This window comes from Anas acuta, chromosome Z (genome assembly GCF_963932015.1).
Source record: "Anas acuta chromosome Z, bAnaAcu1.1, whole genome shotgun sequence".
Taxonomy (NCBI): Eukaryota; Metazoa; Chordata; class Aves; order Anseriformes; family Anatidae; genus Anas; species Anas acuta.
This window is the reverse complement of record NC_089017.1, coordinates 67,556,629-68,044,215: the sequence shown is the minus strand read 5'-3', so window position 1 is coordinate 68,044,215 and position 487,587 is coordinate 67,556,629. Positions and strand designations below refer to the sequence as shown.

The 487,587-nt window shown below is 42.8% G+C and overlaps 10 protein-coding genes and 8 long non-coding RNA genes across 39 annotated transcripts in view; 8 read left to right on the top strand and 10 right to left on the bottom strand.

Annotated features, from left to right (window-relative positions):
* The first annotated feature begins 1,633 nt into the window (after positions 1–1,633).
* INIP (INTS3 and NABP interacting protein) lies at positions 1,634–12,684 on the top strand. Its single transcript, XM_068667066.1, has 5 exons — positions 1,634–1,719; positions 2,394–2,467; positions 7,972–8,074; positions 10,610–10,700; positions 11,971–12,684. The coding sequence occupies exons 2-5, from the start codon at positions 2,443–2,445 to the stop codon at positions 12,064–12,066; spliced, it is 315 nt and encodes a 104-aa protein (XP_068523167.1). The 5' UTR covers positions 1,634–1,719; positions 2,394–2,442; the 3' UTR covers positions 12,067–12,684.
* A 14,443-nt stretch (positions 12,685–27,127) lies between these two features.
* KIAA1958 (KIAA1958 ortholog) lies at positions 27,128–85,047 on the bottom strand. 11 transcript variants are annotated; one of them, XM_068666182.1, is made up of 4 exons: positions 84,926–85,047; positions 56,566–57,834; positions 39,819–39,908; positions 27,128–36,497 (listed from the first exon to the last, which is right to left on the bottom strand). In XM_068666182.1, the coding sequence occupies exons 2-4, from the start codon at positions 57,719–57,721 to the stop codon at positions 35,452–35,454; spliced, it is 2,292 nt and encodes a 763-aa protein (XP_068522283.1). In that variant the 5' UTR covers positions 57,722–57,834; positions 84,926–85,047; the 3' UTR covers positions 27,128–35,451. The 11 variants fall into 11 exon arrangements, with proteins under 11 accessions (XP_068522283.1, XP_068522288.1, XP_068522293.1 ...); XM_068666187.1 differs by having other exon boundaries at positions 84,909–84,977; XM_068666192.1 differs by lacking the exon at positions 84,926–85,047 and adding an exon at positions 82,067–82,367.
* On the top strand, positions 47,922–49,672 carry LOC137847746 (uncharacterized). Its single transcript, XR_011091058.1, has 2 exons — positions 47,922–48,012; positions 49,389–49,672. It is a non-coding gene; the product is annotated as an uncharacterized lncRNA (long non-coding RNA).
* Positions 85,048–98,573: 13,526 nt separating the features above from the next.
* LOC137847745 (uncharacterized) lies at positions 98,574–100,922 on the bottom strand. Its single transcript, XR_011091057.1, has 3 exons — positions 100,791–100,922; positions 99,294–99,560; positions 98,574–98,820 (listed from the first exon to the last, which is right to left on the bottom strand). It is a non-coding gene; the product is annotated as an uncharacterized lncRNA (long non-coding RNA).
* Positions 100,923–101,907: 985 nt separating this feature from the next.
* On the top strand, positions 101,908–114,447 carry HSDL2 (hydroxysteroid dehydrogenase like 2). The gene is made up of 11 exons (XM_068666935.1): positions 101,908–102,066; positions 104,500–104,663; positions 105,073–105,171; positions 105,299–105,413; positions 106,495–106,598; positions 107,598–107,696; positions 111,230–111,424; positions 111,865–111,936; positions 113,286–113,441; positions 113,537–113,665; positions 114,146–114,447. The coding sequence occupies exons 1-11, from the start codon at positions 102,050–102,052 to the stop codon at positions 114,256–114,258; spliced, it is 1,263 nt and encodes a 420-aa protein (XP_068523036.1). The 5' UTR covers positions 101,908–102,049; the 3' UTR covers positions 114,259–114,447.
* An 882-nt stretch (positions 114,448–115,329) lies between these two features.
* On the top strand, positions 115,330–139,660 carry LOC137848123 (uncharacterized). Of its 3 annotated transcripts, XR_011091182.1 has the most exons (8): positions 115,330–115,649; positions 117,636–117,751; positions 121,292–121,416; positions 122,775–122,859; positions 124,827–124,907; positions 127,246–128,323; positions 133,085–133,357; positions 138,167–139,660. It is a non-coding gene; the product is annotated as an uncharacterized lncRNA (long non-coding RNA). The 3 variants fall into 3 exon arrangements; XR_011091183.1 differs by lacking the exon at positions 121,292–121,416; XR_011091184.1 differs by lacking the exons at positions 121,292–121,416; positions 122,775–122,859 and having other exon boundaries at positions 115,331–115,649.
* Positions 117,762–126,931, bottom strand: LOC137848124 (uncharacterized). Its single transcript, XR_011091185.1, has 3 exons — positions 126,831–126,931; positions 125,180–125,389; positions 117,762–124,871 (listed from the first exon to the last, which is right to left on the bottom strand). It is a non-coding gene; the product is annotated as an uncharacterized lncRNA (long non-coding RNA).
* Positions 139,661–143,000: 3,340 nt separating the features above from the next.
* Positions 143,001–209,556, top strand: PTBP3 (polypyrimidine tract binding protein 3). Of its 9 annotated transcripts, XM_068666307.1 has the most exons (16): positions 143,277–143,397; positions 149,815–149,949; positions 150,143–150,264; positions 176,095–176,170; positions 181,556–181,725; positions 182,623–182,769; positions 186,130–186,273; positions 188,670–188,780; positions 192,875–193,049; positions 196,278–196,355; positions 197,035–197,174; positions 200,140–200,173; positions 200,801–200,893; positions 201,473–201,689; positions 202,766–202,843; positions 203,514–209,556. In XM_068666307.1, exons 3-16 carry the CDS (start codon positions 150,205–150,207, stop codon positions 203,644–203,646), a joined length of 1,656 nt encoding a protein of 551 aa, XP_068522408.1. In that variant the 5' UTR covers positions 143,277–143,397; positions 149,815–149,949; positions 150,143–150,204; the 3' UTR covers positions 203,647–209,556. The 9 variants fall into 9 exon arrangements, with proteins under 9 accessions (XP_068522409.1, XP_068522413.1, XP_068522408.1 ...); XM_068666305.1 differs by lacking the exon at positions 149,815–149,949; XM_068666306.1 differs by lacking the exon at positions 149,815–149,949 and having other exon boundaries at positions 143,281–143,401.
* A 10,862-nt stretch (positions 209,557–220,418) lies between these two features.
* Positions 220,419–266,300, top strand: SUSD1 (sushi domain containing 1). 2 transcript variants are annotated; one of them, XM_068666804.1, is made up of 16 exons: positions 220,419–220,619; positions 222,336–222,467; positions 223,674–223,829; positions 224,879–225,031; positions 225,582–225,758; positions 227,940–228,119; positions 230,412–230,591; positions 239,159–239,253; positions 241,337–241,526; positions 242,501–242,595; positions 243,403–243,589; positions 252,795–252,888; positions 253,968–254,223; positions 259,534–259,573; positions 262,413–262,506; positions 265,185–266,300. In XM_068666804.1, the coding sequence occupies exons 1-16, from the start codon at positions 220,523–220,525 to the stop codon at positions 265,321–265,323; spliced, it is 2,265 nt and encodes a 754-aa protein (XP_068522905.1). In that variant the 5' UTR covers positions 220,419–220,522; the 3' UTR covers positions 265,324–266,300. The 2 variants fall into 2 exon arrangements, with proteins under 2 accessions (XP_068522905.1, XP_068522906.1); XM_068666805.1 differs by having other exon boundaries at positions 220,420–220,619; positions 222,339–222,467.
* Positions 266,301–285,869: 19,569 nt separating this feature from the next.
* LOC137848580 (E3 ubiquitin-protein ligase Topors-like) lies at positions 285,870–286,883 on the bottom strand. The gene has a single exon (XM_068667803.1). The coding sequence runs from the start codon at positions 286,881–286,883 to the stop codon at positions 285,870–285,872; it is 1,014 nt and encodes a 337-aa protein (XP_068523904.1).
* Positions 286,884–306,980: 20,097 nt separating this feature from the next.
* On the bottom strand, positions 306,981–317,259 carry LOC137848199 (uncharacterized). Its single transcript, XR_011091217.1, has 3 exons — positions 316,960–317,259; positions 310,302–310,369; positions 306,981–310,176 (listed from the first exon to the last, which is right to left on the bottom strand). It is a non-coding gene; the product is annotated as an uncharacterized lncRNA (long non-coding RNA).
* Positions 317,260–332,557: 15,298 nt separating this feature from the next.
* LOC137848486 (uncharacterized) lies at positions 332,558–335,098 on the bottom strand. The gene is made up of 2 exons (XR_011091386.1): positions 334,606–335,098; positions 332,558–334,501 (listed from the first exon to the last, which is right to left on the bottom strand). It is a non-coding gene; the product is annotated as an uncharacterized lncRNA (long non-coding RNA).
* An 8,705-nt stretch (positions 335,099–343,803) lies between these two features.
* Positions 343,804–368,530, bottom strand: UGCG (UDP-glucose ceramide glucosyltransferase). The gene is made up of 9 exons (XM_068666695.1): positions 368,298–368,530; positions 355,421–355,562; positions 352,211–352,313; positions 351,177–351,278; positions 350,697–350,809; positions 348,732–348,910; positions 348,249–348,335; positions 347,598–347,787; positions 343,804–346,220 (listed from the first exon to the last, which is right to left on the bottom strand). The coding sequence occupies exons 1-9, from the start codon at positions 368,393–368,395 to the stop codon at positions 346,050–346,052; spliced, it is 1,185 nt and encodes a 394-aa protein (XP_068522796.1). The 5' UTR covers positions 368,396–368,530; the 3' UTR covers positions 343,804–346,049.
* Positions 368,531–388,334: 19,804 nt separating this feature from the next.
* Positions 388,335–406,487, bottom strand: LOC137848480 (uncharacterized). The gene is made up of 4 exons (XR_011091378.1): positions 405,232–406,487; positions 393,436–393,491; positions 390,539–390,667; positions 388,335–388,384 (listed from the first exon to the last, which is right to left on the bottom strand). It is a non-coding gene; the product is annotated as an uncharacterized lncRNA (long non-coding RNA).
* A 14,371-nt stretch (positions 406,488–420,858) lies between these two features.
* On the top strand, positions 420,859–426,239 carry LOC137848393 (uncharacterized). Its single transcript, XR_011091325.1, has 2 exons — positions 420,859–425,224; positions 425,721–426,239. It is a non-coding gene; the product is annotated as an uncharacterized lncRNA (long non-coding RNA).
* A 3,975-nt stretch (positions 426,240–430,214) lies between these two features.
* Positions 430,215–477,360, top strand: SHOC1 (shortage in chiasmata 1). The gene is made up of 26 exons (XM_068667225.1): positions 430,215–430,714; positions 431,232–431,313; positions 434,840–434,969; positions 435,568–435,649; positions 438,014–438,204; positions 440,282–440,444; positions 441,686–441,788; positions 442,449–442,605; positions 446,212–446,341; positions 447,005–447,099; positions 448,100–448,342; positions 449,462–449,881; positions 452,386–452,505; positions 455,223–455,399; positions 456,766–456,873; positions 458,557–458,744; positions 461,257–461,329; positions 462,786–462,855; positions 463,359–463,543; positions 464,076–464,181; positions 468,128–468,221; positions 469,289–469,420; positions 470,731–470,880; positions 471,936–472,107; positions 472,303–472,860; positions 475,860–477,360. Exons 2-26 carry the CDS (start codon positions 431,269–431,271, stop codon positions 475,958–475,960), a joined length of 3,993 nt encoding a protein of 1,330 aa, XP_068523326.1. The 5' UTR covers positions 430,215–430,714; positions 431,232–431,268; the 3' UTR covers positions 475,961–477,360.
* A 2,020-nt stretch (positions 477,361–479,380) lies between these two features.
* GNG10 (G protein subunit gamma 10) lies at positions 479,381–483,843 on the bottom strand. The gene is made up of 3 exons (XM_068666787.1): positions 483,679–483,843; positions 481,918–482,049; positions 479,381–480,284 (listed from the first exon to the last, which is right to left on the bottom strand). The coding sequence occupies exons 1-2, from the start codon at positions 483,757–483,759 to the stop codon at positions 481,924–481,926; spliced, it is 207 nt and encodes a 68-aa protein (XP_068522888.1). The 5' UTR covers positions 483,760–483,843; the 3' UTR covers positions 479,381–480,284; positions 481,918–481,923.
* A 1,580-nt stretch (positions 483,844–485,423) lies between these two features.
* DNAJC25 (DnaJ heat shock protein family (Hsp40) member C25) overlaps positions 485,424–487,587 on the bottom strand; it is a 7,304-nt gene continuing 5,140 nt past the window's right edge. The window contains exon 4 of the mRNA XM_068666786.1: positions 485,424–486,393. Within this exon, the coding sequence (XP_068522887.1) occupies positions 486,271–486,393 (123 nt within the window). The 3' untranslated portion in view covers positions 485,424–486,270. The remainder of the gene's footprint in view (positions 486,394–487,587) is intronic.

Genomic DNA, 487,587 nt, shown 5'->3' with positions numbered 1-487,587 from the left:
CACACATGACAACTCGTCAGATGCGATGAGAAATTATTAAAACAAAACAAACAGGAAAAAAAAAATCAGAAACGGTGAAGTTCAGTCAGCTGTTTAGGCAGAGACTTGAAAATAATGCCTGCATGTGCAAATGGCAGCAATGTTTGCCTTCAACAGCATTAACACAACTTTAATAGTCCTAAAGCAAACAGAAAAGTCCCTGTGATTGTCAGCTATTTGCTGGTTGCTCAGGTGCTGGTTGGGGTTTCATTAAGACACAAACACACAGAGACTGGCTTTACCAGGCAAACAGTCCGGGTAGCCGAATTCTAAATGTGGAAATTACAAGTCTCTAGACATCTCTCTAACTTGTCCAGGTTTAACATTTTCACTCTTAGCAAGGCTTTGAAAAGTATGAATCCGTGTACAGCCAGGCAGTATACTTGGTCATAAGGACATTCCCTCTCTCAGAATTTGCATACACAATACATGAAAAATGTACTATTTTAGGTCAAATGAATGTTGCAGATACCAACAGGATTTTTATACATTCTGTACACTCCCCTGAAATGTTATTTCCACATCATCTGCTGCAGCTGGCCGCAGCAGAAGATTTTTTTTTCTAAAAAAAAATGTAATTTCTCTTTGACAATTAAGTATATATCTGGTTGTCCAGATAATGGAACAGCGTGGCATTTGGCAGGCACCCTCCCTACATTCCTACCAATATGAGTAATTCCACCCTAACTAAAACAACTCTGATTTTAATAAGCCCTCGTTCCACTTTTAGCCTGGAAACTGTCTTTTAAGTCAGTCAGACTTGCTGGGAGAGGCAGCAGATGCATTTTAAAGGCTTGTGGTGTGTGAGACGCGATACCAGGTCTGAGATCCCCCGCGGTGGGTCAGGATGCCCAATACAAACCCCCCAACTCACACCCTCGATACCCAAAATCTCAGTTTTAAAGAGACCACATGAAATAACACCAGAAACAATGACAGCTGACTTTATATATATATTTTTATGTCCAATATGCTTAAAAAAAAAAAATCGCACAACTTTATTTCGCACAATCAAGACTCCAAATCTCGGTATTACAGAGACCCCTTGAAATAACACCAGAAAACAACGACAAATTAATTTATGTATTTTTATTTCCAATACGGTTAAAAAACAAACAATAAGTTTATTTCACAGCATTAAGACCCAAAATCTTAGTATTAAGGACACCCCTTGAAATAACACCCGAAACGACGACAAATGACTTTGTGTATTTTTATTTCAAATATGGTTAAGAAAAACAAAGAAACAAAAAATAAAATAAACAAACTTTATTTTGCAGCATCAAGACCCAAAATCTCGCTATGAAGGAGACCACTTGAAATAACACCAGGAACAACAACAGATGACTTTATATACTTTTATTTCCCATAGGACTTAAAAAAAAACAAAAAACTTTATTTTATGAAAATTTACTGCCTTTAAAACAATAATCCTGTATTTAACACCACAACAGGCTGTGTGACTGCCTTATTGACAACCCAGAGGCCTGCGTTGAGGCCCCGCGGCCGGGCCAGGCCCGAGGTAGGCCCGGTCCCCGCCCCGTTGCCTTGGTTACCAGGCAGGGGGGCGGGCCCTCCCGCCGCACTTGAAGCTGATTGGCCAGCTCGACCTGTCCATCATGACGCTTTCCCGCACCGCCCGCCAAGGGAGCGTGACGTCATGAGCGGGCAGCGCGCACCGTGAGTTACCGGAGGGGGGGGGATGGGGATGGAGGCGGCCGGGAGGGGACCGGGAGGGGACCGGGAGGGGGCGGGGGGGGACGGAACGGCGCCGGGGCCCTCCCGCGGGTGGCACCGAACCGAACCGGGCCGGGCCGGGCGAGCCCATTCCCGCGGCGGGGGGGGGGGGGGGGAGATGTGGGCGGGAGAAACCATTTCGCGCAGTGCAGGGGGGGAGGCGAGCGGGAGAGACCATTCCCCACGGGGGGGGGGGGGAAATAGGGCTGAGAGGGCGAGTCCATTCCTGCCAAAGGGGGGGAGGGCGGGGGGCTGTCCCCCTCCCTCCCTCCCTCCTCCCTCAGGGGTGCCCCCCCCACCCAGGGGTGGCCTTCATAAAGGGGTGGTTATTCATAAAACGTGGATAAAAGGATCCAAAATGGAATAAATAAATAAATAATAAATAAATAAATAAGCAAATAGGCCACAGCTCATGTCGTTTCTGCTTAAAAATAATAATAAAATAAAATAAAAACTGGGGGCAGTTCAGCAGCGTCTCGGTGTCAGGGCTCTGCCTGCCCGCAGCTGAGGCGCGCCTGAGAGAGCAAAAATCCGTGTCTGAATAAAAAGAAATGCGCACTTATACAGGGGTAAACCCCGCGTTCTGCCTCTTCTTGTGTTTTATTTTCTGATTTCAGAGATCCGTGGGGTTAAGCGGCCGGACAGAGGTCGGGCTGGGAGCTGAGGATGGCAGCGAACCCCTCGGGACCCGGTAGGTTTTGCCTCAGGTGTGGGGGAAGGCAAGGGAGACAGCGAGGCTACCCAAAACCATGAGTTGTGTGGGTAGAAAGAGCAAAAAAAAATAAAAAAAAATATAATAAAAGTGAAGGAAGAAGGGCAGGGATGGAGAGCAGCGAGGTGAGAGCAAGCGCCCCGAGAGGAGGCGTGCGTGAAGGGGTTGTGAGGAGACCATGAGGGCGCCGGGAGAGCTGAGCCTCTGGTCATCCCTTCACACCCATCCCTCGACCACTTCCTGAGGGCTGCTTGCAATTAAAACACCAAGCACCGACCGTCCTGTGGCGAGGAGCAGCCGCGAGTCCCGGCTGTGGCAGCAGCAAGGCCCCGGGAAGGGGTGGACAGCAAGGTAGCCTAAGAGGAGAAGCCCAACAAAATCATCACGGTGATTCCCACAAAGCGATTCTGCACATGGTGAGGCATCTGCAAAAGCACTGGCGGCATGGGAATGGTCAATACATCTCGCCCAAATGCTTAGTTAGGGGGGGGAGGCATGCCTCGGGCCATAAATCGAAAGAGGGACTTAAATCGCCCTCTAGAGGTGCGTGTGGGAAGGTTTAGCCGAGCACAGAAGGAAAGTGTTGGTCTGAAAGACGTATTTTTACTTGCTGCTTGACCAGCAGAAGGTCGCTTTTGTACAGTTTACTGGCTTCTGTAAAAGTGCAGAGAGAATAGTATCGCAGACGGCAGATAGTCGTCTCTTTGCACATTTGAACTCTGAAAATCTTTCTGTAAACAATAATAAATCTTGCTTTAGTTTGTAAAAACCAAGAGAGCATCATTGCACAGGGTAGAATGTTGTCATGCAGACTTAAAAGCTGCTTGTTCTTAAATGTGTGAATGTATAGGGAAAGAGGAGAGGATTTTAGTGTCAGAGTGCCTTGGGTTCGCTCCCCCCCCAAACTCCACAGGCTTGTAAGTTGATATGCCAAAGTATAAAAGATTCCAGTGGTCTGTCCTTTAGAGAGTCACCAAAGGAATAATATCAAAATCATTTTCACAACGCAGGCAAGAAAAACTTCTGATTTAGACCATCTAAATGAGCCTATAAAGAAAAATAGAAAGGCACAGGTAAATAGGTTCACCAGTTCAAGGCCTCTGTGGCTTTCTCCTGGCCAGATGCAGTCTAATAGTGAAAATGAAGGAGGCAAACACTTTGTTTTCATCTTGCTGCATGGTCCGTATATTGCTGCAGTTCAAGCAACTCACTCCCTCATTTCCTGACGAGGAGCTGCAGCTGTTTTGTACAGCAAAACCAGATAGGATTTAATGAAAGCCGTACTTCAGGGTTTTAGTGCCGCGTGAAACTGATTACACTGATTGCATGAAACTGATTACAGCATGTAGAAGAAAGGGAAAGGCTTTCAACGTTAGTGCATATTGTCCACAACTGGAGTTTGTAGGCCGTAGTGGTGGACTTTGGTAGAAAAGAAACTATCAGCTTCTGATTTTACAGAAATTACTTTCAAGTATGTGGTAATACGATGCTTCCACAGTGTACCCTCACAGTACTTATGCAACATGCATTAATTAGTTTGCTATTGTAGTGCTTTTGTTTGTGCACAGCAAAGCCAAAGCTCACCCACCTTGCATGCTACCAAATCAAAGGCTTTGCTGCATGTGTGAGCTCCCCAAGAGGAAGCCCTCAGAGTAGGGAAATGTCACTGTGCTCCAGAAGGATTTCATTTAGGTCCCAACAGATGGAAGAAGTGCTTCAGACAGGGCTAAACTCCGGGGAAGAAGGGTTCTGGTATAATGGAAGAAATAAGCCCTTGAAATAAGTGTTGGAAGCTTCAAGCTGTAGCAGTTCTGCAGGGTCTCCTTCTGTCCCGATGGTTGTTTACTCTTTTGGCCTAGAGGTGTGCAAGCGTGGTCAGGTAACACAGCCTGAGCAGGCAGGTTTGGCATTCTGTTCCTTCAGTCCCTGTTAAACAGGAAAATCATGGTGTTTTGCTTTGGGTTATATCATCTACCAACTGTTCTGCTCTGTGTCTGAGCCTGATCTGTAGCACAGTGCCCAAAGGCCATTGCCTTCCCTGGAGAAATTTGCAGCCAAAAAGTGATCAGTGTCTTACGTTCACTGATGCATGCAGGTGTTGTTTGGGGGACAGACAAACTATTGATATACACTCTAATAACTCGAGTTAACTGGCAGAATTATCAATATGTCTTTTGTTTCACAGAGCATATAAAACAATGTGTGATGTCAGAAGCGCAGATGTCAAAAATAACACGTTGAAATGTCTCTGCTACCTTAGAGGTGCAGATCCAAGTCCTCAGCTTGACATCCAACACTGCTACTAACTTGTTGAGATGCCTTGAACTTGGTGGTTATCTTGTGTTTGGACTCTTGGGCCTGCAAAACTTTAAAGGATATTAGTGCACTGCTCAAACTGGAAACAGTAGTGCAACTGTTCCCAGTTAGGGGAAGACTAAACTTAAAAGGTTTAATAAGGGTTGCTGTGTTTGAAAATCTCTGCTACTTTTCATAGGTGCAAGTCTGGTCTTTACTGAGGTTGGCTTTTTTTTTTTTTTTTAAATTGACACGGCCACATCGTTAGTACTACAAAGCAGAACCGGGGAATAAAATTTACATACGGAAGGCTTCCTTCTTTACAGTTGAGGTAGGAAACTTACATAGCTTTTCAGGTCGGCCTTTATTGAAGCTTTAGGAGTCTGGGCAGGAAAGAATCTAAAGGAAAATCTCTGATATGTTGTCAGATTTGATGAATGATTTTGTAAGGATGCCATTTTTTCATCACTAAAATGGATTTCTCATGCCATGCCCTCTCAACTGTTAACTTTTTAATGAGCAGATTTTGTTTTGCTTTATGAATAAGTCCTACCACCTGTAGGACCCTTGCATTATTAGCTGGGGAACTCTAACATGTACGTGTTGACTGTATCCCCTCCATTTCCTCAAGTAGGCTTTTTTCTACTCATCATTAACAAATTCTCTTAAATGACTTCTTCAGTACAGTAGGTTGCTGATGGGTGCTGCCTGAGTGTCAGAGCAACAAAAAACAAAAACAAACAAACAAACAAAAACACCTCAGTAGAGGAGGAGAGGGTAGAAAAATTATTTGGACTTCTGAATCCCTCTAGAGTTTCTGGCCTGCGGTACTATGGCAAGACTTGCACTAAAATGGAAGATCGTGATTATCTTGCTTGGTTTCTGATCACAGTCTAAAAAATAGCATTTAAAATTCTATTAAAATTTTATTCTTACATATGTCTTAAAGCTTTCTGAATCACGCCATCTGCTTCGTGATAAAAATGTAAGCATATTTAGTCTCTATTTTTAGCTGATAGTAATGTATATTAAAAAGTGATCTTTTTTTCTGCCTCAATCACCATATCGTTTGACTTTCAAGCTTAGATTTATGCATTTCAGGAAAAACAAGCACTGGCAGAAAGCTACTGAGTAATATGTCAAGTTTTAATCATCCTGCCTGATGCGTAGCATGAGCATGCAGACATAAGGACTTTAGCTCAGGCCCGCTTTGCTGTATTCCAGTTGTCCTGTTGTCTCCAGAATTGCTGAAAAGGAACAGGCTGGGCTAGCTGCAACTTAGAGGTGCTGAATCGCAGCTTGTTGGCAAGATCTCGTAGCTGTTGCATCTCCTGGAGCGTGCATCCAGCTGTGTTTCAGTGTCTTGAACTTCTCACAGGTGCAGGGTGCTCAGAAAAAGATGGTGTAGGTTACCTAAAACACAGAGAAACATGGAAGACCTGAACCAATGCGGCTGCAAAACAGAGAGTTTAAGTGGGAATAATGCAACATGTGAAGGAGAGATGGACAAATGTGAAAATAGGGGCTAGTTACATTTAATTTAAAATCTGTTAACAAATGTGAAGGTGATCGTGGGCAATCTTGCATAAAAACACGGTAAAAAGTAATGGAGTGGCTCAGCTCCTTTCGAGAAAGCAAGGACCAAGAGACACTGAGTGCATATGTTAGGCGTAGTGAAAGGAAAAGGTGAGGGTTTAATAGCAAGGCAATAAAGATGCAAATTATTATTTAGAGTAGAAGGTTTCTACTTGATAATTGTCTCCTTCACTGAGGCGTGCTGATAAAAGAAATATTGGATTATGCAATAGAGCAGCAACAAAAGATCTCTCAAAAGGAATGAACTTCAAGTGCAGGTGCTGCAAATACACTGTAAGTCACTGTACATTAGTAGGCTGATACTTCCCTTAAGAGTTACTCATCCGGCCTTGCTAACAGCATGTGGGCTACCATTTTTTTTACTCATTTTAATGCAGCACAGTACAAGGGTGGGTCCTGAGGGCATGGCCCACAAATTTCCAGTGGAAATTACTTTGGCTCTTTATACAGAGCAAATAAAGAGAGAATTTGACCCTTACACCTACTTTTTATGATATCGTAGTGGCTCAGTATTTTAGAGACTGGCAGCAAATTAGGTAAAGAAGCGTCTACGTTCTTGATATCAGGGGTGATATCGGTGACATGGGGGCCTGCTAAAGTTCTCTCTGTAGCTGTGGCCCGCAGTCACGCTGCTGTACGTGGTGTGCTGGGCTGTGGCAGGCACCTCATGTCTGGTTTATTTGGTAGCCACAGCACAGTTGACGCTGGGATACAGCGAGCTCCTGTACCATGCAAAAGTCTGATGTAAGTACGGTTGCTGGGCCACATTTTTGTTTACAGACAAGTTTGAAAATAGATAAATAGCAGCCATTTTAGGCATTTTCTGAATTCCCTCCATCAGTCTACTTCCTGCCTCCTTCTCTACAATACAAGGTCCCTTTCTGATTTCAGAGAGTGACATGCAGGCAAACAAAGGCCACTTTCTCGTGTTGTTTACAGACAATATAATTTTTCTTCTCTGTTACAGCGTTGCGGGCATTCTCCAAACTCAGGCTGAGGATAGTTTGTATACATAAGGACATGAGTGTATTAAAACCTTTCTCCCTGGATTGAATAACAGGCTGTCTATGTGCAAGCACATCTGCGCCCTTATTCGTGGTCTCATTCTTAGCTGTTACTTTGTAAAACCTGTACTATAGTTTAAGTTTACTAGGATAAAAAATGAGTCCCTGTGACTAATTAAACTGGTATCATTCAGTTGTACTTTCAGTGACTGCATTCAAATCTAGGAGCTGGTAAGTCTGCCTTTTCTTTGAAAGGGAAGTTATTTGATCACCTACCATGGCCACAGCTCCAGAGGTGGCTTGGGAAGGGGTAGTAGGATCTAACCCGAGGTAGAAACCTGTATTTTAAAATGTATTAATATGTATGATATCTTAAGGAAGGTATTTCATGTTGTAAAATGAGGAGAGGTAAATTAAACCTATTTATTAATAGCCTTTAATAATAGCCTTTCAGATGAGAGCAAAGCTTTGAAGATTAGTGTATTCATCATAACGTCATATTGTGCTGGACTTTTAATTCCACAAGGTTAGAGTTGGACCATAAAAATGAAGTAAATCTTTCTAATGTTTTTCTGTCATTCTCACCAGGTTTCCAGAATAAAAATAGGGTTGCAATCCTGGCAGAACTAGACAAGGAGAAGAGAAAGTTACTTATGCAAAACCAGTCTTCCACAAATCACCCTGGAGCCAGGTATTTTATATTTCTTTTAGAGTTGTTCAGACATCACTGGTTAAATCAGAGGGGAAAAAAGGAATAGCAAGCGAGCTGTAAACCTGTATAAACACTTAACAGGAGTGTTTGTTCATCATGCTCAATAACTAGTCAGAGAGACCTTGCATGCTAAGAACACATTAATATTTAAAAATTTTTGCAGACCTTGAATTTTGGTTTACTTAATATCTATTTGAGAGAAGGAGAAACAGGTACACTTATTCAACTGTATTGAAGTCTACCTTAAAGAAGAATCAGGGAGTAGGTGCATAGAGAGCATTTAATTATTAAGCTAAAGTGTTCTAAGGAATGCAGATAGCAGACCAGTAGTTTCAGGGTACTGTGTTTTTAGAGGGGAACGCTTACAGTAAGGAGTGAGTTATCCTTGAAACTCCCTGCATGCAGGACAGAGCCAGCTTATATTACTGCACATCTTCTTGTAAAAGACACTGAATTGTAACTATAATTGGGCACCATGAGGTGTAATGATCTTAATTTGAGTTTAGAAGCTGTCACTGGAATATCTCCCTTTTAAGGAAAAAAAAAAAAAGGGGGGGGGGATTTTTGTCATTTTCAGTATCTAGAGAATCAAACACCAGCCTACCTGGAGAAATGGGGGTTGTTGTGCTTTAGGGCTGGCATGAAGCATGTGCAATGCCATGTTATAGACACAGGGCATCTGCACAGTAGTTAGACACTGGGAGTACAGCCTGGGTGCTGCCTGCTGCTTTTCTGAAGGAGATTTTAGATCATCTTTAACTCCTTCATACTGTCAAAAAGCGTGCAAACTATGTGAAGCTGCCTCAGTTAGATCTGTTATGTAGCTCCACATGCAGGTAATACTCAGGCACAGCTACTGGTTAGAGAGGAAGTAGAAATAGTCATAGCAATATGTACAGCCGCTGGCTCCTGGCAACAGCATTGCCACACTTCATCACAACTCCAGCAGAGTTTCAATGAGTGCTTGTTTGGTTTCTTTTTTCTCTAATTAAATAAAGCACATGCTAGTGAGTGGAGTTAGAAACTAGAATTTCAAAGGGGGACAAACTAGCAGTCGGACTCTGCTTTGCCACGTTGGGCTGATGCATAGATTTGAGCAACTGAGAATTCTATGGCAGGGATCTCGTGCTGTGGGCTTTAAGCTACAGAGTCACCAAAAATAAGACGTAGGAATTTCTGCAAATGTGGCAGAAAAACACTTGATGTGCATAAAACACAGTAGTGGCACAACCTCTGTAAGGGTGAATGAGTTACTGGTCTCTAGCCTTAGTACATGGGAATCCTCTATCTAAAACCAGAAAACATTTCTTGAAAAGTGTCAGTGTGTGATGAGGTCTTAAGATTATCTACAAAAATCATATTGAAAAGTTAGAGGATAAATAATTAAATGCAGCATAAATACCTTCAAAATGACTGAAAATCTTACATTTTATATAAACTTAGTACCTTTCTCCAGCAGACGCTTATCTTAGTTTGTCACAAAGTATGTTTAGAGGATTACTACTTTGCTTTCATTATGCATTTAAGTCTAACTTTAGCTAAAGGTCTTTTCATAAGCGTGGCTGATTTTGAAAAACTGATTTAGTAAATCAGCTATGGACTTTGGAGCTGCTAGGAAAAATCAGCTGATGAGTTTCCTTGGATCCCTTGACCTTCCTGCTTTTGTCTCTACGAGTGAGCAGAGCTGAACTTCTAGCACCAGTCTCCAGAAGCAATTTGAGAGGTAGTTGTCACCTGCCTTGCAGTGCAGCTCTGATGGCAGTCCACACTGATTTCCATCTGGAGGATGACTGGCCATGTTAATTACATAGAGTGGGGGGGGGGGGGAAGTCTCCTTTTAATTTCTTCTCTTTGTTTAGCAAGGTGAACAAATCTTAAGATAAAAAAGAAAAGGAAACATACTTTGAAACTTTAGTTTGAAACTTAACGTGCACTGCACTGGGATACATCAGCAGAATCAATTGCAGGTATCATAAGCTGTCATCAGGGGATCATTATTTCAGTTATGTCAATAGGAAGCTTTTTTTACCACAAGCAGTAATCTGCTGCCCACTTGCTGAAGAATTGGTTTTATGCTGAAGACTGCAGAGCTCTTGTTAGTGCTTCTGTTTATCACAGTTATTAGAACAGTCACTGAGTGACTGAGTAATGGCAAAAACACAAAGCTGTGGTTTTAAAAATTACTGACATTGTTGAAGGTTGTACCCCACTGCTTCCCCTGACTGCAGTGGGACTCCACCCATGGGCGAAATCCACAACAGAATTGAGAACTGTAAGCCTTCCAGGTTTAGCTTGGCATCGGTTGTTTTTGCTAAGTCAAATGCTACGGCTGTCATCACTCCATTTTCCCTTTCTCCCTTATGTTAACAAATAAGTTTCCCAAACAATCGTTAAAGATGTCTGGCCATAACCCAAGTAAATCATGAGCTGCAGAAGTCATGAAACCTATGGCTCGAATGGTAAGGACAATTTTATCTGAGGGTGTGTCTCATACCATCTTGTTCTTTTTTGCAGCATTGCACTTGCAAGATCACCACTAAACAAGGATTTCCGTGATCATGCTGAGCAGCAGCACATCGCAGCACAGCAGAAGGCTGCACTGCAGGTAAGCTGATACAGTCGGCTTCAGCTCAGCTTGGCTCTGATTTAGATGCTCGTCCTTTCAGAGAGCAGTCCTGCTTTCTCTCACCTAGAGAGAATGAGAAAAACACTTTCAGAGGTTAGGTTTCATACATTTGTCACAATCTTCTGTTATGATACAGGTTTAAATCTATCAGCTGTTTCTCCCTTGATATGGTTTGGGAATGTAACCTGTAGTATAACCATAGATGTTCTGTACATCTCTGTCAGGAGTCAGTTTCATCAGACTTACAAATGTCTCGTGAACTGTAGGGAGAACTAGTCATACCAGTCATGCTTCTCACTGTCTTTTTTGGCTCCAAGTCTAGCTGTCTGCTCTATACCCCTCAACAGGTAACTGAAAACAGCCTAAGATCTCCTTTCAGCTTTCTCTTCTGACTACATAAGCTCAGTTCCCTCATCTTCCCCTTGGATGTTGAGAGCTCCAGCCCTCAGCCAGCTCTTTGGCTCTCTGCTGTACTCCCTCCAGCTTGTGTCTCACGCTGGAAACCCAAAAATGAGCACAGTATCCCAAACACAGCCTTGTGAGTGCTGATCTGAGGGAATTAATAGCTTCCCTTGGCCTGCTGGCTTTGCTGTTGCCAGTGCAGACTGCTGCGCTCGTATCCTTTGGTATGGGCACACTGTTGACTCAAGTTCAATTAGATATTCAGCAGGGCTCCTCCCCCCTAGTGGAAGGAAAGAATGTGCAGGCCATCTATCTTACGGAGTCCAGTATTTGAGCTGGAAAGAGCCATATCAGATTTCACAAAGGTTATTTAGAGACATAAGCAGCAGGTTGCCTCCTCAGGTGTGCAAACATACATCACGTGAGCAGACAGCTGGTGTTGCAGGATGTGTGCTCACACAGCATTTGTAGGTGCAGCCTCAGCTTGTGTGACACCACTGATGCACACCTCTGGCACAGAGTCACACCTGGCATCCGTACCGAGACCTGTAAGTTGGTTATGGGTGGGACTGGAAGTGTGGGGTCTCGAAGGAGAATGTTCAGCAATTCACTTACCAACGTTTGGGGGATTTCTCAAAAAGGGCACAGCAGGGAATGTCCAAGTTAATCCCCCTGATGGGCCCTGTTCAGACGTGTCTGATTTAAAATACTGTTTTTGAATTTGGGTATCAGGGCTGAAGAGCAGACTGGAAGAAAATCGTAGTTAATGCTGCAGAATCTATAAAGTCTTGAATTGTATTAGTGCTGCAGGGAGTTATGCTTTAACAAATATTTTCCTCTTTTCCAGCATGCACATGCACATTCTTCAGGATACTTCATAACTCAAGATTCTGCATTTGGAAATCTTATTCTTCCTGTCCTACCTCGACTCGAGGCAGAATGAGCGATGCTGTTTCTCAGAACTGCCAAGTCTGATTTTGTCCATAGCAGGAACTGTCAGACCTTTTAATTCGTTTACTTCAGTATCTCAAATACTCCTTCATCCCGGATTCTTGTGGTTGCCTTGTGGGAGTATGAGTTCAAATAATGAAAAAGCAGTGTTGTTGAACAGAGGTTTTTACCCCCTATTTCTGTTCCTTTGTCAAGTCAAAGTCAGCCATAAGACTTCCTGGGAGTGTCAAGTGCATGGCACTTGCACATCTCTTCCCTGTTTCTGTGCTTCCTTTGAATAAATGTCCAAACCAGGGTCACCAAAAGATGGATACTTTATCAGCATTTGTGTTCTTTATTATTGTGTATATTTGACTTCATGAATTATAGAAAGTCAAAGCAGACGTGAATTTATCAAATGCATCAGTTGGTCACTCTTTTTTTGCCATATGCAGGGACATTATCAAGTGTATCATTTGCTGTTGTAGCATTCCCTGGTCTACTCAAGTCCTTAGATATAGTGTGCCTGCCTCTTTATTTTGTGAAATACAAAAGTGAATTAAAGTCACCAAGAAGGGGAAAAAGCAATTGCTTCAAACAGTCAAAATAAAAGCCTCTAAATTTGTCTGGACATTTCAGATTAATCACACTGTGTGCCAGGACAATTAAGTTTAAAAAAAGGACATAATTTTCATCATGTCCTTTTCAATACATGGTGCGTTTCATTTCTGTTTCTTTTCTTCCTTGCTGTTTTTTATCTGTAGTAATCAATTCTAGCTCCATGGTATAAGAAAATCTTTTATCTTAATTTTGTAATTGTGGTTATGCTATGTGGTTATAAAATAACTTACAGGGAAAAATAGTCCTTACATAGACATTCTTACACACCTACAATTTCATTACTAAAATTATACTTGTACCTTGATAGCTTTTCCTGTGGAGGGAAGATTTAAAGAGAAATTAAGTGAAAACCAGAAATCAGAAAGCATCTGTTAAATTGATGCCCATCTGAAGCAGCTCAGTCCTCTGCAGAGCCTTAGCTGTCCCATCTAGTTTCTGGAGCTGTAGAAATAATATCAGGAGTGTGGACAGCACATAAAGAGTGCAGGGAGCAGTTTGCAGATATCCTTAGTGACATCCAGGGTTTCTTGCGTTCTTGTTCCCATCTGCAGGGATTGCCTGAACACAGTGAGAATTTGTGAAGTACAGGCAATATTAACAGCTCCATTCCTTATGTGCAAGAAGACAGAGCAAGGGGCCAAGAGGTTGGTGCAGTTGTGAGGAAAACGCCACCACTTTCATGTACCTCAGCTGAGTATGGAGCTTTGCAGAAGCTGTGTCATACTTCAACCTGTTTAAGAAGGAGAATCTTGTGGAGGAGGCCTGAGAAAGCTAAAAGATGTGCAAATTTAGTATCAGTTATTCATATTGTGCTTTTTGAGGGGTCTGTTATGGTGAGTCATGGGAATGATGATGGGTTTGTGGGCAGTGGAGGAAAGAGTACTGTCATTTCTGTTTTCAGTGGTTGGTTCTCTGTAGCTTTTTCTTTTTAATTACCAAGAGTAATTTCACCACAAAACTGTTCTGACTACTCAAATTATTCTGTAGTGTGAGCTGATTATCTGAGATGCTTTGAAGAAAAAGAACTGGAAATCTGTGTACGCAGAAGAGGATGTATGAATCAGTCCAAGTTTGGAAACATACAGAGGTAAAAAAAAAAAAAAAAGATACAGCAGAAGTTTTGATTTTATTTTTTAGTTGAATTTAAACAGCAGGCTGCACATTGCACATTTAAGGAGGAACAGCCTTCTCTAGAAACAGACACTCTGTGCTATCACATTGAAAGACAGGCTCTCTCAGTGTTGCTGCACAGACTGCATGTGATCCAGGCAGTGATATAGCAAACACCCTTCTCCTTTGTAAAGCTCTAGTTGCTCCACGGACGTAGTTTAAACTTGCCAGCTGTGGTGTTTTCATCTTACGTGCTGAAAGATCTGCTTTCAGAAATCTGGGGCTTAGGCTCATAGGTATGTGAAAGAGGGGAAAAAATGACACAGCTTTTGTAATATTTTTAAGTTATGCCTAAAATTATTCTGTGTAATCATGAGGGACTTAGTGATATATCTAGGTATAATTAGCTGTCAGAGTTACAAATGTTGTATGTGGAAGCTTCTGTCTTAGAAACCACACTCTAGTAATTAGTGTCAGATGCATCAATTTGTCTTGCCACACTCACTTTTTCTTTTCCGCTATTAATCAGTATTAAAATCATTAATCTATCCCTGTACAGTAATCTCAGCTAAAGCTTTTCTCATGTTGAAATTGCATGTTCAGGTGCAAATCATTAGTAGTCAGAATATACAAAGCCTGCGATACCTTTCTTCTAGCAGTGTCCATTAAGTCCGTCGCATAAAACCAGAAGGTTTGTAATCCAGCGCTGACCCATGTGCCGAGGAGTACTTTAACATGTGTAATCACTCAAGAATCATTTTATTTCATTTACTACAATAGTAATTCACCTTTCCAATCAGCACAGATTGTTGGTGTAGTCTGTCTAGAGCCCTTGTGTGCCCCAGATGCTGGGGTAAGAGCAGGTCACAGTACTGGGGACATCTTATGCTGAAAAACAACGTGGATAAGACAGCCTAAAAGATAGTAAGATTGCACTTGCTGAGTGATGGCACAGAGCTGTAATGTGTCAAGAATAGAAAGAGGTAAAGAACTCAAAGATGAACTGAAGCACAGAAAGAAGTGAACCACAGCTTTTTTCTTCATATCTCTCTGCTCTTCCTTGATGAGAAGCCCCATCCAAGCTGGATTCGTTGGAGGTCTGTAGTCTGTTATCAGACCGCCTGAGCCGGAGCTCATTTCATAGGATCAGGATCTCCCAGCCCTACCCCGAGGCCCCGTGGACAGGAACAGCACTCCCCGCTGCTGGCAGCACCCACAGGCTCTGCCCTCAGCTCTGTTTTGGGGAAGAGCAAGGCTGCCTGGGGAATCCTCATGGATTTTGTGTTTATTTAATGAAAGACCAGCGTAGCCCTGCTAGTGGTGCCATTGGGGCGGCCACTTGCAGGATGCCTGCAGGACATCCGTAGGCTGAAATCCACCACACAGAGCTTTCTGCAATGAACCATGAAGTTATTTTCAAGATTACTTGGCTAAGTGGCTTTCACACACTGCTAGGTTAAAAGTTTGCACCAGTGAGTTTCTGCGGTTGTTGGAACCACAGGGCTTACCCCAGAACCTCTACAGCTTAAACAACACATCCTCCTCCTTTCCATGCTCCTGATAGAAGGAAACAAGTGATGTGCTTCCCTGGGGACATGATTTTTAGCTCTTCCCTTGAATACAGGTTGTTCAGAGAGGAAGAAAGCACATTCAAGTCAGCAAGCGCTGAAAACATGATCACAGTAGGTAGATTTATGGACATCCTTACATCTTCAGAGGCTTTTTGTGTAATTGAGCATTGGCAGCTGTGGATCACCACAGCCTGTCAACGGGACACCAGCAGTGGTGTGCTTTCAAACTCTGCCCTAGCAGGTGACTTGCTGGTCAGAGGAAAGCAAAACCTCTGTGCTGTGACCTGTGCACAGAGCTTCCTGGCCATGCAGTCTGTTCGCGTATGCTAAGGGCAGCAGGTGACGTGCAGCCATCGATGAGTGGGAGATCTCAGCTCCCATCAATGATTGCTTATCTCCCTGGCAGTAATAGTCTCCAGGTCCTGGTCAGGAAGCTACTTCCCTCAACACTGATAGTAAACGAGATGGGAAATGTGTATTTTCTTGTCCCTGTGGCTGCTACTTTTCAGCCTGTCTGAGCTTCCCAGGGAAGCATTGTGCACTTGATAAATATTCTCGTTCTGTGCTGGTTCTTTTCAGACCATCTGAGAAGGCAGAAATAAACCCCAGAGGGCACGGTTCGCAACTGAGGAGCGAAGTCTGTGCCCTGATCTGCGCGGGGCTGGAGGAAGAGGCCAACCTCCATGCCACGAGGGGTGCTTGGTATGCATTGTGCATTCCCGTAGATATATCATTATAGATCTCTTTCTCACTTCTGATACCCAAAACAATGAAAGCCAATGCATAGCCTCCTCCTCCTCCCCCCCTTCTCATCTTTTATCTGTTTTTTTCTTTCCTACAAACTATTTCCTGCAGTGTTGATTTCAAGTGGCAGAGGGAAGTATACCTATGGGATTTCCTAACACATGCAGTGTAGTGTAAATTACACACCCTTCTATCTGACAGCCAAACTGATTTCAGAAATATCCCCATAAATAATATTTACAGTGAATTGCCAAATGCACCTTGCAGTCCCCATTAATATGACAGCTTTTTGAAACTGAGATAATTTTCATGAGGAAAAAAGCAAACACTGTGAATCACTGCTGTGGTTCTTACCAGTCTGACATGTAATGCATTATTTACAAGCAAATGTTAGCTTTCCTGTGTCTCATGATGTTGTGTTTTTTTTTTTCACATAACAGCTGGGAATTGTGTCTTTAATTCTTTCGTGTTCAGCATCTGAATTTGGGAGTGAAAAGAATTTAAGACAGATAAGGGAGTAATCATCCCGTGGTGACTTTGAGACACCAGCTGCAGGTAAAGCTACTGAGAGATTTTGCACTCATTAGGAGTCAGATGGTGATCAACAATTATGCTCGTGGTGCTCTGCTTTATTCTAACCTGGCGGGGGAAAGGTGGGAACTCCTCATCCTGCAGCAGGGCACTCCTTGCAGAACGTTTGTCTTTTCCAAGTGCAGCTCACCTCTTTGCCCGTTCTCTCCCCATGTTTGTGGAGAGCATCGTCACACAGCAGCTGTTGTGCTCCTCACTTAACAAAAGCATAAACTGAGCCACAGAAAGGGGAAGCACTTTGCTGGAGTCAACTACTTACGTATTTGCAAGGCCCAGGTGAGAAGCCAAGCCTGTTCTCTGGGCCTGGCAGACCTGGAAATGTGCCTCAGAAAGAAAGAAACTTCCAGCCTTCCCCATGTATCCTCATCTTTTATCCTAAAAACACATGCATATGCTTACAGCTGCACTTGCTGCAGATGCTGAGTGGCACACAGATCGCAGGAGGCTGCTCAGACTCTGCTGATTCGGGGTTGGGGATGATGTCCCTGGTGCCAAAGCTCTCCGTGTGGAGCACAGGCTTGTTGCACACTGCTGTTGGAGCTGGATGGAGCGCATTCAGATCTCCTGTAGGTGTTGGAGGTACAAAATAATCTCTTTATAATCGGATTTTTATTGACGTCTAAGGTAGGCAAGGTACACTTTGGGAGTGTCTTAATTAACACCAGAAGCATAAGCCATATCGAGTGCCCCTGGTGTGGGAAAAGTGAGTCTTCGCCAGAAATGTGTTCGTAATTATGACGATTTGTCATAAAATATTTGTGCTTGTCCTGTCATTCGGCTCTCCTCACAGTCACTAGCTGTAGGTCACTAGGTCTGTAGCTGTCTGTGTGCCACACCAATGCCCTGGTCTCCTGGTGCCTCTGAGAAGGGCTGCTGGAGATATTTATGTAGAGACCTGCAGCGCTCTGTCTCCCTTTCAATCCCAAATATTGGCCTGCAGTGATCTACAGCACTGCTTAGTTCTTTTTTTTTTTTTTTTTTTTTTTGTCTTTTCCTTGAATAATGGAGATGTCCATAAGAAATGTGGGTTACAAGTTACAAGCACCAGGTTCTTCCCATTAATGAGGACTCAGCCTGTGTCCCCTGTGCATGTGTAATTCTGCGTGGCCAGGCTCGGGACTGCTGCACCTGGCTCTCTGTTATTTTTTAGGAAAGCTTAGTCACCTACCGAATGGTATGAAACGGATAAGGCCTGACATCAATCTTGTGAGTAAATGAAAGCTTTACTTACTTGAATTGAAAGTACATCCTATACTGGCTTGAGAAAACATATTCTTGCAGAAAAGCTGAAGCACCACTTAGTTTCAGCTCAAACACAATGGATTGAATGTGCCATGCCAGAGTCCTTATCATCCATCTTGACCACAAAGAGGGTTAAAATGAAAGCTTCAGGCCTGTCTGCTGCTGAGTTGATGCCTGTCCCCTCTCACCATGCCCTTTGCCACTGTGCCTGGCTTTTCCCACGGAGTTAGCACGTACGGGTACCCAGCACGACACAGGCACAGGGCATAGGGCACAGGGCTGCTACGGCTTCCCAGCACCAGGTGCTGGTGGTGGGAAATCACATTCACAGCCTGTGGAGGCTGCGGGTCGCAGCTTCTCCCCTGCTAAAGCTGAGGCTGTTCTGTGTTTCAACGTTCAGCATATGACTTTCTTAAAATAACGCAGTGCAAAAGCATTTTAAAAAACGGGAACGAAGCTATATTTTAAAACAGAGGTCCTACAAATCACACTAATATTAAAAAAAAATAAATGTATTCAAGCAATTTTGAGGGATGGAGGAAGCTATCTTTCAAACAAGAGCAACCAAGTGTCATCATTTTCTTTTCTTGCAATCAGGTAACCATTGGACTGATGCTGTGATTTCAAGGCAACGCAAAGTACTAGAAAATCAATGACTCTGTAGTGGGCTCAGTAGGTCTTTCTGCTAATTAAACACTTCACAGCCCTAAAACCCAGCCGTATCTTCTCACTAGAATAGAAGCAGATTGCACATCGTTACATCACGTGTCCCTATCCCCAGCTCTGTTTCAGGTCTTCTGGGTTTTCTTTTTTTGTGACTTGCTACAGCTCCAATGGAAATAAAAAGCAGTTTTCCTCTCAAGAGAAAACAGACCAAGCCTTACCTGCAGAAGTTTAAGGCAATTATTTTTACAATGGACCTGTTAATTTTTGAGAATTGCACCTCTTAGATGCCAGACCTCAGGCACCTGAGAGTCCCTTCAGATTAAAAAGAAAAAATGCCAGGCATTTGATTTCTGACATAGGCCCCCTTTAAGATGTCTCAAAACCTGGACAGCCCTGAAATAATAATTTTAAATGCCCACCATTTGTAAAGGACTGACCGAAAATGCTGCTCTTCAAGGTGCCGTAGTCTATTTTGTCCATTTGTTTGTTATTTAGTGAATCTGGTAAGAGTTCATAGCTGTGCCTCCGGGTTCACTGTAAATGACAGAGTATTGAAAAACACCTGTATTCACTATACACCAAACAACCAGAGAAACCACCGACAAATGGTTCACAAGAAAATAACTTCTGTACAGCAGCCCCAGAAGAAAATGCAGGCACTTCAGCTTCAAGAGTCCTCGTCTTTGAAAATTGTCTCTCTCTACTCCCAGCTACGCTTGCTGAGGAGGAAAATCCACAGCGCACACATGTTGCTGCCTCTGGTGATGGAAAAGCTCTCAAGCTGTTGCTGCTCCTCGTGCTGCACATTCCCCACACCACCAACCTCAACGTGCTTGTGGACTTGTTCTGTGTGAAGAAACCTGCAGTAGCTTCCAAGCTGCCTGAAAGTTTTGTTTCTGGGGAGCCTGAGAGTTTTGGGATGAGGCTGCGTGTTTATCTAAGCAGAGAAGGCTAAATGCAACCCATGGCCTGAGGATGCCCAGGCAGAACAGATCCATTCCCCTGCCTGGCACCTCTTGCACGCCAACTGTAGACGTCCAAATTCAGAAGAAAGCAGCTGAACTCCTCACTGTTTTTGAGCTGAATGAAGGTTTCGGTCACGCTGAGGTATGGGTGTGCAGACGCGTGATCCGTGGCTTGGGAATAACACTCTGAAGCTCTGCAGCAATACAGTACCTATGGAAACTTTTCAGACAGAGAAGAATGAGGAGGAGGAGAAGAAAGAAAAGGAAGGTGAGAAGGAGAAAAAGAAGCACCAGCAGCTCCTTCTTTTGGCCATGAGATGTCAGCATTGCCGTCAGGCTGCCAGGCAGGCTGCTTCAGCCTGCCGATGCCTTAGATCAACCTAGCAGAGAAACTTAGCTATAAAAACGTGAGCAGGGCTTTTTGTACTCTTGCCCTTAGCCACAGCTCTCATTTTGGTGTGTAAACTAGCTGTGCTGGCAGTTCTTTTTTGGAGAAAAGCCCTCACATGCTGTGAGCTGTATCAGCTAGCTCTGGGAGCAGCGATCACGCAAACAGCACGTCCTGAGGGGAAAAACAGAAAAATTTGTCACATGCCAGCATGAGGCCAAAGCTGTGTAAAAGTGTCATGTACGTGGAAACATTTTGAATCACTCTGGGTTTCCCAGACACAGTGTGAATTAGAAAATAATGCAGTTTTATAAGAGAAACTTGGAAGATCCCCAAGACCACAAGGCCATACAGAAGGCTCAGGCCCCATCTCCTCGGTGCTGCTTCTCCAAAGTTTATGACAGCTTAATTTAGACAGGGGAGCTGGGTCCTCCTGAACAAGCACTGTTTGGCTAAGTTTTCTGGCCACAGTGATGTCCATGTGGTCCCCGGGCCATGCACCAGGATCTCCAGAGGTTGAGGGCACAGAGGGTGGCCGTGGGGACAGGGCTGGGCCCTGAAAGCTGCAGGAGGGGCACCAACAGGGGTCACAGGGGGTGTGTAGGAGCCAGGCACACGTACAGCCTGGACAGGCGACCCTCACCGAGTAGGATTTTCCACATTTTGCTCCCTGTTAGGCACCACAGATGAGACCCTAGGCTTCAGTGGACCACGGGCAGCAGCATCCTGATGGATGTTATGGGTGAAGCGATGAAATTCGGTATGCCTGTCTCCAAAGGAGAGCCTCTGCCTCGCAGACGGGAACTGGGAGCAAAGGATTGATGAACAACCTTCTTATAGACGTTCAGACACTTCATATCCTTTATGAAAGAGTAATACAATTTTATGACACCACTATAATTTTATTATACCCACTGTAGTTCAAGCCTACTTTTTACAGGGCTGAAGCTCACGGATTTGGCAGCCCAGTGCCTGTGAGCTGTGAACAGCCACCCCGAGCATCCCCACATTTGCCTTCTTTTGCCCAGGAGAAAACATTTTATTCCCTCCACTCTCAGACTGCACCTAGGAGTTGTGGAAAAGGCTTGGATCCTGCTTCAAACGATCACCATCACAGGGGCTTTATTTAAGGATGCAGGCGTTCTGCATCGCTGGTTCCAGTGCCTGTGCACCTCACCACAAAGCTCTCTGCCTCTCAGCAGCCAGGTGATGCTCTAAAGGTTTTAAATGACTTTTGAACACCTTGAGGAGTGCCTGAGGTGCTGCCAAAAGCACTGTCCACATCTGCACCCCTGCTGAGCGTGGACAGGAGTTGTCACTGAGACTTGTCAGGCAGAATTTGGAAAAGCATCAGGTGGTCAGGAGTACACATCCTGTTTTCAGGACGGGCTTGAAAACGCTGGTGCTGAAAAAATAATAAATCAGATACTCTGCCTTATAATTGCATCAACACTTCGAGGTCTGGCTGGGGTCCTGTGAGGCTGAATTTTTATGGTGTAACTCAGGCTGCCTGACTCACTACTACAGCACGAGTAACCAACAAAGACAGAGGATATCTAGCACGAAAATCTCAGTCCTGTTCCCTTGCCCCAGTGCCCGTTTTGCCCCCACCCTCCTGGAGGTCACCTGAGGGTTTATTTTCCAAAGGATGCTTTTGAGGGGGTGTGGGCTGATTATGTGAATGGGCAGAACTTTAGTGCCCCAGTGGAGATGGTTTCTTTGAGCAAGTCTTTGTGCTTGGCTCACCTGGTGCCACACTCCTCACAGAGCCCAGCAAAACCACCAGAAGCGGCCGTCTGCGCAGGCACGAGCCCTTCTCGCCAAACTTCTGTCACCGGGATGAAATACTGTATAGGAAAAGCAGTTATATCTGTCACTGCTTGCCAAAACACGCACACAGTCTTCTGCTGTCCAGCCAGCCATTATCTGATGGCTTGTAGTTGCCCCACGCCAGACCTTCTATGTAAATGTAAATACACGCAGCGCATGTCTAGGCACCCAGTGCTCTGCTCCGTGCCAAGGCCAGGACTTGCAGCGTGTGTGGGGCTGGGCAGGGAAGAAGCAGAGGGTTGCTATACGAGGTTGCAAGGCATCATCAGATCGGGTGAGGTCTCAAATCTGATTTCTGCTTAAAGATTTTTGTCCCCTCCTAGAGCTCCTCACACAGCCCGTGGTGTTGCTGCACACCAGCAGGCACTGCCTGAGAGGCAGGGCATCATTCATCCACATGTTCACCCACACCGTTCGTCTCCAGGGACGGCCACCAAACACTGTTTCCCTCTGGCATATATTACAAAATAAACCACTGGCTAGTTTCAGACCAGCAAGTTTTCAAACCCTGCAAAACTGTGCACGAGGTCTGCTTGTCATTGTGAGCTTCATGGGGTGGGCACCCTCAGGTGTGGAAGGAGGAGGAGAGGACATCCCAAGGGCTCTGGAAGCACAGTGTTTTTTAGAGCAGCCATCTGGACTACATCAGCGTACAGAGGGAAAACCGAGAGCAGCTGAGTTACCAGAACTTTAACAATTTGCATAGCTGAGCCTGCCTTAACCACATTAATCATTAACCACCACCTGCACACTCACTTGTAGACCAAAAGAAAGCACGTTGCCTTCAACCTCCATGAAGACAGCTGAATGCAAGCTACAGGGGTGGCTTAACACAAGATGCTTCACTTTGCAACAGGCAGAGAAAGCAGCTGGTAGCCCCTGGCTATCACCTGCCCATACCTCACTTTTTGGGGGTCCTAACACCCACACAAACACGTTGCTGTGCCCTGGATGGCGGTCGCCTGAGTGATTTGGCTTTTTGCTTCTTCTCGTTTCTTTGGCAGAACCCGACCTTCCCAAACGCAGCCGTCATCCCATGGGCAGCAGCTCAGTGAGTGGAATTTCCATGGAGCTGTCAAGGCATTTCTTTCCACTTGGGTTGCCTTTCTTTCAGAGGACTGAGAGGGCTTTATTTGCTTTAGTTTTCCGGTCCTTTAATCTTAAAACCTGCTTTTGAACAGATTAAAATCAGGCCTGAGAAGCACCTGTCTTAAAAGATGTGTATCCTTGGAGGCACATTTAATTTTATTCTAGATCAGCATCGAAACAAGCCTGTGTGGGGAGCAGACCTTGCTATTGAAATTCTGAGTGCAAAATAGGTCGTTTCAAGCCAAACTGTGCCGTGGAATTGATGTGACCAGACCAAGCGCAGGAAAATACCTTTATTCCAAAAATGCTCTTGGTACATATGCTTTCAGTCGTACTGCAGGGAGATTAAATAAGCACATGGTTAAAGTCAAGCTTGTTTTTAAGTACATTCCTGAGCAGGGAAGGACTTAAGCAATTGTTTAAACGTTTCCCTGAAACACGACCCCAGAAGTTAAACAGGGCACGACAGCAGCTATTGCTTGGTGGGCCTATTTGCACTCTGCTAATCGAAATGCTTCGCAGGTCCAGGGGAACTTCCCAACTACCCTGATATTTGTACTTGAAAAGCTGTGATTTTTTTTTTTTTTTTTTATACAAACGTGCCTTGAAATTTCAAGTAAATTGCTTTCATTTGATTAAAGGAAATGGTCATCTTTGCAGAAGACAGTTTATTAAATACATGAGAATTGGTCAATACACCTAATTACAGACAAAATACTGTGAATAAAGCATGCACTTATCACAGACATCAATGACTATCTCGATTAGACTATCTTGATTATCTCTGAAATGGTCTTAAATTCTGTAAAGATTAAGGCTGTACCAACACAAATATTAAAAAAAAAAAAAAAAAAAGTCACATTACATTAGTAGCAAACACTGTAGGGACAGTGAAATCAACTTCTAATGCGGCAGAACCAGACTTATTAAAGATTATCACAAGGGAATAAAAATGGAGCTGAAGTGTGATAAAGATCAGGAAATCTCTGGAATTTGCAGATCAGTAAAACTGAATGTCATACTTCAATTAATACACAAGCGAGCTCGTTCTTTTCTAACTCAGACACCAGTTTAAAAAAAAAAAAAAAAAAAAAAAAAAAAAGACCTCTTGGTTTTACTTCCTTCTTATCAATTGTACTTTTATACCCAAACACTAAAGGGACATTTTTCAAGGAGACAAAGGAGACATCTAGCTGAAGGGTGGTGAAACAGGCAGCAGTGGAACATACCTTTACTCCATCCCAGTCAAAGAGGGGTGGTGTGATTTGCAGCAGGAAATCAAAAAAAAAACAAACAAAACAAAACTCCATCAACCCAAATGCAAAAATAGAGTTCTCGACTGGCACAAATCTCAGACAACTTTGTTGACGATATTGGTGGATCCTTCCAAGGATTTTATCCAGTTTGAAGTTTGCTTCTTAACAGCCTTTTGCAGAAAGAGCAATGTGGTATCAGCATGGGTTAAGATTTCTCCAGCTACCAAGTTAAAGGATTGCCAGGCCTGGAAACACAGATGGGTATGAAGGGCTCAATTAGGCTACGAAATCCTCATTTACATCGGTGAAGCCTTTTTCTTTATTTTTCTCAGGTCCCTGTGCAACTCCAGAAAGAATGAATTCTGAGGACAATGGGGTTGAGCAGGTAGCTCTGAAAACAGACTGGTTGACAACACTCCTGACATTTTCAGAAGAAAAAAAAAATCCCTTGTCCCCTGAGATATTCTCGATTTGCAAAGCTTAATGCATTGAAATGCATCAAAATATGACTTCTCCCTAATAAACCATTGCATACATAAAGTCCCAAATGTGGGGGAGAGAGATTTGTGTTAAAAGGTGCCATATGCACAGAAAACTGCATTTTAGTGGTAGAAATGTATCGCTGCTCATGCTCAAATCTGTTTCTTAATTAGCTGTTTACAGCTGGGGCTTGCAAAGTAAACTTAGTAAGTCCCCAGATTCTGCTGGGGTTTGGATGGGGTTTGGATTAATTCTCTCTTGGCTTCTTTCGGCAGCACAGATTTGAAGGCTATAGCTTTTGTTTGTTTGTTTGCTTAAAAAATAAATAATAATAATAATACAAAAAGGCACAAAGCTTGTCCTGCACTTTGGACAAAATGCAATTGCAAATTACAAGAGCATACGACTGACGACATGTACACAGAAGGCATCGCAGTGACTGGAAGGTGGTATCTGCTCCACCACAGTGTTAGCATCAGCCAGTTTGCTTCCTGAAACCAGTGAGCTGCAGTGAAAAATGAACAAATGCCAGCGAAATTGCTGACACACCACAGGCAGCCGGCTAAAACCTAATTTCAGGACTGCACCTGTAGAACAACAACTGCATTTCCAGCCTGCAAAGAGCTAAATAAATGGTATTGATCGCTCTCCTGATTCAAATCCAGGCTGAAGGAAATGTAAATATATCTAGCCTCACAGCCAAAGAGACGGAGCTGGGAATAAACAACTGCTGTGCTTCAGGAACTGGATACACTCCTGGGCAAGTTGGGCCAATGTCTGGAAGAAGCTGGGAAAACCAATTGGTAGGCCAATTTGTGCAGTTGGTGGGGCTGCGGGGACTAAGGCCTAGCTATAAGCAGAAGCAGTCCAGGAGATGGGCCCCTCCATCTCCATCGTGCTTATTTAATATTAGGGACATGCAGGCAGGAGTGGTGTGGGGTCAAACCTCCTCCCGGACAAAGGTGGAGGTGTGTGTCCTTGTGTACGTGGCTACCACAGAAGGAAAAAACAGAGAAACAACTTGCGGCTGGTCTCAGCTGGCAGAAAGTGCCCGAGGAAGCCACCAGTTCATACAGGGTAATGAAGTGGCTCCTTATGCCTGAAGAGAGCCTTAAGTGACGGGAACTGAGTTGAACATCCTAACCACTTTTGGAAGGCTGAGGTCTTTAGAAAGGTTTATAATAGTTTGGTTGGAAGGGGCCTTCCAAGCTCACCGAGCCCAGCTCCCTGACCACTCTGGGACTACCAAACACTGAAGCACATTACTGAGGCCATCAACCAAATGTTTCTTGAATACGGGCAGGCTTGGGGCACTGACCACCTCTCCAGGGAGCCTGTCCCAGTGCCTGACCACCATCACAGTGAAGAAATCTTCTCTGATGCCCAGCCTGAGCCTCCCCTAGCCCAGCACTGTGCCCTCCCTTGGTTCCTGGGATGGGTGACCAGAGAGCAGAGGCCAGCACCTTCCTCTGCCCTTCCCCTCCTCAGGAGCTGCAGGGAGCTGCCTTTTGGCCTCCTCTTCTCCAGACCGAACAACCCAGGTGTCCTCAGCCTCTCCCACAGGACAAGCCTTCCAGCCTTTGGACCAGTAATGTTTAATTTGATTCACTGTTTTTTTCCCAGTCCCATCATTTTTTGGGAAACCTGGTATTCTTGTTTGAAAAGCCTTCTCAAGCTCTTTAACAGACTGTCATCCCTCAGCATGCAAAGATGCAAAACTGATGGCTAGTCTTTTCTTTTTTTTTTTTTTTCCATGTAAAATAGTGTTTTAAGGACCGGCCTAGGTGCGGCTGACCACGTCTGGTGGCAGATGAGCCACGCGCCAGGCAGATGAACATCTCGCGTTTCCCTCTGGCTTGTTTCTGTTGTATGACTTACAATATGGTATCACTTCAGCCTGTCAAAAGCTCATCAAAACCAAAACGAACTGTGTGTGTGTGTGTGTGTGTGTGTGTGTGTGTGTGTTCGCTACACTGCCAGATCCCAAGGAGAAGGTGGAAGAGGGGCTGAAAATGCGATGTCAGGATTTCGATAAACACAGCTTGCCTGCAAGCCGCGAAAGCAACAGGGAAGAATTAGACCAAAAAAATCTGGGGCTTGAATTTCATCCAAGGCTCATTTGGCAGCAACGTATGGCTTCAGCAGAGGCAGAAAAGGGGCTGGGATCCACCACTTGACCAGGCTGACACTTGTTTACACGAGCGGGCTCACAACTGTCACGGGAGCTAACAGTTTCTCATGGCAATCAGCGGGCTGCTCTCATTAACAGGCATTTTTAGCATGCTCCGCGACAGCTCGCACCGGCTTGGCTAATGGCTGGATCTGTTACCAGCAGGAACATTTGGGGACGGCGCATTCCCTCTTACCCCTCGCCTTCACAGTTGGCAGGCTGCTCCGGGAGGTGCAACTGAGGGAGATCATTTCTTTTTAGCTCCATCAAGTTGCTTTATTTATTTATTTATTTATTTATTCTTTTCAAATTAAAATTAATGAGAAGACACTAAAGAAAGAGTGTTCAAGATTTTTTTTACTTTTTTTTTTTTTTTTTTTTTAATGCGTCAAGCTGATAAGTGATCATCTGTTCAGAACAAGACACTAGAAGTTTGGCACCTCCTGTCTACCACAAACATACTGATTTCCTTCTACAGAAGGCACAAAATACTGGCTTAAAACAGGGAACGAACAGCAGAACGTGGAGTTTTACCGTGACACACACACACACAAAAAAATCTGTCAACTGGCACAGCTCCTCAGCACAGTTTTCAGTTAACTACAACGGGGGTGATTATAGCAGCAATGGTTAAGCATTTCTACAAGTACCACATAAATGCACAGATGTCAGAACGCCTAGAAAACATGCAAAACCTCAACGGCAACATCACAGAATCACACGATGCATAGAAATATTATTATTATTATTATTTGGCAAAACAGTGAATCTTTTAACAAATACTTTTTTTTTTAATTATTATTATTATTTTATAAAACAAAACTAAAGAATTAACAAAAAACTACCTTTTTACAAACTTTTCTTAAAAAAAAAGCTGAGTTGTCCTTATAGTTCAGGCAGTTACAAAAGTCAGTACGTGGAAGTTAGCCGCAGGGACAGGTTCAGCTCTGAGAATGGACAGGTTGGCCACCAAGGAGAAATCCCAGACCATGCTACGTGGTGGTTACAGGTTGTGTTGGTCAGGTTTGAGCAAAACACGTTTTTGAATGGCTGTTTTGGGAGAAACAGTACTAATCTTGTCAATTCTCAAAATGGGAGAAAACACATTCACATTAAAAGATTAGAAAGATTAAACGTTGCATGCAGGGAAAGATAAAAGCCTTACTTTTTTTTTTTTTTTTCCCCCTAGCACCGCTCACCATGATAGCAAGGGTTGTCATAGCAAAAATATTGTTCAAAGGCAGAATTAAAGTCAGCAGATAATTAAAACAAATGGAAATGCTTTTCTAATTCCAGTGTAAAACAAAGTAGGATATTAAAGGACAGCTTAAAGATGAGGATTATGCTTGCTTTCCTCAGAAAAAAAAAAAAAAAAAAAAGAGAGAGAAACTTTTATTGCATTTTCCAGGCTTTCCCACTGCCTTTCCCACTTAGATATCCTGCCATTTTCTGTCTCGAGTAACGTGGTCTGCTCTGGCAGGTCTCAGGATGACCCCGAGACACGCAGATCTATGGGTCCTGTCCAGCCGCAGCACCACCAGGTCGCAGGTGCTGCTGTCAGGTTCCCACCTCTTCTCCCTGTGCCAGCTTTTCAGGCTTTTTCTTTTTTAACACATTTCATGCCACGATTTGCCTGCATATCTTGGAGTGCCATGAATACTTCTGCACCTGTGTTTCCCACCCACCCCACTCCATCCCAGCCCTGTGCAGAGGAGCCCAGTCTTGATGCAGGACCTGAACCATAAGCAAGGGCATTAAACGCTTGATATTAAAGAAGGGAAGGGGGAATTTTGGCAGGAGCAGACCCAGGACTACAGGCTACCCATGACTGAGGCCATCTGGGAGCATGCTATAACGATGCAGAGGACAATTCAGCAGCATTACAGCCTTCAGACAGCAGATCAGATTTTAGCAGCGAGGAATGCTAGAAAGTCTTCTCTGCTCACAAAAAGAACAGCTTAAATGGCAGAGAGAGTGTCTGTAAAATTACCATTGATGTTTTATTTTTCCAACACAATGCTTTTGTCCAAAACATTTTGTATTTTCTTGATTCTTTTCCCCTTGTGTGGCTGTTTGGTTATTTGCTTGACATTTATGGACTGTATAAAACAGTGCTAGCCAAAATGCCCAAAGGCTGGAATTCCCCAAGCAGTGTGAAAGAGCTAAACACCTCTCCCCGTTCCCACTGAAACTCTACCCCAATGAATTTTGATGCTAGCACCTACCTCACCAGTCTCTTAAAAAATCCCAAACGCTGTGAATCTTCCATTAATTACAAGAGATCAAATGAGAATCGGAAAAGGTGCTGATTTTTTCAGACGCTAGTGACTGCCGTGTATTGAATACCAAGCACCAGAGTAGAAGATTAGGTAGAAGTGTCCTAATCCCTTTGAAACAGTGAGTCCATTTCCAACGCACAGACAGCTCATTTAATAGCGTTTTCATAACAAAACAAACAGAATTTCGTCCGTATTACCAACCAACATTTACCAATTCAGTGAGAAAACAGAGAAAATAAATTCCTCCCTTGAGACACAGACTCTAGAGACTATGTTAAAACCCATCAGTTCACGTAACAAGCAAATTTTGGGCCAAACACATTTTTTTTCCCCATCAGATTAGGAGTTAAAGCTTTAGACATTCCCACTGCTTTGAACATGTTCCAGTGAATGGCTCTTGTCAAACTTTCCAACAAGCTCGCAGACGCCCCTAAGCCCTGGTGCTTTGTGACTCTGCCTCTGTAAATGCCTCTCTGCTGGTTTTGGGAAGAGACGAGCTGCTGGAGCTCTGCAGGGCCTCGCCAGAGGCCATCCAGCGAGGAGGATGAGGCTGGCAGCTCTGGGACACGCAGCTTTTCCTCCGAAGGACATCACCACCAGCTGCAAAAGCCGTGGAGCAGAGGGGAGAACCAGCCTCCGCGTCCCCATCGGCCACCCAGCTTTCCAAACCCTTCGAGGAGGTTTGGCACAGCCTTGTGTGTCAGTCACACACCGTCCATCACGCACCACGGGGCTGGGGCCATCGTGTAGCTGTGCTCAGAGCCTTCCCTTGCACAGATCACCAACGTGGTCTGGGTGGCCGCGTCCAGCTGGCCCAGGGCTCCTGGTTTTCGGAGAGTGGCGCAGTGTGCGGAGCCAGCAGGTGTGCTGGGAGGCAGCAGACGAGGTGGCACTGCTCCTGGCCAGCGAGGCAGGCCGGGCACGTGGGGACCATCACCAGGAAGCGCAGTCCGAGCTCTTCTGCGGTGAAGGTAGACATTCCTCGTGGTGGCCTGCCTCCTCCCCACGCTCTTCCTCGGCAGGGCATACGGATTCAGCACATACACAAAAGAATGGAAATAAAAGGAAAACAAAAACAAAAACAAAAACAAAAAAAAAAACATCCCCTCTCTTAAGAACAAGGACAGCAACTCACGTTAGGCAAAACAACCACCTCGGCACACGAACGTCTAACAAAGAATCCTGGTTAAAAAGTGCAGATCCACTGCCAGCTGCACGTGACACCGCGCAGCTGAATCCCCCTCTAGCCTCGCACGGAGGCGTGAATTGGCTCATTTCAGGCAAATCAAACCACAGCTCTGTGTCCCGTCCGCACTCCTCCTCCCCATACATTCACACGGCCTTTGAGAGCTCCAGGGAGGTCCCACTTCCCCTTCACCTGCACCACCTAAAATGAATTGATTTTCGAGCGGTCACCTCGCTCCTATTCAAGGATCTCAGCGGAGGCCAAGCAGCGCACCACCGTGGGGCTGGCCCTCGACACACCGCTGAATGTCACCTCATTCTGCGATCTGAAAGCACTCCCACAGAAAGCAGAGGAGAAGAGTGTCCAGAGAGGAGAGACGCCGGGCTGCGGAGTGCTGGTGTGCGGTATCCCACCTACCACGCGTACCCGAAGCAAGGCAGCCTGCCCTGAGCGCGTTATCCCCAAAGCACAAGGTCACTTGGTAGCAGGGAGGGAACTGCGGGCCAGGAGCTGCCCTGCACTGAGCAGTCCCCTTCCCCTAGTGTCACAAACGCTGGGAGAGGGGAACAGTGGAGGGACAGAGGGACGGAGAAAGGGACGTCGGGGATGGGGGAGACCAGTCAGTCAGTCGCAGTTGCGTGCAGCGCATGGTCAGGAGGAATAATCAGCCCACGCACCACGCCTGCCAGTCACGTCAGTCAATGCACTTACAGGAGGGAAAAAGGGTAAAATACGAGCTGGGCAGGAAGGAAGCCTAGTGCAACAGGAATTTCGGTTTCCTTTAAGGCTGCCCCCGTCCTCGGGGCAGCCCAGGCTCCGAGTGACACGATACCTACTCCTCTTGCTCTGCACCTTCGCACCGCAGTGGTGGGAGATGCAGCCACAAATGTGCGAGAACAGCACACGCAGCAGTACAACCTGCTGCTTGAATCTCTTTTTCTACTCACCTTTCTAAGAGAAATAAGAGGGCAACTACACTATAGACTGAATACCAGTGACCAGCAGCTTCTAAAAGTAAAAACACAAAATAGCTTGAAAGTGTTGATATTCTTCACAAAGGAGAATGTGCATCAGGGACACTATTTCCATCGTTAGATTGTCCTATTTTTCAATAGCATGGGTGCTATCACAGAATTATTGCACTATGTAAATGAACAAGGTATGTGCTGTTGCTTTAGATGTGCCTTGTAATTTAGTCTACAAGGCAATCTGCAACAGTATTTCATTCCCCTACACTTAAAAAAAAAGCATTTTGTTGCATAAATTTGTATTTGAAAATTAAACAGGCCGTTTGCAAAGCCCAGACATCACGGGTTTCAGTCCCAACTACCGGCATGGATAGAATTACATTGTGCAAACCCACAGTACCATAAACACATGCACGAGCTGTTAATAAAACCAAGCTGAAGCCTGCCGTCAGCTCTTCCCAGCTAAACGTGCAACCACGCGAGTGGACCCACGCACAAGCGCTGTGCCCAGCCGCATCCAGATGAAGGCAGCAGTGCCCGTGTGTCGCCCCCACAATCCCTGACCCCCGGCTCAGTGCCACGAGCAGGCCACTTGGGAAGGACAGCAGTAAAACCAGCACAGACCCATGCACGCAGCCTGCAGGCCTTCACATCGTCACTCTGCCTCTTTCCTAGGGGACGCAGAGAGTACAAGACTAAGCTGCGCTCTTGGTAGCACTGATCGCATCCCTCAAGAGCTGGCAGATGGCTCTGAAGGCAACCAACACGTCTGCAGACCATACAGACGGCTCTCCATCTGTGTTATCCCTTTGTTGGGTTTCTAAAGCTGCAGTACCCACAGTCTAATGAATGATACTGACAGAGAAAGTCTTCCCATCTCTCCTGCTGGCTCTGAACATTAATTTTTGAGCAGACCCAACTTGGTAATCTGTCAGAAAACTATGTGCGTTCCCCTTCTCTGTGCTATATTTCCTGCTGGACTAGCTAGCTGAAATGACTCACTGAAGAGATCTAACGCCAGATCAAGGACAAGTGAATGGCAGAAAAAAGAAAAAAAAAAAAAAAAAAAAAGGAAGGGCAAGAGGAAGGAGAAAGCAGAGCCCCATTTTGGAGACGGCTACCCCATATTGTGAAAACCACAGCCCGTACTGTGGGGCCCAAATTCAGCTTTTATATAGGAGCAGGATTTAGCCAGGAGCACCACCAGCCACATGCAGCACATCTCAGCGACCGACCCTGCCAGCCAGGGAAGAGCAGGGCAGTGTGTAGCAAGCTGCTCTTTTGATTTCATAGTGAGAGGAACCAGGAGCCACGGTAGGGCACCACAGTCCTTTGCTTATGCAGAGGGGAAGGCCTGTAAGAGTGCAGCACCACCCCCTGACCATGCTGCTATGGCTTTTCACCAGGAAGAGCCACAGCACTGTGGTAAGCGTGTAGCTACCGTACTGGTGGAGCAGGTTTTGACACCCTCGGAGCATGGGGAGACAATTACAAGCAAATGAACTGTCATCTGTCAGCAGCAGCACAGCAGCCGGGACACCTACACTCCTGCCAACCAGAGACAAAGCCATGGCAGTGGTCCAAATCAGAAGTCGCCCTCCCCGTGGGGCTTAATACAGACAGCAATTCATTAGGCCGTCGTCACTCAGCTCCTTGCAACACGCGAAGACCGGGTAGCGTGTTGTGCTAAATGCCCTTCAAATCTAATGTATCTATTCCGGGAGTATGATGCTACTTGGGTATCATATTCTGGCCCTATGTCTTTAACTGCTTCAACAAGAAGTCTGTTTGGGGCCGCCCGGTCAGAATTCGGCAGGCGATCTGCCACCAGCATCAGCTGGAGGCCGGAGTTAGTTCAGATACCATGAAGCCGAAAACACATGCCCCTGTGACGCCAAGGCTCCTGCCACAAGCACACGTACCCCACACCTTGTCACCCAACCAGACACAAAAGCTGCCGACACGCCCTGCAAGGCCGAGGTTACCAGAGACATTGCCTCAGCACGGCGAGGCACTAACATGAGCCACCCTAATACTGTATAAAACAACTCCAACAATATGTGGAGCTGAGAACCCAAAATCTGGTTGTAAAGTCTGGTTTCATGCTTTGTGGGGCTTGAGGAGCGACACAGGACAGCCACGCCATGGGGTGGCTTCTTTCCCCTTCAAGCTCAAGCGCTGAGATGAGCACCGATGTGAGGGAGCTGAGAGCAAAACCTATCCGAGCAGCTGGGCCCCTCAGCTGGCACCGCCAGCGAGTGCCTTGGCATGGCACCCAGCACCAACCAAGACCAGCTGCCCAAGTCCTTGTCCTCAAGGGCAACAAGATCCCACGGACAGTGCAAAAACACCCCTGCAAAAGGCCAGGCCGATGACACCCTGGTCACCAAGCTCAGCTATGTGTGGAGCACACTGGGGCCTGAGTCCGGCTGTATAACCTGCACCGAGCTGGTTGGGAGGCCAGATGCTTTTTAGAGAGGAAATCTCTGTTCTTAGACCTTCCGTGGACCACCTGCTACCCACCCCTGCCCAAAATGGACCTTCAGTAAGGCTTATGTGAGGTGCGGGCAGCCTGCCGCCTCCTTCACACACAGGAATGTTTCATCCTGGCAGCACCAAACACAAGTGCTCCATGGCACCAGGTGGGTTATTTTCACTTCTTTCTACTGCTTGTGTTTCACCCTTTCTTTGGAATAAGTTATGAATAAAGTCACTGCACTGCTGCAGATTTAGAGAATGTAAAGGGTATGAAGGAATGTAAAGGAATGAAAGCGAACAAGCGTAAGGGAACGGAAAAGCAAAACCAAAACAAGTCCTCAGTAACAGCTTGACCCACCCAACATCCATGGGAAGTCAGGTGAGGCTGAGTCCTTCACGGATTTCAGGGGACACCAGGACACCTCGGCGGACTTGTCTACAGACTCATCACATCTCTAGAATATCCCGGTGGCACATTTCCATCTGAAATATTGAGTAAGCTCGGGTGAATTACTTGAGAGGTACTCTACGTCAATTTAAAGGTCAAGAACTATAATGGTTCACCGAAATATTTGTTAGTGTTTTTCCTGTACTCAGAAGACAGTTATGTTGTGAAGTCAAATGTTGGGACAATAGCATTTGTCATTTCAAGGCTTTAAGGACCAAATTCTACCTTCAGAGTCAAGCACACATTTTCCATTGTCTGCAGTGGAAATAGATTATGTGTAGGTGACTTCAAATTGTTTTCCAGTGCTTAAAACTATTCAGCTTTTCATTCTCTGAAGTAAATATCAAACTATCCTTACACTTCCTATGTTATTTTTTGTGGATTTTAAGTGATGGCTTAAGACATATTTAATGCATTTTCTCTGTATAGTTTGAAATAAGATTATGGATTTTTCTGAACTGTTGCATTCCCCAGAATACTGAAAGAGTGGCTCCAAGTCAGTAGATTTTACATTAAGTATACACAGTGACAAAATACTAATGACCAGTGCTTAAAGAGTTAAAATTATTTGTACGACTGCTTTTGCCATTGTACTTCTGCTTATTGTTGAAAATAATACCTTTTAGTCTAAAGACCAGTGACATTTTGATCACAAAAAAATCATCAACAAAAATAAAAGCTAAAAATAGCTTTTAGCTGACTTCAGGATTTTTCTTTTCCATCAGGCATAAAGCCTCAGGAAACAAAATAATAATAAAAAAAAAGGTAAAAACTGTTGTTAATGCATTCACAAACTTGCACTGTTGTATCTCTTATTTCCTTGTCTTGCTGATCAAGAACAAGCCAGCAGGTAAGGAGCAGCAGCCAGTGATAAGTTTGTCTCCTCTACTCTAGGAGGCCATGTTAAAACAAGAAGTCAAAAAAATGCTTTAAAATAGAATTGCTACGTAAGCCTCCCTGGGGATTTACAGTCACCGATGTGTGCATGTTAAAAATGGTATTTCCAGTCTATCTTGTGTTGCCTGAGAACCACTTTTGTCCTTTTTAAATCTGCAATTATATTATAACCCATAAGTAACTTTCATTTTTGTATTAACACTATAAATACTATGTCAGTAATACTAAACTATTTCTATTGACTTATTTGTAAAAAGAAAAATATATTATATATTTATATATTTTTATAAAGTGAATTAACACTGGAGAGAGGGCTATGGGGGAGTAGTGTACAATCACAGTTGATGCGTATTATTGGGCACAAATTCAACGCTTGAAACAAAATGGAAAAGAAAAATCTGTCCAGGTTATATCCCTCTTCAAGCTGTGTCAGAGGAAGAGTCATAGGATGCTGACACGATGAAGTTGCCAGTATTGGAGTGGCTTGCCATGGACTGGGCAGCCTGCTGGCTCAAGTTATTGCAGATCAGCACGAGCTGGTTGCTCTGCGCTTCCGACAACGTGCTACAGCTCTGGTAGACGCTGAAGTTGGTCTTCCTGCCGGGGATGTTGCCCTTCTCGCACATCGTCTTTACCATCTTGGCCAGCTTGTTTTTCCCCAGGGCTTGGCAGTTGTACCAGTGAAGAGCAGCCAAGTTGACGACGGGTTTGATGGAGAGGTAAAACGGCGCGTCCTCGTAGCGCATGGCTGGCGGCCGCCTCTGGGCGTACTCCTTGTAGTCTTGCACCGGGCAGGTCTGCGGCGAGTGCTGGGTGGCGTACACCCGTGAGTCCGTCCCACCTCTCTTGCTCTTGGCGCTGACGTCTCCGTTGTCCGGTCCCATCCACTCCAGGTACTCCAGCCCTGTCTCTGTCACCCGCAGCCGGATGTCTCCCCACTTGAGGGTGGAGCCATGGAAACCTGTGCAGTGCCCGAAGGCCTTGGTGTTGTTCAGCCAGACAAGGTTCAGGAGCCCTTCGGGATTGTATCGGCTCAACAAGCCTCGTTTGCGCAGGATAAGTTCATCAGCAAAGGTGAGCTTCATGGATTTGTGTGGCTTGTTTCCTTTCCCTTTACACCTCAGCTCTATCTGCTTTTGCTTTAGAGCCTCCTGGGACCTTTTGAACTCCTTATCCCTAGTAATGCTGTACCCATATCTGTGCTCTTTGAGGTACCGCTCCAGCCCACACTGGTAGTTGGCCAGGCTGTTCGGCTCGTATTCAGACCCATCCTTCTGCCTGGCGTCCACAAAGAAGGACGCAAGGTAGGCATCAAGCTCCTTGCAGGGGATGACGTAGATCTCTCGGGTCTCAGAAGGATATTTGGAGATGAGGAACTCTCGGAAATTGCGGAGAGCCGTCTGTGTGCTGCGAATGGTCTTCTCGTTCTGCTCCCTGCTGAGCTCTGCTGCTCTTTCATCCTGGTCTGGAGGAGGGAGAAGGAGAAAGACAAAACAGAGCAGAAGAAGCAGTGAGTTTTCACAACAAGCTCTTCCCAAAAATAAATCTCCTTCAAAAGTAGAAAGAATAAAAATAAAAATAAAAATAAAAATAAAAATAAAAATAAAAATAAAAATAAAAATAAAAATAAAAATAAAAATAAAAAAAAAAAAAAAATAAATAAAAAGAAGAAGAAGAAGAAGAAGAAGAAGAAGAAGAAGAAGAAGAAGAAGAAGAAGAAAAATTAAAAAAAAATAAAATAAAAATAAAAATAAAAATAAAAATAAAAATAAAAATAATTGCATAAAGCGCACTGGAAAACATCATTACATGCCTGCCATATGACTGAAAAGCCAGCATCAGTTTCACAAATGATGTTACCAGAGTATGGCACAAAACCAAAATGAGCTCCTCATGACACTGGGGCACAGTTTTGTGCATGGAAATTTGTGGAAAACAGTGGGATTAGAGGCAGTCTACGTTTTAGAGCAAATGCAAGGTAAAAGGCTTTTCTGTGGATTCCAATGCTGTGTGCAGGGCCTGCTCCAAGTAATGAGCCCATCTGTGAACTGCCTCATCTGTGAAACCAGAGGTTGTACTGATTCCGATTTTTTTTTCTACAAAAAAATAATTAAAGCGTCGTATTTATTACACGACAATTATTTTTAATCAGACATTTTTAAAGAGCTAAACAAATATAGACAAATGTACAGTACAAGGCAATGCAGCACATCCTAGGAAGGGAGTTAGCGGGTAAAAGTACCACAGAGCAATGTGTAATTTACAAATGTACGCGAATAAAAAATAGATTATACTGCACATTAGAAGATATGGCATAAAACTGTCAGTACTTAACATGATTATATAGTCTCTCTACATAATCAAGCTGTACCTTGACAGTGGAAGTGCAATTGTGACCGTTCCTTTTCATTTTGCAGAAAAAATCAAATTCAGGAAACAACCTTATATTGCTCCATAAAGCTATACTCAAAGGTCCTTACAATCAGTCGCATATCAAAGCACAGCATTCAGATGCCTCTGCGAAGATGGTTTTTAATGACAAATGATTTTCAGTCTGATCATAAGCATAAAAGGAAAAGCTTTTTACTGTGAAGTGATGTGTGTATTTATGGAGTGTTTTCTTGGCATATGGAAACTATCCGTACAAGGATGCAATTTTTAAGCAGATAGGAGGAAGTGTCATTACAGACAGCACAAACTGTCATGGTTTTAGAAAGTGACGAGCAGCAAACACAAAGAAGGAAAATTCCAGCGATTTGACAATTCTCTGTACTTGTAAAGCAAACATTCCTTTCCTCTCTCCCACTTCATAAGCAGAAGAGGGAAGAAAGCTAGTTCTGTTCTGCTCTATCTCACTGCAAATAAAACATACATTTTGGTTTCCCTTCTCCACCTGACTTATAGCGAGAGGAAATCCCGCTGTCTGTGCTTCAGTGGCACCACAGCAGCACTCACCAGGTGCTTCCCACCCCACACGCACACCAGTAAGATGCATGAGACATGAGGTGTCACATAGGCTGTTGGAGGTTCAGAAACAAAGCATTTACTCTGATACCTTGCTCGCTGCACTTATCACCACTTATTACAGCACCGTGTAAGGAATCGGTTCTTTGACTGACAGCCCACATTTTAAGCAGTGTTTCAATATAAACAGCACATATAATGGCTTGGTTTTATACATGCCATCAATCAGCACTTCTTACAGGATGTCCTGTCACAACACAGCAGAGACACACAGTCAGTCGTTTATGTTTTGGCATCTTTCCTTAATCTGCAAAGGAAATTGCCAGATCTGCAACCAACACTTACAAAATCCACGCTGCATCGAGATCTCCTGAAGGTGCATGAGCACAAACAGTGCCCCTGAAACACCGCATTCCTGCAGTGCTCTGGTGTGCTGCTCCACGAGGCAGGAGGGAAATGCTGAGGATGATGGGTGAGGTTATTTGCCAGCAGAATCGGGAGAGTTAGGTCAATTTTGACTGGGAATCCAGCCTGCAGTTGAAGTGAATTGTTATGTTTCTGCAGGACCGCTCAAATATCATGCATATCTCATGGCATGGGACTAATGCAGTGAGCCAGTGAGACCCAGTGGGCAGAGTCTGAGACAGCCAAAGTTACCAGACATCAACTGAGCCACTGCCGAGATCTGCATGTGCTCTTCATCCACAGCAAAAGCAGACAATGCAGCTGAGCCTTACTTAAATAAGAAAATGTTAGCAGCCTACCAGAGTTTAGGAAGGAGGCCTAATTCTTCATATCATTAAAATCTTACCTCCTCATTTAATCAACAAGATGTCATAACACTGAAAGAAAACATATAATCCATCTCCAATTACCACGGGAACACAAATTTTATCCAAACACCCTTTTAATATCAACAAACTCCATGTTTCCTGCTAATTTCATTATTTTACTCCCTATTATTGCGGTGATTGGCACTCAGCAGATAACCAACCACCACACAGCCACTTACTCTCTGTCCACACCCAGCGGGACAGGAAAGAGAATAGGAAGAGCAAAAGCAAGAAAATCTGTGAGAGGAGACAAAGCTGAGTAAATGTGGGAAAGAGGGGAAATAAAATAATAAACAAATAAATAAATAAAAATAAAAAAAGGGAAAGCCTTGATGCTGTGAAGAGAGTTAAGGCCGTCCCAGCCAGACCCAGCATGACTGGGCCATTGGATCAGTAACGAAACTACAGCACACGATCAGGCCTATCTTCCATCCTTTCCACACAACCCTTGCCAGGACAAGGAGATTGCAAAAGTTACTCCCCGGGTGCCGCCTGCAAACAGCTCTTGCAAGATGCTTACAATAAGCATTCTACACATCTCTTCACATCACCACTCTACACATCTCTTCTGTGCCTACAGGAAATAAGGTGAAACAGAACCGAAGCCATTGTCACAGTCTGGATGTTTGGCACTGACTGCTTCTCCTCTAGCCACAGAGCCTTGCTATCTTGTCAGAGAAGGAGATTAGGTTTGTGTAATGTCATTTTGTCCCTTACAAATCCATCCAGGTTGATGGATAAAGAAAGAATAAATTGAAAGTAATTTGATCATTAAGAACTCAAGACTAAAAAGCATCTCAGCTGTCATCACGAGTTTTTGAAAATACGTATGTTATGGTAGGGATCGAAGGGCATGGCAAGGACACGCTGGGAGAGCTGATGAGGTGCACAACTTCATCTCTTGGTTTGAGGATGAAAAGTGAATGGTCTTGTCCTGACACAGGAGTGTTTCCAGTCTTAACAGTTCCCAAATGCTTCCTTGGTCTCACCTTGCTGCATCTGTCGGAGTAGAGATGAAAAGCTCTTCTGGCCAGGGCTTACCCTTTGGGGTATTTTTTCAGTGGTCCTTCTGGAAACTACTGAAAACACAGGTGGAGATCTACATTAGTCTCTTGACCACTGCAAACTTAAACCTGTTTCCTCTTGGGCATCTACTGCTCATGTTAGTATGAACTCCTCAGCGTGCATGGGTTCAAAAACTGGGTGAAAGCACAAAAAATAATTACAGAGTGCTCCTTAATACAAGACAATATCCCTAAACCAGACACACCCTGATCTGCAAATTGCTCGGGACAGGAGGCTGGGGAGGTGTCACATATGCTTGCACTTTTCTTGTAGTCTTACTTTGGTGTCTGTTGTTAGAGTCTAGGGCAGACAGATGCCCTCACATTACGGTGTAACCTGTCTTGGTCAGTAAAACAGTCTGAACCAACCAACCAAAAATTATTGGTGTCATTGATTTACCAAACCAAGCTATCCATAGTACCCCTTCCTTGGAATAATGCAACCTTTGGAGCTAGGAGAAGAAACTTAAAAAACAAGTTGACTTGGAGATGCATCTCCCACGGTCCTGTCCCCCAGCTGCACCAGTACACCAAGGGTCTGATCCAAGCACCTGTAATTTGTATCTGATCCTGTATCAGAGCTTCATTTCCAAGAAAACTGGAACATGCAATAAAAAGGCCGTAAATCCCACTCTGTTGTGGGACTGGGGTAAACTCCCATCTAAGAGTTAGACAAACTAAAGTAGTGTAAGTGTCCCAGATACCTAAAGTGACTTGGCAGAGATCACACAGACGACCGAGTGGGAGCTGAGTGTCCCTGGCTAGCCCACAGCCGTGAGACAATCCTTCCCACAGAGCAACAGCTGTGGTCTGATCTTTTCATAATCTGATCTGAATGCAGCCAAGACTTAACATTATCAGCAGAGTTATCAGACTCAGGGCTGTTTTTATTTCATCTCGCACACACCGACACACTCTGACTCACCAGTGCTCACTGCAGAGGACATAACCTCCTCCGTAACTATGCATGGTGAGGGAGGAGCACTTGCTTTGGTCCTTCATGCCAGACCACTGCAGACTGCTGATGTTCAGAGGGGGGCTGTAACATTAGTGGGAGTCATGAGCCTGAGCACACAGCCTCAGATTCTGCCTAAGGAATCCAGCAATGTTGGCTTTTCAGGTGGCAATCACACTACCAGCCAGCGTCTCCTCTGCCTTATTTGTGCTCTGACTAGAAAAATCTTTCTGGCGAAGACCCACTTCCACCAAAATGCTTTTACTAAAGTGAGAAAGCCCTGCATGTACGGGATGCCATGTATCTCCATGCTGGAGCTGAGTGCGCTCTCCCTGCGCACCCGCACTTTGCAGGTCAGCTCCTGCCCCTACCCTGCAGGTGCTGGAAAACAGTGGTACTGTATCCACGGGCCAGGGCCCTAGGCAGCCCCCTAAAACGAGTAATGTGAGCCACAGCCTACCTCTCTTTCCTTCTGTCTTTCAAGAGGGTATTGTCAGGCCGATGAAGATCTCTGAGCACTCCTGGGACCACTCTGAGACTGAGAGAGAGGGAGAGCTAAGCACTTGGGGAATTACATTTCTGGCATTTTTAGTGTCTCGTACAGACCACCTCTGTCGGGGCAACTCCTACACGCATGCTGTAGTCAAAGGCTTAGGTCACAAATACATGCGCTTTAATGTAATTATTTCATATCCAACCATAACTGTTTCTTTAGAAAGTCCTGAGGCCAAATAAAGAGCATTTCCTTTGCTACAATATATCATATTTACTTAAGCTTAGGCTTGGTGAGTCAGAGTCAAAAGAGGGGAGAAAACCCTGTGACTGCCTGGAGATTTTCATCAGGCTTGACATCTAACAGCTTCTGAGCTCTGCAGGATCAAAGGATTAACTTGTTAGCTGCAGATTACTGAAGCAGGAGAAAGTACTCCTGCACTTTTTCTTGAATTTCTGCCCTACCCATCTGATCTCGCTACTAAATTCTGTTTAACAATTAAAGTTCTCTATTTCCACTACATTAAGCCAAACCCCATGCAGTTTAACATTTTCAGCAAATGCTTTCATTAGCATGTAAAATCTCTAGTATGGTAGAAAATTCTTAATTAAAATCCACTTATAAAAGATGTTAGGTTTTCTGGCCAAAACAAATTATGCTTCTATTCAGTTAACCTCCTCCAGCAAAATTATCAGTGAAATATTTTATGATTCTAAAATTAAGAACCCTCAAAGAAAAAAAGAACACAGATTCAAAGCAAATGAGCATGGGAATATTTATAAATTGGTATCTCCATGAAGTAAGAGTCACTGAAATAAACTTTACCCATCTGTACATTTTTCTTTGCAAGGTGCAGAATGGTCTCTTAAATTGGTGCTCACTCAGATCCTAGTGCTGGTATTCAGTTTGCACACTTTTTCACTACTTTCTCACCACAAGAGCCTGAAAAGGTGCAAGGTGCAAAGTCAATGATAAATTTTCCATCAATATTAATGAAACTACTACATCATCCTCAAATGCCAGAAAATTTGGAGCCATGACAAGGGATTAAGAATTTATGTCCTCATATGACTGATTGGATCAATCTTTTACACAGAGGATACTAGCAGTGACTAATGAGCTCTGCAAATCAGCAGTGCTGCAGGGACTTTTCATTTGCACAAGGTAGCCCCCTTCCCTACTGTGATGTGACATCTTCTGAGATATTTCAACACTATGGGTCTAAAAATGCATTTTCTCATCTAAAATGTTTTAATTTATCCTACACATGATCTTCACTTCTTCTAGTTGGTTTCAGTTTTGTCAGGACTAGTGGAAAAGAGAAAGTGTTGCATTCTTGTTTTACTCTACATTTCACTTCAGCCACTGAACACTTAGAGTGGTATTTATGGAGCACGGGACTGTACAGTTTCCCACCTTCTCATGAAGCTGTCTTGCAATGCAGTGGTGTGAACAGCTGCAATACAAAATGGGATGTGTTTCCTCTGCATCCCAACAGTGGGGCTAGGCATGCTTACCCAGATACATTTGTGTTTTTTTTTGACCTGTATGCAGCAGGAACAAATACACAAACTCCAGCTCTGCCAGTTTAGCCAAATACTGTGCAGCATTTTCACAGCAGGGAACTACAGCTGCTCCCAGAGGCACAGCCAGGAGAACAGCAGAAGATCTTTTGGAAGAGCACTGGAGAAGTTGCATACCCCGTACGCTGGGGATGTCCAGGTGAAAGGTACTCAGGGCTCAGAGGGACTGGGATCTGCCATTTTAGCTACCCTGTTTCAAATCAGTCACCTAGATTATAGCAAAGCCTGGAAACAGCTCCAGGTTCATCTGTCTGGTCTCATTCCTCTCTTATTTCCATGTTACCTGTTACCCTTCCAGGCACTTTTTAAATACAAACTCTGGACCCCACTGTAATTGACTGAGCTCCAGGAATCCAACTCTCGTAGATATGGAGTGTATTAAAAAATAAGCTTAGAGAGAGCTTGCAGCCCAGAAAGCCAGGTGTGTCTTGGGCTTGGTTGGCATGTCCAGGGAGGGTATTGTGCCCCTCTGCTCCACCTGTGTGAGGCCCCACGTGGAGCACTGCGTGCAGCTCTAGGGCCCCCAGCACAAAAGGGATGTGGGGCTGTTAGAGTGGGTCCAGAGGAGGGCCACGAGGATGATCAGAGGGCTGGAGCTCCTCTCTTTCAAAGAAAGGTGGTGAGAGCTGGCATTGTTTCACCTGGAGAAGGGAAAGCTCTGGTGAGACCTAACTGAGGCCTTCCAGTACCTAAAGGGGGCCTGTAGGAAAGATGCGGAGAAAATTTGCACCAAGGCCTGTACTGATAAGACGGGGTAGTGGCTTCAAATTAAAATGGTAGGTTTAGATTAGATGTTAGGAGGAAATTCTTCACTCAGAGGGTGGTGAGGCCCTGGCCCAGGCTGCCCAGAGAAGCTGTGGATGCCCCATCCCTGGAGGTGCTCAAGGCCAGGCTGGATGGGGCCTTGGGCAGCCTGGGCTGGTGGGAAGTGTCCCTGCCCATGGCAGGGGGTTGTGTGGGTGGTCTCTGAGGTCCCTTCCAATCCAGATTAATCCATTATTCTGTGAGTTTTCTACACAGCAAGCCTAAAACCATTAGAAAACTTTAAAAAATTTGCAAAGCCCTCCCCCTTTCAGAATGACTGGTTAAACTTTCTTCAGCTATATTCACTTCTGACACATAATTGCCCCTCTTTCAGAGCTCAGGCTAAAGCATTCTGGCGGACTGGTGAAACTGGAGTGCTGCTGGCATTGGTCACTGGTAAAATATGATACACACTGTGAAGTAAATGCCAGTTTTAGGTTGACAATGTACCTTTGCATTCAGATGCATAATAATTTCCTAGCAAAACAGCTAATTCCACTGAAAAGACTTGAAGTAATGATTTGAATTTAGGGCTAAGGACAAAAGCCACCTTTTTGCCTAAGGTTTTCTTCAGGTTAAATGCTTAACTCTGGAAAATATCAGTTGTTTTACCCAGGACTTTTCAGCAACACAGTGAAATGTTGACCTTTCAAAACACGTTATTTACTGCATGATCTGGGGCAGAAGGAAATTAGGGAGTACATCAGCAACTGTCAGACTTAACCAGCGAACTCGAAGCTAGATGAGGCACTGCAGAAGTGAAGCATTTGTTTTCCAAATGGACTTGGTCTGCTGGCCACCAGTCCAGAAAGCATACACAGTTCAACAAAGCATATAGGAAGTGCTTCCTGCATTAAGGTCCCTTATTTACATTTATGCCTACACAGAAACATAGAGACCAGCTAGACTAACTCATTATTTGTTTAGATAACAGAAGAGGAGCATGACTGAACAGTCCTATGTGTAAGATGACTGGATTCAAGTGTTGTTATGACAAAAAAAAAAAGATCAAAATGAAGAAAGAAAACATAAATATCAGAGCACTCCCCTCATTGGATGAAGTTTATCATTTAAAAATTAATGAAGCTTTAGGGGTAAAACACAAATTCTTGTGCCAAAAAGCTGATTTCTTATAAGAAAAACAGGGCTCTACATTTTCCGTAAGGTTTCCACCTCTGCTTGCTCATACAGAGAATGCTGGAGTTACATGCATACACAGACCTTGCAAACACCAAACCACTAATCTAACTAATGGGCTGGCTTGCACGAAACCACAAGTAACATCTTATATGTGTTTTGGAAAATCTGGCCAAGTGGGATTGTGTGCCACAGCAACCTCTAAGTTGAGGTGTTTCTATTTGTTACAGATACTGTACAACAGCATTATACAGCCTATTATATTAGGAGATCTCTGGAGCCAGTAGTTTTTGGCTAACACTTCTGTCCACATCTGAAGTAACATGATGAAGGAACCCTAGTGCTGTGCCTGCCTGTACAACCAACAGGACAACGTGTTGACACCCAGCAGGGTCACAGCTCCTGAGGATGCTTACTCTCAGCCCCTGTATTCCTATGGGCCAAGCCTCCCAAATAACATAAAGTCTTACTCCCTAGGTCCTGTCTGCAGTCGCAAGCCCCCTGGAAGAAGAACGGAAAACAGGACACAAACACGTATCACTTTACAGATCAGTCTTCTCTTTTCACAGCACCCTACCTTGCCACAGGCTCAGCAAGTGCTCAGCTACAGCCTACCAACAGTTTTAATGCCATTGCGTTTAAGAGCTCACTTTAATAAGAACTGAGAAAGCACTGCAAGAGGTCTCAAAGGGATGTGCCAGGGCTATGAAGTTTGCCTGCTTTTGATTCACTCCAGACAGCAGCTGAGATGCAGAGTTGGGAAATATGGGTGGGAAATGAAGATGAGGGGGAGAGAAGGGAGAATCGGAACAAAGAGATATGAAAAAAAGAACAACAGTGAAGAGAGAGATGAAAAACAGATGAGGATCCTCTGAAATCTAACTGTATATCACTGGTTTGGAATGAGGCAGTCTAACTGGGGCAACGAGCAGTGGAACAAAGAAAGGGAGTATGCAATAAATATTTTATTACATTAATCATAATAGACTGCACTTTAGTCTTGGCCAAAATGTATTCTTAAATCAAGTTTAGAATGTGACGGCAGTTTCAGACTTAAGAGCATGAGGCCCACATGACTGTAATTAACGTAATAAATCTTGCTGTGGAGCTCTCTACACAGGCTGACAGTGCTTCGTTGATATATTGCTTATTAGAGACTGCAGACATTTCCCCCTCTATTTTATTAAACTGCCATTGGTAGTGAATCAAAAGGTACCCCTTCCTGCTCTGGCTGAACCGTCTGCTGCAGATGTAGCAGGGAACACGTGCAGGGAGCCAGCACCACTGCCTTTTGGTAACAGGGAAAGCAGCATCCTAAATAATTGCATTTCGGTATCTCATTTCCCAACACCCTCTTACGTTTAGTGAAGTACTCAAATTGCCTGCTACAGAGCTCGCAGTTTATTTCTGAGATCCTGGCTGGTGATGTTACACAATGACACAATTTGCTTTTACCTTTCTGCACTGTATATTCTCCAGGATGAGTGAAGCAAGCTGTGAAGGGCACGAACCCTATGAAGAGCTCACAATTTACAACCTCGCATAGCTGGTTTCAGAGCACACTTTTAACACACATATTTTCTTTGTCTTCACTGGGTCAGAGAGCAGAACTTAAGGACCAGCTCTCCACGCAGTTCTCCAGAAAGGATGAAGTGCAACACTTGGAGCGAAGCAGTTCCTAAGGCGCGCTCTTTACCCTGCCTTGCTGTCTTGATGCTCCTTGTACTAGGAAGGGGTGGAAGTTCAAAGACGCCACAATCCCACGAGCTTGGAGGAGACAGAGCAGCTGTGCCGAAGGCAGAGACATGAGCACATCCCTGCAGAGGGCAAGGCCATGCACCCCAGGCACCAGACGCTGCCAGGCAGCTGGGCGAGGAGCACATGCTTTGCTCCAGAGGTGCCAGGCTGAGCTGGAGGGACAAAGAGAGGGATGTGCACATGCAGGGAGCCAGCCTCCTCCAGTCTGCTGCTGGTGGCACGGCTTGTTTGTGTCTGCTCTTGGGTATGTGTTTAAACTTACTCTGTCAGAGTTTAATTGAGTAGATCTGTAGTCACGTTTCGCAGCTCTGTTTGAATACAGTCTGTTTAAATAAATTGAGGGCTTTCAATTTTTTTTTTTTTCTGGCTATGCGCACACACACAGCATACATACATACGCACCTCTGTGCTGCTCAGAATATTGTTATTATCTCTCTTCCGTAATTACATTGTCAAAATTTTCCTGCCAGGATTGAATTGTTATTTCCATAAAAATAATTTGTTCTTCTGTGCAGCACACGAACAATCAGTTTCCCTGCTACTGAATGAATTCATACCAAAAATGACACAAACTAATTCATGCAAGAGGTGATACGGAGTATAACTTAATGAATGTAATTATGGATGTATGGTATACACACATATATATGGCTGCTTTATTATGCACTAGCACAATAAACAGTGTGACGTATTTAACAGCTATGCAGGTGAATGGTAAAGGGACAAGGTGTTTGTCAACAAGTTTTCCCGAGGACTATCTGAAATCAGGGGAGACAAAACACAGGCAAAAAGACACCTCTTTCTACAGCAAGAAGAAACAAACAGAAATCTAAAAGCAAAAAGCAAAGCATGTACCAGCATACAGGCAAGAATGCGGGGCTACAAATCCTAGAAAAATTTTCATGCCTGCTAATTTGTTTTCTTGAGGGTATAGGCAGTAACAGACAGTAAGCCCCAAACAGCCAGAGTCATTGACAGAATAAATTCCCCATAACTTGGGACATCCATGTGACTGATGTACAGTGCTCATCACACTCAGAAGAAGACTGCTCCAAGTCATGGTCAGGGTGGAAGTACTCACGTACAGAAGTACCCGTGGTTCTGTTTGTTGCTCGTTCAGACAGATATCCTTCAGCAGCCACCAGACTAAAGAAGAGATTAGGAAAATATCCAGCTAGGGCAAAGGTGATAGCAAACAGAAAAATGAAGCAAGCCACTCAGAGACCAGAGATGGAAGTCCTGATCTTTCACGGGCAGTATCTTTGGGTACTGTTATGTCCTGCTCAAAATAGCTCAGCAAAGAAGCACATTCAGATTTTGCCCTGGAGTGATGTGACCTGGGTCAGATTATCTCTGAATCGATTTTTTTCCTTCCCTGCACAACAGAAGGTCAGTTTTTGTTCTTCTTATTTCCAAGGACAAATTAGCAAGTAAATTATTAAGTATCATTAATCCATGGTTGTATGCTTTCAAGCGATGTTTTCATCATGAAGATCTCGTTAACGAAAAGCAACAGCAGACCACAGTGTCACTGCCTGCCTAAATATACCCTTAGTTTAACCAACAGGGGCACGTGCGGTCCTTCTGTGCATGTGTGCATGTGCCCTCGCTGTTCCTGAAGTCAATGGGAGCGACAGGTATATGTTAGGAATGAGACAGAGACAATGAATTTCTTGAGTCTCAGCCTGAAACTTACATTTGTTTGAGCAGGCGGGAGCCTCAGCCTTTGCTCTTTAACATTTGCTCTTCTGCACTTTGCTCCCTGGAAGCAGGCTGGCTCCCCTCTGGGGGATGCATCAGCTGAGTGTTGAGATCAGCTCCCAACAGTGACTATGTCCGTGTTTCACAAGGCAAAGTCAGCACCACATCTTTAAGAAAGATTTTCCATACGTTTTTCCCCGAAAGTGAATACAACCCCATCACTGCAAGGTGCATTACTGCAAGGAGCAGGTGCATTTCCACAGGCTTATCGCGTAGCTTGCAGGGGAAAACTGCATTTACTTACTTACTGAATGCCCACATAAAATCTTTTAAGGGGTAGCAGAGTACTTCTGCACAGAAGTGAGCTTGGTAGACAAAAGGCATTACACCGGGATACAGGAAAACATCTTCAGACAAAAAAAACACCTGGGATACACTCAAATAAACTCAACATATTACTGAAAAATGGTCCTACCTGCAGCTTGCATAAAAATACCAAGCCCAATTAATCAAGCTTTTAAACGAAGATAGATGGCACAAAAATATTTAAATTCTTTTAAAGTTCACTTTTAAATGAACTTGTGATCTATTGCAGAGATTTACAGAAATACAGGGTTATAAAATGGCAAGTCTACATTCACTAACCTCTAACAAATGTAAAAACAATAATGGGTACAGAGATGTCAGTTACCATAGGAAAGCCAGAATATATGCCAGAAAAAAAATTGAAGTAATTTAGGGAAGCTGCTAGTGTGATTTTCCACACCAAATTTGAGCAACCTGTGTGCAGCTGCCAACAAACAAATGAAAACAACAATAAAACACCTTTTTCTTTCTTTAAGGAAAGAGCTTCTAGCAGAAGGTTTTGGGGGTGTTCATAAAAAAAAAAATAAATCTTAGAAGGTTTCATGATAAAATATTTAACTGCATACTTGCTGCTTGGTTTTCTGGTTACTTTTAATCTTTCAAACTGTCCAGTTCTTATTTACCTGGTAGCCTGCTTGGTCCTTCGGAGACTTGAATGCAGAGCTTGCATGCCTGACCTGCACATGTGTTTCCCACAGGCAACAAGGAGCTGTAGAGGTTTCGATGGCACAGATGGCAAAGACAAGCTCAGAACCAATTTCTCCACAACACACAAGCTCCCACAAAGGGCAGGATCTGGTGGGAGCAAGGTTCAGGGATCTGCTGCCTCTAACACAAGGTTGGTGTGATGACCAGCACCGGCTTCAGATGCTGGGAAGCATCTCCTGGCTCCGGACAAGAGCTGACTCAATTGGGAAATGAAAATACAGCTCTGCCTGCCTGTTCCATAGCAGCCACAGGCCCCGTTCAAATAAAGAAACAAGACTCAACCAAGAGAAAAATAAAACGAGACATCCATGTGTGCTGGCTTCACAGAACATCTTATGCAGAAATGGCATGCTCCCATCACGGAGACAGGTGAAAACATTTTTTTTCCCAAGGTTTTCTGCCACTATTGAAGGTTTGAACCTAGAATACATAGGTGAAACAGTTCTTCTGCAGACAAATTTACTACGTACTGGCCTTATCCACAGTGCAAAGACACTCTCAGAAAGTATCCTGACCTAAAGGCCATGTCCTGTGTTCCCTTTCTGTCCCAGCACCCCATCTGAAGCGCAAAAGGGGAGCGCGTGTCTGAGGCCCTTCCGGGGTCAGTGCTGCTGTGCTCTGTCACCCCTGCAGATCCCAATCTGATCTCATTCTGCCTCTCTTTTCCTGCTCAGAGACTCACAAATCATACGATGAGAACAGGTCTAAAACTAGAGCAATTGCAAAGACCACACAAGCAATATAGATCTCTGATCAAAAATGTCATGTTAAACTATCTTCTATTTCCCCAAAATAAAGAGATACCCAGTAGAGACTTGTCCAGTTTCCTTTGTTGTTTCCATACGTTTACAGGACTGCTGGAACCACCACCAGACTTATTTTCTTCCTTTACATATCAGTATCACAGGACAGAAGAAGAAGTGATGAGCACAGCATCTAGTTCATGTTGGTCTTGCAAAACTGGCTGTTTTCTCCTTCTCTCTCCTGCCTCATTTTTTTTTTTTTTCTGACTCTGATGCTGGAGCAATGGGGGAAAGGGAACATTTCTAAATCTGCAATGAGCCGTGCTGCTCTAGAACACAGCCACACAGCCAATTATTGAAGTTGCCAGTTTCTCTTCTGATGCAATACTTAATACTGCTTGTACTTTGGTATTTTAAACTGAAAACATACATTTAAATGAAGTTTCCCTAATTCCCTGTGATGCAATTCTTCTGCTCAGAGCCCCAGAAAATATTCCTGACAGCCAGCTTAACTCTACATGTTTTACAGACTTAATCCTTAAATCCTGCTGGGACATGGGTGCAATGGACCTTTTTGGGGGCATTCCACTCCCTTCTAGGCTACAGGCATAGAATCACCACAGACTGGATGGAAAATACCACTCCTCACCTGTTACAGTGAACTGCCAGGCCTAAACTTCTTTTCCTTTACTTTTACTACCCAACCCCTATCCTCAGACTTCTCCCAGACCAACCTATGCTCAGCATGAGCATGCACGAACACCCTCTGGCAAGATGCACAGGTATATCCTCAGCACTGCTGCCAGGAGATGGCTCTGCCTGCTGCAGGGCGTCCCATGCAGGGGAGGTCCTGGGGGAACACAGGAAACAAGCCCTGCAGTCAAGAAAAGCAGCAGCCTCATCATTTGGGTGCACAGTCGCTTTGTTTAACAAATATTTAACATTCAGGGCAGCAAGAAGATCTCCCTCTGCATGAGAAGTCTGCTGTTGGTCATCACGGGTGCAAGATGCTGTCAAGAGCCTTCTGCGTCTGCATGAAATTTCCAATAAAGAAAACACGTGGAGTTTGAAATGGTGATAAATAAATTTCTGAAAACATCTAGAGATGTTATAGTACTTGCTAAGTCTTCCTTTCAGAGTTCTCCTGCAAGAGTTAATAACACGATAACTCCTTTTTGTAGGAGTAGACTCATAAAACATACTCCCACATTACCATTATTAGTACAAAGATTAAAATTTTTCAGATTTGATTGGCATGCTGTAGACCTCAATGATGAATGCAAGTACACGACTACATTTCAGAGGCTGAATTTGTCCTTTTTATGATATTATCCTGCTTTTAAACAGAACTCCCTTACAATATCGTAAAGACAAGTAACATCAGCCTTATAAGCAGAAATTCCAGACTAAAGTCCCCAAATCAATGGTTTATCAGCTAGCAGCATTTGAATACAGATAACTAAGAGTGGGAGAGGCCTGGCAAATCCATGCTGCAAGATCAGAGAGCAGAGGCAGTGCAGGAGGTGGTTAATCAACTCACTGCCTTCCTTTTTCTGATTAGTAAAAGCCTAATTATCTGATTTTATTCTTCTGAATAAGCAAGGTACTTGCAACTTTAAAAAATAAAAGTACTTTTTGGGGGTAATTATCTGTCTCAGAACTTACTATTTTTACTTGAGCTAGCGGAGCAAGAAAAGAAATCAATTATGGGGCATAAAGAGTCACTAGTGGGCTCTGAACTCTTCACTCCGACACAAAGAGAAGGAGACTGTCTCACCCCTAAAACAGTTTAATCGTTCATTTGACCACATTCAGCAGTGTGAGTCCCTGAAGGCAGGCTCCAGCGGTCCCCTTAGCCAAAAGTCATCAATCTTTGTATGTAGATTATATATACAGAGACCTATCAGCAATTATTTGAGTGTTCTTGGAAGAGCTTAAATAAAGTTTTGTAACTTTCCTTGACTGGTTATTTGCCTTGTGTTACATTCCTTCCTGGCACCGTTCCATAGGACTTGGAAGAATTACAGCAGGGATTAATTTGGCCTTTCTGGATATATGGCTGATGCTTCATATACCTCCAAAAAAAGGCATTGTTTTTTATTGTTTGAGCTTCTTTGGAATGTGCTAGCTGATATACTTTTCTGCTTGCAGTGTTAACAGCGATTTTGGAGTTTAAGCCTAACCTGGGCACTGTTAGCAATCCGTGAAGTCGGGGGACTTCTTTCTCCCCTAAATCTCTTAACATTTTGATGTTCATCTAAGAGGTCCAAATCAACGAGTCCTATGATCACACAAGGATCTCAGCTCCCATTTAATTGAAACCCACACAACTGCAGAGAGAGAAAGGTCTCAGTTCTTTTGGTTGGAGAGAAATGCTTTAAAACATTCAACTTGAAAGCTGCAAACAAACATCAGACCACCCCCGGAGGCACCGTATCTTTTAATGATCATGCTCAGGTCAGGGAAAGGAGAAAAAAGTTGGCAAGAGTGAGTGACACGCTGCTCTGGGATCCTGAAAACCAGACACAGAAAGGGAAGGACCAGGAAGGAAAGCAGAGCAGAGACCTCAGCAAGGCCCAGGCCATGGCACCATCCATCATGGCACGCGTTCACGACCACGGGTTCGGTTTGGTGCCCATGGGACAGTGTGAAGCACACTGAGAATCCACTGGTGTTTGTGGACACCTTGTTTCCTCCCCAAACTCTGCAAAAGCTTGTACATGTAAAGCACCACTTTGCAGCCCAGCCAGGCCATCAATGCATACGCACACTGGCGTTGTGCTGGTACCCACAGAACATGATTTGCCACGCTTCTGACAGAAACAACAAAATTTGTCACTTCATTTATACGGTGTTTTGGTTTTCCATCCCTACTGACAACTCCTTGGCTGCTGCACACTTTGCACAGATGGATTTCACACCTTTTTAGTGTCTCCTCGCAGAACCCTTTGCTCCTCCTGTGTTTATAGTGTTAGATTAGTGTTGGACCAGAGATACGGTGCTGCACTGTCTTGTCAACCCAACTCATGTCTCCACCCTCACTCTTCAGATGGAAGGTGAGGATTCTTCACAAACACCTCAGCTATTCTGCTTACAAAGAGACTCCTGCCTCCCTGGGGATCAATATTTGCCTTCCTACACCGTAAGCTCTATCTTCCTCCAAGCCATAGGCTTCTTCCATATCCTCCTGCAGTTACAACATTTTTTCCACTTGTTTCAGACATCTAAATGATGATTTTTCTAGGTTGTATGTACTGCAACCTAAAGCATCCTGTTTCTTACTCACCTATCTTCATTGACGTGACCCACCCTGCCCTTGCTGGTTCTTGGACAGAAAAAACAGAGCAAGTTCAGCAAAAGGGAAAGACAAAAGAGGCTATTTGGGAAGTAGAAACTGCAGAGATTCCCAGCTCTCCACCATTACAGAAATCTCTCTCTTCTCAGAGGTAGGTCTCTTAAGTAGTACCTACACATATTCTTGAAGCCTTTGCTAACAAAGCAGTCAAACCCAACCAGAAAATTTACAGATGAATGTCGATGTATTATGGCTGGAGTTTAACAAAAATAATGCAGTATATTCTGCAATGCTTGGATGAAGACTTGAATCCAACAGAAATCAGAATCTAACCTCACTGAATCCCGGGATGCCACTTCACTTATAATGCATTAAAATGCCTCTGCTAAATCCCTGCAACATTTGGGTGCCACAGGGTAATTAAAGAGAGTTAAGGACAAAAAAAAAAAAAAAAAAAAAAAGAAAATGTTTAAAAGAGAAACCAGTCCAAAACTACCGTGTAGATTACATTGGCCAGAGCTAACATATATCGATATTTCTGATCTATTAGAGAATCTTGCTCAAACTTTCCTGACCTAAGAGAGTCCCATGTATGCTAACTATCAGTTGTGTCACCCACAAAAATACAAAGATGTGTGACTTAACCTAAAATTCAAAGTCATATTTCCTGCTGGTTTGATCACACTCTTTAATCACAACTAACCACCTGAGGTCTTGGTCCCGCAAAGACCTCATAAACACATGAGCAATTATAATGGGACCAGGAGCAAGGCTTTGTATCTTATTCTAAAATTAAGCAATGCTTGGTAGAGGAAAAGGAAGAATTTAAATTCCTTGCTCCCTTTTAACTGTATCTTCATTCGTTTGTCAAAACATCAACTGAGTCTATAAACTAACAATAGCTCTAGGCTCCTTGGTATAATTACTTCCTGACATCTTTTATGTAAGAATTATACTCATCATTGCCTGTCTGTTTAGGAAAGAAACGTTTTTATGTAGTACATATAAACATTCTCTTGTAGTTCAATATTGCTCAAATTTTATATATCATGCACCACTTCCAGTACATCCCTCTTTGTAAAGTAAAGAGACAACCTAACAAAATCACTCTACATAAACAATAAGCGTGCTATAGTCTTTAATCAGACCCCCAGATTCCAGCTGAAAGAATATGCTGTGCAGAACCACGTATCTGCAATAAATTCACTTGCTCACTTCTCTGCAGCTCGAAGATTTATTAATGCCAGCACTTCATTGCCAAAGGAGGAGGATCTATAGCAATCAAGACTTCCCTGATGTGAGTATCACATTATAGTCGTGTATCAATCACTTTACCCTTGATGAAATGCAGCTACCTTTGAGTACAGCAACAGCATATTACAACACTGTACCAGGCTGACACTGCATAACACTTCCTGAGAACACAAGAAATTTAAGTATTGAGGACATAGATGACTGGAATGGAATTCAGGCAGGGTGCTGATGTAACGTTGCTGTCTATGCAAGCAGCACTGGGAAGCTAGGAGGGATTTACACAGTGGGTGTAAATCTAGATGCAGTATCACTTTGTCCTCACAGTGAGACGCTAGGTGTAGAACAACCCTAATCTGGAAACTGCGTACATGTGAAAATGTGGCATTGTGTCCATTCTTGTAAGGTTTAGCCCTCAGGGGCAACAACTGCTGGCCTCACCTGGCTTCTGAGGATGGAGAAGAGCACTCAGAAATAAACAGGCTGCAGGTCTTCCCCGATCAAATCCTGACAAGAGCAGTTTGAAGGGTTTTGTTGATTTTAATGACTCTGTTGAAAGCAAATCACTCTCCAAGATAGCACACACACACACGGCAAAAATCTGCCTAGGTTTGTATTCACGTGTCCCAGCCTGCAAGCTGGAGGCTGAGCAAGCTGGAGGGGCTGGCTGGTAGAAAGCAACTCTACTACACACATCAGTTATGTACTACAAACTGAAGAAAACAGAGTAAGTAGGTTTACCATGCAATCTGGATTCACATCAGGTAACCCACATCTCTCATATTTAGCCAAGCAGACTCAGCTATGTGTCAGCTGGAGCTTTTCATTGGGATTTCCACATGGGGTGTTATATGACAGGACTGCTGCAAAGCAACTTCTCAAAGATGCAGAAATGGGAGTCCCAAAGAGAAATTTGCTTTGCTGTAACCAAGACAACCACCATCTCTTTTAATTTGTAGAGCTTTGTGGGGTTTTACCTTGTAAAACTGTGTATTTAAATACGCTGGATGTTTTATCTGGTAACAAGATTTGCAGGTTCTTGTTAATTAATAGATTTAATAGTGTTCAACTGTTTTTCAGGGTGGCTGGGTTTGTCCAGGCTGTTAAAGTAATTGTTTTTAGGGTTTAAAGTAGCTACCACAGGGAATGCATATAGGTAACTCCCTCCAGCCTTGTCCTCACCCCGGGAAGGCACCATTCACCACCTGGAAGAGCAAAGGCAGCACCGCCTACACTTGGGTCCAGAGAGAGCTGGAGGCTTCCTCCCCACACCAATGCCTGTGGCCAGCACTGAGCTGTCCTGCAGACAGACTGGCATGTGGCAATCATTCAGCAGAAGCATGCTGAATCAGGATGCTCTTTATCTGCTAATGTCTGTGCCATTTCTCAACGCTTTGGCAGCACTGGGAGATGGAAAAAAGGAAGGAGGCTGAGAACTTCCATTGAGAATGGGGAAAAAAAAAGAAAAATTACTGGATTACAGCTTGTGTTATCAATTTCATGGTTAACACTGTGGTTGTCCTTCAGGTCTCTGTGTGCTGCTCTGATTTGCAGGTCAGGAAAATGTGATAAAGGTTTATAACAGGGAAGATCTCCCTCCAGATACTCTTCTAGGCTGCACACCTCTCTCAGGCAGAGCTCCCAGCACACAGCTACACCCCGCAGACCTAAAAACCTGTCCTAAAAGATGCATTTCCTCATGGCACCTGCAATTTCCTCACAGGGGGTGGTCCTCCAGATCCTCTCCCAGGCTGGCAGCTCCCTATCTGCCTTCTTATGAACCCGCAGCTCAGCGGGGCTCCTCCTTATGTGTCCCCTGACATTTAGCCAGGGTGCCCATCCCCCCAAAATACGTCTCCCACCCCCCCAGCCTCCTACCTGGCATCGACGGCGCTGCTGCCTCAGGGGTGGCAGCGGGGGCGGCGGGGGGCTGCTGCTGGCTGGAGCTGACCTCGGGCTCTGTGCTCACTGAGGGCGATGCTGCTGCTTCGCCCCCTGGGGCTGACTGCAGGGCGGGCGGTGGGGTCTCCTCGGTGGCCGGGGTCTCCTCCTGTCCGGGCAGCTGCAGGGCTGATAGCGGGATGCTGATGGCCTTCCCCATGGCAGTGGCGTTGGAGCTGGTGGCTGGCACCTGCAGGGTGGCCGAGGGGACGCCACCAGCCGTACCCCGGGCTGGGGAGGCCAGGGCACCCCGGGGTGGCCTCTGAGCAGGGAGCCGGGGTGGCCCAGGTGGGGAGGAGCAGAGATGTGGTGGGTCGGGGTCTGGGCCAGCAGCAGGCAGGGGTAGGGTCCTGGTGGCAACCATGCCAGAGGGTCCAGCCTGCGCTGGTGGCTTGGGCTTGGACATCTGGGTGAGGGCCAGTGCTGGCCCGTCGGCGCCAGCCGTCAGCTCGGCATTGGCCACGATGTAGTAGTCCTCAGGCAGCTCCTGCTTGATCTTCTTGAGGAGCACCTCGCCGCCCCCCTCGTCAGCAGGCTGGGCATGGGCGGCGGCGGGGAGGACGGCGGGCGGCCGCTTCCGAGGGCCACTGGGGGCACGGTGGGGATGAGGCTCGAAGTCGCTGTCCTCATCAGTCACTGAGGACTCGCAGACCATGTCAAAGAGCGTGGCCTCATCCTCGTACTCCTCCACCGCCTCACCCAGCTCCGAGGGCTCGCTGCAGTAGGAGAAGTCGCAGGAGTCGCGGGTGCGGGTGCAGTCCAGCTTGGCTTTCCCCGGCCGGCCCGGGTAGCGCTCCAAGGGGCTGGCCTGAGCCTCTGAGGGCACCCCCAGCATGCTGGGGCTGTCCGAGTTGAAGCTGCGGCTGTCCTGGAAGCAGACACGCTCCTGTGAGCCCGCCCGGCACGTGGCGGCCAGGGGCCAGTGGTAGGCATGGCCGGCGCTGCAGCCCCACATGGCCGTCAGGTTGCCGTGGGCCCCCTCGGACAGCAGGTGCTTGAGGTTGGGGATGAGGCTGCAGATGGTCCCGTGGCTGTGGGCCCAGCTCACCAGCTTGGACAGGTTTTCGGAGGAGGTGTGAAGGCAGTCCTCCATGGTGCGGGACGGGCAGTGCCCGGCGGGCCGGGAAGTCAGCTGGGGACGGGGCTCAGATCACAGGGTGGCGGCGCCCACGCTCGCGTGCTGCCACGCTCATGCTTGCTGCTCGCCTGCGAAGAGAGAGCAAAACCCTGCTTTTCAGCACTCCCAGAGCACGGCCCCTGCTCAGCCTGCTTTACTCTCACCTCACGCGCTCCAAAACACGCTTCTCAGAAGCCCCTTTTGCTCATCCTGCCTGGAAAACCTGCGCTTAAACCCACGCTGCAATACACGGCTGAAATAAGAAGTGGCTTCTTAAGCTCAGCCAAGTTCAGCATTAGGGGCAGTATGATTTGAAGCTTAAATCTCCGACAAAATGCAGACCAAAAAAAAAAAAAAATGGTGATTATCTCCTCATACTTAGGCCATGAAAATTAAATAAAATCTTAGGCATACAATTTATCTAGAACATCAAAGCAGCAATCTAAGCACCAACTCAGCCATTCCCTCTGCCTCTGATGAAAATTTATGACATTTTACATCATTTATGCATGTTTCTCTAATGTATCAAATACCCCCTTTTCAACCGAATTTCGGAGACATTAAAATGGAGACCTGAAATTTTAGTTTTCAATGTAAGGAAAAGGCAAGGAAGTTCACCTTTCACTGTCCAATCTCATCCATAAAAGACCACAAGCCCTCAACTTCCCAGAACTTCAGCACTAGGACTGTCTAGCAAACCTTGCAGTTTTTTGTCTGATACCTACTTTTATCACCATAAACATACATTCAGATGTGACACAGGTAAGTGATGCTGCTTTCACTTAAGTGAATAGGGGGAAGAAAGAAGAAAAAATTAAAGCACATTTAAACATTAACCATTCTTTCAGAAAAAAAAAAGAAAAAAAAAAAAAAAGAAAGAACAGGAATAGTAACATAACTTAGCAAAAAGTGCTGAAATTGTTTATAGACCATTGTTAGGGCTGTAGCATTCTTTTCCTGAATAGTTGTTCTGGTTTAACCTGGTGGGCAGCTAAGCACCACGCAGCCGTTCACTCACCGTCCCTCACCCCAGAGGGACGGGAGAGGGAATTGCAAAAAGGAGAAAGTACAAGAACTCATGGGTTGACACAAGGACTGTTTAACAACGAAGGGAAAATAACACAAAGAAGAACAAATATCAAAACACCAAGAATACCCAAAGCAAGTGATGCACAACGCAGTGGCTCACCACCCACTGGCCAACACCAACTCCCCCAGTTTTACTGTTCAGCAGGACATGACCAATGTCAACTGCAGAGCTCCAGCTGAGTTCAACAGGTCCACACAGACAGGGGCCATAGTTATGGAAGAAAGTCAGTACATCACAAATAACTCCCAACATATAGTCCCCACCCCTCGCCTAACTATCACTAATACCAAATTAGATGGTCTCTCTTTTCTTGCACTATTGTTTTACTTTTAAAAATGGAGATTATTTGAGTTGCTGGAAACGATCAAAAATATATGTGCTCTAACAACTCAAAATTTTGATATTTGCTTAGATAAGTTTGGGCTGAAAACATTTTGAGGTTTCTTTAAATAACAGAGATTAAATGTACGCTTGTATTCCTATCTAAGGATATCCGTATTTCCCATCGTGCCAGAGGTTGTTTTTTGAACAAAGTATCAGTTCTCGATACAAGTTAATTTGGTAAATTAAAAGATTCAATCTAATTTCTCTTAGTTCTTTTGTTTGTGGTAGCTGAAACCAGGGTGCACTAGGATAGAAGAACTGCTACAATAACTCAACTTCCAGCTTCTTCTATCACACACACGAAACACCAGCGATGGTACAGATCTCAGTGCTACCTGCAACACAGCTTGCATGACCAGTGCCTCTGCAGCAAGGTCCCCGTCTTGCAAACCTTAGTAGGCACAGGAAAATGCTATCGTTTTCAGACACAGAGCTTTTAAACATTTTAAAGTTTTCTCTGGGTATTTGTTTAAACTTTTTAAAGATACATTGTCAATCCTGGCAGGGGTCAAAATCCTCAGGGTACCTGAGCCTGCACAGGACCACCCAAAAATCAGACCATAGATCAGACATGAGATCAGGTCAGCTCTCAGAGCCTAGATTGTATGTGCAGGGCTGAAAACCCATGGACATCAGTTTTTCAGAAGCAATGTGTCTTCGGTTCACAACCTGCAGCAGCAGCCGGCAGTGCTGCTTTGGCAGGGGCCGGCTCACCCTGTGGAAAGCACAGCAGACAGCTAGCACATCCATCATTACCCACCTGATTTCCTGAAGAGGGAGCTTGTCTGCTCACCCAGACAGTGTGCTGCTCGCTGGCAGTCTGCTCTTGCTCACTAAATCACATTTTAAAGATTATATAAGTCCTTCATTCAGACTGGCAAGATTCAGTAAGATGACTCACGCTTAATAACCTGCCCGTGTGTGTACTCCGAAATCATACAGTAGCTGGCAAAAACACACTACAGCTTCAGTGTGAACAACACTATTTTAACTGCATTACAGATGGCAAAGCCTTAATCTTCCACAGCACTTTTCTGCAGCTCAGAGCCTAGCAATATCTAACACAGACTGAAGCATCCCTAGGTGCTGGAAATTCACTACAGCTATCTGAGCCCTAAATTAAGAATCAGATTTTATTGCTTGTTTAGCGTTTACGACCTCATTTACAACATACCACTGTAGTGAGTAATGTGTACAGAATACATGCTATGCCAGAAAGCACTGCTGTTGCAAAACCATTCTTTGAGATGTGTTAATGCATTAACTGGAACATCATTTGATTTGGGAAGGAAAATACCCAGAACTAGGGTTTTGTCACACGAGGTTTACTTGGTGACCAAAGGGTAATGGAAAATAGCAACCTCTCCACTCCCTCTTTCATCTACTAGGATGGGACTGGGCTTAGCACGTTTCGTACAAGCAAAATTCTTCCTTTATTTTACACATAGCAGTAGGAGCAGGCCCTACATTATGACCCTGAGAAGAAGCAATGATGCCAGTAGCAACAGCATTTGGTAGCTGTGGCCACAATAAACCAGGATAAACGCATGCAGAGAAGGAATTAACACCATTGGGGTACAAAGACCTGGCTACCTCGGCTTCTTCTCCTCCTTTTCCTCCTTGTGTATGAGGGTTTTCAGTGGAGTTGTGGTTAGGACCTCATGGCAGGTCCTTCAGGACAAATGGGGAAATCCTTGATGTGGCTCTCCTGGAGGAGAGGCAGCAGAGATGAGGATGCAAGGAAGGAGCTGAAAGGAAGAAACATATCAAGCAGCAGAGCTTAGTGGAGGAAAGTGGGTGTCTTCCAGCAGCATCCACATGCTGGAACATGCATTTGGTGGCCCTAAGGCTCAGGGTGGGTGGTAGGTACCTTTGGTGATAAGGAAGGCAAGAAATGTTGCCTGTCCTCTCACACGCTCACAGGCAGCCAGCCATGGACATCCTCCCCTGGGTATCATTAGACAAGCTGACAGAGACTAACCTGGAAAAACCCATGCAACATGCAAATGCACGTTTGACATTCCATTACCACTGCTGATTATTAGCATTTCAGGAACTTCCACGCTGCTTTTTGTTCAAGAGAACAGCACAGCCATGGCTATGTTAACCATGACCACATTAACTGACCCTTGGGATATTATCCCAAAGCTGAGATAGCCTATTCAACACTTCCTAGAAGCCCAAGACTCTCACATTCAATTACAGTGCAAAAACACTGCCATTCATAAGAAGTAACTTGCTAATCTTTTAGCTGTATAAAAACCCTAAAACATTAAAAGAGGTGTAGAAAAACTGTATTTAATCATCTCAAGCAACATAAATTTCAAACCAACTTTACAATAGTTTAAACCTGATTTTTAAGTGATTTTACAGAGGTCACAAACCCTTATGTGTTGGCCTACGCTTTCTCATACTAGAAAACAACAACACAAAATTAAAAAAAAAAAATCAGGATGTTAATTCAGGATGTTTTAAATCCTCTTTGTTTCAGCCTCTCTCTCCTGGCCAGACTTTGGACTGCTACTCCACCACCCTCTGAGGAAGAAGCACTGTTTACTTTGAAGGATCTTTCCTTTCATACTTACAAGTAAGGAAACCTATCCACTAGCTAAAGCTTGAGAGCACTGTGAATTAAGGGCTTGACCACCACAGCATGAGTATCTGATTCAAGAGATGGACAATATTAAGGCTTCTTTTACTGAGTTTTATTGTATTTCTTATGCCAAATGCATAATATTGCTAAAGGACTGAAGCCAACAACTGCAGAAATCTATGCCTCCATTCGTCGGAGAATGTGGAGCAAATTTCTTCAGTAAGAAACTTCCATACCAATTCACATATTACTGAACTTACTTTCTGCTTGAAAGACAAACTGTGAACTAAGACGAAGGAGAGAGAGAGAAAGAAAGCGTATATAAAACAATGATAGTTTGCAGTGTGTGAATCATCTAGGTGTCCTGCTCTACCGCTGGTGAAAGGGGCAGACCTCCGTCCTTGATATGAACTGCACATGTTTCCCTTTAGTTAGGAAAACATGTTTTTAATTGACTGTCTCTCAAGGAAAGAGTAGAGTATAAATTACAGTGGAAAGGTTCACAGATTCTGACAAGTTCTGCAAGCCTCCAAGACAGTTTGGCAATGTTATAAACCATTAGACCAGGGAGGAATTCCTCCAGCACCGTTCATTTGTCACTGTTTCCTTATCACTTCTGCACACATTCCGGCTGATGGTTTCAAGCAGAAAAACAACCTCTCACCTTAACAGAAACAAATCACTGGCCACTTCCAAATTATGTGAGCTTGTACATTTTTCATGTTTTTACATGTAGCTCCGTAAGAGCTGATCAAGAAACAAACAGAAATGCACTGCACTAATAAACCAAACCCTTCATGCTAATTTTCCACTGCAAAGTTCAAGAGCTACCCAAATTTCATGTTGATTTATTTATGTGTAGCAAATGCCTTCACTTTTGAATGTCTCAGAGCCTGTGCTTATGTCTTGGTCTTTCTGAAGTCAGTACGGGTTCTGCTGTTGGAGAAGCAGGACAGGCTTTCACCCATAATGAACCACAGTTACAATTCGTGTCGCCAACATGAACAGTTTCCTGAGAACGGGATGCAAAGGGAGGTAGGAAGAAAAAAATAGCGCGTCTTTCTGGGCAAGCAGCACTTTCCCCATTCATAAAAATCTCACTGCTGTCTGTCACACTTGCTCTAGGAGGCTGCAGCTCCTCCCCAGCTGATGGTTAGTCTTCAGGGAAGAAGCTCTCCTTGCCAAGTGTGGCATGCCTTCAACCGCAGCTGTCATCACGGCAAGCAGGCAGAAAGCAGCAAAACCTGCTTGCTGGTGAAATTCCCTCAGCTGGCTGAGAAAGAAAAGGATTTGGCTGGAAGAGGGCTGGGGGATTTGATTGCCTTTTCAAACTGAAAACTACCACAGGGTTTATGAGCCTCCCACTACCTGCCTCATACACGAAATGAAATTCACCAGCTGAGTAAATGGAGGAACAGCATGGGGGTTTGATCCTTAATCCACCAGCACTGCTCCTTCTATGGTATTTTTTCCTAAGCACCCACTGAACAGGAGCTATGTGAGCCTTGCTCCTGTGCAGCAGAGCTAGAGGGTTTTGGAGGGACCAAAGGTAGGAGGACAAGGTGCAAACGGAGCAGAACAGGTGCTGCAGTGAATCTTTGCAACCTGGTCAAGAGGTCTGAGCACTTTAAAAAAAAAAAAAAACTTTGGATTTTCTTGTCTATCCCCCAAAGGACATTGTCTGTCACACTTTTCCCAGAAGCTCTGCATCATTAAGGTGATCCTGTAAAAAAAACTAACCCTCCACATCACTTACTGACGAGCAGCACGTTCAGGAAAGACTTCAGGGTTTTGTAAGCACTGAGATCTCGATCTATTAACATGAAGTAGCTGTGAGATTGGGCAGTGTACTCACACAGTTCAGAGAAATTGTGCTTGTTTAAGTTGGTATTTAGTAAGTGCATCCCTAAAACTTCCTCTCAAATCCTCACTGAAATATATCTCCTGAACCCTTCTCACTGTGGTCTGAGAGAAGAGACATGCTCTGTGCCCTAGCTTAAAATCTGTGTTTTTCAGGATGACAAAAGTAAGCATATTTTAGCACTAGCAGTCGTGCAGATGTACAGACTGATAGATGAACTGTCCTGCGACTGTGAGGTGTCCCCATGGCAGTGGCACATTCTGAGGGGAACTGAAGGGACCTAGCATGGAAATAATTTCCTCCTGTCCTTATACTACAGGAGCTGCACTCAGATTCAGCATTTCGCCTCATCAGAGCACAATGCTGGGCAGCATTTTTAGCTGTTTAGATCACTGGTGAAATCTAGCCTGCCTGTCTCATCTCTGTGCACTCATTATCTCTGCCTCAACACTCCGGTTGCACCTACGTGTCAGAATTCCACGTATAAGCACACCCGTGCAAACTGGTGGGTTTTTGTTTGGCTGGGTTGACTTTTATGGTCTTTTTTTCTTGCTCTTTTTTTTTTTTTCCTGTATACATATGTAACACTGAATGAACGCAACTGTGTGCTCAGTGCACATATGTGCATTTATTTTTGCCCATACCTCTTTAAATTCCAAGCCTGGAAAGGGAAAAGGAGAAGAAGTGAACTTTCAAATCTTCACCATGTCACCAGCCAATTTTCAGAAGTCTGTTCCTATGTAAGAATACTCAATGCACTTTTTTAAATGGCAGAATGCTGTTACATAGATCAATAGAAGGAAAATATAATTGGTTGTTTGAAGTGCCCTTGAGCTGACCCACACGCCAAGTTGTGCATTACTGAACTGCCAAAGCATGAGACTCCTCCTCCAGCTAAGATGAATCTGGCCCTGCCTCACCTCTCTTTGAGCTACTATCAAATTTACTTTTACATTTCAGAATGCTGACTGCTGCAGTGGCCAAACATGACCAAATGTATACACATAACATATAAACATATATATGTATATATACATATATGGAAGTAGAACTTTCAGAATAAAAATACACCAGCTGGACCAGCTCAAATCCTGCTTTAGAAAACATAAGCACCCTGCTACAAGGAACACTAATTTTCTCCCCATTCCTCCAATGGCTGAAAGCCCCGCAAGAATGAGAGCATGGAAAGAGCAAACATTTTCAGTCACACTCAGCCTTCTCCACTAACAACAGTGGAAATGATGTAGCAAGAATGAAGATCTGAGCAAAATCTATCCTGGATATAAGCCCATGGAAAGCAGTGCAATTGCCACTCATACAAATTTGGCTTTCAGAGAATCACAGAATCACATTACCATTAAGGTTGGAAAAGCCCTCCAAGATCATCTGGTCCAACTACCCCCTACCACCAATGTCACCCACTAAACCATGTCCCCAAGCACCATGTCCAACCTTGCTTTCAACACCCCCAGGGATGGTGACGCCACCACCTCCCTGGGCAACCCGTCCCAGTGCCTGACTGCTCTTTCTGAGCAGAAATGTCTCCTCATTGCCAACCTGAACCTCCCCTGGCACAACTTGAGGCCATTCCCTCTGGTCCTATCACTAGCTACCTGTGAGGAAAGGCCGACCCCCAGCTCCCCACACCTTCCTTTCAGATAGCTGAAGAGCAATGAGGTCTCCCCTGAGCCTCCTCTTCTCCAGACCAAACACCCCCAGCTCCCTCAGCCGCTCCTCACAGGCCTTGTGTCCCAGGCCCTTCACCAGCTCCGTAGCCCTGCTCCAGACACGCTCCAGGGCCTCGATGTCCTTCTGGTAGTGAGGGGCCCAAAGCTGAGCACAGCACTCCAGGTGCGGCCTCACCAGAGCAGAGCACAGGGGGACGATCCCCTCCCTGCTCCTGACACAACCAGGATGCCGCTGGCCTTCTTGGCCACCTGGGCACACTGCTGGCTGCTGTTCAGGTGAGCATCAACCAGCACCCCCAGAGCCTTTCCTCTGCACAGCTTTCCAGCCACTCTGCCCCAAGCCTGTGTCGCTGCATGGGGTTGGTGTGGCCAAAGCGCAGGACCCGGCACTTGGCTGTGTTGAACCTCATCCCACTGGCCTCTGCCCATCGACCCATCCTGTCCAGGTCCTTCTGCAGGGCCTTCCTGCCCTCTGGCACATTGACACTTCCACCCAGCTTAGTGTCACCTGCAGACTTACTGAAGGTGCACTCAATTCCCTCATCCAAGTCATCAATAAAGATATTAAAGAGGATGGCCCCAACACCGACCCCTGGGGAACACCACACCATTGCAGTGGTTCTGACACTGATCCTTTCTGAACCTTAAGATCCAAGTTGTCCTTTTTACAATGTGTCTTACATCATCAAAGTCAAACTGAAGGTCTCCAGCTCTAACATTTCTATCACTGCACCGTTGCTCATTCCTTGAATACAGGTAAGACTGCAATCAGAATATGCACCACCAAATGTGTTCAGGAGAGCTTGATTTAATACCCCTTGAGGTCAAGACTCCATTGACTTTAGCAGTCGCTGAACCAGACCCAAATGCCTGTTTTATGAATTTGGACTTACCCGAGGTGTAATGTCACTGCAGTCAATTTCCCTGGATGAGAGAACTTTAATCTTCATTCTTTGGGGAACCAGAACAAATTTAAATATACCTCTATGCTCGTATCGTTCTTGTATCATTACTTTTGACAGATGGCATTTTTTGGCTCCACTGGGGGCTCCTCCAACCGTGGGGGGGCTGCAGCGTGGAGATCTGCTCCATGTGGGACCCATGGGCTGCAGTGGGACAGCCTTCTCCACCAGGGGCCTCTCCACAGGCTGCAGGGGAACTGCTGCTGCCTGCCTGCAGCACCTCCTGCCCTCCTGCTGCACTCACCTGGGGGCTGCACGGCTGCTTGTCACTCCTCACTCTCCCAGCTGCTATTGACCAGCAGTTTTTGTTTCCTTTCTTCAATCTGCTCTCATAGAGGTACAACCAACATCACTTATTGGCTCAGCTCTGGCCAGCAGCAGGACTCTTATCTGACATGGGGCAGCTTCTGGGTTCTTCTTGAAGAAGCCAACCCTATGGCCCCCCACCACCAAAACCTTGCCACATAAACCCACAACACCATGTTCTGGCTCCAACAATATTTGCTGAGGAATCCAGCACGAATGGGTAACCCCGCTTACAGTAGGCCTTGCTCATGGGGCAAAACAAACAGTTTTTCTCTAAAGCTCTTTCCAGAGCTTTGCAAGTGATGTGCAAACATATAGGCTGTACACAAATGATTGTAGAGGTGTGTTACAGATCTGCAAAGCAGCCTGGTTGGAGATGACTGGTTTCTGGTTCAGGCTTCTGTCTTCCCTGGGAATTTTCAGCCAGCATCAAAGCCATCCCTCACAGAGATGCAGCAAGAGAGTCAAGTCTCCAGGAAACATGAGCAAGGTCTCATGCTCTACTTCTTATGATTCAGCATCTCTTGCAAGCACCAGAAATCCTTACCTTCATGTTTAGTGGCTGACAGCTAAGCATCCTACCAGAGTCATCCCTTGGAGCAAGCCACAGTGGGATGACAACGGGAAGAGGGTTTTCACAGCACCTCCACAAGCTTTGTCAACAGGACTCTGCTGACCACAACATCAGGGTGCACGTGATGGTGACACCAATGTACAGTGTTAGGTGATGCATCTGATGGGCCACGCTCAGAGGCAGGGGTGTGTTAGGATTAGTAAACAGCCAAAAGGGGTTTTGCTGTGGCCTCAAAGCACTCTTAGCCACCTCTTATATTTTAATAGCTCTGCATTCAGCAAGGGATATTTTTAATGAAAGAGCACATTTCCTTGTAAATCATTTCTGAAAAGTGTATTGACAATAAGATTTTAAAGTGCTGTGTGTTTGGAAAAAAAAAAACAACTAGCTTTTACTTAGCTGTTGGGGGCTTATGTATTATGGCGTGGTTCCTTTTTCGTGTTTATTCAAATTTGCTCCAAAATTGCCTCTTTCTTCACACCATTTCTCAGGATGGTCTGAATATAAAACCGCATTATATGAAAGATCCCAGCATTTCCTCAGCTTGTGGTTCGCAACTATTCTCTAATGGAGACTATGAACCACACACTTGGAAAATCTTTAAAATATATAATTTCCTGCATTTACAATGAAGAGTGTGTACCCTCTCTAATTTTAGCATTACAATAAGGAGAGGCAAGCATACACAGCCTGAAGGCAAGATGCTTTCCCTGGTCTTTCATTTTCCTGGAACTAGTATTAACAGAAAGTCTGCATGTAATTTACTAAAAAAGAAAACAAGATTATCGCTGACTTACACACAAATTATAGAAGACAAACTCTCCCATCCTCTTAGTAGAAAACCAGTGCTTTCAGTTCCAGCCCAGACAACTTAACTATACCATGTTATCCCTCACAAGCAAACACAATTGGCCTCGGTCCACGAGAGCCTTCACTGTTTCAGGTTTGGTATTTTTGTGTGTAGGATTTCTGTCTCTTCAGGATTTTTCCAAACTAAGGAAAATTGGAATAGTGCAACCATAGCAATATTAAAAACATACAATATTTGGCCAAATAGTGTCAGTGGAACCACACTGTTAACTGTCTACACAGAACAGAGACGTTGTTTTCTGCAGAAAATTAGAACTATCATGGAAACTCAACATTTCTGTGCGAGGGTGAAATTGCACTTTCTATACTAGAATATATGGGTTTAGGCTTTCTAATTTATTTTTTTTTTTAAGCACAAAGATGGTTTAGGACTTAAAATAATTTTCCAAGGACTTAGTCCTCAGCAAAAATAACATTCTGAAACTGTCTTTATAGTGCTCTTTTTGCAGGATCAATAATGATCCTTATCATTAAACTATTAACATCAGGCTGAGGTCCTGCCCTACAGTTTCCTTTTAAAATCCTCAAAAAAAAAAACACTTGGAGAAAAGAGCTGCAAGAAAGAACAGACTTGAAAAAAAAATGCAAGGAACAAAGATGGCAGATTAATCTATGAACTGGCTTGTATCCAACTGTGCATAACAGATCACATGCATTTGAGTCCCTAATAAAGTTCCTAGACAAGACTTTGATGAGATGTAGAAGAGACGGGAACATGAAAGCTGCCCTAGAGATGAGCCAGTAAAAGCAAGGATTTGCATTCAAATGTAAGCCAGTCAGAATAATGGGTAACACCCTGTCATCGCCAGCCAGTGGATAAAAAACCTATAAACGCTCCTTCCAACTATTTGCTAATTTTTCTATTAACCCTGAGAACATTTCTAGCTGCGAGCCTCTAACATATTATAATGAACCAGATTGGATTATCCTAATATTTAAATCGAGGTTTAAAAACAGATGACATTCTAAAAGTACTGAGGTATGTTCCCTGAGAGTGCCCAAAAGAGATCAAAGCCTCACGATGCTGTGCCAGCATACAGGTGTGAGCGGGTCACAATCCCAGAGGGCAAGCAGCCAGACCCAATGCTGCTCCTGAGGGAGACAGCAGGCTGTGGGACATGGTGTAATGCAGAGGTCTCAGGGACAGAGCCCACCTTGGCCATTCTGTACTGGGTTTTGAAAGCCAGGAGGTCTGAGTTCAGTGGGACCAAAAAAAAAAAAAAAAAAAAAAAAACGAAAAACTTAAAGATTTGTCTGTGGAAAAGGTCCCTTTGACCTTGGTTGGTTCAACAAAGCCAGGTCCCAGTTCTTAATGGCATTATGTAGTCAAAGGGATGAAGAGGCACTCGGTGGGGTTTTCAGAGTCTCTACAGGCATGTAAACAGCCATAAAAATCTGCCCAGGAGTGTTTAATAACCTGTCAAAGCCTCAGACACCAAGTTCCAACACTTTGGCCAAATAAGCTTAATTCATGTTCACATGCAAGCACAGTTCTTACTAACTGCACCACCAGTGCAAGATTTGGAATGTACAAGATGGAAATTTAGGGATGGTTCACAATTAAGAAGCAGGGAGAATGCCTGAAACATTCATGTTTTGCATACAATACACACTGGTGGTTGGCACACCGAGGAAAACTTCTGAAAAAGAGCTCTAGCAAGGAAGAATCTCAAGAGACTCAAGAGCCCTCACTTACTTCCTCCGGGAGATTCAAGAACACAGAGGTAGCCTTTGGACAACCAAAGTTCACAGCAGCATGCTACTTACACTGCTGAACATCTGGAAGAGCAAACAAAACCAAGGCTATATCCCCTGTGACCACTGGAATGGAAGTAGTGTGTACAAGAAAAAACAAGAATATACACTTACGGCACTGCACCTCTTTTGCACCTCTTTATTAAGGTCTGCTCTCGCTGAGATTCATTTGAACTGGATCTAGCACACACAAAAGAGGAGATTCCTTCCAAAATCACCTGTTCCTGTTCATATTGTTTCACTTCATGATTAAAGCAAGAAATGGACATAGGCAAAATGCATGCTAGAACAAACAGCTGAATAAAAGTGATTGCAAACAAGACAGTAATTTACTTTTAAGGTACATACCTCAAAAGCACACCAATAACCCCTTTAAAGAAATGCATCCAGATAAACTTCCTATTCTCTCCAAAGATAACAGAAGAAAAATTTCAAAACATAAATCTTTCCATCTGTGGTATCCCAGACTTTCTCTTCTCTTGCCAATTAAAAGACAGACAATAACCCAAAATATTTTCAAAAACACAGCAGGTTTCAAAGATACCAGAAGATATTTTACTATATCAACTTGATAGTATTTCCAACTACTTCTCAGACTGCGTTTGTTACAGGCTTCGAATGGAATTAATGGAAAATATACAGCCATTGCATCACTCAAAAAAAGAAAAAAAAAAGAAAAAAAAAAAAGAAAAAAAAAAGAAACCTTTATAAACTTTATCCCATAAAAGATAAAGATCCAAAATGTCATACCCTATACTCATTCCAGGGACGTTGGTGTAATTTCTTTTACTCTCTAAAGATATGAACAACCTATTAGCAATTAATTACAAACACTAAAAGATATGCCAAGAAGAACTGAAGATTTCAGTCTAGGTAAGACAGGGCTTTCTAACACAAATAATTAATAATCTAATTTTTGTTAAATGTTTTCAGTAAGGACACACATACATTAGATATCCAATCACCCAACAGTGTCACAGTGTGTGTTTGCATTTGTAGCCAGCCAGGTCTCTCAAAAACCAGAAATGACTGTTGGTGCAGATTCAGCAGCTTTCTGGGCACGTATTGTTTGGAGGAAGAAGTCAGAACCTAAAAGGGCAATTTTGGAATTACCCTGAGCAACGGCATAGACTCTTATTTATAAATTAGAAACCAAACCAAAAAAAAAAAAAAAAAAACGTGAAAAAGAACATGCTGCCATGAATACAAAGACTATACATATTGAGCTTCATGAACCAACTTTCTCAAATTTCTGCCAATGTTTTTACAAAAGCACTCATTTGGCAATGAGCTTGGACCGCTTCATCTTCTTTCAGAAACAGCTGTTCCAGTCAGAGCTGCTGCTGTTACGGTGAATCCAAAGGAAAACCTGCACTGTGTGGTTCTGCATTTATGCCTTGCACCATCCTTAAGGTGTCTACACACACAGCTTGTCTTTTTCCAACTGCAGACCTTTAGTGAGAGAGAGGTGGTGGGGTGCAGAGTGAAATTTCTGCCACCAAGCTCAGCGGTGGGGGAACCTCTCTCTGGATAGCACTTACTGTGACTCTGCCAAGGCACGATGTCCGCTCACCCTGCTGTGAATTGCAGCATCCATACTCAGTGCTGCAGCAACCCCAGAAAGAAGCCAGCAGGACAATTACCCCCCTGCCCTGTGCCAGAAGTAAGCCTGGTGCTCTTTTGCACTGGCAGCAGTTTGCCTTTGCTCTGAGCACATCTCACAAGCCACTGTCCCACATGCAAGGCAGGAGAAAACAAGATCCACCAGATCTGCTCAGTTCCCTAACCCTGCTGATCCTGCCAGCTCGGTCTAAGGTTTCAATAGCGTTTGTCTACTGCATTTACGCTCAAGGATCAGAGAGAGCTGGCACCTCCAGCAGGAGTCCCGTTACACGTACAAAGCCAGCAACAACGCTGCAAACCAGCCCTGGACAAAGAAGCTCCCCGCACAGGGATTTTGCTGGCGTGCAAAAAAGTGGAAACATAAACAGCAAAATGCTGCTCCTGATGGGGCATGAATGCTATCGCTTCTGTAACCGTGCCTGCTCCTAGTCAGATTACAACTGCCAAGGTCAGTGAAAACAACTGCACCAAAACAATGTGCCCAAAGGCCTTCCAAAATGCAGGGGACATCTGAGAAGCACATGCATCTCGTGTTATGTTTAGAAAGGGCAAGCTCCACGTCAGTGGCCAGCACCCCTGCGAATGCTCCTCCACGCTTCTCCCTGGGGCCAGGGGACATCACCCAGCAAGGGGCAACGCCAGCTTGCGACACATTCCCCCCTGCTACCTGTAGGAAACAACGTGGACAACACAACAACGTCACCAAAAGAGACATTTGAAAGACCACATGCCCCCCTGGGAGGAAATCAGCACATTTTGACCAGGTTCCCAGCCTTTGGCTTGCCACTTCATAGAGCTCAGCAGCAAAAACCGAACGGCTCTGCTCCCTCTTTGGGCACCCTGTACATCACTGCCCTGAGGGCAGCCCAAAACCTGTGGTGTGGTCTTCAGTTTGTCCTCAGACGTGCAGAGATGCCTTGTTATAATCGTGCAGAGGTGACTTGTTACAATCAGCTGTCATTCCCAAACACACCAATGTTGTATTATTGTCCAGTCTAACGCTACAGCCACTAAAGGAAGCAAAGCACTCGGGGCTGTCAGGGGAAATTTAACCCACCTGCTGTCTGCCAGCTAGGAACAAACGGACCCAGTAACACTTCTGAAACAGATAGGAAGAAAAACAAAGCCTCGCAGCGCGTTTCACGAGGCTTGTGTTTAGAATAGCTGTGCAACACGAGCAGAAAGCTGCCGGCGACAGGAAGGCAAGAAAAGGCACACTCTTGGCTGCACCTCCTTGGGGGGGGAGCATTTCCCAGGGCTCCCGGCTGTGGCATCGCTCTCTGCGGGCATTTCTCGGCTCCACAGCTTAATGACAACCAGCTCAGCTCTGCTACCTAGGGACTGCTTTTAACGCCAGCCATACACGGTGTCTGTTACACCAGCAATTACATTAGGAAAAGAATGACTTCATATATAGATGTCAGCACAAAGCTCCAAAAAGCAAAACCCAGAAATATCTTAAGTAAATGTCCATGAAGAACGCAAGCGGTAACACAATCAGCGGGCTGAACTCTTCAGAGAAATGGAGCAGTAACTTAACCTTTAGACCAATTTAATAACTGCTATTAGGAAATCCAATCCTTACCCAACTAACTCACATACTCACTGCCAGCTCCAGCAATGCCCACGGGTGCCTGCAACTTTCCCAGTGCTTCCTCAGCCCCAGCCACGCCAGCAGTCCTGCCCTCAGGCACAAAGGCACGGAGAAGCCAGCGAGATGTACAGAGGGACTGGTGGAAGCAGAGATGCAGGATTCACACCTGGCTCAACTCCACTGCCTCCATCAAGCCCCTGCAGCCCTCTGGCATGAGCAGCTGCCGTGCACGCTGAACATGGGGAGGACGTACATCGCTGGTGCCACAGTCTTGAAAATTGGGGGGAATTTTGCTCCGGGTGTTGGAGCAGGAGCCGTGCTGCAGGAGCGGGGAGCTCCTGTGGCGAGCAGTGCATGCAGAGTCCTGTAAAATTACATTCAGGAGGCTTGTAAAACTTCTCAAACCAGCCTTACCGCAGAAAATCAAGGATTGCCCTTTATGGCAGTTTTGAGACAACCTCGTGTGAAGAAGGGGAAGCTGGCAACCGGACAGGCCATGGGTTTCGTTTACAGCAGCAAAAGTTCCCGAAAAACTGCTCCCCCCAGCAGGCTGCAACTTCCCACTCTCAGCCCACTCAGCCCCAGCATGCACCGCAGGGACCTTTACGAGCTCAAAACATTTGAGCACAGCCAGCATTTTCCCAGAACAAACACCACGCCTCGCCCCAGGTGACACGTGGCCCCTCTCCGCCTGCCCCCCTCACTCTGTGCCCCGCTGGCCGAACCATCAAAGGCATCCCGTGAGGAAAAGGGAAAAAAACCTTTCCGCTGCTGTCAGCAAAACGCAGACACACAGGCAGCCAGGTAGCCTGTGGAGCACCTGAGGTCCATGTGTGCCCGGCAGAGCCAGCTGCCTTTCCTGAGGAGCATCAGACAGCGCCGCACACCTCTCCCACTGCCACCACTTTTTATTTTTGACTTTTCCCCTTTTGGCTGTGTAGTCCCAATCTCCCCAGGTTTCCATTTCTCCAAGCAATCAGTAAGGTGCCATTCCCCAAAAGACACTGTTTAGTATTATTGCCTTCCCCCTTCCTAAGGGGAAGGGCGTTTGTGTCTCGCTTCTGCCACGATCCCAGCCCTCGCAGGCAAGAAAGCAAACTGCAAGTGCAGCTTACTGCTCAATCACCAGGACAGCTCAAGGTGTTGTGCAGGTGCGGAGTGGTATTTAATCATCGATGTCCCCCCTCTTCTCTCCATCCATGCTGGGAGGCCTGCTCAGAAGCAGCCATCTTCACCTGACTTTGGAGGCGATGCAAGCCCTGGCTGCTCTCAGTGGCACCGTTGGGAGGGCACAGGCAGTCCATCCTCTGACTTCTGTCCCCCTGAGCTTGTTGGGCTGCCAGACCTGCACATCTCGCAGGCAAACACAAGCAGAAGGGTTGCACAGCTGTAGGCCAACACGGAGACATCCCACCTCCATCCTCTGGAGCTTCGCAGGTACGGTAAAATACCAGGACCACTGCCAACTGCTCACACAAATCTTGGTTTTTAATGGCAGAACTACAGTGCCTACAAAGAAAGCAAATCACCCAGAAAAGCACTAACAAAGTCCCTGTTTACAAAATGAAAGCTGTTCCAAGGCAACTCCTGTACAGAAAGTCCAGACAGCACCATCCTACCCTTTCCACAGGCAGACACAGTATCTGATACCAAGCAGATGGTGGTAGTATCAGGTGTCTGCTGTACACTTATATCTGATACAATAAATAATACACAACTAATGCAAAATATCAGTTTCATTCTGCTCCTAGTTACTTGAGACGGCGCTGCATGCATTACCTTATCTCCAGCTAAACGCAACACATCTGCCCAAACCCATCACTGAAGACTGAATTAAATTTCCTTGGCAGTAATATTATTATATATGCAGCATGTTTATCTAGTGCTGTCTCTTCTATTTTATATCTTAAGTGTCTTGAAAATGTAAAAGCAATTCAATTTGCCGCCTACTCAAATACTTTCTACCAGACAATCTAATGGGTCAAACCACGTGAAAAATGGTAATGCTGCTTTCTTCCGTCAGCCCCATGAAACCATCAAAAATAAACAGCACCCAAAAAACAAAGAACCCCTGTTTCTCCAACACCATGTCATATCAGCAGAAATTTTACTTGGACATCCTTCTGAGTTTCTCACAGTGTAATTATTAACAGAGCGAATTATTTTTGAAAAATCATCTTGCATGGACAGAGAATAATTACGAGTTAAGTAGCACAGCACTTAAACAAATGTAACCAGATAGGATTATGCTTGCATAACAGTCATGAGGGAAAACTGCTAGCCCCTGAAGGCTGTGAGAGTCCTTCAAAGCAGTCAATAAACAGAGAGAAAAGGTGACTCATGCAGATGAAAATGACCCGTACGACTTAATTTACTTGACCTTCAATACAGGTTCAACGAGATACCTCATATCATAGAGAGCAGGTATTAATTCCCACAAAAGCAGCATGCAATGGGGTCAGCAGACCCACTCTGTTAAAAAAGAGCTTGCCAAGCAGAGGGCTTTGCGTTAGCCTTGGGGCCTGGGTCCAACTCTTCCCATTGCTCGTCAGCTGGGAGGAGGCTTTCACACCACAGAGCACTACAAACCTCTGCTTAACCTGGTCCCAGAAGCACATACACTAGGATATCAGCCTGGACAAAAAGCCCACACAAGACTGTAGGGAACTCTCACTGCACCTCAAAACTCTGGAAGACTGACAATCCACGCAACAAACCACCTGAGCCGTGCACAGGTACTCCCCTACCTCCTTACCCAGGGGCACAGCGAAGTCTCTGCTGGTGACCTGGGGAGGAAAGGGAATTTGCACTGATCATCCCCATGTCTACCGATGGGCTAGCATCTACCAATAAACAAAAAAACAAAAAAACAAACAAACAAAAAAAAAAAAAAAAAAAAAAAACAAGGAAGAAAATAATAATAAAAAAAAGACTGGCAAATCCCTTGGGACATGTCAATGAAGGTCAATGGCCATTAGCAGCAGGAAAAGGGCATCTGATGAAAGGGGTATATAAAAAGAGAAATACAGTGCAGCATTACAGATCTAGCTCCAGCTGTGCCAGCAGGAACAAGAAAACCTGGCTTGCAGCACTGCAAAGAGTTGGCAAGTGGTGAAATTTGCAGGTAGAAGCAGCCAAGGAATGGCACCAATCAGCTGATGTGTAGATGTCTTAACTCAGACTTCATGGTTTTAATTGCGCCACTACAATAGTGTTGCATCAACACTAATGAAGTAAAACAGAGCAATTTGCTTGGGTCTTATCTCCATAATTAGCATATTCCTAGTGCCCAGTGTGAAGCTCACAGCCATAGGCAGGGCACCAACACCAGAATGTGGATGTCCACACAGGGACCTGATGCAGTGAAGGAAAGCATCGCCTCTCATTGAAGGAGTGAGAGCAACTTCTCCTCCAGAAGCGAATTGCATTGCTGAGCCCAAAGGGCAACTCCCAAGACTCTCAAATGTATGTAAACACATGAGATTCATCCCTCTTTGTTTCATAAAGCCTACTGAAGTGATTCCAGGTTTTTATTCCCCCCATCTTAATCTTCACAATGTTATCCCACCTAAATACCTCTGCACCGGCTAAATGGTCTGTAAACTAAGCTAATCAAACACAGCAGAGCAGTTTAATCAGCATCTCAGAGGTCAGTAGAGGCAAAGACAGTTTTAGAGGTGCCTGACTGGAAAGAGGTCACCTACCATTAAAGGGTTAGTGATCCAACAGGAAAGTATTGAATGTTTAAAACAACAAAAAAAATGCAATGGGTAATAGTGCATATCTTCACTATATGGCACTGAGCTGTTATTTCTCCTTGACTCCCGGCTAGACCAAAGCAAATTTTAGCCATCTTTATGAGACTATACAAAGGCATACAGCAAACAGCGCATTAAAGCAGATGCAGCATATTGAAAAGGGCTCAATTAAAGTGCAGAGTGTTTCCTGCAAATAAAGGGCCGGGTGAGTAACCACCCTCCATATAAATCCCCTGATGCTGTATCCCAGTAAAACTCCACTGTCCTGTGGAGCTGTTCCCAAACAGGACATATTGCTGATGTGTGGCATGATCTATTTTTTTTTCAACCCAAAAGAAATTGTAAATCCAAATTTACAATTTTTTAAATTTATCTCTCTGCCAGAGAGCTTTTTTGTACATGTGAATGCATTATTAAGAAGGGCTGCTGTACATTTTCATACTGAGATCAGCGTCAGTATTTTTGAATAGATTATCTAACCAGACAAAAAAAAAATAAAAAAGCTAGCTGAAGGGAAAACATATTCACAGACAATTTGGGAAAAGTACAGGAAAAAATGCAGTTACTAAATCATTGCTTAAAATTTGCAAGCATTCACTGACTAATGCTTGTGTTTCAGGAAGGATCACTCGCCCGTGTTTTGCTGGATTGCACTGTAAAATCCAATATGCTATAGGGCCAATCCTTCACAGTATTTATGACAAGCAAGCAAACATGACCAGGGTAAGACAAGGGGAAAAATTTACATACTGTGGACATATATATGTGTGTGTGTATGTGGGTGTGTGTGCTTTATAAAAATATATATAATTTCCTGTGTTTCTTCACTTGTCCCTGTAAAAAACACCTTCTCTCCCTAGAATCAAGACAGATTTATAAAAATCTAAGAATCTGACCCAGTTCTCCCCAGACAAAATGTCTTCATCAGTGGCCAGTATTTCAATGAGACCCCACTGCCCATTCAGCAAACACTCAGCACCATGCCTGATTTGCAGGCTGATGCCATGCACCAGGTCAGACACGGGGGGTGGGGTCCTGCATTGCTCGTTTAATTCATAACACTCACTTCAGTGAAAATATGCCATTTACAATGCTCTTAGCTGCACCCTGCTATGAAGTGAAGCTGTGTGCAGAGAACTGAAAGGGATTTTGGACACAAGTTCTGAGCATGATTTGATTTAGGAGGCACAAGTTTGAAACTTGCACTGAAAATCTACACTTAAATGTAACTTAAAATCTAGAAGATTTTGAAATTATCAAGCTGACGGGGGATATTTAATGTTCATGTTTTAAAGACAACATTTCTTTTTCATTGATTTGGCTCCACAAGAGTTATCTGTATTTTTGGAAATCAGAGATGGAAATGTTAAACCTGAATGGTTGGTGTATGAATCAGCGTCAGTTTTCAAGGGCGTGAGTCAGGATTCAACAGAGCTGGAGGATTAACTGGAAATGATAACTGTTAATTTTCACATCTTTTATGGTTAGGAGGAAGCATGGGGCAAGTGCAAAAAAGGTACAGAGAAAATAGATTTATAGCACACAATATCTGCTTTTGGGGGACACCTCACAGCTGACCAAAAGGTCAGAGCTACAAGAGCCCCAAAATTCAGTGAGGCTGCCACACCAGAGTGGGCTGGGGGAGCTCAGCAAGCTGCAAATCACCACAAATCACTGTCTACAGCTGGTGAGAGAACCTGGAGGTTCGAAACCGTATTAACAAGGTAATCTGACAGAGATTTGGGCAAGAACAAAGTGTTCATTGAAATGGGATACTCATAAAGTTACACTTTGCTAGGATTCTTGCATCTGGCACAGTCTGTACCAAGCACTTTGCAGAACAGTTTCAATAGGAGTTTACTGTTTGCACAATAAATGCGTGCCTCTTGGGTTTAAAACATTTAACGCTGAGTCTGTAAGAGCTAAGTTTGGTTTTATAATTACAGATAAGAAGGTTAAATATGTTCTAACCAAAAAAAAAAAAAAAAGATAAAGAAAGTAGACAAGATTTTTCCTCCTAACAGGGCTAAAAAAAAAAAGACAGTATGAAATTTACATTTCAGACAGGAAATATTCACTTTCCTAGTTAAATGTGAAAAAAAAAAAAAAAAAAGAGAGAGAGAGAGACTCCATAAAAAGCTTTCGGTTACTGTAGGATCTGAGCAGATATTTAACCTCAGAGTGTACAGCGGCATGACCTAGTGTGACTGTGAACTGCTGCAGGGGGACAACTTGCATGATGGAGAACAGAAAATGCTCAACTAGAAGTCTTCTGAGCAAAAGAGGCTCAACAGCGAGGATCAAAATACCACCGACTGAACAGAAGGAAAGCTGTCAGCTTCTACATTTCAAGAATAGTTCATTAATCTTGTTCCATCCTGCAATATTTTGCCAATTCTAAGCTATGACATTTGGAGTGTTACCAGCTAAAATATGCTGGCTCCTTCTGGCGTGTTGCAACCAATTTTGAAAACTATCACAGGGTGATAAGGGTTTTCCACACAGCTTCAGGAGAACACTTCACGGGGAACACAAATACATCCTCTTCTCTCCGTATGCAGCCTGCAGAGACACCACGAGCACAGAATGACGGCACGCAGCCGCGGGATGAGGGAGAGGAAAGCAGCAGCAGAGCCGAGGAGACACTGCAACGCCACGTGCCTGCCAGACCTGCACGGCTCTCCCAAGGGAGGATGTCGTGCTGGAAACTCCCTGTGCACAGCAGCAAGGCCAGAGCCCAGCTGAGGTGTGGGAACACAGAGCCTGTGTGTTATTATGGGTGTTCAAAGCTCCAGAGGTAACTTCAGTACGGAAAGAGGGCCCATAGGAAAGATACTGAGGGGCTTTGCACCAAGGCCTGTACTGATAGGACAAGGGGTAGTGGCTTTAAACTGGAAGAGGGGATATGTAGATAAGGTATCAGGAAGAAATTCTTCACACAGAGGGTGGTGAGGCCCTGGCACAGGCTGCCCAGAGGAGCTGTGGGTGCCCCATCCCTGGAGGTGTTCAAGGCCAGGCTGGATGGGGCTTTGGGCAACCATTTAACCTCTTTTCGAGGCCTTCCCTCAGCAGAGTCATCATCTTCCCTCACAGGCTATCCTAGAGCTTCACCAGGCAATTTCTTGTCAAAATTTTGACGCTGAGCCCCAGTCATCCTTCCTACTGACAGCTACTGTCTCCGGTCCCATCCACCCTGTCCATGGAGCAAAGCTGCTCCCTTCCTCCTTGCACAGCACTTGGGTTTCATTTCCCTGATTTTTTTTTTTTTTCCCCATAGCATTACCACCCAACCTGTGATTTCAGCACTCGTCTCACCCTACCGCAGAGCAGAAGCCTGCGTTTCAAACCTCATCCCTATCATTTTCAGCCCAGATGCCCAACCTGCTGAGGTAGTTTTGGAATGTGACTCTCTGTTCCCACATCTTCTGGCGTCATGTTACCTGCAAGGACAACACGGGCGCTCGTGGCTCCTTCCACCACGGCACTCTGGAAGGCACTGAGCAGGACTAGGAGCAGGTCAGAGCCCAGCTGAACCACCACTCACCCACCCAGTAAGTCAGGCACCTTCCCTGCAGGGCCCATCTCTCCTCTGTTACCTCGCCTGACTACGGAGTAGGGTGGAATAGAATAGAATATGTATAATGACAATATATATGTTAATGTTTATAATGCTATATGTACTCTGATACAGACAATGATGACATGATACGACATAATAAATACATAAAATACACTATTGCATGTGAAATATATATCTAAACATAAATGTTATATATTTATAGATATATTTATATCCTTGTATATTATGCACATATATGCATATATATATGTGTGTGTGTATATATATGTGTGTATATATATATGTTATATTATGTGTATATATATATATACATATATATATATACATACATAACCTAACCACAGTTATTATTTTGGGTAACTACTGGGCAAACCATTAAGTGATTGCCCAAAACATCTTATAAACCCCCCAGCCCTCGATCCTATGGAAATTTCCACCCACAAATTGGCTGCAGCGTCCTCGATTACGGACAAGCACACCTCAATACTGGTGAAATGTTGTTGCCTCTCATACTGAAGACGACAGACATCAACGAGGAGCATAAATCCATCATGGTGCCTGGGTTTAGGCACTAACAATCTTTAAGACAAGATGGGCTAATATGCAGTCAGGTACCAGGCTGCTTCTGCCTAGGCAAAGAAGGAATTGCGATGCAAGCTGCTAGATCATCAATGACTTTTCTTTCACTGGCTTTAAGCCACCTAAGGATAGCCACCCATGGAATTAATAAATTCAATTGCCACTGGCTTTACCCGTATTTTGAAAAAAAACAACACAACACTACAGAAGATAATGATGCCATGGATACCTTTCCTGCCTATTTCTTTTGTTATGATACTGCTGTTGATTTGTGGAGAGATGAAACAATAAAGCCTCCAAACTATAGTGCTGATCATTCTAGAAAAGAAAGCTACTTCTCATCCAGTCCAGTTGCCAAAGCTGAGCAACACGTGGGTTTGGATGTCTGCCCACTGCTACACATCTATATTCCTGTTTTTAGGCTTGTTTTGTTGTTGTTGTTGTTGTTTTTCTGCTTGATTGTCCACACTGACCACAAACACCCACTTTACTGACCACCACTGAGGAGAATAATCAGGCGGATCATGCAAAAGAAAAAGGAAGATAAATTAAAGAAATAAACAAAACTGGAAAGAAAAGAGGAGAGGCATCTCTTGCCCTCCCCACCTTATCTCTTCCAGTTATATTTGGTATCATTTATAAACTGCTTATGTAAAACACTTTAGGTATAGCTCCTGCTTTTAGAAAACTATGACTTTGAACTCAGGCAGTGGGAATAAAAACTTGCAGAAAGTCACAGGGATCACCCCCCGAATACCATGAATCTAATCCTGTGATTTCGTACTTACAGGAAAACTTTTGTTCCTGTGGCTTTTCCCAGGACTAAAACCCTAGGATGCCTGGGTCCAGCAGGGTTCATGTGATGTTTCTGAGCTTACACCAGTCCAGTGAACGGATGGCTGCAGATGCTGCCTTTTTAAACAACTAATGGGGAAAGGGAACAGAGGAGACTCTCCAGCAACACGATGGCTGTGGTAAAACCAGAAAATGAGGAAAACACCTGTAATTGAGAATAAGAACAGCCCCCGGATGGTGGGAAATAACTTACTTGTTTGCACACACAACCACCAGACACAGAAAAAGCACGCAAAGCCCAAAACACACCCGAGGCCGTGGACGGGTCCCTCTCAGCAACCACTTCTCAGCAGAAGGCTCCTCACCGAAGGGCACCTGCTTGCAGCACACCAGCAGGCTCAGCGGCTGTGTGCTCCCACCACGCCAGGGGCATCTCCGTCTTCCCTTCAGCCTCCATTTGCACGGCTCGGGCTCGGACAGGCATCTGAACAAGTCCCTGCCTTTACTTCAGGGCCTGGGATCGCCGCACAAGAAAAATGCAGGCAATCAGCAGGCAGCCGAGGGTCTCATTAGGGAATCCGCGCGGTGTACTCGTTACCTAGGAAACGAGGGAGCGGGCTGGCACACTGCAATTTCTGTCGTGCGAGAGAATTCGCCAACCCTGCCGGTAAATAAAGTTCATAAATCAACAAATCAGAGCCAAGGTCAAGTGACTGGAGATGAAGCAGGTCCTGCTCCGCGGGTCTTCCTCATTATCCGCGGGAGTGCAATGGGAGTCTTTCAAGTTCCTTTCAGCTATTAGGCAGATCTCTCACGGAAACACTTGACTCACACGAACGCTCCTTTTAACGCGTTTTTTCACAGAAAAGGGAGCCGGCAAAAAATCGTCACCGCTGCGAAGCCGTGAACCTTCATCTCGCCCTGCTTTGCTCCGCAGGAAGGAGCCCTCTGAAGGCAGAGACCTACGTGCAGCTCCTCGCACTCGAACTACCTGAAGCACAGCGATCCTCAAGAGGACTGACCGCCGCTCACACGAACAGCAGCCAACCCTCACACCCCTCCGCGGGCTGCACGAGGCAGGGATACCCCTCCTCAAGCACGGGATACCCCTCCTCAAGCAGGGAAACGGGTGCTGGGACGGATTTTCCTGGCCCCACACCCAGCCTCTTGCACCTCTGTCCTTCTCTGCAGCCGACGGGAGGCAGAGGGGCGCGAGGCCAGGAGGATGAAAGCGCCAGGGGTCCTCCAGCAAGGGTGCTCCTGGCTGCCACCACTGAAAACTGGAGCTGCTGGGGAAACTTGGTGCCTGGAAACCTGTTTGTTAGCATCACCCAAACCACATTGTGCTGTGCTGTTGAAACTTTTGACGTGTTTGGTTATAGGAAACCTCCGGCTGTGGTAGCAGGACCACAAGGCGCAGATGCATCAGCAGAAGACATGATGAGCAGAGGACAACGAGATCAGCAATACCACTATATATTCGCTTAAGAAATAAAAAACAACAGCACACCAGCCTGGGAAGTGTTTGGCTAAGAAGTATTTGAGCTGTGTTTTTCAACAATTTTTTGGAATACCTCCTGTAAACCGAGGCATCTCGGCGGAAGACAAAGAAGAGCTACATCACACCATTTGTACGAGCTCCTGGTAACACCAGAAGGAGTAACTGCTGCACGCCACACGTGTGAGCCACCAAACGCTTTCTATTAATATTTCATTCGCAAAGCATCTTTTCACTAGTTCCTACCTCTCTATTACTCGTCTGGGTGCCAAGCAGGCAGGCTACCAGGCTGGTTTGTTAGTTCACCTTCAGCGGATCGCAGAGAGCTGCCAGGCTTCAGCACAAGGCTGAAAAATGGCTTTCTGCTGGGAGCCACAGGCAGAGAGGAAAGAGGGTGAGCGGGCACCACGTACCCAGGCTCCCTGTGGGACAGCAGGCAAGCACCTGAACCATGCGATTCCCAGTCTCCAAAGTGGGCAGAAAGAGGTTCAAAATGCAAAAATCAGCCCGAGACGACCCTCAGATCTGAGCACAGGGCAGCACGGTGTGGCTGTTGGTGATGCTGGCCAGCTGGTAAGCTGCCTGCACTGATGATGCACGTGGCTGTGGGCAGGCACACAGCCCCAGCGTGGTGCTGGCAGGGGTTATTAGGTTAATTGCAGCACCACACGAATACAGCCCGGCCGGTCTGGGCGCTGAACGACACGGAGGGGAAGGAAAGCAACCGGGGAGGTGGTGGTGGGGAACAGGAACTGGTCACTCCTGACCTGAAACGACCTGTTTGGGGATGCTCTGCTTGAAGAGGAAAAAAAAAGTTAAGGGAAATCAACCTGGCCCCTGACCTGAAAAGCTGCCATCAGGGCAGCGGCAAAGGGATGCGATAATTTGATTCATGCACATCCTGACGGCTGCTGGAGGCATGGTCCCATTTCTTTTCAGATCAACAGAAAAATAAATAAAAAAAAAAACAACAACACAAAACACTGCTGTCCCCGGCAGTCCGAGGGAAGCTTCAGCATCGTCCATCGCAATTTCGGTACTGCAGCCCCTCTCGCACCGATTGCCTTTTCGAGGAGGGTCGCGGGGGCATGGCAGGGGCGGCAGGCAGGGGCAAACTTCACAGACTGGCAGGAATATCCGAGCGCTGGAAGTCGGGCGTGCACAGGGAGAGGAGATTGGGGCTTCGCTTCCACCCGGCGCATTGTTTTGTTTCCGTGAGGGATCGTCTTCATCCCCTCGCAAGGCAACCAGCCTCCCTGCGCACCCCGGCTGATTTTGGGGGACTTTGGCTGGCCCCCAGCTCCCACAGCCCCACCGCGGTCGGAAAGCAAAGCCGGGCTGCGTGGCCCCCCCAAAAAAACACCCGCGGAGAGCTCCACGCACCCTCAACCACCCTCCCCCTCCCCAAAACCCAAGTTTGCGAGGGGACAAGCCCCGAGCGCACCCAAGGGTGGGCGAGGGACACCCACGCGTGGGGCAGGACCCTCACCACCCCCTTTTTTTTTTTACCCCCTGCTGCCTCCACACCCCCTCCCTCCCCGTGCCCCCCCCTACCCAACCCTTGCTGCCGGAGGGGCTGCGTGCCTATTTTTTTTTTTTAATTTTTATATTTTTATTTATTATTATTATTTTTTTAAAATTTTGGACACGCACACGGGTGGGTCGCCTACCTGCAGGTGCCCGTCCTCAGGATCGGTGCAGCACCGAGGAGGGGGGGTGGTTTGAGGGGGGGGGGTGGGCAGCGGGGTGCTGCGCCTTCCTCCTCCTCCTCCTCCTCCTCCTCCTCCTCCTCCTCCTCCTCCTCCTCCTCCTCCTCTTCCTCGCGTGTCCGTGCCCCTGTGCAAGGCTGCCGGAGGAGGCAGGGACGGGCTGCGGCGGCTGTCAGCTACCGGAAACCGGAGCCGGGTCGCACACACCGCAGGAAGTGTGCAAGAGCACACCCGCACACGGCGCGGGCACGGGGAGGGGGCGGCTCGGACACCGGGCCGGGAGGGGAGGAGGAGGAGGAGGAGGAGGAGGAGGAGGAGGAAGGAGGGAGGAGGGGATGGGGAGGGGAAGGCAGCGGAGGGGTCGTCCCGGCAGCAGGGTGAGGGGGTAATTAGGGGCTGCGCCTTAATTGCACGGGGGTGGGTCGGCTGCCCACGGGGTGGGCAGGCGAGGAGCCTCGCACCTCCACGGGGGTCGCCGTGGGGATGTCTCCCCACGGGGAGCCACAGGGAGCCGTGTCCAGGCACCCTCTGCTGCATTATTTCGTGTGGATGCAGCGGTGAGCAGCTCGCACTCAGCGTTTGTGCACAAGACCGCAGGTGCGACCACGCGTGTGTGTGCTAAATCCCACACTGGGAGCATCCACACGCAGCCCATGTTTCCCTACACGCCTCCCACGTTCACGTCCTGAGCACACCCGACAGCAATTCGCCCATTATTTATTTGCCCATCGCAGAGACTGCAACTTTTAATGCATCGGTCTGTCCGCAGCCAAAACGGCGGCACCGCGCGTGAGGGTTTTTGTGCAATTGATCACGGGAGGGCTCGCCACGTGCTTGTGGCGTTATCCCTGGGTGTTGGTTTCTCCCACAATAAGCCAGACGCGTGCCAAAGCAAACTCCACTCCTCTCCTCCGCTGGGCTTTTTCCCTTCCTCCTTGCATCACGGCGGGAGGAGACGACGGGCCTGACCGCTGCCAGGAGAGCACCAGCCCTCCGCGCCGCCTGCTCCGTGCCCCAGAGGTTTTCCTTTCCTCACCTCCCTCCTGCCAACATTAGCAAACTTGAACGGGCTAACGCAGGCTCGCGGTGGTGGCAGCAGCGCTTGTGCAAGAGGATGGTGGAGGCAATCTGGAAGCTTGTCGATGCCAAAGCCTGCGCTCTTTCCAGGTTTGCCTGTGATGCAGCAGGGGAATTTGGTAGCAGGGGAAAGCTGCCATTCCTCCTGCCCTCGTTGTCTTCAGGAAGATGTCACTGCCACGTTGCTGCGAGGCAGGATAAATGTCAAACGCATTCTTCCGCTCGGGGTTCTCCATCTTCAGGATTTTAACACTGAACCCTCACTGGAAGAAATTATTACCGGAGAGGGCAAAGAGAGGGCCTCAAAACCTGCCCTCCTCCCACCTCCTACCTACCTCCCTTCTACTCCTTCTCCACTTCTTCATCGTCAGGAGCAGCCCCAGGTCAGCACCGTGTCTGCACTCGTTAATTAAAAAGAGGGTTTGAAAACCCTGCTCAGCCCTCTGACGCCGTTGCTTGGCTAATGTGCTCTATTATCACCACAGCGCTGTACACAGGGCTGTAATTGCACCAGAGGTTTCTGGTTCATATCATACGCACCGCCGAAGAGCTCGCCTAGCCTAATAATGTCACCGGCACTTCAGCACGGAATTACAATTTTAGATGAACTCGTTTTAGCTCCCTGCCTGCGCTGGCAGCTGCCCTGGAAGGGCAGTGAGCGGTGCATGCTGATGTCCCTGCGGGAGCCAGCCCTGCCGAGGGGCTGTGGCAGTGGTATTCGGGGTGAAATCCATGCACCCAAAACACACCGAGGACGAGCCCTGGCTGCCAGCACGACCACCAGCCCCACAGAGCCCCTTCTCTTAATAGGCAGTCCACATGCTTGAATGGGACAGCAGGGTCCTGCTGCTCATTCGGTGGGCTGAGGAGGAACATCACCTCCTTTTTTTTTGTCAGGCTGACACGGAGGAATTTGCTCATGCCAGGTCCCATTGCCAGGAAAACAACAGCTTGAGGTGCCCAGTGCAAGGCTGCATGCCGTCCCGCCGACACCAACAAGACAAGCAGGCCGGGAACAAGGGGCAAAGGCAAAAGCCTCCCTGATCCCACAGGAACCGAGCCTCCCAGAGGGGAGGACAGGCTGAACCAGCAGGCTGCCAAACGGGGTGCACCAGCTGCCAGACAGGAGGCAACCCTCCTGTTTTGGGAACAGCTGAAGGAAGGCCCTGGAAGGGCCGCCCAGCCCTGAGGACAGGATTCGCGGGCAGCAGAGCAGTTCCTCCCGAGCAGCAGGGAGACGTATGGTTTGACTTGTAGGCAGCCTGTGTGCTGCGTGGAGGTGGGGTATTGCAGCACGCACGGCGGTGCCGAGGATTGCTGCAGGAGGAGGCAGGCTCCCTGGTGGGCTGTGGAGAGGGCTTCAACCCCCTGCACCGTCTGTAGGAGCATAGCAGGCCTATGCTGCCGTGGGCAGGCTCAGAAGAAAAGCAGCCAGGGCGGCTGTGAGCACTGGGAGCACGTCTGCGGACACCATCTGCCCTGCACATTGGTGAGCACAGCACGGGACAGGACAGGGAACGCTGTTCCTGGGAGGGTCCTCGGAAAACAGCTAATGAAGAGAACGGGATGTGGCAGTGAGGGAGATGCTTGTCTGTTCATGGGGTTTAATTTCATTCTTTGTTTGTTTGTTTGTTTTTTCTAAAGAAAACATTGGAAATTCGAGTTGGATTCATTTACGCAGGCACGGCAGAGCAGCCTCGCAGCATGATCCATTTGCTTACCAGCCTTCCCTACAGAGGAAGAGCAGCCAGACCACTTTTCCCTCACACGCACACATGTTCCCTTGATGTAAGGAAAGTTTTTCAAACCAGACTCTGTGAAGTATCCTATCCATGCTTCCTGGAACATCTGTAATTAAAGACGAACACAATATTTTATAACAAAGAATTGCCAGCTGGTTTGCCCTTCACTTACCTGCCAGTCCCAAAGTTACGTGTGGGGACACTGCTTGTTGCCACACGACTCCTGTCGCTTCCAGAGATGCCTTCAGGAAGGCGTGTTCCTTACTGGGACAGTGGTGGAGGACACAAGCCCACCAGAAGCTACTTGCATCAGGGAAGGTGGAGAAGATTGCTCCTCTGCTGTAGCCATCTGCTGGTGGAGCTCAAAGGGGTGACCAGGCAGTGAGTGTCCTGAGCGTGTTTCCTAAGCAAAAGGCAGCATAGGGCAACCTGAGGAACAGGAACTCAACCATCGCAATGCGGTGCAAAGGTTTTGTCTCTTTCCAGCAATCACTAATTAATGGAAGACTCCTGTCCTCCCTAGTCTCTGCTGTTGGTGAATCACAGCCCAGCCTGTAGCACGCATGTTGGCACTCGGATTTCGATTTGGACATCCTGGAGGATGTGAGGGGATGAGTAATGGAACTAAAAAGCACCAGGCTCACAGGGATCTCTGCATTGCAATGACAGTGTCAACTTTAAAAACAAAACAAGAGTCCCATCTTCACGTCAGAGTTAAGATCCTAGTGAGTGAGCATGTGTATTGACTAAATGGCAAATAGATGACAGCTTATGAAAGCCTACAAAGACATGGCAAAGACAAAGACAGGGAAAATACCCAGCCTTTGGGCCAGCGCTGAGTTTTCTTCGTGCCCCACCTGGGTCTGCCAATGATCTGACAGCAGTACCTCTTGGCTTTCTGCGGGCTCAGACCTCAGAGCACCATTTTCAGGGGCTGTCCTTTCCTCACGTGCACACAGTCTCCGGGGCCAGCCCCTGGTTGTAAGAAACACAGCAGACAAATCCCGTCATCACTGACATCAGCGAGGCTACTTCACGTTGACACCCAAGTATATTAGAGCAGAAACAGCCTCCTGCTGGCACTTCCCTTGCTGGAGTTGCTACCAACTTGCAGCTAACAGTTAGCAACAACAGAGGAAAAGACATATGAAGATCAGCCCCCAAGGCACTTTGGAAAATACCAGCTTTTGAGAATTTTTTCAGGCGTCTGGACCCTTCACCAGTAGTGCTCAAAATACCCTTGAGAATACAGTCTTTGAGTTTTTAGGGTTGTCATCACACAACTCTTCGTGCGAAACTCCTGTGGATGTTAATTCAGTTCACTTTCCAGGCTCCTCTTGTCTCTGACATGGCTTCAGAGAGCCCAAAAGGTCTCGTTTTCAGCTTTCCTTACACTTTTCCTACACAAAGGAGGCAGTTTCAGTCACTTTTTCTCATGGAAGGACAAGTGAGATTGACCATGCACCCTGTATAAACCAGAATATAAACTGATGCTATACAGAAAAGCTTCTGATTTCTTCAATATTTGTTTGGAAGACAAAGCTCTTAGAAAAACATTTTAAAAATGTAAAGAATTAGGCTCTTTCAGTACTGAAGATCACTTCTGCTTTAGATGAATAACACAAATGTCCTACAGGCACAAAAAGACTAATCTGGAAAATGAGAAACAGGAGTCAGAAAAGGCCGTGACGAACTGCATGCGAGGAGTATTGCAGAGCTTCCCTACAGTAATCAAAAGGCCTTACTTACCCTATAGGAAAGGGTTAAAAGGACAGGGTGTAGTTCACCATTTCCTTCTTGACATGATAGCAGCTCCCTATTTGTTTTAGGAAGGCCCTTAATGATGGTAGAGGCACCTGGGGTTTTGGTGGAACAGGAAGTATCTGTGGCAACAGCAGGCGAGCGTCAGCTGTTGCATGACAGAAATACACAGGTAAAGCAGGGCAATTTAAACAAAAGCATGAATAATGAGTATGGTTAAAATGTATAATAACAGCTCAACAAGAAACCCACTTGAAAGGAAGCAGGGGATTTGGCAGTATAAGTATATGCTAATTATATGATGGAGATTTGGCTGACATTAGTAAGAACGTACAGCGTGTAATTTTTGTGTATAGGATAAGGACAATAGGTTGTTTTCTGTGTTAAAGAAACCATGACACTTTGGTATCCAGCCCGTGCCCTCAAGTTATTCCCCATTGTGCTTCACAACGGAGGGAATGGCTTTGAAACATTAACTGGATCATGCCTTCAGCCCTCCTTGCATTGCTAAGGGTGAGCTCCAGGCCTGGAGCAGGTCTAGGTTTCTCTGAGCGATGTGTGAAGGCTACAGCAACCCACGGTCTTTCCACCTCTCTTCTCCCGTCCTTCTGTCCCTCTTCTCCTGCTGACACTGACCTGCGAGGGCAAACATACTTTTTTACAGGATGCTCAGGCTTAAAAGTGCAATGCAACCAGAAAAAGGTGAGGGCAGGGGAAGAGGTTTGTGATGACAGAGCTGGACTGGCGAGGGGGCTGATTTTTAGTTCTGCCACAGAAATCCTGGGACCATTCACCCACCTGTCACAGGCTGACAACAGCGTCACACGTCACATCCCTTCAGGCTGCCAGATCCTTGAGGAAGGGACTGTCTTTTACACAATGCAAACATCTCCCAGCAAACCAGAACCCTCATTCTGCACGGGGACTCTCCTCTTCTTCAAGGAAAATAAAGCAACATCAAACCAAGGTGGTAAACATAAACATGGGGCATTAACATTTATTCCTTGGGCTCAGAAAATAACCAAGTGAGCCAGCTGGGTTTGCTTCCTCCCAGATTCGGGTGAGGCAACTGTATTATTCTTTTATTTCCTCCATTTTTGGCCCTTAGAAGTTTGAGAGATGTGGTTTCAGTGAATAGACATGACCTCAGGCATTCTGCTTTTACAGTAATGTCTGAATCAAAAAATTCCCCTGTATCAAGTTTGTTTGCTTTACAGAAATTGTAAGCTCTTAGCTTATGAAGAAGTAGCTGACAACATCCTTCTGGACAAAAAAAATAATAAATAAAATATTTTTATAGAGTAGAATTTGTGTTTGTAGGAAAAAAATCCAAAAGTTTGTGCTATTTAGTCTCCCAATATCATATCTTGCAGATACTAGCACAGCATTAGGACAAAGACTACGACTGGAAATAATGATATGGTAGTTATCCTCCACCCTGCTAAAACTTTAACCACTGATGAAAAAGGTATGTCCTGCAAGTTAATGCTCATGCCATGTGGTTCCTATCAATGGGAGAAAGTTACGACAGGGAAAAAAGCTTGAAGTTACAGTTCACGTTTAAGAAATTTAAGAGAATGTGCTTTTACTTTCTTGCATAGGGACTGGATTGCCTGTGCTTCGCCCTGCCGTGGAGAAACCATGTGTGTAATTTTCTGCCTCCTTCTTTGTGAAGTTCTAATGCATTGGACTCTAAGTCCAGTCTTGCAGTCACAATGTATTTATATAAATCCTATCTAAGTCTGTGGTGAACGACAAATACCAGACACAACTGCTGCACAAGTATGTGCACAAGTGCCTGCACCTTGGCAACGCTAACAGCCTCGTATGCATTTCTGTATCCTGCTGTTCACGTGCAGCTCTGCAAACGTCCATCTGAGCCGCTGTCTCATGCCTGTGCTGTTGCTCTTGTGTCATGCTCCTGACCTTCCACCTGCAAATCTCTGTACTGTTTTTGTAACAGGTTCTCGTGAGAAGCGACTGGGAACAGTTTGAGAATCCTCCCTATCTTCCTGCCGTGTTTCGTAACTTTAGTTTACATGCAGGGAAAAACAGGAGTTAGCAAATAACAAGATAGATAGAGGTCCTCTAAACATCCCGTAAGCATTGCCCAGCCATGGGCATGCACAAAGCATAGAGTGACCAGTTGGCACGCACCCCCTGTGACTGCAAAGATGGTTTCAGGCTGAGAACTCAGACCAATTGAGCAAGGAGCAGTCCCTTAAAAAAGACACTGATGTGAAAGGAAATCCAAAATCCAGCTTTTTTCAGGGGAAAAAGTTTATCATATTGGCTTATAACATGGGAGAAGCCTGTGCTAATTCCCTGAGACAGACCGATGTTGTTTCTTTTCTATCTAGTTCACGTTTGCACCACTGAATGACTTGTGTAACAGGAATGTTACCTGTAAAAAAGACAACCCTTATCTACTGATTGCTGTAAGAAAATCCTCATTCCTTTGAGCTTTCATAGCTTTTAGTCTGTTAATCTCATCAATCATTGACTTTAAATATAGGAAACATGTAATAAATGCACATAAAGCCCTCTCATTATGACAGAGAATCCAAACACAAGTAAGCCTAAGCAATCAGTAGGGACCCCAGCCTTAAAAGAGGTGGGGAATTGAGCCATTCAGGCCATCACTGCTGTAAACAATGTAATACGGCTCTAACAGTATCCATCCATGTAGATGAAGCATCTTTGAACTGAAAAACATTCTAGATAAAATTTACAAGAGTGCAACTTAGGAGCTGCATTTTTATTTTTATTGTTTTTTTGTTTGTTTGTTTGTTTGTTTTTTATTATTTTTTTTTTAATACCCAAGTTTCTTCTTTAGTGATTCTGATAAGGAAAGCAACATTGAAGTTTGCTCCAAAAGACAAGTGGGTGAAAATTTGCTTTAAAAAGCAATTTTGGAAAGTGCAACCAAGCACTAGTTTGTAAGTAGGCTTTGATCCTACAGTAAAAGTAATCCTAAACTCTGATTGAAGCCAATTAAGACATCAGCTTCCCAAGAGGTTTTCACTGTTGTTTCATAGCAAGGCTCTCTGCCATCAACACCCGTATAACATAACTTACAGGCTGGTGACTAAAAATACACTGATAAATGAAATTTTATTTTGAGACTCATTAAGTCAAAATTATTGTGCAACATAAGATGGAAAATCTTGCTTAACAACAACAACTAAAAAGAAAAAAAAAAGAGAGAGGGAGAGAGGGAAGCAAATCATCCAAGACTCTATTTAAATGTAACAGCAATGTACCATATATTTCATCTAGATTTTGGAAATGTTTAAGTGTACTTTACATATGTGCATGACATTGCATATCTCAGAGGAAAATAGTTATTCTTTTGAAATAGACGTAAAAGGTTCAGAACACACAAATTCTACACACAGAAAAGATACAGAAAGATTCTGCAGGTAACCGTACCCCAGACTGCAGCATGGAGAGTCTTCCCAGAAATAAATTTTGCATTTTATTTTTAGGGGAAAAAAAAAAAAAAAAAAAAAAAAAAAAGTTACTTTTTCTTATCCCTCTCCCTCAAAATAATGAAAATATTCCTCAAAAGAAGATTACAAGGAAAGTATAAAAATGCAAAAATCAAGAGAAAAAGCACGTTACTTGCAAATACTTTCTCAAGTGTTTTCTAACCATTGATTAAAAAAATAGTGATTTATGTACTTCTGCTTTAGTTACTTAATCTAGCTAGTTATTTCTTAACTTAGTTATATAAATCAACATCTTATTCTAGCATGAAATGCTATGCAGAACTAAATTAAGCAACAATCCATTATAAAGATTGGGAACACATGTCCCATGAGGAGCGGCTGAGGGAGCCGGGGGTGTTTGGCCTGGAGAAGAGGAGGCTCAGGGGAGACCTCATTGCTGTCTGCCTGCCTGAAAGGAAGGTGTGGGGAGCTGGGGGTTGGCCTCAGGTAACCAGTGATAGGACCAGAGGGAGTGGCCTCAAGTTGTGCTGGAGGGGTTAGGTTGGAAATTTGGAGACATTTCTGCTCAGAAAGAGCAGTCAGGCACTAGGACGGGTTGCCCAGTGAGGTGGTGGAGTCACCGTCCCTGGGGGTGTTCAAGGAAAGGTTGGATGTGGTGCCTGGGGACATGGTTTAGTGGGTGACATTGGTGGTAGGGGGATGGTTGGACCAGATGATCCTGAAGGTCTTTTCTAACCTTACTGATTCTACAATTCAATGGTTTTTAATTTTGCCAAAAACTTATGAATTCAAGCTAATGTTCTTCTATACCAAGTCTCTTCCTGATAATAAAGTATTACTTTCTCACTGGTTATTTTGGTGGGTCACATGAGTATGACAAGCCTGCTGCTCCGGCACTGAGAAATACATGCTCACTCATGGTCCACAGCAAGGACTTCCTCTCAGAGGGCATTTCATACTTGTGAGGGAAGAGAGGTGAGAGGCTGCATGGCACAGGTAAAGATTTTAGTGTTCTGCTGATTTCCTCCTCGAACCTACCAAGAGGAGAAAAAATGTATTGATGTTTGTTAGTGTCTCTTTCCCTGTGGTGAGACTGCAGCAAACCTGGCAAGAATAGCATTTTGTCCTGCATGTGCAGAAATGATAAACTCCCAGCAAACTCTGTGTTCATGTGGGATTTGCTGCCCCAGCTGGATGCACATGTCTGTGGGGCCTGATGGGATTCATCCCAGCATAATGCAAGAGCCAGCTAATGTTATTACAAAACCACTTTTAATTATTTTCAGTGGTTTTGGGAATCTGGGGAGGTCTCAACTGGAAGCTGCCAAATGTCCCAGTTTTCAAGAAAGGCAAGAAGGAAGACCCTGGTAATTGTAGGCCTGCCACTCTCACTTCAGAGCCTGGTAAATTGTGGAGAAGGTTATTTTGGGAGCCGCTGAAAAACATTTGAAAGACAACACAGTCATTAATCAGAGCCAACATGGGTTCACAATGGGAATGCATTCACAATGTTTAATGCATTTTACTTCATTTTACAGCAAGGTTACTCGCCTAGTTGACCAAGGGAAGTCAGTTGATGTAATCTTTTTGGATTTCAGCAAAGCTTTTGATACTGTCTCTTACAGTGTCCTTCTGGACAAAATGCCCAGCACACAGCTAGAGAAATACGTAACACAAGAGGTGAACAATTGGCTATATGAAGTTTATATATAAAGTATGTAAAGTTTCATCTTTATAAATATGGAGTTTCATATCTATATATGAAACAACGTGAAGTTTAACAAGAGCAGATGCCAGATTCTGCAGCTGGGATGGGACAACCCTGGAGCAAGACAGGGACACAAGAGGCTGGAGAGCAGCCCCACAGAAAGGGATCTGGGAGGTTTGGTCAATGGAAAATCAAAAATGAGTAAACAGTGTGCCCTGGCAGCCAGGAGGGCCAGTCACACCCTGGGGTGCCTTAGGTACAGCACTGCCAGCCGGTGGAGGGACGTGACTGTCCTGCTCTGCTCTGTGAACTGTGGCCTCACCTCAAGCACTGCGTGTGGTTTCAGGTGCCACAAAATATGAAGGACATAAAACTGTTAGAGAATATCCAAAGGAGGGCAACGAAGGTAGTGAAAGGTCTAGAGAGCAAGACAACTGGAGCTGCTGAGGTCCCTTGGTGTGTTCAGCCCAGAGCAGAGCAGGCTGCGGGGAGGCCTCATGGCGGCCTCATGAGGGGAGTGAAGGGGCAGGCGCTGAGCTCTGCTCTCTGGGGACAGTGACAGGACCCGAGGGGACGGCATGGAGCTGGGACAGGGGAGGGTCAGGCTGGGGGTTAGGGAAAGGTTCAAGAAAAAGGCATCGGGAGCAGGGACGGGGCTGAGGCTCATCAGGCACAGCACCGCTAGCTGGGTGAGGGAGGCGGCCGTCCTGCTCTGCTCTGTGCTAGCGTGGCTTCACCTGGGGCACCGTGTGCAGTTTTGGGTGCCACAATATAAGGATACAAAACTACTGAGAGCACCCAAAAACGGTGACAGAGCGTTTGGGCAACGCTCTCAGGCACACGGTTTGATTTTTGTGGGGGGGCCTGTGTGGAGCCAGGAGGATCCTGGAGGGTCCCTTCCAGCTGGGGACATTCCCGCAGCCGGGTTGTGTGGCTCGTCTCGTGTGCTGTGTGCTCCCTCTGCTGGCACGCAGGAAGGTCGTGAACTGAGCAACAGATTAAAAACTAGCACATTTTCTATCCTCATTTAGAAATTCTCGGTGGAATGCAAATACCGGCAATAATTTCAGCACCCGTTGCAGGTCTTGTCCTTACACTGCCCAACAGATTGGCATGCTTTTCAGCACTGTCTGTTTACAGCAGAAACTCCAGGAATGACATAACATGGAAGTTCATTAAGCAAGGATCAAGTATGCCTACTACTCAGCACCACCAGCCCCTGTTACAAGGACTATTCCTAAAGGGAAGGCAGTGGGCTACCTCCCCACATGCTCACGGTGCTGGCCTCGGGATGCACACTTACCTGGGTCTAGTAGCACAGCATAAACACATTTCATTGAAAAGCAGAGATCCAAGATTTCTGTTTTTCCTTTTTCCCTGCTTGCTTGTCCCATTAGGCTGGAACTCTTAACAGCTTATAGCAATCAGCGTGCTGGATGTGGTAGTCCCTGCCCTTCTCTCTCCAGCATGAGCAATTACACAGCCACAGCAGTGGCCAGACACAGCCCTGTTTGCCAACAGTGTCACCCACACCAGCACTGTGAACTCTCACTCTTTTGTCACACAGTAAACACCACAGATCTACTAGGGAGAGAAGAAACACAGTCAGAGACAGCTCTGCACTGCTGTGGATCCATCTCCAGCAAAAGCACTTTCCTTCTAAAGAAGACACCTTTCTCTAGGATTACACAGACAGCAGAGTGCATCATCAAATGACATTCACAGCTCCAACCATCTTGTGCAGGAGCAGTGTTGCCGAATGCACGAGAAAAACACACACATGCCTTACTGCAGGCACCGGCAGGGAACCAAACGGCCACATTCAGCCTTTGGGTTGCAGGATATAGTTAATGAGTAGGGTGCTGCAACTCACCCTTCCCTCCTCCCCACACCTCTCACCCAGCAATCCTGAAAAACAAAATGCTTTGGCAGAGCAGTTGCACAGAAAACTGCTAAGGCGTGGGTGTTGATGATGAAATGGGTATAAAAGTAAACAGCCTTGCTCTTGTTACTCAAGTTCTTTGATATGCTTCAGTTCCTATAGTGTTGCAGAGCTGTGTTTAGAAACATAGTTTGATTTCAAGAACATTTTTTAATATCTGCAGGTTTCAAAATACCTCATATTTTCAATGATTTTCAATAGCTTGAGATCACTGGTCTTTTTTAATCGCATCTGATAGAGAGGGCCAGTTCCTACAAGTTTTGTGAACATCATTGACCTGTATAGGAGAAAAAATGCTATTTGTATCCCAGTCAGAGGGAAAGTTAGTTTTGAGTTCCACCCTAGCTGTACAATGGAAATATGTTACGTGTCCCCTAATCCTGGGATCATATTTCACATCTCACCGCTTGTCAGCTAATTCAAAGACACGATAATATCATAAGAAATCATGTTGTATTAGGTGGTGTATATCTCACAGTAACTGAGCACAGTTTGCTGTCAGTGGAAAAAGTGAAAACCAAAAAAAACAACAACTCCACACATTAAAACATAAACCATTTGGGATATCATTTCTCTTGTAATCATTATAGCAAGAAACAAGTGTTGTGTGTTGGGCATTACAATCAGACTGAGTTATCTTTTCACAAACAATTTTACATTTTACCCACACATCCACTGCACCAAGGAAAAAGAGGGTCTGGCATTTTAAAATAGTAGTCCAAAAAGCATGAAAGGCCAATATCCTGCTAGCAACACTTTCCCCTCACAGTATGAAGACAAACTGTAGCAGCATCTTTTACAGTCTCATTTCTAGTGCCACGTCACATTTAGCCCCTAATTTTCCTAAAATGAATGCCATGATTACCTTTAGTTTACCTCAACCTAAATTTACCTTTACCTAAAAAGAAGAATCAGAAACAGTTTTTTAGAAATTCCTCTTTGGTATATGCTTGGTATTTTTATCCACATTGTAGAAACGCTAAATCACACTTTAAATATTGTCCTTTTCTAATACCTCAGCCTAATAAAACATTTCCGTATATATACAAATATTTATTAGATATATAAAATAACATTGAAGTACTTCTCTGAAAAGGAGGAGGCTGATTAATTGAAGAAGAATTTGCCTTCCCAGGCCTTCTTGGAATTAAAAATGATTTTTTTTTTTGAGGATTTAATCATAATGACTAACATGCAATGTAAAGCTTCTTTTTTCATGATCAGTCTATTACTTTCTGACCATTTTGAAGTTTTGCTAAAGGAGGTTCAGAACAATTTCGAATAGTGAGAAATGTGGAAATTACAGTTATAAAACAGTGCCACAACTTCTTCACAAAATCTTCATTAGCTACTTAAAAAAAAAAAAAAGCAGTAGAAACTTACAGTTTATAGCTTCCAGTGCTAGGCCAGCTCTGTCTCCTATGCCATGCACAGCCTTTGCTGAGTTCATGCCAGCCCTCACACAAACCAGCCACCCTGCCCCCGCCTGCTCAAGCAGACACCGAGGAGCTGGGGAGCTGCTGTAGGGCCAGACCCCGGCCCAGATGCCCAAAGAGGAGTGAGTTACCCCTGCCTTCACCCCAGGTTGTCACGCCTCGTTAGAGAGGAACACGTCTTCAATGGTGAAGCAAGCACAACGGTCAATGTGAATTTTCTGTCTTATTACATGAATTCAGCAAGGATGGACACTTCACCATGCAGGCAATCTCAGACAAGTGTGGGCTTGAAAAACTTGAAAACTATTGGACCATGAAGCACATTAGGAAATAAATCCTAAGTATTGCAAGCTTCTCAATGTGCTTGGAAGACCTAAATGGCTGGCTGGCTGTGCAGGGCTGGCAGCTTAAACCTCCTGGAGCTACCTGCAGGGGCTGTGGGAGGCATGGCCCTGTCTGTGGCGGAGGATGGGGTGTGCAGCTGTGTGCACGTGTGTGTGCAGCTGTGTGTAACCTAACTCAGGGGTACCAGACCTTATTATATTTCATTAAAAAGGACAAGTATTTAAAAACAGCATTGTCATTATACATGAAAGGCCAAAGTTCCATGAGGAAGGCTTTCCCCTCAAAGTTTAGAGTTAAACTGCGTCAGCATCTTCTCCAGCTTTATTGCTAGTGCCATGTTACCTTTGATCTTTAACTTTCCTGACATGAAGACCATGGTTGGCTTTAGTTTACCTAAAAAGAAGATACAGAATCAGCAGGAAAAGAATTGGAGACAGAACATGCAGATGAAACCTTGGTACCCTAAAGTAGTATTTGGTGGTTACTCTGCTACCCAACTATGCAAAAGCAGCACACTTTTAGGAAAAACAAGTGAGGGATGTGCGGAAAAGAAGTCTAATGGATTGACTGGATGCTTTTGGAAACTATGGATGCTTTCTGGAGCTACATGCCCTGTGAAATCTCTGGTAGCTACTTAACAAAACAGGTTCAGCTTTTGTGCCTTTTGTTCAGAGAGGTTAGAGTCCAGAAAAGCCCAAGGAATTCTATCCTACTTGCACTGAGCCCCCAGAAGCTAAATGCTCACCCAGACCCAGGACTACAAAGAGAAGAGCCAGCCGACTGAGCCACCAGCAGAATAAAATGATCCGAATAAAACCTGGGCACGACACACCGCTGCCCCCCTGGTGCATGCATTTGTGACTCACCTGTGAACATTTTCACAAAGTCGCCACTCAACATGCTCATAACGACGTCGGCTGTCACAGGAGGCTTTCCAAAGCCAGCGCTGCCGTCGTTGGTTTTCAGGTTGATGTGCCAAGTGTACAAGTACAATTCTTTACTGATGGCTCCCTGAATAACTCTGAATGTTTCTGCAACAGGACCTGAAGCAGATGCTGTATGAGCCTTAGCTCCACCTGGGCCTTCGTGCTTGGATCCACTTGATTTCTTCTCCTTGAATGCCTGGGAAGCGCCTACACGAAATTAATTCTTCTGCAATGTCTTCAAAGCTTTTCACAACTCCATTCACAACTTTAATCAGCATTTTACTACACTACAGGAAACATCCACGTGTAGCAATAAAGGACAGCATTTGCAACTTACAAGTCTCATCAAGTTGAACAGCCTCAAAAATGTTATAGAAAGTTGTTTAGGTCTTATGCATCATAAAGTAATTAGGATTGTTTTGTGAATTGCTACCAAACAACCTGGACTGCAAGGTTCAGGGAGTTAACAGCATCAATCTCTCCCAGAAAAGAGCTAGAGCATATGCACAAATAATATTTTCAAGGGAAAAAGACTCTGCTCAAACTTAGCACCCTTCTGCCCTTTTGTCATCCCTCTCTTGACACTTCTGTCAAAACCTATTCAGCATTCTTACTTTCCCTCCACTGCTTGATAAAATATAATTCTGAAAAATCAATGTTGATGCTTTCCTAAAAAAAATAAAAATTCTCCATTTTATCTAAGAGCTGGGAAATCAGGCAAGTTTCACCTAAGGCACAAGAGGTTGTTTGATTGTATAAATCCAGCAAGATAGATCGTATGACACTCTCGCAAAATCTGGTGTTTACTATTTAATTTCTTATTTATTTATTTATTATTTTATTTATTTTTCCAGCAATCTTTTACATCTGGTCTTCAGGACAAAAAAATGATTATTCAAAATAAGGTATTGATTTTACACCATGAAATTTTCACAGTCTTGCAGAAGGTAATGTGCTTTCCCTGACATGAAGACAGACACTGCTTTCACTTCCATAAATCATACACCCTAAATCAGAAAAGTGTTTTTTTATTATTATTATTATTTTTTGTTTGTTTGTTTGTTTGTTTGTTTTCATTTGCCAAATAGCTTGAATGGAATCCAAGTTCTGGGCAGAAAAGAAGAAAACTTGAAATACAGAGGAAATTTATTATCATTAGAAATTATCAGCTCCAACAAGCTATTAAACAATAACATATGTATTGTCCTGTTTGAGGAATTCCAAGCAATTGAATTTATTGCCAATTAGTATAAATGTTTAATTATTGATTTTAGCTTTGATTAAGGAAAACAAACAAGCACTTAGAAAAAAATACCTCAGCTCACCTTTGCACGCCCCTCCTCCACTCTCCCCCATCTCCAATACCATCACTGTATATACAAGCATCCCCTTTGGTGATGAGACAAGTGGTGCAGGAGTCAGTGCATTGCTACTTACTTGTTCCCAAGTGTGCTTCTGCATGAGCTGCAGTCCCATTACAGTCGTATCTCCTCCTCTGCCTCCTCTCTGTCACTGCCTGTTTGAGCACTCTGCTCCATCCCAGCTTACCAGGCTAATTTGCTCCTCCCTAGAAAAGAAATTCCAGTACAACACGTGTTGGGTGCCTTTATACCCATTATTTCCTTAAGGAAATCTGTGTATGGGTTGCTGTCATGAAAACTGAGTTTGAGCCAAATGTGGAAAGTGCTCCTAGTGGCAATGTACACGGAAAATTTCTCATCCTTTGCTGTTATGTGTCCAATTCCATTTATTTTTTTAACATACCAGTCAAATAACAGAGTGTTTAAGAGGAATATTCTAGACATGATGATTCTTCTGCTAAAAATTCTCATACTAAGTTGAAGTAATATCACTGTTCATTTGGGTGCACGTTTGTCAGCAGTGAAAAATGGAGGAAGTGATTTGAATGCCTCATTTTTCATCTGAAAAGTCTGAAGTTTGTGCCTATTTCTACATTGACCTTGGGACTTGTTAGAATATAAAATAGAAATAAATGGACTTAGGTGGCAGTGTAGTGCTGAAACCAACTCAAATAAACGGGGCAGGGCTAGGGACACTGACAGGGCAGAAGCAAGTTGATCGCAGCTGCGGCTGGGAGGGAATACAAGAGCTGATAACTGATCTGAAAGATCTCCTCATGAAATTAAGTGTTTGTGTGAAGCTACCTCCTTCCAAATGGTCACGTTTTCATAGAAACATTAGGGTTGGAAAAGCCCTACAAGATCATCTGGTCCAACCACCCCCCTACCACCAATGTCACCCACTAAGCCATGTCCCCAAGCACCACGTCCAGCCTTCCCTTGAACACCCCCAGGGACGGTGACTCCACCACCTCACTGGGCACCCCCTCCTAGTGCCTGACTGCTCTTTCTGAGAAGAAATGTCTCAAAATTTCTCCAAATTTCTCCCAGCTCTTCCTCAGGAGACCACAGGCTGCGTGCCACGACACGGGGTAACAGCAGAGCGGGGGCGTCACCCACGACCGCTCCCCAAACCCCCAAAAAGCCTTCCTCGTCTCCTTCCCCTTCTTTTTCCCAGCTCGGGGCCGGGGGTGGCAGCGGGGTGAGGGGCTGTGGGGACACCTTGAGGGGCTGCCACCCCCACGCCCCCCCCTTCACACCGCCCCGCCACCGCCTCCCAGCCGCGGCGGCTGCGCCGTGAAGGGGCGGCCCCGGGCGGCCCGTCCCCGCTCCGCCATGCTGCCCAACACGGGGTAAGGCGTTTGGCCTCCCTCCTTCCTTCTCCATGGGGCTGGGGACGGGGCAGAGAAGCGAGGGGGACCCGTGGGGAGGACGGGTATTGGGGCCGGGGGGTGTCCCGGCGGTGGGTGTGCCGTCAGGGGACGTGCGCCAGGGGGGCAGCTGCTGGGGGCTCGGGTGCTTGCTGCGCGGCGCCTCCGCGGGGTGTGTGAAAGTTGTTCCTGAAAATGAGTTTTTCCTGTTAAGTTTTTGCATATTTTGGTAAGCAGTGTTTCTGTGGGCTTCTGAAAGAAATGGGAGCTCCGTGTGAAGGACTGGAGGACCCCTAGGGCGTGAATGCAGTCGGTGGTGGCTGTAAGCCTGGGGAGGAGGGATTGTGTAGGCTGTGCAGAAAAGTGGCAAGGAAAAGGAAAAAAAAAAAAGACTCAAGCCAGTGAAAATATAACTGGAATGAATATAATGTTTCCTGATATTTTAAACAGTCATGATCTGGGCCAAGGAGTTGAATCTGTGTGGATTCCTCCAGTTGCAGAGTAACGCAGGGTGGAAGGGGCTTGGAGAGGTCTCCAGCTCAGAGTTCTGCCCAAAACCAGCTGTCAGGTCCGTCTGGATTGCTCTGGGTCACATCCACTTGGGTCTGAAGAACCTATCTCCCAGGCTGCAGATAGCTCAGGCCGCCTTGGCCCCAGCTCTGTGACCTGACCTTCCCCAAGGTCCAAGTATGAGCCTCCATCTGCTGGTTATGGTGCTCCTGCATCCCGGGGTGCTGCTGGCGTACGCTCAGCTTGCTCACTGCCAAGTGTCCCCATCCCTTTCCAGCTGTGTGCTTCCCTCCCCACTGTGTCACGACAGGGATCCTTTCTTCCCAGTTGGAAGGCAGCCTAGCCCTCAAGCACATCAGCCAGTTGTCCTCCCTGCCAAGTGTACTTTGTCATCTCCTCCAGGCCGGTGATAAAGGTGTTGGACACAACTGGTGCTGGAGGAGACCTGACTTAATACTGGCCTCCAAGACAGAGTATGACTTGCTAACCACCACCTCTGGGCTTGACCAGCTGGTCCATGTTGGTCCATGGTTTTCCCAAGAGCCAGGACAAGTCTGATGAGCCAGTGGTTCAGGGAATCGTGCTTTTGGGCGTTTTTGGAAGACAAGAAACGTGTGCTTTCCTTTAGCAGGTGGGGAGCACCACTGATCTCTGGCGTTTCATATGTGATGAATTACAGAGATGATCTTTCCTCATTGTGCCTGTGACTCAACTCTAGGCAGCATTTTTATGCGACTCAATGTATTTTGAGATTTTTCTTCCCGTGCCTCTCTAGAACCCAATTCTGCAGAAGGCAGCTGCTTGAATTGGCGTCTGCAGGGCTTCACCGACTTGTGGGACCCTGCTGGTGACTAAGATTGTTGTTGCAGGGGAAGATTTCCTCCCCCTTCCTGCCTCATTTCAGTTTTCAGTCTTCTGAGAGGAAATACCCTCCTCGAGGTTGCTTTAGAGAGGGATGTTCTCAGACCGGAGAGAGAAAACTGAGACCTGGAGGAACAGTAATTAAATCAAGTGTAGCCCAGACTGAAAATAAAACCACATCACATTCATGATGTGAGTGAGTGGTGACGCTGCTGTAGCACATGGTTTGTATTCATTCATTAACCGGGGTTGAAAATTTAGACCTCTTGTTATTTTTCACTCGGTTATGAAAAGCAGCACAAGTTTTCTGCAGAGCACCACAGTCCACATTCCTTCGTTTGGAAAACCTGTGGTCTAAGAGGCTTTATTGCCAAGTATGTCCCAAGTTAGAGTTGAATTTTTAGCTCTTAAGAATCAGCGACATTATGTGTGTAAGAAAAATGTCTATTTTTCTGACACTATTACATTAAACATAGTTACTGGGAAACTGTTGAGTTTAGTGTAAAAACTTCAAGAGAAAAAATTGCTTTCTGAAAATCAGATTTCTGGCACTCGTCTTTGGCACCCTGCACTGGTATTGTGATTCTAGTCCTGAGCTTTACAGCAATTCTTTGCGTGTAGAGGGCTCTGAGAAGTGAATTGCAGAGAGCTGCGGAGGAGTGTCATGTCATTAGAAACTGGCATTTCGATTTACAGCTGGCTCCTTTTTTGGTTTTGGAGAACTTAAGCAGCTCTATTGTAAGCAGTGCTGGATCATGGTACAAAAAGGTCACTGGATGACCCGTGTAACCTTCCTGCTTTGCTGTGTTTATTAGCTTGGAACATCACCTTGTCTTCAGGGCTGGTGCAGGACTGTACTTTGCTGTAGCTTTATCCATCTCATCCATACTTTGGGTATGTTTTCATAGTAAAATGTGGAAGGCAATCGGCTGGCTGGGAGATCGTGCGGGTTGTTTTTGTCCTTGAAGAGTGCTAAAAGTCAGAGATTTACAGGTTTTGCTTTGTTCCCCCTCTTCTTTACCCTCCTTACCTGTTTATCTTTAGGAAACTAGCAGGATGCACTCTCTTCATCACGGGTGCAAGCCGAGGCATTGGCAAAGCCATTGCCTTGAAAGCTGCCAAGGATGGTGCAAACATTGTCGTGGCTGCCAAGACAGCTGAGCCCCATCCTAAACTTCCAGGGACTATCTACACTGCTGCAGCAGAGAGTAAGTTGTAACAAATGAGGGTGGGCTTCAGGTGCTGGGCTGTGTGCGTGTCCTAGCTTAATTTCTGTAAGCAAGTGGGAAGCCGCTCAGACTCCCTCAGCTTTAAAACAATACGCTTACCTGGTTCTCTTGCCTCCTAGGAGTTCTGTGAGTTATCAGACTATAATAATGATGAAGACGTATGTGTGCAGAAGTGAAAATGCTGCCTTAATTGAGGCATCTAGTTGTACCATACACAATCTCAGCGTTAGGCTTGGGTTCTGGCTTCCCTGTTCTTTATACGACGTGTGAAAAGGTCACAATGTGAGAGTCTCATTTTCGACGGGTTCACTGGATGAGAGATTCTCAGCAGACTATTTGTTCAACCTGAGAGACAATATTTAAATGCTTTATTTTCTAATTAATGCAGTTGAAGCGGCTGGAGGAAAGGCTTTGCCATGCATCGTTAACGTGAGGGAAGAGCAGCAAATTATTAATGCTGTGGAGAAAGCTGTGAAGACTTTCGGAGGTATGCTGGGATGTGGGGGAAAGGTCAATGGGCAGATTGTTCAAACAGCAAAAGAAAAGAACAGCCTGCTTTACTCCTGCTCTTTGTCTCTGAACTGCTAAAGTGAAACGGCTTATTTTAAAACCAGGGATTGATATTTTGGTGAACAATGCAAGCGCCATCTCTCTGACTGGCACTTTGGAAACAGAGACAAAGAAGGTCAACCTCATGATGGATGTCAACGTACGAGGGACCTACCTCACGTAAGTGCTGAGAAAGGAGAGAGAAGTAATTTTAACAAATTTAACAAATTTTAACACATTAACAAAAAAAGGTTTCCTCAGTTTACCTGAGGTGCTTTCTGCAGATGAATCTGGTTATCAGGCATAATGTTCCTGTAAGTTCTGTTGCTAAAGATCAGCGAAGGAGTTGTCATTAGAGTAGTTTAAAAACACACACGATCGGCCTGCTGAATTAGAGAGAGGCATGCACAGCATGTCAACAGCAGGTAGAGAGAGCAATGGAAAGGAAGTAGTAAATCTGGCTGCGGGGTGGTGGGCCTGTACTTCCACCCTGCGTTGTCTGCTTCTGAAAGCTGAACCGTAAGCAGCTCCGTGCTTGTAAAGCAAAATTGTTCTTGCAGCATGGCGTTGCACAAAATGCTCTGTGGATGTCCCTCGTTAGCTCTCTGAATGGGCTGCACTGTACTGCTGGTGGCAAGCCCTGTTTACACCTTCAGCCCCCCAGCAGCAACAGTCAGTTTCTGGATGGTAACATCCAGCTATTCCAAATTAATGAAGAATTCTTTAAAATGTCTTTTGTTTGGTGCCTGAATGAAGTAGGTGACTCTTCTGGTCACCAGAAAATAGGTTTTGAGTTTAGTTTGGAATTACTCCAGTAGCTTTTCACGATGCAGTATTACTTCTTGGATGTGGTTCTGAGGAAGAAATAGATGTGTAATCAGAAGAGAATACATGGACCAAATGATGCTCTGCACTGGTGATTTGGCTTGTTCCCTTATTGCGGTTTGTTGACACTATCAAAACTATTACAAGCAGAGTGTGGCTTCTGAGCATCTGGAAAATCTGCTTTAGGTGGTGCTGCTGCACTGCTTGGATGGTGTAGCCAAGTCACCAGGCATGAATGCTACTGCTGAGGTAAGTGAGCTAGGACAGACTTTTTCTGTTGTTCTATTTCTCAGTTAAATGTTTGATACAAGGGCAAGGTTTCAGCTTAGTGTTGGATCTTCACGAAAGTCAAAATAGTGTTCTGCCATTTTTTATTGTAAGGAAGAGTGTTCTGTAAAATAAGAGGGGACTGACTTGTCTGGTTTCTATCTTCCAGGTCCAAGACATGCCTTCCATACTTGCGGAAGAGTAAGAACCCCCATATCCTCAACCTCAGCCCACCTATGAATATGAATCCCATGTGGTTCAAAAATCATTGTGGTGAGTGGCATTCAGGGGCTTTGTTGTTGTTTTTGAGAACCACATAAATAACTGGTGAAATGTGCAGGAATGCCAGCCCAGAACACCAGATCTCATGTTCTTAGCATTCGGTACAGACTGCCTGTAATGGTTCCCCAGAGTCTGTTGCACCTCACATGAAAAAAAACTGTTTTGTGGGAAAACACAGTGCAAGTTTCATGGCCTGATATGTCCTTCTATTTTTAAGGATGCTCTACAGTTAAGAGACTGTGCTTTTCTATAGGAATTCTTAAGACAGCACAGTGTTTTCTGTTCCACAAAGAATTAGAAAAGCAAAATCTGTTTTCTTACAGTTTCAGCTTCATGTTTGACTTAATAGAAATAAAACTCAAGGCTGTATTTTTAATTGGAAATTATTTTGAGGTGTGAAAGAGACCTCATTCTGTGTTTAGGCTAGAACATATGTTGTTCATTTTAAGCTAGTTGAATAGCTTTCAATTTTAGACACTTGTCCTGTAAAACTCCCCCAGCAAGTCCAAGTTCTTTCCCCCTAAAAGTTTCCCTTCTCAAAATAGAAAAGAAGGATTTAGAATGTCCTTTTTTCTTCCTCTTCATTTTTCTTTTCTTTTTTTCCCTTCACTAAAATACCAGTTTGATCATAAGCAGCTACTGTGTTGCAGAAAAAATGGAGCTGCTGTCAGTGTGTGTATAAAAATACAATATCAACACCATAAAGTTGAGCTTCAGTCATTGTTTTTATTTGCCAAAAGATGCTTAGCTCCTCTTTTAGCTCATCTACTTGCAGTGAAGAGATGGCAGGCTACAGTTTGTATCTGCCGAGGCACGGGGGAGGAAGGGAGAGATTTTTGCTCTGGGAAGAAACTGCTTTGTCTCCAAAAAGTTAATTTTCTATACAAAGAAGTAACTTTAACTTTGAAGGGCAGAAAATTCAAGTTCTGTTGATAGACCTTGTATTTTTATCCTGCTAAATACAGGCTGTTCATGTACTTCTTGTTGTAGCTTACACCATTTCTAAATATGGAATGTCCATGTGCGTCTTGGGGATGGCGGAAGAATTTAGAGGAGAAGTTGCTGTCAATGCTTTATGGCCTAAAACAGGTGATTTTTTTATGATGATAAAATAATTTTTATATTTTGTCTTACACAGCTTGGTTTATTTAGCTTTAAATATACTTTGAGCTTCTTCTGGAAATTATTCAGGACACCAGGCAATTCTTTTGCATATTCTTTGTTCAGCCTGCACGGATGTTGGTTTTCATTCCTAGTTCTCACTAGACCATTGCCACTTTGATCCCAACTTGTTTTCAGCCTAATTGCAACCCATTCAGCCCTTCCACTTGGCCTGACTGCGCTCCTTTTTGTATGCCCAGAATTCTGGTTTGGACAGGGGCGCAGAAGTACTAACATGCTTTCATTTGCAGTACTGTTTAGAGTTCCCTGCTGGTTAGATTGCCAGGAGGTAGGTGAAACTGGCAAGAGACATACCTTTGTAGAGGTAATTTAAAAAAAAAATCCTCCTTCTAGAAGTTTTGGCACAGTGGGCCAGCAAATAGTTGTTCACTCAACCATCTTTTTGCAAGTCACAGGATGTAGAGCTGTAAAGTAGAACAGTTTGGTGTTCCTAAACTGTTACCTCCAGTTTGTTGTCTGCGGAGCAGTGAGGATCGGGGCTGTGCTTCAAAATTTAGTCCTTGCTGGACAAAGAGGCATGTCCCTTCATCCCAAACACGTCTATCTGCAGAAGTAATACGGATGTCATTAAAATCAGAGAGCCCTTAAAATCTTGCCTTTTGATGGCGTGGCCCTAGTCACTACATGAGGATACGTTACAACAGCAAAGCTTATTCCCTTAACGCAGAATTAAGCAGTGAGAGAGGCAGAGGGGCAGGAAGAAAGGAAAGAGGAAGAAATAAAAATAATGAAGCAAGAGCCTCTTCTGGGGCTAGTGCTTCAGTTGTAAGCAACATTTGTATCCGGGCGCGTTTCAGCACTTTCCTGTTAGGAGTTGCAGGCCCATTACAGTTTTGAGTGTAGAAACTCTGGTTTGCTCCCCCTAAAGTGAGGAGTATGAGTAAAACTTGATAATTTCAGTCAAAGTCAACTGAGTTTCTGTGCTGAAATGCTCTGAGTGGTACTCAGCTGAACGCTTTGGTTGGTATATCTGTCAGATCAGGTCGTTTTTCACTGGTCTGGATACTTGCATCCTAAATTCTCCCAGTACATTGGTGTCTTGTAAACTCTGCTTGTGCTGAGTTTTACTCAAAAATACTTTATTAAGGGATTACTTTCTGAATGATAGTTACATCAATACCAGGCCTGCGTGAATATCATGCTAGATTCTCTCATGTGAAAAATATTTAAATTTTAATGTCAAAAGCTGCGCAGTGTGTCCTGACACTTTTCTGTTCAATCATGTATTTTAATTCTTCTAATGAATGTGCTCAGTTATTCAGGGTTAGACAAGCAAAGAGAACATGTTAGTTGCTTGTAATCAGTGATCAGTTTATCTATAGATGCTAAATCCTCATGGCATTGAATTACTTACAATCCACCAGGCAGAATAAGAAGATGTAGTCAATCTGAAGATCTTAATTCTTTTTTTTTTTTTTTTTAACTAGTATTTGTGATAGTTTTGGTCTTCTTTTTGTAACATTTTGGGTAAAAATAAAAATTCTTGTTTTCAAGCAGTTCTTAGTTGATATATGTCTGCCCCAGGAACGTTGTGTTTTCTGTTTTTTTTTTGCCCATGAGGTTTGGGAGTGTTGGGTGCAATGCAAGGAGTTTTAAGTTCTGGAGTTTGGTTATGGTGTCTTTGTACTCTCTGGCAAAACTCATACCTGCTGGGTTATCCGTATGGAATTCTGGGGGTGTTCCCATCCCACCAGAAAGAATAGCTTTGTATTTGGCACCAGTGTAATCTGTCTTAGTTGTGACATAAGAAAGAGAAGTGCTGGTGGTGTTGAATTTTGGTGAGCAGGTCTCTAAGGCATGCTGTGTATTTTGAAGAGGATGAGCTTTTCATCTTTCGTATGCTGAAGGCAAATGCACACATAACTTCGTGGTCTGGATTGCCTTCTTGACAGTGAAGTGAAGGATCGCCTTTGAGCAATCCTTGTTTTATTTGTTATTTCTGAAGGAGTTAGAAATATGCACTCACTTCCACATGCTTGCTTCTGGAGTAGTCCGGGGAAACCTCACAGAAGTTTCAATGGAGATTTCCCAGGATCTATCTTTGTCATCTGGAATAGGGCCATGCAACTTTTTTTTTTTTTCTTTTGATAAGTGGACATGATATTTTAGCTAATATTTTGTGTTTTTTGGTCACTGACTGATTAAGCATAGAAAATTATTTATGAGAGTTAAGGATGATGAAGGAATTCATCCAAAGTACTTCATCCAAACAGAGAGATTTGGCACGAATTATTTTCTCCAGCAGCACTCTGTGTGAAATATGCAGCCAGAGTATGCGGCAGTAGATGTTCAAAACCTTCTGGATCAATCTCTGCTCATAGGCTTATGTTTAGAAGGATAACATTTGGCACTAATAAGAAGGTGGGAGGCACATGGGCCAGGAACAGTGAAGAGGTTAATGAATCCTCAGAGCAGTGGGGTATACTCATGTCAAAAGGACCTAATAAACTTCATCCGTATATTTGATGGAAATAACCTCTGAGTTATTGGTAGTTACTAAAATAGAAAATTTAAAAAATTAAGAGAAATCTTGCAGGATAGGTCACATTTCAGAGGACTGAAGAAAGGCCTGAAGATTATTTACTGTCCTTAGAAAAGAGAAAAAGACCTAGGTGTATGTACAGTGTAACTATTTGCCACTTATCTATAGGTGACTATTTATAGCATTTCACTTGATTTGGAATAAAAAACGAAGCTGAGGATGATCAAATGTGAATGAAATCTGGAGGCTAGTGCTCACCACAGAGGAGTACAATAAGCCTCATAGGTGAGTGGGCAGAACTCACTTGATCTTTCTCATGTCTGTGTGTGTACAGTGTCTACTCTGTCATTTTAAGTGATGTTTCAATCATTTCTGCATCAAAGCTGCTGTTGCTTTGTGTGGAATGGAAATGTCTGAAGGTGAGCAAAAATAATTTAAAGCCAGGTTTATCCTTCTGCCTCCAGGATCTGTCATCCCCAAGTGTGGGAGATGATTTGAAATCTGTCCTGGGACTTAGAAAAGAGCAGGGCGGAGAGTTGAGCCTTGAAGAGAAGCTGCAAAGGAGACATGAGGCAGAACTGTATAAGGGAAGACTAATAATGTGGCAAATGCCAAAAGCTGCAACTGAGCAGCCTCTTTGTGGAAGAGGATGAAATCAAAATGAGGTACATACCTCAGCTTGGAAGAGCAAAACTCCGTGTGTGGGGCATTGATAGAAGGCTTGAGAGACATGATGAATGTCATGAGGAGTCTTTCTCATTCTTTTTCTTTTTATTCCTTTAATAGCTTTCTATTTTTACTGCTACTTGTAGAAAATTATTTGTCCATTGGTTGTATTTCCTAGTTTCGTCTTTGTAAGATTTCCTTTCATGTGAAAGGAAGATGCACTTGCCAGAGAGATGGGAATTTCATGTTGTCATTGTTGAAGTGTTATTTTCTTACCCTCCAAACTTTCCAGCTATACACACAGCTGCTATGGATATGTTGGGAGGATCTGGAATAGAGAAACAGTGCAGAAAAACAGACATCCTTGCAGATGCTGCGTATTGCATTTTAACAAAACCGAAAAGTTTCACCGGAAACTTCATTATTGATGAAGTTCTGCTGAGAGAAGAAGGAGTTAAGGATTTTGATGTCTATGCAATTGCACCAGGTAAGAGAGATCTTTAAAATGAGAGGTAGGTTGAGGAAGGGCCTCTTACCTGAGTCTGTAAAAAGTCACGTGGCTCAACTTCCGTAACTTGCCTTCCCGGAAAGCACATACTTGTTCACAGAAGCTCTAATCATAGATGTCTATTAAAGAAATTCGTTGACAAAAGTAAAATGCACCTGCCCTATAGGTGCATATATAACTATTTACCAAATAGTGAGATCATGTATCATCTTCAGATGTTTCTCATTGCATCTGTAAGAGGCCTCTAGGTCTGATTTTAAATGAACCAGAACCTAAACATGTTATTTCATGGTATGTCTTTCCTTCAAATTGCAGTTTATTTTACATATAAACTATGGTGTAGTTTCATACAAAGTGGATTCCTTTTTGTGCTGTTCACCTTCACTTAGACTTACTGTTATTTTTTAACTCCCCTCTAGGTCACCCCCTGATGCCTGACTTCTTCTTGGATGCTGAAATTGACATGACAGCCACGAAACCAGAAAGCCATGGTAGGGAAAGCTCCTCATGTACAAGTTGATAAATCCAAGTGATAACAAATGCCTCCTGTATTTCAGGTTACTTTCTTTTCTCCCAAGCATTTGGGCTACAAGCTGTTTGGCAAAACCCCTTTTGTACTCAGGGTGTATGATTTATGGACTGTCACATCTCTGTAACTTATGGTTTATAACTATTGCTTTGTTTTGAGGAATCCTCTCTTAACCATCTGAATTGTGTAGTATGAAAGTCACAGGTAAATATTGCTGAAAAAATTCAATAGCAAACAGTACATTTTGCAGGAGTGTTGTATCTGTCTTGCTAAATTTGTAGGAAAGGAGTTGATGTGGAGACTCCATTGCTTCTTAGATGAAATTCCCACAGTCAGGTGTGATGTGAATGTCCATGAGGTGAAACGGAGAAATCTTTTTCATAACAGCATCAGTTTTGCTTTTTCGGAATTGTAGTGTGTCAGGTTGGTGAGCAAGTAAGAATACTGAGTAGTTATCATTGTTGTGCCAAAACAGATAGAGAGAAGGAAAGAAGGATGCTAAGTTTGAGCAGAGTCCCTTTCCCATTAAAAAAAACAATTTGTGCATATGCTCCAGGACTTTTCTGCCAGAGATAGAAGCTGTTAACCCCCTGCACCATGGAACCCAGGTTATTTAGTAGCAATTCAACAAATAGTCCTAATTATTTTCTGATACTTAGGATACCTAACAAACTTTCTACAACATATTTTAGGATATTCAACATGATAAGCCTTGTAAATTGCAACTGCTTTTCTGAATTTTTAAATGTGCATATTCACTGCAGTATGGTAAAATGCTGGTTGAGTTAGTACATTGACCAATAGCTGAGAAGCTTTTGCAGAATAATTACTGAAAATATTTCTATTCTTAGAAATATACATAACGTGTAAGCGTTTCAGCATGAAGGCTGTGTTACTGAAGACACTGATTATTTTTTTTTCGGTTGTTTGAGCTGTCAGGAATATATTGAGTGCATAAAAAACTGTGCTGGTTAAACATTAAGAATGAACTGTGAACAGTCAGAATGAAACTGTTATTGTGGTTTCATTTTTACTTTTCTTTTGACATAGTAAGAAGTTAGGTATTTACTACAGAACTTCCTTTAGTGCTGTATACCAGTTTCAGTAGCCAGGTGCTGAAAACTTTGTTTATCAGTATTGAAGATGTTGTTATTTCAGTGGTATTTTCCCGACTGAGAAGCGTGAGTCTTAAAAAACTGCCTGTGGTCAACAGTGTTGCATATAAGCTTTTCCAAGTCCTCTCCATATCTTAAGACATGCTGTTTTACAGTTTTGTGCATCTTTCAGCAAAAAATAATCTATTTCTTTTAGGAGCTTCCCAGACATTCAAGGAGGAGAAGAAATCAAGTGAATCCAGTACAGCACCTGCTTCAGGTCCTGTTGCAGAAACATTCAGAGTTATTCAGGGAGCCATCAGTAAAGAATTTGTGAGATCTACGCAGGGCGTCTTCCAGTTCGAATTGTCTGGTAAGAAGGACCAGCTCCTGTAAACCTTCCCCACGCTCCCACCCCTGGCCAAAGGCAGCCTGCTGACTGCCGCTGGTTCTCCCCGTTGTGCCCAGGTGAGGAAGGAGGCACTTGGTACATCGACCTGAAAACCAATGACGGCAGCGCTGGCTTTGGAAAGCCTCCTGTGACGGCCGACGTCGTTATGAGCATGTCGAGTGGTGACTTTGTGAAAATGTTCACAGGTGAGTCACAAAGGCATGCACCAGGGGGGTGGCGGTGTCTCGTGCCCAGAAGGTTTTATTCGGATCATTTTATTCTGCTGGTGGCTCAGTCGGCTGGCTCTTCTCTTTGTAGTCCTGGAACTGAGTGAGCATTTAGCTTCTGGGGGCTGGGATGCAAGTAGGATAGAATTCCTTGGGCTTTTCTGAACTCTAGCCTCTATGAGCAGAAAGAGCACAGAAGCTGATCCTGCTTTGTTAAGTAGCTATCAGAGATTTCACAGGGTGTGTAGCTCCAGAAAGCATCCATAGTTTCCAAAAGCATCCAGTCAATCCATTAGACTTCTTTTCTGCACACCCCTCACTTGTTTTTCCTAAAAGTGTGCTGCTTTTGCAAGAGTTGGGTAGTGAAGTAACCACCAAATACTACTTCAGGGTACCAAGGTTTTGTCTGCACGTTCTGTCTCCAATTCTTTTCCTGCTGATTCTGTATCTTCTTTTTAGGTAAACTAAAGCCAACCATGGCCTTCATGTCAGGAAAGTTAAAGATCAAAGGTAACATGGCACTAGCAATAAAGCTGGAGAAGATGCTGACGCAGTTTAACTCTAAACTTTGAGGGGAAAGCCTTCCTCATGGAACTTTGGCCTTTCATGTATAATGACAATGCTATTTTTAAATACTTGTCCTTTTTAATGAAATATAATACGTAAGAATAAAATGTGAGACTGTTAGAGAAGAATAACTGAGTCTGATTAAGACTAGAATGTGTTTGTCTTGATTAAACGAATTCCTTCTTGAGAATACACACGCTAGGTTGCACGTGTTGTCTTTTCCTCTACCCCTTTGGAACTGTGCAGCACGTTGGAAGTGGGCTTCTTCTACGTGGCTCCTTGCATGCATGTCCCATAAAAAGGGTGGGGGGAGCGAGTGTCACCCTGTGATACAAATGCCATGCTGAGATTCCTGTGCTGGCACACAGGTGAGAGCAATATGGTCGGTTCTGCAGGGTGCCAAGTACCTGTGCTGTGTGGCCATCTCATTAATTTTTTTTTTTTGCTTTCCTTGGTGTGTTCCCTGCACCAGGCCTGGTACCCCTGAGTTAGGTTACACACAGCTTCACACACATATGCACACAGCTGCACACCCCATGCTCTGCCACAGACAGGGCCGTGCCTCCCACAGCCCCTGCAGGTAGCTCCAGGAGGTTTAAGCTGCCAGCCCTGCACAGCCAGCCAGCCATTTAGGTCTCCCAAGCACATTGAGAAGCTTGCAATACTTAGGATTTATTTCCTAATGCGCTTCATGGTCCAATCGTTTTCAAGTTTTTCAAGTCCACACTCGTCTGAGATTGCCTGCATGGTGAAGTGTCCATCCTTGCTGAATTCATGTAATAAGACAGAAAATTCACATTGACCGTTGTGCTTGCTTCACCATTGAAGACGTGTTCCTCTCTAACGAGGCGTGACAACCTGGGGTGGAGGCAGGGGTGAACTCACCCCCGTTGGGCAGCAGCAGCTCCTCAGCCCCTCTGTGGCTGCCCGAGCAGGAGGGAGCAGCGTGGCTGGGCTAGGTGAGTGTTTGCGGCCACACAGCCTGCCAGGAGCAGGAGTGCTGGCATGAACAGGGACAAAGGCTGTGCTTGGGCTGTGCACTGGAAGCCAAAGTTCTCTGGAGGAGAATGAGCTGGCTGAGTGGATTGTGCAATAGTGTAGATATCATGCTGGTTGCTGCAACGCAGTAAGGAAGTGTGTATGCTTTGCCTCTATGCAAAGCAGAAACCTCTACAGCAAGTAACACCGGAGAGCTGCCTAGGGTGTTTGATCTGGAGACACTTTGGATTAAAATTAGATTTAGAGTCTTAGATTATTAGATTTAGGCTTAGATTAGATGTACAGTCTTCTGAATGGAGAAGGCAAGAAAAATAATCTTTGGGAAGCAGCAAATGCAACGCTTAGATGCATGATCTAAAGAGACAATGGTACCAAATCCCCTCACTAGGAGCAAGAGGTAAGTTTTTCACACTCATACTGGGGATTGTTGGATACACTGATGTTCTCTCAGCTGGATGGACAGCAGATAGAGGTAGCCTTAGGTGTATGGCCAAGGGATGGTTGGGAAGGAGTAGCTGTGTGAGGAAAGCAGCGGTGGTTGGGGCCAGGGGACACGAGCCGACCTGGCACTGGTAAAAGGAACTAAAAGAATATGAGAAAAGGGTTTTGCAGCTAACCTTCCTTAGTAGCAGCTCAGTACTGTCAGCTGGGAAAGAATTAATACAGTGAACTTCCAACTCTCTTCCTTGAAGACCAATAAATATTTCAGAAGGGGTGTTTGGGTGTTAAACTACACCTTCCCTGCACAGCCCCAAATACAGATTTTCAAGGCAAAAAAACCCCTTTGTACCTTATATTTCTTTGATCCAATCCTGCTCAGATCTAGATAACGGGATTTTTGAGTGGGGACCAAACATGAATGTGGCAGCAGGGACAGGAGCAGAGCAGCACTGGCACTGCAGATGGCTACTGGGAGCATCATTCCTCTTCCTTCAGCTGGGGCAGTGTATGAAAAATACAAAACATGGTGAAAATAGCATGATAACAGTCTCCTACACCAAGCTCCAAAACCAAAAGAGACAGCAAAAAGTGGCTATCGCAAACCAAACATGCCTGCAATACAACAAGGGGCTTGTTTTACGTGATGGTCTCATGTTGGCCTCCCATGGTCAGCCGAACACCGTGACTAGATGCAAGTTCGCCATCTAGCGTGGAGTGGAGTGGTTTCCATTCTCTGTCCGTGTGAGAGGTTTCACTTCAAACTGAAGCATTTCCAGTCCAGCTGAAATCGCTGGAGCCTTTGCTCTGTCTCACCTTCTGCCTCCCCAGGTCAGGGACGGTCTGTGGCAGGATCATCTTTCCTCTGCTCCTCCAACCCTATCTGTCCCCTCTGCAACTTCCCCCCAGCTCCTCTCTGATTTCACAGCAAAGGCAAGCTGAGCAGTCACTATCAAGATCCTGTACCATATCAAGATCCTGTACCACTACATCCACACATAACTCTTCCCGCGGGGTCTCGTCCTCCCTCTCTGGGACCCCTGATGGACGCTCTTGTCACCCCCTGCCCTTGACACGCTGCCCACCTGGCGATGCAGATGGGAGACATCCACCAGCTCCTACTTTTGTCTTGTCCTCGTTCCCTTTTGGCTTTCACACAAAGGCCCAGTGCAACACCCTGAGTGCAGATTCAGGTTTCACAGAGATCTCGGGCAGGGAGGGCAGTTTTGGCGGTGGTTCTTGAGTCCAGCATAGGAATTAAACCACTGGGCTTTCCTGACTTGAGCAGAAGTCCAGTTAAGCCGCAAAGAGACCCACTCGAGCTTGGTTCAGATGCACAGAGATGCTTTCTGTGGCGCCTGCAGTCCTGCCATGAAGAGGCAGCCCCTCACAAAATGGCCGCTCATTGCAGCCCGGAGCCAAGCTAGCCCCGTGCTGCCATAGCTGCGTACGTGGGAACGTGGAAAGGCCTTCTCCCTGAAAAACAGCCTTTTTACCTTTGCAGGGTCGGTGTTTTGTCAGCAAGCTGTTTGGTTCATGTGTGGCATTGCGGCAGCACCGCTCTGTCGCTGTTCTGCCTTGGCTTGGTCTGCTGTCGTGGTTAACACCCTGCTCTGCTACCTGCTACCCCAATTCCCAGCCTTCACCACCTACTGGCTTTAATTCAAGGAGAGGTGGGAGCTGGGCTCCAAGGGTCATCAAGCCAGCGTGGAGATCTTTAAGATCTTAAGACCTTAAGATGTTTAAGATCAAAACACAGCTCTGAAAAACATGGTGTTTCCTCCGACAGCTGTAACCATCTTGATTCTGCCCTTTAGGCCTCCATAACCCTGGCCCCGTTCAGCACATTTGAGCAGTGGGTTTCTTTAGCTCCTGCACAATTCCTCTGCCTCAGTTCTACTAACTCCTAATGCAAAAAGTTGCTTTGCTGTCTCACCCTTTTCAGGAAAGCGTCTTTGAGGGAACGGGGTTCCCAGCTGTATTTCAGACATTTGCTCTCACAGAAATGTTCCTCTCATCCTGTCATTGAACCAACTGTTTCTGGAGTACACTTCTTCTCAGGTAAGGAAGAAGGACTTCAATTAATTTATTTTCCATGTAAAAGAGAATATTTTCTCATAGTGTAAACTTAATATATGCTTGTTTAAGGAGACATACCTCTGCTTTGTTTGAGAGAAACTGTACCAACCATCGTGAGTGTATATTACAGCTTCCAGCAAATGCTGCAAAAGTGGGAGTGTATTGATTGACTTCAGTGATAAAACAGCCACCCTGGCGGGGATACACATGCTTTTTGGGGAGTCCCACCAGCCTTCTCAAAAGTGTTACTAGCAGAGCTGTTTCAGTGTTGGGCAGTGGAGGGAGCCTGTGACACCTCTTGTTAGCTTAGCCTAGGGGTTTTTAACTCAGAGAATCATAGAAGATTTTATTTACTTACTTATTTTACTTACTTATTTACTTGGATTTTTTTTTTTTTTTTTTTTTTTTTTTTTTAGAAAAAAATTACCTTTAGAAAATTTACCTTTAGAAAGGTAACACATTTCGTCTATCAGTGTCGTGAACAGTCCAGCAGGTATCTTTGGAACATCTGTGGATTAGCTGTTTCTATTACCGGCAGTATTTGCTACCATCGTATAACAAACGCAGTCTTATTAATAGCAGATAAATGGCAATTTCATCTCATAACAACTAAAATGTTAAAGACTTACGTATTGTAAAGCTTCGTTGTGTCTGCTGCCAAAATTGGGAAAACGAGGTGGTTTTATGAATAAATCATAATAAGTTCTCTCCTAAGACACTTCATTTATTACCAAAGAGTTTATCAGGATTCATTTTAGGATTTTTTTAATTTAATTAATTAATTTATTTATTCACACAGTGAAACAAGTACAAGCAGGAGCCTGGTTACCACATGAAGGATTTACACCTTTTCTGACTTTTACCTTGATAAATAGAATAAAATGAAGGTCCTATTTAATCACAATTGCTTTTATTTAAAAATGAATGTTTGAAATCTTGCTCTGCTGATGACTCAGATAACTGATTTCCATTCCCTTGCTCATACCCCTGTATTTTTTTCACACCTTGCACTGGCATTAGTCAGCTGTCTGTGCTCCAGGATTTTCCTCTCTCTCTCTTTTGCCTATGCACCATACTCCAACATTTCCTGGAAAAGCCCAGGGTATTTAAATATCCTTAAGTGATCCAAGTGTTTTTCCAGAATTGAGGATGAAGAATGAATGACTAAGCTTAAGTACACATGAAGCTCCCATGTATGAATAGCCTCTGTTACACTTGCCAATTAGATTTAATCCAATGTACATGTATATTAATAATCAATTCCCCTACATCTTGTAGTTTAGCTGTTCTTATGGAAATATTAATTGTGAGTATTGTGTTAGGAACACTTTCTGCAATTAGATTTGCTGCAAAAGGTAATGACTATCACAATTTCCTTCACAGCAAAGGAAAAAACACTGTATTACATGTTTTTATAATGTCTAATGCAACAAAGTACTCTTACAAGATAATAAGTAACATAGACCAGATCTGTGTGAAGACTGCTGTTATACATTATCTCCACAAACAATTTGGGTCAAATTGGTTTACTGAAGTTGAACTTTATCAGGTGTCTCAAACAAGATCAGGTTTTGGCTTTTCAAAATAAATGGGAACCTTTGAATATTCGCAGAATCGTTAAGGTTGGGGAAAACCTGCAAGATCATCTGGTCCAACCACCCCCCTACCACCAATGTCACCCACTAAACCATGTCCCTAAGCACTACATGGCAGTGCTACTCAGGGCACTGCGAGGACCTTCCCATCATGGCAAGTGTGTTTAAGGGCTCAGCAAGACCCATGGAGTTTTGAAGACCCTCCAGCAGAACATGATTTGGGATGCTATGATCTACACTAAGCTAAAGAAACAAAAGGTTGGGGAAGTTAGGTATACGATCAATGCTCTCATGTGCCACAGTTGCACTCTTCATGGTTTTGTTAGCTAAGCTGCCCCCTTATCCATGTTTAAGATGAGCAGGCAAATTACAAACAGAAGACAAAACCCTGGCAGCAGAAGCAGTTCCTTCCCCCTCCCACATTCTCATTGCTGTAGTGCAGGGTGCCTGTGCTCATCTGTGATGCTATAAAACTGTGTGGTCCTGCTATGAACCAGGATGGGAAACTGGAAAGCAAAATGGTCCCTGTTCTCTTCAAAGTCAGGCAAGATCAATTCTGCAACTTTGTTCAAAATACAAACCAATTAACCAGCTGCCACCACCAAAAAGCAGTAGAGGAACACAGTTTAATTTTGTTCTGTAACACTAGGATACAAACAGTGGAAGATACAACCTATGTAGAGTCGGTCACACATCAATCCTTGTGCAGAACAGAGAGCATACTATTAATTCACGTTGCTTTAGCACAAAGATAACTTCATTAAGTTTTTCCTAGAGCCTCCGGTTCTTATTTACCCGCCAGCAGCAGAGACATCCTAACTTTTTCCTAGTCGTATACTACTTGACTCTGACGGACAAATGAGATGATTTGTGTAAAACATTTCACTTTGTAGAATCTGCTGTGCCCTAGAAGTGTGTTCTTACCCACTGCTGCCCTGAGTGCCTCTCTCTGAGTCACAGTTCAGCTGGGTATGTTTGTCCTCCAGACCTCTGAACTACGGCACTCCCCATGACGCCTCACTCACTGCTCAGCCAGCTCAGATATTCTGTTACACTGGGAGGGCTAGTATCAAGGTTGGCTTTTTTTTTTTTTTTTTCCCCTCAGAAACAGTTGGCTTAACTGGAAGTGTCCCCTGATTACTGCTGTGCACACAAAAATGTGGAATTGCAAATATCCCAAGTTAGGATAAGTACAGCTAAAAAATACAGGATTCTGTTGGAATTCATTATCTAGCTAGGGACCACATTTTCCACTGCAAAACCACTGGTCAGTTTGAAATGTTACTGGCTGTCAAAAAAAAAAAAAAATTTTCCCATATTTTCATATTTTTAGCGTGTTTTTTTACACATTCCATACTCTAGAAATTGTCTTTCAAAAGAAATTGATTATAGAAACAAATGAAGTTTTAGAGTAATGTATGAAAGCTTCAGAAACTGATAGGAAAATGAAGGAAGAGCTTTAAGGTAGAACCTGTAGGTAACTTCGTTACAGCTTTTGCTGAAATTCCAGTCCTTTCTCTCTTTAATGGTGTGAGCAAAGAGTAAATGATATGTGAAGTTTGTTTTTGTATCATACTCACAAGTAAAATGCGTGTGCTTTGACCTGACATCAAATATTTTCCTTTACCAGACAGTCCCTGTGTTTTGGTAATATAGCTTTGCAAAGAATTTTCTCTGTTCTCCAGGGAATTTTGAAATCCGTGTGTCTTTCAAGGCTTTCTGCTCTGATTTTCCTGTTTAATGCATAAATGTGATGTTTGCAAGAAAACCTCTTGTATTCACATTCCTGTTTGTAATTGAGTCGTGCTGCGCAATCAAGGTAGTTAGACAAATTTATAAAACCTTTGAGTCTCAGCAACAGCCTGAAGAAATGAAGCACGTGTGCCCAGAGATTCGTAATGTTTAAATATTTTTTTCTCTGTCAAAGGTCCTCCCCATGATTTAGGGGATGTCACGCTGGGGCTGCAGGGCGCCTCTTTTCTGGGTGATTCAGTCGGAAAAATGAGAAGGGCACCAACGCAGAGCTTGTCCAGGCTGGGGTGCTTCTGAGTGGTAAGGACGAGGTTGTCACTGAACTATTTCGGGGAGCAAGACGATAGAGGACAAACCCCACTGAAATCTGTGCAGCTGTTTCCACTGATTTCTCTTAACAGTCGGAAGAAATAACATATTAGGTTTATATACATGTAATCTAAACGTAGCAGAAGCAATAACTTCATGTTCCAAAATGTTCTCTTAGAGCACTGTTTCAGACCAGTTTTTTTCTCTGAATGAATGATCACTCTAATGAAGAAAACAACAACAACAACAACAAAAAACACAGCACAGCACAAAAGGGAATGCAGAGCATAACTTCCTTAGGAGCTAACCAAGGGATGCCAGTCTGTGATGCACAGACATTTAACCAAAGAGCTTATTTACATGCCTGTATCATCTAGGGAAAGGAAATGTTCCCTTAACAGTGAGTGTAATGAGAACAAAGCAGTGACGAAGAATTAATGTGTAAGGGAAATCCTCAATTTCTGAAGGAAACCAGGAAGTGGATCTTGCAAATAACTCACCAGGCATGAAAATCTAAACTAGACATAACAGGGAGAGAAAGCTGCTCTGGAGAAATAGCATCTTGTGAAAACAGTTGTTAAAATTAACCAAAGCAATTAAAGATGTTTGAAACAGCTTGAAAATCAGATAAGTACAACCAGTTTAAAAGCTGCTGGAGGCTGTTACTTTGCCATTTTTTTCTAAGCCTGAGCACATTGCTTGAATTAAGAAGATATAAATGAGGTTTTTATGTGGGAGAACACTACAAGGTCCTCTTGAGCAATCTCACAGACAGAGCATATTTCCAGTCCCTTGATGTCTTTACCTGACCTTGGAGATAAGAGAAGAATCTCAAAAGGAGGTAGCAGCAGAGAACTGCTTTTCAGTTATGAGAAAATTTTAATCCTTCATGACCTGAAGCCCTCCAAATCAGGTCAGGAGGCTTAAGCTAAAATATTACAACAATTCCAAGGGGGGGACATCAAAGTCTCTTCCTTATTTCTGACTAATCAGTAGATAAAGGAGAGCCTTCCATTATTTCAAAATTAGAGGGGGAGTTTATTGTTACTAACTTGAGGCCAGGAGTATTGAGTATTCAATTCAAGAGTTACTGAGTATGACTTTGACGGCTGAGGCAGTGATGAATATGTAAGAAGTGTTTTCTTTGCGGTTACGTCTTGTTATATCCAATTCATCATGCATCAGAGACAGGTTTGAAGCCAAGTGACAGTTTTAAGTAAACATAATGGTAAATGCTTTGTTCTTGCCTCTTGATTTAATAGACTAAAAACAATAAGCCCTATAGGGAGAGAATCATGCAAGACTATTTCACATAAAAAGATTTAAATATATTGCTTCTGTTCTGACAGAAAAGACATTTCTTCTGTTGTGAATGAAGAATGGCCAAGTCTTACAAATCGCTGAAGGGTTACATCCACGGTGTAGTCTAATCATGTAAGCATCTTTGTCTCCGATGTTTTTAAACATCTCAAAGACACTAGAAGGATTCAGAAATGTAAGGGTTCAGCTTTTGAATAGTATGAACAAAGCAACACTTTTTAAAGATGACAAAACTGTTCGGTTCTCATGAATTGTACTGGGATAAATCAGACTTGACACTTACAAACTTGACAACTACACCTCCTGTGGCTTTTCAAAATTCGTGTGCATGATATTTTTCTATGTGCCTTACAAAAAGCTTCAACAGCTGCCATTTCCTATGCAACTTTGTCAGGTTATTTCATAGGAGTGTAGCAGTTCCATCACACAAACCTGCTGCAGAACAGCAAGATTTTCTTTTCAGTGTTTAGCAAGAGGTTTCTGTGAAATAAGAACTGCATTAACAAAATTTGTGTTTGACCACAATTGACTTTGTTCTGGTTGCTGTAACCTCTATCACCCGTGAGGCTGTTTGTTCATGAAAACAGGCTGAGTACAAGCTGTCCCAGTCTTGTCCCCTGGAGCCGCTGGTACAGGTACAGAATATACAGCCTGATCTCAGGTTCATGATGCAGATCTTTTCTGCCATTCACATTTGCTGTAAAAAAAAAGTGAATCTTATGAGCGTAGTTCTGCAGCAAATTGCCCTGATATTTGGACACAGAGTTCCAATTTCCCACTTCAGCTGGTCTGTTCCCTGGCTTTCATACAAAAGCATAACTATCAGCTGAGTCAGAGACAAAATCCGAGTGAGAGAAGGCTCCTCTCTCTCTTCAAAACATTCCACTATATCCTTAAAATTAGGGTCTATTTTCAAAAGCTCCTTTGCTAGCTTTTTTGAATGAGCTGTCAGTGTAACACCACCAAGGTTGCTGCGTCCTTAGCCTTCAGGCAGGTATGCGGGGAGGAGGGTGCCATGCTTTCCTCCCTCATTCCTTGGCAAAAGGATTGAGAGTATCTGACCTCTGTGTGAAAATCTAGCGAAGCCAGTTATAATGGCCTCTTACTACGTGCCGTGATCAGCAGCACATCAATACATGGAGCGTCATTAAAAGTCCTGTGTGTCGTTTTCTCTTTAATAACTCCAGAGCTGCTCATTTCTTAGGCATTGACAGCAATAAATATTCAATGTTGTACGTTCCACTGGTGGCAGAGAAGATAGGTATCAGAGCACAGAATTAATTAGCCATTTTATGGGGCTGATGTGGCCAGAGTGTGAGTAAGAACAACAACTGGAGCATGTATGATGCAGCACAAAGATTTCAAAAGGAAGACATTATGATTCATTTACCTCAAATAAGACAAAGTTAAGTTAACAGCAGGAATGGAAGAGAAACCTTATACGATGTCCAGTGTTTCCTTTGCTAGCAGATGATTTATTTCTGCAGTGATGCTGTGGCAAGTTACAAGCTGTTAAGCAGGGTAACTGAAAGCAAAATCCCTTCTGTGCTGATTTCTAGCAAAAGCAGATATACCTAATTGCTGCCTTAAAGTTGTAGCTGATCTCCTTAAGCAAACTAAATCAGATTTTACAGTTAGCAGATGGCTTTGTGCATGGGCTAGAAAAGAAGGAGCAATGCAAATAACCCCTAAAAAGTCACATGCAGTAAACACTGGTATTTACTAACTTTTTAAAACTATCTAACATTCAATAATGATACTATTTATGGCATTTTTGACCGTATTCAATATTTGTCATCCTGATGTCACATCTCTGTCTTTGAAAGTTATCTGAAAATGAGGTTCTGGTTTCACTCACTGCAGCCCTGCAATGAAAGCAGCGGTTACATTACACGCAGAGTTGGAAATTACTCTGATACTTCAGCTAAGAGCTGAGCACAGAAACTTGTCACTCAGCCAGCCCCAGCATGTCCTTCTGCCAGCAAGCATCAGTCCCAGTGGAGAAGATGAAAACGTAGTGTCTTTGCTATTCTTGACATAATGTATGACTTCTTCTTAATTTTGGACATCTCCTTCCATAGGGTGTGTATAAAGCTGGGTGGATACGTTCATCTACTTGCACTTAGCTGACGTGTAAGGAGGAGAAAAGGTCATTAAGGAAGGTAATTGGTTTTTGATACTGGAAGGGGTTAATGAGTGCTGAGTGGTTTGCAGTAAGGGAAAGCCTTGGAGAGAGTGTGGCAGAGGCAGTGGCTTTGCAGGCTGCCATTCTTTCGGCGATGACCATCGTGAGGTACGTTCCCAAAAGAGAAAGATTTATTTATTTATTTGTTTGTTTGTTTATTTATTGGGGCAATTAACAAATAAAGAAAATGTGCCGTGCCATTGCCTGCCAGGACAGCACCCTTCCTGTGAGGGGGGGGGGAATACTTACAGTACCAGGAGAGACTCGTTACCCCAGGGACCACGTGTTGAACCAAAGCGTGGCTCTTTCTCTCCTTCTCCAGGCCCACAGATAATCTCACGGCCGTGTCTGGCAGAGGGAGGGCATCCCTTCAGGGCCCCCACGAGAGGCCCCTGGGCAGGCAGCGGGTTTTCCAGTGTCTGCCTCTCAGGGTCACCATCTGTGGCTGACTGGTTGCCTCTGTGAGAAAAATATCAAAGAATTTTCTTCAGACAGGCTCTTCTGTGAAGCTGTTTTACTTGCGATTGCAATGCTGGGTGTCCTGTCAATCAGCAGCACATTTTAGAAAACAAATCCTAACCTTTTATTCCCTATTCCCCGACTCCTGATCACCTCCCCTGTTTCCTCATTGGCTGGGTACTGCAGGTTCACAAGCTCCTCGACGCTCCTCTATACCATATATGTACAATTTTTCTTTTTTTCAACCCTTTAATTTCTCCTTTCTTATGTTTTGAGAACTTGTGATCTTTGTTTCACTCTTCTCTCACTGCTCATCCTGTTTTTCTGAAGCTTCTGCCGTATTTTGGAACAGTGTGGCACTTCTCCTTGGTATGACTACACAACTGCCTTGGAATACAGGAAAATAATTCCCTACTGCAAAAACACAGCTTTAATTGTGTGCCTCACACCTCCTCTAGCGGATTTGTTACTGCAGGTGTTCACAAAAGACAACAGTGGGGTTGAGAGGTCTCTATTTCATCTGATTAGAAGCCTCAGGCCTCCTGAACTGCCTTACAGGGCACGACAGAGCACAGGATAGGATCTGGTCTCAGGGGTGTACAGAGGCCTTCTTTACACTGAAATACCAGCAATGGTGAAGGGAGTTTATAAAGGCAAACCACACACATTTTGCTGAGGGGAGAAGTAGCCTTCACATCAGGAGGGATGCTTCCCAGAGGTGCGCTCAGCTATCTGCATTTAAAAAGAGGTGATTCATTTCAAACATATTCTTTGTGATCCCTTATCTCTGGCAGGAAGTAACGTTAATGAAGTTTCTTGTGTATTCAAATGACGTGTAAAATCTGCTTCCTAAGCCTGGGTGGCCTGGAGGTGGGTTACCTCCCCACCTGTTTTGCTAAGGGATCAGGGACTCTGGTTTTGCTGCTTGCAAAACCCACTTACTTTTACCTTCCATATGCACAGCTCCATCCTGCAGCCCTGTAGCTGTCATGACTTCCTCCCAACACAGACACAAACCAGTGCTTGCAATCCTGCAGCTGAATCATAGGTCTCTTCTTTGGCAGCTGTCCACAACTCATTTCATTTTATGAATGTTAATAGACTTTCAGACCTGACACCACTGAAAGTGTAAATTAAAGCCAGTCTTTTATCTTGGCAGATGACCTGCAGGCTGACCTGCTGTATCACTTGTTTCTCCCTGTTTCCTAAAGGACTAACTCAGCTCTTCAGGAATGACTTCTATATAATATTCTATATTTGACTATGAAAAATATCATACACAGATCATCTCAGTGTACAACATCTCTGTGAAACACTAAACATGGTCCCACGCATCAAAACAATGCACAGCGATAAATATCATGCCGTTCAGCAGCTCTGCTGCCTGGCTTCTCCTGCCTGTGAGACAATTGCTTGAGCTAATACCTGTGAAAATACATACGTAAAGATTACACAGCAGTGGCTGAGCAAGTTGCTGTAGGCATCTAGTGGGCTGGGAGCTTCCCAGGTAGCTCTTAAACCCTGGAGCAGCAGAGGGAAGGCCAATCCCTTACAGCTTACAGCTATATACTGGGTCATTCTCTGGAAACAAATATTCGCAACAGCTGAGAGCAGCACTCAGTCACCCATGAGTGAGAACAATTGTTGCTAGAGGCTTAACTTCCACCACCCAGTCCTTGTCGTTTTGGCCTTTGTTGTGTCTCCCTGTGCTGGTGAAGATTGACCCTGACAGTACTAGGCTGACTGTACAAATATCAAAATGCAGGTTATTTTTGCAGTTTCCCTCAGGATGCAGTTGCAAGGTTTTTTTCTGTGTGTCTCGGTTCAACTGACTCTTTCTTTTTTTTTTTTTCAAGCCTTATCATTTCAGTGTACAACAGCATGAATCAGGTAGCCATTTTGTGTTTTGGTGTTGCTTATACTGCTTCTGAAGGCAGATTGCAGGGAAAGCTACCTGGCAGATGGCCTGTGTTCCTCTTTGCTACCTACCAAGCTGTTCAGCCGTGTTCTCATCCAGTTCTGGGAGGTGGTGAGAATCCCTCACTGGAAGTGAAAATCACTTTTGTTACCCAAAGTCCATCACAAGCTTCAACAGCACATCAGACTCAGTCAGGAAAAAGAAAACTTTTGCTTGGTGCTGTGCAACCTATACATATATATATATATATATATATATATATATATATATATATATATATATATATATATAAAGGGAAAAAAAAGGGAAGATTAACCTATATATATAATCCTCCCTTTCATTTAAAATAAACAAACAAATAAATAAATAATGCTTTAGTCTTCCAAATCAAAATAGGGAAAATTAAAATAAGGACAAAAATAAAGGTTTCGGAATCAGTAAACCAGTCAATCTTTAACATAATTCTCTCTCTCTCTCTCTTTTTTTTTTTTAATTGGTAGTACCCTTTTGTTACACCCCTATAGATTCTGAATATCAGATCTTTTTTATTTTGATGTATCGATAAATATTTTCTTTCTACTCACTCTCTAAAAATTTGGGGCACTACTCCATTCTGAAGAGGCACCCTAAGTAATCCTATTATTGTGTAAATCAGTCAATGACTCCATTAGTAACTGCATTCAAAAAAGTACAGGCAGTATAGGATTTATCCTGACATTTGTCACCGAAATAACTTGCCTAATTTCATTCTGAGCATGCAAAGCTGAAGCAAATAAACCTAATCATCTTAGCACGGGAAGGGATCTGGCAGAGAAGTAGAAGCAGCGGCTGTACCAGTTCCATTTTTTCCTGGAAGCGAGTGGGAACAAGCCATCGCAGAAGGGAAGGACACCACCACCACCAGGCACACGCAGGGGCACACAGGCATCCAAGAGCCACACAGCACTCCTGCAGAAGCCAAATAACAGCTTGACAGAAGTGGGGGCTTCCAAACGAAGCAGACAAACTTCAAAGTGGTATGTAAAACACTGCCTGGTCAGCCGAAGGGTTCCTGCTGCTGCTCATCCACGTAGCTGTCACCTCCTCCAGCCAGTTCCAGAGAAATCCCAGACTGGGAACACCTCCACTGGGAAAGGCTGACATCTTCAGCCTTCTGGGCCATGCAGGAACCTGTTCTCAAAAGGCACATTTTATTTATAAGGAATTGCTTGACGGGTCAGCTTGCAGAACAGTAATTTTATAGATCAAAGGGAAGAGCGGGGAAACATGCCAGCAATCAGAATGGCTGACTTATGAATTATGTGGTATTCTAATAAAAAGGTCAAATGGAAATTGTGGGAATATGTCCTAAGCTGACTGCAATGCTTATCTGAAATTCAAAAATATAATACAACCAAAAAATATTCCAAAACGAGAGTATAAGCCAAGCAAGTTGAAAGAAGATCTGTTTAGAAATTCAAGAAAAGAGAAATTCAAGAGAAAGTGAGAAACCTTTTTTTGTTAGAATAAACATAAGGGCAACCCCAGCACAATAATAATAACAACAAATACTAGCAAGATTGTGTCAAATATAAAACAAAATGATTTATTTTGGGGAAAAGGAAGCCAGTGAATAAGTCACAATGAAACATAGCAAAATAAGACAGTTGTGATGCTAAGGTTTGAGCTACTAATCTAAAACAAGGAGAGAAAAAAAAAAATACAGGAGAATCTGGTAAGTGATTTTTCTTACCTAGCAGATGCTAGAGGATTATCAACTATTACCCCTCATTAAGCTGAAGGGAGCCTGCATCCAGGGGCTGTGATTGCAGCAGAAAGCTGCCTCAGGCTGTGCCGTGACACCCATCAGACGCCCGCCCGGCGGCACCGAGCCCTGCCCGTGGGGACACAGTGGCCACCGCCAGCACCTGGCAGCCTTTTCCCTTCCAGGTGATGGATACGGAGTATCCACAGACTCTGCTGTGATGCCCTGCAAGTAGACAAGTTTTCTTCAGAAGCAGCCAGCGTGTTTTTGTCCGGCTCGTGTTTTATAACAGGGAGCAGCCCTCAGTATGTCTTCATTGCTAGTCTCCTGCTGCTGGCGCCAAGAAGTTTTGCGGAAGACAAAGCAGCTGAGACAGGGCCAGCAACCCAGCAGCTGCCACTGGAGTCCCCACCACTCAAAATCCATAGGGTCTGCAGACGGACAGATGGACAGACCCACTGCCAGCCTCCCCCCCGTGGTGCTGTGGCTAGAGAGGGAGCTGCCACGGAGCAAGGACAACAGGGATGAGCCTGTGCACCATCCTCTGCTCTATTGTTTTTACAACAGCAGCTAAAAGGTATCTGGCACCTTGAGGTGTGCTGTAACTTGCACAGTAGCAAGTCTCAAAATAGTTTGGTAAATAAATGGGGAACAGTAATTATAACAAGAGACTAAAATACGGATGGCTAGAAAAATGTGTGACTAAGCCAAGTGTCAAGTGTAATTTCTTCGTTCTGTTTGATGTCTTAATGATGCACCTTTTAGAAGATTTTGTTTTCAGGAGAGCCAGCAAGCCCATATCAAACCAAAGCAAAAAGTGGCAACAAAGCCATTATCTTATTCTTCAAAGTGAAGCTTTTTTAATAAGGCTGTAATAAATTAGCAGTAAGTACAACTACCATGGGAGCTAAGCTGACAAAAAAAAAACAAAAAACAAAAAACTTCACTAAATAACATATTGACTAAGGTGCAACCTCCCCCTTTTACATTCATATGCACAGTCATATAAAGAACTGAAGGGCCAAGGTAAACAAGGTGATTAATTAAAAAGACTCCTTCTGCTACATTCTTCCTCCATTTGATATGCTGAGGCCAGCTCCAGACAAGGTCAGAACACCTATGCCAAGCAGAAGATTTGCTGTTTCTATTTCCCACTGTCTTTAAAGGTGCAACACTCTTTCTGCTGCCTAAAATTCTTCTGTACAATTTTGGATTTCGCAGGCATTTAATTACTGTAAATTATTTTAAAGCTACCTGAAGCATGAGGTTACAGGTGGCTGTTTTTGCAGACCAGGTTATACACAAATTATAACCTGTGCTGCCTCGTTGCTCTGGCTCTCCATGTCCCTTTTTTTCAGAAACCCCCCACGAGCTGCTGCTGTCCTGCATGTGGATGTTGACAATAGGATGTGCAAGGGCTGAGGCAGAAGCAGCATTCAGAGAGGGTGAAAACCTGCACTGAAGGGGGACCAGATTTCAGCATTTGTTGTGATGTCAGTAGAAGGGACACGATATAACCAGGTGTTTTTTTTTTTTGTTAATGATATGCCATAAAAGCCATTTCAAAGCAGGTACAAATGGGTAGCTCTGTTTCAGTGAGACTGTGCAAAGCTGGCATGCAAGGTGGCCTGTGAGGGGGAGAGAACATGGCCAGGTTTCATTTCCAGCTCTGCCCTGTGACCTTGGGCAATTCTTTCTGTGCCTGCTCCTCTAGCCTGTTTTACCTCACTACATTGTGAACTCCTCAGGTCAGGCCCCTTCCCCCTCTGGTTTTAGGAGAGCTCTCTGTGAAAAATGGCCCATATTCCTAGCAAAGGGTACGATGCTAAAGGAATAATGCTCATCTGTATCATCGGAAAAAAAAAAAAAAAAGGAAACTTATAGAAAAGGAAAAATCAAGGCACTGCACGTTACAAAAACAAGTTTTCCAAAGCTTTAAAGGAAGGTTTGCAGCTTCAAGGGCATGTACATGTCCAAGGAAACATGCTTAATAATTAATAACAGTCAGCAGGGTGGCCACAGCTCTCTTGTGCCTGCTGCTCCATACAACTAATTACAGAATTAAGTCACAGCAGGGTATGCATTAGGCAGTTATTGGTGCCCACATCCAGTGCACTGCTGGGGAGCTTGCTGGAGGTTGAATACCTCTCCAACCACCTGAGAAATACTTCAGGAGCCTCAAGGCGCGCATCCCCCTGTGTGTCACTGTCACCAGGATAAGGCTCTTCCATGTCACAGCTTATTTTCTGTAATTTTTTGCTGGCAGTTATGACGTCTGGAAGAAAGGGAGGATCACACTGCATACCTGCCCATGGCGTACAGGTCTGCAGGGTTTGTATAGTGGAATCCCTTTAGCTTGGGTGGGTGAACTGCATCACAGGCACACAATGAATATTTTGTATTTTAACACCTTGAGGTTCAGTTAAGGTCCTTCCCTTAATTTCAGTGATAGCTTGAGCTACTTTTGCCTCCAAATGTTTAAAACTCATGCCTTGGGGCCCAGTTTAGGCTTTAAACCTGCAGAGAGAACTGCCACCCAATTTTCTCTCTATGTCTTTGTCTAAGAGATACAGACATTTAATTTTATACTGGAAAGAAGACACAGATGGCTGAGGGGAAAAGTGGAAAAGCAGAAGTTCCCTCCCCTACATCCTTCAACCACTGTGACTTTTATACGGATACGAATATCTGACCATGCCTCAATGTCATGCTGGAAGATCAATGCAGAGCAGCATTGCCAAGATAAACAGCACATCTGTTTGTCCTAGTGCTTTTCATACAGATAACTGAGCTCCAACAGTAACATTCAGAGCATTCCTACAACCTCTGTAAAAAAAATAAAAAATAAAAAAGATGTACTAGCATTGGAAACATCTTGAACAATTTCTCTGTACACGCCTCTGGCAAAGGTAGACACACCTGTCTGGGGTGCTCTGCTGCAAGACACTGCTAAAACTGGTTCGGTTTCCTTCTGGGAAGTTGGCAGGAGTTAGACAAAAGGAAGAATTAGCAATCTGCACTGAGGCATTCTTGCTCCTGTTAAAGGTTATGTTAGCAGGAATTAACGAGGGTGCTCACGACACCTCGGTTCTGTCTTTGCTCAGCAGCCTGCTGCAGAGAGGCAAGGCACAGACTATCCCGGCGCTCCCATCTGCCTGAAATGAGCTACTTCCATACCTACAGAAACAGAGGCTGGCTACATGTTCGGTCCTGTTCGAAGTCTTGGCATTTAATATTCTTCAAAACTGTATTCCTGTTAGAAAAGTTTTTAATAGTTCTGTCTTACGACCTCTGGTGGGATTTTTTTTCAACAAGGATTTTCTCTTATGTTGTTCCCTTGAAAACTAGTACTGCTGTGAGGATTTTACGTGATTTGAAGTGATCTAGTTTATTTATTTATTTATTTATTTTTCAGTACGGTTTGATTTACACAAAAACTATTTTCCTGTGTAGCAAGTGGAATGGTGAAACTGAAGATAGGTTTCCATGCAATTTGTGAAGGCACTTCTTCAGGATGTGCTTGGGGGGGCTGCACAGTCAGTAAAATAGACGAAGTGCTTTAAAAGATAATTTGTGGTAGCATCCAAAACTTAAATCCTTCCCATCTGTGTTTTCAATACACACTTTGCATTTTCCTTTAACAGCATTAAGCATGTCTAATAAATTATGGAGACACTGTCCTTTGTGACAGCAATGAACCAAAGACATGAGTAACCAGCTTAAATGGTTTTTCTCTGTCTCCCTTAGTTTAAAACTCTGCTACCTTTGCTTTAGCCTTTAAAAAAAATAAAAAATAAAAAAGATCTATCAGAATACAGCATCTATCAGAATACAGCAAGCCACTGCTTTATGCTACACACTTTCTTCCTTCTGACAGCAAAGGGCTCTTGGTGTTTCGCCACACATTTTAACTGAGATGAGGCACAGATCATACTCATTGCCTGAACACTTCGTGGTATCTGTCAAATGATAACTGAACTTAAAAACAGTGGAGCATACATACTCACCAGATTTTCCTTCTCTGCACTTTCAGGAAGAAAGAACACCAAGCAATGCTACAAGATGTGAAGAGACTGATTGCTGCAGCTCCTTGACTAAGATTCTCACTCTTCAAACTTCTTTGGAAGGAGCAGAAGCACAAGTCTAAAGGGAAGAGCCTGATCATTCCTCTAGCCTGGCTTACGAGCTGTTTACCTCTGATACACTAAAGGTTGGGTCCCACTGAGCCTGCTGCTGGGTAAACAGAGCGTGTATCACTAGCCCTGCCCTGAATTATGAGCATCCTAATGAGAAGGCAAGCAAGAGGGTAAGTACCTGTGAGAGCAGAGCGACAAGGCAGCCATTTAACAGCAGGTTAAATGGTAACTGATTTACAGGTTATGACTGACAAATGATGACCGGCTTTCGATTGCCTTCTCAGAGGCACCTTATAATCCATGGGGAAGTGGTTAGCAACCTACAACAGCACTTGAGCACCCACAGGTCTATGGGGCCGGATAAGATCCACCCAAGGGTACTGAAGGAGCTAGTGGAAGTGTTCACCAAGCCACTTCCCATCGTTTATCAGCAGTCCTGGCTACCAGGGGAGGTCCCAGCTGACTGGAAGTTTGCAAATGTGATGCCCATCTGCAGGAAGGGCTGGGAGAAGGACCCAGGGAACTACAGGCCTCTCGGTCTAACCTCAGTGCCAGGGAAGATTATGGAGCAGATCATCTTGAGTGCCATCACTGGAGGGAAGGGATGCCATCAGAGGGACCTGAACAGGCTTGAGAGGTGGACCAGTGTGAACCTCATGGAGTTCAACAGACCAAGCGCAAGGCGCTGCACCTGGGTCAGAGCAATGCCAAGCACAGACACAGGGGGGGTGGAGAAATGGATTGAGAGCAGCCCTGAGGGGAAGGGGTTGGGGTGTTGGTGGATGTGAAGCTCAACACGAGCCATCGATGTGTGCTGGCAGCCCAGAAAGCCAGCCATACCCTGGGCTATACCAAAAGCAGTGTGGCCAGCAGGGCGAGGGAGTTGGGGTTGTTCAGCCTGGAGAAGAGAAGGCTCTGAGGAGACCGCACAGCGGCCTTCCCATAGCTAAGGGGCCTACGGGAAAGGTGGGGAGGGACGCTGTGTCAGGGAGGGGAGTGATAGAACAAGGGAGAATGGCTTTAAACTGAAAGATGTAAGGAAGAAATCCTTCAAACAGAGGGTGCTGAGGCCCTGGCACAGGCTGCCCAGAGGAGCTGTGGGTGCCCCATCCCTGGAGGTGCTCAAGGCCAGGCTGGATGGGGCCGGGGGCAGCCTGGGCTGGGAGGAAGTGTTCAGCTTTGGGCCCCTCACCACAAGATGGACATCGAGGTGGGGGAACACGTTTAGAACCAGGGAAGGTTTGGACTGGATGTCTTGAAGACTTTCTTCATGGGAAGGGTGGTTATGTGTTGGAATGGGCTGCCCAGGGAGGTGGTGGAGTTCCCCTCACTGCAAGTATTTAAGACACCCGTGGGCATGGCACTAAGAGACACGATTTAGTGGTAGACGTGTAGTGTTAGGGGATGGTTGGACTTGATGGTCTTGAAGGTCTTTTCCAACCTAAATGATTCCATGGTTCTCACTTCCCTCACTGAGCACTTCACTGTCTATGAAAAGAGTCACCCACAGAGGCACAGTCAGAGGGCTGACTTACCATTTCTCACAACTAAAGGGGAGAAAACTGAGTGTCTGAGGAAGAACAAGGGGAAGGAAAAGGCATTCTCCTAACAGCCAGGCCAAATCTGTGTTGGACGGTTCCTGTCCCCCATGATCACCTTGCCCCCTGTCAGATTGTCACCGTCTCTAGTAGGGTATAACTGTGTAAGATTGTATTTCAACAGAATTGGCAAAAGCAATTTTCTTAAATAAGAAGGGGGAGACATCTTTTGTATTATTTTCTAGTTACACCTAGACAGCAAACAAACAAACAAACAAAAAACCACTGAATTTCTCATGCTTATTTCGTGGTTTTCTTGTTCATCTAACAGTAACTAAAATAAATTAGAAGAGAACGATTAATCAAAATACTGCGTTTTCATGTAGCCAAGTAAATCTGGGAGGAATATGGATGATTTGCTCAACAGAGGGGAAAGAAGTTAGGGTAAAGTCATTCAGGAGAGCCCATGTACAATTTGGTGTGTAGTTTGTTTGTAGCTTGCTAAGACTAGAATCTTAAGTGTATTTAGGCCTGTAAAAGTGCAATTGGAAAGTTATGTCTCCATGAGTATCCTCTCAGAAATTCTGTACACCCACGGGGAACTGTTTGTAGACACACTTCATCAGCGTACACAAGTAAATGTCAGTGTGAACTCTGAACTCTTTGGTTCCAAATAATTCCAAATAGCTGCAGAATAAAGTGAAGTGTAGGCAGGTAATACATAGATGTTGCATGTAAAAAGCAACATTGTACAGTTACAGACGTTGCAGATGTCCAGAAATCTAACACAGAGCAGATGTTCACATGGCTAAGATTTCTCACCCAGTGATGCACATATTGGTACATTTGGTTACTTACAAAGTTGAAGTGAAATAATGTTTCTGCATCTGTTGTGAAAGAAATTCCATCCATGCAGGTGGAATTGTGGTTTGTAAAATATAACGTGGGAGTGAATTCTAAAATCACTCTGGAGCATCCTTAAAGACAATCAGCTAACAAATAACAAATGTAAAACAAATGAGTCATAAATGTGATGTTGCTCAAGACTGATCAAAGGCTTCAAGGGAACAGCACGGACATAAAAGAATCCTGTGGCAAGAAAATCAAAATGGGAGGTTACCTACCAGAAATACATAATTAGGATATTTGGGAGGTGAAAAAGTAGAACATGTAAACTTGCAAGACCTCTGAAATAAAGATGTGTGACAATTTATTAGAGTTGTACTAATGAGGATTTTGTACTAATGAGAATTTTGGTCCTACTTTAAGCCCATCAGTAACACTGAAAGAGTGTCAAGCAAAAATTGTACAGAGGAAAAAAGCTGTCATATGGTAATGGTATGCCAGTACAATAATTATCCTCTAATAGGGCACCGTGCGAGTTCCATTTCCCTGGCACTTCCAAACACATTACAAATAAATAAATAAATGCATACATAAATAAATAAATAAACAGGCGTTTACCGCTAGAGGGTACTGTTATGTCAAGCTGTAGTGGAAAGGCACCTGGAGGTAGTAACAGCTCTATTGTACACGTGTTATGTCAAGCCGTAACAAAAAGGCACCTGGAGGAGCTAACAAATCTATTATGCTCGTGCGGTGCTCTTGCTGCATAAAAGTACAAAAGCTTCTTTCTGGAAAAGATGTGATCGTTTCTCCATTGTTAGGCACAGCAGTGGCCTCAGTTCAAGAAAACTTGACACAAGAGAAAACTTTGATGTCATGACTTCGAGAAAAACAGCACTCCAAAGGGAGAGGGCAGCTCTCTGCACTGAGAGTGACAAATCTTCATACAATTTGTTTGTAACTTCACTGAACTGAATAGATCCTGTACCAGAAATCCAGGTCACAGAATGTCAAGATGTGAGTACAATAAATTATTCCCTGTATTGAAAAGTGGATGGCTAAAATTGTTAAGACAGGAGAAAAAAAAAAAAAAAAAAAAAAAAAAAAAAAAAAAAAAAAAAAAAGTTTATCTTCAGTCAACAACCAAATCAACTAAGAAACCCTAGGCCAAATGCTCCTCAACATGCAGAGTTTCATTAGTGCTACCCGAACTATGAGAGTGTCAAGATATTCTTGTTAGCTGCATAATATCACAAGTGCTGTTCAAATACAAAGCAAACCATGACATCAAACCTCCTCTGTCTGGGGGAAACGCTTTGGATAATACTCACTGAGCATTTCCAGGCACATTTTATGAGTCTGGTTGAGAGCAGGCCGCAGTTTTACATGCATGCACAGAGCAGCCACCTGATGAGCCATGACTCACCACACACACACCCAGGATTCTCACCTGCTGAGTCCTGGGAGGAGGGCAGTGAAAATGACTAAGAAGTAGGTCTTTCCATACTCACTGGGTGGATTCTAGCCAATTTTCTTTTCCTGTTGCAGGACGAGGAGAGTCTCAGAAGAGACAGGTGTGACATGCAGTGTTTTATTGGCCAGGAAAGCCAGTTGTGTACAGAGGTGAAGCCGCAGGTCCTGCTCTTAGTCTAAGCCTGTCTTTCCTCTTCTGACCTGTATGACTCAAATGGCTCCCACTGAGCTTAAAACTGGATTTGGGGACGTCCTAAGGGCTCCCCCTGAACTATCCCCTGCTCTCTATTTACTTTAAGAGCAGAACTGGTCTCACTGGGAGGTGGAATTTCATAGGTCCAGCCAGTTGTATATTAACACCAAGAAATGCTGATTTTGGAGTGTAGTCTCACATTTCCAAGCTTGCTAGATCTTGCACCAGAGACCAAAGTAAACTTTGTTAATAACAAGCACAAATAAATTTTCTTTTTTTTTCTTTTTTCTGCCATTGCTACATATCATGCACCAATCCCTAGCACTTTTGGCATCCAGACCCACCAAAGTCTTTTTTCTGTCTTTGCTCAATCCTTTGCATTCTGCGACATGGATCTCTCTAAAGCACCCATAAATTTCAGCAGCCCAAGGCTTGATTACTGCAATGCACTTCACTTATCTAACAGGTTAGCTACGTTGTTTCCATCAGCGATGATTTACTTGCTGTAGTCTGTTAGCAATTCCACTAAATTGTTCTATTTGTCCGCAAATGCTCCCCAGGTTTACTGCAGTCCCAGAACGAATCTGATTGGAAAGCAGGATACGAACCAAAGCACTGAATGGCAGTCAAGCCCTACCCACAAGATCATTTTCACCATGGGAGGGTATTTTAGTCTTTGTAGTGAGGCAGTTTTAATTAAATTCCTTAGCAGGAACCTAATGTGTGCCTGTTGCAATAGCACATGTATTCTATTTATTCTTCACACTTACCAGTCAAACAGAAATTTGAGAACTTTCTTAAGAAAACACAAAAATAAAATCCTTGCTTTTAAACTGTGGCCACACACAATCGTTTTAGCTTGACTTAGACTTCGATAAAAACTGTTTTTAGTAGCCTGGCAAAACCATTTTCCCCTTTTCTCCTGTCAGTAAAATCCTGCGAAGATTCTGCACCAGTTTCTTCTGTACTGCATCAGCCCTCTTCATGAAGGACTTGGAAACTGGAGCGGCAAACCACGCTATCTAATTGATACCTTGAGAGGCTCCCTCAAAGGACTTAGCTCACTTGGATGGTGTGTGGATCAGCTTCTCTCCAGAAGCCAGCAGAAGACCAAAGGTGCAGCCTGCAATGCTAGTGCAAGTCACAGTGAATTGCCAGGTTTAATTAGGACCATTACTTCTTGAGCCACAGTTGCTAGAGAAGTCCTTGTACCGCCGGAGAAGTGCAAAGATGACTGTCCTAATCAAGTACTTGTGGAGTAAGAAATGATTTTTTTTTTCTTCCCCAGCACACTAAACAAAGAAGAACCCAAGTTGTATTGTATTCGTATAAACACAGCACATCTGAGCATGTACACATAGCATTTTACAAGGAACTGAAAAGGTTTAATAGGAGAATTACATGAAAGTCAACAATGTAACGAATTATTTCAAGTAAATAGAAGCTAAGTCAGATGGAGAAGGGGATATTTTCCCGTTACATAAAACATAGTTTAGAAGATCTTTTAGCTGCCAGCTAGAAATTAATGTCAAAAAAAAAAAAAAAAAAAAAAAAAAAGCTTAAAATGATATGGTAATGAGTTTGTTCCTGTGAATTAGGATTGATATAGCAATCGCTTGACATATCTGGATGACAAAAATAAGAAGTAAATGTAGCAAAAATGTGTAAACTAATGACTTACTGTAATGACAGTACAATTTAGAAGATAATTACGAGAGCTGACAACTGGCAGTAACTACATGTATTGCTTAAAATGACTTAACAGTAAATGTTAGGGAAAAGTCATAATTTTTTACTAGTTAAGATGGCAAGAAAAGAGCAAAGGTGACGCTAAATTGCTCACTGAAAGGATTAAGCACATTCTGAAGCATTCATTCCTCTGTATTTCATAATAAGCACAATTTCTGACTTACGGACGTGTGAATTAAAACACAGAAATGTAAGCAATTATGCCAGATGAGACCCAGTGAAGACAGGGCAATTTGGAACCAATATTTCTCTGTCTTGTTTTGGTACTAAATCAGTTTACACGGAATATTGTGTTCTTGGATATTGCATAAGAGAACAATGACTTGAAGACTACACAGTGATTTTCTGGCAAATGTTAAAAACTGATCTAATCAAAAAAACCCAAAACATTGTAAGCGTTGGGTATTTGATTCATAAAAGAAAACTTTTTAAACAGGTGAGCTTAAATCAAAAAGGGATTCCTGCAATGAGCTTGAAAATGTGAAATTAGAAAGCAGAAAAACAGACCAGTTTGGGGTGGTGGTGTTGTAAGTATTATTTCTATTCCTATTGTCCATATTAAGGTATGAATAAGGAAAATAAGGTAGCTACTATTATTACTGTTTTTTTTAAACTCGATATAAATAACCTCAAATACAGTCATTTTCCATTAAAAAAAAAAAAAAAAAAAAAAAGTGCTGCCGAAAACTGGTAAATGTAGGCTGTTTAGAACAGATTACATTGACTGATTTTGTCTGTCTAATCATATTTGCATGTTGAGCAGGGTAATTATTGCACACCCAGACCCTAATCCTATAATTGCATCTGTGCATACAGCCTTCTGTTGTTGCTAGAAGTTCTATTTAATTAAATTACACCATATAACACTTTAAAGTAAACAAGACCATTGTCTGGTTTATATGTCCTTATAAAGGAGTCAGCTGAAACACAATGCATCCATTCAACACAATCACTCCCACCTTACTTGTACATGGTACAACTCCACCAACTTCCCTGAAGTTACAAGAAACACGAATTTGACAGGTACCAAAAAGAGTGCAGTTGACGGGGACTGGAACAGAAGAAAAAGGAATGGATGCAACTAGCCAGGGAAGCAAGTAGAAAAGAAAGGAATGAGTAAAATCAGTGGACCGATATAAAGACAACATAAAGCAGTCCAGAGAAAGTAGGAATATAACTTCCAAAGCCCAATTTTGCTTCCTAGAAGTGCTTTCTCTCACATTACCTTAACTTCTCTTTCTCCCCTTTGCTCCTTCCCTGTGTTGTTTAAACTTTTTTCTTTTGTTCCTCACATGTGTTGCAATCCCACATGTTAAAACCAGATCACAGGCCTTATCACAAAGGATTTATTTTCTTTTCCTGTCATAACAATCTATCCAAATTTCTATTGGCCTTGTGAATTGCACTTGGAAATTAATTACGAAGCATTCTTCAATGGCAGCACAGTCTAGATAATTATTGGCAAAACACGCTAATTTCTGTTTTTATAGTATACAGACAAATTACAGGAGAACCCTCATAATATTTTTAAATTACACTGTATATTCAACTTGTAATAAGAAACATGTGTGCCAGGGGATTAAACTGTGAGGCATTTTTCACAGCTTGACTTAAAGGGTTTTAGAAGGATTAAAAAACCCGATAATTTCATACTCATATATACAATTATTGATCTACAATACATATTTAAAATGTAAGTATAGTCCGATATTTTGATATTAGTATGTTCTAATATACCGTACACACTAGTAGATTCCTATATGTATACCTTTAATAAATATATATTAGAATATATATTAGCAACTATATCTGTTTTCCTCATGCTCTTTTGTCGTACCATCTGATTCAAACACCATTGATCCTGAGTCTGTGGTTAGGAATAAAATTAATTTCTTGAAATGCATACTCACCAAAGTATTTCTAATCTTACCTTATCAGTCATTATGCTGGGTGGGGTCTTTCATTTATTTATTTATTTATTAATCATTGTGATTTGTCTTGTATTTAATGGGGGACTGGAAAAGCAAACTTTTAAATATTCCTGTATTATTAACAAAATCTACTGTTTTCAATGAATTACTCTTAAAAAATGACCAGTTAAATAAAAAATATGGTCAGATCCTAATTTCTTCTACAAATGACAATAACCTCAAATCCTTATTTTCACTGAGCTGTAGAAAACTACTGTAATTCCACTTCCCCATATTTAGATCCATAAAAAAAATAAAATTTTAAGATTATGAGGTATTTGCAGTCTGACATAATGAATATTAAGCTTTCTGAAGCAGCAATACTATTGAAAGTTTAAGTCAGGGAAGAATGAAACAGCGAAAACCACGGTGGTTTTGGTTTGTGCCAATGCCTTGTCATTTCAGTGCGTTTTGCACCTTACACAGTTTTGCTTTCATTATAAGGCCATTAACCAAAGCCTAGTCTAAGGTGAAAAGCATATGAAACCACAAATTTCTCACAATTTCCACTTGATGTTGCAACTTTTCCCGGGTTAGTGAACTCAGGTGAGTTTAAAGGACTTAAAAGGCTGTGTCTTCAAACCACAAAAACCTGGGAGCTTCATGTGAGAATTCAAATTTCCCTCTCCCTACAAGAGGCTTTTCCTGCCTCCTGCCCTAAACTAGAAAAGCAGCATAAACACCCACTTTTTGACTTGCATTAGGGGACCAACCAGGTCTACAAGTTAAGTAGTTAAAAATAGGTGTTTTTTGAAGGTCGGGTTAATTCCCCTCATACAGCATATCAGCTGGCCACACGAGCAGGTGTGCTAGAAAAGATAGATTGGTATACCATTATGTTTGATGGATGAAAAAGCAGAAAAGCACTGATGAAAAGCAGCGTCCTGCCACTTCATAAATATCAAACTGAATAAAATCACCCTGTTTTTAGACAGACCGGACTCTCGACCTACATCCTTCAATCAAACCTGGTGTGGATTCCACCCCAAAGCACTCGGCTTTCCTAGGTGCTCCCCGCTGCAGGCAGCAGCGGGGTCAAATGGTTGGTGACCTTGCTGCCATCCGGCTTCTTCCCCAGTCATACCACTCGCTCTGCCTGCAGCAGGGCTCAAAGGACACCCTGTCCCCATCCACGCAGGCGCCCTCCGGCAGGTGACGGGCCACAGGTATCATTTGTCAGGAAGTGTTTGCAGTATATGGCAGTCACCTGACAGGAGACAGGGCTGGGGACTGCAATCACCTGGAGCCTCTGTAACAGGCTGAGTCGTGCACCGGGTGACTCTGGGAGATGCAAATATTTAACAGGTCCCATTGTTTCCCGTAAGGGATGCTGTCATGCACGGTGATTGTGTCAGGCACCAAACAAATACGAAAGCAACTTTCTTCCCATTTTGCATGAAAGAATCCACACCGCAGGGACACCAGCCTGCACGAGGCTCCCCTCTCCTCCTACCACCTCGCCTTCCCTGCCTTCTAGCTTTTACTTTCAGCTGCTTCTGTGCGTGGGGCCATAGTGTGTTGTGTGATGGAGACGCCCTTTGGACGCCTTAGCCCCTCAGCGCCAGGTGGTGACCATGGGGCCTGGTGTAGCCCTCACAGGTGCCCCCTCAGCACCACAGGCACCCCCTCAGCACCACGCCTGTGGCTTCCCCACACCATGAGCAGCATTTTGGGGGCACGGCGAGCGCCGACACGCACCACACAGAGGTGGCTTCCCCCCTCCCCTCAGCGCCCTCACGCCAAGGGTGAGGAGCTGGACGTGGCGCGGGGGGACACAGCTCAGTGGGTGATGGTGGCACCGGGGGGGCGTTGGACTGGGCTGATCTTGGTGTTTTTATTCACAATTTTATTGATAAAACCGATTTTTAACGCGCAGCCACCCTCGGCGCAGAGGTGCTTTCTGCCCTCTCCACGGAGCCCTCACGACGGGGCGGCAGCGGGGCTCGCACCGCGCATGCGCGCCCAGGCCGGCGAGGCGCACGCGCCTGGCGCCGGCAGCGAGCTCCCCTCAGTGAGGGGGTGGAGGGGGAGGAGGGAGGAGGTGCCGCTCCGCCCGCCGCCCCGCCTCCCCCCCCGCTCCCGCTCCTAGCCCCATTCCCGGTCCCCAGCCCCCGTCCCCGCCCGGTCCCCATCCCCCCAGCCCCCCTTCCCCGCTCCCCAGCCGGGACATGGGCGGCTGAGCCCCGAGGGGCGGTGTCCCTGAGGGGAGGTGGGGGGGGGGGTGCGGCTCCCTGCCGGCCTCGCCCCCTTCCCGGCCCGGCCCCGCCGCCGGCGGGGGCAGCGGGGAGGAGAGGCGGGGGCCGGCTCTCGGCGGGGCCGGGCCGGGCCGGGCCGAGGGGATATTGGCTCCGGCTACCCGGGCAGGTAGCGGAGGAAGGAGGAAGCGGACTGACGGACGGGCGGACAGACAGACAGACAGACAGACAGCAGGCGGCCGGCGTGTGGGTAACTTTCTAACCCCCCCCCCCTCCCCTCAGTGCGGCTTTATCCCTCCCCCCCACAGCGCGCCTCTCCTCCCTCTTAATTTAATTAATTCATTTATTTCACTCCTGCTGTGTGTGTGGCTGTTTAATTTAATTTCATTTAATTTTTTTTTGCCTCTTCCTGCCCCCCCCCCCCTCTCCCCTCCCCTCCTTCCTGGGGGACCTGCCCCACTCCCGGGCCACCCGGGCGGCTCCGCAGCCTCCTCAGGGTGTCACCGCTGCCCTCTGGCTTCTGCCTCCCTCCCTCCCTTCCCTCCCTCTACCTGCGGGGATCTTACAGCCGAAGGGCTGCCCTGGCCCTGCTGACACATTTCCCCGTCCCAGGCAGCCAGCCGTGCTCCGCCAGCCGAAAGCTGAAGCCCTCCTCCTCCCCTTTCCCTTCTTCTCCCCCCCCCCCCTCCCCACCCCCTTTTATTTATTTTCTGTCACAATTTCTCCTAAATGCACGAAAACCGCCGCTACAGGCGGTAAAACCTCATGCAAGGTGTGCGATTAATTACCTCGAAGTTCGCGCTGTGCCTCAGTGACTTGCAGGAGCCACACTGCTCCTCGACACCTCTGGAGCACGGATCGGGCTCCTCAGCGCTCACAACTCTCACTGCAGTTTCAGAACTATTTTTTTGTTTGTTTCCCCTTTTCTTCCCTTTCTGGTGACTCAAAGCAGTGTCTCCGAAACTTCCCCGACGTCGCTCAGGGCCGCTGGAGCGCAATCCTTCGAAAAGGGAGGCAGGTTGATGAGGGCGCTTGTGGTGTGGAGGCTGGGTAGTCAGAAAGAAAATGGTGCTGGGATCTACATGTGCCTTCTCAGGGAGATTCATTCAAAAATATGAGTAACTTTGATGTGATCAGTGTCTGTTTTTCTTTTCACTTTTGCTGTGAAACTAGTTTTTTTGGGAAATCTCCGAAAGGAAGTTAAGGGCGCTGACACTAGAGCAACAATGTCCTCCTTTCCAACGTACGAAATATATTCATGAGTTACTTTTATTTTGTCTCATTTAATCCATTTTAGAATATAACACTTTTGGTTTCCCCTAGGCTGTGAAATCGCCAGCTAATCTTAAAGTCTGGTCCCTATAGTCTCCATAGTATCTTTCAATTAGTATGACGGATTTCTTTTCCGCGCTTTTTTTTTTTAATTTAATTATTTTTATGTGGCAATTGGTATTTCTGCTGAGAGAGGATGGATACAGGCTTACACAGTGTGTGTGGTGCTCTGGAATACTGACACTAGAGATGACTTATGGCTGGTGACATGTGGTTGTGTTTTGAGTAGAAATAGTTCATGGAAACAAACACAGCTCCTGAGTTGCACAGAGGTAACGTTGCAAAGCAGCACTAAGGTGCAACAGTAAACCTGCTTGCCAGTGAATAAGGCAAAGACAAGGCACCCGATAAAGCGTGAATCAATGGGGTGTTTTTTAAGAAATTTTCTTCAGTGGATCTCTCTGGATGTTTCAGGCATGATGCAGGTTTTTGGTGATAACTGCAAGTTCAAGTTTGCTCTGATTTCTGGGATACTGCCCCTGGTGCTTCAGAAAGGGCTGTGTTTTTGGGGTGGTTTGGGGGACGTAAGGGGGGTTGTTAGGAGATGCTAAGTACTTTCTGAGAATTGGACTTGATTGCAGGATGTCCAGACTGTTGGACAGATAAAGATACATGCTGCTGAGAGGCATGGTGAAGTTAAATTGCCTTACGTATCATGAATAATTGAAAGTAAAAACAGGTTAAAAGTTGTCATAATTCAGCTTGTATTTTTGTTGTTAAACGCTTTTCAAAATCAGAAGAGCAATAAAGTAAAATTACACTTCATTGGAGCCTTTGTGGAAATAATATACACGGGTTAATTTGTTTCTGTGGGACACAGAGCCTGCCTTGGATCCAAAGCCTGCTGTGTTTAGTGAGAGTGAGAATACATTAAGTTAATAAAAGAGGAAACGTTTTAGGTTTGGGTCAGGAGGCTTCTGTAGAAGGCTTGTAAAAATTTCACTGTTTTGTGGCAAAGCACTCAGCTCTAATATTACTGGTTTGGGGGGAAAATGGGATTCAAGTTGAACTTATTAATTTGAAGTAAATCATGAGTGGTACGAACTGTGATTTTATGTTGGCTACTGAAGATGGGCCTTGTGTGTATGCATATATGCTGGAAGAGAGAATAGCGACTTTCTTGCGGGTTGGTAAGGGGGAAAAAAATGAGAAACAACAGTAAACACAGCAGCTGAACGTCCATTTGCAACCTAAATTCAGCCCCTCCACAGACGTGAGGAAATCTTCAGGTTTAGGAAGGATTCTGGGTTCTGCAGGGTGACATTCAGCCTCACGGAGGCACATGCCTGTCATTAGACCTAGGTTTCTGTCTAACAAGGCTTTGGGGTTTTTTATTGCATGTATGTGATAGCATATATTTCTCCTATGTTTCCCTGCATATAATCGCTTTGTTGATGCCTGTTTCTAACCCACTTTGAGTTACATGCCTAGGAAAAATACCTGGCGTGTCCCTGGTACGAATGAAAGCATCCCTCCTCCTGAGGTTGATGTTCCCTCAACAAACCGGCTTGCTAATAATGTCTGATATAATTGGAAATGTGAATCATCTGACATCAGAAACAAGAAAACAGCAAAACACAAATCACTCCCCTGATTTTCTTACCAGTTGTCAAGTGGTGATTTGTGCGATTTGGTCTATGGTCAAGAAGGCTCATCTGCTTGGGCCCCCCGTGGGGGGAGGCCGGCAGCGAGGCGTGCAGGGTCCTGCCGAGGAGCATTTATTGAGTTTCCTGCTGCACAGATGCTCTGCTAGCTGAATCACCTCTCGAGGTATTAAGCGATAAGTGCGAGTGTGTTTGGATTGACTTGCTTTCAAAGGATATCCTGATTAAATGCAGCGCGGTGTCAAAACGTGAGGGTGGGAGCTCTCCTGCGATGAAAGGACGCCTACAGCTGTTTTAGGGCGCAGCCTGTGACTCTGCTCTGTCGCAGTGTGGCACTTTTGCTTTCAGTTTTCCTGGTTTTGGCTGTCGTGTATCGTTTGTATTTTTAATTTTGTTACGTGTTGCGTAAGCTCTGTGTGTTTGAGGGACTTTTTTTTTTATAGCTGCAGATGGAAATAGGGCTTGTCTTTCCAGGTGTGCGGACGCTCCTTTTACACGTTTTTCACCCCGTGCTGTGAAGTGGGTAGGTGAAGAGCAAGGAGTGCTTCGACTGCTCTGCAGGCAGCACCCTTCCCTGCTCTTGCTGCTGCTCTGCTGAAGTTGTTCAGGCTCAGCACGCTCACCAGGAGCACAGCCCTATCCCCAGCACTGCGTTTCTGCCCTCCCTCACCCTGACGGTGCTGCGGGGGGACCGTGGCAGCCCACGGGGTGGGGAATGGCACGACGGCTCCTCTGGCTGCAGCCTTAAATCAGCACAAACCGGCCAGGAAACCGCACCCTAAATTTCCGGTGAAAGCTGATGAAATGAGCGCTCGTGTGATTCAATAATCTAGCCATTATCTCTGCAATTAACTTTCTTAATCATACCGTGCTACAAATAATTCAGCTCGATGCCATTATTCATTAAACGACGCGGTGTATTACGGTGGCATGTCAAGCTCAGGAGAAGACGTTCCCTTTCTGAGCAGCACATACCAGCAGTGGGGGGGGTTGAACTAATGCTTTCTTGCTTGCACTCTGCTCACACGATCGTGCAAGCATTTGGCCGGTGATCCCACGTGGATCACACTGTGTAAACAAAACATGACCAGCTCTTGGGAGCTGCGTTGCCTCCCTCGTGGAAAGGAGGATGATCGGTCAGGCAGAAATCAAATCTGGACTCGTCTTCCGGACTGGGACCAGAGAGGAGGCAGGGGTCACCCTTTTCTTGTCGTCAGATGGCATGGTGCCTGCGTGTGTGGTCGTGCTGCAGAAGGAGGTGCAATAACTTCCCCCTGCAATGAAGACAGGCCCCTGCAGACCTGTTCGGGGTACCTTGCAGAGGTCTGGTCAAGACTCTTGCTCCAGCTTGGAGCCTTGCTTTCTAGGTAACTCCCAGGCTTGTTAAAAATGTCTGTGGCCTTTTCCGTGGAGGATTCAAAGCACATTTATACACTTATCAAGAGAGACATTTTTCCTCCTTTTGAGCACGTGGACTAAGCTTCATCTCATCATGAGGCAACAGGCTCCCGTATGCCTTCGAGCCTTTTAACCAGAACGTTTTATACGCTGCAAGCATCTAGAATATTGTTTGCCAGTCAGCATGAAATGCGTGTTGCCACAGAGATCCAAAGACCACTGCAAATTAAACGAACCTCGTATCTGAGTACTCTCCTGGCTTGTAATATTGCCAGGTGACTTAGTTTAATTTGCAAATTACACATAATCCTTCTGGGTTTTGTTAGGTCTTATTTTCCTGCCTAGCTTTGCTTGCCTAGATGAGGATTTTCTTTCCAGTTCCATTTCTCCGGGACTTTTGGTTGTTCGTTTCCTCATTTTACTATCCACCACAGTGCATTTGTTTTCTGATTCTTTTCGTCATGTGCTTCCAGTTTCTCTTTCTGGCTTCATGTCTGCAGACAAGTTACTTGTTCAGATCTTGTGTTACCAGAGGAATTACTCCAGCTTCACACCTCTTCTTTCCCCTCTCGTTTCAGTCGTGCTTTTTCCTAAAGCACTGCCAATTTGGAATCTGTGATTTTGTTGTTGTTGTCGTTGCTTGTTTTGTTTTGTTTTTAAGTTGCTCATTGCGCAGTATAATGCACTGGATGTGGTGGAAAGTCTTGTGTGAAACTTCCTGCACAGAAACCTCTCGATCTCAAAAGTTCACGACCCGTTACCTTTCCATTTGGCCTCTGGGTGCTAGCAGTCTTGTTTCTGTGTAGTGAAACTTGGTAGATGTGCACAAAAAGTGTTTGCTTCTGAAACTGGTCAGTTTCAGAAAATTCAGAAGAGTACAAAGCGCAGACATCCTTCATTTCTTGAGGCTTTTTTCCTTCCGTTTTAAAATGTTCTTCCTCCTTGCTATTTTTCCTCTGGGCAACCAGGCAGCTATAGGGAAGGGATATCAAAGTGTAAGTAAAGGTGTACATGGCAAAAATACATCGGCTCTACAGTCCTGTAGGTCAGCTTTAACACCACTTCAGCTCGTGCCCTGAAGGAAAGATCAGTGAGTGTAGGCATCACTTCCTGATAGACAAAATAAGCTATATGCAGTTCTTGATTATTTTTTTTTATGTTCCTTTTTTTTTTTTTTTTTTTCCAGTTGAAAACCAGCAGCTCTCTGTTGCTTCAGAAACTGAGTTGTCTTAACTATCGTTAGTCTGGAAGTGTTAAATAGATCCGTTAATGAAGTCTGTTCATATATAACTTGCTTTTCTTTTGTGTGTGTGTGCATAGCCCTGCTTTATCCAGTAACACGTCTTCCAATTTATTGAAATAGAGCCTTTGTTTATACAATAGTTCTTCCACCCTGCCCCCCAAAAACCTAATGAAGTGAAATTAAGTACCTTATCAATGCAAAGGTAGCTTGACAGTAACTCCTCATTGCTAATTCTTACCTGCAGGATCCCATAAAATATTTTCTGCAAGGTAATTGGATGGCTAATGGCATTTGTTTTGGCTTTCACCATCATGTGAGACGTCTCAAGTGTTTGTGTGCATTTATGTGTGCACGTCTACATATAAAAATAAACTCATGGGCCAGTAGGGTGAAAGACTGGACAGTAAGAGTGTAAATATGGTGAGTGCTGTAGAATCTCCAAGGAACAAGACCGTGATTCCTTAGGAATTACTGATTTTTGTGAACTTTACTTCACGTGGGTCTTATCTGTGTTTTTTTTTGTTTGTTTTGTTTTGGTATGAAACAGGTATTTTCAGTGCACACCTGTGGCAAACGTAGCTTGGTGTGCTTGAACAATGCTGTCTTGGAGGAACTCTAGTTGCTGTTTTGCTACCTTAAAAAATAAGGAGAGGGACTCATAACATGTTGGAAGAAAAAAAAGAAGTCCAAGAGTTCTCAAAATATGCAATCCAAAGCTGTCTGGAATAACGAGTGTTAATAACTTGGTGTTTAACCATAGCATTCTGATTTAAGTCTGTAGACCACCTAAAGATGGTAATTAATTTAATTACCAGTATTTTATAAAGTACCTGGAATGTTAACAGGATCCGTGGATTTAAATATTTATAAAATTCAGGAATAGATTTTCTTCTCAGGATGAGGTTTCTACTGTAGTTGTTGTGTGTTTGTCAGCAAAAGAGCAGGGTTAAAATGTCAAACACAAAAACAACCGAACCCAAAAGTTGCTTAACAGTAACATAACTGCAATGTTATAGCTGAATCACTTCACATTATACTTTGATCGGGGAAAATGCTTTTGCTAACACCCTTGTGTGTTCTGTTCAGAGTCTGAAGAAACGAGGACTGTTGCAGAACGTGGCATTGTGAGCTAAAGCCGAAAGGAAAGCCATGTTGTCTGTGAAAGGTGATGTGTAAGGGAGGGGATGAGAGGAGAAGAGCTTGCCCCTACGTACTGAAAAGGTGCCAGCATTCATTGAAACAAAAGATACAGGCATATGGCTGGGAAGAATGTACACAAAAATAAGGGTATATTAACTCTGTGCTCTCTTCTCAGTCTCTAGATAGTCTGAAATGATGATTTATATTTAATTAGCATGTTAATACTAAAGCTTTATTCTAAGAGTGGCTGTCCTATTACTAATTGTCCCAACAGGTGAAGCAGAGTTGGGCTGAGGAGTACAGGCCAGTGCATGAGAAAGTGTCACGCAGTGAGAAATGATGAGGAAGTGGGGAGGAAACAAGGCACAGACCAGACAGAAAGGACAAGAACTGCAGGTATCATAGGTGTGACTGTTTTTCTTGCATACAACACTACTCGCCTAGAAAATCTTGAGCAATAACTGAAAAATCATCTTGTGGATAGCAATCTTTTACTCCGTTGTTAATCCTGATGCAAATCTTCCATCTATTAGGACAAGAACTTACAAAATACTTAATGTATGTGATGTACATCATGCAGATTTTATTACTTTCCAACAACTTGATTTAAAGTGTGCAACTCTTAAAGATTTTAGGTCCTAGAATTATGTGATTGTTTGAGAATATGAATTTTTCATTAAAAAATAATTTAAAATCATTCAGATTTCATGAAAAAAATGTGTTTTCTTGTGGAGAGAAGCTTAAAATGTGAATCCAATTAAACATTGAAAAGACAAACAATACAAAATATGTATCTTTAGAGTGCAGCAGTTGAGAGTAGGATTTTTTTTTTTCTTGGATGCTTTTTAAGGCACTAAGGTATGTAGTCACAAAAAGTAATTTCATGCTTGTAAATTGAATGATCATTTCAAGGACAGATCTTTTTGGTAGCTTCACATGAAATGATAGTGGATGTTAGCTGCATTGGAAGGGAATTATTTTTTTCCCCAAATATGTCTTTCCTCGGCTAAGTTATGTATGTTATTTAGTTTTGTAGAACCGGAGTAGGAACAAAAGTGGATGTCTTGCATCCTACAATGTAAAACTGCTGATAAATGCTGCATCCTGGAATCCCCTTCTTGCATTCTTTTTTTCTGTTTTCAGGAGGAACTACGTTTAAAAATGAATTGTAAAAAGAGTGTGCTTTATATAGAAATTTGTAGAAGCCTTTTCTGGTTGTTTTTTGTGATCCTGCCAGTAGTGTTTTCCTTTTTCTCCATACCGCGTGTTGTTAGACTAATACCTTTGCAAAAAAAAAAAAAAAAAATCCACAGCTCATGCTTTATGACCATGTTTTTCTTTCTCCACTTTAGCCTATTTGCTATTATCTTTGCAATAGTTTGCTCTCTTAACATCTTCCATTTTCTGTCTTCAGTGTTTTCATACAGGTTTGTAACAGATCTTATAGCAGTTGATTTAAAGATTGGAATCATATTCTATCTTATATATTTTTAGATTCTATTCTGTACACCTGTTCCTTCTTTTATTGCCGAATCACGGAATGGTTTGGGTTGGAAAGGACCTTAAAGATCATCTAGTTCCAACCCCCTGCCATGGGAACAGAGCACATCCTATTTTTGCTCATGTGATACTCGAAGTCATAAGCCTCATGTTTTGTTTTGTTTGGTGTATTTCCTTCTGAATTTTAACCTTTAATAATAATATAAACTGGATTGTCAAGTAATGACACTTCTATACTTCGGAATTTCATGTAAAGGTTTTTTTTCTAACCAGGCTGAAAACAGCTTACTAGTGACTTAAGTAGGTTACTGGAGTTTTATCTCATGTAAACATCTTACGACTTGTACATAATAAAGTACAGCAAAACTATACATGATGTGACATTACACAGATATATTTGTGACTGAAAATTCTGAAGTTTAAGGCAAGTGACTTTATTACTGTACAGGATTTCATTCTACGCCGTGTTTGTGTATGGATGTGCCCACAATTGCTTATGTAGAATTAGGATGAAAATTTTAGTACAGATTGTGTTGTGTTGTGTTTGTTTTTTGAGAAAGAAATATGTTTGAAAGGAGCATAATGAAGTAATTTTCTCTTGAAATAGAAAGCCTGTGTTACCTTGTCAGGAAAAGCTTTATTTTCATCTTCACATATTTAAATGTTAAGCTAAGTAGGAGGCATAGATGTTTATCCTTATTGCTAGTAAAGTTTGTATTTAAACCATCAGAAAACAACATTACTGAAAATTACAAGCTGGTGATAGTGCCACAAAGAAGAGATGATGTGGTGGGTTTTTTTGTGTTTTTTTTTTTTGTTTTTTTTTGACACACAGCAGGTGCTCTGCTTCTGTGTTGTGATGCCTGTTTGGTCCCTGCGGCATCCAAAGCTGTGTACAGATTCTTGTTCTTCAGGATGAGTTTAAAGCCATCATACCATGTGAATATACTCCATACTTTAAAAATAAAAACGTGTCTTCTAGATTCTTTTAAAAACTTATCTCACTAATTTCACTGCTCTTTATAATTACATGTTCAAGGTTGCCCTTGCTGATAGTTTATTTTACTGCTTTGCTCTCCTTGATCCATTGCAAGTGTCTCAAGCAGTCTGAACATTATGCTTAAGAGGAAAGAACCTAGAGGAAAATATTATTTCCCTAGGTTCTTGCACTGCAGTATACCGTAAGTGAAAGGTTTGTGACCTTATAGCATCCTGACTTGTGGAGTCTGGTCATGAAGTCTGTTTGGAACTTAATTTAATTATCCTATTGCCCGTTGTAACAAATCTGTATCTTACTTTAAAATCTGAAGCAGTCAGTCTTTAGTGGGGGAGCAGTCTGTACATCCAGATGCAGATTTAATGTTACTGAAGACTCTTTTCTCTTTATTTCTGAAGGAAACATGGTCATAAAAGTCTGTGGAGCGTCACATTACTGTTCTGTTCAGGTGAACAGTAGTAAACTGTTACACTGATACCTACATCTGACTCACGCCAAGTTCTTCTGGGAACTCCTGTAATAATGTAGGTTGTAAGGCATTTCTACACCATGTCCTCATTCAGGTGTGGACTTCACAGAATTTCTAGGTTGGAAGAGACCTCAAGATCATCGAGTCCAACCTCTGACCTAACACTAACAGTCCCAAAAGCCAGACTTCTTTCTGGCTGACACAGCGGAAGGCTGTGCTGTCATTCAGTGAGACCTGGACAGGCTGGAGAGATGGGCAGGAAGAAACCAAATGAGATTTAATAAGAGCAAGTGTAGAGACCTGCACCTGGGAAGGAACAACTGCATGTATCAGTACAGGCTGGGGGACGACCTGCTGGAGAGGAGCTCTGAGGAGAAGGACCTGGGGGTCCTGGTGGATGACAGGTTGACCATGAGCCAGCAGTGTGCCCTGGTGGCCAAGAGGGCCAATGGGATCCTGGCGTGCATTAAAAGGAGCATGGCCAGCAGGTCAAGGGAGGTGATCCTCCCCCTCTACTCTGCCCTGCTCAGGCCTCACCTGGAGTACTGTGTCCAGTTCTGGGCTCCCCAGTACAAAAAAGACAGGAAAGAAAAGACTGGACTCTTTTATTTTCTCCTAGGAAGAGTCCAGTGGAGGGCCGCACAGCTGATACAGGGCCTGGAGCATCTTCGTTATGAGGAAAGGCTGAGAGATCTAGGTCTGTTCAGCCTGGAGAAGAGAAGACTGAGAGGGGATCTCCTCAGTGTATATAAATAGCTGAGGTGTGGGAGACAGAGGGATTTGGCCAACCTCTTCTCAGTGGTTTGTGGGGACAGGACAAGAGGCAATGGCCACAAGATGGAGCCCAGGCAGTTCCTCACCAACATGCGAAAGAACTTCTTCATGGTGAGGCTGATGGAGCACTGGGACAGGCTGCCCAGGGAGGCTGTGGAGTCTCCTTCTCTGGAGATATTCAAGGCCTGTCTGGACACCTACCTGGGCAGCCTGCTCTAAGGAACCTGCTTTGGTAGAAGGGTTGGACCCGATGATCTCTCCAGGCCCCTTCCAACCTCTTCAATTCTGTGATTCTGTGATGTTTAAATGGTGTAATTTATAACTTTTCTCTTTTTCCGCTCTTGCATTTGTGCAAGCTTGGTGGGCCTTACATTTTAGTATGCTTATTTCACAGACTCTAGAATCATTGGTATTAGTGATGCTTGTTTAGCAGTTCTCCTAGTGTACAACCCAGATACCTTATTGTTTTGATGGAGTAGCAGGTGTGTTCTTGTCTTTATGTGGGAAGGCAGCTCAAGAAATTTGAGATGTTCACTGAAATGAATGTTGTTCAGTTGTTTTAAGTGTGAGTAGGCAATACTAGTGTACTGGGAAAGGGAAAAGCTTGAATTTGGAAGATGTAAGTTGTTCTGAGCTTCAGATTAATCATTTTCAAATGGACATACTCCATTATAATTGCTCATAAATTACTCTTAAAATGGAAATCAAGTGCACAACATTTATTTTATCATATAAATTAAATCTGTCAGGGAGCAGAGAGGAAACTTGTATAAAAAACTGATCTGCAGATCACTTCATTACCTTCATTACGTTAATAGTTTTGGGACTCCTTCAATTTGATCGGGTGTTGAGTTGTTTGGACCCTTTTCTGCTTCTGATGTGTTTTCTTACATCCCCAATATCAGCTAATAATGACTTTTAAAAGAGTCATGAATCACTTCCTGAGACTGTGCAATGCTGCTCTCTGTAGAGTTCAGAAAATAGTAAGTAGTATTTCTTTTCTTGCCTTCAGGTCAGTAACACTGGTAGAGCACTACTGAATTCTGCCCACTCTGCTAGGAGCAAATTGATATGTTGGTATGTTGAAAGTTGATATGCTCCTAGTTTACTTTGCATTTCACAGTATTTAAACAATCCTTTTACAGCAGTTCAGAAATCAGCAGGAAACAGCCAAGCATGTCATACTATTGAAGGCCACAAAAAGTAAAACGAAAATTAAGCTTGACTGCCTTCTCGCACTAGGTGTGAGAGTACTGGGAAGGGGAGGCAGTGGTAATAACATATTAATCCAGTTGTGGTGCTGGTAGGTTTTGTCATATCTGTGCCACAAGTCGTGGAATAAAAGGCAAATTATTATTTCTCTTACAGAAGTGAAAACAAATGAAATGGTTCTGTAGAATAACCTACTGTTTTCCTGCTCCCGCACTTACACAACTTTGCAGACCTTAACAGGTAGTGAATTCTGTGTTTGCATCATAATATAAAGCACAGGTATATACTGTGTTGTATTTCCAGCTTTAGCACACCCTGAAAACTTAGGTTTCTGTTTAATCTGTCAGGCAACCTTGTCCAGGAGCACTGGGGATTATAAAATTCTTGTGTTAGTAGTCTAATGTAGAGCTCTCTTAATTTGAGCTCAAAATAACATGGTAAATCTATTTTGCTTGATATTTTGACTTGGGAAGCTATACAGTTCTCTGAAAACCTCTAACTCTTTTCATGTGCATTTATGTTTGAGCTCAGGACAGAGTCCCCTGGGTTGTCGTGTGGGATATCCTTGCTGTGGAGAGGACAGTGTGAGTTTTCTTTCCTGGGGATGCATCCTGGGCCTACAGTCTGACAAATTCTCATTTTTGTACATAAGTAATCAATTATTTTTTTAAATTGTTATATTGGGCACTTTGACAGAGCATTCGTGCCTTTAGAATGCTAGAAAGAATTCAGTTTATAAGAGTTCTGCTTGAGGGCAGTAATTATTGATAGTTTATAATCATTGAAAATTGGTAGTGCTTGTAAAAAAAAAAAAAAGTTTTCTTTCCCATTCAAAAACTCCGTTGTATGTTGAAATTCTGCAAAAAGCCTTCACAATTCATCCTCAAGTAGTCTCATGTCACTGGAGTGCTTGTGAGCTTGCAGTGAAGGAGTACTGCAAGAATTTTTAAGTGAGAATTACAAAATGCATTAAGTTTGAAGTGTAACCACCTCAAGTGTAGTTCAAAGGAAGCAGGACTGTCCTGTGGTGGCCTGCTATTGTAGTGATGTGCATAGGGGTTAAAGGTGATTAGAAACTACTCTTTTTTAAAGTAGTTGTGATTTTCCTTATGCAGATTTCTTGCAGTTCCAGTGCCTGTGCTGCATAGTTTCTCCTGCTCACGTGTCTGCGAGCCGCAGTTACCGTATGACTGGGCCTGCGGAGCTGACATCACTTGAGTAATTAGGGTGATGTTGGATGCCCTCGGTTTGAACTTCCTTATGTTGCCTCACAGTTGTTAGGGATAGGACTTTTGTTAGATAAAGCACCATCTAGTGCGGAGGGGCGGGGGAGCTTCATCGTTAAAAACAGCCAAGCTAAACTTGCATAAACTTGCATTGGAATATTTGCCCAGTGACCCACTGCGACAGTCAGTGAGTAACAGCTTGCAGATGTCTACCAGCCACAAAAGGTTAAAAATAGATTAAAATCTGGAGGATGCTCTCCCCCTGTAAATGTGACCCACCCCATACTGAAGGGAAGGGGTACAGAGAGGTGCAGGGAGGACCTCTGTGGACACCTGACATCAGACCTCCACAGCTGGAACCAGCAACACTCAGCATCCTGCTCCTGACACCCGCTGCTCCTTTCAGCGGGGATGATGAGCTACAGAGAAATGCTGTTCTGTAACTTTGCAACGTTCCTCGCATTAATCAGCACTCTTTCACAGAGGGAATAAAAAGTTATATTCCTCCACGTGAACCGTATTATTGCCTACTAATTAATGCTGGTGTTTGGTCTGTCCTGACATAACCCGTGCCATTAATAAAGAGGAAAAAAAAAAGCTGGTGTCAGAAGTGGGATTTCTGTGAGACGAGGATTGTACAGCAGTAGTGCTGTAGGAACACTGACGGTGCTGAGGCTGCCCACAGCTGCCAGGTTAGTTCTCCCAGTGTCGTCTGGTGGAGCCAGGGATGTGTGTGGTGCTCAGAGGCAGGGGTATGGCAGGGAGTGCACCGAGTACACCCACCTGAGCTGTGCTACTCGTGTGTAACAACACCAGCAGCTATTCAGCGTGATGGTGCCAGTACCAGCTGTATCTTCACACTGCCTTCTCTGTGGGGTGGGTGGCATTTCAATAGTGCACATAAAATAGCAGTAACATTTTTGAAACACATTAAAATTATAAAAATTATTTTTTTTTCCCTTCCTTGGTGTGTTTTTTTTATTGAGCAACTGTGAGGATACAACTAATCTTCCTGAGACTGTTTGGGCTGTTCTTGGGACTGTCTACTGTGATTCCTGGGGGGGGGATGATTAGGAGCCTGGGGGTTGTTGTTACTTAAGTAGCAGTTTGAAGAAATGGGAGTCAAGGTTGTCTGAACAGTATATCTTAACTACTCCTCTCTTAACATTCACGTGAGGAGGTTGTTCCATGCTGCAGGTGCTGCCAGACTGGGAGAAAGGCTGAAAAGTCACAAAAAAAATGGTGATAGCAGAAACTGAAACTGTGTTACTCTAAAAGAGTGATCCCACTGCCCTGGGGAGCCTGTCCCAGTGCCCGACCCCCTCTGGGTGCAGACCCTTTCCCTAACCCCCAGCCTGACCCTCCCCTGTCCCAGCTCCATGCCGTCCCCTCGGGTCCTGTCACTGTCCCCAGAGAGCAGAGCTCAGCGCCTGCCCCTCCGCTCCCCTCCTGAGGCAGCTGCAGGCCGCCATCAGGCCTCCCCTTGGCCTCCTCCAGGCTGAACACATCAAGGGGCCTCAGCCGCTCCTCATAAATCTCTTCCAGACCTTTCACCATCTTTGTAGCCCTCCTTAGGAAGCTCTCTGATAGTTTTTTGTCCTTCCCGGATTGCAGGAATGTGAGGCTGCACCAGAGCAGAGCAGGACAGTGTTTTTCCTCACCCAGCTGGCAGTGCTGTTCCTGAGGCACCTCAGGGTCTGGTCCGCCCTGTTAGCCCCTAGGGCACACTGTGGAGTCAGGCCAAACTTGCCATCAACCACAGAACTTCCATATCCCTTTCCACAGATATGTTATAGGTCACAGACTCATATCATAGAAGTATTGAATGCCTCAGGTTAGAAGGGTTAAATATCACCCAGCTCCAACACCCCTGCTGTGGGCATGGGTGCCACCCACTTGATCAGGCTGCAAGCCTGGCCTTGAGCACTTCCAGGGATGGGGCATCCACAGCTTCTCTGGACAGCCTTTCTAGGACTTCACCACCATCGTGAGTGAAGGATTTCCTTCTAACATCTAATCTAAATCTCCCCTCTTTTGGTTTAAAACAATTCCTCCTTGTGCTGTTGTTATATGCCTAAGCAAAGAGTTGCTCTCTGTCATTTCTATAAGCCCCCTTTAAGTATTGAAAAGCCGCAGTGCAGTCACCCTGCAACCTCCTCTGGGGAGCAGAACATCCCCAGCTCTCTGTTTTTCTTCGTAGGAGACATGTTACCTCCATCAGTGCCAACTGCAACACTGATGAGATTATCAAAACAGCAGGAATTCAATCTGTCCCTTAAATGATCTTATCCCTTGACTTTATACTTCTGCACTATTTATTTGAAGCCGTTTGCCCTTAGCAGCCTTACCTGGCTGGTGTGAAAACCCGACAGGGGCAGGAGATAAACCATAGACTGTAACGGTCTGAATGAGGTAACAACATCCCCCAGTGCTGCTGAATTCGTGTGCTACAACTACGACATGAGCTTAAAGCAATAAATAAATAAATGCTGCCTGGTGTGCAGCCATTGATACAACTAATGTGTTTTTATTAATTTCTATGGCCACTGAGTGTAAACTGCAGGTCCTTATCCCTGGATGGGGCACAATACCTCTGTAGCTACCTGCCACGAGGATGGAGGCATAGTTCCAGTGTCTGAAATGTGCTGTATGCACCAGCGGGGTCGAGTCAGTGCAGTGGGTTTTCAAAGGACATATGGGGAGGGAGACAGGAATAGTCCTTGGATTCTGGAGCCAAAGCTACTGTGGACATGAGGAAAACTGTATCCGAACAGGAAAAGAAGCATGAGTGCCCTTTGCACTGGTTAAATTGTTGACAGGTTGGAGTCCCACCCAGCAGGCGATAGAAGCGTATGAGGGTGAAGTATAATCAAATGAGGATGTGGAAGTCAAAGCCACAAGACAAGCTGGTGGTATGATATTACTGAAGAAATGGCACAGGTGAAGCATCTGTATTGATGCTTGGGTGGTTGCTGATGCCCTCTGGAGCCGTTTCACTTGAGACTGCTCACCGTGTAGCCCCGAGTATGTATAGAATATGCAGCTGAAGTGTGTCCTCAAGAGAGACACTCTGTTGGGAGTCCAAACGCTCATGCCTTGTTCTACCTCCTCGTTTACCCCATCGTCATACCATTGTTGGGAGTACTTACAATATGAGTTATTGTTGCTCTAGTCCTGTATGTAAAATTCTGGAGACTGTTGCAGGTGATGTCATTTATGATACAAGTAAGTAAACCTCACACTGCATATTGTCAGAATAGTAAGAGTTACTAAGGTGTCAAGCAGGGGTGAAAGTGAAACATAGAATCATAGAATCATAGAATATCCTGAGTTGGAAGGGACCCTTAAGGATCATCAAGTCCAACTCTTGACACCGCACAGGTCTACCCAAAAGTTCAGACCATGTGACTAAGTGCACAGTCCAATCTCTTCTTAAATTCAGTCAGGCTCGGTGCAGTGACCACTTCCCTGGGGAGCCTGTTCCAGTGTGCAACCACTCTCTCTGTGAAGAACCCCCTCCTGATGTCAAGCCTAAACTTCCCCTGCCTCAGCTTAACCCCGTTCCCGCGGGTCCTGTCGCTGGTGTTAATGGAGAAAAGGTCTCCTGCCTCTCGACACCCCCTTACGAGGAATGCCTTGGTCTACTGAGCTGGTGCCACCCAAGTAACTACGGTGATCTTGGAGGCCTGTAAGTATGACCTTTGTTGTGTTGCTGTGTAGTTGTTAGGGAAGTCCATAAGTTTGGATAAAACAGGCAGGTATTAAAGAAAAAAAAAAGTAACATAAATGTTTAGAATTGGTAGAAATAGCAAAACCAAAATGATAACAACAATATTTGGCAAGCAACTACACTGCACAGACAGCAGCTCAGAGTTGTCCACCAACTGATAAAGAACAATAAGAACAATCTGTAAGATGCCATTTGCCTCTTAAATGTCTCACCTACCTCAGCCTGGAAGGGAGAGGCAGACGTGTGCCCTGAGGGATACCTGGCATTGGAGGACCTCCAGGGAGACCAGGGGTCAAGCTCATGTGTCTGTAGCTTGCACACTCGTCTCTGCACCTTATGACTTCTGACATCCACTGCTCCTTTCAGCAAGGAAGGGCTAAGTGAGGAATAAAGCATTTTTCTGTGACCTTGTAACGTTCTTTGCATTAATAATCGTTCTTTCACAGAGGGGTAAAAAGACAAATTATTGACACGAGTCCAGTTATTGTATACTAAATAATGTGTTTAGTCTGTCCTGGTCTAAATCATGGCGTCACAGAACTTTGAAGTGCATGTTTTATGAAGCTACAATTGTTACCAGTTTGCTCGCAGCTCTTGTTATCATCTGCATTTTTTAAGGTTTCATTCTTGATAAACATTTTGAAGACTGTGTTAGTGTTCTGAGGAGGGATAAGTATGTTTTTCCCATATATCACTGCTGTGAAAAACAACCTGGCATTTGTTAAAATGATCATGTACAATTATTGCTGGCTTGAAATTGCATTTTATGAAAATAATGAGAAATATACAAGCATTACTGCAAACAGACAAAACATTGTCTTTAAACATGTGTGTATCTTTGTGTCCTATAGTCCCGAAATCCCATTCACAAGGTCAAAAACAATTAGTAATGCTTCAGGAATGTCTGTCCTAAAAATGCAAAGGTTTGTTACCTGGAGCTTTGTTAGAAGATTTTTGCAGCCTTTATCTGTAGGCTGACTACCGTAGGTTTTGGGAAAGAAGTCTTGAAGTCAGTGAATACTGCTGTTGGCAGGAGTTATTTGATTACTAGTACTAGTTTCTCCTTAAGAGGAAGTTTGATTGACATTCTAAATGGGTTAATTTAAAATGTCTAACTTAAATGATGATTAGAGTTTTTATGCCAAGATTCCCTGTCCACAGCTGAAGTGCTTTAAATAGGATTGCTATTTTACTTCCTCTTTTACATAGATGTTGATTTCTGTTGCATGGTGTAAGTTGTAGCTGTGAAGGATACATTCTACGCACTTTTACTGTGTTTAAGATGTTTCTCTCTCAAACATTTAGTCTTGCTTTTGGATACCTGTCATGGCTTTTCCTGGTACAGTCAGCATGTGTATTTGTCTGTTTGTGTGGTTCTGGGAGCGTGTTTTGAGGAAATACAGTTGTATGCTTGTTCCTTCCCAAAGTCTTTCCCAGACACACCTCTCAGTGAGTGTCAGAGGCGAGGTTCTGGGCTGTGTGAACTTTTGGACTGACCTGATACGTTCATTCTCACACTCTTCGTTTACACAGGAATAGGAATGCTGTTAAAGTGGACAAATGCTTTAATTTTTAAATAGCTGTTAGTTAAATAACAACTTTCTAATCTGTTGAATATTTGTGCACCAAACTGAATTTGCATTAGCAGATCTTCTTCCAAGAGTATTTTTTTCTTAACTCATTCACTCAATCTCTGCTCTTGATAGAGACTGTCTAATTCTGGGATTACTTGCTAGCTTTGGCTAACGTGACATACACATGCATAGAAGTATATAAAACATGGAAAGAGTATCAGCACATCTGAAGTTGAGGCTGGCACAAATAAGTTACTCTACAGTTGGAAAATGTGGGGAGTGTTAATGTGAAAGACTGAGCTGGCAAGTAAACGTGTGCACGTAAGCAAAGTTGTGGATTCAGAACCCAGTGTAGATACACCACTTCGAGAGTCAGGCTTGATATCACACAGATCACACAGAATCGTCTAGGTTGGAAGAGACCTTCAAGATCACCCAGTCCAACCTCTGACCTAACACTAACAGTCCTCCACTAAACCATATCCCTAAGCTCTACATCTAAACGTCTTTTAAAGACCTCCAGGGATGGTGACTCCACCACTTCCCTAGGCAGCCCGTTCCAATGTCTTAACAACCCTCTCGGTAAAGTTCTTCCTAACATCCAACCTAAAACTCCCCTGGCGCAACTTAAGCCCATTCCCCCTCATCCTGTCACCAGGAACGTGGGAGAACAGACCAACCCCCACCTCGCTACAGCCTCCTTTGAGGTATCTGTAAAGAGCACTCAGGTCGCCCCTGAGCCTCTTCTTCTCCAGGCTGAACAAGCCCAGCTCCCTCAGCTGCTCCTCGTAGGACTTGTTCTCCAGGCCCCTCACCAGCTTCATCGCCCTTCTCTGGACTCGCTCGAGCACCTCCATGTCCTTCTTGTAGCGAGGGGCCCAAAAGTAGTGAGGGACTCAACCTTGTCATTCCCAGCCTCAAGTTCTGCAACATGAAAACTCTCTCTGATATAGAGAGCCACACCACCACCCCTCCTGTGCTGCCTGTTACTTCTGAACAGCCTGGGAAGCTTTCTGGCAATGTCCCTGACCCTGGCCCCAGGGAGGCAGCAGACTTCCCTACGGGCAGGGCCAGGCCGACAAATAGGGCCCTCTCTTCCTCTGAGAAGGGAGGTGCCCACAACAGTCACCCTTCTTTCTGTCCTGGTGGAGGCAGTCCTGAGGCGTGGAGTCGACTTCCTCACCCTAGGCAGCCTCCTGGGCAGACTTTCTACCTCATCCTCACCCACGGGTCTCTCAAGCTCCAGGGCCTCAAATCTGTTTCGTAAGGGCACCTGGGAAGGTGGGGCTGGTGCGGGGGGCATCGCCTGCGATGTGGAGCAGGGACCTGTCTCCATTCCTCCTCAACTCCCAGGTCCCCTCCTTCTGCCTGATGATAAGTGTGAAGCCTGTATCTGTGGCAGTGATAGTTTCCTCCTGTAAAAGTCATAGCGGAAAAGGACACGGAAGCTTTTATAATGTTGAGGTAAGGCAGGCTGTGAGAGGCTGAAACCTGGTATTAGCTTTTCTGGTTACATCTCTGTAACATCACAATGTCTTGTAAATAGTTGTATGGCGCTAGTATTCCTGTGAATAAAAAAACAGTTTTAGCAGGAGAAAAGCAGGAGAATCATTGTGTGATTCTAACAGGAGTCTCTCATTAAGGAATGATTAGAAGTAGGCAAGTAAATGATGCAAGTATTGCAGTTCTTAAACTTTCCTTTTGGAAGAAAAATATAAGAATAATATTGATTGCAAATATCTCTTGCTAAGTGAAAAATAGATGTCAGTTTCTGATCTTCAGTATATAACTACTCTCTGTCTCAAATATGGACTATATTACCTACTTTTTTACCTCTTCTGTTATTAAATCATAAGCAATATAAACAAAACTGCCTTCTCTTTGCATGGCTGTTTACTCTGGCCTTTGCAGCACATCAGTAATCTCAATATGCTTTCAACAAGACCTTTTAACACTTTTACTGATGCCAACAGAGTGAAGTCTTGTTCAAACCTCTTCTCTGTTTCCCTGACCTCCCAGATGCAGCTCATCTGAACATAGAGTAAAGTGATTGTTGCTTATAGGAGGAGGAAACTAGCTTGTTTTAATTAAAATAAATAAATAAATAAAAATGTGCTTTCCAGGTATGCAGGTTGAATTGATTCCCTTTTAGCAAGACAGGATAGAAGAGAGGGAAAGCAAAGATTCAATGATCTGCTTATTTACCTTTGTGGCAATAAGCCGTTAATTCAGCTAGGATGTGCCATGAAACCACGCCATCAGGTTTGCAGACACAGCTCTGTGATTCTACAGAGATGATCGAGTGTTGTTTTTTGTTCCAGTTGAGCCTGTCCATTTGGCTCACGGTGGGAAAGTGGGATGGAGTGTGTGGGAAGAAGAGCCTAAGCTGATATTCTGTTGAAGATGTTACATCAGAAAATTCAGCTGCAGTGTCAGTATGGATAAATTTCTGTTATTTGAGTTAATTGTTAGGTTTCTGTTCAATTACCGATCTCAGCTACATCTTAATTTGGTCAGGTCAGATGTCTTACAAGTTTTTTGAGCATATAGGATAATATTATTATTAGATATAAATTTTCTTGGTATATACACATAGTATTTACAACATGTTTTAAAGACCAGATTCTTCTGTTAAATGAGCAGAATCTACTAGTATGCCTTCTCCCACTCTCTGTCCTAAAACCTGAAAGCAGCAATTCACTTTTTTAAGAAAGTATTTTAACCAGTAGCCAAATTGTACTCCTTCATGCTGGAGACAACATAGGCAAGCTGTTTTTAGAAAAGAGAAAAAGCACACAGTATTATGGTTATGTTTTGAAAATTGAATTTTTGTGCTTAGTTGAAATAATGATTGAGTTGCTGTCAATTTAAGAAGCACTTTTCATTACTGGGCCCTTGCATATTGCTAGACAATGGCGTGCAAGGAGTCAAGGAAATAAGGCTTGCAAGGAGTCAAGCAGACAAAATGACTCTTCCATTCTTCCTGAGCTTGTTACTTAATGAAAGCTTATGGTTCTTATACCTAGCATGTATTTAGTAGCCTTTTTATTTTAGGGAGAAGGGAAAAACTGAATTCTTAGAATATGTTCTACAATGACAAGTAGAGAAGGAATGCTTAGGTCATAGTTAGGGCAGGAGGACGAGTTTACCTTTCAGAGTTTACTTTTTTTTCACTTTTTCTGTTATTGTATTTGTTGAGTACCAGTAATGATAGAAAAAATGTTCAGTTAAATGTAACACGAACAATTTAAAAAGCAAGTACCTCCGTTTCTCTGGTTTCTGCAACTATAGTCAGGGATAAACATGGCTATTGAATGGCTGTGGTGAAACTGACTGTATCCAAAAAGCTAAAGATGTTTAAAGTATGACTTCAGGGTTTTAATTGGCAAAGTTAATTTTTCTTTTTTTTTTTTTCACCCCCTGTATATAAAATCAAAATACTTGTTGTTTTGGTTTTGGGGTTTCTTAATTGTTTTATAGTCCAAGTCTGGCAATGTTTTATACCTCAAAGAGTGTTGCATCCCAAAGACAAGGAGTTGGTTTGGTAATGGAGTAGTACCTTATGCCCATATTGCAGTCCACAACTTCTACAGAGTAGGTGTGTTTTATCATTTAGGACAGTTAAACTGTGGCGAGGCAAATTTCCTAAAATGGAAAGATCTTCACCTGCTTTGCCAGGTAGCTATGGAAGCAGAAATTGGTGTTGAGTACGCTTGCCAAGACAGATGACCTGAGGTCATCCAAAAACAGTTGGATCCTTCATTTTCATCCTTGTACTTTAAGACGTGTCCCTGGTTTCAAATGATTTCAAGATAGCAGGTTGTCACTACAGCTTGTGGTTTCTCTGACTTTGTGCATTTGTGAGAGTGTTGGTTAAACTGCAAGATACACAGTTGTTGAGTCTTGTGTTAATAAGATATGACCATGGACATACACCAGAATTGGATGATTCACTCAAAATCATTTTCCTCTCCCAGTGCTTAGTTTCCTCTTTTCCTGAGTTAAATCTGGATGAACTGTTTCTCTGCTTTGTCCAGAGACTGAATAATACATACTATTTATAATTCCTTCGTGTAAAATACAATTAGTGCTTTCCATGCAAAGCTTACAGGCTTGGTTTTTTTTTTTTTTTTTTTTTTTTTACTTCTGGAGCTCTAGCCATTGACCGAGATGCACTGGGATTTTTTAGTTAGGATTTTTCGACAAGTTTTTTTTTTTTTTTTTTTTTTCTAATCATAGTGCTGTTATTAGTAATTTTGCTGTCAGGTATGAGTACAGTTTAGAACCCAGGCACAGTACTGCCACTTTCTCTGCATATTGGTTTGGTTTTGCGTGAAGATATCAAAAGACATTGCAGAATACACGTCTTTACATATTAAACTTGATTTCAACTCAATAGTAGCATTATTTGTATACATGTAAGAATAAATTAAAAAAAATAAAATTTTGAGAATTAACTTCTGGAAACCTGGCAAGCAGATTCTAAGATGTGGTGTTGGCAGCCTCACCCAAATATTGTAAGTAGGCAGGCACACTGAAATAGAATGGCAAATGGAAGAAAAATCTTAAATTTTTAGCACTAAGAAGCCATAACTGTATTTGCAATGATTTGGGAAACAAAGACGTGTTTCATGTTGATGGCTGGAATTTTGTTACAATTTGAAATTATTTTTCTGTCTCATAGAGCACAAACCACAAGTTAGAGATAATAGAAGTAGACGGCAGCTGAAGCTTTGTTGCAGGTTGCTTACTTCATCTGATGTGCAGTGCATCCCACTGTCACTAACACCCATGTTGTTTTCAAAGGGAGCTCTTCGGTTGTTGTGGCTGCCCCATCCAGCTCAAGGCCAGGCTGGATGGGGCTTTGGGCAACCTGGTCTGGTGGGAGGTGTCCCTGCCCATGGCAGGGGGGTAGAATGAGATGGGCTTTGAGGTCCCTCCCAGCCCAAACCATTCTGTGACTGTGATGATAATAATTGCATTCAGGACTGACACAGTAACTGATGTTACAGCCTCAAAGTTTATTAGTGTTTTGTTTGTTTTTTTTTTTCCAGCCAAAACTAGAAAAGGGAATACTTATACTCACTACATATATACTTGATTTTTAAAAGCTGTTTACAATTCTCTTAGTTTTGATACTTATGCAGTATTAGAAAGCTTACTAAGGGAGTTTTCTGTTTCCTAAGAATTCCAAGATTTCATGCTTTGTCATTGTGATACTTTGACAGGGATTTCTTTTCCAGAAAAGCCCATGGAAAATCGAGCAGCACTGCAAATGTGACAAGTTCATCCAGACCTTAGTTTTAAAAAATAAAATTTTGAATACATGAGTAAAATTTTGATTGCTGCCTGTTGCAAGTTTCCAGATTATTTTTGTTTGTAAGTTACAGTAGCACACTGAGTGTAAATGCTTTTAAAGATTAAAGACGTTCCATGGTGTAAAATCCAAAATCAGTTTTGTGCCTGTGTCAGGATGTGTGTTTCTTAAACATTTAGCTGACATGTTGCAGTACTGGCAGTCTGAGCAGCACTTCTTCGAGGTTGATTTGACAGCAGCATCCCCAAGGTGCTTTACAGTGCATGAATAATTTGACAGTGCCGTGTAGTCTAATCTGTTAATCACACGAGCTCCGGTTTCCTGGTTAGAGGAGGAAAATTAAAGGCACGTGGAAGAGTGGAGGCCCTACTATTTCAGCCCACCGCCCGCTACCTGTTGTCAGCCAGGGATGTCTCTTACAGCCAGGGCTGTTGCCAGGACTTCTGGCTGGGGTCTTCGTGCTTAGAGGGTAACAGCATGCTTCGTGAAACCTTGGTAAGGGTCCTTGATCTGTTTGTCTCTTGGAAGCTCTGTTGTCAGCTTTCAAGGCTGAAAGTAGTCATTGCTACCTGAAATAACCCGTGTCTTTTCTAGACACAGAGGATGCAGTAGGCTCTTGTTTGATCGTGTTTTTTTTTTCCCTCAGTGAGTGTCTCATTTCTGTAAAGGAGCAGACACATGCAGAGCACCACCACCCGCCGACTCCCCCCGCTGTGGGTCCGGACAGCGCTGTGCAGCCTCCTGCACCCAGCAGGGTAGGAGATGGCCCACCTGGTGCTTCCTCTCCCAGCAGCTCTCCCTGACCTGCTGCCTGCTGCACTGATCATAAAACTGAGACTTAGAGCACTCCACTGTGGTACACTTTGGCTTTGTCTTGTTGAAAACAGCTGATCTGTTTGGATCTGTGGGGTAATTCTTGTATCTTTCTATGTCACGCAGTAAAGTCACGTACATATAATTTTAAGGTGAGTTGGTAATGCGGCAGAGAAGGTAAATAGTCGAGGCACATAACAGGCAGTAAGTGTTTTACATGCTTTTTGCTACCTGCCCCCCTCTGTCCCCTCCCGTCCTCCCCAGCAGGGAGGATGAATCCTGTAGCTGGTGTAAAGTTTGTCTCCTTCTCCATATTCCTGCTTCTGATGTGAACAACAAACATGTATATTCTGGAGAAAAACTTTGCAATCTGTATCTGGAATGTGATCATTACCATTGTAATAAGCATTTATATGGTTTTTAAAAATGTATTGACTTTGGATTTCTTCTTTTAAAACTGATGCATCAATCTTAAAAGGAATGGTCTATGGACTAAATTGAGAAATACCTCTTCAAAAGAGCAGTACAAAGGTTTGTGCATATGTGTACAGTCAGTTTTATTACTAATCACTTTGTTTTCTATCTGTTTTGTAGAAAAATAGTGAAAGGGTTCCACGATACTACTATCCCATTACCCAGATTTGTAGAAGTTAAGATGGGGTGACGAGACAGTTTTCAAAACTGTTTTCTCTGCAGTTCTTGAAAGTGCTGAATTTGAAATTGCAGTTAAATACTTAGTGCAGTATATTTAGGTCTGTACTGTATTTTCGATTTCAGTGCAGCATCTGCCATTAGGAACAGTTTATTAAAGCTATTTTTGTGTAATGGCAACTTCATATTTTAGTAATTGTTCCAATCATGATTAGAAAAGATACTGGAGATTGTGTAACACCATACATTGTCTCAGCTTTAATAACTGTTTATTACTCGATTTGTTGTTCTGAGAAGAAGCCTTTGTCTTTTTGTTAATGAAATCAACAAGCCTAATACTTGAGTCATTTTTTTTCCTTTTTCCTTTTTTTTTTTTCTTTTTTAAATTACCATTCCATGACTTTAAAAAAGTACAATGTATCTTGTTACTGGTGTAGCAGGGAGCTTCAATAATTGATAGCAGAGACAGCAGAGCTGGCTGTATTGCTAGCAGAGCATTCAAGCCTACAGAAGAGCATCTATCTGTGCTAAAACAACATTCTTCAGGGGTGACTGATGATCAGCCTGTTGAGCCAATGTGTTTGCGAGGGATCTTTTGCATTGGACGAAGGAAGGTTTGCATTTTTATGATCATTGCCTGTAATTTTCTTTTGTCTCATCACATTGAGGTGCTTTGTCTGTATAAGGTTCGCTTGTTTTTTTTACTTCTGTATTTTTTTTTTAATTTATTTTTAATGCAGATGATCTTACCTTGTAATTTGTTAGTTCAACTCTACTTTCTTTGAAACTTTTTTTTTGGTGTGTGTTTTGTTTTTGTTTTTCATCAGAGGCATTGTACTTTGTACTTCACATTAAATTTTCAGTTCAGAAGTAGAATTTCCAATTTCCACCTCTGCTGTTGCAAACATAGTCTGTGGAAGAAAGAATAAAGAAATATGGCAGGTGTTTAGAAAGCTTATTGTAGAAGTGGAAAATAATGGCAATTTTCATGTTTCTTCACGACCCCTAGCTCTTTTTTTGTCAATCAGATTGTGTAAAAGTTAGTAAGACACGCCTTAGAACTTCATTTTAAGTTAACAACAGTTTGTCACTAGCATAACTTGAAAATGCCATGTGTCAAAATGTACCCTTTTTGGAACAGAAATTCTTCTGTTTCCAAGTAGAATCTTGGAGAAAAAGTATCAAAACTGCAATTTATATGCACGTAAAAAGGTGCTTTTTGAAAGAGTTATTATTTTATTGGGCCACCTTTTTTTTTGTTGTTCTACCTATTTCATAGTAGAAAGCTATGATCATATTCTTCTACTTTTTGACTTAGAAATAGAAGGACTCTAGCGGTTTTCTAGGAAAAACAGTTTTCTTTCAGATGAAATAGAAGTTGGTCTGAAATTATGCCATTTGTAATAAACTGAACTGTGCTGGAAAATTTGTGATTGTGAGAAAGTTACGGGAAAAACATTGCAGTTGAGAGTTGCGGGAAAAATGTGCTTTTGTTCATATAATACAGTCTTTTCCAATATTAAGATGTTGTTCTGAGGGTTCATTGACTTCAGATGTAATGCTGAATAAACATGTGATACAGTTTTGAAAAACGTGCATCTTCTAAAGAGGCATTTCAGAGTCGCATTCTTACTGTCCTGTTTCCAACAATATCTGACTTGAAGACTTCAGAAGCCTAAATTTGTTGACTTTAAGATGCTTGCTATACCTGTTTGCTGTAAGTGCAGCCTTATTTTTACTTGAATTTCAGAATCATTGACACGCACATGTCACCATCAGAAACTTCAAAATCACAGAACAGTTAGTAATTCCAAGAAAGGCACCTACTGCAGTAATTTGAAGCTTTATAATACACCTTACTTAGTCAGGGAAATTGGCCATTAGAGAAGAATAATTTGTTTCATTATTGTGTCATTGAGTGCTGCATCTTGTAGATGCCCCTTAGTGGGCTAGTTAGTCTCCACTACACATTTTACTTGCTTTTAAAGAAAAGTCTGAAATTAAATTATGCTTTCCAAACAACAGGTTTCTGATTCTGACTTAGTAATGAAAGAATAAATTGCAACTACCTTGCCTATCATGAGCCATTAATTCTAAACAAATGCAAAAATGTTCTAGTGAAGTAGAAGTGGAAAGCCGTCTCGTGATTTAAGAAAAAACAGTTCCATATACTGTGAGGTTGTTTGCGTATTTGGGAGGATGGGATGAGATGATAGACAGAAGATGCTGTTTTAACCCTGGACTGGTTGCAATTCTTGTTTTGAGAAATTCCACTTACCCGCTTTTCCTGCAGGTCTGAAAGACGGAAAATTCACTGCACAATTTGATGTTCAAATAGGTGCTACTTTATGTGAGTAGCTTTGTGATGAAAGAAGTGCTTGTCAGTGAAAAGTTAGGCACTTGTGCTTAGTTGCCTTGCCTGCCTCTTTTTGTCCTGTGGGGCCTTGTAGCAAACCAGTGCAAGCAGCACCCTGAGGTTAAGCGGCCAACACAACTGACCTCAGATAGTTGTGGTGTGAAAGCTGAAACAGTAGTGATGGCCTAAGGGCTGGGTAAGCTGACATCCCTTCTGAAAGAAGTGCTTGCTTGTGATGAAACTTAATCAAAGAATCACAGAATTGTAGGGGTTGGAAGGGACCTCAAAAGATCATTAGGTCCAAGCCCCCTGCCAAAGCAGGTTCCTTAGAGCAGGCTGCCCATGTAGGCGTCCAGACAGGCCTTGAATATCTCCAGAGAAGGAGACTCCACAACCTCCCTGGGCAGCCTGTCCTAGTGCTCCGTCACCCTCACTGTGAAGAAGTTCTTTCGCATGTTGGTGAGGAACTGCCTGGGCTCCATCTTGTGGCCATTGCCCCTTGTCCTGTCTCCACAAACCACTGAAAAGAGGTTGGCCAAAGCCCTCTGTCTCCCACCCATCAGGTATATATACACATTGAGGAGATCCCCTCTCAGTCTTCTCTTCTCCTGGCTGAACAGCCCCAGGTCTCTCAGCCTTTCCTCGCAGGGAAGATGCTCCAGGCCCCGTATCATCTGTGTGGCCCTCTGCTGGACTCTTTCCAGGAGATCCCTGTCTTTCTTGTACTGGGGAGCCCAGAACTGGACACAGTACTGCAGGTGAGGCCTGAGCAGGACAGAGTAGAGGGGGAGGATCACCTCCCTTGACCTGCTGGCCATGCTCCTTTTAATGCATGCCAGGATCCCATTATCTCTCTTGGCCACCAGGGCATGCTGCTGGCTCATGGTCAACCTGTTGTCCACCAGGACCCCCAGGTCCTTCTCCTCAGAGCTCCTCTCCAGCAGGTCATCCCCCAGCCTGTACTGATAGAAGGCGACGAGGTTGGTCGAGCACGAATTCCCCTTCGGTGAATCCATGCTGAGTACTCCTCATAACCTTCTTCTCTTCCAATTGCTTAGAGATGGCATCCAGAACAAGCTGTTCCAACACCTTTCCAGGGACAGAGGTGGGACTGACTGGCCTGTAGTTTTCTGTGTCCTCCTTCCTGCCCTTCTTGAAGACCAAAGTGACATTGGCTATCCTCCAGTCTTCAGGCACCTCTCCTGTCCTCCAGGACCTTTCAAAGATGATAGAGAGTGGTTCGGCAATCACATCTGCCAGCTCCCTTAGCACACGTGGATGCATCCCATCGGAACCCATGGATCTGTGTGCGTTGAGCCCACTCAGATGCTCCTGAACCAGTTCCTCATCAACCAGGGGGAAGCCCTCCACTTCCCAGACTCTTTCTCTTCCCTCCAGGGTCGAGGAGTCCTGGGGGGGAGTCCTTGAAGCAAAGACTGAAGCAAAGAAAGCATTCAGTATCTTCCCCTTTTCAGAGTCTCCCGTGACCAGGACACTCCCCTCATTCAGCAAGGGACCCACATAATCCCAAGTCTTCCTTTTACTGTTTACATACTTAAAAAAAAAAAAACAACACATCTTATTATCCATTATCTCTTTTGCAAGCCTCATCTCTAGGTGGGCTTTAGCCTTCTTTGAGAAAGAAGGAGAGGGACTGACTGAGTTTGGGAACTTGAATTCTGTTATCTCTTTGTGGATCTGTATTTATAAATAGGTAGGAAGATGCTGGTGAAGAAAATGTGATCTCCTTTCTTTGCTTATCCAGAGTGTTACCAACACACGTGTTTCCTGCTTACACAAGAAATACATCGATTTATCTCGGTATTCTTCTAGATCATTTTCGCATTGGGTTTGGTTTTGTTTTCAGTCAGTGACTGAGAAAACTGATCGGTTGTATTGCCGAATAAATGACAATGTACAGAACATCATCTTTATAGTGTTCCTGTACTTCGGAAATAGCTTGGCCATCTACTTGTAAAAAGACTGTTCCTAGCAGTTCCCTTATAGCGTGCTCTTCCAGGCAGCGTGTTGTAATAAAGAAATATGCGGTAACTGTGTATGGATTGTTAAATAATTTAGTATTAGTAGCAAAATTTATGTAGTGCAATAGCGTTTCAGTGGAGTATTCAAATAATAACAATATTATAATCAAAATATTGTGGATCTAAGAAATTGAGTTTTTTGTTAAAGACTCAACATGACTGTGGCAGGCCGATTATTCCATAACATCTTAATTTAACATCTGACTGTTTATTTTGTTTCTAAAAACTTAAATACAGTTTAAAGTACACTTCTTTTCAAAACCTTCTTGTGGTAAATTGAAAATATGAAGATAGTTATACATTTGTAATGATGATGGTTCCCTGTATTGTACGGGACTCAATACGTCGCTGGTTTTTATTAGACCAAGTAAAACAGCTGACTGTGCTGCGAGCTGGTGGGTGAAAAGCTTTCTTTGTGCGTGGCTCGTCTACTCCGAAGTTAAGGGCTGTCAGTGCACAGGTGAAATTCAGGCAGCCGTTTTAGGAGATGCTGGTTGAATGATGCATGGGTTTTGGGCACAGGCATGGTGCCAGTTGGTTGTAATTTATGTGGTGTCATCTTCCACTGTTCGTGCTCATCCCAGGGCAGCTCATTCTGCACAGCAGTGAGCAATAGCCTCAGCTGAGCAGCTCTGCCCAGTGCAGACTGCTGCAGACACCTGAATTGGTGTGTGTGCGTGTGCATATGTTTGTCTTTTCAAGCTGGAATTGCTTCCTTGATCTGGTTTACAGCACAGTTCTGTAATTCAGAAGTAACAACTGCTGGAGGAAACTGTAGTGATGGGGTAGCCTAGACAGAGTAATACTTCATAAGAATGTTACATTAATTTTCTTTTGGAATATGCTTGAACTTCTGAGAAGGCTGGGTTATCTTTCAGACAAAAATTGATTGTTTGATTTACAGACTTTCTGTATTATCTGTGATAGTAAGTTCTGGTCTTTTTTATTTTAAGATCTATCTAGTCACCGTGGTGTTTTGCTGTAATCCTGACAGTTAATATCTTCTGTGTCAGCCTCTGAGAATTTTGCTCAGAAATCTGTGCCAAATGTATCAGTTGCAATTTTACCTACCAAGCCCATAAAGTATCTAATGACATCAGTTACTGGTGCTTCCTTTTTCTCAAAAGCAATAAATTTTTAGTTGAAAGCAAACCTTTATTAGTTGCACCCTACACATTTCATGAAGTGTGTGAACCTAATAGTGCTGATTCGCAGACTTTTCTCATTTGTAACCTTATCTTTAAACAATTTACTCTGATTTGTAAAAATCTTGACATTACACACTTTTCCTAACTTCTGCATTAATTAACTTTTAAAACAGTAGATTCTGGTTTCCGCACTAAAATGCTGATATGAATACTAAGTTCAGGATGTTTTATTTTATTCTGAAAAAGCCTGCTGTTGGGTATTTTAGGATATCAGTACGTTTGAAATTAAATAAGAAATTTTGAAAATGCACACTAAATCCTTGAGATTAACTTAGTGTGTTAAAGTCTGTTAAAATAATCATAGATGTATTTGGTGCCAGGTTTATAATGAAACCACAGAATAGCTACAAGTTACTCAGTAAAGGCACCTGCTACTGGAGCTTGATGTGCTAAAATAACAGCCTTTGGTACAGCCTTCTTGAAAAATGCAGAAATGTATTTTGTTGAATAAATGCTAAGTTAAAAGTAAATTAAAAGTCCTTACAACTGAAATTACAGCAGCATTTTACAGGCAAAATACGCTCCGTAGATGTTCAATATATAGGTGTTGGTATACTCAATGTACTTTTAATAATCAAAAACTAATGCTCATTTTAACTGTTAATTAAATTCCAGTATCCATCCATATAGAACGATACATATCAGAAATGTAGTAAACATTTCATCCACAAACTTTTACAAGGCATTATAATTTAAATTTAAAGCATGACCATCCAAATAAATTTAACCTGGGCTATACGATATGCAGTGTGCTGTATTATTGCAAATAGATGTAATTGGTAGCAACTGAAAACAATTAGAATAAAATTCTTTTTTTTTTTCTTTTTATATAGAGATTATTTCTCAGAGTATGTTCAATGTTGCATTTATGCTGTTAAGGTGTGGTTTCTTGACTAACAGTAAGTCTGTTCTGCTGTTAGTGAGGGGTGAACACAGTCATGTTTTTCTCCTTCTCACACTAACACTTGCGATACCTTTTGAGCAGCTAAATTTTTTACTATCCTAACCTGGTCACGGCCTTCTGTTGCAAATGATCTTCCCCACAGTGGGGAAGCAGCATGAGCACATGGGTAATTGCAAGGAGGAAAAGGACCAGACGGCTGCTGTAAGCACAGACAGCCTATAAACCCATCCTCAGCGAGCTGTACTTCTGCAGCCAATACCAACCAGTTTGGGGGCTTGCTGCTGCCAAAAGGATGCTTTTGTAGTTCTGTCCCTTCTCCACATAGCTCTGCTCCTTCCTTTGTGTTAGATCCTGCCATTCTTCAACACTTCTTTCAGCTGATAAACTTATGAAGCCGATTCAGCAGAGAGTTTTGGCAGGTGAAGGGATTGGACCATCTCATAGAGAATCTCTCAGGCACCAGAGCTGGTGCAACATGAGCAGCAGGAAATACTGGGACACGGGCAATGGGAGCCTCTCCTTCCACCAAATGAATGGTGATGAGCTGTCCAGATCTGCTTACTCCATCTTCTAGAACCCACTCCCTTTAGTCGCAACTTTTTCATGTAAATACTGTCACAGAAAAATGTGGTACATGTTACAGGAACCTTAACTGCCTTAAGAAAGACCTTGTTGGCATTTTGAAGCACGGTCATATGAAGAAACTGATGCTTGACTGGCATACTAGAGCAATCCTGCAGGGTAAAAGCAGCGCCTAATTGCTAGTTAAGTCTGGCGTGTTGGATTTGGCATTTTTGGATGAGGAGCCTGTAGTGCTTAAACCCTTCTCTGTTGTTGGTTAGAGCCACAAATTGTCAGTATTCCTAAAGCACATACTTTGATTTTTTAAGTACGAATGATCCACAGTCAAGTTCTTTGGATGACAACTGGGTTTAAAAAAAGTGCTACAGGTGTATTCGAAAACGTCTCAGGTTAGTTTTCTGAGGTCAGAACAAATGCTAACCGATGTACTTATGTGTTTATTCACACTTGGAAGCCACTTTGAATGCAGACCAGGAGCCTGCTGCCAGCTCATTTCTTTTCATAAACACTTGTTATTGTTAATCTTTTAAAACATAAACTGTGGTAGGGTAAGTAATAAGAGAAATAATAAGTATAACACAGCTGAACTTGCTAACTAACATCTTGAGACAGAATGAATAGTTGTGTGGTTGGTACTTTTTCATAGAATATCCCAAATCACAGAATCGTAGAATACCCCAAGCTGGAATGGACCCATAAGGATCACCAAATCCAACTCCTTTTGTGAAAAATAAATTCACAGCAATAGTGGGCGGTGTGTATTAGAAAGGGAATGTTATTGGGAAGAATAAATTACAGGAATTGTTAATTTTTTTTATCAAGTTCTTCATAGTAACAGCTTTTACTGTTAATTTTGTCTCTTATCTTTTAGTGTGGACCTGACGAGTTTCTTTCCTCTGGAGTCAGTAGAAGGACTTCTACCATGAGTAATTCTACCGCAGATACAGGTATATGTAAGAAAAAGATATTTAGCATAGTTCTTCTTCAACAGCATACGTGCGTTCTCTGTGATTTTTTTTTAATTCAATTCTTTATTGTCACCATTAGCAGCTGCACCAGGTCCTAAACTGTATGAAATCTGACTCCAATCTACTGCCAATAGTAGAGGCACTGGAGTTTACCCAGTGTTGTTTAACAATATTGAGGAACTCTAAAACTGACTTGTTAAAATGGGTCAAGAAACACCAGTTTTCTATAATCATGTTCAAGCAAGTAGCCTCCTGTAGAGATTCTCAAGCACCTGCACAATTTTCCTGTAGTTGTGCATTTGAAATAAATTTGTTTTGCAGTATTCAAGGCTGTCTGGATTATGGAGTCAGAAGATGAATGTCATACACTAATCTCACTTTGGTGGAACATAGGGCACGTTGTGTGGATTTGTGATAAACAGTTAAGCTGATTCCCTTGAGTGTTCTTGTTCATGCTTTCTACCCTACTTCCAGGATTTCTTGAGCAGCAGCACAGACAGTCCTATGATTTATTTTGCAGTTGTTTTTCTGCCGGTTCATGTCCCCGTGCAATCTCTCCATGGGTTGAGATGAATGCATTTTTTTTGCAAGGGAAGCAGTATTTTTTTTTTTTTGATCAGGTGGTTCCTCAGTCTGATTCACCACATATCTGCACAAATTGTTCTTTAGCACAGTGTTTTTTGGGAAGAGATAGTGGGAAATTAAGCAAACATGTACAGGATACACAAACTAGTTACATTTAAGTGATGTGATGGCTCAGTGTGAAACCACAGCCATGGCTTCTTCAATCATGTTAAAGTGGTGTTGCCAACCAAAGATGTTTATGCTTCATGTGTTGAGGAAGATGCAGTAAGTATATTTGGTTACCTGGAAGTTTAGGTCAGGCAAAAAGCTGACAGTGAGAGAAAGCTGGGACTGCTTCCTTTAGAAATATTTTCAGTTTACGTGGGCTTGACGTATTCATGTCCCATGGCTGTGTAAGTTAAGTAAATTAATTTGCTTGTGACATCTGTCATCCATCAGTGGTCATGGTCATCTGAAGAGGTCCTGTATGGCTGGAGACTTGCTAATGCGATGCCCGTCTATACGAAGGATCGGAAGGAGGACCCAGGGAACTACAGGCCTGTCAGCCTGACCTTGGTGCCAGGAAAGGTGATGGAACAGGTCATCCTGAATGCAGTCACGCAGTGTATGTGGGTCCTCTGGGGGAATCAGGCCCGGTCAGCATGAGTTCATGAAAGGCAAGTCCTGCCTGACCAACCTCCTCTCCTTCTGTGACCAGGTGACCCACCTGGTGGATGAGGGAGATGCTGTTGATGCAGACATGCATCAGACTTCAAGTAACATCATCCTAGTAACATCAGACTTCTGAGCAAAGACCGAGATTTCAGCAAGGCCTTTGATATGGCCTCCCACAGTATTCTCCTGGAGAAGCTGGCAGCCCATGGCTTGCACAGGGACACTGTGCTGGGTTAAAAACAGGCTAGAAAGCCAGGCCCAGAGAGCGGTGGTGAACAGAGTGAAATGCAGCTGGTGACTGATCATGAGTGGTGTTCCCCAGGGGTTGGTGTTGGGGCCATCCTCTTTAATATCTTTGTTGCTGATGTGGATGAGGGAATTGAGTGCACCCTCAGTAAGTCTGCAGATGATGCTAAGCTGGGGGGAAGGGTCAATGTGCCAGAGGGCAGGAAGGCCCTGCAGAGGGACCTGGACAGGATGGGTCGATGGGCAGAGGCCAGTGTGATGGGGTTCAACACAGCCAAGTGCCGGGTCCTGCACTTCAGCCACAAAAACCCCATGCAGTGCTGCAGGCTTGGGGCAGAGTGGCTGGAAAGCTGTGCAGAGGAAAGGCTCTGGGGGTGCTGGTTGATGCTCACCTGAACAGCAGCCAGCAGTGTGGCCAGATGGCCAAGAAGGCCAGCGGCATCCTGGTTGTGTCAGGAGCAGTGCAGCCAGCAGGAGCGGGGAGGGGATCGTCCCCCTGTGTTCTGCTCTGGTGAGGCCGCACCTCGAGTGCTGTGCTCAGCTTTGGGCCCCTCACTACCAGAAGGACATCGAGGCCCTGGAGCATGTCCAGAGCAGGGCTACGAAGCTGGTGAGGGGCCTGGGACACAAGTCCTGTGAGGAGCGGCTGAGGGAGCTGGGGGTGTTTGGTCTGGAGAAGAGGAGGCTCAGGGGAGACCTCATTGCTGTTCAACTGCCTGAAAGGAAGGTGTGGGGAGCTGGGGGTCGGCCTCTCCTCACAGCTAGTGATAGGACCAGAGGGAATGGCCTCAGGTTGCACCAGGGGAGGTTCAGGTTGGCAATGAGGAGACATTTCTGCTCAGAAAGAGCAGTCAGGCGTTGGGACGGGTTGCCCAGGGAGGAGTTGGAGTCACCATCCCTGGGGGTGTTCAAGGGAAGGCTGGACGTGGTGCCTGGGGACATGGGTTAGTGGGTGACATTGGTGGTAGGGGGTAGTTGGACCAGATGATCTTGGAGGGCTTTTCCAACCTTAATGATTTCATGATAGACAATTGTCTGTCAGTGTTGGTTTCTAGTATTTGGTTTTATAAGGGTTCATAGGACAGAAAAGATGAACCCTTGATAAGCATTTAAGTCCTAGTTGCTGTGTTTCCAATGGGAATTAAGAGTAAGGAAGAGTCTGAGTACTCCTCAGAACATTTTTCTCTTCTGTTTCTTAGTTGCACACGTTGGATTGTTCCTAATTCTGTTAATTGATTTAGTATGACTTCCATAGGCTTCTGCCTGTCTCGAAACAGCATAAGCTTATAATTCAGTAATTTAATAGCTGAAATGTATTTCAGGCTTGTGTAGATGGTATTTTTGTGACAAGCTGCCAACGGACAAGGAATATGAATTAGTACTGAGTTCATGTGACTTTTATTAATTACCATTGTAACCACTGATACTTCATACTGACTTCCAGGGTGTCTAAATGATACTGGACATTAAAATAAGCTGGGTGTATTTGGCTTCTAATAAATCAAAAAAAAATGTAGTTATCACTGATGCTTCTCTACTTAATTTTAAGATAAAAATAATCAGAATTAAAAATAATTGAGATGAATTAAAATAAAAAATAATTGAGATGGAGCTGTTTACCTAATACCACTGCTTCACCTGCACTAGTTTTTCTGTGTAGTGGGTCACATATCTAGAATATGTTTTGCATTTCTCAATCTGAGTCTCTTCACTTGGAAAGTATTTTTGTACAGTCGTGAGTCATGATTTTGATGAACTCCTGTTTGTAAATCTGGGCCCTGAGTTTCATTTTGTTCTAAGGCTTCTCTAATGTATACGTGTTTTCCGAGTGTGAAATTCTGAAGAGGTAATGGCCTTGGGCATGCTTTAAAGAATTATTGAATCCGTTTTGAAGGTTAGATGCCAAAAAAAACCCACAATATGATTATTGTTCTGCATCAAGATTCATATGAGACAATAGCTGCAGAAAGAAGTATGATTTAAAAACGCTGGGGTCTTTATAGTTGGGATGGAATGAGTGCTAGCTTTTTTTTTTGATTTAGTGACTTACTTGAAGCTCCACCATACTTAATATAATTACTACATTACCAAAAGGAGGCATTTTAATAGCACATGAGATTTTTAGGTCAGGTGTTGGTCGCTATGCAGAAGCCAGAGTCAATATATGCTTGCTAATGGGTAGATAGTGAAGATGCATGCTGTATGTGCACGGGTTGAAACCGTTCTGTTAAGCACCATCCTTGTTGGCTGAATGCCTGATCTGCAAACTCCTGTAACACTCGGTGAAGGTGCTGAGAGAAAATGCTGTGCTTGCCACTTAGTTCCATTTTGTCACCTGTGATGAGTCAAGAGAGCCCTTGTGGCATTAGTCCTGCAAAAGACTCTCACCTTAAACTAAAGGCAAAATTCCTTTTAGGTTTCATTTGCTGTTTTATTTAGTCAAGCAGTCCTTGGCTCAGTAAAATCAGGGACTTAGTTGTGTCCCTTACAAATTTTAAAACTAGGTTTAACAAGATGGGACAGGTTTTTAGGCTTTAATAATAATAATAATATATACTGTCCTGGCTTGGTGTTGGTAAGTATTAAGTACCTTTCTCTTTGTCTTAAAATATCATCCCCTGCAAGTTTGCCACTTGTTCACATTTTCCAGAATACACACAGAGCACACAATGGCATTTCTTGATGGAAAAAGCAATGCATAACAAGCTCTTTTGTTATACAGGGAGGGTATTAATTACCTTGACTTATGTACAGAGTGAGACTTGTGTGAAACACTTCTCAGCTTTAGATTGTCTTCAAAATTTAAAGGAAAATATGGACCTACTTGCCAACTTCATGCAGATATTTGTTCCTAATCTTTAGGGATTCTCTGGAATACCAAATGAAACACATGAGATGTTAAGGTTCTCTCTCTTGCTGGAATGAAGCTGTTTGTAGCATATAAATTAAAAAAAAATAAACAAAACAAAACTGTGTCTTAACAAAAGTTAAGTACACCTTAAGTGTTGTACTGTTAGACTTAAATATGATTTCCATTGGAGTTGTTGTCTTCTCTCTCATTTTAGGAAATTTTTTTCATCAAGTCTCCTGTATCTTGCTCTAGGAAAATCTATTACTAGGGTGTGTAAATTGGCTAATGAATTTAATTTTTATTACTTTAACAGTTATTACTCCATTGTGATAGTTCCTAGAATAATGTGCCTGTTTCAGAGGTGGTGTTCTGTTTAAAAGTGCTCTCAAGGGCTCTTGAGTCAGTTCCTTGAAATGTAACCATTGGTCACTTACCTGTTACAGGACCCAAATAAGCATATGTTGGGGGAAAAAAAAAAAAAGAGAGAGAGAAAAAAAAAAAGAGAGAGAAAAAAAAAAGAAAGCTGTTTGCCAAAGTGGAAGACTTTAGAATCTATATGGATTTCGTGCTTCTCTGAGTCTAGTTAAGAAATTAATAATGCAGGAAGATAAGTTGGGAATTAAAACCCAAATGTGTTACAGTAGTTAGAGCAGTCCCAGTCACTACTGACTTGCACCTGTTCTGTGTAAGTAACTCTTTATAAATACATTACATGTATATTTGGTGAAAAGTTATCAGCCTCTCTGGCTGTAAGACTTCAAAACAAATAAGCAACCCCCTGCACCCCCCAAAAAAAACAAAAACAAAACCTACCATCCTTACAGTGGAGATTTGGAACAGCTGAAGGGGGCCTTTTTAAACTGTCCATTAGTTATATATGACCTGTTCTTTCCTACTATTCAGAGAGCTACAGATAACAGTCAATGTCAATACTGAGACAGCAATTTCTCTCTTTTAGGTTTTGGCATTTATACTGCATAATAAGTGTGTCTTGTTTCCTTGTCCATCCCTTTCCCTAAATACTTTAGCTAATGGGAATGATGAGAAGAAATTAAAAGAAGGCAGATCTCCAATCTCTCCTTCTCGTGTCCTTCATCTTCGTCAAATTCCAAGTGATGCCACTGAAGCAGAAGTCATTTCATTAGGTCTCCCTTTTGGCAAAGTGACCAATCTCTTGATGCTAAAAGGAAAAAGTCAGGTATGTTTTCAATGTTTTAATTATACAAGCAAGGCTGATGATGTCATTCATGTTATATAACCCTTTTTATATTGCATTTGATTGAAATGGTTGCAGTGATGTCTAAATATTTCATTGAGGGCTCAAGATTTTCGTATTTTCAAATGTGGAAGGATATATTGGTATTAAATGCTTTTAATATATCTTTGATTAAAAAATTAAATAGTTACCTGTTGATAATAATAGTAAACATTTAAACACCTTACATAAGAATATGTAGATGATCAAGAACTATGCTGCCACTATTTAGCTCTCTTGAAATAACCTGCTTGATTAAATAATTAACACGCATATTAATTATTTTATGTGAAATAAATTGCTTAGTTTTTTTATAAGTTCTTTTAGATGAGAAGGGGTAGTTCATATGGTGAATGAACACTAGAATCCTAAAAATAAAAGGCATTCATTCATAAATCGTCTAGAGCACTGGACTGGGTTAATGTTATGATTAAACTGATAGATGTTTAGTGTTCTGTTCCTACTGCTTCGTTCAGTAGCTGTATCTGCAACCTAAGCAATAGTGGTTTGATTCAGGAATCTTATAAATTCATTAGCAGTGAATTTTTATTAGCATAGCTTCCTACGTCATACTTACTACACCACTTTTTTAATGAGTGCTGAGAGAGCACATGTCCTTGCAAGACCATTCTCATAGATAAAAATCTATTAAGAAAATCAAATCAAATATCCCCCACAAACTTGCATACATGAACACATTTTAATGCTGAGCAAATCAGCACTACAATTTCATGTAATCTTTTTTCCACTCAGAGTGGAATTGTGAATAAGTGATGGTTTGATGTTTTGTTCTTTCCTGTAAACAAAACAATGTTGAAAACTGTTACATATTTATTGCAGGCTTTTTTGGAAATGGCTTCTGAAGAAGCTGCTGCTAATATGGTGAACTTCTATACTTCTGTTACACCTCTCCTCCGCAGTCAGCCTGTTTATATTCAGTATTCCAATTACAGAGAACTTAAGACTGACAATCTACCTAATCAGGCTGTGAGTATATTATTTCCATTTAACGGGGTAAAATTGTAAATGACTTACATTTGTAAATAAACAGACTACTTTCTACCAGCACTACACCAATAGTCAAATTCTAATAGATTTTTTTTTCTGTCAGTTGTAACCTAGACAGGAAGTTACTGCAGACAGGGAATTCTCAATGTTACTGTGGAGCAGATCAGGTTCAGAACGTTCATCCCAGTGACCAGGAAATCCAGTGAAGGTGGCAAGGAAGCCCGCATGGATGAATAAGCAGCTTCTGACTGAACTCATACAGAAACACAGAATTGAAGAGGTTGGAAGGGACCTGGAGAGATCATCGGGTCCAACCCTTCTGCCAAACCAGGTTCCTTAGAGCAGGCTGCCCATGTAGGCGTCCAGACGGGCCTTGAATATCTCCAGAGAAGGAGACTCCACAACCTCCCCGAGCAGCCTGTCCCAGTGCTCCGTCACCCTCACCGTGAAGAAGTTCTTTCGCATGTTGGTGCGGAACTTCCTGGGCTCCATCTTGTGGCCATTGCCCCTTGTCCTGTCCCCACAAACCACTGAGAAGAGGTTGGCCAAAGCCCTCTGCCCCCCACACCTCAGGTATTTATATACACTGAGGAGATCCCCTCTCAGTCTTCTTTTCTCCAGGCTGAACAGCCCCAGGTCTCTCAGCCTTTCCTCACAGGGAAGCTGCTCCAGGCCCCGTATCATCTGTGTGGCCCTCTGCTGGACTGTTTCCAGTCGATCCCTGTCTTTCTTGTACCGGAGAGCCCAGAACTGGACACAGAGCTCCAGGTGAGGCCTGAGCAGGACAGAGTAGAGGGGGAGGATCACCTCCCTTGACCTGCTGGCCATGCTCCTTTTAATGCACGCCAGGATCCCATTGGCCCTCTTGGCCACGAGGGCACACTGCTGGCTCATGGTCAACCTGTCATCCACCAGGACCCCCAGGTCCTTCTCCTCAGAGCTCCTCTCCAGCAGGTCGTCCCCCAGCCTGTACTAATACATGCAGTTGTTCCTTCCCAGGTGCAGGACTCTACACTTGCTCTTATTAAACCTCATTTGGTTTCTTCCTGCCCATCTCTCCAGCCTGTCCAGGTCTCGCTGAATGGCAGCACAGCCTTCTGGCCTGTCAGCTTTTAGCCTTACTTATTCCACCAAGTTCCATCTTGAACTCCACCATCTCATGGTTGCTGCATTCCAAGCTGCCCGCAACCTTCACATCCCTAACAATCCCATCCCTGTTGGTAAGAACGAGGTCCAGGAGCACCCCCTGCCTCGTTGGCTCCTCCATCACCTGCATCAGAAAATTACCTTCAATGTATTGTAGGAACTGTTTGGACTGTGCATGCCTGGCCGAGTTGCTTACCCAGCAGATGTCTGGGTAATTGAAGTTCCCCATGAGAACCAGTGCCCGTGATCGTGAGGCTACTACCAGCTGCTTGTAGAAGCCCTCATCAACCTCCTCCTCCTGATCTGGTGACCTGTAGTACACCCCCACAGCAGTGTCCCCTTTACCAGCCCACCCCTTACTTCTCACCCACAAGCTCTCCACTTGTCCTTCACCCTCCCCCAGCTGGAGCTGGGTACACTCTAATTGCTCCCTCACATAAAGGGCAACCGCAGCCCCTCGCTTCCCCAGCCTGTCTTTCCTAAAGAGGACGTAGCCCTCCATGACAGCGTTCTAGTCATGCAAGCTGTCCCACCACGTCTCTGTGATCACAATGAGATCATGGCCCCGCGACCAAACACAGGTCTTGAGCTTGTCCTGTTTATTTCCCTTGCTCCATGCATTGGTATCATGGCACTTTAGGGAAGCAGCAGGCACAGTTAGCCCTGGAGGGATGCAAGAAGAAGATTCCGGATGGGGTATCGGGATCATTGCCTTCTCTGAGGAGCCCTCAGACAATCCTATGGGACAGCTTAGAGGTTTTTCCCTACTGTCTTCAACAGTGAGAGCAGTGACACCTTCCCCCAGCCCTTCTCTGTCACTTTTAGCTCCCCTCCCTTCCCCCATCACACCTAGTTTAAAGTCCTGGTAATTAGCCCAGAGGGCTTGGTCCCCTACATATATGTACATAGATAAACGTATATCTTATATAAATTGTAGAATGTTATGGGTATGTAAGGATCTTGATTTTTCTGTACAAGTGCTGCAAACAGTGATTGCAACAAGCATCACTGTTCATTTCTAATTTGTGCATGCAAGGCACTGGAATCATGCAAAATTTTCAGTCTGGTAAACGTTATTTGTCTCTTTCCTCATCTGAGATCGCTGGATTGTTTTTTTATCTGCAAAAACAAATAAGGTGATGTTAAGTGTGTGGTGTATGTAACAGCCTCAGGAAAACTACACTCATATTTGCAAGTAGAACAAGGAGTTCAAAAGACCCCGTGTTTCTCAGCATTTTCAGCTCAGTATATGATAGTCTTTGCTTTCTCCTTCTATTAAAATTACAACAGTCCACTTTTAAAATATATGTGTGCATTTCACTTATGATTCTTTCATTTGAATTTGATTTAAATTGTAGAGACTTCAATCATGTAGCTGACGACTACATTGCTGACATCCTTGTGTCTAGGCTCAGCCCTGAGGGACACTTTGTTTTTGCAGGGTTACATGTTTATGGAACCAGATAACATCCATACCCTGTGTCATGTTTAGTCCATCTTCCAAGGGAAGAGTGTTACTGAGATACGGCTTCAAGTCACAACATTGTGTTTGGAAAGGAATGTCTCTCCACAGGGCTCTTAGAATTAATCTTGAAGTCCTTTTTGAGGAAAGCATATCAAAAATGCTTATTCGGACTACTCAAGTTCCACAGAGGCAGTTTGAGGAGTGAGTTGAAAGGTGTGGGTTTGTTTTTTGCAGCCAAGAGCTCAGCTAAGAAAACAGAGCAAGGTATGCACTTTTAAGCTTATGCTTGTCAAAACTCAGTTCCTGAGGAGAGTGAAATCCTAATAAAGCAGGTGAAGTAGTCTGTGGTACTCTGTTTGGTAGTCCATTGCCATGTCACTGTTGCACTGATTTGCTGGAGTATACCTCCAGAATGACAAAAGTTTATGGAATCAAAGCAAAATGTTGCTTATATGGCATTACAAAGTAGAAAGAGTATAACTGAAAAAGAAAGTTAAAATTCTGTGAGTATCATCTGACTTCTTTTAGTGGAGGGGGAAGGTGAGGAGGGCTGATTTACATAACAACATAGCGTTTTTGTAGATAATCATATAAAAGGAACAAGTTTTTTTAAAGTTGCATTTTAAAATGCATTTTACATACTTTTCTCTGTAAACTAACTTAATTTAGATATGAATAGCTTGTGTATATGTAAGTTAATTGTGATGTCTGCTGTGTCATGATTTCAGAGAGCCCAAGCTGCATTGCAAGCTGTGAATGCTGCACCAGATGCTCTTGCTGCTGGAGGTGGAGTCGTTCCAGGTCAAGGTTCTGTTCTTCGAATCATTGTTGAAAATGTTTTCTACCCTGTCACTTTGGAAGTGCTGTATCAGGTAATGAGAACTGGTAAAACTAATAATAAAATCTGTTTCTATGTTGCTGGTGTAATACAGTTATTTTTTTATTTATTTTTTTTAATACCTAGGGATCCTCAGTTGTGTATTGTTCATTCTGAATGACGATTGCCACTTCAAACATGATTTGTTTTAGTGTAGAGATCTAGGCTTGAACTGGTTTTGCACAAAAAAATCAAAGTAAACAGGATTTTTGTAGTCAGCTATTCGTGTGTGTTTGTTTGTTTGTTTGTTTTTTGTTTTTTAACGTTTCTTTCACTCCCTTGGTTAAGATCACAGAATAAGATTTCTCTGGAAGCAGCGATAAATTCAAAAACCTTCTTTGAATTTATGCCCGCATTATGAGCTGGTGAAATCTTGGCTGTTATGAAGTTGTGGAACAAATGCTTTAGCACTCCTTGTACTAGGTAACTTTTGTAGGTTGCATTATATATGAGCGTTTTATATTCATTTTTATATTTTAATACAAGTGATATAATATACAAGTATAGTTGTTTGGACAAATGTTTTAAATTATCATCAACCCTTAGAATGTTACTTGTTTAACTACTGAAAGCTTGGAATAGTGGTAGCTTTCAGAGCAACAGCAATTCCTGTACCTAACCTTGTGCATTTTTTTTATCTTTTGTTGCTTTTGACTAAGGAAACAGTGGAAGGAGAAATTCATATTATTTTACTTGAATATGGTTAATGTTCACTTCAGTGCTGAAGAATTATATTTTTCAATGTTTGAGATGGCCAATAACCCTCACTTAACTACTTCTACAATAGCTCTAGAAAATTAAGCAATACTTCAAAAAAGAACTTAATTGGCGTTATTAACAAGGGACATTGTCCTCTAATTAGAGCAGCATTTTGTGTGTGATAGATAACTACAACGTAACATTATTCTGTAAGTGTGTTAATGGAAATTAAAATGTTCACTGGTAAGTATAGCCTCATGTAGAATCAGGCAGGCTGTCAACCAAAGCTTCAATTATATTTTGTATGTCTTAACTGATTGCAAAGACCCTTTTACCTTTCCCTCTCCTCTCCTCCCCTTCCCTTTTTTTCTTTTTGTTTTCTCCCCACAATTCACCTTAAAATATTTATTATAAGAAACAGAATGCTCATTCTTATCTTTGTAGAAGCAAAGCTGGTGTATGCCAGAGGGTTTAAGTTTAAAAACAAATAGTTATAAGTGGAATTTCATTAACTTAAAAATGTCTGCTTGCTTCTGTTGAAATACACATGGAAACATAAGTTCAGAAACTGTACTTAGGCTGTACTTAAGGGGAAGTGCTTTGTGAGCAGGAACTCAACAGCTAATTTTAAATTGCTGTGAAAAAAGTTTCTGTTCTGTCTTCCACCACAAAACGATGACTGCAGCATGAAATCCTGAGAGACTGAAAAAGTGGGCGCAAAGGTTAAGGACAATGTATCTTGTTTCCATGATTCTGGGCCTAATAGGCTAGCAAGAGATGCTTGTCCTTATCTCTGGCCTTTCTTTCCATTCCAGGATTAATACTTGTCCGGGGGGTTCTGCATTCCTGACTGCTGTGGTGCTTTGCGTTTCTTCTAGTAGTTTGTTCTAAAATTGCCAGTGCTTTCCAAACTCTCCTTTCCTGTTTCATTGTTACTCTGGACATTGTTTTTTTGCACTTGCATGATACACCCTAGCTACCCTTTTGTCCTCATTCTTTGTGGGCTCACTTTTTTGTAGACATTGTCATTGTGTCATGTAGTGAGTGTGTCATGTGCTACATGTCCTCATTCTGAGTGTACATTTATTTAGTTTCAACCTTTTTAAATTTTTCTGCAATGCCTTTATTTGCAGTAAATCAAATGCCATTCAATTGTAAATTAGGAGTAAGTGCCAAACAAGGTCTTTATCTTGTTTTTTTTTCCTTCTTTGTCTTCTAGCTTGGTCAGCGGGCCTGTGTGATTTATTTCAGACACATAAAACTACTTAAGATGTATGTTTGGTCACCAAATTTGCAAAATTTGCTTGAAATACAGAATGTAAGCGTGTCTTAAAAGGCTTTTGCAGTTCCCATCTAACTGACTTGTTAAAATCCATTTTTCAAAATTGCTTTGATTATTCACAGTTTCTTTGTACACATTGGATAAAGACCCCTCTGCTCTTAGTTAAAGTTATTGCCTGTTCTTTAGGGGAATTTTATTCTTCTCCCCCATCTTTTGTATCTTTTTATTAGTAGTAGTATTTATTTATTTATTTTATTTTTTACCTGAAACAGAATTCTGATATCACTCTATTTCTATTTAGGTCTCGCAAAAGAAATCTCTTAGAAAATTACTAAAAGTATTAAAATACTAGTTTTTATGGTGCATAAATTATTCTTTTTTTCTTAAAGTCCATATTCCTTGCTTCTCAGATTTTCTCTAAATTTGGACCTGTCTTGAAGATTATCACCTTCACAAAGAACAATCAATTTCAAACCTTGCTCCAGTTTGCTGACCCAACCAACGCATACTATGCCAAAATGGTAAGTACTCTGCTGTTTTGTTTTCTTGTGCTCTCCCTCCCCAAGATAAACTGGTCATTATATATAACATTAGTGATAGCTTGCTCTTTAACTTTCTTACTTCTTGTCATTTTAACACTCTTGCACAAGAATAACATTGGCAACCCGCATTATTTTAAGAGGATAGCACTCTACCATCAATTGCAAACAGGAATGTGTAGATCATATCAAAATCTTGCTGATTCTACCAAGTCAAAGATTGGGGCTGTCGGTTGTGAAGAGTGATGGTAACTATAGTTGTCACAAAAAGCCTTTTCCTTGTCGAACTAAATGGACTATTTTCAGTGAGAATTAATCCTAACTGTAGTGTGATTAAATCTCCAGAGATCGGATGAATGCCATGTTTTACTTGTTTGAATTCCAGTGAGAAATTTACAGTAATCATTTTTTTCCCTTCAGATTTCATAATTTTAGACCAGCTGTACCCTGATTTTTAAAATGCGTGTTCTCAGTAAATAAGAAAATCTGACCTATTTGAGGCATATCTTTCTGTGGTGGGTTAACCTTGACTGGCTGCCAGGTGCCCCCCAAACTCCTCTCTGAGTCCCCCTCCTCAGCAGGGCTAGGGGAGAAAATAAGATGAAAAACCTTGTGGATTGAGATAAGGACAGGGAGATAGCTCACCAATTACCAGCATGGTCAAAACAGACTCAACTTGGGGAAGATTTATTGCCAATTAATAAGAGTAGGACAGTGAGAACTAGAAACACCTTCCACACCCCTCATCTTGCCAGGCTCAGCTTCACTCCTGGCTCTTGTGCTGCCTCCTCCTCCCACAGGCGGTGCAGCGGTGTGAGGAATGGGGACTGTGGTCACTCCACAGCACTTTGTGGCTACTGCTCCTTCCTTCTCACACTCTTGCCCTACTCCAGCTTGGGGTCCGTTCATGGGATGCAGTCCCTCATGAACCGATCCAGTGTAGGCCCTTCCCACGGTCTGCAGCTCCGGCCCAGGGCCTGCTCCTGCGGGGGCTCTCCATGGGCCGCAGCCTCCTCCAGGCCACATCCACCTGCTCCACCGGGGGCTCCTCCACCCATGGGGGGGCTGCAGCGTGGAGATCTGCTCCATGTGGGACCCATGGGCTGCAGGGGGACAGCCTGCTCCACCAGGGGCCTCTCCACAGGCCACAGAGGATCTCCTGCGTACCTGGAGCACCTCCTGCCCTCCTGCTGCACTCACCTTGGGGGCTGCCAGGCTGGCTCTCACCCCTCTCTCCCAGCTGCTGCACAGTTTTTTTACTCATTCTGAAAGATATTATCATACAGGTGCCACCAGCTTCAGTGAAGGATTTAGTTTAGGATTCTGTCTGACAGGGTGAGCCTCCATCTCCTCACTGAGGCCACCCTGTTAGTTCCCCTGCTAACAAAACCCTGCCATGAAAACACAACACAGAGTTTTGTCAAAAAAACAACAAAACAACAACAACAACATTGTATAACTAATTTCCTTGTCATGCCTAAATATTTTAATTTCAAGGGAAATGTGTTAGTTTCCTGAGTCTGGAGTAATTTGATAATTAAATATGGGTAGTCAAGACCTCCAGGATTTTCACAGAAGGGACAGTAGCGTAACAAATTGTTATTTACAGTACTTGAACTGTAAAGTAAATAATAAGAACAGAAAAAAAAAATAATTCCACGTTTAATTGAAACTGAGACACTTCGCATTTTTCCATAACATATGTAGTCACCTCAATACTAGTAAGTAAATGCAGTCATTTAAAACTTCCCATAAAAGGTAAGCAAAAGAACAGATTTTGTTAAGAATTAAGTGGTATTCAGAATTTTCCCCCCAAAAAATTACCAAAAGGATAGAGTAAGTGGAACGTTTATACTTGTTTTATTATTGAAGATTGTCTTTATTTTCAGCTTCAAAATGGAAAGAACAGAATATTCTTTTGTTACTATTGGTACTTGTACTTTAGTCCACATATGAACTTTCATTAATGCATCTACCAGGTAAATTCACTTATCTTTGGAGATTAAGTAAATGTTGGAAATTAGTAATTGTAGTTGGGACTATAGCCTGTTTGTTAACAATAACATCTTTACTTAAAGAGTGATATTATTAATAATAAATGATACCCTATTAGAGATATGAGGGAAATTTGTATGATTACTCAGATAATGTAAACTGAACTGAAGTCATAATCCTGTATGTTATGGCAAACCAGTGTGTTTTGAGTATTATTTTTAATTTCACCCACCATGATCAGAAATGGTGCAGCCAGCAGGACGAGGGAAGTGATACTCAGCTCTGTACTCCCTTCTGGTGAGGACACACCTTGAGTACTGTGTTGAGTTTTGGGCACCTTACTATAAGAAGGACACTTAGGTTCCAGAACGTGCCCAGAGAAGGGTGAGGAATCTGGTGAAGGGTTCTTAGAGAACGAATCTTATGAGGACTGTTCGAGGAAACTGGGGTTTTGTAGCCTAGAGAAAAGGAGGCTCAGGGGAGACCTTATTGCTCTCTAGAACTAGATTAAAGGAGGTTGTAGAAAAGTGAGGGTCAATCTCTTCTCCCAAGCAATAAGAGATAGGACAAGAGGGAATCGCCTCAGGTTGCACCAGGAAAGGTTTAGGTTGAATATGGGAAAAATTTCTTCACTGAAGGGGTTGCGAACCATTGAAACAGGTTGCCCCAGGAAGTGATTGTGTCACCATCTCTGGAGGTATTCAGAAGATGTGTACATGTGGTGCCTAGGGACTTGGTTTAGTGGTGGACTTGGCAGTGCTAGGTTAACAGCTGGACTTGATGATGTCTTTGATCCTAAATGATGTTATCATTCTGTCATTCTGTAATTCGTTTATGATTGGTCTGGGCAAAAAAAATGCTACTACTTTGATCTCTTTCAGAATAACTAGTGTTAAAAGAAAGATTTTCATTATGTAAGAGGGACCATAAAAACATTCATATTAGTATTACTACTAGTACCTGATAGCATGTGTTAAGAAGGAAACAAGTAAGATTAAAAGTAGAAAATCATAGAATAGCTGGCTCAGGTTGGAAGGGACCTTAAAGATCGTCTAACTCCCCTGCCATAGGCAGGGATGCCACCCACTAAATCAGGTTGCTCAACACCCCATCCAGCCTGGTCTTAAACACCTCCAGGGATGGGGCATCCACAACTTTTCTTGGAAACCTGTTCCAGTGCCTCACTACCCTCTGAGTGAACAATTTCCTTCTAATGTCTAGGCTAAATCTATCCTCTTTTAGTCCTCCCTTATCCTATCATTATCTACCCAAATAAAAAGTTGCTCTCCATCTTTTTTATAAGCCCCTTTAAGTACTGAGAGGTCACAGTGAGGTCTCGCTGGAGCCTCCTCTTCCCCAGGCTGAACACCCCCAGCTCTCTCAGCCTTTCTTCACAGGAGAGGAGCTCTAGCCCTCTGATCATCCTCATGGACCTGCCCCAACAGCCCCACACCCTTCTGGTGCTGGGGGCCCCAGAGGAGGACGCAGCACTCCAGGTGGGGCCTCCCCAGGGCAGAGCAGAGGGGCACAATCCCCTCCCTCCTTCCCCTGCTGCCCACCCCTCTGTTGGTGCAGCCCAGGACGCAGTCGGCCTTCTGGCTGCAGGCACCCACTGCTGGCTCGTGTCGAGCCTTTTGTCCAGCAGAGCCCCCAAGCTCTTCCCTGCAGGGCTGCTCTCCAGGAGCTCTTCTCCCAGTCTGTGCTCATGGCTGGCATTGCCCCGGCCCAGGTGCAGCACCTGGCACTGGGACTTGTTGAACCTCATTCTCCTCACATGGGCCCACTTCTCCACCCTGTTCAGGTCACCAGTCTTCACCAGAAATAAAGTCATTTTTAAATCTGTGTTTCATATACTGGGACAAGGTAATGTAATACTAATTAGTGGACTACACTAAGCTCTACACAGGATGTCCAGGGAAGGATAGGGTCAGTGTAATTGTCCAGCTCATGTTTGAGAGCAGCACATTAGAAAGAGAAAGTGATTTTCTGTTTGGATACAATTGTGGGGTGAAAATAAAGTAGATCTAGGAAGGAGGCTGCAAATATGCATTTTGTCTCTAAAAACGTAACTATTTCTACAGGCTATGGATGGCCAAAATATCTACAATGCGTGCTGCACTCTGCGTATAGAATTCTCCAAGTTAACAAGCCTTAAGGTAAAGTACAACAATGATAAAAGCAGAGATTTCACTCGCCTTGACCTTCCCTCTGGCGATGGCCCTCCAGTCATGGACTCCGCCATACCTGCTTCCTTTGGTAAGAAACCTTCACTTTTAATGATGAACATACAGGATGATCATTATGCTTTTTATGTTGCACTACCCTTCAGGATTTAGTCTTGCTGCTTGCTTTAAAGAACAAAATCTTAGACGACTTACATTAATAAATGTAGTGTTTGTGTCTTTTGTAGTTGCTTTCTAAGAGATAAAATTTCAGAAATTTTCTTCAATTTTAGAAGTCACTTCTGTGGCGTAGAGAAAGAGGTGTCTGCTTGTAGTGACACTGGAGAGACCTTCTTGACATAAGTAGTGCATACGTGCTCATCTAATCAACTTTGGTAATAAATGCAAATCATCAAACAGATTAATCTGATTAGCTGAAGAAGTGCTCACAAGGTAATTTAGAAATCTTAGCTATTTTTTTAATGACAACTTTTAACAATAATACACAGCTACAAACTATCTCAGCTGTTGAACAGGTATCTAATGTTGGTTAGAACAATAGAAAGGGCAGCAGAATAATTCTTTTCTCCTTTCTCTTTATGATAGCTAGGGCAGATACTGGTTTTGGTTCGTTTTTTTGAATAGCTGGTTATGGTAGCTCTGATTAGAGTAATAAAGTGAGTTGTGCTCATTACTTTCCTGATTGTTTTTGCTTGTCTCCTTAAAGGCAGGCTTTGGGTCTTTGTGAAATCCATGTCTATTTTTATATTTTTTTTGAGATTTTGCCATAGAGCATCATGGAAACATGCTACATGGCTGTTACAAATCTGCTGTGTTTTAATGAATTATATTTACATAATCTGAAATGTAAATGAAAAGGTGAAGTAGAATTAGAAGAGATTAAGGACAAACTTGCTTGTAGGGCAGAGATAACATAGTAAACATGGTCTGGGGGGAATAACAGATGAACACTTGTGAATTTCCTTTCCCCTCACTCTTCCAAACCTGTCTTTGCTAGTAACCTCATTTTTGCAGAATCACAGAATAGCAGAGATTGGAGGGGATCCTCTGGAGCTCATCTGATCCAACATCCTGCTAAAACAGGGACACCTAAAATAGGTTGGCCATGTCCAGGTGGCTTTTAAAGATCTCTGAGGAGAAAGGCTCTACAAACTCTGGGCAACTTTTGCTAGTGTTTGGTCACTCTCATTCCCAGAGATGCTCCCATTCCTTCATCGCCTTTGTGGCTCTTTGTGACTCTCCAGTGTGTCCATGTCTCCCTTGTGCTGGGGAGCCAGCACTGGACACATTGTTCCAAATGTGGTTTCACCAGTGCTGAGGACAGGGAACAATCAATCACCGCCCTCCACCTGCTGGCAATACTTGACCCAATGCAAGCCAGGATACCATTGGGCTGCTTTGTGTCAAGGGCACTCTGCTGGCCCATTTTCAGTCTGAACCTTTATAGGAATGGCAAAAACGGCAGAGGTGTACTGATGTAAGGAAGATTATGACATCTGCCTCAAAGATGTTTTTATAGTGTAGTCATAGTGAAGAAGCTGCATAGATGTTTTTCTTTTCAAAAATAGCTGTAGATTGGATGGAGTGTGCTTCTAATGCCTGTCGGCTGTTACAAGGTGGATATGCTGCCATAGGCTTGTTCAAATAATACTTAGCTGTGTGACATTAGGAAAAAATATAGGGAGTCATGTCAGTACTTATGCTTCCTATGTTATTACTTCTGCAGGCAGTTTTGATGAACTAGAAGATAAAGTAGGTATCTCTATCAGAATAGTGCATCCAATTCCTCCTGCAGACTTGAAGTTGTTTTAATAGCAAAAATGAATTGGTCTTGATTTTTTTTTTTTTTTGAGATATTGCACTATAATGTATAACTATAAACAAGTGGATTTTATGAATGCTTTGGATTTAAAACTTTCCCTCACCCACGGAGCATGGGCAGAGGTGTATGAATGAGTATGCTTTGAAATGTGCTAGCTGTAAAGAAAGTGATTTTACAAATAAAAAATGCAACAAAGAATTCCAGATCTTTCTGCATTAGTTCTATTGACTATTTTTACATGCCTGATTTTGGTATCAGTGTGCAACATGCAGGTCTCATTTGGCAGAATGAAAGCTCTTTATCTGTTTCTTCATTAATGTTTCCATTATCATTCCTGGATTTTGAATAAGTGATTAATATCTATATGGCCAGAACTTGTCGGTATAATGCACCAGTGTGTGTATTACAAGAACACAATGACTTGCTTTGGTGTGATAAATGTATTCCATTGTTTGTATTAAAGGCACTTTGTCACTACAGATAAGAGGAGGTGTAACATGATGCGATATTCATGAGTACGTGATCTGTGGTGTCTGTTTCATTTGTTGGTTTTGTAATTCATAACTGATACTTCTTATGGTGTTGTATTATTCCTGTCAATAACCATCTGTTAGTGAATGTAGCTATTTTAGTCAGTGGTGGAGGTTTGAGTAGTAAAACAAACACTTCGCCAAGTTTGCAGGTTGTATTTGCTGATTATATATGCACTGTTTAAAAAAACAGGCTAGTGTGCTAACATATGAAAGAATTCACACTCAAGCTTGTATCTAACACAAGCTTACTTGCTGCCCAAGGTAGCACTTAACTCCATATAACATAAAAGCCACTGAGCTATCTTTGATGCTAAGACTCTCCATGCCCTGTTATTCTAAATTCATTTAATATTTGTGATTACAACTGGTGTTACTTATGAATTAATACAAGCTTTAAAAGTACATCTGCTTAAAAAGAAAAATATGTATCCTTTATTCATCTCAATAGCTAATAAACTTCAGAAACTTGGACTTCTTTTAGTTGTCAGCATTATTTAACCCTAGTTTTTTTTTAGAAATATCTGGGAAATAGATGTATCTCATCTCTGCAAACACCTTTGAGTGTTCTTCCAGAAAAATTCTAGAATACATTTCCATTTTATGAATAAAAAACGTGCATTAGCTAACACTGCACCACAGGTACTTCAACTTTAATGAATGTGAATCTATGCTGTGCTTTCGTAATTAAACTTGTCTAAATTACATCTTGCCCTGACTTCTTTTTAGAGAGGGACACTGAAAGACACTGAATATTTGCCTTCAAAAGTAACTGAAAATTGTCTTTGTAAAACATAGAAACTGGCATTTCATTAGAGTTTTTTAACCCAAACCTTTTATAAAAGATGTAATCACAAAGCACATTCAGAATAGCAGTGCTGGCAGCTGAGTCCCATTCCTGAGAGGAATGTTCAAGTCTGTTATAATTAGATGTGTCTGTTATCTCTAGGCTCCCATGGCATTGTGTTGCCACCATATGCAGGGCCTGCTGGATTTGTCCAAGCTGTGGCCTTTCCTCATGGTGCTGGTAAGTTCTATTAAATATATATAGATATATAAATGTGTGCATATGTGTGCGTGTGTGTGTGTGTGTATATATATATATATATATATTTATATATATATATATATATATATAAAAACAAAAAGCAGTACTGCTATCTGAGTACACCTGGTTTCAGAGCAATTTAAGTCTAGCAATCAGAACCCAATGTTCACCTGAGTCATTCTGATTACCTTTGTATATCATAGTATTCAGTAAAATTTCTTGCCATAATAAAACACATATGTTGATATAGTTTTTAATTCCATAAGTAAAGAAATTTAATGCCATGATAAAGATAACCTGCAAAAGAAGAAATTCTAAGCATCTGTTTTTCTAAGAATTACAAAACTTATGTTATGTTCAAAGGTAAAGTAGGAAGTCTTTCCTTTTTGGGCTTCACAGCTAGATGAGAAATAAATAGTTTTCTAGATTGAGTGATCTTTTCCTTTCTCGCACAGGATAAACTTTGGTGCTAACTTCTTTTCTGGGCTGCTCAATATTTTTTCATCTCTAGAGGGCAGGTGCATCCTGCTTTACTGGTCAGATACTAGGAATAACTAAATAACTTTAAAGCATTTTTTTAAATCAAATATTGATGGTTTTGCTTAACCTGCTTTTGTCTTCTAAAATGTCTCAAGCATTGCTATTAATACCTTTGCAGGTCTTGCAGTTCCAGCTGTCGCTGGAGCACTTGGTTCTCTTGCAGTCCCCACATCTGCAGCACCTGGGCGGATAACTATTCCAGGTGTTACTGGTGTTCCAGGAAATTCTGTTTTACTGGTCAGCAACCTCAACCCTGAGGTAAGTATGATCAATAGAAGTGATGCAAGTATCCATGTACACCAACTGGCAGAATCCTTTTTGGAAATGAACATAAGCAGAAGGCATACGTTAGGAATGCTGTTGTGTTGATGGTATCAAAAACAGGGCAGCTCTATTATTGTTTGAGATAATTTGCAGTATTGATGGGGCTTAAAAACCCTGGTCAGCAGTGAAAAGATTCTCAGCACAATTTACTTCTGGAAACATAGTCTAGCAGTGTAATGTAAGCTTACTAATTAGCAAAGGGTCTATGGTCAGGTGTGAGAAATGTTTGATGAGGTAGACAATGTATACATGTATTATGACTACACTCACTGGTATCTCAGTTAAGAGTTCTTTGAGTACCACTTTATCATTAGAGGACCCAAAGAATTTTTCATTTGATACAAAACATGAGGAGTCGGAGAAACAGGAGGGACAGGAAAGGAAGATAAAAGCATGACAAAACAAATGCATTTCAAAACATTGATAGGCTCTTCCTAGTTTTTCAGCCCAGAGCAGAGCAGGCCGAGGGGAGGCCTGATGGCGGCCTGCAACTCCCTCATGAGGGGAGCGGAAGGGCAGGCGCTGAGCTCTGCTCTCTGGGGACAGCGACAGGACCCGAGGGGATGGCATGGAGCTGGGACAGGGGAGGGTCAGGCTGGGGGTTAGGGAAAGGGTCTGCACCCAGAGGGGGCTGGGCACTGGGACAGGCTGCCCAGGGCAGTGGTCACAGCACCAGGCCTGCTGGAGCTCAAGACGTGTTTGAACAGTGCTCTCAGACAGATGGTTTGATTTTGGGGTCATCCTGTGTGGAGCCAGGAGTTGGACTTGGTGATCCTTGTGGGTCACTTCCAACTCAGGATGTTCTATGATTCTAGTTTTTTAAGTTAATTTAATTCTCTGATTCTATTTTTTTAAAAGTTAATAAATAAACGTGTTCACTTTCCATAGTACCACTTATTTTTTTTTTCTTTTTTTTTTTGGTATGCTGGCTGTAAAATTGCCAGGGACAACTTGGATAGTTATTTGTATAGTGGATTGTTTCATAAGCTTGCCCCTGTTATTCAAACCTTACACACTGATATACTTAATTAAAAGCAATATACATCTCTTAAATAAATAAATAAGCTTTACAAAGGCCATGTCTTAATACACATTTCTGCTTGACTGCTGGTAAGCAGTTCTTCAACAGCAATGTAAAATTATTTGTTTCACTCACTCATTAAATTCACTTAACCATAAAACTGATAAAACTGAGTTATAGTCAAACCATTATTACTAAGGTTTAAAAATTTGTTGACCAATTCCTTTAATATTTAAGTAATTGCTGTGTTTCCTACTTTTTTGTCCTAATAGTTGAATTCTACACTAAGCATAAAAAGAAACAGCTGTAGATTTATTAGGACTGTAAGACAAACCAATTACACTTTGCTTTGTTAGTGTATCTTATCACTTAATTTCTGATGATTGCTGTGGACAGGCTTCCTACAGCAAATTATTCAAGATGATTTTCTGAATCTAAAAGGAATGTGCTTTTTAAAAATAAGGATATGTAAAGGACAGACCAAAGCTGGTTTTAGGACATTGCCACTTTACCTAATACTAATCATATCTAAGAAGTCATGTAGAACATCACGCTGCAATGCATGATACAACATAAATTCATTAAATATTGCTAAACTTAAATTTAAGTTAAGTTAAGTGAGGTAAAAATAAGAACATACAACAACATTAAATGTTGGAAATATAAGTCATTGTAAACACATTTCTAGGAAAGTGTGTTACACTTGTTCGTTGATAGTGATTGAAGCCTATTTCTTCTTTTTCTATGTATTGAAAATCTGGTTCATCTAATTTCAATTTTCATTTCTACTCTACTGCAGGGTTTCACTGTGTGTTTGAACTATCCTTCATGATTTTTAAATTAGCTATTTTGCTCATCTTCCCCAAAAAAGCATATTTTAGTAGAAATATTGCAGTCTCATTTCATTAAGAAATGCCTTTAAATAAATTCTGCATTGAATTAAAGTATTCGAGGCAAAAGAGTAAACTTGAAAAACATTTAAATTTTACATTGATAGTAATTGTTCCTTTATAGGGTGATATTTAGGCTGCAGTGTGTTCTGTTTTTAAATAATTCAGGTATGTTTTGATAAACATTTCAGACCTTGTGAGTTGCAAAGGAATAGGCCTAGAATGCAAATAGTGCCTTCTGATAAGTAGGTATTTTTAGTACTTATTTCTAGCAAAATCTTCATCTCAGTTGAATAAAATCTGGTTTCATTAAGGTATATATTAACTTCTTTGGTAGTTGGGGAACTTGGTACACTATGGTTTAATTAAAAACCTCTGAAGAAAAATTACTTCTTTTAGAGTCAGGCTTCGTTCTCACAACTTCTAATCAAACAAAATTTAAACAGCATTTTCCATATGTTTCATATATAAGCAATTAAATAGTACACGTGTCACATATTGTGGTCATGTGCAGAGATGAGGACAAAACTGAAGACAATGCAAATACATTTAGAAGCAACCAGTTTTAGTTTTGTTGTTGGTATCTCCTGTTTAGAAAAGACAAATGAGTTCTTGAATGCTCTTTTCTATTTCTAGTGTAGCAAATGGCTTTGATTTTTCAGTGAATGAACTGCTTGGAAAGAATAAGTTCAAGTAATTAAGTCACTTAATATATTAATAACTTCTTCGGCATGACTCAGTCTTGAGTGATGAAAATGCATGAGCTGAAGTGTTAGCTTGTTTAAATATTTCATATATGCATAGCAGATATATATTAACAAGAATGCTATACGCTGTAGTTACTGAAGGGAATGGCTTTTGGAGAAACAGTTTTATGTATTAGTGTGCAGTATCTCTCCCATTCTTTTTGTTTACCACGCACTTACGGAGTAGATTTCTTTATTTGCATGGCTTTAAAAATAATATACTCATTTTATCATTTGAACAGGCCATCACACCACATGGACTTTTCATCCTATTTGGTAAGATATGTCAAATATACCTTGAGAAACTACAGGACTAGAATTCTTTTTATTTAACTGACAAGCAATGGTAAATTAAAGTTCCATTTTGTCCAGAAAATGCACAATAGAATGGGCTGGTTTTAAAATAACAATAATTTTGAGGCAGTAGTTTCAGTAGTACACAGGTACCAAAAAGGCAGAATGGTTATGGTTTCAGAACAACTTCAGTGTGTGCTCTGATTTGTTTACTGCAAAGAAAGGTAAAGCAAAGTAAGATGAAAAAAAAAGGTTGTATCAGGGGAAACACACTACAGAATTGTCAGATACGTTACTTGCAGGGAAGAATGTTCTCATGGTAATATTTTAATATGCCTCTATTGTGAGGACTTTAACACTGTTACACTGTTTAAGAGTTGAACACAGACATGCAGTTTTATGACAGATATACTGTTTTTTTCCCCTATTTCTGAGCCTCAGAAAATAATACACAAGCTTGAAAGCTCTCTTTCATACTAATATTCTAACCAAACTGTTTAATGAGGTGACTGTTCTTTGTTTACACTAAGGTTAATCAAAAGAGAGAGACTTGATCTTGAGGTTTTTGTAGTAATTTTCTGGACAACTTTTCTTTCTGGGTTTCCACAGGTGTGTATGGTGATGTGCATCGTGTGAAGATCATGTTTAAGAAAAAAGAAAATGCTTTGGTTCAGATGGCAGATGCAAACCAGGCTCAACTAGGTACTCATTTTTAAGGCAGTTATGCTTCTAGCTACCATGAATGTGATAAAGATTAGGAATTTGCCATCTGTCAGTGGCTAATGTAACAAATTTAATCCATCATGGTGATGCTTACAAACTTCATCTTTCATATATTGATCTGCTTACTTTCATGTATGCAAATTATTTTCCTATAATGATTAAAAAAACAAAAACAAAAACTGCAAATCTCAGTTTAGTAAATGTTAGAATTAAAACATCATAGAATTTTCCTCTAGTTTACCTTGTAAATAGCTCATACAGTTTTCATGTAGATCATCTTATATGTACCTGTTGAAAAATAATCAAGTGCTCTTTATTGAAAAGCTGTTTTATGTTTCTGTTGCATTTAGACTGGAGAGTATATACATCCTTATACTTGTTTTAAATGTAATGTTGTGAAGGGAAACATAACCCACCTCATAAAAATGGAATTTGCTATTTAAAATGAGAATGTGTAATCTGACACTAAATAGGAGACAACAGCAGTATGCAAAGAATCATTTTTTCTCCCACTCCAATCATCTGTTTTCCTGTTCAAATGGTGTTTTCACTGATTAGCTATCAGCAACTTGAATGGACAGAGGCTTTATGGGAAAGTCCTCCATGCTACTTTTTCAAAGCATCAGTTTGTTCAACTGCCTCGTGAAGGACAAGAGGACCACGGTTTGACAAAGGACTATAGCAACAGCCCTTTACATCGCTTTAAGAAGCCTGGCTCTAAGAACTTCCAAAATATCTTTCCTCCATCTGCCACCCTGCATCTCTCCAACATCCCGTGAGTACCTACATGTACGATTTTCTTGGAAAGATGATGTTTTTTAGGTTATGTTCTAAAAGCTACAAAGTCTGACATAAGCTGTAAATTTCCTTGTCCTTCTACAGTTTCCTGAGAATCGGGTCATTTTGCTCTGTAACTAAAAACAAGCAAATCCTTTAACTGTCATTTTTTATTGCTAGTGAAGAGGATAATGGATTGAAAGTTATTACTCTTCTTGATAAGTTTTAATAGAGTTTACATTTTCTTGAGAAAATATATTTATTTTTTCATATCCTAAGTTCTGTGTTACAAATTTTTATGGAAAATTAAAGACATGCTTTTTGAGAGTTACATTGCATCAAATTCATCAGTAGCATCATTATGTAATGTAGATACAGTTTTTAATGTTTCTAATGCTTTAAATAATGGTTTGTAGAGAATTTAGAATAATCATGTAAGGGGAAGTTGTGTTTAAAAAGCAGTTACTAAAAAGTGTGTTCTTTAAAACTGAAAACAACCTTTTTCCATGCTAGAAATTTGTCGACAATGTGTGAACTGACAACCAAACATAAGTTTGCACAGGCCTCTTTTGTTCTGCAGCTGTTCTAGGGGAAAAAAAGAAGAAGAAACTGGAATTTTGTTCAAACAAGAAAAAAATATATTTAGAACACTTCTTAAGTGTCTTTTTGAGTAAAATAGAAAACTTTCAAAATTGAAAATACATGAAGCATACTAATAATAATTACAAGACCTCATATATATCTGGAGTTACCCGTTAATTTTTGTGCAATCTGATTTTAACAGAGACAGGACTGAAGGTCCTGTCTCTGTTAAAATGAGAATGAAAATGAGAATGAAAATGAAAAATGAAAAGCAGTAGATTGTATCTGAATTATTTTTGTAGCATACTACAGTGCTAAATCTTAGTGTCAAAGCCAGGATTTGGGGGCTGAAACGTTGACTGGGCTTACGTTGGTGGAGATGGTATTTGATGCTCAAATTTAGTTTAGAAGCCAGAACTGGGAATTTGATAATATTACTGATCTCTGTGCTCTTTTGCAAGTTGAAGTGGTTTGGTTTTGTTTTTTAAACAGGCCTTCTGTTTCTGTTGATGATCTCAAGAACCTTTTTGCAGGTACTGGATCTACTGTGAAAGCCTTCAAATTCTTCCAGTAAGTTCTCATGTAAAAACATTGTGCAATCTTTCATCCTGGAAGATGGATAATGGCTTTTTTGGGAAACTCCATTTCTGTATGACACTATCTATAGGTAACAGCTACACAGCTGTGACATGTTTATGACAATTCTAATCTTAAAATTTCAAATGGGATACTATATTATCATAATTAAATGAAAGATATTTGGACTTTTGACAAATTCCACATGTGTTTGAAGTAAGATAAGTTTAAGGAATGTGAATGGAATAGTACCTTCTTCAAAAAGAAATACAAGACATATATGTAAAATGTTAAGTGAAAGATGACAATGAATCTGTTCTAGCATTTATAAATGTTGCTTGGCAACATTATTTTAGCACGATCCCATACATATAGACAATACAAATGTTTCCTAGAGGTCTTTGAACCATATCTTGACTCATCTTTTTGAAATGCGTAGTTATGGAAGAATGGCATGGCTGTAGACCATTAATCCACAAAATTTATGTAGTCTTGGTATCTCCCTTTTTTATCAGATGCATAACTAAATCTGAGTCACTGCACAACTGTTCAGTGTGGAAGTGATTTATATGGCATGGCTGAAAAAATACATGCACTATTTTTTTGTATTGGCTACTGTGATGAAAATTTGATTAGGATTAATAATGTTTTTTGTTGTACTTAGGAAAGATTGCAAAATGGCTCTTATCCAGCTGGGCTCTGTGGAAGAAGCAGTTCACGCTCTCATTGCGCTTCACAATCATGACCTTGGAGACAACCATCACCTCCGAGTTTCCTTCTCAAAATCTACAATCTGACTTTTCTGTGAACATTCCTTTTAAGACAGCATTGCAGTTTTGGTTAAAATCTTCAAATAGAGACTGAAGCAGCTGTGACCAACTCTGCCTCTTAAAAGAAAAAGCTTATTCATACACACAGCGAAGAATTAGGGGATGATCTTTTCGATTGTAGCTGCCAGTATGTGATCAACATTTAATATTCATTCATAAAAAGATCTTCTACGAAATGTCTTTTAGAAATAATATTTATCATCAAATTTCCTACTTAGAATTTTCTTTTGAGGATATCTTTTTAGTTTTTATTCCAAATCAGCCTTACAAAACATTTTGGAGTGCTTTTACAATACACCAAACAACAAAAAAAAATCTAACAAAATGATGAGTCTACTCTACATATATTAAACACTAATTTGAATGTGAAATAGTGCTTGGATTTCTTGAAGAAAAGCAAGCATTGACTGTGAGTGCCCTCTGAATAGTATTTATGTTACTGAGGTGTGTGTTCATACTTTGGCAAATCTTTACAACTAACTTTTTTTAGAAAACAAAGTCTATGCTGTTCGTATGGGTTAAATTATTAGAGAAAAGGCAGTGCCTTCTCGCTGTGGAATAAAAAATATTTGAGTTTCTTCAAGATGTGATATCAGAGATTTAGCTTGACTTCATCATGTAATGGAAGCTTGATGTGTTATTTTTACTACAAAGTCGTGTTGTGTAATAGTATTTTGGAGAATATAAGAGGGGAAAATAGTCCTGATTTCAAAGAGTTTTTTACATTTCTTTAAAGAAAAACATGTTTACAATCTTATAGAAAATATTCAGGTCTATGACGGTTTAATGAATTTTTAAGAAGTTATTTTTGGTAAGGTCATATTTGGGGATGAAAAATTAAACCTCAGCAGTTTTTTGTACCACTATGGTTACTGTGTATTTACTTAGTTTCTTATTATGTGCCTTACTATGTGCTTAAGATAAAATAGCTTTGAGTTTTACTGAAGTAGCTTGAAAAATGTATTGTGGGCTTTTCAAATTCTCTTGTTTCTGTTTTTGTAAATATTTTCCTTGCTACTTCGTTTGTATTATTTTATTTTATTTTTTTCAGTAAGTAACACTCTGAATTCTAGTTACTGGTGCTTTGATGTAGAGATAGGGCAGAGGTGGGAAAGAGGTTTAACTCATTGTACAATCCTGTAGGCCTCTTTGAACTTTGCTGGTTGCAGTTGTCTGATACCCATATTTGACTGGAAAAAAAAACAACAACAAAATCCCACACAGAAAAATGCACCAAAGCAAATAAACAAACAAAATCTCTACAGAAAAGTAGAAGAGCAAATTCACTCCAGTTTGTGGACTTTATCAAACTTTTTGAGAGACAGTGGCTGTATCAGATTATTCTCTTCCAGGTTCCTGCGTTTTCATCCCAATATTGACCTTAAAGGGCATTCTTTCCTTTATAGATATCAAAAAGTTCAATCCTGATTGTCCACTTCTATTTGGAGAATGAGCTGAGATGCAGTTAGTTTGTGTTGAAAGTACAAATGAACTTTACTGATTTCTGACTGTATTTTAAGAAAAAATACATTTTTAGTTCTTTTTCTCTTTAGAATTTATAAAAAAAAATGTCAGTTTTTGAAGAGGTGATATCATAGCATTGCTTACTTAAAACTACCGTAGTTCGTTTCTGCAGTAAAGTTTTGCAGCTTATTCATTTTTCTCATGATTTCTTTTTATGAGTTGGAGGATTTTCCCTATTTTCTAGATTAGAGCGTGTATTTCTAGAGAGATCTGAGCATTTTGGAGTAAACTTCTTCAAACAGTTTCCCTGAATTACATTTGTAAAATCAGTGAGATGCTGCCTTGCCCTTTAGCAATGTCTGTAACTTCATTAGAAATGCAGCAGCCAACCGTAGTGAAGAAGGTGCCAGATCTCTATACCACAACAAAAACGTGCTATTTGGCAGTTGGTAAAGTGCTGACTATGTAGGTAGCCATAGTAGGTGCTGTACACAAGTAAATAATTATTCAGAATGTAATATTTGATGGAAAGTTACTGTGGTTTAGGTATAGCTATGTTGTCTTCGAGATTTGAGGTAGTCTTTCCGTTTTACCCTCTTTTATTCAGTTTGGTGAATTTTCAAACTTTTTTTTTTTTCCATGAAAATTAATTCTGTGGTGCCAGAGCAGCCTAGAAAGTATCATCTTTACATTTTCAGCGAAGGACAGTTGTAGGTAGCCTTGTTCATTTGCAGATAGAACCATTTTCAACAAGACAGCTAATTCGTAACTCACGTCTGCGTTCAGCCTTCTTAGCAGTCACATTGATAACAGCTCCAGACAGCTGCTGAACTGAGAACGCTTCTTGTTACTGCACATCAAGTGGTTTGATAGTATTAAGACATTATTCATAAAATACGATTTGTCACTTTTTTTGAAGAGCTACAGCCACAGAGGAGAGAAGTCATATTAGACCTGAATGTAACTCTAAAGCAGGGAAAAGGAACCATAAATTTGAGAGTTAATATTGACATATATAATATCAGAAGCAGTATATGTATATTGTCTGTATAAAATGTTATATGTATATACAAACAGACAAATTATGTGCCTTTTTAATTTGTTGACTATAATAACAGAAGGTGAGAATGCTTAAATAGATGTAAGGGGATAAATGAAAGGGCCTTAAATAAATGTAAAGGGCCTACAACATTCTCTCAGAGAGAGGAATATATTTTTGTTTTTGTCTTAATGTTAGGTATAGCTAATGTCAGCTCTGGACTGCTTGCAGTTTGAAATGTAGAGGCCTACAGTTTAAGTTGCCAGATATTTACAGATCTTTAATTTAAGAGAAATCTGGGTAGTAGATATTTATGATCCTATGGTTTATTTTGTTTGTTTGTTTTTGCTGTTGTGATACATTTATCCTCTGTCTTTTTATAACTTTCTTTTGTTGTTGCTCTGTTTCTTTAGTTGAGTTGTTCTCATGAACTTGCATCTAGGTTGGTGTGCATCGTAGAGATTGTGCCTCTGACGGAGACCTGCTTGTACGAAAAGTGCAGGCGGGCTTCAAAAATAGCAGTACATCTTCATGCTTGCTTAACAGATGGTACTAGTTAAGGCTAGCTTATGTCATTCAGTATTCTGCCTTGAATAATTACAGGCAAAAACCAGTACTATAATGCACCGTTAGCGGAGGATCAGGATGGCAGGAGTAATTCTCATGCTTTGTGCTTGACTCATCAGTGCCTGGCTGCAAAAGCGCAGTTGCATCTCAGTTCATGGTTCTCAAAAGCATATACGAGCTTGGTATCGGTGAAAAGAGCAGGACTTGGGAAAGAATGGTTTTATCCTACAGATCCTTACACAGGATGTAGGTTCTTACAGATGCACGTTGGAAAAGAACCTCTGAAGGCTTTAGTCCTACCTCTCACTAAGATTAGGGCCAACTTTGAGACGATGTTCAGAGAATTGTCCAGAGTTTTCAGTATTTCTGAGAATGGATATTTCACAAATACTGAGCCACAGCTGCAATGTTTGACTGCCCTCATTGTGATTTTTTTCCCTTGTGTAATCAGGCTTTATGTATATTGCATCCTACATGCGTTGCCTTCTGTGCTATTACTGTGCAATTCTCAAAGATGTTCCTGGCTCCATCTTCTCTATACTCTGGCATTAAGTTGTTAAGGAGAAGTTAATACTTTCTTTAACGTAAATTCTTAGTTCCCGTTTAAGTCATTCATGGAGTACCCTGTAATGTGTATAATGTAACTCATAAGTTGTACTCTAGAACACTAATGTTTAAATCCTGACCGTGGCTGCCAGCAATGGCTGATGATGGAGTTCTCTGCCTTTATGTATACCAAGTCAAAAATCAGCTCTGGGTTACCTCCAACTCTATTTTTTTTTTTTTTTTGGTGGAGGCACGCTTGGTTCAAAGTGTAGTAAGGCCTTTTTTAGCAACCGGGGATGTCCCTTAGTGCCTTTTCAATTGCAATTTGTTGCTTAATGGTAGAACTTTTACATCCAAGTTCTTTAAAATGTCTTCGAAAACTGGAACAAATTGCTTCAGGGGATGGCGAACCTGGGTTTGTATGCTGAGAAAACTACTTACCTACTTACCCTTGTTGAAAAAAAAATTGCCAGCGTGTCTTGCTCTCTGCAGATTCATTCATTTTGTTTAGCAAAGCGATGAGGTTTTTATTCTGTTTTGGTTGTGGACCTACTCTTATTGTATATGAGTAGCACGTACTGCTGTTTTTCAAGTGAGAGGGTAACTGCTTATAAGAAGCTTTTTTTTTTTGTCTTTTTTTTTTTTTTTTTTGCTTCAACCTTTTGTCTTGGCATGGTGCTGTCCAAAGCAGACCTACCAAACTGAGTGTATTTCCAGTTGCGCTGAAAGAGGTAGGGTTCAGATTATACTTTTTTTTTTCATTACCTTCATCTTCTGTCTTCTGAAGATCTCTTCGCTATATACAAGGCTGTTTGCCTGTTCTTTTTAAAGCAAAACCTAACAGTTAAGAATTGTGCATTATTTCATGAAAGAACAGAAAAATCCTGAGATTCTTAATTTCAGGGCTTTATTGTGTAGGGTGGGCAGGGACCAAAGTTTATGTGCCTTCTGTAGTCCTATATGTAGGGTTTTTTTTCTATCTATTGCTGGTTTAAGTATAATAAATACCTTTTTTTTTCCCCCTTGAAATGGTATATTGTTAAGAATGAATGTTGTCCACTGACTATACAAGCAGTCAATTGCAACTTTCAATACAGATGTAATTATATCTTTGCCTTTACCACTGCAGTATTCTGTTTTATTTTATTTTGTACTGCAGTATGCCAGAATCCAAGCATAATCCAGGTATTTCTGATTTAGAATTGTCACAACAGCTTGTGCCTGGAGCAGTCCCCAACAAATAAAATGCTTACGTAGTTGAAGGTCCTTGATAGATGATGAAAGCCTTTACCTTAGATTAACGTCACCACTGTAAACAGTTTTCCCCTTCTTGGAAACTGTGCATTATTTATGATGAGCGAGAACCTAACCACCTATGTACTTAGCCCATTTTAAGCACTTTCCAATCTTTCTTGAGTGTACTGTCGACTTTCTGCAAAATTTCACCCTAGAACTGCAGCAGCAAATTAAGTTGGAGCGGCTAACCAAGCAGATTCTTGCATCAGTGCATCACGTTCTCTGATCAAAGACTGACTGTACCAGTTTTAGTGAGATGTGCTGTGAAAACGTGTTTCCTCTCTGATGGGAAAGACCCAGTGCAAAGTGGACTTTAGTTGAGACTGCTGCTGGTAGGTGAAACTCGTGGTAGAAAATGAGGTCACAAAGGGAACCAAATGGTGTAGGGTAAGGAGTTAACGGGCTACTTTTAGTACTGTATTCAAGACACACAAAAGCATGACTAGGAATTACTGACATTCCTTCATTTTACATTATCTGTTCATAAAAGTCCCTTCTTGGTTTATAGATGTGTTCGTCTAACACAAGAAAATGCTGTAAATATGTGTAACCTTTTTTTAAACCTGGCAAAAACTGTTTTGGGGGACAAATGAAAGTATAAAATGCTTTTATATATATATAAAAAAAAAAATCAATTGTCTTGTATATTTTAATAAACAACAGTACCAGCTTTCATTTGTAAAGCAGCTTCTGGCATTGGAGAAAAAGGATTCCATGTTTGTTGAGATGATTTATATTACAGGAGCAAAGATGATGTAATATTAAAAAAAACAAACAAACAACACAACAACAACAAAAACTATTTTCTAATTGTGTAGTGCATGGTTAGATTGAAATTGTTTACACTGCAATATATGGTTTCCTTTAGATTTGTGTATTTGCTGATTACTTGGTATCTACACCTAACTCTTTTCCTAACTCTAGTTGTTGTAGCATGCCTTTTAATAAATGTCATTACATCTGTACTCACTTGAGTTTTCCTGTGTTTTTGTCTGTTGCTTTGGGTTTATTTTTGTCTTATATTTGTGCAGCTAATAATATCTTACTTCCTTTTATTTTTTTTTCTTTAGCAACTACAGCCATCTAAGAAGAAGCATTTTATATCAAATGTATCTTAAGAGGACAAAAGCACATCTCCAACAACAGTTGAAGTTCAGTAACACCTGAACAGGGTAGAAGTCTCCATTTTCAGTAGGATGGAAAACAACCACTCTGATCCACTTCAGCAGTTGAAGACTGCTTCATTCTCTGAGACAGGGATGAGAGACCTGAAGCCTTGGGGATTCATCAATCAGATTTCTTTTCTTTTTCTCATTAGCCTTTCTGTTCTCTTCTATAGCCATCAGATTCAAGCTTGTAGCACCTGCACAAAAATTTCCAAAACTTAGATGCTGGCTGAAAGAGCCAGCTTTTAGCTTCCTGTTTCTCAACTTTCTGGTTGACTACTTCTCTTTAATGCTCTTCTGTTTGTCCTTCTGTGTGTTACACAACACTAATTTAGACCCTGTTGTTCATGTATCCAAAATCGAGGAATAATGGTGAACGGGCAGGAGGCTAAACAATGCAAGTATTGGGGGTGATGAGGGAAGTGCAGTGCCCCCTTGCTGAGCCAAAATTCTCAGCCAGTCTGGGAAGGATTTCATTGTCAGCTACTGAGTCCAAGCCTAGCAGACCTTGAAGTCTCACATGTGTACTTAGTGACCGCCTGCGTCTCTTGGTCAGGACTAGAGCACTGCGCAAATCTCGCGTTGACTAAGCTGTCGGTGATCTCTGAATATAAGCACTTTTGAGGGGAGAAAATTCAAATTCATTATAGAAGGGATGTCAGCTTTGAGCAACACACTTGTTCTCTGAAGGCTAGAAGTGTACTCCTCTAGTGTAATGCTTCATTTTGGTGCTAGGTTTTGATACCCCAAAGTCTGACTTTGCTTCTTTGACCATGTCTTTTTGAATAAATGCAGTAGAGAGTGGGATTCTTACCTGTCTTCTGTTCTTTCACAACCAAAAACAAATCCCAACTCAAATTCCTGTCTACTGTCATTAGACCCTCTGAATATAATCCCAAGTAATTGTTTTTCCTTAAATAGTTAGAGGTAAGCATCTACCTTGGAAAATGGAAAGTTACTTTTAAACAGTATGGTTATAAACTTTTTGGTACCAGAATTTATTCTTTTACTAAAAAGCTGAAACAGAAGTGGCAGTAACTCGTGAATATGCAAACAGGTAAGATCTCATACTATTGGGACCTTTCCCAAATGTCTGCTCTACAGCCCCAGACATTTACAGAATTGGGAACAAGATGATGTATGTTTAAAAAAAAACAAACACACAGTAAAAATAATAGAGCACCACACCCACCTACCTTGTATTTTGTTAAGTTCAGATATATTTGACCAGTTCCAGAGCAATGCCTTTGCTGTCAACCATGGATTCTGCTTGGGTGATACAAAAAAAAAAAAAAAAAAAAAAAAGGCAAAATTGTCCACTCACAAAAAGGACAGACTTCTTTAAGGTAGTGACTTCAAAACTTACATGATTGAGACCCTTTGTCTTGTCTTTGACAAGTGTATGTTAAAAAAGTTTGCGCACTTAGACCAAATTTCCTTTCTAATGGTCAAGAGATAATCTAAACTTTTTCTGAAAAGTTTGATCTGCCTGAAGAGTGACATTTGATCTATTACAGCTTTTTCAAGAACTCAGAGGTTTTGGACCTAAAAACAGAAGAAAGCTGGAGATGCAATTTCCCTTAAACCCAAGTCTGCGTTGGCTATACATCGACAGATAAGACTCAAACAATGATACCAGTAGAAGAGGTACAATTCTCTCTAGCTGAGGCTCTGGTCATCTTGACAAGTGCATAAATGGTCTCATTGTTCATGGTTTTTCTTTATGTGTTTCAACACATTTATCGCTTTTCTCAGAGACTTCAGTAGGTACTAACAGGTACTAAACTAGTTAAATATTTTGATAGGTGATGGATCCCAATTTCAACCATTTCAACCATTGAAGTTGAAGTTCAGTTTTTAAGTTTGTTGATAAATGAGTGTCTTCAGTTTCAAGAGTAACCAGTTAATGCTCTTCGAGAAGCTTACCTTTAAGCTTCTCCCAGAATAAAAGACTTTGATGTTAATTCAACCATGGGAATATCAAGCTTAATACACAACACCATACTTCTTGATGCTAAGAGTTTTAATGGCATAAATATCTTTTTTTTCTCTTCTTGCACTGGATTGACACTTTTACAGTCTGTCTGCCAAAAGATGGTCTGGGTCGATTTCACCTTCAAGGCGTCCTATAAATGCTTAAATACACAGAACAATTCATGAAGAACTTCCGTTATGGAGCCCTGTATTTAGCATTTGGTGCAGGACCATGGCTGCTGCTGGTGCAAGTTGTTTTTCTTTGAGGAAGCTGCTTGACTACCACCTATCTTTATCATTAGCTGTTATACAAGCTGCTTGTTGCTCAGTGGGACTTAGATTCTCCCAATTTTATTTTATAGGAAGGGTAGACATCAGATGGGAAGGGTATGTTTATGAATCTTTATTGTGATGCACCAGATTTTAGTCAAGGTCCCTGAAAAAGATTTTTACAGTAATTATGGCCACTTGTCATATGGAAAATAAAAAGATAAGCACAAAACTATTTCTGAAAGGTCTGGTACAACCATCAGACGTTAGCAACAACATCCTGTCTTGCCTGGGATATCTTTCTCACTTACTGTCTCATGTAATCTAACAGGAAAAATGCTGATAACTTTGCAGATCAATTGCATAGAAACAATGGGCTTGACGAAGATGCTGAATGTATGTTGAGAAATTCTGCTGAGTAATCTTGATTTTTTTTTTCCCCTCCCAAGTCCAGGATCCAATCTAAAAAAACACACTGCTAACCTTAAATATACATACCTAATCACTTACGCTCCCAATAACGGGTGATAACATCCGCCTTACTTTAAAACACTCCCTCGTTTTGACTAGGGAGACTGAAAGGAAGATCTAAATACTATGTCACATAACACACTGTTATATTAAGGCAGTTATAAACAGGGATGTTTGATTTATGTGGCTCTATAATGTTACAGATGAAATACTTGTACTTCAAATGGGTCTGAACTAAAAAAAAATTATGTAACTAACTGTAATTAGACAATTAGGTAGTTTAATAAAAAACAAAACAAAACACTCGGTATAGTGCAGGACTAAATAGGGAATCATTATTTAGTTACTACTGACGTCCATTATTTGAATCTCAAGTTCTTCTGGTGCACAGAAAGTTCTCCATGAAGGCAAAAAGAGTATCAAGTGACAGCAGCTCATTAACAGAGCTGCACAGTAGCCATATCTTACCCCCATCAAGGTCTCTTTTATAGAGAGAGGGTGTTTTTGTTTGTCGGTTTCTGTTTATTTTTCTAGTTAAGGCTTATATTTATGGACTTTTTTGCCTACAAATTTAAAGGCTATGACAGTGCATTGTAAGACAGACCCCGATTTCTTGCTTATGTGTTTTAAGGGTTTAACAAGTCTCATTTGTCTAATTTTCCCTCTGTAATACCAGTATAGGAGTTTTGAGATGAATTTTATACATGGTAAAAAAAAAAAAATATATATATATTTGCCTCTTCTGTAACTCTAAAGTGCAATGTAATAACAAGGACAGAAAAGTAATCTAAGAACACAGTAGTTGTTGATGTATCCTATTTTTATGTCTGCCTTTTCCAGTTAATTTGGGGGAAACATTCTAGAATGTAAGCTGGCCATGCATTCCTCAGGAAGAAAAGCTACCAAAAGTTTAAAGCATGCCAAAGATTTTGATTCCGGTTATTAAATATTTACTAAGGGTCAAAGTGTTCACTTTATGCATAATTATATTTACAGTCATCAGTATAGAAGGATCACCAAGTGAAAGCTGAATTTCTGGGGTATATATATATATATATATATATATTTAAATATATAATATTTATATAACAATAGAATCATAATGATGATTCAACCTAAAATGGATGTAGTTTGGAATAAAAAAATATGCTCAGAAGTCTGTATTCCTAAGGTTTTGAAGAGCTGCTGTCTGAGATGAGCTGTGCTGGACAAATATATAATTCAGAGACCTTTAGAAAAGCAGAGTTGTTATGCACTATAATTCCATCACATAGTAACCTGCAATGAAACACTTCCACTGTCATTAGGGGACACTTTACTTGTACAAAGAGCTACAAAAAGAACCACAAAGGCTGGTAGGATGCTTCTAATTTCATGATTTTCAAGATATAGCTGTTTGTCTTCGGCCACAAGATAGGTTAATAATGCCTGTGTGTGTTTCTGTGCTTCCAATACACAGAAGTCTCTGAGTGTCTTCCTGACAGCAATGTTTTTTTTTTGTTTGTTTGTTTATTTTTCCTTCAAACATTTTACCATTCATTGATCAAAATTAAGCAATAGCTTACACACATATTTTTTTTTTCTTCTTCTATTCAACTCCTTGCAGTACTTCTGCATTGAACTTCTTATCACATGCAGGACTCCACACAGTAAGTTATTTAAAAAAACAAAATCAAAAACACTTTTGTTTAGCAATTTTTTCAGAAAACTGTCATCTGTGATGATTCCCTGATTTTTTTCTCCTGCAGAAAGAACTAAGTAGGAATTTGCCGTGTTAGAATTCTGTGGGGGAAAAAAAGAAGGCTTGATAAAGATATGGATGGATACCTCAGGGGTTCATTGTGGGACCAGTACTTTTTATTATCTTTATCAGTGACACAGACAGTGGGATCAAGCACACCCTCAGCAAGGTTGCAGGTGACACCAAGCTGAGTGGTGCAGTCACACAGCAGAAGGAAGGGATGCCATCCAGAGGGACCTGGACAGGCTGGAGAAGTGGGCCCACGTGAACTTAATGAGGTTCAACAAGTCATCAACAGATGGTCTTGGAGGTCTCTTCCAACCTTAACGATTCCGTGATTCTGAAGGGGGCTTATAAAAAAATAAAGATGGGTAATGACTCTTTGCTAATCGGATAATAACAGAACAAGGAGGAATGGTTTTAAACTAAATGAGGGAAGATTTAGATTAGAGGTTAGAAGGACATTCTTCACTCAGGGGGTGGTGAGGCCCTTGCACAGGCTGCCCAGAGAGGCTGTGGATGCCCCATCCCTGGAGGTGCTCAAGGCCAGGCTGGATGAGGCCATGGCCAGCTTGATCTAGTGGGTGGCATCCCCACCTGTGGCAGGGGGGTGGAACTGGGGGATCTTTATGGTCTCTTCCAACCCAAGACTTTCTATGATTCTATGATTTTTCATAAAGGTATGAGGTTCAAATACATTTTATGGTTTTCCTAGCTATTATGCTGTCTACTGTGACACTTACTAGCCTAATTTTTGAGATTGTGCCATGAATAATTAAAGAATGGTTTCATTTTGATACTATCTTCATATTTTAATCCTAGGCAATGCTTTAAAAAAAATCTCTGAAAGCCAACAAATACTTGTATTAAACACTTATGTTTTGGTAATTTTATCACAAATTTATCAGCAGTGATGTACAGTAATCTCCATAATCTCAGGTCTGTAAAAAATAAATGACCAGTGTCGTTGTGTTTGTCTTCTCTTCAAAACTTTTAGGGCCATTTAGACTGATAACACCTATCTCCAAAATACTTTCTTCTGCTTCCATACAGACGTTTCCATCCTCTTTAAGCATATCTCTGTTCACTAGCTTTTATTTAGGTAATACTGATTAATACATACTTTTCCTGGTGGGAAGAAGCAGGTAGTAGGCAAAATCTCAATAAAGATCAATGATTTTCTCATTTAGCTATCGTATTTTTGTGGTCCAATAACAAATGTTCACTACTAGATAGAATTCAACCTTTAATATTGTGATAAATGGTATCTTATTGGCAATTTCTGGATAGCTGCATTGCTGATAGACTTGAAGAGTCTTGTGGGAATATCATAAAGTATTTGAAACAAGGATCTCAGTTTTGCAATTAATATCAAAAAAAGACTAGGTGACCTTTTCTTTCCCTAGAAACGTCAATTTTATATCTTTAGTACAATTTATGACAACACATGAATGTCCTCACCCCGGGTCTCTTTCTCTTCTGACTGCCAGTAAATGTAGAAATAATAGAGTTATACCTAATTGAATTCTGAAAGACCAAAGAGCAGAGCTCATGTTGTTGTTTTAACCAAACAAAAGCGCTCTCTCTTTGTATGCCAAAAAAGAATCCATAATATTATGAATCTGAGGCTCCAAGTCATCCTGTTGACTTTGTGTTGCCAGAGTCTAAAAATACAGTAACTTTGAGGTGCTTTCTAATTGAGATAACAAAGGTTTCTTTACAATGGATAAGGAGTATCTGAAAGCTGAATTGCTTATGAAACAACTCTGAGAGCAAAGGCCAAGGTATTTACTATGAAAGCTTTGGTTATCAGATTCTTCTCTCTTTCCTCCATTGTACAAAGTGTTGATGCAAATAAACTACCTGGTGACAAAATATAGTTGGTCTGTAGGGAAAGAAGCAGCTGTAGGAAAGGAATCATTAGATACTTGAAGAGAACTGTTTGGTTTATAGGATTTCATCAATATTAGTTTTCCTTTCTCATAATCAAAAATCCCATATGCATGTCTTTTCATGGATAACATAGTTTGGTAATTTGTCATATACCCCATCTAATGATTGTAGCACTTACACACTGATCTTGCCTTTAAATGCAGCAAAGCTAATGGTAAGAGAGAAGGATAGTACTTATAATGAAAGGGTCTTGGTTTTCTTCCTGTACCCATCAAAGAAATTACCATGAATTGCTGCCATAACTAGAAGTTGTTACTAGGTTTTGCACAGCTGCATAACAAAGCAAAACTCTTGTGGGTGAGCTTAGGAAACGTGGCAAAAGGAGCACTAAGATCATTGCTCAGTTCTTTCTCTTCCAATATTACCTGGTATTCCAGGATCACAAAGGAAAAGATGTCTGTACATCTATCTGGAACTCTAGAAATCACAACCATGTTTTTTAATTTTGAAATGACACACGAAGGGAGTGCCGTTTTGCATGGTACTCTGTTCTTTACTTTTACTTTTTGGCTCTCCATCTCTCCTCCTAACTATTACCTTCAGTCAGCATAGCTGTCAAAATGACATGACTCGCATACAACCACGTGGAACAATCAGCAGCAGTGTCATGTCAGCAGCCTTCTTGCATGATTTTCCTAGACCCAGCAACACTAGTGTGCTTCCACATAAACTGAATGAGCCGAAGTCTTTCTATCTATCCTTATAGGTTAAAAATTGGGGCAGATTGTAGTAACATCAAAGCTTCTGTCAGAATAGCTTACATTCTACTACCCCAGACCTACTTTTAGGATATTAACCCTGGGGACACCCCTGTAGGAATATTTTCCCAGTTTCACAGCGGAGGCGGGAGGGAGAAGCCAAGACAGGCAGAAAGGGGTTATCTTATCTGAGGTCACAGTGAGCTTGTGGCAAAGCTCAGTTTGGGCTCCAACTTCTATGCTAAAACCCACAGATAGCAGCCCTTTTGCTCTGTAAAACTGCTTTTCTGATTAGCAGCAACGGTCAGCAGGCTTTATCACTAACATGCTCTTGCTATGAGATGTATATGGCATGCTCTGATGTCTATTTCATCCAAGGCCTATCCTCCAGGGAAGTGTTGCAGAAGTATTCAATAATTAAGGTTTAATAAGGTTTGATCGAATTCAGGTATCTTGCCCTTGAATTCTTTCACAAAGATCCCATTTCTGTGTGTTTTTTTTTTTTGTTTTGTTTTTTTTTTTTTTTTGGTCTTGGCTTTGTTCATCAGGAGTTGAGACAATGGCAAAGATAATGGCGTTAAATGGCACCTGAAAGTGCACACAGATACACTGCAAACAACTTGAGTGGTAATACTTGCTTTGTAGCAAAATGCATTACAGGACAATGCTTTTCCTCCGTGCAATATTTACTAAAGCATTTCCATTATAAGCTGAAGGGGGACGGCCAATTTTTCAGTTATTTCCATTTCAACAACTGCAGTTGCCTATTCTGGAAATAAAGTGGATAACCAGAAAACAGTTATTAATCTGACTTATTTTTAAATAGGCTGGGAAGGCAGAACAAAACTCCTGTCAAGTTACCATTGCTCTCTTCATTGCCAGCTGGAAAGAAGTGCTCGATAGCAAGCTGTTAGAGAATGCAACTGCTTTATGAAAAGCTAAGTAATCTGTTAGCAAGGATGAATTATATTTATTTAGTCTGGCTGAAGATGTTTGCCGTGTTTTTTGAAATCCGATTGATGAAAGAGACGTTACTATCGAATATTTTGTCTTTATATGTCAGAATAAGTAGTGTAATCTACACTAAACATCCTTACAAAACGAATGTGATTTAAATGACATAGTGACATTCACTGTCTGAAAAGAAGACAGAACAAATACAGACAACTGAGAAGGTGTTTAATCCTGCTTGCCTTTTTTGATTTTTGATTATCTCCATTTAGACAGCTGCAAGGAAAAAGCCGCACAGGAAACTTCCATGTGTCTCTGGATGAATTCAATTACATTGACCATCACAACTGTTTTCTTATCACAAAGAAGAGAAATGGAAGCAAATACTGGTACAGTTGCCTTCCGGGTAGTAAGATGTAATGCTGTTAGGGTCAAGAGAAATATTAACATTACAAACTAGATCTTTTAACTTTGACAGGGAAAAGATTAAAAATCTTACGCTCTCTGGAGCAGAAATTATGTATCTTCTCCTGTACTTTCATGAGACAGATTTTTGTACTAAATATGCTAAATTTGCCCAAGCTGTATGGATCAGCATGTTGTGACACTGATCTACCTTACTCTCCCGAATCTTTGTCTTTGTAAATAAAGTAACTCAGCACCTTGGCGGGTGACCACAGACCAAATGCGATCTGCGATTTTTTTCAGTATCTGATTCACATCTGGATCCAGATTAAAAAGACTGTTGGGAGTCTGTTGTGGACAGGACAGAGACTTACCATTTTAACTAGAAGCTAAATTGAAACTTGGATTCCCATTTTCAGATTACAAACAGAGCAAAGTACTGGAATAGATTGCATGTGAATGCTGTGAATCCAACATCACCGTCATGGTAAAGATCAGGATAGACAAGTATGTCAAGAATCATTTCATATAGTCAAGCTTGTGTTAGAGCAGAAAAATGGATTAGATGACCTAACATCCTTTTGACCCTTATTTCTTATGATTGTGCTTTGAATGTAAATATATAAACAACATAGATGTAATTAAAGTAGCCTTGATTATTTTGGTCTGAAGTGTCTTAAACTAATCAGCAAACAAGTTTTTTCTTCCAGTCTAGGTCTTGTATTTTCTTCAACCAATACATTTCCTTGTAACTTTCTTCAGAGAATGTTTATATGTTATATATTTAATTTATTCTCTTTGTTAATATAATAATACTTCCCTCTTTACTGCATAAAGTGTTTATAATTCTTAGAGGTTGCTGCTACTACTCTTTATGAAAGGAACAGTAGAAACAGAAGTGCCAGAGGTTTTGTATCTTGGTCAGCTACTAAGGAAGAGGAAAATATGTCATTTGCAAAACATTTCCAATACATTGAGCGGAACATCTCCTCTCCGAATCACTTCTTATAGTGATAAACTACTTACCACCACTGCAAATGTGTGCCTTCAGCTCTAGTAGCTTACGATAGAAATGTGTGGTACCAGCATCTATAGCATGTTGTTCTAAAAGCAGGATCACTTGTGAGGCCTTTGGCCAATGCCAGGAAATCAAGTCACTTTGTGTCCTGGTTGAGATAACTAAGGGTAGCAGAAACTGGTTAAAAATGTATGCATACTTAAGCTGACAGAACAGTAATTGGGGATATAGGAAGAGATCACCTTATATAAATAAAAACAAAATAATAAAACTGGTAGTTTCATGAAACTGGATTTTATTTCCATTGAAATCAGATGCATGGTTTGGTCTCTGTTGTTGTAACACAGCAGATGTAGCAGTGAAAGATGAGTTTATGTTACTTAAACTCAGTCTTCATGGTGGGCCATCAAGATGCCTTAGTGTGGCATCAATGCAAAGCCAACACAGCACATGAGGAAACTCCTTCTGGAAGCTCATTAGAGTGTATAAATGTTGCCTAAACCTGTCTCTGTAAGGCTTCCCCCCTTCTTCTCCTTGGCACTGGTGAAGTGCTAAGTGGTGATGAGCTTTAGGAGAATTATTGGTCATACACCAGAAACCGCTTCAGGCAGCATGGCTGGTGTTGATTACAAACATCATCTGCGGACAGTGCTGTATGCCGAGGAAGGCCTACAAGGGGAAAAGCTCTCCTCAATTCCAAGTACAGGTATGTCCTTCACATTAAATTTATGGAACCCAATGAGCCCAAGAGCTGTCGCAGCCACCGCTCCCCACAGGCCGCCATCACCCAGGGCGCGGTGCTGCCATTTTGTGCCCCCCTGTGTGGGGCAAGGGGGCTCCATGGCAGGCGGGGGCATGGTGGGGCTGGCACCCGGGACGAGGTGTGAGCTTCCCGAGGCGTTGCACCCCTTTCCCTTTAGCCATAAACACCCCTTCCCTGCGCTTCCCCGAAGGCTGGCCACCACCACGCAGCCCTTATCAGCGCTGCCACCCGCCCGCCTGGGGCAGAGGCGGCGTCCTGGGGAAGGAAGGGGTTGTGCCAGCGAAGAGAAAAAATAAATATATATATATATATAATAAAAAGAAAAAAAAAAAAAAGTTTTGTGGGCAAGGGCTCTTCAGGGGGAGGGAGGAAAGGGGCCTGCCCGAGGGGAAGGCCGGGGGCGGCGATAAGGGTCGGTCGCCCCGGGGGCAGGCGCTAGGGGCAGCGCGGCGGCGGCCGGCGGGGGGGATGTGGAGGCGGCGGGGCCGCGCCGCACTGAGGGGCTCGGAGGCGGCGGGGACATGAGCCTGGGGGGCGGCCGAGCCCCGGGGCTTCTGCTGGTGGTCCTGGCGCTGGTCCTGGTGCTGGTCCTGGCTCCCTGTGCGGGGCGGCGGCGGGGTAAGTGCGGCCCGGCTCCCTGTGCCGCCGTCCCGCAGCCGAAGCCGCCGGGAGGGGCGAGGAGGGGACGGGAGGGGAGGGTTTGGGGACCCGCAGTGGTGTCCCCGGTGTGGTGGCACCCTCCGAGGGGCCGTGGCGTCGAGCAGGTGCCGTGATGTGGGTTTGGGGCTCGGGTACTGCGGGGACGGTGCCTTCAGGAGGGCTCCCGGGGTTTGTGGTGCCCCACAGAGAGACCCTGGGGGCTGCGGAGGGGAGTGGGGCTGAGGCTTCGTCTCTTAGAGGTAAGGAGGTGGGAAAAGCCCCCCAAAAGAAACAAAACTTTTTTTTTTTTTTTTTATCTCCCGGAGCAGCAATCTGAGGAAGACACTCCCATTTCTTATCAGAAGATTGAAGCGCCACGAGGGAGTTCTTGCCGTGGCTGTTTTTGAGGGTGGTTTTCCTAATCGATGTTGGCTGCCCTGAGGTGCTGACAGGTTTTTGTTTTCTGTTCTCGCCAGGAGCACAAACAGAAAAGTGCCTGCAGGAGCTGGGAAACAAAAACACTGCGCACGTGGACAGGGCAGCTGCCCTTCTGATAAATATGGGGCAGAAAAAAAGCTAGCTAAGAGTCTTCAGCTGCCTTCTTCTTCCAGTCATGTTTATGTATTAGGAAACTATGTAGAAACGCACGGTTTCTTGTCAGAGGCGTAACATATGCTGGGAGATTTGTGTTTTGTAACAACCACACCATCCATCTCAGTCCTGGCTGTCTTAGAAAAGTAAAAGGTCCCTATTGCTGCGACCAGCGTGCTGAGACGGTATCAACCTCTGCACCGTGTGTTACTTTTAAGAAATGTAAAACAGGTATAAACATATATAGACTTTTTGTTTGCGCTCAAACCAGCCGTTCTGAGGTTTGTTGCTTGGAAAGTGAGTGCACATCTGAAGATAATGGGAACAACTTAGCGAAAACAAAACAAACAAAAACAACAAAAAGCAGAAATTCACATAATGCACAAAAAGTGTGAATAGAAATTGGGGAGTACGTTCTTATATTATGCTAGTTTCATGAATGTTTACAGCCTTATCAAAGTATGTAACTTAGGTATTGTGTGATAAGCTGCTAAATTACTAGTAAGATAAATTAATTTCTAAGATGATTTTAATAAAGTCAGTGCTGTGCTAGCAGCATTCTCAACGTCATTTTTATGAATAGCTTATGTACCATATACATATGGATGATGTAAGATACCAGTAGATCAACAGGTAGCCAAAACATCCATGTGTAAGTAAAAGAAAAAAAAAAAAGATGGAACAAACGAGGAAAAAGAAAACAAAACCAAAAAAGGGGAATGAAAATAAATGTGGAGAAAGATTAACAATATGAATAGAGCTATTCATTATATGTCACATAAGCTCTGCTAATGACTGTCATGAAAAGCTGGTTGGTTTGTTGTGAAATAATAGATGGAGAAAACTGTCCAGTATAGATATTTTGTTTATATATATGTATATATATATGTTTATTTCTTTGTTTGTTTTTAGTGAGGCTGAATAATATGGCTTTGGTTTTCCTGCCTGTTAGAAATGAGGTAGAAGGAGATAGGATTTTGTTCTATGTCTTCTGATCAGGATTTTACCTCCACTTCAAATTCTGTATAACTTACTCACAGCAGACCAACTTTATGTTTTGTTTTTTTTTTTGTTTGTTTTAACTGTTTATTTTTGTTCTTAAAGCAGTTGTGAACCGATCAGTTCCAGATGTTTGTGCGACTTGCCACATTCATGCTACATGTCATCAAATTGAAGGAAAAAGTGTCTGCATCTGTAACTATGGATTTGTGGGGAATGGAAGAACCCATTGTCAAGGTAGGCTATGTGTTAGTAAAACGGTAGGAAATTGTATATTCTTAAAATGTCCTTTCTTGGGTAGTATCACTGAATTCTTCAAAACACAATAAGAAATTTATGATTTCATGACAGAAATTCCAAAACATGGAATATGTGTGGATTAGTGGTTTTTTTTTGTGCTTTTTTTTTTTTTAATGGCTAGCCGTGAGCAGTATTTCACTTGTACTGAATGTAAGTATTGTTTTGTACTCAGCTTTTGAGTTATTATTCAGTTTCTAGTCTATAATGAAGAATTGTAAATTCATTTTGTCTCAGAAAATGTGGGCTTTTATCAAACATCTGCTTTCAAAATGCAGTGTATTGGAATGAATTATTTAATAATTTTTTATCCTAGCTCCAAAACAAAAAAAAAGTTGGTTCCACTTCAATATTCTTTTCAATCATTGTTTCAATCATTGTGAACTGAGAACTAGACAATAAAGCTGACAATTAAAATTAGCATTCTTCACTGATTTTTTCCCAGTTATTTCAGGTTACAGGACAAATAAAAATTAGCTTTATAAGCTGAAGGTCTGTTTGTAATAACAGTGTGCCTATATACACAGATTTCTTAATTGTAAATACCTTACATGAAGAGTGTTGTTTAGCACTTTTCTATGGCTGTAATTGATATCCTCCTTTTAGTACTATCTCATACATGCCAAATCAGTATGTGAATCAGAGGCTGACATCAAATAATGTGTCTGAGTGAATGTAATAGCTTACCACTGCTTAGAGGGGAAGTTCCTCACCCTCTGATACTTTCCACTCTGTCTTTTCCCCTTCTCCACAAGCACTGACACCCACTGGGCCCAGTTATCTCAATAAGCTGCTTATTTTGCCATGTTAATTCTCTGCCCATTTTGTGAGTGGAGGAAGATCAGCACAAGTTCCACAAGTGCTGCAGACAGCGCATGCTGGAAGGAAGCAGAGAGAAGAGCAGTTGTTCTGATTTCAACAGCCCTTAGGTCAACTTGAGCTGTGTCCTGATACTTCATTCACAGTTTCATTCAGGGACAACAACCTCTATTTGTCTGAATACTTAATTTTTCAAGCGGTGTTCACCTCACAATTAACCCTGAAAGAAAAACAGCAAGGGGAAGTCTGACTGCATAAGGATGAGTGAGATGAGGTGGGTATTCTAATTCTGAATATCTCTCTGATGTGTTTTAAATCTGCTTGTAGATAAAGACGAATGCCAGATAGGAGCCAACAAGATCTGTGGAAATCACACACTGTGTCATAACACGCATGGAAGTTTTTACTGTGTTTGCCTTGATGGATACCGGGCCTCTAACAACAACAAGACATTTATTCCCAACGATGGCACAAACTGTACAGGTAGACACACAAGGAATCCTGATAACCAGGAATCCAGAAATTCATTTCCTACTGCACAAGTCTTTCTTTCTTGTCATTTTAGAACTTACTTCCTGACATTGTGTCACAGTACTTTTGGCTGTGTGATGCAAACACTTACTTGACATCTAACAGCTATGAATTGGTTCAGTTGTTCATTCTTTATTCTGTTACTCTAAATTACTGCTTCAAAGTCACACTCAATCAATAATATCTCCAGAAAAATAATCTAGGATTAAGAAAATAAGATGATACTTATCATAGAATCATAGAATATCCCAAGTTGGAAGGGACCCTTAAGGATCATCAAGTCCAACTCTTGACACCACACAGGTCTACCCAAAAGTTTAGACCATGTGACTAAGTGCACAGTCCAATCTCTTCTTAAATTCAGACAGGCTCGGTGCAGTGACCACTTCCCTGGGGAGCCTGTTCCAGTGTGCAACCACCCTCTCTGTGAAGAACCCCCTCCTGATGTCAAGCCTAAATTTCCCCTGCCTCAGCTTAACCCCATTCCCGCGGGTCCTGTCACTGGTGTTAATGGAGAAAAGGTCTCCTGCCTCTCGACACCCCCTTACGAAGAAGTTGTAGACTGCGATGAGGTCTCCCCTCAGCCTCCTCTTCTCCAGGCTTATCTTTCCCTCTGGAATGTCCTCATCTTGTTTAATGCAAGATATTAGTCCACTCCTTGTTAAGTTCACGGGCTGTTGTGATTAAGATATTTGCAGCAATTGAATTTTTCTGGAAAGAAAAATGTATTTGAAATAAATGTATTTGAAACTATTTTTCAGGTGAAAAAAAAAAACAAAAAAAAACAATTTAAAAGACAGCTAGCTACAAAATTCTGAGAGTCTCCTCCTTCCAGATGCTTGAGCACCAGGCATGATAAGCTCCTTTGTTTCCTGGAAGAGCAAACAGGAGTTATGTAGAACTCTTCAGGGAATGCTGTAGTTGTTTTGAAGTTGGGTGCTATGGTAATTAATTTTAAAAAATCTGGCATGACATGCATATATTTTTCTCTGAACTTTTAGATATAGATGAATGTGAGGAGTCTGGGCTGTGTGGTCACAACGCAATATGTGTAAATACTGAAGGAAGCTACAAGTGTTATTGCAATGATGGTTATAAATTAGAAAGTGGAGCACATTCCTTTCATCCAGATGGGAACAAAGATTCCTGCCAAGGTGAGAGTCTTTGGATGCTGTGTGTGCAAGCAGATAACACTGAATCTGTCTTGATCTGGTAGTACCTGCCGTGACTGTGCTTTCGAGCAGCAAGACAGAAGCCCTCTCCACGGACCTGACCTGTCATGTGATTATTTTTTTCTTCTTGGGTTCAACTTTCTCCAGTAAAACCGAGATGTTAGAGTCACCATGGGATGTGATTGCTGCAGACTCTCAGCAGTCATTCAGAGGTGCAGCATCAGAGAAATTTAATAGTGCCATAAATGTGACATAGTTTCTGAGCAAGGAGGCAATGTGGCATAATCCACTTGCCTGTGTAATCACACTGCTTGAAGAAAAAGGAAGAGAGGATAAATAGCTTGAGAGAAAGGTCAAGTGAGTAAAACAAGCCTAGGGGAGAGGAATAATAAAATAATAATTTACCCATCTGTTACATACTTCGCCACCTGCATGAATAAACTGCACTGTTTATCTTGCTGTATCTTGCTCTTACAGTGGCTGTCTGTTGTGATTTTTGTGCTGTGAAGGGTCTTAACCCAATCTTTTGCAGAAATTAGATGTGGCTCCCCTCCTGAAATGGAGCACGGCTACATTGTAGGAAACTACAGCTTGGTACCAGGCAGTACGGTTCATTATGAATGTGAAGAAGGGTTTTACAGCGATGAGGGAAAGCTCTCATACTGCACTGCAAATGAAGCTTGGGAACCTGCCACTTTGCGCTGTAAAGGTGAGAGGCGCTTTTGTCATTTTAAATCTTTCCTAAGTTCTCTACTAAAGGGGTATATGGATGGCAAAGTGTGTTTGTGAAAGGCAGTAGAGATAGTTTTAAAAAAAAAGGGGGGGGGAAGGTTATTGAACCTATTTTCATATTCAGTAGATTCTGATTTTGAGTGTACTTCAAAGTCAATATACCATTTGCAGCATCAACAATGAACTACTATTTCTGTCGGGATTCTTTACAAAGGTCTTTTACAAGAGCAGGTTTGTTTTCTAGTAATTGTACAGTAAAATCATGCCACCTCTTTTTGTTACTGTAAAGACAATATCAATACTGGCCCTTGCATTTTTGCAGGGTGTTCTTGTGTCTGTGAGCTGAGGCCTAGCAAACATCTAGACTGCTCTAGCAATTTGTGGGAAAGGCCACAGAGTTGGAAGGTGTCAGTGACCTTTCAGGCAAAGACACGATTTCTCTTTCCTTTCGGGGAGAGGAAGATTGTCATCCTGAATCAATTAGAGAAGAGAGTGGTCTACAGGTCTTTCCTGCTTGCTTTATTTTTACAGAGTGGACAGAATGTAGTATTTATGCAACTGTGCATGAATAAGGAAAAGGAGGGTGTCTGGAAAAAGTGAAATATTAAACAGCACTAGAAAATTCATGAGAGAGAAAAGGTTAAAGAATTTAATATTAAATTATTAGTAGCCCTTACTGCTAAGTAACAAAATACATTGACATGGAAAATAAATTAATTGAAATGATGTTTTCCCCCAAATAAGGACAATGAATTAAAAAAACAAAAAGGAAGTGCCCAAAGTCTTGAAAGGTCCCTGAATATAGCTTTTGTGAATTATTGATAATGTTTTTTTTTTTTTTTATATATAAATATTTTTCATTGATATTCTGATCACGTTATTTTTTGAATTCCTGCAGTCAAACAGTAGGTCAGGCTGGAGTTTCTGAGCACACTTCCAGTTGTTAAATGAAATAAAACACCTCAAAACCCAGGAAACAACCCATGAGTCTGAAATGACAAACTATTTCCCCTTTGTATTGCAAGCTCTTTTCCTGCATTTCAAGTAGAACTTCTCTTTTTGTAAAACTAGCACGCCTGATTTTTTTTTCTTTTCTTTATATCAGCACCTTAAGCTCTGACAGTTTCTCTGATGCGTCTTTATCACAGCTAACTGAAGATTTCTCCTGGCCAGGTGTAATGTTGTCTTGTTCAGCAAAATCAAGAAGTTTGTCTTCTGTCCTCCTTCCTATGCTAATTTAGGAGTTTATTTTAGGTGATGATAAAATTGATCATTGATGCTAGGCCAAACTTGGTAAGGTGTCTGATCTCACAATAAGACACTGAAAGTGGCACATACCCCTTTTTTGATTTAAATATATGTAAAATGCGTCTTCTAAGAGCACAGCTTCCCTCAAATATTAATAACAAAAATTTGAGGTGAAAGGTCAGTTATCTGGGAAGTTGTGTTATATGTGGAGAGGCGCAGTTGAACTGTTGAATAATGGTGTTTTGTCACACTAACATGAAAGCCTTTTAGACAGTTGCTTACTTAAGAAAAATGGACATAGTAGCAAATGTGCTGCTTTTGACTTCTTGTTTTGTGCATTTGTAAATGCCAACTTACTGTGTTTGTGAGAGCAGCTGTTAATTGCAGTGTGTTTTGAACATCATGTAGACTCTTGCTTTAAGAAGAAGCTTCTGTCTCACGTGTTGCAACCTTTTTATGGCTTTGCATTTCTCTGGTCTCTGTGCACTTTTAAAAATTTCAGTTCCTAAAGAGTTAGTTCTTGCTTGTCTGCCTCCCTCTGACTCACTACAAATGGTGTAGAATCAGAAGACCACCCTTAATCTGGTTGGCAACAGCAGGAGATTCATAAGGATAGTAAAAACCCAGGGCATTCTCTTCATATTAGCAGCCAGGTTGAGGGAAGAGTCAGAGACTTGCATGCCATGCTGAGGGGAAGGACAAACAGAACTCACTCAGTATGGAAGCAGCTCTGGAGTAGATGCAGTTCTGTCAGCTGCAGTGGGAGTGTTGCAGAGGACTTGAGGGAGAATTGGATGACTGCAGGAGAAGTGAATTAATGGATAACAGCAAAATAATCTGATAAATGTGACTGCAGCCATTGTTACTATTGGACAGAACAGTTCGTTTTCCTCTTATGTCTTCTCCATAGGTGTGGATTGTGGGGATCCACCTTCTATCCTAAATGCACGCCCAGCATCTTCAAGCAAGACCACGTATGGAAGTAAAGTCACTTACAATTGTGTTCATGGTTATTTTATTGCAAGTGGCAATCAGACTGCAGTCTGCAATGCCAATGGATGGTGGGATGGTGCTGATTTGGTATGCAAAGGTAAATCAAATCTGCCTGTGTATTAATTAGGATAGATGCTCTTTCAGCCATCACTATAAATAGCAGTCACACAGTCATCAGTTAAAGACACCTTATGTGGGAATATGGTTTATATGGTCTTCTGGAATATGAAGTACAAGCACAAAACAACAGCCATATTTTGAACAGTTTTTAATCTGTGTTGTTAATGAAGTTGCAATAATTCTTAAATATTAACATTCTCAGGACAAAAGCTACATTTTCAGTATTTTTCGCATGTTAGACATTGGGATTTCCATGAGATGAAAATTCAGCCAAAACTGCTGCTATTTTCCTAGCTTAGTATCTATTCTGTGGTCAAAGGCACTCCTCAGAAATGGCATCATTATTAGCAGCTAGCCTCTCCTTAAAATTCCAGTACATCTTCCAGTTGCTGACTAAGATTGCTGAACCATGCTGTTGTTACTTGACATAACTCATAAATTCCTTCTGTTTTTGAAATTTGGAAGAATGTAGCCTAACAAGTTCCTTGTTAAGAAAGAAAAGTAACAGAAAGTAACATCAAAAAAATAAAAAAAGTGCTTTACCCAGCAAAATTTCTAGTGTATGGTTACTATTGAGCTAATATTAATGACTATGTGACCTGGGGTTAAGTACAGTCTTTAGTCAGTGTTCACACTGACACAACTTCAGCATTCCATTTGCAGGACAATTAATGTCTCATCAGCTCAGTCCTGTGAGGCCAAGTCTTCTGTTCGTTGCAATCAAATACAGTCTTTTTTTTTTTTTTTTTTGTTTGTTTGTTTGTTTTTAAATGGTGTTTCAACCACTCTCTACTGTTAAAATCTTCTTAATATTCTGGCTTAGGGTTACCACTTCAAATAAAAGGTTGTCTGTGTTACACATACTTGTACTTCTGCATTTCTGCTTTTCAGTCTGATTACTGGATAGCTATAGGCAGAGAGCTGCAGTTAAGGAGCAGTCATTTTTGTATCTCATCACATACTGTTCTTCTATATGTTAAGCATTCTACACATGTAAATTAGTTATTCAAAAGCCTTTTTCTGATGTTTAGTAAACTGATACATATGTTTAGTAAAACTAAACATGATACATATGATACATGATACATGATACATATGTTTAGTAAACTGATACACATAGTTTGGAACAGGCTGCCCAGGGAGGTGGTGGAGTCACCATCCCTGGAAGTCTTCAAAAGACATTTAGATGTAGAGCTTAGGGATATGGTTTAGTGGGGACTGTTAGTGTTAGGTTAGAGGTTGGACTCGATGATCTTGAGGTCTCTTCCAACCTAGAAATTCTGTGATTCTGTGAAATTCTGTGATTCTGTGACATATTCATACACACTGGCATATGGAAAGGTACGTAGTCATTATGGTAGATGTATTCCACACTGCAATACATTTGATTAACTTTTACTCTACATTTTTCATTTTTTACTTTATTTTCCTTTTTTTGAAGTAGAATTTCAGAATCACTTAAGGTCAGTGATTGAAGAGGTTTAAAAGCCTTGTTTTCTGTGTTTAAGCTTTAGTGAAGATAACATTTTAATTCTTACATAGTTTACTTTTCATAAATGAAGCAATGCAGAACTAGGATTTTAGGTTCCTTATTATTTAGAAAGGGAATTTTAACCCCAAATAATATTTTTCTATTGATTTGATATATATATTTTTTTTTATTCTTATAGTTCCCTGAAACAGTCAAGTAAATGAAGTAATTTTGAAGCAGGTTACCATATCTTTCTAGTTACCTCTCCAGAGGTCTCAACAAGCCAGATTTTCCCCCAGAAGAACTATTTCTGCTTGTCTGTAGCAGCCTCTTTTTTTTTTTTTTTTTTTTTCTCTCTCAAAGCTCGAGTTAAATCCACTGGCAAGGGGATGTAAGCCTCTTGATGCTGTTCTTCCATGTCTCTCCTTGGACCATGTACCATTTTTCAGGTCTATTGTTACTAATGATTGGAAAAATTAAGAAACAAATAATGTGGTGGAGTGTTGTGGGAAGGTGGCTCCATTTCTAAAAATTTGCTTAGAGATCCTTGTTCTCCATTTCAAAAAGAGGATGATGCTTTATTTTACTGTTAATCTTGAAGGATAAATGGTCCACCTTTTTATAAATTTTCAAGTCATGAAATGCCAGGTTTTGAAACACTGACCTGACTGCTAGAAGTCATTAGGAAGTGAAAAAATGTGGTGTTTTCTGGGACTATCCACATCTCCTTAAATTCTTTGACAGGCCATCCTTGTTTCCATTTTCGGGTTTTGTTATAAAGTTTTTTTTCTGTTCCAGAAATAGACTGTGGCAGACCTTTGCTGATTCCACACACGGAAATGATCTGGGATAACTCTACCAGTCTGTGGAGCAGAGTGTACTATCAGTGTAAAGAAGGATATTATTTCGATGGAGACAGGAATTTTTCAAAATGCACAATGGACCAAGAGTGGGAGAATATTACTTACGTATGCAAAGGTAAGTATTACGGTAGGTAATTTTTGTAGGAATGTGCTATTTAAATAGGTTTTAATTCCTGTTCTGAAGGTAGGGTAGATGAAAGGCAAGAAATGCCTTTTTAATCTGCAGTGTAGAGAACATGATAGTGCTTTCAGACAGAAAAGGCAAGGAAGAGAATGGTAACCATACAGCGATTTCTAGGGGATGTCATGGTTAGAGCTTGCTGTATCTGCCTTGCTTTTTATTTCAAACAGAAAAGGACTAATGCAAATGGAGTTTGATTCCTGCACTGAGAACACCATCCTCTGAAGGACAGGGGAACATCGTCGGTCGAGGAGGTGGCATTTAACAATATTCTCTTCTGGGCCTGATAACACTAGTTGTGCTCAACCTAATAGTAGGGGCAGTGAACTTGAAAACTCCTTTCTTTCCTTCTCTCCTGATACACAGAGTAAAATTTGTTTGGAGCTTGTCTGGGGACCTTTCCAGCCTAGATCTCTGGCTTCTAAGAAGTTCAGTCCAGGAGGATTGTCCTACAAAAGAACAAATCCTGAGAAGGGAGATCTGTAAGGGAGGTTCTGTCATGCTGTGGGCTTGAAAACAGGTTGTAATGACATTTTAATAATAGCTAGGAATTAGCAGATGTTTTGGGCTGTGGCCGCTGTGCTCCTCAGTATTGTTTTGTGTGAAAGAGCTATCCTGATGACCATCCATCTCTCGATTTTAAGTAGCATTGCTGTCTTCTGCAGGTGATAATGCTCCCATGGTTTTGTAGCAGCCATATGTTTTCCAGAGGGGCTGGAAGTGTCCCTTTGACCGCTTTGTCTGCTGCCACCTCACAGACCAAACCTGTACACAGAGCGTGGCCTCTCTTGCCTCACTTGATGCCTTGGGTACTCACTGCAAATGTAAACCATGCAACATCACTTAAAATGAGCACACAGACAAACAGGTCTCTCACTTCTTATCGTGCCCTAATAAAAATGGAATTGCTGATGTTAGAAGTCACGATTCATATTTTATTTGCGTTGCTCTTCTTCCTGAACGCACTGAGCACTGCAAAGCTTTGAAGGGCCTGAACCTGCAGACTGCACGTGCAGGTTTACTCTGGATTTCGGCAGGGGGGTTGTGAGAGGCCAAAGGGTGGACTCCAGCTCTAGCTGTTGGATCAGACAGCAAAAAACGGTCATAGCTATGGACAAGTAGAATGGAAATGCTTTAAAATAAAATAACTTAACTAATCCAGACATATTTGAAAAAAATCATAAATAAGAAATTAGTACAAAAATTAATACAAAAGTCTCCAACTTCTTAAACTACTATCTTTTTAACACATTAGCAGTAACAAGTGTCTTCCAAATGAGATAAAATTGCTGTTTTCCTCTGTAGAGTAGGAATGCATGGTTTCACTTATTCTTGTAGCAGAAAATTCCTTGGTAAATCTGGGAATTTTTTTATAGAGTGAAAATAATATGCTCTTGTGAAAATAATGATTCTGTTTGTGTAACAGAAGGGCTTTGGCTATAATGCATGAGAGCATGCAGCAGTGGAGTAAAAGATAGTCTAAAACAAGCAGCTTCATTTTCACCTCATGACTTTCAGAGAAGAAATTGTCAAACCTGAGCTTTCTTGGTAGTATTATTTCTATGACTTGCAGAGGTTGCTCTGGGTATGTGCAGAAAATGTTACACAAGGTAACATTCGATTTACAGTTGCATTTTTTGTAAAAGGGAAATGTATAAAATGAAACCTTCCCACTCTGTTCTTCCTTGTTAGGTAGATTGATCTTAGCTGTGGGAAGGCTTGAAAAAAAAAGGTCATTCGTGCCTTGGTCATGCAACTGGGATGCTTACTCCTAAATATTCACTTGCAAATGCAGTGTATGTTGTTAACAAGTCTGTAAGGGTATCTGTTTGAGAAAGCAGGGAGAGGAAACAGGGTTATTTGACATGCAAGTGTAAAAGGAGTTGTTTCTGTCTTTTAGTGAGCTTTGATGCAAATGTTTGACCACATATGTTGCGTTAGTTGCTCCTCATTATTCTGATCCCAGAAAACTCCTTCTCTCTGTCTGTTTTCTGTGGAGGTTGTTAATATTCAGTGCTATGTTTAGCAACTGTTGGTGTGGGTAGTGACGAGATAGTGCCTAAGAAAGGAAAACAGTTTACCCAATTTCATTATTTTTATCCAAAGAAAAGAAGACACAGGTGTGCCTTAAAGAATAGCTTCTCAGTATTTAAATATGTTTCCAGTAACCCTATTCACTATATTTTTAGAAATGTATTGACTAAAACTTCTTGGATATGTTAAGTGAAATACCGTCCTTGCACTAGAAGCAACTGCTGTACATGGGTGGGAAAAATACATGGGTATGTAAAAAGAGTGGATTGGCCTGTGTGGGAAGGTGATGCACATTACTGCTGAAGTATTCAAACCTCCCACAGTACGAGAGAGCTTCTGGTAGTCATAAGGGAAATGTGGCCTCTGTGTCACTGTGATGCTAAGTCTGACAGCACAGGTTTCTCACTGATCAGCTATAAGCTGCCTTCCAAAGCAGTGATAAGCAGTAAGGGCTGACAGCAGTTTGTAGGATTCTGATGCACAGAGGATGAGATGATTCAGTCCCAAGATGTGATCCAGGAACTCAAATAGGAGCCTCCCCTGTTCTCTAGGCAAGTACACGCTGCATCTGATCCTGACCTTGGAACTTCTTCAGTCTCTTAACTGTATGTGCATGCTCTTTTTCACAGTGCTTTTTACTCAATGCAATACTGACCGTCTCTCTTTCACTGAAGGTTAATTTTCTGTTTCATTTCTCTGTATTGTGGCTCTCCATCTACAAACAGAGTTTAGCTGCATGTCTTCACCTCTGGTAATCGTGTTGAGATAATAACGTGGAACTTGAATATTACGATAATAATGAATATCTTAAAAGCATCAAGGGAATAAGTGTTGTTTTTGAGCCAAGTCCTATTAAATGTGTGTTGTATACCAAGGGTGAAAATCCTAAGGGATGGTGGATACTTGCTACATACATACAGATTTCTTATAAATGCTTCTTCTGACTTCTGAAGGCTTAGAAGGAGGAGCAGTTTGATGAATCAGTTCAGAGAAGAGACAAGAGATTGTCCATACTGTGCACTTTAAAATGTTGCAAAAGAGGAAATGAATGCTTTTATACTGTGAAAAATATTGAAAGAAATCAAAAGCAAAATCTGAATCTGGAATAAACGGGGCAGGACCATCTTTTCAGGTGTAACTTAACTGCAGACCCAAAACAAAGATAATTTCCATGCAACTGAGAGGGTCTACTTACTCTCTTTTTTAATCAGAGATGTTTTTCATTTGCTTACAGTTTCCCTCTTTCTCCTGTGTTTTGTCCTTAATCTCAATGGCTATTTTCCCCTCTAGCTAGATGTCAGGTTTTACGTTTTCAGTTGTACAATGTAGGGATGATACAGAAAAATAGCTGGGATGTTTCTGTGGTGGCAGTAATTTCCATGCATCAGTGAATGGGTTAATGATCGCTGTCCTACTAATTTCTGTTTCCAGCCATGTGTAAATAATTCATGTCAACAGTTGCAAGCTTAATAGAAAAGGTGTCACTCACGTCTGTGGGCATTGATTCAAAACCCAGGAGGAATAAGGACCCCATCAAACAATTGGGATAACCGTAGTCATCAGTGAAAAGGACCTGATTGGCCTGAGTTGTTGTAAAGGGCTAATTTGATATGTTAAATCCAGATATGTGGTAATCTGATAATTTTTTTAATTGCCTGGAAAAAGCACATGTGGAATCCATGTTTTTTAGTAGGTGCTGCTTCTTACAACAAAGCGATGGAACCCCAATGATGTTAAAAAAATAATAAAAATTAAAAAAAAAAAGTAGCTTTTTGCTCAGTAGGGCTATTTAGTCTTTTTGTTTGTTTGAAATCAAATTAACCAAATTAACTATTTCTCAGTTTGTGATGGTAAATAGCAGTCCTCAGAACCTCTTTCACCTAGGGAGTAAATTGTGTGCATTTCTAGTTCCAGTCCAGGTAATCCCATCTAATCTGTCACTGTTGACTGATACAGTTTTCCTTTACACATGCTTACAGTTGTATCTCTTTACATTTTTGTCAATCTGGTTCAATTACTGTACTCCTAATTGTCTCCTGGTAACATTTTTAGGTGAAGGAAGTAGTAAATCATCTGTCTGCTTCTTCCCAAATGATTGTCCCTGCCTGCAGCTTTGATGTTTTGTTTCTTTTTTTTTTTTTTTTTTTTTTTGTGAGTTTCCTCTGTGTAAACATAGGAGCAGAAGGTGGAAATGTGCTGAAGTTTTCAATGTTAAATAAACTGGAAGCAAGTGTGTTATCAAAAATGACAGAATATCTTAAAAAAAACTATGCTGTCCTAAAATGTACAAACACTGAAGATACCTCTTTGTAAAATAAATTGTAAAAATGCCTGCAAAAGGTACCGTGCAAGATTTAATTTGCCTGTTTGCCATGGAACAGGTGCCTTGAAACAGTCTGGGTGGAAGTTCCCTTTGAAATACACTTGCAGACATTTCATTTCTGTGTCTGAACATATGTGTACTGCATGTTAGTAGCAGATGGCATTTGCAGCATTATTCACAGCTTTTACAGGATTGAAAACACAAAACATACAAAAAAAGACAACATTTTTTTTTCTTTCCTCTAAATTGTGTGTATGTGCAAGGACGGGTGGGAAAAGCTCTGCACATGAATTCGCCTGTGTGGATGTTCTTTTAGCTACTTGCAAAAGATGAGATGACAGATGAGAGCTGGTTCTTTGTGCTTTCTGTTAAATAGCATTTTTCCATGCAAGTTCAGGAATACTTCACTGGTAAAACATATCTCAAGCTCAGGTCAAGGGCAGTCAAGTGCTCTTCCAGCTGAGGACTAATGAATGAATGGTGTATGTGAAAGAATCACAGAATTGCAGGGGTTGGAAGGGACCTGGAGAGATCATGGGGTCCAACCCTCCTGCCAAAGCAGGTTCCTCAGAGCAGGCTGCCCAGGTAGGCGTCCAGACGGGCCTTGAATATCTCCAGAGAAGGAGACCCCACAGCCTCCCTAGGCAGCCTGTCCCAGTGCTCCGTCAGCCTCACCATGAAGAAGTTCTTTCGCATGTTGGTGTGGGACTTCCTGGGCTCCATCTTGTGGCCATTGCCCCTTGTCCTGTCCCCACAAACCACTGAGAAGAGGTTGGCCAAATCCCTCTGTCCCCCACACCTTAGGTAGTTATACACATTGAGGAGATCCCCTCTCAGTCTTCTTTTCTCCAGGCTGAACAGACCCAGGTCTCTCAGCCTTTCCTCGCAGGGAAGATGCTCCAGGCCCCGTATCATCTTTGTGGCCCTCCGCTGGACTCTTTCCAGAAAGAAGTTGTGCTTCTAGTGACTGGACATACAGTCATCCGAGTGTTGATTTTTATTCTGATTCAGCATATAATAGTCCTGAGTACTGGCACCTGAACTTGCAAAGGCTGAAGATGGAGGTTGTACCATGCAGCACAGGGCAAGGGCAGGACGGCACCACAGTGCAGGTGATTATGCACTGGCTGTAATTGATCTGAGCATTTTTCCGTGCACTCAAGCACAGAAAGAGGCCCTTCCTCCTAGCAGGGCTTTTAGGAATGGAGCAAAGAAGACATTAATCTTTTTTTCTTCTTAGAGTTAGTTTCTCTTGTCTTCTAGCATGATTCCTCCCCCTCTAGTGCTCACTGCGCTGACGATTCACTTCGTTGCTTGCTTTCTGTTTTCCCACTTGTGTTCTGCTTACCAGCACCTGCCTTTCCTGGAAGCTGACAGCCAGGTGTTATTTGCGTCTCAGCTCTCTCCCAAATTTGTCTTTCAGTGTCTCATCCAGGGTCTTTTCCCACACTGCTGCTCTGATCCCCATCCGTTTGCACGCTGCTTTTAGGACCCTTTCCCTTGGGATGGGATGAGGGTTGTGAAGGTAACCTGAAGGTCAGTTGAGCAACAGTGGCATCCAGCGGCCTTCTTGGTTAATCGCAAGTTGAAATTTCTTAGTGCTGAATGAAGCACGGCAAAACTGAGGCTCTTCGTTCTCCCATCTCACTTTTGAGTCTGAGTGAAAGACATGGATTAAAATGGGATGTGCTGAGGACAAGGATGCCATTGCCTGCTAAGATATCTCACAGAGTTTACGCATATATAGTGCTTCCCTCTCTAGGTGAGAGAATATTTTTTTATAATTACCTTGGTGCTGTTACTAAATACTGTGTTTATTTTAAAGTTTAATCAAGCCATTGTTGTCTATCTGACAATCCAACCTAAGAGTGTGTGATCAGAGTAAAGGAGGAGGATCGGTCTCTTCAGAAGGCCCAGGGCTTCTTTGTGCTGGGCTTTCTGTGCATGTTACAGCGTTCCTTGTTCTCTCACTCCTACCCTCTCAGAGCATGAACTTTTTGGGAAAAGTCTGCCGTCTGTGCTGGGGATGTGTGGTAAATGTATGGTGGCTTTCTCCTTGGGAAAGTGCAGAAAGCAAGGCAGAACAGAGAGATGTCATTACAGAACAAACGCTAATGACTCTGTTATCTCCCTTCCAAGAAGGCCATTATATAAGGTTTGTTTATGCCTGAATACCTAGCAAAGTCACTTTTCTGTTCTTCAGCTCTTTAATTTTTTATTTTTACAGAATATTTTATAAACTTGTGAATTAAATGCTTGATTTTCTTGCTGAGTGATCTCAGAGATTAAATATTTTTTTAAGTTGTTTTGCATTTTAATTCAAATTTAATGTATATGTAAATATTTTCCATCGGGCTGCTCTCTAACTGTTGCCATCCAGTCCTTTAATGAAAGTGTGTCTGATTTAAAGAATACAATAACTGAACATATTCTTTTGTTCTGTGTTGATACAACAGTCTTAATACTGTGGAGCTTCTAGTCATCGCTGTGAAACAAATGATAGGAGTAAGCATTTAAATGCAATGAATCACACAGCCAACTGCAAGGGAAATTGTTTGAGATGGCATGCAGATCCTTTTTTTGTTGTTGTTCTGCAGAAGAGGGACGTTTATGAAAACACAATTATGAAGTGGTAATGAAGTGTACTTATGGAGGACGGGGGCCCAGAGCTGTGTCTGCCTTTACTCCAGAGCATTACATCAACTTCTGTGTGAATGTCTCCAAAGTATCAGCCCAGGCTGTTACATAAATTCCCTTCATATTTTCAGTGGCTAGTAAGGGCTTTTTAGTTTAGAATCTGTATGAGCTAGGATTTGTATGACCTTGGCCATGCGGTGAATGTGATCAGAAAATACAGCAGCAGGACAAAGAAATGGTGTATCTGAAGGACAGCAAAGGCAAGGAGAGGAGCAAATACCTTTGCTGTCAATCTAAATTGTGACCAGGAGCTCCGCTCTTAGCTATGAGAGGATATTTGATTATCTTGTCATGTGAAGGCAACTGCTCCGTGTCTGATGACAGCAGTGAGAGAGCTGCCTAAAAAAAGAATGGATGAGTAGATCTTTCTGGCCGTGTTCTTTCTCTGAGACACAAACCAAATCTCAAGTAGTTTGTAAATTAACACAGGTGTGTCGAGGATTCTGTTGCTGGTTATTACAACTGTAGTCACTGCATGCTTAGTTCTGTGGGTTTCATTCCTTTAATCTAATGTCTGGTGTGAAAAGTTTTCATGTAGCTATGTCATTTAATTTTATTTATTATAAGACAAGAAAAAATGTAGACAGCTTTTTAAAACAGAAGCCCAAACAATGAACTAAAATGTTCATTCAGCTAAAACAAACAAACAAACAAACAAACAAAAACCTCTTTTCTAGTCTAGTGCAGGTTTCCTAAAATGCTTTAATGCAGGTTATTGTATTCAGAGGAGTGATTTGCTTTGTTTTGTTTTCAGTTGGCTTATTGGTAGTCTCTTTTTCTTATGGACAGATCTTTCAAAAACAGTTTGCGTTTTTGTCTGCAGTTTAACATGACTTCTAATCCATGAAATTCAACAGTCTACAAAGTCTTGTTCATGTGTGAGTGGCTTGTTCTTAAAAAGGCAGACTGTTGCATCTCACGGGGTCAAGATGCTGGCACTGAAATTCAAGGAGAGCACAGAACAAGTGGCAGCAGTATTGGAACTGGGGCATTGCTTCTTTACCCGTACTTTGATATGCAGAAACGTATCAGAGGTCTGCTGGAGTGAATGAGCTTGTTCCTTTGCTTTCAGGATACTGAAATTCAGTTTTAACATCCTCTTCAAGATCTATAAAGCTGCTAGGATTAAAATTGTTCTACATTAAAATGCAAACCAAGCAAAGTCTTTTGGTTTTGTTTTTCTTGTTACTTCATGTAATGTTGGCTCTGTTTAAGCAGCTTGCAGCCATTAGCTCAGAATATGCGTCTTTGCTTAGCTTTTTATTTTAATTTTAGGAGCTGCAATAGTTAAGGGAAGACTTGCTACAGAACTCCCACCTACTTGGTTTTATTTATCCTTTGTGAAAGGAACAGGGAAAAGGAGTAAATAAACTGTTACTCCAAATATAGTAAAATTTGTGTGAGAAATAATCACTGTGTTTATTCTGTGTTTGTGTTTTGGTCACAGAGGAGGAATTATTCAGTAATTTGTCCATATTCAATGAAACCTGCGTGAAATGGCAAAGAAAAACTGGAAGACGAGGAGTGCAGGAAACTTACACAGTAAGTGGGGCAGCATTTGAGACTGGGAGTAGTTTTGTCCTGGTTAGTTTTGGTGTGAGTCATTAGTGGAAGTCATTTCTGTGGGTTTGGTTTGTATTGTAAGCGTTTGGCTCACTCTTCCAGTGCACCTCCCTGAACCCTAACGGTGACTGGGTTAGGAAAGAAACATCTACTTGTCTGAATGTTACTTGAAAGACTCAAAAGCTGTTGGGAACTGATTCCAACTACTAAAGTATCTAAATATCTCCTTGAAACTACAAGAAGCGTTTCAGCACAAGTTTGTGTTTTAGTGAAATTCCGTCATAGAGTTGGAGGTCACATTGACATAGAAAACATTGCACAACGTGGTCTCTGTCCCTATCCGTGAGTCAAACATTTCAAGTAAACAGCCTATCACTTACAGATACTGGACGTAACTTGTTTTAGAGATGCAGGGTTCATATATAGACTGTGCCTTGCTCAACAGATTCAACCATCCTTATATTTTAACATTTTTAGAACTGTTTTTCTTAGAAGTGGAAAGCAACCTTTATGATTACTATTTTTGTTGTCTGTAAAAGTAAGAATAAAAGTTAAGATACACATTCTTAGAAACAAATAGTTCGGTTATTGTAACCCAAAACAATGCAAGAAGAGTTCCCATGTTTTGGGAATAACAACAGCCCAGAGGCAGATTGTTTTTCTGAGCATGTCCAAATATCATAGATTCATAGACTAGTTTGGGTTGGAAGGGACCTTAAAGCCCATCTAATTCTAACCCCCTGCCACGGGCAGGGACCCCTCCCCCCAGCCTAGGCTGCCCAAAGCCCCATCCAGCTTGGCCTTGAGCACCTCCAGGGATGGGGCATCCACAGCTTCTCTGGTCAGCCTGTGCCAGTGCCTCACCACCCTCTGAGTGAATAATTTCCTGCTTACATCTAATCTAAATCTACCAGTTTTCGGTTTAAAGCCACGACTCCTTGTCCTATCACTACACTGCCTGACAAAGAGCCCTTCCCTGTCTTTCTTGTAGGCCCCCTTTAGGCACTGGAAGGTCTCCTGGGAGCCTTTTCCTCCCCAGGCTGAACATCCCCAGCTCCCTCAGCCCGTCTTCACAGGAGAGGTGCTCCAGCCCCTTGATCATTCATCCTCATGGCGCTCCTCTGGACTCATTCTAATAGGTCCAGGTCCTTCTTGTGCTGAGGCCAAATATGAAAAAAATAAAAAGGGGATTACTTAGGATCTCCAGGGCTGAAAGATTAATACGGAAACTGTGTTCTGAAGTTGGGTGATGATTTTGGAAAACAATCTCTCTTCCTCCTGCTGTGTGATAAACCAATGTGGCTGTAGTTTGAGGGCTTTTACTGAGCAACAGTGAGATGGAAAAGACAAGCTCCAGATTATCTTAACGGTTCAAAACCAATGCTTTTCATTGTACTCAGTGGTAAATGGCAAACTGTGGATCTCTGTTGTAATATGATCCATGTACCTGCGTCTGCCTGAAATCAGTCAAAACTGTGGATGATACATGCACAGATGCACACCGTGAAGTTCAGAACACAGTCTGGACTGGACTGCCCCCAGCTCATCTAGATAAGCTTTGTCTGTCCCTTCACCTCGTACAAATACCAGGTTTCTAAATTCACAGTACTGAGAAGATCAGAGCAGAGCCTGGCTGTTATTGTTGCTTGGCACTCAGTCTTAATGCTGCTCTGTAAAGAAAAAAACAGAAGAAAGAACAGGAAGTGGTGAGCAAATGTAGTGTTCAGCTGTATTGCTGTACACAAGAATATTCCCTTACAGCTTGCTTTGCATGTTGGAGATGTCTTTAGGGTCCATGTTTTAGATCCGTTCTATTTGTTGTAGAAGTAAACAAAACATACTCATTGCTTTAACATCCAGAAGAAATTAACGATCTAATTTACAAAGTAATCTTGTTGCACCAGAACAGTGGGTCACAATCCTATTTTTTCAGTTGAGCTGATATTCTAAAACAGGTGTTACCCGGATTCTCAAGGCTTTATTGAACTAGTGTTCTGAATTTTGGGGAGCTACAAACAATTGCAATATTACTTTTTTTTTTATTTTTTAAATCCTTTAATAGTTTCATATACTTGGCCAAAGATGGGATGAGGAGACATTCCCAGAGGATGTGATATTTAACATCACTACGAGTGAAGATAACCCAAAGGTGTGTTTAGATCTCAACTCTGGCAGTAACTACGTGGTGAATATCACTACCATCTCTTCCACAAACACCAGTGTCTCAGTTACAGTAACAGTTCAAACAAAGGGTAGGTTTTGTTTTGTGTTCGCTGTGCTTGTAGAGCTTGCTGTGGTGCAGAGTTGTTTGGAGCCGTGCAGACCAGATTACAGGCTGTTTCCTAGAGCGTGTCTTTCTTTATGCGCAGTACACAAATGTAGCTGCCACCACCATCCTCTTTTTTCTCAAGAGAGATGCTTTTCCTTCTCTTCACCGTAGTCATTTAATCTATGATCAAACAAAGCTGTGGCCGTAAGTGCCCTTGGCAGACTGCTTCAGGATTTGTCTTTTGACTAAAGCAGGATGCGGTGCCACTGCTGGCTACGTGCCAGAACTTCAGCCCGTGGCACAGTGCTCACTGTTTTCCATTCCTTGCCTCCATAACCAGTTCTGTGGGAGAGGTCGCTGTTCCTGAGCTGTGTGATACTGATCTAAGTGACGCGAGCATTATAGATAATGCTCCTATGTTTAGCACTGATGAGCAGTGCTCTGGCAGGTTTTCAGTAACTGTAGAGAAGGCATGTTCTAACTATAATATTTTGGTCATGGAAATTCAGGGCTTGCCTTCTGACACACTAATTCTAATGAGACAGACCTTGAGAAATAATCGTCTTTGGAATCCACAAAATTTATTATTTTTTTTTTTCCTCAAGAGCTTTTTCCTAAAGGGCATCAGCTGTGACCAATGATTCTGTTATAACTTAATTTTCATCAGAGGGTCTGAACCACTGGATGTTTGTCATTACACCCTCCCTCAATCTGAAACAAATAAGTCCTGTCTCAATTTTCCAAACAGCATGCTTGTTCTTTTCCCAAAAGCCATTTTCTTGGGAAAAAAATATTTGCTTTATTTACTGTATTCATTTTAAAAGATATGAGGTTCTGCCTCCTCCTCAGGATAGAATTAAAATAAAAATCTTCCTTTATTCTCATCTACTCACATTTGATTTGTTGTAGAGGGTGAAGTCTTTGTAATAATTGTTCCCTTTTTTATTATTTCTACAGTAAAGGAAGCTTTCAATAATGTGTTAATTTTTAATGACACCTGCTTGAGATGGTGGAGAAATATAAGGGGAGCTGAAACAGAAGACAGATACTCTGTAAGTGATAATCCATATTTTTGAATGAAAAATTCTTTTACCTTTCTAGAAAGCAACTTTGTATAAATGGTGTATGTGAATAATCTGTAATTTCTGAGGCACTTACTGCCATCAGTCTTCCTCACTCTAATACTCTCATAAAAAGCCAGGGAATAAGCTTCATAGCAGCCTTCAAAAAATAAATATTCTACCATGTTCTTTTGTAGTCTCCTACTTACTCTTTCCCCTATTGTATTGTTACCTGTCTACCTTCCCTATCGGTACTTTTTGCCTCCCCTATCTGTACCTTCTGCTTCGTCACATTCAGGCCCCAGACAAGTCTGTTCCAGTTCCACAGAGTCAGCGCACTCTGCCTTGTGATATGCCTCCAACCTTCCCTTAGCCCAGCAGGTCCTTTCTGTGTGAACTACCTCTGCCTGGACTCTGACCACCTGCTGTTATCTCACATCTCCATGGGCTCAGAGTGCTCAGAGGTTATCTAAAGGCATGGGATCCACTTAAAGGAAAATAATCATGGCTGAAACACATAGAGCAGTTTAGTTTTAATTAATAGAAGAATGATCAGGAAAGGCCTTAAGTTAATAACTTTGTGAGTGTTTTGGATGCCAACAACAAAACAAACACACCAAAAATCCAACTGAAACTAAAAAGTAATGGGTCTGTAAGTTTTCTGTCAGTGCCAGTAGTTTTGGCAGTCTGTATGCAATGATGTGTTTTTCTGCTGTTTCCTCTGATTTAGAGATATGAATGAATGCAAGTGATCTATTAACCCATTACAATTTCCATGCCGTGATTGTTTGGTTTCAGTTCCATGTACAAGGCCAGCGTTGGTATCAGAAGGAATTCTTGCATGAAATGACCTTCAACCTTACCACACACAAGCAGGCTCCAGAAGTTTGTTTTGATTTGCAGCCAGGCACCAATTACTCTGTTAATATTTCCATGGTAGCTTTGAATTTTTCACTGATGGTTTCCATGACAACGCGAATCACAGGTAGGTCCTGCCGTTTATGTTTTGTGCTTACTAAAGGACCCATGTTAAGTATCAAAAGGGCTGTTTGTGTGCTTGCAATTCTTCATCATTATTCGCTTTCATGGATTTAACACGTTGACAATCCAGTGGTTGACAGAGGAGTGAAATATGGTGCAGTGTTTCTGAAGCATTGTTTTTACACAGCAGGGAGAAGACAGGTTGGTGGGCTAGACACAAAGTTAGTATCTAGGGGAGCGGGGTTCAGTTCCCTGCCCTGTTAGATGCTAAGTGAGTTACTCTTTCAGTGCCAGTTGTTTCCACCATGGAGATAAAAGCAGAATAGATATCACTGAAGTCTACAAGGGTCCAAAGTACAAAGAGTCCTGCAGACAGATCTCTTCATCTATAATTAGTAGAGTACAAAACATAAAAGGCATTTGATCAAGAAGCACACTGGAGGGAGATAGTCAGCTTCAGTATTTTGCAAGATATGTGTATGGTACTAAAATGTTGTGATTAAAAAAAATTATCCTCAACTCCTTGTTCAGAACAGTTTTGCACCATCCCTATACTGTCAGACTTCCTGCAGTAGGTTATGATTATTACACTATGAAATGCAGTGCTGGGTGCTGGTGCCTATCCTTCCTGCTTGGTTGGAACAGATAGGTAAGAAGCCTTAAAGCCCTGTGGGTGTATGTATCTCTTTCAACCTGTAGGTGGAACCAGTTCTCTTCCGACTGCAGATGAAGAACTAGCAATACAGTTTTTGAAATTCATAGTATTACGATATTTTCAAAAGTAAATCTAAAGTTTTTAATCTTGATTGACAGGCAGAACATCATGTTTCCTAAGGGTGCTGTGTAGGGTATATACAATGACGTGGATTTTCTTTTCAATGAAGTTGCAGTAATGATTTGGTAATTGGTTTTTGTAAGTTGCCTAGTGTGACTCAGAGCTAGCATCCCTGAGTACATGTAGCTTTGTAAAAACTAATAAGCTGTCTCAAGAGTTTGGCTGACTGAGGTAATTATGAATACACACTCAGAGTAAAGGCGTTCCTCTTTTCTCTGTCATCCTGTCACATTTCCTAAACTCTATGTGATTGCATCAGGTCACTTACTGGAAAGAGCTCTAGAGAACACTTTGCAGGAGGTGCTGCATGGAGCAGTGTTTGTGGCTTGGCAGCTGGCACGTTTTCCCTCTTCCACCGAGTTAGTGCTTAACAAACACACTTGTGTACCCCCAGAAAAGATTTTCGCATAAAAGTTAGGTCATTTCCATTTCAAAGGGAGATCCTGCCACAAGCTATGTTATATCTGATGGTTACTTCTTCCAGTGAGCAATAAAAGGTGGGCATTGCTCTGCCATCTCTTCCTGAAGTGTGCCACACACACACTTTATATTGTGCTTTTTCTTTTTTTTTAATGAAAGCCATAAAGTCGAAATGGGTCTTCTTGTGGTTGAAATTGAGTGAAAATTACAAAGCCAACAGTGATCAGGCTGTTCACAAAACACACACAAAAAAGTTCACGAAACAATGAGAATCTAACTAAGTTTTTTAGGTTGTTTTTTTTTTTTTTTTCTTTTTTTCTTTTTTTTCTTTTTTTCTATTTCATCTGGTTTAAGATGAAAAGAAAACAGTTAAAATAACTCTTTCGGCAATATCCCTTTGACTTCCGTGCCTTCTGTATGGGAGGGGAATTGCATTATCTTTACAAGCAACTTAATTTGTATAATAACTACTTACAATTTTAGAGTAGGTGTATAATTTGCTTCTTCATTTGTCCAGTTATTTTGTAATTATGTCCGTTGTTGGACCAGATGGTTGTGTTTCTGTAGTGGGTGGAATGATCTCAGTTTTTCTGCCAGCTTAGGGTTGAAAAGTGTCATCTGTCTCTCGTGGTTTTCTGGCTAAACAGTACTGTGTAAATGCGAGATATGCCTTAAGCACAGAAGCACAAAAGAAGCTGAGACTTGCACAGATGTTTTACTGTTAATATGTTGGAAGTGGCCTGGTTTATTGTCTGAAGTTTCATGTAGCATCTGTTAACAAATGCACATTCAGTTGTTCTGTTTCCCCAGCTGGGGCAAATCCATGGTCTGGTAGGTGTTGCATCTCATTGACTTCCACGTCTCATATTTTGAGAGTTTGGGGAGTCATACCTGCAGAGTTTCTAGTACTGTGAAGAAAAATGTCACAGCTGGATGAAGATTTAATTTTCTGACAATGTGTATAAACTCTCGAGAGTGTTGCAAAATACAGTAAGTATGTAAATGCTAGCAAGAAGTGATATTTTTTTCCAAAGAGGACTTGAAAATGCATGAGAAACCTACTTGATATATCTGAAGCCAGGATGTATTATATTCATAGTATTTCTTAAGAGGAAGAAAAAAACCCAAAGTTTGGGACTCAGAAGCCTGCTTCTCATCCTGGCAAGTAGCATCCTTTAAAAATAGTTCTGTGCTGAGCACATAGTTGTTTTTGCCGATCATCTTGTGGATGGTAAATATAGTCTACCAAATGCTTCGTGGATCATTGAAATTCTGCTCCTTTCATACTTCCAGTGACAGACATCTCACACAGTCTTTTATTTATTCTTAGCTTATTTTAGACAAGCTCTCAACACCTGTCTACTCAAGATAAGAAATTAAGTCAATTATAAAAAGTAGTTAGGCAGCAATTACATTGTAGATGTGAAAAGATGGTAACAAGATTGTCTTTTAAACTAGAAGGGAGTTTATTTTTTTCTGTTTCCAAGGAAAAGGAGTATGTCTTCCGGGTGTACCTCGTCTTTCATAATTTCTGTCAGGGTTACTAAAATTACAAGCAGTTATGTTGCTCTTCTTTTTGGTAGATTATTTGTAGGCATGTTGAAACAAGCCATTCTTCTTAGTTTCATTATCTGTTTTCACATACGAATGAAGGAAAACTGAGTTTTATAACAGCTTTCAAGTGGTTAAAAAGAGGATATTAGACAAAGAGTTAATGCAAGTGCTTTCACTTCTAATATTCTCAATAAGAGCAACTTCTTCAGTTGAGATATCTTGTAATAATACTGGTACTTGCTTTGGGCTAGAGTCTTACAATGGGCATGTGACAAAACTTTGGGATATTTGGTAATGCCTGCTTATTTATGGTGTCTGACTAATATTCTTTGATTTAGACATGGTCACTGTGACCCAAGACATGGTATTTGTAAGACAAAGTTTTCTGGACACTAGAAATAACTGTTTTGTGTCTGAATTACTAGATAGGGAAGTCTTGCATTTCGTTCTTGTGAAATTATTCATAATATATTTGGTGACAATGTCTCATTACCCTTCCTACTCTTCATTTTCAGCTCAAAATCAAAAGTATGTTTTGAGTTTGTAGTATAGTAACTGTTCACACTTGCTGCCACGTCTTATTAGTACACGCACCTTCTGCTGATTTTGGGTAGGTTTGCCATATAGCCTATGTATGCATCTCAGACAGCAGAAGCAGTTCCTTTGTCTCTCAAATACTATTCCCTTTGTTTTAGTCCAGGGTATATCTGCTGGCCACATGCTCTTGTAGGTGTATCCTCTCTCTCTTCCTGTGAGCGTCTAAGTTGGAACTCACAAGCAGGGACTCTAGAGAGTGATTTGAATTAGAGGAATGAGGTTCATAATGTACTGAGTGCAGTCTTCTAGAATCCTGCACTTCGGCCTTCATATGTGGAGAAGGTACCAATTGGACTTGACAATCTTGGCAGTCTTTTCCAGCTGAAATGATTCCATTAGAGATCAGGTAGAGGAGGCTGGTTTGTGAGCGTGCCCATGGGCGTACAGGCATGTACATAAAGGATATGTTGTTGTTCTGCTCTGTTGTGTGATGGGAAGAGATTTATGCCTTCTTTCTGAGTTCTTTAAGGTCTGGAAATGGAGAGGGAAAATCAAATCTGTTTTCCAGTAAGGAAGTAAAAGACTGTTGGAGAAGTAGTGCTTGGACAGCTCTTACTCTGACAGCAAATTACATGCCTCCAGAGAGTCCATTACAGTGAGCTGCTTCACAGCACTAGTATTGCAAAGGAGCTTCTGGCTTTTGTAGCAGGGAAAAGGCAGTGAATAAAGCCTGAGCATGAAAATTGTTCTTTTGTAAGGAGGAAATTAGCTACTGGTTCTGTAAACATTTCTATACAAATTCCATGGTGCGTGCTTTGTATTTATGCAAAGACTATTCAAATGCATAAGGTCATATGAAACCTACGTATATCACAGAACAGCTCGGGCTGGAAGGGACCTTAAAGATCACCCAGGTCCAACCCTCTGCCATAGGCAGGGACACCACCCACTAGATCAGGCTGCAAAGGGCATCATCCAACCCAGTCTTGAGCACCTCCAGGGATGGGGCATCCACAGCTTCTCTGGGCAGCCCATGCCAGGGCCTCACCACCCTCTGAGTGGTGAGAAGAATTTCCTCCTCGCATCTAATCTAGATCTCCCCTCTTACAGTTTAAGACCATTCCCTCTTCTCCTGTCATTAACTTATATTTTCTAAAATGAATGAAACTGAAAAGGGTTAAAAATCAAGAATAAGCTACATTGAGCAGGCAGGTAGATTTAAGGCCTATCCAACCATCATTTCATACCAGAAAAGTCCCCCCACACACAACCTGCTGGTATTTCTCTTTCTACTATACAATATTTAAAGAAGATTTAAGTCATCGTTTTCTGTGGATGTAGTCTTGATTTATTTCCCTCCCTTCTTGCCTTCCATCTATTAATGTTTTTTCTCCAAACTAGAAATCTCTTTCTTAAAGCAATTATACTGGAATATATACAATAAACTTAGTTACTCTTCAGACAGCAGTATAAATAGTAAAAAAAAAAAAATATATATATATATATATATATGTATATATATAAATCCCTTTTCTATTGAATCGATACTTCTGTCTTATTGCTGTGTACATTTTACAGCAGTGTTTTTGACTTCCTTGTTTTAAAATTCAGTAACAATGTTTTTGGACATACAGCCTAACCATTAAAAAAATAAAACCACAAAACCCTTCTTTTGCAATAAATAAGATCACACAAATGGCATAATTTCAGCAGTGGTTGTTTTCAGTTATAACTTGGCCTTAAGAGGGATCTTTGGTTTGACTTCCCTGAACTTGGGAAGAGTTACCATCTGGTTTTGGACTTTGTGATTTAGTTCCATGATTATTTTTAAAGCTGTATCACTAGCCCAAAATTATGAAGGAAAGCAGTAAACAGGACTATGCTGACCCCAAACAAAGCTTTTTTAATAAGAAACAAATTATCCAGCTTCATATGTTTTACACATAGACCTACTTAGCATGGTTTACGGATGGATGTGTGCATTCATTTTTGACATGTCTGTAGAGGTTAGATCAGTGCTACAGCTTTTTTTTTTTTTTTTTTTTTTTTTTTGCTGGCATTGCATATCCAAAGGTGCAAAGGTCAGATGGCAGGAAAAGCATTAAATATTCCTGTTACCACTACTGGAGAATGCCACAGAACTGCCCACGTTCTTCATTTTGCAGCAGTTTACAATTTCCAAGACTAGAGAAAAAATAAATCGTATAAACATAGCATCATTCAGGTTGGGAACAACCTCCAAGATCATCCAGCCCAACCTCTAACATAGCACTGAAGTCCACCATTAAACCCTGATGCTAAGTTCCACATCTCCATGTTTCTCAAAGTCCTCCAGGGATGGTGACTCCACCACTACCCTGGGCAGCCCGTTCCAATGCCTTGCAACCCTCTCAGTAAGGAAATTTGTCCTCATATCCAACTTAAACCACCCCTGGCACAACTGGAGGCCATTTCCCCTCATCTTATCACTTGGTGCTTGGGAGAAGAGCCTGATCCCCACCTCACTACAACCTCCTTTAAGGCGTAAGGGAGTTAAGTACAATGAGGTCTCCCCTGAGCCTCCTTTTCTCCAGGCCAAACAACCCCAGCTCCCTCAGCTGCTCCTCAGAAGACTTGTTCTCTAGAACATCTTTACAGGTAAATGTACACGCTCCATTGTGAAACACTTTCATGATGACTAATAGCAAAGTGCCCACAGCATGCTAGCTTTTTCTGAAGAGCATGATTACGGTGTAACAGGTTTTTTTTTTCCAGCATTGAGGCCTGTGCTGTTTTCCTGTGCTTTTGCAAGGGCACTTGAGAAACCAAGCACACTTGTTTCCTGCAGCCTGGCTTCATGTTCAAAGGGAGACTCAGTGCATTGATTCTTAATGTAGAAAATCAGTGTGGCGATGAAATGTCCAAGCACTCAAAGCCCAGCACTGCTGTCATAAGTGCTAAGAGCGGGACTGCCTCTGGACTTATTTCTTGCCATGTTTTACGGCATCTTCCTGATGCTGCTACAGGTATTAGTCTGTTTTTTTGGGTGAATAGTAAAAAGAAAACAAACAAAACAAAAACACAACCAACCAACTACCACCACCAAAAAGCACCAAAAAAACCTTTACAAATGTTAGGTGTCAACAGCACCTGAACATGGTGGAGAATCTTGCCTTCTTCTCGCAATCCACCTGGTACAAGTATTTATCTGTTGATGGTCTTCCCCTTTTCCCTCCACCATTTCTATATGGTATAAAATCAGTAGTTCTTCCATGTGGATTTTTAGCTCTGGACGGTATGATGTCTTTAGAGCAGATATTTTTGGCAAATGCTAAATTTCTTTTTAAACATTCCTAGTGACCAAATACTGTGTACAAAGTAATTCCTTCAGAGTTTCCTTTCTGTTTACTGAAGCAAAAATGAAACATGTTCCTTTCATATATCATTATTATTTTGTATTTAGTTTGTATTGTTGCAAGCTGTTTGCTCTTCTTGCTAAAGCAGACAGTTGTCTTAATTGAGCTTGATGTTTGTAGTAATTTGTATTTCTTACCAACAACTAAAAATAGCGGAAGACACTGAGTGCTAAAACCACAGTAATTTGCAGATTTTGTTCTCTTTTGCCCCCCTTCTAGGGCTGTCAGTGGTAGATGTCTGTTTGTTGTCATATACTGCATTTTTCCCGTCGTTTGGGAACATATAACTGTCATGAACTGAGCCAGCAGTGGTTTTGCTGCCTGTTCCCCTTTGCAATCAATGCTTGTCTGAAAAAAAAAAAAGCAAAACCATTGCATGCATTGAACTTTCTACCCGGCATTAAAGTAGAAATTCGCAGTGAAGCTCCTGCAAAGCACTCAGACTTTGCAGATCTTATTCTCATCTCAATCCTAATCACTCATAACTGCTTTCTTTATGGGCGGTTTACCCATAGCCTGGTTTTGAAGAAGACCTGATAAAGGGAACTGCCAGAGCAAGTAGTTTAGCTAAGTAAAGTAGCCAAAGGAGCTTTGTCAGGAGGGTCTTCTGAGGATGATTGCTACCAAGGGCAAGGTAGGGTTTTCCTTCATAGGGATATATGTCTGGCCTGCTGTGTTTATTTTGAGCATGTTAATCTTACGTTGTTCCTTTCCCACCGTGGTGTGCTATCTATTTAAAGCAGAGATCATGTAGGCTCTCGTATTTCTTTTCCAAAGGTGTGAGACAAGTTTCTGGTTCCGTCTTGTAAGACAGTTTCTTCATTATTTCTGTAGTACCAGTCATCCTCTGCACTGGTTCGGTTTAGTTATGTTGGACTGACTGGAACTGCAGACCGCTGTGAAATTACCACACTTGAATCCTGTGCTGGTATTATTCTACTGTTACAGAAGTCTATTTTTTAGGCTTTTTTAAGCTGCTGTTTCTTTTTTTTTTTTTTTTTTTTTTTTTCCTTTTCTGTTACCTCTCTGGTGACCTGGTGACTAACAGTCATTCTAAGGTGGTTTTCCTGCTACCCAAGCAAACTTTGAAAATACAACCAAAAGAATCACGTTCGTAGCCCCATGTATATCTGCCTTTCATGTTATGCTGTTGAATTGCATCCCTTTTCTTCAGAATAACAGCTCCCACGTTCATTCAGTTCCTCCTGTGTAACATCCCCACACTGCTTTGGTCTTACACTGTCTAGCATTGCATGCTCATCTCTACACACCCGGATTTTGCACCATGGTTGTTAACAAAATGATAGTCTTGGTACTCACTGCATTTAGTCTTGGAGGAACTGTCGTGACCTTTCTGCACGCCGGGACTTCTGCCTTCAACATTTTATCTTTTTCTAGCTCCCCATTTACCAGTTCTTCTGTAAAAACTGTACAGTTTTTTCTGCCAACCCTCATTGTTTCCAGCTGTACTGATGATTTTCTGTATGTCAAAATGTATGTACACCTGCTGCTATTCCAGCTGTTTGAAAAGTCAGCAAGGATTTGCCTGATATGTCTTGACTTTGACAAATGTGCCTTGATTTTCTTGTTTGTCTCTGTGACATTGATTATTCTTTCAAACGGTACTCTGAAGCCTTGTTTTTCCTGCAAACAAGCACTGCATTTGTTACTCAAAGTCATGTAAACAGCTTGATAGGCCAGTTTTCAAACAGCCTAACCATACCTGTAAACATCCATTCTAGCTCTTTTGGTTTTCTGGGGTAGATAACTTCACACTTTACCCCCTCCCCCCCAGTTGCACACAGTGAAGCTCTTTTCATTTTTGCTTCTAGGCTGATAGTGGTAATTTCCATTACCATAGCGCTGGTCTCTGTCACCCTGCAGCTGTCATTGTTGCCATTAAAACTGGCAGCAGAAAGTGTTTGTTCAGTTTTGGCCTTGATGCAAATTCCCACTAGAACAAATTAGAGCACGGTACCCATATCAAAATCCAATTTAAGGGGCTGGGTATTGCTAGCTGATTGTGCGCAGTAACTACAGAACTTGCCTTCTTGAAAGTACTTCTGGCTCTCATGGATTCCCCTTTATTCATGCTGACTGATTTCTCCTAGTGGGCTGTGTGCCCAAAGGTCTATGTTTTAGTTCTCCTTGACCACTTCAGTTAGTCTAATAAATAATATTGCTTCTTCCTACAGATCTTTCCTCTTCTTTGCAGTCTGTCGTTATTCTTTGCATCTCTGTTCTTCCCAAGTGGCACGTGTAATTCAATGCAGGCGTTTGAGTTAGGGTTATTGCTGTTTCATTGTGCTCGTATTTGCCCAGTGTTTTTCTTGACCAGGCAGGCTGTAGCCATTGGGGTTTGAAGTTTGGTTAATGGAGGAAGTCTGGGGGAAGAAGTAACTGGGAACCCTCATGCCTGCAATATTTCTAAAACCTCTCTGAAGTCCTGGTATTTGTTTACTTTTTAGATCCCCCATTCCCAGATGTAGAATTTGTTGCAGCAAAAGGTTCTGCACCCTTGCTCAGACTCCGGAAAGCAGAAGATCGAAATGGGCCCATCAGGTTTGTCTATGATCACTCACTAATTACCCTTTTAAGAAACATTCTGCAGATTTATGTTACTTGCATATTGGAAATTTTTGTTTGTATTAGATTTTTTTGTTGTTGTTAGTAATGGGAGAAAAGTTAAGCAGTAACTCCCAGTTTTGCCTCCCTTAGCAGAATATTTGGCAAAAGACTTCCCTACTTTCTGGACCAAAATTCTGTTTTTGATAATTCTGAGTTTTCACTGTGTGTGTGTTTTTTTTTTTTTTCCCTTTATCCACAGTAAAGTCACACTACATTTTTATTGATGCATCCAAGAGCAATACAACCCCTGTAATTTTTGTTTTCCAATGAAGTCATGCAGCCAGAATTTTTTTTTCTAGGACACAGAGGCAATTTAGAACAGTCTGTATTTATGTGTATGTTGAAGTAGTATTTTCACATTAGAGTATTACTACCAAAATATATTTCTAGAGAAAAAGGCTTTATATCTTGCTAAGTGCTGTTTGTGAACGAAAGAAGGTAATTGTAACTCAAAAATATATATTTTTTCTGTAAAGCAGAAAACATTAGAAAGCTGATAATATATTGGGAAATGACTAAGTGTAGCAGCTGTAACAATGACTCTTCCTACTTTTGAATACGGTAAACAAAACATTATTTTGAGAGGTTTGGAGACAGATGTAATTAATTCTGTACAAATGGTATCTGTCCTCTCCTTTAAACAACAAAAAAAATTACTTCTCAGAAATCAGGCATTGTTTTTAGAGGCCAGCAATGTCTTCTGTTTCACAGATGAACTTAGGTGTAAGCCGAGAGAAGAAAAAGGCAGCCTGCAATAATTTAGTTTGCTCTTCTGAGTATGAATGGACATGTTAATTTGCATGTGACAAGGATTTAAACTGTGCATTGATTTCAAAATGTGAGGGAACACACGCAGAGAAATATTTCAGTACAAGAAGAGTTTGTATTGGACATTGATTAAAAGCAGTTAAGAGGCTATATGTAGAAAAAATAATATGAAAACAATTAATATCTGTTATTTATAATATTGAACTGAGGGCTAATGTTTACTTTTTTTGTTTGTTTCACTCTAGTCTTTATCAAGTGATTGTGCTTCCTCTGGGTTTGCAAAGTACTTTTATTTGTGAGTCCTTTGCTGCTGCAACTTTCTTTAGCAACACCACGGACACTAAGGGATATGTAGCAGCTGAATTTCAGGCAAAGGATGTTGCTGATAACATGCCAGTTGCTCTTGGAGACAGACATTACTACGGAAAGTTTTATAATGCTCCTTTAAAGCTGGGAAACGAGTACTGTGTTTTTTTGAGAATAATAAGCGAGTGGAATAAGGTAATGGATGTTCTAAAACCTTTTCTTTATACCAGTTGAATGAAGTGTTGCTGGGAGGAAAAAAAAAAAAAGGAAAATATTAGCTTTGTGTTAAAAGGCAAACAATAGAAAGAGCTAAATATGAAGGGCCATCTCTTCCCCGCACAATTGAGGTTGTCTGTTGGGCCAGAACTTGGTGTGAGAATCTGAAAGTCTCTTCTGAGCAATGAAAAATTGTCTCAGATTTGAATTGTAAATTATATTCCAGTTCCCAAAGTGATAAGGGAAACGTGTATTTTGTCATGTGTGTTACCTTCTGAACAACAGAAAATGTCAACTCCATCTCCCTTGAGGAAGCCTCGTTGGAAAAAAGCATGCTTACTAGCATTTTTTCATTTTATTTTTTTTACATTTTAAGGTAAATATGTATTTTATTTAGAAACAAAACATTTCTTAACTATAGGTTTCTCTCAGCTGTTCAGTGTCTTGCCTCCCACGATGTCATTATGGCACTAGTTTTCCAGTCATTACCCATCTCAATGGTCAAGAGGTTGTCAATCTTATGGTCTCAGAAGTAGGTAGTTTTTCTCACACGCGCTGTAATTTTGACATGCATACAGTTCCTGAATGTTAAATATAAAAACAAAATAAACCATCACCTACTAAACAAAAAATACCCAAAACACCTAAAAGCTGTCTCAGCCTGCTGTCCATAACACGAAAATAGAGTTCTGGGGCCTTGTGTATGCAGCACGAAGTAAGGAAAGAGGCACAAACTCATCTGTGAGTCACTTGTAAATAATTCTGGGAACTTTTGGAAGCCTACACCCAAATCAGAGTAACTGAATACAGCTTCTGGTAAAAAATGTAGCTGTTTCAGTCCAAACTGAGTGAAATAAAGCAAGTACATGTAAGAGCTGTTGCTGATACTTATTAACCAGTACAAAGTATGTTTTTGTGCAATCTACCTTAATAATATCCCAGGAAGCTTTATAGCACAGACAACTTGGTTGCTGATCCTGATACAAGTCTGTTACTTGTCATAAATTTTTAATTAATTGTGTGAGTCAGTAAGTAGAGAAATGACATCTAAAGACATTTGGTTCATAGGAAATAAGCCCAAAATATTCCAGACTTTGGATGTCAGACTGTATTTTTTAGAAGAACTTACTCTGTGGAGCAGGATTGTTATTGACTGAAGTATATAAAAGTTTAGCCTGTCTAAGCTCTCCTAAATAAGTCTGAACTCAGTTTATACATGGTAGGGTTTTAGTATTGGTTTCCCTCGTAATTTCCCTTTGATGTTTTCTGTTACCGGGGAATATTACCTATTATTATTTGTGTTTGAGGCTTTTTCTGCACATGACAGTGCAGATTGCTTAAGCAGCTCTGCAAGCTGTTTGTTGAACTGCTTCTATGTTGTTCTTATTCTCTTTGATACAGAATATTTCCTGTGTTTTTTCATCTTCAGCATTGCCAGACATATTTTCTAGGCCACCCTTTTAATGGAATATTAATACTTTTATTTGTAGAAGTCACTCTTGGCTTCCTTTCATTCCACATTCACACACACACATTGGCTTCCTTTCATTACACAGAACGCATTAGCTCCTTAATACACACTTTGCTGTATGTCTTTTCTTACTAAGTAGAGTACAAAAAGTTACAACAGTTACAAATCATCATTGGGATTGAAAAGACCAGACAACTTTGGTTCCTGTCCCTCCTTCTTTGAAATAGAACTTTTTGTTGTGAATGAATCAAAAGTATTGTCTTCAATTCTCACACCACCATATTTTGCACAACTGTTGGTATTAGAGAAGTTCCAAGAATTCAGAATTCTAAACTGAAGACTTTTGGGTGCTGAGAATTCCTTACAGTCTAATTACTAAAGTGAATTAATTGGACTCTAAAATTGCATATTTAAAAATCTTCTTTTAAAAATCCGATCTTTAATTGGCCCTCAGTTATTATCGCATCTGAAATCAGGGCACTTCTTTACTGTGAGGTGACAGAGCACTGAGAGAGGCTGTGGAGTCTCCTTCTCTGGAGATATTCAACACCCACCTGGATGCCGTCCTGCACAACATGCTCCAGGTGATCCTGCTCAGCAGGGGGGTTGGAGTGGGTGATCTTCAGAGATCCCTTCCAACCTCAGCCGTTCTGTGATTCTATGCCTACATTTCTGCTTGAATACAGCCAAAGTGCCTTCTGGCTCCAGGTCCCTTCATGCTGAGAACAGTATATTTTTTTATCATACATGCTACAAAATCATGGCTATGTTGTGATTTTTTTATTGCCATTATTCATCCATATACCCAATATATCTTCTTTGTAATAGAGTTGGGAAAATCAGTTCAGATAAAATCTTGAGGACATGATAAAGACAAGTAAGCTATTTTGTCATATTGAGTTCACTTTCATTTATTGTTTTCTCATATTTGGAGGCCCTGAGAAAGCTGTCCGCTTTGTGGTTTTTACTTTCTGTTTATTTTTCAAGGTGGAGGACTAGAAATGCATATTTCAGTTCTGTAAGACATTCAGGATGTGTTAAAAGACCGATCATATTTGAAGAGGTCATTGAGAATGTAAAAGGAAATCAGTTAGGAAGTCGGAGATAATAGAAATTACCATTTTTCATATTGGTGAATTTGGCAATAGGAATATAGGAATGATGGAGACAAGGGGATGATTTGGGAATAAACAAGAAAAAACACTACTGAAGTGAAACAAATTCTCCACCCTTGGAAGTGTTGTTCTCTGTAAAGGATGTTTCTAATTAAATAGCTCAGCCCCATGTGGTACCTATTTTTGTCTCCAGTGATTACTTTATGGATTCCATGCTGTGCAAAGAGCCAAGGCTGAAAGTGAAGGGCCAGAACTAAAAAGGTGCTTCGAGGTTAAAATTATCTGAGATTAATTTCTTCATGCAGTATTTTCAATAAAAATCTGAGGGATTTTTTTTTTTTTTAATTAATCAAAAATGGCCTCTGCTGGCAGAAAAGTTTGTTAATAATAGCCCAATAAGATATCAGCTAAGAAAAGTGTATGTGTGCAAGATGTTTTTTCTGTTTTCTCCAGAAGTCTTTTAAGTGTCCATCTCTGAAAGGAGATCCTATCCCCAGTTTAACAAGTTTCAGTGTAAAGAGCTGAATACCAAGGTTGAAATCTGGACGTTGAGATCCGTGGATGCTTGAGTATTTGCAGGAGTAATTTGACTAATAATTTTCTGGAAGGGTGTTGAGGTTTACTGTTGTGGCCAGATGCTAATTACAAGGGAATTGTAATTTGATTTAGTGTGAAGTGTAGGAACTTCACTGCAGGTGTGGTGGTTTTACTTGGGTGGGTGGCCGAGCTCCACCACATCTGCTCTCTCACTGCCCTTCCTCAAAGAGGAATGGGGAGAAGATACAATGAAAAGGGCTCAAGGGTTGAGATTAGGATGAACTGAGCCTGCGGGGGCTGCCCACAGGCAGCAGCTCTTCAGGAACTGCACCCACACGGCTCCGTCCCACGGGGTCCATCCATCCCCCAGGAGCAAACTGCTCCAGCACCGGTCCCCCACGGGTGGGTGCCAGCTCCCCCCAGACCCCCTGCTCCTGCGGGGGCTCCTCTCCATGGGCTGCAGCTCCGGCCCGGGGCCTGCTCCTCCGGGGGCTCTCCATGGGCTCTCCATGGGCCTCCTCCAGGCCACATCCACCTGCTCCACCGGGGGCTCCTCCACCCATGGGGGGGCTGCAGCGTGGAGATCTGCTCCATGTGGGACCCATGGGCTGCAGGGGGACAGCGTGCTCCACCAGGGGCCTCTCCCTGCACAGCCCGCAGGGGAACTGCTGCTGCCTGCCTGCAGCACCTCCTGCCCTCCTGCTGCACTGCCCGTGGGGGCTGCAGGGCTGTTCCTCACTCCTCTCACTCTCCCAGCTGCTGTGTGGCGCAGTGTTTTTTTTTCCCAGTCTTAAATATGCTCTCACAAAGGCACAAAACAACATCACTTATTGGCTTGGCTCTGGTCAACAGTGGGGCCCTTTTCTAACATGGGACGGTTTCTAGATCCTTCTCACAGAAGCCATCCCTATGGCCCCCTGCTACCAAAACCTTGCCACATAAACCCACTTGACAGCAGGGATTCACGGCAGCTCTCTAACTTCTCTCACAGGCAGGAGGGCACTGATTTCCTGCAAAACAGAGTATGTGGCAGGGGCAGCTATCTCAATTTGACGGCACTTACATGAATGTTTGCCAGAATCTGGCATTTGGTTGAGTTTTTAAATCCACCCCTTAATATTTATTCTGACTTTCCTTATAGGATTTCTTTTGATAGCATTTTGTCATTTTAAATAACCAGAAAATTCTGTATAAAAAGTATTTTAAGAAGCACTAAAATTCCACACTTCTTCATGCCAACACACAACAGGAAAATAATGCATACAAATGCACCTTTGTCCTTCTATGCAAATGCTTCAAAACGTGGCCTTCGATTTCATAGGAACATGTCATTATCCAGAGCAACATAATATGCATTTTGCTAAAACACACAAAAAAATGTGTGTATGTATTTTGTGAAGGTCTGTGAAAATCATTTAGCTGGAAAATACGTGCAGAAGCACTACAAAAACAGACTTTGCAGTGATGATAAAATGGACAGTAGATATTAGAACAGAGCTGGCACTTGGGAGTCTTCTTGTGTAAGTATGAGTGTGAAGTGCCAGGGGGGAAAGCTATACAGGGAGCAAAACTTAGAGGAAAAAGCAAACTTGTTAAACAGTTGCAAAAGAAGACCCTTAATAAACATTTATTCAACTACTGTAAACATTAGCCACTGTAAGTATTGTATAAAAATACTTTAAAATTACCGAGCAAGTTGTCATACTGTGGATGTGCGGGAAGGGGGAGTGATGTAGGATTTGAAAACCATGTCATTAAGTATTTCAGTGTATATGTGCTACATGGGGATCGAGTTAACACAGCACATTCAGCCTTATCTTGGCATTTCATAAATTCTGAATTCGTATCTAAGCAGCTTCAAAGATCTTTTGATGACATTTACCTGCGTAGGTTGTAGAAAGAGAGGAAGAATGATCTGAAAAACTAGAGCTGGGCTTTCATCGAAGCTGTATCTCTAATCTTATCTTTATAGCTTATAAAATTTATAGGCAACATAGGGGCTGCTACCAAGGGAAAAAAAAAAAAAAAAAAAAAAAAAAAAACCAACAAAAACATTCATAAAAGTAATAAAATTCAGTATGTAGTGGATGACTGCTCTTGCAGAGTGTGTAAGCGATAATAAATTTCTCTCATGAGAAACAGTAATTCTTATGCTTTCATTTTCAGGTGAGAACGCAGTCCTGTGCTGTATGGGCACAAATTAAAAGTAAGTCAAGTTTTCCTTTAGTGAAAAAATAGAAGGTATCATGGCTTTGCTTGGCAGTGTAAACAAATAATTGCTGTGGCTGTTCTTTCATTCTCCAGTAATAATTGGATGACTTTGAGGATGGGAGAGGTTAGAGGCAAAAAAATTACTTTGCACTTTGGTATCTAGATTATGATGTTCTGAAATGGATTCTCTGCTTGTTTTACAATATTACACTTTCTTTGCATCCCATCTAAACCTTACAGCAACATTTGTGCACGAAGGACTTGAAGAATAGAAGTGAAATCTTAAAAACTAGTTTTAAGATAGTTCTATATAGGCTTTAAGATTTATTTATTTTTTAATATCTTCTGTCTATCGGGAAATGCATTGTTAATTCCACCTTGGTAGTCCTTGGAGGATTAAGTCCTTTTGTGAACTTAGGAAAATAAAAGACATGATGCAGAAGTGAAAAATACGGATAATTTTTGTTCTTGTAAGTACAATTTCGGAAAATATAATGGCAAAACTTAAAAAGCCAGTGGGAGAGTGTAGCTTTCTCCTTGTTTTTCTTTTCTACTGTAAAATGTTTCAGAGAAAGAGTTTACCTCAGAGGAGAGTTTGGAATCAGCTCTAAATCAGGATTTTCTCCTTTCCACCATGCGAGAAAGTACTTTATTAATTTTGTCATGTTTCCGCAAAAGCAAGCACTTGCCTCTCCTGACCAAAAAAAGACACTCCTACAAACTCTTAAATTCTGCTTTTGAGTTGAAAGATTCATGAACTGATGTTTGGAAATTCAGTGGCACTGGAGAGTGAGATAGTGCCTTAGAATGATGAGGTGCTTGTGTTGCATTTGCCCCACTGTTCATCAAAAACCACATCTGACTCTTATTACTAGTCTCCCACTGACAAGTGTTTATTTATTTCTATTTTTTTTTTTTTGTGGTTTACTCTCAGACTGGTTCATTTACCACCACACATAGAATGTCACTGAGGCAGTTGTGGTTATGAGATACTCTGATAAGCTCAAAGATTCAATAGGCTTGATGGCTCTATTGCTGGTCCAAAAAGGCAAGAACTGTAAAGTAAGTCTGAAAAGGCAAAAAAATTGTCCTCTCTGAACTTGTTTTTTGTCAGCTTCTGGAGCATTGTCAGAGATGGTCTTAGGTGTAGGTGGATTTTATTTTGGGAAAAAGAATGGGCAATGGCATGTGGGAGTAGGACAGGCCTTTGGTTTTCTGTTGTAAATGCATTTTCCTCTGTATTGTACAGGCTTCCAGCCAAGCAGTGTCCTTTGCCTAATGTACTTCTGCAGTTGGAGAGGCTGAGAGTATTTTTGGCTTACTGAAACCTTTGAGGAGTTATACTTAACCTGTGTGAAGGGCAGATCTGTAAATTAAATGTAAACTAAATTGAAAGATTTTAACTCCCACATAGACAAAGGTATACATTCTTGGACAAATCATTGTCATAAAAAGTGGTAGAAAGCTATTGCAAGCATGCTTACTTCTGTTACAAATAGTTGTCTGAGTAAAGTAGATTTTGAGTTGTTTGTTTTTGTTTTTTTTTTTTTTTCACAAAATAGACTACAATGTGTAGGGAAGGCAGTTCTTTCATTTTTATGGAGGGTCAACATCTGTTCTGTGTAACTAACATATGGAAACTAGCATTATAGTGATGTAAGGACAGGTGTAACTTGTACCAAAACCAAACATGCTTGTAGGTAGAACAGATTTCCCTCGTAGGGTCTCTGTCTGAAATTATTTTCCCAGACTTCAACCAGCAGGTGAGAGTTGCTACTCAGATACAAGTTGTGTTTTATTGAGGAGATGTGAGCAAAGATGGTTAACTGATCAAGTGCACCTTATAGATTTGTATGATTATTTGTGCTTCAGATGAGTTCTTGAGGATGTTTGGGGTCAATGTCCAGCCAGCTTTGTGTTGGTACATTCAGATGAGCTAAAGTAAGGTTTCCACTCAGGTAACAGAAACTGCTTTTCTGATGTTTGGGCAGTCAGGTTCTCATTGTAGACATATACTGCAATTTCACTGAGTGTTGTTTTTGCAAGAATTTAAATTCTTGGTGAGACATTAAATACTTGTGCTTGCAAGATTTAACAGCAAGTAGGATTGTGGAATATTGCAGGAGCAAAATCCATTATCCCAGATGTCTGGGAAATTGAGAAGGAAATGGGTAACCCTTGACTAATACTGAAAATGGGAAGGAGGTAGCTGGAAAGGATTGAGTTTTCTTTTCTCAAGGAACCTTTGCAGGTAGTTCGTAGTAATTCTGGTTTCAATTGTAAATCGCTACAAGCCTTCTGTTCTGTCCTTCAGTGGTTTGTGGTAAGATAGGCTTGGATAAGGCTATCATTGCCAGGTTTATTTCTGTTGTTTTGTTTTGTTTTGTTTTTCATTTGGGAAGAAAAAGAATGGGGAAGGGAAATCCACGCCCAGATTACAAAAACTTTGAAAGAGATGCATCAAGCCATTAAATTAAGCATGAGATCTTCCTGTCACAAGAGGCTACCTTTAAGGAATTAGACAGAAATTGCCAGTGGGGAGAGGGGAAAATCTGGATAGTAAATAACTAATTAAAAAGAAAAAAAAAAAGTGGGAAACTGATGGATAGAGAAGTATAATCATTTTTGAGAAATACACCGTTAAATCTTGTATCCTCAGCAGTCTGGTAGCTGCTGAATAGTCAGCTCTGTTGCTGCTTGGTGGCCTGGCAAGTCCAGCACAGGAGTTTCGTTGCAGTGCTCCAGCTCTGAGCAGACTCAGTAGCTCCATCGCCAGACTGAAGCTTCATTACTTGCTCTTTGTTCATTTGATCTATTTGATATTTTTCTTTCAGATTTACCACCCACTCTTCAATACATGACTGCTGTTGTATTTGGGTCACTTGCTGCTGTCTGCCTTATACTGTTCCTGTCATTCTCAGCAGCACGGTACGTATAAACTCCAGTTAAGCCTTCCTCCAGAAGGCTTACATGTTTTGCTTTTCAGATAGTCTTTCTTGCCAACCTGCTCGTTTAAAGCCTCTTGGCTGGGTTATCAGTTTTATGAAGAATTCCTTTAGTGTCCTCTTACTCTGCCTTTGCTTGAACTGATGCCTTTTATATCTTTGCAATCACTGGGGAAACATCTGAAAAGTATCGGACTCATAGCAAAGATTCAGAAAGTGAAGAGCATGAGGAATCTTGTTCAGATATGTTTTGATTTAATGGTAACTAAAAGTTTGTCTGCAGTGCTACTCTAAAAGTGAAGTCATGCCAACAGAAATATTGCTGTATGTTACTTATTTAAAGAGCCAATTTCCAGTGTTCCCAGCTTCCTTCAAAATGCTGAGGAAAATGTTTTTTCAGTAGTGTTTGATTCTTAGCTAAAGGACACAATAAAAGCATTTTGGAAATCTGATTGATTTCTTTATATTTTGTGATCCTTCATGCAATGACTTTATAACTTCTCCTTTCAAAGGTAAAACAACTAGGAGCCTTTCAGCAGCTGTGTATGTCTGCGTATGTGTAAACTCTCTTGCCTACAAAGCAGGTCTTTGTTGTTGCTTTAATATGTTCAAGAATATTCTTCCAATTTATGTCTCTTGCATGGTCAGGAGCCTACAGTTAGTGGAATGCATGGAATTTATGGATTTCATAGAATCATAGAAAGATTTGGGTTGGAAGGGACCTTAAAGATCATCTAATTCCAACCCTGCTGCCATGGGCAGGGACACCTTCCACTAGACTGGCTTGCTCAAACCCCAGTTCAACCTGGCCTTAAAGGCTTCTGGGGTTATTATTGTCCTGGTGTCTCACATTGCAGGTTCTGGCAGAGGGCTTATTGCAGTGTGAAGCACACCTCTCATCTGTCGTGGTCTGAAAGGCTCCTCAATTAATTCAGTTTTTGTAACAAAAATGTGACAAGTGTTTTAAAATACTTTTAAGAATCATTCCCAGTGAATTAGTATCACTGTGGGAAGGGAGCTATTTAAGATAATAGACAGTGCTAGAAGAATCATGTGTGTATGAGTATGAACAAGTTGTGAATGAGTATAGAGAAGATTAGATCCTGATCTTCCATTTCAGCCTTGTTTTAAAAGTAATGAAAAACAAAAATAATACTAAAAAAAAAAAAAAGTGACACCTTTAAGGAGCTAAGTACATGGGCTACATGTGACAGAGATTATGCTGCAGTGTTTACACACTGTGGGGGCTGGGACTTGATAACTCATCAGGTATTTTGTAGGCCCTTGTTCCCAAGTATAGTTAAAGTCTCAAAAGCATTTGCCTGTTTCAGAGAAGATCAGACAGAATCCCTGGCAGAAATCAAAGCTGCCACATGCACGGTGGGAGCCAGAGGATGGAAAACCCAGGTGACATTTGTGATATGAACGTTCCAGTGCTCACAAGTAGCTGCAGTGACCATAAATAACATGTACTCTTTCAGTTTTAAACAAGCATCAGCCTAATGTGTTTCTGAGTAAAAAGGTAGGTGGAACAAATATGCAAAGTCAGTGTCCTGCCCTGTCCAGCTGTAAGGCCACAGTCTGGTGCTAGGCACTGTACTCCAAGGAGGACGTGGCCCAGTGGAGGAGACAAATGAACTCAACAACATGAGATCTGTCACACCCAAGGTGTGAGCAGGGTGATCTACTACTAGTAGGCTGCTTAGCCTGGCAGAGAAGAGGCTGCCAGGGAATGAGATATTTTACAAAGACACAAAAGCTGTTATGGAAAGTCCAAGCTGCTCCTGTCCATGGTGCTCCTGTGCACTCCTGAACAGTAGGAGAGGGAGGCAGGGGACTAGGTTGCTGTGAATGCAGTGAAACTCTGGCTCCTGTAAGAGCAGGTTAAACAAACATTTGTCAGGAATGACATGACTGCAGCTGGTCGTGCCATGGGGTCAGCTGAATGGTCTCGGATTATTTCTTGGGGTCCCTGTAAAGCTTGATTTCTCTGCAGTTTCTGTCACTCAGGTTCTCTGTATTCAGGTGCTCACCAGCTTGCCATGTCAGCTGTCTCGGGAATCATGTTACTGCAGTGGGACAGGTCATGAATTCCTACTGTCATGGTTGCTGACAAGTTTTAACTGATCCTCACTGAGTTTGCCTGGCACTGAATTAACAAAGTACACAGTCTGAGTGCTCATGTCCTTAAATATTATTAATTTTTTTTTTTTCATTTAAGTAAGTGTATTAGCCCTTAGTTGTTATTACTGAGATACCTAGTCACACATTCACCTTGCTTCATTCCTCCTAATCCCTTGTTTCCTTCACTATGTGATGCCCATTCAGATGTATAAGGACAGTGACAAAATTTCAGTTCTGTGAAAATCTACATTGGGCATGAGCGTTGTCATTGCCAAAGTTAACCTAGGTCAGGCAGTCATCTGACACTATGGGGAAGCTTTCCACTTACCACACGCTAGCTGTAGTGCTCAGAATTATACCAGCAGCTTGGGTCTTCAAAGAAAACCCTCCAAAACTTCAGAAAATGTGGTCTACCCCTTCAGTGTCACGAGCTCTGTGTCAGACCTGTGCTTTGGTTTTAAATGTTTATTTGCAAGGTTTTTTTGGTTGGTTGGTTTTGTTTTGTTTTTCTAACTGGCTGTTTCTCTCTTTCTTCAGATCTTATCTGCATAGTGCAGTGCACTCCCCACCTGCTGCTTTAGCCTGCGAGGGTGTACGTTTATCTGCTGCCATGGATATGACACAAGCCAGGATTGCATCGTCGTCCCTAGAGACTGAAAATGTCTCTCTTCTCTAATGTGTTATCCCTCAAAGTCAGCATGAAGAAAACGCAGTCTCCCTACCAAAGCCAACACCTGTCAGGATGTAGCTGTAAGGCACACCTGTGCTATAGCATTGACAGTTGAAATGTGTTTGTTACTGAGTTTTTTATTGCGTCCCCTTGTTTTCTGACAGCGTGGTGTGTAAAGAAAAACCCTCCGTCACAAACATGTGTCAGAGACATTATCATGCATCTCATGTGTCGGCCACAGGCTTTAGCTATTCCCACCACATGGATGCCTGATAGCAAGTGTCTGTATCATACCTGATGACGTGAATAATCCCCGGATCCAACTGAGACTGTCTGAGGATTAACTGCTACTTCAGATGCCTTAGGACACACAAACTGACCCATTACGAGAGAAAACACAGATCAACTTTTACCTCAGATTAAGTGCCTACTGTCTTTCCAAATGAAAACGTAGATTTCATCAGTCACTCATGGGTAATGCTACTTCAGTAACAAGTTCAGAGTGAAGTTGTCAAGTGAAATAGTGTCATCAACACAGTTCCATAGGTATTGCAATCATTGCTCATGGCAATTAGGAATAATTGCAAATAGTGCACCAATTTATAAAACTGCAGTTGAAAAAAAAAAAAAGAAAAAAACAGTAGCTTTAATGTCATGTGAAACTACTTTAAATCAAGAGCTACCTGTGTTAAGTGCAGTTTTATTCATCTCTGTTTCATAATTTCAATGGAATAAAGACATTAAAATCATACTCTGCACAAGTATGTAACATCTGGTTAAAGTCAGTTGATAAAGTACAGTTAACCAATTTCCTATGGCATCCTCCCAGATAGTATTTCTCCCTCCTGTAAGAAAGAATGAATTGTAGAAAGTATCAATTGTCTGTGCTTACTTCCACTCCTGTTCAGAAGATGCTTTGAGGTAATACTAGAAAAACCATTCTGTTAAATGGTGAAATAAAAAGAAGTTTTGAGTTTTAGTAATTTAGTCACTTTTTTGAAGTTATGTTTTGTGTCTCGCCACTTTGAATATATGATATCCCTTTCTGGAATTCTAAATGTTTCTGATTCCTGTTGGCTTTTATTTTGATTTTTTACTTATTTCAGGCATGCAGTCTCTGGGTGGTATAATTTCTTTTTTGGTGTTCAAAGGGGCTATTTTAAAGTGTAACAGCAGACTTTGTAGTTGGTAAAGCAGAGAGGAATTAACATAAAATTGCATATAGCTAGGAATATTTTTCTGTGATCAGGGCAGTAGCAATACATTGGTATTACTTGTTATCCACCATTTCCATGGATTACTACTGCCCATCAAGTCAGTAGGTCTTCAGTAGTTGGCAGCTGAGTAAAAATGCCTTTGTCTACATTAGTGATAAAAGGTTAAACTGACTAAGAAAGAATAACAGAACTGCTCTTGTTGGGCTACTGTCACTTAATTTTGCGGTTTCTCCCATGGAATTCATTCTCACACATTCTGTTCTTAATTCCCTTTCTCACTGGGTTAGATTGCCAAGGTTTGGTGTAGCTGTATGAAGTGAAGCACTTCATTATGGTTCATTTTCCTGACACTCTTGTCCAGCAGGAATTCATAAGCAGCTGTTCCTAAATAAGAGAGACCTGAAGAGGCAGGAGACAATTTAATGAAACATGACACGCCATCCTCTGTGAATGAAAACTTCTTGCACACATGCTAAGACCAGCAGTTACCGTATGTTGTGTTGGACCAGAAACATGAAGTTCATCTTGTTGGTGTCTGGAAAGTTGGGGGTCTTCATGTAACCTTGGGCAAATAGGCATGTGACTATTCTCTACCTACCTTGTCTTTTCAGAATATGAGCTTTGTCAGAGCAAGTCTTCTTTCTTAGTAAACCACCACACTTCTGCTAGCAATTACATACTGTATTTAATGGTTCATTTGGACATCTCTGCACAGTAGAGTGGTGCATCATACTAACGTCCACGAGTGGACTGATAAGGGAGAGGCGATGAGGCAGGATAGCCTGCCAATGAAGTTCTCCAAAACAGCTACAGCCCTGCAAGATGTCCTCTTTCTCTCTGCCTCCCTTGTCACTCTTGGCAGCCCTACCTCTGGCTGGGAGCCTGTCTTTGTCTGTTGTGTACTTATCTTTTTTTCCACGTACATCTGTTACAATTTAGTGTTGGAAGCATAGAGAAAAATAATTTAGCATTGCCCTCTTCAGATAATTCTTTTAAGTGTTAACATTTCTCTTGTTGGAGCCTCTGTTGAGCCCAAACTTTCCAATGCTTTTCAGTATATTTCAGGAAAATGCAAGTGGTTTAAACAGTGGGAAGTTAAGAAGTAGCTATAAGCAGGTTCTTAAAAGTTCCACGCACAGCTATTGCTGAAATGGACTAAAAAGACAACAAGAAATTTTACTGGCCATACTTACTTTTGTCTGTTATGGAAACAGGCTTGTACAATAAAGAGAATGTGGTTTAAGAGCACTGCTAATGAAGGCCAGCCCTCTGGTATATCCATTAGGAGGAAGTATGCCATTATGCTAGAAAGGTTTTCACTGCAAGTAGGAACTTCCATGCTTCTGATCAGATAATAGCGAGTTTACAAAAATAATTCCTCTTAGAAGGTAGTCCTAAAAGATGCCACTTTTGAATGGGGCTTTTGAGTTAAAAGCATATGTCTTCAGGGGTACTTCTGTTATTCAGTCATATAATCCTTATAATGAAATTCATGGAGAGACACAGCTGCCCTGAATTTTATATGTAGCCTCTCGCCAATCTATTTGCAGCACTGACATAACCGTGCCCTTACGACTCAAGAGGCTCAAGAGACGTTTCTAATGATCCTTAACTGCTGTTCCTTCTGTTAACAGTGAAATACTTGTGTTGCTTTTTGCTTTGATTCTTTGGATGTGTGTTGATTTTACTTCTGGTTTGTTAGACGTTCATGGTGGTGTATTTTGCAACTGTTTCAGATATATATGAATGTTTGCATTATCTCGGAAGTGTTTTCCTCTGTAGAGGAAGCAGGAAATTGTTAGCACTGGGTAACACACTCTGTGTAAGTTCAAGGTAAACAAGTTTTTAATCTGTTGTTATGTAATGATAAGCTAACATGCATGCTCCTGTAAAAATGCATCATTTCTGCGTGTAGTTGTGATGGTGTTACAAAGAAAAAAACATTATTATAAGGTATGCTTCCTGCTACATGTCACTTATGAGTCCTTTTAATCTTTCTGCTGGGATTTCTGTGTTCTGGACAGGATAGAGGCAGTTAACAAGCCATCTGGACATTTTTGTTTCTTTCAGTGTTGCTGGCGTCAATCAATTGTATTTTAGGAAATGAGTGTTAAATGTAGTTGCTTAAATCATCTTTGATCACTTTCTTTCCATATAAAAATAAGTTTAGATCAGAAGAAAGCTTCCAGGACACACAGAATCACACAGAAGATCCACTTAACTGAATGTGTGGGTTAAAAAATAAAATAAATCACAATGCTAACATCTGCTCTGTGTGCCTACAGGACCAGATATGTGGGCAGGTACGCTCCTTATTTCTGCATGTGATGTCAGTTTTAACTGTTTCCAGTCACTGTTCTTGTTCCCAGGTTTTCCATTATATTGCAGAGCCATATCCAGCAGAATTCAACCAGAGTCCAGCATGAGCTGGTAGGCCCATGATCTCCAGCTTAGATGGCATTGTTTCTGTCCAATGACAGCATTCCTAGGAAATTGTGCAAATCTCTTCTACAGGACAGAGATAAACCTGTTGTGTTGCTTTCAAGGATGGAGTTGGTAGTCGATGACGTTCTGAGGACTCTGTGAAATTAGTTGGTGATCTCAGTGCTGAGCTGTAGTGGAAAGAAACAGGTGTCAGAGCATTGCAAAATCACCTCTGCAACTGCAGCTCCTGGCAAGAGTAGAAATGACTCTGTGGATGCACAGACACTTGTTCCTTTCAGCTCTGTCAGAGGGGGCAGGTCTGAGGAGGCAAAGGTTGAGGACAGGATTTGTGGCATAGCTGTTTTGTAGCTATTTCCATTTTGAGTTTAACAAAAATGGCAACTTTACAGTCACCAAAAGGAGAACCTGCTCTGAAGTTACATTTTTTTCTTCTGCTCCACTCCCTGCCCTGCACTGCTTGTGTTTGTTTTTCCGGAAATGCTGCCTTTGTCCTTGGAGTCTTGCAGCTGAATGAGAAAGTGTGACTTTCCATTGGTGTTTTCCCACCTTGAGGCAGCACGGTTAGTGTTTGTCACTTGCGGTTGGTTTATGCTCCTTGGTGTCCGTATTACATAATCAGCACGTTGTAAAATACTGTGTATGTTATACGTGTATAATTTGTATATATGTCTATGTGGAGTTTCTTCTCTTTAATCTATTTTACTTTAGAAGTGTCTGAAGGTACAGACAATTTCACAGCGTAGGTGGGAACATTCAGTTTCTGTCGTGTCATCATCCACCTCTTCCTCCTCCCCCCACAAGTGTAAAATAAATAAATTACAGGCTGGGGAACAACAGAAAAAGGATTATAGCAATAAGGACAGTTCACAGGAGAAGGTAATTTCCAAAGGCCCTGCTTTTCCTGAGCAGCTTTTAAGCCTGGATGGTTTAATTTAATGATAATTCATATAAAAGTGTCTTCCACAGCCATCCTGGGACAAGTGAAAAGAAAGCTGAATGGCTGGGAGTAGCCTGATGATGATTTTTAAAGCTTATGGGCACAGATCAGCTATGCCAGTACACTGAATAAAGCCTAACATAACAATGAAGTAGAGGTGGTAGAAGCCAGTTCTCAGCTTTCTGTTTTAACTGTGTAAAATGACCTATTCAGTTTGGCTCTTGGCTAATGAAGATGTTAGCAAGTTCCATTTCGGTTTGCATTCCTGTGACTTCTGACTCATTCTGGATATTTGTATTTCCACATGTACAATTGGCCAGTCCTTTCCTATAACCCGAAATATTAATTCAAGCTCACAAAAACCGAGCCAGGTCAGTGTGGAATGACAAATAAGCAGCAATTATAGATACCTCCTGAGAGGCAGGAACATAGCATTTCAGCCTCATACTGGCAAACGAGTAAGATTGTTGTATGATCATGCAGCATGTTTCAGAATGATGATATACGTGTTGTGTGGCTAAATGAAATCTGGCTTTATCCAGTTCCTTTAAATACTATCTTGCTCCCTTTGTTCTTCAGGATCTTTATCTGCCAGATACTTCTTTATTACAGAAAAATAGGCTCTAATTGGACATAATCAGATATTCTGAGTTCAGCTTTCTTTCCTAGATTTTCATAAAATTCCCTTGAAATTATGGAATTATCAGCATTCCCACCCAGTGTCATTTAGCATTGTTTTTTTCCAAATTTAGTGCAATGATATGTGTTTACATTAGTTTAGAATCTGCTCCTAGGTTTTAACCTAAGACAGAGAGAGAGAGTCCATAGAGACAAATGCATTGTGCATTTTCATGAGGAGATTGAAAGCAGTAGCTGCAAGAATGTTTCCTAGTATGGCCACAGCAATGTACAGAGACTCTCTAACAGCACTGTTGTTTATCCATTGTTTGTCTACATGGGAGCTTAGTGTGAGTTGAGGTAGGTGGGAAAGTCTAGCTGCACATCGTCTCTGCGGTGATGCCCTGTCTTGTTCAAAAACTTCATCCTATTTTTGTTTCCTTCTTAAAAGATTTTTCCCTTCGTCAGTCCAACAGCATTTGAGAAGAGGTACTATTGTTTGAGTGAGTTAGTTTGGGATCCTGTTGGCCAGTTGTGCTTTTTTTCCTGGGAATTCATTTTTTTTTTTCATCCCACATCCCTGCCAGTGATTATCACAGCAGGGCTGATTTATATTTTTCAAACAGGCCAGACTCTCTAAACATGTATTCATACAGTGACTGGGCATTTTGCAATGAGAAGCTGTGCTGCCTTTGACCAGGTATAACAAGCTTTTGTTATACAATAGCATGGCTTGATACTAACAGTAGTTCAGGCTTTCTGCAGGTTCACCTCCAAAACAACAGGCAGTGTTAATGCATGGAAAAGGGTTGCATTTAGAGTGATAAAATACGACTTAAATGACAGTGATTTCATAATCACAGGGGTGATGAACCCAGAATAGTTGGTAGAGAGCCCATCAAGAAGCAACAATACTGCCTTAATACGAGAAATGATCCAATTTAATCCCACTTAGATGTCACTCAATTTTGCATTTATCCATAAACGTGTCCCAGCAGATGACAGTAAATCAGTATGATAGTGAAATACTTCTGCCTCTAGGCTTTTTATTCGGTACCTGGAAATTCCCTTCCCAGATATTTTCCTCATAAGTCTGCCTTGGGTATTGAATAATCGCTTCCTGTGTTTAGTCATATCTTAAAGTGCCCTTTCTATATGAATAAAATCTTTGCAGTCAGGATATGCTTCTCCACAGGGAAAATGGCCACATAAAAATTGTTTGAATTGCTTAGTTACAGTGTGCAGAAATTGAAATTACCTTAAAAGAGACCTGATTTCACAACACCGGCCCTCTGCTCTCTGGATATCATAGAATCACAGAATATCCTGACTTGGAAGGGATCCACAACGATCACTGAGTCCAGCTCCTGGCTCCACACAGGACAACACAAAAATCTGACCCAGATGTCTGATAGTGTTGTCCAAATGCTTCCTGAACTCTGGCAGCTCGGTGCTGTGCCCACTGCCCTGGGCAGCCTGTCCCAGTGCCCAACCACCTCTGGGTGCAGACCCTTTCCCTAACCCCCAGCCTGACCCTCCCCTGTCCCAGCTCCATGCCGTCCCCTCCGGTCCTGTCGCTGTCCCCAGAGAGCAGAGCTCAGCACCTGCCCCTCCGCTCCCCGCTCCCCTCCTGAGGGAGCTGCAGGCCGCCATCAGGCCTCCCTTCAGCCTGCGCTGCTCTGGGCTGAACAAACCCAGGGACCTCAGCTGCTCCTCACACATCTCCCCCTCCAGACCCTTCACCACCTTTATAGCCCTCCTTTGAACACCCTCTAATAGTTTTATGTTCTTTGTATACTGTATTGCCCCAAATCGCACACAGTGCTTGTGGTGAAGCCACAGCAGCACAGAGCAGAGCGGGACAATCCCTTCCCTCAGCCAGAGGCAGTGCTGGGCCTGATGCACCCCAGGGTCCAGTTGTCCCCCCTGGCTGCCAGGCACGCTCCTGCTCACATTCAACTTTCTGTCGACCAAACCTCCCAGATCCCTTTCTGTGGGGCTGCTCCCCAGCCTCTTGTGTCCCGGTGTTACTCCAGGGCTGCCCAGTCCCAGGTGCAGAATCTGGCACCTGCTCTTGTTAAACCTCATGTTGTTGGTGATTGCCCAGCTCTCTAATTTGTCAAGATCTTTCTTCAAGGCCTCTCTACCCTCGGTGGAGCCAACAGCTCCTCCCAATTTAGTATCATCTGTAAACTTACTCAAAACTTCTTCTAGCCCTACATGCAAGTCATTTATGAAAACATTGAAGGAACCTGGCCCTAAATGGAGCCTTGGGGCCTTTACTAGTGACTGGCCACCAGCCTGATGTAACCCCATTTACTGTCACCCTTTGAGACTGAACCATCAGGCAAGTGTTCACACATCATATTATGCATTTATCTCTGTGTGCTGGACATTTTGCCTGGAAGGATACTGTGAAAAACAGTATCAAAATCTTTACCAAAATCCAAGAAGATTAGATCAGCTGGCTTCCCTTGCTCAGCTAAGTGGGTGGCTTTGTCATAAAAAGAAATTAAGAAATATCATGTCATCCTCCTACCACTTTTTTATTTATTTTATTTTTAAAGGTTTTGTGTCCCTTTTGAAAATGCTAGCACTGCACCTCTGTATCCCTCTTCAGTGTTAAGGTACACATTACTGCATGTGGCATGTGAGTCAAAATTTATATGCTTGGGATAGGTTTGACTAAGTTCATTTGCGTTAGCTGAGTTGTTCCTTCTACATTAATTACTGTAATTAGCTCCTTCACAGTTTCACTACTTTCTAAAGAAACAGATTTGACACAATAAAACTGCGTGTTCCCCTGTAATGTCTTTGTCCATAGAAATTCAAGAGCAACAGGAATCAAAGTATTCATGTTGTAAGACTAGTCAAAAGGCAATTGAGGAAGGCAAGCATCCACTCACTGTTCTTGTCAGATACCAGAAAATCCACGTGCATAAATGATGTTAAGAAGGTTTTGCCCATGCATTAGGAAGCTGTACAATACAAAAGAATCCACTGCTAAGTTTATTGTCTCCAACTCTTGCATTCAAACAGAAGTGGAAACCTTTTTACTGCTCAATATGTGGTTCTTCCTCTCTGCTAGGAGTTGTGTTCATTTTAAGAGCAATTCTCAAGTACTGTTAGAAATTCAGGTCAATCACAAGACACAAATCTGAGGAAAATCTGGCTTTGTTTAGCCCAGTGTTCATAGATCATCTTGTTATCTAAACTCTTTCAGCATTCCTGCAGGCTGTTCTCTGAAGATAATGTAAACAATTATAGAGCAAGTGTTGTGTTGGTTGGTTGGTGGGTGGGTTGGCTTTGGGATGGTCATGGATTTTTTTGTTTGTTCTGGTTTCTTTGGTTTTGTTTGCTTGTTTTTGTACTTATTTGCTGCCTGTTATTTCTTAAAGCTTGTTATGAGCATCTGAAAATCAGTGGAGCTGAAGACAGCTGTCATAGAGAATAACAGAAGTGTTTTTCACTGGAAAAGAGCAGTGACATTCACTGAACCCACCTCTCCGAACTGAACAGAAGAAAATCAGTGTAAACACAGCCTCTACTTAGGTGGGTTCTTATGCAGGTCCAGGCTGATGAAGTGTAGGCAGAAGGAGGTTGCAGGCAGGCTCAGTCTTCTTCTAAGAAGCATATTTTTCTGGTGTTCTGGGAACGATGGTCACAGCACAGACCACAGCCAGGAAATGCGGAGTGCACAGAAGATTTACGGGCCAAACGTCTTGGTGTTCATATGAGTAGAGGAAGCAGAAAGGTTTATGCAGTTACACTGTAATGAGCTGAGCAGTGCTGAACATTTTACATGCAAAGCAAGATAACAATTGGATTCATTAAGTTAAGAAATAACTTCGACTTGAAATGACTTTGACAGCTGTTTTTTAAAGGTGATACCTAAAACCATTCTGTTTACTTGTGCTCTTATACATCTTTCTTTCCAGGAGCAGTGCAGAGTTGGCAGGTACTGTCTGTAAGGCTCTGTATTAGAGGCACTTATTAGAGGTCCTAGTGTGTTAGCTGCAATTTATTTTTTTTTACAGGTTATAATTTATATGCTAACTCTGCTGTTGCCTGTCTCAAGCAAAAATTTTCATGAGAAAATAGTAATCCGGGAAATGTCTCCACTTTGGTCTTGGCCTTTCTCAAAGAGTAGGTTCTTCCTGCAGCTGTAGAAATCTGGCTACTGGCTGTTAGGAAATCACAGGCTACAGATAACAAATCTTGAAATTGCAGAAGCAGCAGGTTTCTTTCCAGCCATCCGTGAGTGCAAATCACTATAATTGGTCCTTGTTTTTCCAAGTAAACAAGCAGCTTGCAAAACCAATATTCATCCTTTCTTTTCCTGCCTTTGACACCCTTAACCTTAAGCATCCGGAACACGCTCTTCCTTGACTTTCACTTTGTTACCTTTTTATCTTGCATTCATTTTCTCTTATTTTCTATATTTCATTTATTTCCCTTTGTCTTTTTCCCAGTGGAGTCAACATCCTGTGGGAGCATATAATTGTATTTCTTTCTGTTTGAAGGGAGTGGGGAATGATGACTCTGTTCTGTTGGAAAAACATTTTTTTTCTTCAGTTAAAACCCTGGGAAATACATAATATTTAAAAGATCTTCCAAGTGGAAGTAGAGACCAGGATTTCAAATGTGCTCGCTCTGTCATTTGTTGTTTTTGCTGTGTTCCTCCCAGCTTTCAAATCAAGACAGCAAAGGTGTGTTTGCTGTCTTTAAATTTGGAACTTCCCATCCAGCAGTGGGAAAACCACAGAGAAATACAAAGTTGCTTGTTATCTTTAGGTCACTGAAATCCTTATCTTGCAGTCTGACACCAATACAACTTTCCTGATTCTTTGTGATAAATGATTGATCCAAGAAAAATCCTAGAGGAAGTTTGTACTTAAAAAGTACAGGGAAGAGGCAAATTCTCCCAAACTGCTTGAGAACACCTTTCTTTGCCTGTTTTGCTGTCTTCCTCTGCAGTCAGTCTTCGGTCTGTCTTTATTGTCCCTGCAGTGACACATGGCCATTGCATATAACAATATATTTTACAGAATCATAGGATCTGCTGCTTATCTAGGCTTTGCATTTCTCAGTGACAATCTTTTTGAAAAAAATACTTGAAATACTTTTTAAGAAAAGTAGCACTCATGTCAAGACCGAGTATTTCTGTCTACTAGATCTCCTTCTAAGAGAAGGTCTCCTGTTGTTTTGAAACTGCATTTTCTAAATATACCATGATTGGCTCAAGGAGAGACTTTGTCATCTAATTTCTTTTTTGCTGTTTCTTCTTAAAATTCTGTACCTTTCCCTCTGGACCTGCTCTGTGTGTGTGCACGTGTGTGTGTATGAAGCAGCAAACTTGATTAGGAGAAGAAAAAGGTAGACAAGATCTTAACACATCCCTAGAGTAAATTAGGTTTGTACCAAAGCAGCACTGGTAAGTTTTGCTTGGAAGGTGAGTCTGGGGAATATGCCTTTAGAAAAAAGGAGAGCCATGCTGCTTTTGACATGGAACTTGGATGCACGTCTGTGGTCAGGGTTTGCTCATTTGTTTATGCTGTTCCACAGCATTGAAGCATTTGAATCACTCATGGGTTCATTTGTTTGAAAAATATGGAGAAATACGTCTTGTCAGAAGTTTCTAAAAACTTAACAAATATGGAGCTCTGTTTAAAAACAATTAAATCACCCAATTGTGCTAAAAAAAGGGAAACGCAGATGGTATGAACAAACTTTTGTTTGTTTGTTTGTTTGTTTGTTTGTTTCTACATGCATTTCTTTGTTTTTAAACAGCTTCTCCTTTATACTTGGTAATAATCAAATAATCTTGTCAGTACCCAATGCTCTTTCTATCTTTTGTACAGCAGAAGACTTTTTACAGTATTTCCACTGCAGGTTACCTAGGATTAATTATCCCCATCTCACTGGGGTGAAGAACCACATCCCTGAACACAGGTAATCATCTTACTCCCACGTCTGTCAGTCTCTCCCTGCCTTCATTGTCTGTCCTTTACAGAGAACCTTTTTTTCTTTTTTTTTTTTTTTTTCCTGAAAACATCTTGCCACAGAAAAGTGTGAGGAACTGAGAAGTGAGGGGTTGTACTGGCTGTCACAAAGTAAGTCAGCAGAAACATAAAACTGGATTTGTTGTAGTCTGAGTGCCAGTTTAATGTCATGAGCACTGATACAGACAATGCTATCCCTTTATCTTCTGATAATTGTGCTCTGTGGCTCAGGAGGTGGGTCTGCCACACCTACTTGTCTGGGATCAAGACCTGATTTTCAGCAGTATAATACAGATTGGTTTTGCATTACTTCATCGAATGATGATGTTGCATAAGGTGTTTGCTGATATGGGGCTATTTCTCATGGATTTTTAGCCACCTTTGTGTTTATGATTAGAGTGATACAATTTGAGGGCAAGTGGAAAATAACAATATCCCATGCTGTAGGAATGCAATTTTTTAACTGTTTGGTGAAGACACATTACATCTATGAAAGGAATATTTAAGTCTTGTGTACTTAGCAGCTGTGTGCCTGAAAGTATTTCTGGGAAGAGGCAACAGGCCTGTAATAGATCTGTTAGCTTGCTTACATAAAGAAGCTACCAGCAGCCTGCGTTTTGTAAAGGTGGTGCCACTTAACAAGTCACTAAACTTATCACTAACCTAACAAGTCTTATCACTAAACCATGTCCCTTAGTGCCACACCCACAAATCTCCCTTCAGAGATGAGGACTCCACCACCTCTCTGGGCAGCCCATTCCAACACCTAACCACTGTTTCCATGAAGAAATTCTTCCTGATATCCAATCTAAACCTCCCCTGGTGCAACTTCAGACCATTTTCTCTTGTCCTACCATTTTTCCCCTGAGAAAAGAGACAAAAAATGCCCTTACTGCAAGCTCCCTTCAGGCAGTTGCAGACAGCAATGAGGTCTCCCCTGAGCCTCCTCTTCTCCAGACCAAACACCCCCAGCTCCCTCAGCTGCTCCTCACAGGTCCCAGGTCCTTCACCAGCTTCATAGCCCTGCTCTGGACATGCTCCAGGGCCTCGATGTCCTTCTGGTACTGAGGGGCCCAAAGCTGAGCACAGCACTCCAGGTGCGGCCTCACCAGAGCAGAGCACAGGGGGACGATCCCCTCCCTGCTCCTGCTGGCTGCACTGCTCCTGACACAACCAGGATGCCGCTGGCCTTCTTGGCCACCTGGGCACACTGCTGGCTGCTGTTCAGCAGACTGTTGACCAGCAGCCCCAGGTCCTTTTCTGCTGGGCAGTGAATTTCCAGCCACCCTTCCCGCAGGCTGTACCACAGGGTGGGGTTGTCGTGGCCCAAGGGCAGCTCCCAGCATGTGGCCTTGTTGAATGTCACGTGACTGGACACGGAGCATTGACCCAGCCTATCCAAATCCCTCTGCAGAGACTTTCTCCAGCAGATAAACAAAATCTACAGTTAAGTGGTCATTTTAATTTCTGCTCCTTTGGGTTGGATGCCAGATAAACACAGTTTACATGTAGTACTGTGGTTTCCACAACTCCAGAAGTGTAACAGGAGGGGAAGCAGGGCAGTACTTGCTGTGCCACTTCAGTGGGGTCATCTGCTCTCTGGTACTCTGCCTGCTGCTCTGTGGTACACGTTAACAGAAGCAGAGATTAGAAACATCAGCAGTATCTGTGAGCAGGGCTTTCAAAGACTTTAGGCACCTAGATAAAGTCTGAGTACTGCAGCTGCTGCTTGACGGGTGTCTGAAATGGATTTGGTCCTGTGGGTGAGTGAGAACAACAAATTCAGCCCACCTTAGGGAAACTGATTTTTCCTTTCTCCTCTTGTGTGAGAAAGAAATCTTATGGGAAATTGCACAACAATGCTAAGCTGTAGCTAACACTCATCTTTTTGGCCCATAATGAAGTCACTGGTAGAAAAAAAACTACAGGCATGCTATGCTCTAGGGGAAAGGACGATTATTACTGAAGAAAACCTTGGTGAGAGGCCAGGGAAAAGTAGCCCTATCATGAGAGCATGAGCAAGAAGGGGAATGAGTTGCACAAGAGATAAAGCAGACAGAATCTGGGAAGAGATGTATGCTCCACTTCTGCTTTTTGTGCTGTTTTCTTTGTTTGTTTGTTTTGTTTCATTTTTGCAATACCCATGCTTATTGCAGTCCACTACAACAGTGTTTAGCTGTCAGTGTCAGCCAGAGGTAACCAGACAAATCGTTTGCAAGTCAGCAGCATGTGCGTGGCAACTGCAACATGGTTGGGTACTTTGTGTGTGCTGGTGGGGGGAGCAGGAGAATTTGTATTTACTCAGCAAAACAGGAAAAAAGTTGGGCAGTGGGTGGGGTGGGGACAGCCGAAGCATCCCCTAGGTTACAGATCAGCACAGAGGCAGCCCTCAAAACATTGGGATTTTTATTTTTTTATTATTATTATTCCATAAATATGGAAGTTCTGCCCAACTTAAATTTTGCAAAGTTCAGAGGGGAAGCAGACACCAGTAGACATCTTTCTAGCCTGGAATTGGGTCATTTGTCAAAAGTCAGATCTTTTCTTTGTCCAGTAGAGAGAAGGAGCTTCAGCTTGAATCTTGCCCTTGCAGAAGTCTCTGAATACCACAGTCCTAGGGATTTCTGTAGTTGCAGCAGGGGAACAGCTGGGGAGAAAAGAGTGTCCCTTAAGAGACCCATGGCTCTCGTGGTACCTCTGCGTCAGACCAGGGTTTAACCCTGACATTCAAAGGCAAGCCTTCAGCCTGAGGTTCTCTGATGAGATTTTTATTAGTGAGACACTGTTGAAGGTGTTTGGGTACTAGCAGCTCTGCCAGGTGCAGGCAAATTCCTATAAACAGGTCTAGCTGTGTACCTGCACACTTGCAGGTAAATTTTCCTGAGGAAGGAGCTGTCAGGAGCCTTCTAGATGAAGGAGGCATGGATGGGCGATAGCTCCTTGCCTTTCCTGCAAGGTATGGATGAGATACAGGTGCCAAAGAGAAACACGAAGGTGACACCAACAGGCCTCTGCTGGAGCCGCATGGGGCCGTGGAGAAGGCCCCTATGCCACCACCATGAAAGCTGGGTGTGACAGCAGTTGGAGAGGCTGATCTGGACCGGAGCGACCCTCTAGGGATTTTCTTCCTCGCACATGGGGCTGGTGAAAAGCTGGGCCAAGAGTGCAGGTCTCAGCACTATCAGGCTGTGAGGCACAGGGAAGAGCATGAGGCATTTTTTTAATGCTCGTGTCAGGCAGATGAATAATCCTTTATAGCCATGGGCATTGAGGGAATGGGTGTTTGCCAGTCTCTGCATGTTGCTTATATAAACATACATTTACATATGTACGGATGCTGCTTTTCCTTGTCTCTGATAAAAGGTTTTCCTCGCACATATACAGGCTTTTGACTGCACAGAATTACCTTTGACCCTTGAAGACAACTAATTTGTAATCTTTGCCTTCCCCGAGACAGTTTTTAGAGTCACAGAGGTATTTCCAGACAGCAGAATGTCTTACAGGAACCGAACACAACAGTAATTAGTACAGGTACTGCACCCAAGCCAGAAAACTGATAGCCTGTAAAGTCCTGGCACATTGAGTGAAAAATGGCCTATTACTTACCATCCGACAGGGAAGGGTCAAACAAACAAAATACAGCCAAAAGGGTGTGAGCCAAAGCACATATATGAAAAGAGTGATTCCCTTTAGCTCCAACAGGATAATGCCCAAACCACAGAAATGTTGGCTTAGGGATGATTTTTTTTTTTTTAATTCATGCCTTTATTTAGTTTTGCAGTGTCCCCCTAACACGCATGCATCAACACAGTGAAGGGATGAATGGTGGATGCAATCACCGCCCTGTGTCCTGCACTAGCTTTGCATATCATTTATTTATATGTCTGCCTTTGCCATGTACTTGGTTGTACAGCATCTGTAGTTTATTTTTTTCTTGCAAAACCTCTAAGTTTTTTTCTCTATTACTAGAGAAGAGTGGTGGAGGGAGCTTAGTTGCAAAAGCTGCTTAGACACTGTCTCATAAGTAACCTCTAGAAGAGGTTAGAAAGGACAGGTGCTGCTAAAGCACATATTAGAAAGAGCCCTGTGCCAGCAGAGTAGTAACCATGAGCTGCTTTCACCTTGGTGGGTTTGTGTAGTGCTCTCACTGCCTCCATTCCCCCCTGGTGCCATGTGGGCGAAGACGGCTGTGCCTCCACTGAGAGCCTGGCAAGGCTGAGGCATTCCTGTGTGCATGGGCTTTTGACAGTGTAAACACCAGCTTGGGAACAGTATCATCATCTTTATTGTTTCAATGCCGTGGGTCTGGCAACAGCACAAGCAGCCTGGCAAAGGATGAACATCTAAAATAGGAAGTGGGGTGTGTGCGTGCTAGTGACCCAAATGCCCTTGGGTGAATGCAACACCAGGGGAAAAGCCAAGGCCTTTCCATCTTCTTCTGCTGCCCCACCAGCGAGGTGGCTCTGGGCTCACAAGGAGCCAGGCAGGGACACATCCAGGACAACTGAGCCCAGCTGGACAAAGGGATATCCCATAACATCGCGTGGGACAATAACACTGGGGGTGCTGGCCAGGGTGGTGCTGCGAGGGTGCTGCTTGGGGCTGGGTGGTGAGCAATGGCATTATCCAGGAGGTTCATGAAGCACCTAGATGATAACTTCTTGGTGCAGGTGCTAACGGAGCCAACTAGGAAAGGTGCCCTCCTAGACCTGTTGCTAGAAAACAGAGAGGGTCTGGTGGGAGATGTGGTGATTGGTGGCCGCCTCGGTCATAGCGACCATGAAGTGGTTGAGTTCAAAATTTATGGTGACAGAAGGAAAAGTGCCACCAAAACCTCATCCCTAGATATGGGGAAGGCGGACTTCAGGCTGCTCGGGGAACTAGTCAGCAAGGTCCCCTGGGAAGCTGCTCTTGAAGGCCTTGATGTCCACCAGTGCTGGTCACTCTTTAAGCGATGCCTCCTAGAAGCACAAGATCAGGCAATTCCTAAATATCGCAAGTCAGGCAGGCGGGGCAGGAGGCCGTCGTGGCTGACCAGGAACATTCTTATGGAGATTAGGCGGAAACAGAGAGTGTTTCGCTACTGGAAGGAGGGCCAGGTGACATGGAAAGAATACAGGGATGCTGCTCGTGTCTGTAGGAAGAAAATTCGTGTGGCTAAAGCACACCTAGAGTTGAAGCTGGCTGTGTCTGTGAGAGAAAATAAAAAGGGTTTTTTTAGATATGTGAATGGAAAAAGGAGAACTAAAGAATACATAGGGCCGCTCCTTGACAGGGAAGGTCTTCTCACAGACGATGACATAGGCAAAGCAGAGACGCTTAACGCCTTCTTTGCCTCTGTCTTCAATGCCGATGATGGGCTTCGGGACCCAGGGTGCCCCGAGCTGGAGGACCGGGACGGTGGGGATGACAAACTCCCAACCGACCCTGAACATGTGCGGGACCTGCTACTCCACCTGGATCCCTACAAGTCCATGGGTCCGGATGGGATTCATCCCCGGGTGCTGAAGGAGCTGGCGGACGTCATCGTGGAACCTCTCTCAATTATTTTTCAACGATCCTGGGAGTCTGGAGAGGTCCCGGTAGACTGGAAGCTGGCAAATGTTGTGCCGATTTTCAAGAAGGGTCAGAAAGAAGACCCTAGCAATTACAGGCCTGTCAGTCTCACATCAGTGCCTGGTAAAATCATGGAGAAGATGGTTCTCGAACGTATTGAGGCGCACCTGGGGGACAAAGCAGTCATTGGTCCCAGCCAGCATGGGTTTGTGAAGGGTAGGTCCTGCCTAACTAACCTGATTTCCTTTTATGATAAGATCACCCGTATGGTGGACCAAGGGAAACCAGCTGATGTGATTTTTTTGGACTTCAGCAAGGCTTTTGACACGGTTTCCCATAGGATCCTACTGGACAAAATGTCCAGCATACAGCTAAATAAAAACATCATACGATGGGTGAGCAATTGGCTAACGGGCAGGGCCCAAAGGGTTATGGTGAATGGCGCTGCATCAGGCTGGCGGGCGGTCACCAGTGGGGTCCCTCAAGGCTCCATTTTAGGGCCGGTACTTTTCAATATTTTTATAAACGATCTGGATGTAGGAATAGAAGGCATTTTGAGCAAGTTTGCTGATGACACCAAACTTGGAGGAGTTGTGGACTCGAATGAGGGTGGAAAGGCCTTGCAGAGGGATCTGGATAGGTTGGAGAGCTGGGCGATCGCCAACCGCATGAAGTTCAATAAGAGCAAGTGCCGGGTCCTGCACCTGGGACGGGGAAACCCTGGCTGCACGTACAGACTGGGCGATGAGACGCTGGAGAGCAGCCTAGAAGAGAGGGATCTGGGGGTCGTGGTAGACAACAAGTTGAATATGAGCCGGCAGTGTGCCCTGGCAGCCAGGAGGGCCAACCGTGTCCTGGGGTGCATCAAGCACGGCATCGCTAGTAGGTCAAGGGAGGTGATTGTCCCACTCTACTCTGCGCTGGTGCGGCCTCACCTCGAGTACTGTGTGCAGTTCTGGGCACCACAGTATAAAAAGGACATGAAACTGTTGGAGAGTGTCCAGAGGAGGGCTACGAAGATGGTGAAAGGCCTGGAGGGGAAGACATACGAGGAACGGCTGAGGGCACTGGGCCTGTTCAGCCTGGAGAAGAGGAGGCTAAGGGGAGACCTCATCGCAGTCTACAACTTCCTCGTAAGGGGGTGTCGAGAGGCAGGAGACCTTTTCTCCATTAACACCAGCGACAGGACCCGCGGGAATGGAGTTAAGCTGAGGCAGGGGAAGTTTAGGCTGGACATCAGGAAGGGGTTCTTCACAGAGAGAGTGGTTGCACACTGGAACAGGCTCCCCAGGGAAGTGGTCACTGCACTGAGCCTGACTGAATTTAAGAAGAGATTGGACTGTGCACTTAGTCACATGGTCTGAACTTGGGTAGACCTGTGCGGTGTCAAGAGTTGGACTTGATGATCCTTAAGGGTCCCTTCCAACTCAGGATATTCTATGATTCTATGATTCTATGATTATGCATCACTTGCTCTGTACATTTTTTATTGTTATTATTATCATTCTTATCATTCTTATTATTTTCTGTCCCTTTTTTGTCCTATTAAACTGGTTTTAACAAATGAGTTTTTACTTTTTTTTTTTTTCTTTTTTCTTTTTTCTTTTTTCTTCTGCTTCTCCCCCATCCATCTGTGGGAGGGAGGAGGGAGCAAATGGCTGTGTGGCGCTTTGCTGCCTGCCGGGTTAATCCACAACAGGCCTTTTGGTGACCAGCTTGGGGCAAGAAGGGTTGAAATAAGGACTGATTGGACCAGAACGTGTTAAAATAAAATTTGGCTCTCCGAGTTGTGCTTGGTCTCAGAGCTGTGTTGTGTAGCACATTATTTGCTGTGTGTGTTCCCTGCCATGCTGTTTGTCATCTCTGGGGGCTGGTTTAAGGTTATCGTTTTGCTGTACCATGTAACACTGTCTTATGATAAGATAAAATTACCGGTCGTGAGAGTAATCTGGTGTTTGTACTCAGCACTACTGTCATCTCTATACTTCGGGAACCATCTCTTAGAAACTATTAATAATTACACTTTACCTTTTCTCCTTGGGGAGCTAATCTATGTGGAAGACACAGAGGGGGCACCCTCCCCTTCTCCTTCATGTACCCTTCTCCTCTGGGCTAGATACAACAGCTCTTCAGAATTTTGAATATCCTATTGCTATGTCTCCTGAATGTGTTTCTAGTCAAACTGTTTAAGAATACCATCCAGAGATATGTGAAAAGATTTAAGCTATCATCCAGGCAAGCACTTTGTCACCTGGCTGCTCCAATGCTTGGGTGATTTGTAGCACCCATGACATGAGTGTGATGTATTGGATACAAAATTTGTGGAAAGGTTTAGGTGAAGTGGTTGGACTTAAGTGTTTCCGCCTGCTGTTTGTAGAGATGATGATATCTCTGAGGAAAGCAACCCTTGGAGCTCAGGCAATATCCCAGACAGACAGCTTATGAGATCTTTGACTCCAGAGAGCTTTTCCCCAAAAAATGAAAGCGCTGTTTGTGCCTTTTACAAGGCATTGGCTTCTAGCCAATGAGCTGGTGAATCCGGAGGAGGATACGATAGTTGGGTTGGAATCGACTGCAGAGGTTTCTGCTTGAAGCTCCTGCTCAAAGCAGAGTCAGACGCAGTGTTTGAGGGCTTTATCCTGTGCCATCTCCAAGCCCTGCCATGGATGAGACTGCACGCTCTTTCTGGGGCCGATGGCGTAGCAGTTGGATCAGTAAAGGAGCGCGCAGCTCCCTCACTGTCTGGCAAACCGCACGTGTCTGACTGTGGGCCCACATGGCTCTTTAAGGCCTCAGAGGCTGCTCGCCAGGTGCCGAGCAATCCCGCTGCAACCTTGTTGTTTTTAGTTGCACAATCCTACACCTTGACCTCAGTTTGGTCCCGTGTTTCAGGCTCATAAACTGTCTGATTGTTAAGAAGGAGAATAAGCTGTAAGGTTGCCAGGACAGTCTTTGTTCCTAAGGACGTACGATTCCCCCTAACGTGCAACTGCTGACCAGCGAGGGGCAGTTGTGTGCGCGGCTCCGCTTCTCTCAGCTGGAGCTTCTTCCCAGCTCCGGTGGGCCCATTTCCAGCGACTTTCTGGACGAGCTTCTCGGAGCTGTTTGCTGAGTTTGGCCGAACCCATCTTCATGAGGCGATCAGTGTGCCTGTTCCCATCCTGATCTGCGTCCCACTAGCCTGTTCCTTTTCATTCCTTCTTGCTACTTCTCAATATTGATGCCATAACTTCATCGGGTTGCCTTTTTCATCTTGAGAACAGGCTCCCCTCTTAAACCCTTCTCCCCACAGCAGTCCTTTTCCAAAACAGCTTTTCATTGGTCAAACAACTTTGCATCTAACAACAACAGCAAACACCCAGCAACATCCATGCCTTAATGGCTGGAGAACAAGCAACCCGAGACTGCATGGAGTCTCCTGAATCACCCTTCTGTATTCCCTCTAAACTCTTTTACATTCATGATGGCCTCATTGTTAAGAGTCTGATGTTGCCACCAAGCATGGGGCTTGCCGACACCCATGGCCACACTCCCACGTCTCCCCCTTCTTCGTTAATATCAACCATCTTCTTGACACGAATTACTATGCCATATATCACAGTGGCATCCCTGGCCATGGCAGGGGGAGTGGAACTAGGTGATCTTTAAGGTCCCTTCCAACCTGAGCCACTCTGTGTTTCTATGGCTGTAGGATTGTGTGATTCTACGAAGAAGACCAAGACACTATCTGTGGCAGGGTCATAAATTTTTATTTGTATGACAACCACGTGTACCCTGCTAAAGGTGCGGGGGCCTCTTGCAGGGCTGGGGAGAGTCCGGGTTGCTGTCGGCCCTCCTCTTCCTCCTCCGCCGGGGCCCCCCAGGTGAGCTGTCCCTGCCCTGGCCAGGAGGTGAGGGCTCATGGCTGCAGCCTGGCACCACGGCATCTTCTTCTGCCACCTCTCGTGGCTCTGAGGAGGGCTCCTCCTGCTCCCCAGGGATGGGTGCGGTGGGCAGATGGCCAGGACCCCCAGGTAGGGTGGCACTGGAGGTGCTGGGCAGCTCCTCGACGTCAGAATCCTCCGGGCTGCTGGCAGGAGTGTCCCGGGGGGAGGCAGCAGGGCTGGGTGTGGCCTCAGGGCTGTCTTCTGGCTCCCAGGTGTCTTGGGAGCCCTCGAGGTCCACCTCAGGGCCGTTGTACTGCAGGCTGGCAGGACGGGGTTCCAGGAATCCCAGGTGCTCCAGGTACTCCTCGCTGCACGTCTGCAGCATGATGGAGATGAGCCGCTGCACAAAGCTCACCGTGTGGCCCTGCAGCAACGGCCGCAGCTCCTGCACCAAGGCCTGCTCATCCAGCCCGCAGCGGCACAGCCAGGCGATGATGGTGGCCTCCAGCATGTCCTGGTCCCACCAGGCAGCGTCGAACAGCTCCCTGGCTTGCTGGCGCACCCAGGAGCGCAGCGGACCGAGGACTTCCAGGTGTTCCCTGAAGAGGGCCGCCCATTCCTCAGGCAGGAGGCCTCCCACGGCAGGCTGGGGCACCGGCTCCGCAGCCCCCTGCTCGTCCTGCTGGCTGTCATCTTGGTCCTCTGTGTCGGGGGCAAGCTGCACCTCCAGGAAGTCGTCTTCCGCCCAGATGGAGTAGCGGATGGAGGTGATGCGCTGCCTGCAGAGGGGGCAGGTGCTGCTTCTCTCGGCCCAGCGCATGATGCACCCGAAGCAGAAGTGGTGCAGACAGGGGAGGACGTAGCTGGGCTCCTTGGGGGCCCCCTGGCACACAGGGCAGGTGACGTCCTTGGCCTCACTGGCCATGGCGTCGGCTCGCTGCAGCGGGCTGGGGAGAGCTGCAGATGGGGAGCTGCTTCCCCTGGCTGGTGCCGCTGCCACAGGTGCTGTGTGCTGCAAGAAAGAGAGAGGCCAGGGTCAGTGGCTGTGCCGGAGCGGGCAGCGGCAGTGCCCCGGCCCCTCAGCAGGACAAAACCCCATGCCCAGCCCCGGGGCATGTGTCCCCGCACAGCTCACCTGCACTGCTGCGAGCACTCTCCGCACAGCCCCGGCTGCCTGAGCCAGGCAGGGCCGGGGAAACGCAGGCACTGGCTGCAGGGACAGGCACTGAGAGCAGCTGCCAACAGCCCCACAGCACAGCTCCAACAACTCCTCTCGAGATCCTTGCTCGGCACTCCAAGCCTCGCACACACGCTCAGCGGGAGTCCAGGCATGAGCCAGGCTGGGCCAGGCTCTGACGGCGCCCCAAGATAAGCAGCGAGGCCTGTGAGGTCACAGCCCGTTGCTGGCTGACCTCAGAGCCTATCGCTAGGTGACCTCAGAGCCCATCGCTCTGGCTGACCCCCAAAAAACAAAGCACATGTCTGAAAGCACTTCCCAGATGTTTTGTGGACTCCCGCAGTTCACAAAACTTGCTACCGTGACCACTTCCCTGGGAGGCCTGTTTCAGTGGCCAAGCCCCATGTTGGTGAAAACTCTTTTCCTCACCTGCAGCCAGACCCTCCACTGTCCCATCTCCTTGCCATTCCCTCGAGTTTTGTCAGTGTCCCCAGAGAGCAGAGCTCAGCCCCGGCCCCTCTGCTCCCCTCGTGAGGAAGCTGCAGGCCACCACGAGGCTTCTCCTCTGTCTCGTGCAGGCTGAACAAACACGGAGACCTCACGTGCTCCTCATCCATCTTACCCTCCAGATCCTTCACCGCTTCCAAGCCCTCCTTTGGACACTCTGCAGAGAGTTTTATGTCCTTCTGTTAGTGTGCTGACCAGAAGTGCACACAGGACTCGAGGCGATGCTGAAAGAGCGCGGAGCAGAGCACAGCAATCCCTGCCCCTGAGCGGCTGGCGATGCCATACTGGAGGCAGCCCAGGATGCGGTTCCCCTCCTGGCTGCCAGGGCCCGTGCTTGAATCACGTTCAACTTGCTATTGACCAAAACCCCCAGATCCCGCTCTGCAGGGCTGCGCTCCAGCCTCTCATCCCCCTGACTGTCCGTACCGCCAGGGTTGCCCCTTGCCAGGCGTGGAATGCCTCACTCGCTCTTGCTAAACCTCATATTGCAGGGGATTGCCCAGCTCTCTGATTTGTCAAGATCTCTCTGCAAAGCCTTCGTCCCCTTGATGGAGTCAGCCACTCCTTCCTGTTCAGCATCATGCCTAAATGGACTCCATCTGCCCTCAAGTCCTACATGCGAGTCAGTCAGGACAACCCTGAAGAGAACAGGCCCTAAAATGGAGGCCTGCGGAAGCCCCTAGTGACTGGCCGCCACCCCGATGTGACCCCATTTACAATTACCCTTGGAGCCTGACCCGTCAGCCCCTTGTTCACCCATCGCATTATGCATTGCTCTAGCTGTGTGCTGCCCAATTTGTCCAGAAGGAGACAGTTAGAAACAGATCCGAAGCTGTGCCGAAATCCAAACAGGTGCCATCAGCTGGCTTCCCCTGGGCAACCAGATGGTTGACCACTTGATGAAAGGAAATCAATGGGGGTGGGCAAGTGATGGGGAGGGGCCATTGCCAGGGCAGCTGACCTAAACCAACCAAAGGGATATTCCATAACACCTGATGCCACACTCAGCAATAAAGAGGGGGGCGCCCGTGGGGAAGGGGGCTGTCCTCCTGAACAACCGCTACGCGTTTTGAGGCCCTGCTTCCCAGATCGACCTCTGGTGTTCTGGAGCTGGGGCTATCAAGGAAGCCAATTACACCCCAACTGAAAAGGAAATATTAACAGCATGTGAGGGGGTTCGAGCCGCTTCAGAAGTTGTTGGTACAGAAGCACGACTCCTCTTGGCCCCACGGCTACCTGTGTTACATTGGATGTTCAAAGGGAAAATCCCCACTACACACCATGCAACTGTGGAGGAAGTGGGTAGCGTTAATTACATAGCAGGCTCGAATGGGGAAAGCCAAGCGCCCGGGAATCCTGGAGGAGATCATGGACTGGCCGCAGGGCATGGATTTTGGAGTGCTGACAGAAGAGGTAACTGGTGCTGAAGAAGCACCAGCACACAACGAGTTGCCAGAAGACACAAAGCAGTAGGTGTTGTTCACTGACGGATCCTGCCGTGTGGTAGGGGGCCGTCTGTAGTGGAAAGCTGCTGTGTGGAGTCCCACACAACGAGTTGTGGAGGCCGTGGAAGGGGAAGGTGAGTTGAGTCAGTATGCAGAAATGAAGCTATACAACTGGCCCTAGAAATTGCTGAAAGAGAAAAACGGCCAGTACTGTATCGCTACACCGACTCATGGATGGTGGCAAATGCTCTGTGGGGGTGGCTGCGGCAATGGAAACAGAACAACTGGCAGCGCAGAGGTAAGCCTATCTGGGCTGCTACCCTGTGGCAAGATAGCACTGCCTGGGTAGGACACCTGGCTGCAAAGGTACGTCATGTAGATGCCCACATGCCTAAGAATCGTGCCACCGAAGAACATCAGAACAACAAAGAAGTGGCTCGAGCTTTGACAAGTGAAGTGGCTCAGGTGGACCTGGACTGGGGACGTAAGGGTGAGCTGTTTGTAGCTCAATGGGCCCATGAAACATCAGGACATCTAGGGGGGGATGCCACATCCAGATGGGCTCATGACCGAGGGCTGGACCTGACCCTTGAGGCCATCACAGAGGTTACCCACCAGTGTGAGATCTGTGCTGCAGTCAAACGAGCCATGAGGGTAAAATCTCCCTGGAACAGGGGGAGATGTCTTGGATTTCGGTATGGTGAGGCCTGGCAGATTGACTACGTCGGACCACTCCCACCAACCCGCCAAGGCAAACGGTCCATACTTGCCATGGTAGAAGCAACTACTGGGTGGCTGGAAACGTATCCCGTAAGCCATGGCACGGCCTGAAACGCTAGCTTGGGCCTGGAAAGGCAAGTGCTGTGGCGACATGGTACACCAGAGAGAATTGAGTCCGACAATGGGAGTCACTTCCGAAACAATTTGGTCACCTCCTGGGCCAAGAGGCACGGCATTGAGTGGGTGGATCACATCCCTGATCAGCCACGAGCCTCTGGGAAGGTTGAGAAGTACAACGGACTGTTAAAGTCTATGCTGCGAGCATTGGGTGCTGGGATGTGGAAACATTGGGATAGAAATCTACCAGAGGCCACTTGGCTAGTTAACAACGGGGGGTCTGACAGCCATCCTGGTCCTGCCGAAACAAAACCCCTACGCACCGTGGGAGAAGCTCAAGTCCCCGTAGTGCATGTGGGGAAGTGGATGGGGAAGGCGGTGTGGGTGGCCCCTGCCGTGGGAAAAGGCAAACGCACTCGTGGGATTGTCTTCTCCCAACGACCAGGCTATACCTGGTGAGCAATGCAGAAAGATGGGGATATCAGGTGTGTGCCCAAAGGAGATTTAGCCTTGGGAGAAAATTAATCTGTAATCCAAGTTATGTGGTGTAGGAGGACACTGCAGAACCAGCGACAGGTCAACTTTGCAAGGAACCGGGCAGTGCAACAGTGATGTGAGCTGAGCTGGGGCTGGTGTCAAGAAAAGCAACTTTGCCTGCCCTGGGTGACCACTTGAACAGATGAAGCTGGACCCACCATGCTTTCATGTTTCTATGGACATTGTGGGGAAAGACCTGTGGAATGAAAAGAAGTACAGGCGTATACATACTTTACCAGACAGAGAACAGTGGTGATGAGAGAATCTACACACTAAACTGTGTGGGACCCGAGTGTGACACGAATGTTATGGACTAAGGGGTGAAGGTTGTGTTGGGTCTGTCTGGGCTGGACTCACCTTTCCCTGCAGCAGCCCACACAGTGCTGTGCTCTGCACTCAGAGCTGGAACAGCACTGGTGTCACTCCAGTGCTGTGTCTATTGCTGCACAGTGCTGGCACAGCATCAGGACTCCTTCGCAGCCCCCAGGAGCCAGCAGGCTGGGGGTGGGCCATCGCCAGGGCAGCTGCCCTAAGCCAACCAAAGGGACATTCCAGAGCACCTGATGTCACACTCAGCAATAACAAGGGGGGCTCTCATGGGGGAGGGGGCTGTTCCTCTTGAACAACCGCTACGCGTTTTGAGGCCCTGCTTCCCAGGATGTGGCCGAACACCGCTCGTTGATGGGAAGTAGAGAATATTTCTTTTTCCTTCTCTCTGTGCTTCCGCGCGGCCTTATTGTTTCTTTGGTTTCTTTTTCTCCCCATTCCCCTTCCCTTTCATTAAACCATTCTCATCTCTAACCTCGAGCTCTTTGTGCTGTATTTTCTCTTTTCTCACCTTCCCATTTTAAAAGCCACTCCTCTGTGTTCGCAAGAAGTGAAATAATTTTAATTCCTACTTTACTTTTTTAATTATTTTAAAATAGCATCAACAAGGTCTGTGGGACACCAGAACACCCAAATAATTGCTGGGATAACAGGGCCAGTAGCCTGGGATTAGAGGGCAGGGAAGCCAGGCAGCTGGGATCCCTCTCTGGGGACAGGGACATTGACAAAGCAATTGGAAAAGGGGCACAAGTCCTTAGTCTCTGGAGGGGACTCCTGTGAGGTGCGAAGAAAAGGTATCCCTTCAGGGAAGATGTTGTATGTCACCCAGGCAAGGGGACCACCATGGAAAGGGGTATCCAGTATCTGAGGGAATTAGCTGTGCTGTTGGTGATTTATGATAATCTGGACAATGAACAGGTATCCAAAGATCCAGATGAAGTCAAGTGTACGAGACCCATGCGGCAGAAGTTACTATGGAGCACACCATCATCATATACCAGCTCATTGGCAGTAATGACCTGAAAAGACTGAGAGGAAACCACAGTGGATGAATTGACTAGACAACTCAGTATCTTAGTTTTTAGGAGAAAGCATCCCTCTGCTCAATACAGAGTATATAGTGGGTAAACACCATGTGCCATTCTGTGGTTTTACCTGCATGACCATAGAGAGGACATGGGAAAATGGTGTGAGAATTCTGCTTTGACCCAAAAGACAAGGGTACAAGAAAAAACATTTGCAAAAGGATGTTCTTCTGGGAAATTTTCTGCTCATTTCCAGCAGGCAGTCCCCCCAGACACAGGAATTAATACTATGAGCAAGACTAGAGAGGCCCTGTCTCCAGCCAGGGGGAGGAAAAGGAAAATCGGGTTCACTGGCCTGTGTGGATCCAATGGCCTGGCACATCAGGCCCACAGAAGTACAAGGCTCTAGTGGACACCGGTGCACAGTGTGCCCTATTGCCATCAGGCGATAAAGGGACAGAACCCATCTGTGTTTCTGGAGTGACAGAGGGATCCCAACAACTCAATGTATTGGAGGCTGACGTAAGCCTGTCATATGGGACAATAAAATGGGGTGAGTGGCTTGGGTGGGTTGCAGGAGCTGCTTTTGGGGGGTGAACTGGGGATTGGTAAGTGGGAGGTGAGCAATAGCATTACGCATCACTTGCCTTGTGTATTCTTTTATTATTATTATTATTATTATTATTATTATTATCGTTATCGTTATCGTTATCGTTATCGTTATCATTACTTATTAATAATGATGTTCCTTTCCTTTTCTGGAAACTCTCTTATTAAACTGTCTTTATCACAACCCCTAAGCTTTTACTTTTTTTTCCTCTTCTGTTCCCTGTCCCACTAACTGGGGGGGGATGCTGGTGGTGGTGAGCAAATGTCTGTGTGGTGCTTCGCTGCCTGCTATGTTAAACCGCAACAGGCTCCCAAAGTATTTCTTCTGAGACAGACCCTTGCTCAGGCCCCAAGGCCAGAAATATCCTTTTCCTCTGGAGAGGCACTGCCCTAGTGAAAGCTCAGGTCCAAAAATGTGTCCCAGCAGGTTTGCAGGAAGGTCTTACATTGTCTCAATGTGATACCAATGTCTGGAAATACTTGTAAAGGTGAGCAGAGAAAAGCACCCCTGCAGGAAGAGTGTCTTTCCAGGTGACCCTCACGTCCCACCCCTGGGCTGCTTGCACCCTCACTCTTTGAGGTTTCTGTTCATATTCTCTTTCTTTGAAATTGGAGCGGGAAATTTGATTGCATTTATTTCAGGAAATACCACCAGGTGTGCATGCATGGCAGCTCCACAGGCAGCAAGCCAGTTTAATCCGGAGGTTGGCCTCAAACTGGGTTTTAGCTAGAAACAGGCAGGAGGAGATAAGGCTTGGTCCTCTTCACACTGCAGCCATTCTTCGTACAGTGTCGAGGTGAAGGGCACACTTGTGATATCTTCATCAGTCCATCCAGCATCACACAGGACTTGCTAACTCTTCTCTGGTAATACCAAACAAACAAACAAACAAACAAACAAAATAGTAAGGATCTGGTTTGTTCAGGTCTTTATATTTAATTTATTTAAAGCTCAGCCCATGTTCAGCTATAGCCCACACCAGAACTGGTCATCTCTGGAAACACCACTCGTGACTCTCTGCTGACTGCACCCTTTGTCCTCCTGATCCACAGCAGGATGTCACACCATCCCTTTCATCACAAGGGAGGGCAGGAATTTAATGAGGCATAGTAAAAACGGGAAGGGGGAGAGTGCCTGGCGCAGCTCTGCCTGCCGTGGTGTGCTGTGCCGCCTGTGGGTTTGGCTCCCGTGCCTGAATGTGGCGTTTTCCTCAGACGCCCTGTGCGGTATTTGCCAAAGCTGCTGCGTTTCTGAGCACACAAGGATGAGGAGCCAGGGGCTCTCCAGCTTGGCTGCCACGGGCTTACAGCTGCCACGGGCTTACAGCTGCACTAGGTACAGCAGCAGTATTTCTGATATATACTTCCCAGAAAAATGGCTTGGTTTTGGATTCCTCTGGCAATACATGGCCTTTGCTAAGGAGTGGCTGAGACACATTCTTTAGGGCTGCTATTATTAATAACTGCTTTGATAAACCTCACAGTATTCCACAGGTAACAAAAATGCTGCAAGACAAAACTATCAGCAGCCTAGCAGAACTGAAAGTTAACTGCAAGCAGCCTGCCTACAGCAAGCTGAAGGTAAATAAGATAACTGAACAAACATCAGAAGTCAGGATTAAGGAATGAGGCGGACCCTGCTCCAGGCAGAGCTCAACAAGCTGTGGTGGCCCTAGGCTGATCCCTGCATCCCTGACAGGGGGCAGGATGAGGATGGGGGCTCCAGGAGAGAAACTGCTGCAAAGACACATGGAGGGGATGCAAAATTCTGTTTAAATCAGGAGCTCGGTCTTTGTTGTTGTGTGGCCTGTGTGGTGCATGATTTTTTTGTTTTGTTTTGTTTTGTTTTTTTCTCAATTAGGTAAAAAAAATGAGTTTATAATCACAGAGCCATTTAGGCTGGAAAAGACCTCTAAGATCATCAAGTCCAGTAATTGAAACCTGTACAGAGCGAGATGTAACTCAAGAAGGGACCGTAGGAGGACGCGTGATGGTGCTGTGTTCCAGAAGATCACAGATGAAGATAAAGATCAGAAGATGATAGAAAAGAGGCAAAGCACCCCAGAGCTTTAAAGTGCTCTGCTAGAATCTGCATTCAGCAGGAGGCCACAGTAACACCTGCAGGGAAACCATCGTAGCCTAGAGGCTTTGTCAGTAACTAACATTTCTAATCCTGATAGATAAAAGAGTAGAAGATGGCAAACTTGCAGTTTATGGATTTGTCGGTTTTATCTTGCATTGGCTTGGGGAAAGGTGCTGGAAAGAAAAAAAAAATGTCTGAAACACAGTGTGGACAAATAGATCCATTGACAAACATCTTAACGTTTTCAAGTTGCTTTCCCTCACCAGGTCTCAAGCAGCGTAGAAAGACAGGAAGGGAGGTGGGTCAGGAGGTCCTGGCCATCCGCTTTCCACAAGGATTTGCCTTTCTGCTGTGGGGGCTGGAGGCTGGGCAGCAGGAGGCCTGGAGATGTGGAGGCTCATTAGACATGCCAGTCACATTTTCAGCTCAGAAGAGACACCGTGGAAAAAGGACCTCTTCTGCTTCCTTGATCTCTTAGCCCAGTTAAATCAGGCAAATGGCATTCCTGGCCTTCTTCTTTCCCTGTCCCAATTACTGAGAGTGAGCAGTCTGCCTGTGGAGAGGAGGTTGGTAATGCTTTATGATTAATTGCTGTGGTAGACAATATGCCTTTCAACCACAGAGTGGTAATTTTTCCCCCAGAAATTTCCCCAGTCTCCAGGTGCTCATAATTTCCAACTGGAAACAAACAAACAAACAAATAAATAAATAAATAAGGCACTAAGATAACCAGTTTGGTACTTGTACCAATCACACACACCCCCAGATTCGCAAGGAATCATAGATTTGATCTGAACAGCAGTTGCCATCATACAGCTCAGCACAGCCAGAAGGAAAGCTTCTTGTCAGGTCCTGGTGGCTTCTACTAAAACCCTCGTTTTGGTAAACACTGCAATTTTGTGTCAGCATCTTGATGCATGAGAAAAAAAAAAATCTTTCTACTGTAGGTATGATAGCTCTCACAAAATGTAGAATGTAGTTGAAAAAAAAAATTACCATTTTTTCTGCTGATTGAACTGTGTAAAGGAACTATGGGGAAAATTTAGAAACAATTATAGACAAATTAACTCCCCATTCAAAATTTTAACCTTTTTTTCCTGATAATGATGTTTGCCTTAATTCTGGGAAATGTGTTCCAAAAATATTGCTGGTAGAAAGAGGACTGTTTTACTTTCTCCAGAATAATCTAGGCTTTCTTCAAGGATAGCAAAATGATATATACAGAAATTAAGCAGTTTCCACCACACAATTACTCCATCTAAAGGATTATTAAAAAAAAACAACAAGGACACAGAGCCATCCTCCTGGAAGGGGGGAGGTTGCTCCTAAGGATGCCATGCAGTCACAAGGTCTGAAGTGTCCCTTTAGGGGCTGAAGCAAAGCAGCTGAGGTGAGGACAGCAACCCTTGTGTCTTACAAACAGGTCACACGCCTTTTGAGTTTCAGATCCCATTTTCATTTCTGTTAAGATGCTGGCTCTAGTGGCATCTCACATGGCTTGACCAGACTATGAAGTTCAATCCCCAGCTCATGAGCTGGAGCACTTTCCATTGAGTTCTCCTGCAGTGATTACTTGCACATATTTTTTCTTCTCACTTCCTCCTGTTTTCAGCTTTCCTCCTGCCCCAGCTTGTTACTGGAGGGGCTGAAGGGCAAGTCATATGAACCACATGTGCACATGGAAATGAAACCCATGGAGGAAAGGCCAGTGTGAGGCTCCTGAGTCCTGTGAGTGCTGTGCTTGGCTGGGACAGCAATGTGCTTCATCCATTCGCTGGAGCTAGGCAAGGGCAGTGGTCTCACCAGCTGCATGTCATCCCATAATGTGCCAGCTTACATTTATAGGACAAAAATGGGAATCTAGTTATGTGAAAGCTTGGGAGGCTGAATTTGTGGCTTTTCAGAGAGAGTGAGGCCACAGCTTCTGGCTCTGATCCACATGCTGAGATGAAAAATTGCCTCAGACTTAAGGCACCTTTACCCTGACAAAGTTGTAATTCATTTATGTGACGTTGTATGTATTTGGGAAGGTGGAGGTTGTAAACATATCTGGCTCTTTTGCCAAGGCAACACAGTGCATTAGGTATAGAATCAAAGAACCACAGGATGCTTTGTGTTGGAAGGGACCTTAAAGCTCATCTAGTTCCAACCCCCCTGCCATGGGTAAGGACACCTTCCACTAGACCAGATTGTGGACTTCTGTGTAAGTTCAGAGTGATCCTACAATTCACCAAAAATATTTTGGAAAAGGTCTCTGAAGGACTTTGCTGATGGTTTCCACTCTTCCAGAGGTGGGCAGAGGAGAGCAGCAAGGATATCAGCTTCCTCGGAATATTTAATTGTACAATCACAGAACCATTAAGGTTGGAGACCACCCCCCTACCGCCAATGTCACCCACTAACCCATGTCCCCAAGCACCACGTCCAACCTTGCCTTGAACACGCCCAGGGACGGTGATGCCACCACCTCCCTGGGCAACCCGTCCCAATGCCTGACTGCTCTTTCTGAGCAGAAATGTCTCCTCATTTCCAGCCTGAACCTCCCCTGGCACAACTTGAGGCCATTCCCTCTGGTCCTATCACTGGTTACCTGTGAGCAGAGGCCGACCCCCAGCTCCCCACCCCTTCCCTTCAGGCAGTTGCAGACAGCAATGAGGTCTCCCCCGAGCCTCTTCTTCTCCAGACCAAACACCCCCAGCTCTCTCAGCCGCTCCTCACAGGCCTTGTGTCCCAGGCCCTTCACCAGCTCTGTAGCCCTGCTCCAGACACGCTCCAGGGCCTCGATGTCCTTCTGGTACTGAGGGGCCCAAAGCTGAACACAGCACTCCAGGTGCGGCCTCACCAGAGCAGAGCACAGGGGGACGATCCCCTCCCTGCTCCTGACACAACCAGGATGCCGCTGGCCTTCTTGGCCACCTGGGCACACTGCTGGCTGCTGTTCAGGTGAGCATCAACCAGCACCCCCAGAGCCTTTCCTCTGCACAGCCTTCCAGCCACTCTGCCCCAAGCCTGTGTCGCTGCATGGGGTTGGTGTGGCCAAAGCGCAGGACCCGGCACTTGGCTGTGTTGAACCTCATCCCACTGGCCTCTGCCCATCGACACATCCTGTCCAGGTCCCTCTGCAGGGCCTTCCTGCCCTCTGGCACATTGACACTTCCACCCAGCTTAGTGTCACCTGCAGACTTACTGAGGGTGCACTCAATTCCCTCATCCAAGTCATCAGTAAAGATATTAAAGAGGATGGCCCCAACACCAACCCCTGGGGAACACCACGCGTGATCAATCACAGAATCACAGAATCACAGAATTTCTAGGTTGGAAGAGACCTCAAGATCATCAAGTCCAACCTCTGACCTAACATGAACAGTCCCCACTAAACCATATCCCTAAGCTCTACATCTAAACGTCTTTTGAAGACTTCCAGGGATGGTGACTCCACCACCTCCCTGGGCAGCCTGTTCCAATGCCTCACAACCCTTTCAGTAAAAAAGCTCTTCCTAACATCTAACCTAAAACTCCCCTGGCGCAACTTTAGCCCATTCCCCCTCGTCCTATCACCAGGCACGTGGGAGAACAGACCAACCCCCACCTCTCTACAGCCTCCTTTGAGGTATCTGTAGAGAGCGATAAGGTTGCCCCTGAGCCTCCTCTTCTCCAGGCTGAACAAGCCCAGCTCCCTCAGCCGCTCCTCATAGGACTTGTTCTCCAGGCCCAGCTGGATCAATTACCAGCTGGATTTCATCCCGTTCACCACCACTCCCTGGGCCTGCAGAGTGTATTACTGCAGGATTCATTGCTAGGGTCCAGGGGGAGCAAAGGGTCATTTTGACCCAAATTAGCTCTAGTGAAAGATCTTCCTTTGGCAGACACGTCCTGCCTGCGGGCAGACTCCTGGTGCTGAGTGCTTTTGAAGTCCTCACTGGACCTCAGGTGCTGCATCTGGACTGTGCTGTTCTTTCAGGGCTGCAGTATTTGAGCTGGGAATTGTCGATACACATTTCCTTGGTAGACATCCCTCTCAATGAGCTCCTGTGCCTGAAAGAACCAAGAGAGGTCTTCCACCCAGAAAGCTAAACCGTTATTTGAAAGTCTTTGTAAGGAACAGGACTTGCAAAACTCTTTATCTGATGTGCACACTTCACAACCTGGGTTAGCCTCTGCAAAACTGTGGACAAGCTATATAATGCTGTCAACAAAATATATGTGCCCACATGAAAAAAAAAAGTATTTGAGTTTATTGCAGAAATTATCCATGCTGATAACAGAAAAATGTTTCTGCATGACAGGATACTATAATCACTGCCTGTACTAATGAGAACATCTAAAGGAGCTTTGATCCTGTGGAAATCATCTTCTAGGCTTTCTCACCCAATGTGAGACAGACAGCTTTTAAAGTCTAAACCTTTGTTAAACACGCTCTCACTAGTCAGAAATTCTATACTTCTTTGAAGTCCTTAAAAATATAAAATTAAAATAAAAGGGGGGGCGGGGGGGCAGGGGAGAGAAGAAAACATAAAACTGAGGATATTTGTCATGAGCAGAAATAAATATTCCAGCTACATTCCAGCCAAATGATGGATCAATTCAGGCACAGGACAGGAATATAAAGTCTAAAGGTGGGATATTAATTATTAGCTAATATAATGCTATGTGTGCTCCTTTTCCCAGATGGATTTATAAAGTAGATCATTAGAGACTTAAAAAGAGAAAGGCAATAATTGTACATTACTCTCCAGGAAAATGCTACCAGTGAATTGTTGTGGTGGATTAACACCAGTGGGCAGCCAAGCAAATAAAAAGATGCTGGGAAAAGTCCTGGGCTGAACCAGAACTCTTTCTGGTGTTTCAGACTAAGAGTGCCCATATCATGTAAAACGGGAAAACATAAAGTTTCTGATCAGCAAGGAGGTACTAACAAAGTATCAGTTCTCATAGTTTTCAGGTAGAGGAATATTAGTGCAAGAAATAAGTTTCTGTATTTGATATCTAAGTATTTGTTAAATAATGTAACAATAACCAGCATAAAATAAGTCAGTGGCTTGATTTTCTGTCTCTGGAGGTAAGTTCTAGGGAACACGTTGCTGCATCTGCTCAGTTTCATGTTAGGGAGCAGCCTCTGCCCAAACACAGCTGACACCCAGAGACAGAGGCTCCAGGAGGTCGGCTGGAGCTGGGGCTGGAGTCAGGGACTGCAGCACTAACATATTTGTCAGCCACGTGAGCTGCCGGCTGCCGAGGAGGCAGAAGCCCTTGCTCTGAAGTTAGCCTTTCTTTGCTGGGTATTTCCCACCAGAAGACCCCAAGGCAGCAGTCTGCTGGCGCTAGCAGTTCCCTTGCCATTCGTGGAGTCAAGTGACTCTGTTGTGAGTTCTCTGAGGATGATGAGAGAAACACACCCCAGAAAAGAGAAAATCTCTTGTGCTCCTGACAGCTTGAAATGTGTGGTTGCTAACCAGAAAGTGGCTCCTTACGCTAGAACAAGCTGTGAAGAATCCCAGAATGAATTTGTGCCAAAAAGCCCAGAAAAAAAAAAAAAAAAAAAAAAAAAAAAAAAAGAGCTGCTCCCAGGCTGAGAGCTGCTATACTTAGATGCAGAACAGCAAAATCTAATAAGCAGGAAAAAAATATCCTCTCTTCTCAGAACTGGGCTTGATACAGAGGAGATTAGGCAAAGCTCAAGGCACCCAGCAAGTAACTGAGATACAACTTTTAATTCCCCCTTTGCAGCAAGAGTGGAGATGTAAGGCATTTTGATGCTGTGTGTGGTGGCTTTGTGGTGCTGCTCATGGGAGAAGGCCAGCAGACCGGGCACCTGCAGCAGGCCAGGCGTTGGTGTAAAACACATGAAGCTCCTCACCTACCTTGCAGAGGATCTGTGAGAGCATTGGGGGCTCCTATTTCACTACAATTTTACTTCAACTTTTCTGCAGGGAAGAGTTGTGTGTGTAGGAGTGGATTGACAGATAGATGGATTTTCTGCATGTGATCCTTAGGGAGACGAGGCAAAGGAAGTTTTAATTTCAGAACCAAAGGTGAAGGTGACATTATTATCTTGAAGAGAAGAACTAGTCGTAAAAGTTACAGAAGTCCAGATGCAGCTTTTGAAGACTTCCTCCAGGAAGAAGCACTTGGATCTTTATTTCTTTCGTGGGTAACTTTCTGCACACTTCTGGTTGTGGTGGTGGTAGGGGATGTGAGTTTGTGTTTCCCTTTGCTTCCAGCAGCTTCTGGACATCCGGAGAACCAGGAGCATTGGAATACTGTGGTGACAGTCAAAAGTAAAATCAGGCTTGAATGGGGACAGACATTGCATTGTGGAGGCGTTTTTCTCGGTTTATTGTTCGTTGCAAGCATCTGGCAAAGCACTAGGAAGAACAAGGTCTTTGAAAAAGATAAGGGTCCATGCCAGCCTCGAGATAAGGCTGGCATACCTTCCCTATCTACTTAATGATCCTCTCCAGGGACAGGCAGCTAAAACAAACAAAGTAAAACAAAACCAACAGGGAGGGGAATGGGCACTGGGAGGTCTTCAGATCACCTCCTGCTCAGAGAAGGGTGGGACAAGAGATAGATGAGGTTGCTCAGGGATTACCTGGATGGCAATTGGAAATCTCCAAACGTGGGGACACTACCATCCTCATGGGTGATCTTCAGCCTCCAGCTGACCTTCGTCCAGCCGCCCCAGCCCTGCTCACTCACTGCACAGCATACAGGGCCTTCTTCCCAGGGCTGCCCCATTGGCATTACAGGTGGAGGTCTGCCTGCCCACTGCCACTGCAGGGGATCCCAATGGACCCTTCTTCCCCGTCCCATCACCCTGCAGTTATCCTGTATTTTCAAGGAGATGTTCTTTTTTTTTTTTCTTTTTTTTTCTTAAGTTTTCGTTGAAATATAAACAGTTGAGAAGACTAAGAAACTTCTTCTGAAATCTGAAAAAAAAAAAGAAAAAAAAAGGTAAAGCCTATCACTTCTTTAAATATCTTATTCAGAACCAGTTTCCTGACTTGTTGTAGGACCATTTGCAACTTGTGTGTTTCAGACAGAAACTTGACAGGCGACCTTGCAAAAAACATCACCACCACCACCAAAAAAACAAAAACAAAAACAAAAAACACAAACAAACAAACAAAAAAGGCCACTGGAGTATGCTGAGTCTGCAGATATTATGGAAAAGGACCTGAGAGCATTGTGAAATTTGGGGAAATCTCTTCAGTCTCATAAACAAGCAAATCTGCTGCAAACCAACATTTCCAGTTTAAAATCAACATTCTTAACTAGTCACCCTCCCAGTCCGAGAGATCTTCTGAGAGGAATTATTTCAGCTATTCAGAATTTCAGGTAAAACAAAAAACAAACAAACAAACAAACAAACAAACAAACAAAACAAAACAAAACAAAACAAAACAAAAACAAAAAAAAAAAAAAAAAAAAAAAAAAAAAAAAAAAAAAAAAAAAACAAGCAGTCCTGAGGACTGGTCTGGGTGGAAAAGAAATGCTAGAAATGCCCAGGCCAGTTTTCTGTGCAAAGCTGGAGTATCTTCAGTGCTAGGTCAAGCTGCTCAGGGCTTTATTCATTCAGTTTTGAAAGCTCCCAAGGAGAGAAATTGCGCTCCTCTCTTGGCATTGTGCTCCACCACATGGGCCTCCTCACAGTGAATGGTTTTGCCTTTGTGTGTAGCCAGGATTTCATTTACTGTGACTTCTTACAGTTGCTTTTGTCCTTTTGCTGTGCGCTGTCTCTTTCTTCTCTGCAATCCTCCTCTTGGTCTCGGGGAGAAGGCAGTAATTGCTGCTCTTGACCTCCTGGCTGCATTGCTGCCTGCACTACCCTGCTTGTGGCCATAAAACTGTTGAAGGTGTTCAAGGGAAAACTCATTTGAAAGTGCAGATAACAGATAACAATTTTACACAATCTTGACTAGAAGTACCTATCTGTGCTACAATTTAGTAGTGTCCTTTCAGAGAGCTAAAGAAAGTGCCTGCAAGCCTAAGCAAAGCTGTTCCTCGCTGTGGACAAGGGCAGGTCACCTCTCCTTGATCTTTGTCAGTGCCATGTTGCCTAGGACATGCAAGAGTCTTTGAGTTTTCCAAAAGTTTCTCAAAGCCAAAGACAGAGACAACATTGAGGGGTCACATCTTCCGTCTGCCTCCCTGTGTCATCCTCTAATTGTGGCAAGCTGTCAAGCCCATAGCTACATGGTGGGATTGAGCATCCAAGATCTAGTATGTCTCCAGATCCCTCTCTGCGGGACTGCTCTCCAGTGTCTCATCACCCAGTCTGTATGTGTAGCCAGGGTTGCCCCATCCCAGGTGCAGGACCTGGCTCTTGCTCTTGTTAAACTTCATGCAGTTGGTGATCGCCCAGCTCTCCAATCTGCCCAGGTCTCTCTGCAAGGCCTTTCCACCCTCATCCGAGTCCACAGCTCCTCCAGGTTTGGTGTCGTCGGTAAATTTGCTCAAAACACCCTCTAGTCCTACATCCAAATCATTTATAAAAACATTGAAGAGGACTGGCCCTAAAATGGAGCCTTGAAGGACCACACTAGTGACCATCCGCCAGCCAGATGTGGCCCCATTTACCACAACCCTTTGAGCACTGTCCGTCAGCCAATTGCTCACCCATCGTATGATGTTTTTGTTAAGTTGTATGCTGGACGTTTTGTCCAGTAGAATCCTATGGGAAACCGTGTCAGAAGCTTTTCTGAAGTCCAAAAAGATCAAATAGCTTGTCTTATAGCTTTGACCTTCCAGGCCTGCACATCCACTTGGCCACTGGGTTGACAGTCACAGGTGATGATTTTCCATAACCTTCCTGTGGTGATCCCTGGTGTCTCACAGGCAGCATGGTTTCTGGATCACTTGGCAATATGGGTGGGAGAATGCAGGCTGTTGTGGAGAAACCCCTAATCACGGGCTTGTGACTGTGTGTGACCATGCAGTTAGGGAACCACATTCATTTGGGTTGGCACCAGGGCAGACCCACAGGGCCCCTGAGACCAGGAGACATCTTCAGCTCTGCAGCGAGAAATGTCCCTCAGCCCAAGGTTTTTGTTTTGAAGGAGAAAGCCCCAAACTCAGATTTTGAGGTTTGTGGTTAGTGCTTCCAGCCTGCAGTGTGAGTCAGGGCATTTTTTTCTGCATGGCTGGGGCTCAGTGCCTCTGCAGAAGGACTTGGGCATGTATTTTGTGTCCTTTGCTGGTGAGCGGCCTCATATGTGCTCCATGGATAAGAGTTATGGCTTGGGCCTGGTCATGTTAAGAGGAAGATTTCAGCTCCCTGGGCATGACCCCATGTGATATTGCCACAAGAAATTGCAGAGATTTCCAAATTGCAGGTAACTTTAGACACAAAGCTGTCTTTCTTTGTGCTGACACATCAGGAGGAGAAGCAGGACCCATGGGGCCTGCGCGAATTTTACAAGCACACACAGCAGCCTGTTAAGAGCTGAGCTCCTGGCCTCACACTTACTGCCAGCCTAGCATGTTAACTGTGCCCCTGGTATAAATATAATTCCTCAGGTCCTGCAGGCTGGCTCCTTCAGCTCCTCTACTGAGGCTCCTCATTATCGAATCCTCCATAGGATTGCAAACATTTCTGCACCTCATTATTTGCTGCTTCTGGATAGAAGCCTGCTTGGAGCTTCATTAACAAAGATTATCATTGTGAACCATGACTAATTCCTCCCAAAGCACTTCCTTCTCTCATGATCATTTTTAAGTTTAAAAATAAATCCCAGCTGCCCCTCTTCGCTGGAGCTTGTGCAAAGTACAATGGCAGCCTGATAAGATTATTACTGCACTGATCACATGCTGGTCTCTATCAGAGGCTCCAGAAGAAGCTTATTTTGCTTTAAGGATCAGGGAAGAATTTCTCTAAGCTTTACAGGAAATAAAAAATAAAAAGAAAAAAAAAAGTAAGGAAAAAAAAAAAAAGCTTGTCCTTATGCTACCATACTGACTTGCTTACAGGAATGAACCTCATAAACTTGTAAAAATCGAGGGACCAAAATTTAAACAAATATTTACTTGAAACAAGGCAGAAGGAGCCGTGACTGGGACAACTGGCACTGCTCCTTCTGAAACTTCACTTTGCAGCTACCATTATCCAAACCAATCTTAACACAGATGGGAAAAGGGAGCCCTTTCACCTCTCCACCAGAAAACCCCCCACCGCTGGGCTGTTATCGCTAAGCTTTGTTTTTGGCTACCATTATTTCATACTGCCACCCACACAGACAGTGCTGCTCACACAGGGATAATCCAAGCAGACCTTAGAGTCCCATTTTATCCCCAGTTCTCCACGGGCTGTAATTAAGGGGTGCTCAGGCCAGGCAGATGGGGAGCCCTGCACTGCCTGCAGCAACAGCTCGGGTAGGATCAATTGCGATCATTTACAGCCACAGAGACCACACTGACAGACACCAAAAGGGAAGGCAGCCAACATTTTCAGCTGCCCTTGAGGACACACTCCCAACAAGCCTTGTGGAAAGCTGTTGTTGCTCTAGGAGGTCTTTACTTTCAGCTCATGACTTTGAAAAGAAGCACCGAGTGATTCCTTGTTGGCGCCATGGGAAGGGATACTTCCCCTCCTGAAGCAGTTGGCATAATGCCTGAAATCAAGCCAGATATCTCCTCGGACTGTAATTTCACAGGGCAATGACATGGTAGCAACAGATCTGCAGAAGGAGTTTGAAGGAAGAAACAACAACAACAACAAAACAGGCTTGTGCTCTTCTCTTCAGAGCACAGATAACCTCTGCACATGTTTGGTCATGCTGGGAGAACATGGAGGTATTGGGCACGGTTGTTATCAATCGTCCTCCTAAGTCTGAGATAAAAACTTGATGTAATAGAGGTCTCCTTCCATGCCGAGGCCAACGGAGTGTTTGCACCTTTCAGCCGTGGAGGTGGGGGAACGAGACTCCTGGAGACATATTACATACAATCGATTCTTTCGAGGTCTTTCAAAGCTTTCAGCAATTTCAGAGCACTATAAATAAACAAACACATAAATAAATAAATAAATAAATAGTATATTTACCTATCCTATACCTAAGCAGCATATTTACCTATTTACCTTAAATAGTGTATTTACCTATCTTTACCTGTCTTTGCTGCTGATAGCCCTCCGGTTTCAGGAGGCTCTCAGACAGCTTCTGCTCTCACGTACCTTGCAAAAAGCTCTTCACCAAGCTTTCCTGCCTTTATTTCAGCTTTCTTTCAGTGGGTTCATTTGCCCGGTTTTTCTGGCCTTTCTGCTGCAGTGTGGGAGGATGTCGCTGGAGGTTAACGAGATGCGCAGACACATTTGAAATGTTTGCTGGCTTGGACTTCTGCACCTGCTACCACTGCAAACTGTTCTCCGCTCTACAACATGATTCCCTTTTGACAAAAATAACCAAAAGAGAATTGTTTTCAACACATCTCTTTCTGTTTATCTCCCCTTCTCTCTGCCAGATCCACCTCTTTTTGCACTTCTTTCCTGAAGAAGTTTTCTAAAATGTTTTCTCTCCTGGGAGGGCAGCTGGGAGGAAATGCCCTTTCAGCCGTTGGCCATCAGACTTGCATTTCTGTCTTGGTGTACTTAGAGATGGTCAGGGACTTCAGGAGAAATGCACCAAGTGGCTTTGCTTCTCTGCCTGACACTTGAGGCTGTGCCCTTAGCACCTCCCAGCCTGTCCAGTGCAGCAGACCCTCCACACACGCGCACATACGCCACAGGAGGACCACACTTGTGGTGGGCAGATATCCAGCCCACTGGGGCTGCTGGGTGGGCGTGGAGATCTCCTCCAGCAGCAGGAGCAGAGCTGGGGAACCCATTTCCACCCCACGGCAGGGTGTGAGGAGTCCTTCACCAGGGCAGTGCCCCTGCTTCACCAAGCTGGCTGCTGACGGCCTGGCACGGAGGTGACACACTCCTCAGGCACCACGATGCACACATTAGGAGGGTCTTGAGGACTTTTGGTTTTGTGCAGCAGACTTGCAATACGCTGTTTTGTTGTGCTGCCTTGGAAATCGACCCTCGTGCTGCTTGTGCTCAGTGCAGGCAGCAGGGCACCCTGTGCTCCTGGCAGCTTTTGCTGCTCCTGTTTTGCTGTTTTAGCTATTTCTGTGGTCTGGGGAGTGAAAGGAAGACCCCGCTTCCTGAAGGGCATGGGAGGAGCCCTGGACAACCTCTGTGTGTCTGAACACGAACAGGACGAGGAAACAGAGGCTTTTTCACCCGCTCACCCGAGCAGGAACAGCACGAGCACTGGCTTAGCTGGCTCCTTTTTGGCTTGCTTCCCACAGGAAAGCTCCACCGCTCCGAAATGCCTGCTTTAGGGGAGACTCTCCCCCTCTCACGTGGAAACTCTTGGCACGTAGGGAAGTTGCTGTGCCTGTGCTCTTGCTGAGAGACACCGAAAGAGCTCCTGACACAGGGCTTTAGGATCAAACACCAGGAAGCTGTTCTTTGCTCTGCATCTGGCTGACTCATCCCTCACACGAGCAAAGAGCTCTGCAGCAGGTTCAGGCACGCAGAGCCATCCGTCTCTGTCTTCTGCATCAGTCAGCAGCCGAGAGGCAATAAATTCCCTCTCATGATAACACCTGGTGATAGTGGGCTTGAGGCTGGGCCCTTGGTGCCCCTGTACCCACAGCAGCAGCATGGGCCACGCATCCCAGAAGTGCGGTATCCTGCCTCTGTCTGGCCCCGTAAATGGATGCTTATGGGGCCGTAAGTGGGTGTCTAGGAACCAGCATCATCTCTGCAAGAAGTTGTTTGGCATTTCCCCTCAGCTTTCTCCCAGTTTCAAACACTTCAGTCTCTGGCATTTCCTGTCATGGATGCAACTTCTGTCTCTTTCGTAACCTCCAAAGAATTTATTTCCCAGTCTGGACCGGTCTCCTCCTGTCACAGCAGGATTTTGGGTGGGTTTTTGAAGAATTGTGACTGTGGCAGCTACCCTGGCTTGCTGACAGGGCATGAAGAACAAGTGACAGGCAGGCACGGCATGCTTTCATGGAATTGTCAAGATCATCAAGTGCAACCATCAGCCTGACCTGCTGCATCCCATCACCAACCCATGTCCCTCACTGCTATTCACTCACTGCAAAAATATCCCTATTTTTGTTTTATATTTTATTTACCCGTGTCCCTCACTGCAAAAATATCCCTATTTTTGTCTTTACGGGTAAGTGTGCTATAAAAATTGCTTCTTTCCCAAAAGTGCTTACTAGTGCTTGTAAATAAGCCAACCCCTCCCACAGGCTATTTTTTTTTTTTGTCTTTTCTCCCTTAAAACACTCTGTGAAGGCCTGGGGCAGGGGCATCTCCCTGTTGCACCACACAACTTGGCTACTGACTGGGTAGGAGCTGCGAAGTGCTCACGTACCAGCGTGCTGCTGAGCCTCAGTTTTTTGTTCCAGTGGCTCTGCTGGCTGTGGTTTTCCTTTACGTGTGCTGACGCTTTGCCTGCACACACAGATTCACAACAGGTCTCGGAAATCCTCTTCAGCATCCGTGCTAGCCGCCAGCTCCAGCTCTCTGTGCTGCTTTTCCTGCTCCACTGCTTGCCCTGCTATTGCTCGTGCCACAGATAACATTTCTGCCTTTTATCTCCTGCTGCCATACTACCTTTGGCACTATCCACCCTCTTTTTTCTCCATTCTTTTTTTTTTTTTTTTCTATTCTTTTTTTTTTTTCTGCTCTGTGTCAGCTCCAGGTCAGGTATTCTGTAGGTTTCCCTCACCATGGGTTTCTCTGGCTGGGTTGTGGTTGTTCCCCATGCAACTGTGCTACATGTGCCATGCCTTTCTTTGCCTGCTGCCATGGCACAGTTATTCTATTAATGCTATAATTTTGAGCCTGATGAGGAGTAGCAGAGCAACCCGGAGGGGCACCAAGGTCCACAAGCTCCTTTTAGACCCAACGAGAATACTGATGGGCCTCCAAGGGCACATATAGCAATTACACATGTAACAGCAACCCTCCCAGCGTGTCCTGCAATTCAGAAGATGAGGAGGAACGTGGGCTTTTTTTTTTCACTTGTCCCTTCATCTTTCTCTTTTCTTCTGCCAATCTTGCTTGCCAAAGGTTTGCCTGCTGACCTACAGGGCTTTCTGTCTGTAAAGAGCACAGATGCTTGTGCAAACAACCCAAGGGCTTTTTGCACCAGAGACTTCAGGAAATCATTCCCAAGTCCTATCCCCACCTTGTTTTCCAAACAGACCAGTGAATTTGTGTTTTGCATATGGTCACGTCAGCCCTTGGTGTCTGGACCTAACCAACAGAAACAAATGTGCTGCTTACACTGACAGTGCTCATCTTTAATGGGCAAGGGTTTCGTATTGGATGCTAATTCCCCAGGAAAAAAATAGAATATTTGTTTGCAGATGGGCATTGCTCATGCTTGGTGCAAGAAGTGATGGTTGGTACTGATCAGGCAATCACAGGATGTGAACAGCTTAAATATTTACCAGGTTTGATCAATGTTACCTCTATGCTAGACATATGATTTATTTTTTTTCAGGGCTGTATGAGCTGTTTTTATGGAGAATTAAACTACCTTAGGTAAAAAAATATGAACACAGAGCAATATTCGAGTCCTACTTTGTGTCTATTTTTAATATGCTAAATAATACATGCTGTTTATTTCTTTCTGTTACTCAAGACATCTCAAACACGCAACTATCTCCTAGCAGAAGGTCCAGATGTGGAAAACTGCAGTAGAAATGCTTCTGGCTGTTTGAGAGTTTTGCCCTGTGAACAAATTTTGCCCAAGACACTATCCCCCCCCCCAAACCAGCAGCTTGATCTGTCTGACTGGCGATTCTGTAACGAGCTGCTCTGTGTGGGGGTCATTACAGGTGTGTTTAACCTGGGGTGCTCAAGGTCCCACCCAAAGACACCCCACATCCCTGCCTCCACCCCAGGAACGTTGCTGTACGTGTGGGTCCAGCTTCGAAGAGCCGGGAGGATGGAGAAAAGGGAGCAAAGTGACATGTCCAGGGACACCTGAGCCCGTGTGTCATGGCCACGTTCCCGTGGGGTGGAAATGAGACGGAGTGGGGCACCACATACAGGCACCATTTGTTGTAGTCAGGTCTGGTCTTAATAAATAGATGGTAGTACTGAAAGAGGTAATATGGGGCAATCAGAACCAGCCACAAAAATCATCTCGTCTCGGTGGCAGCATTGAGCCTGCTCTCGGTTTCAATGTAAACAAGATCACTGGTGCTTCCAGTCAGCCACATGAGGCCCAAAGTCATACCTGCAGTTCTTTCTGCTTTCACTGTCATGCCAGGACCAAAATGTCTCTTGGACAAGAGGGAAAGCAGTTACACTTGTGGTGTTTTGCAGCCTCAGTGCCCGATCCAGTCTCGCCCCGTAAACAGCAAGGCTTTCACTCACTCCCATGTTGCTCCTGCTAAGCGGGTCAGAAGTGCTCGATTCATTCTCAGAAGAAGTAAGTCCATGCTCAGAGGGAAACTCTGACTCATGACCTTTCTGTTTCAATTAAAGGAGTTTGAAGTGTCAGTGCATTTTCAGATTAAATACCAGGCACTGGCATTTTCCTAGCAGGAGAGAGATGGGCTCACCGCTCCCACTTCCCTGAGCGCAGCCAGCACCTGGGCTCCACCGTCCCTGACGCAGGTCAAGACCTCCTCCTTTGCTCAGGAAAGTTATTCTGAAACAGCAAAAGACATTTGATGACTAGATTTCCATGGTTTAATCAGCCTCAGCTCCTTAGACTGGAGCTGAGATGTTCATTTTCCCTTGCTCAGAGTACCAGGGTATTCCTGTACCACTGACCTGCAGAGGTGGCATCAACAGCGGTTTAGGGCTGCAGCAAAGTCCTGGTGGGAATTAGAAGGAGGCATCTGTGCAGTAAAAAAAAAAAGGATGCCATAGGTGGGAAAGGTTCAAAGCCATGCTGATGCTTCTGGAAGGAGATTTATTACCCAGGTATAGTCCTGAGTATCAAGCTCCAGTTGCACAATGCCCATGGTCAGTCCCAGGCTGAAGTGGACAGCAGGGAAGGGGCTTTGGGCAGGTACCTCCTGCCCCCACCTCCAGCCTAAGGGGCTGGCTCCTGTGGGCAGAGCCTCTGTGCTTTGATACGGAGCTTTCAGGGTGGCGGGATGGCCTGGGGATGACCCACTGCCCTACCAGGTGTGCTCACTGGTGTAGGCTGCCAGCAGCCCCACCACCACCAGGGCATGCAGTGGAGCTGTCTGTACGTCTCTGTCCTCTCAGCAAACCCACGAGGGAAACCTCATCTAGAGGGTGGCTGGCACGGGAGTGCCAGGGCAATGTGCTTGCAAATGGCTGTTCTGCAGCTATCAGGAAGTTGGGAGATCCTTTTTTTTTATTTTATTTTATTTCCTTTTTATTTTTTCAGGTTTCCCAATATGAAGACATATGGGCTGTCCAGGGTTCTGTTGGTTATTGGGCTTTCCTAGAAAAATGTGGTGTGCAGAGACCCTGGGGTGTAGCTTTTCTCCCTTTTGGTGGGGTTTTGAAGTATGAAGGAAAAAAAAAAAAAAAAAAAGGCAGACTGGGATAAGATAAGCCCTGGGGTTTGAGATCCTGCTGGGGCAGCAGACAAAGAAGCTCCTTCAGAGGAGAGCAAACAGGCTGACATCACGGAGGAGTGGCGACCTTGCAGTCATGGTCTGAAAGCTCTTGCTGTGCAGCCCCTCCTGCTCCTGGCACCTCCAACAAAGCAACGGGGTTTTCAGCAGCGAGCCTCTCTTGCCCCGTGAGCACTGTCACACAAAAGCGTCCAACAGGAGCCTGTCTGATCTCTGTCACCTGCTCCCTAACCTCTGAAGTCAGGAGGAGAGCCAAGCAGAAAGCTGTGTCCCTCAGACCATCCCAGCCTTACTGGGGACACCAGCTGTCAGTTTAAAGGGGATGAGAAGGAAAAAATGAAGGGGTTTGGAGAAAAAAAAATAACGCACCAAACATTATGATTGAGCTGCAGCTGCAGCCGGCATCAGCAGCAGAAAGAGAAGCAAAAGTGCCAGGTGTCAGGATGAGAGAGTGAGCAGAGGATTCGGATAGCAGCACAGCACCAATGGGCAAAGGCAAGCGTCAGGTGCAGGGTGATGCTTCTGCAGGAAGGAATAAGTGTTGTGGGGTGGGTGACAGCAGGCAGGTCCCACTCGAGGAAGGTCATTTCCACGGTAGCACTGGGCAGGTGCCAGCTGCAGTGACATGCAAATGGGAAAGGCACAGAGCTTGGAGAGAGACCAAGCAGGAAGCAATGGACACTATACAGAAGCTTTAGGATTATACATGTAGCTGGGAGAAGGCCAAAAGAAGTCCTAACTTACAGCCTCATTAGGAAGCCTGGTCGTTAACTGCACAGATTTTGCTTGGGCAGGAAAGGGAGGTGTCTTTCAGCGTCCATGAAAGGCATCCTCAGGTGACTGTGCCAGCAAGGATGTCAGGGAAAGCCAGCAGAAAAATAATTACCCCAAGCCTGCAATCCCCCAGAGATCCTTCCCTCCCAATTTAATGAGTCGCTGCTTTCTAAGGCCGGATCCCACTGCTCTCCTCAGCAGCAGGCAGAAAGGGAGGACGTGCTGCTCCCGAAGGGATGGCGCATAAATGTAATAAATATAAATTTATAAAAATATATTTATATATAAATAAAAACAGCATGCTGCAGAGAGCTAACCTCTGCAGGTCTGGGAGGAAAGCAGGTCCTATAACACGGTAACAGAGCTTCTCGAGCCCCCTTTATTGACCAGTTCTTGTCCTCCCTGCTGCCAAGCCACACCTCAGCTTACTCCTTACAACCTGTTAGGGCATCTCAAGAGCAATCCCATTTCTGCTGGCAGCACTGCTCTGGAGGTCAGACAGGTCTAAATGACAAATGGTCACCTTGCGTTGCTTGCTGTTAAACTAAGCTGCTAGTTTGGCTTTAATGTGCTGGATTATGGACTGTCTTCCAGTTATTTACTTATTCCTCAAAGCCAGTAGCTAGACCTGTCTCTGATTTTGCATGCAGAAAACAGCAATGGGAAACATCGTCTTGAAATTCCCTCGCTCTTTTTGGGCCTGGATAATTATTTATTTTGATAATTATTTATTTTGTTCCAGACAATGCCATAAAAGAAGAGCGGGATTTAAAATATCACCCAAATGCATGTAGAAGGAGGCAAACCGGGATAGTGCAGGGGTCTGAGAGGCACACCAGAAGGTCTGGGAGGATGCAACCACCAAACCAGGGCAGGAGCCCGGAAAATCAAGTTGCAAATATCCCTTGGAGGTCAGGAGGAAGCCTCCAGGCCCCTGGTGGGGAGCAGGTGGGTGAGCAAATGTGAGTATCTTGGAAGAGGCTGCTGGACCCTGCTTCCACAGAAAAGCCTCTGCTCGTCCTGGCCTGGCACCCAGTGCCCATCTGTGCCCACACATCCCACATGTATCTACACACTGCTGTATTTAGGTCACCATTTGCTGGTGAAATCCTTGCTTTTGTTTGCCTTCTGCTGTAGATACAAGCACTGGAAGCTGCAGCATCGGGTGTGCAGTGGACCAGGGTAAAACAGGCTCTGCATAAAGTGAAAAGGAGCCAAAATGCAAATTACCTTAAGGCAAAGAGCTAAATAAAAATAAAAAGAAAAGAAAAAAAAGGGGAGGGGTGCAGAGAGAATTGCATGTGTTCAGATCAGTGAGTTTCACATTCATAATGGTCGATGCAGGTTGAGATCCATTTACATCTTAGCAAATTCTGCTTTGCTTAACCCCGGCTGTAATTACACATGATGTGTGATGATGACTTCCTGCAGGGCTGTGCTAGTCTGCGCAAGGAAGCTGGTACACGCCTGCTTGAATCCTTCCTTTAGGCTTCCTAGCCTGAATTCCCAGACTTCGGATCTTCGGCAGAAGAAGACTCCCAGTTTTTGGCTTGTGATGGAGGTCGTCAAGAAATGTTGTAATCCTCAGGGGGAGAGGACAGGGCTGGGACATGGGCAATCCTGCCTGCTCACTGCAGATGCAGCCCAAGAGATTGACGTTGTCCCAGTTTTCCTCCTGATTGCTAATCACTTTCATGTACCGCTGAGCCGCGAGCTGGAAACTGCTTCTTGTGAAACCATTGATCCAGCTGTTGGGGTCGTTCTAACATTCATTGGGAATGGAAAGTGCCAGCACCAGAAGCTGGCAGGAATGAATTCCTTAAACCATCAAGCTTTATCTTTGGCTAAAAAAATGTTGCGGTTTGTGGTGTAGCAGTTGGGGAACTGCTTGGGTTGTGTTGTCTGGACACAGTGCTGTTCCAAGGGGCTACTAGCTGTAGCCATTTCTGAGGACAGATTAATGAAGATGGGTGAAAAAAAAGAAAGTGTAGTCTGTGCTCTTTACAGAGGGGTAGTCAGGACTGTGTTTTTTCATTTGCTTCCTTTCTCGGCTCTGGTGCAATGATACCAGGTGAGGGTGTAAGAGGTCATTTCAGCAAAAAATAACGGAGCGGTGATAGCTCTGCAGAACACCTCCTGGACATCATTGTGACCCAGTCTGTATAATAATGTGGAAACAGGGCTCAGGGCACAACCAAACACCGGCTGAGGTCATCCGGGACACGGCGTGTTCAATGCAGCAGGAAGAAAAACACTCCCTGCACAGCTCTTGGGCCTTCCACTCTTCCTGCCCCGGGGCAAGTAGTCCTCTGGGGCTCTGGTGGGGCCAAGGCCAGCAGGGAAGCCCCGGCAGATCAAGGGGAACCAACCTGGAGGGAATTCATGCCACTGTTTCCAAGCTGTGTTTTCAAGGTGAGAAGGAGAGGAGGCTTGGGAAAGAGAAAAGCCAGCCCCACAAGGGCCCTGCAGGGCAAGACGACCTCTCATCTCGGCCCTGTGGGGACACAGCATGGGTGGGTGGCTGCCCGTGGTCTGCACAGGGAAGGTAAATTAGGGAAACCTCGAGGGGCTGGAAGCATTTCCAGTTTGCTGCTGTCACTACAAACCCAGTTACCGGCCTGCTGCGTGACCTTGCAGGAGGAGAGCCCAGATGGTGTGAGAGCAGCACGCCTGGGAAGCTGGTCAGCATCCAAGGCAGCAAAACCTGCTGGCAGAGCGAGGGGAAACCAGGTCTTCCTGAAGATGTGGTTGAAGCTGTGAAGCCTTCTCCACTTGCTAGTCACACAGAGCCTGAACTTTTCGTGTCAGAGTAGAGCAATGAGTCCCAGGCACTCACAGATTTGCACAAGAGGTCCAAGGAGTGCTGATAGCAGAGAAATTTTAAAATTATGGTTAAAAATAGCAGCTTCAGCTGAGCTTACAGTTAAAGAAGTAACGCTTAAGAAGCAGCCAAGTCCCTCTGGAGTTAGACATGGGAAACATCCCAGTGCCAGGACAAGAGGCAACAGGCAGCAAGTGGAGCACAGGAGGTGCCCTCTGAACATCAGGAGACAACTCTTCACTGTTTCAGTGATGGAGCACTGGCAGAGGTTGCCCAGAGGGGTGGTGGAGTCTCCTCCTTGGAGATCTTCAAAAGCCACCTGGAGGTGGTCCTGGCAGCCTGCTCTGGGTGGCCCTGCTTGAGCAGGGGTTGGACCAGGTGACCTCCAGAGGTGCCTTCTAGCCTCAGCCGTTTTGTGAGAAATAGGAACATAGGAAAAAAAAATCCTGCTAGGATTTGCTGAATGTTATCTGCTGAGGCTGATGGGATCAGCTGGAGGTCTTTGGCCATCACTGGTGCCCACCAGTACCCAATGCCAGCCACCACATCTGGCCACACCGTGACCCGATGGCAGTCAGTGCTGCTCCATTACCTCAGTGGGGATGAACAGCCTTGGCCAGCAGGGCTGGAACCGAGCAGTTTGTGCTTTCCCTGCAAAACAAAGGCTTGTCCTGTGGCACTGGACCAGCTCCCAGAAAATAAGTGAGACAGCTGGTGCACGAGCGCTGCTCCCTTTCACCTCCCAGCCCTCACACTGATCGCTCTCCAGGCTGTACTGCACGCACCAGGAGGAGCAATAAACACGCTGTGGGCTTTCTGCAGCATGTGCCAGTGCACAGACCTCTCTGGGAGAGGCAGATCCCAGGGAAATTCATGCTGGGAGCTCCTCACAGCACAGTGGCAATGCTTCACCTCTGGCTGGCTGAGCATGAACAAATTTCAGCGTGGTTCTGGTGTGCTCTCCTGTTCCTCCTTGTGCAACCTGGCATCACACTAACACTTTTTGCATGGGCTTCATGAGTTTCATGCCATGCTTGTGCTCGTGACCTGGAAAAGGGCTGCCCGGGTCTGTGTCCTGGAGCAGCAGCCAGCAGGCACCAGGACACCGAGGGTAATTGTTGCTGCTTGCCACTTGCATGCTCTCTCCCTGCCAGAAATGTTAGGAGCAGATGGACGATCTGGGCAGGCTTCCAGACCTCTGCCCGTATTCTGACCTCTTGCAAGCGTCACTGGAAATGCAACGTTCACCCCAAAACCGCTTGAAAGAAAAGCAGGATCCATTCCTGGGCCTCTGAGCTGTTCATTTCCCTCTGATCCCAGCATCTCAGTGCAAACCTCCTCCATGAAGTGCAGCCCCCTGGGAGCCATGGGCATACGCTCCTGAATCACTTTGCTTTTGCTTTCCTCCATTGCTGTTCTTCAGCATTCGGACACCTCCCCGCCAGGCTCACCCTGCAGAAAGCCTTGGGATGATCAGGAAGGTTGAGCCGGACAGGCTGTGGCTTTCGGAACAAAAGCACCCCCCCTGCACCCACCACATGCCCTGCCTGCCTCCTGCCCTCTCCTTTCTGCAGGAGGGGCAGCAGGGCTCGGACACCTCGCTCTCACTGCTTCCACAGCAGGGTACGGACACACATCTTCCCAGGGCAAACCGAAGCATTTTGGGGCATCAGATCCCTCCTCGCAGAGGACAGATTGCCTGGTCTCCCCCAGCTCGTCTCATCCTGTTACCCTTCCTCCCTCTCTGGGATGAATCGTGTGCTTCACGTTTTTATTTATGAAGAAAAAGACCGATCTCTCCTTCCCAGCCCAGCTTTCAAATGCAACATAACAAGAAACCTCCTGGGCTTATTCTGGGACACATGCTTGCCAAAGGAGGTGTGTGGGGGGAGAAAAGGAAAGCAAATAAGTACAGACAGAGAAAGATGAGAAGGAGGGGAAACATCGTGCAAACCACTTCCTCTTGGTTGCCCCACAGCCAGTTTCTTTTTTCTTTTTCTGTCCCTGACAATCTGAAAACATCATTACTGCAAGAGGCCAGGGCTCAGCCAAGAAAAGGGGCATTGGATAAGAACAATTAAGCACTTTGGAAAGATCAGGTCTTTCCTGTTAACAAAATAATACACATTTCCTGGGCTAGTGAAATCCTAACCCTTTGGCCTTAAAATCTCTTTGGTTCTCGGCGCCTTATAAAGAGGAAGTTAAAATTTGGCATGTAGAGATACTGAGAGATAGGTACACATAAGAAAATCAGAAATGGAGTGATCGTGACGAAACTCACCTGTGTTAGGGAGCAGGAGGATGTTCGCCACCCCACAGGCTTCCCGGTGAAATCAGGAACCCGGAGCGAGCTAACCCCTGACCGAGTGCCCAGAGGAAATCAGCCTGCCAGGCGCTTCCTCCCTCCCTCACCAGCGCTTGGGTTTCCCTTTGAGTCACCCCACTGCCAGCAGCAGTGCACAGCTGAGGACAAATTTGTTTGGTTTCCCCCCCACTCGTGCCTTACCCACTTCTTTAACACACGCTTTACAGGAGGAAATAGACCTGCAGGATCCTGGTGCTTCGCAGCGGGAGGTGAAAGCTGGTGCCTCTGTGAAATGCCGAGGAAGATTTGGGGCATTCGAGGACTTTGTGCATTTTTTAAAAATTCATCAAACAGTATGGGGGAGGGGAGCACAACACCTGTGAAAGTAACTGCTTTCTGAACAGCTCCCATGAGGTTTCTCAGAAGGTGACAGGTAGGATGCCAACCCCTTCCTGCATCTAACACTCAGCTTACTGCCCACATCTGAGGAGGAGGTAGGTGCAGCGCTATGGAGTGTAGGTTTTAGGAATGACAACGTTTATTACCAAGCTCTTCTCCTTCCTCTGCCTCTCCCTCCTGCCATTTTTCTCAACCTGCAGGAGTCATCTAGGTGAGAATAATCACGGTGTGAAGCATTGATGACAGAGAAACTCCTCAGGGTCTCTCTCACTGGTGCTGCAGGCACCAAAGAGGTGTAAAGCATCCTCAGAGACCTATCACAAGACTGACAGAAGAAGCCATTACAAGTGGGAAGATCAGACACCAGGCTGGGATGGTCCCTCTGGCCCAGTAAATCTCAAGAAATACCAGGGAGTAGCCTACTTGCAGTTTTCCCTTCCCTTCCCTTCCCTTCCCTTCCCTTCCCTTCCCTTCCCTTCCCTTCCCTTCCCTTCCCTTCCCTTCCCTTCCCTTCCCTTCCCTTCCCTTCCCTTCCCTTCCCTTCCCTTCCCTTCCCTTCCCTTCCCTTCCCTTCCCTTCCCTTCCCTTCCCTTCCCTTCCCTTCCCTTCCCTTCCCTTCCCTTCCCTTCCCTTCCCTTCCCTTCCCTTCCCTTCCCTTCCCTTCCCTTCCCTTCCCTTCCCTTCCCTTCCCTTCCCTTCCCTTCCCTTCCCTTCCCTTCCCTTCCCAGCACTCTGAATCAAAGGTGGGTTGGACATTTATGGAGAAATTTTCCTGTTTCATTTCAGGCTCCTGGGTTTGCAGGAACAGTGTTCCCACCAAAAGGCTGCAGAGCCCAGTATTTGTTTTTCTCTAACTGTTAAGACCTACTATGTTCTTGGCACTGCTTGATGTGTAACATCAACAGTGAAGTTCCTGTTGGCCAACATCCCTGTCTCAGAGCAGGCTTTTCATTCATTAATATCACAAAGCTGAGCAAGAAGCTGGGAGAAGGAGTCTGTCATGGGTTCAGAAAGACACTCTGGGGGATGAAAATGTTTTCAGATGGTATTTGAAGGAAGGCAAGTGGAGGCCACGTGGCGAGCCCCAGCTGGCTAGTGCTGGTGGGAAGGGGGGATGTGAGAGGAGGACAAGGGTTGGTGTTACTTGGAAAGAGATAACCCTGCTGTGGTGCATCCTTGCTATCTAAAATGTCTTCAAAACACATGCAGGTAGGGAAGACACCTTGGGGTTAAAAGGTAAGCATGCTGTGCCTCTGCTTGTGGCGTTGCTGCAGAATCAGCTGAGGCAAGGGACAAAAGAGCAGCAACGGCTCAGGCAGTGCAGCAGGAAAGAAGGACAAAAAATGTGGTAGATTTGTGGTGTTTCACCCTGGTGGCCAACTAAATTCCACCTCAATTCCTCATAGGAAGAGGGGGAGAAAATACAATGAAGAAGGGCTGAAGGTTTGAGATAAGGATGGAGAGATCGCTCAGCAATTATCTTAACAGGCAGAACAGACTCAGCATAGGGAGATTAAAGTAATTTATTACCCATTACTAACAGACTAGAACAATGAAGAACTAAAAGCAAGCTACAAACACCTTCCCTCCATCCATCCTCTCCACCTCCTCCTCTTGACCAGCACAGAGGAACAAGGAATGGGGGCTGCAGTCAGTCCCTGACGCTTCATCTCTGCTGCTCCCTCACGGTCCCTCTCTGCCCCTGCTCCACACAGGGTGCCTCCCACAGGATGCCATCCTTTCCGAAATGATCTTGTGAGGACTCCCCACAGGCAGCAGAGCAGCTCTTCAGGAACTGCTCCCACACGGCTCCATACCATGGGGTCCATCCATCCCCCAGGAGCAAACTGCTCAGCACGGGTCCCCCACGGGTGGGGGCAGCTCCCCCCAGACTCCTGCTCCTGCAGGGGCTCTCCATAGGACGCAGCCTCCTCCAGGCCACATCCACCTGCTCCATCGGGGGCTCCTCCACCCATGGGGGGGCTGCAGCGTGGAGATCTGCTCCATGTGGGACCCATGGGCTGCAGGGGGACAGCCTGCTCCACCAGGGGCCTCTCCCTGCACAGCCCGCAGGGGAACTGCTGCTGCCTGCCTGCAGCACCTCCTGCCCTCCTGCTGCACTGCCCATGGGGGCTGCAGGGCTGTTCCTCACTCCTCTCACTCCCAGCTGCTGTTGTGCAGCAGGGTTGTTTTTTTTTTCCATCGCTTCAATCTGCTCTCCCAGAGCAGCATCTCACACTGTCTCAGCTCTGGTCAGCAGCAGGTCCCTTTTCGAGCAGCTGGAGCTGGCTCTGCTCTGGCATGGGGCAGCTGCTGGGTGCTGCTCACAGAGACCACCTCTACAACCCCCCTGCTACCAAACCCTTACTGCGTAAAGTAACCCTTTTTCTTGCAGGAGAGGTGGCAGACCTCTTGCAGCAGTGTCTCTGGAGCTGCTGGGGATGCTACAACACCAGTAAATTTCTGCCTTGCTGCTGAAAGCTGCAGGTGACCCCTCCTGCATCACTCCTCTCCCACTCCTCCGACGCACCAGCCTGCAATGCGATAGTCCAACAAAAAGAAGAGAAGCACAATAAATCAGTGATGAGGTCTTTGAAATTTCCCAATAGATGTTGAGAAATATTTGCCCGATGAGGAGACTGAACAAAAGCATCGCCAAGGCCTTCAGGATTATATTAGAGGGCCATTTCATAGCTGCAGGATTTCACTGCACACCCGGGGCTGTAGCCCCCATGCAAACCTGGGCTGGTGACGCTTTTCACAAGAGCTGTCTGCAAGCCACCATCCTGGGATGCAGCTTCACCCTCATCTCAGAGCACCCAAAGTAAAGGAGGAGGCACCATCTTCATGCCCCAAACCCCAGACATTGTAAAGATGGTTGCTGAAGCACCGGGAAAGGGAGAAGGTGCTGATGTGTGGCAAAGCCTTGTGCCATCTACCTTCAACACATGCTGCAGACGCTCTGATAACACTTCAGCATGGCCTTCTGCAGCATGATACCCAAAAGAAACCACCTGAGCACCATGAATGAGACAGAAAGTGACCTGGGACCCCAGCACTGCAGATCAACAAGGCTGTATGAGCTCTGCCAGCAGCAGTCCTGGATTCTCAGTGCCTCGCTCTCTTCTTGCGAGAGGGGTGTCCAGAGGCACACACAAAATGCTGAAGCTGAAGAAAACAGTGAAATGAGGAGGAAGGGAGATTGCCAAAGTGCAGCAATTCCTGTTTCCATGAAGCCAACTATGATTCAGGTGAGCCTTTTCTCCAGGCAGGGCTCTCCTGCACTGTGCCAAGGAGGAATTGCACAACTGCAGGGTTGCATCAGATCCAGCCCTGGGGACACGTGTCCACAAAGGGCACTGTGGTAGTAATGAAAGGAAAGGCTTAGTTATCCAGGTTTGTACACAAACCCATTGTCTCTAGTTATTCCCTTCTCAGGGGAACAGAGGGACCTATTTGTCAGCCTGACCCTACCCATATGGAAGTCAGCTGCCTCCCTGGGGCCAGGGTCAGGGACGTTGCCAGGAAGCTTCCCAACCTGGTTCGCCCCTCTGACTATTATCCTCTTTTAACAGTCCAGGCTGGCAGCAATGAAAGAGAGGGACAGAGAGGACTTGGAAAGCCCACTTGATAAACACAATGCTCAGAAGCTGATGCCAACACAGAAATTTTGTTGTTGTTTTTGTTTTTTACCACCTGGCACCCGGCCCGATGGCTGCAGATGGGTCCCACCTATCTCTAAGGGGAAAATGGATCCTAGCCCAGGAGCTGGCAGGGCTCACTGAGCGGGCTTTAAACTAGTTAAGAAGGGGGATGGGGCTGAAATAACGCTTGTTGGAGATGTGCCAAGGGTAACAATGGCTAGGCCAGGGGATAAGGCAATGGCCCAACTGAAGTGCATCTACACTAAGGCACGCAGCATGGGTGACAAACAGGAGAAGCTGGAAGCCATCGTGCAGCAGGCAGGCTACGACTTGGTTGCCATCACGGAAACGTGGTGGGACCACTCTCATGACTAGAGTGCTGCAATGCCTGGCTACAGAAGGGACAGGCAGCACGGGAGGGGTGGTGGTGTGGCTCTCTGTATCAGAGAGAGTTTTGATGTCATGGAATTTGAGGCTGGGAATGATAAGGTTGAGTCCCTATGGGTTAAGGTTGAGTCCCTTTGGGTTAGGATCAGCGGGAAGGCCAACAAGGCAAGCATCCTGGTGGGGGTCTGTTATAGACCGCCGAACCAGGATGAAGAGACGGATGAGGAGTTCTACAGGCAGCTGACAGAAGTTGCGAAATCTTCAGTGCTTGTACTCTTGGGGGACTTCAACTTCCCTGACATATCCTGGAAGCACAACACAGCCCAGAGAAAGCAGTCTAGGAGGTTTCTGGAGAGAGTGGAAGACAGCTTCCTGACACAGCTGGTTAGTGAGCCTGCCAGGGGTGGCACCCCGCTAGACCTTCTCTTCACAAACAGAGAAGGACTGGTGGAGGATGTGGTTGTCGGAAGCTGTCTTGGGCAGAGTGACCATGAAATGGTGGAGTTCACTATTCTTGGGGAAGCCAGGAGGGAGACCACTAACACTGCTGTCTTGGACTTCTGGAGGGCCGACTTTGTGCTGCTGAGGACATTGGTTGGCAGAGTCCATTGGGAGGCAGTTCCAAAGGGCAGAGGAGTCCAGGAAGGCTGGGCACTCCTCAAGAAGGAAATCTTAATGGCTCAGGAGCGGTCTGTCCCCACGTGCCCAAAGACGAGCTGGCATAGAAGACTGGCCTGGCTGAACAGAGAGTTGTGGCTTAAGCTTAGGAGAAAAAAAGAGGGTTTATGACCTTTGGAAAAGAGGGCAGGCCACTCAGGAGGACTATAAGGATGTTTTAAGGATGTGCAGGGACAAAATTAGAAAGGCCAAAGCTCATCTGGAGCTCAATCTGGCTACTACTGTTAAAGAAAACAGAAAATGTTTTTATAAATACATCAACATGAAAAGGAGGACTAAGGAGAATCTCCTTCCTTTTTACTGGATGTGGAGGGAAACTTAGTTACAATAGATGAGGAAAAAGATGAAGTGCTTAATGCCTTCTTTTGCCTCAGTCTTTAGCGGCAATACCGGTTGTTCTCTGGATAGCCAGTACCCTGAGCTGGCAGAAGGGGATGGGGAGCAGGATGTGGCCCTCACCATCCACAAAGAAATGGTTGGCAACCTGCTACAGCACTTGGATGTGCGCAAGTCGATGGGGCCAGATGGGATCCACCCAAGGGTACTGAGAGAACCGTCGGAGGAGCCATGAGCAGCCAGTTTTGTGAGGAGAAAACTGGCAATTTGGGCAAAAAGTGGCAGAATTTGCGCAATGTCCCTGCCACTGGAAAAATGGAAACATCATGCCCCTACCCTTCAACGACTAAACAAAGAATTGAACGAAGAGCACTACTCTTCAACAATTAAAACAATTAGGAGACATTTCTTCTCAGCAAGAGCAGACAAGCAGTGGGACGGGCTGCCCAGGGAAGCGCTCGAGTCACTATCGCTGAGGGTGTGCAAGGAAAAGTTGGACCTGGTGCATAGGGACATGCTTTAGTGGGGGACATTGGAGGTGGGGTGATGGTTGGACCAGACGATCTTGGAGGTCTTTTCCAACCCTACTGTCTCTATGATTCCATGTTACACTGATGAGAGGCTAGAGCCTGAGCTGGAAAACATCCTGTGGAACAAGGCAGATAAGGCCGCCATTTGCAAGGTCCTGTAGTTCTGCCACCTAAGCTAACCCATAAAAGTGGCCTAAGAGAAAGCTGGAGAGGGGCTCTATCAGGGAGGGTAGTGATAGAACAAGGAATAATGGCTTTGAAGAAATGGAGGGGACATTTAGACTAGATGCCATGTGAGGAAGAAGTTCTTCACTCAGAGGATAAAGCACACATGGGCATTGGGGCTGAAGATGCACCGTGTTTTCCGTAAACAATAGAATGAAATTCCATAAAAAGCGGCGTGAAAAATAAACCCAGGGCACAGGATGTGAGGTGGAGGGCAATCCCCGTGGCCGAGGGGCAGCCTTTCTCTCTGGCAAGCCAAATGGCCCGGGGGAGCCAGCCCCACACAAGGGGCCGTCAGCCACCCCAAATTGGCCACGCACAGGCCCCTGCATCACAGAGGCTTCCTGAGGTCACAGTGGCCACCACTGCCCCGCCCTTGCTGCGGGCCCTATAAAAGCGGACCCCCGCCGCTGGCCCGCCACTCGCTGAGCTTCGAGGCCCTCTGAGAGCCGGCATTGGCGGCAGGAGGAAGAGCCAAAGCAGCAAGGCGAGAGGCGGCCCTCGTTGGTGTGAGCGGGCAGCGCTGCAGGCCCAGCGAGCACCAGCAACGAAGGCAGCTGTTAGGAAGGAGAAGGAGATGGAGGAGAGTTATGGGCGGAGGCAGAGAGCCAGCGGCACGACAGACACCAGTGCCCAAGGCAGCTCTGGCACCCAGCCCAGCGACACCCCCAAGTGGTACCATGGGTACCACAAGGATGCGAGGAACAGGCCAGCCCCCCAGCCACACAGTGACAGGGGGCCTGGGCCTTCTTCCAGTCCAAATGGCGGCGTGAGGAACCGGCAGGACCAGCGGCCAGACCGCCGCCAGGAGCGCGCGAGCAACAACAACGCGCAAAGCAGCGTAGGGCCCAAGCATGGCCAGAAAGAAGATGGCAGCGTGGGGCCCAGAAATGGAAATGAGGTGCAGAGTGGGACGGGACCTGGGCGTGAAAATGAACAACGCCATGGCTCAGCACCCCAGCCGAGAAAGTGCACGGAAAAAAGGCATCACATAGAGCCAGCACTCGTCAAGGACAGGCTCAGACTTCAGCAAGGCCAAGCCGTGCGCCGTCCCTCCCCTTATCGAGACAGCGACTCAGGCCATGGGCCTTCCAATTCACAGAGCAACGGGATGGGGCGAAGGCAGGAACATCGGGCAGGCAGCCACACGGAGCAGAGGCGTGCCCATGGAGCAAGCAGAGACTCCTATCAGCGTCACGACGGGCACCGCAGCGATGCGTGGAAGAGGCCATCCCCTCCACCACGCAGCGACGGGGGGCCTGGGCCTTCCCAGAGCTGCCACAGTGGCAAGTGGCAAAGGTACGTCCATTGGGCAGACAGCCACATGCAGCAGAGGCGTGCCCAGAGTCCCCAGCACAGTGCAGGATCCAGGCATGGCCAGAAACCTGACGGCAGCATTGGAGCCGCAAATGCAAATCCACCTCCCAGTGGCATGGCACCTTGGCGTGCAAGTGAACGACCCCGTGGCTCGGCACCCCAGCCTGAAAGGTCTCCTGATGGAAGGCATCGCGTGCAGCCAGGAACAAGCAAGGATGGGCTCCGACACCAGCAAGTCCAAGCCGTGAGTCGCCCTTCCCCTAGACGAGACAGCGACTCGGGGAATGGGTCTTCCAGCTCACGCCACGATGGCACAAGGCGAAGGCAGGAACATCAGCCAGCCAGCCACACGGAGCAGAGACGCGTCCATCAAGCAAGCCCAGACACCTACCGGCGGTACCACTGGCACCGCAGCGATGCGAGGAACAGGTCATCCCCTCCACCACGCAGCGACGGGGGCCCTGCGCCTTCCCACAGCCGCCACAGTGGCACGGGGCAAACGGAGGACTATCATCGGGCAGACAGACACGGGGAGCACAGGCATTCCTACCCCAGGGAAACCAGTGCAGGACCCAGCCATGGCCACAGATCAGATGCCGGCAGTGGTCGCACGCAGGAAGATCAAGCCAACGGAGGCACTGCACCAAGGAGTGCAAGCGGACGAGCCCCTGGATCTGCTCCCTGGCCTGAAAACATGCCAAGTGGACGACAGCCCGTTTGGGCAGTCCCAGCCAAGGACTGGCTTAGCCTTCTGCCCAACACTGTGGAGCCGATGGAGACGGATCCCCCAAGAGACGAGGAGGAGCCGATGGAGGTGGATCCACCTCCACCAGAACTGAGCTGGGACCCCCGCGGCGCGTCCTTGCTCTCTACTCTCCAAGCGCACAAGGAGCGTCGCAAGAGTGCCCGCCTAGTGCCCTACTCGTCATCGCGCCGGCCCCATCGCAAGCATTAGCTTGCGACAGAGCCCCCAAGCACCATGGACATGCCTACCTGCAAGACGTCCCGCCAATAAACCACTCTGTTGCTAATTCTCAGGGGTTGTGTGTGTGTGTTTCTTTCCCATCCCCCAGCCCTTGTGCCACAGGCGCCATCCCTTCTGCACAGAGCCTCGAGGAAGAGCACAAGAGAGGACCCAGCTGCCTTCGATCTGCTGCGCTGGGGTGACAGGAGGAGTCACCGAGGGCCACCGTGCACCTCTAACATTTGTGAAAATAGACCGAGGGAGGGCTGAAAATAGGAGTGTGTAAGCAATTAGAGGTGGCTAAGTTCTTCTCCTAGGAACGGGTTTCTCTAGCTGAGTGATTGGTAACAACAGTCGTGGAGAAGGCTGAGGTACTCAGCAATTTCTTTGCCTCCATCTGCACTGGTAAACGGGCTTCCCAAGCCTTTCATGGCCCTGAACCCATAGATGGAGGCTGGGAGATCAAAGTCCCACCCACTGTAAGTGAAGAGCAGGTTCGAGACCACCTGATGGATCTCAGCAGGGACAGGTCTATGGGACCTGATGACATGAATCCCAGGGTCCTGAGGGAACTGGCTGATGGAGTTGTCAAACCTCTCTCCATCCTAGTTGAAAAGTCCTGGCATTTCACAGCATCACAGAATTTCTAGGTTGGAAGAGACCTCTAGATCATCAAGTCCAACCTCTGACCTAACACTAACAAGTCCTCCACTAAACTGTATCACTAATATTGTTGATACAAATACATCAACGCCAAACGGAGGACTAAGGAGGATCTCCATCCTTTACTGGATGCAGGGGGAAGCTTTGTGATGAGAAATGAGGAAAAGGGGAGGTGCTTAATGCCTTCTTTGTCTCAGTCTTTAGCGGCAATACTGGTTGTTCTCTGGATAGCCAGTACCCTGAGCTGGCAGAAGGGGATGGGGAGCAGAATGTGGCCCTCACTATCCACAAAGAAATCGTTGGCGACCTGCTACGGCACTTGGATGTGCGCAAGTCGATGGGGCCAGATGGGATCCACCCGAGGGTATTGAGAGAACAGGTGGAGGAGCTGGCCAAGCCGCTTAGCACCGTTTATCCGCAGTCCTGGCTATCGGGGGAGGTCCCAGTCGACTGGCGGTTTGACCTCAGTGCTGGGGAAGCTCATGGAGCACATTGTCGTGAGTGTCATCACGCGGCACTTGCAGGGCAAGCAGGCGGTCAGGCCCAGTCAACATTGGTTTATGAAAGGCAGGTCCTGCCTGACGAACATGATCTCCTTCTATGACCAAGTGACGTGCTTGGTGGATGAGGGAAAGGCTGTGGATGTGGTCTGCCTTGACTTCAGCAAGGCTCTTGACACCGTCTCCCATAGCATTCTCCTCAAGAAACTGGCTGCTCGTGGCTTGGACTGGCGCACGCTTCGTTAGGTTAGAAACTGGCTGGATAGCCGGGCCCAACGAGTTGTGGTGAATGGAGTCAAATCCAGTTGGAGGTCGGTCACTAGTGGAGTCCCCCAGGGCTCGGTGCTGGGGCCGGTCCTCTTTAATATCTTTATCGATGATCTGGTTGAGGGCATTGAGTGCACCCTCAGTAAGTTTGCAGATGACACCAAGTTAGGTGCGTGTGTCGATTTGCTTGAGGGGAGGAAGGCTCTTGCAGGAGGATCTGGATAGGCTGCACCGATGGGCTGAGGTCAACTGCATGAAGTTCAACAAGGCCAAGTGCCGGGTCCTGCACCTGGGCTGCAATAACCCCAAGCAGAGCTACAGGCTGGGAGAGGAGTGGTTGAAGAGCTGCCAGGCAGAGAAGGACCTGGGAGTATTGGTGGATAGTCGGCTGAATATGAGCCAGCAGTGTGCTCAGGTGGCCAAGAAGGCCAACAGCATCCTGGCTTGTATCAGAAACAGTGTGACCAGCAGGACTAGGGAGGTGATCGTCCCCCTGTACTCGGCTCTGGTGAGGCCGCGCCTCGAGTACTGTGTTCATTTTTGGGTCCCTCGATACAAGAAGGACATGGAGGTGCTTGAGCGAGTCCAGAGAAGGGCGATGAAGCTGGTGAGGGGCCTGGAGAACAAGTCCTACGAGGAGCGGCTGAGGGAGCTGGGCTTGTTCAGCCTGGAGAAGAGGAGGCTCAGGGGCAACCTTATCGCTCTCTACAGGTACCTCAAAGGAGGCTGTAGCAAGGCGGGGGTTGGTCTGTTCTCCCACGTGCCTGGTGACAGGACGAGGGGGAATGGGCTAAAGTTGCGCCAGGGGAGTTTTAGGTTGGATATTAGGAAGAACTTCTTTACCGAGAGGGTTGTGAGGCATTGGAACGGGCTGCCCAGGGAAGTGGTGGAGTCACCATCCCTGGAGGTCTTTAAAAGACGTTTAGATGTTGAACTTAGCGATATGGTTTGATGGTTGACTTGTTCGTGTTAGGCTGGACTGGGTGATCTTGAAGGTCTCTTCTAACCTCGACAATTCTGTGATTCTGTGGTGGGAAATCAAGCTGTACAGTCTGCAGAGCAGAAATGTAAGCTTCTTAGATCCTTTCAGACTGTTTTTAAGTGTTTTGTCTTCCTAAAAGGACACCAAAAATCCTGCTATCAGCACTCTGGTATGTGCTGTCTGCCACAGGGCCCTGCACATACACTTGGCGTTTTCTGTTTCCGCACTACAGAATTGCATTTTTCTCCCAAACAGGTAAGACTCCGAGAGCCATCACAAAGATAAAGAGCAAAGAGGTGTTTTGCCAGATTTCTCTTTTCACTGCATGTTGGCTAGTTACAAAGAAGCAGCACAGAAAAAAAAAAAAAAATATATATATATATATATATATATGTTTATTATTTTTATTTTTGCTTTACTACTTGTCTTCCGTAACACACATCTTGGTTCCCAGGGATACAGGGATGGCACCTGAGGTTTACTCACAAAAACTGAGACTGGTCCATCTGACTAAGAGGGAGGCAAGGGGAAATCTGTGGATGTTGCTCAAGCACCTTGGTGCCCAGGGCTCTTGCAGAGCCATGTGCTCATGTGCCACCAGGAGCCCCTTACTGCTCAGCACACATCTTCTGCGTGCCCCATGGCAAGAGTATTGCTCTTACAGTCCCCCCCTGCCAAGACCCAGCCCTATTTCCTGATCAAGAAAGAAAAGAGGGAGTGAGGCAGCTCCAAAGGTTAAATAAATAAATAGTTCACAACTTCCTTCCCTGGTCAATCACTGGTGCTTGCTGCACTGCTGGGTGAATGTTTCTTGCCCTGTGACCCCAATGCTCTGTCACCAGTGCCCAGGGAAGGAGGCCAACCCCCTGAGAGGTGGTCTGGGTAAGGAGTTCTCCTCTTTTTGTCTTGGAAATGAAGACAAAAGGCAGTTCTCCAGCTCATCTGAGACCTTTTCCCTGATTTACAGACACCCTGGCATGGGGAGGTGTCAGGTCAGTAAAGTGAATTTAAGGTATCAAAGAGCAGAGAAATAGCACTGCAGGATGTCCTGCTGCCTGTCGGGCAGGGACATCCTCTGCAATACAGCAGCAGCAACTGATCTGAAGCCACATTTAATGTTAGACTACAAATACTCCTAACTGCAAAGCTGCTTGTAAGTAATGCCAGTGTGACCAGGATAAGCGCAAAGCTTTCCCTTCATCCTTATTCTTGGTAATTCCTACTGCAGCCCCAAGCAAAAGGCAGGTAGATCCTGCGCTGCAGCTCTCTAGAGAGCAGTGGTTTAGACTGAAAGCCAGGTGGGACTGTGCTGCAGCACAGTAGCTGTCTGTGTGCACCCATTTATTTGATGTAAAAGTGAGATAACGTGTTATTAGCTTGGTCTGTAGTAAAAGGACATTGCACAGCATTGTTCTTATCATGGGCTGAGAGTGTGTACTCTGGTATTTATGGCAGCTGGGCCTGTGCTCAGCAATTTCCCATAAAAGCTGTCAATTAACTTACTTCATTCTTGTATGCAGTCTCAGAAACAGCAGGGAGTGTGATCTGTTGTCGACAGCTTGTGCAGGGTCCAGGGCCATGCTATGCTCCTTGCATGGCCATTCTTATTAGTGAAAGTATTACCATGGCAATGAAAGTACCTTTAAGTTGAGAACCAAGCACAATAACAAAGCCTTGGAGTGCTGTGAAGGAAAGACGTACCGGGCCTCCAAAACTCATCATGTTAAAAGGATACTGTGGAAAAGCAGCAGTGGAAGAGGAGATTGGCAGAATGAAGTATGCTTTGGTGGGTCCAAAAATGGGAAAAATTAAAACAACAGGATCTAGGGATTGGAGAAACAGAGGAGAATGAGAAGAAATCTTTCTCCAGAGGAGTGCAAGGTTATGCCTGCTGCAGATGCAGTAAGGTCTGCCCACCAGTGATTCTCCAAGCTCATGGGGCATCCTGGAAAAAGCAGACATTACCGTGCAGGGAAGATGAGTGTTGGACAACAACTGCAGGAGATGCCTGAGGTCCAGAACAGCCCAACAGGAAAATCTTACAACTCACATAGCCACCGCAGCTGTCAGAGTCTTTCTTTCCCTTTTAGGTTTGGTCTAGCAGCTCTCTTCCAGAGATCCAAAGCTGAAGATTCGGGTGCATTTTCAAAACCCTGGTGGTATTTCATTTTGTAGTGGTCCCTGTCCATCTCTGGGACAGTTCAGGTCCATCTGGAGGCAGATGAGAGGAAGAAGAGTTGGGAAGAAATGCTGTCTGAGCAGAAGGTGGGCTTGGAGCAGGTCACCTGCAGGCCCAAAAGAAGGTTTAAGATATCCCAGGCTCAGGAAAAACAGAATTTCTCTTCCTGCGGGTTTGGTGTCACAAGAGGTGAGGTAAAATTCTGCCAGGTTCAGGCTGCTGATTGTCTCTTATTATCCTTTTCATCAAATCATTCTTGAGAGCTCTCTGAAGCTTAGATGCTTTTATCTTACAGCACCTCAGAAGACATTGCTTCAGCTTTATAGCCTGGATTCATGACCCAAATGATGCATGAGATCCCTATTCATGATGCAGAAGGCTATTTTGGTTTTGCATTTTGATTTCCACTAAGCAGCCTCCCTCCAGAGACTCCAGCAAACATCTTCATGCAATATTTACTGCAATCGTATCACTTACAGCATGGCATGCTCTCATGGTTTTGCTTATTGACTATAAGGGGATACTGCTATCCCTCCACATGCAGGCCACAACCCATGGGATGCTCATGGAATTGCCACACCACCTGAAATGCAAGGACCCTCACATTTCCCAGGCCAGAGCTAGGTAATTAACAAATGCAGGTGCCCGTTCCTGCAAGGGCAGAGGATCCTCCTTGCTGACAGCCTTTGCTTCTGGGCTCCTGGAGGCCTCTGTCCAGGCTGGTGGTGGGGCAGATGCTGGCAGCTGGCAAGGTGTGGGTGACAGCCCCTTGTCACCCATCAGAGGCTGGTCCTGTCACCTGAGAAGCTCTCTCTATGGGACCAGCCTCTGATGGATGTGATCTCCAGTGCTGGTTGTTGTCCTGTGTGGTGTCTCGTCTCCTTCTCTTTCTGCTCCCCATGGTGCTCACCTCCCACATGCACTGCACAGGGCTGAGGGTCCTCTCCCACAACAGCAGTGGCTTGGTTGCCTCAGCAGGCTAGGCCAGCGTGCTCAGGTTTCCATTAATTGCCCATCATTTGTCACTCCTTGCAGCACAGCCCTTATGGGGCTGTGGCAAGGGTTTGAAAGTCCATGATTTAGCTGATCAGTTGTTATGGAAAGGCTGAGATTGCCTGGTGGAAATTAGACTCAGACTTTCCACCAGCTGAAAGTAAAATAAAAAGTGATTTTCCTCTGAACTGCAATAGGTGTGGGCAGATAAAACCTAAACCTTGTCCCTTTGTGTGAACGAGAATGACCTTTCCCAGCTGTACCAAATGCAGCCACACGTGTGGCAGTGAGATGTGCTGATGCCACTGTCGCATAAAGGAGAAGAAGGGGCTTTTAATGAGGAGTGTCTCATTGACAGAAAAATGTATTTCAGAACCAGAGACATGTACTGCTTTCTGTACACTTTTTTTTCACTGAAAACATTAAAACAAACAAACCAAATCAGTTTAGAGTGTTGGGGATGAAAAAATCTCTGATTCCCGACATAGCTTTCCTGTATGAAAGTTTTCTAATGGCTAAAACTTATCTCTCTATTGTCTTCTTCCTTCTTCCTTATTGTTTTTACTAGTCTTTTTTTTTTTTTTTTTTTTTTTTTTTTTTAAGGTGATTGTAAATGGAGATATCTTTTGCTCTGTCCTACAATGGCTAGGGAAAGAAGCTAGAGGACAGAAACAAATTGATAAATGGAATAGATATATAAATAGATAGACAGATGGATAGATAACATAGATCTCAGAGCTTTTACTCTGACACAGGCTGGAGTCATAAGAGACACCAGAAAACATGCAGAAGAAATAGTCAGTTGAAGAGAATTACACCCAAAGTAATGGCTAAGTTAAGAAGATTTTGTGTAAACTGCATTGATTAAATTATGTACATGGTGTCATAAAACGGATATTGTTGAGAGAACTGCCGGAGAGAAACAGATTTCTCACTGTGGCTACGTACGATCTGAAACAGGCTTTATTTTAAATGGGGCTCCTGAACCAAACACACCTCTAAATGGACCTGATTTCCAGAACCACACAGACCTGCTATGCCATGGACTTTGGCTTATGCTACCCAGCGTTACTGTCAAATCGTGTGGGTAAACCACACCACAGTGCAGCCCAAGTGTCCAAAGGCTACAAAGGATTGAAGTAGAGGCTGCAGCAACCTCAGGTTGTCCTGGGAGGCATGACTTTTCCTTGATAGATGGGCAGAAGAAGTATGGCACACCCAGGGGCAGACATGGTCCTGGTCCAGTCCTCTCTACCCTGAAGACGGAAAATGTCACCAGGGACCTTAGCTTGCCTTCGGGGTGTGGAAGGATGTGGTGGCACCATAGCAGAGAAACTTCTCTCTGGCCAGGAAGAGTTACAGCAGCTGATACCTTGAGTGGACTCGATGATCTTGAGGTCTCTTCAAACCTAGAAATTCTGTGATTCTGTGATTCTGTGTGAGTGCCCTCTGTGGGGGTCTGCCAAAATTTGTTATGAGATGAATGGTGGAGGTGCACCTCAGGGAGCAGAGGAAAACCGAAGCACAGAAAAGACAAATGCCCCTGCCAGCCCAGAAGCAAAGCCTGTGGTGATACGAGCACCCCCAGTGCTGGAAAAGGCTCTGGTGACAGTCTCTGCTGGAGTCTCACCAGAGGTTGGAGGAGGCAGCTCCAGGAATAAAAATTGCCAGGGGGCAGCTGCTGTCCTTGCTCAGTCATGTCAGAGCTCAGGACTTTAAGGTAAAGATAGAGATTAATTGAACCACAAAGTGCATGAATCTCTATGGTTGTGCAATCTAATCGTGGTAATAAGGAAAGCCTGTGCAAACATGATATGACAATTCTGTCATCCCTCCTGTCGCAAGCACACGATGAATCAACACCCACTTTGAGTTTTAAGGTCATCAAGCCTATGTATCCAGAGCAATGGATCTCAAGGGTAAATCCTCCTTCTTGTACCAAAACACAACACCCAGCAAGTCCTTGGCTGCTCAGCTAATGAAGTTCAGCTACACTGAGCATCCCATTGCCGATTCTGTTTGCTGCAAATTTCCTATCCACCCCATCTAGTTCAACCTTTTTTTTTTTTTTCCCCTTTTCCCCCTTTATGCACCAACTTTCTCCCTTTCAGATCCTCTTTGCAAACCCCAAACCAGCTGTCTAGTGCTAATTCTTTTTGTATAGTACCAGACCCAGCTGTCATGTTTCCTTGTTACCACAGATACACCCTGGAAGTCTAAAATAGAGAAGAAATAAAGGAAAGCAGGATATTAAGGAGCCATAAAATCCACAGGAATACAACTCCACAATCTGGAGTATTGGTGGGCTGGATCCTACTAGCATCACAGGTGTTTTGTGCAGCAAGGCTAAACCCAGTAATATGAAAGCGTCAGAGAACTGGAGTGAATAAAAACAAAACCAGACGTGCCTTCATGCTCTTTTATGTTCTTGCTTTTATGTTCTGCAAGTGCTCATTTCCCACTCTGCAAGTGCTCATTTCCCATCCTTTAAGCTACCTCCCACCCCAATTTCCACCATGCAAGCCAAAGAAAGGAGCAGGTTGAGTGTTTCTGCCTTTCTCTGGCCAAGACACAAGCAAGCCCTCTAAATCAGATATTTCAGCTGAGAGGAAGACTTGGAGGAAGTACTATGCCCCCTGAACTAAACTGCACATATACAGGCGTACATAGAGACATGTATGTATGCATGCCTCCCCACGCCACTGCAGGTCAAAGATCTGAAGATGCCTTCTCCAGGTGCTTGCTGTGAACCACCAAACCCACATTGACGCTATTCTTCTAACTATGAAGCTCAAAACAACTTCTATGGTTGGTGTGGTGTGGTGTGAACCCCACAGAAGCGTTGCCACCCAGAGCTACACCAGGGCACGCTCCCATGCCACGGCTCGCACCCTCGGCCAGGGTCCTGCCCATGCCAGCCCACCACTGAGGGCTGACACCCACCAACCCCACTGGCAGAGCCCAGCCTTGGCCCGGAGGCTCTGCTGTTCCTGCCCTTGGTGGTGGCCTCCTGCCAGCACAATGAGACAGGCAAGATGGGGCTCAGCAGGCAGCCCACATAGGATTCACTGTGAGACTCTTCTTTATTCTTATCCTTATCCTTATTAATATTGTTTTTTTCTGGTGCAAGCTCATCCAGCACAAGTGTGAGGGACTGTGAAGGATCACAGTGAAAACGGGTTCATTTTGCTTACACAAAGCAGTTGTTCTTGAATCAGAGAAAGCAGTCGTTCAAACCATGGTCATGGGGGCAGAACTGCAAATAGAGGCCATTTTAGCCATAAAATATGGAATTTATGTTGGCTTTTCCTTCCAGGGGGATTGCACTGCCCACAGCCTTGTGTGCACCACGTTGACAGATTTCACAGGCACTGTTTTGCCCTTTGGCTTCTCTTCACAGAAGATCTCAGCCCTGCTCTTTTTCCAGGTCTCCGTAGATTAAGAAATGGCGTAACTGAAAAAAACACGCAATGAAACCAGGGCAAAACTCCTGAACTGACATTGTGAAACAGACTTAAAGCTTCCCTAAATCCACATGGATTCAACACAAGCACAGACCTTGGTTTATGCTGAATTTGGAGCAGTCAGCTTGTTGGCGCCTCCCAAGAAACATCAGAGCTGGTTTCGGCAGAGAAGGCCCAGACCTGAAGGCATCTCCACAGGATGACTCCTGCATGCTCAGGATGCCAGCTGCTGTAGGGACGGCTAACTTTCCCTGAAAGCCCCGTCCTGGAGGACATGGGACTGGTGTCCATAAAGTGAATTGAAGCCAGCTGGGTTGGTGCAAACTGATTAGGCCTGAGCAGGTGAGGCCTGCACCTGCTGCTGCTGCATCAGGGCAGCTGCTCACCATGGAAATAACATCTCCCTCAGCTGCAGGACCTCTTCAAGAGCTGGGGGCTGCATTTGTGGAGCACCTGTAAAGTGTACGGAAGGAAGAACAAGCCTGCTTTTCCTTTCAGATACTCTCTGGCTCAGAGTGTGCTCTGTGCTGGCCACTGGAAAGGCCTGGCACTACGCCACTTCCCTGGGCAGCATCTTCCAATGCTTGACCACCTTCTCCATGAAGAAATTCTTCCTAAATCCCAATCTAAAGCGCCCCTGTTTTAACTTGAGTCCATTTCCTCACATCCCTTGCCACCTGAGAAAAGGCCTACACCTCCTTCTGCAACCTCCTTTCAGGAAGCTGTAGAGACCAGTGAAGTCCCCCCTCAGCCTCCTGTAAGCCAAGCTGCTCCTCTTGTGTAATGGGCTACAATTTCCTCCATCCCACAAAAATTCTCCATTTCAGGTGTATTTTAGGATATCAGACAAGCAAATACACCGTGAATATGTATCTGTTCTTCAGCCTTACTCCAATTGCTATGGAAGGAAGACCACGACACAGTCCCAGTTGTGGGGAAGTGCATGCCAGGAGAAAAAAACACTGCTGGTGTCCCCCTTCATGTTCTTCCCAGGATGAAATTCCTCACACCAGGAGGAACCTTTGCCAATGTGTTTGTCAAACCTGTGCCAAAGTTTGTCAAAATGCAAAAACTCCCTTACCTTCACCAAGGAGCACAATTATCCCTTTATGCCTCTGAGCATGTGACCATATGAAAATGATCAATTTTCACCCTTCCAAACTCTTTTTTTTTTATATTTTTATTTTTTAATACCCTGTTAAAAGACAGGTATGTGAGCAGTCAGCATGGAGACAAACCTGAAAGGGGTACAAATGCTGAAGGGGACACAAATGGCAGTCCAAAGGTGACAAGCAGCTCAGGGACCCTGGGAGCTGGGCAGCCACCATCCACTGGGCCTGGCATGGTGGTGCAGCAGGATTCACACAGCATGCATGGCATGGGGGAAAAATAAGCAGAGAACATGTCTCTTCTTCAGGTAGGTGGGAGGATAACTGCTGTGCACTGCCCTGCCTTGGGGCAGTCTCCCCAGGCTGGGGTTGTCCATGGTAAGACAATGGGTAGGCACCATCACTCAGCTAGCTCTGTTCCTCAAGCCCTTGCAAACAAGAAAAGAAAATACAACTGAAACTTCTACCCCTTCCTCTGCTGAGGTTACGGGACCATCGGGGGACAGCACCTCTGTGGTTGCTTTGCACAGGAGCTTGTTGTCCCACACCAGATGTTTGCCTGCACAGCCCTGTGGGCTCCTGCACCCTTCACACTGGTGCAGGGGAACATACACCTCCAGGTGCTCTGAAGCACTGAGAAGAGACAAAGCTCTTTTTAGAGACACATTTGATGTGAAGAGTGCTTTATCTGTGCTAAAAGTACCTAATAATAAAATACCTGAAGAGAGGTGTTTATATAAATAGACAGGCTCAGCTTTGCACAGGGAGCATATTCCCTCCAGAATTTTAAGTTGTTAACCTGCTGGATGGCCTGAAATGGTCTTACCGTTCAGAATAAACATTACGACACAGAAAGCAGAGAGACAGCCAAAATCCAGAGAAAAGCAGTCAGCCCAGTAGGCAGCTCCTGCAGAACACACTTCTCAGCCTGCCAAGCTGGGTCCTGCTCCCAGGCTGGTGATGGGCACCCTAAAATCTAGGTGCACATCTGAGCACACCAGGCAGATGCAAGAAGCAGGCCGGGTGACCACCAGCTTGCACTGACTGCATTTACCAGACACTGCCTAATCTGTATGCTTCCCCAAACCCTGGCATTTTATACGCAACCAAAACCATGAAAGAGCAGCAAAGGCTCTCGGTAGCTCCAAAAGGTGGTTGAGTTTCTGGAGATGCAATTTTCTCCACTTTTTTTTTTAGGTCAAAGTTTTGACTATGTGTATTATCCTAAGTCCTGCCCATACACTTGGACCTTAGGAGGGAGGGGAGGGAAATAGGGGATTTCCAGACTTCTGGAGAACAGCAGCCTTACCAACTCCTTTCCAAAATAAGCATGCTTTTGTTTCTCTTCTTAAGTGAAACCATTTGTTAGATTACTCGCCGCAGTGGATTTTAGGGGTACTCATTACTTCATAGGAAGAAATCCTGGGAAGAAAAACCACAAGGAGGCTGAGGTATTTCCTCTCTCAGGAACCAGCAAACCCCCCTCTGCACTTCAACATGCAGATAAAAACACGAACACCATATTTGTGCACTAAGCCCTCTCGAGGCACCAACATTATTACGGTTGCACCACCAGGAAATTTCACTACCTACAAAAGCATGGCAAGGTTTTCCATGGCCATAATGCACAGGCAGACATCAATGCATGGAAGGGATAGGAATATGTCCGAGCACCTGGCAAGGGGATGCCACCAGCATCCCTACCAGCGTGGTGTTGACAGGAGCATCAGGCTGGGATGGTGTGAGCATCCTCCCCAGCAGAGGTGTGGAAGGCTCCTGGCATGTCTCTGGGGACGTGCAGACCCTGGAGGAAGGGGGCACCAAGGAGGCAGCTGTGTGGCCTCCATGGGGGTTGGGTTAATGCTGCTGAGCACCGCTGTTTCCAGCACAGACTGCAAGGAGGAGGTGAGCAGCATGCACGCCAGAGCAGCTGAGCAGGGGCTGCAGGGTGCTGTCAGTGGACTTCCCCTAAATGGCACGTTGTTAGGTCTCGCGTCGCTGCCACAAACCTCAGTCCCTGCAAAAAAGTTTCCAAAAAACCCATTTTCTGGCGGTGGTATTACCTTCTTCCCCTTTCAAAAACAAAATAGCAAAACAGATCTCTGTGGCATCCAGCCTGTGGGACTGAGCATCCAGCGCTGCTGCGACTTCTCTGAAATGAACCAGACGTGGCAAAGGCTGCACACACCACAGCTTCGCTTGCTGAGAGGCGAGGACATGCCTCTCCCCTGCCTGGCCTCACGGGACAGCCCTCCAAGAGAAGGAAGGTGACAAAAGAAGGACCATGAGCAGGCAGACTTGCTCCTCCAGCCTCCTCCTGTCGCTTGGATACTTGGAGAGCAGGCAGCTGATTTTGGGTGCACCCTGCCACAGGCATTGCCTTGGGGAATTGCCACAGGTTGGTGTCAAGAGCCCAAAAAAACAAAACAAAACAAACAAACAAACAACAACAACAACAAAAAAAAAGAAAACAAAAAACAAACAAAAGAAAAAAAACGGAACAAAGAGGTGAAGGGGACACCAGACTGCAAACAATCACCATGTTACAGGTTTCTCCTCTCTTTTGCACAGGAACAAGGAAAGCAGCAGAGGAATCCAGGCTAAGGAAGGAATCAAGGCTAAGACCTCAGCGTGCCTCTATTCCTGTGATGTCTGGTGCAGCACCGCAAGAAAAACGGTGTTTGAACAATCGGTCTTTCTGGCAAGTGGGAATGTAAATAGCCCCAGACAGTAGACAGGCAAGCACACAAATCAAAAACATTCTTCATTTACTTAAGTAGCCACATTATATATTTATTAGAAAATAAAGGGGAGAAGGTTTATTAACGGCACGTTTTCTGTTGTTCCTAGTTATATTCACAAACATATGCACCAACAAGCATGTAATTTAAAATTGCATACAAAAAAAATGAGGGGAAAAAAAGGAGTTGAAAGTCAAAAATATGAAAGTCAATACATTTAGCTTGAAAGTGAATATATTGCATACAGGTACAATATTCTAGTGGTTAATGCTGCTTAGGTGGCTGAAACCTAAACCTAATCCAATGCACAGCTTGAATTCCCGGAGGCCAGAGGAGGAAGGTGGTGGCAGGGGGAAGGTTGGAGAGGCAAAGGGAGGGAGAGGGGCAAAGAGAGGCGTGCTCAGTGCTGAGGGCAGCGCCTCAGTTCCCTCACCCCCCAAAACAGTGATTCTTGCCCAAAATGCAACAAACTGACGCAGAACCTGTGCCCGGGTGGGTACGCTGGGGTTGCACAAAACACACTCTGTTTCTTTTTTCACCCAGTTATTTCAGGAGTGGCTCACGGCTGATGAGTGCAACCATCACCTCATTTGCATTGTTTCCTTCTCAGACCAAGAAGGAGACAATTTTTGGTTCGGGGTGGTGGGAAGCTTTCCCCCACTTGTGCTGAAGTGAAATTATTTCAGACCCGTGATTTGAATACCCAGAGAGAGCCCCGGGTGCTGTCCTACAGCTGAATGCAACTCTGCTCTGTAGCAGGCAGCACGGACCCAGCTGTCTGTGTGGCACTCCTGAAACGAACGTGGTTTTATTTGAAGTCTGGGTGTCACGGGTGTCCTTTCAGTCCTGGTTCTCAACAGCAGAAGCTGGAAAAGCAAGAGCCCAAGCCCTCAGATTCCTTAAACAGCTGCCTGGGAGAGCTTGCGCAGGTCAGCAGGTTAAAGAAACACCACTGGTAGACAAACTATGCAACCAACCTGTACAAATGAGAACCACAGAGCTTTAGAAGAGAGGTTGAAGGCCTCTGAAGGTCTGTTCAGCCTGAAGGTTGAAGAGGATCGTATCCATGTACATAAATACCTGAGGGGATGGAGCCAGGGATGCTCATCACGGGCTATTTGGTGTTGTTTGCAGAAGCAGGGATTATCCTCCATTAAAGAGTCTGAGTCTCAACGATTTTAAGAGGATTTAGTCAACCTGACCAAACTCAGGTGTGTAGTGATGAACTTTTTTTTTTTTTTTTTCCCCTCAAAATACTGGGTTTCAGCCAAGTATGGAGAAAATAGTCCAGGAGCATGATTCAGGAGATGGGTGGCAAGGACTGCTGTCTGCAGTGAGACTTTCCAAACAACCTTCTTATCTCAGAACAAATGCTAAAAACAAAGGCTTTATACATATACATATATACATATATATATATATATATATATATTTTTTTTTTTTTTTTTTTTTTTCTTTTTAAACACTTCCCCTCTGTTGCTGCCTTGGCAGGAGCCAGAGCCCAGCAAGGGACTGCCAAGCCTGTGCCAGGCTCGCACCTCCTGCACCCCGTGGCACATGGAGATAACATTCACCAGCCACAAGTCAAGCATGTCCTTGGGTGCCCTGGTTTTCCCCCACTGCTAACAGCAGGGAGGAAGTGGACATTTTCTCTTGCCGAGACGAAGCTCGTTAATCCACTGATTGCAGAGCTACAGCAGGAACAAACGACTGCCACAGATGCAGCGGAAAAGGCCACAGCACAGACCGGGTGAAAGCAGGGAAGTTCTGGTGCACACTGACAAAATAACAGCACTTCAGTCCCTTCAGACACTTCATTACCTAGAACAGCCCCCAAAAATTAGGAAAAAATGCATCCAGCCTGTTTGAGATGACAGCACCAACTTCCTGGGGAGCGAGAAGCTTGAAACAATTTGCAGCCAAGAGGGTTTGGGCTGCATGGCAGAGATTCTGCTAAGATCAGCCTCGATCCTGTGCACGACTGGAATTTTTCATGTTTTACGGACACGGCTTTGTTGTTTTGTACATTAATACAGAACGGGCCCTGCTGTTCAGTAGCAACAAACCCCCTGAGGCAGAAACACACCAGCTTCTCTCAACAGAGGGCTGGAAATGCCCAATCTCACTTCTGGCCGTCCCTTCAGCTACGGTTTCAAGCGGAGTGAAATCATCTCTCTGGCCATCACCTGCTGCACACAAACACCGTCTGTTTGGGGGGCAAAGCAGGGGGATATCCTGCAGTTGCATTCGGGCTGCCCAGGGGCTGTCTGCCTTTACAAAAGTGCCACTGAATGTCAAACACGAGTGCTCGCTGCTGGTGGCAGTCTGCGGGCAGACCAGGCTCCTTGCATCCAGAGGCAGTCGTCCTCGGCCATGTGCTACACAGCCCTGCCTGAATATCGTGATGAGGATGCCGCAACGAGAGGGTCTCGGAGTGGTCTGCAAGCTGCAGATAAAAACTGGAAGCTCTCACGGCTCGGAGCTCTCAGCCCCACCAGCTGGCTTTCCTCCTTTGCCAGCTGTAGACCTCCAGACGCACCATGCAGCCATAAATCAGCTCTCGCCAAAAGCCCCGTATAATTCAAGGGGAACGGGCTTGTTCTAGACAGCTAGCCTTGAACCCTCCAGAGGTCTGAGCCTGTCTTTAAACAAGAAACCTGAAGAACATCCCTAAGATTTCACCTCTGGTATTCTTCCTCATTACCCAGCATGTTGCAAAAGCACCCAGATTTGTCTATAATTTGTCACTCTTAATTATTAGCCATAGGCAAACTTAACAATACATTCACTTCAGCTCTCTCTTTCTGTTCTTTTTTCCCTTTCCCTCACATTTTCATCCTAGGGCAAAGCTCCTTTACAAAGATCTTCAGGGACAAGACAGTTGTCCCATGGGGGAAGAGCAGAAGTCACCAAAAATGAACAGAAGGAAGGCAATAGGCAAAGTATGTTGCTCAGGTTTTGTGGGACTGCCAGCTAAGAAAGCAGTCTGAATTCTGCCTCAGTTATTGACCTCACACAAAAAGCTTGAAGAATTGTTCAAAATGATGAGAAAAGAGTCCAGAAAAAAAAAAAATAAAATGGCATTATCCTTAAGGCTTTCCTTACTGAAAGACCAAATGAAACTGACTACAAGGCCCAGTGGCTCAGGATTACTTGGTTATAATCTGCTGACGCTTAAATTAGAAAAATAATTTACCTGTCTGGTCCACCCCCAGAAAAGAACAGATTTTTTTTGTTTGTTTTTTTATTTTTTCCTTTGGAGCATCTTCAAGACATCTTAATTTTCTTTTCTTTTGAGTGCTAATTATATACTTATATATAGCTATATATAATTGCATATATATGTATAATCATAGTTATACATAAGTGAATGAATACAAAAATAAACTGTTAGCTCTGCTGACTAAAATCACTAAAAGCCTTCATAGTTCCCCTGTATTTCCTTATTCCAAAAGGGTTTGTGGCCATTTCTGAGAGTATTGCTGCGTTTTATACAGGTCCTGTTTGAAGCCTTGTGTTGCTTCTGCATTCAGGTATCAGAGGAAGGAAGCAACCACTGCCACCAGAAGCAATTTGCTGCTGAATAAGTAAAAACAAACACTTCCAGGGGACAGGCAAGCCTTGGAAGAGGAGGAGCTTCTCATGGCACAGTAGGGTAGGGGGAAGGGAAGAGCTCTGCAGTCACTGAGCTCGCTGCAGTCCTGTCAGCAGACCCAAGTTTAGCAGGCCTGGAGGACTTAGACCCAAGTCACGAACAATAACTCTCTTCATGTCAAAGCCGAGTGACCGGACCTCTTCTGATAGCTCCTGTCTCATGCTTCCAGTGGGCTCGCTGGCTTCCTGCACAGCCAGACGAGCGCTGGAGCCTGACCTCTTCCACTCGCCCACAGGCTGGCCCTGTGCAGGCGGCATTAAGTCCAGCTGGCACCAGGCTGGGATGGGGCCACGAAACCAGTCTGGGCGTGGTTTTGTTATTTTTTCCTTAAGAGCACATCCCCGATCACCGATTTGAGCCACTGCAGAGTTACAACACCAAGCGAGGAACCATACATACCTCCTCCAAAGCCAACACACACGTACAGTCAGTGTGGAGATTACTTTCCTAGGGGAAGCTCCCCACCCACCCAGATATGCAACAACATTTGGCATTGTGAAACAATTCCAACATGGGATTTAGTTTATTCCAAATGAGCTTGTTTTCTCATCATTTAAACTTATACTCTGAATGTCCAAGTTGTAGACTCACGTGACAAACTTCATTTTGTGCATTTTCAGACCCAAAATCTGGATTGAGTTCAAAATTATTGCTATTCTACACATTGCTATCCTCTCTTTCAAGTTTTTATTTTTCAGACATGCTTAAAAGTCACTCTTACATACTCTGTAAGAGCATTCGAGTCACTTTGTAGCACTATGGAAGTTTCTTTGTTACTATGTGACACTGTTGTTGTCCACTTTTTAAGCTCTTGAGAGACAAGATTAACCAGACAACGCCTGGAGCTCAGACCTACCCTAAAATGAGGTAAGAAAATAATTGTGTGAGGAGTAAGAGGCCTTTAAAATGAATGAAATAGCTTTCAGAAGCGATATGAAAGCAGATGGATATAAGCAGGCATCAACTGTTCAAGCCCTGAAAACAGGAAATGAAGGTAGTCAGCACTATCAGGAGACAGAAGAGTGGCAATGAAAGGAATTCAAGTGGGAAATATTTCATTTGAAAGCACAGAATAAAAGCCAAAACATTGCTTAATAGGGAGGAAATTAATAAAAGGACTCGGAAGAGGGATTTAAGTATTGTGCTGTGTGCTGTGCAGCTGCACTGAGCACGAAATGCATTCAGGAATATTTATGTTTCTATAAGCAGTTATCAAACGATTCCAGGGGTGTTTGTTTCCACCATCCCTCCCAGACTCCAGCAGCTCTGTTGTGCTCAGTCTCTTATTAAGATTTGCATGAAAACTGGTATTAGAGGATGTATTAAGGAAAAGAAATACCAGTCTGATGACAGCGCAAGCACAGAATGCTTTCTCAGCAGTAGTGCCTCAAAGCGAAGTATGAATGCTACTCCTCAATTTCTACAAGTTTTATAGCAAAGACATCTATCTATAAAGCCTTAATCTAGGCTGATTAGTTACAGTAGTTTTCTATCTGATCAGTTATGATGTTTCCATACACTGAAGTTATTCTATAAAAACCTAAGGACAGCTCAAAAGATTTAGGCACATGAAAGGTAATTTCAGCAAAATGTAAAATCCAAAACAGATGGCATAGGTGTTAAAAAAAAAAAAAAAAAAAAAGAAACACCACAGCACTCTCATTTATTGCAGTGAAGATGAATTAGAAAAGAAACCCATTAAAACTGTCATAAACGCTTTAAATCAAAGCTACCTTGTTACAATGCCATTGAACAAAATGCAAAAAAAAAAAAATGTATTCCAAACATTGTATTCAAAATTTATTTTTAAATAAAAGAAAAACAAGACAATGATTTTAAATAAACATGGTACATTCTACATATCTGTATATCAACACAACTTTACATTAGCCATTTTTAACTTTTAAAAGATCTGTTGCAGCATCTTCTACAGCATCTGACAGTGTTGGTTTCCATTCCATAATCAACCAGATAATACTCAAATTAAACTATTTGCTTAAGCTTCAGTTTTCTTGACCAAAGATGGCTCTACTAATACAAAAGCACCCGTTAAACAGTTATCCCCACTTACATTTTTAAAATGAAGCCTGTTCAGCCTTTTTTGGTTTTCTGTTCCATTGCCTGCATAGAAATCAGCATAATGCTACGTTGCAAGCTATGCTTCACTTCAACAGCGCAATGAACTGCATCGAACTTCATGAAACAAAGATACAAACATTATCAGCAAAATTCAACTATGTAGAAACTCTTAAAAACAATGTTTTCGTGGGTCACAACTAGACTAGCTTTCAGTGTGCAACTTTCCTCAGGAAAAGTTTCTTCCTGATTCACGTGAAAAGAATGAAGCATGCATCAAAAGCCTTTGTTCATACAGAAATGCCCATTAAAAGAAGTTCCATTGTATCATAAGGCAAAAGAAATATTAAGGTGGATAAAGCATTTTGGCCCAGAGTATGTTTAACACATACATATACATTATGCTAGTGTGTAGCATATGACAATTAAGGGATTGGCTCAGTAAGGTAAAAGTATCCATTTTTATAAATACACATCATTATTGCTAATATGCTACACGTTATAATCCAACTTTTAAAGCTGCTTTGTTGGCTTCAGCCTTATAATTAACAGCTCACATTCATGGTGGCAATATTCTATCCCATCTGAAGTAAAGTAGCATAAATACAATTATGAAAACAAAAGGCTTATGCAACATCCCTCTCTAGCTTTGCTGTGTTTTTTTGTTTTGCTTTTAATTTAAAAGGTTCAAAGAAAACAAGTCCAGTTCACCACAAATTAGGAAGTCTCACAATGAGGTTGGAAACCAAGCTATAGGGAAGGGGTCAGGAAACACGGCATGCATTATAATCTAGTCTTTTTAGTCATACCACTGGAATACAAAAGTCCAATTTAAAGGCTAGACTAACAGTAGTAGGCAAAAAGCCAAGAGTAGACTTAGTTTGATATTTAAATTAAGATTACAACTTTAATCAGTAACAGCAAACTCACTCAGCCCTTTAATATATTCACAATATCTACTGCAATTGAATACTTAATTATGATACTAGTGTAGGTATGTATGTTCACTTTAAAAAGTTATTAAATACCTGCATCATGAAATTACATTCTTAAGACATTGTGTGTGTAAGAAAATAGCTCATGTGAAATGTTTCTGAAATGTATTTCTGCTCCTTTCCACCCCCTAGTGACCCCCCCGCCCCCCTAAAAGCATCCACTCACACAAAACACCCCTTATAAAAGGATGGAAATAGTGAAGGGGACCAACTAGGCTAGTTACAGCACAGTGCTTAACAAGGTTCAAGACCGAACCAGATCAGAGTTGGCCAAAATGTGCTCACAATACATGACTGTCTAATAATTTCTTTCAATGCATTCTATCAAACTCAGTCCACTTTTGGTTCATTGCAATGACAAGTATTTCATATATACATATAAACACGAGACTCCAGCTTTACTTTAGCTTGTTTTTGCAAAGCGTTTTTACCTTTCCATTCGTTTTGTTCTGCAGCAACTACAAGAGGTAGGCATAAAGCATTTGAGAGCTTCTTTCCCGAGGTCCTATTACTGGTTCAATTTAGTGGGATATGACAGAGATCAGACATACTTTTTCTGTGATTTTACTGGGTGTAGCCTTGTGCAATCCAGCTGGACAATAGCTATGTGACCCCTGGCTTTGCTAGGCCAGCACACCATGGAGTAAGAAGCTGTTCATATCCAGGAGGATATATGTATAATTTTTAATTAGTTTACTGCAGAGCATTCACATAGCAAGTAGATATCAGGACCAATTCTCACCATTTCTATTTGTACATAGGAGCAAGGTACCATTTGGCCAAAACTACAGATGTATTTTCACAGATGCAAGTGCCATGCAAAAATAAATTAAGGAACAGATACCAAAACATACAAGTAATAAAACTACTGAAGGTAGATTTTCTTAAAAGTACTTATATAAACAATTTATAATACTTTTGATCCCCTTTCTCTTTTGACATTCACAGTTACAAAGCTGTGGCTATACATCAAGGATTTCTTCTGCAGTGCCTCCGCAACGTAATCTGTAGCGTCCTGTCCTCCAGCTAATAGTGGGGTCCCACAAAGCAGATAGGAAGATATAAATTGTCATGGATTCTCTGATGAACCAAGCTACTGCATAATCAAGTTTTGAAAAGCACAAAGCACCACCCTGGGAACACAAGAACAAGTATTTTAACATGCTATTCCAAAGGAATTTTGGAGTAATCTGTAACACAAGTGTTTTAACAAGTCTATACTAAAGCTTACTGAACAGATTTACATTATCAATAAACTTCTTTGAATCCAAGAAAGTTTTCCTATTCAAAATATTACCCATATTAAACATCCAAACCTTGACAGAATGATCCACAAGGTTCAAAGAATGACTTCTACATCGAGCAAAAGGCAAGGAAAAGTGTAAATATTTTTTCCTTTTGACACTCTGTAAAATTGCGTTCAAGCAGGCACTAGGTTCTTGCCACAGACCGCAGAACAGCAGCATCTAGATGGGAGAACTACACTGCTCTTTCCCAGGAGAGTGAAATTCAAAAAAATCCAAGCTTTTAGCCTTGGAAAAAAGTGGGATTAAAAAGAGCTTAGAGCCTCTGCCTTTTCTGTTCCTTTGAGGATTTCCAGCCGCATGCAGAGCTGGAAACTGAGGAGGCTTCAGAAGGGGGAAGAAGAGGCACAAAGCTCTTCCCCTATTCCATGTACATATCACTCATGGTGAGATGAGGACTCAGGAAGGTGACTGTGAAACCTGCCTGTTGGTGTTCTACACAATCAACAGCAGAACCAATTTATCTTTCTAGTAACTGTTAAGGCTACAAAAAGAATATTTTTCATAACAAGAGCTATTTGATAAATTTGTATACACAAGCAATCGTGGATCAGATTTAGATGGAATATGGTCACAGAAAAACTAGTGTAAGGAATTGCAGCATTAAAACAGCAAATGCTGTACTGACTTGTGACATCCTTCTGTATTCAAAGTTTTGCTGAGGTTTCACTTCTTCCAGCGATGGAAAAGAATTATTTTTAGAAGACTACATCTGTACAATAAATCCATTATTCAATATCAAAATAGAGTAAGGCTAAGTAATTGTATACTTAAAATGTACATATAAGCCTCAAGTCATACAAGACAAAAGAACAACTAAGAAAGGAAGAAAACTAAAATCCCACAAAGCTACTGTTCTTGGACTCAAAAAAAAAAAAAGCTTAAAAATTCTGGACATGCTGAGGTAGAGCAGACTAGAAACAAATGCAGAAGAGGTAAAGTCAACAGAGGAGCCAACTTTCAGAGCCTATGTAGAGGTAGGTGCACTTAGAAAACAAGATTACAAAGAAGCACACTTACACCCTCCTTTCATGCTTCTATAACTGAAGCTGGAAGGTGGGTAGGGATAGCAGTATTTGACCTGGTATTTCCTTGACAATGTCAAGAGAAGTATTTTGTCCCTACAACCACATTAATCTTTTTGCTGAAGTAGTTGGCACTAAACACTTTCATAACCTTTGGAACAAAAAAAAAAAGGCTACATACCTGAACACCTCTTAGTTGAATGTAGTCAAATATAAACCATGCCAAGCAGTGACACATGAAAAATACCATTATATCCCATCTGAACACATGATGAGCTGCCCAGCCAATAACTAGACTGGCAACAAAGCACTCTGAGATTGGCTCACAGATTATTGTGGCAGGCAACATGTTAATTCGCAGTTTGGCCCACCTAGGAAAAACAAATAAATAAGTTCCAACTATAGACAATTCCTTATGTCTCTTCTACAGACTCATCAGGTGAAGAGCCAACAGGGTCTTTCTCAATGCTAGTTTAATCTCATTTAAATGCACACCTCCAAATTAAGCATGGCAAAAAATCTCCCTTTCAAACATACTGTGCATAGTATTTAAAAGGTATAAAGTTGTGGGTTTTTTTGTTGTTAAGGTTGTTAGTTTTTTGTTTGTTTGTTTGTTTTTTAAGATGTTAATATCCTAGTCCTACTTCTGTGGAAAGCCAGCACCCCTCTTCCAGCACCAACAAGAAAAGTGCTTCAAGACATGCACTGGAACTTCATCATTCTGCGTATTACATTAAATGATGAGAGCAAAACTTCTATCAAAATAATTCAAGTTTTCCCCATCAGAAGCAAGTAAGAGGTGAGAGGGAGAAGTAAAAAATTGAAATTTTACCTGATCATTCTGGACTGAAACTGAGAAATAGAATATGAACCAGAGTTTTGCATTGCAACTTGCGTGGCCATTGCAAATTTCCAGCCCCTGAAATATAGATGTGTATTAAAAAAGAGCAAATAAGAAATGCAATGACCCATTCTAGAACAAACATCTAAGAATTTTATTAGAGTTGGAAAGTTTCTTTTGTATATATGCCACATTTTTATGTATAAACAAAAAAATTGAGCAGATTTTATCAAGTCTCTTGCTTGGAAGGTAGAAAATACCACTTAAATAATATTTACTCCAAGTTCTCTGAAACTTTTTTCCTAAAGGAATAGACTGCACTGTGACTTAGTTATTTCTCCAAGAATACATTGACAGGACAAAGCACACGTAAAATCTGTTTGCTGTATACATGTGAAACTGACCCAACTGCCTATACGTAAAATAAGAACTAAAACTGTACTTAAAGCAATAAGTAATGTCCAGTCATCTTACCGGTCAGCTATAGCTTTGGCCATAAAATAATCTTCCGCAATGTATTGTGCAAAAGCTATCAGTCCTCCAGCTTGATCCAAGACATCCTTCCTCATCAAGCACGACATTCCTGTCACACACTTAAAGCCAGTTAAATTGGCTGAAATATATGACCTTGGATGTGAAGTTCCAAAATAAACCTGCAAAAAAGACAAATAGGACTTTTAAAGATCTACCTGTATTTATGCAAGTACTACCCCCAGCTTTCTCCTGTAAGTGTTTGGAAAAAAAAAAATAATCTAGACATGGCCAATTATGATGATATATTTGGAAAGATCTTTACCACCCACATAAGAAATCTAACGCATCACCAAAACTGATAAATCTAATAGTGATACGTGCTGTTTTTATAAATTTAAGCTGTTCATTAAATCCATGTATTGAACTATCATATTTAATTTGGTATTTAATTTCTAATTAATAGAGGTTGTTCTCAGGAAGTACATACTAAAATCATACTACCAATCATTAATAGATTTGGTTATAGAAAAAAAGATATGCTGCTTCCTTGTAACCATCAAGTAAATTTCTGCATACATTCTCAAAGAAGCTTACTATATGGTGGTATAGAACCAGTGGAATTTTGTTTATTTAATGTACAAGCAAGAAGAAATAGGCAAAATAAAAAATTCAGATTGTAAGCAAGTTTTGTTTTTGTAAGATCTAATATAGAACCAGCAATTTTCTACAGAAAGACAGTTGGTACTGAGCATTAGCACCTCTCATTACTTCTTCCCATTGATGGTCTTACTAATACACAAACTCATTCAAGAGCCATGCTGATCTTACAGCATACTGGATATGGGAAAAAAAAGCTCTTCCAGGAATACAGTAGCAAGAGATGAAATACTGTACTAAGGAGATTAACAGCAATACTAAGAGTTTTGTGCTACTGCTTCTTGCTCCCTTAAAAAAAAATAAAATTCAGACTTTCTGCTGCAGAAAACTCACACGAGCTGCTCTCTCTCCGCTGAATTTCCCTGCACTTTTGTCTCTCATATTTTGCCTTTGACTAACATCAGACTCAGGGCCAAAACGCCTCATTCATGCCAGCTTAGAATAAAAGATAATTGATTAAATTACTTGCCTTGAGACAAAAGGAATAAACAAGAAAACTCAACCTCTTCATTCTACAAAAGAGAACTTACTGAGAATAGAGAGAGGGAAGAATAGGACAGATAAACATAAGTGATATAAAGATGATAGACAGAAATCAGCTGTTTACTTTCTCTTCCAAATGAAGCATTAGGAGACATGAAATACACTACAGAAGAACAAAGTTCAGAGTGAACAAGGTGGTGGTGGCTGTAACTGTGGAACTTCCTGCTACATACAGCTGTAGATGTTGAAAGTCTAAATGGACTGTCTAAATAGAATGGAAATGGAATGGAAACGTTCTTCTAAGAAAACCATTCCTACTAGTATATTGAGTAAACAAACAAGACTACTTTCTGTTCAGGATCTCTCCCAGCTTTCTGGTATTTTCAGCTGAGCGACTACTATCTGAAAACAGCATATATGCCTTGCTTAGGTTCTGTTCTCAAAGGTGCTGCTTGTAAGCTGAGTTGTAAATAAGACACTGTATGAAAAGGACTATTCTGGCATACAGCCATTTTTGTATTCCTATTCAAAAGGAAACATGGAATGAATAGCCTTTTCTGAATAAGTAGTGAAGAAGTTTCCAGTTTTAATTAACTTTAAAATAAAATCCTGCACTCTTTCCTGGAATTGCAAACTTAAATATTCAATCAATGTTTAGTGGACTGTGGTTGAATTTTCAAACATTTAAGCATTATCCTAGATAGTCTGAAGTGTAACTGCAGCTAAAATAAATGAAACATCCCTTCACTTAAAAGCTGCAGAAGGCACTATACAACTTTTAATCAGCCAGCAGTGTATTAGGGAAATAAAAAGTATTGCACTGACCTGTTCCAGGGTAGCAGCAAATCCCTGTCTGTCTGCAACATAGGGAAGCCCATGGACCAGGCCTACCTTCTCAGTCATTTGATTGGCCATATCCGTCAATGTGTCTGGTGTGACTAAGTGACAAATGAGAGAACAATTCATTGAACAGTTCTGTCATTAGCAAGAGGCTACTCTATAGAAAATGCAGTGACTCATTTTATTATGAAGAGCAGGTACACTTCAGTGTGCAGTACTTTCGGGCAACGGTGTCAGTAAAACAGTAATTATGATTAGCATTATTATGATCAACAGCAATTAGAATGAAATCAGTTAGATTTTTTTAATGGTATTTATACCTTTTAGATATGAAGCATCTTTATTCTGTGAAAATATCTTTCCAGAATTTCTATTTCTATTCTAATTTAAAACAATCCCCCACAACTGCTTACTTGCAGCGAGTAAGAGCAATAAAATTGTCATCACATTTCAACACCCACCTACCTCGGATTCCACTATCACAGATCCATATCAGATCATATTTGGCAACTTCATAGCCAGGCATTAAGTTGTTAATTTTGGGGTTGATGCCAACCTTCTTGCCACCTAAAAAAAAGTGTACACAAAATGCATGCTTTTTTACAATCTAGGCTCAATATTCCAAATACTTAGATGTGTTAACTGAAACAGAATAATCTAACCTTTCAATTCTTTAAGTCCAACTTAATAGGAAGATTAAAATTTTAAGTGTTCCTTCACTTCCATATTTTAGCTCTTACCACAGTTATGCAGAGGGTTAAAAAGGAAAAGGATTCAAGTGCTTCCTCATAATGCCAGGGTAATAAGGTTAATGACATTGAAAGGACAGTAGAACTAAAAAGCTTGTTACTACATTCTGTAGGGTCAATGCTGATTGCTACTACTGATCATGATCATTACGCTCTAGGGCAATTTTATAAAAAAAACAAAACAAAACAAAACAAAAAAAAACAGAACAGAAGCAAAAAAAGTGAGACAGTTTGCTCCTAACAGATATGATTCAGTTTATTTCATGTCAGAGAAGCATTATAGCTTTCTAGTTAAAACTAGTATTTAGTTCTAATATGCCTTATTCCTTTCCTCTAATGTAATCAGAAAGAGAAGAAATAGACTCTCAGTCTCCAAGTTGATGAACAAGGATTATTGTAACACCTCAAGCTCAAATACACCCACAACATTAAGTAACTTCCTGCATGTTTAGTTCAGCACAGAGATGGGATTTAAACTGATGAATTCCAGAGTTAGTAGAAAAAAGCTGGGGGGTGAGGAGGGGCTTGCACAAATGCTTCTTCCTACAGTTTGGTTTTGTTTGTTTTTAAAACAAGGTCTCAAATTATGAATACAAAATTAATTCTATACTTCTCTCAAACAGATGACTAAGCTACAGAACCAATGCTGTCAGAACAAGACAACTATTTATTGCAGAATACTGTACAAGGAGTTGAAGGCCTAAAAAGATTTTTCAAGCTAGAGTCCCACCCCAGAGCTGCATTGCTTACCTATGAACAGCCTAGCATCAACATTTGGGTATTTGCCAAGGAGCTTTTTGCAAACATCAATAGCTGGATCGTCATGATCTTGTACACAGAGTAGTACTTCATACTAGTAAAAAAAAAAAAAAAAAAAAAAAAAGAAAAACAGAAGTGTACACAAATGCACAGATGTTTTTCTGTTTTGTTTTTACACACACACAATATCAGTATAGCTGAGGGAATAAGGCTTAATGGTACACCAAACTGAAAAAATAAAGAGCACTGCGATAGAATTGGAAAAAAAACTAATAGGGTCGTTCTACAGCTAAATAAGACTTTATAAATGTGCAACCACATACTTGTGAGAAGAACCTAAACCTGCTTCTTTATAAACTATTGTCATTAAGAACATTCATTTTCCTGTTATTGGAAACGTTTTTACTGGGCACAAAACAAGATATTCTGGTACACACAAAAGGTAACATTTTTGCTCACATACGAATCTTAAAACCGAGTTTACACTCTATGAAATTACAGTACACAAAATAATTAAAGAAATGATGATACAAGCCATGAAAGCGTTAGCTTTCACAGTAGACCAAGCAATCTGTATCTTGACTTTCAGTCAACATGCATTAATTTCCAAACTGCAGTATGTGAGAACTGTGATTGAATTTTATCTTTATCAACAGAGCCTGTAATGCTCTGAATGCTTGCATGGCAAAACAAGGAAGACACTTAAAAATGGAATTCAGACAGTCAGGTTTCCTTTTATACCCCTAACAGAACTCCGTAAGATATTAACACAAGCTTTATTGTACATCAAACTGCATCTTCCTTTTCTTTACTTTGTAGTAGATGTAGATGCACAGAAGATAATCCTTTGAGACCAGTAAGTGTGTACCTAAGCACATAAAAAAGCTAAGCTCAGGGACATGCACCTTGCCATTGTAATGTGTATACATTTTCCTCATCAAGAGAAAAACAGTTAGAAAAACTATCAAAAGGTAAACTGTAGCAGTTTCAGCAATCTACATGCTTACTACATGAACTACAGACACTAGAGTGAAAAAATGGCATTTTAAGAATCACTCAACATAATGTTTTGAAACAACTTTACAAGCTTGGAAGGAAACATTTGTTTCTGCATTTGCAAGAGATTCCCTGAATGCTCCTTACTTGACATAACCTTCCCTTCTCCCTGGTCAAATTGCTGAAGTATTACAAGAAGATAATAGAGTTCCATACAAAGAACATTCAGAAAATTTAGATCTCTGATCAAGATACCTAGTGGCCATTTTTACAGACCAAAAATTAAAAATTCAGCTTAAGAACAGTATTGTTGTTGAATCTTATTTACAATTGCTATGCCAAATGAGAAGTTCCAACTAATGATCAAGACAGCTACTTCAATCTCCCTCACACTGCTTTAACACCTACCTGAACTTTATTTTACATAATCAAAAATAAACCTGAATCTCAAGAGCTGAGTTCACTGACAACCATTTCTGATGTTTTCAATCAGTAAGAAGTAATGTTTTTACAGTATTGAATAAAATAAATGGAATAAATACATTCAAGAAAAAAAAAAGATAGAGGCAAAAATACAGCAATCAAAAGTTAGGTTGTGGAAATTTAAAATCATTAACCACTAAATGGTAACTTGGTCTAGCGCTACACACTACCCGACAGGCACATTTATGTCTCAGAGTGCTAGCCTAAACCCTGCTAACCTAAAGAGTCAGTAATACTTGCTTCACATTATTTTTTACCAGCATAAGAAGTTGAATTTAAAAGGCAAAAGACCTGCCTCATTAAGCAGGCAGGTCCTTCCACTATTATAGAATGGTCCTGACATCTTGAACATCAGGAAAATTACCAACTGAAGAAATTAGTGCTTTACTGCTGATTCAATTAAATATGCAAAAGAACAATTATTTTTGCTGGTAACTTGTAAAATTAATCTTCCATCCACAGTTGCATTGACATTTCTATATTCACAGTCTGAAATAAATTTAACGAGAAAGAACAAAAAGCTTTGACATGCCAACATTTGTACAGAGAAAAATTCTTTTACACAGTAAATAGTCTTTGTGTACAGTAACAGACTAAAGAGCTACAAAGTATATGACTAAAGCAGAAGAAATACAAAGATGCTTATCTACATAAACATTAGAATCAGGTTCATTTGGATATAACAGGAATGGGGAGATTTCTGCCAAAATTTCAATATGCATAGAAGGTTAAAAAAAAAAAACGTATTTGTAGTCAAGTGTTGAGATGCTCATTAAAGTCATAGAACATCTTAAGGTCGTGTTGCAAGCTTTTTGCATTGTTTGCAATATTAGCATATAAAGAATGCCTCAAGTGTGCTTTAATTTATTTTGGCTACACTTAACCTTTATTTCACTTTTCAGTGAGTCAAAGGATTCAAACCTGCGTGCCTCAAGCTTTTCAAAGGCCATGGATGTCATTACAAAAGAACAATCCAATTTTTAGTAAGTTCCAAGTGTTTTGTTGTTGTTTTCTTTTCTGTTTGTTTGTTGTTTTTTTTTAAAACCCTACCAGACAGTTTTGAACTCACTCCTAAATAGCACACACAACAAAAACCTGCTGTACAGCTTACCCATACCCTTGGCCTTCTACAGCTGAAGGAACATTACCAGAAATGGTTTTGAGAAAAACTGAGAAAAAAGTCTTTATATCTCCTGGGTTCAAAATCTTGGCCTGTAGTAGGAATAGCGTGTTTTCCACACACAGTAGCATAAACCAGGTACCCAAGGATGCAGTGAGCATTTCTACTTTATGCTGTACAGTCCTTAAAGCAAGGACAGACTCTGGCACTTATCACTTGTATTACTTATCACTAATAATTACAAAGTCAAACAGTGTTCAAGAGCAAATGGGAGCTTTTATTAACTATTTATTTTCCTGCAGTGGCTAAGTGGCTTGGAGACTCTGCACCTCAACAGTTTTTTATGGGATAATCTCATCATTGAGCAATTCTTTGTTATTAATGTCTAGAGTATGTTTTATTCCCAAGTCTTAGTCATGTTTCTTCATAAGCAGCTTTTTTAAGAGCAATATTTATTGTCTGGAACACATAAAACATGTAATTACGCATTAGCTGTGGAAGGAAGAACAACTCACTATACAATCAAGTTGAATAGCTCTAGCACAAACACTTGATATCAGTTTAGAAGGCATAAGAGGAAAGACTGTAAATAATATACATACTTTGGGATAATCCAGTTCAAAGAAGGTTTCTAAATTGTTGATCAGATTAGGATCCACACCTTTCAACGGCTTGAGAAGTGAAACACCAGGAAGCTTGCTATACGGCTGTTTATCTGTAGCTTTCTTATTTAGGTGAAGACGCCTGTAAGAGAAATAACACACCACCATAAAAGAATGAAGATATGCTAGAGAACTCTATTCAAAATACTGTAAACACTAAGGAACTCGGAAATTAAAAACTGCTACAAAACTTGGTTTGTTCAGCATTTTTAGACCTGGTGACAGTTAACATGTCAGAGGCAATGCCCAAAGAACTTCAGCACTCAATAGGTTAAATTCAACCTCGTTCAACTTTCTATATATTTCAGATAAACTTCCAAACAGTACACATTTTGAACAGTAAAAGTATCACTTTCTGCAGTCTAATCGGGAGATGAGATTCTCCTGCCTTCCTACAAAGTATTTAGAATTATTGGTATTACAATGGGATAACCAGAAGAACAACTTACTGTAAACAATAGGAAAAAAAAAAAAAAAGAAGAGTCATGTTATTTTTCCTATACTAAATTATGCAAAACTTAAATCAAGCTAAAAGCACAGGGGAAAACTGATCGGCAGAATCAACAGTTAAACATCTCAGAGAAAAGTACAACTATCAACTACAGTGTAAATATCCTAAAAATTAGATACCAGACCTGGTCAGAATCACAGATAAAGTGAGAAAAAATCTAGACTATCACTAATATTTCAGCAATAAATATACAAAGTAAAATTTAAAATGCGCCACAACTCATTAACATGAATGTTTAATTCTATGCTCCTGTGTGAATTAATGCAAAATTAAATTCTCAGTGGGCCAGAACACAATAAAATTTTAATGAAGTAAATATGTAATCTAAGTAACTGCAGAAAAAAAGTAGTTGCTGAAACGTAACATTTGCAAATTACTACAATATCCATCTTTGCAAAATGAATTCTCATCTACTGTGTGCTGCAGTAGTATGAAAACATGCGCAGTACTCAGACTGAAATAATATTTTATATTAAAATTTTGTACAATTCACAAGATGCTGCCTAAAAAAGAGAATAAGGCGGTTGTCCGCTGAGTGGAATTCATCCTAGTTAAATGGCAAAACACGAGGTCATGTTCCTGCAGCTTGTTCCTGAAGAATGTGCCTGATGAAGGGAAGCTATTGATCTACTAAGAGATTCCAGTAGTTCTTTACAGTTTTCCCTGAAACGGGACAGCAACATCCTCACATGTTACTTCCTCTGCTTCCCCAGAATGCTCCTTTGAATGAGTTTTGCAGCTGGACACCAGAAGCTCAGCACAGAGAGTACCAGCAATGGTTGGTCCAAAAGACAGAAAGACAGAGATGACTGCCCTCACGCTGTCACCAAGCCTGAGCCCGGACACTGCAGAGGTGAACCAAAATTGTCTTGCAGAACAATTAACAGAGAAGGGACAGTCAGAGCGAAACAAGGAAAGTAATAGTTTTAACAGTTCAGAAAGCTACCACAATGATTTCCTTGCCAATGTTCACATAAACATAATGCCCTTGTTTGCTGTTAAGTATGAAGGGAGAGCAAATAATGTAACTTTGAAAAGGAGGAATAAGAGGCATGTAAGGCAAAAAATTAAAAAAAATCCATTTTAGCAATGCATACATAAGGATTTTGCCATGGTATGCAAAGCTTAAGAACAGGGTAACATGGTGGGAAGAGAAGAGTGAATGGAGAGAGGAGAGGAGAAGAAAAAAGGGAAGGTTTGTGACAGAGAACACGCAGCAAGTGACAGGACTGCAGAGCCTCGCCAGGCATTACAGCACAAGCCCTGCTGACGTGCAGCACTACGGAGGTGACTGAATTACATAAAGGAGAGCCTACACACGCTGCGAGTGAGGAAAGCCCTAGAAAACCTGCAAATGGGGCACGTGGCATGACCAGGATCCACCCAGCTACACAGCACCACAGACTGGGAATTTTAACAGAGCATAGTTCAGTGGGATAGCCTGCTACCCTACAGGCAAGCCATCAGATGACCTGCTACTTGTCATGCCGCACTGAAGCAGCATCATTTTACACCGATACGGATGACTTGTGCACTGACATAACCTGAAGAAGAGTGGAAATGCTACAGCTGAACACCTATCTTCACCAGAGAAACTGACCAGCCATCACGGGAAATAAATTAAAATACTCAGGGCTAGCAGCTCAAGGCCAGGCTGGATGGGGCTTTGGGCAGCCTGGTCTGGCGGGAGGGGTCCCTGCCCGTGGCACTGGGTGGTCCTTAAGGTCCCTTCCAACCCAAAGCAGCCTCGGAGGCTGTGGCTGCACAGGTAGTTGAAATAGCCCAGGAGATCTTTGCTTTGGGAAGAGGCTGCTTTCCCTGCTTGTCATTCTGAACCCACACGCCCTCTGGTCAGCTCCCATCTTAGTCAGCGGAATCATTTCACACAGGGATTTGTGGAGAGCAGCATCTGCGATGGAATACCAGATCTGGGCTCGGAGCATGAGAAACAAGAGGGAGATGGTTTCTTCTTCTGGAAGCAGAAAAGTAAAAAGCAGGAGTTCACCAGATTCAAGGGACATCCTACTGAGCACTTGGAGGTCTACGACACTATTCTTTTTTAGGGTCCTTCCTCAACTTCAGAAGGATTTGAAAACTGCAAAACAGATCTGTAAGCAGAAGACATCACCTGTTACTCCATTCATCATGTCAGCATTTTCTCAATGCAGTTTAGCAAGCACATACTCTGGAAGGATGGCCAGGATGATCAAGCAGCTTCACTAACAGCGAAGAGAAGGTTCCCCTGGCGCTCCTCCTCTCCCTTGCCTGTTTGGTGTCAATACACTTGCAGTGGGATGAGGGTCAGTCCCCTGAAAACCCCTCCACAGCTGGCTGTCACAGAAGTTGTCCTTCGCAGCATCCTCTCCCTTCCAGCTTGCTCCCTGTCCTCACCAGAAGGGCTAACCAGTATCAGCTGCTGGTAGAAAACACTGCTGCCACTTACAAGACATGCCACTCTCCCTGGCACGGCTGCATGGAAGAGGCTTTCCACACACACTCACAGAAAAACGCAGAATTAAAGTCTCAAGGAGGGGTAGAATGAGGCATAACCTGGGCTGTGGTGATTACACTTTTTCAGGAGGGAAATGCTTTCAGAACACAAACATCAATTTGCTCTTCCAGTTCTGGGAATCAGGAGCTCAATTAGCGGGTGGTAAAGACAAGTACAACCATACAATGCAGAACAATAAAAATCTTATCTCGTGCAATTTAACATTTTTAACTTCAAGCCTTCATACAGAGCTGAAACTCCCTGCGACGTGCTTTCTGAACAGCTTAACATGTTATCACAGAAGTCACATTCAGCACAGGCAAAGGTGGTGCAGCCTTTTCAAAGGTGGGGTTTTAGATTTTGATTTATTTTTTAACTCTGTGTTTGAAAAAAGCTGAGGCAGGAAAAAAGAACAAAAAACTTATCTTTTGGAAATAAGTAAGAGCAAACAGTTTAGACCTCAACTGAAAACCTCTAGCAAACACCCCCCTTTTTTTAATCTAGAAATTCCTTCCCTACTCCCCTCTCTTATCCCCACACCCACAAGATAAAAGGGAAACAATCGGGCTCCCATACAATAGGCTGCAGTTAAACATAAAGGGAACCCTTTTACCATCCAAATCCTAGGTCCTGCACAGTTTGCGTGTGCTTAACAAACGCTCTGCGTTGCCTGCGCCGCAGCCATTACTGGATCACGGCAAGCACTGAAACAAACCTGGTCCTGCTCGAAGCCTACCTGCAGGCTGCCATCAAAACAGCAGCTCACGCCTGGCTTCTGCTTCCCCACACCCTATAAAGCAGCCTATAAAGGGCCACGGGATAGATTGGATCAGCCGGCTGATCAAACCGAGAGCTATCCCACGGAAAGAGCTCGCTGCTGCTCTGAGTCACCACGTCGCCACACGCTCGCTACAGGCAGATTAGAGCGGCAGAAACGTTTAGGAAGGTGTAGGGGTGGGAGGGGATTTAGATTATCCCTTTGGGCAGCAAATGAAGAGCCAGCGATGCACAGAAGTAGAAGTGCTTTTTGATACAGACTCCTTGCAATGAGTGTCAGGCAGCTTCAGAGGACTGCACTCTGTGTTTTATTTATGAGGGCACCTCCAGCGGATGGCCACAGCTCTGCGCCAGGTAAACCACTTGCAGAAGTGAGGGCTTAGCACAGAAGCAAGTCCCCCCAGAAAAGCATGAAATGTTTAAATAAAGCTTTGTAAGATCTGCACTGTGAGATAATGCAGTTCAAATCTGAATCAAAAAAGTTTTCTGACTTATTTTGCAATTCTGTAGGGAGAAAATAGCACATGGTTATTAATTTCATAAGGGACAAGTTTAAATGACAACATCGTTTTCTCAACTTTAAATAACGTGCTTCCTACAGACCCATTGCTGCTCTTTACTGCTCCCACCGTGCCACTCATCAACATTTTCCATTTTCTTCCCCCTGAAAGCTTCCAAAACAGTTAACTGCAAGTAAGAGAATTGTAGTAATGACTGGCCAGAGATGGAATGAACAAATCAGACATAGTGTCAATACTTTTCTCCTTATTTTAGTGGCTGACAGTCCCCTTTTTTAAAAAAAAAAAAATTAACTCATTGACATGTTTACAATGTTTCCAGAGTACAAAATAGCAGCAGAAACCTCACCCAAACACCAATGTACTCAAGACTGAACACACAGTCCCAGTCCCTCCTTGTATCAACTGAGATAATAAGAAAGCAACACACCTTGTCTGGCCTACAGGGCTGTCAGTGCTCTCTGCAACTGTCTTAAGGGACCTTCAAGACTTCCCAATAAAGAAAGCAATTATGAAAACCTTCCAAAGAAAACATTAGACTAATTTCTATACTCAACACAATATTAAAGGCTTCAGAGAAGTAATCCCCCCACTCCCTCAGCAGATGGGAACCAGAAAAACCACCTTTGCAAATTTCATCTGTCTTAGGTACCAAAAAGCCACAAAAATATACACACAACACTTTGGTCACAGGCCCTAAAAGAAAAAAAAAATCCTTCCTTCCTACATGATCTACGTAAAACAATCTGCCTGGAAATGCTGTTGTGAAACCTGTGCGTTTCACCTCCCCGTTACAGATGTTTGAAAGGGAACACGGAGCCTCTCCATTTTGAAACACCTCGCTGGTATTTCAAAAGGCTGGTGGGTACAGCCCTCGCCGCAGCATCTCCACCACCGGCTGTACCACCTCCTTCTCTGGAGCCAGGCAGGCGAGAGGCCAGCAGAAGACTCCTGCAGCCTGAAAACCCTGCCTGCTTCCTCCGCTCCCCCAGCCCAACACATGTCTACGAGGATGATCACGGGAAGAAGAATTTCTCACTTCACCATGCGTGCTCTCACGATGGAGACAAGTCTGAAAGCTTTCTGCTTTAACTCTTACTCCAGCAGAGTCTGTAAGGAAAACATGTTTAGGATTAAAAAATACTATTTTGGCAGAAAGCGCTTAAGACACCTCCTCAAAAATAGCTCTGCATGTTGACCGAAGTCTAATTTTCAGCATCTTGATTTTGCTTCAAGCAAGGTATGCATACAGCCAGAGAAATACTTCTTCAAAATGAAGGGCAGCACGCTATCATTATCAAACCATAGCAACAATCACCTGAGAATTTGTTATTACACAGACAGAATGAAACAACATCCCAGAACAAGCACTTACAAATAGGACACTTGCAAAGACGAAAATTGACGTTTCTTCACCTAAGCAGCTTCCTTCTCCATGGACTACACTGCTGACAGAAGCCTTACCAAGGGGTTAAAAACAACAACTAACAAAACAGACAGACTTTGGTTTTCAAAGAGGTATTTCTGAAGAGGGTTCTGAAGAGGGGGAAAATCAATGGTCTAAAATAGACCAAAGCGACTACCAGCAACAGAGATGTGTTGTTAGTTATCCAGCTGTTTTAATTAATTAAAAAAAAAAAAAGGTTAGTCCATAGGAGCACCTGTGAGGTCAAACTGCTTCAAGAAATACAGTTTCAAAGCAAAAAAAAAGTTCCGAGCAGCTCTGCCAAGACAGTCTTTTACTTGGTACTATGCTTCACTGCGGCTTTCTGCATTTGCCTACGCTTGTAAACATGTTTTACCTTACTTGCCCAGAAGACAACATAAGACTTGTTTTATGCATGCTACAACCTCAGTAATTTGACTCAAGGTATGAATTAGCCCAAGCCAAGAACAAGAAGGTATAATCGAGCCTCGATCTTTATCAACTATAAGTAACGTATTTAAGAAAATGCAAACTATTCACCTTGCAATAAGCAAAAATTAAAGGCTTTTTTGATCTATTGCGAAATATTTGAAGTACGTTAATTATTTTTCTACACCATAGTCTCCAGTAAAATACAAGACCCATGTAAGGGGCATCAAACTTGCAGAACTTCTTTCAGTTATAAGAAAAAAATTACAATTCTGATGAATTTGACTACTTTTAACACTACTTTTTTTTTTTTTTTTCTGACTTCAGGAGTGCTCTAGCAAACCAGAAAAACTAGTTACATACTTTGCATGCCACACAGGAGTTCTGACGAATTCCACAAATTCACTCTTAAAGTCACTTGTCATGGCCATCTACCACCTTCTGCCTACACAACTTAACCAAGTTGCACGCACCTTTACGGCAACCTTTGCTTTACAGACAGCCTCAGCTTCTTTCCCCTTTTCTGACATCTTGATTAAGGTTATGGTAGCCAGCACGCAAGATATCTTCTTCCTCATCCCACTGCTCAGATTCTTCCTCTGCAGCCGGCAGGCAGAGCTGGATGCTGCTTTGCCTCCAAGACCCCCGCTTACACTGGTAGCACAATCCATTTCGCTCCCTTTTAACCTGGTTTTATGCCTTGTATACCCCAAATCTTGCAGCCTTCCATCTCTCCCTTCCACACAAGCCATTCACCAGGCAGACATGGTTGGCCCCACAAGCACACTTGCCACGTTTATTGCACCACCACCACCCCTCTTTCTCAACACACTGAGGATATCACCCGCAGGTTTGCCACACCTGCTCTCCTTTAAGCCTACCCCAGACAGTCTTTAATTTTGGCTTTGGATTCCACCAAACCATCCACTTTAAGAGCCTCCGATATTACACTGCCCCCACACAGTTTATTACCTGTACCTTATCCTCCTGACACATAACATTAAAAAAAATCAGCTAATTGCCTACAGCATTATGGCTTTTCTCCAACATTGTTACCACTCTCAGATTCCTGGTTCTCTGCTGTTTTGCTTTCCTTCCTTCTAGTCCAGAAACACTCATTTCCTTCCTTCTAGTCCAGAAACACTCACTTAATCACAAGCTTAGTGTATATAACTCACAAATTAACGCTTGCCTTCTCCAGGTCTGTCTTTCCCTACAGATCACCTAAAATTAAGCCTGGTGACTACAAGAGTCAGGTAAATTTAAAGTTGTCTAAGAATAGCAACATGTACAGCTTACGTCCTCCACATCGCCTCCATCCCCATCAATCCCTAGCTAGTAGGGACCAGCATCACAGGAAGGTAACAGCGTCACCCAAGACCAAACAGAAGTTTCAGAGAAGTGCCCGACTTCTCATAATTCTCTAGTGTCCCTCTCTGTGGTCAAATATGCAAGCTCTGTTTTTACTTCCTTTTAACCCTCTGCATTTTTGCAGAAAGATTAGTAATGGAGATCATGAGCTCACTCCACTCTCTGTTCCACACAGATGACACCGCAGGTGACAATCTGCTGTTAAAGCTACAAAACGTTTCAGATCAGGTTTGTTTGTCATCAGCTGCATAGCTGGAAAAAACTATTCACCTGCATGGAAAATTTCAGCCTAAATGGTTCGAGTTCAATACAGATTCATCTGAGCAGCGAAGAAAAACAAGCCCAAGAACAGACAGAGCATTCTGCATGTGCTAGGAACCTTCCAGCCGCTTCCTGGAGGAGCTCCAGCACACATCTCTCAGGTTTCTGTTTGATCACCAACAAAAGGGAAGGGTACTGCTCATCTCACAAGCAGGTACTTGCATTATCTCTGGGGAAGTTCATCCAAATCTTAGCTCGCTTACGCCTGGCGGTACGTGATAGCACGCGCTTCTTCCCCTCATAGCTTCTGTCTGAGGGCTGCCTCTGAAGCAGTGCCACAAACCAAAAAAAACCCACAGCCCTGTCACGGCGAAGGGAATTACTACTGCTCATCCATCTCCTTTGGTCAATCTGCTGCCAGGCACTGACAGTGACGGTGGGAAACCAAGACAGCCTGAAGGAAGGAGCCGTCGTGCCAACAAGCAGAAAGGTCAGAAGGACACAAGCAAGGATGTCAGAGCAGAGCAGGGTAGGGCTGGACACAAATCATCGACTGAGCAGCAAGGGAAGGACAAATAGAAATACAGGGGGACAAGACAATAAGATATGGACAACAGAATCGTTGTGTTAAGAAGGAAAGGTCACAGTTGCTCTACAGTAACATGTTATTAACCCAAAGATCAACATGACTTCATAAAGAGCAGAAATCAAACACCAGCTATGCTGGGGGAGAAGGGAGCTGGTGTTTGTTTAGAAGAAAACTTGATTTTTCTGTATCTTTGTAAACCGAACTTCATCCTTAGATGCATATGACTCACACGAGGGGTATTAGATATGTTTTTAGTCAGATTTAGGAGTTTTACCACACTTACGTTTCTGAAAGTCTTGGGTTTCACTCAGACAAGGCATAGTACACCTAATTATACCTGAACAGTGCATGAATACAAAATTTGTGTTTTTTTTTAAATCACTGACTACTCTTTAACATATAGACATTTTAATTATAATTAGAAGGTAAAACCAGCAAGTAGTTATCAATGAAATGATATGGTACTATCCTTCCCACTGAACCCGGCGAACCGGCACAATGAACAACTTGTGTACGAACTGATCCCTTGGAAAAAATAAATAAGTAATAAAATAATTTAAATGAGGTGCTTGTAATTGGAATTGCTGCTGACAGCAGGTACAAGAACAACGGAGACTCAGGGCTGGAACAGGACTCCATGAGTCCCATTTCGAGGGCCAGGAAAACAGAGCATGAAGCTGCAAGCAGGTTGAGGTTTTGTGAGCTCGCACTGGCAGAGCTCAGTGCAGCTCTCCAGGGACAAAACATCTCCGAAGATGTCCCATCCTCTCTTTGGCCCCCAAAACACGTTAGCAACACATCTCTGCGCGGCATACAAGTTTAAATAATCAAGTCAAGTTATTCAGGGAACTGTAAAACATGAGCTTTCTTTCATTTCTAGACTAAAGGCGGAAGACATGGTAGGGAAACAGATCGGGTTATGCTTAAGTCAGGCTTTTTCTTGCTTCTACAGACTTTGTTTGCCAGTCTTATTTTAGAAGCGACACAAAGTTCAGAAAACCATCATTATTAAACTAGAACCATCTATTTTAAAACGCTGTCAAAGTAGCAAACCTGCTGCCACAGAATTTGCCAGTCAGTCATTCAGAAATACAGGACGTGTTAGTGTGCCATAAACCCCAAGAAAGCAGCTTCAGTTGTTTTATTTTTTTCCCCCCGATTTAAGACAATTTCTGTTCCACTGTTTGCACATCGTCAGAATGATAGTTAGGCATCATTAATTCAATGTTGGTATTTTAGCAGCCTTGACATAAATTACGATTTACTCCTCGGCCTCCTGAATAACACTTCAGCCGATATCGTAAGATCCTTTTCTCTTATTGCACTCCTTTCATTCCAGATACAGCTATGGGTTTGATTTTAGTTCTGAAAGTCTGCTTTAGCTGTCCACACAGCTTCAGAAGGTTTCAGAGTTGGTACACCCAGTGACCTCCAGCACTGAACTCCTGCTGGATCGGTGTCTCAGCCCCGACCCAAGCAGCTATACGCACGCAAGGGTCTTGCCCAAGGACCCAAGCTGGGCACGAAGGATAGAGCCTGAAACAGGTCAGTCATCACTGCCTTATTACACAGAGCAAATACATGCAAACTGCCCTTTACCTAATTACTAGCAATAAAAAGCTGCCATTTGGCCTGTGTTCATTTCATTTACTCCATTGAGTCAGCGCTACACGGCGAGCACCCAGCGTGTACTGGTTTCATAATCACATACTTGAGACAATTTACAGAGATCACCTTTTGGCTTAGCAGTGGGGCCGCCTGAATTTCACTGCTCCAGCCCACATGCTTATTTCGAAGGAACATGAAATCCACCAAACCTGCTGCACTTTTTATAAATCAAACCCATTCGCAGCGAGGAAAGGTGGCAGGGGAAAAAGCCGTCAAGAACCAAGCTGACAATCATGCACGACTCGTATCCCACGCAGTAAGTGCCTTGATGGGAGAACAGACAGTGGGCATTCTTCCTCCAGCCAAAACCTTGCATGCCACCCTAGATATCCAAAACCTACATCTTCTTTGAAGCAACTGCAATGCAAACCAGCACAACTGAGATGCTGTTATGACCTTAACCTTGGCAACTGCTGGAAGCAACTAAAAACAGGGAAAGATTACATTCTTAACAGATGTATAATCCCATTTATCTAATTAATTCACACATCTTCTTAGGGCATTTCCTTTTAAATCAAGCATCTAAAATGCTGAAGGGGAACCACAGGCTCAGGATTGCCTTGGCCACAAAAGCTTTGCTGAGTAGCTTTGGCATTATCATTCCAGCGGCAGAGATCAGCCCTTCCAGCCCACCAGCCAAGCACCGCTGGGCGCAGCACAGGCTGAGAACAAGCAGTCCCTACCCCTATCGCTTTAACAAGTGTTCAACCAACAGCATCATCCACGCAAAGAGAAAATGGGAAGAGTAATTACTTTTATCTTCCTCCCTTGCTTTCTGTAGCGGGTACAGTTTAATTAGTTTTCCGTGCATGGTAAACATAATTCTGCTCTGATGCTACACCCTCTCCCTGCCATCCAGAGGAGTTCCCATGTGTAAGCAAAGACCCTGCACACCTCAGAGCTCTCAGTCGCCCACTGCTCCAGCTCTTTAATTTCCCCTCCAGTGAGGGGCAGCTGAGTGGTGACACTGGGTGCAGCGGTCCCCTTTCCATACGGCCAGGGCCCTCCACCACAGCTCGCCAGCTGGTCACTTCAGCTACCAGCTGCTCCACTCTGCCCGAGGGACACCCTCCTGCACCGAACAGCCCTGTTGCTGCCCTTCCTCCAGCAGAGAGGTGCCCAGATCTGCGGGGTCAGTCCCTGCGGAGCCCTGCTGGAAGCACGCCTTTCTCCAGGGGTGTCACAGCCCCGGGGCAAGCGCTCGCCCAGCTGGCGAGTTCCCAGCCTGTTACTGCCTTGTGTACCAAGCAGAGGTGGCACACGCAGGCAACAGGAGCCCCACAAATTCCCAGTGACAAAACCCACAGCTCTGTCCAGGTTTCACAGCCACGGCGCTTACTCCAGGGCCAAGCCATGTCAGGTCTGGCCGCTGCCCTTGTTCTCCACCAGCTACTGGAGGAGGCAAAGCAACCTCAGCTTGGGGAATACTTCTCACTTTGAGTTACTGCCAGTTAGGGGAAAATTAATCGTTGTTTTGGACGGTGAGGAAAGAAAGCAGAGCACCAAACTTCCAGAGAAGCACCTTTTGTTTCCCTTACCCAAACCCAGCTTCAGGCAAAGACCTTTCCTCCCCACCTGAGCTCCTTGTGCTTCCCTGCACCTTACGCTCAGCCCCTCCTGACCCAGGCGAGACAGGCGGCCATGGTCAGTGCACAGCCACCTTCTGCCCCACCTCGCTGCTTGCTCATTTTCCTTCCTCCTTAACTGTTCCCTGCTCCAGCAGGTGCAGCTGCTCTGCCGTGACTCACACACAGGTTGCACTCCCTCTGGCAGCATCCCTGCCCCACTATGGGTTGTGCAGGGGCTGCAGTCCCTTGGGTGTCCCCTGCTCACCCTGCTCTGGTGTCACCCACCAACAGCTGGGTCCTGTGGCAAGGGCTGCCAACAACATCCCCTTCCTGCACGGCCCCCTGGCTCCCCTCTCGCCACAAACCTGCTGTTCATCCTCTCGCATGGCTTCTCCCGTGTCTCGGTGTGGGTCTCCGGCCCCTCACAGCTGCCGCTCTTCCTTCATTATTTATGGGCAGCGGCAGCACCGCCGCACGCTCCCACACTGAAGTTTTGGCAGGCGAGGGGCTGTTTTCACCTGGCTCAGCGCTGTCCAGAAGCCGCCGTGCCTGTGGCCGCTCAGCTCGCTGCTTGTGCTCCCACACAGGGCACCCCTGCAGCTCACCAGCACCAAAACACCGCCGATCCTAGCGCAAATTTCGATATTCTCCGATGCCTGCAGTGATGCAACAGCGGCCTTTCGTTTCAGGCAGCGGCACAAAACGGGTGCTTTGTGTGGGGGGCGAGGAGCCCCCCCAGCCCCTTCCCCTCGGGGGGCAGCGCCCTGAATCGAGCTGAAGCCAGGGCTGGGCTCAGCCCGCTTTCTTACACAGACCCCGGGCACCCCGCGACCCAACACCGGCCTGGAGGTGGGGGGAGGGGGGGAGGGGGGACCCTGCGAACACCGCCATCATTCACCAAACCACCAAGGATAAATTAAAAATAAAATAAAATGAATTTAAGAACAGGAGGAGGGGGCCTCCCCGCGCCGTACCTCCCCCCCCCCCCCTCAGCAGCACTCCAGGCGGCGGCGCAAGGTCGCCGGGCCTGAACACCGACCCTTTATCTATTTATTTATTTAAAATATGATCATTTTTATCATTTTTCAGCCCGGACGAAGGGGTGCGGGGAGCTGCGGGGTCGAGCTGCGGGCCCGTCCCCATCCCTCCCTACCCCCCCCACACACACACACCCCCCATACCCCAATACCTCTCGCCCCTCAGCTTACGTGTAGATGATGGACATGAAGTGCATGAGCCACAGCACGACGAACAGGACGAGCCCGAAGATGGCGAGTCCCTCCAGGGCCAGCGCCAGCACCGCCATCCCCGCTCCGCCGCGGCTGCGCCTCTGCTCCCCGTCCCCACCGCGCACTGAGGAGGAGCCGCTGCCGCCAGCCCAGCCCAGCCCAGCCCCGACCCCTTCCCTTCTCTTCTCTTCTCTTCCTTTCCCCGGCCCCTTTCCCGTTCCCCCTCCTCCTGCCGCCGCCTTTCTGTCAGGCGCAGGCCCGGCCCGCCGGGCAGGGGCGGGCGGTTATGACCGGTACCGCCCCCGCTGCCGCCCGGCCATGGCGGCGGGGCCCGCAGTGCTGGGGCGGGCTGGGGCGTGAGGCGCGGCCGCCCCCCGGGCTGCCTCTGTGGGGCTGGTGTCGGTGAAGCGCTCCTCAGTTCCCTGCTAAGAACTCGGTCGTAGCTGTTTCAAGAGTCTGGTGGCCAAAATGTCCACGAACTGCACCAAAATCTGGCTTCGGGGTAATGCGGCTCAGTGTCGGGTCCTGGTGTATGGGCTGAAAGCAGTGCCCTCAAGTTGCACCAGGGTAGATTCAGCTTGGAAATTTGGAGACATTTCTTCGCACAAAGAGCAGTCAGGCACTGGGACGGGTTGCCCAGGGTGGTGGTGGAGTCCCCACCCTTGAGGAAATTCAAGGAAATGCTGGACGTGGTGCTCGGGGACGTGGTTTAGTGGGCGACACTGGTAACAGGGTGATCTCGGAGATCTCCTCCACCCTTAACCATTCTATGTCCACAAAGCTCACATGCTGCCGCAGAAAATGACCAGCTAAATTGAAACTGAAAGCACTGCTTAAAACTGAAACGGGAGTGAAAAGCTAATGACAAATCTCTGGTAGGAACAGGCGAGGGACTGGTGTGCCGCAGAGCCAATGCTGCGCGAGCCAACATACCTTCACGCTGTCTGGCTTCAGTCTTTTTCTCAGCAAAACTGCTGTTTAATGAACTTTCCACGTAAAACACAGGGCCCCAGTCTTCAGATTCACTTATCACAGATCGTACCTCATTGCTAACTGCAGGTGGTAATCTATCAGTTTTTCATTTTTCCCTGTTAGAAGCTAAGGATCGTGCTCATATGGGCTTAGGATGGCATCATTCTTAATGAGCTTTATGTACATTTTTAAGCCGTGAGTTGAACAGTAGTGCTCAGTTTTGATAGTGTCACAAGACCAGCCAGAGAGTTCTGAGTCAGTACGTCCGAATCATGAAAAGTATGAGCTGATATATGTAATAAACCCTTACTTGGCTGGACTTAATCTCTCTTCTGAGGCAGAAACAACCTATGCAAAATAGTATCTTGCATTAAAATATTACAGTACAGTGAATTAGGAAGATTGAGGGCCAGTCTTCAATAGTAAGTTGAGCAAATAATCACAATTTATTAAACTTTTTTTTTTTTTTTTCTGGCTCTGAAATATCGAGCTGAATCACTAAAGCTTAATCTTTGTCCCAGAAGGTGTTTGCATGGGAGATTATGTTGACCAGCTGCTTATTTTGCAATAGCTGTTAGGGTCAGTGGCTCCATACAAACATTCTGCGGCTTCTATAAACTGTAGCATGTGTTTAAGAATTGTTAGAGTATAAATAAAATGAATAAAGGTTATTTACCCTGCTACTGACTGCAACCTTCAGCAAAGCATACTAATGATGAATGAGCAGCCATCACACAGTGTCATGCAGGAAAATGCCAAGCTGGCACAAGTCACTTTGGTTTAGCAGAGGATCTGTCTTTCTGCCATCCCCTCAGGGTCAGCAATCGGTCCTGCTTGCTCTGTTGTATTGAAAGGAAGAAATTCATCCTCATGAGAGGTTTAAGGTAAAAAGGGCAACAAGAAACCTTTGGGAGACTGCAGCATCCAACACTGAAGTTGATGCCTAGTTTAACACACGAGGCTACAATACACTTTCAGGAGGTTTACTGGGAGCATGGTGGAGAGACGTGAGGTAGGGTAAGGCCTTTGGTCTGAAGAATGTCTCTAGCCAAACCTGCAACATGGCTTCTTTCAGCAGGTACATTATATATTTCAGCTGGTGGGTATGTCCCCCAGCTTTGTGGGGGACAAAGAGTAAAGGATATGGCTTCCCGGAACAAGGGGCCATCTGGAGCTGCAGCAATTTGAAGTGATGGATGACATGCTCCTGGTCTCCCATAAGCACAGACTGTGTCGATTCACAAAGAGCAGCGTTCTTCAGCTGGTGAGAATCTGCCTCCTCCTCAAAGATGGCTCATCATGCCTCAGAGGCATGATACACCCTGGAGTTTTCATCAAATGCCTTGGACTTATGCTAATGTGTACTGTTTTTTTTTTTTTGTTTGTTTGTTTTTTGTTTTTTTAAAAAAGGGGCAACCTTTCCATGTGTTATAGAGGTACTGCTCTTGGTTCATTCTTCATTTCATTGCCAAAATACCGATGAATTTATTTACCAGGGTTTGAGGACAGCTTTGCTGCATACTGAAAAAAAGACAGAATCATAGAAAAATTAAGGTTGGAAAAGACCTTCAAATCATCTAGTCCAGCCATGACCCTACTACCAATGTCACCCACTAAAGCATGTTTCTATGCAGAAGATCCAACTTTTCCTTGAACACCCTCAGCGACAGTGACTTAACCGCTTCCCTGTGCAGCCCGTCCCAATGCTTGACTGCTCTTGCTGAGAAGAAATGTCTCCTAATTTTTTTAATTGTTGAAGAGTAGTGCTCTTCGTTCAATTCTTTGTTTTAATTGTTGAAGTGTAGGGGCGTGATGTTTCCATTTTTCCACTCACCAGGGACATCACCCAAATGCCAGGACTTTTCAACTAGGATGGAGAGAGGTTTGACAACTCCATCAGCCAGTTCCCTCAGGACCCTGGGATTCATGTCATCAGGTCCCGTAGACCTGTCCCTGCTGAGATCCATCAGGTCTCGAACCTGCTCTTCACTTACAGTGGGTGGGACTTTGATCTCCCAGCCTCCATCTATGGGTTCAGGGCCATGAAAGACTTGGGAAGCCCGTCTACCAGTGCAGATGGAGGCAAAGAAATTGCTGAGTACCTCAGCCTTCTCCACGACTGTTGTTACCAATCACTCAGCTAGAGAAACCCGTTCCTAGGAGAAGAACTTAGCCACCTCTAATTGCTTACACACTCCTATTTTCAGCCCTCCCTCGGTCTATTTTCACAAATGTTAGAGGTGCACGGTGGCCCTCGGGGACTCCTCCTGTCACCCCAGCGCAGCAGATCGAAGGCAGCTGGGTCCTCTCTTGTGCTCTTCCTCGAGGCTCTGTGCAGAAGGGATGGCGCCTGTGGCACAAGGGCTGGGGGATGGGAAAGAAACACACACACACAACCCCTGAGAATTAGCAACAGAGTGGTTTATTGGCGGGACGTCTTGCAGGTAGGCATGTCCATGGTGCCTGGGGGCTCTGTCGCAAGCTAATGCTTGCGATGGGGCCGGCGCGATGACGAGTAGGGCACTAGGCGGGCACTCTTGCGACGTTCCTTGTGCGCTTGGAGAGTAGAGAGCAAGGACACGCCGCGGGGGTCCCAGCTCAGTTCTGGTGGAGGTGGATCCACCTCCATCGGCTCCTCCTCGTCTCTTGGGGGATCCGTCTCCATCGGCTCCACAGTGTTGGGCAGAAGGCTAAGCCAGTCCTTGGCTGGGACTGCCCAAACGGGCTGTCGTCCACTTGGCATGTTTTCAGGCCAGGGAGCAGATCCAGGGGCTCGTCCGCTTGCACTCCTTGGTGCAGTGCCTCCGTTGGCTTGATCTTCCTGCGTGCGACCACTGCCGGCATCTGATCTGTGGCCGTGGCTGGGTCCTGCACTGGTTTCCCTGGGGTAGGAATGCCTGTGCTCCCCGTGTCTGTCTGCCCGATGATAGTCCTCCGTTTGCCCCGTGCCACTGTGGCGGCTGTGGGAAGGCGCAGGGCCCCCGTCGCTGCGTGGTGGAGGGGATGACCTGTTCCTCGCATCGCTGCGGTGCCAGTGGTACCGCCGGTAGGTGTCTGGGCTTGCTTGATGGACGCGTCTCTGCTCCGTGTGGCTGGCTGGCTGATGTTCCTGCCTTCGCCTTGTGCCATCGTGGCGTGAGCTGGAAGACCCATTCCCCGAGTCGCTGTCTCGTCTAGGGGAAGGGCGACTCACGGCTTGGACTTGCTGGTGTCGGAGCCCGTCCTTGCTTGTTCCTGGCTGCACGCGATGCCTTCCATCAGGAGACCTTTCAGGCTGGGGTGCCGAGCCACGGGGTCGTTCACTTGCACGCCGAGGTGCCATGCCACTAGGAGGTGGATTTGCATTTGCGGCTCCAATGCTGCCGTCAGGTTTCTGGCCATGCCTGGATCCTGCACTGTGCTGGGGACTCTGGGCACGCCTCTGCTGCATGTGGCTGTCTGCCCAATGGACGTACCTTTGCCACTTGCCACTGTGGCGGCTCTGGGAAGGCCCAGGCCCCCCGTCACTGCGTGGTGGAGGGGATGGCCTCTTCCACGCATCGCTGCGGTGCCCATCGTGATGCTGATAGGAGTCTCTGCTTGCTCCATGGGCGCGCCTCTGCTCCATGTGGCTGCCTGCCCGATGTTCCTGCCTTCGCCCCATCCCGTTGCTCTGTGAATTGGAAGGCCCATGGCCTGAGTCGCTGTCTCGATAAGGGGAGGGACGGCACACGGCTTGGCCTTGCTGTTTGAGCCTGTCCTTGACGAGTCCTGGCTCTATGTGATGCCTTTTTTCCGTGCACTTTCTCGGCTGGGGTGCTGAGCCATGGCGTTGTTCATTTTCACGCCCAGGTCCCGTCCCACTCTGCGCCTCATTTCCATTTCTGGGCCCCACGCTGCCATCTTCTTTCTGGCTGTGCTTGGGCCCCACACTGCGTTGCGCGTTGTTGTTGCTCGCGTGCTCCTGGCGGCGGTCTGGCCGCTGGTCCTGCCGGTTCCTCACGCCGCCATTTGGACTGGAAGAAGGCCCAGGCCCCCTGTCACTGTGTGGCTGGGGGGCCGGCCTGTTCCTCGCATCCTTGTGGTACCCATGGTACCACTTGGGGGTGTCGCTGGGCTGGGTGCCAGAGCTGCCTTGGGCACTGGTGTCTGTCATGCCACTGGCTCTCTGCCTCCGCCCATAACTCTCCTCCATCTCCTTCTCCTTCCTAACAGCTGCCTTCGTTGCTGGTGCTCGCTGGGCCTGCAACGCTGCCCACTCACACCAACGAGGGCCGCCTCTCGCCTTGCTGCTTTGGCTCTTCCTCCTGCCGCCAATGCCGGCTCTCAGAGGGCCTCAAAGCTCAGCGAGTGCCGGGCCAGCGGTGGGGGTCCGCTTTTATAGGGCCCGCAGCAAGGGCGGGGCAGTGGTGGCCACTGTGACCTCAGGAAGCCTCTGTGATGCAGGGGCCCGTGCGTGGCCAATTTGGGGTAGCTGACGGCCCCTTGTGTGGGGCTGGCTCCCCCGGGCCATTTGGCTTGCCAGAGAGAAAGGCTGCCCCTCGGCCACGGGGATTGCCCTCCACCTCACATCCTGTGCCCTGGGTTTATTTTTCACGCCGCTTTTTATGGAATTTCATTCTATTGTTTACGGAAAACACAGTGCATCTTCAGCCCCAATGCCCATGTGTGCTTTATCCTCTGAGTGAAGAACTTCTTCCTCACATGGCATCTAGTCTAAATGTCCCCTCCATTTCTTCAAAGCCATTATTCCTTGTTCCATCACTACCCTCCCTGATAGAGCCCCTCTCCAGCTTTCTCTTAGGCCACTTTTATGGGTTAGCTTAGGCGGCAGAACTACAGGACCTTGCAAATGGCGGCCTTATCTGCCTTGTTCCACAGGATGTTTTCCAGCTCAGGCTCTAGCCTCTCATCAGTGTAACACGGAATCATAGAGACAGTAGGGTTGGAAAAGACCTCCAAGATCGTCTGGTCCAACCATCACCCCACCACAAATGTCACCCACTAAAGCATGTCTCTATGCACCAGGACAACTTTTCCTTGAACACCCTCAGCGACAGTGACTTGAATACCCTCTGACAGTGACTTCCCTGGGCAGCCCGTCCCACTGTTTGTCTGCTCTTGCTGAGAAGAAATGTCTCCTAATTGTTTTAATTGTTGAAGAGTAGTGCTCTTCGTTCAATTCTTTGTTTTAATCGTTGAAGAGTAGGGGCATGATGTTTCCATTTTTCCATCGGCAGGGACATTGCGCAAATTCTGCCACTTTTTGCCCAAATTGCCAGTTTTCTCCTCACAAAACTCGCTGCTCATGGCTTGGACGGGCGTATGCTTCGTTGGGTTAGAAACTGGCTGGATAGCTGGGCCCAAAGAGTCGTGGTAAATGGAGTCAAATCCAGCTGGAGGCCGGTCACTAGTGGAGTCCCCCAGGGCTCGGTGCTGGGGCCGGTCCTCTTTAATATCTTTATCGGTGATCTGGATGAGGGCATCGAGTGCACCCTCAGTAAGTTTGCAGATGACACCAAGTTAGGTGTGTGTGTCGATCTGCTTGAGGGTAGGAAGGCTCTGCAGGAGAATCTGGATAGGCTGCACCGATGGGCTGAGGCCAACTGCATGAAGTTCAACAAGACCAAGTGCCGGGTCCTGCACCTGGGCCGCAATAACCCCAAGCAGAGCTACAGGCTGGGAGAGGAGTAGTTGGAAAGGTGCCTGGCAGAGAAGGACCTGGGACTGTTGGTTGATAGTTCGCTGAATATGAGCCAGCAGTGTGCTCAGGTGGCCAAGAAGGCCAACGGCATCCTGGCTTGTATCGGAAGCAGTGTGGCCAGGAGGTCTAGGGAGGTGATTGTCCCCTGTACTCCGCTCTGGTGAGGCCGCGCCTCGAGTACTGTGTTCAGTTTTGGGTCCCTCGCTAAAAGAAGGACATGGAGGTGCTCGAGCGAGTCCAGAGAAGGGCGACGAAGCTGGTGAGGGGCCTGGAGAATAAGTCCTGTGAGGAGCGGCTGAGGGAGCTGGGCTTGTTCAGCCTGGAGAAGAGGAGGCTCAGGGGCAACCTTATCGCTCTCTACAGGTACCTCAAAGGACGCTGTAGCGACGTGGGGGTTGGTCTTTTCTCCCGCGTGCCTGGTGACAGGACGAGGGGGAATGGGCTAAAGTTGCACCAGGGGAGTTTTAGGTTGGATGTTAGGAAGAACTTCTTTACCGAGAGGGTTGTGAGGCATTGGAACGGGCTGCCCAGGGAAGTGGTGGAGTCACCATCCCTGGAGGTCTTTAACCTGGAGGTTCAGATGTAGAGCTTAGTCACACAGAATCACAGAATTACAGAATTTCTAGGTTGGAAGAGACCTCAAGATCATCGAGTCCAACCTCTGACCTAACACTAACAAGTCAACCACTAAACCATATCACTAAGCTCTGCATCTAAACGTCTTTTAAAATGTTTTAAAAGGGTGGGCAAAAAGTGAGAAGAGAAACATCACCAGGGCAGCTGACCTAAACCAACCAAAGGGCTATTCCATACCATATGATGTCACACTCAGCAATAAAAGGTGGAGACAGGAAGAAGAGGGGAGGGGTGGGCTCTCGTTGTGAAAACGTTGGTCCTCCTCCCGAACACCAAGCTACGTGCATTGAGGCCCTGCTTCAAGGACGTGGTCAATCATTGCTCATTTCTGGGAAGAAGAGACTAATTTCTTTCCTCTGCACTTCCACATAGCCTTCATTTGTTTTATGTGTTTGTCTTTCTCCCTTTTTTTATTTTCCCTTTCCCCCTCCCTTTTCCCCTCTCCCTTTTTATTTCCCTTTAGATAAATTGTTTAGTTCATAATAATCTTTATTGAATTATTATTATTATTTCCCTTTAATTAAATTATCCTTATCTCAACCCATGAGTTGTTCTTTGCTTTACTTCTCCCCCTCCTCATCTAAAGAGGGGGAGTGAGAGAGCGCTTCTGGGGTTTAGCTGCCCAGCACCGTAAAACCACCACACATCTGCAAACTTACTGAGGGTGCACTCGATGCCCTCATCCAGATCACCGATAAAGATATTAAAGAGGACCGGCCCCAGCACCGAGCCCTGGGGGACTCCACTAGTGACTGGCCTCCAGCTGGATTTGACTCCATTTACCACGACTCTTTGGGCCCAGCTATCCAGCCAGTTTCTAACCCAACGAAGCATACGCCCGTCCAAGCCATGAGCAGCGAGTTTTGTGAGGAGAAAACTGGCAATTTGGGCAAAAAGTGGCAGAATTTGCGCAATGTCCCTGCCGATGGAAAAATGGAAACATCATGCCCCTACTCTTCAATGATTAAAACAAAGAATTGAACGAAGAGCACTACTCTTCAACAATTAAAACAATTAGGAGACATTTCTTCTCAGCAAGAGCAGACAAACAGTGGGACGGGCTGCTCAGGGAAGTCACTGTCAGAGGGTATTCAAGTCACTGTCGCTGAGGGTGTTCAAGGAAAAGTTGGACCTGGTGCATAGGGACATGCTTTAGTGGGTGACATTTGTGGTGGGGTGATGGTTGGACCAGACGATCTTGGAGGTCTTTTCCAACCCTACTGTCTCTATGATTCCGTGTTACACTGATGAGAGGCTAGAGCCTGAGCTGGAAAACATCCGGTGGAACAAGGCAGATAAGGCCGCCATTTGCAAGGTCCTGTAGTTCTGCCGCCTAAGCTAACCCATAAAAGTGGCCTAAGAGAAAGCTGGAGAGGGGCTCTATCAGGGAGGGTAGTGATGGAACAAGGAATAATGGCTTTGAAGAAATGGAGGGGACATTTAGACTAGATGCCATGTGAGGAAGAAGTTCTTCACTCAGAGGATAAAGCACACATGGGCATTGGGGCTGAAGATGCACTGTGTTTTCCGTAAACAATAGAATGAAATTTCATAAAAAGCGGCGTGAAAAATAAACCCAGGGCACAGGATGTGAGGTGGAGGGCAATCCCCGTGGCCGAGGGGCAGCCTTTCTCTCTGGCAAGCCAAATGGCCCGGGGGAGCCAGCCCCACACAAGGGGCCGTCAGCTACCCCAAATTGGCCACGCACGGGCCCCTGCATCACAGAGGCTTCCTGAGGTCACAGTGGCCACCACTGCCCCGCCCTTGCTGCGGGCCCTATAAAAGCGGACCCCTGCCGCTGGCCCGGCACTCGCTGAGCTTCGAGGCCCTCTGAGAGCCGGCATTGGCGGCAGGAGAAAGAGCCAAAGCAGCAAGGCGAGAGGCGGCCCTCGTTGGTGTGAGTGGGCAGCGTTGCAGGCCCAGCGAGCACCAGCAACGAAGGCAGCTGTTAGGAAGGAGAAGGAGATGGAGGAGAGTTATGGGCGGAGGCAGAGAGCCAGCGGCACGACAGACACCAGTGCCCAAGGCAGCTCTGGCACCCAGCCCAGCGACACCCCCAAGTGGTACCATGGGTACCACAAGGATGCGAGGAACAGGCCGGCCCCCCAGCCACACAGTGACAGGGGGCCTGGGCCTTCTTCCAGTCCAAATGGCGGCGTGAGGAACCGGCAGGACCAGCGGCCAGACCGCCGCCAGGAGCGCGCGAGCAACAACAACGCGCAACGCAGTGTGGGGCCCAAGCACAGCCAGAAAGAAGATGGCAGCGTGGGGCCCAGAAATGGAAATGAGGCGCAGAGTGGGACGGGACCTGGGCGTGAAAATGAACAACGCCATGGCTCAGCACCCCAGCCGAGAAAGTGCACGGAAAAAAGGCATCACATAGAGCCAGGACTCGTCAAGGACAGGCTCAAACAGCAAGGCCAAGCCGTGCGCCGTCCCTCCCCTTATCGAGACAGCGACTCAGGCCATGGGCCTTCCAATTCACAGAGCAACGGGATGGGGCGAAGGCAGGAACATCGGGCAGGCAGCCACACGGAGCAGAGGCGTGCCCATGGAGCAAGCAGAGACTCCTATCAGCGTCACGACGGGCACCGCAGCGATGCGTGGAAGAGGCCATCCCCTCCACCACGCAGCGACGGGGGGCCTGGGCCTTCCCAGAGCTGCCACAGTGGCAAGTGGCAAAGGTACGTCCATTGGGCAGACAGCCACATGCAGCAGAGGCGTGCCCAGAGTCCCCAGCACAGTGCAGGATCCAGGCATGGCCAGAAACCTGACGGCAGCATTGGAGCCGCAAATGCAAATCCACCTCCCAGTGGCATGGCACCTTGGCGTGCAAGTGAACGACCCCGTGGCTCGGCACCCCAGCCTGAAAGGTCTCCTGATGGAAGGCATCGCGTGCAGCCAGGAACAAGCAAGGACGGGCTCCTACACCAGCAAGTCCAAGCCGTGAGTCGCCCTTCCCCTAGACGAGACAGCGACTCGGGGAATGGGTCTTCCAGCTCACGCCACGATGGCACAAGGCGAAGGCAGGAACATCAGCCAGCCAGCCACACGGAGCAGAGACGCGTCCATCAAGCAAGCCCAGACACCTACCGGCGGTACCACTGGCACCGCAGCGATGCGAGGAACAGGTCATCCCCTCCACCACGCAGCGACGGGGGCCCTGCGCCTTCCCACAGCCGCCACAGTGGCACGGGGCAAACGGAGGACTATCATCGGGCAGACAGACACGGGGAGCACAGGCATTCCTACCCCAGGGAAACCAGTGCAGGACCCAGCCATGGCCACAGATCAGATGCCGGCAGTGGTCGCACGCAGGAAGATCAAGCCAACGGAGGCACTGCACCAAGGAGTGCAAGCGGACGAGCCCCTGGATCTGCTCCCTGGCCTGAAAACATGCCAAGTGGACGACAGCCCGTTTGGGCAGTCCCAGCCAAGGACTGGCTTAGCCTTCTGCCCAACACTGTGGAGCCGATGGAGACGGATCCCCCAAGAGACGAGGAGGAGCCGATGGAGGTGGATCCACCTCCACCAGAACTGAGCTGGGACCCCCGCGGCGCGTCCTTGCTCTCTACTCTCCAAGCGCACAAGGAGCGTCGCAAGAGTGCCCGCCTAGTGCCCTACTCGTCATCGCGCCGGCCCCATCGCAAGCATTAGCTTGCGACGGAGCCCCCAGGCACCATGGACATGCCTACCTGCAAGACGTCCCGCCAATAAACCACTCTGTTGCTAATTCTCAGGGGTTGTGTGTGTGTGTTTCTTTCCCATCCCCCAGCCCTTGTGCCACAGGCGCCATCCCTTCTGCACAGAGCCTCGAGGAAGAGCACAAGAGAGGACCCAGCTGCCTTCGATCTGCTGCGCTGGGGTGACAGGAGGAGTCCCCGAGGGCCACCGTGCACCTCTAACATTTGTGAAAATAGACCGAGGGAGGGCTGAAAATAGGAGTGTGTAAGCAATTAGAGGTGGCTAAGTTCTTCTCCTAGGAACGGGTTTCTCTAGCTGAGTGATTGGTAACAACAGTCGTGGAGAAGGCTGAGGTACTCAGCAATTTCTTTGCCTCCATCTGCACTGGTAAACGGGCTTCCCAAGCCTTTCATGGCCCTGAACCCATAGATGGAGGCTGGGAGATCAAAGTCCCACCCACTGTAAGTGAAGAGCAGGTTCGAGACCACCTGATGGATCTCAGCAGGGACAGGTCTATGGGACCTGATGACATGAATCCCAGGGTCCTGAGGGAACTGGCTGATGGAGTTGTCAAACCTCTCTCCATCCTAGTTGAAAAGTCCTGGCATTTCACAGCATCACAGAATTTCTAGGTTGGAAGAGACCTCTAGATCATCAAGTCCAACCTCTGACCTAACACTAACAAGTCCTCCACTAAACCGTATCACTAATATTGTTGATACAAATACATCAACGCCAAACGGAGGACTAAGGAGAATCTCCATCCTTTACTGGATGCAGGGGAAAGCTTTATGATGAGAGATGAGGAAAAGGCGTAGGTGCTTAATGCCTTCTTTGCCTCAGTCTTTAGCGGCAATACCGGTTGTTCTCTGGATAGCCAGTACCCTGAGCTGGCAGAAGGGGATGGGGAGCAGAATGTGGCCCTCACTATCCACAAAGAAATCGTTGGCGACCTGCTACGGCACTTGGATGTGCGCAAGTCGATGGGGCCAGATGGGATCCACCCGAGGGTATTGAGAGAACAGGTGGAGGAGCTGGCCAAGCCGCTTAGCACCGTTTATCCGCAGTCCTGGCTATCGGGGGAGGTCCCAGTCGACTGGCGGTTTGACCTCAGTGCTGGGGAAGCTCATGGAGCACATTGTCGTGAGTGTCATCACGTGGCACTTGCAGGGCAAGCAGGTGGTCAGGCCCAGTCAGCATGGGTTTATGAAAGGCAGGTCCTGCCTGACGAACATGATCTCCTTCTAGGACCAAGTGACATGCTTGGTGGATGAGGGAAAGGCTGTGGATGTGGTCTGCCTTGATTTCAGCGAGGCTTTTGACACCGTTTCCCACAGCATTCTCCTCAAGAAACTGGCTGCTCGTGGCTTGGACTGGTGCAGGCTTCGTTGGGTTAGAAACTGGCTGGATAGCCGGGCCCAAAGAGTCGTGGTAAATGGAGTCAAGTCCAGTCAGAGGCCGGTCACTAGTGGCGTTCCCCAGGGCTCGGTGCTGGGGCCGGTCCTCTTTAATATCTTTATCGATGATCTGGGTGAGGGCATTGAGTGCACCCTCAGTAAGTTCGCAGATGACACCAAGTTAGGTGCGTGTGTCGATCAGCTTGAGGGGAGGAAGGCTCTGCAGGAAGATCTGGATAGGCTGCACCGATGGGCTGAGGTCAACTGCATGAAGTTCAACAAGGCCAAGTGCCAGGTCCTGCACCTGGGCCGCAATAACCCCAAGCAGAGCTACAGGCTGGGAGAGGAGTGGTTGGAGAGCTGCCAGACAGAGAAGGACCTGGGAGTATTGGTGGATAGTCGGCTGAATATGAGCCAGCAGTGTGCTCAGGTGGCCAAGAAGGCCAGCGGCATCCTGGCTTGTATCAGAAGCAGTGTGGCCAGCAGGGCTAGGGAGGTGATTGTCCCCCTGTACTCGGCTCTGGTGAGGCTGCACCTCGAGTACTGTGTTCAGTTTTGGGCCCCTCGCTACAAGAAGGACATGGAGGTGCTTGAGCGGGTCCAGAGAAGGGCGATGAAGCTGGTGAGGGGCCTGGAGAACAAGTCCTGTGAGGAGCGGCTGAGGGAGCTGGGCTTGTTCAGCCTGGAGGAGGCTCAGGGGTGACCTTATCGCTCTCTACAGATACCTCAAAGGAGGTTGTAGTGAGGTGGGGGTTGATCAGTTCTCCCACGTGCCTGGTGACAGGACGAGGGGGAATGGGCTAAAGTTGCACCAGGGGAGTTTTAGGTTGGATATTAGGAAGAACTTCTTTACCGAGAGGGTTGTTAGGCATTGGAACGGGCTGCCCAGGGAAGTGGTGGAGTCAGCATTTCTGGAGGTCTTTAACCTGGACGTTTAGATGTAGACCTTAGGGATATGGTTTAGTGGAGGACTTGTTAGTGTTAGGTCAGAGGTTGGACTCGATGATCTTGAGGTCTCTTCCAACCGAGAAATTCTGTGATTCTGTGATTCTGTGATATGAGCTACTCCTTAAAAAGTAGGGTGAGTTTCTGGGAAATCAGTATTTAATTAATACTTATACTATATGTATATATGTATAGTACTTGTGTGTGTGTGCATGTATACATATATACATATTTATATATATATATAAAGTTTCAGTTACTACTTAAGCCCATTACATACCCACCACAGTGTAATGCTCATATAATTTTCTTTGCAATAGAATATTAGAATCAAGCACACAGCAGGTGAGTGAGAAGGCTGAGCTACTGTGTATTGCAAAGAAACTCTGAGAAAACTCTGAGAAGCACTTTTTTATTTTTATTTTTTAAATTAGGGTTTTTATAAAACTCTAAACTTTGTCTAAGCAGAACAGATTTTTGTTGCTTTATTGTAAATATTAAGTTCTGAGTTGTGTGAACTGGGTGCATGCTTGGGACTAGTAGTTAGAAGAGCTGTGGGATTACCAGAGCTCTCAGCATCTTGGCCTTTTCGTGCAGTGACCTGTGCTTTTGCTCTGGAGCTTTCTCCCAGTTCAGGTCTTTTCAGTGACCCTGAGAGCACCTTCTGTGTAATGGTTTTCTTTATCTGCAGACAGGAATGAATTTGATGCGGTACGGATCACATTTAATGGATACGGAAACTGTATCCACTAAATAGGATATAGACTCACCTGCTTCTGAAATCAGCTGCCCTTAACAAACCTCAGTGTCTCTTACCAGGCGTGTTCACACCAGTAAGAGCCAGGAACAGAAGCAGAAGCAGCTGGTTGCTGTTGTGTCAGTTTTGCTCAGAACAACCTTGACATCAGGGAAGAAACAGTAGGAATTGCTGGAGGATCCACTAAATTTTGCCTTCTACAGGAGCACGATCTTTTTCAAATACTGAAAAAAAAAAAAAAAAAAAAAAAAAAAAGATGGCTGTGCAATTTATCTAACTTTCTTTTATCTTTGAGGCCTCAGCCCATAGTGTGAAGGCAAAAGATGCAGGACTAGCGCATGATTTTGTCCTTCTGTGCCAAGAAGCCCTGTGGCAGACAGGGCTGTGCTCACAAATGGGTCTTCCCTTGGGTGATCCAGGGACGTGATGGAAGTGTTGCACCATGTCTGGGAGTGACTGCCACGGTGCCCTTGCCTAAGGACAAGAAGTTCAGCCCTTCGTCAGTAAGTCATAACCGGGCTGAGCACCCAAAATACAAGGGGCAGGCTTGTTCTGTGTCCTCACCATCCTGAGTCATCGCTGCGTTGTGACACGTCCTCCAAGCCCTGGTATCAGGTTAGGGCGTGACGAGTTGGTTGTGATAAGGCAGCGAGTGTCTACAAATTACTTCATCCTGCAAAAGGGATGACTACAAGGTCGTATCTTTTCACCCGTTTCTTAGTGACTTGCCCTGGTTTTCGTCACCAGTTAAGGCTTCTTTTCAGGCAGGTGGTTGCACATAGGGGTACAGAAATGCTGTGTTCTGTGCCTGGGTATCTCACCCTTAAGGACAGGACATCTGTAAAAACTAAAAGGCATTTTGTCTTTGGTTAGGTCCACTACAGTTAAATAATGATATATATACAACATATATATATATGTTGAAGCTTTGCCCTTCCTTTTCCTTTGCTTCCCCAGCAATAAGAAATATTACTCAGCTAAAAAATATTTGTGTGTGTGTGTGTGAGAGAGCAATGATTTGGCTACACGGACAAGGTTACTTAGTCTCTGTTAGCTCTCTGGCATGTGTTTGTGTACCCAGTGCAGCGCTGCCTTGCCTTCCAGTGGGGTGTGACGTGTTTCTTTCTCAATGCCACGAGAGAGCAGGAGGCCGAGCTGAGAGGCTTGTGTGATACGAACAGGTGTGGCTTCAAAAGAAACTGCAGAGTGCTTCCAACAGGAACTTGTTCACCAGCAAAGTGTTTTCACAGTTATCTCCTCATAGGAGCGGGGCTGGCAAACAAATCCGCGTTGGTCAGTAAAGGTACGTGCGGCATGAAGCAATCAGTTTTCCCAAAAGGCAAAAAAAAAAAAAAGAAAAAGAAAACCCTCAGACTGGCCCCGAATCACTCTTAAATACTGAGTAACACTGCAAGCCAAAGGACAGGCAGCCTGTGAGCAGCAATTTTACAACCAGGGTCCAAAAAGTGATTCCAGACTGAAGTGATGCACTGCCAGTTATTGGGGAATATTGAACCCTGGCTGCAGCTACACCAGCCTAAACCTGGCCCAGTATGCCAGAAAACCAGTATTTTAAAAAGCCTGATCCCAAGGAATCAGGGAAATTTTCATTATTTATCCTAGAAATTAAAGAAGTTTTAAAGACAGATCGGTGCATAAGAAAATGTAGTGTGCATAAAATGGAAACAGAACGAAACTGCATTCTGCTTTCATGAACCTATGTAAAGTACCTAACTACAGGATGTTGCACATCCAATCACTTTAAATTCATTTATGTCTGTAACCTTTTGCAACTTTACCTGTATGTATGTAATTGAGCCTTTGCTGAGCAGGTGGTTGTTTCCTTAAAGACAAAGAACATCAATGACCTTCCTTATATACACTATTCCTTGATTTCAACTGCATTTCTGAGGGCTAGGAAAGCCGTTTCCAAGCCTATCATTTCAAGTTAACGTGATTTATAAATGTGCAGTGTGGTCTAATAGCATTGCACACAAAACTATTTAGCTTCTTTATTGCAATTTCCTTTCCCTTCTACTTAAAGTGTGTTGCACTCTCTGCAGAGAGTACAAAGAGACCAGACTGTTCCTCAAGGAGCTCTGGTCAGATTTTAGACACTACACAGGCAATAAACAAAGAGAGGAAGATAAAGAAGAGAAATCAAGGTTACGACTAACTTGCAGTTAGTTTTAAAGCAGACCCCATCAGAAATCCATTTCACAGTCTCTCTACAGCAAAGTAACAAGTATCAAATATAAAGATTGCGTCTCAAAACATGTCTAAGCACAGTAGCTCAATCAGTTTTATTATGATAATTCTAGAATAAGACAAATAAAACTGAAAGCAATAGCAGTATACTGAGAAATACACACCATATGACACTACAAATGTAGTTCTGAGTTTGAGCTATTTACAAAATTAGCAAATTAACACTTTCCCACTGTCCCCACTTACTCACCATCTCCAGTCTGCTGCTGGCCAGGATTAAAAAAATAAAAAATAAATAAATAAATGGAAGGTTGGTAGAGCATGTAAACAAAAATAAAAGGTTAGAATTTAAAAACAAATCGATACAAATATTTTTGTTATTACAGCAGAGCCTGCTTAAGCAAGCAACAGGAAAAGTGGAGCAAGCCAGGGAGGTGTGGGCACTCATGAACCTTGACAGTCACCAGAATATGTAGTAAGAATGTCATTCAGAAAAAAAAATAAATAAATATGTGGCAAGGTAGTTTGGAAATTTGCTGTATAGGTTCGGGGCATGTTGTCATTCTTCCGAATCCCATGTGCGTGTGTCCGTGTGCGCTGTGCCTGCAATAAGCCCATGTGTGCAGCTCACCAAACAGAGCACTCCTGGCCACCGAAACGATTCTCAGTGCAATGAACGAGCGGCCCTGCTGGCACAACGACCTGCAGGAATGCTTGGCCCACAGATGTACGTGTTTCTGCTGATATGAAATGAAGTGCAGCACTAGGGGCCATCACGGCCCTAAGAGTCTTATTGAGAATATCTGCAGCATACACTTGGATATCTGCAATGGCTGTGATTACAACGCCTTTGGTGCCAACCATGCCATCAGCAGTACACGGAAAGCAAATCTCCCCCTCCTTCCCAAAGCTTCGACTTGTTTTTCCTACTTTTTCCTCCATCTTACAGCCTTTTATGTTTTTTTTTTTTATTTTCATTCTGCCTTTTTAAGTGTAACAAATCTAGAAAGAACTCATTTTTTTGCAGTACGGACAGGGTTGCCATGCCATGCTGATTTGCAGCTGGCTCAGAATGGAGCAGGATTTTCTTTCTAATCAGGGAAGAGTGTTGTTCTGCCACCAAGACCATAGTCACTATCACCCCACAAGATGTTTTTCCTATGACACGCTTTAACCTGAGTCCTGGCATTACATCATCTGCAAGTCTTTAGAGTCATGCCTTTAAACATTGTCAGGAAAGCTTTCCAAGTTTGTGTCCATATCTCGCTTTTTTCATTAAGCTCTCCCAGATGGCAAGTGATATTTTAATCCTAACACTCTCTTGCCTTCCTCTTCTCTCTACACGGCAGACTTCTGATGAACCTTCTTGCAAGTAAGAATTTCATTTTTATGCAACATATTTTACAATCACAGGTCTTGGGAAAAAAAGAAAAAAAAAAAAAAAAGCTGATTTTCAACACTGTCAGAGAAAACAAATTCAACTGGTGTGAAATTTGGTAGAGCTTAAGAAAAACTCAACCACATTGATCTCATGGGGAGTGAGGCCACAACTTTTGCTTCCAAGCAGATTAAATTCCGTGTTTCTAGATGAAGGGAGAATGAACAGGAGAAATGCTATCCACATGTGGTTTAACTCAGTGCATGGGGAAATTGAATGACAGCTGCTTGGCTGGTGGACATAAGCAAAACATAGACAGGAGATGCCCTGACCTAGGTGTTAACTTCTCCCTACTGCTCAACAACTGTTTGGCATTATCTGACTTTTACTTTAGGCAGGGGCCCAGCATTCCCAGAGGTGCTCAGCTGGAGTACCAGACACACATTTTAGAAAGTGAAAACTTTTCTGTATTTATGCAAAAAGCAATCTCAACTCAGTAACTACATATATACAGATGATAAATGTATATACAGATAGCAGCACTTTAAAACAATATCATCCCTACCTGCGCCTGAGCGTAGCCCATGCTGTAATAATTTATACAGCAGCATAAGAGAATTTGACTCAAGAAGGCCGCTCCTTGTAACAAATCTCTGAGCTCCATACTCTTTACATCTTCCCCAGTGCTCTGTGATGTTTTGCTGTCTCTGTGGCATTTTGATGGGGAATGACCCAGTGAGTTTCAGCTGTGACAATGGGATCTTTCTGTCCACTTCTTGTTTGTACAGGGGTGTATGAACTTGCTGCATTAATCACAGAGGTGAAGCAACCGTGTCTCCGTGTCCCATTTCCTGTTAGCAAGTGTATGACTATCTATAGAGCTCTACTTACAAGATTTAAAAAATATTGCTACAGCTTGTTAACAGGACTTCATCAACCACAGTATCTCATAACCGCTCCGTATGAAAGTGCTCCCAAGTGCTAGGGTGTGTTCAAGAGGGCCTAGGGAAAATACTGTCCAAACCCACATGAAGCAATAGTCAACAAGATGCCTTCTTTTAACTCTGTTTAACAACCCCTGCTTGCCTGTGCCTTTCCTGTTGTGATCCTGCCTGTTCCCGATGAGCCATGAGCAGGCACTGCTGCAGCGCTGGAAATTCTGCCAGGGGTGTCTTGGCATCATCCTCACGTGCCTGGCTTACTTCGTCCTGAAGTCATGACTGCAGAGCGTGCACATGGGGAAGCACGCTTCAGCTGTGATCTTTTCCACACTCTGCTCCTTTTTTTGTGCGAATGTTATCACAGAAATTAACTGTTCCCTTCCCATTTTGAATATTTAAAAGGCATCCTTTTTCAACCTGTAGAATGATTAAGAACGATTTATTCTCAGAACACTTCAGTGAGGCAAGTAGCAATTAGCAGTATTTTGCCAAAAGGATAATTGAGGTATAAAGTTTAATGGACCACATATGGCAATATGACAATCAAAGTCTTATTTTTATTTATTCTTTTGAGCTATCCGGAAAGTCACACTCGGAGAAAGGAATCTCAAAAGCATTGATCTGATTTATGGAGCTGATTTATAGAGGTGACTGACCCTAGGCTAGGTTACTTTTCTCATGTTAGCCTGTTAGATCAGCATTTGGTTGAATTTCACGGAACGGTCCAGCTGTGTCCCTCCAGACCCAACACCATCATCTCTCTCTGTCAGAGGGTCGCTCAAAGCCAACATTCAGGACCAGCTTTACTTGACTCCGGTTTGAAAACAAGCTCATGGTATCATGGCAAAGTGAGTAACCTTCCCTGAGTGTAAGCCTGCATATCATTCAGTGCACCACAGCAAAGGGCTCCTCAAGCCAGCTGACACTGAAGACCAGGAGGAGCTGCACAGGGAATCAGCATGGAGTAACGACAGCAACTTCTCTTTCCTCACAGATGTTGTCCTTCTCCGTCTACATGACCCAACCATCCAAAGCAGGAAGAAATCCCAGCTTTTGCACTCCCGTTCTCACCTGTGCCTCTTATTAGCAGGAGTAGGGCAGAATAGCAAAGCCTCGTCTTGCATTCTGTTTATTGGCAAAACTAAGCTACCATGCCAAGCTATGTCCAAGAAAGACTTCGCAATTGTCGCTTGTCACAAGGAAGGCAGGCGCAGTTGTCATTCCATGTGCTAGCAAAAGTATCAAAGTATTTTTGCCAATTACATTCCTTTCTGGAGTTCCCTGAGGTACTGCTATGTAAGAGACATTGAATGAAACACTTTTTAAGTCTATCAAAGTTGCTACCTAGCAGGAATGCACAACTCAAATAATTCTTAGCAAAGAAAAAAAATTAGCAAATCTGCTAGAAAACTAGTACCTTAGATACCCTTTCAGCCCGTTTTCCTTTAATACTTGTAGAATTTATCTGTGAACATTAAGAGAAAAAATGTTAAGAGAACAAACTCACTAGTACATACAGTGGTTTCCAATTTTCATGTTACAATTAATGTTTCATCATAAAAATTCTGGGATAAAACTGTGGCCTTAATAAATGCACCATGCTAAACTAATAAGCTATCTCTGAGAAAAAAAAAATATGATCCCTTTTGTGATTTTAATGGAAGCATTCATTCCATGGAGCCTTTCATTCATTTATAGATTTGTTTTCACTAATGGGATACATTTCAAGTCACATTTACCCTTGCCTACTGCCAAGTCATGGTACATTGTCTTCTGCATTTCAGAGGCAATGTTCCTTCATTGGGTAACAGTTTCGTTAGGTTAAGAAGTCCCACCAGCAAACAAAACCTTAGGAAGCACTGTCCCAGCTTGTGTTTCCTCCGTGCAAATATGTCCTCCTAGTGTGAAAGCCCTGCATTAGCACTGGTAACAAAGGAGCAGGAGCCAGTGCAATATACATGGGTGTCATCGCTGACATCAACAGTCCAAGAAATACAGCGTGTTACAAAGGAGGACCTGAGCTGTAGCCAGGTGTATTTTCTCTAAGCCCTGGACAAAGCTAAGGATGGATTTCTGCTTCTTGGTCTCACATCAGTGTCTGTATTGCATGCACTTTACCCAGAAAAGTAAATTTTGCCCTTGATACAGCACTTTTAATGATGAAAGGAGCCATAACTGACCTTTCAGCTAAATTTTGCCCTGTGCAGACTGATGGGGACAGTACACTAAAAACTTATAACTTGATTTTTTGTGGCACACATATTTTCTTTAAAAAAAAAAATAAAAGAGTCAATTTCTTCCATCCTGTCTCCTAGCAAAGCCCCTTTGTTCTGTCTCCTCTAGGCTACAAGAGCAGCTTGCAGCTGCTCTTTTAAACTGGCTTAGCTGAAGTTTCTGAATCTTTCTTTTCTCAGCAGAGTCAGGTTCCCATGGAAACACTGGGCAAAACAATGCAAAGCCTGCTGGAGAGCCGCTGGAGTCCCAGCTCTGTGTGGAGCTTTGTGGCTGCATTGTCAATCTGCAAGGGCTGATGCTTGAAGTGCTCAGGCTAAACTGTTAGGGAACAAGCAAATTATGGCAGGCAAACTTTTGGAATAAAAACTATAGACAGACCTACACATTTCTGTCTAGCATGATGGCATCATTTAAGGCTGACTGCTAAAATGTATGCTTTTTCCCTCATTATCCTGTGTGTTCTTATAATTCTAAGAACAAGCAAATTTTCCTCATTTCCATAGCAACACCCATTAGCAAGATGGAGCTGCTCCGCTCAGTCTTTATTGCCGCTGATTTCAGCCACAAAGCTTCTTTTGAAATTAACAGTGAAGAGGGAGTATCCAGTCCCCAGTCCATATTTCTGTGCCTCTCATGTGATAAGCAGTTTGGAAACAACAAGAACTCCTTCCAGCGATTACATTACTCTGTCAAAACATCAAGAAAAATTGAACATGTCCAGTCCTGATTTTTTATATAAATAACCCTAGCAATGGTAACCTCATTTTTTGGTATTACAAAGACCTGGGCTCCATATGATCCAGCTATAAGTCAGGCATGTCTACGTCCGCTGAATAAATTCAACATTAGGGTCCTTCAGTTCTGTCCCTTTCCCTGAGTAAAACAATTCATCTGTATTTATGGTCTTCACAAGAGCTGGGCCACAGCTGTATGGGGGCTGGTTTGATGTCCCTCAGTGTGAGTTTGTGGATGCTGGGTGTCCATTTCGTACTACGAACATTTAAACCTGGGTCATAAATCCTCTGGCAGAGGAGTTCCTGGGGACTGCAGCTACAGGACTGGTGGTATCTTGGTGGTGCGTGGTTTATGTCAGGTTTACGCCACGGAGTGCCTCAGAGTTCAGGTGTCACCACTGTGACAGTGGCATCAGCTGACAATGCAGTGCAGGGTGTCCTTAATACTGATCCCTTCAGCCAGCTCTGCATTACTCAGAGAATGATCTACAGGTTAATTCAGGACAAGAATGGCTGCCTTTGTTCATAACATAAACAATGAAACTCTAACCAGTGGACAAAACTCTGAAAAGTATGCGGCTGGCTGCTCAAGAAGGGAGGATTGCACAGTTCTTTAAGAACGGCAGGCATAAACACCCCAGAAAACTCACCCGCAGGCACGTGGAAAGGAAGCCAAGAGAAGACCGGCTCTCACTGTTCTTCTTAGCTGCTAATTACATTGTGGGTAATGCATAGGAACTCCAGCCGTGGATGGGATTTCCACAGTGATTGATGTTGCACTGACAAGGGATAGAAAGACAGCCCTTAATGCTTGTAGTGCTGTACATCATGCAGCTAGGAGTGACAGACAATAAATCTGTTTAACTTAGAGATCAGGATAAGTTATTGTTCCTCTCTACTGCTTTCCTTATTGTGTGCTTACTAAAATACTTCTTTCTAATACTCAGTCTAATATTTCTGGGCAATCCTTCTCCATCCTCCAACAGCACAAGATTGTTGGAGATAGGCTAGGTAAATGACAGGCTGCCATTTGATTTAGCAGCCAGCCAGCCTTGTGCAGTTCCCTTTTTATTCTGAGGAATGCAGCTGTTGCTGGGGTCAGGGGCTTGGAGAATGACACTCAGGCCATGCCTGTTAGCTTCTAGTAATGATCCGAAAGTGCAAACAGAAAAGATAAGGGCTTGTTGTCTGCTGCCTGAGGTCCTCTGACTGCATTACACACGGGCTGCTAAGGAGATGGTCCTAATGTCACTGGTGTCCTCAAGTCTTTCAGCTGGCGGTCATCAGCAGCCTGTCACGAACCCACATTTCTTGAGGCAGTAAGCGGAGCACAGAGGGCCTCTCAGTCCCTCACACACGGGAGAAACTGATGGATTCTGATCCAGGTGGAGATTTTCCACATTACAGATGCTTTTATGGTCACTAAGTGTGAATATCATGACCTAACCCGTACCATGGACTTCTCTAAGATGAGAGGCAGCAATGAAAGCCGCATTATCCTGGTATCTGCAAGGACTGCAGGTAATCATCTCCAACCATTACCGGGCACATTGGTACACTGCACAGAGCGCTGTGGTTCTGCAGGCACAGCTACTTAAAACACCTCGACATCTGACAGCAGATTGTAAGGCTTGCCCAAGCTCCTGGGGTGGCCACGGAGCATCCCATGATGTTTCCCATGCCAGTGCATGTTGCTGTAAGTGCTTCGTGCTGAGAAAATACAGGAGCTGCACTAGAAGTTGCACAGGCAGTGAGAGCATTTCAAACTGTGTTGTCATACAATCTCCCCACCACAAGATGGGAAAGAATATGGGAGAGATGGTGGAGAGATACCAAGTGCACCATGCTACTGGAGCAGCAAAGTACAAAGCCAGTAAAGGCTACTCTTATTAGCAGAAGTGATAATTTTTATCAGCATGCCCCAGCAGAAGAGTTGCTCACTGTGCTGTTCTGCAGTGCTCTAAGTGAATCCTGGATGGACTCTCTGAAAATCACTGGGTGTGTGATCTCCATATAAGCTCTTCTTTACTTATGAAAAAGCATGCTGTGATGAATCTTGCTCTGTTATTCTGCAGGTAATAACAAGGAGCAGCTATGATACTAGGCTGAGGATCAGTGACAGGATGCCTTGCATCTTTTATTTTTCACGAATTCCCACCCTGTTTTTCCTTCCATATTGCATACAGGTTTTACGTCACTGGTGTCTGGGCTAAAAGACGCCATGTTTGTAAATATCTTCTTGATTTGTTTTCAGTACTCTTGCTATAGCAAGAGCTTTACACTTATAAGCACGTATTTTCTGCTTCCTTGGAGAATTTCTACCTTTAGAGTGGGTTAAGAAATCCTGCAGCTTTCTGCAGAGTTTGTCTGGGATGTCCAAGTCACAGGTACACAGCTTCGCGGGATCTGTCATCCCTCTGCACTCCACCTTCTGCAGTTATAACAATCCCATAATTGAGGCTTAAAGAGAGACCATACACAAACTGCTGAAGCATTGGCCTTCTTTTTGCTTTGGGTGTTGCTAATTCCTGACCAAACGTTCCTGATCAGACCCACAGCTGTTTCCAAAATAAGAATTTATCCAGGTGTCTCCAACATGTTGGTAAACTGACCAGACATAAAATCCTATGAAGACAGGCTGAGGGAGTTAGGCTCAGCCTGGAGAAGAGAAGGCTCTGGGGAGAACTTACAATGGCCTTCCAGTGCCTAAAGAGGGCTACAGGGAAGCTGGGGAGGGACTCTTTGTCAGGGAGTCGAGGCATGAGACACATCAGACAGTGAATATTTAATTGTAAAGGGCACTCTTAATTGTAAGAATGGTGCAAAAAGGACTCTTCTCTACCTAGAAATGCAAGCTGCATGACAGGACTGTGAAGCTACCATGCTTTCTTTCACCTAAGATATTGTACAAATTATTAAAAATGTCAACGGATTGGACATTCCATGTTTCCCATTTGTCATCTTCAGAAATCATCTGAATGAGACTGATCAGTTTGAACAGATCTGTGTTCCCCTCAGAGGCCAGTCTACCTTTATGATTACATGAGTTGTGCTCCTGCTGAAGTCACCGATGTTTGTTTGTAAAAACACCACAAAACTCAGGCAGCAGAAAGCTCATCCTCTGGACAATTTCCAAGCTGAAGTTGTCCTCAGGAAGAATGTTGCATAAAAGCAGTACAAAGCATGGGAAGAAATCACGGAAGTTCATTGCAATCACTGGTGATTATCATTCATTGCAATGTGTTTGCTACATCAAATTAGTTTGGTGGTTTTACAGTTAGGATCCAGTTTTAGCACTCCGTGTTATTTGCATAATAATGCTACAAGCCAATTGCACCAGAAAGTACTTCTGCTGATGAAATCTAATTATATGGGCTTCGGCTTCAATGGAGCCCTTTAGTGTAAAGCTTGTTCTGTGGACAACAGTGAAACTGCCTTTATGCTTACACCTGCCAATGCTGTTTAAATCAAGTCACTGTTTTTCTTGTTCTTCCCCTTTCCACAAGAAAATGGCCAATTAAACAAAGAGAAAAGTGCAGAAACCCACCTTTTCCCCTTTATGCTAGAGGGTGTATTCGTTTATGACACATCTTCTCAGTCACTCTGTGCAAAGGAAAAAAAAAAAGAATAATCAGCTAAAATATAGAACAATTGATAGGCAGAGCTGGTAACCTTACAGGGGGATTTTTTGGCAGTATCACACTAGATCAAATACGCATCATATGCTGAAATCAATGAAGGTTTGACAGTGGTGCATGTGAGTATCTTTATTGCCTATTATCCAAATACTTTTTAAAATTCTTTCCACACCTGAGCTTTGGTGTTATTTGTTCTTGTCTGCCTGAACAGAATACTATATGGAGTAGTACTTGGAACAGCTTTAATTTAGAAGTACCCAGAAGGAACAAAATTTTTTTTTAGATATAAAGGAACAGAACACAATTCAACTTATAACAGCAAGTCCAAAGCTTGAAGGAGCAGAAAAGTTTCCTCCCAAAGGTGCGATAAATGCACCACTTGAAGGAAACAGGATAAACAAGTAAAACTGCACAGGCTGCCTAGAAGGAACTGTGCCTTGTGTTTCTCACGCTGGCTGAAAGTAATGGGCACCAACAAAGAAGCAGTGCTACCAGGGTATTTTAGGTGAACTATTTATCAACAACAACAACAAATCAGACTGTTTTGCTCCAAGTAGCTCTGTTAAGTGTTGCTGCTCAGGGACACCAGCTGGGAATTCTCTGCATCAGGCTGTTCTAAGGCAGCGTGAGCTACTTCATCAAGTTAGCTCTTGGAGCAATCGTGACTTTAAAACTAAAATTTTATTTTGTATTAAACTATGAAGGTAGTCTTCCACTCAATGCAAGAGTATTATTTTGAAGTGGGGAGGCAAATTTGGTTCACTAAGCAGCGTGAAATGTCAGTTTGCAGAAATTTTTACTCAACTCAAACCAGCAAAGCTTAAACCGAAGATTTCCTATTTTGTGTCTTGAGCTAGCTTCAAAAGGGAAGCCACTCTGAAAACAACATGTAATAACAAGTAAGAATAATTTGCTATATTCAACCGAATCTGAACCTTTTATCTATAAATCAACCTTGATTCAGAATTTGTAGTAGTTATTACTTTTTATTACCCAATCATTTGCATGGCAATAGCACACAGGAGTCCCAGTCAAACTGTTTTCATATTCAGCCTTTTTTCACTTGATCCTTTTTCATTTTCCAAGATACACTGGAGGCTGAAACCAAAAGTACATGGGGAAAAAGCACTTGTCACTTTTGATCAGAATAGAAACAAGAAAAAGTAAGTCACAGATCTGATGAAATTTTCCAGTTCATTTCAGGATCAGTCAGATAATTTTCCAAGGGTGATTTTTTCCTCTAAACCACCCACGTGTGTTTCTCCCACTGTTAATTTGAAGTACCTACCGTGCAGAAAAAGGACACAAGATCTGCCTTTCTGACTGCTGTAATATGTTCCAAAGCTTGGAGGCCCTTGCAGCAAAGTTAGGATAAAAAATCTGTATCTAAGGGGGATCTTGGAAACAAGTAAAGAAACGACAAAACAAATGCTATAATAGTATCTTATTTCTTAGTAATGCATATTTGCCACAGACAGCAAGAAAAGGTCTCTCCTTACAGAGTTAGTATTACTAAGAACTGGATCCTATGTAATCACTGTGAGGACCTACACCTAGCTACTAATTAACAAGTTCTTCCACTTTCCTCTGAAGTTTCTGGTGCTGAACATTTTCAAAACATGGCTAACATATTATCATTATGGCAAATTCTTTGTAAAAATAATGTTTCTTCTCCAGCCTTTCTGGGACGTTCCTGGAAAAGGAATTGGTGGACTCCAAGTTTGGATAGAGAAAAAAAAATATGAGTATTTACTTCCTACAAGACAAGGAATTCATGTTCCTAAAAGTGAAGCAAAGCAGATAGGCAGAAAAAAAAAAAAAAAAAAAAAAACTTGGCTAACACATGTAGAAATCCAGAAACCTGTATTCCTCATCTGCCCAGCACTCTGCACTTTTGCATTGTCATTGTACAATGACATGACAGGTACAATGTACAGGTCATTACCAATGTACAGGTAATTTGTACAAGGTACAAATCAGCTACAATGGGAGACAAAATACTATTTTTCTGCTGAAGACAGTTTTGCTAATTCCTTTATTGACTTTGTTGAGCACAAAGTGTTAACAGTGGTATAAAATTTTATGTCCTGTCTATAATGTTCAAAATCAGGTTGTGTAACACACCTGGGGCAGAAGACTGCAGGTGGAGGTGGTATTTTAAAATTTGGGTTCACCTCTCAGCTCTGTCATTAAGTTCCTATTACATGTCCTGCTTGCACTTGTCCACGATGATATACCCTGAGGATATTACCACTAGATATCCAGTGCACCATGAGGGTTTGTGAATGAAAAATTGCTCTAATTTCTTGAATATCTGTGGATGGAAAAGGTTATAGAAACAGAAAATAAATGTATGTAATTTGTGGGGCAGGGTGATTACAAACCATTTGGCTGAGAATACTCCAGAGAAGCATGTGAGACTATGAGAGAAGGAGATTAATTGTGCCTTGCCTCTCAGTTTGTTTTAATAAATTCAGTTTACACTTGGTGGACTGTGGCATGTTTGTACAAAACTAGTGTGTTTGCCAAGAACTTTTGCATGCAGAGAATAAAAATGATTCCTGGAACGTCAGAAATTATCAGTCATAAGAAGGCCCACATATAGAAGGGCTTTTTGTAAACAACTGGGCATTTTAATTATTCCTCTTTTCCTGAGCTTTGTCAAGATTAAAGAAGAATACAGAAAATGGTTATTTGGGAAGAGAGAGAGAGAGAGAGAAACGTGTTTGAGATGCACCATGATGCTTTATGCTGCACTCACAGCACAGAGATGTTTGGAATTGATTGCCCCAACTTGTGACTGCAGCATCACGGTCTGACCTTACAGCTCTCCTTGGCACAAGGAGCATCCTGCACGGCCACTCAGCACCTCTGCAGTAAGCCTTGGAGTGTCAGCAGTGGGATTTGCCTAAAACTACAAGACAGGCTCTTAAGTCGCACAATGGCAAAAATATTCCCTCGTTTTTTTCTGCTTCTAGGTTTCAAAGCCATGCTCATTTAGGACACTTCTTAGGCTGAAATCTTGAGAGCTGGAAATGTCTAAATAGAAACTGTGATTATTCTGTAAACACTTGAAACTAGAATCTGTAGGAAGGAAAAACAACATCTCTGAGAATGCTGAGATCTAAAATGCTGCTTGTAGCTATTTACCACTTCCTAGAGATCCAAACTGCCTGAGGATACTGCTTCACAGACCTTTAACTTAGCAGAGAGGTTGTCTTTCAAGGTTGCCTGATTCTCCCATTCCCCAAACCCTCACTGCAGTTCACTGGTCCTACATTTGTATTTGTAGCACAGCTTCTTGGGGCCAAGCTATAAATCAGTACACCAAAGTGGTTAAATGTTAAAAATAAGCTAGTTTTCTCTGTAACATCATTTTTCACCCATATATCTCTGGTAAAGACAGAGATAGAGACAGAGAGAAAGATAGGGATAGAGAAGAGACGGAGGTCTATGAGACAGTTTCTGATTTTTTCAGCAGTTGGTTTAGACTGGATCGTTTTTATCTTTGACTTTTCTACAAGAAAAATAAGATAAGGAGTTTCTTTTCTGACGCAAGAGAGAGAAGCACTGGGAGGAAGCAATGGAAGCAGCAATGAAGCCAGAGAAAACAGATGACATTTACTTAAAAGTTCTCATTATCTAAGACAAAAAGAGAAAATAAAGCTACGCTATTCAGCATCTCCAGATATTAAAATAAAAGTAAAGAAACAAACAGTGATCAATATAGGCTTTCACAGTTATTGTGTACAAGAATCCCATTGCAATAAGTCTTACAGCAAAACATATTTTTCATCATTTGTAGGGCATATGAGTCTATACACAAGTTCCTAAAAGCTATTAATAGAGAGTCCCAAGGAAACTGCCTGCTTTTCCTCTTGAGACCAGTGCAAATTTAATTAGTTAGGTGCAGAGTAATTACTCTGAGATTAGCTTCTAATGAACACAATGTATGAAAAGCTGCTCCTTACTGACAACTGCCATCTACCAAGACCTGAGTTTGGACTTCTTTCACAAGCTGCCAGCAGGCTCACCATCAGAAGTGATGCAGCTCTCCAGACGAGCTGCAGACCGACTCTCATGACAACAGCTATCACTTTTTTAGTCATCCAGGGTCAACTCTAACCACTTTTCTTAAACAGACAAACAAAACAGACTAAACACTATGCCAGCTTGTGGGAAATAATCAATGACTTTTTTTTTCCTGTCTCTCTAGAAAGAGAGTAAGTGGTAGGTACATTCACAGTAACACTTTCCCCTTTTGCAGTCTGAACTCACCTTAGCCTTGATAGCATGGATCACAAAAGGACATACTGTGTATGCACTTTAAAACAAGGAGTTCAGAAGAAAGTTTATCTTTGATCCACAGTAGGGAAATGAATAATCTCCCCACGCTTGCAGTTTGTCAGCAGAACACAAAGGAAGAAGACACTTTTGTGATTCAGATCAAAAATTACAGAAATATGAGTATTTTTTCTTAATTTCACAAATTATATTTCCTGTGCAGCCTTGAGCAAATTATGTAAAATATTGTCTCTGAGGAGGGTTCTTTTCCATTTTTCTCATACAGAAATAATGGCAATTGATTTTCCTCGCAAGGTTATTTTAAGGTTAAATTAATTAATTTTCCTAAAGTCATTTGAGAGTAGCTGCTTATCTTGTCATTTAAAAATAATTAAGAGAAGCTAGTTTTCAAAGAGGCCTTAAGCTTGACCTCAGTGATACAACACTAACACAGAGGCAATAACGATTGTGATGAAGTGCAGACCTGCCTGGGAAGCTCAAAGCAGCTTTCTCAGGTGCTCATAACTGCATGGTTTTGGCAGTCCAGATCCCATATGAGCTGCAGTTCCTAAATTTTAAAAGCAATATGGCATTGATTCACTGAACAAATGGTCACACTAGCTTGGCTCTCCCAAAGAGGTGAAAGAAGTACTCCTCTCTAAAACACTCGTCACAGTACTAATCAGGAGTCATTGCAAATTACTTTCATTTTCTATACATCAGGTACGTAACACTCACCAGATTTCAAGTGTTGTATTGACACTTGCTTCAGCTGAGAAAAAAAAAAAAAAAATTGTTTATTTTGCACTTTTGGATTACATGGGATGTTTACCTGATAGAGATGTTCATTCACCTGTAGCAGATTTTCCTCTCACTCAGATAAACATTACATGGGGAAAATAAGTGAGAATATATTAGCTATCTGTTGCTTGCACCAAGCCCTTTCACTTCCATAGCCTGACCTGATGGCCCCGTTTTTAACCAATTTCCCATACTTCTGTTCAATGGTCATGTTTATGGAGAAGTAGTAAAAATAATTATATTTCCTGTTTTTTCTAGCAAGGCTCATTTTCTGTTTCCAGGAAAGTTGCTTTACATTAGCATGGTTCTGCCTCCTGTCTGTGAAAGAGAGCTTCCTACATAAAACATTTCCAAAAGATTTTTGCAGTTGGTAATTTCTCAAATAAAAGGATTTCCAACTCTTCCCCTGTGTGATCACTCAGTCCCCAGTCTGAAAGACGTCATTATGAAGAAATGTGTTTCCTGACAATCCACCTACATGCTCAGTTTATCTAGTTACACTTTATTGTACCATGAAAATAAAGTGTTTCCTGGTCCTGCAGCCCTAAGCAAAAGGCCTGATAAGGCCTGCTAATACCTATGAATATTATTAGAACTACAAGACCAGACTTGAATGGAAATATTTCAATAAAGCTGTTAAAAATTAATTTTTCATAGTGTTCCAAAGACTAGCAAATCAGGCTTTGTATATGTCTGCAAATCAGACTTCATACATAGCACCTAACTAGGGAATCAGGAATCTTTTTTTCTTTACTTCTTGTGTTTATATGTTCACATTCTTTTAACCGATTAAGAAATGATTTTCCTGTCCGATCACTATATGGTTTTCAGCTTAATCTTTCCCATTTCTTTGAAACTCTGTACTCATTTACTTGAATCTCAGAAATTGAGTGTTTATTTATTTATTTATTTATGGGTAAAAGGAAGACAATAAGCTATAAACATTGTTTTACAGGAAAATGTACTAATAAGTTTGTGGGTTGTTTTGTTTTGTTTTGTTTTGTTTTGTTTTAACAATAGTATCATTTTATCAGCCTTTTAGCCCTGTATCCTTTAGCTTCCAGTATTCCCAGTTTTATGCAGTTTTTGTGCACAATCCTACAATGAAATATAGATTTCTGATGGGATCAATCCTGAACTAAAATGATACACAGACTGAGAACAATGGAGCACACCTGAATGTGTGCATTTTTGGCCACCTAATTTACCTCTTGCCAACACATGCTTCTTTAGGTAAGATTTTACTTTTTTTAATAGAGACTACTATACTCCATTCAAAGATGAGCGTAGTTCTACTCCAATTTAAAGATGAGCGAAGGGCTTAAATTCAGAAAAAATAAAAATAAAAAAAAAAATCTTGAGGCCAGTTTAAACTGTATGACAGTATCTTTTCTTACAGTTTTGTAATGGGGTTCTAATCTCCACCATAGCCCTTCAAGTGTTCCTTAATATACAGATAAAAATAAAAAGACATACCTGCAATTGAAAGCTCCTATGAAAGCAGATTTTTTACAGACTTTAGTTATTTTACAAGCACTTATGCAGCCTAAGCCTCCTCCTATATAGAACAATAACAGACTAACTAAAAGCATAGGAATAAATATTAGAAAAACAAATAGGTAAATAAAAGATAGGTACTCAACATCACTGATCTTCATTTCTTCCTTTATTGATACTGAACAGTGTTTAAGCCTGGATGTATTACCATCTCCAGGCATACCTGTGTGGTCATCTGACCAGTATGGAGGAAATTAAGATTTTCATGATTTGAGCATTATATTTGTAATGATACAAAAAAACTACCTCTAGAGCTCAAACACCGTCTGTGGGTACTGTAGGGTTCCAGGGACTGCACAGTTACTCTCTGTAAAAAACCTTACCAGTCTGAGTTGTGCTCAGCTGAGGTGTTTGGAACTTGTGTCATAGAATAATTTATATTGGAAAATGCTTCTCTAGATCTTCTATCCAACCCCTTCTCAAAGCAGGAGCAAGTTGCCTGGGGTCTTGTGTTTTGAGTAACTCCAAGAACAGTGATCCTACAAGTTCTGTGGACACCTGTGCCAGTGTTTGATCACCCTCATGGTGCAAAAATTTTCTTCTTACATTCACCTGAAATTGAACAGCATGTTAATGGAGATACAAGGATGATGTCTTTTACTGTCCAGAAAACAGACCGGACAGTCCATCTTGGCTACAGAAGATATATGATGGAGCACTGTCAGAGGGTGGAGAGCACAGAGTATTGCTCCTTATCAGGAACAGCTATCCAAATAGCTCTGAGGATCAGCTTCCACCAATCATCTTACAAAAATACTGTGTCTATATTATGTCTTTATTTCAGCTAGAATAGAAGTCAGCAGGATATGACAGCATCCTTTGGCCTTTGTATTTGTCTAAATACACTCGTGTTTCCAAGGTGCATCCTAACTCAGACAGCTCCCAGGTGTTAGGCAAAAAAACAACAACAACAAATACCAAGAATGCAGCATTAAAATGGAAAACCCCATAATCTGATCTGAAGACTGGAACTGCAGTTGAAATGTCTCAGCTAGACACCCTGAAAAATAAAGAACTTTGTTGACAAGAAATAGACTTCATGCGAAGGCTCAAGCAGGCTTTTTCAGGCAAATCTGTCATCTTACTTCACCAGAGCCTAAAGGCCATTTTCCCCAGGGGAAGAAAGGCCTCGGGCTTCCTAACACTGTTAATGTGTTTGCAAAGAACAAGCAGAGCCTTCTGCTTTTACCACAGATGTGCTGCATTGTCCCTTGAGCCTCAAGACACTGCACAATAAAAGTGGCCTCCAAAAGGCCAAAGAGACGGCCAATGGAGAAGGCCAATGGAGAAGAAAATTTCTCCTTCTGCATACACAAGCAAAAACAATGAGCAGAAGGTTGTGCTGAACCGTGGTTCACTTCTTTTACATCCTGAAATGGAAGGCAGCCAATGAACATTTGTGTAGAAAATGCCAAGCTACTCACTAACGTATTGGCTGGGACCTAATCTTAAAACTAGCCATAATAAAAGATCCTATCAAAGACAAACAAATGAAAACAAGTGTACAGAATTTCAAATGCCAGTGCCTCTTTGTCCTTGACCCTCCTCATGTGCGCTGTTTTCATCATGTGCATGCCACCGTTCTACTGTCAGCACTCCACCTCTGAGCCTCCCCAGGGAATGCACGTTAATTCTGTTTCCCCCAGGACATCTATGAAAGCCTTCATTTGTTAACCTATTTCTGGAAATACTAAGTACACTTATTATTATTTGTGCCATATCTGAAGCTGTTTGACAAATTGTAGCTGTTCTGTAATTATTTTCCTTTTCGTTCTATTGAAGGTGCATGGCAATTATTGTAACATTACTCTTGGAGAATGTGCCAGAGACTCTCATTTCAACTAAATCTTTTTTTTTTTTTTTTAAAGTTTTTGCTTACTGAAATATTTCAAGTTTAACATAGAAATCTTTTACATATGTGCCACCTTGCACATTAAATGGAAACAATGAATCGATATTCTTTCGTAATATTAATTCCTCCATTCCATCATACATGAACATTCATAAAAACTAGCTGTGTCCAATCTTTTTTTTAATAAAAGTTATAACAACTTACCTTTCTGATAGTAATTTGCTAATACTGGTTTGTAATATAACCCCATCCACCCTGATTAAAAAAAAAAAAAAAAAAAAAAAGCCAGCGTATTTGCATATTTGCTGGCATAACCAAACAGGGGAAAAAAAAAATCAGCAGAGATTCTTGTCATGTTTGCAAATGCTTTATATAGATAGAAATGTTCTCCTGTAAAGCAGAATGAGGGCTCTTTGGTTGTAGATATGCCAAATAGAACTGAATTTCCTCTAATGTTTCAAGCACATACACATTTCCTCCATCAGGAGCTCTGGATGCAGTAGCTTAAACTATCTTCGGGAAAGCAGGCACTCACACAAATACACATACATTCACATCATTCACATTCCTCTCATACATTCACATTCCACTCTCTCCCTGCATTGGCATTCTCAACCATCCTCACTGATGAGATGGAAACTAATCTTTTTTCTTTTTTCTTTTTTTTTGGGGGGAGGGCTGAGGTTGTTAACGTGACCTTTAGTGCAAGGAACCCAGGCTAGGGGGAGGAAGGAGAGAAAAGCTTCCCTTTTTGGTGACAGCTTCAGCCAAAACAAAAAACTGCATCAGTAAGTCACAATGCCATGGCATTGTAAGGAGGGCTAATTGCTGGCTGTCAGTTCTGGCCTTTCTGGGGCTGCCAGTTTCCTCCCTCAGCAAAGGGACCAACAGATGCCAGAGCTGGCACAAGGGTAGTGCTGGGACACGGGGCAAGGGCTCAACCAGGACAGTGCCAAACATGACATGCACAGGGCTAGGGATCTGGGTGCACGCCCTCTGAAGTAGCTAAGCACACTTTATTATTATTATTTTTTTAAAAAGCAATCAAAGTCACTCAGTTACTCTCTTTGGATGGTACTGTACTAGAGTACTCACCAGGATTAACACCTAAGAGACTAACTCTGTAGCTTCACAAGAGCGAAGTATACTCTGTCGTGAGTCTTGGAGCTGAGGTCTGAATTAGAATCATGGAATATCCCAGGTCAGAAGAGTCCCAAAAAGATCCTCCCTGGCTCCACATACAACCACACAAAAATCAGACCCTGTGTCTGACAGCACTGTCCAAACACTTCTTGAACTCTGGCAGCTTGGTGCTGTGCCCACTGCCCTGGGCAGCCTGTCCCAGTGCCCGACCACCCTCTGGGTGCAGACCCTTTCCCTAACCCCAGCCTGGCCATCCCCTGTCCCAGCTCCATGCCGTCCCCCTGGGTCCTGTCGCTGTCCCCAGAGAGCAGAGCTCAGCACCTGCCCCTCCGCTCCCCTCCTGAGGGAGCTGCAGGCCGTCATCAGGCCTCCCCTCGGCCTCCTCCAGGCTGAACCTTCCCAGTGACTCCAGCCACTCCTCACACGTCTTCCCCTCCAGACCCTTCACCACCTTTATAGCCCTCCTTTGAACACCCTCTAATAGTTTTATGTTCTTTGTATATTGTATTCTCCAAAATCACACAGTGCTTGTGGTGAGGCCACAGCAGCACAGAGCAGAACGGGACAATCCCTTCCCTCGGCCAGAGGCAGTGCTGGGCCTGATGCACCCCAGGGTACGGCTGCCAGAGTGGTGATTATATCTAGTGATAGAGAAGTGATTCCAACAGAATATGATCAGAGCTGATACATACTGAAAGCAGAGAGACAGCTGTGGGAAATAATACTAAGACTGAAACATACTGAAAGGGAAGAGGTAGTCCCTAACTCTGAACCAAGAAGTAAAATAGTTGAGATAGGCACTTTCCTAAATACTCAGGGGGAGAAAAAAATTGTGCAAGAAAACAAGAAAGTAAAACTCATAATATAATGGAAAAAAAAAAGAATATTAGATGGCATACCAACTGACAATACTGCACACTGGGTAAGCACACAGCCATCAAGCCTATCTTTGTGTAGCTACCATATCTAAAGTATTGTATTGAGTTATGATGCATTATTATAATTATAGTCGTTTAAACAGTGGTAATGCTTGGATAGCTTGTCCTTCAATTAAATTTTCTTCTCATCACTAAGAAAGGGGATGACTCAGTGATATGTTCACTCCAGCAAGGAAGCTCTCCTGAAAGCTTCTGACTCCCCATTCCTCCTGCCCTGCTACTCATCGTTCGTGGCTCTCCCACACCCTTAGGCTGTGCCATGAAGCTGTCTGGAGGTGCCAGAAATGATCTGGATTAAGGATTCATCTTTTTTTCCTATATGAGAGGGCTTATTTGAGAGACAGATAATTTCAGAAGCAAAGTTTATAGTTGTGTCACTCTTCCTGAGGAATGGTGATGGTAGGCAGGAATGAGCTACCAGGGTTGGAGGGGAGCTTCTCCAACCACCTTTTTGCTGCTGGAGAAAAGGTATAGTCAATTTACACACTTGTTAAATGATCGGCTGCTAGGGTAATGTTTAGCCTATATACAGATAGCATGATAACTGTCGCTATTTGAGGCCATAGTAACTAATTGATCTGCCTATCTGTTTATGTACTCATGCTCTGCCCTGTCATTGTGCTGTCTGAATGCCGTGTCACTTGACAAGCCTTACATATGTTCCGTCTTGCCAGACTAAAGGGTGGGACTCAACAGCCATTATATCTATTATAAGCAACTCCAGCAAGGCGTGTGGTAATCCCTAGGTGGGGTTTGGCCACCAACGCAGGATGGCTGGTGAGGTACCTAAGCAATACAAACAGTAAGCACTAACAAAAATAACATCATCTTACTCATGTTTTCCCCAAAAAAGAAAATACACGTTCAAGTTACCACCTTGTCAGCTTAAAGAAAAGCAGCTCCCAGGGTCAGGGTATGGTGCAGATGAACTTTTCTAATTTTCTGCTGAAGAGAGCAGCTAAATTATCCAGATGCAGCCCACCTCTCTCCTTACTACAGTGCTTTTTGCTCCTCTTCCAGTGCTCTTGCTATGAGACTAGCTTGATCACAGTTAAGCTAACAGAAAATCAGCCCTACCAAACAAGTAAGTTAACAGTTTTATCTACATTTGGCTTTCTAAACTGACTCACCTCATTCGACTCCTGCAGGGGTCCCAGCTGCTGTGCAGTGTTTACCATCCATAATCACAGCAGCAGAGGCCTGTATTAGTTACTCTGAAGTATCACCACCAGCCTAGCTGCACATAAACCAGCAAGTATTGATTTAGTTTGTCTTGGTCTGAGTAAGAGACGCAGACTTGGCAGCACTTGATCTGAAAGTAACATCTTTAAAAGCAACCAGGTGATCCTGAGAGATTGTTTTGTGGGATGACGTGGCTGCAGAACATTTGAGGAGAGACAGGACAGGAACTGAATTCCTTTAAGTTCAGAGAAACTTGCTCAGCACCTTCTGCTTGAGCACTCCTGCACTTCTGTTGAGCAGATCTCCAGTTCTGGAGGATATGAATAATCTCAGGGTGAGATTTCCTGTGATTAACCAGCTTCTTTGTTAAAAATTCATGCCTAATTTCCAGTCTGAGTTTGATTAACATTGATTTCCAGCAAGTGGGTCTTCTTGCACTGCTGGTCACTTGACAGTGGTGACTGTTCCATGTAACTATGGGAACAGAGCACTAAAGAAGTGCTTTTTAAAGCTGTTATTTTGCTATCCATCTCAAGTATCACTGATATGTTGTACATTACTGTGAATCTTTGTATTATGTCATTCAACTTCTTCCTATTGGCTCTAGGGAGAGTTTTCAGGGATAAACCATAGTGTGTCTATAGCATCTGTTGCTGTGCAAAGTCCATGCAATCACACTGATGAAAATCTGCAATGATTTTGTTTTCCTGCGAAGGGCATATTAATCTGCATGTATTATGGATTTTTCTTCATAGCCTTTATCTGATGTGCTAGATAATGGCCACAGCTGGAGAAGACACATCAGATGGTTGAGACCAGAGGGCAGGAATGATGCCGAGATGTCTATCCTTGGATGCTCAAATTGTAGGTTTTGTCTGCGGAAACTGTCAACCACATCAGCAGACATACAAGGTGCTTTTCCCTGAGGTTTGACTGGAAGGACCAGGTGGTTTTATGCTTGCTCTTTTTGCAGCTGGAAGGTAAATAATCTGTTGGATCATCTGGCAATGTCATCTAAGCAATTCGCTTATGAGGTCAGTGTGGTTTCATCGCATCGTGAGAAAAGAGAAACTAAGGAGTCCAGGCAGACTACAGTACCAATACAAGCCACCCTGGTGGTTGGTAAGGCAGCTCGTGGCTTCTCTACTGGAATCCCATCCCAAGGGGAACAGGGTATACTTATGGTGGCCTCCAAGCCTGTAAGAGAAGCTTTCTTCTCATGGCATTAAGTTTCCATGGACAAAGACCAGTTTCTCAGCCTTAGAACTGCAAAAGACATTTATGACATTCAGAGAGAGAACTCCATACAAACGCCAGAAAGGAATGTGGTAGACTGCATTTCTTATAGGTTTAGGTATTATCAAGACTTTGCAAATTATTTTCCTTTTAATGTTATGCATATAATACAGACAGATTCCTACACATGTATATGATATATAATAATAAAGAATGAATGCCCAAATTTTCCTAGAAATTAAAATCCTACAGTACCTAACAAGCTTTCATATTAGTTATGAATTAATTATGAAAAGATCTTCAACAACGTAACAAAAAATTGTGTGCTACCAACTTAGTTATCCTATAAGAATGGAAGAAATGATTAAATGAGTAAGAAGTTAAGCCCAAGTCTAGTCATCTCCTTTTCAAAGTGACTTCTGTAATCTTTCATCTTTATGGGCATCTTTTGAGAGCAGGGACCTGATGGGGAAGTACTCTGCAACTTAGATGATTACTTTCAGACCAATGCTCTTGCAAGGCTGCTTAAATGTTTGAAAGATCCCAAATAACTGTGGAGAAATAGCATGTATCTTCAAAAGTGGTCAGAAAGACAGCTACACAATTACATGGCAGTCAGCCTCTCTGTAGCTGGAGGAAGTCTTCCTGAAGAATTTTTTCTGGGCACATGAAGGAGAATGTGATTGTGGACGGCTGGTATGGATTAATTAGGGGTAACTCATGCCTGGCTGTCTTCTGTGATAAAAAAAATAGAATTGCATGTGAGGGGAAAGCAGGGGGTGTCATTTACCTTGACCTTAGCAAGGCCTGCAGCACTGTTACTAAAAAATCCTTTTACCCAGGTTGGGATGCAACAGCCTGGGCTGGTGGGCAGCCAGATGGGTAAATACCCGCTTGGGCAGCAGGCCTCAGAGGCTGGTGGATAAGGAGTCGCACCCCACATTGAGACTGGCAACCAGAGGGGCCCAAAGAGGTCTGTCCTGGGACCTGTCCTCTTTAGGATCTGTATCACTGACAAGGTGGGGAAGGTGACAGGGTGCGTTTCCATCAAGTTAGCAGATGACATCGAGTTGCAAGGACCAGACAATAATACGTGAGGGCAGGGCTGACATCTGGAGGGACCTTGATGGGCCTGACAGGATCCCCATGCACATGACACAGGACCACTCTGCAGCCCTGCTCCAGGGAAGGCAGAGCCCTGGCATGGGGATGGGGCCAGCTCCATGGAGAAGGCCCTGGGTCCTAGCAGGGAGCAGGCTGAGCAGGGGCCAGCCGTGTCCCCGATTAGCAACAAGGGCCAGCAGTGCCCAGGGCAGCGTGAACAGAGCATGGCTTTGCAGCAGAGATGGCCTTGAGGCACCTAACTGCACTCCAGTGCCTGTAGGGAGGCAATTGAGGAGCAAGGGATGGGTTCTCACAGCGATGCCCAGCAGCAGGATGAGAAATAACAGGCATAAGCTTGAAACTAAAGAGCTTCAGGCTGGAGGTGAAAAACATTTTCCCCACAAGGGCAGCCAGGCAGTGGAGCAGGTTTCCCAGAAAGATTATGCCACCTCTGCCCTTGGGTGTTCTCAAGCCACAACTCGAACAAACCCTGAACACCCTGCTTTGGTCTCACAAATGGTCCTGCTTTGGGCAGGAGGTCGAACTAGCGACCTCTAAAGGTCGCTTCAAATCTGAATGGCTCTGAATGTTTCTGTGTTGAACAATCTGAGACCTCTGTATGAAGGAAACATTACCTGTAAGCCCAAAAATTCATGTAAGATTTTTCATTCTGTGTGGTTGTCTTTGCCAGTGTACTGAGAGTGGATTGACAGCTGGAATTGCTCCTACAGATTTATTGTGATAGAAATGTGTTCAGCAAGCTCCTGGCTGTATCTCCTCCTGATTATTGGGTGCGAGAGATTTAACTCTGCTGCAGTGTCAGAAAAAGCCACCTCAGCCACAGAGTCCTTGGTATTGATTCCCATGGTGTTGTGTGTAGCATTCTGACTTACCGATCATTTCTTGTGCTGACAGCTCTTTCAAAGATGTACTGTGCATGCTTTAATGTCACAGATGGGGATTTAACAGACAGGTATTTCAGATTCTCTGATCACTTTTGTTTCTCCGTTTTGTCCATCACATCATACAGAAACCTTTTCCTTTCCTGATATATACAACGATTCCTTCTCTACATCAAAACATCTCCTTGCCGGGCATGTTTCCCAAGGTTAGCCACAGTCCTGCTAACTCCTGATCAAACACTTCCAGTGGAACTGCTCATGGAGTGCAGTGCCATTCAGCATGGACTACAGAGACAAAATCTGCATCTATACAAACAGTATTCTATTAAAATAATAATGGGTTTAATATATGAATACTAGTAAACAAGAAGCCTATCACTTTTCACTCCTACATCCATTTCCTTGTATAATGTTACATTTTTTATGACATCTGACCTAAACTGCAGACTCTTTAGAATGGGTTCTTTCTTTTACCTGTTCATTTAAGTGACAATAATAAAATAACGCAGAATTAGCCAGAAAACCAGAGGTGGAGCTTCTTGTCACCAAGTTTCACTAGGCCTGGCACGGAGTGGAACCTGACATTGGCAGGCCGAGGGAAAGAACAAGTTGGCATGCCAGATTTATCTGCACCACGATAAATCTTCCAGCCACGTAAAAATGCTGTCTTGAGACACAGGATTTCAAGAGTGTTCTGCCGATGTGAAAATCAGGTGAAAGGTGAATGTATAGCACCAACCACTGCTAGCTGAGACTGCAACCTGGGGAGTTTTGTAATATTAAAAATGTTCTTCTCTTCCAAGCAGATTCTACTGTGTAAATTACTTTATATGCTTTATATGTAATCTTAATCTGAGTGTGACTGAGAATAACCTGCTTTGCTTATAAGTGTATTTGGAGACAAGGCCCACTCTCTTTAGGTGCTTGTGCCTTCCTAACAACAACAATCAATATCAATCACGGTGATTATGCTCATCTTAGGAAAAACAAAATCAAACTGCTTGATTAACTTAAAACTGGGCAAAAACATAATGAAGTATCATGTGAAGATCAGCAAATTAAGTAGTGGAGTTATTTTTAAAATTTGTTTTTATCTTTCCCTTTAGTCTCTCTAACATCAGTCAGTCATGGACTTAACTTCCCACAGAAAATGATTATCATACTGAAAAAACTCTTTGCTGATTTGATAATTTCCCAGCAAAACAGCAACTATATGTTCCCTGATGAAAACTTAGTTTTATGCCCTGAAGAAATTTTAGTTCACAATAAAAAGAAAACAGGAGAGAATATAAACAGCATATAGTAAGTTAATGTGCTTAATGTAATGATACTTATATAAGTTAACATATACAAAATAATATGAAGTAGAGAATGTAAATGTGTTGGAGAGTGTCTAAATCTTGGGGACAACATAGCTCCCTCAAATTTCAAGTAATCTTTGAGCTGTTTCTCTGCTTCTGTCTGCTTGACAAAAAAAAAAAAATAGAGGGGATTACTGTGTTGCCTTAACCTTGCCCTCCTAGCTTTGAGGGAAGTGTTGAACTTCCCAAAAGACATCTTGCATGATACATATTTTAGGGGTGTACCAATCCACCCCCCAAAGAAAACTAGGAAGACTGCCAGCTCACCTTAGTAACACTCTTATTACAAGACCAGCTTTCAGACAGTAATGGTCATGATTTTTTGCTTCAAATAAAAATTAAGCAGTTGATTATTACATTGGAAATGAAGTTGAACCAAAATAATGATGATGATGATAATAATAATAATAATAACAATAAACACATTTTTAAATTCCATTTGAAACTGTGGGGTTGCCCATTAATTTCAGTTCATTGCAAATACTAACAAGGAACTTCCCCTGGCTGAGTCTGATGTCAATCGACAACCCCAGGATGTTCCTCAGCTTTCACAGCTCAGGGTCTCATTCCTAAAAAGAACAACCCAGCCTCCAAATACTGCCTGACCGAACAGGACATGGGCATAGCCAAGGCTTACTGAATGCAGCCTGAAGTATTTTCATTTCTCTTCCAGCTGAAGTATCAAGGATCTATTCTTTCCCCTCGAATTCAAGTTAGATAAACTCGTAAGGGGTGTGAAACTATCAGAAAATCTCTACATCATGTGTTCCCTTGTCTCCTTTTCACTTAAATCATGAAAATACAGATTAAGCATTGTTTCTCTGCATATCAATTAAGATTTTTCTGCTTCTGTTATCCAGGAGTTCTCCCTGATAGCAATTTTATGTTCTTGTCACCAGACGGCTCAGCTTGTCAGTTGACCAGGAGGAAGCTTCAGCTGGACTTCCTAGCCCACACACCGCACACCACGAGAACCCTCCCTTAATTTTCCGAAGTCATACAAGAGCTCCAGCCAGCGTCACGTTGGCTGCACGGAAACTGTGACACTCTCGAAACTTCGGACGGACCCTGTGAGTAAGGCACCAGCTGCCTGACACGACAGATCTGCATTGCAGAAGGCAGATGTGGCAAAGAGCCTCGTAGGTATGCACCTGCCCTCCCTGCAGCACTCACGGAGCGTGCAGTTACGCTGCGGAGGTGTAGTGTAACCTCTGTTATGCAAAGCACCTCTTGCACGATGGTTATCATTCGTAAGCCTGTGCGCTATAAATCATGCGCTGTAATACGCTTTCTCATTCAAATAACTTACTAATTTTATAATTTACTGTTGCTGCATGGTGTTGCAGGGAAACTTAACATGACACATGAAAATACCAGGAAATGGATGACAGAATGGGATTACTTGGCATGGCACAAGGGCCCTGCCTTGACAGTTTTGTGATCTCTAGGTTAAGGAAAGGGTGTTTGATTTTTAACTTTATTCCTTTGAGAATTTGGCTTTTTAGGCCTTCTTGGGGGAAAAAAAAAAGTGGCCGCAGCATAAGTCTTCATGAACTAAGCAGGTTCAGGACAGGATTTAGGGTTATCCATGGGAGTTACAGATGGAGCAAGGTAACTGAAGCTGCTGTCTCCTGCTGGCTTTCTGTCAGCTGAAAACTGACCCAGCTACTCAGCAGCACAGAAGTCTCCAGGTGCAGAGAGGAGATGGGCTTAGACAGTGCTATTCACACAGCTATCTAGAAATTCATCTCAAATTGAAGGTACTCCTATCAACAAAGCAAGCTAAGATGACACATGGAGAGTCACAGCCTGAGTCATGCTGCCAGATCATCCCTGTGAAGCCGATGGAAATGCTGCTTGTCACTGCAGACACAGTGCACTGGTACTGGGGATGCTCCTGACAAACTGCACAACCTTATCTTGGCTGTGGGTACTGATATGACCAGCAGTATTATGATTTCACTGCAGGAAAGTACCCTGGTGATCCTCAAACTTGTTCACTGGGGGATTCCCAACCTCTCCCTAGTACCTTTCACACGCATGTTGGCATATTTTTGCTAGCTGTACAGCTGTCAAAGCTGTCTTTCTTCCAGCTGTTCCACTAGTCACAGGGTGCAGGATGATTACAGAGTATTGGTACGGAGTCTGTGTATGAGCTGTCCCAACCATACTGACAGCTCCATGAAGTGGCTCCAACCATCTTTTCACTCTTTTCCCTGTCTCCAGTTACCGCAGTGGTGGGTGGTGAGGCACCGGGTGGTGAGGCACTGGCACAGGTTGCCGAGAGAAGCTGTGGAGGCCCTGGCAGTGTTCAAGGACAGGGTGGATGGGGCTTTGGGTGTCTCTCTTTAATCTAGAGATGTCCCTGTCCATGGCAGGGGGGTGGAACTAGGCGTCCTTTAAGGTCCCTTCCAACCGAAACCCTTCTGTGATTCTCAGTGTAATGCTTCAACAGGAAGCCAGGCAACACGACTTTCATTAATTTCTGAAATATAAAAAAATCTGCCTTTACGCACAGCAGCCAAGCACAAAATCGTGAACACCCTTGGAAGGTCTCAGTATACCAAATCACCCAATCATGAGCAGAAACCTGATTGCACGCTTGGCAGTGATTATGACACTTTTGATCTACGATCTGGAAAGCAGTTCGTGATGAAGTAACTCATTCAAGGTCAGGCCTGGAGCCACTGGTAAGGACTGGCATCAGAGGTGTGAAGACGGCACTTTACAGATGAAACAAAGCACACTGCATGTTTTCAGTTTTACCCCTCACTCCTGAGCAAATAACATCATCAGAATTGCCAGTCCCTCAGACTACACTTGGCACATGTTAAGAAAATCTTGTGGGTACCAACAGTAACACATACATCAGAAGAACCCACTGGACATTTTCCTCAAATTAGTCTGTTCTTCTGTGAGGTACTTACAGAGTTTATTTCCTATATATTAGTAACTTTTTAATTTTTTTTTTCAAAATTGAACAAATCGAACCCTTTGCCTTTAGATTTTACAGACCATCATAAACTGGAGTCACTGGTGTTTACCAAGATTTGTTAAAGATCACAATTCGGAAAATGTTTTACTTAACATTTACAGTTTCAGTGATACTACACTTCAGCAAACAATGGAGGGCAGTTTTTCAGTAGTTAATCTTTTATGGTACTTTCATGTCAGTCCAAAACAAAGCCACCCTCTGTGCTCGGTCAGGTGTGGAACAAGAAACCAAACAGATGACTAACTAAAGTCAGAAGAAAGTTACAGCAAAAATGCCCACAGACCCATAGATATTTTGAAACGTGAGATTCCTGGGCTAAACACTGTTATATTCAGCCCAGTCTCACACCTGCTCCAGCAGTGACCAGCATTCATTGTTGCTGAGGAGGGAATAAACACCTGGCTGGTGTGGAAACGCTTAATGGGAGGTGAAAGGTGAAGGAAAGAGGGTTAATCTGTCATTATTGGTGTATGTCAGGCTTGCTGACCACAACATTTCCTTTCACCACCGCTGTCTGCTGGAAGGACAGTTAGCCAGGTGCAGCAGAAATGCCATCAGCGCAGCCCTGCAGCAGGCATGGACATCTCCTGAGCACAGCTCAGCTCTGATCCTGGTCCATACCTCAGAGCTTCTGTCCTGGTAGAAGAGCAGAGCTCTCCTCTGAGTCACCACTGCCACTAGAAAGCTTTGAAATATTTAATTATGGAGCTTTACTCACTACATCCCCATAAAAATTACATTTTGCAAGGCTTATTCTTTAAAGATCCTTCCCTATATCTAGGGACTTCACAGTTCCAGAGCACAAACCAAATAGCCCTCAGTGTGCTGCCTGTTGTATTAACCCACAGGCCTCACAACAAGCTGCATTTGTTTTGGATTATAATGTCCAAGGGAGGCTGTCAGCACCTCATCATTCTGGAAGCACTCAGCGTCCATCTAAGCCTATTGAAACAAATTCACAGCAGGCTGCTCGTCCTGCTGAGATCACTATGTCAGTCCCACTGCAGTATCCAACGGGACACTTACTCCATTTACAGGGGATTCCATGCAGCAGTTGCTCCCTTCCTCAGCCTGCCCAGTTAAGAAGAGGTGAACCCAGATATTGGGTTCTAGGTCTGCACTGACCAGATGAAGATCTCTTGAATACCTTTTCTGGCTAGTACTAGATGCATTTATGCAACTGAAGAAGGCCCTCCTTCTGGATGGATGTATACAAAGTTCAAAGCCTCCTCCTGCCTGTCTCCTCCTGCCTCTGTTTCTGAAGTGTTTCCAACTTTCTGGCCACTCTGTTCTTTGGGAGTGAACTTTCAGGACACCGCATTCTCCTGAGCCAACTGCTTCCCTCATTCCTTACAGCTTTGCTCTATTTGTTCAAGATCATCCGTCCTAATGATCACAGGGAGCTGCTGACTCCTTTTGCAGAGGGAAAGATCACTCTCCTTCTGTGCTTTTGTTTGTTTGTTTGTTTTCTCATTATTATCCAAAGGGCTTGATGGAGAACAGCAGGGGATATTCCCAGCAGAGATGGGGTTATTCAATATCCAAACTAACTCGTTCTGCTCACCAATTTGTAAGTCACTCCTAACCACAGTGGAAATTTCTAAGATGATACCTGAATTATAGTGCTGTTGCAAAGCTGGCAGTAATCTGTTTTTCTTGTCTTCTGAGGTGGATGAAGATAATACCTGTCAAACCCAGCACACTGCAGAACGTCAAACAGTTGGCTTCATTTTAGATCAGATCAGAAGTTGAGTCTGACTGTGGTAAGAAAGCATACTGAGGAACTGTCAAAAGTCTCTGACAACCCCATCTATCAAGGGAAACTGCTCAGCCATAATTACAAAAGCCTATTAAGTTCAGACACTGGCTAGATACACTGGTGTTTCTCTTCCTCAAAGAACAGAAATATCTTTCTCTGGTTCCTGCACAGACAAAACTGTTATCTCTTTTCTATAATGGAATGCACATCTCTATCATTCAAGCCACTTAGAGAAGACTATAGCAGGTCAGGAGAGACATGAAAACTTCATCTGCTATGGTATGATGCTTCCCACCACTGTTAGCATCTCCTTCTCTCTATTTTCCATCCTGGTGAACGTAGCTTGCCATGCATAACTGAAGTGGTACTGTGACAAAATACTAAACAATGGCTACGTTCAGCTAGAAAATATCTCAACACGTACGCCTCACAAATAGAAAGGATCATATAGAAACCAAGCAAACAGACTTTTACTAAGCCTTTACATTAGAATGGAATAGTTCATAACTTATGTAAGCCACACAGGTTTGCCTCAGCATCTTATTTGCACCCTTATCTATCAAAGGTAAATACTGAAATGACTTTCAGAGGGACTTCACTGTTTTGCTTCAGCAGAGAGATGTATAATAAACACATCACAAATTATTTTACATTGCAACTGATCTTTTCAGCAGTGTTACTTTAAACTTGTTATCTTACTAGCCATGGAAAGCCTGGCCACATCAGCAATTAATATTGTGGCCAGTGCTGAAGCACTTAGCTTTTCCACACCCAGCTCGTGAGACACCTGAGACTGGCAGCCCAGGATGGACGAGCAATTTCATCCTATCACAGACACATCCCGAAGAGGCAGCATTCACAAATATCCTAATTCATAAATAGCTACTCACAAATATCCACTGAACCCAAGAGAATGAAAGCTGCAGCTGAGTAACCTCAGGTCAGCATTAAAGCTGGCTTATCAGAGAGCTGTTGCCTAAAAGATCCTGGCAAAAGCTTCAGAGGCTGCTGTGATGACACTGAAGACAGGGATGGCAGCATGACAACAGCAAGCCAGTATGACAAGGCAGAGATGGGTGTTGAACTGACACCATTACTGATGGCAGATGCTCTCTGCAGAATGGTGTTTCTAAGCCAGAAATGCAACCCAGAACTGCTGAGAGTATCAGCTTCATCTAACCTTACTCTTTGCACATGCCTGAGTTAGGAGATAGCTTTGGCAGCTATGAGGAAGAGTGATACTCCTCCCCAGGACTATTCAGAACACTGAAATACAGAGCATACCTCTATCATTGACTATATTGTGAGCCTGACTCTAAATACATGGAATTAAATTATGTATGTGTCACTCTCGTAATTGAGAGTGGATGATGACCACTGGCAAGACCATAATTTGGTAACTTTTATACCTTTGCAGCACAACAGGGGCTTGTCGTTCCTATTCTGCTGCTTTGACTTCAGATTCAGACTAACATCACTGACCTTACATGTCCTGGCATTCTCTGGTACATCAAATATTGCTGTAGTTGTTCAAAAGAAGCAAATGAAACGCTAACCCAGGTGTCTTCATTTTTCTTCTTGATCTATACAGCTGTGACAGATAGAACTTTTTTTTTTTTCCCTCAAAAGAATGCTAGTATACTAGTACCTTGTTCTTAGTCACCACACTCCTGCCTGAAGTGAATAAAATGTCTTTTCAAATAATTTATACTGAAGCAAGCAATCAATAGAGAACATAGCAGCAATGACTAAACTCATTGTGTTTTTTTTTAAGCTGCTGCAAAATTACAAAGTATTAAGATGCTCCAGACACTTAGTTGAAATCGTAGTTAGATTATCTCTTACCACATTAGAATTATTTTTTTTTGTGTCTGTGACAGAATAATGACTGTGGGTAGAGAGAATTGCCATTGAAATTAAATTCTTAGCTAGGAAAACCTCATACATGCTAGCGTGATGTCTGACTGAAAAGTGGTTTTCCATCAGACCTCCAAAGTGGACAGAAGGGGAAGATCAACAAATAATTGTCTACTATATTAATCACAGCATGTCCTAACACATGAGCAGTTTGAGATGCTAGTGAGCATTTCCAAAGAAGGTTTTATGGCAACTTATACTGTGCCTGGGATATGGCACCGAGATTTAAGATTTTAAAATTAAATACGTGCACATGAAGGGAAGATACTGTTGTAAAGATTACTTGTAAACAGCTGGTCTGATTTTTTTCTCCAAATACTGCTTGAACGTGGTTTTGAATAGGATGATCCTATTCAAAAAGAGGTGTGCTATAGGGAAAATCTTCTCTCAGCATGAAATCTTAAAGCCCACCCAAAATTTATAACAGAGTTGACACTGCTTGTATTACCTGCCTCAGGCACTGAGGCTTCTGTAGCATCTCCAGTGTAGGAATGCTCCTGTTTTGCGTGCCTGTTGAGTCACAAGAGAGAACAATTACATAAATTAAGGCGAAGCTCTTTCCTAAGACTATACGATTTCTAACACTCTATGCCTTCCTCTTCTAAGGTTTACAATATCCTTGCAAGCTATCACATGAAGATACATACCCATGCCAGCTCCACAGATACGAAAACAATGTCCCATGAGCTATCACAAGAAGGCTGCAAAACAATCACAATTTTCATACCAGTGTCTTTATGGCAACAACAGATGCTTCAGAGCTGGCCTTTGGATCCAAGATTAAAACTGTTAATTAAAATTGTTTTTTATCCGTGTACTGTATGTGTATGGCAACAAAATGAAATTAAGCTTTGATGGAAAAAAAAACAGTGAAGACAAAGGGTAAAAGTATGTATCACAGGTAACACACCTCAAAAGACAAGAGATGCATTAAAAAAAGTCTGTGAAATAGAGCTTTGCCAGAGAGAGAGAGAACACCAGTTTATAAGGTGGTCTTTGAACTGTGGGAGAGGCGACTCTGAAGCTGTTCGTGCTGTCTTCTGTGTTTCATAAGTTAGCTTAGTGAGCAAACTGAAGTATTTAAGTAATGACCACCCTTATCTGCAAATCTCAAAAGCTCAACCTGTTCCTGCCATATGACCTCACTGAGAATTTAAAATAAATCCAGCTGTTTTCCCCTGAGGCTTTCTCTGAAACCACATTTGTGTCAGCAGAAAGACTTAGTCTCACTTAGCAAAAATGTAAATATTCTCTGAGGTAGTGCTTTACTTTTCACCAAGTTTCCATAGTTAGCATAACTGTGTCATGTTACAATACCTCATCACCATCCCACAGAACGTACTAGTCCAATTTGTAAAATGAACCATAATAAAACTCCAATTTTAAACAAATCAATGGATTAAAACCTCTTATTTCATATTAATAATAACTTCATGTGTCTCCAAGGATGTCTGGGTTTAGGAAATCTTCACAGGTTTAGTGACTTTCCAGTGGGTCTCCTCCACCATGTAGATGGCTCAGGACTGGAGTTATCCTCTGTTAGTATAAGATGAAGTTTACAGATGTACTTCAGAAAGCATTTTTAGTATTAGAGTGGCACTATTTGATTATCTGAACTTCTTTCAGGGCTTAGTTGAGACACCCATGACAGAAATATTTTTCGTACCAAAACAATTATTTAAAAATATGACCTGATACTTCCTCCTCAATAGTCTGCAGAAACAATGCAAAAATCTTTAGTGTTATAAGTGAACAACCACATATCCTACAGACACAGTTTTCACAGATGACACTAGTTTGCAGTGGTCATGAAAAGTAAGAACAAAAATGTTGAAGTTCACAAAGTGTCTGTTGGAGCAACAATGATCTAGTTGTCACTGATGTCCGTTTCTTTCTGATTTGGAAGCAAATACCTCAAACAGCAAAGAAAATACACTAAAAAAATAAAAATAATAAAATAAAATAAAAACAATAAAAAATAAATTGATTATTTTTTTTTTAAATGAAACCATTGCACTTATATTTCAGATAATATGGCCAAAGCAGATTCCCCTTTTGAGTTTCCTCTCTTCTTAGGAAGGCACTCCCTTGCTTGGGAGGCACATGGAGGGCTGAGGCTCTTCTGTTTCACTCCCCGCAGTGTTTTTCTGTCTACACTTTATTCTTGCAAGTGGAAGCTGTACACCTAGATGTGTGACAATAACAGCCCCTAGTGGAGCACAATTACGTCCACAGCAGCTTTTTCACAAAACCTCTTCAGCAAACACTGAAGAATTTGCTTTACTTGGATGTGTATTTTTCTACAAATCCTGCTGGTGAATGAATACAACCACAAAGTTTCTTCATTTTTCATCTACTCTTACTAGATAATAGCTTCAATGTCCTGCTTCATCAAGTTTTGTTGTTGTTGTGTTGTGTTTTTTTTTTTTTCTAATTTTCCTCCCTTTATCATTTCTAGCCTTACCAATTATTTTCCAGTTACTTTTTCCTGAAGTTAAAGTGAATATAGAGTTTTATAGCTTTTCTCATTACTCTGATTCATAAATAACAACATTATTTAGCATTTGTTCTTACTTGTGGTTGCACAGCATTCCACTTACTACCAGATATATTTAATATCTTTGTTTTCCTGTACAGTCTTGGGGTATCCTGCTTGAAAGCAGGATCTTTGTGTTTCTCTCCCTCATGAAGCTGTTTGCCAGTGAAGTGATTTCCTGCCAATACGCAGGAACTTCATGCAAAGGCTACTATTATAATTGTTATGATGAAATTCAGCTATTCTGGGTGAGATGTTATGACAAGAGGCAGTGACTAAAACAATCTAGCGCATGATAAGATCAACTCTGATATTATCCATTTCAAAGTAGCTATTACAAAGTAAATACTGAAATAATACTATAGGTGTGAGCCGTGTTGCAAAATGAAGGCCAATTTAACAATCCATGACAAATTTTAAAATAGAGATTATGATTACTTGAGAGATAAACATAATCTCATTGAAATGTATTTCTTCACACAGAGGCATTAATTTTAGAGGTAGATTATATAGCTGCTGCAACTGCAGTAGGTGAGACTAAAAATCCAGAGACTCCACAGCTCTTGTTCATCACCTAAACTCTTCCAATTTCCTCAGTGAATCACAACTCTAAAATAATTTAAGTTTCTCTAGGAGTAAGGATATTCAATGTTTAAAATCACTGTTCTTTTCATTTGGACAATGAGTTACAGTGGTGGTTTTCCAGAGCAAAATATTTCATCATTAGGGAAATGACACTACAGCCTAGTATAAACCAGACTACCATCTTAATCAGTTCTCCAGTCACAATGGATCATTTTTAAGCTTTTATATTGCATGAGATGATCCTTGCTAAGTTTAAAAGAAAATGTATCTGGTACTAAGTTTGGCCAACCCTTTTCATGTCTCTCCTCCCTATTCTTGAAAGGAGAATGCCATAAATACACAGGCTAACATATAGAGATACAATAATATATCTTAGAAAAGGATAAACTGGTTCATTTTCATAATTGGATGAATTGTGCAGTATGCATTCTGTGGCGAAGGACACACAAGTCCTTGTTTTAGCTCTATCTTTTAAGTTAATTGCAAATAAGCCTCAAGTAAAAAGAAAAGTAAAACGTGTATGCTGAAATGTAGTTACCATGCCATCATGGTGCCTCCATTAGCATTACAACAACATGGGTATTTCTATAAATCAGAAGGGAAACTGCAGAAAAGAACCAAGTATGATCAGTGTAAAATCAGGAGGAAAGGACTACCAGCTGAATAACAAGTTAATGAAAGCCAGCATGCCTACGAGATGACAAGTCCAGGAAATGCAGTAGTCACTCCTTAGAGGTGTTGCTGAAGGCCTACGAAAAGCCATTCCTCAGCGACCTCCAGAGGGTGCAAGTATAAAGAGACTGCATTGTTCTGAATAGACTGAGATTTTTGTGCTGCGATGACTGCATCAGTTGATTTAGTTTGAAGAAAAGAAAAAGAAAAAGAAAAAAAAAAAAAAAGAAAAAAAAAAGAGAAAAAAAAAAAGGAGGAAAAAAAAAGAAAAAAAAAAAAAAACATTTTTAATGAAAGATGCTTGGATATCAACACCTAGATTCATTCACCCCCTTGTGCTTATAATTGTATTCCAAACTTTTAATACATCTGTAATATATGACATGGGTAAATACTTTTCTTTTTTTTTTTTTTTTTTAATTTGTTAGACTATTCATCAACTACAAAGCCCTTTCAGAGTTGTGCATTAAATAGCGGGATCACTGTAACTCAAATGTTAAAAGCTCAGTATTGCAAATATAAGTCACTGAAACAGGAAAGGTGTCAGATTTATATGATGTTGTCCTAATCTCTGACTGCCAGCTGACTCGGAGGCTGATGTCTCAAACAGACATTTTAGCATATTCTATTGGCTGCCAGAATTTAGCATATGTGGTAGTAGTGAAGTAGGACTACCAGAAGTGGACATTACCTAGGCAACTGCTGAAATAAGCCTAACAAAGGGCAAAAAATGGCAAAAGATTTCAGAATAACAAAGCACTATTCTTCTAAGATAAAAGACTTTGCAATAGAAGCAGACATATAAATTTATAAATTACAGGGGGAAAAAAGAAAAGAAAAAAAAATCTCCATTGAGATTGTTAAGAAAAAAAAAATGCCTTCTAGAATGCCACTTCACCATGCACATTTATATGGATTTTGTTTCTACCTGGAGAATACCTTCATTGATCGAGGTTGTCTTGCTGAGATTAGTAGGGTTAGCTTCTTCTGCCAGTATCTCCTAGATGAGAGGCACAAAAAAATTGAGTTATGTTTTTGTTTTTAAGCAAAAATCTCAGGAGTGAGATAGCTTTCTAGAGATGTCAATTACAAAAGCAGATCACTGGAAAGTCTTCAGACCGTTAGCTGGGTAAGACTGCCTCAGCATGCTGACCTGAAGAGTTGTGACAGACAATTTTCCCTGTTTTATGTTTTTTCAATTTAAGAGTGTTAGTCATTACCAGGTAAACATACATGCATCACACCAGCAACAGATAACTTGAGCTATGTGATTAAATTGTGGAAAACCACCTGGCTTTGTTTATTCTAAAGCACTTAATCAATGGTCAGCTGGACAAGTGTCTTAAGAATCTCATTTATCCTCTGGACAGCTTTTTCCACACAACTGCCTTTACACCCAGGTGCCTAGAGGTGAACCAACAACTGTAAATATTAATCAAAGAAGTGGTATTCATAAACCACTGCAATGAAGAGAAAGGGTCTTATTTTCGTGTATTCTGTCCTTATAGCCTGTGTCTGCAAGCTTGGTTTGTAAAGACTTTACACGTGAAAGAAAAATGTAAATGCTTAATGACTGTTGGGTATATGCTAAACATCAACAAAAAGTGCCCTTTTTTTAATAAAGGGATGGTGAGTTAAATAATATAGTGTAACATAAAGTACAATACAACTGTGGTTAAATTAACAAATGCACACAGAGATTCTCGTTTGGGAAAGAAAGATTGGAAAGTTTGTGTGGCCTTACCAGTTTGACCGTTTAAGTGGCTAACAACATATGGAGAAATCAATGTCCTTGTTCTGGTGGAGATTTTATCTAATGTCTTTTCTTCCCAAGGAATGTATTTAATTAATAAGTAACTTATCATGGTGGTGATGTGCATCAAGATCTGAATTTAATATTAATGTGGTTTAGGTTAAATAAAATTCAGCACATTAGGCACCTCGGTACTGAGGTGATCAAAAAATACAGCAAGTGAAGGAGCATTACTTGGCAAACACATGCAGTGAAAATTGCAGTGAAATGCAAAGATAGCTCTTGCCATCAACAGCCTCTGTGGAGAGAAAGGTTTCTTCTTTCCAGTTTCTCCAGCTACCACAGAACAGTGAGCAGCTCCTACAAAACCTAAGGATTTCAAAGAGCAGAATTATTTTTTCCTGTTGCAAATAATGACTTAAGACTAGATATGAATGTTACTAGTTCTCATACTTTGAAGAACTTAGTAACTGTACAAGATCACTTCAATTCACAATAAGTCCCTATTTTAACATGTAAAATTCAAATGGTAAAAGTTATTTTGCATAAGAAAAACTGAAAAAAAAAAAGCAAAAAGCTCTTGTACAATTTATTGAAATTCAGTTTTAACCAAAATAGACACTGAGATAATAAGAAAATCCGAGTCACACTTTTTAAAAAGTATTGCTTACGATTTACAAACAAAATAAAACAGATCCAAATGTAAAGAATCTAAACAATCAGATTCACTTGAATGTATTTACTTAAATAATGTCCCTATAAATGTTTTCTACTGGCTGGGAAAAAGGAATACCAAACATAGTAAGCTAACTGCGTTTAGTTGAAAACGAACTGAAAACAATTAATTAATTAAAGAATCCTGGCCAATAAAGATCAACATTTCTTAAGGAAAAGAAAAAAAAAAAAAAGCAAGATTGGAAGAAAATATATTAATTCTTAGTAGAAGAAGAAGCAAGATGAAGGTAATGTTGTCTGCCTTACCCATGTTTTGAAGACAGCTTCAAATACTCCCTCATTTACCTCCCCAACCCTGTTAGTCTTGCCCCCATTGAAATCTGTTTTTTGCTTTTTTTAAGCATGGTGTTTCTCATTTCTGTCATTTTTTATGTAGTCATCTCGTTGCTGTGTCCACTGACGAAGGATGGCCAGCTGCATATGTATTATTACCCTTTTTGTATCTGTAATGACCTGTAATTTCTCAGACTCTCAGCTTTTCCACAGAGCCACAGGAAAGGGATGGCCACCCGCATAGCTCAACATGATTTAGTTTATTTTAAATTTGTTTTCCTGTTATCTAACTTAACTCTCAATCAAAACTGATTAGCAATCTCTTCAGTGCTTTACTCTAACCCGCATGTCTACTTTATGATTTGTACCATATGCTGTTTAATTCCATTTTTACAGAATCACACCAGAAGACCTATAAATACCTTGTTTTCTGATGCATTCCCTACAGCATTTGAAAAAAAATAGTATCACAGTTTGCTGTTAAGATATCTGCTTCAAATTCTTCCCATTAATTCTGTGAATTTACAAAGCAGCTAGAGGCCTTGAACCAACTGGCATTTAAAATTCAGTAGGAACACTGATTTCACTGACTTTTTGAAACTAGACCTGTGAAAGCAACGGTGACACCGTACTCATGTATTAAAGCTGTGAGTGGCTTTGCATTCAGACACTCACCTGTGATGAGCTCAGGTTCCTTTAAGTGGAACTGAATACACATTGGCACCATTTTCTTCCTCAGTGAAGGAGTCATACACAGCTCAGAAGCCCTTAACTCACATGAATCAAGTGATTCAAGCTCACTGATCTCACTGATGCAAACAGCTTTTGCACAGTCACAAGGCAGTGGGACTACACTCAGGGGCTGCTCAGGCAGTCATGGGTCAGGCGGTGCAGCACTCTGACTCACCCTCCTGCTAAGAAAAAAAGGCACTTCCACTGAAGGCAGAGGGGTTTGGAGTGAAAAGAAAAACAGCAGGATGTCAGGGCTGGGGCTCTTAGCAGGCTTCACTGTGAAATAGATGTTTACCTGTGATTCTCACCACTTTCGAGATGCTGTGACACACACCAATGGGTAATGATTCTAAGGTCTCCTCCTTTTCTTCTTCATTCCTCCTCCTGAACAGAGCGGTGTTTTACCTCGCAATTAATTTAATTGCTGCACTCACAAGGAAACACAGCTCAACAAGGACTCAGTTGTATAATTTACAGAGCCGGTCCTAAGTAGGATGTGGGAGGCAATTAGACCACTACAGAGACATTTGAAGGAGCTGCATCTGTTCATTCATATCAGTTGTTTTTCCTGCCTGTTTTTCTTCTGCTAGATGAGCATATATATATATAAACAAGATTTTCCCAGGTGCTGTTCCACCTCTAAAAACTTACACAACTGATCATATTTATATAAGCGTATTTACAAGTATGAGACAGAATGCTTCTACCAACAACACTCACGATCTTGCAATGGATACAGAGCCAACAATGGATAGGAGTAAGTTAGTTTAAAAGTTTCCTAGGTCAAGAGCAGACAGTAGTCATTTATTAGTCCTCACAACTCTGCATAATTATTTGATTTGATAGTCCTTGGGGGAAAATAAATAAATAAATAAATAAACAAAACAAACTCACCATTTGCTTGTCCTGTTCTTCTTTTACAGCACTCATCAAAAAGAATTTGACATAAGTGGATGTTGATGCTTCTCTGTGGCAAAAAGAAACAAAACAAACCAAAAGTCTGGACCTGTAGTTTGAAAAGGAGAGCTTTAGTTTGAATGGGTGAATGAACAGATGGGTAAAAATTCCTTGGATGATTGGACTCAGAAGGTGGTGGTGAATGGGTCATATTCAGCCTGGAGGCAGGTAACAAGTTGGGTACCCCAAGGATCTGTGCTGCAAGCCATCCTGTTTCAGACCTCTATCAGTGACCTGAACAAGGCAAGGGGGTGCAATTATACCACACATGAAGATGACAACGAGTTATGGCGACCAGTCAATACCCACAAGGGCTGGGCTGCTGTCCAGAGGGCTCTGAGCAAGCAGGTGGAGTGGTCTGACATCAACCCCAGGAGATGCAGCCAGGACAAAAGCCCACGGAGCAGCTCCTGAGACCCAGCAGGTGGTGAGCTGAGCAGGGGCCAGCAACATACGGGGTAGAAACAGCAGGCATAGGCTCAAACAACAGAGGTTCAGACTGCAGGGAAGGAAAAGTTTTTGCATGCAAAGACAGCTAGGCAATGGAGCTAGAACACAGAGAGGTTATCCCACCTCCATCCCTGGAGATTTCCAAACCTCCACTGGGTAAATCCCTGAGCAAGCTCACCTGATCTCACATCTGAGCCTGCTAGAGCAGGGTGCTGGTCTGGAGACCTCCTGGAAGGCTAAGGCTCACTCATCCATAGCCTCTACATCCCACCACATTTACACAAAATGTGTATTTCGGCAAATGAAACAGCAATATATTCTGTTCAGTTTCTTTATATCTCTGTCTTTTCAGTATCTGAGCATCACAGGTGAGGTACAAGCCCATGCAGGACCCAGGGACACACTACACAGCTGCACTGCCAGTACCCATACTTTTCTCTCTTAAAGTGTTTTTTTCACATCCTTCACAGAATTGTCCAGCCCTCCACTGAAGGCTAAGGCAGAAAAGCCTGTCTCTTTCAACACTCATTCTCCATATGGATATAACTACATGTCACAATGCAGCCACGGATGCAAAGCAGCAAGTTGATTAGAAGACATTATACGAAGCTACACTTCTGAATTGATGACTGTGATACACTTAAGTATTTTATTAAGTATACTGTGTAGCTATCTTTTATCTCTGTGTCTTGTGTCTCTGGATGCCTGATTTCATCATGCTGTCTTCAAACTCTACGTTTGTTTTGTTCATTTAAGCTGGCTTATAAAAATTCTTGATGAATAAAATGGAAAATATTTGTACCGTTTACATCTCTATGGAGGTTTTGAGCAACTCACAGTGGAGGAATATAAATTCTGAGAGAACAAATCAGGCCTAACTCCATTATGTGTTACCTGATGAGATAAATCCTCTGAAAGAGAGTGAATTGATCCCTCTAGTAAAAATAAAAATAAATGAATAAATAAAACAAAGCACGTATTCATACGTATTCAATCTTTTCTGTTTTCAAAGCAATATGTAGCCAAGTATTTATTTTCTCCAAATCACAAGTACTTCTTTATATGTCTGCTTCTTTCTTTCCTTAGTGATATTTTTACATTCAGTTGTGATTTTTATGACTAGCACAGAATGAAATGAGAATAAGACATAAAGGTTCAGGGCCAAACTCTCAATCAAAATGAGTTGGTGCAGCTTATATAATATAACAGTGAATGGTACCAGCTATGATCCAGCTCATGATGGACTATTTTCTGAAGAACAATGAACTATAGTCAAGATTATGACTTCATTCACAGTAATCTTGTGCCCAGCCCTCCAGTATCTATTCAAAAATGTCTTTCTGGAGTTCAATAAACACTTTTATGGGTGCTTAGGAGAAGGCACAGCACAGGTGAGAACTAAAACTAAGCATCTCATGATCATTTCTTGCAATACAAAAAAAAAAAAAACAGCCCTGCTGACAAAGATGAGGACAAGAAACACAAGCACCTGATCTGTTTCACCTTAATTCTCCCCATGCTCCGTACCCAGATCAATACTGCTAGCTGCCATCTATCTCTTCCACACAATTCTTGGCACCCCTCACGAGGGCACAAACTAAGATGCAGGATGTTGGCTTATCAGGAAAAATGTGTTTGCTCAGTGAGTGCCCAGGCTGTCACTTTGATTTCACATATTCCCTGAAGTCCTCCTTCATGGACGAAGGCTTTGACTGGGTTAGTGAGCTAGTATTGATCTCTCTCATACCAGTACTAGTATTCCTAGTATGCCACTTACTGGATTCTATCAGCCAAACAGTCTCCAACCACCTGTTTAGAAGTTGCTTGTACAGACACATAGCATAGTCTTCATGGGACATCTTTACCTCCACATGCACGTGCATTCACTTGCATCTTCACCTCCTCACAGCATGTGCTGCTGCCTTGTTTCTTGGAGCAGAGGCAGGCCATATATTATGCAGTGGCATACTGTATGTAATTTGGCAAGTGTGTGCTTGGCTGGTGTAGCTGCCAAGCCTCTCTCCATCTTATTTGGAAAGACCTGCCAGTCAGGTGAAGCTCCAGTGACTGGAAAAAGGGAAATATCACTCTTATTTTTAAAAAGAGTAGGAAGAGAACTACAGACCAGTGAGCCTCACCTCTGTGCCTGGCAAGATCATGGAAAAAATCCTCCTGGAAGCAATATCAAGGTGCATGCAGGACAAGGAGGGGATCTAGAACAGCCAGCATGGCTTTACCAAGGGTAAATTGTGTGTGAGCAGTCTGGTGGCCTTATGCAATGCAGTGACTGGAGGTGTTCAAGGCCAGGCTGGACAAGGCCCTGAGCAGCCTGATCTGGTGGACGACATCCCTGCCTATGGCAGCAGGGTTGGAACTGGATGAACTTTAAAGTCCCTTCCAACCTCAGCCATTTCGTGATTCTTTGATAAGGCAGTACTTGATCCAACCACTGACTGTCATTACTTTTACATTTCCCAGGTACTTCAAGGGCTTTGATGCTGAGGGGCATTTCTCTCCAGTAATGCACTGCTCAATTACCCATTTCTCTGCATGTTAGAATCAAAACATTCCACAAATACTTTTGGCTTAAACTGGAGACTTCTTCAGCAGACTTTGGAGACTTCTTCAGAAGTCTCCAGAGCTACATGTGATGAGAGGGTTCTTGACTTAACAGTGTAAGAGTAATATGCTGTTCTTTCATTTCCTGGTTTGGGGTAAAAAAATGTATTTCTCTGTCTACCAGCTGGAAGAGCAGCACTTCTGAAATACATTTTTTTGAAGGTCCTGTATTTTGTGTACTATTCCTATTTGGCCCAAGGATTTTTCTGAAAAAAATGCCTTCTGGCATACTAGAATATAAAATATTCTAAAAAATATGAATACTGAGATATCGGTCAAGTACTGCCACTTGCACTTTTCATAGGACCTGCTCTGGGTAGGGGCTACAGAGTACTCTTCCCTTCCACCTCCTTCAGGACCTTACAACTGCAACAGCTAGAAGACTCCAACTGCATTCACTCTACTCTTTACTCCGCAGGCCTCATAGCAGTTTTCCAAAGATAGTAATTTTCTAATGCAGGAGCCATTACGCCTTAAGGAGCCATGTGCTCTTTGCAGTACAGTTTCTGTGAATGGGAGAAACGACATGGGAAATATCTGCAACATACCTGCATTTGGAAAAACTTGATGTGAATGCTAGGCTAAAGACGTGTTCTCAGATGAAAACAAACTAACTAACAAACACAGTATTTCTTGGCGAAAAAGATACCATCTATCCATATATTTTTTTACTTAACTTTTTTGCTCTTTGTGAAGTAGAGACACTAGTATAGCTCTTAAAAAGAGAGTGAAAAGTATTTTATTTTTCCCAAACAGATCTATACCCACAAAGCACTCAACTTTTACAGAGTTTTTGGAGGAACCATGTTTCCTGGGCACCCTGAGAGTAGTGTAATGGCATCTGCTACAGCATTACTGGAGTTTCTGCACGTGTGGCTCACCTCCACTTCTCAGGTAACAGGAGGAGGCAAGGACATGCAACGTCACGGCCCTGCTGGTGACAACCATGGTAAGAAATCACCATTCCAGCAAGCAGATAATTGCAGCTGGGACTTGTGAAAATATGGGAGGTGAGGGGGCAACGGGGTGATTCTTGCAGCAAGCCTTCATCTTTCTGCCAATCCAGGGAATTGTCTGACCCCTGACCACAAGAGACAGCTCAAGTGGCTGCTGTGAAACTCAATTTCTTCAACAGATGTCAGCCCGAAGGCTGCAGAGCAATTTAGTCAGCCAATTAAAAGCAAAAAGAAAGCCTCTCCCTCAAAGTCGTCAGCTATTTGTAGAAACTCATATTTCACATGCTTGCTGAGCATATGAAATGGAAGCATTTCTGGATATTAAATTCCGACTTCCTACTGTTTCTATTCCCAAGGCAACATACAGTAGATCAGCAGAAGTGTAAATTTACATAATATCACTTTAAACACGAACATTATTATTTTTGTTTGTTTCCTTAGCTTCTTCTCCCATACAAGCTGCTACCAGCAGACATAAGATGAAAGTTACTTAGTTATATTTATCACATTCAAAGTATTTTCATCGCTGCTTTTTAAGACCACAAGTTTTCCAATCTGCTCCTCCCAAGAACATGAATCAGGAGCTTTTCTTTCACATAGATTAGGGACAGCCTGCTTCTGACCCCTTGGAGCAACAGATAACATGGGTTCTTCGGATTGCCAGTGATAAATTCACTGTCTGCAAAGCATGTGCAAACACCAAAAGTATGAGTCATACAGCCTGGCTATAAACATGTTGAAATGTATAAAGCGACTCTATAGAGATTTCTAGGTTTCGTGGGGAGGCACTTGGCATAATCAAGTGTCCGAATCTTACCCAAAGGTGTCCCAATGGGAGGGGAAGAGAGGCTCAGCCCATTGACTGATCCCAGAAGTCAGAAAGTATCTTTCATTACATGATGGTAACATCCCTAACAGAGTCTCTACCTTAAGCTAATTTATATTATTTTCTATCTTTCAGGTGGAGCTTGAGTGACTCTAGACATTCGTATCTTTGTTACGACTGCTGTGAAATGTTCTCACGTTGCTTTTAGAAGTACTGACTAGAAAAAAAAGTGCAAGCTCAATGAGGTGTGGTTGCACTTTGGAAATGGGTTCAAGGAGTCTTTGGGCAGTGCTTTCAGACACACTAATTTTTTAATTTATTATTTTATTTTTGGTGTTCCTCTGGGTACCCAGGAGCTGGACTCCATGGTCCCTGCGGCTCCCCCTCACTCAGCCCCTCCCGCCCCCCCACCAACGCTCGCCCCCAGCGCCGGCGCGGGCACGCGCCCCGCCGCACGTAGGCACGGCCGCCAAGCAGCCAATCAGAGGCGCGAGGCGCGCTTCCCGCGCGGCAGGGGGCGGGGCTCCGCCGCAGCCTGCCCGCGCTGCCGCCCTGAGGCGAGCTCTGAGGGGGTCCCTGAGGGGATCCCTGAGGGGAGGGGGGGGCAAAGCAGCGCTGTGTTCTCCGGCAGCTTTATTATTTTTCTGAGATATCTTACGAGGTTTTAAATAAGTTTAGAGTTCCTCGCGCCCTCACAGACTGTGCCCTGCTTTTTTTCTGGTTAAATCGACGATTTACAGCATACCCATGCATAGCCATACAGCATGGTTATGGTGTGTGGTGGTTGGCACGCCCTTAAACCTGTCATAACTGAAATTAACAGGCTGTTAGGCGCTCTCCTACTATAATTTGCATTAATTCGCGGTCCCTGCAAGTGATAGTCATAATCCTGTGGTTTAGCATTTATTGATGCGTGGTTATATGGGTATAAAGACATCTTAGTAAATGATACACGTTGGTAATACAAAGCTGCACTTCCACGCCCTGTCCTGCTGTTAGTACTAACAGCGGTAGCCAGCCCTTTGCTTTTCCTGCTCTTCTTTTCTCTGTCCTGACTGACCAAGTAAGCAGCCAGTCCTTAATTGCTTTTTCCTCATTGCTCCCAATTCTGTTATATCCATACCCAAATTTGCTATTTCTGACACTGTTACCGAGGCAATTTTAGCCTAATACCACAGCTACTCGAAACTTTGCATCCCAGGTTTCCTTCATGGCCCTACAATTCATGTTTGTTATGTTTCATTTACATCATACACTGTTTGGATAGACTTATCTTACTTTTGGTTAATCTAGAGCTCTGAGCTCTGCTGTTCCATCAGCTCAGAGCTAGCCCATATGATTTGCACTTGTAAAACAGAACAAGGGAAAAACAGTCCTCTCATATTTACAGAAATCAATGAAAAGTTAGCAATTTAGATAGGTGAAATACAAAAAGAAGAAAAAAGTCCAGCTTTTTGGGGTTAAAATCAAGTGTTTTTGGAAGTGTGAAGGAAGCTATTCTAGTTGAACCTTAATTCCAACATTTTCTTTCAACACTTTGGTATAAGAGCTTTTTAACCAATCTTCTATATTTGTTTTAGACAACTGAAGCATTGAAAGCATCACAAAACAAGAAAGATGTTCACAGCTTTAAAGTATCATGCAACAGACTATTTATATGAGGTACGGTTTTACTATTTCTCTTAATATTTTGGAAGAAATACAGCAGTAATTGAAGAAAAGATTAAGTATACATTAAAAATGTAGATAACTAGCTTCTTAGAAATTATGTTTCAGTGAGGTTGTTTTACTGCATTGTTACTGGAATAATGGTGAAGTGATTACAGTTTTTTAATAGAAAGTTAAAGTACAATTTTGCAAAAACTGAACAGAACCAATTTTTTGATTGTCTGTTGCACTTACGGTTGTGTTTCCTAGCCAGTTTCCTGCTCGGAGCTTTCTTTGGAGCGCACACTGTGCTTTTAATGCACAAAATTAAATTAATTACCTTTTGGGGAACTAATCCAATTTTTCAGCTATTTTAATATACATTAGGGTAATGCTACAAAACACTGTATTTCCTACTGATGGTAGGGAAGAGTATTTCTTTGTAATGTTTTAGATTAAATCTAAATTCTATGGAAAGCAGATGGTTTTGACATCTACAGTGAATCTTTTGGCTATAAAAACGTTGATCTGTAGTGACATACAAGCATTATGAAGTGCTGTTTTCCTTCCTGTCTACACCCATGCGGTGTTACCAAGTGCTTATCAGTTGGTGCAATGTCTTACCTAATGGAGTTTTTACTTATTTACGTTTTCAAAGAAAAGATATGTGCCTTTTTAAGGATGCCTACCGCAGAGTGGTGCTTTGCCTGGAGGGGATATTTCTAGTGTGCGAGAAGGATGAGGTAGCAAGACACGATGTCTTCAAGAGTTCAGGGGGAGTGCAACTACAGAAGTAGTCCTTACACATAGCTGGAGGAATGCAACCCAGAATTGGTCTGGGATGGTATTTGTGGGTAAACTGAGATCCATATTATGAAATACCTTGCCCGCCTCCCTTTTCACAGAGTGCTCTTAGTGTTTTCTTAGGACATAGCATCTGTCTTGCAATATCTGTATGAAAACCTTCCTGCAGTAGTTCCATTCAGTTTGATCTGAAGGTGTTTCTGTGGTATATGTAACTAAAAAATGAGGTGTGTTAGCAAAACATGTAAAGGACCAGTGTGGAAAGGAGAAGAATTAGATTCATGTCTTTCCTTGCCTGAATTTTGAGGGGTCGGGCCGTGTCAACAGCAGGACAGATGAAGAGGTAAAAGATAAATGTTCAGTGACCTACTGAATGGCTGCTAGTTCTGTAATACTGCCAGAAGGCACTGGGACAGGCTCCCCAGGGCAGTGGTCACAGGACCAGGCCTGCTAGAGCTGAATAAGCCTTGGGACAGTGCTGTCAGACGTAGGGTCTGGTTTTTGGGTGGTCCTGTTTAAAGCCAGGGTTTGGACTCAAGGATCCTTGTGTTTCCTTCCCAACTCAGGATTTTCAGTCATTACAGGTACAAGAGTTAGATTCCTCATGCTGCTGAGTTTTGTAGGTGTAATTACAAAGTAATTCAGCTGTACAGCATTCTCTTTCATCTTAAACTGACAGTATAGGCAAGCTGAATGAACTGTAAAAATGCACATGGTGTCTTTTGGTAAAACAGAAACTTACAGGGAACTTTACATTAAGAAATACAAGTAAGTATACATTGATTAAATGATATATCCATTAATGCTGTCTTTTAAAAACACGTTTGCATATTTAAGACAGGTAAGAAAAGCTATGTAGTAGCAGACTTCATAAAGGGAACTAATTCAGCTTAACCTGTACACTCAGGACATTCACTTAACATATTCTGTAAAATGCACAGTTTGCATGTTGCAAGGCCACCACCTGTGAAGATAGCCCTAGGACGCATTTGTTGTACTTCACAAACATCAGTGACTGAAAACAAACTTAATTATAGGCTATTAGTTAAAGTTATCCTCAGTTAAAGTACTCTCTGGTCTTTATAGTTTCTTTCTAATCCCTATCATTTTATTGCTTGCATTTACTTGTTTAGTAATTTCTACTTAAACTCCAGCAGCTGATTTTTCTATAACCTCAGAGTTCTTCAGGAGCTGTTGTGTCACAATCCTTACAGCTTGTTTTAATGAAGAGGAAGGTTGTCATCAGCTCTGCTTTGTGACCTGTGCCAGGAACTTCACTAGCTGTCCTTTATTTTACAACAAAGGCAGTTTTAGCAGTAACTTCAATACAGATTATTCAAGGTGGTGCATGGCCACCAGCATGTAGCATGTCCGTCCACTTGACTGGTTCTGTTTTCTTCATTCAGAACCAGTGGAGAAGATCCCTAAATTAACATCACCTTTTGCCTTAAGCAAAAGGGAATACATTGGATGAATATGGTTTTCACTGAATTTTTACAATAGCCTTCTAAAGAAAAGATAGTATGATGGCAGTGGTTTGTTTGTTTTTTTTTTTTTTTTGCATTTTTTTAAAATTAATTGTCATTAACAGTGCTGGGAATTATAAGCATCCTACAGAGGATTAAATTGAAAAAGAAAAAGCATTGGTAATGCTGACCTGTGTCAGAAGTGACTTGAGTTTGTTCATGTTGCTTCCCAGGCTTTTTTTGTTTTGTTTTCCACTTAACTCTCCAACTATGCAGGGAGGTTTCAGAAGCTGTGGCTGACAGCACAGTTCTTCTGACAGTAATCCAAGTCAGCGAACTATCTTTAGTTTATCATCTGAAACGTCTGACTGTACAAGCTGTATCTGGCTTGGCAGCATATGCTGAAGTGGGTGGACATCTCTACGACTGAAGTAACAGAGCTCAAGTCAGGCCATGGACTTGGAGCTAGGGAGAGGCTTCTGGTCTCACTCATGACACTCTACATGCTCCTAGAGCTAGTTGTCTTTTCCAGTATGCCCTTAAACACCAGAATTTTGGACAAAACTTTTTCCTAAACTATATACTTGTTAAATCCAACCCCCCATTGTAAGAATTATTTTTCTCTGCTTCATAAACTCACTGATTATTCTGGAACTCAGTGTTATTTACACAGCACTGCACGTGGGCTTTTGTGACGAACTGCTGGGCGGTTTATTGAAGGTGGTCTGGAATGAAAAGTCACTGAAATTGCCATGTTGGCTATTTAATTCGAGAATTCAGCTAATTACTGCCAAGTTCCTCCGTTATTTTTAATGAAGATAAAATGATTTGTATAGGCCTTTTTTTATGTGATCATGGTACATGGGAACCGAGAGGCTTTAGGACACTTGAGCAGTTACAGCAGCAATAGTAGGAGTTGCTGTAAATTGGTGCTAGTCAGCTTACGCAGATGTGCCTGTTCAGGAGGCCAATACAAGTGTGATGATAAGCACCCGTCACTGCACACGATAAGTTTAGGTAAGCATAGCTAAACTTATGCCAAGTTTTGCATGTGCAGAAGTGTAGATTAAAAGTTAAATATCAGGTCTGGTAAATGTTAGTATCTTCTCTTAGTTTGGACTGTATTTCAGTTTTAAAAAAATAGAACTGAAATACAAAATATTATGTTTTAGTATAAAACACCTGGAAACAGTGGGACTAAACAGCAAGTGCACAAAAAGAAGAACAGAAATGACTTTTATAATCTTACCACATGCCTTCTTTTTGTGCAGAGCATGGCGAGGCAGAAGTTTTCCATCTGTAGATTATCACTCTGCTTTCCTCCCTGTTTGCAACAACATGAAAAGTGTCATCTGACTGGACTCTTTGCTGATGACAAGTACAGGAAGCCATGGACTAGAGGTTTATTCGATAATTTTTAGTTTAAATTCTCTGTGGATTAGAAAAAATCTTGTGTTTGGGCATAACATGCTGAAGTCTGGTAGGAGAAAGATATACTTCCAGAAGAATCAGTATACCAGGTCACATATTTGAAGGTAGCATTTGTTAGATGTCCAAGTAGCAACAGATGGGTAATGGATATTTGTTTGTATACGCTACCATAAATGAGGGTGATGTTTGTTTAGTTTGTGGAAATATCTGTAAAGCTGCTGAATTAATAAAATACAGTACAGCATGTCATGGGATGGGCTGTTATGGAAGAAAAATATCGCTTGTAGATAAGTAACTAAAATCTGATTGGTTGGGAGAGGCTTGAAAGATCATGTTGAGATTTCAAGTACGGGAAAAGGTAGGGATTTCCAAGCACAGAGGGAAAGATTTATGATTATAGACTTAAGTAGTTGCATCTTTCTGGATTATTTTCATTTACTGTTGCTAATGGAAGTTAAAAATATTGTTTCTTCTGTACACAGGAGCTATAGTTTAGCCATTCCAATCTATACGTATAGATAAAAAAAATAATATTATGTGTGATTTTTTTTCTCTGTTTATGCCTCAGTTACATCAACACAGAACACAATTGCTATTTCAGTGTTGGATCAATGGAAGAAAAGTTTATCTGTGGAGGATTTCCTGGAAAAGTCAGTAACCTTAACTTGTAAAGATACATTACTCCTTTGATATCATTCAGGTGCTTTGTGAATCATAAGCTAATGAGGATAATAGAATATGGAAATGTTTTATAATGGTAGGAAGTGAATAGTGCACTGAAGCTCTGTTAGCAGACAGCTTAAAGATATCTTTGTCACTAAAAGTAATACTATATTTTTATGGAGTTCTGTGCTTCCTTATCTCAGTTTTATAATTTCTTTGTAACCTATTGGAGAAAGTCCCTGAAATCTATGCATGACTTTGAAAGTAAACCACGCAGACATTTTCCACACCCCTGCTTGAAGAAGGCAGGTATCTCTCATAAATGGAGATGGAGCTATCCAAAGAATGCTGACTTTTGAAAAGAAGCAAAAAGCAACTAGAAAAAAATCAAGCTTATATCATAGCGACAGAAGATAGAATAGAAATAGAGTTCATTATAAAAACAGGTTTCCAATGTGGCATTCCCAGCATACATAAGACATGAAAGAAAATAATTTTACTATGAAACCAGTAAATTGTGTATAGTTCTTCTCTTAAATGATTTTCAATACTAAAGAAATAGAGAAAATACAGTAGTGGTTTTACAGGCCAATCTGTAGGAAAAAGAAAGAAATGGAAAAAAAAAAAGATGTGAAGAAAAGGTGTGGTTGCAGGATTAAGCAATCATATATACAGACAAAATGCTAGCACCAGGCTTGCCAGTACCTTACAGTGATGTTTTCTGTGATTTCACTATGTTACAGCCTTCAATTGTATTGCTACGTACTACTTTTATTTTATATTTTGTACATAAACCTCTGCTTATTCACAGTACAGAAATGCTCACCATATGTGTCAGGGCTGTACATTGATTTATGTGGTTGTCTGTGCAATTCTGCCTCAGTTGCAGCAATGGAGAGGAGCTTTTTGTAGATGTGGTACTGCGTGAAGAGGAAGTTCATGGTTCTTTAAAACAATAGCTACTACAAGAGAAAACTAGAATAAAAAGCACATACATGGGAGGTTTTCTGGAAAAAAAAATCTTAATTGAAAATCTTAATTTAAAAAGGCAGTTAACTCCCTTAGTGTTAATCTGTATAATTTATCTTGTTTATCTGTTTATCTTCAATCATTTGTTAATGATCATAAGCAACTCTGGATATCATGTAATATCATGGAACTTGGTTAAAGAAATCAAATAAAGAAATTGATTTCTTGGTTAAAGAAATCAAATGCTGCCTGGGGAACTGATTCTGTATTTGCTGTTGCCAAAAAATGTGTGTTTTTGGGCAAGGCACTCAAACTGAGAAGTCTGCAGTTATCCATTGAATGTGCTTCTCTTATTTTCTTGCAGACCTAGAGAAGATGATGGGTGCTTGTAAGATGATTGGAGAGTCCTAGTGCTTGAACAATGTAAAAATGCCAAATAGCTTCCAAGACTAGGGAGTGTAATATCTTAAATTGACACCTAACATGAGTATCTTGGTCCTCTTCTAGAGAATAGAGCTTTTAATACCATTTTTGTGGGAATCTTGTAAATATTAATTACTTTCTGTTTTTCTTACAATGCTATTAGAAATATCCAAGATAGCATAGTTGTATTAATTTGGATTTTGTTAAAGGGCCTACAGCCATATACTGAATTGCGAAGATAATAGCACTGAACAAATTTTCATTATTCTGTCATCCACTTCAGAAATGTTAGCACCATCAGTCAGAGTCATTTATTGTTCAATCAATGCATGTGGATAATGGAGCATTAACAGGGGCATATTTTAAATAGCAATTACAAATATTTTATCCAAATAATAATAATTAGCATAGAATAATAACTTTCTGTTGTCAAGCAATTTTGCTATTTATATGGTAACAATTTTTCTCCCTGACGAATAGCAGTAATACTGAAATTGGCATGAAAAGTGACAGGAAAATGAAATGGATTTGTTTCCTCATTTATCCCTTATTTTACCTTCTGCAGTTTCTACTATGCTTGCAATTTCTGCATGATGTGTGAAACGTGAATACACTTTTAACCCAGCAGATTTTTGGTCACAAGTGTTATGACATCAATAGGTTTGATGATTTATTTTTCAAATATTACCCTTTGTTCAAGTCCATGCTGAGAGTAAATTTAAAGGGCTTTTTCTTGTGGAAGTTTTAAAACTGTAATTTGAGAGTAGAGAGATTGAACTTTGTATTTATATTAGAGTAGTGGTAATAACTTGTAATTTCCAATCTTTCTCACCAAATACAGTGACAATCAAAGTTCTTAGAGTATCTTTCTGAGTACATTGATTCACTTGGGAGGCAGGGAAGTTATGAAAGTGTTCTTACAGCAGCTCAAAGTATCAGATTTTTTTTCTTCTGTTTAGGAAACCTATCACTTCTCTAGAGTTCCATAGTAATAATGAATTGATAGAAGTTGTTCCAAGTTCAAATCCCTGCTCTCAGACTGACACAGAAGAACTTTATTTACTCAAGAAGGATATCTGTATGGAAGGATCAACTCAAGACAAATATTTGAAGGCTGACTTTGCCTCTGAACTTAAAGAACAATGGCAAGGTAAAATGTTTGATTCACTGTCTTGTAACTGTTTACAGAGTAAGCCTGTTAACTTATAAAATTCTTTTTTGTGTTTTGCATTTTGTTCATTTGAAGAGATCATTTGAGTGATCACGTTTTGCCATTTAATAGCAATTTATTTGCTGGAGAAGCAGGGCTTAACAGTTCAAGATAGATACAAGCCAAAAGAAGTTTCAGGCCAATTAAGCATATGGCAAAAGTTGTACAAAAAGTATCACAACAAATAGATCTTGTTAGGCATTGCTCAAAATGCTAATGATCCCTTGTTCTTCAATAAAATTATGTTCCTGAGACATGTTCTTTTGCCATAGCAAGAAGAGAAAGAAGTAAGCAGTTTCTGCTTTGTTGCTTGGATGAAGGTATTTCAAACTGAATAGTGTTCCCTAGTATTTTTGACAATTTTTGGGTTGGTAGTGCCCAAACAGATATACTATGAACTATCCAGGTTTATTTTACATTGTTTGTCCATCACTAATTAGATTCATTTAGGAAAAGAAAGTAACTTAATCAATTGCTCCACAGTGGCACAGAGGATGCAAGTGGTTCTTAATGCAATATTGTACAAGATAACATTTACTTCGAACACAGTATCGACAATGAATTTGTATTGCAGTTAATAATTGAAACTAATCTTAGTTCATCTCATTAAGCAATTACCTGATTTTTTTTTCCAGTTAGGTGGTATACTACAAAATATTTTAATAATTAATAAAGCTCTCTATATTATGTGTTTACAAAGAGAATAAAAAGAATTCAGATGCTTTCCCATGTCGTAGCTCATGCTTTTTAGAAACAACCTCAAGAGGGCTAAATCTCCATGGACTGAAAGAAAAAAAAAATAAAATTCATAAAACTTTTTTTTTTTCTTTGAAGTTACAAATAATTATTGTATTTAAGAAAAAGTAGGCAAAATAAAGAGAGTAGATTTTCCTTTTATAGGAGAACATCAAGCCATTTGCTATTCTGTTGACAGGTTAATTAAATTAACAGATCAATAACAATCTATCAGTGTAACCACTGCATTACCACAACCCATTTTTCTAACTTACCGTTGCATTAAAGAAGGAAATGGTAGCAAAAGGCTCATGTTTGTGGGAAATGTTTATTCTAACACTTTTTAAAGCCATGATTTTGAAAGGTTTCAGAGCTATTTTGGGTCAATGAGAACCTGTTAGTTAATGCTAACTAGTCTGCTGACAGCATAAAACTAGCTAATTTTCAGTAAAGGCATGAAGTTATAAACAGTGAATACAAAACATAGGAATTTACTGATAGGTAAAAGTTATTAGAAGTGGAATACTATGTGTGATGTGATGTACATTCTTGACAACCTTTACTGAAAAAAAGAAGATAATACCAAATTAAGAAAGAACATGATACAGAATTTGAAATAATTTAAAATATGCATTTCCAAGAGATAGGTAATGTTTTAATTCAAAATAGCTTGTTTTATTAGTGCAAGGTATTTTGCTTTTTTCTACCAGCCTGTGCATATTAAAGTGTTTCATAGTTATTCATGTTAATGTTAAATTCAAAATAAATTGAGGTCCATAATTTCATTTTTCTTGAAATCATAATCATTTATATTTTTGTCTGTTTCTTTTTTCAATACATTTATAATTGTTGCAGAACTAGAAAATCCACATTTATGCTTAGATGTTTATGAAGAGACTGCCTTTTGGAATATATGAACCTGTCCAGAATTTCTCTGAATTAAGCTACTCAGCAAAAACCTACCTTAAAAGTTCCTTTATAATAGTGGAAACAAGGGAATGAAAAGAGTGTAGCTTTTCTTTTTAACGGGTGTTACATAAAACAATAAAAACAATTTAGAAAAAAAGCTAAAGAAAACCAAAGCTTATGAGGTGAACCCATGGAAATGTAGACTGGGTTTCATTTAAAACTTAAAAATCCTAAAATATTTGAACTCAGAAATAGTTATTGTTTTGCTAGTATTTATGACATTTGGACAGCTGCTTCACAATTTTGTTTATTCTGATCATTGTAATTATTTTTATACTGTTTGACAAAGTATTTTTCTTTTTTGTTTCTTCAGATTTACAGGTTGGAGACGAACTTATTTTTGTTGATAATCTTGAAAACTATCATAAAAAACTTCCACGTTCATCTGCACTTCTGGATAGATTAAAATTTTTTTCAGTGAGAGATCCTCTTTCAGATTCTGGAGGACAGAATTTAAGAGAAGAGAACATTTTTAGGTATCTACAAATTATATAATATTAAATATAAATAACAGCTCTTGAGTAAGGCCATTAGCAGTTTAACATCTCATATGTTTTTTAACTAATTTAACAATTAAAGACTTCAGCTTTTCTTCTTTCATAGGAAAAAATGAATAGGATAGCATTTATATATACTCTTTAAGAAAAGTGAATAAACTAAATAAAGTAATTTTTATATTTTGTAAGTATTAACTATGCTCAGGATTTTAGTTTTGGAATGCTGAAAAAATGTCTGTTTTTAGGAGACCTGGTACTCCTTGACTAATTTCCTGTCAGTAAAATTGCACTAAATTTACTTGGGCCAGGATTTTACGCATGCTTCTATGTTCCTTTTTCTCCTCCTCCTCTGTTGTGCAGTCAGTAATCCGTTCCTTTAGCCCACTGTTCTTCAGGGTCAAATATTAATTGTTTTTCTGTCTTTCCTTACTTTCATAGTGCCAGTTTGATTGAATTTAATTGAATGGTGTCTTACATCAGGGATTTGAACAAAAGGGATCGTCAGAATATATGTTATATTCAGAATGTACCTGTGTACATACATTAATCTGTAATGTAATCTGTTAATCATGTAATACATTAATCTGTATATACATACTCCTAAAGTCTGGCTAAATTTTCTACTGATTTACTCCATGTCTGGATGACTTGTCTAACTTCCTTTGCACTTGACAGGGTTGCATGATTCACAAGCAAGGCAAAACAGAATTCAAATGACTTAACTGTACTTACATAATAATAGAACAAGGAGGACTGTGATTATTTTCCTTCTTTTATTTTATTTTATTTTTTTCCAAAACATGAGCTTTGATCTTCCATTGAGTTCTGGTCATTAGACTATGTGCATATGCAGAGTTTCGTAAATGTCATTGAATCATATAGGTTGGAAAAGACCTCTACGATCATCTAGTCTAACCTTTATATTTATATCCTGCAAAGAGAACATGATTCAAATTCCACGATAACTTTTAAGAAATACCAATCAATGTGAGAAAAAATGCTGGTGTGAACCTTGACAGAAATAGATGTGATCTGCTGATGCTCAGCCAGCAAAGCCACCAGACTTCTTATGGTGGGAGCCTAAATCACCTAGCAGAGCACACAGGGAGATGCACATACACAAAGGGATACAATTAGACAAACTTCTATTGAATATAAAGTCTTAGATTTCAGTCTTAGATTTGAAGTAATCGTTTGCTTTGTTTTCTGATCTTCTAAAGGGAACTCTTGACTTTTCAAAAGGAAATGGAGATGCAGGAGAGTAAAAAAGAATTGCAGGCAATTAAAGAGATGTTCTGTACAATAACTTTAAAAGATGAAGAGGTATCATGATGTTGTTTCTCGCTAATTATTGTGTTAGTGATCAGTTTGTGTGTTCATCTGCAAGTCATTTTACTGATTTATTTTTTTCATACTTGCTAAATATTTGAAGCTTACCTATTTCTGGGATTAGAAAAACACTAGTATTATTTGTATATTTGTAACTTTTGAATATCATTGTTCAGAATCTCCACTCTAATCATCTGTTTCTACTGGAACCTGATGTGTTCACAGTTTTATGGAGGCAATGCTACACGAAGAATAAAAATGAACCAGAATAGAATGCCATGATATGCCCATAGGAAATTGAAAGAAAGAAAAAGGGTTTTTTTCCTCCATTATACAACATTCTATCAAAATAAACTTTCAATTAAATAAATGAGGATTTTACTTGATTTGTAACTGTAAGCTTAGATCTACTCTACATATTCCACTGGCTCATTTTGAAATTCTATATGCTATCATTTTTCTGTATATTGAGCAAAGCTTTGTGTATGCTATATACATGTCATATGACTTCCTTCCTGAAAGCTCTTAGATCAAGCTAGAATTAATTTAATTTAATTAACTATTTCAAGATTTTTAAAAAGTTTAGACTGTACAATAATATCAAAAGAAACTTAAAATTTTACTTAGCATTTTACGGTGGTTAATATTTTTCAGTATTTTGTGTTGCCTGTCGAGTTAGAATTCTGTAAAACCAGCAACAGCAGATCAGATTCCATTAAGACTCCATCATATATGGAACTGAAAGAGCTGTTAAATGTAGCTCCAGAAACTATGGCTGATGAAGACAAGTGTGGAGAGGTGGTCAAAGAAGGTGAGCGCTGATTTTCTTATATGCTCAACCCAGTTTTCCTATTGTTTTCACAGGTTTAACACAATATAGCTCTTTTACAATCAGTTCACTTAGAACTTTTATTTATTTATTATATTTTTATATTATTTATTATATATTTTTATTTATTTAGTATTTATTTGAGTGTATCAGATGAGAACTTTGATACATGAAATCATGAACTGTGCTATACGCTTATTTCAAAGTATTAGAAATGTCTCCTCAAATAGCCAAGGGGAAATGCCCATAGGTTCAATCATCGGTTACGTGGCAATCTTGGAAATAAATGTAGTGTGAGCCATGATATCTGTTCCTCCATGATTATGGTAATTTAGTGTTACATTTTATTATCTGTAACTGAATTTGATTTCAGAGATATCCCCAAGAGATTACATGTAGTGGGTCCATTCCGTATACATTCTTTGTGCTACTTTGTAATCGCACATGCAAAAGCAGATTTCTGGAAAAAAACAAAACAAAACAAAAACCAGTTAAATACGCCCATGGCCAACAGAAATATTCTAAATAGCAGTTGAAACTTCTTCAAAGGAATTTAATAAAAGTTACCAAATTCTTTTACACCGCAGATAAGTACAACTTTAAAGACAGTTATTAGCCTGGATTGATGCCTGTGGAAGTATTCTGTATAGCTAGGAGAAAAGACAGTGCCTGATATTTTTAATTCTGATTAAAAAAAAAAAAAAAAAATGAAAAAAATATTGGTTTTGGCAAACAAGAGGAAAACTACTTCTTTGTTGGGGCAAAAAGTTAACAGTAATCTTAACTTAGAGAGTAAAGCTTAAAAAATTACTTGTATATTTAACATGGACAGTTCCATGTTCGTTCCTCTGATACATTTAGTATATCACAACATATATGCCATGCTTATAGTACCAAGCCCAACGACACAGCCTCCACTACAGAGGTTTGAGGATTTTGTACATAACTGTCAGTCTATTCTTTTGTATTCTGTTTTAGTGCTCTTTAGTTGCAAGAGAACCTACATACAAAGAAACTTAGTAAACTACATTGATGCTACCTACTTATTCCAGACATCACATCACTGTGGTCGTAAGAATTTTGAGTAGTTCAGATGCTGACTACCTTACCCTGCAATTTTTTTTTGTCACCTTGAAGGGACAAGACAGGGCACTGCTCTGATCAGTCACATCTGGTGTTACTAAGCATAACCTTAGTTTTTCGTAATGATAAATTTTGGAGATCCACTATGTATTTTTTTAATTGCTTTGACAGTAAAAAGAAATAAATGGTTTAGTTATGGCACCTTTTAAAATCTATTTTCAGATGTTAAAGCAGAAATTTCAAACAAAATTGAAGTTTCCAAATACTGTCCCATACCGGGAGAGCTTTGCTCCAGTAACAGCACAAGTATGTTGGAATCCTGTGAGTCAGGTAGGAAGACCTACACCCAGTGCTAGTACTCAAAATAATTTTTCAAGCAATTGTCCCATATTCTGTTCTTCACACTTCTTATCAACTCAAAGTTTCCGTGTTAGGGTGGTTTTGTCTTGAGCTCTTATGCTGTTCCACCTAAACAAAGTTGTATGTAGTAAATCTCCATCTGGAGATTTTTTCCTTGCAGGATTAACTTTAATCTGAACCTATTCAGCTAGCTGCCTACTCTTTACTTATAATGCTTCTGATATGCAGGAGGAGCTTAAGCATAGCAGGTTAGAGCAGCTTGGGACTCTCCTGTATATAGAAATAACAAGTTGGCCATGGGCATGTTTAGGACCTTGTCCGTTCTTTCAGTGTAGATGAGTGCTCAAACAATCTTGAACTGTTTTTAGAATAACGTAAGAGCGTTAATCTTTGTTTCCAGCTTGCTGGCTTAGCTCTGCTATTGGGTCAGGCAAGATTCAATCGCATGGGCACAAGCAGCTTCTGTATCTGTAGGATAGAGACCTGCAAAACTGGATGTGCGTTGCTAAGGCTGTTTTGTAATGGAAGTTAACGTAGGCATCACGTGTCAAATTTCAACAAAGATACCTTGCAGTCTTCTCCTCTTTCTTAATTTTGATATGTATGAGTTACCAGGAGTGCAATATGTTTGCCTGGACTCAGAGAATAAACAGTAATAAAATAATGGCATTTTTTATAAATGTTTCATTGTTTACCTACCTTTCCTGCTAGCAATGGAGAATGTTTATTGACAAAGGAGCTGAGACACAGGAGAAATCACTCAGTCTTTTTTGGTTTTAAGAGGGGAATGGCACCTTGAGTGTAGGCAGAATTTAGCTGATATAGTAGGACAGAACAGTTCAGTCTCAAAGGCAAAATAACTAGATGAGAACAAATAGAGAAGAGAAATAATTGTTCTTTTTAGTTGTGGAAGGAATTTTTCCATCCTGAGATCAGCTCCTGTTCTGTTCAAATAAAAATGCTACATTTTTCTCACTACAAAAATAAAATAAAATAAAATATAGTAAGATAAAATGTGAAACTGCAACTGAAGTTCTCTAAGCATCTTTTGTTTCTAAGTAACTCGGAAAGCAATTACATTGATTGGAAGTCTGTTTCTTTCTTTTGTAACAGCTGTAGTTTCTTTTGTTTTCAATGTGTAGTGTTATATTATTTGGCTTACTAACAATGTCTTGTATCCTTCCTGCCATACAATCTGCTTGTTAAGTTGGCAAGGAGCAGCTGTAAGCAGCTGGGCAGGTAGCTAATTCACAGCCTGCTGCGTGCCAGTTGGCCAAACAATGTGCGTATGGTGATTGCAGCTGCTTACTGCCTGTTGGAATGAGTAGGGAAAACACATACAAGTGTTTTTTTTTCCCTATGGGAGCACTAATTTACTTCAATTTTTTCTGGCAGTTTTTTTTCCCAGAACATGGAGGAACTTTTTATTTGTGACCTTTACTTTCTGGTAAAACATAACTAGAAATATTATTAGAAGAATACCAGAGAGGCAATCACGTAAATATATAACTACCAAGGCAATCATGTAAACTCACAATTTTTATTGAATGACACCAAAAATCCACCAATTGGCAATTTCCATTTTAGATTTTAATCAAAAGAAACAATCCATTAAAATATCCACATTGAGTATGATTAGCAAAAAAAGTTTATGAAAGTAACTTGCAGGTACTTGTAATGTGCCAGGTTTGTCTGTGTACTGTGTTTTAAAAATGGTGCTGTGATTCGTTTCAGTGGTCACACCTATAAATTACCATCTAAGTAGCTTCATTTATGTGGGAACTAGTTAAGAATGCCAACAATGTTCATCGCTTAATACAAAACCTTAGCCACAATACCTTAGCTGCAATCATAAAAATCATCTTACATGGGAAGAGTAGGTAGCCAGAATTACATCACAGAAGGAGTAAAGAAATGAAATCTACATATTATTATCCCCAAACTGTCAGGAAATTAAATGTGGAGTATGTCAGTTTGTTTTTTACTGCTGAAGTAGTGAATTGTCCCATTAAAATATTTTGTATTGTAATGTAATCTTTGCTAGTGTAAAATCTCTGAGTATGTGTGTTTGTTTCATTCACATGTGGCTTTGTGAACTGTATTAGATTTTTGTTTACTATGGGTGGGGCTTTATGCATTTTCTAGCTAAACATGATTCATATCTGCAAGATGAAATAGAAGTACCTTTAACTCCTTTGTGCAGACAACAAAGATCACAGGTGAATTTTATGTGTGTAGGACTTCAAGAAGAACCTATTCCTCTTTCTGATAACAGGTAATGAAAACTTTGTAGTGATTAGTCCTGTCATAGATACTCAAAATCGTAAATCCTCAAAATCAGTGCAAAAATAGCTTTAGTCTATTTGTGAATTGGTAATCATGTGCTTTTAGACAGCTGCGTATATTTTCTATTTTGTCTTAAAGAGTAAACAAAGCGAAGGATTGGAATTTCATGTTCAAAGAAGGGCAATAAAGCTGGTGGAAGGTCTAGAGAACAAGTCTTATGAGGAGCAGCTGAGGGAGCTGGGGTTGTTTGTCCTGGAGAAGAGGAGACTCAGGGGAGACCTCATTGTACTTTACTACTGCCTTAAAGGAGGTTGTGGTGAGGTGGGGACCACCAAGCGATAAGATGAAGGGAAATGGTTTCCAGTTGTGCCAGGGGAGGTTTAGGTTGGATATGCCTTTGAACTAAGTGGATATGCCACTTAGTTCATGAAGCAGCCTTGATGGTTCTCTCACCCCCTCCCTCTTAGAGTGGTATTGCATTAAGTGACTTTGTATATATGTAAGAAACAAATGCAGTGAATGAGTGTATGAATGAATGAAATGAACATGAAATTTGGAGAGAAGTTGGATCTTTAAAAACTTTTGTATAAATCAACTAGTTTCAGAATTCAACAGATAATTCACACCCTCAAGTCTTGTTTTATGCTCTTAGCGTTTTTATTACAGAGCCCTCTAGAGAATACTTAGAATGCTTGGTATGGCAATCAGAGAAATACCGGGACAATGTGAGCTCTCTTTTGCTTGTCGGTAAGGACATATTAAATTCCTAATTGATGTTGAAGAGTTCCACATATGTATGGAGAAAATACAGTGAAAAAGATAACATTACCTTACAGAACACATCTTTTGAACCTCTGGAGTTTACCCTGTTAATGTAACTCTGTTTTGGTTTGTTTGATTATTTTTAAATCTTTTTTTAGAACACATAAAAAATTACATAGAATTACATGTGGCAACATAAAAGTTACTATTTTATCTTCTATGGAGATAATCTGAATGAAGTAGGAGTTCTATTTCATTATAAAAATGTTCAGTTCAGTGCTATTAATTGTATTTAATGAAGGTAGCAATTTAAATTTAGTAATAAAATTTGTTGAAGTAACTCTTTTCTTGCTGCTATTTTTCCTTAAATAATGTTTCAAAATGTGTATCAAGCAATAGAATAATACTGTTAATGTAAAATAGTGTTATAATTTGACCAGAGTAGGGTTCATGTTAAGGGACAAAACATAAAATAAGCTACAGGTGATTTCTGACAGCACCAGATTACTCGTTACCACTGTTCCTTCATTTCTTTTACTTTTCTCTATTTTGCAAGTCTCAGGATTGAGTAAAGAACCTGTTATGCTGTCCAGTTCATTTATATATATACATTCATTTTTTTGATTTTTGACAGTTATTTATCGTGGGCTCTATTATTTATTTATTTATTTTCCTGTTAAGGATTATATTACATCTTTGTAAGTATGGCAGGTAAATTCACAGATAATTGGGTCATCTGTAAATTTAGTGATGTAGTTACATGATAATAGAGCTGAAAAAATTTACAACCCCTGACAACTAAAAAGCAGGCTTGCTCTTTCTAGCTATTTTCCTTTTAAGCCTATCAACAGAAGCTGTGTTGCAAATTAAAATATAAGCAAGGGGTATGCATAGTAGGTAATGAGTACCTGTGATTTTTCTTTTCCAGAGTGACATTCTATTTCCAGGTTTCTAGATTACTAATCATTGATTTCTGTTTTTGTAGAGCATCAGACCTTTAAACTCGCATATCAGCATCATTCACTCACGGAACTGAAGAAAGTGCTATCAATTGATATAGAAGCACCGATGCTTACCTCTCTAGAGGAGGACTGGTGGATTCATATGGGATTACATCCTGTCTGTGTTGATACATTGGAGCTATTAAATATGGATTCCAGGAATACAAGCAGTTTGCTTCCTACAGAAGTAGAAACATTCACGCAATTTAAATCATATCAACTAGAACGTAGGTATCTTCCTTAAAAATCAAAAAATATGGTAACAAGGTAAAGATAGGTTCGTTAACAGAGAATCAGTCAGGGGCAGTTGGGTACCTCCATCAGCAAAGGAAATGGAAGATTTCTTGTTCTAAAGAACAACATATTTTGTAACACTATGAAGCAGAAAAATGACTATTGTATAGATGTACTTGCACAAACTTGCAGTAATAAAAGTTTTTAACTCCACAGTTATTTTTTCTAATAATGTGCAAATGAAAAGTAGCCTTTACCAGCCGTAGTACTTTTTGTTAAAACAGTTTAATACAGGAGAATTTCTTTTGGACTGGATTATTTTGGCAAAGCAGACGTCATATAATCCTTTCAGCACCAGGCCAGTGGGAGAGTGTGTTACAGTGAAAATTCTTTTTTGTGATGTTTTTCAGAAAAATTTTTTAGTCTGACTACAGCTTCAGACAAACTGCTGATAAATATTAGAATTTCTAACAGAGCACTATGCATACTTAGAATCAAACAGAAAATGCAAAAAGTTATTTAGAATTTTGTATATAACTGTGGCCTGACTTCAGGACTGTCAGTGTGGTTGTAGAACTCCATGGAACGCTAGAAACATAACAGATTGTGATACAAATAGGCACAACTCATGAAAAAATGTTGTCACTTAACTTCTTTTTAGATACTGGAAAGTATTTAGTTACTGTGTTTAACATGGATGTGCTTCAGCAATGCAAAAATTAGAGTTCTAGTGAAGCACTTCTTTCAGAAGGTGGTAATTGCATGCTTTATTTTTTTATTCCTCTTATAAAAAATCTGTTAAGCTTTTAATCTTTTTTCTTAATCAGATGTGTTGCATCCCACTTCTTAGAAATCTAACACCTGGAAGCACCATGCAAATGATAATAACTTATTAAAACAGTAGCACGGCTTTCTGTTTCTCAGCGTTACACATCTTGAGTTAGGACTAATCAGTACAGATTTCCTAAAATCAGATTCTAACAATCCAGGAATCCAGAGGGATAAAATACAAAAATGCTGTCGCTATAATTAAACCAAAACTGTTTATATCAAGCAGGAGGAAGAAAAAAATGTTCTGCATTACAGTGGAGTAATCAAATCTTATTTTTTAGGATGGCTTGAAGAGAAGAATTCCATGACAAATCAGGAGTTGTTTTCTGCCAAAAGACATCAGTTGGACCAAGTAACTAATGGGACCTTGCCTATAAATGCTGCATCTTCCGTCAAAATAGACAGTACAAGTACCTCTGTAGAAGAGTTTGATGGAGGAAGCATACAAAAGAGTAAAGTAGAAGAGAAAATTTATTTCTTAAACCAAGGAAAGAAGACATTCGAATCACTTGAAGCAGTCAGCCCTGAAGATGTATCTTTTAAAGAAGATAACTCTTCCGAGGCTCAGAAGCCTGCATCATTCCCACAAGCTACAAAATGGGACAGTGATGATTCTGATCTGAGCAACTTTATCATGCTGAGATCTAAACACACAATCACTCAAAGAGAGGAAGAAAATGATGTAGATAGTCCTGAAAAAGGTATGTGAACCAATTTATTGTGCCATTAGTCCAGGTTTAGTTTTTCTTTCTGATACCAGTTACAATAGATGCTGGTAGTTCACACTGGTAACATTTTTAAGATCTTTAATGTAGCTAAATTTTCATCTAAGGTTATTGAGTTTGTTATTCTTTAGATATATTTGGGTTGTTTTGTTATGCTTGCTTGTTTTTTAATAAAATATATATGACATTAATCCTATTCTGAAAAGTAACTTTAAATGGTACTTACTGCAGAAGATCTGAACACCAGGAAGCACTTTACTGTGTGGTGGTGGAGCACTGGCAGAGGTTGCCCAGAAGGGTGGTGGAGTCTCCTCCTTGGAGATCTTCAAAAGCTGCCTGGACGTGGGCCTGGGCAGCCTGCTCTGGGTGTCCCTCCTTGAGCAGGGGTTGGACCAGGTGACCTCCAGAGGTGCCTTCCAGCCTCAGTCATTCTGTGGTTCAGTTTTGTCTGTGTGTCCTGAGTCAGATCTCCTGACCTCTGTGGGTAAATCATTAGAATTAGCATAGCCTAGACAACGAGCAAGAGTTAAGGTCCTACTCTGAAAACAGCTGTTGGAGCCAGTTACCTTGATGCAAACCCCAGGAAACAATGAGGCAGATCAGAAGTTAGGGAAAACAGTTATTGACAGCCCTCTTCTCTCTGATAATAGCACTTACCAGACAAGCTCACACTAAAGGTAAAATTCATTGCAGGAATGGAATATAGGAGAGAGGGAAACGAAGTCAAAGAAAGTCCTTGTGATTTTTTTTTGTTTTGTTTTGATTTATGGTACATTGGGAGACAGTGACATATTTCCAAACTCACTTTTCATTATAAAACTGTATTAAAAAAAAGAGTATTTTTCATTGTTTGGACCTGTATAATGGAGTCCTGACAACAACTTTTATCTGTGTTTCAGTTATATGTCCCCAACATTAAAAAAAAAATAAAAGGTAAATAAAACCTTTAAGCGATAATTCTTAGAGAAGCAAATTGGTACGTTTACTTAAGCACCTGCTTATATAATCTTATGGAGCAAATTATTTCTCAGTCAAATTCATCAGTAGCCATCTCTGGTACAAGTGCAAAAACCCACTTTCATGTCATCAGAAAGGAACAATTCCCACTTTTAAAAGTCCCAGAGCAGGGTATCTAGCAGGATACTTTTGCTACCATCTAGTGAACTCTGACTAGAACTGCATCTCCGAAGAAAATGCAAAAGTTTTGAAAAGCAAACAATCTACGTTACACTTCCAAGCAGGGAGCAATAAGCCTGTGGAGGTTTAAGTTAAATGCCATGTAGAAACATAAAAGTTTACAGGTAGACCACAGTGTAATAGATTTGTTATATCTGATAAAACAAGAACATGTTAAAATATATAGTCTTAGCACATTAATTTAGGAAACATGTAAATTATTGTACACTTCTTGTGTGGATTAATGTCTTAGTAAAGGTCATTCTAAATTTAGCTGAAGATAAGAAATTCTAGCAAACTTGTAGGGCTGTTTCTCTTTTGGTATTCTTGGTTAGCTTATTTATTAGAGATGCCACTGTGTATAGTACTTAGGTTAGAAAATACACAAGAAAAAAGTAGTAGAATAAATGTATTGATCCAATTTTGAGCCCTGTATTGCTTTTCAAAAGCAGAAGACTTTTTTAACTTAAGAAGTAGTTTTTTAATCTTCTCTTTTTATCTCTATTTGCTCAGTTTGCTTTCTGAGGAAACTGAAGTTCATAACTAAAAATAATCAGCAATATTTAGGAGGCGCCTATCCAGCCAGAACCCCCTTCAGAAGTAAAGAGATAGATCTGTCAAAGGAAGTTTTGTGTACAGAAGTATGTGTAGCTCATGTATTATTATTTATAAGGAACAAAGGAAGGAAACTTTAAAATGATAACAACTTGCAATAGATTGCTGTACGATACAGGGAAAAAGTTACTTTCGATAAGCAGTTTTTCTTTTATTTTTCTTCTGCCATTTGCAGCTTCCGTGTTCTTTCTGGGTCACTTACGTTATCTAACCCTTTCTACTCTCACTCACTCTGTTACCTGATGTTTTCCACACTGACAGAGGTTTTTTTTTGTTTTGTTTGAGCTCCTTATGGTCAACAACTTCTTTGCTCTCATGCATGTTTTTTATCCATATAAATTTATATGAGCTTTACTATAGAATTACATTATTACAGAGCCATAGTAAAAGCTCCTGATTTTTCCCAACACTGTATTTCTGCCCTGAAGGAGAGGAACCTGATGGAGCCTGACTTCTTGGGAAGTACAGGCTGACAGCGTCACATCTCAGTATGTCTCAAAGTTTTTTTCCATAATATACGAGTCCATGGAAAAAAAGATGTTTGTGAAAAAAAAAATTGTATGTGTCATACACACTACTTAATCTGAAAATGTATTTATATGTAGAATTGTTTACAAAAAGTTTTCTTCATCACTGAGATGGTTGTGTGATATTCACCTCTACATCTTTTCTGTGGTTTGATGATTTAGTGCAACAACCCAAAGAGCAGCATTTACCTGATCACAAAGAGGAGATTTCTGTGTGTGAGCCTGTAAGAGCAGAGAAAGAAGAGAACGAGAGCAGCATCACAGCTGAAATTCAAGCATCAGGTACAGTATTTTTGGATGTGCTTTATTTTATGTAGTATTGCAATATGATATAATCTTACATTAAACAGTGCTACTCAGGCAAACATGAACATTATTAAACTTAATATCTCCTGATTGTGTCTGAGAGCATTCCGAATAGGTGGACATTTATGTGGACACACGTGTGAGAGCAAGCAGTGGAATTCAGTCTTATGACTTAGGCAAATCCCATGCAAACCAAAACATACAAGTTTTGAGTTATGTCAGATATCAGTCAGCTGATATGAAATTTCTTTATGCTACTCAGTACTCTCAAACTACAAATCTGCATTTTTCATCTCACAGGCAAAATGGATTAGCAGTGCTTTTGTAGGAGATGTCTGCAGCAAAAGTACAGTCTAACAAAGTAACTGTGCTGCTTTAACGCAGTAGCAATCCACCAAAGGCTTAGGGTTTATCTGATAAATTATTGAGCCTTACTCAGTGAACTCATGCTGTTGTACTTTTCAAGACACTAATCAAAGAACACGCACTGAGAACAATTTCTTCGTACAGTAGAAATGGTGGAGAAAAACTACCATTTGTCTGGAAAGGTATATATATCTATATTTATTATATAGATATATTATATTTTTATATATAAAGATATTTTTCCAAGATATTTTACAGCCTCAAAGCAAATACATCCTAGGAACACCCAACCCCATCTGAGATGGGTTTATGAAGTATCAGGTGTTAACTTTAAGCTTATTTTTAATGCTTTTTTTTTTTTTGTATATAACTTTGAAACAAGATTTCTTTAATATACTCAGAAAAAAAATCTCTTCAACAGTTAAAAAAATATATATATCTATATATATATAATTTTGCAGCCTGGGACTGAATGTCCTCTTACAGCCCTTGAAATGCAGTGTGTGAATGTGTGTTTTAAACCATGGTTCAATAAGGCCAAGTGCAAGGCGCTGCATGGATTGAGAGCAGCCCTGTGGAGAAGGACTTGGGGATACTGGTGGGTGAAGAGTTAGACATGAGCTGGAGATGTGTCCTTGCAGCCCAGAAGGCCATCCATGTTCCAGGCTGCATCAAAAGAAGTGTGGCCAGCAGGGCAAAGGAGTCGATTGTCCCCCTCTACTCCACCTTTGTGAGACCCCATTTGGAGCACCACAACCTGTTCTGGGGCCCCCTGCACAAGAAAGATGAGGATCTATTCTCTGGATCTATATTCTGGAGCATCATGGCTCCAGAGGAGGGCCACAAGGATGATCAAGGAGCTGGAGCACCTCTCCTCTGAAGACAGGCAGAGGGAGCTGGGGATGTTCAGCCTGGAGAAGAGAAGGCTCTGGGGTCACCTTACAGCAGCCTTCCAATACCTAAAGGGGACTGATAGGAAACCTGGGGAGCGGCACTTTGTCAGGGAGTGCAGCGATAGGATGAAGGGGAATGGTCTTAACCTAACACAGGGGAGATTTAGATTATATATATGGAAGAAATTATTCAGTCAGAGGGTGGTGAGGCCCTGGCACAGGCTGCCCAGAGAAGCTGTGGATGCCCCATCCATGGCGGTGTTCAAGGCCAGGCTGGATGGGGCTTTGGGCCTGGTCTGGTGGGAGGTCTCCCTGCCCATGGCAGGGGGGTTGGATGAGGTGATCTCTAAAGGTCCCTTCCAACCCAAGCCATTCTATGGTGGCCTTGCACAGGAAGGAAAGGAATCTTTCTCAAAAACAAGCTATAGTCAAAACATAGATTAGAAAAAATCACGCAAACATTTTTCTAAACAGTGGAACTGTGATGATACATGACTAGAAATATGCTTTAAAAATAAAATGATACATAAATGCAGGAATGCCTGAATTAAATCAGTGTGCATCCAAAATACCACAGTATCTGACCTATATCCATACAGGATGAAGAACTGGTCATAATAATATACCTTTCTTTTAGAATGCTTAAAAATATGACATTGTTAACTGTTAGGAGATAATGCACTGTCCAGATAAAGTTAGGTCAACTCTTAGTCAAATCAGATTATTCATCTAGGTCAGTTGAAACAGTTTTTGAAAAATAATAATAAATCCTGGAAAGTGAATACTCACAGAAATCTCATCTTGTTGACAAGGTCAACTCAACTGTAATGATGTACATGTTAAAAATGGGTAGTAAAGAATTTCAACCTCTTCACTGTGGAAAAAATCGACCTTTTGACTCATTCAGCATTTAGCAGCTCATCCTGGACTCTAATAGCAAAGAACTCAGTTGTAATTCAGAGGGAATTGTAGAATAGCCACAGAGAACCCATGAAATTATGAAGGCACTGAGAGATTGATTTGCTTAGGTTTGCTAGACAAAGACAAATGAAGTTAAATGCCAAGAAAGGAGAAGGTCTGTATAAGTTGAAGTTATAGTAACAAATGGATATAAATTAAGTCTAAGTGCAGACTACTGAGTGGAAGGAGGTAGCTAAACAATAGTAGTGGAGTCAAAATTCCTAACTATCCATCATGGAGTTTGATCACTTTGTAAAGTGGATGGAATAATACAGTTACCTACTGGGAGGAGCAACTTGATTCTGTGACCCAGCAGATATGCTCTGCACCATGCTGAACATTTGTTTTTCCATTAATGTTACAGCTTTCATGAGGAGGACAGTGTTCTTTCTGCTTTAGTAGGTCTCTTGAATATCCTTGTCCACTATATGAAACCAAACTTTGTTACTATGTTTTCTTTGTTGTGTTATCCAGAAAGCCAATACCAGGCATACTGTCTGTTGGAAGGAGCAGCCACCCCTATTTTAAAAGATTTGACACATCTTGGTGTTCTTGCTTCTATAAGTTGGAGCTTTGACAGCATAAAATTTGATCACACAAGGTTTTTCTTAAAACAGCAGGAGAAAGTGATATGCGATCGTTTTAAAGAAGGTATGTCTTTAAAAAGTCAATGTTTTTCATCTGCAATATTAATATGGGTTTAATTGGTGACACACAGTTCAAGGTGTTTGATAAATTAATGATAAAACTTTCAGCAGATTATCCCATACGGTTACTGTAGTTGATTTCCTTGTTTATTTCCAAAATGACATCTCATAGCTTTTCATCATTGCATTTATTTACCTAAATATTATAATACAAGTATTCTAACTGAATTTCATTTTAAAATGTATTGTGTTCTTTTCCTTCCTAAGCACATAACTTGTATTTTTGAACTAAAATCTATGTTGACCCTAATAAACAGAACTAGCTAATTATTTCCCTCAGTCTTTTTTACTACAGTCTTTAAGTCTGCTTTTCATTCATTAGTCCACTTACGCTGCAACACTCACATCTTTTCTTTCTTAAGATAATGAACTACACCACTTCCTGTGTGCAATTCTCAAAAATGCATTCCTTCTTTAGACTATTAACTCCCCCCTGTTCAGTCAGGTCCTTAAGATTTATTCAAAGTGTGTATAGAATATAGAATATGTATCTCATAAATTATTTGATTTACTCTGTGAGTCAAAGATGTCCTCCAAATCATAACCAAATTTAAAGATTCATATCAGAAAAGGTTAATTGGATGTGGATAAGGGAATATCAGAAACTTAGACATTAAATGGATCTTTACTGGAAGTCAGTGGGAACTTTTCTCATGATATATGTGATGACTTGCAGGGTAATAATAATTTCTCATAAAGAATGTGACTTTTACAGTTTAAGATTTGTTGAAAGGGTTCTATGAAATGTTCAATTTGAGGTTATCACTCATTTGAAATTGTTTATTGATTAATGGATAATCTGTCATTTTGATTTCTTGGAAAAGTTTCCAAAATATTTGGAAAATGAGTTAGATGGAGTTACAGTTGTACTGAAAATTTTAGTTATTTGACTAGTCACATGAGGAAATAGTAACATCAATACTTGGGCTTGTATGAAGGACCAAAAGATAGGGAATTTATTAGTTTCTGTGTGCATTTGAAGATTGCCTTAAAAAAATCAGCAGGGCAATGTGAATTTGGTGGCAGACCTGGGGGAACTGTTATAGCCTCCTCCAGCAGACACCATCTATACCTACACAACTTTCAAAAATCACAGCTTTCCTGTGTGCCACTTGCTTTGGATCAGATATCATGGGAAAGTTATGCTGTGTCATATCTATTTCAATCACCACTAGCCTTTCAAGGTTATGTCAGTTCAGTTGTTTTTAATGAAAATTATGAGAGATTGAGATCTTTTAAATTATTTTCATAAGTATAGTGTGATTTCTGAAATGTTATATAGACCACACTTATGTCTTCTATTTGTAAAGGTAAAGTAGATGAGAAAGAAATCACGCTGTTCAGACACGCTGCTCTGGTGCATCTATTGGTGACAGTTCGAGACCTTCTATTAACGTGTGGCTTGGACACAGCACTAGGTTTGTTTTAATTAGTGAACCATGATACCCAGAATCCCTGTGTTCTGCATGTATTCCGCAGTCCTTTCCTCATGTCTGTAAGCTGTGCAAGTTCACCATCAGTAAACCTCTACCATAGCTTCGGTGCAATTTTCAGCTCCCTTTGCTTCCTTATTTCTGTTCCATCATGAGGTGTGAATTCACAAGAAATTGAACTTCGGTGGTATGTGTGCACTGCTTATGTTATTACATGGATTTGCCTAAGAAACTTTTGTATGAATTTCCACATAACATGATGTGTTTACTGGTCTCCCAGAATGACAGGTTTCCTTGTAAACACTGTGTGGAAACTGAGGAACATGCAAACATGACAGATCCTTTGTTGTTTACAATCCACCTTCTGAGAAGTTGGAGTAATTTCCATTTAGAAATATTCTTAGGCTCATGGAGAATGAGGTACTTCAAAGCAGGCGCATTTAAAGCAAATCTTAAATACTATTTAACAAGCATATAACAAAGCAGGGAGTTTGAACTTACAGTCCAATTCTTAGTACTGGACTCAGGCTGTTTTTTGTGCTTTTCTGCTATTATGCTATTTTGATTTTGAATATGAAAGTTCTTAGTAACCTAATTTTATGCCTGAAGTCATAATGTTAAGCTTTTCAAGTTCCCATAGCTGTGTATTGTGAATTTTCAGAAAGATCTATCAGGGTAGATTCATAAGTGCGCTTTGAATGCCCTAAATTCAGGCTCCTTCTGTTTATCAAAGGAGATAGACAGTTCAGAGTTTCTAACTTCAGTTACTCTGAATTATCCATTAACGGTGGGTTTTCCTTAAAATTGACTTAAAATGAAAACATCACCCATAAACTGAGCTGCTTGGAAAAGAAATAATTTCATATTTGCTTAAATACTTCTTAGCCCTAAAAAAGCGGAAGAAAATACAGAATGAATACATGGGTTCTAAGAAGTTATTTTCTGTGTTGATTGTATTCAAAAGGAGGAGGAGGGAAACAGGAGGAGAAGTTTTTCCCGCTTTGTTGAGTTGTAGCAGAAGCATTTATACATGGCTTTTCAGAATTACACAGTACCTGTCCATCCAGAGCCCAGTAACACCTGCCACAGGAATCTGCACAAGTAAAAAAGATCTTAGAAAAGTTGAGACGTACTAAATAGGCCCTGTGGTTCTCAGTACTGTTGTGATCTTGTGCTGTGACGTCTGATTCATCACATAGGTTTCTTAGATCTATTTTTTGCTTTATGGATTTTCAAATAAGCCTGGTGTTGTTCACGATTTATATGCAAAGGGCATCATTCGGGGATGAGAAGTAATTGTGATAATACAAACAGAGTGATGAAAACATGGGACAAGTAAAGCTTTAGAGAGTGGGAGTTTTTTAGTATAAACCATATAGACTAATTAAATTTAAGAACACAGTTCTGGTATCTGCAGCTATAGAAAGCTGTGTTCTATAACTCTAGTTGAAATCATATAGAAGACATTATGGGATGTTTGGCAGATGTATAAAGGGCACTTATATACCTGATTAGTCATAATAATACTCTTCCATATTGGTCAGCAATTAAATTTTCAGCATTTTTGTGCAAGGTACCACCATATTTTAAACATATGTCTGGATTTAAATAAATGCAAGCCTTGGCAAATACCTTTTGTCTCTGCAATTGCATTTTTTCTTGGTTTAGGATATTTGTCTAAAGCAAAGGATATCTATAAAAACATCTTAGAATCCTGTTTGGATAATATCTGGAGGCAGCTGAAGATTGTACAGTACAGCAGCCAGAAAAAGCATGAAATCAGTCCCAAAATAACAGAACTTCAGCGTCAAATGTTAAATTGGATGCAAAGTTATGGAGAGGAATGCAGTGCTAAGGTTAGAAATGTAAACAATCTCTTTACACAAATGAAACTGATTAAAATGTATTAACTGTTACAAAACCATCTTTCAATGAGAGTTGGTTTATGGAAGGAATCTTTAATTACCTTTCCAATTCATGGTATCTGTTAAGTAAGGATAACATAAAATTTAAGACCTCTATCAGAAGCAGTGCAGGTTTGTGTTTCACCAGATCTCCCCTTGCTGCAAGAGTGAAATAACATGTATAAAACTTTTAATATTGGATGGGCTTCGTTTTAGTGCAGGTGGTTTTGTTCCTCTAGTAAATATTTGCATTACAATACTTACTGAAAATTGCATTATAACTTTTTATTTGACAGCTCCAATCTTCTTCTGGTTCAGAGAGCCATGTCACAAGTCAGAATGGGGTACTTGTATGGTGGTGTTCAGAGCACAGACACCCTGCAGTGTATGGATATTGTTATCCACAGCCTCTGCTTGATCCCTGGTCTCACAAGGGCAGAGCAGAAGGGGACAATCACCTCCCTCACCCTGCTGGCCACGCTTCTTTTAATGCAGACAACTGCATTAAAACAATGCAACACAACTGGCTTTCTGGGCTCTAAGCCTGCACTGCTGGCTTGTGCTCAGTTTTTCATTCACCAATACCACCAGGTACTTCTCCACAGGGCTGCCCTCATCCACTCATCTCCCCACCTGTTTTTGTCATTGGGATTGCCCCTCATGCAGGTGCAGTCCAGAGGGGAGTGCGAGAAGCTGTTGTAATGGAATTCAAAGTGGAAATGAAACAACCAAAACACAATGTCATTGATTGTCTCGATGCCTGTCCTTCAGTATTCCCTCTAAGCTGATTACAGCATCATTTTCTTGTTCATAACAGTAACACATTTTGCTTTCTGGTAGTAGGATTATGCTGTACTAGGAGATGTTTCACAACTTTCTCATCTGCGTGTGAGCTCAGTGACAATTTTGACTTTCTTCTGAACTCCACTGGATGTGATTTTTAAATATAACTCTCCTGAGTGTTGACTTGCTTGCTTGACTTAAACTTGAGATTGTGCATATGTACCTGTGAAATTCAAGAGTTTGTGTGATTTTATTCACAATTATATGATTATGCATTATTCACTGACATTCAGTGTCAATCAAACAGAATAGGAGGAGCTTTCATTCCAGCTTTAATGAGAAATGAAAGCTCTATTATATAACTCATTTCCTACTCTGTCACATGGCATCAGCATCAGTTAATACAATGTGAAATACAATAGTCTGGTTATTCTTTTATTCAACAAAGTTATTATTGATACAGGATTATAATGCAGAATTTTCTTTGTAAGCAAGGAGTGCCTAACAAAATAGAAGAAACAAATTTGAAGTGAGCTTCTGATCTTTTTCTTTCATTTTGTTTCTGGACTATATAGGATATCAGTAACAATGTCATCTAGCTCACTGCAAGGTATAATGTTATTGGGTGGTGTGGGGAAAAACAAAACAAAACAAAGAAAAATAGGTCATCATTTTAAAATGTAGTTTTAAAACTGCAAAACTGCTTCAAAACAAGCCAGTGTGTTGTCAGGTGACTGATCCATGCACCAACATGTGGAAACTGATGTTTCCTTTAAGCTTGTCAGGCAGACTGATATCTCTTCTGATAAGATCTATCACAGTGTCAACATTTACATGTGATTACCTTGTGCCTTTAGGTCTTAGAGTCAGATGTGTCTTCTTAAAAGTCTTACCTTGTGTATACCATGAAAAGTGCCAATGAAAGTTCCATCATTCAGAGATGATGCTACCTGAAACTCAAAGTCTCATATGGGTATACTCATTCTTATTTAAATACTTTGATTGTGCAACACAAGTTCAGTCTGTATCATTTGAAATAGTGGACAAAGTAAAACACCTTCTCCAGTAGTGATTAAAAAAAAAAAAAAATGACAGTTTGGTAGATTGTAATCCTTACCAGCGTTTCCATCCTCACCAGTATTTAATGAGTCTCAAACATAAGGTATCTTTGGCAGGAAGACTTCAATACACTCCATTTTCAGTCTGAAAAGTCTTTCTAACTAGTTCAGCAGTATATCCTGTGCCTCCCAGTACACCACCACCTAGCAGACTGAATTCTAAATATCTTTAGTTTAAGTCCATAAAATGTGACAGTATGTAATCCTCTAATGTGACAGTAATAATCTGTCTAGTGTAGCAGTAATATTGTGGCATAATGTCTTTAGATAATATCTGCAAATAGCATTTTTACTTTGAATTACAAGTTCATGGTTGAGATTTCTACTAGAAGAGCTTTGTTCATAAAACTTAATTATGGTACTGATGTCTTCTGTAGTGTAATTTCTCCAGCCTTTGTAATAATACGCATGTACGCTTGTCATTCTGGAAAGTCCTGTGGTTTCCATTCATGTCACCTGCCTAGTCAATCTCATGGGTTTTGTGCAAAGGAGAAAGGAAGATGTAGGTAGGTAGAAAGCACGTTTTTACAGTACCAGAACTACTTTTATTTGTCCTCTTCCAGATACTAATCATAACAAGAATGGACTCTGAAAGAGAAAAAGCTGCTCTCGTTCACACTTTATCTACAGTAGAAGGTAAATAATTATCATAATCTATTTTTGAAAGAAAAATAAAGGGCTGTTGGTCTGTGCTTAATTACTTTTATTTTTGTGTGCCTTTTTTTTTTTTTTTCAGGTGTCTCTCCTTTTTTTCTCCTCCTCAGGGACCTTTCTATATACTTTTCTCACTGTTTTCTGTTCCCAAACTCTTCTGAAAACCTTTTTTTATTTCTTGTCATTGTATTTTCCCCTGATTAGGAGTTTTCTTATGTTGTTTTTTGTTGTCAGAGAATGAGAGCTCATCTGTCAAGTCAAAGATTTATTTAACAGAACACGAAGGAGATGTGGGCACCCCATTGCCTAATTATAATTGTGTCAATTGTCTCAGTCAAATTGTCTCTCTGTTTTTATCCGATTGAGGGTCAGAAGTTTTCCTCCTGGCATGTGTCTTAAAAGTAGTTTAAGGACAATTTAGAAGTCTTAGCTAAGCTCCCTAATATAAAACTTTAAATGAGTATTTAGGTAATTTCCTTTCATCAGATTTCGCTGCCTTGTTTGTTAATTTAATAATTTTAATAATTTAATAAGCTGTAGCAAACTATTATTGTCCAGAAAAAAAGTATTTGTTTTCTGTTTCCAAGCCCCCCTGATAAAAGTAACACTGTCATTGTTTTACCCATGAGTAATTTTTGTACAAGCTCATCTTTTGTGCAACATCAGAGATTCAGCTGGTAAAACAAATGTGTTTCAGGAAGACTGTTATTTGAGCCTGTATTATGTTTCGGGCATGCTGCTGACTCCTTTCATACTGCTTTTTAAAACTCACTTTTTGTAATTCCTTCTTGCTTGAACCATATCAACAGTGTCATGTATTGTATTGTTCTTTCACCTTTCAAAATAAAGTTAAGTTTCCTGTGCTCTTAAAATAAGAAAGCCTATCTTTTACAATGTTTTGAAAGGGAGGAGGCGTGTTCACGATGCTTTCACTAATTATAATGATATTTAATGGAAAGTATTTGATTTGTTTTAATGTGTTAAAGCTTGGTTGCAAACACAAGTCAATCCAACTAAGTAAACTTTTCAAGAGAGGCATTTGTGTTACACAAATATCCATTTTTAGCTACATCTTCCAGATATACTTGTGAGATTTGAAGCATACAGAATGCATAAAGGAATTTAAAAGCTAAATGGACTAAAAATGTTGCCTTTTATACTAGCTTTTTATTTTTCATTTGAAAGTAATCAGAAATAATACTTCAGTTATGAGACAGAATCTAGTTCACATTACTTCTGCCTTCAGTTCAGAAATGGAAGTCTCCAAATCATTATATTTACTACTGCAATACAAACTGAAATTATGTAGGACTTAATGAAGACAGACAATGTAATACAAAAATGTTAATAGCCTGTGTTGTTCCACTTTACTGCTTGCTGCTGTGCATGCCAGCAGAAGCTCATTTATATGATTAAGGCTTTAACTCTTTCTGTGCAGGTTTAAAAGCTATCGATTTGAATTATGAGAAAAAAGGAACCTTCCTAGGCTGCAAAGATGTTGTAAGCAGGTAAGTTAAATTCTGGATGTTTAAGAACATAGCCTGAACTCCCTACTCAGGACTAGCTTTAGTGAAACCTTTGTTCATTTTTATGGAAGTATCCTGTCAGGGTAAAAATTCCAGAATATGGATCTACAGCTTCATTCTGAGAGAAGTTTGCCAAAACTCTAGTAAAATGCTTAGTTGTAAGATTCAGAGTTGCTCATGAGTGTTTTAGAAAAAGGAGTGTTTTAGAAAAAGTGGGTAAAAAAAAAAAAAAGTTCAAATATGACAAATTATGATGTTGGAAAATATAAATAATTTAAGCAAATAATTGGAGGAGGGGTGTAGCTTTTAATATTAAAATGAATTTTTGAAGAATTATGGTTTTTAAATTTAGGAAGGTTAAGATCTTTTTGTAAATGACTTTAAACAACTATAATTCTTCAAAGTAAAAAAAATGTTCATTTTGTTCTTAGTGTAGTTCTACCTGAGCAAATTTTTGATATTTGTTGTTGTTGTGTTTTCTTAAGCCTCAGTAGATATTCCTGTATTATTGTACAAAATCAGCAAATTGGAGCTGACTTCCCTTGGACTCACTTCTCATTAGTGATAGAATATGACTATTCTGAAAATTCTTGTTGGAAAAATCGGTGTGAAAATCTAAATATTACTTACATGACTTTTAAAACCACCCTCCCTGAAACAAGACAAATGGGTAAGCACTCTCCAGACTTGTAATAAACAGTTAGGCTGGCATATTAAAGGAAAGCATTTTCAGTTCTCTGAAATACTGCATGCAGGTGTTTGTGGAAGAGAATGAGTCATAAGTTATGAAGGGTAAAGCTAAGCAAATAGTGCTGGTTTATCTGTACAGAAAGTTAGGAAAGTGTTTGTCTTAGGATGTGAGCTTAGTTTTGGTCAGGATGTGGTAGTAAATGTTGATCTCTTATAAAAGACTACTGCCAAGTTTACAAGTTGTTTACTGTTGATACAAGCTGTATCCACCGTTCCTCATCCTAAGGGAATGTTGATCTAAAAGAATATAAGCTACAGCTTAGTTTGAAAGGGACTCAGGAGAGTTTAATTTTGGAGAAAGAAGAAAAAGCACATAATGGAAGTATTTTAATGGGGATGAATAAAAGCAGCATTTATAAAAGATACATCCATTTAAATACATGAAATGTATAAAAACATGAAACATGTTTTCTTTTTAGTTATGAAACTATTATGTATATACACTGTTTCAGGGAATCACTGTGGTTCCTTTCTTCTGGAGGTACAGATTCCCTATGTGTTTCTCACAACTGAAGGTCTTCTTAATATACCTGATTTTCTTCAGCTTTTGGAATCCAAGTGAGTGAAAATGACCTATTTACTAATGACTAATTACTTTCAGTTTTCCAGGATATATATAATCTACATAGCTATAAAGGATATGCTACTGCAATTAGTGAATTAGCAAGAGACAAAAAGATAACTTCTCTACCGAAGCCCATGCCTTAATTCTATATCTTCACAAGGACGTCAACCAGAGCAAAATTGGCTGATTGGTTAATTTTAATGATGAGCTGGAACTTTTGATTAAAACAACTTTTTAAGTTGTCTACTTTTCCCTGAAAGTCACAGTGTTATCACAAAACATTTTTTGCTTCACTCTTTCTTTGTGCTTTGAAGACTTTGTATTTAATTCTTTGTATAAACTGCTTTGTGACTGGGGGGGGGGGGGGGGGGGGAGGTTGTTAAGTACCAGAGCTGTGGAAAAAAGTAAAAATTTCATTTCGTTTTATGATGCATCACAGTTTTTGGAACAAGCTAAATTTTAAAAAGTATTTGTAAAAACTAAAGCTTAATAGTCACTAAATCTTGAGTAACTTCAGCCTGTACAAACATATGCAAGTTTGTAAATCATTATGCATGTGGATTATTTTTTTTGGACAACATTTTCTTGCATTTTGCTTTTTCTCATAATAAGTATCTATTAAAAGTATCTTCTATCACAAGGGGAGAAAAGGGGGAGAAGAAAGAAATAGGAGACAGCAGTGTCAACTTTTAAACCAAGTGCCAGAGATACGTATAGTTGATTTCACCATGCTGCCGAAGAGACTTGCCGGTTTGGATCCTAGAGTCAGCTGTGAAGGCATTTTAGAGCTGCAACTGCAGCTTAGCAGGCAAAGAATAATAAAAAGAATTTTTTGATGTTTAAAATTTGAATATTCAATTTGACATCTGCTTTTTGACATACACTGACCTGTTCAGATTCACTGTTCAGCCTGACCATAAGCTAAATAATAGGAGCTGCTTTTCGGTATTTTCCCACTAGATCTTAGCACCAAGGAAATAAATAGATAAATCAATTGAAACAACAGAGCTCATAGCTCTTTGTCTGAGATGCTTACAGGTCACTCTTTTTGTGGTTGTTCAAGACTGAATACACAGTCCACAAAAGTCTCTAGGAGACTTACTGCTGGCAGATTCAGGTTTAGGTCCCTTGTATTTCCCAGGGATGAGACCAAGTAGTGTGACTGTTGTTTGTTCTCAACTTCTCCCTTAGTCAGCCAAGACTCTTCTAAAGCTCTAAGCATGTGATGCTAATTCAATGAGTCTTCCCTAGCACAGCTGATGAAGGGATGCTTTGCTGCTGGCAGTTTGCTTTCACTTAGAAAAAAAATAGGATAATTCAAATGGCAGTCAGGGATCTTTCACTCAACTTGCTTTCCCTGTGCTGCACAATTGTGGAAGAAAGAAAAGAAAAGCGATATACACTTAATTACTCCAAAAGAAGATCAGGAGATTTTAATTGTTATTCCAGAAACTTCAATGCAAGTATATATTTGCTTGTTTTTTTATCTTAATTTCTGTATTACATAGTTTTTGACAAGTTCAAGATCTTTTTAGCAAGGTCATATTCCATGCAGTTAAAAATGCAATTGAATTAATCTAGTAGTATTTCAATATGTCACTGCTACATTGATGTTTATTCTTTGAATGTGCCTCAAAGTTAACTTGAGCATATTTAAAAGGTCATGGTATGTAAAAAAAAAAAAAAAAAAATTATAAAAATTATATTAAGAAATTTGTTATTCGTTTCCTTTAAGAAAATCTCATTATTTTACTTAACCGAGGTTTAAGATCAGATTTTGACTTGTTCAGTTACAGCATTACCTTTGTTGAAAGAAGCTGCAGTCACTCCTTGAGGCTATTTGGAGACACAGATCGATATGTTGTGTTGACAATAGATGAACGCACTGCTATTTTTTTGCAGGTACAAAAGGAAACTAGTATGTCCAAATTCTTTAATGTCTTATATTGCTTCAAGGCCGTGTCTGCACTGTTCTCAAATATCTTTTGTTCCTCTTAATCATATCAAATTCATGCATTGTCTCATGACACAAGTTATTTCCGAATTCATTAGCTCCAAAATTCCGTGTGCACCAGTCTGACTGGTTTAAAATGTTCCCATCTGTACCTACTTTTTTTCTTTATTTTTTTTTTCCATAGAAGTGTCACATTACACCTCAGATCGGATTGTACTAGACATGGTTAAAAGATGCATAGATCATAGTAAGCTTGTATACAGGAATATTGTAATAACCAATTAAATATATGTGTGTGACTTTATCCTCCTACCATGTTGCATGTAAATTTCTCCCATTACCAATAGTTATCTGAATTAGTCTAAAGAATAATTTGCTCTACATTTTATAAAAAGTAATAATTTAGATGACAGCATAGTACATCAATTCTATTACATACGAAGACAGGTGACTTTACAGGTAGAAGAACTGTTAGTGATAAAGAATAAAATAATCAAATAGAACTGCAGATGGATATCTGCAAATACAGATAGATGTTCCTACATGCTACTACTGCAAATGCTTCTGTAACTAGCAATGCTTTACTATACAAATTAAGTGCAGGTATAATATGCTTTGTTAAAACTCCCAAAAATCTTAGGACACCCTACAAAATCAGTAGTAGCATCTCCTTTTTACAGGAGGGAAAAAAGGCATGAAGCAGTGAATCAGTTTTTCAAAGGTCACACAAAATAAAATTTGGGAATATAACCCTTTTTTTTTTTGACTGACAGATAGGTCACTGATACTTCTATTATTTACTTGTAACCATGTTTGATTTCACTTCTGCATAATACAGCAGTGCATACTAAAAGCTTATGACAGCCATGGTAGTAAGTTTGTTTATGTTTTACTTTTTATGTTAATTTTATGGTAGAATATGGATGAATTAAATTACGAGAAATCCTGTGAGAATGTAATATTGAAGCTGACAGCATTATCACTCCAATATACGTGCTGCTGGGTTGTTTTCTATTCCAGAGAAAGACTGAGTTTAGAGTAAGTTAATACATTATTTTGTTATCTTGGTATTTTTAAAAGAAAGTTATCATTAAAGAAAGGTGAATACTAGAACAAGCTAGTAATCTTTGTTTTTGAATTAATCTGTGGGGCCACCCTTCTCTTGAAGGAATCTGAATATTGTGAGTTTGTATTTCTAATGTGCTTTAGACATACTGCTTTGTTACAGTGTTGTCATTTCCTCTGCTAAAATAATTCAAATGAGGCCCTAAAAAAGTCAGCAAAGATGGTTCTTCATATGTTAAGTTGTTATTAGTCCTACACAAGAGGTAAAGAAATTGAAGAAATGTTTGTAATAAAATAAGAGATTTTGATGCAGGTAATGTTAACATGAATGTTAACATTTAAAATCAATAGGTCCAAAAATTTCACAGGATTAAGTATATTTAACTACTGGAACTATTCTTTTTAAGTGTTTGAAGTAAATTAATACCTACAAATACACATTTATGAATTACTTCTGCCTTGGCATCCCTGTACATCATTTCCAACAGGGAGACATTCTTCAGGTGTACTTCCAATCCATCAGTAGGTTTTTTGCTCTGGAAGTGGTACTTTTATCGATATAGATCATAAGCAGTCCTTTGTTAACTATTGTGAGACTTTTTCTTTGACCAAGTGGTAAATTTTCCTTGCATCATCTTTCCCCTCTGTATGATTTTTCTCCAGTGACCGACCCTGGTTCAATTCTGTGCTTCAGGCCAGGCTTTCTTTCCTGTAAGCTGACTCCATTTTCTTCCTTACAATGCATCCTTCAGCACTCAGTCACTTAATGTGTCCTAATTATCTTTTCACAGATGATAATGTTGAGGGAACTGTACTCTGAATTCCAGGAAATGAGACATTTATTAACACAGCGAACAAATACTTTGCAGCTATTACATGTGCATATTAAATATTATTGGCCCAATGAACTGTTTTTACAGGTACAGTCTCAGGGGAGATACTCTGCTTAACCTGGTAATTATTTATGCAACGCTGATTGAATTAACACAAAAGTCAGAAGACTTTGAAGTGAAGGTAATTTTTTTGGTATTTTAATTTTCACTGTGTGATATTTCCAAAGTGTTTAGCAAAGTATGCATTGTACATCAAAAGCATGAAATAATTCAATATTAGAGAAAATAATATAGAGGACTTTAATTCAGTACTCCTGAAGGGAGAAAAACTCTGGTTGACTCCAAAAACTCAGTGGGAAAAAAAACTCTGGTTGACTCCGGTACAAGCTGAATTTGGATTCAGATGGAATCTGGATAGTATTTTTACTACTAGGAGTGAAGAAGTAAAGTTGTAAGTTGAATTTTATAAATATTGAGAATGTGTATTAGTCCTGTTTATGCCTTAATTTGAAGTTTCAGATTAACATTGTTAATGATGTAGTAGAAAAGAAAGCTTTCATTTATGCTGCTATGTCAGCTTGCTTGCCTCTTTTTTTATTATGTGACAATATCAATTACCTTTTTTTTTCTTTATGGTTCAATAAGTGCAGTATCTGGAATAATTCACATTTAAAAATCACGGGCCAAAAGTTTCATGTCATACCAAGTTGTTGTTTGTAACCTGATTCTTTTGCATGCGGTAACATCTTATTTGATAAATTTTTAGAATGTTTTTGCACATGTTTGTTTCAAAATTATCTGGTTAAATGAAAGTTCAAGGGAAGACACAGCTTCTTTCAATCCATGGACAGTAATAGACAGTTCATTTAAAATTACATACACCTTCAAAAGGTTATATAACCCTATCTTCTTAAACTATTTTAAGCATCTCAAACTTACCTGTTTTATTAGAAAATTGTACCCATAAATGTAATAACATATAATTAATAAGAGACCTATAGAAGCAACTAAACCTCACTTACATAGGATTTGTAAGTGTAATTTGGAACTGGGTTTGTGGTCAGAGGTTGAACTTCCACCCATATGATGAGCTTGGATCACGTTTTGTTACTCCACATTACCAGGTATTGTGCTTAGGGTCACCTTTCATCTTTCCCATTTGCTAACTATTGTAATAAATTAAGACATTTGGAATTTCTTCACACAACTTTTAGCCAAAATAACCAAAATATTATGTATCACTTCTAGGTATTTCTTATGCCAGGGATTGAAGAGGCAGCACTGTTAATTCGTCAGATTGCTGACAACATTTTAATGGCATCTAGTATCAGCCCTCCTGAGTGGTTGGACAAATCCTGGCTTTCTGTTTTGCCTTCTGAGGTTTGCTTATCTTTCTGATAAATTACACTGTTTTCTTCCTGTTTCTCAGACTCATTTCTAGGTGGGATGTTCGTGCTGTTTTGTTAAAATATATTATTAAAATAAGCATTTTATGTTATATATGTATATGTATTGTAGATAGATGGATAGACGCATGCTATATATTTATGTGTGTAATGCTTCAGCCATCCTTGTCAGCACAACTATGGGGAAACTTGGACTATTCCTGTGCCTTCATAATTAACCATTGGAGATGTTTATCCTGTATATCTGTATATTAATGTGTAAAGCTCTACAGTTCTAGGCACTAAATTTGAAAAACTATCCAAACTGTGAAAAATTATGTGGCTCGCTTGGACAGGAAACCAAATTCATCAATGCTGTCCCTTACTGACATCAATGAAGTTGCTTCAGACTTGCTTTAGCACAAGATAGTAGAAATGTGCTTAATTTAGTGTGCAGTAGTTGATTTATATATTTATACAGTAAATGCTGGACCATGTCCATTGATCACATTTAAATATTGATGTTCTTTAACATGTATATTAAGGTTTTCAAATTAAATATATGGATTTAGTCATTTTAAATGGAAGCTTTGAACTCAAGATACATTTTAGCTTTTGAAACATCCGGAAGCATTGGATGGCTCAGATATTGACATGGCCTTTCAAGTGTTTAATAAAAAAAAAAAAAAGAGAGAGAGAGAGAGAGAGAGAGGAGTCATTGATTATATTTCATCTCTCTTAAAGGCATTAGATTCTGACCTGTTGAGCGCAGAGCTTTACAAATGTCAGAAACTGGAAGCTGACATTCTTAAAATGTTACAGCTTTCAACTCACTGCCCTGTGTATCACATTCAACCTCCACCTAGTAATTCCTGCTTTTGGCACCTGCCTCATTGCTGTTTATAAATGTATCTTTTGTAGAAAAAAATATCTTTGCCACTTTATTTTGACCCAGGTAATAGTCTTCAAAACAGAATAAAGAGTAAATCTGATAATGTGTTTGGAAATGTAGTTTACGTGATTCACTGCTTTCATCTTAATTATAGAAACAATTTTGACTGTTCTTCCTTTTTATCAAACTCTGGTGCAAAAATAATTCTCTTACAAGAACTATACGCTGTTATATCAATAGAAAAATAATAAAAATTACATAGTAGGTATGAAACACCTATCTAAAATTGCACTGATTCAGAGCTCTAATTCTATGATATACCATATGACCTTTTCATAGGGATGCTATTCTGTAAAGACAGGAAAAAAAAAGTTTATCAGATATTAATCTGACAAAATTATTTCCATTTTCAGATGGAGAAATACCTGCTTGCTTTTCCATGTATCAACCCTCTGGTTGCTCAGTTTATGTTAAAGAAGGGATTTTCTTTGAGTAGGCTGTTTCTTGAGAGTTTTGTTCAACTTCAGGAGCTCCTGCCTGAGGTTCCAAAAAAAGTTTTAAAGGTTAGTCAAAATTAATTTATGTATTAGCTCAGTCTGTTTTCACTGTTACAATACTTTCTTTTTTTTTAATTTGAAGTTACATGCTTAATTTGCTGGTTTTGTTTAAAAATTAATGAAATAACATTTTATTGCTCTCACAACTTTAGTGTATCATTCATATCTAAATTGTCACATCAGCAAATTCTCAGCAGATTTTGTTGAGTTATATTCGTGTGAAGATCATTAAAACTGGAAAAATTCCTTAACTGAAAAAGTACTCTGGAAAATAAAGTGGGGAAAAAATTAATCCACTTTCTTTCTAAGTGTCCTCATTTCAAGTATCCCATGAGCATAAAAGCCTGTATGTTTCCCTAAAATAAGAAATGTTTTCCAATTAAGTGTTTTCAGGACAGTTTTCCTTCCTTCCTGCCTTCCTCAGTTGGAATTGTTTATTCCTACTGTTTCAGCTGGGCCAAGTCTAGAAGAATTATAGAATGGCTATAGTCAGCTAATTAGATTAGAAATGCACGGCTTTTATCGGTCAAGAAAAAGGGAGGACAGGCTTCCTTCCTGAATCAGGAGCATTCAATTAAGGTGAAAGAGCAAGAGAACAGATACTTGGGCACTGAATATCAACTTATGCATGTTATAGTAATAACAGTGTATGTGCAAAGCAGTGTTTACTGACTAAAAAACTTCTTGTCAGTTTAATTTTGTCCATGATGTATGATATGCAGCCATCTATCACAGACAATACCTCTTGCAGTCTTGGACTGATGAAAGAGAGTACAGTACACTAAGATATTGATTTTCTTGTGTTTCAATTGACATGCTGTTTATTACTTAGTCTGTTTATAGATTTAAGATTGGTGGCTCATTGTTTATCTTAAGTGCCTCTCTTTCTGTACTCAAGTGTTTTTTCTTTCTTTCTTCCCAGTAAACAACAAATTATACATAAACCTTAGAATCCTAACAACAGATTTGTGTATGGTTTTTTTTTTCCCATATTTGACAGTGTGGACATGCACTATAAACACTACTTGAATATCTTTTTTGTTGTTGTTGTTTTGTTTCAGCATTTTAGTGACATGACATCTTTGTACAGCCTAAATGCTGCTGCTCCTCTAAAAACAGCAGTGAAAGGTGCATCACCACCAGAAAACTGCAATAACATTAACAGACTCTATCAAGATTGTAAGCAAAATTATCAGTCTTTAGAGCTGCTGGCTAAGGCACAAACTAGCACAGGTAATATCTTTAATTCCTACCAAAATATATTGTACTTGAAACCAAGTGAAAGTCTAGGTACATTAAAATATTTATGTTCTAACCACTGAATGGTCAGTTCTTCTAAGAAGACAGGCTTTATTTTAATGCTCAATGGATTCAAATTTTTCTGAAAAATTTAGAGAGGTAAGCTAATTTTTCATTTCTCTCCGCCAGGACCACCTCATGTGAATTCTGAAGCCATAGTTCCTCCACTGAATCATCATCACAGTCTTGTTGACTCTGACCTTTCAAGTTATATGCAAAAGAAACCGTGTTCTTCAGAAGTAGTTACAGGGAGAAAACAGAACTCCTTTGTTATGCCGAAGGACTCTGAAGGTTTTACTCATCCTGGTGCTATGAATTCTTTTTATGTTCAAAGACAGCCTTGCAGGATCAACTGCAGCTCTGATCATTCCTCAAAAAATTCTGAAAAAGAGGATTTCTTTGCAACTTTCATTGACTGTGCACCTCACAAGAACTCTAAGGGCTTTCTAGAAGAATTTAGAGAAACGACATTTAAGAGCCCAGAAATTGTGATTGATGAGGCCCCATGGAATGGCTTTTCATCCACCTGCACATATGATTCATTTGCACCTAATTCTTTTCCCTGTGATTCCCTTGCTGATCCAGATGTGCCTCAAAGTCTGCATTTTCATCACCTAGCCACAGAATCTTCAGGAAAGAGAAAACAAAGTCCACCATACTTATGGACAAAAGGAAAAACATTAACAGGTATGTACAAAGCAAGCAGAATGTCGTGAAATTCTATATGTAACTTGACTAGAAACAGGAGTATCAGTAAAACTAGAGATCATATTTTCTTTAAATGGTTATTACATTCAATCTAGCATTCATGTGTTTCCTTTAAAAAAAAAAAAAATTTGCACATATATTTTTGAGTAATAAAACATTTCTAAGCATCTCTGGTCAGTTTTGAGCATTAAGAAATAAAAAGATGGAATCATAGACTGGTTTGGGTTGGAAGGGACCTTAAAGCCCACCTAACTCCAGCCCTCCCCTGCCATGGGCAGGGACACCTCCCACCAGCCCAGGTTGCCCAAAGCCCTATCCAGCCTGGCCTTGAGCACCCCCAGGGGTGGGGCAGCCACAGCTTCTCTGGGCAACCAGTGCTAGGGCCTCACCACCCTCTGAGTGAAGAGCTTCCCTATATCTTATCTAAATCTGGCCTCTTTCTGTTAAAAACCACTACCCCTTTTCTTATCTTTACACGCCCTTGTAAGAAGTCTCTCTCTATCTTTTCTGTAAGCCCCCCGATAAAACTGAGAGGCCTCAGCAAGGTCTAGGGAGCTAGAGTCCTCTCTTCTTCAGCTGAAGCAACCCCAGTTCTCTCCACCTTTCTTCAAAGGAGAGGTGCTCCAGCCCTCTGATCATCCTCATGGCCCTCTTCTGGACCAGCTCTAACAGGTCCTCATCTTTCTTGAGCTGGGTGCCCCAGAGCTGGATGCGAAGCTCCACGTGGGGTCTCACAAAGGTGGAGCAGAGGGGGGGACAATCACCTCTTGCCTTGCTGCCCACACTTCTTTTGACGCCACTCAGGAGTCAATTGACTTTTTGGGCTGCAAGTTCATGTATATAATTGTATCACTGCCACTAATTTTTCTTGGTAAAATACTGAAAATTGTAATTCTACAGTTCTGTAAGCTTCAGACTCTTCTGTCTTTGACAGTGAAATCTGCATAATAACCTTACTATAATCATTTTAAAAGATATGTTTACAAAAGAATCATTCCCATAGTTTTGGACAAAAGGGGAAAAAAAAAAAAAGACTACATAGTATTTTCTCTAAAGGACAAAATTAGGTTTAGACATTCAGATACTGCTAACGGCTGTGTTTTGCTTTTGGCTTTACTGGAGTACAGATTTCACTCTGGCACACTTCTAAGCTTGTTGCATATGATTACCTTATTCTTGAAATTATTTTTCACAGCTAATGTCTCCAGGGCTATACCCTCTATCTTGAAATCTTTACCAAGCATATTTCTTCAGATAGTTTAGTGTGTACTTCTAAACTTTGTTTACCCTGGAGGTGTGTACAGTCCTTACGTGCAAAATTCAGTTGGTGTTTTTTTTTTGTTTGTTTTGTTTTGTTTGGGGGGGGGGGGGCTGGGGCGGGGGCAAGGGGTTCCTTTTCTTTTCTTATCTTTGGCTTACTTTCTCAAATATAGTTAGCCTGGAGTATTTTTGATAAGGCATAGTATGTATCTGTGGGGCTTTAAAAGTAAGAAACCATCATTAGTCCATATCACACTGTGTTTGTTATATATATACATACCCATATATAAATAACTTCTTTTTAAAATTCTGCTGCTTCTTTAAAGGTGAGATGCTAAATGCCTCAGAACTACAAAGTTAAGTTTCTTAAAGTGTCTAAACCCTAGTGCAGGTAATTTAATCTATGTTTTCTTTGTTGCTACCTAAAGTTAAACTTCTCAGTGGTAGAGCAGTATCAGTGCAGTACTAAATACTTTGGCTGGTTAGATTAGATCATTCATGAAAGCATAAGTAACTAATCGGTACCACTACGTTTCATGGCTGCCTGCAGCATTTCTGGTAGTAAACAGAGGAAAAGTTAATTGGGTATGGTGAACTGGTTTTAATTTTCAGCCTTTGAAAATTAAATGCTCATAGAGAAATTGTGAACAGACTTTTTGCCTCTCTCTTGGGATGAAAACTGTGACCTGAAGTGTTGCTAGATAGTAAGTAATCTGTAAATGGCACTCATAACTGCAAATTCTAATTACAATAGTTTCAGCAGAGATCAGAACAGATTCTTCTGGTACCATGTTACAGTATTTTGAAAACACTGGGTTCTCTGGCTGATCCATTTTCTGTAACACTCCCACCTGATAGAGCAAATACATACTTAATGCTAAATCAAATCAAAAAAGGGTAAATGTTTTTTTGTTAGCTTTTGGGACTAGTGTTTTACTTTATTATTCATTAACCAAGGGAAATATGGGTATGCTAATTAGCTGCACATGGTGATGCAAAAATAAATAAATAAATAAATAAAATAAATACAATGAAAGCTTTCTGAAATCCAAAATTTAAGAAATGTTTGCCGAGTCAAATTAAGAAAGACACATTGGGAATTGTCATGTATTTCTGTAGTCTTCAGATAAAATGTTTATTAAATCACAAACAATACGAGTATGCTAAACCAGTATTTCCACAAAAGTGGATGAAATTCCTTGATCAGTGTTAAAGTTTTCTTGCAATACTTTTTGCAAAGGCTAAATAGAATTTTCTTCCATGAATTTATTTTGAATAAGTAACTTTATAAATATCTTATTATAAAAAATACTTGAATCTTAAGAATATAAGAAACTTTTTTTAACTTAGAAACAGGAACAATTTATATCTCTGGTTAAAAAGAATTAACTTTTACTATTACTGGATAGGACTGGGTGTCATATTAATGAAATAGAATTAAGTATGAAAATCTGTACTGAAATATTGTGGTTAAGCATAGTGCAGGTTGATTGTGTATAAGTGGTCCTGTGTTACTATGGCAGGATAATACGCATTAAATTGGTCAATAATAGTAAGCAGTAGTAAATGTTAGTCCTTATGTATTTAATTTGGTATTTTTTTTCCTACAAAAAAAGTCTGTTACTGCTTCTGAAAAAAAAAAAAAAAACAGTTAAGTTTGCATAACTGTTGTATTCATAGCTTCTCATACATGTAATTTCTTTCCACTTCTTTACCAGATTCAGGATTTGAAGAAGTACCAGGGATCAAGAAAAGGAGACTGATGTATGAAAGAGTCCCTGGAAGAAGTGATGGACAAACACGTCTTAAATTCTTTTGAATGGAGTGGAGAATTGTGTACTACAACTGTTTTTTCAAATTTGTAAACTCTGAAGAGAAATAGATTAAATTCATTTTGTTGTTGTCGTTGTCGTTTTGAGAGAGAAATTAGGGTTTAGGAATCTTTACTAATTAAGGATTTTTTTTTCTATGTTTTTTTTAAGTCTTACTAGACAAACTAGCTCCCTGAATCTGGAGAATTACTGCTTCTCTGCTTGTTTATATGAATCATATAAAGGTACTTTAACGTTATTTATACAAAAATTAAGAGTGAAAACAAACAGATACTGAAGTGCATAGAATTTTCAAGGGACTTATGTTTGTTTCCTGAACATGTAGACTTCCACACTTACAGCTGGACTAGACTTGCCAGAATCTCAAGACTGCTCCTGAGTTTTAAAGCTTCCTTGCACATAAAGCAGGGACTCTATATTTGTCCTTTGGACTCATGTTCCACTTTTTTCCTTCTGACAGCTCCTCTGGAGCCATGTGATGCTACAAGTTCCTTCGTAGCCTGAGAACAGCTTTAGTCATAACCAAGCTTCAAGAAATGACACACTTGTTTTATGGACTGAACATGAAAGATATGTTGAAATTTATGATTCTCATAATTTGATTCAGAGAACAACTCTGTGACCCTAGTGCCTGGTGGAGGCCATTTGTTGGCCTTTTCAGTCTGCTACAGCACATCTGTGAGTAGGGAGAAGAAAATCCTGCGTCAGAAATTGTAGGCTACAACTAGAAGGGGTAAGAGATTCCAAAAAGTCATCTAATTTGCAAGCTGCAGAAGAGAGAGGGTAAAAAGAGCACACAGCCTCTCACTTTCCATCAAAAGATTTGACAACAAAACTGGAAATATGTGTGGGAGCAGTGAAAGTATCTCTGTGCTGCTGCAGGAATGCATACATGGTTTGTGGAGGAATGTCTGCCAGCTCCAGAATGTCACTGTCTGTTCAGGAGCTCACAGTTCTGATGATTCAGTTCTCAAATTCACTTTTTTTTTAATGTTTTAATTCAGTAAAAGTATATATATATATATATATAAAATTGTGGTTTAGGCTTGCAGTAAAATACTTCCTTGACACAGAGTCTTCATTGAGTGCATACTCACTATTTGAGTAAGTATAGCCAGATCTTAGGGGACCGGCTTTGCCTTACCAGAGAAAAGGGGGGGTGCCGGTTGTTAACTGAGAACTAAAAGCTATGATGACAGCAGTAGGAGCTGTTCTCGTTCAGAGTAATATCCTCAAATTATTTGCATCCAAACTGTTTACGAGATCTTCAAAAACATCTTTCATGTGTAGCATAAAGACCTTTTTGTGGAATTGCAAACATGCCTGTGTTTCCCTCTTTGCCCACAATAAGAGAAAAGTTTAAATAAAAGTTGCAGTTTGCTTACTATTTCTGGCCCATTTTTGTGGTCCCTTGACCTAACCATTTTCTGTCTCTTTCCATCATGGATTTGGCTCTGTTTTTCAGAACTGTCTCCCCGTTTGCCAGGCCCAGGAATCTGTCCTTTTAAGAGTGCAGCTCTGCAAAAATCTCAGTCACGGATGACCACAGTGGAGAAAATTATAGCGGCCACTCCCTAGCTATGTATTTATGTCCGCCATTCACACAGACAGAGGCTGACACCAGAACTTCAATGTGAACGTCCATTACAGGCTTGCTCAGATAATCTGTGCATCACTATAAAAACAAAGGTAAACCGTGTGCCACCTACATTTGATTAGTAAGAAAATTCGAGTGCTATCTGTGATCAGTTTCCTTTAGGTAGCAAAGTGTTACTGTACACTTAGGTGCTACTAATATTGTGGAAAATAAGAAAAAGGGCTTGCAATGGCCACTTGGCTTGTACTCTTATTTGTTTATGACTCTCAGTCATTCACAGATTATGTACACAGAGACAGATCTGTCAGAGGTAAGGTTCCCACCCGCCAGTCCAATCTGCTTCATGTAGAGGAAAATTAGTACTGTACTATGCAAATGCTCTTTTTTTTTTTTCCTAAAACATGTGTAACTGACTGCTCCACATGAATAGCCTATTAAGAGAACCGAATCCTGGAAGGCAAGACCATGGTGACAAACCAGATTGACTGACAGGGGAACATTACAGAATTTTTGTTATTGCATCTTTTTGCCTGAGAACGAGTGATTTCCTAATCACCAGTGGCAGATGAGCTCATTGCTGGGCTCAAATCCTGAATGGTTTGGTAACCTGGCAGGTGTCACCTCTAGAGGGAGAAGAGCCTTGCTAATGGGGCTGTGAGGGATGAGGGTGAGAAACCATGGCCTTAAGGCGTGTGTTAGGCCCTGCGTAGTACAGATCCATGTGTTCACTTGATTTGTTTTATTGTGGGCATCCTGTGGGTCCTCTTTCAGCTGTGAGGCAGCCATGAAGGCCTTCAGGCAGCATGTGGAGAGCCAAGACCATCTTGGCTGGTATTAGAGGATGCTGCTGTTGTTCCCCCTGCTGCAGATGACGCCTGTTACAGCCAGGGAAGACAAACACAACGCCTGGCCTTGTCTGAGCTGCGGTGCAGACCTCTGTATGCCTGCAGCTGGAGACAAGGCCCTGTTGACCGAGGAGCTCAGAGAGGCCCTGTTCTGCTGCCCACAGCAGCAGGCAGCTGCCCGGGCTCCTCTGAGCTTCCTTGGCTGCCTCAAAAACACACTTGGCATCCACTTGCACGGTGCTGCTCCTCTGTCACAGGCTGGCACCGACACAAATGTTGGTGCTGGGGGCAGGTTTTATTGCAGGGGGTAAAAGAAACCAGAGGGGTTTCTTCCGTCCCACTCATCTGAGTGCTTTGACCCCAGGCTGAGCCTCTGGCCACCTCTCTGCAAATGAGACCAGCGATATTTCCTCCAGCTTTCCGCAGTACGTGCCTGTGTCAAGTGCTAAAAGAAACACTGCCGGCCACGGCCAAATAGCCTGCAATGAAAAGGAAGCCAGAGTGAAGAAAGGCACTTGAGGAAGAACATTTTGCTTCTGCTCTTGGAGGCACAATTCATATTGGCGGCATTATTACTCTCATTTCAGTGTGTCCCTGCCAGACAGCAAGTGTGAGAACTTTCTATCACAGACTGAACTACCAGGAGAGCATTTGTTGTCCCATTTCAGTTAGTATTAATGAAAATTAAATGCTCAGACAACTTAAAGCCCCGTTCATCTTCTTCCTTACAGCTTCAATATTTGCAAGTACGCCTGATAATGTAGCTACTATTTACCACAAAAATGATAAATAGGTATAAATTCAACTTTTCTAATAACCAGGCACATTTCCTAAAACTCCAGCAGTGACTTTCTCCTCCCCAGAACACTAACAGCCCGCAGCCTCCCCTCCCACTGCAAAATCCAAATATCCTCAAAGTTCACTCATGAGTTTGGCCTTCCTTGCAATTAAACAATGAGATCAAAGCCAGTAGGGAAAGGAATTTTATTTCCAAACTTCTAGAAGATTAATACAAACAATAGAAAGTAAACAAAATGAAAAACCTAGTAAAAAAAATTAGTTGTCCTTGTAAAAGTGCTCTATAAAAACCGAAGGCAAATGACCAAGCGTATTTTACTTGCTGAACTTGGTAATTTTGTGTACTTCAAAACGTGAAAATTAGGCATGCAACTGTCTTTGGATACTGATGTGCTTTTAGGGTCAGTCTGGCTACATTTTAAACATGTCAATGAGATTCCAGCAAGGCAGTATGTTTATGAGTACAAGTTATGAGAAGTACCAAACACATCAGGACTTTTACGAGACCCACAGCTTAGAAACCAAGCCTGCAGCACATACTGTGTTAAGCAGATCCTAAGAGGTGTCATTTATGGATTTAGATCCACTTGAAGGAAAACAGCTGATTTCAGGGCTCTGTAAGTAAAAATTGCAGCTGAGAGCATGTCTTTAACACTGACGGCATTTACTCTTATGTTTTAACAGTTCGTTTCTTTTTTTTTGATGTTTTATTTTGGAAAATACAAATAGCTTTTACCATCACTCCAGCATAAGAACCTACCAAGGTAATAATAAGAAATTTGGTAAAAATTCACGTTTTTCTTTTTTAAAATGTAAACTTCTCAAGTAATATTTGTACAGTTAGTATAGTGTAGTAACAATGGTGACTTTTATGAAAAGAATGCTAGTTACATTAAAAAAACGTAAAAACATTAGCAAAAGGTAGTGAGGTACGGGTGCACAAGAACGAACAGGTAAATATCTAAGAGATTGCTTCAACCACACAAAAGTAAGGGCACGGAGATACTTTTCTTGAGAAGGAAAGGCAGTTATTAATGTCATGCTTGAAGGCAGGCTCTCCGATGACCTTCCCTATAAAAGGAAAAAGGGGTTATTAAATGCTGTCTTCCTAATCTGAGGCATCTCTCTTAGAAATTTAAAACATGAAAGCTTCTTTGCACTGGGAAAACGAGAATAACCACTTTCCTTCGTTGGGCATTGGCATCCTTGAATATTATAAAATTTATGTATTGGCTTTTTCAATTTTGTTCTCATTTTTAGGATCGTAATGTAACTAAATTCCTTCCTAGACTTTTGATCAATTAGCAGAAAATGATAAAATTACATGTTAGGCTCTGCTATCCATTTCTAAAACCAGCATAAATCAAACCATCAAAGTCAAACTTGGAAAAGTGTCTCATATCCTGTCTGGATGATGCAATCAAAACTGAACCCTAGAAATCACCCCCCCCCCAAAAAAAAAAAAACAAATGTAGGAAGGCTGCTTTAACAACAGAAGAACACGTGCAACATTCACCATCAACTTTATCTTGTTTTCAGGAAGAATAAAGGGCAGCACCTAAATTAAGAATATCTGCTTGTGCTTCTTCCTACTCCAGTTTTTCTGCAAGAATAGTTCAGGCTCAGTTGCTCCCTTTCTTCAGGTTCACTTCTGCTTTATCAAAGCTATGTAGCAACAATCAAAACCGTGCTATTAATGAGGCCAAAAGCAACTGCGCACTCGGGAACCCTGGCAGCGGGAAGGGAAACATCCTACAAGTGCTTTGCATTCTAGTTCAAATTCTGATGTTAGAGAAAACATTCAATTTTGCTTCGATAGCATTCTTAAAGATATAACAGAATCCAGTGCTTTTTCTCTCCAGCAGCTTTTTCAGCTCTTTAGGAGGACCTGATTTTAAAGAAGAGCACCCCCTTCTGAATATCCTACTTCCACACCTGCTTGCCAAGCAGAAGTACAGTTTTCCAAACATGATCCTGCCCAAAGCCACTACCACGGACGACATTTCTCCCTCCTGTGACCACCACATCCCCGTGACAGACAGGCGGGACACGAGAGAGAGCTGCAGAGCTGGAAACCAGAGGCTGCCGGTGCTGGAAGGTCACCCTCAGGTTGTTGTGCAGGTACAAGCAATGCAGAGCAACAGGGCAGACAGAGTGCCAGGAGTACCTTATCCTTTAGACCTGGGCTGAAAATGTTGTCTCAGATTGTCTCAGCTCCTCTCTGCCTCCAGCAGCTTTGGTGCTGCATCAGCGACAGCAACAGAAAAAGCCTAAGGACAGACACCACCAAAGGAAGCGCGGCGCGATGCAGGAGACCAAATGCATTTTTAATAAGGCTCTTGCCTAGGCTATCAGCTTGTCATCGCGGCGCACGCAAGGAGCAGCACAGCTTTGTCTTACTTCTCCAAGCTGGGTGCGGGATTGTTTTTCTGTCTGGCTATACATTGAATGCACAGGGGCAGCTTCTATTATTTTGGATGCTGCTAATGACCCTAGAGGTGCACAAATGAAAAAAAAATACAATAAAATAAAATAAAATAAAATAAAATAAAATAAAATAAAATAAAATAAAATAAAATAAAATAAAATAAAATAAAATAAAATAAAATAAAATTTCTGGAACTTGACACTGAAACAACTCCCACTGTCGCTGCCAGTGCGTGACTTTCCAGCCAGGGCCGTGGTGACACGGTGCTGCTGTTACCTGGTCTCAGAGCAGGGCGCAGGACCGGGGCTCTCGGAAGGGATTGCTCCCCGCCGGCACCCCCACCAGCAAGGCGTCCTTGCAGGCGTTCTGCATGCAGTACTGCTGGAGCTCGGCAGCTGCCTGGGAGACCTGTGCGAAGGGAAAGAACAACAAAAAAAATTTTTTTTAAAAAAAAAACAATCCAGAGAGGAAACTAATTTGTTCGCAAGCATCTATTAGGCATTTCCTCTCGAAGAAACACTGTCAAGCGGAGCTGGGAAGCAGCCAAGTCAGTGCTTGAAGTCTGAAATGCCGAATAAATCAGCACGGGCATCCACAAAGCCCTGGTGAAGCACACACAAAAGGCCGTGCCCGTGCGGAGCCAGGGAAACACACAGGGCTGGGGTGCCTGTGCCATGGGGTTCATCCTCATGGTAAAAAAACAGGACTGTGGCCGCAGGATTTTCCATTCCCTGGGGCTGATGTTTGAACTCTTGTATCCTTGGACCATTTATTAAAATGACTTTTATGTCCAAACTGTTAGGCCGCAGAGAGCAGAGTGAGTCAAGGACAGAAGAAGACGAGGATGAGGAGCTTTTGGTGCAAGCCGTCACCTTCCCCAGGCAGTGAGGCCAGGACCCCAAACCCACCCAGAGGTGCAAACCTGGCGGCCGTGCCAGAGCAGGACAGACCCCAGGCAGCTCTGCACACCCGTCGGTGTGTGTGTGCCCCTGCTCACACCTCTAGTGCAAGGCTTTCTGCCACGTTTCGTCCCAGGGCAGCAGCAGCCTCCCGCGTGCAAGGCGTGTGGGGGCACTTCTTTCCTACACGGTTTCCTCTTTCTGAAAATACTGTTCCTGTCTGCTTCTTTTGCTGTCAGGGTAAACAAAATCGCCGCTGGAACTGGATGGGGTGTATTTTTAAAAGCCCCTTTCATATCCAGCTTCCTTCTGGGCGCGCATTGTGTTATTCAGGGCAGCCAAAACAATGTTTGCTCCCACCGCAGGGGCTGCCGACGCCGACCCGTGCGGAGGGGACCAGCTGGGTGTTTGCCTCCCTGCTTTTACGCCACGCACCCAGCAACCCAGACGATGCATTTCGGAGCCCTCAGGAGACGCAGGCAGGTCCGCAGGGCAGAGCAGAGAGATGCTGTGGGAAAGAGGAGCCTCGCCGAGGCCAGGCTGCCCTGCAGCACAAGCCCAGGATAAATCCCTGGCCTGGAGGAGCCCGGCTCCTGGATATCTGGTGCCTACACAGAGCGATCCCAGGTGGAGTAACCCAAGGAGGCTGGGGGGGCATGGTGTGCCCCTGAGGTCTGGCAGGGACAGGGTGGGTTGGGGTGGGAAACAGAATAAAATAGAATAAAATAGAATGGAATAAAATAGAATGAAATAGAATAGAATAAAATAAAATAGAATAAAATGAAATGAAATAATAAAATAAAATAAAATAAAATAAAATAAAATAAAATAAAATAAAATAAAATAAAATAAAATAAAATAAAATAAAATAAAATAGAGACACCCAACAGCCCCCGGGGGGGTGCCGGGGCTGCCTGCCTTTGTCTGGCAGCCTGCGGGCTCGGCCGGGCACGGCTCCCCATCTCGCCGCCCGGACCTGCCTGTCGCGACATGTCGCAGCATCACGGGCCGGAGGGGAGAAGGAGGAGGCTGTCCGCGAAGCCTGGCGGAGAATTAACGAGGAGCTGCTCCGGAGGCACCCCAAAAAAAAAAAAAAAAAAAAAAAACACCCCCCCGGAGCCCTCCCTGCCGGGCTCACCTTGATCCTCTCCACCGCAGCCTCCAGCTTCAGCTGCTCCACCAGGCGCTGCATGCTGCTCAGGCTGCCGGCCGACGACATGTCGCGACAGGGTGAGGGCGGCTGGGATCGGCTGGGATCGGCTGGGATCAGCCCGGCCGGGCCCTGCCGGAGCCGCCCCGAGGAGGGGCCGCGGCCGGGGCCGCTCCGCCCCCCCGGCTGGAGAGCCCCAGCTGGTGGCCGCCAAAAGCCGGCTCGATTTATTTCGTTTTTCCCTTATTTTATGTTATCTATTTATTTATTTTTTTAGGTGCTGTAGCCCGGTGGAGACGGGAACATCGGCTCTGGTCCCTCCTGCACCTGCTGCCAGACCAGTGGGACACAAAGAGGAGACGCAGCCCCCCCACGGGCTGCCCCATTTCTTGCTTCAGCGTCAGGTCAGGAAACTGATCTTGATCAAAAGTAACCTAAAAAAAAAAAACAAAAAAAAAAAAAAAAAACGGGAAGACAGATGAGCGGTTTGGGTCTTGCCTGCTTGTTTGTGCAACCCCGCTTATCACACGGGCTCAGGAGGGGAAGGATGGTACAAAGCGAGGCGCTGGTGCAAGCTTTCAGCTGTCGGCCTGTGAAACAGTGGCCACAGACACAGATGCTCTTGCATGCACTTCTCTGCTTCCTTTCTAGATATTACTGACCTGCCTGATTTCCGGATATAACAACCCTACTTAGTACTACAAGGTCACAGAACCACTGGATGGTTTGGTTGGAAGAGACCTTGAGGATCACCCCGTCCCAACGCCCTGCCATGGGCAGGGACACCTCCCACCAGACCAGGTCCATAAGATTACTTCATGAAAATATACACAACTTATTCTAGATGTGTTCTTTAACAAGTTTGAGAACTGATTTGACCTTTAAATACAAAGCGAATTAAGTTTATAGCAGCACTACTAGGGCAGAGTGGTTGGAAAGCTGTGCAGAGGAAAGGCTCTGGGGGTGCTGGTTGATGCTCACCTGAACAGCAGCCAGCAGTGTGCCCAGGTGGCCAAGAAGGCCAGCGGCATCCTGGCTTGTGTCAGGAGCAGTGCAGCCAGCAGGAGCGGGGAGGGGATCGTCCCCCTGTGCTCTGCTCTGGTGAGGCCACACCTCGAGTGCTGTGCTCAGCTTTGGAATCAGACTCAAGCTGCACCAGGGGATGTTTAGATCGGACATTAAGACAGAAATTCTACAAGCATTGAAATGGGCTGCTCAGAGAAGTGGTTGTGTGACCATCCCTGGAGGTATTTAAAAGACATGTAGCACTAAGGGACATGGCTTAGTGATGGGACTCAGCAGGTCAGGCTGATGGTTGGACTTGGAGAAGGTCTTTTCCAACACAGACAATTCTATGATAGGTCACTTATGCAGTACCATAAACGTCTTACTTCAAAAATTAACATAAGCATTTCAAAACTCCCAGCTGTTACACGCTTTGGAAGAAGCAGCGGGTTTAAGAGACTCTCTCCCAGAACCAATCTGCACAGATGCAGATTTTTACAGATGTGAGAGAGACAGACACACCCCAATCTAGATACATACCCCCGATAAAATTCCTAAACAGAAAGATGGAAATCGTAAATCGTGGAAACTCTGACCTGGTCAGAATTACAGACAAAAGTTAGAGGGTAGTGTTGTATTGTAAGTACTCTGAGGTCTGATCAGAGAAATCAGAAGAGATAAACATAAGAAAATACTTCAGATTTAGAATTGCAAACAAATTCAGGACGTATATTATAGAAAACTTTATTTATATAAGGCATCAAGATTGCCCTTTTAAACAAAAGGGTCGTTTTCCCTTTACCAATACTTTGGTGAAAGAAGTATCACATTTAGTAGACTTATATTCACTGGTACGCTTGTTCTGAACAGCTAGGTACAGTCCAACGTACAAGATTAAAAACCAAACATAAGAGACTTAAGTATGCTATTTCATGAACCACTCTCTAGAACAAAGAATTAAGGCTTGTTTGCACCAAAATGGTGATCATGCATCATTTATTCCCACAAAGAATAAAATTCATTTCCAATTGGAGCGGGAATAGCAAAAGTAGTAGTCCGGTATAATCCCCATATTGTCTACATCAAAAAACATTTTGGCATTTCAGAAATTAAGTAAGTTGAAAAGTAGTCGAAGGAGAGAAGGGGAAAGCAGGAAATGGCCCTTGCTGCAGAGTCCTTTGTACGCATTTCCAAATTTCCAGTGTCCGCTTGCAGGAACCCGTCAGTTTAAAAAGGAAAACAGAGACTTTCAAGGACAGATCTAGAAACGGTTTTCAGAAAGATTAAAGGTATGGTTCCATCGATCATGAGTAGGAAATACTTCGAGAAAATACGTTATTTAAAATAATGAATTCCACATTAAGATCCCCATGTATGTCAGATATATACACTGAGCTAAGCCTGTTTAATAAGTCTGACTTAAAAAAATGGTAAACCTGTATTATTTTTCAGCCTGACTTAATAATTCCTGAGTTTTAGATCACTGCTGAGCCACAGCAGATAAAACTCTGAATGATGTAGTGAAAAGTTTTGCGGATGACCGTTGACACTAGCACTCATTTTGTTCAGCAACTTTCAATCATCGATAAAAGTCAGTCTTCCAGGTCCTTCATTTCTCATCCACCTCCGATACCTCTTCCATCGGGGATCCAAGGCCATCTTCTTCTTTAACTCCTCCTCTTGTTCTTGTTTATAGACCTGATGGACAAAAAGAAAAGTTTTTAATAAGGCTGAAGAAACAGATGAAGTGAATCCAAAGCAGGGGGTAAAGGGGGTGGTGGTGTGTGTTTGTATGTGTTAGCAATTAAATCACCTGTCATGTTACTGATTGTAAAGGTACCCAAATTGCAATGTAGCAGAAGACCTTGACTAACACACAGAGTAAGAGCCTTCAGCCAAGGAGCCTTCGAGCTGTAGTTGAAATGCTCTGAATTTTTGCTGACAGCAAAACTACATCATTGAAAGATGGTGTGCTGCAAGGAACTATACTTCTTTGCTCGTGCAGTCAACAGAATAAAAGTAAAGATCTACTCAAAAATCTAAGTTTTGAGTCCCTGTTCAGCACACATACCATTCAACGCAGTTTAGCTTCTTACTTCTGTTGTTTTCGTATTTGGAAGTTATTCTATAGACAGAGGACTGATCACCTTCAGCTACACAGCAGTGGATCTTTTTATTCCTCGTTTAATTTTCAACTAGGTCAATATACCTACAGTAAGTAGAGGTAGTGCCAAATGGCAAGTAATTACAACATGGCAAGAAATGGTATCATCACTGATTTCAATAAAAGTCGCGTATCTAAGAAAAGCAACAGTATCAACACTTTTATTCTGGAAGGCTCTTCATGTAGATGTGTATATCTCAACACCATACAGGTTTATGTCATCTGAATTCTTCCTGTAAGGAAATTAGATTTAAGGTTCCGAACAAGCATCCGAAAGATTTAAAAAAATATTCTAGATGGGTTTATAGATACACCCCCGCTCAAGGTTCAGTGATCATACAAGCTTCAAAAATTACTAGGAAAGTAACAGAGGAAATAAAACATTTTTATTTAGCTCCATGCTGTGCCAATATATTGAATCCTCAGTCATTCTTAGGACACTGGAAAAACTACACAATATGCAGATAGACAACCTCGGCGACCAAAGTAGTAGATACTTTAGTGTTTCTTTTTGTGAAAAACAGGAAAGCATGTTTTTCAGCTTAGAAAAGGCACGACTGAGTTTCAAGTAAGGATATAGTAGTGGTACAGAGGAGCACAGATACCACGAGAAAAGGGAACAAGGCACAACTAATCTCCATTTCCAATAAAATAACCATCAGTAGGTGTCTGCGTGACTTAAAAAGAAAAAAAAAAACAGGAGCCATCCTCTGCACTTCCTGCTGAAC

Excerpts from the sequence above, each read along its gene's own strand:
- SHOC1 (XM_068667225.1), top strand. The coding sequence starts at position 431,269 with ATGTTCACAGCTTTAAAGTATCATGCAACAGACTATTTATATGAG. Across the intron at positions 458,745-461,256 it reads GAGAGGAATGCAGTGCTAAG|ATACTAATCATAACAAGAAT; the intron begins GTTAGAAATGTA and ends GTCCTCTTCCAG. Across the intron at positions 464,182-468,127 it reads CTTCAGCTTTTGGAATCCAA|GTACAGTCTCAGGGGAGATA; the intron begins GTGAGTGAAAAT and ends CTGTTTTTACAG.
- INIP (XM_068667066.1), top strand. The coding sequence starts at position 2,443 with ATGGCAGCGAACCCCTCGGGACCCG. Across the intron at positions 2,468-7,971 it reads AGCGAACCCCTCGGGACCCG|GTTTCCAGAATAAAAATAGG; the intron begins GTAGGTTTTGCC and ends CATTCTCACCAG. Across the intron at positions 8,075-10,609 it reads ACAAATCACCCTGGAGCCAG|CATTGCACTTGCAAGATCAC; the intron begins GTATTTTATATT and ends TCTTTTTTGCAG.
- SUSD1 (XM_068666804.1), top strand. The coding sequence starts at position 220,523 with ATGAGCCTGGGGGGCGGCCGAGCCCCGGGGCTTCTGCTGGTGGTCCTG. Across the intron at positions 225,032-225,581 it reads GAACAAAGATTCCTGCCAAG|AAATTAGATGTGGCTCCCCT; the intron begins GTGAGAGTCTTT and ends AATCTTTTGCAG. Across the intron at positions 243,590-252,794 it reads CATGACAACGCGAATCACAG|ATCCCCCATTCCCAGATGTA; the intron begins GTAGGTCCTGCC and ends TTTACTTTTTAG.
- GNG10 (XM_068666787.1), bottom strand. The coding sequence starts at position 483,759 with ATGTCGTCGGCCGGCAGCCTGAGCAGCATGCAGCGCCTGGTGGAGCAG. Across the intron at positions 482,050-483,678 it reads CTGCGGTGGAGAGGATCAAG|GTCTCCCAGGCAGCTGCCGA; the intron begins GTGAGCCCGGCA and ends CCCTTCGCACAG.
- LOC137848580 (XM_068667803.1), bottom strand. The coding sequence starts at position 286,883 with ATGGCCAGTGAGGCCAAGGACGTCACCTGCCCTGTGTGCCAGGGGGCC.
- HSDL2 (XM_068666935.1), top strand. Across the intron at positions 105,172-105,298 it reads AGCTGTGAAGACTTTCGGAG|GGATTGATATTTTGGTGAAC; the intron begins GTATGCTGGGAT and ends TTTTAAAACCAG. Across the intron at positions 113,666-114,145 it reads CTTTGTGAAAATGTTCACAG|GTAAACTAAAGCCAACCATG; the intron begins GTGAGTCACAAA and ends TCTTCTTTTTAG.
- PTBP3 (XM_068666304.1), top strand. The coding sequence starts at position 162,662 with ATGTGGAGCAGGGACCTGTCTCCATTCCTCCTCAACTCCCAGGTCCCC. Across the intron at positions 196,356-197,034 it reads GGCCTTTCCTCATGGTGCTG|GTCTTGCAGTTCCAGCTGTC; the intron begins GTAAGTTCTATT and ends ATACCTTTGCAG. Across the intron at positions 197,175-200,139 it reads TCAGCAACCTCAACCCTGAG|GCCATCACACCACATGGACT; the intron begins GTAAGTATGATC and ends TCATTTGAACAG.
- KIAA1958 (XM_068666182.1), bottom strand. The coding sequence starts at position 57,721 with ATGGAGGACTGCCTTCACACCTCCTCCGAAAACCTGTCCAAGCTGGTG. Across the intron at positions 39,909-56,565 it reads AGCAGCGCCGTCGATGCCAG|TAGTTTCCAGAAGGACCACT; the intron begins GTAGGAGGCTGG and ends CTGTGTTTTCAG. Across the intron at positions 36,498-39,818 it reads ACTCCGACAGATGCAGCAAG|ACCAGGATGAAAGAGCAGCA; the intron begins GTGAGACCAAGG and ends TCCCTCCTCCAG.
- UGCG (XM_068666695.1), bottom strand. The coding sequence starts at position 368,395 with ATGGCGGTGCTGGCGCTGGCCCTGGAGGGACTCGCCATCTTCGGGCTC. Across the intron at positions 348,911-350,696 it reads TTGCTGCTACCCTGGAACAG|GTTTATTTTGGAACTTCACA; the intron begins GTCAGTGCAATA and ends TCTTTTTTGCAG. Across the intron at positions 348,336-348,731 it reads GCCAAAGCTATAGCTGACCG|GGGCTGGAAATTTGCAATGG; the intron begins GTAAGATGACTG and ends TCTATATTTCAG.